Source organism: Gorilla gorilla, chromosome 5, assembly GCF_029281585.2.
Source record: "Gorilla gorilla gorilla isolate KB3781 chromosome 5, NHGRI_mGorGor1-v2.1_pri, whole genome shotgun sequence".
NCBI lineage: Eukaryota > Metazoa > Chordata > Mammalia > Primates > Hominidae > Gorilla > Gorilla gorilla.
The window spans coordinates 35,056,545-35,633,260 of record NC_073229.2 but is presented as its reverse complement, the minus strand read 5'-3'; the positions used below and the strand labels follow the sequence as shown (position 1 = coordinate 35,633,260).

Genomic DNA, 576,716 nt, shown 5'->3' with positions numbered 1-576,716 from the left:
CCAGGTGATGCTGATGCTGTTAGTCTGGGGACCACAGTTTGGGAACCATTGTGGGGAACAGAAGCATAGAAACAAATCTAGAAGGAAAATTTACCATTATTGTTTAACAATAGTTATCTTATCTCTGGATAATGGGATTACTGGAGCTCTTTATCTTTCTTTTATACTTTCTGCATTTTTTTTTCCCGTTATCATTAGAAGAAATCGCATTTAGAAGTTTTTCTGAGGCTCTAATACCCACACTGTCATGAACACACAGTTGTTACTGTCTTCTATTGTCCAGTCTTATAATATTGTCATTTATGACCACAGAGCTTCATGGAACCAGGTGAGGTGGTGCATGCCTGGAGTCCCACTTACCAGGGAGGCTGAAGTAGGAAGATCGCTTGAGTCCAGGAGTTTGAGACCAGCCTAGGCATCATAGCAGGATCCTATTTCTAAGAAAAAGTTTAAAAATAAATAAGAACAAAGCATCAAGAATGCAATATTTTGTGTCCCTGGTTTTTTATTTTGCCTTCCCAACATGTGAGTTTTTAGGGTACCTTTATCACTTCTTATTTTAGTACATGGTGCTAAACACATGGTGAGTGTTCAATAGGTACTCAATAGCCCCATTAGTTAGAATTGATTCTTTTATGCCACATCACTTCTCTTAAGACTCCATGGAATACTATTTCATGTGCAAATTGTATTTGATATCCGTTTGAAAGAGGAAGATCTCATCAAAATCTGAAAGAACAGTAAAGAATTTGTATAAGGTAGCAAAATAAGACAAAGCTAAAGTGATAATCCAGCTCTCGTGACCTCAGAATAAACTGGTCAACCAAGAACAAAACTCTAGCACTAGAAATAGCACTTTATTATGTGAAAGCTCTCACAGTTTGGCCTTTAACATTTTAGGAATAATAAGTGTGTAATATCACACATAAAAAACAAAGCCTTAAGAATGTGGTGTTTTCCCAGGAAAGAACAGCAAGGATATTATGCATGTATGTGTGTTTCATTGATATTTTAGGAAGGCCCTTTGTTAATCAAAAATGAACCTGCCGGATATTGATTAGTGGAGAAAACACTTAGAATACAGAGAACAATTTTTAAGCCTGAGTCTATCAAATTCTAGGCAAGTTCCTTAACCCCTTGTGTAAACCCTATTCTGTAAATGGGAACATTGGTCTGTAAACAGTTTGGATTGTCACAATGATCAAGTGAACTCACGCCTGAGAAAGCCTGTTAGAAGCGTATTAAAACCCTCTGAACTCCAGGGTAGTGGTAGTGAGATCACCACTGTCCCTTTTCTTTTCCCAGCCCTGTAGTCTATTGTGGAAACTTACTTAACTCCCTGGATTTTCTGTCCCAGGGAAGGTTATGGCAAAGTTTGGCAAATCCAGGTTCTTCTAGTCTACCTTCCATCCTGTCCAGCTAATTTGGCAGTACCACTCAGCCTTTGTATGAACTCTGAGGTCAGGCAACTTTAGCAAATGCAAGATAGCTTCTGAACGCTGTTTTTCCTGATAACGTAAGTTCCTTTCCTATTACCCTGTTTCCAGGAAATTAAAATAATTACTGTCTCTGTGGAAATGCATGAATTCATTATTTTAAAAAATGATTTATCACCTGAGGAATTTGTTACTTCTTGTTCAGTGCCTGTATTAGGAAGCTAAGGAATTAGGCATTTGTGAGCTCTCTCTTATACATTCTCATGGTGCTTCACGATGCCAGCTAAGCTGGTACTTCTTTCATCTCCTTCCTAATTAAATACTCCCAAATGGTTTAATGTATATTGATGAAAGTTTCAAAATAAATTGTGCTGCTTTTTTTTTTCCAGGAAAGGGGTAATGTTGTTCTCCTTTCTAGTTTCCGTAGAACTTGGCCAAGTTTTGTCACCTGTTAAGTCCTTTTATCCTTCAGAGAGCAAAAGGATAATACACTTCACAAATGGTATCTTTTTAAGCATTGCAGGCAGACTGTAGCCCCATTTTTAGTCCTGTTTGTTTGACTTAAGGTTCAGTGAGTCTTGTGTAACAGTTGCCCTTCTTGTCAGCTGTCTTTCAACTGTGCCGTTGACTGTTGTCTGGTTGTGGGATTAGTGCCATCATGAAGACTGGCTAATGTGTTTGCATGTTGTGCCTCATTCCTGCTACAGGAGGAGATCAAAAAGGTAAAACCAGGCCAGGTGTGGTGGCTCATGCCTATAACCCCAACACTGTGGGAGGCTGAGGCAGGAGAATCACTTGAGGTCAGGTTTGAGATCAGCCTGGGCAACATAGTGAGACCCTGTCTTCCCTCCCACCAAAAATAGTTGAGAGTGCGGCCGGGCGCGGTGGCTCACGCCTGTAATCCCAGCACTTTGGGAGGCCAAGGCGGGCAGATCACGAGGTCAGGAGGTCGAGACATGCTGGCTAACACGGTGAAACCCCATCTCTACTAAAAATACAAAAAATTAGCCGGGCATGGTGGCGGGCGCCTGTAGTCCCAGCTACTTGGGAGGCTGAGGCAGGAGAATGCCGTGAACCCGGGAGGCAGAGCTTGCAGTGAGCTGAGATCGCACCACTGCACTCCAGCCTGGGCGACAGAGCGAGACTCTGTCTCAAAAAAAAAAAAATAGTTGAGAGTGCTGCACACACCTCTAGTCCTAGATGTTTGGGAGACTGAGGCTAGAGCATTGTTTGAGCCCAGAAATTCAAAGCTGCAGTGAGCTATGATGGCACCACTGCATTCTAGCCTTGCCTTGGTGACAGAGTGAGACCCTGCCCTCCCCATGCGCCCCCCACCTTGTCCCTCTCTCTCTCTGTCTCTCTCACACACACAGATAGGTAAAACCAGGTGATAAGAATTTCGTTTTTAGCCTAAAATATGCTTTACAAAGCAGGTAGTGATTTAACAAATTGTGAGAATCCTGTACCTTTTTCTCAAAGAGCTCCTTTGTTTTTTTTTTTTTTTTTTTTTTTGAGAAATTCTTTTCTTTTGAGTTATTGCTGTGGCATGAGCTCATTCTGGAATGCTCACATGATCAAATTGTTTGTAATCTTGTGTTTAGCTTTTAGGTTATTTATAGTGTCTATGATCTTACATTAAATTCTTTCCATTATATAATGGAAATATACATTTCCATTATATAATGGAAATATACATTTCCATTATATAATGGAAATATACATTTCCATTATGTACCAGTCTTTCTTTCTAAGTTCAGGTTTAAATGATTCATGTGACCAAAGGTATTCTGAAGTTGAAGTTTAGGACTTTATGTGACCTCTATTATGTGTTTTCTGTGAACATCTTTTTAACCATCATAATTTTTTGCATGGTTATATTCTGATGACATTTAACACATGTGACCTTACTTGAAGCAGGGAAATACAGTTTCTTACTTTGTGGTGTTCTAATGGTAAACTATCTTGGACAGCATGATACAGAGCAGCAAAGAGAAGGTATTTATAGTGAGGCATTTGACTGCTTTGTAGTCTTCTTGTAGCATAATAGATACAGCAGAATAAAGTGAACTCCCAATTTCCTTTTCACTCAATCCCTTTGCAGCACTTTGGTCCATGAAGTAGAACCCACTGTGGCTCCTCTGCCCTTTGGTGGTGGCCTCTGATGTGGCTAGCACCTGGTATTCCCAGGTTCTGTAGCTGTCTGGATCCACTGACACCACCACCTTAGGGCTCTGAGAGTGTCTAGATTCTCTCATGTTACTGATTCCAACTGGTGTGGAAAGGTTTCCTTGAACTTCATCTGAGACAGGTTTGGAGTATTTTGAACATTTTAGAAAATAAACCCCAAAAATATGTTCACACAAAATACCTACACTATAGAGAAGCATGCACATGAGGGGTAGTCACTTTGGTTCATGAAACTGTACCGTGCAAAGTCTGATGAAGATGGGATGAGTTGGCCCAGGTGACTAGCTTCACAGACTTCAGTTTATTTTTCCATACTTAAACCAGCCTGGGAAGTAGATACCTAAATTTCTGCAGGAGGTCTTCAGCTTTCATATATTGCATTTTCTCGCAGCCTGTGTGATTTTGCACAGTATACAGGACAGAAAGATTCTAGACTGCCTTTCTCTTGCTGAAGCCTGTCTTTCACGTATCAGCTGGCTGATGACTGTGAGTGGTCAGGGTGTTGTTGCTGTCTGCTGGTGCCAGCCTCTGGAGTGTAGGGGGTGCTGCTCTGGTGCTACACGGGCTCACGCCAAGAGGCCTGCCAGGTGGAAGTTGCTTGTTTATTCCAAGAGTCTTCTTGCCTGGACCAGCCTCCCATATCCTCACCATCCCATTGCCTCTGAGAGAAATCTCACTCTTTTACTCTGTCTCAGTACCTAGCAATTATGGAGGTGGGAAATTAATTGTACTCTGATTCATATTTTTATTGTGGCAAAATATACATAAAATTGATCATTTTAGCCATTTAAAAGTGTACAATTCAGTGGTATCAAATACATTCACAGTGTTATGCAGACATCACCACTGTTCATTTTCAGAACTTCTTCATCATCCCAAACAGAAAGTCTATACCCATTAAATAACTCCTTATTTTCTGTCCCCCACCCCCAACCAAGCCCCTGGGAACCACTCTTCTACTTTCTGTCTATGAATTTAACTACTCTGGGTACTTCATGTAAGTAGAATCATGCAGTGTTTATCCTTTTGTGTCTGTCTTATTTCACTTAGCATAATGTTCATCCATGTTGTAGCGTGTATCAGACTTCCCTTCGTATTTATGGCTGAATAATATTCCATTGTAGTATATACTCCATTTTGTTTATTCATTTGTCCACTGGTGGACACTTGGGTTGTTTCTACCTTTTGACTGTTGTCAGTAATCCTGCTATGAATATTGGTATGCAAATATCTGTTCAAGTTCCTGCATTCACTTTTTATCTGTTTAAGTTCCTGCATTCACTTTTTTTTTTTTTTTTTTTTGAGACAGAGTCTTGCTCTGTTGCCCAGGCTGGAGGGCATGGTGTGATCTCAGCTCAGTGCAACCCCTGTCTCCTGGGTTCAAGCAATTCTTGCACCTCAGCCCCCTGAGTAGCAGGGACTGCAGTCACATGCGCCACCACACCTGGCTGATTTTTGTATTTTTAGTAGAGACGAGGTTTCACCATGTTGGTGCAGCTGGTCTCGAACTCCTGACCTGAAGTGATCTGCCTGCCTCGACCTCCCAAAGTGCCGAGATTACAGGTATGAGCCACCGCGCCCAGTCCCTGCTTTCTCTTCTTTTGGGTATATTCCCAGAAGTGGAATTGTTGGATTCTGATTACATTTTAAGGAACTACTTTCAGATACTAGCTACAAGTTGTTTATCATCTGAATATATCCTAATATACTTAAACATTCTCCACTTATTACACTCTGAGATTATAAGTAATTTTTACATCAAAGAAAATTTCAGTCTCCTTCTTATTAGTCCGATGCTTTTCCAGTGAGTGTATAATTGCGGATGCCTTCTAGCCGAGAAGCAGCTGGTGAAACTTTGTTCTAAATATCAGAAAAACCTCCTACATGTGTTTTAAAGAAATGTACCAGGGGCCAGGCATGGTGGCTCACACCTGTAATACCAGCACTTTGGGAGGCCGAGGCAGGCAGATCACTTGAGGCTGGAGTTCAAGACCAGCCTGGCCAACATGGCGAAACACCATCTCTACTAAAAATACAAAAATTAGCCGGGTGTGGTGGTGCGTGCCTGTTATCCCAGCTACTCGGGAGACTGAGGCACGAGAATCACTTGAGCCCAGGAGACAGAAGGTTGCAGTGAGCCAAGATTGTGCCACTGCATTCCAGTCTGGGTGACAGAGTGAGACTCTGCCTCAAAAAAATAAAGAAATGCACCAGGAGACAGATAAATTTAGGAATTCGTGGAAGTTTACAAGAACTGAATGTTGGTCACTCTATATATTAATACAAGATAAGCAATGCATTTCGTTTCAGAATTAGTAGGACCGTGGACATGATGACTACTTTAATTATATGTCTGGTTCTGACATCTTCATTGTAAGATGAGCATTTTACATAAGAGCATCATAGATACAGCTGCCTCTTCTGGTACTGTGGGCACAGCAGATTCTCTTTAAGAGTTGGGTTAGGGGCAGGTTAGTAGTAACTGACATATTTAGTAATTGTAGCTATTTATACTGCTAACTAAATTTTCCTTCCGATTTGCTGCTCTCCTAGCCAAGTATCCTCTTCATTAATAACTAATTTCCAGAGCTAACTGACATTTTAGTGTCCTTACTCCTGAAAAACCCTTCCAACAGATAACACTGTTTGCCTTCGTCATTACTCTCGTAGCCCCCCAATTCTCACGGAATAACTGCTGCTAATTAGACATGTTCTTTATTAAGTGTTGAGGTGATGAACTTTGTTTAAATGCAGTGCGCATACACTGAAGCACATACTGTTGATTATCAGCTCCTGCCCACGGACTGTTGTTTGTGTTCTCTCCCAGTAAAGTGTCCAGGAAATCTTTGCTTTCTCTTGTGAGTTGTCTACTAGATTTGTGCCTTCAAAGTGATGATGGAGAAACCATGTGTATTTACTCCACACAAGACAGTGAATAATCTCACACAGGTCCATAGCTTGAAGTGTCATCTTTATTTTGACCTCATGTTGCCTTTCTCATTTAGATGTCTAATAAGCATCTCAAAGTTAGCATGTTTGAAACCAAATTCCTCATTTCCTCCACCAAATCAGCTCTTCCCACAGCCTCTCATTTCAGTAAAAGGCAACCCTATTCTTCCTCCCGCTCAAGCGAAAAACTTTGTTCTCAATGATTCCTCTCTGACCTGCACACCTCAGATCAACTCATCAGCAAATCTCTTTGCTCTAACTTCAGAATACATCCCAAAGAAGACTGTTTCCTAACATCTTCGTCTCCAGGCATGAGCTTGCCTCAGTGTTTCTGCATTTGTCTGTCCCTCCGCTTGGATATTATTCTCCCATATAATCTGATGGATACACTGGAAGCATTTGTTAATATATTTTTTTCTCTTTTGGGGGAGCGTGTTTAGAGGAAGGAGGGAATTTAATTTGATTCAGACATGAAGCTTGTATGTAAAGATACTGAATTTTCTTAGGACTATATCCATCTGTCTCCTGTCTTTTTAGATATTGCCCATCATATGGTGTGGGGAAATCAGTTAACCTAAGTGTTGTAGCAATTTGTTGCTGTCACTTCTGAATCAGCTAAGTTTTCATTTCATACCCAGCTAGGATCACTAATAAAAGAAAATATTGTGCATGGAATGTAAAAATAATTATCTCAGTATGTTTCCATCTACATCTGGAAGACTTTGCTTCTTAGCAGCCTTCTTTTAACTTTCGTTTTTCTCTGTCTTGCCCCTTCTCATCCACTTCTCGGCTTATCATGCCGTCCTTCCTATAACTCTTTGTCCTTGTTCTGTTGCATTTGTAAGGAAGAATTGGGCAAAAAAAGAATATTTAGTGCAACATAAATGTAAGCTTTAAGAGGTGCTTCCCCCAGTAGAAGTGTTGTTTTTTGCTTATAGACATTTCATTTTTCCTGCGAGTCCTATTAGTTGAGTGACTAAAAAATCTGCAGTTTACTTATAGAAGCACTTTTATTGATTAATTCAAAGAGAAGCTTTTACATCAGAAAAAAAGGGACATCAAACACACTAATACATTGAACTTTTAAGTAACAACATTGAAAGTATCATTGGGCCCATAGCAATTTAACTTATTTCAAGTCCACAACTAGAGATTGTTCAGAAAAATCCCTAAAATGTCTGTTGTCACCAGCTCTAACTAGTATTGTAATTAGTGTCAGGAAAATATTGCAGATCAAGTATGGGTCCTGCTGGAATCTGTGTAAGTGGCTTTTTTGAGCACGTGAACAAATGGTTTCTGAAATACATGCTTAGAAATATCATCTCTGCTCAGATAGCTCACAGTTTTAACATATATTTATTCAGTGATCCTGATAATTTTTTTAAAGTTTTAAAAATAATTTTAAAATTCTAGAGTCTTGTACATATATATTTTTAACCTGTGAACATGTTATATGAGAGTCATATCTTAAAGTAAAAGATTTTTTAGCTCTTCCATGTGTCGGATATTGAAGTGGGTGCTGAAGATACAACAGGATTGAGGACTGGGCCTGACCTGAGAGGGCCGATCGTGTAAATACTGGTTATTATTCTCCTGGGCTGCTAAGCTGGTTGAATCTTAGGGAAAGGTTTTTAAGAGTTGTGCCCTCACTGACATCTGAGATAAGAAATGAAGATGTCTAGTATATTCTTAGCTCAGACACTGGTGAAAAGGTGATTGAAGACTTAGAGGAAATTGAGAAAGGGCTAAAAAGCTTTTATGTGATTCTTGGCATGCGGCTCGTGAAAGATTTTGGCCTGCTCCCTTTTTACTGGCCCTTCTCATTTATCTTAAGTGTCATTTGAAAATTTGTGTTTCTTAATGCAGTAATTGTGAAGAGGGTCACCCCAATAACCATATATTATCTTTCCGCAAACATGAAGAAAACTAAGCTACCAACCACCAAAAAAAAAAAAAAAAAAAAACCAAACCCAGGGATTCATGCCTGGCAGCCTCCAGGTCTTTGGAACAGGGAAGATGTAATGGAATTTCCTGTTTTAATTGTGAAGACTTACTGAATTCCGGGGGCATTCTTGACCTTCCCGTAGTTGATTAATCTCTCCTAATTGAAGTCTCCTGACTCATCTACTTTATGTTTAAATTTTTATATTTGGAGAGAATCACTGCTTACTTTTTATTTTTATTTTATTGTTATTTATTTATTTATTTATTTAGAGACAGTGTTTCAATCCCATCGCCTAGACTGGGGTACAGTGGCGCAATCTTGGCTCACTGCAGTCTCCACTTCTGTGGCTCAAGCGATTCTCCTGCCTCAGCCTCCCGAGTAACTGGGAATACAGGCACCTGCGACCATGCCTGGCTAATTTTTGTAATTTTTTTGTAGAGACAGGGTTTCGCCATGTTGCCTAGGTTGGTCTTGAACTTCTGAGCTCAAGTGATCCACCTGCCTCAGCCTCCCAAAGTGCTGTGATTACAGGCGTGAACCACCATGCCTGGCCTTGCTTACTTCTTAAAATTGTGGAATATATATGAAGGTGATAAAACATACGTAAAACATATGTGCAGGCTGGGTGTGGTGGCTCACACCTGTAATCCCAGCACTTTGGGAGGCTGAGGCAAGAGGATCGCTTGAGCCCAGGAGTTTGAGACCAGCCTAGGCAATGTAGTGAGACCCCATCTCTATTTTTTTTTAATTAAAAAAAGAAGAAATATGTACAATTAAAGAATAATAATAGAAATGAATATCCACATACCCTCTATCTAGCTGAAAACACAGATAACCCATGTTTTAGAAGAGTGGACCCAAAGGAGTGTCCTTCTAAATAACCTCACTTTCCTGATTTTTATGGTTATCATTTCTTTCTTTTTTTTTTTAAGTTTTTCATTTAACTATATATCCCCAAGCAATATATTTTTAGTTTTGCCCTTTTTGGTGAATTTATGTAATAGAATCATGTTGAATATATTATTCACGGGCTTGCTTTCTTCTTTCAACATTATTTTTTTCAGATTCATCCACATTGATGTGTGAAACTGTGGTTAATATCCTTCCACTGCTGTAAACTGTTGCATTGTATGGAGTACCATGGTTTATTTTTCCATCCTCCAGGTTTGTTTCTTCACTGGTGTTTGGAAAACAACATGGACTCCAAACTCCTCAAGTCACCTTGCCACAGATCCCTTGAGTTGGGGGTTGGGAATTTCCAAATTGTTGGCTTTCCTTAGTGGAAATACTAGATGTTCTCATTTCTGGAGACCTTCTAGAGAATGGACTGTGATGGACTTCTGCAGGGGCTGTTAGCTGTTGACCTGAGTCTCCTAGGTCTGGAGTTAAAGCCATGTGTCTGCAGGATCTTGTCGATGAGCCCTCCCCTGGGGTCACTCCTTCTAGTGACTTGAAATAAGTTAAATTGGACTTGAAATGAGTTAAATTGTTGTGGGCCCAAAAATGCTTCCAGTGTTGTTAATTAAAAGTTCAATGTATTGTGTTTGATGCCCCTTTTTACCTGATTTAAAAGCTTAAGTTTCTCTTTGGATTAATCAATAAAAGTACTTCTATAAGTAAACTCTGCAGATTTTTTAGTCACTCAAGTAATAGGACTTGCAGGAAAAGTGAAATGTCTATAAGCAAAAAACAAAACTTCTGCTGGGGAAGCTTTGGAGCTTTAGGTAGATTGGGGCCAGCCAAGAGCCCAAGTGGTTTAACCAGAAGCAGGCTAGTCTTCAGAGCACAGGAAGACACCAAGAGTTTTTGTTCTTCCCACTCTTGGCTTTCCAAGGGCATTCTCCTTCCTTCCTCTCTCCCCACCTTGATTCTCATCAGTTATTGGCAGATGTTCTGTTCCATTGTGTCCTCACTGAGGGAGTCAGTGAAGGGGCACACCCATTGTCTCATTTTAAAATATCCCAATGGAAATGATCAAAGTGCGAATAAAAAGCTCAGCTGTTTGCATTTATTTTCAAATTTAGAAAAACTTTCTGGAAAGATTGTACTAAGGGATTACTGGCATCATTGTTATGGTCCTCTGACATTTTTAAAAGTAGGTCTCTGAGTATGTTTTTCCTCCTTCATAAAGTGAAGACTGTGAGTGTATTTTTCTGTATTAGCTGGTTATTGTTACTTGAGATTTGTCAGCTTTCCTTGAAGTGTGTTCCCTTGAACTGGATACTAATGTTTGCCATGCAGGGAAGAATGTCTCTGCAGTAAAATAAAGTTAAATCAGTTTATTTACTGCACAGCTTCTCAGTGCACTTGATATGCTACCATGCTTTGGGAATTTTTAAGTTGGGGGCTTATAGAGGCAGGTGTTAAAAAACATGTTTGATTATGGGACCCCCTACTCTGAACTACAGTAACATTAGTGTGTCTTGCTGCAGTAATCCTTCTCTGAATACTCTTTGGGAAAGGTGTCATTTATGTATTTTTCATTGTTTCCATTGGTTCTATTTGCCTAGGCCTCAGGATTGCAGTGGAATTTTTCCAGTACCTTAAGATAGCATTTATCTTGAAGGAGGATATGACCCTTTAAGGGCAAACTTATTTACAGTTCACTTTCAATTTACAATGTTTATTCTAAGCAATGCATATTACTTTTTTTTTTTCTTTTTTTTTGAGACAGAGTCCTGCCCTATCACCCAGGCTGGAGTGCAGTGGTGCAATCTCAGCTCATTGAAGCCTCTTCCTCCCTGGTTCCAGAGATTCTCCTGCCTCAGCCTCCTGGGTAGCTGGGATTACAGGTTCACGCCCCCAGGCCCAGCTAATTTTTGTATTTTTAGTAGAGACAGGGTTTCACCATGTTGGCCAGGCTGGTCTCGAACTCCTGACCTCAGGTAATCCACCCACCTCGGCCTCCCAAAGTGCTGGGATTACAGGCGTGAGCCACCGCACCCAGCCGCATATTACTTTTACATGAAAGTAGAGTGAATAGGTAGTTTTGTAAGTTGATGAAAAGAATAAGGTCTCAGCTTTGAAAGGATATTCATTGTCCTTGGAATGGTATTCCAGAAAAGTAGGAAGCTAACCAAAAGGCCCAGACCAAAATTTTCTTTTTAATGTCTCAAGCAGAGAAAGATTTTGTGTATAGAAACACTAATGAAAATGATTGTTCTCCTTGATGATTGTGAAAGAAAAAAGTGTTCTTCCTATCCTCTCTCCTTCCCTCCTTTCATTTTTGGTAAGTGGGGGAGAAGTGAAGGTGAAGATGCTAGGAATGCTAATTTATCTTTTATTTCTTTTTTAGACATGTTTCATGGCAGGTTTGAGGCCTGCTGATTTGGGCATACCCAGTTGCACCTTTTCATTTCGTGCCTCGTTGGAGTATGTTTTCTTCTGTTGGTCACTCCTGTTTTCTTGACCTGGACCATGTAATAGAGACTGGGACGAAAACTACATGTAATTACACCCTTTTGGTCAAAACACTAAAACAGAAACCAAGCAAACTTAATCCTAAATCATTGAAATTGTCTAGAATCTTTATCTAAAATAAATCCTAATCCAACAAAAAATTTTCTTCTAACTCAACCTGTTGCTTATGTCTTCCCTTCCATGAGTATTTTAATAGAAGTTAATTTTTCAGATCACTGGAGCTTATTCCTTCAAACACTGGTCCTGCACTGTTTTGCTGTATTTCTCCACTGTCGTAGCAGAGCCAGAGGCTGCTGGATGTCATCGTGAGCATCCATTATTTTCCACATGGTGAAAGGGGCTTGGGTTGCCCTCAGCTTTCACCTCTTGTCACAGTATTGGGCTGCCAGGAGACACCGTTCGGCTGCCACCCTCTCTCACAGCCCTGCTTATTAGCTGTCGTATCTGCTGTGTGTGCTGGAAAACTAGATAATAGAACAGGTCAAATCAGGGTAGGTAAAGCAGCCACTGAGTGCATTAGGAGTGGAGACATGGCTGACCCCTTGGGGCTGTAGAACATCTATTTTTGATACTCATAGCTTTCTTACTTCTGGATATATAGGAGGGTTGAAGTCTCTGGGAAAAGGAGTGATTACTATTCTCAGCACCATGTGAAACTTAGATGAGCCCTTTGGAAATTTATAATCTGCTAGTTTGTTTCCCTAAATTGAATATGAATCCACGTTGGATCATACATTAAAATAACTTTTGAAATTCTCTCAACGGTCTTTTTTTAGCAGCATTAAGTACATAGTACTTTACCTGCGCAAGACTGGCCGTGTATTGGTAATTGTTGAAGAGGGATACTTTCTACTGTTTTGTGATGTGCTGTGATGTTTTGTGATGTTATGTGATGCTGTTCACATTCCATTCGTATGTGTTTGCAATTTTCACTATTAAAGCATTTGTAAAAACACAGCACTGTATGTATGTTTACTTGGTCTTCAATCCAAAGAGTGGAGTTATTCAGGGAAACATCACCATTTTCTCAGATGTTGCAAGTGATCCATTGATGTGAGCCAAGGACTGCATCTGTCCATTCATTTAAGAGATACTTATTGAGTGACTATTTCGTGCCTGACAATGCTGTAGGCACTGGGAATGTATCAGAGAACAAGATAGACAAAGCCTCTCTTTCCATGGATCTTATAACTGTCAGATCCAGGGGAGACCTGTGGATAATAAGCAAATAAATAATGAAATGGTTTAACATGGTGAAAGGTGCTGAGAAGAAAACAAAGCAGAGAGATAGGAGACTGAGTGACAGGGCCAAGCAGGATGCAGGTGGGATGGAGGTGGTGCAGGCAGCCGTAGCATTAATGTAGGGAGTACGGAGAACACTCCTCTGAGGAGCAAGCCCTGGAGAGGGCTTTCCAGGCAGAGGGAGCTTCTTGTGCAGATGCCTGGGGATGGGAGTGCTTTCAATTCCAAGTGATACCTCTCTTACCTGTAGGAAGGCAGCCCCAAGAAAACACCAGGTCCATTTAGATAACTCGACACACATACCTGCTGAGACCCAGAAGTGGGAATTAGCTTCCCCACTTGATACCTGCCACATTAAGAGCTACTGAGTAATCCAGTAAATAAACCAGCAACACATTCCTATGAAAAGGACTCCAAATTAGTAGTTAACAGACATAAAATAATCATTTTTCTGTAGTAGTAAAATAAATGTAACTGTTACTTGTGTAAAAATAGGCTGCCGTTTAAGTACAACTTGTCATAAATGGCAGTGTGGGACATTTACATTCTTTTGGTCTACAGTTCTGAGACTATTTTTTATGCATGTATGTATTTATTCAGTAAACATTTATCCTCTGCTGCATGTCAAGCACTATGCCAGACCCGATAGGAGAGAACCCAGGGTGAGTGTGACCCGGCCTCTGCCTGGAACGAGATGGGTGTCTCTAGCCAGGCCGGATGCTTACCATGTGCCTGGTGTGGGGTCCATGACACCAAGCAGGGCAGACCTAGGCATCCTGTTGGTGCAGCTCTGTAAAGGGGACAAGACAGACAATAAACCATGACTCCGAGAAAGTGCAACAGGTGCCACGAGGAAACAGAAGTCCAGGACAGGAAGGTCAGGGAAGGCCTCTCTGGACCAAGGGGGAGAAAGAACCAGCAGGGGAGGGTATTCCTGGCAGAGGGGGCAGTAGCTTGAAGCCTCCAAAGTGGAAGTGTTATGAATTCTTGGAGGGTGGAAAGGAAATGGGAGCTGGGAAAGGTGGGCAGCATTTACCATATCCTACAGATGACAATCTGGAACTTGGTATTTGTTTATCCCAAGTGCGTTAAGGCATTGTTGCAGGATTTTAAGCCAGGTAAATGATACAAAATTTATTTGAAAAAGATAATTCTGGTTGCAAAGTTAGCTATGTTGTTAAGGGGATATATTAAAAGTCCTGAACTAGGTTTTAATCCTAGTTTTGCCTTTTACTTAGTCTTGTGAGCAGTTTACTTATCTGAGAAATGGAGCTAATGAGTCCACCTCAATAGTGGTAAGGATTGATGAATAAGATAAGGTGTCAAGAACCATGTGTAAGGCCAGGTGCAGTGGCTCATGCCTGTGATCCCAACACTTCGGGAGGCTGAGTCAGGCGGATAACTTGAGGCCAGGGGTTTGAAACCAGCCTGGGCAACATAGCGAAACCCCGTCTCTACTAAAAATACAAAAATTAGCTGGGCGTGGTGGCGGACGCCTGTAATCCCAGCTTCTCGGGAGGTTGAGGCAGAAGAATCGCTTGAACCCAGGAGGCAGAGGTTGCAGTGAGCTGAGGTCGTGCCACTGTACTCCAGCCTGAGCAACAGAGCGAGACTCTGTCTCAAAAAAAAAAAAAGAATCGTGTAAAATGTAGAATATGTTCAATAGTGTTAGTTCCCCCTCCGTTTTCCTCCTTCCCGTAGAGTAGAATATGTGAGTAAAGTGTTCTGGCATCATGGAGATGCAGCACAGTCTCTAGTGATCTTGGGGACAGCAACACCAAGCCCAGTGGCAGCTCCATGAAGGTTATGGGCACAGTGTCTAGTGGGGAATTTTTTTTTTTTTTTTGTAAACTTGACCTGGTCCGTTCAAGTATTGCAATAGTAATGGTGGCTTTATTTATAGCTTGTTGTATTGAGATTATGAGTTTAGAATATTTAACAGATTCTTCCCTTCTTCATGCCTTTTGGAAGAGAGAACTAAGTTGCTAATGCAGTACTACACTACTGTTACTCTTCACCAATAATACTCAGGGTTATATTAATAGGAGAATCTGCAAAGTTTAATGCCACTTGTTCATACCTGGGGCTCTCGTCTAAACTAAATAAATTTTCATAACCTGTCCATTCATTTGTATTTTCCTGTTGTTGTGAATCTCTAAATATCTTGCACAAATAATGAGTTTCCTATACAATTTGAGGAGACTGTGTTATTCTGAAGAATTCCATCATCATAATGGTGTTCATTGGGTCTATGTTGTGAGTTTGTCTAATGGATAAAAGATTTGTTTCTTTTTAACTGCATAAATAGTACATTCAAATAAAATGCTGTTAAGTGGAATGCAGGTAATAAAAACCGATTCAGACATGGCAGCTAGCCTGATGGGGTTTGTAGCATAACAGGAAGAGAAACTTGCAACCTTATTTTAGCCATCCTTAGATTGGTCTCAGATTTGCCTCATAGTGAATTCTGCTCTGGGAAGGTAACAGGCATTATAGGAAAGTCATATACACAGTGAGGTTTCACATGAGGGCAAGCTCCTTATTACCTACCCATTTATTTATTCTGTAATGTGGTTGGATGTAATTTAAAATGGGTCTGTGGATCCCCCCTTGACTGCTTTTAGTTTTATGTGGGTCTAGAATCAAAATCCTTGTATTCCTAGTTTGCTGTCCTCAATGAAGATTTTTAATGTCATATTTCCTAACCTAGAGAATAATACTGCCATGAACGCTTGCCACTAGTGTGGCTTTTGTCACAGACATGTCATTGGCAGAGACTCATTTGTAGCTCCCAGGTCTGTATTGGGAATCAGAATGAGAAACGCCATCCTGCCCAGTTAGCATGCCTCCTAAAATCTCATTTGTAATAGACGTGGGATTCATTTGAACTGTAATTTATTTTATTTTATTTTTATTTTTATTTTGAGACAGGCTCTCTGTCACCCAGGCTTGAGTGCAGTGGTGCCATCTTGGCTTACTGCAATGATCCTACCACCTCAGCCTCTTGGGTAGCTGGGACTATAGGCTCTTGCTACCACACCCAGCTAATTTTTGTCTTTTTAGTAGAGACGGTGTTTTGTCATGTTGCCCAGGCTGGTCTCAAGCGCCTGGACTCAAGTGATCCACCTGCCTTAGCCTCCCAAAGTGCTGCGATTACAGGCGTGAGCCACTGTGCCTGGCCTGAACTGTAATTTTCCTGTCCTGGTGATTCAACTCGATGTGACATTGAAACTACATGGTTCTGCACAGATGTCCTACAGAATCAGTAGGCTGCTGAGTCAGGGGGTCTCTTGCTCCCAGAGTCCTCAAGGTGGCAGGTCCTGCACGCTGTCAAACTGCAAGCGTCTGGCATCAGCAATGACAGCTGCTTCTATGGAAGATGGAGAAAAGAAGTTTGTGGGTAAAATAAATGGCTGAAAATGAGAGGCCTTGCATCACGTGTGTTACTCTGCTGCCTTTAAAAGCTTTATAATATGTTAATTCACTTAACCCCACACCAGCTCTATTTGACAGGTGAGGTAACTGAGGCACTGAGAGCTTAAGCACCAGGTCCAAGGTCCCTACAAAGTGGTGGAGGCAAGAATGGAACCTGGGCAGTCTGGCTTCTGCATCCCTGCTCCTGGACTGACTCATAAAAGGCCGTTTGTGTGTCTCAACTGTAGCCTAAGGGATTATTCAGCTAATAACCCTGAAGCTGTTACATGGAGCATGAAGTTTGGTTCTGACTCCCTAATGTAGAAAAGTCAAATATATTATCTCTTATGCTACCATAGATAAATGCTCTCAAGGTACAAGCTCTCACGTAAATGGAAAACCAATCTTGGAAATAAAACCAAAACCAGGTAGTTAAATGTATGAGTCCATCAGAAGATGTATTAATTGAAGTCAAGTCTTTAATAGTGGCAGATAGGCCAGTGTGTATTTCATCCTGAGAATGACCTCACAGGGGTGCTTAATTCTTGATGCTTCATGCTGCATTTTGGGAAAGCCTCACTGTGTGATACTTTTGAAGACATTACAAGAGAATTGCACAAGAGCCATGTTTTCTCTGCTTAATTTTGTTTTGGTTAACGCAGGGTGAGTTTCTTACTAGGCTCGCCCAAACTGGGAATTGCAGCCATGGCGATTAGCAGCAGGAGCTCTGTGAGGTGGCCTGGAGAACACCCTACAGAGACCCTGCTCCACAGAGACCCTGCCACACACTTTACCTGATGCCTGTGACCCGTGACTGGAGTCGTCTCTGTGTTGTTTTTCAGAAGGACATTTGAAAAAAGGGCTGAGGATCCGTTATTGGTGGATAGTGATTTCATAAAATAATGTCATGTATCTTATAAAACTTCCCATTTGCATGTGTATGATTTTAATTTTGCAAATACCCATATAGACCATGTAAACATTATTGTGTTTAATAGTTATTGTGGATGTACTCATATTCATCTCAAGTTTTGTATTTTATTGTAATTTTTTTATTATATTAACTGGTTGATTGCATAGAAATGAAAATCTATTCTGAATTAATTCTACTCAGCTTCTGGGCAGCATATTTTAAAAACTTTCAGAAGACAGAGCATCACTTTTTTAGTGAAAAACAAGGGTCACTATAAATAATGTAGTTTAAAAGCAATAAAAATTTAAAATGTTTCACTTATTCTGGCATTTAGTAATGGGTACTTGAGATTTGCCTTCTAACCTGAACATTCTTTAGACTAAGAAATGGCCTTGGATTATATGCTTCTCGAAACATCTGTGATAAAGGACCATTTCTTTTTCCTTTTGAATTCCATCAGGGACTGATACTTTTGTAAGTGTTGAGGGGAGGGAGGTATCGTGGCATGTGACCTCTAAAGGAAGGTGAGATTGTGGCCCATACCTTGGAAGACATTGTTATCTCTCCTCTGGGATCCAGCAACAGTTGACAAACAGGCTGGCACTGAGCCTCAGCCTGTGCTTTGATGAGCTCAGGGCTGGGTGGTGTTTCCATATTCCATCCAGGTAATAACCACTTCCCTGAAAGTTGGTTTCCTCAGCCCTCCTTTCTGTCCCATTTTGCGTCTCCATCAATCCCGGTCCCTGTGGATTTTCCTTCAGTTTTAGGAGATTGTTGATGAATGACTTAGTCAGTCCCCCCTCGGTGGATTGACACCAGATCCTTTCTTCCCTGATGTTCCTGACAAACACTCTGCAACTTCCAGGGCTCAGCTGAGTTCACTATCCCCTCCTTATGCATCCTTTGAGTTGAAAACATGAATGAAGGAGACACAGACAGCTGTTTGTCCTCACCTGCCTCTCAATATAACATTTCTCCTAAATCTTGTGTCTCCTGCTGGAATAGCAGGGGTGGAACTTTTTAATAATGGTGAAGTTCTTCCATTTTGCACTTTTTGGAACAGGCTCCAGCTCCATGTGGCTAAATTGCTGTAAGAGCAAGGAATGTTTGAAGTACCCATGCAAGATTATTTTAAGAATAAGAAGTTGATTCATTGAAAAGAAAAATACTCAACTAATTATTGAGTGCCCACTGTGTATAAAATGTTAGTATCCACGAATTCTGAAAATTCTGTGAGTTTCCCAAACCCATAGAATGTTTCAGAATCCGTCCTGGGAACAGCTACATTCCAGCTCCCTGCTCCTCCCCTAATCCTGTCCTGCCTGCCCTTTGCTATTCTGAGTTCAGAGTATTCTCTTAGTAAAAGGGACCAGTCTCAGTTTATTCAGAAGCTGCAAGATGCTTAAAATATATCTATATATATATATATATATGTATATATGTTTATTTATTTGGCTGAGCACTGTTTCACACCTGTAACCCCAGCACTTTGGGAGCCCAAGGCAGGAGGATCACTTGAACCCAGGAGTTCAAGACCAGCCTGAGCAATATAGTGAGACCCTATCTCATATAAAAAATAAAAATAATTAAAAAAATAAAAAGATTAGATATAAGGAAGTCTGAAGTTTCAGAAGAGTTCTGAAAAGGAGAAATTATAGAAATGTGTTCTCAACAAATTCTCCTTTTACCATCAGTGTCTGTTTGGAGTTTCTGTGTTCAGAGGCCAGTACCTGGACGGGGAGGATACCATGAGAAACAAGTAACCTTTTCTCAGTGCTTCCAAATCATTACTGGGAGGATGTGTTTATTTTCATGTGATCCCTTCTTCCAGTCATCAATAGACTTACTGTAAGATAGTTTTAAAAACAAACATGAAGTTAGAGATGGAAAAAAGAGACTTGAAGATGCATGATAAAACTCAACAAGGGTGGCATGTCCCAAATAAAGAAATGGGAAATGGGGGTTCTGTTGGTTTATTCAGTAGAATTTAATAAGCATTGTCTATATGCTAATAAGTGCTTAGGGTGAGAACAGTTGGAAGCCAGGAAAGTCCAGGCTCCAAGTGCAGGGAGCTTGAAGTATAGGTGTCTGATTCAAACCTGCATCCTACGGAAGGTCGGGCAGGCTGATGCTGTTATCAAGATCACTCCCAGTTTGGGTGATAGAACTGAACCTGGGTTTCTTTCCCAGAAGGGGAAATTTTGTTTTCTGAATATTCTTCTGTCACTCTATCAAGTGATGGAACCTCAATTGCAAAAGAAAGCTTGTATTTTTTTTTAACTTCTAATTTTTCTGGGTATGTCGTAGGTATATATATTTATAGGGTACATGAGATGTTTTGATGCAGGCATGCAATGTGTAATAATCATATCATGGAGAATGAGGTATCCATCCCCTCAAGCATTTATCCTTTATATTACAAACAATCCAATTATACTCTTTTAGTTATTTTTAAGTGTACAGTTAAATTATTATTGATGGCCGGTGCCTCATGCCTGTAATCCCAGCACTTTGGGAGCCCAAGACGGGCTAATCGCCTGAGCTCAGGAGTTCAAGACCACCTGCGCAACATGGTGAAACCCCGTCTCTACTAAAATACAAAAAATTAGCTGGGCATGGTGGTGCATTCCTGTAGTCCCAGCTACTTGGGATGCTGACGCACGAGAATCGCTTGAGCCCAGGAGGTGGAGGTTGCAGTGAGTCAAGATCGCGTTACTGTACTCCAGCTTGGGCTACATAGTGAGAATCTCTCTCAGAAAAAAAAAATTATTATTGACTATAGTCACCTTGCTGTGCTATGAAATAGTAGGTCTTATTAATTCTATTTTTTTTTTATCCATTAACCACCACCACCCCGACCCCCGGCCCATGACCCTTCCCAGCTTCTGGTAACCATCCTTCTACACTCTGAGTCTATGAGTTTAATTGTTTTGATTTTTAGATCCCACAAATAAGTGAGAAGATGTGATGTTTGTAAAGAAAGCTTGTATTTTAGATTTTAAACTCAACCTGAGTGACATTAAATTTCTTTTATTTTAAAAAAGTGTTTTTATCCAACAAAGTTTTTATTAGAAGTGTATTTATAGTTACTCTTGTCATAGTGGAGAGGAACCTGATATCAGGAGAGGTTGGTAACTCACTGATAGGTTGACTGAGTCCTCTAACAAGAATTGTTTGAATACAAATTATTTGCAAGGCATTTGATGGACACCCGAAGGGCTGCGGTCAGTGGTGGAGGGTCACTACTCTGGGTTTCACCCCTCAGTCAGTGGAGATGGTTTGGCCTATGTGTCAAAACTTGAGTCTTGCTGAGTGCCAGATAATGTGCACGGGGCAGAAAGAAAAATACTAATTCAAAACATTAGAATTTCATTGTATTATATTTATAAACTGTTATACCTCTAAAAGAGTTTTTGGGATCATCAGAGTTTTAAAATAATGAAATTAACTTATAAAACTTGAATTTAGGCTGGGCGCGGTGGCTCATGCCTGTAATCCCAGCACTTTGGGAGGCTGAGGCGGGCGGATCACGAGGTCAGGAGATCGAGACCATCCTGGCTAACATAGAGAAACCCCGTCTCTGCTAAAAATACAAAAACATTAGCTGGGCATGGTGGCAGGCGCCTGTAGTCCCAGCTACTCAGGAGGCTGAGGCGGGAGAATGGCATGAACCCAGGAGGCGGAGCTTGCAGTGAGCTGAGATCACACCACTGCACTCCAGCCTGGGCGACAGAGCGAGACTCTGTCTCAAAACAACAACGACGACAACCAAAAAAAAACCTTGAATTTATTAGAAACCCTGTGGTGAGAATTTTAAGACTTTGCTGTTACTGACTTTATTTCAGAAGTTTATTGCTTCTGTTATAAAGTTGTCACATCTTTATTGCAGACAATATTTTTGACAAAAACTAACAGTTAATTTAGAAAAAATGTTGTCTTACTATGCATTTCATTGGACTTCAGTAGTCAAACTATTAAACTATAAATGCTTGATTCTGGCCTGTAGGGTACCTCTTACATTGGTAATAATATCCTACTTTTTGGTACTCAGAAATTCAAGTTGTTTTGGGAAAGGAAACTGAAAGCTGTTTGGTCCCTTGGTTTCTGTTTCTAATTTTGGAAATACACATATAGACCATGTGTTTGCTTCACCTTTTATTGCCAGCTTTTCAGGTCATGAGACAGTACTTCTAGGTTCTCTATCTTTTCAGGTAATGAGACAGTACTTCTATGTTCTCTAGCTAGCAATATGGGTAATACCCACTACTTATCAAATTGAGAAAGTAAATGCACATTTTAAAATGTTGGATCTATTTTTAAATACGGACTATTGTTAAATTTTAGACTGTTATTCCTATGTCCATTTTGTCAGTTACCTTGGCCTCAGTTTCACTGTCATGGAGCTGTATTGTACCTTACATGTAGGTGTGGCTGTATGTGAGACCAGATGTCAGGTGTGGTTGTCCTGAAGTGTTTGTAGCATACTGCTCTTGGCTCTTTTCTAAAGAAATTAATATCATAGTTTAGTTCTTATGAATGTGTCCAACTTTATACATATTTATATAATTCTTTCCAGAGTTTTTTTTCCCCACTCTCTCTCTCTCTTTTTGTTTTGAGACGGAGTCTCACTCTGTCGCCAGGCTAGAGTGCAGTCGTGCAATCTCGGCTTACTGCAACCTCTGCCTCCCAGGTTCTCCTGCCTTAGCCTCCCAAGTAGCTGGAACTACAGGCACGCACCACCACACCTGGCTAATTTTTGTGTTTTTAGTAGAGATGGGGTTCACCATGTTGGCCAGACTGGTCTTGAACTCCTGACCATAAGCGATCTGCCTGCCTTGGCCTCCCGACGTGCCGGGATTACAGGCATGAGCCACCATACCTGGTCCCCCATTCTCCATTCTTTCCCTTCCTCTATCATACATATTTACTTTAAAACCTTTTTTTTTTTCCTTTTTTTTTTCTGAAACAGAGTCTCACTCTGTTGCCCAGGGTGGAGTGCAGTGGCGTGATCTTGGCTCACTGCAACCTCCGCCTCCTGGGTTCAGCGATTCTCCTGCCTCAACCTCCCAAGTAGCTGGATCTACAGGCACGCACCACCACACCCAGCTAATTTTTGTATTTTAAGTAGAGACAGGGTTTCGCCATGTTGGCCAGGCTGGTCTCAAACTCCTGACCTCAGTTCATCCACCCGCCTTGGCCTCCCAAAGTGCTGGGATTACAGGCATAAGCCACAGCACCCAGCCAAAAACCTTTCTTTTCTTCAGGGAAAGAACCCTGTTTTATAAGTTCTCTCATTGTTCAGCTCCCAGTACCCTTTTCCCAGATGAAATTTAGTTTCAGCAATGTTGACATTTTGCGTGTATAATTGAGGAGGACTATTTGTTGTAACAACAGCAATGGCATGTAACATTTATTGAGCAATAACTCTGCGTGCTAATGATGTACAGCATTACCCACGCCACCTCATGCCATCCTTCAACAGTGCTGAAGGAGTGCTCTTCTATTCCCGCTTTAGAGGCTGAGACTCAGCGGTTGAGTAAACTTGTCCAAGGTCAACATGGCTAGATCATGGCAGAGCTAGGATTGTTTGACCCCCAATCCTGAACTCCTTACCACTGTGCTTCATTGTGTCTTGTAGAACTTTAAGCCAAATACAGTTATGCCAGAAGGAAGTAGTTCAAATATACCAAAGTAGTCCAAAAAATCAAACCACAAGTCTGTCTGCTTCAGTACAAAATTAGTTGTTTTTCTTTTTGAGTTTTATTGAAAATGAAAATAGATTAACTGGTAATTTTTTAAAAAGAAACAGGGTTTTTTTTTTTAAGAAGGCGTATCAGGATTAGCATTTTTTAAAATTACAAGTGTATTTTGAGTTCATTTTAATTTTATTTCTTTAAGACAGTCTCGCTCTGTCGCCTAGGCTCGAGTGTGGTGGCATGACCATGGCTCACTGCAGCCTCAATCTCCCGGGCTCAAGCGATCCTCCCACCTCAGCCTCCTGAATAGCTGGGACTACAGGCACGCACCATCACACCTGGCTGATTTTTAAAAACAATTTTAGTAGAGACAAGGTCTTACTCTGTTGCTCAGGCTGGTCTTGAACTCCTGGGCTCAAGCAGTCCTCCCATCGTGACCTCCCAGAGTGCTGGTATTATAGTCATGAGCCACCATGCCCAGCCTCAATTAATTTTTAAATCTGTCAACAATATAATAAGTATCAATTGAATGGAAGCCATTTTTTTCTTCATTCATTCCATCAGGTCTGCTTCAAGGTCTGTGACTGAAGTCCCATGTGGAAAGTCCCTTCACACTGTGGGGCAGTCGTTCAATCTTTGTAGACATGGTGGAGTGGCTAGGTGGAGGGGGCACACACTCAACAAGTCTTACAGATTTTTCCTTCAAGTTGTCTTTGTGTTCTGTCTTTCTGTCCTACTTTTTGTCTTGTCCTTGCAGTAGTGTCTTAACTTACACACCGTGAGGGCTGCAGTTGGTGCCAGGCAGAGGCTCACCAGTGCGTGTCTCACTGCTGACTCTAGATGGTGTGGCTTCTTACATTCACGCTTGAGTCTCACCCTCCTAAAACAGATCTGGCCATGTCATTCCCATTGCGCAAACCATCTGTGGCAATTTCTTCTGAGAAAAGGCTGAGTCATCATGGCAGTCAGTGCTGTCTGCATTTTGGTTCTTGTCTATTCTTCCAGCTGTATGGCTCTCAATTACATTCTGTCTACCTGCTATTCCTTGAACATATCCTGTGCACTCTAGCTTTGTTCCAGCTGTCCTGCCTAGGATTTGCTCCCAACACATCTGCATCTACATTTTTGTGGCTTTATTTATACCCCTCTTCAGTGGCCCTCAGTTTCCTACTACCTCAGCAGGAAGTAGTCATTTGCAGCCTTCTAACTCCATGTTGTCATACCAGTTCCTTTTTTTTTTTTTTTTTTTCCATAAATGCCTTTCCTTCTTGGAGGTTCACTCTGTGTAGGCTTCTCCTACATATTCATGAAGGACACAGAAGGGCTAATTCATGCTATTAACCACATGGATAACCCTTGTAAGCATGAATGATCCACATCATTGAACATCCACATGGATTGCTATCCAATCAATACCTAGCCTAAGCTGAAAGAGCTCTCACCAAATTCTTTGATGCCAGAGAGGCAATACTCAATAGCAGTTAAGTGTACAGTGTGCTCCAGCCAGAGACTGCCTGGGTTTGAATCATGGTACTGATGCCAGTTAACTATGATCTTGTGAAAGTCATGCAATCTGTATACTTTGTTCCTCAGTATTTTTTATTTGAAAAATGATAATAGAGTTTTTATGTATAGGGTCATTAAATATGTTAAGTGAGTTAAAGCAGATAGTAACAGAAGCCTATCTGGCACATAATTAGAACTCAGTAAGTGTTAGCTATTAATTAAAGTAATGATCATCCATTTCAATTCACAGACATATACTATATGACCAGGTTAGAATTTACAACCCTGAAATGTGCTACCTCTGAAATGTTAGGTTTCACTTGTTGACTGTAGCATCTTATCTTACCCAGCACCTCTGCATCTTTATTCTTGAATTGTATCCAGACCATGAGTGTCTTACCTCTGCCGTTTTCTCCCAGTCTGTCATCCTCCTGACTTTACTTCCTTCTCTACCCAATTCTTGCCCTACCAGGTCTTCTCATGGAACTATAGCTTCCCCTCACCAACTGCAAGAATTGTGTTCTTGAAAAGTACCACAGCAACCAGGCATAGTAGCTAATGCCTGTAATCTCAGCCTCACTTTGAGAGGCTGAGGCAAGAGGATTGCTTGAGCCCAGAAGTTCAAGACCAGCCTGGACAATATGCCAAGACCCTGTCTTGACAAAAAAAATACAAAAATTAGCTGGGTGTGGTAGTGCACACCTGTAGTCCCAGCTACTCGGGAGGCTGAGATGGGAGGATCTCTTGAGCCCAGGAGGTTGAGGCTACAATGAGCTGTCATCACATCATTGCACTCCAGCCTAGGCAGCAGAGTGAGATCTCCTCAAAAAAAAAAAAAAAGAAGAAGAAAGAAAGAGAAAAAGGGAAAGGGAAGGGGGAAGAGGAAAGGGAAAGGGGGAAGAAAGGAAGGCAGGGAGGGAGGGAGGGAAGGAAAAGAAAAAGCAAAGCACCACAGGCAGTGAGATCAAAGTCTTAGAGGAAATAAGGGGTTAGGAGAAAAACAATTAGAAAATGACATTAAGCATATACTTAAACTTAGTAGATTCTGAATGATCTACCCAGTATTCTTCCAAAACAAACTTGGTGGCATGTCTCTTGAATGAATCAGCTTCTTCACATGTTCAGAAAATTTTGCTGTAGTGATTGTAGGTTTGATCATCTGATGACTCTCTTTTTTAAAATTTTCAAACCAGGCTTTGTCTTGGAACTTAAAGTTTTTGAAATTTGCATTCTTCTTGTGATAGGTTTCAAAGGTCTTCCAGATGCCTATGTAACCCCTTCTACTTTTTATAATTCATAGAAGCATTTGTTGTATGTTTTCAATGTAGGTAATGTTAGATTATTGATAGAAAAGTATATAAACTTATCTCCAAACTACAGTTCATAAATCCTGATTGAAAATGGTACCTACTGTCCTACAAAACCTCGTCCCTATACCATCATCCCAGGTCTCAATTTCTCTGCTAACTGTAATCTAACTGCTGAGCTTGGCAACAGAACAATCCCATGAGTCTGTGGCCCTCAAATGAGCTGTGTTCTCTGGTGATTTTTGCACAGATGATTCCCTCTATTGGGATAACATTTCTTTGGCTTGTCAGCTTGGTGAATTCCTATTAAGTCCTCCTAAATTCTGCTCCAGGTGTTTCTCCTCCAAGAAAATTACCTCTTTGCCCAGTGAATCCCCCGCTTTTTGGAGAGCTGCTGTGCACTTTATATTGTTTTGTGATATATGTATAAAAAATCAGTTTCTTGTTTGAAAGACAAAAGGACTAATTTATTTTTGTATCCCAGCAAAGTGGCAGACAGTGCATGTGAAATGTTTGTTGACTGAACATAGCTCTTCATTCCTGTCTCTGTTGTCACACTTATCACCATCCACTTAATATTAATTATTCATGTATGTATCTGTCTCTCTTGCATGGTTTTAAGCTTCTGGATGTCAGAGACCATGCCTAATTCCTCTAAATATTCCCTCAAAGCACTCCTAATATGCATTGTGGGAGTTAGTACTCAATAAATACTTGCTGATTAGGAGAATACTTAGAACAGGGGTGTCTGATCTTTTGACTTCCCTGGGCCACATTGGAAGAAGAAGAATTGTCTTGGGCCACACACAAAATACACTAATACTAATGATAGCTAATAAGCTTAAAAAAAAATTTAAAAAAAATCACAAAAGAATCTCATAATGTTTTAAGAAAGTTTGCAAATTTGTGTTGGGCTGCATTGAAAGCTGTCCTGGGCCCCATGAGGCCCATAGGCCACGGGTTGGGCAAGTTTGACTTAGAAGATTTCGATGACCTGTTTAGTTCTCCAAGTTGGAGTTGACAGTCAGAGGCTTCATAATAAGGAATATGTCCTTAGGCTAATTTCCAGGAGGCAAATGCCATTTAACTGTATATCTTTCAGATCTAGGTTGCAGCCATTTCCAACAATTAATAAAGTATTTTAATACATGAAAGAGAAATTTCTGGTTCAGAAGATACTTCTCTGATCACACACATCTCTCAAAGCACTGACTCGTGTAGGGCATTGTACATCAGGGCCTTTGGCCACCAAACTTCTAAGTAGCTAATTATAGTCAATATGCTGTAAACAGTGGTCAGAGGACTCCTTGACCCAGACATCTTTCAGAGTGAAGTGTGGGGAAGGAACTTCAGCTGTTTAGGATTTTTATTGTTGTTGCAACAGGCTATTTATCCTCCTTTATTTTAGTCCTCCTTATTGAACTTTCCAGGTCTGTACTACCTACTAAATTAAGTACAGACTTCTCCTTTCAAGACCTGTCCAAGTATAGGTCCAATTTATCTTTACTGTTTTCTTTTTCTTTTCTTTTTTATTTTTAAGTCACAGTCTCACTCTGTCCCCCAGGCTGGAGTGCAGTGGTGCAATCTCGGCTCACTATAACCTCCACTTCCCAGGTTAAAGTGATTCTCCTGCCTCAGCCTCCTGAGTAGCTGGGATTACAGGCATGTGCCACAACACCCGGCTAATTTTTGTATTTTTAGCAGAGATGGGGTTTCACCATCTTGGCCAGGCTGGTCTTGAACTCCTGACCTCAAGTGATCCACCCACCTCAGCCTTCCAAAGTGCTGGGATTACAGGCATGAGCCACCTCACCTGGCCTCTTTTTCTTTATTTTTATTATATTTTTTGAGACAGAGTCTCATTCTGTCACCCAAGTCGGAGTGCGGTGGCACGATCATGGCTCACTATAACCTCCACCTCCTGGGCTCACGGGATCCTTCTGCCTCAGGCTCCAATGTAGCTGGGATTACAAGCATGTGCCACCACACCCAACTACTTTTTTTTTTTATTTTTAGTAAAGATGGGGTCTTACTGTGTTGCCTAGGGTGGTCTTGAACTCCTGGACTCAAGTGATCCTCCCACCTCAAGTGATCCTAACCACCTCCCAAGTTACTGGGGTTACAGGCATGAGCCACGCCGCCTGGCAACTGTACTGTTTTCTAGTGTTCCCCCACCCCCCCCCATATACTCTATAATCTCATCAAACTGAACCCTTGCTAAGACACCTAGAATATTTTCATTTAAGTACTTTTGCTAACAAAATCACCTCTATTAGAAATGGCCCACATCCCTGCCTGTCAGAGTCTTCCCTGTCTTTGAAGACCCTTTCCAGATCCTCTCTCTTCTTGACCACCACATCCCCATCCCCGTGCCTGCATTCAGCTTTGATCGCTCTGTTCTGTGAGTTCTTGTGCCATTTTGTTTGTACCTCTTAAAGCACTTACATAAATATATATTTCAAAAGTCACTTAAAACTTATTTTTCTCTGATAATTGTGTATATTTTTAATAGCAACCTTTTTTTGTTCATCCCAAATTCTAGCCATACTATGTCAATACCTGAGATTATTGAGCTGCTAGATTTGTTGCAATATGGAAATCCCATTGCATCCTTTCAAATACCTTTTTGTTTGTTTATCAAAATCATTGATACATTTTCCCCAAAATATGTTCCTCCAAGAAAATTCTGTTATCAAATAAGTTTGGGGAATGCTGCTGTTGAAATGTTGCATTGAATATGCAAGGAGAGTAACAACATATATTAGCATATCAAAGTCTCTGAAAAGTACTGCCATAAAGAAACCCATATTTAACTGTGTTCAGCAGCATTTCTCAATTTAGTTGATGTCAGAAGCTTTTTAAGGGCTTGACCTTTGTTAACATCCCGTTCAATCTCTATGCTTGTGAAATGCTGGTCTAGAGAAATAATTATTTTTAAGTAAGTTATCAGAAATATTCTGCATTTTCTGACAGTCTCTGAAGTCTTCACTGCTGTTAAATGCAGGCAGTCTTGCCCCAAAATTGCAGGATTGTGGTGGTGATTTAAGTAAATCCTCACAACTGGATTATGTTTAACTCACTAATGTAAAAAAATTATTTCTGAGTTCTTATTCTGTACTCAGCCCTACATGAATAGATGGGATTGGGGACAGGGATTATATACCATGTGACCTGGCCTCTGTTTTCAAGGGGTTTACATCTTAAAGATATATGAGACTCAAATGCAGACAGTTACTGAAGGCATCATCAGAACTTTATGTGTGCCAGTAAGTGCTAAGCTGTTTTGTCGACCCTAGGAGTCTTGGGATAGTAGAAGTAGTGAAGGCCAAGATAGTCTTCAGGGCTGGTGAGGAATTGAGAGAGCTGAGCCTTGAACTGTGTCTTCAAGAGTGGGCAGGTATGATCAGGCAGAGTGGAAAGACAAAGTGGGGTAAAGGCATGTAAATTGCATGAGTTGTGTGGTAAAAACTCATGGTGTGGGTGACCTGGAAGAGATCAAACTGCTTGTTCTGGAAGAGAAGAGGAGCTTTTGTGTTTTACAAAAGTAGAACTACTCTCAATGTGGAAAATAAGAACTGTCTCTCCTTATTTTCTCTCCAAATCCTGGAACCTGGAATGTCTTCTAAAATGTCAAATTGTATTTAGTTTATTTCTTTGGAATATACAAAAATACTAATACTTGAATACTTAGAGAAGTCCACATGATTAAAAGCAACGATGTTTTGGAGAATGAAGGGGAGGATGGGCATTGGAGAGTGGTCAGAAATAAACACACCTTTAGGCAAGTGTTAGTGAAATGCTGTTTTCTAAGGAGTCAGCAATCAAACCTATGTGTCGGGTCAGTTAGGTCTGTTTCAAGGGATGTTCTTTTTTGGTTCACTAGATATTTACTGAACAAAATCATTGCCTCTTTCTGTAATGAAGCCACACAGGTATCTCAACAGTGGTCTGTACTTGACTAAGAGTCATGGCTTTGACTGATACAATCAACAAAAGCCCATTTATGTATTTATTTATTTTTGAGATTGAGTCTTGCTCTGTCACCCAGGCAGGAGTGCAGTGGTGTGATCTCAGCTAACTGCAACCTCTGCCTCCTGAGTTCAAGCAATTCTCATGCCTCAGCCTTCCTAGTAGCTGAGATTATAGGCTCATGCCACCATGCCCAGCCCATAATTTTTAAAATATGTGTTTAGTATGGTTTATGTTGAATCTGATAGATGTTTATATTATTCATTCTCATTTCATTTGTTTTCCATATTGTTAAAAGATGAATTTGGCACATTAAAATTTTAAATAATTTATTTGTGCAGATAGTGATTCATGAATTGGACAGCTCCAAAATGGAAGGGGTTTGGGACTCCACTGAAGGGGCATGAAGGGAAAGCTTTTGTAGGGTGAACTCAGAAGGCAAGCAAAGAAATTATTTGATTGGTTAAAGTTTGAGTAGTTGTTGTATTTGTACTGTCCCAGTGGAAAATTCTTGATTATATAACTAATGCTCAGTTGGCTGCTGGTGATTGGCAGTGATTGGCTGAGTTTAAGTTTTGTTTTGTTTATGTAGAAACCCAGGACCTTGAAGCAATCTCAGCCTGTTAAGTTTATTTTAGTAGTTTATATATATGAAAGCGATGAAGATTAAGATAAGATTTCATATGTATATGAAATTTTTTATTTTTACATTGTAATATCACATTTTTTCCCTAAAGGATAGCATACTATATTTGATTATAGTGTCAGTATTACTGATACTGGAAACATTTTTCTTCACAACTACCAAAGAAGGACATATAGCCTCTAGAGTTTGGGGCAGTAACCTTGAGTCTGAGTTAGGATGAGTGAGCAGCCCATCACCTCATGCAGGATAATTTTCTTCCCTGCACTCAAAAGTGTAGAATTATGCATGTGATTGGACCTTTTTTTTTTTTTTTTTTTTTTTTTTTTGAGACAGAGTCTTGCTCTGTCGCCCAGGATGGATGGAGTGCAGTGGCACGATCTTGGCTTACTGCAAGCTCCGCCTCGTGGGTTCACACCATTCTCCTGCCTCAGCCTCCCAGGTAGCTGGGACTACAGGCACCCGCCACCACGCCCGGCTAATTTTTTGTATTTTTAGTAGAGGCGGGGTTTCACCGTGTTAACCAGGATGGTCTCGATCCCCTGACCTTATGATCCGCCTGCCTCAGCCTCCCAAAGTGCTGGGATTACAGGTGTGAGCCACTGTGCCTGGCCCCTGGACTGAGCTCTCAGTTTTGTTCAAGTCCCTTAGAAACCTCAAGAAAGGTGTATCAATGAATGAAGTACAGTGATGATGCACTACAGGGTTTACTTTTCCTTCTGTAGCAAGGATCCTTGTTCTAAAATGAATGGTGAGTAAGTTTAGGTAGCAGCAGATGAGCTTTGTGGCTTCCCTTTTTTCTTTTCTTCGCAGTCTCAATTTATTCTTAACAAGCATTTATTCAGAAACACAAAAGAAGGTAGCAGAATTATATTGGTATTCCCATGTTGTGGGCTATCTTCTAAGTGAGAAAGACTTTTAAAGTGCTTAAAATGCTGAAATAGGATTGGTTTTCTAAGAAGAATGAAGAAAACCTTCTTGGAATGTCAATAAAGAAAGGATAATTTTGTTATTGACAGCTAAGAAGGTGAACGTGCTACTGACTACAAACCAGCACTGGTTCATTGCTGCTGCTGGTGGTTACTATTGTGCTGTGGCTGTGGCATAAAGGGCACATCAGAGAACTCCAGAGAGCTCACTGGGATTCCCCTAGTCTGTCCCAGCCCCGTTGGGTTACTGGGTTCATCATAACGTAAATGGGAAACCTATATTTAATTACCTTTGGTCTGTGCTGTTTCATATAATGGCCTTATTGTAACCCAAGTGACTTTTCTTTCCTCTTTTAAATAAAGCAGTGATTTACGTGGCTTTTAAAGAATAAAGCAAGCAAAATGAGAAGGTATAGTCAAAAATGTGGTTCATAAAGTTTTATTATTGTTCTACCTTCTTAGAACTGAGGCCTTCCTGAATAGTCTTCCACTTAAGGAAATTTTCATGGCAGAAATCTCAAGTTTTTTGTACAGAATGGAAATCCATGACTTCCTTAGAATTAAAAACACTTGTGCATTTTTATTTATAACCTCTATAAATGTTTATCTTGTTTTAAAGGGTAGACATACAAATATGTTGAGACTTGCTTGATGGCAGCCAGAGATACCAGTTATTCTAGTTCCCCTCTAAAACCTGAAGACAAAAATCACATTCCCATTGTGTCTGTCTGAGGGAACGACATAAGGCAATAAGGGCTCATTCCCTTTCAGCTAATTCGTGGAATTTCAAGAAAATGATGTTTCAACTTCATCATTATAGAAATGGGATGATTTTTCTTCCCTGCACTCGAAAGTGTAGAATTATGCATGTGATTGGACATTTTTTTTCCCTGCTACTGAGCTCTCAGTTTTGTTCAAGTCTCTCAGAGCTCTGTAAGGAGTGTCGCACCCAGTGATGGAGAAAAGGCATCCTGCTGTTTTTGCCTGTACCTTTCCGTGCCCTCTGCCCTGGAAAATCTACTTTCTTAGCCCCATGATTCTATTTCCTATGAAGAATGATTAAAGCCGTGGGGTAAATGCCCCCATTTCTTTTTCACAGTAATTTTATAGTTTATGAATTGAGGATATCAGAGGTTGATCAAGAGTAACTATCAGGAAGGCCAAGAACTGTCATAAGATTGCATAACTTAGAAATCATAATTGAGCTCCTTAATTTTATACATGAAGAAAATATTTACAAAGCAAGTCAAACTGACATTTTATTGCCTTGAAAACTGTTTCCTAGCCAAATGCAGTGGTTCACACCTGTAATCCCAGTACTTTGGGAGGCTGAGGTTGGGGGATTGCTTGAGGTCAGGAGTTTGAGACCAGCCTGGGGCAACATAGTGTCTCTTAAGAAAGTAAAAAATTACCCAGGTGTGGTGGCACACACCTGTAGTCCTAGTTATGTGGGAGGCTGAGGTAGGAGGATCAGTTGAGCCCGGGAGTTCAAGGTTGCAGTGAGCCATGATCACATCACTGCACTCCATCCTGAACAACCGAGTGAGACCCCATCTCTGGAGAAAAAAGGAAAGAAAACTATTTCCTTTTCAGAGTTTTTTCCAGGTGCAATTTCAGTCATTTCTGAGTTATTAACGTGTAAAACAAACCTTTTAACAAGTGCATGTGTGGCCGATGGTGGGGAAAAAATTGAAACTTGCTTTTAAATGTCTATTCAGTGTTAAAATATATGAGTTATTTAAATCCATGGTTTTTAAATGAGAAAAACTCCCACATATATTATGTTAGAGTATATATATTTATCAGAGGAAAATATGCATATATTTTAACAAAAATTTAAGAAAAATTTAAATATAAAAATTGATTTAAAAATATTTAATCACATGCAGTAAGGATTGTGGCATCTTTCTTTATCTTGATGCTCTTCGTTTGGCATTTCTTAAAAATCATTAAAAATATCTGAATGATTGAATTCATTCTGTGCAACCAAGAGAGAAATTCATTATGCCCATGCCATGTTTTTGAGCAAATATTAAGAGTTTATCACTTCATTCAGTAATGTGTTTGAATTTGGCTTCTGATCTTCATGAAGAAGAATATCTTTTAGATCATGTTATCAAGGTGCTGAATTTACCTTATTTTTTTCTCTTTCATTGTTTCCCTCTGATGTGGCTGCTGTGTTGACAACCCTCTGTATCCCTGCTGCTGAATTTTTTTTTCCATCATTAAGGAAACCTCCCAAGGTAAGCACTAATATGAAATTTGGCATGTATACTGGCTTAGTGTGCAAAAATCCAGGATTTATCACTGTAACCCATGTAGAACATCTGTCTCATTGAGAACTGAAAACAGCATCCTAATTTAAAACTCACATCATGAACAATTAATATCAGTGTTAACATAAAGTTAGAGTGTCACTCTACATTGACAGAGCACTTTCACATATTATTTCATTCTCAGAATGAATGCTGTAATCTTCAAAGCAAACCTGTCAGGTTATTGTTTCTATTTTCTTGATGATGAAATGAGACTCAGAGAGATGAAATAGCATGTCCTAACTCACAGATTGAGTGAATGGAAGAGCTGGGACTGCACAGTATCAACAGCCTAGAATGTGGAGGAACAACTATGGTAAGATCATAGGATGGCAGTTGGTAACTGTGATTACTGATTGGACAAACGATCTTTTCCTGTGCCCCACTAAGATTAGTTGTTATCATTGGGAAAGTTCTTCACACTTTTAAATAGAGATTCAACATTCTACCAACTTTATATGCCTCATTGGAGTTCCTAGCCCATCACAATGGCCACTAGTTAGTTTTTTCCCCACCTGCTCTGGCCAACCTTTGATGGCATTTTTACCAGTGAGAAGGCCAGAAGTTAGAGAATAGTTAGAGGAGGGAAGTGGGGGAATATGAGAAGTAAGGAATCTGAATGACCAGCCCCTGAATAACTGAAGATTGATTTTGTTACCAGTGAGCATTTTGCTGAGTATCAGAGGGACACTTAGCACCCAAAGGAATGAGAAATTTGACCAGCCCCTGGCCAGTGATACTGATTATAGCTGTGGTTCTTGAGATAGGATTAGAACAGGCTTTACCTACACAAATTATATGGTCAGAATCTAAGACAAGTTGGGTGACGGCATGGAATCCAGAAAAGACAAAGCTTACTTTCCCCTGGGGTTATGAAGAACAATCCATCTTAGCTCTTGGATTATGGAAACCCACTAAAATGCTGCTGTATACCTTATACTTATTGAAGACATTGTCCTTGGCAATAAGAGTTTCAGCTTTAGCAAGGAAGGCATGCATTGAACAAATGATATAAGATCTGTTAAGAAAGAGGAAATATATAATATATTAGAAAAGTATTGGCAGTGGCATTCTGGCCAAATCTAGGGAATCAGGAGATTCTCCCCGAGCAATTGTCAATGTAGATATAATCCCTAAAACTGGTCTCTACTGGAATGTATAAGTGCCGTTTATCTAGCTTTTACATCCCTTGCTGTTGGTTCCCCAAAGTTTCAGAAGAGTCAGTCTTGTAGTACAAAGTATTCCCCCACAGAAAAATACCAGTGAAATACTGCGCAACTCCACATACGCCTGCTTAGTGAAGGAAAAGCACTGAAATGAAAAAGAGACACAAAAACATTTTTAAAAACCACTATTGCTTTGTACACAGGAACGTTCTTGTCACTTTCTAGTGAGTATATATAGCCTAGTGGTTCCCAGGCTTATTTTTGCTGGATATCCTATTGATCGTTCCTAAGAAGTGTCATGAAATTTTCAAAATAAAATTAAAGCTGAATCACAATGTTAAACAATGTGTATATGCATGCCATAAGGCACATCTGGAAAGCATAAAGATCATCTTGAACTCAAATAAATGACACAATATAATCAAATAAAGACGGACACAAAGTAGATACAGGCCTTTCCTCGTAGAAACTATGTAAATGTTGAAAGAAAGTGGGAAAGGGAAGGGTGCTTTTAATGATGATTATGTAAGAATAAAATTTTATTTAAAACGATGAGATTTGGGCATAAGTAATCAAAAGCATCAGAGAAGCCTGGTTGTTTCGATTTAACAAATAATTATTCTGGGCAGGGGACAGGTGCTGCATGAGTCAGACAGAGCTCTAGCATTCTAATGGGGGTGGGAGGAGGGGAATACAGTTGACCCCCGAACAGCACAGGTTTGAACTGCCCAGGTCCACTTATATGCAAATTTTTTTCAACCAAACACAGTTAGAAAATACAGTATTTGGGGGACGTAAAACCCATGTATACAGAGGGCCAACTTTTCCTGTAGATGGGTTCCAGGGGACCAACAGAGTAGGACTGGAGTCTGTGTGGATTTTGGTATACATGGGGGTTCTAGAACCAATTCCCCACATATACCAAAGGATGATTGGTGTGTGCACAATATAAAATTGATTATATTAAAGACCACAAGAGGCAAAATATTTGTGAAATTCATAGAATGAAAGTTCCTGTTCAGACTTCTGCTGTCAGAAATGACAAACTAGGTAATTAGCATTGCCTTTTCCACTGAGGACAACTAGGACTGGACAAAATATTAAAAACTTGTGCTTGAAGGCACTGGAGATAAGCCAAGTTAGTGAGGAATTACTAGACCAAGATCCAGAAGGAGGTAAAAATTTAGAGAGATGAACCTAGCATTTAGATATATGCCATTCAGGAAGGAGCGGCTTAAAGACAGCAAATGCATATTGCTGACTGCTTTGTGGGGCTGAGGAGGACAAAGTACTGGAGTTCAAGTCCTTCCAGAGGTGGAGTCCTTGCTAATCTCCTTATACTTTGGGTTGGTAAAGTGGATTGAGATGCAGCCAGGAGTAGGGTATGAAGGTGAAACAGAGGTAAACCAGCCATCACATGGATTGTTGTGTGGTTCCAAGCCATTTGTATGATCGAGGAAATCTCAAGCAGAAAAATTGGAACAAAGTGATACCAGAATGCAGGTGCCCATAGGCACCTGGCAGAAGTAAATGAAATCCTAAGTCTTTAGTGATTCCACAAACTGTTTTAAAAATACAATGTCCAATACACCGTCAAAGTTAAGGAGGTACATGACAAGATGTAACATGAACAAGAGCTAACAGAAATAATAAAAATTAGAAATAGACCCATAGATGCTTCAGATGACCAAATTATTAGACAAGAACTTCAAAATGAATATATTTGTTATCTTCAAAGACATAAAAGATAAGATTGAAAAATGTTGGAGAGAACTAGAAGCTATAGAAAGTGGCATAACTGATTTGGAAAATAACCCAATAGAAATAAATCCTCAATCTGAAAAACCCAAAACCAAAATTAAGAATTTAGTGCAAGGGTTTAGCAGCAGATAGATCCAGCTGTTTTTAATCCTTTCTTAAGAAGATCCAAATGCCTAGCTGGTCCAGTTGAGTTAATGATAACTCAGCCATGGTTGAGTTACCATTATTCTTACCCAACTGTTACGCAGGAAAGGTCTCACATCTTTTCTATCAATCCCTGGGATTGTACTCTCTGAGTACTATTATTAGTAACAGCTGTCTTTAATAGAGAGGGAGTTGGGATAGGGATGAATAAGTAAAGCATAGGGGAAACTGTACTGTGTGATACTGTAATGGCAGATATATGACATTATGCATTTGTCAAAATTCATAGAACCATATGGCTCAAAGAATGGATCCTAATATATAAACCGTGAAGTTTAGTTATGAATAATGTATCAATATTGGTTCATCAGTTATAACAAATGTACCACACTAATAAAGATGTTAATAATTGGGGAAACAATTCTTAACAGTAGGGAGTGGGGACAAGCGAGACTATATAGGAACTCTGTACTATCTGCCCAAGTTTTTTGTAAGCCTAAAACTTCTGTAAAAAAGAAAGTCATGATTATGAAAAAATGACTATAATTCTTATTAACAGAATGAAAAAGAAAAACTATGTGATCATATCAGTAAGATGCAGAAAAAGGCCAGGTGCAGTGACTCACGCCTGTGATCCCAGGCCTTGGGAAGCCAAGATGGGAGGATTGTTTGAGACTAGCTTGAGCAACATAGCAAGACCTTGTCTCTACTAAAAATAAAAAAAGTTAGCAGGGCATGATGGCGTATGCCTGTAGTCCTAGCTACTCAGGAGGCTGAGGTGGGATGATCACTTGAGCACGGTAAGTTTAGGCTGTAGTAAGCTTGATCATGCAACTGCACTCCAGCCTGGGCGACAGACCCCCGTCTCAAAAAAAAAAAAAAAAATGGGGTGAGACGCAGTGGCTCACACCTGTAATCCCAGCACTTTGGGAAGCCAAGGTGGGAGGATCACGAGGTCAGGAGATCAAGACCAGCCTGGCTAACAGTGAAACCCTGTCTTTACTAAAAATACAAAAATTAGCCGGGTGTGGTGGCACACGCCTGTAGTCCCAGTTACTTGGGAGGCTGAGACAGGAGAATCACTTGAACCCGGGAAGCAGAGGTTGCAGTGAGCCGAGATTGCACCACTGCACTCCAGTCTGGGCGACAGAGCAAGACTCCGTCTCAGAAAAAAAAAAAAAAAAAAAAGATGCAGGAAAAAAAGCATTTGACAAAATTCAATGTTTATTTATGAATTTATGATACAAACTTGCAGCAACCTAACAGTAGACAGAAACCTCAATATGATAAAAGGCCCATGAGAAATCTACATCTGACATCCTATGTAATAGTAAAAGACTGAATACTTTCTGCCTAAAATGGGGAATAAGGCGAGGATATTGATCTAACCACTTATATTGTGCATTGACAGGAGGTCCTAGGCAGTGCAGTTAAGCAAGAAAAGAAGTAAAGGAAATTCAAGATGGAAAGGAAGTAGCAAAAGTATATTTACAATAAGGTACAATAAGGTTGTATACTTGGAAAACCTTAAGAAATCTGCAAACAAGCTCCTGCAAGGTGGCAGAAAAAAGGTCAAAATATATTTCTTTATACTATCAATAAACAATTCAAAAATAAAATTTTTAACCATCAAAACATCAAAAACATTAAATACTTGGGATACATTGAGTGAAAAACAGGCAGAGCTTCTAAAACCCACATTTGGTTATTTGATTGTAGGCAGATGTGCCAAGACATAGAACTAGGAAAGTGTCAACTGTGCTCAGGTAAGGGCAAGGCATAGAGTTGGACTAAAGGTACATGAAGAGGAATCCTGGGTGACTGAACTGTATTTACCCACAGCACTCCTGACACCAAATATATGGTGTTTTCCCCAGCACCAGTAAATTCTCCAATTCTCCAAAATCAACTGAGTGCCCTACTATCTAGTTCAATTCTGGCATGTTACCTGGAGTTAGCACAGACCTACAGGTTAGGGGCTCAGTCCCATAAGGCTGCCTCCACTTTAGATGCCATTCACAAGTCCCAGGTTGCCACCTATACTTCTGACCTACCGGCTCTAAATCAAGAGTTCCCATGTCCCCCTCCTCAGGTTCCATAATTTGCTAGAATGGCTCACAGAACTCAGGAACGCCCTTTACATAATATTGCCAGCTTATGATAAAGGATAAGACTCAGGAAGAGTCAGATGGCAGCAATGCACAGGGCAAGGCAGCATGAAGCCTCTCTGCCCTTTCTGTGTGTACTGCCCTTCCAGTACCTTCTTGTGTTCAGCAACCCAGATGCTCTCCCATCCTTGTAGTTTAGGGATGTTTATGGAGGCTCTATCACATAGGCATAATTGATTGAATCCATTGAACTCAGTCTCTAGTGTCTCTCCCCTCCCAGAAGTCAAGAATGGGGCTAAATGTTCCAACCCTCTAATCCTGCCTTGGTCTTTCTGGTAAGCAGCCCTATCTTGAAGCCACCTGGGGACCCCAGCCACCAGTCATCTCATTAGCATACAAAAGACACTCTTATCACTGCACAGTGATGTATCACCCAGCTGTGGCAGGCCTTGATGTCAGGGTTGGACCTTGATACCTTCAGTGTCTCTATTGCCTGTTTTGAACAAAGCTTGATCAGTAGGGAGGCTAGTGGTAGTACTCAGTAAAATACATCAGAAAAAAAGGAAATAAGGGTTTGCACAGGAGCAGTGCCCATTAGAGCAGGAAAGAGGAAGGGAAGAATTACGAAAACATTACAGAAATAAAGTAACCAGGACTTTGATGCTAACAGCATATAGGAGAAGACAGTACATCAAGAGTCAGAGATGTCTCGGATTTGAAACTGAGTGAATGAAAAATCAAATCAACATAAACTAAAGAAGGAAGAGCTAGTTTGGTTCAGTGGGAAGTTGATTACGTTCTAGAGTGGGCTGAGTTGGAAGTGATGGCAGCCATCTGATAGGATGCTTAGCAGGTGATACGAATTTGCCGACTCTGCCTTACAAAGATCAGGTAAATTATTGGGGTGAAGAGAGGAAGTGGAGGAAGAGGTATCTCTTGTCAAGGAAAACAAGATTAAGTGGAATAGAAGACATGAGAGAATAGAGGATAGCACCTTGGGACTCACTCTGCTTTGGAGAATGAAAAGAGGAGGAAGAACCAATGAAAATTAAGAAAAGCCATGGATTTCATGAATGGTGCTGCTGGTGGTGGTGGGGTTGAGAATTCATACACTTGTTCTCCCCAAATTGGGTGTCTTTCTTTTTTTAAGAGACAGGGTCTCACCGAGGCTGGAGTACAGTGGCACAATCATAGCTCACTGCATCGTCAGACTCCAGCCTCAAACTCCTGGGCTCAAGCGATCCTCCTGCCTCAGCCTCCCAAAGAGCTGAGACTAGACACATGAGCCACCACACTTGGCTAACTTTTTAATTCTTTGTAAAGATGAGGTCTCACTCTGTTGTTCAGGCTGGTCTCAAACTCCTGGCTTCAAGCTATCCTCCTTCCTCAGCCTCCCCAATTGGGTTTCTTTTGTTCCTAACTCCTAAAAGTTATTTTTTCTAAGTGTTGTGTTAGGGCAAGGAGAAGATGAAGATATTCTTCCAGCTGAGTTTTAAAAGTTAGATTTAAATTTTTTTATGTAGCATGTGTAATGTAGCATGTCAGAATACAAGGGAAATGTATATAAGTTTCTGTCTTTATAAATTGCTTTGTACCATATCTTTGGGTTTTTCTCTTTGATAAATGTTACATTTTGTAAATTTGCACTCTTGAGTGGAGAAACATTTATTTCAGCATAAGCCTCATGCATACCTTTTAGTACTTTTACCAGTTGTGTATTATGATGCAGTATTTATGGAAGTGTGTTTTGTTTCTTTTAAACAGAAAAGCAAGCTTTTGGGCAAACATGAGACATCTGCTTCTTACCTCTCTGTAGTTTACAGGGGGAAAAAAGAGGCTTTGTCTCATAATTTGTAGGATTGGAGTGTCTTTCCTTCTCAGTGTGACTGTAGTTTTGAGTCTGAGGTTTTTGTCTGAGAAGTATCGCAGATAGGTGTAAATTAGGGAAATTCGACTGGGTGTGGTAGCTCATGCCTGTAATCACAGCACTTTGGGAGTCTGAGGCAGGAGGATTGCTTGAGGCCAGGAGTTTGAGACCAGCCTGGGCAACATAAGGAGACCTTGTCTTTAAAATAACAATAACAATAGTAATAATAACATTATTATTATTATTATTAGCTGGGCATAGTAGCATGTCCCTGTAGTCCCAGCTGCCTGGGAAGCTGAGGTGGGAAGATCGCTTGAGCCCAGGAGTCTGTGGCTTCCTGAGGTATGATTGTGCCACTGCACTCTAGCCTGGGTGACAGCAAGACCTTGTCTCTTTGAAAAAAAAAAAAAAAGAAGAAGGAGAAGGGGGAAAGTGCTTGTTAGTTTAGCCACCTTCTGATTAACTTTGGATTTTGGCAGGAGGTGTGGTGCAGAGGAAGACGACACTTGTGTGGAGAATCACTACCTAGTTATGCCATTATGTATGCTCTATTGATAGGTACAGGGAAGTGTCCTCAGTCAAAGCAGCTCTGCCTGCAGAAGCCCAGTTTCTGCATCCCCAGGTGGCCTCAGAATGTCTGGCATGTTCCAAGACCCCTCACTTGTCATGGTTTTGTCTTATCTGGGACAAGTTTCTTTCCTTCCTGAGGAGCCACATTGAAACACACACAGGATTAAAAAAAGAATTCTTCCTCCTTTTTTTCATTTTCTTCTTCTGTCCCTCAAGATTTATTCAGAACCTTTTATGTCCCAAGTTAGCAGTACATAGCTAGAAGAGATTTTTTTTTTTTTTTTTTTTTTTTTTTTGAGACGAAGTTTCACTCTTGTTGCCCAGGCTGGAATGCCATGGTGTGATCTCGGCTCACTGCAACCTCCACCTCCCAAGTTCAAGCAATTCTCCTGCCTCAGCCTCCTGAGTAGCTGGGATTACTGGCATGTGTCACCACGCCTGGCTAATTTTGTGTTTTTAGTAAAGACAGGGTTTTTCCCTGTCTTTCCTGTCAACAGTTTTTCCCTGTCAACAGATTTCTCCGTGTTGGTCAGGCTGGTCTCAAACTCTCGACCTTGGGTGATCTGCCTGCCTCGGCCTCCCAAAGTGCTAGATTGAGCCACAATGCCTGGCGCTAAAAGAGATTTTTTAACTTAGATGATTTAAATCTTTTTATTCAAGACCAAGGAGACTGATGCTTAATTGGCTAAACTGTCCAGGGGGAGAGCTTGGCTCCAGTCTAGGCCTCCTGATTGCCAGTCAGGTACAGTCCAGGATGATCTCAGCATCTGTGGATTTTGGTATCCTCAGGGGCTCCTGGAACCAGTCTCCAAGGATACAGAGGGACAAGTGTATTTTCTTTGACATCATATGATTGTAAATGAGTTTTTCTATGTATTGGATTTTATGTGCCAAGATATAAGGAAAGAGTAAGAAGAAAGAATCTGAGGGAAAACATATAAATAACTGAAAAATCACTTTGTGTAGGATCATATTCTTTTTTACTCAGTTTGCTCATTTTAAACTCACAATTGTTTTGTTTAGTATCTTATAATTTCATGTATGGTTTATTTGAGTGTTAGAGCTTGTGAATTAAATTCACTTTCAGTGTTTTTTGTTTTATTTATGAGTTAGATTACTGAACTTCAAGGTGTTTGATCTCACTTCTATGTTTATAAGTTTTTGGCAAAATTGTAAGCTGAAGAAATTGACTACATTATAACAAAACAAAATTGTTACTTTTTGAAACTGAGTCATTTGAAGAAGCACACAGATACATACCAAAAACCTGCCTTTATGAAAATTGCTCAGAAAAAGTAAGGGGGAAACCTTATTAGGTACAGCTTATGCCATCTGAAATGCAACTTTATTTAGTCTAGCTTCACAATCTGTGACTGCCTTCATTTTCTGTTGCCTCTACTGTTTTGCTACTAAGCATTTGGCCTCAATGAGGTGAGTTCTAGACCTGTACTATTCAGTACAGTAGCCATTTAGCCACAAGTGGTTTATGAACATATGATATGTGACTGGTGTTGCTCGAGATTAAGTAAAAAATATATGCTAGATTTAGAAGACTTGGTACAAGAAAGAAAAAGAATATAAGATTTTTTATATATTTGGTTAAATATATTATTATTTTTATATTAAATTATTTCATCTTTTTTTACTTTTTTGTTTTTTTGAAATAGGGTCTCACTCTGTTACCCAGGCTGGGGTGCAGTGGCACAGTCTCGGCTCACTGCAACCTCCACCTCCTAGGTTCAAGCAATTCTCTCACCTCAGCCTTCCAAGTAGCTGGGACTACAGGCCTGTGCCACCACGCCCAGCTAATTTTTGTATTTTTTGGTAGAAACAGGGTTTCACCATGTTGGCCAAGCTGGTCTCGAACTCCCGGCCTCAAGTGATCCGCCCGCTTTGGCCTCCCAAAGTGCTGGGATTACAGGCATAAGCCACCATGGTTGGCCTCTTTTACTTTTCAGTGTGTCTACAAAAACATTTTAAATTACTTATATGGCTAGCATTATATTTCTATTGGACAGCGCTGTTTCAGATCAAACCCATGGCTTAGTACCGAACACCAGTATGCTTCCTAAGGCTTTTGCTTGTTTCATTACCCAGTCAAATGCAGCAGACCTACCTTGATCTTTTACATTTTTACTTTTATATCTGGGTCCAGGAGTGTTGCAGCTGCATGAACTCAATGACAGCATAACCTTCTCACTATATGTTTTTCCTAGGAATTGTTTTTACTTATCCATTCAAAATGTATTAATTCGGCAAACATTAAATGAAAACTTTCTGTGAAAAATATTGTGTGGGGAGTTTGTGGGGCTCAAGAGTGACTAAACTAGTAGTTTTTGTTTTCTAGAATTCATAACATGATAAGGAAGATTAGATATACTATAATCTAAGTAGTGGAAAATAGATTATGGTAACATCATCATTCACTACTTCAGTACTTTGTGTCTTGTGTCTTCCGAGGAAGAAGGCTTCATAGCTAAACATGGAGCTTCAGGAGGCCTGCAAGTATGGATAGGGTGTCAAAGTGCAGAAATTTAGGATAAGAATCAAGATGCAGGGGCCGGGCCCAGTGGCTCACACCTATAATCCTAGCACTTTGGGAGGCTGAGGCGGACGGATCACCTGAGGTCAGGAGTTCGAGACCAGCCTGGCCAACATGGCAAAACCTCGTCTCTACTAAAAATACAAAAAAAAAAAAAAAAAATTAGCTGGACATGGTGGTGGGTTCCTGTAATCCCAGCTACTCGGGAGGCTGAGGCAGGAGAATTGCTTGAACCTGGGAGACAGAGGTTGCAGTGAGCCGAGATCCTGCCACTGCACTCTAGCCTGGGCAACAAGAGCGAGACTCTGACTCAAAAAAAGAATCAAGATGTATGTAAAGGAAGACAAACAAGAAAGTAATTGACGTATTAGGAAATAAGTTGCGCACTCTGGTTACAAAGTGTAGAGTACATGAAAGGAAGATCGTATTTTAAAAAACTGGGAGAATGTAGTTTATAGAGCATTGGGAGTCTGGACTTAATCTGGTAGGCTGTGAAGATCATTTAGGATCTTTATATAGAAAAGCTGCATGATCAGAACCGTGCTTGCAAGAAATTCATACGGCTGCAAGATAGAAGATAATTGATAAGTATAGAATGTAGGGTGGATAATAATCTAGGTTCATTTTAAAGGAACTGCCTTGTGTGTGAGCCTGCTTATGCTCCGTGATGCAACAGTAACAACCTTAAATGTTCATTGGCTAGAAACAACAAAAATATATTTCCCTGATGTTACATGTCAGCCGAGGTTCCCTGTGGCCATATACCATATGACTTCAATCTGGGCTCCAGATTGAAGGAACAACCGCTATCTGGGACTTGCTAATACTGTGACAGAGGGGAACAAAGAAAGAGAACTGTGCAGTGGCTTCTTAAAGCTGTTGCCCAGACTGGCATATGTCACTTTGTTCATACTTAATTGGCCAAAGCAAGTCACACAGCTAAGCCTGATGTCAGTATGGTGAGGAATTGTATTCCTTCCTACTACAGGCACTGCATGTCATGTGGCAATAGGCAGGGATGTGTAATTCCCTTACCAGGAGGGCCAGGAATCATTTGGAACAGTAATGCAATATACCACACTTTGTCATTATAAATCATATTTCTAAAAATTTCCCAAGACTTTTTTTTTTTCCTCTTTTTAACAACAACAACAAAACAATCCTCAGAAACATAGGGTGGTGGTGGTGGTTGTTAGTAGTTGTGGTTGTTGTTGTTGTTTTGAGATGGAGTTTCGCCCTTGTTGCCCAGGCTGGAGTGCAATGGCATGATCTTAGCTCACTGCAACCTCCACCTCCCGGGTTCAAGTGAAGTGCTGTGTGTTTCTATCTTGAAATTCCTACAGGTTCTACTCTCCCCTTTCCTTCTGCCCGGCTTTGTTCAGAACCAAATGTTCTCACTGGAACTCTGTGCCTTTAGATGTCTACAGTACCACCGACAGAGTACCAGGTCACATGGAGTATAGGCCCCAGGAAGAAAAGATATCCATCTCCCTTGTCTCTTGGTGTTGATCCATCTCCCTGTCTAGAATAGTGAAAGCCTTCTGGACCAGGGAGTCTCCTGGCTCCCACTTGGCCCGAGTCAGCCGCAGCAGTGTGAACTCTTCATCAGTCCTTTCCAGCGTAACTTAACTGGGAGTAAATGTTTGCAACCCCTGGACTGCCTCAGGTCCTTTAGCTTTGGTGACCTGGGGCCATGGAGTCAGCCTAGCATTCTCCTCTCTGTGGCTGTATGCACCTGGCATGGTGCAGTGAGGCAGAGGGGACTGGAGAGATAGGCACATGAAATGAGGTCTTGGTCCAGAAGTTCTGAGCCAGACCCAGAGATTGCTCATGGTGGGTGATATTAGCATGACTCAGATTTAATCTAGGTTTTATTTTTCTTCTCATTTTTATGAGTAACAATAATCATTTATCAGAGATAGCAGATGGGATCGGATAGCAGATGCTTAGACATTTGCAACTTATCTTTTGGACTGTTTTTATTGAAGAAGAAGTATTCTGTGTTTGAAAATATCCACATCACCTTTGAATGTGCTGTTGGAGAAGTTATTTGGGTGGCTAGGTTTTTTGAGAAGTGATCAGGATATGAAAGAACTGGAAATACCACAGATTGTGCATTTGTGACACTCCGACCCCCACCCCTCAGCCACCAGTGAAGCGGATTTTGAAAATGAACGATAAAGGATTAAATATGAAATGAGTAGAGTATTTGAAAGAGTTAGAACTGAATTAGTGCTTCATTGCTTATGCACCACTAGTTTATGTGTGCAGTGTTAAATGGAAGCTCTGTGCTGTTATAATATTGGTCTGGGTTTTGAGAGGATGATTTCCTGTTTTCAGATTTATTCATTAAATGAATGAAAGCATGAATTAGCTCTTTGTAGAGATACCTTCTCCTTGCATCCATAGAAATTTGAACTGCCATGCAGAGTAGTATTTTCCAAGGATAGTTGTTTTCTAGAACAGACCATGCATTCCCTGAGATCAGGGACAATGCCTTGTAGATGTGCAGCAAATGCTGTTGGCTTTGAATCTTTAAGAGGCTTTCACATCTTCACAATCAGTCCGTGCCGACTGTAATGCAAGACATTATTTGGTATGTATCTATAGGCATATGTAAAGGAAATGATTAATTACATTGCCAAAAGACAGCTGTTACTTGACATATGTTTAAATGGGAAGGTAGATCTGTCAATAAAACTCACCAGTAATAAGGGTGATGACTCTAGCATTCCTTAGGAGATGTGTTCAGATACAGGCTGGAGTTCCTCCTGGCAGAGCTGCTTTTAGAAAAGCAGTAGTGAAGGCAGTTCTGTGATCACACAGGCTCTCGGTGCTGGGGTTTCCTTTCAATTTCAGTCCAGTTCCTCCGAGATGAATGAAGTTTAACTCTTCCTTTTTTTTTTTTTTTATGAATCTTCACAACTTTGATATCAGGAGAAAGATGAAAAAGAGAAAAGCATTGAAACTTGGCATTAAAAGAAAAATTTGAACATGAAGTGAAATCTAGAACTTTACTTGGTATGACTCAGTGCTCATAACATGGTGTGGTGAAATGTGAACACATTTGAAGTGTCACTTTCATATTAATTGTAGTCTTTCAAATTGACAAAATTGAAAACCACAAAACAGGACATTGGCAAGCTAATATTCCTAAAACTGGAGAAATGGGGCTTTTCAGAGAGCTCTGGGGCTCAGTTTTCAAAGTAGTTAGTGGCAGAACAGGCTGTTAATGGCAGCTGGGTCTGCAGATGTGAACAGCGGATTAATTGTACAAAGAGAGGAAGAAGGCAGTGTAGAGGAGAGGACACACTCCTTCATAGAAAGCAAAGCAAGTCCACATAGAGCAGACTTTTTTCCCCAAGGGAAGCCCTTTTGATTTCAGATTTGGGCGCTAGGAAGTAGTGTGTTTTGCATTGATATTTTTGACACAGAACCAAACAGTCTGTAGCAACTCCCATACACATGGCCTTTTTTGCCTTTTCACTTCTCTTTCTATTTAATTCAGCAAATACTGAGTACCCATCTACACTATCCTGTACCTAGAGAGAATAAAGATGAGTTAGCACAGTCTCTGGCTCAGCAAACCTTCCAGCTTGGTGAGAATATGAAGTATTTAGGTTGGTGCCTGGTACATAACAAACGCTCTACAGCAGTAGCTGTGCTATTAATGGGGGAGCGAAGTCCATCAGTACATAATGATAATATTGATAACAGTAGCTGCCTTAGACTGAGTTTCACTGTGTGCCAAGCATTATCTTAGTAGGTATTCCGTTTATGTTACCACAATCCCAAATTAATGTAAAATGTGCAGTTACTTAGGTAGATGAGTGTGTGTTAGAGAGGGAGAGCTGTTGGCTAAGACAGCCCAGAGGAGGCAATAATTATAGGGAGGAAGTTGAGAAAACATTGGAGGAGGTGACATTTGAACAGGTCTTGAGTAGTGTGAGTTGTACTTCACTGGGCAGGGAGGCAAGGTGAGGAAAGGGAGAGAATTACAGAAAGGAGAAATTCCCTTATAGTTCTACATTCCCTTCTCTTTTTTTGTTATTATTATGATTTCCTTCTCTTTTTTTGTTAATATTATTATTTCCTTTTAGCAATGGGATCTCACTAGGTTGTCCAGGCTGGAGTGCAGTGGCTATTCACAGGTGTGATCATAGCTCATTGCAGCCTCAAACTCCCAGGCTCAAGTGATCCTCCCACCTCAGCCTCACAAGCAGCTGGGACTGCAGGTGCATACCATTGCACCTGGCTCTCCCCTTCCTTCTTCTTTTCCCTAGACATTTCACTGTGTTCAATATACCCAAAGGATTTCTTGATGATTGGTGGAATCTCTCAGAGCTGAGAAGTTGGCTGACCATTGACGTAATATACAGATGAATAGGGTCATTTCTTGTGTCTTTTTGGGAAAGCAGTGGGAATCCAGTAAACACAAAAATAATGCCTATAGGGTGACACCAGTCTGTTACTGTGGCAGTTGAGGTAAAAATGGAGGCTTTGGCAAAGTATCGTTGGGGTGCTGCTATCCTGGCTGTGCCACTGAAGGATTTACACTGACTGATCTGTGCTATTTTAAGCAGATGTCACATGTGAAAACAGATTTACATGATTGATTAAGAGGTAGTTCACCAGGAAGTTGCCTTATTTTTTTTATTATTTTTATTTTATTTTTTAGAGACAGTCTTGCTCTGTGACCCAGGCTGGAGTGCAGTGACATGATCACAGCTCACTGCAGCCTTAAACTTCTGGGCTCAAGCAGTCCTCTTGCTTCAGCCTCCTGAGTATCTGGGACTATAGGCACATGCCCCTGCAGCTGGCTAATGTTATTTTTTGTAGAGACTATGTTGCCCAGGCTGGTCTTGAACTCTTGGCTTCAAGCGATCCTTCAGTCTCAGCCTCTCAAAACACTGGGATTATAGGCATGAGCCACCATACCCAGCAAAAGTTGCTTTAAAATGTAAATTCGCCGAGTATTTTTGTTTGATAATGAAAAGATTAGGGAAACCAAGGCTTTATCCTCTAAGAATTAATATTGTAGCAGAACAAAGGGAATTGTATATAAATAGATGTATACATATATATACACACATACAGAATCTGATTAGACAGATATGGAAATTCAGGATAATGAGAAATAGTATCCTTAAAAGTTTTATAAGCAGGCCGGGTGCGGTGACGCACGCCTTTAATCCCAGCACTTTGGGAGGCCGAGGTAGGCAAATCACTTGAGGTCAGAAGTTCAAGGCCAGCATGGCCAGGATGGTGAAACCTCATCTCTACTAAAAATACAAAAATTAGCCAGGCGTGGTAGTGGGCACCTGTAGTCCCAGCTACTCAGGAGGCTGAGGCAAGGGAATCACTCGAACCTGGGAGGCAGAGGTTGCGCTGAGCTGAGATCATGCCACTATGCTCCAGCCTGGGCAACAGAGCAAGACTCCATCCAAAAAAAAAAAAAATTTATAAAGGAGTGACATTTGAGATGACATTAAAAGGAAACAAATTAAAAGGGGGTAGGTTTTGGCTCACTTTGCAAAAATCTGATGTGTATGTCCAGAAATATTTCTTCACATAAAATTAAATTATCTTGACATAATAAATATTAATCACTTTGTGTCTGAGGAGGGTTTCTGAGAGGTATTAAAATGATTTTAGGGAAAAAAATTACTTTTCTTAGAAAAAGAATACTTGTTTTGTGTTTTGCCTTTTTAACTAGACTGTAAGCAAGAGGATACAAATGTGCCTAGTACATACTTGAGTTCCCTGTAGCCCCTAAAATTGAAAAAGGTAACAAGTGGGTGTTAGTTTATTGCTTTCCAGATTGACCATTTTGCAGTTGGAGAACATATTAGTGAAAGCACACAACTCAAAAGGACAAATGAAAGGATACAGAGAGAATGCAGTTGAAAGCACCTTCACATCTCGTTTTTATGGATCAGAAAAATGGTTACAGATTACATATCTTAAAACACGGATGCCTTCTGGTTCTGCAAGGAACATAGAAGATCTTACTTCTTTTTTTATTTTTTTGAGACAGAGTCTTGCTCTGTTGCCCAGGCTGGAGTGCAGTGGCACAATCTGAGCTCACTGCAACCTCCGTCTCCCGGGTTCAAGCAATTCTCATGCCTCAGCCTCCTGAGTAGCTGGAATAACAGGCACATGCCACCATACCCAGCTAATTTTTGTATTTTCAGTAGAGACAAGGTTTCACCATGTTGGCCAGGATGGTCTCAAACTCCTGATCTCAAGTAATCCGCCTGCCTCCACCTCCCAAAGTGCTAGGGTTACAGCCGTGAGCCCTGTGCCTGGCCATTGCTGCTGCTTTTTTTTGAGACACAGTCTAGCTCTGTCGCCAGGCTGGAGTGCAGTGGCGCAATCTCAGCTCACCGCAACCTCCGCCTCCTGAGTTCAAGTGATTCTCCTGCCTCAGCCTCCCGAGTAGCTGGGATTACAGGCGTGCACTGCCGCACTCAGCTAATTTTTGTATATTTAGTAGAAACAGGGTTTCACCATGTGTTGGCCAGGATGGTCTCGATCTCCTGACCTCATAAGCCACTGTGCCTGGCCTTTTTTTTTTTTTTAAACTGTAAATTGAATTTTGCTGAAATGCCAATCAGAGATGACTTTTAAGTAAGAGTGGAGTTTAACTGTACTACATCCTATTCATAAGTCATGGAACTTCATTACCTCAGATTATATATATCTCTCAACACATTTACCTTATTAAAAACAGCTTTAGTAACTTTATTAGATGTTCAGTGGTTCACAAAAATGCAAAGCTAACATTTTTAAGAGCCTGATAAAGGTGGAGCAGATGTACCACAAGCTGCAGGGAATTAAATCCTGGTATGAGTTTTATAAGTTGCAAACTGAGAGGAAGGAGTGGGATTCTGAGAAGGTGGAGTCAAATTTTGTTGAAAACAGTGAAGGCAATAGCTTTCAGATTTCAAAAATGACTACGAAACATCTATGCTTTTGGCTGTTTTTTCAGGTGAAAAGCTATAAATGCCTTTACAAAAAAAATGTTCTCACAATGTTGGTTCTTATTGATAAAATGTAAAATTTATACTTGGTTGGCATTTTGTTGTTTTACTCAGCTGTATGCATTAAGAAGTCTGCTGGGCCAGGTACAGTGGCTCAGCACTTTGGGAGGTCAAGGTGGGAGAATTGCTTGGGGTCAGGAGTTCGATACTAACTTGGGCAATGTTGCAAGACCCCATCTTTGCAACAACAACAGCAGCAAAATTAGACAAGTATGGTGGCATGTGCCCGTAGTCCTAGCTACTCGGGAGGCTGCTTGAGGCCAGGAGTTTGAGGTTACAGTGAGCTATGATTGCCTCAAGCCCCACTGCACTCTCTGGCCTGGACAACAGAGCAAGACCTTTTTTTTTTTTTTTTTTTTTTTGAGACAGAGTCTCACCCTGTCGCCTAGACTGGAGTGCAATGGTGCGATCTTGGCTCACTGCAACCTCTGCCTCCTGGGTTCAAATGATTCTCCTATCTCAGCCTCCCAAGTAGCTGGGATTACAGGTGCGTGCCTCCACGCTTGGCTAATTTTTTGTTATCTTTAGTAGAGATGGGGTTTCACCATGTTGGTCAGGCTGCTCTTGAACTCCTGACCTCAGGTGATCCGCCCGCCTTGGCCTCCCAAAGTGCTGGGATTACAGCTGTGAGCCACTGAGCCTGGCCCAATTAGAAGTCTTAAATAACATTTTTCTAGTATAATATGGTGGGTTTGCAAAAAATAAGACTTTATTTTTCTTCAGTCATCAGTTTCTGGCCAGCCATGGTGGTTCATAACTGTAATCCCAGCACTTTGGGAAGCCAAAGGAGGAAGATCACTTGAGGCCAGGGGAATTCGAGACTAGCTTGGGCAACACAGCGAACCCCCATCTCTACAAAAAAATAACAGTTAGCTGGGCATGGTGGCATGCGCCTGTAGTCCCAGCTACTCTTGGGAGGATTGCTTGAGCTGGGAGGTTGAGGCTGCAGTGAGCTATGACCATGCCACTGCATTCCAGCCTATGTGACAGAGCAAGACCCTCTCTCTAAAATAAAGTTTTTAAAAAATAAGAAAAAAACAAAGTAGTCAGTTTCCAAGGAATAAGTCTTGAGAAATTGATTTTCTCCCTTTTGAAATGTCAATGTATTTTGTATGGGAAAATCAAAACTACTGTAAAGACCTAAGAAAAGCATGTCTCCTTTTGTAACAAACCTTGTGTTATTCATATAATTACATTTTGGCATGAAAGGAAGGGTAATAGTTTGTAAATAGTTTATGGAACTAACAAGAGATTGCAAGGGAATTGTCAAGGACATGACAAAGGAATTAATTTAAACATCTTTAAAACTGCATTAGTAACGGCCATAATTTTTCTAGTGACAGTCAAACAAATAAATGTTCTAATTTCTGTGCAGACTACAAATTGTGCATGATATGCCCTTGCTTGTTTATCCACCTGAACCATGGAATAATGATGCTGAAGGGGACCCAAGTGCTCATCTAGTGACCGAATCCTTATTTGACCATTGCAGGAATCAAGTTCCCCCAAACCATGCATGTGAAAGTAATGAAACATCTGAAAATATATCCTGCAGCTTGAACCTCTGCTTACTCATAATAGTTCTTACATCCACTCCATGCTCTTGTCTGTGTTCCAACTCCTTCCCCTGGTAATATGTTTATTAATTGAAAAAATATTACATGCAGTGCCTGCCCTGTATGAGATACTGAAACAGGCACTATGGGGTGCATGGAACATAGTTCCTGCTGCCATGGAGGTCACCATTTAGATTTGGAAGTAAGACCCACACAGAAGAACCAAGGCATAAAACAGGATCGTATGTGAATCAGTGTCAAGGGAGCTACAAACTGCTGTAAAATTTCATAGGAGGGAAAGGGGATTGGGAGATCACTTCCAGCTGAGAAAAGAATACAACAAAAATTTTTCTATTCACTTGCTTTGAGTTTTAGGGAAATCATGTAGATTTCTGGACTTCAGCTTTCTTCCTAGTAAATGTTTAATAAAATAACAACCTATACTCCATGACTGGTTTGAGGTATCACCATTCTAAAATGCCTGTGATCAAAGATTTTGAAATTCAAGACATAATGCAGTTCAAAGGGCGCTGCTATTTGGCAAGCAGAGAACAGTTGTATCTATCAGTATTGTCAGGACTCTTTTTTCATCTGCAGGGTTTTAATATTTGTCTGAATTCTAGGGGCAAATGCTTAAAATGAAAATGGTCTCATGTGCCCTTTTATTAGCAAAAACAACTTTAAATGATTAACTCTTTGATTGTTAGAAGTTTTCACAGACTTTGGAATAATTCTTACTGACAGACCCTCAAAATTTGGGGTAGATTTCTTTTGTTTTAAGTAGCATTACTATGAATGTAAATCTCTAGCTTTCTAACTTTATTTGAAGAATAGCAAATTGTTAAATTAAGTTTGACCTGGATGCAGTGGCTCATGCCTGTAATACCACACTTTGGGAAGCCAAGACAGGAGGATCGCTTGATCCCAGAAGTTAAGACCAGCCTTGGCAACACAACATGACCCTGTCTCTATAAAGAAAACAAAAATTAAAAAAAAAAAAAGTTAGAGGTAGGCATGAAAAATTAACATGTAGAAAATAAATGATTATTCCACTACATACAGCAATAACTGAAGAAGTGAATAAATGATTATTCCACTATGTATAACAATAACTGTGTTCAAAACACAGTCCTTGAACACACAGGCGCTCTCTGCCCCAGTGCCTTTGCACCTGCTATTCCATCTGGCTGTCATGCTTTTCCACAAGCTTTCATAGGACCTGATCCAGTTTTTTCCAGTGTCCCCTTGCTGTTACATTTTTGTGTCACTGATTACCTCCTGGCGCCATATGTGTTTATTGTTTGCTTGCATATTGCTTCTCTCCCTTCACCTCACTGGGAGCTTCCTAAGGGACATGAATAATATAAGTATTACTACAGATAATGCAAGTAATAGGATACTCATGAGCTCCACGAGTCTTTGCATGTTTTTTGACTGCTATAATTCTAGCGCTTAGCACACAATAGGTACTCAATAAATATTTGTGAATGGATAAGTGAATTAATGAATTAGATGGCTACTACTAGGCCTGATTTGTAGGTCATGCTCAGTAAATACTGACTGCAAATTTTTTTAGTGCAGAAACCAGAAGTTATTGAAAGCAGCACAGAATGAGGTTGAAAACCAAAGGTTCTTGGTGGGAAGAATTTTTTTTTCTTAATATTTAGGATGACGCGTGTCACTGAAATTCACCATGGATCAAGCTTGGGCACAGTGCCCGGGATATAAGAAGGAGAGCGGTAAAGATACTTCAAAAAAAGACAAAAAGAAAAGAAAAGAAAGGAAAATAGCCTCTATTGGCTGTTTAAAGTAAGGAGAGTTGACTTAGGTCAAAAGAAAAGGGAAATGTCCTGGGAATAAAAGTTAAATATTATAAGATGCCATTAAAGGGAGTTTGTGGAATCTCCTTTTCTGGAAATGTTTAAAAACAAGATAGATCATCATCTCTTAGAAGTGTTGAAGTTCAGTCCTGCCCAGAGGCAGGAAGATTAACTGGATTACGCCTGTGTGGTCGGTCTCTAGAGTCATTGGAAGAGCCCTTGAATGCAGTAAATATTCCACATTCTCTTGGCTGAAACTATTGTTTCATAACTGTTCATTTGAAACTTGGTTATTATAAAACCAGAGTGAATGTTTGTTTAAGTAACAAAATTGAATTTGGATCTCGGGTTGATGATGTAAGTTGAGTACATCATATATACCTAAATCAGTTTTAAAAGCATTAAAATAAAGTATATATAGTGCTGAAACTATTCAGAACATAACTTAGTCTTTTTTTTTTTTTTTTTGGCAAGAGAGAGAGAACATTGCATATAACTTACTAGTCTTTTGTAATGTAAAAAAGTGCCTGCTTCCCTGCGAGATCTTAATGCCATTAAGTACATCAATAAGTAATTATAAAGTGACTACTATAAACATTGCAGTCTTCAAAGATGAATTCGATATGGATCCTGCTTTCAGGGAACTTAGTCTACAAGTGGAGATAAAACATATATACAGGCCGGGCACAGTGGCTCATGTCTGTAATCCCAGTGCTTTGTGAAGCCAAGGTGGGAGGATTGCTTGAACCCAAGAGTTTGATACCAGTCTGGGCAACATGGCGAAGTCCCATCTCTACAAAAAACACAAAAATTAGTTGGGCATGGTGGCATGTGCCTGTAGTCCCAGCTACTCAGGAGGCTGAGGAGGTAGGATCAGTTGAGCTGATTGAGGCTGCAGTGAGCCATGATGGTGCCAGTGCACTCCAGTCTGGGCAACAGAGGGAGACCCTGTCTCTGAATGAATGAATGCTGTCTCACACACACAGATCATATACATGATAAATGAAAAATAAAATAATTGAGATAGGAGCCATAAAAAAGGACTAAACAGTGTTGTAAGGTTTCAGAGAAAGAAAAGATGATTCCTTTGGATATAACCAAGAATGCTTCTGGGAGGAAAAATGTATCGAACTGGGCCTTAAGGGCTATGACGTATTTTGAAGGGTGGAAATGAAGGAGAGAACAAGGACAGAGATGAAATTATACTTAGTAATTCTGAGGACAAGTTCTACTGGAGCATGAGGAATTTGGGGTTAATAGGCTGGGAGGGCCTATCGTGGCTAGTCTCAAATGCCAGGCCAAAGAGCATGGGTTCTGTATGCTTAGTGCTTAAGATCTCTTGGAAGTGATTAAGCATTAAAGGATCCTGCCCATGGGAGGTTTGTAATTTGCTGTTTGGACTGCAAGAGATAAAGGGCAATAGCAGTGAGCCCAGGAAGGTAGCTACTGAGTCACCTGGGCTGCATTTGCTAAGGGATATGCTGACAAGTAGTAGTTCCAAGGCATGTTAATAGGTGTTAGTCCAAAAAGGGTCTCCTCACCAAAATGAATTGGGGAAATAAAATGTTAAACAATCAAATAGGCTTCTTTCCTGGACTTCATTTCTGAAAAGTCTATGGAAGACTTTTTAGAGCCTTTAATATTGAGAATTTCATTGAGAATCTCAAATAGGATAAAACGTGCACCACTTCCAACATGATTTGGTCTTTTTTCATGGAGTAGCTCATGAAACTCTGGTTCCTTAGAACACACTTTGGGGAACGTTGCTCTACACATTTGATAATAACAGCTGGAACACAAGTGGTGGTAATGGGCGTGAAAAACAGCAGTTAGGGCCAGGCACGGTGGCTCACGCCTGTAATCCCAGCACTTTGGGAGGCTGAGGCAGGCAGATCATTTGACGTCAGGAGTTTGAGTCCACCCTGGCCAACATGGTGAGACCTCGTCTCTACTAAAAATACAGAAATTAGCTGGGCATAGTGGTGCGTGCCTGTAGTCCCAGCTACTTGGGAGGCTGAGGCAGGAGAATCGCTTGAACCCGGGAGGCGGAGGCTGCAGTGAGCTGAGATCATGCCCCACTGCACTGCAGCCTGGGTGACAGAGTGAGACTCTGTCTCAAAAAAAAAAAAAAAAAAAAGGAAAAGAAAAAACAGCAGCTTGATGGGAGTCCTTACAGAGGAAGCACCAAGAAGCAGCAGCCATTCCTGGTATATAGTAGGCATTCAGTAGCTATACAGAAAGTTAATTCATGTAAAAGTGAATTAATGATTTCATACCAGTAGATGTTGGTGTGGATGCAGTCAACAGGGAACACTTTCACATTGCTAGTGGAAATGTAAACTAGTACAACCACTATGGAAAACAGTGTGGAGATTCCTTAAAGAACTAAAAGTAGAACTACCATTTGATCCAACAATCCTACTCCTGGGTATCTATCCAGAGGAAAATAAGTCATTATATGAAAAAGATACTTGCACATGCATGTTTATAGTGGCACAGTTCACAATCGCAAAATCGTGGAACCAACCCAAATGTCCATCAATCAACAAGTGGATAAAGGAACCATGCTGTGTGTGTGTGTGTGTGTGTGTGTGTGTGTGTGTGTGTGTGTGTGTGTGTGTGTGTGTGATGGAATGCTACTTAGCCATAAAAAGGAATGAATTAACGGCATTTGCAGCGACCTGCATGAGATTGGAGACTATTGTTCTAAATGAAGTAATTCAGGAATGGAAAACCAAACGTCGTATGTCCTCACTGATATGTGGGAGCTAAGCTATGAGGACGGAAAGGCATAAGAATGATACAGGGGACTTTGGGGATTTGAGGGGAAGAGTGGGAGAGGGGCGAGGGATAAAAGACTACAAATATGATGCAGTGTACACTGCTCAGGTGATGGGTGCACCAAAATCTCACAAATCACCACTAAAGAACTAACTCATGTAACCAAATACCACCTGTACCCCAATAACTTATAGAAAAATAAAAAAAGATAAAACATGAAATTAGCCAGGCATGGTGGCGAGCACCTGTAGTCCCAGCTACCCAGGGGGCTGAAGGCAGGAGAATTACTTGAGCCCGGGAGGCAGAGGTTGCGGTGAGCCAAGATCGCACCGCTGCACTCCAGCCTGGGCAACAAAGCGAGACTCCAACTCAAAAAAAATTAAAATTTAAAAAATATGAAGAGATACTTTTACATGTAAAAGACATGCCAAATACTAAACATGTAAAATTGCTAAACATGTAAAATTGCTTCACATCTTTACTTTTCGAGGAATTGTATATTAAAAATACAGTAAGAACCCCCCACCACCACCAAAAAAAAAAAAAAAAAAAAAAAAAAAAAACATGCTTTGCTGGAGATTGCCTGCAGAGACAGAAGGGGAAAGGAGTGCAGGATGGGAATATGGAGAGTTTTGAACTTCAGTATGCTACAGATGATATCATGGAAAGCTAGGAGAAGGAACTGCTTTATATGAAAGTTGAGTATTTTGAGAAGCTGAGGGAGATCGACCTGGAAGGTTCCATGGTTGCTGAAACCATGGACTTGCGAGAGAAGATATTGTTTTTGTTTTTTGTGTTTTCTCATCAGATGTATTGTGGAAAAAAAATCTCGTTAAAATGTCTGGTTATTTGAATTCTAGATAAATAGTAATTTTCATATACAACTTATTCTAATACAGAAAGCTAACCATATATTTAGTCTAAAAGAAATATCATAGGGCCAGGCGCGATGGCTCACACCTATAATCCCAGTACATTTGGGGAGGCAGAAGAGAGAGGATTACTTGAGGCCAGGAGTTTGAGACCAGCCTGAGCAATAGGGCAAGACCTCCTGTCTGCAACAATTTTTTTTTTTAATTGCTCGATATGGTGGCATGCACTGGTGGTCCTAGCTACTCGGGAGGTTGAGGCAGGATGATCCCTTGAGCCCAGGAGTTTGAGGCTTCAGTGAGCTGTGATAGTTCAACTGCACTCCAGCCTGGGTGACCCTGTCCCCCAAAAAAGAGGAAAATAAGAAATTTTATGGTTAACAAAAGCACCAAACCTATAGTGATTTTTTTCAGTCAGACAGTAGTGGCCATCCTTCTCATCTTCACCTGTGATTTATTTTAGTCTGATTTACTCATAAGTTAATTAATCTTTAAGTTTAATATTTTGTTCTTTCATTCAGGTATTTGCCTTTGATTATTGCTTTTGGTCCATGGATGAATCTAACACTACAAAATACGCTGGTAAGTTTTCTCCCTCTACACCTGACAGTTGGGCTTCTGGCCTCTTCTTCCATTGGGTTTATTTTCTTTAATTCCTCTGGAGTTTTACTTTCCCTGTGTAATTCACACCTGTTCTTTCCAATTATACCACATGAGTTTTGAAGTCAATAAGATTTGGTTTCAGAATCTGGGTCTGCCACTTACTTGTAAAATCCTTGAACAGATTTTTATTAAGCTTCAAATTGTTCACCTGACCTCCTTGTGGTATTTTATCCTCATTCCATCCAGCACAAATGACTGCTGTTTTATAATTTATGACCATAGGCTTTCCTAGGAGTCAGTCACAGTTGCTTTAGTTCCAGAGGGAAGCATTTGGTTTGGTGGAGGAAGTTTTTGGTTCTTTTGCTTCTGATTATGCCCCCTTTTTCTTAGATATTTCATCTTTTTAAAAATTTATTTTTCGTCCGGGCATGGTGGCTCACATCTGTAATCCCAGCACTTTGGGAGGCCGAGGTGGGCGGATCACTTGAGGTCAGGAGTTCAAGACCAGCTTGAATAACATAGCAAAACCCCGTCTCTACTAAACATACAAAACTTATCCAGGTGTGGTGGTGGGCACCTGTAATCCCAGCTACTTGGGAGGCTGAGGCGGGAGAATGGCTTGAGCCCAGGAGGCAGAGGTTGCAGTGAGCCGAGGTCCCACCACAGCCTAGGTGACCGAGTGAGACTCTGTCTCAAAAAAATAAAAAAAAATTATTTTTCTAACTGGCAAATGAAAGTTGCATATATTTATCATGTACAGTGTGATGTTTTGAAATATGTATATATTATGGAATGGCTAAATTGAGTTAATTAACACATGCTTTACCTCATGAACTTATCCTTTTTTGTGGTAAGAACACTTAAAGTCTACTCAGTTAGCAATTTTCAGGAATACGGTATGTTGTTATTAACTATAGTCACCGTGTTGTATAATAGAGCTCGTGAACTAAGTATTTCTTCCTAATGAGTGTTTTCTCCTTATTTCTACTTATAAGAGCATCAGCTGAATGACATTCTCAGTTAGTTAAAAACAAAAAAAATGAAGGGAGGATATTGGCCTTAAAAGATTTGGAGGTAAAAGCACATGACTAGTTTAAAGAGAATTAATGTTTTGTTTATTGATAGGTTTTTCCTTGCCATATAAAGCAAACTTGAGAAATTGTTTGATAACATAATTTTTTCAAAAGTTAACAATCTTGGACTAGGAGAATTCCTTCAGTTGCTCACACTGGGTAAATTAGCCTTTCCAAATATCGTTCCTACAACTTGAGCAATATATTTTATTAAAGTGAATAAGTAGTTCATAATGTTGGTTGTAATTAATTTGTCTTTTTATCAGTCCTTTGGGACTTTATGTAATAAGTTCTGCAGAGTCTGGAACAGTCTTGACTTGTTAGCACTCTGTATTTTTGTGCTGGGTGTGTACTTTTAGATTTAAATCAACAACAAAAGTAAAACATTTCCTACAGATGCAGAGACAAATGGGGATAAATGCTATGGTTATACAAACCCGTCATTAACCGTGTTCAATTTATGTTACTCAAGATGCAGCCATATATATCTTCCTGAACTGGAGCTCTTCTCATGCACTTCTCAGATACTTTCCAGGACTCCTCATCACATGCTAGAAAAAATATATACTCTTTGGACTACATTTGAGGTCCTTTATTATATAACCCCATTCTACCTTCTCCACTGTCTCTTCTGGGACTCCTCTCACCACTCATTCAGTGCCTCAGCCCAGTGTCTGTTGTTGGTTCCTCTCATATAACTCAGGAAGCCAGAAAGTCTCACAATAATTTTTTAAGTATTCATGACCCCCCCCAACCCACTGTGTGTGTGCAGCCCATGAAGCCCTTGAGAAATCCAAAAATAAGTTAGAAAGCAAAAGAAATGCATACCAAATAACATTTTGAGATAATATTTAAACTCTAAATTTTATAGATTTTAAGTGTTACATAAAATCCAAGGAGAGATAAAATCTGGAAAGGCACCAGATTTTAAAGAGAGAGAGAAAAGGCACCAGATTTTAAAGAGATAAAATCTGGAAAGGCACCAGTTGTCTGGGAAGGCACCAGAGAGCAGATGGAACATAGAGGAGATAAGTATTTGAGACAACACATACATTAAATCGCCTGATTCAGCCATTCCACAAGGGATACATATATCAGAACATCATGTTGTATACCATAAATATATATGATTATTACTTGTCAACATATGAGTTGTTTAGAGTTTAGTCAAAGGGAAGCCTAGAAGGCATCCAGACAAGAGGAAGTGACATGTGTCAAGGAGAGCACATGGATTTTGACGTGAGACCTGTGTTTGAATCTCAGGACCTCTGCCTTGGTTCTCTTGGACAATTTACTTAATTTCTCTGAGCTACAATTTGTTTTCTATGGAAGAAAGTAAAAATGGCAATACCTATGCTATGTGGTTGCTGTAAGGGTTAAATAGGTCACTTTATGTGCTGATTAATGGAAGGTTCCCATAAATGATATTTTCATTTGACTTTTCCATAAAGGAAGATACAGAGCCATGGTGGTAATGCTGGTCTGAGCAGAAGGTATATCTTGGCGGGGGGGAACCCAGCTGCAAAGTTAAGATTAAAAAAGAAAGAAAGAAAAATAAGAAGGTGCATCTTGTTGGGGATGCTATGGGAGACCTATTTGTACATGTTGAATGAGGCCAGATAATAGGAAATTCTAAGAACTTCAGACTAATATGGTGAAAAATAGGGGCTATTGGAGTGAGGTGGTTAAAATAATGCTTAAGGAAGATTGTTTTTCTCTTTCTTTTCCATATCTTCTGGAATCACATCCTCCATTATTGCCCACAGAGAACACTCTAGCCTTCTGCAATATATCACTCATGTGCCTGGATGTGCGACAAACTTTTTTTTTTTTCAAACCAGAAATGACTTCATTACATACAGATGATAAAATTTAGTTGTGAAACTCAAGATTTCTGTAGCTCTTCATTACAGATAGTTCAGATATATTTTAAAAGATCAAAATGATTTTTAAACATACTGATAGCCTAAAATTTAGTAAATTTTAGGTTGCATGATCACATTGAGTACCATGTCCCAGTTAGCCCTGAAATTGGCTTCTGCCAGCTCATAGAGCACTGTCTACTTAAAAAATTTGGGAGGATATTTTCTTATTCTTCAGATATTCCCATTATCATACAAATAGTATGATGCTTCTTCTCCTTAGCAAAAGGTAAAATTCATGCTTACTATTCTCTCAAGTTTACATCCATTGTAAATAATCTGCCTAGTAAATACGTTACGTGTAGATTAGTTGATGGTTTCCGTACTAATTTTTCTCTTCATTAAAAAATAACAATTCCTTCTTAATTGGGAATAAAAACATTAAGATAGAAGCATTCATTATCTGGTGGAAAATAGGGGAAGTGGAGAAGGGGAAGCACATATTTCCTGAAACCGACCTATTTGTCAGGCTCGATGAATAATGGCATCATTGATACTGATCAGGACTCTCAAAGCTGCTCTCAAAACTGGGGGGTAGCAGGGAGAGAGACAGAGAAAGATAAGTGCATGGATTGAGAAAGCAAAGAGAAGCAAGGGCTCTTAAGTTTTGTGTGGTGTGTCAAAATGTTAAATTCTCAATCATGTCTTGCTATTTATTAAAAGCTATAGGAAGAGCCTCCACGCTCCCACTTTCTGATTTAGAAACACGTAATTCTCTAGTAGGTATAATGGCATTGTAGTGGGTTGGTTGGAGCAGTTGAAGAATATGGGCTCTTGAGTCAGACTTGGTTCAAATCCTGGCTCTAACACCTTCTATCTGTGTAAGGCCGGTTGACTTACTGAATCTCACGATCCTTCTGTTTCCTCATATGGTAAATAAGGATACTAATAGTTCTGATCTCATAGGGTTGATCTGAGGACTAAATGATGTATTCATTTAAAGTGCTTAATCCAGTAAGTACCTGGCGACTTAGGGAGGAGGAAGCACTGCCTTAATGTTTATCATTGTCTTTATTATTGTCTCACTGTGACAGGAGTCAGCACTTTGGAAAGAAAATGCAATGTACTGAGATTTATGACAACTGGTTTTGCCACAAACTGCTAGACCTTGGGCAGGATAATTTCTGTGGGTCTCTGTTCTTCATCTGTGAAAGGAGGAGATACAGCCTGGAATGATCTCAGATCCCCTCCAGCTCTCAGATAAAACATGAATCAGCCATTTTATGTTGACCACACAGCTGTTCCAGTGGACTTTTCAGAGGCAAATTAAAGGCTTATTTGTTAAGCCATTCACATTGCATTGAATCATGCTTTGAGGTATTTTACATTTTATTTATTTGTGTTTTTTTGTGTTTTTTTTTTTTTTGAGAGGGAGTCTCGCTCTGTCGCCCAGAGTGCAGTGGCACGATCTCGGCTCACTGCAACCTCCACCTCCTTGGGTTCAAGCGATTCTCCTGCCTCAGCCTCCTGAGTAGCTGGGATTACAGACATGTGCCACCACACCTGGCTAATTTTTGTATTTTTTAGTAGAGACAGGGTTTCACCATGTTGGCCAGGCTGGCCTTGAACTCCTGACCTCAAGTGATCAGCGTCCCAAAGTGCTGAGATTACAGGCATGAGCCACTGTGCCCAGCCAGGAATTATTTTACATTTGAAATATATTATCTCTTCCTCCTATTAGCTTTTGGCTAGGTAGTTGTAATAATGTTTGTCTGGCAGATAATTCTGAAGCAAAAAATTTTTTTTTGCTTCAAAAAGAATTTTGAAGCAAAAACCCTGTGTAAGGGCTAATGAAAAAAAAAACAGAAATAACCTGCAGAATTAGATACCTGGAGCGTGGCATTTCTACATAAACTCATATGTTCTCCCGAACTTCATATATACATGCAGATATACACAGATCCACATTTAAGATTATAAGTTAGTATATTATAGTCAATACTGATAAACTTGAAAGCAGTCTTTGTAAATGTTTAAGTCACTGCTGATTGCAATTAAAGCATTCTTGACAATGAATCAATACATTTTTTAACATTTCTAAAATGTGCCATGTTAGTAGATAACAGTGACTTCCAGTAACTTTGGTTTTTATTTTCTTCCCAGCTCTATAGAAATCTTCATATCAAAAATAAAAAAAAAGCAGTCTGGTAGTGGCATATCTGGGGTCAGTGTGGATGTGAACATTCCCTGGCCTGAGAGATTCTAAACTGTTGACTCAGAAATTATATAACAGTTCTTGCCATATGGCATGTTGCTCAAATGTGCTGAAGCCATGTGTTTTCGAGCATTGTTAATGCCCTGCAACTCAGGAGAAAGGTTGTACATCTGCCTCTTATTCTGCTAGCATTGCTTTATACTGTGAGGGGACAGAAGAGCACCTCCAATCTGTGGACCAATGCAGTGGGAAGAGCAGCCATGTTTGATTCTGTTCCCATGATGGGGGATTTTATGTGCTCAGAGCTAGAAATGATTTCTGCTTCATATTGCTTAACTAAATATTAACTTAACTAGCCAGAATTGTAATGAGACAAAACGTTTGTGCAGCAAAATTTACATTCTAAAAGCCAACAGTAGCCAAAATAGAACCAATTTCTTAGCTGAGTTCTACAATATTAATTTGTTCTAGCATATTGTATTGGTTCATTATTTTACTATTCAGGTGGTCTGTTTGAATGAAGTCTTTTTTCTAGTAGTTAAAAGCACAGGCTCTGGAGTCACACTTCTTGCGCTCAAATTCTGCCTCTGCCACTTCCCAACTGTGTGGCTGTAGGCAATAATAACAGCACCTCCTTATTATAAATCTTGTGGGTTGAAATGAGATTATGTATATGAAGCACTCAGCAAGTGCCTTGCACAGAGGAAACACTCAATAATTGTTAGCTATTGGGTTTAAACCATAAAAGTTTTCCCTATAGTTATGAGCAGCGCTAGTAGTTGCTACTTGAACAGTTTGTTAAAGTAGGGATTCATTATAAATGATGCATGCCATTTTAAAAAACATTTATGAAAAAATATGCCAAATCCTCCCAGATTTTTGTTTTTCTTTTATGGTCTTTTATAAATTATGTCACTCATACTCAATTTGTCATTTCTTTTGGTGACTCACCTTTATCAAGTTGTTCCTAAGCATTCTATTTAGAGTTTTCTTAGAATCAGCAACCCTCTTTTTTGCATTTGTTAATTAAATTATGTAATTACAGAGAAGTACAACTGACATAGAACAGTTTAGGAGCAAATACAACTGACCCTTTGTACAAGCATAACTCAGCTGGTGAGAGTCCAGAGAGTAGCCTCCCAGCTGGGGTGATTTAGCATGCAGGGGGCATTTCATAGATGGAAGAGAGAATGTTGGGTAATCCAGAGAATTGGATAAGAAGGTCAGTTAAGAAAAATTTTTCTTGTAAAGGATGTTAAAAAATAAATGAGCTTTGCTAATCGTGTTAAATTTTTTTAAGTGTATATATATGTGTGTGTGTAAATATATATATATATATATATATATATATATATATATATATATATGCTGCTTTTTTGTTCTCCCCTTTACTCACCTATTTTTTATCCTATCAAATCCCATTTTCTTCAATACCTCCCTTTCTTTGTCCACATTTGTTCCTTAGGGTGTTTGTTGGACCCAGAAGCATCATTTAACTTGTGTTTAGAGGGGTGAATAACAATAGCAATAGATAGTACAACCCTGAGCATTGAATCCCAAGCACTGTGCCGATCCCTCTACATGCACTAGGTGATAAGATTGTCAAAGCACCCAGTCAGGTAGAAACTATTACTGCCCCCATTTTACAGATAAGAAAACTGAGGTTTAGCGAAGCCCTGCTCCCTATGAGAGCACTGAAAGCATTGGTAAATGTGGATGTTAGTTAATGACATGTATGCTGGTGAAAATTTTATGGATTCTACTCCAGCCTATGGTGCTCCTCTCCTCTCTCATCCTGAAGAGTCATTCAGTATGACTCCTAAGGAAGTCATATTGAAGTGCTCTGGCTTAGAACCTAGCCCAGGAATACTACTAAAGTTACCCTCACTCCTGTCAGAAGTTCTCTAGGATCCTTATATTTGGTTTGGGCTTTGTTTTAACCTCGCCTCAAATACTATAAATATTGTGCAGCCCACAATCCAGAAGAGATGTTGAGTTGGGTCTGCTTCTTTATCAGAGAGAAGGGGTGTAAAACACCATCAAATAAGATAGAAATGAAGGTTTACTTTGTCAGCAGTTATTTTATGGGAAACACCCTCCTGTATGACTCCAACACACATTCTCTGTAAGACATTCTTCACAGGTGAGTGGCTTTATATTCTTTCTTCATTCTCGGGACCAGTGCCCAGGGCAGTGGTTGCATGACCTCCTCCTTGGTGAATCAGCCACTTTGTCCAGCAACAAAAAAAGACCATGCTCATGGCCAGCCCCAGTGCTGTTGCTGTGGTGGAAACATCCATCTGGATGAGTCAGCCATGCCATGCTGCAAGCCAGACTTCCAGACTAACACTGATAGCTCTTGAATGCTACAGTGGAAAATGTGTCCGTGGTCTGTTACCCTCATGGCCTGGTTTCTTGGGATCTTCTTACCAGGCACCTCAATGGCAGACTTCTCTGTAGTTGATTAAAACTTAAATCTAGCAATACCAAGTCAAGCCTTACAGCCTCAGTTTCTTTATCTGAACTCTGTAGTTTTTGGTCATTTAACTTAAACCAGGTTTGAAATCACTACATATGAGAATTTTTGAAAGCTGCACTTCCATACACCAAAGATTTTTGAGAAAGGAATTTATTTAAACCTCATCCAAGCTGGGCATTCTTCACCCCTTCAGGTATGTGAGAAGAACCTGTCTGGTCTTGCGCTGTCCAGGTGCTCTGATTTGGAGCTGGGCCACCTGCCAAGTCCAGACTCATCAAAATCGCTGTGCCTGTCAGCCCTGTTTAGAAGTGGAAAAACACCCTCACAAATGAGTAGGCCCAGGAATTCCAAGTCATAAATAGTGAGCCCAGCCTTTATTTTTTTTTTTTTCCTCTCTCTCTCTACTCTGATTCCAAAGAGAAGAGATAGGGAAAGGAAGGAAAACTGGGGGCTCAGTTTAAACTGATGAAATTATTGATCGTGTTCAAATATTGGATGCTTTTCTATGTAGTTACTTTAGAAAAACAAGAAATACTCTGTGCATATGCCAGGTCTGATCTGTGCATCACCGTGCTTAGTGTTTTATTCAGCCATGGGCCATAGGTGTCTGCCTTGTTTAATGCAGATTTTAAACAAGATAGGGCTTATATCCTCCCATTTCATTCTCTCGCTTTCTAGAACACAGCCCACTGTGACTCTTTTATCCTGTGCCTCTTCAGTCATCAGATGTTGGGCAGAGGAATGATAGCTGCATTTTTCCTTCCATCCCTGGTTTCTTTCTTGCTATAGAAAGAGATTTGCCTTGGTTACCCATCTCCCAGTACACACACATGGTGGCTTTGAGCCTATTGCTGCTGTTCTAAGTAGGGACAGATTATGCACAAGTGTGGACACCCAAGGGTGTTAGCTTTTCAAAGATCTGTGTCAGGCTGGGTACAATGACTATAATTCCAGCACTTTGTGAGGCCAAAGTGGGAGGCTCACTTGAGGCTAGGAGCTCAAGATCAGCTCAGACAACATAGCAAGATCTTATCTCTACTAAAAAATAAAAATAAAAAAATTAGCCATAAGTGGTGGCACACACCTGTAGTCCTAGCTACTCAGGAGGCCGAAACAGGAGGATTCCTTGAATCTCGAGGAGTTAGAGGCTGTAGTGAGCTATAATCACACCACTGCACTCTAGCCTGGTGGAAGAGCAAGACCCTATCTCTTTCAAAAAAGAAAAAGATTCATATCGTATGTGACTCAGGGTTGGGTGATCAGGTCTGTGACTTTGCTTGTAGAAATTCCATACAGGAGCTCTCTCTGTTGTTCTGACATTGTGTTATGGGTTACTTTGGCATGCCTGTGTTTTAAGACTTGTTCACATGATTATAGAAGGTCTAATCATAAACACCAGAGGAAATTGGCATTGTGGTCATGGTTATTAACAAGTGAGGTCAGGCTTGCCCTGTGAATTTGCTGCACCAGGTATGTGGAGCTAACATCTGCAGAGTGGCCACCGCCTTTTTGGCATCGGTTCTGCTGAAAAGTCACAGGCCTCTTGGATTTGACAATGTTATGGCTCTGCTCGGATTGTCTGGGATAGAAACAAGTACTCATAGATCCTCCTGCTTCCCACGGGACTTACGAACCTTCGTTTATGGGCTGGTATGCTTTACCCTAGACAAATAGCACCTCATTCTATTTGAGTGTAAACTAGTCGGAAAACATTTAGGGTGGAGATATTGCGTTTTTTATGGGATCCACCCATGCACTGTTTGAATTCCCTGATTCCCACCACTCAGCATAAACAGCTCCTTTTTTCATGAACTGAGGTTCAAAAGGCAGTTGGCAAGTCGTCTTTTCCTATGCTGAGAAAAGGGACTGTTGTGTTTAAAAAATAGAAGTGAACAAAGCAAAAACAAAACAAAACCAAAAAAAAACAAAAATCCTTCGGTCTTTTGGATAAACTAGGGTCTCTTCAAGAGACCATATGAGGGTTCTTGATATTTCATATTTTCTATTGCAGAATGAAGTGTAGCCATCATCTGTGTTTCACTGACAGCTGATTGCAAGAGAGGACAGAGACTGTATCAACAGTCATAGTGCCTTTTAGGCTTTGGTTGACAATTTGGCCTTTTTTATCGTTCTTTTTCCTATACCAGTGGTGCCCTGAAGGTCACCAAACCAAAGAATTGGTTAAGTATAACTCCGGCCACGAGTTCACACAGCTGAAAAGGCACCAGAAGGGCAGAATAAGGGGAACTCTAGAACCTGTCCCACTCACAGTTTTGCTGATATAGTTTTTTATATTGGGTTTTTTTTTTCCCTGTGCCCTTCTCAGTGTTAAAAAAAAAAAAAAAAAAAGAAAGAAAGTATTTTTCTTATAATAGACAATATGGATTAGCATACCCTGGCCCCAGTAATGATACTGTTCCTTCATCTCATCATGTCCATGCACACACAAACACACACCCCACCCTTTCTGTCCCCCACCCCCTTAAATGTGAGAGTCACCACCATCATATTTGGTCAGTAATATTTTTTAAATGGGACCTCTGTGGGAGCTAGAAAAATAGCGATAATTGGTTCCTTTCAGAAATCTTTCTAAGAACAAGTATCTTTTCTTTTTAATGTTTTGTTTTAAGAGATAGGGTCTTGCTCTGTCGTTCAGGCTGGAGTGCAGTGGCACGATCATGGCTCACTCTAGCCTCAACCTCCTAGGCTCAAACAATCCTCCACCACCATGCCTGGCTAATTTTGTATTTTTTTTTTTTTTTTTTTTTTGAGACGCAGTCTCGCTCTGTCGCCTGAGCTGGAGTGCAGTGGCGCGATTTCGGCTCACTGCAACCTCCACCTCCCGGGTTCACGCCATTCTCCTGCCTCAACCTCCCGAGTAGCTGGGACTACAGGCACCCGCCACCATGCCCAGCTAATTTTTTATATTTTTAGTAGAGATGGGTTTTCACCATGTTAGCCAGGTTGGTCTCAATCTCCTGACCTCGTGATTCACCCACCTTGGCCTCCCAAAGTGCTGGGATTACAGGTATGAACCACCATGCCCGGCTCATGCTTGGCTAATTTTTTATTTTTTGTAGAGATAGGGGTCTCACTATTTTGCCTGGGCTGGTCTTGAGCTCCTGCCCTCAAGAGATCCTCCCACCTCAGCCTCCCAAACTGTTGGGATTGCAGGCATGAGCCACCACACCTGACCTTTTTTCTTTTATCTTTGAAATTGGATTATGCCACAAAATTGTTGCGAAAATGAAGGAGCCATCTGAAGGAAAAATAACTAGATAATTTTTCTTTGCAGTAAAATGAATTATAGTTGATTAAAGACTTAAGAGATGATAATAATAGATAATAACTAAAATATATTCTAGATTTATACTGGCCACGTACTATGGTAAGTACTTTACCTATATTGGTTTATTAAACCATCCCAGTAGCCCACTTAGGTAGCAACTATTAGTCTTATTTTACCGATAAACTGGGAACCTTCCCAGTGTCACATAGCTGGTAAGGAGTAAAATTCAGGTTTGAAAGTCAAATTGTAAAAACAGTGGTGGTGCACATCTATAATCCCAGTTGTTTGGGAGGCTGATGCAGGAGGATTACCTGAGCCCAGTCATTTGAAGCTGCCATAAGCTGTGATTCCGCCACCACACTCCAGCCTGGACACAAAGCGAGATCCTGTCTCCAAAATAACTAAAATAAATAATAACAAAAATAAAACTAGAAGAAAATATGGGTGAGTTCTATATAATTTGGGGGTGAAAAAGGATTTGTGAGGCATAGCACATATCATAGGCAGAAATCATGAAGGAAAAGAGAAAAGATTTGAATATGAAAGACCAGGAGCTTTCGTATGACCAAGAATAAGGTAAGACCGATAGGCAAATGACAGACTGGGAAAAAATATTTATAACATATAAGATAGACCAGTGGTTAATATCCTCAATAGGTAATGAGGATTTTAAAATTAATGAGAAGAAAAGCAATGGCTAGCGCAAGGACTTAAATAGTCAACTTACTAAAGTGTTAATACAGATGAACAATAAATAGAAAAAAAATTATCCAACAAGAGGCTTTTCTTTCCTACTGACTCAGTCAGAACTAAGAAGAATGATCATAGGGATTGTTGTTGAGAGTGTTGTAAGTAGAGACCAATGCATTTTTAGAGAACTTGGAGATTTGATTTTTTGAAGTTTTGCCTAGTAGAGTCAATAGGAAACTGCACAGAGGTAAACATGTAAGAATAAATATTGCGGAAAAATAAAAGGAAATAATCTAAATATCCATAGTAGGGAACTGATTGCATCCATTATTCATACAATGGAAAGCTGAGCTCCTGTTTAAAATGCTAATGTTGATGTATATTTGTAGAGATGGGAAAATGTTCATTATTTCTTGTCTTAAAACAGAATGCATTGTCTTTGAGACACAAAGCCATAGTAATAAAATGTATTCCAGTCTCTCTAGACTCCAATCTTGTGTAAATTTGTAAAAATACATGGAGAATGAAAAATTTTTTCAGAAACGTAGTATAATCATTTTCAATTTTTTATGTTGTTTTTCTCAGATTTTTTCTTTTCCAATTATGAGTAAAACTTTACTAAATATGATAAATTTGAATTCTATTTTATCTGCCAAAAATAACTGTAACTAAAAGAAGTTGACTATATTTGAAATCACATGTATATATTTAGTGGAAATCAGAGAGACTAGTTTTTATTTTTTTGTCACATATATTTTGTTGTAATGTCCAGGAGGATACGGTGGGTATTAGTAAAAATGTGATTTGTAATTTTTATCAAAATTACCTAGTTAGTACCTACATAGTGTGTTGACGCATTTATTCATACCCCATTGGCTTATTTAACAAAGGCCTACTATAGTCTTATGGGATTCATTAGAATTTCAAAAACAGTCATACTTTGACCAAAGTTTAAACTAATACAATTAAACATTTATTTTTAAGTTCAAAGAATAATTTTTTTTTTTTTTGAGACAGAGTCTCACTCTGTCACCCAGGCTGGAGTACAACAGTCTTCTGATAACTTATTGTCACTGATGAGGGAAGAGGCTCCCAATTAAAAATACATTTTTCTGAAAACAGCAGTATCAACACAGGAATAATTCAGTGAATACAGATGCCTATTGCGTGCCAGGCATTCTACTAAGATGCAGCAATTACTGTTTTCACAATCTGGCAGTAAAGGTGAACATGAGAAAAAAATTGTGCCAGCCAGGCACAGTGGCTCACACGTAATCCCAGCACTTTGGGAGGCCAAGGCAGGCAGATCACCTAGGGTCAGGAGTTCGAGACCAGCCTGGCCAACATGGTGAAACCCCGTCTCTACTAAAAATACAAAAAGTAGCTGGGCTTGGTGGTGGGCCCCTATAATCCCAGCTACTTAGGAGGCTGAGGCAGGAGAATCGCTTGAACCCAGATGGCAGAGGTTGCAGTGAGCTGAGATTGTACCACTGCACTCCAGCCTGGGCGACAGAACAAGACTCCATCTCAGAAGGAAAGGAAAAAAAATTGTGCAGTGTGATGAGTTCTGACAGTCTGTAAAAATTATCCTGGAGACCAGAGGTGAGAGCAACTGATTCCCAGTGTCATGCAGCATGAATTACTGATGATGAATGGAATCAGCCTTGACAGTAGGGAGTCACTATAAGCTGACCCAAACCCTGCCATTCACTGATAATGAGATCTTGGACAAATGACTTAACCATTTCAAGCCCCAGTCAGCTTATCAGTCATAATTCATACCTACTCTACCTGGGTATTGTGAGGATTCAATAATATAGAACATGTAATCCCAGCACTTTGGGAGGCCAAGGCGGGTGGATCACGAGGTCAGGAGTTCGAGACCAGCCTGGCCAATATGGTGAAACCTCGTCTCTACTAAAGATAGAAAAAATTAGCCGGGCTTGGTGTTGCATACCTGTAATCCCAGCTACTCAGGAGACGGAGGCAGGAGAATCACTTGAACACGAGAGGTGGAGGTTGCAGTGAGCCGAGATTGCACCATTGCACTCCACCCTGGGTGACAGGGCAAGACTCGTCTCAAAAAAAAAAAATAATAATAATAATAATAATATATATATATAGTACATTGCCAGCAGGACAGTTGATAAAAATTATCTTTGCTTTTCCTTAGTAGCATAAATAATAAAAGAATACAAGTTTAATAGGTTAAATCATGTCCTGTTTAGTATTTGCAACAATTTGGTCATACACTAAACTAAAATTTACTCTTGTATTTTTTTTTTTTTTTTTTACATTTTTTGTAGAAACAGAATCTCACTTTGTTGGCCAGGCTGGTCTTGAACTCCTCTCCTCAAGCCACCCTCCCACCTCAGCCTCCCAGAGTGCTGAGATTACAGGTGTGAGCCACCGTGCTTGGCCTACTCTTGTATTTTTATATGCTGGGGAGTTCTTTGATCATTTCATTTATTTTTCTTGCAATTTTAGTATACACATCATGGTGGTTTGTTTCATTTACATCATAAACCTACTTCATACAACTATATAGCAGTCATCCTTGTTTTTCCAACTAACAATCTTTAGTTTAAAAGGCCATTCCTACCAAGGAAAAAGACACATTGTGATTTACTCTTGAAAGAACCTAGGAAAATAATTCCTCCTAATTCCAGCGTATTCAGCATCAGGAGCAGAAACCAGAAGTACCACATTTTACTACCTGATATAGGAATAGATATACTAGGTATTAACTTTAGGCTCTCAGAAGCCATAATAAAATCTCTTTGACCACAGTGCTTCTCTGCAATTGAGTCCTTTCATCAACTCAAGCTGTTGGGCTTTTTTTCAAGTTACTAAATATGAATTGAAATCATGAATTATGGTCAGAATGCTTGACTTAGCCAACTCTTGAAGTCTCTTGTCCCCACCCTCACCCCACTCCCTTCCTGGGGGCTGGTTAACCAGTGTGGAAGATCAAACAGGATTGCTCCATTCAGCTGCTTGTGCCAAGAATGTATTGCTTTTAGAATGCCTTCAAATGGCACTTAGGTCTGGCTGAGGACCACAAGCAATCCTAATAAGCCTGGGCACAGGCTGGATTTAATTCTGGGTCTTCTCTGATATAGGCCTTGGCTCCAGATTTAAGGCCTACCTTTTAGCAAGGGGCTTGGGAACATACGTGGAATAAGGAAGGTCCTTTGAGAAAACATATGAGAAATAAATATTAATGTGTATGAAAGATCACGCACTAGAGTGGTCAGGTATTTTCTTCGTGAGCACAAGACTATCATACTTGACTATAACATAAAAGCAATTTGTGAAGCAGATAATAATTTTGATTATACCTTATTCTTCTCTGAATATACACGTATTTGCATACAGATCTTAAGGTACTCTTCACAACAGACCTGGGTGTTTAGAAAAGTTTCTTCTGATTACACCCATTTTAAAAAATCCACATATTCCACCAACTTGTTTGGTGGAAGTTACCAAACATCTATGCTAGATGGTAGAAGTTAGCAATAGAGAAATAAAGTTATATAAATTTGGTATATTTTTTCCAATCCATTTTTTACACTTTAGCATTCGTAGATCTCTCTCTCACACACACACACACACACACGTGCGTGCATGCACACACACACACACATAACTATTTGACATAAGGTTTTACATTATATGCACAGTTCTGAACATGGCTTTTTTTTCACTTAATGTTTTTTAATTTGAGCATTATTTACACATAGATGTGGGTGTTGGGGGTTTATTGTTTTTAAAAAATGTTATGTAGTATATTCCATCATATAAAACAGTCACACTTTACTTACTTTCATACTTACGGGCATTTAACTTGATTCCCATTTACAGTATTATGAATAACACTGCCATGAACATCCTTCACAGGGTCCTTTTTGGGAATGTGTTTCTAGAGTAGATGCTTCACAGTGGGTCAGGCAGTGTAGGCATATTCCCTTTTATAGATGCTGTCAAGTTTTCCTTCAGAATGTCTGTATGCGTTTATTCTCCCACCATATGCAGCTTATGAAAATACCTATTTCCTCAATGCAGCAATATTTGATGTTGTCAGAATTTTATTTTTTGCCAGCCTAATGGTTGCAAATTGTATTGGTCTGTTTTTACACTGCTGTAAAGAACTACATGAGGCAGGGTAATTTATAAAGAAAGGAGGTTTAATTGACTCACAGTTCCGCATGACTGGGGAGGCCTCGGGAAACTTAGAATCATGGTGGAAGGTGAAGGGGAAGGAAGGCACGTCTTACATGGCAGCGAGAGAGAGAGAAAAGAACTCAAAGGAAGCCACACACTTTTAAACCATGAGATCTTGTAAGAACTCACTATCATGAGAACAGCATAGGGGAAACTGCCCCCATGATCCAATAGTCTCCCAACAGGTCCCTCCCTTGACATGTGGGGATTACAATTCAAGATGAGATTTGGGTGGGGACACAGAACTAAACCATATCACAAATACTATCTCGTTTTGTGTTGAAACACTTTTAAGAGTCTCATCCTGCAGTCATCATATATCATAGTTTAATAAGAGACTCCTAAAATCAGATCTAAATTTCCATAAAAGAAAAACATAAAACCAAAAGCTTATGTTGTGTTACATTATTTTCAAATGTAAAAGGAACTATCATGTAAGATAAAAATGTTAAATTGACTCATTCTTTCAACATTGATTAAGCATTTTGTACTAGGCTCTAGGATTATGAAGATAAGCAGGTTATAGTTTTGGGCATCAGGGAGCTCTCATGCCAGTGGAGGAAACAGGTACTTAAACTAGTAGTTTCTGCAAATGCTGTAATAGTGAATGTTCTAAGGACTATAAGAAGACAGGAAGGAGAACATAAGTCTAATTGTCTTAGTGATACAGAATGAATATTAGAAAATCACCAAATTCAAAGGGTAGCAAATGCTGTCCTTTTATGTGTTTAAAACAGATTGTCACTCCTTTACTCTTCAGCCCCGCTCTGCCATAGTATAGTACATGACACAACGCCCCCAAGAGCTGCAGTGTGATACAAAGATTGACGAAAGAGAACTTGTCCCCCACTCCCGCTGTGGGGACACAGGTGACGGGTGCCTGTGAATCTACAAACAGCAGCTGAAGTTGTCAATCCATCCTCAGCAACTAACGGTTTTTAGCACTTGGCATGTACAAAACACCAAGCTAGGTGCTGAGGGAGATACCAAGGTGTGTATAACATGGTCTTGTTCAGTGGCAGTTCAGAATCTAGCTGGGGAGATAAGGCAATTCATGTTTAATGACATTGTAGATACTTAGTCATAAGAAAAAACAACCAAATTTGAATGCTGCTTCCATATGGCCCACTCACAATGGAAAGAAAACTTTAATATCTAGAGAAATGTCTTAGAGGGAAACAGTGTATCCAGGTACTGAGCTGTAGTTTAGAAGTGTGGATGAAATTGCATATATCAAGCTCTTAATACACAGCCCTGTACTTAGTGGGCACTCGGTACTACACTTTTAACATTTTTTTGAATTGACGTAATATTGTTATTAACACAAATATGTCAAGAAAAGTTATTCTTTTTATTAGTTTTTAATATTTGTCTTGTTTTTTAGGTCAAGAAGTGGTTTTCAAGTGCCTTGGGGAAGGAATTCTTGAAAAAGCCTTTCAGGGGTATAATGCGTGTATTTTTGCATATGGACAGACAGGTAAGAAGTTGCTTTTATAGTCCAGATGTGGGGGATCATGCCTATAATCCCAGGACTTGGTGAGGCTGGGGTGGGAGGATCTTCTGAGCCCAGGAGTTTGAGACCATGGGCAACATAGTAAGACCCGTCTTTATAAAAACTAAAAACATTAGCCCAGCGTGGTGGCACACCTGTAGTCCCAGCTTCTTGGGAGACTGAGGTGGGAGGATGGCTTGAGCCCAGGAGTTTGAGACTGTAGTGAGCCATGATCACACCACTGCACTCCAGCCTGAGCAACAGGGTTTGAGGCTAAGTTGGCCACTCTTCTGCTATGTTACCATGGCCAGTATATGGGGAAACCTTGTATGGTTGAAGCATTGCATTTTGCTTCCTCCTCTACCTGTTCTTCTTTTTGCTTGCTGTTCTCCAGGTTCGGGAAAATCCTTTTCCATGATGGGCCATGCTGAGCAGCTGGGCCTTATTCCAAGGCTCTGCTGTGCTTTATTTAAAAGGATCTCTTTGGAGCAAAATGAGTCACAGACCTTTAAAGTTGAAGTGTCCTATATGGAAATTTATAATGAGAAAGTTCGGGATCTTTTAGACCCCAAAGGGTAAGTTAGTGGTCAAGATTAAGTGTGTTAATAACTTTAAATGATTCTAAAGTTAAAATTGGAAGTGAATATACGTATTTAAGCTCTTCGTGACTACACTGGTTTTCATTCATTTGCAGAAAAATCATCAGCTTCTCAAAGCCTGTTGGTATACCCAGTGTTTATCCTACATTAATGTATAAAGTTGCCTATGTATGCCCTTTGAAAAGATGTTTTTACTATTGGTATTTTTTTTTGCCACCATGAACTATTCATAAAAATTGAGTTAGGAATAACACATTAGTTCTTCCATTTACATTGGAAAGTGGCACTAATGTGTTAAGGGTAAAAGGGTTGAAGGATTGAAACATCCCAGCCAAGGCAAGCAATGCCCTTCCCTGGCTGTGCATTGGAATCATGTGGGGAACGTTTTAAGCATCCACTTGCCTGATGCCCACCCATAGAGACTGTATTCAGTAGACCCAGGGTGAAACCCAGGGATCTATATTTTTTTTAACTAGGTGATTTAAAAATATATTTATCTGATTCATAGAGGAAGGGGGGCCATTTACTTTTTCTCAGTTAAAAAATTTGGGGCCAGGTACAGTGACTCATACCTGTAATCCCAGCACTTTGGGAGGCCAAGGTGAGCAGATCATCTGAGGTCAGGAGTTCGAGACCAGCCTGACCAACATGACAAAACCCCATCTCTACTAAAAATACAAAAATTACCCCGGTGTGGCGATGGGCATCTGTAATCCCAGCTTCTTGGGAGGCTGCAGGAGAATCACTTGAACCCAGGAGGCAGAGGTTGCAGTGAGTTGAGATCACGCCACTGCACTCCAGCCTGGGGAACAGAGGGAGACTCCAGCTCAAAAAAAAAAAAAAAATTATACTGATTTAAAAATAGTATCTATTTATGGAAAATTTGAAAAATAGGTAAGGTGTAAGAAGAAATAAAAATGACCTATAATATCACCATTCAAAAATAATCACTAAGGCCAGGCGTAGTGGCTCATGCCTGTAATCCCAACATTTTGGGAGGCCAAGGTGGGTGGATCACTTGAGGTCAGGAGTTCGAGACCAGCCTGGTCAACATGGTGAAACACCGTCTCTACTAAAATAGAAAAATTAGCTGGGCGTGGTGCTGGGCACCTGTAATCCCAGCTACTCAGGTGGCTGAGGCAGGAGAATTGCTTGAACCCAGGAGACACGTTGCAGTGAGCCAAGATCATGCCACCACATTCCAGCCTGGGCAGTAGAGTGAGACTGCATCTCCATAATAATAACCACTGTTACACTTGGGTGCATTTTGACCAAAATTATGAGTGACAAGGAAGTGACCCAATCAAAGAAAATGTTTATATTTACTCTTAAGAAGCTGTTAACTATTTAATGCATACAAAAGAACATTTATAACACCTGTAAGGCATAAAGAGTAATAAAAACAACTGCCTACCTACATTGGCTTAATAAATGGAACATGACTTAGTCAAAAGTACTCTAGCTAAAATTAAATAAATAAATAAATAAATAAATAAATGGAACATGACCAATAATTGTGAAGCTCACTATACGTTCCCCTTGGATCCATTTTCTACCCCTCCCCAAGGTAACTACTATTGTGAATTTTGTGTTTAGCATTCTCTTCCTCTTCTTTAGCATTTACAAATAATTTTGCATAATTTTTAACTTTGTATGACATCATAATATATGTGTTCTTTGGTGATTTGTTCCCCCCACCGTGATTCATTTATTCTTATATATGAAGTGCTAATACATTTTTACTGTTGTCTTAGCATTTCATTGCATGGTTACATCAATAGTTCATCACTTTCTCTGTCTTTTGTGTGGTTCCTGCTTTTATCAATACAGTGCTGCTCTGAAAGCATTGTTATACAGGTTTCCTGCTGTATAGGTGCAGGAGTTTCTAGGTAACACATCTAGGGGTGGAATTGTAAGTCACAAAATACTGAATCTCCAATTTTATTCAATAGCGCAAACTGTTATCCAAAGTGGTTGTACCAATTTCCACCCCCACCAGCAGTGTACAAGAATTTCAGATACTGGACACCATCACAGGCACTTGATATAATGCTAGGTTTGCTTTTTCTTGCTGCTGAATAGCATTATAGAATCTCTGGCAAGCAGAGTAAGCTGCGTACTGGATCGTGTGAATCTAAGTAGCCACTGTCACATTGAATTCTTTGTCTTTAAAATAAAGGTGGTAAAGCCTACTTTGTAGGGATGTTATGAAATTAAACGGCATAACTGAAAAGTGCTTCAGGGAACAATGCCAGGACTTTGGGATGCATTCAGTGATGCTTCTTAGCTCCTTTTTCCCATATATTGGTGATGCTAAGCAATGACTCTTAATTTGAAAGATGTTTAATATGTGATGCCCTGAAAAAGATGGCGTACACAATATGGTCAGTATATACATAGCTTTGCTTTTAATCTCCATTGTCTTTTGATAAACTGTTGAAATGGGTTCCAAACCGGGTTTATCATTTAAAAATTCAAAAGAGCTTTAAAATTTTCATTAGCAGAACCAATTCTAAATGTACAAACATCAGTAATTATAAACAAACTCTGTACTATAATCTCACTTTCTGTATAAAATAGTGTAAGCATAGAAGTAGCATAAACCAATGCAGACTTGAAGTAGAGTTTAAATGTTTTAATACTGTCTACTAGTAATTCAAAAATTTTGACTGGGCGGTGGTGGCTCACATCTGCAATCCCAGCATTTTGGGAGGCTGAGGCTGGAGGATTGCTTGAGCCTAGAAATTCAGGACCAGCTTGGGCAGAATAGTGAAGCCACATCTCTACAAAAAATATATAAATTAGCCAGGCATAGTGGCATGGGCCTGTAGTCCCAGCTGCTTGGGTGACTGAGGTAGGAGAATCACCTGGGCAGGAGGTTGAGGCTATAGTAAGCCGGGGTCATGCTACTGCACTCTAGCCTGGGCAACAGAGTGAGACCCTGTCTCAAAAAATAAATACCATTTTAAGACATTATCTGCTGAGAATATGCTTATTTATGAAATAGCCTAAAGGTTAATTTGATCTGGCATGTTTTTTGGTTCCCTTTTTCCCCCAGTCCTCCCCAAAGTATAACTGACAGCCTAACCCAGTAAGGTTTGTGACTAGAGATAGAATGTTTAAAATAGTAACATACTTTAAATAGAAATCAGAGCATAAAACACATTTCTCATGTTAAACATTGTTTTGCTAATCCAAATAAAGTAGCTTTTAGATTTCTTGGGGGGAGGAGTCATTTAAAAATTCTTTTGAAATTGTTATCTTAGTTACTGTGTACTTAAAGAGAAAGAAAAGCTTCCAGCTTTGGTGTGATTCATTTATTCCTTTTTCCTCCCTCCCACAGGAGTAGACAGTCTCTTAAAGTTCGAGAACATAAAGTTTTGGGACCATATGTAGATGGTTTATCTCAACTAGCTGTCACTAGTTTTGAGGTAAGTCATTTTTTTTTAAATGTGATTAAAAGCTGACTATAAATCAAAGTATGTAGGTGATACTGAGTATACTTTATGTGGATGCTTTATAGCAGAATGATACTACTCAGGGCCTCAGAAACCCAGTATCAGCACCCCACAAACAGAGAGGAAAAGGGCTTTTAATCACACTCTTCAAGCTGCTTTGTTGTGAAGGTTTTACAGTATGGCCGGGAGGCCCAGTGTTTTCAGGTTGCTGCATATTTTCACTAATACTACTCTGTTAAAACTGTTCTCCCAATGATGCCAGTGACATCCTTCTAGACATGTGGTATTCTAAACAGTATTTGGCTACAGCCCTTTCTTTTTGGCAGGGTCTCCTGCCTTGGTTTCTGTCACTTCTGGCTCTCCTGTTTTTCTGAATCACTCCTCTTGCCATTGACCGGCCTGTTTTACTTTATTTACTCTTTGACTTATATGCCTTGTTAAGATCTGACTCAAGATTCTGCTTCTATTTCTATAGTGATTGCTTTGGAAATCTCATAACACAAACTGCTGTCTCTGTTGCTAAAGGATGTGAATGAATGAGTGAATGCATGGAGGAACAAGCAAATCCCTGCACTTACTTTGTGCTGTTTGTGGGATGTGGCTGGCCCATTATCACCCCAGACTTAGTATGGCTAAAACTAATCTGTGCAGTGATTCTCTCCAGCCATTTAAATCAAGGTATATATAGAATTGCTCTAATCGGAAATAGAGCACAGAGATAATTTTAAAAACGTTTCGATTCTGAAATGAATGGATACTTTTTTGGTCTAAAGGTGCTAACTCAGCTCCTTCACTAAGGTCCCTGGTTCTTAGCTCAGTGTGGTTGAGGTAAGTGTTGATGTTATCCTGTCACTTACTAGTAGGAGCCAGGGTGCTCTATTTGCATCCCAGCTCTACCTCTTACTGGATTTGGGGAAAGTTGCTTGACCTCCACGAACTTCAGCATCCTTGAATGTAAAAGCAAGAAAATAAAGTTCATTTAGCAAATATTTCATAAGATCCCATAGGCTCTAGGCATTCTAGGAGCAAGTGTACAAAGTGGAATAAGGAAAAAACCCTGCCATCAGGGAGCCACAGTATTGGAGGAGGGAGGCAGACAGGCAGGCATCAGCGGGTTGGTAAGCACAGGAGAGTAAGAGTTAAATCAAGTCACTGCTATTATTGATTATCGGAGTGCTCAATAAATATTAGCTACCCCAGGAACCCAAAAAGGAGAAAATAGGGACTCAACTGAGAAAGAAGACAATTGGGAAATGGAAAGAATTAGGGAAACATTTCATACATTACAAAGTCCTGAGTGAGGTGGAAGCTCAAACCATGCTCAATGGAGGAGCGGCAGGGAGGTTTCTATGGAAGGGTGGTGACAAAGGCATCAGAGGAATCATAATTAATACATATACCTGGTGTGCAGGATTACATTCTTGTGTTTTTGCTTATGGTCTTTTCCTTATGCTTTGCCCCTAGGATATTGAGTCATTGATGTCTGAGGGAAATAAGTCTCGAACGGTAGCTGCTACCAACATGAACGAAGAAAGCAGCCGCTCCCATGCTGTGTTCAACATCATAATCACACAGACACTTTATGACCTGCAGTCTGGGGTAAGGGATTAGGCAGAACCTTTTTGGAGTCGGGGTGGAAGAACTGAAAGTGTCCATATAGGTAAAGTCTTTCATGGTTGGGTTCAGTGGCTGAGAATTGTATGTTGGCTCTTCTGCTTACTAGGTGAGCTACTTTGCTTATCATTTAATTTGTTAGGTCTTTCTTTATATTTGACTTTTTAAAAAATTGGATTTTGGCCTGGTACAGTGGCTCCTGCCTGTAATTCCAGCATTTTGGGAGTCTGAGGCGGGAGAATTGCTTGAGGCCAGAAGTTCATGACCATCTTGTACAATATAGCAACACCCAGACTCTACAAAAACAAAAAAGAAAAATAATTGTATTTCTTGTGCAAAGTCCCTAACAAGTGTGATGACGTCACCATACAGCTTTTAATATATATCCTTTCATGCTGAAATTCCCATGGAAACATGTCAGCTTCATAGCCATTGAGGGATATTAAAGAGGACACCATAACCTTTAGCCTAAACCTTTTTTCAAAGGAAGAAGGATTTGACCTGAATGTGCAGAAATCCTCATGTCATCATATCTCCTCATAGGCATTTTAAATCTCCAGCTTTCTGACTGTATTCCAGAAAGCTGGGTGTACTTGCTACCCAGCTGCAAAACAAAATGCTACATTTCTACGCCTATTTAAATGTTAACTATGAAATTAATTGCTAGTTCAAATAACTCTTCTGACCGTTTAAAAACTTAAGAAATTTGCCATGTGAGAGTGGGATGGATTGCTCATATATAGTGCTAACATATATGTAGATATCCATGTGGTTTTTATTGATAAGTTTTTCTTCTCTCTCTCTTGTTTCCTATAACTAGAATTCCGGGGAGAAAGTCAGTAAGGTCAGCTTGGTAGACCTGGCGGGTAGCGAAAGAGTATCTAAAACAGGAGCTGCAGGAGAGCGACTGAAAGAAGGCAGCAACATTAACAAGTAAGGTGGCTGGTCCCAGAACAGCCTGGGTGATTTCCTTCTGGAGGGGATTTGTTGCCTTATGAGGGTCAGATGGTTCTGAGGTACAGGTTGTTTAAAGTCTGTATAGCTTTAGTAAACTGGGTTGAAGAAAAACAACAACAACCTGTGTCTATTAAGATGTATGAGGTTTTTGGCCAGGCATGGTGGCTCATGCCTGTAATCCCAGCACTTTGGGAAGCCAAGGCGGGCAGATCACCTGAGGTCAGGAGTTTGAGACCAGCCTGGCCAACATGGCAAAACCCCATCTCTACTAAAAAGGCACGGTCACGCACACCTGTAACCCCAGCTACTTGGGAGACTAATGCAGGAGAATCGCTTGAATTTGGGAGGTGGAGGTTGCAGTGAGCCAAGATTGTACCACTACACTCCAGCCTGGGCAACAGAGTGAGACTATCTCAAAGGAAAAAAAGGATGTATAAGGATTTTGTTTGGGTACGGTGGCTCACAAATATAATCCCAGCATTTTGGAAGGCCAAGGTGAGTGGATCACTTGAGGCCAGGAGTTCAAGACTAGCCTGGGCAAGGTGACGAAACCCCTTCTCTAGCTGGTCTCTTCCCCGTTTCTACCCATCTCTACCCCCTCTCTACTAAAACACAAAAATTAGCTGGGCATGGTGGCACACGTCTGTAACCCAGCTACTCAGGAGGCCGAGGGATGAGAATTACTTGAATCTGGGAGGTGAAGCTTGCAGTGAGCCGAGATTGCTCCCCTGTACTCCAGCCTAGGCAACAGAGCGAGACTCTGTCTCAAAAAAAGAAAAAAAAAAAAAGATGTACGAGTTTTAATTAAATAAAACTGCATGGTGCAGCTTGCTCAAAAATGGCACAAATACCATATTCTGACATATGTGGAAGCTAAAAAAGTTGATCTCATGGAAGTAGAAAGTAGAATAGTGGTTACTAGGGGCTGGAAAGGGGAGGCCAGGGGGAATAACGAGAGGTTGGTTAATGGATACAAAATTACAGCTAAATTGGAGGAATAAGTTCTAGTTTTCCGTAGCACTGTAGGGTGACTGTAATTGACAGTATGTTGTATATTTTCAAATAGCTAGGAAAGTGGATTTTCAGTATTCCCAACACAAAAAAATGATAAGTGTTTGAGGTGATGGGTATGCTAATTACCCTAAATTGATCATTATACATTGTATACATGTATCAAAATATCACACTTTACCCCATAAATAGGCACAATTGTGTGTCAACTAAAAATAAAAGCAAGCCAGGCACGGTGGCTCACGCCTGTAATCCTAGCACTTTGGGAGGCCGAGGTCGGTGGATCACCTGAGGTCAGGAGTTCGAGACCAGCCTGGATAATATGATGAAACCCCTTCTGTACTAAAAATGCAAAAAATTAGCCAGGCATGGTGGCAGGCGCCTGTAATCCCAGCTACTCGGGAGGCTGAGGCAGAAGAATCTCTTGAACCCGGGAGACAGAGGTTGCAGTGAGCCGAGATCACGCCACTGTACTCCAGCCTGGGCAACAAGAGTGAAACTCCATCTCAAAAAATAATAATAATAATAGTACCTACTTCACCGATTTGTTAGGGATAAAATGACCATAATGTGCTTAGAAAAATGCCTAGCACTTAGTATGCAGTGAATAAAAATTAACTGTTATAGCTGTTGTTTTTTATAATCAGGTTAACCATTATCATGATTCCAAGTTCAACAGAAAGTAGTTCAGTGTGTACTTGTAATCTTTTTCTGTTGAGCTGTAATAACTTAGGGTTTCGTTTAGGACAGAATGTGACAAGAGGAAATGTATTCAGGAACATGTTTGCACAGCTTGCATTTAAGATGATGTTAACACATTATTATTTTCATATACAAAAGTTTAAAAATTAGAAGTAAAATAGTGGCCCCTCTATCAGATGGACACAGCCGTACTCACAGGGAAAGACCACTACTATAGGAAGTTAATCATCCAGTCATTCTGTCTCCTGCTCTGATAACAAAGGACTTTGCTGTATTTCCTGACAAGGCATTGCAAGATTCCAGACTGGCACTGCAGCCCTGCATGCCAAAATGAGTTCAGAAACCAGGATGGGGAGGCAGAAATGGGAGTGTGAAGGAGCAGGTTTCAAAGAAAAGATTGCCACGCCTCGTGGAGATTCATTTGCAAGTGCTGGGCCATGCCTGCCAGTGGGGCTTGTGGGATCACACTAGAAAGTCTGTAGACTTGTTGGAATTTAGAGTGTGTGTGTGTGTATGACTGGCGTAGATGTGGAATGACCACTAACTTTATTGAGCTCTTGCTAATGCCAGGCACTATTCTGAATGCACCATATGCAATGTCACATCAGCATCAAGGCATGGGTCCGTTATCCCCATTTTACAGATGAGAAAACCAAGACAGAGCAAGTTTAATGATGTCTCCCAGGTCACCAAGTTCTAAGTGTGGATTTTGGAAATGGTTGCCATCAATTGGTCTCCGAGCCCAGGCTCAGCCACTGTGGCTACACTTGTGGGGATGGCTGTGCATTCTGTTTGCCAGGCAGCATCTAGATGATACTTTTGTCCCAGAGTAAATGTAAATAGTGCCCCCTTAATTTTGGATGTGAGTTTATGTAGTGTCCCTTACTGGATTACCCCAAGGCTTGGTGATTACATGATTTAGATCATTTAGTAACTGGCTCTTTTTTCATAATGACTGGTTGAATTGAATGGAATTCTCTCAACATCTTACCTCTTTTCTTCCTTCCCTTTTTTTTTTTTTTTTTTTTTTTAAGAAATGGGGTCTCGCTATGTTGACCAGGCTGCTCTTAAACTCTTGGCCTCAAGCAATTTTCCCATCTTGGCCTCCCAAAGTGCTAGGGTTATAGGTGTGAGCCACTGCTTCTGGACTCGTCTTATTTACATACTGTCTCTTTCACAAATGATGTGTGTATTCCTTACTAGTTTACGAGATATGATCTTCCTTTTCAAGAGTTCTTTATACTTTTCAGAGCATTTTCATATACTCTGGGAGTCTCATAACATGTATTTTTATCTCTTTTTAAAGATGAGGAAAGGACTGATGCTTAGAGACGTTGAATAACATAAGTAAAATCCCAGCAAACATTTAGTATGCCTTGGCCGGGTGCAGTGGCTCACCCCTGTAGTCCCAGCATTTTGGGAGGCTGAGGCAGGTGGATCGCTTGAGGTCAGGAGTTGAAGACCAACCTGACCAACATGGTGAAACCCTGTCTTTACTAAAAATACAAAAATCAGCCCGGCGTGGTAGTGGGCGCCTATAATCCCAGCTACTCAGGAGGCTGTCTCAGAAAAGAAAAAAAAAAAAAAAAAGATTGAGTTCCAAAACTAAAGAAATCTCTGACATGTTCTTAAGCTTTCTCTCATCCTCCCACTTACATTTCTTTGGATGGAGCATTAATAATCCTCTTAAGCAGACCTGTCAGGGACTTCACACAAACATCAGTGTCTGCTTAATGGGCTGTGGATTTAGGAACTTCATGTCTCCTGAAGCTCTTAAGACCTTTAAGCACATGTTACTCCTTTCATTAAAGAATTAAGACACTGCGTGGCCTACTGCCAGGGAGTGTTCAGAGCTTAGGAGGTATAGGTCATCTGTGGACCATCTTCACAGGGGAATACATTTGAAAAGCCAATCTGCTGCTCCACCTGTCTAGTGAAGGTGGAATGAGGAAGCCTTTTCCTTGTAATTGCAGTCTGGCTGCTTCAGCTTTGCTGAGAACACATTTGGATCATAGAGCACTCTCTGATACCCCTAGACACTGAAAATGGTTCCATTTTATTCAGTAATGGCTAGTCACTAAATGCAAACAATGTTTATCTAATGGGTATCATTCCCAGTCTCATTCCTATTTCAATTCCTGTGGTTAATAAGCTAACGTCTTATCAATAAGCTAACATCTCCAAAAGTGGGTTCTATTGAACACTTGTTCTAGAGAAATTCATGTATGTTACTTCTGGGATTGTATCAGTATAATTTGTTATAATAAAGTAACTTGTAAGCATGGTATTTCTAGTATTTCATGTGACTTGGTGATATGGTATGGCTGTGTCCCACCAAAATCTCATCTTGAATTGTAGCTTCCATAATTACCACGTGTTGTGGGAGGGACTCAATGGAAGTTAATTGAATCATGGGAGCGGTTTCCCTCATGCTGTTCTCGTGGTCATGAATAAGTCTCACGAGATCCGATGGTTTTATAAGGGGAAATCCCTTTTCCTTGGTTCCCATTCTCTCTCTTGCCTGCCACCGATGTGCCTTTTGCCTTCTGTCATGATTGTGAAGCCTCCCTAGCCACGTGGAACTGTGAGTCCATTAAACCTCTTTTTCTTTAAAAATTACCCAGTCTTGGGTGTGTCTTTATCAGCAGCATGAAAATGGACTAATACACTCAGTCTTCCTTTTTTTCTTCTTGAGTACTTTCCATGATTCTGGTTCATTTAGAGTCCCACTCTAAAGAGGTATTTCCTGAATAACAAAACATGAATTTGTATTGAGGGAGAAAAATAAAATGGCTTACTTCTGTCCATTACTCAAGGGTGGGTGTCCTTCTTAATTTATGACTTGTACATTACGGAGTCCATACATGTGAATTAAAAACCTGGATAGACATCTTTGCATTTAATGTGAGAGACCCATCAAGGACAGCAAAACTCTGCTCCTTGGGACACAGTAGCCACATCGTTGGAAGAATTTGATAGGGTTACCCAAGGTTTCCTAAAGCATTTTTGTCTAACATTAGTTCCTCAAATGGCTTTGAGAAGAAACAAATCCTTGGACAAGTTATTTTGAGAAAGAATAATTATAAAACCTTTCTTTGGAGATTCACAGTGCTAAAAGCTCAGAGACGTCCTGCAGTAATAAATCCTGTAAAACTTTGGCTTGTCGTTCCCTAAACTTACTTGATGACAGAATTCTAGGTTCAACATATATTAAGATCCCTAGAACAATAAAGTATACAGTAACATTTTAAAGTATACACTAACATTTTCAGAAATGTCAGTATGTACTCTATTGTTCTACCACAACGGTTGATGAACATTGAGTTTAATGATTGGCGTTAACCACTGGAAAACAATTTGAAAGGAAATGAGGCTGATACTGTAGCTATTACCATTTTCTTTGCTCTCCTGTCATGTGATGGTACTATCCTTTACTCATAATTTGCCATCCATATTCTTTTCCATTTCTGCTTTACTGTTAAGAGTGAGGACTTACTGGGGAGAACACTAAACTCAAATCCACTTATTTCATCAATCTTTCAACTAATTATTTCTTTTCTTTCTTTTTTTTTTTTTTTTTTTTTGAGATGGAGTCTCACTCTGTCACCCAGGCTGGAGTACAGTGGCACGATCTCGGCTCACTGCGACCTCCATCTCCTGGGTTCAAGTGATTCTCCCGCCTCAGCCTCCCGAGTAGCTGGGATTATAGGCGTGCGCCACCATGCTCAGTTAATTTTTGTATTTTTAGTAGAGACAGGGTTTCACCATGTTGGCCAGGCTGGTCTCAAACTCCTGACCTCAGGTGATGTGCCCCCTCAGCCTCCAAAAGTGGTGGATTACAGGCGTGAGCCACTGTGCCCAGCCTCAACTAATTATTTCAAAGCCAGGGATTGCATTCTGCTCTAGGCAACAGAAACCAGCTACACTGACAATGACGTGAGTTAATTTTTCTCATTTAACAGGAAGTCCAGAGGCTGGTACAGCACCTCAGAAATGCACACAGCTCTACTAACTTTAATGTGTGTTCATGTCATCTTCATGATCTCAGGATAGCTCTATCATTCCAAACATCGTATCCATATCTGTGGTACAAACTGGAAGAAGGGAAAAGGAGGAAGGGCAAAAAACCGCAGGCTTCTGTCAGCTGAATTTGTACCTTCTTTTATCAGAAGAACAACAGTTTTCTTGGAAGCCCCACCCAGTAATGTTTACCTACATCTCCTTGGCCAGAACTGTGTTTAATGGCTACCCGAAGCTGCAGAGAGGACTTTGGAAAATAGAGTTTTTAGCCCAGCACATTGCTTCCAGGAAAACCAGTGTTCTGTTAGCAGGTAGCACTCGATGTATCCCAAAACCATCATTGAATTAGTCCTTTTTAAATAGAGGTCCATGTTTTGGTCTTCACTGGATCTAGATTCAGATTAACGCTGGAGATATTTACTGAGTGCTTTCAGTCATAAACCAAGCACAGTAATTGCATGGAGGAATGTGTATGGCAAATTACACCATCTGCCTTCAAGGTAATCACAATCTAAATAGAAAGGCAGAGAAATAGCTACACAAATAACTCCAATAAAGTTTAATAAGTATTATATGTATGATCTTAGAACTGATTATTGGACTAATAAGTAAAATAATATTTGAAATCCATCCTATACAATACAGATAACATGTACATCATATCCACTCCCAAGGAAAGAAATCTAATGGTCAGAGTTTCAGGGGAAACGGTGCAGGTTAGGTGAAGGTGCAGAAAAGAAAAAAAAAAAAGTTGGATTATAACTCAGTTTTTTCTCACTGATTATATTTATTGGAGTGGCTTTTATTTTGCTTTTGACCCTCCCAACTTTCTTTTTCTTTTTTTATCCTGAGTTCTTCATTATGATAGATAGATTTTTTAAAAAAAAATTCTATCTTAAAACATGACTGTCTTTTTATAAATGTCATCTCCTAGCTTAAGACTTACTTCCTCTCCAGTTAGGCCCTCCCACCCCTGCCTAAGAACTTATGGTGAGAGATTTAAAGATTAGGAGCCTCCTTACTATATCCAACTTTAGGAGCTGTGCTTTAGTAGAATCAGAAAGATTCCTGGAATAACTTATTTTGCCACTAAAATTGGCAAACAGCTGTTCCCTTGTTCTGGATTCCTGTGAGGCCAACAGGCTGCCCGCTGGCCTCCAGCTTGAGAAGACAGTATTAGCAGGATCAATACTTAGTGGTTTTTTAATATTTTTAAGTTCCCTGGGAATAAAATAATTCATAAAAATATGTAAGCCTGGCCAGGCTCAGTGGCTCATGCCTGTAATCCCAACACTTTGGGAGGCTGAGGTGGGAGGATCACTTGAGCCCAGGTGTTCAAGACCAGCCTGGGCAACATAACCAGACCCCATCTCTACAAAAAAATTGAAAAATTAGCCAGGTGTAGTGGTGCACACCTGTGGTCTCAGCTACTTGAGGGGGCTGAGGTGAGAGGGTCGCTTGATCCTGGGAGATCAAGGCTGCAGTGAGCCAGGATTGTACCACTGCTCTCCAGCCTGGGCGACAGAGCAAGACCCTATCTCAAAGAAAAAAAATAATATATGTATACACACACACACACACGCACACACACACACACACAAATACGTGTGTGTATATACACATACATACATGTGCTTACATGTATGTGTGTGTGTGTATATAGACACACAAACACACAGACATATAAGCCTGTGATTCGCCTTTCAGACGTTGAACTTTCTAACAGGTTTTGGGATTCCAGAAGCCCCTGCATCATTGCTTCTGAGTGGAACATAGACAAAAAGGATAGCATGGGCTCCTCATCCCTGGGTGACCTGATTGTCTCTCACTTGCCATTGAGTCCCACTCACCCTGCAGTTATTTTCATTCTGTTCCAAGGGGATGGTAATAGATTTAGATAGAGTTCTTGTTTTGAATGTGTGCGTACTATTAGATAAAAGGGGCGGCTTCTACTAATGATACACTTCTCTAACTGGATGAGTTACAGAGCAAAATATACATGGGAATTGGAGTTATATAACACTTCCATACAGCTCCACCCCTCTGCTGCGGCTGCTTACATGCTATACTGATGTAGGGGAGAAAAAATATTTTTCGTCTATTTGCCCTGTAAATTAGACTGGCCAAAGACAGATTAACAAGAGAAAAGCAACTAGCATTTTATTAGCATATGCATCTTGCTTATACATGTGAGCACCCAGAGATTAATAACCCAAAGTGGTAGATATAACTTGGGCATACGACTGGGCATGGTGGCTCACACCTGTAATCCCAGCACTTTGGGAGGCCAAGGCAGGAGGATCCCTTGAGTCCAATAGTTCAAGACCAGCCTGGGCAACAAAGTGAGGCCCCTTCTCTACAAAACATTAGCTGAGTGTGGTGGCATGCACCTGTAGTTCCAGCTACTCAGGAGAATGAGGTGAGAGGATCGCTTGAGCCTGGGAGGTTGAGGCTGCAGCGAGCCATGATTGTGCCAGTGCCTGGGCAACAAAGTGAGACCCTGTCTTTGAAAAAAAAAAAAAAGGAAAAGGGGTTTTGGGCTTCTGGATGGGGGAGGCAGCTTATGGGAAGGTGACCAGGAAAAGTATGGTGAACAAGAGTTGTCTAGAGAAGTTTGTGACACAGGTTTTTGTCACTTCTCCACCTTTAAGAGTTGTTAACAGTACTCCCCTTCTTGGTGCTAGAGAGGGAGACACCTCTACAAATGGAAATGTCCTTTACAAAAGGAAAATTGATGCCATGTTTTTAGAGCTTTTCCTGAGTCTGCTGGTTCTCAATGGCCTCTAACTTAAAATAATCCATATTCTGGCACCCTTCAGTCAGCCTGCAGACAAGACATATGATGGACATTGATGACACTGTATCTTTCCTTTTTTCTCTCAAAGCGCTATTTGGATTTTATGTTTCTACATTTAGGAGTACTAGAAACTTTCTGTGTTTCCCCCTTACACTGTCAAAGTAGAAATTATAAGTAGTTGCCACAAAGTAGAGGAAAGTCTTCTCTCGGTGATGGATAACTCCATGTCATCTCCAAAATGTATTTTCATGTGAAAGGTCACTGTCAACCATAAAGTTACTAATATTGACTTTTAAGTCACTGAACTCTTTAGAGCTTGTGTGAATTAAAATAATATGTGCCACACATAGATAGTAAAGTATCTGGGATAGTTCAAAGAATTCTTTCCAATCAAAAATATTGATAGTTGCAAAAATGTGAAAAAAATGCCCTGTATTCTATATTAAAGCAGAAATGTATTTTTACCTTTTATTGAACTCCTACTTGCCTCTATTATCACATACAGTATTTTTTTCATAAAATCGTTACCTTTGGAGGAGTGATTGGACATATTTAATTTTTTTGAACAGCTGTATTAAGAAGTAACTCACATACAATATAGTTCACCATTGTAAAGTGTTCAATTCAGTAGCATTAATATATTCAGAGTTGTACCGCCATCACTACAGTCTCATTTTAAAACATTTTCATCATACCCAAAAGAAAGCTTGTATCCAAATCATTCCCTATTACCCCCACCCACAGCCCTAGTCAACCACTGCCTCCATCTCTATAGATTTGCCTATTCTAGATATTTCATATAAATGGAATCATACAGTATATGGCTGTGTTCGATTGCTATTGCTACTGTAACAGATTACCACAAACTGAGTAGCTTAAAACAACAGAAATTTATTTCTCACAATTCTGCAGGCCAGAAATCTGAAATCAAGGGGTCAGCGGGGTTTGTTCCCTCTTAGCGGGTCAGAGGGAGAATCTGTTCCGTGCCTCTCCCCTTGTTTCTGTAGGGCCATCAATCCTCGGCGTTCCCTGGCTTGTAGATGCATCACTCCAGTCTCTGCCTGCATCTTCACGTGGCCGTCTCCCCTGGGTGTCTTTATATGACCTTCTTATAAGGACATCACTCATTAGATTAGGGCCCTCCCTAATCCAGTATGATCTCATCTTAACTGATTACATCTGCAAGGACCCTTTTTCCAAATAGGGTCACATTCTGAGGGTCTGGCGGACATGAATACTGTTCAACCCAGGACAATGGCCTTTTGTGTTTGGCTTCTTTCACGTAAAATAATTTGCCAGGGTTCATCCGTGTTGTAGTTGTTGTGATACATATATCTGAACTTATTCTCTTTTATGGCCAAATGATATTCCACTGTGTGTATATACCAGATTTTATTCATCACTTCATCATTTGATGGGCATGTGGTCATTTCCACATTTTGACTTCTGTGGATAAAGCTGCTTTGAATATTCATGTACAAGTTTCTGTGTAGACTTATGTTTTCACTTCTCTCGGGTTAGATTTGTTTCACCTTTAAATCTGTCAAGTATGATGTACATTTTTGTGGATAAATGTATGGGGTACAAGTGCAATTTTGTTACAGGCACAGATTGTGCAGTGGTCAAGTCGGGGCTTTTAAGGTATCCGTCACCTGAATAACATACATTGTACTCATTAAGTATTAATTAAGCTTCTTGGCTGGGCGCAGTGGCTCACGCCTATAATCCCAGCACTTTGGGATGCCAAAATGGGTGGATCACCTGAGATCAGGAGTTCAAGACCAGCCTGGGCAACATTGTGAAACTCCATCTCTACTAAAAATACAAAAATCAGCCAGATGTGGTGGCAGGCGCCTGTAATCCCAGCTACTCAGGAGGCTGAGGCAGGAGAATCTCTTGAACCTGGGAGGTGGAGGTTGCATTGAGCCAAAATCATATCATGCCACTGAACTCCAGCCTGGGTGACAGAGCGAGACTCCATCTCAAAAAACAAATAAACAAAAAAATAAGTTCGTCATCCTCTCCCCTTCCACTCCCTCACCCTTCCAAGTCTCCATTGTCCATTCCAGTCTCTATGTCCATGAGTACACGTTATTTAGCTTCCACTTATGAGTAAGGACATGCAATATTTGTTTTTCTGTGTCTGACTTATTTCTTTTATATATTTTTATTTTAATTTTTTTGACTTGTTTCACTTAAGAAGATGTACATATATATGCCACTCTGTGGTAATGGCTGTTATTAAAATTCTAACAGCCATTCTGATCAAATGAATTCTGGTTCATTTTCTGAATCTTGAGTTTATATTATATTTCGGGGACTTTTCAGTGACTTGTCTTTGGGGAATTATGTTTTGTGGGAAATAGGCTGCTTTCCTTCCAGCTTATTTGATGGAAATCTATTGTTAACATTACAAAGAAAGCTGTCTAGTCTTTCACTTGCTAGTTTGTGTCCTTCTTTGTTATTTGTAGTAGCATTTAACTTTTTTTTTTTTTTTTGAGATGGAGTCTTGCTCTGTCGCCCAGGCTGGAGTACAGTGGCGCGATCTTGGCTCACTGCAGCCTCCGCCTCCCGGGTTCAAGCAATTTTCCTGCCTCAGCCTCCCGAGTAGCTGGGACTATAGGCACACGCCTGCACGCCTGGCAATTTTTGTATTTTTAGTAGAGATGGGGTTTCACCATGTTGGCCAGGATGGTCTTGATCTCCTGACCCCTGACCTCATGATCCACCTGCCTCAGCCTCCCAAAGTGCTGGGATTACAGGTGTGAGCCACCACTCCCGGCTGCATTTAACTTTTTAAACCATTTACAAAGCACTTTCTCTTTATGATATTTTGGGTTTTGTGGGGTTTCTTTGTTTTTGTTTTTTTGAAAGAGTCTCACTCTGTCGCCCAGGCTGCAGTGCAGTGGCACAGTCTCGGCTCACTGCAACCTCTGACTCCCGGGTTCCAGAGATTCTCCTGCTTCAGCCTCCCAAGTAGCTGGGTTACAGGCACCTGCCACCACGCCCAGCTAATTTTTTGTATTTATAGTAGAGACAGAGTTTCACCATGTTGGCCAGGGTGGTCTCAAACCCCTGGCCTCAAGTGATTCATCCACCTGGGCCTCCCAAAGTGCTGGGATTACGGGCGTGAGCCACCAACGCCCAGCCTCCTCCCCCAGCTTCTTGACAAATTAGTAGAGACTTGATTATATTAACTGTGGAGCTTTATTGTTCTGCATATTTTATACTTAAACCAAATAAACATTCCATAAAACTAATTTTTCATTTTTTCTTGACAGATCGCTTACAACCTTGGGGTTGGTTATATCATCACTGGCTGACCAGGCAGCTGGCAAGGGTAAAAGCAAATTTGTGCCTTATCGAGATTCAGTCCTCACTTGGCTGCTTAAGGTAATCCATTGCTCTAGTGTTCTTTTCCAACTAAAAATTGGCTATTCCAGATGTGACAGAGTAAAGGTGTGTACAAAGCTAACCAAATACCTAAAGAACTCTCCTGATGACAGTTATTCTAATTCCTAGGAACACAGAATGAAAACTATTTTCTACTCCTTTTTATTCCATTTGAATGCTGTTTGACAGGCCTTATTCATTGCTTGAATATAGAGAGGACACATTTCATCTTGTCATGATGTTATTTGTGAAATGCAAGTCCATTTCCACATAATGTTTCCTTCATAGAGAATAATGTCATACCTAACACATTTAGTGCTTTTATCATATGTGTTGTCCATGGAATGGGCTTCCTAAGATGCTGTTTGAAATACTTGGCAGGACAATTTGGGGGGCAACAGCCAAACCTCTATGATAGCCACAATCAGCCCAGCCGCAGACAACTATGAAGAGACCCTCTCCACATTAAGATATGCAGACCGAGCCAAAAGGATTGTGAACCATGCTGTTGTGAATGAGGACCCCAACGCAAAAGTGATCCGAGAACTGCGGGAGGAAGTCGAGAAACTGAGAGAGCAGCTCTCTCAGGCAGAGGTAAAAGCAGCCTGGTACTCCCTGCTGGTAAAGTTTCCTGGCTTGCGGGATTTGACTGGCAAGGGTGTGCTCATTTGCAATTGTAGGTCATCTGATATGGTTTGGATTTATGTCCCCACCCAAATCTCATGTTGAATTGTAATCACCAGTGTTGGAGGAGTGGCCTGGTAGGAGGTGATTGGATCATGGGAGCGAACTTCCCCCTTGCTGTTCTCGTGATAGTGAGTTCTCATACAGCCTGTGGAACCGTGATCCAATTAAACCCCCTTTTCTTTATAAATTACCCAGTCTCAGGTATTTCTTTATAGCAATGCGAGAACTGACTAATACATCATCTCAATGTGGTTCAGCACTTCAGTGTTTATTGGCATCTGCCAAATGCTAAGCATTGTGAAGACCAACATGAGTAATACCATACTCTGTCCTAGGAACTTATAGTCATGGAAACAAACAAATAAGAGATAATTCCTGCTACTACCTGATCATTTGCTTCACTAAATCAGTTGGCCTTTGAACTTTCAGTGGGAAAGTATGTTGTTTATATTAACATTATAAACTATTATTTCCACAGGGCCTTGCAATTTTCAGAGAATTTAGTTAGGTGTTATCTCCTTGTTAAGCTATGGAAATGGCATGATCAAAGATAATTAAACATTAGGAATAATTCAGAAATCTTTTTCTTTTCCATTTATATCAGGCCCTGACAAGAAACAAAATCTTTTTGCATTGTTATCTTCTTTCTTTGGCTTTACTGAAACTTTAATAATGATATACTCTTCTAAATAGGTGTTGCTTTTTGCAAATTATTGGGTGAGGCACTGTCTTATTTGAAATATTTAAAAGGACAGCTTTGGAGGCCAAGTGCCTTAGTTTAAGTCACAGGGTTCCACATGCCAGGACTTGGGAGTGTATCTGACACTTCTAAGTTCACATTCCTTCACCACTCTCTTCTGACCCCACTGTAGTTGGGAGAGTACTAAGTTGTAAGAAAAAAAGAAAGAAAGAAAAACACAGTTAATGGCCATTATTTATGGAGCATTTACATGCCAGGCACTATGTTAATACTTTTATCCATCAGCGTATTTCATCAAAAAGTAATCAATAGAAGACTGAAAAAACAAAAAGGTGAAGCCAAGAGTCTGAATACTCTATTAATTGGTGATCTTGGCATTACATTGTAATTGTTTGTTTATCTATCTTTCTCTTCTTCCAGGCTGTGGCTCTTAAAGTACAAGATGCTGTGTTTTATTAATTTTTTTATCCCCAACCCCTAGCCTAACATTGATACTAGAAAGCACTTACCACAATACCTTGCACATAGTAAGTTCTCAATAAATGTTGCTGATTTTTATTATAATTTATAATCATTCAGTGCATTAAGTATAATTTTCAGATAGATTGTAAGAAGGGTAGCAAAACACCAGAAAAATAAAAATGCTGATAAACCTTGAAAATAGTCATGATGCTAGGAGGAAAGTATAATGGCTCTGCAATGTGTTTATAGGTGGATTATCTACTTATTTGCATTTTTACTGTGACCACATAATCTGGGCGAGATGGCTCAAGCAATACCTGGCCGAAGGAAACAGAAGAAGAGCCAGCCACATAGGTCCACCTAGAATTTTCTTTTTCTGTTTCTTTTTTTTTTTTTTTTTTTTTTTGGCGGGGGCGGGTGGACAGAGTCTCTCTGTTGCCCGGGCTGGAGTGCAGTGGCACCATCTTGGCTCACTGCAACCTCTATCTCCTGGGTTCAAGTGATTCTTTTGCCTCAGCCTCCCAAGTAGCTAGGATTACAGACAGGCATGCGCCATTACACCTAGCGAATTTTGTTTATATTTTTAGTAGAGACAGTGTTTCGCCATGTTAGCCAGGCTGGTCTCAAGTGATTCACCCACCTCAGCCTCCCAAACTGTTGGGGTTACAGGCAGGAGCGAGCCATTGGCCTGGCCTATAATTTTCATATATGTCCCACTGTACTCAGCACTAAATGCCACTGTCAGGCTCTGTTAATACCATGAGCCTCAGGCATACTCAGCTAGCTTCCAGATCATCACATCCCAGCTTCTTGTCCAAGCTCTGCCATCTTTCTTGTTCATAGAGTTTTAACTTTGTAGAGGCTCATGTTACTTTAAGGTGTCAAAGCATATTATTGACAAGTAAAGGCCTCTCCCCTCAAAATTTTGTTAAGCTGCAAGTATCTGTATTGAAACCTCTTAGTTACTCTCCCTGAACAAACTAGAAGGGAAACCACTGCCCTTTTAGCCAGCTGTGCTGCTTTTGGGTGAATGATAATGATAAATAACAAAATGCATGACCATCAGTGGAGAAAGGTAGTCTAAAGGCCCAGATTCAAAATTTAAAATACATGAGAAGTCTTTACCTTTTCTAGCAGATTAATTTAACTGGAATTCATTTATTGATGATGAGTGTTAACCTCTGTCTTATTGAAAAAGAAGTCTGCTTAAGTAACCTTTTGTCCTGCTTATCTATTTCAAAGTTGAACGTTAGCATCTTTTAGGGCTTTAAATGTGAAATTTAAGTATAATGGATAAAATGACTAATGATTTGTTTCATTTTCATTCAGGACACTGGTATTTCTTTTTCAGGGAACAGCCATGTTCTCTTACATTCGTTTGATTAATAAAGGTTAAAAACCCACCCTAACAGCATATAACTTAATTTTTTCCAACAGACTATTGATAACTGCTTAAGAGGGACAGTAACTGATTGTCTTGTATATGATGGTGGAAAAATTTTGAACATCAGATATCTCTGGTTTCATTTTAAAGGCCATGAAGGCCCCTGAACTGAAGGAGAAGCTCGAAGAGTCTGAAAAGCTGATAAAAGAACTAACAGTGACTTGGGAAGAGAAGCTGAGGAAAACAGAAGAGATCGCACAGGTAGCTTGATAATTTAGCCCTAAAATATTGGGATTCTTTTTCACTTATTGTCTTTGCTGTGTAGTTTGCTGTCATCTTCAGAAAGTCTTTTTTTTTTTTTTTGAGACGGAGTCTCACTCTGTCACCCAGGCTGGGGTGCAGTGGCGTGATCTCGACTCACTGCAACCTCCACCTCCCGGGCTCAAGCAGTTCGCATGCCGTAGCCTCCCGAGTAGCTGGGATTACAGGTGCCTACTACCATGCCTGGCTAATTTTTATATTTTTGGTAGAGATGGGGTTTCACCATGTTGGCCAGGCTGGTCTCGAACTCCTGACCTCAGGTGATCTGCCAGCCGCAGCCTCCCAAAGTGCTGGGATTACAGGCATGAGCCACTGCACCCAGCCTCAGAAAGTCTTTTAAGGGCCCTTTTCTGTGAACCAGAGATTGCAAAGATGACTTTTTTTTTTTGAAGACAAGGTCTCCCTCTGTCACCCAGGCTGGAGTACAGCAGCTCAATCACAGCTCTCTTGCAGCCTCAACATCCTGGGCTCAAGTGATTCTCCTCCCTCAGTCCCCCCAAGTAGCTGGGACCACAGGCATGTGCTACCATGCCCAGCTAATTTTATCTATTTTGTGTAGACCTGGGGTCTTATTTTGTTGCCCGGGCTGGCCTCAAACTCTGAGCTCAAGTGATTCTTCTGCCTCAGCCTCCCAGAGTGCTGGGGTTACAGGCGTGAGCCACTGTGCCTCGCCCAGCAAAGATCACTTTTAGACATTGACGTCATGTCTTTTTATCAACGTACGGTTTGGCCTGTATATTTGCTAGACGTGTTAGATAGCACTAAATTTGAACAAGCATGGTTACAGAAAATGTCATTCATATTTCCTGCTCTTCACATTTAAACGAAAGTCTGTCTTGTGATTTTTTTTTTTTTTTTTTTTTTTGCAGACAGAGTCTCTCTCTGTCGCCCAGGCTGGAGTGCAGTGGCGCAATCTCGGCTCACTGCAACCTCCGCCTCCTGGGTGCAAGCGATTCTTCTGCCTCAGCCTCCCGAGCAGCTGGGACTAGAGGCTTGCACCACCACTCCTGGCTAATTATTTTTGTACTTTAGTAGAGATGGGGTTTCACCGTGTTGCCCCAGCTGATCTCAAACTCCTGAGCTCAGGCAATCCACCCACCTTAGCCTCCCAAAGTGCTAGGATTACAAGTGTGAGCCACTGTGCCCAGCCTTGTTTTGTGATTTTTAGATCACCTGGCAAAGCATGAGGCTACCTGATTTTTTTTTATTTTATTTTATTTTTATTTATTTATTTTTTTATTGAGATGGAGTCTTGCTTTGTCACCCAGGCTGGAATGCAGTGGCACAATCTTGGCTCACTGCAACCTCCGCCTCCCCAGTTCAAGCTATTCTCCTGCCTCAGCCTCCCAAATAGCTAGGACTATAGGTGTGTGCCGCCACAACTGGCCAATTTTTGTATCTTTTAGTAGAGTCAGGGATTCACCATGTTGGCCAGGCTGGTCTCAAACTCCTGACCTCAGGTGATCCACCCACCTTAGCCTCCCAAGAGGCTACCTAATTGACAGAGAATTTGTAACATATAGCATATCATAATTTTTTCAATGTATTTGAGTCTTTGGGCTTGTTAGGAAATGCTGTATGTTTATATTTTAACTTTTACTTAAGTTAAAATATAAAGGAAGGACTAATTCTCGGGGTTATGTGCATTATGAATTTCTCTACATTATATATTTCACAAACATTTTTAATCTCATTGATCATTTGGAAATATTGGACCATCCCAGTCACGTAGCTTAACAGCAGTCACTGGAACCCAGTCCAGCCTTCTGCTGATGTGTTTCTTATAGATATCGTTCACACCCACACATACCCCTACACCTCACTCACTGTCCCACTTAACATTGCTTTATGTTTCTCCATAGTACTTAACACCATTGGAAATTCTATGTACCATATTGACTTAACTGTTTTCTTATGGCCTGTCTCCTCCCACCAGAATATAACTTTTCATGAAAGACGGGACTTTATTGGGTTCAGTGCTGTATTCCCAGCCCGAGATCAATACCTACTACATTGTAGACTCTAATAAATATATCTTGAATGAATGAATGAATGAGTGAATACAAGGCCTTCCGCAGTAGAGACCCAACCTTCTCTTCCAGCCTTAACTCTCACTGCTTTCTGATATTTGCCAGGGGTTCTTGGCCCCTGAAATCATCTAGTATGTCCAGAACCTTTCTTTACTGTGCTTCCGTATGCCATGCCCCAAGAACACCCTATCTTTATATTTCTGTTGAAATTATTCTTATGCTTCAAGAACTATCTCAAATATATCCTCTTTCTGCAGCCTTTCTTGGTCTCTTAACCCATCATGATGTCTCTCCTGGGAAGCCCCTGGCATTTTGTACCCTTCAATAGCACAACACTCTCCTCTTTTGTGCTCTAGTTATGTGGTCTTGTTCCCTCTACTAGACTCTAAGCTCCTTAAGAGCCAAAATGGTGTCTGGTTCATCCTTGGTGCCCCTATCACGCCCGCCACAAGATGTCATGCACTGTAGACTCTCTGTTAATGTGGTTGAGCAGAGTAGCATGTGTAATCCCATTGGCATTGTCCCCAGAAACAGTGACTTACTCTTTCCGTGGATACATCTTGTGAATAGAACAACAAACAGAGTTTCCTTCTTTTGTCTGTTTTTGTGCACAGGAAAGACAACGACAACTTGAAAGCATGGGGATTTCCCTGGAGATGTCCGGTATCAAGGTGGGGGATGACAAATGCTACTTAGTCAATCTGAATGCAGACCCTGCTCTTAACGAACTTCTGGTTTATTATTTAAAGGTAGGAGAACATATAAATACATATGCAATCAAGATTCATTCCTATACAGTTCGTAGTTGAATCTGGGTGCCTGTCTCTGTGATGTTGCTTTTTGTATCCAGCTTAGCCCTCAGTAAAACTAAGATGGATAGTGCCCTCAGATCACCACTGAGAAGGAAAAACAGCTATTTTGTATCATCTGGGGCTGTGCAGTTGGGGCTGATCTCCTGTGAGTCCAGGCTTCAGAGTGGCATAAGTGGGCAACAGTAGGTGTCGAGGTGATGCCTAGCTTTATGAGAAGGCTCTAGGTGTGAGATGGTGAGGATTCTGGGAATATCTGTGTTCTTCCACAAAGCTCCTGAGAAGCTCTGGAGGTTCTTAGTTATGCTTCTGAGTAATTCCAAGGAGATCTCAAGATCAACACAAGCCTAAAGGAGACCCTCGTCCTAGATTAAATAGACAACAGTGTTCTTTTAGGTCTATCCCTTGTAAACCTACATCCTCAGGAAATAACTTTTGGTCCCATAATCACCCTTCAGGTGTAGAGGTGGGATGGGGCCGCCATGTTGCCACTGTGGTCGCAGGACATGCCACGTTGGATAGCTTACTGTAGCATTTCTCAAATTTTCTGACTTCAGAACCCATTTACACTCTTAAAAAGTATCAAGGACTCCAAAGAACTTTCATGTATCTGGGTTATATCCGTGTTTACTGTATTGGACCCTAAGACTGAGAACATTTTAAACTACAAACATAAACGTACAACCCTTAGCCCTCAGGGCTATAACATCATTACATGTCTCATAGACTCTGGAAAATTCCACCAATACACACACGCATGATAAAATGAGAGAGCAAAGGCAAACAACATGTTCATGTTTCTATTGAAGTAGTTTTGACTTCATAGGCCTCCTGAAAGGTTCTCAGAGACCCCGGGGGTTCTCAGATCACACTTTTAGAACTGCTTGCTTACTCTGCAAAGTGAGAAATAAGATATCTGATTGACATTGATTTAGGACACTGTGACTGACATAAGGCATTCAGCCAACCATCAGGGCATTTTTAATCTCACACGTACACACACTTTCTGAGTTACAGAAACGAACTTTCAAGGATTGGGGACCTGGGGCCTTGAAGACAGCTTACATATGCTGTCCACACACCTGAATCTCTAAATGCAAAGGTATTGCCTGCTTGTGAACAGTGAGACACCTTGTTAAGGATTCTCATCTGCCTAGAAAATATATAAAATGCAATGGAGAATAAGCCAAAATTGAAGCAAGGAGCCTCACCTTCTACTTTTCCTAGAGGTGTAAATTTGGTACAAATAGCCCCTGAGTTATTGAGAGTACCCCAACAAACTTAAGATCTGTTCATTTAGGCAATGAGTAGGGGTAAGGAATTGTCTCTGAAATCCTAATTTTGAAAGACCAATCCTTATACTTTCTCTGTCAAATAGGGAGGTATTATTATAGTTATTAAACTATTTTAAGAGCAATAGAAAAAAATGGGATAAGCAGTGGCTGAATCACCAATAGTCACAGTCCTCGTATGTCTGAGGTTCAGGTACTTAAAATCACATGAGGCCAGGTGCGGTGTGTTTACTGTATTGGACGCTATCAGTGTCAATCAGATGTCCTGTTTCTCACTTTGCAGTGTAAGCAGGCAGTTCTAAAAGTGTGATCTGGGGTCTCTGAGAACTTTTCATGAGGCCTGTGAGGTCAAAACTACTTTAATATAAACACGAACATGTTGTTTGGCTCTGCTCTCTCATTTTATCACGCATGTATTGGTGGAGTTTTCCGGAGTCTATGAGACATGTAATGATATTATAGCCCTGAGGGCTAAGGGTTGTATGTTTATATTTGTAGTTTAAAATGTTCTCAGTCTCACGCCAGTAATCCCAGAACTTTGGGAGGCCGAGGCGGGCGGATCACTTGAGGCCAGGAGTTCAAGACCAGGCTGGCGAACATGGTAAAACCCCCATCTGTACTAAAAAAAATTAGCCAGACGTGGTGGCGCATACCTGTAATCCCAACTACTCAGGAGGGTGAGGCAAGAGAATGGCTTGAACCCAGGAGGCAGAGGTTGCAATGAGCTGAGATTGCACCACTGCACTCCAGCCTGGGTGACAGAGTGAGACATCATGTCAAAAAAAAAAAAAAAAAATCACACGTTTGTACATGGTATGACCCACGGGCATTAATACTGTATGTAATATCAGTATTGGAAATTCAAAATTTTTAGCATTTTCAAAGTTGAATATTTTAAAATATTACTGTCAATGAAACTGCTTTTTAATGGTTCTTAAATTTATGTAACTGTTCTCAAAACACTTTCACTGTTAACTCAGATGATCCTAAAAGAAATCTAAATAGGTGAAATAGATAATATTATCCTGGTTTTGCCAACAAAGAAACTGAGGCTCAGAGAGTGAAATGGCTTCCCCGTGGTCAAGTCACAATTGAAACTCAAAGTATTCTACTGTCAAGTCCAATTTCCTGTGTTAAAAACAATAACTAATCATTGTCGATTGGGGATTTTTTTTGGTAGTGTTTAAACATTTTTTTTTTAATTTGGTGTATTAAGGGCAAGCGTTTTACTTTTAATGCTTAAGATATTTAACATCTCTGGCAGGATTAGTTTAATATTTTTGTGCATATGCTGCTGCGTTATTCAAATTGATTGTGATACATTTTTGTTGAGTTACTCATAAATGTGGGTTTTTCTTTCCTTAATAATCTTTTACTAGGATCACACCAGGGTGGGTGCAGATACCTCTCAAGATATCCAGCTTTTTGGCATAGGAATTCAGCCTCAGCACTGTGAGATTGACATTGCATCTGATGGAGACGTCACTCTCACTCCAAAAGAAAATGCAAGGTAAGAAAAGTAAATGGCGACTTCACGTGTCTTGTGTGCCTTATTTTCAGAAGGAGAAGGCTGCCTCTTTCTGTTTGCTTTCAGCTATATTAAAGTTAAGGATACATGGGGGTCCTCAGGGGGGCCTTGCTTTCTGATTGTAGAGAGTGATTACTGTGAAGGAGTGACTATTTTTGTATGCGAGTTCTAGTTCCACTTAATCCATAACTCTGAGCTTTAGAACCCTGTAAAGATCAGGAGTCCAATTATGAGAGTAAGTGAAAAGAGTAACTTATTGGAAAATTAAAACTCAAAATGACATTTCATTTCTTTCTTCAAACTTTACCTGACAGTCCTTTGGCAAATTAACCCTCAATTAACTATTTAGTTATCTTGTCCACCTCCAGTGTTTTGTTTTGTTTTTAAATACCAGAAAATTGGCTAGGCGGGGTGGCTCACACCTGTAATCCCAGCACTTTGGGAGGCTGAGGCAGGAGTATTGCTTGAGCCCAGGAGTTAAAGACTAACCTGGGCAGTATAGTGAGACACCATTGCTACAGAAAATAAATAAAAACATTAGCCGGGCATGGTGTTCAATTCCTCTAGTCCCAGCTACTTACAAGGCTGAGGTGGGAGGATCACTCAAGCTCAAGAGGTCGAGGCTACAGTGAGCCATGGTCATATCACTGCACTGTAGCCTAGCCTAGGTTACAGAGCGAGACCCTGTCTCAAAAAAAAAAAAAAAATGTAGAGAGAATAATATAATGAAACCCCATGGACCCATCCTCCAGTTTTAAAAATGAGCATCTCATAGACAATTTTGTTATTTATATGCCTTCGATATCTCCTCCTCCTTCCTAAAGCAGGCCAGGAACAGTGGCTCACACCTGTAATCCCAGCACTTTGGGAGGCCAAGGGGGGCATATTGCCTGAGTCCAGGAGTTCAAGACCAGCCTGAGCAACATGGCAAAACCCCCTACTCTACAAAAAAATACAAAAAATGAGCTGGTATAGTGGTGCACACCTGTAGTCTCTGCTACTCGGGAGGCTGAGGTGGGAGGATCACTTGAGCCCACGAGGTTGAGGCTGTAGTGAGTCGTAGTTGCTCCATTGCACTCCAGCCTGGACAACCAGAGTAAGACCGTGTCTCAAAAAGAAAAAAAAATTATTTTATTTATTTATTTATTTTTTATTTATTTTGAGACAGAGTCTCACTCTGTTGCCCGGGCTGGAGTACAGTGGCAAGATCTCGGCTCACTGCAACCTCTGCCTTCCAGGTTCAAGCAAACCTCCTGCCTCAGCCTCCCAAGTAGCTGGGATTACAGGCGCCCACCACCATGCCCAGAAAAAAAAATTATTTTAAAGTAGATTCCAGATTTTATAACATTGTATCTATAAATATCTCACTATGTCTCTCTGAAAGATGAAGATTCTTAAATATAGTTTCAATATCATCATACCTAAAATAATTAATAATAATTCGTTACTAATCTTCATATAGCCAGTCAGTGTTCACATTTCCCCAGTTGTCTCATCAGTTTTCTTTTTCAGTTGTTTCTTGAAATTAGGATCCAGATAAGATCCTACCATTGTTTTATAGTATTCCTCTTAGATCTCTTTTAACAAATGGGTTTCCTCTTCCTCTCTTCTGTGTGTGTGTGTGTGTGTCTGTTTATCCCTGTCTCTCTCTGCCTTTCTCTCTTCTTCCTTGCATTTTATTTGTTGAAGTCACCTCATTGTTGATCCTAGAGGTTCCCACAGTCAGGATTTTGCTCATTGCATCCCATGGCATCATTTCACATCCTCCATTGTTCTCTGTATTTCCTAAATTGGCATTTAAATGTGGAAGCTTGATCAGGTTCAGCTCAAATTTTGATAAGAATAGCCATGGGTGGTGCTTTCTGTCTCCATCAGGAGTGCATCATGTCAGGTTGTCATTCTCTGAGAGGTGTTGGCAGCCCTTGGTCCTCATGGCTTAGACTGTGTGTTTTCATAGTGGTTACACATTCTGCTCTTCCTTCTTTAAGTGTTAGTTGGAATGCATTTATTAAGAGAAAGCTCCCCTAGTTATCTCTTTGGCTACCAGGGCAGGGTCTTGTGCTCCTTCCCATTTACCTGGTATTTTCCCTCGTGTTCTCCCAGGTCCTGTGTGAACGGCACCCTTGTGTGCAGTACCACCCAGCTGTGGCATGGTGACCGAATCCTATGGGGAAATAATCACTTTTTTAGGTAACATCTTTGTGTTCTGTAATATATTTTCGTATACATTTTTTCTGTTATCTAAGTGTAAAACAAGTTGATTTTCTCTAATGGTGAAAAACCCCACAGAATAAACTTACCTAAGAGGAAACGTCGAGATTGGTTGAAAGACTTTGAAAAAGAAACGGGCCCGCCAGAGCATGACCTGGATGCAGCCAGTGAGGCTTCCTCTGAACCAGACTATAACTATGAATTTGCACAGATGGAAGTTATCATGAAAACCCTGAATAGTAATGGTAAGACCCTCACTCTGTGTTCCAGCGCCTTGGGCATTTCCTCACCTCACCATTCAGTGAGGGATAAGCATGCATCAGGTGTCATTCCGCATTCCACATTTTAAACACATAAAACTGCTCATTTCTTTAAAAGGCCATCAGTGAATAACTAATGACAAGATGTGGGGGAGATGGTCTTCTCCCTCAGTTACAACGAGGATATGGATGGTCCCGTTTTTGAGACCTCTTATTCCCAAGCTAATTGTGGTGACATTTCTACAGGTCTAGAGTACTGAATGATTTTGACAAAATTCCTTACCAAATTTCTCATCATCGAGCCTGTCATATCTGAATCCTTGAGAATGTGAAAATCCCCAAGAGAATATAAATTCAGGAATTTCAAATATAATCTATGGAAAGATAAAAGTCACAGCATTTTAGTATAAACTCAATTGGAAATTTTACCCCAAAGATATTTATTTAATAAGCCCAGATCACTTTTACAAAAATGATAGTGAAAATGAAATGCTTTATAGCCTCTTTATTTGACTTATACCAAGTTTCACATCTAAAAGTCCGTGTTCCTTTACCTTTTCTTTCTTATTCTGTGCCTATACACACCTGCCTGCATTAAATAAAATAGACACCAAATTCTTTCCTTTTTTGCTGTTTTATAAATCTGCCCTTTCTTTTCCCATCTCCCAGTGTCTTAATTGCTAGATTTAATGACTGGGACTTAGAAGCCAGAAGCAATGTTCACCTGTTACCAACCACAAGATGACATTTCTGGGACTAGAATGATTTTATGAGGATAAAACTGAGGCTGTTTAGGGGTACCTGAGAAAGGTAGTTTGTAGGCTCAGTCCAACCTCTCCTTCTCATTCGTCTGATCTTGGGGCACCTGAGGTTCCCTAACTTGAACGAGGGTGGACCTCCAGTGCCCTGAGGGCCCTAAGACAGGCAGCCTCTACCTGACAGGGGGCTTGAAGAGCATTTTGGTGTTTTTTTTTGTTGTTTGTTTTTTTTTTTTTGAGACGGAGTCTCTCTCTGTCGCCCAGGCTGGAGTGCAGTGGCACCATCTCGGTTCGCTGCAAGCTCCACCTCCCAGGTTCACGCCGTTCTCCTGCCTCAGCCTCCCAAGTAGCTGGGACCACAGGCGCCCGCCACCACACCTGGCTAATTTTTTTGTATTTTTAGTAGAGACGGGATTTCACCGTGTTAAGCCAGGATGGTCTCAATCTCCCGACCTCGTGATCCGCCTGTCTTGGCCTCCCAAAGTGCTGGGATTACAGGCATGAGCCACCACGCCCAGCCGAGCATTTTGTTTTTCACAGTTGAGCTCTTCCCTTAAACATTGGCTTTCTCACTTTACTCTTTGAGCCTATCTGGGAAGAATTTGAGCATAGAGAATTGTGGCATATGTGCTGCCAAGGCAAGCACATGGTGAGAGAATTATCAGATCTCTAGCATATCAAATTGGGGATTCTGTTGCAGGAATAAAGCTTTCGGCCTTTTCATTGATTTCTGTTTATGAAGTTTTTGCCTAGGGGGCCTCTTTTTTTAATTATAAAAATGAAATATAGGGCCAGGTGTGGTGGCTCATGCCTGTAAATCGCAGCACTTTGGGAGGCCCAGGTGGGCAGATCACCTGAGGTCAGGAGTTTGAGACTAGCCTGACCAGCATGGCAAAACCCCATATCTCCAAAAAATACAAAAGTTAGCCAGGCATGATGGCACATGGCTGTAATCCCAGCTACTCGGAAGGCTGAGGCAGGAGAATTGCTTGAACCCAGGAGGCAGAGGTTGAGCCAAGATCGCATCACTGCACTCCAGCCTGGGCGACAGAATGAGACTCCTTATCAAAAAAAAAAAAAAGAAATTTAAATTAAACGCCAGGCATGGTGGCTCACATCTATAATCCCAGCACTTTGGGAGGCCGAGACGGGAAGATAGCTTGAGGCCAGGACTTGGAGACCAGCCTGGGCAACATAGTGAAACCCCATCTCTACTAAAAATACAGAAATTAGCCAGGCATGGTGGTTTGCACCTGTAATCCCAGCACTTTGGGAGGCTGAGGCAGGCAGATTACTTGAGGCCAGGAGTTCGAGACCAGCCTGGCTAACGTGGTGAAACCCTGTCTCTACTAAAAATACAAAAATTAGCCAGGTGTGGTGGTGCATGCCTGAAATCCTAGTTACTCGGGAGGCCGGAGCACGAGAATCACTTGAACCTGAGAGGCGGAGGTTGCAGTGAGCCAAGATCACACGACTACACTCCAGGCTGAGCAACAGAGCGAGAGTCTGTTTCAAAAAAAGAAAGGAAAGAAAGGAAGGAAGGAAGGAAAAAGAGAGGGAGGAAGGCAGGGAGGGGGAAGTGGGGGGCGGGGAGAGAGAGAGAGAGAAAGCCAGCCAGCCAGACTGTGAAAAACAAGTGTAATGTATTTATATAAAGAGTATAGAGGCCAGGCACGGTGGCTAATGCCTGTAATCCCAGCACTTTGGGAGGCTGAGGCAGGTGGCTCACCTGCAAGACCAGCCTGGCCAACATGGTGAAACCCCGCCTTTACTAAAAATTAAAAAATAAAAATTTAGCCAGGCATGGTGGCAGGTGCCTGTAATCCCAGCTACCCAGGAAGCTGAGGCAGGAGAATCGCTTGAACCCGGGAGGTGGAGGTTGCAGTGATCCGAGATGGTGCCATTGCACTCCAGCCTGGGCAATAAGAGCGAAACTCTGTCTCCAAAAAAAAAAAAAAAAAAGTATAGAACCATGAAGAAAAAAGTAGGAAAAAACAACTTTATGAGAAAGTTTGGCAATTTCTATCTTTAAACAGTAAGAGTAGAGTGTTAAGATTAGCCACTGGGGCTTTTGGCCCTGCAGTGCAGGGTGGACCATAGCTAGGAATCAAGATTCATTCCACTCTGCTACTTCCCCACCAATTGGGAGGAATCCCAGAGACATTTCGAAGTGACGTTCAGACATCAGAATCACATTAATGGGTTATTTAACAACCTAACTGAGCAACAAGTCTGCTGTGAGTGATCTTTTGGAAGCCTGAGTGGATATAGGGTGTTCAGGAGGATGTAGACTCCAAACTCCAGGTGGAGGAACTCCCATTGGAGACAACTCATTGCTTCAGTGGACGTTACAGAATCTAGACATCTCTAGTCGCTAACTCTGCAGAGTTTACAGGTGGTATCAGTTTAATCATTTAGCCCTCCGAGATCACAGGTTCCTTATTTTAATCAATTACTACCTTCTTATATATAAATTAACTCCTTCAATAATCAATGAGTATTTAGTAAGCATTTGTTAATTCCTCTGATCCTCTCAGCCAAACCAATTGGAGTCATCAGTGGCCTGGTGCACAGTGTTAACATGAGTTATTCTTTTGTATCCCAGATCAGGCCTTGCTCTCCAGTGTTGATTTTGTCCATATTGAAGTCATATTTATGGCTGGGTGCAGTGGCTCATGCTTGTAATCTCAGCACTTTGGGAGGCTGAGGTGGACGGATCACTTGAGGTCAGGAGTTCGAGATCACCCTAGCCAACATGGTGAATCCCAGTCTGTCTTAAAAATACAAAAATTTAGCCAGGTGTAGTGATGAGTGCCTGTAGTCTCAGCTATTCAGGAGGCTGAGACAGGAGCACCACCTGAACCTGGGAGGTGGAGGCCGCAGTTAGAGCTGAGATCGCACCATTGCACTTCAACCTGGGTGACAGAGCAAGACTTCATCACAAAAAAAAAAAAAAAAAAAAAAGAAGTCATGTTTCCCCCTACCCCATCCTTTACCCAGTTCCAGTGGAGCTTCCCTTTGGGGCATACACACAGTCTCTGATGCAAGTGCTGATGTGCTGGTGGCTGGACGGTGTTCACTGTGATTCCCCTCTACTGCTAGGTGGCTTCCCGATAATAAGCCTGTCTGCCTGGTGGTCATCCCCTTGGTGGTCTTATTTGAAGATCCTCTTTCCTCTCATGTGGTTTCAGACGAAGCTCCTCCACAAACACTGGGATAAAGGTTTTTAACTGATTGGCATTGGCATGAGGGAGCTTGGCTGGTTTTTAGCAGTGCTGCTGATTGATGCTCATGCTCCATGCTTTGGCAAAAATCTAACTAACATGATTGGGAAGAAGCTGGAGTTTTCTGGCTGATGAAGGTGTTCTGTATTCTTCATTGAGGAATGTTCCTTTTCAATTATGAACACCCCACCCCCAACACACACACACACACACACACACACACACACACACACACACACACACACACACACACACACACACACACACATGTCCCAATTCCATTTGCCTCCCAGATTTTGGTTAAACTCTAACAGCAGCTATTCTGTATGTGTGCAACAGCACTGAAAAGTATTATTGGTTATTACTGCTGTTATTGATGGCTTTGTTGCTGTTGACAGCAGAGCAGTTCAGGTCAGTAGTATTTCCAGATATATATTCACCTACAGTATCCCAGTAATAGGTAAGATTAATGTATTTTTCAGTTTCTAGAGTAAATACTGATCTAAAACCCAATTCATTTGAATTAAAAGTAGAAAGAAACCTAGTATTTGTGGACAATAATGCCTTCTTCCCAAGGGTTTGAAATAGGAATCAGACAAAATAAGAATCATCTCTTTTTTCAGTGTCAATGGCAGCTCTAAAGAAAGTGCAACTTTGCCAAGCGCAATGGTTCTCTCCTGTAATCCCAGCTCTTTGGGAAGCCAAAGTGGGAGGATTGCTTGAGGCCAGGAGTTCGAGACCAGCCTGGGCAACATAGTGAGGCTTCATCTCTACAAAACATTTTAAAAATAAAGAACAATTAAGGGGCTGACAAAGGGTCATGCATAGTGCCAGTTTGTGCCATCTAGGATCAGATAGTTCTTTTTTTCTCCAAAGATCTATTTCCCCTCAATTCAGTTTTTTAGACATTTTGGTGTTAATTAATTCTAATTCTCTTTCTTATATAAATACCCCGCTACCAGCACCACTACCACCGCCATTTTTCTTTTCCATTCTTGGGATGATGGGTCGGTTTGAGCTCATTGCATAGTTACCTACTAAGTAAAGAAGAAACTGATGAGGACGAGAAAGTGCTATGCCCAAAGTAAACGTGGTCCTTTCTTTTTTCCTAAAATACTTACTTCTTTGAGATCTTGGCTTTGGGCACCTGGCTCACTATTTAAAACAGTTCATTCAAGAGAAGGAAAATGATAGAAAAAATAAACCTGTGGACAATCTCTTGATATTTGGTTGGTATTTTGAGAAAGGGCTGAATAATCTTTGGCTTCTGTCCTGGGCCACATCATAGAGTCAGATTGACTTGCTGATTTGGATGGTCTGTTTTAAAATATGCTGTGTGTGGAGTAAAGACTTGAAACTGGTTAATTGATTTGAAAAGAAAATGTCATCAAAGTTGTCCGTGAGAAAGCTGTTTGCAGACTAATGTTAGGGATCAGAGGCGAAACAAAAACCCAGCCCCTAGACCTCCACCATAGCTGTGTGTGGTGAGGGCGGATCTGGGAGTTCGGGAATGGGGCTTACAAGACTCTACTGTGGGAGTCTCAGAGGAAGGACGGATTGAGTTGCTCTGTCTTCTGTATTTGCACTTCAATTTGTGGCCACTCATCACGCCTAGTGAGTAGTGGTAGTGCTGTGTCATGACAGCCGCTGGTGCAGTTTCAAATAGCCTCACTCACGTGGCCTGTGTCAGCATGGAACCTTGGGGTGAGATCCCCTCTGCCTCAGTCATTTGGGATCATGTGTGTTTCTGCACTACTGACTAACAATGGAAATGTGGATTATATATCTTATTCAGTATCTCGTAGCAAAAACCCTATAATGCAGTTTTATAAAACGGTGTGTTTTCCAGCTTCTCTGGAAAAGATTTATAAACACTGTTAGGACAGTTGGGCTCCATCTAAATTTAAATGGATGGCAAGTACTGTAGCACCCTGTCCTTTCTTTTTTAAACCCAGAGCCTATATACTGTTTGAGAAATATGTGTATATATTTTTTTAATTCTGAAAGAACTTTTCTTCTCTAGAGCTTACATTTAAAATGTCTTCAGATGCCCTCAAAAAAATTTTACCATATTTCTTATTTTTTTTAGAAGTTATAGGAGTTTGTCAGAAATTCTGATGCTTAGGAATACATAGGTTGTTATTATATAGATAGTGTTTTACCCACCCAGGATCTATGTTTGCATAAGATTTTTTGTTTGTTTTTTGGTTTGGGTTTTTTCCCCCAGTTTATATTCTTTTCTTTCTTTTTTTGAGATGGAGTCTCACTCTGTTGCCCAGGCTGGAGTGCAGTGGCACGATCTCAGCTCTCTACAACCTCCGCCTCTGGGTTCAAGCAATTCTCCTGCCTCAGCCTCCCAAGTATCTGGGACTACAGGCACATGCCACCACGCCTGACTAGTTTTTGTGTTTTTAGTAGAGATAGGGTCTCATCACGTTGGCCAGGCAGATCTCGAACTCCTGACCTCAAGTGATCGCCCACCTCAGCTTCCCGAAATGCTGGGATTACAGGCGTGAGCCACCACGCCTGGCCCCCAGTTTATTTTCCATCAGCTTTTTAAGTGATATATTTTAGGTCATGAGGTCAGGAGATTGAGACCATCCTGGCTAACACGGTGAAACCCCATCTCTACTAAAAATACAAAAAATTAGCCTGGAGTGGTGGTGGGCGCCTGTAGTCCCAGCTACTGGGGAGGCCAAGGCAGGAGAATGGCTTGAACCTGGGAGGTGGAGCTTGCAGTGAGCCGAGATCGCACCACTGCACTCCAGCCCGGGCAACAGAGCGAAACTCCGTCTCAAAAAAAAAAAAAAAAGTGATATATTTTAGGGACTCATGTCAGGACTCTACAAAGAAAACTATTTTGCTTCTTTGAAAACATGCTGAATTTTAGAATTTTATATCAATAAAACAGTATCTTTTTCAAAAGTATCACTCTTTCACAGAATACTAATTGTAAGCAAAACATTGGGGGTAAGAGTACCACATCAGTTTATTACCAAGTGAATGTCCTACCCCAGCCAATTAGTTAGTTATCTGAGTTCAAAACCTGACCCTGTCACTTTGTAGCTACGTGATGTAGATCAGCTGTTTAGCCTTTTTGAGCCCCAGTTTCCTCATTTTTAAAATCGGGATGATAACCACACTTAGGCTTGTTGCAAAGCTTTCATGAAGTGATGCATGCAAAGCAGATAGAACCTCTACTTGCGATGTAGCCAGGAGCTAGTAGAGTTATTGTTGCCATTGTGGTTGTCATTTTTATTAAAATAACTCATCTATACTGAGCTTTTCTTGTGATTTTAAAAAAATTGATTCTTTATGTTTTGAATTATTTAACTTTATTTTTTGAAGCTAACATGCTATCTTTTTCTCTTAATGCTAATATGGAAAATTATTACAATTTACATGTGTATTTTACAAGTTGATAGGGTATCTTGGAAAAACCAGTCAATAGCAATCATCAGGTAATATAAAAATTCCTCCTGAGTCACTTTAATTTTCAGCTTCTTTTCTGGAAATTAAACTGAGTGCCGGTGTGTGGGAATACAGCACAAATGGCACTGAATAGCAGGCAAATGTGTGAATGTACAAGGAGAAAATCATGTCCCAGGCTGGTCTGAGAATGCATCTCTCAGTCCAATATAGTTCTGGGAAATATTAACTGTGATCATGATTTTCTTGTTCTACTATTGAGATTGTCTAACATTCTCCTTCCCTACACTGTCCTCACTTAGTGATGTCAGTAACTTTCTCCTTTTGTACATGTGACCCAGAGCCTTGATCTTTCTCCACAGTATCCAGCTCATTGGTCATTACCAAGTTGATGTCCTGCCCAGACCATTAGGATTTACCTATACCACAACCATCACGGTAGCTCACTGGAGCAAGATCTGTTAGTACATCTATACCTTTTCACCCATGTGCATGGTGGTGAGCTCTGTGTCTGTACACGTGAGATGTTAGAAACAGGTTTTTATTATTTTTGCAAGTGAATTGTCCTTTTAGATACTAGTCTGAGAAATTGCCAGACCATATCCTTAAGCAATATTTTCAAACATGTGCTGTGATCTGTAAGTTTCCTCCCACTTAGAGAAATTCAATAGTAATAGGATTTGTGGTGAAAGTCATAAATCTTTGTCGTATACCAAAACTGATATTAAGTGGACATAGAAATGAATTACCACAAAGAAAGATCAAATCTTACGTGCTTCTGTGTTTGGAATTGTCCTAGATTTCGTGAAGTTTTTCTTCCCAGTGGATAAGATCACATTCCTCTCTCTTCCCCCATCTGCTGGTAGTAGGTTAATGATTTATCTAAATGTTAGGATGAGCTCATCAAATTGAAGAAAGTAACATAGAGGATGTGGAGAATGTATACTTATAAAGGGCATTTATCTGCAATGTCTGTAACAAGGAATTTGAGAGGATTTCCCTGATGTGGCCCCTCAGGCCTCTCACAAAAAGCATATTGACTGGCTAGATTCCTTGCTAGAGGAAGCCCCCCACAGGCTGCAGTGCCTGGCGTGAATGCTTGTTTTAGCCGCCACTAAGACACCTTGCCTTGTCTCTTGGCTCGCTAGACCCAGTTCAAAATGTGGTTCAGGTCCTGGAGAAACAATACCTAGAAGAAAAGAGAAGTGCCCTAGAGGAGCAGCGGCTCATGTATGAGCGGGAACTGGAGCAACTCCGCCAGCAGCTCTCCCCCGACAGGCAGCCACAGAGCAGCGGCCCCGACCGCCTGGCCTACAGCAGCCAGACAGCACAGCAGAAGGTGACCCAGTGGGCAGAAGAGAGGTAAGAACTGCAGCGCGGGCAGCCCAGAGTCAAGGCCCCAAGGCCGTGGGTCTTTGAGGGAGGGGTTTTTGAGACATGTCGGGGACAAACCTAGCAACAAGAGAACTCTTAATTCCATACGTGATATTGCCAATTAGCTTTTCCTTTCACAAATATTGTCCACCCTAAGTATGTTTACGATAATGTTAGCTGTTAAAGACCCCTCCTACCCCCAAACCCTTTACCCTTCAATAAAAATGGTGCCAAGTTGCAAGGGTTAGACAGGTATGTATTGAAATTTAGAAAGTTTGAATAATTTCTTTAACACAAAAGCATTTTTTTCTTATTTCTCATACTTTTGAATCTATTTAAATACAACTTCAGTGCTGATTAATCTACTAAATGTGAAAGTTTAAGATTTATAGCTGGGTGCAGTGGCTCACACCTGTAATCCTAGCACTTGGGGAGGCTGAGGCGGGAGGATCACTTAAGCCCAGGAGTTTGAATCCAGCCCAGGCAACATAGTGAGACCTTGTCTCTACAAAAAGTAAAAATTACCCAGGCGTGGTGGTGCATGCCTATAAGGTCACTGGGAGGATCGCTTGAGCCCAGGAGTTTAAGACCAGCCTGAGCAACACAACAAGACCTTGTCTCTACAAAAAATAAAAAATTAGCCAGGCATGGTAGCTGGTGCCTATAATCCCAGCTACTTGGGAGGCTAAGGAGGGAGGGTCACTTGAGCCCCAGAGATCAAGGCTTTAGTGAGCTGCGATCATGCCACCACACTCCAGCCTGGGTGACAGAAAGAACCTGACCTGACTCAGGCCAGGTGCGGTGGCTCAGGCCTGTAATCCCAGCACTTTGGGAGGCCAAGGCAGGCGGATTGCCTGAGGTCAGGAGTTCCAGACCAGCCTGGCCAACATGGTGAAACCCTGTCTCTACTAAAAATACAGAAAAAAAAGAAAAAATAGCAGCGCATGGTGGCAGGCGCCTGTAATCCCAGCTACTTGGGAGGCTGAGGCAGGAGAATCGCTTGAACCCAGGAGGCGATGGTTACAGTAAGCCAAGATCGCGCCATTGCACTCCGGCCTGGGTGACAAGAGTGAGACTTTGTCTCAAAAAAAAAAAAAAAATAACCTGACTAAAAGAAAAGATTTATGACTTTAAAATACTTATATCAGAACTCTCAAAGGGGAGAGTGGTGGAGTGTGGGTGGCAAGCCACCCAGGTGCCAAGGCAAGAGACCAAGGGCACAAGCTGTTCCAGTATAATAAAGATAATATATAGAATAAGAATAGTTATACTAGAAATAGATTATAGATATGATTATATATGAATATCATTAATCATTAGTTTGTAGCATTACTCTTTATTCCAATATTATAATAATCTTTGTTCTACAGTTATCACCTGGGAAAAACCAGCCATACAGAGATAGGAGCTGAAGGGACACGGTGAGAAGTGACCAGAAGACAAGAGTGTAAGCCCTCTGTTACGCCCAAACAGGGCCACTAGAGGGCTCCCTGGTCTAGTGGTAAGGCCAGTGCCTGAGAAGGCGCCCATTACCTAGCGGGCCTTGGTCTAGCAGTAGCGTCAGTGCCTGGGGAAGGCACTGGTTACTTAGCAGACTGAGAAAGGGAGTCTCCCTTTTCCCGGGGGAGTTAGAGAAGACTCTGCTCCACCACCTCTTGTGGAAGGCCTGACATGAGTCAGGCCCGCCCGCAGCCATCCGGAGGCCTAACCGTCTCCCTGTGATGCTGTGCTTCAGTGGTCACTCTCCTGGTCTGCTTTCATGTTCCACCCTGTACGCCTGGCTCTGCCTTCTAGATAGCAGTAACAGGATTAGTGAAAGTACTTAAAGTCTTTGAAATACATAGAAGAGATAATGGTGTAAGCTGTCCTCTCTCTGTCTCCGCCTTGGCTGCCAAACAGGGAAGGGACCCTTGTCCAGTGGACACATGACTTGTGTGACCTTCCTGTCATTGGTGATGGCTCACACTCTTTCCCCTGCCCCCTTTTCTTGTATCCAATAAATAACAGTGCAGCCAGGCATTCGGGGCCACTACCGGTCTCTGCGTCTAGGTGGTAGTGGTCCCCCGGGCCCAGCTGTCTTTTCTTCTGTCTCTTTGTCTTGTGTCTTTATTTCTACGATCTCTCATCTCCACACACGAGGAGAAAAATCCACAGACCCAGTAGGGCTGGACCCTACAGTGGAGGAAATGGTAATAATAATAATCACCACTACCATAATAAGGACACTAGGCTATTGAAGACTTCGGTTGTGTTCTTGCCATAGTCCAGTCTTTTATTTAACATCCCAGCAGCAGTATACCATAGGAACTATTATCCCTGTCTTATAGGTCAGGCAATCAGTTTAAATATCCTGCCTTAATCAACCATCTAGGAAGTGAAAAAAACAGAGTTTGAACCCAGGTCTCTCTGCAGTCTCCCAATAACACCTGTGTTATGATAATAATTAATAGTACTAATAAAGGCAACACCTGGCTGGACGCGGTGGCTCACGCCTATAATCCCAGCACTTTGGGAGGCCGAGGCGGGTGGATCATGAGGTCAGGAGTTCAAGACCAGCCTGGCCAAGATGGTGAAACCCCGTCTCTACTAAAAATACAAAAATAAGCCAGGTGCGGTGGTGGGCACCTATAATCCCAGCTACTCGGGAGGTTGAGGCAGAAGAATTGCTTGAACCCGGGAGGCAGAGGTTGCAGTGATCTGAGATCACTCCACTGCACTCTAGCCTGGGTGACAGAGCAAGACTGTCTCAAAAAAAAGCCGGGCACAGTAGCTCATGCCTGTAATCCCAGCACTTTGGGAGGCCAAGGCGGGCGGATCACGAGGTCAGGAGATCAAGACCATCCTGGCTAACAAGGTGAAACCCCATCTCTACTAAAAATACAAAAATTAGCCGGGCGTGGTGGCGGGTGCCTATAGTCCCAGCTACTCGGGGGACTGAGGCAGGAGAATGGCGTGAACCTGGGAGGCGGAGCTTGCAGTGAGCTGAGATCATGCCACTGCACTCCAGCCTGGGCAACAGAGCAAGACTCCATCTCAAAAAAAAAAAAAAAAAAAAAGCAGCACCTTACATCTATAGACCATTTATACCATGTACCAGGTACTAATTGCTGTTCCTGTATTCCTCTAATCCTCACAACTGCTACTGCCTTTACACAGAAGGAAACTCAGGCTGAGAGGTTAAATGATTTACCCAGATGGTCAGTTAGCTGGTAAGTTGGGCGATGGGATCAGAGCCGTGGCATTCTGACTCTAGAGCTCTTCCTGTAACTCACACACACACTGCAGCTCTCACTAGCAATGAGATGCAGAACACAGGCCACACCCGGGGAAGGTGACTCCCAAGAGGAGAAAAGGGAAACCTGCCCTGCAGCGCAAGGCTCGCAGCAGTCACGCACTTGTTAATGTTAAATAAAGAGAAGAGAGTCAATTATATTTTCCCCAGGAGCTACCTGCTCATCTGTCTGGATACTGAAATAGGAAGATTTATCATACTTATATTACTCTTTTTTCTGAGATGGAGTTTCACTCTTCTTGCCCAGGCTAGAGTACAAGGCTGGAGTGCAATGGCATGATATCCGCTCACTGCAACCTCCATCTCCCAGGTTCAAGCGATTCTCCTACCTCTGCCTCCCAAGTAGCTGGGATTACAGGTGCCCACCACCGTACCTGGCTAATTTTTGTATTTTTAGTAGAGATGAGGTTTCACCATGTTGGCCAGGCTGGTCTCGAACCCCTGACCTCAGGTGATCCGCCCACCTCAGCCTCCCAAAGTGCTGGGATTATAGGCGTGAGCCACTGCACCAGATGTTATGTTACTTTTTATACTTTATTGTACCTGGAAGAAACAGACAAAAGTTATCAGATGGTCCTTTTTCTGAAGAGCTGCCTTTTACACATTTGCTATGAGCTGGTGGCTTTACGCCAAGCAACAGCTAGCTGTTGAGGGTAACTGATATAATTGTACCCATTGATATCCTTTCTATTTACTAAACAATATAAAAGATAAAAGCAAAAGTGTCTTCAAAAGAAGACATACATGTGGCCAACAAAGCATATTAAAAAGTGTTCATTATCACCAATGATTAGGGAAATGCAAATCAAAACCACAATGAGATACCATCTCACACCAGTCAGAATGGCTATTATTAAAAAGTCAAAAAATAACAGATTCTGGCAAAGTTGCGAAGAAGAGGAAACCCTTATACACTGTTGGTGAGAGTGTAAATTAATTCAATCATTGTGGAAGGCAATGCAGCATTTTTTTAAAGAGCTAAAAACAGAACTATCATTTCACCCAGCCATCTCACTATTGGGTATGTACCCAAAGAAATATAAGTTGTTCTACCATAAAGACACATGCACATGTATATTCATTGCAGTGCTGTTCACAATAGGAAAGACATGGAATCAACCTAAATGTCCAATGATAGACTGGATAAAGAAAACGTGGTACATGTACACCATGGAATACTATGCAGCCATGAGAAACAGCAAGATCGTGTCCTTTGCAGGAACATGGATGGAACTGGCGGCCATCATTCTTAGAAAACGAATGCAGGAACAGAAAACCAGATACCGTGTGTTCTCACTAATAAGTGAGAGCTAAATCATGGGAACTGATGGACAGAAAGAGGGGAACAACAGACACTGGGGCCTGTGGGAGGAGGAGGGAGAGGCTCAGGAAAAAAAAAAAAAAAAAAACCTGCCAAGTACTATGCTTACTACCCGGGTAATGAAGTAATCCATACATCAAACCCCTTAGTCATGAGTTTACCTGTATAACAAACCTGTGCATGTACCCCTGAACCTAAAATAAGTCAAAATATTTAAATTTTAAAAAACAAAAGTATCTGATAAAGAAGGTGGTTTGCTTTTAACCATAGTGTTTTTCAGTTAAATAGTTAAAAATATTTTTTTGATTTCCCTTAATTCCAGATTGATTTTCTTTGGGGCTTAAATTCTTAAAAGAAAGGAAAAGTGTAGAAGTCGGGTACAGTGGCACATGCCTATAGTCTCAGCTACTCCAGAGGCTGAGGCAGGAGGATCCACCTGAGCCCAGGAGTTTCAAGCTGTAGTGCACCGTGATCATGCCTCTGAATAGCCACTGCACTGCAGCCTGGGCAACATAGGGAGACCCTGTCTCCAAGAAAAAGAGAGAGAGAGAAGGAAAGAAAGAAAAAGGGAGGGAGAGAAAGAAGGAAGGAAGGAAGAAAAAAAAGATGAGATGTTTTGGGAATGTCATTCGAAGATAAGAATAGTTGCATTATTGATTTTGTCAGGTTTCACTGGATAAAAGTAAGATGTCATTAATTGTATGTGGTTATATAAGAAGCTAGAACTCTTACCTAAGTAAATGTTGATGGGTTGTGAAATAATGAAGGACTCTTACCTACATGAATGTTGATGGGTTGAGAATCAAGTAAATTTAAACGCTGGTGAGAATTACAAAGAAAGCCACAGATGTCGTTTATTCTCTTTGTACACTTAGAATGTAGTATGAAACAAGATATAAATTTGTGGAAAAATTAAATCATAGAACATTAAAGAACAGTTTCAACAATAGGAAACGTTAGGATTATATATTAATAGTTATTAGGTTGTTTTCTATTTCCTACCCTGGAAAATGAGTTGCAAGGGACAGGGAATCCTTTGAAGTATCCCTAGTGCCTAGAATGATGTGGTCACCTGGTAGGTATTTAGTAAATATTGTGTGCATTGATTGTGTGAATGTATTGAAGTGAAAAGCATGTAATCGCTAAGTGGACAGACAGCACAGTAAGCTTGTTGGTTGTTCAGTGGAAGATGAGACTTAATGAAGCTGAGTCTTCTACAGAGGTTTTCAGGGAGAAGGATTGATTTCAAGTGCATTTGAGAGGTAGAGTTTGACCAGCAGAGAGAAAGTAAGAAGGACATTTTGGGTGGGCAGATTGGCATGAACAGATGAGAAGCAATGGAAGAGAATTAAGATGTATTTGGGAGACTGCAAAAGAACTGTTTCGTGTAGTCTAGAACAGGGGTCCCCAATCCCCAGACCATAAACTGGTACAGGTCCGTGGCCTGTTAGGAACCAGGCTGCACAGCAGGAGGTGAATAGTGGGCCAGCAAGCGAAGCTTCACCTGTGTCTACAGCTGCTCCCCATCGCTTGCATTACTGCCTGAGCTCCACCTCCTGTCAGATCAGCAGTGGCATTAGATTCTCATAGGAACACAAACCCTATTATGAACTGTACATGCGAGAGATCTAGGTTGCATGTTCCTTATAAGAGTCTGAAGCCTGATGATCTATCACTGTCTACCAACACCCCCAGATGGAACTGTCTAGTTGTAGGAAAACAAGCTCAGGGCTCCCACTGATTCTACATTATGGTGAGCTGTATCATTATGTCATTGTCTATTACAATATAATAATAGAAATAAAGTGCACAATAAATGTAATGCACTTGAGTCATCCCAAAACTCTCCCTTTCCCCAACCTCGGTCCATGGAAAAGTTGTCTTCCATGTAACTAGTCCCTGATGCCAAAAAGGTTGGGGACCGCTGGTGTAGAAGGTGATTTATGGAAGAGTAGAGAAAATTAAGTTCAAAACCATTAGGCAGGGGTTGTGGGAGGGTACAGACTTGGAGTTTGGGATTTATTTTATGGGAGAAGAGGAGCCCTGCAAGGCCTTGAGCTGAGGAACGGCCTGAGGAAGGCAGGGCTTGATAAGGACTGTCTTGCAGTGGAGCAAGAAGAGCCTGGGTACTGTGAGATTATTGAGAAGGGTGTAAGGGCCCTGAGCCAGGGATATGATAAAACACAGAGAGACTTAGGAGATGCTTCAAAGGAAGAATCAATAGGCTTATTTTTTGGACATTGTAGAAAAGAGAAGAGACTGAGCCGACTGAACAAATCTAAGCGTGGGTGACTGGAAAAATGGTATCACCTTTTTTCTTTTTTTTTAATAGAGATGAGGTCTTGCTATGTTGCCCAGGCTGGTCTTGAACTCCTGGCCTCAAGTGATCCTCCCACCTCGGCTTCCCAAAGTGTTGAGATTATAGCCGTGAGCCACTGCCCCCAGCTGGTAATATGGTTTTAAGAAACTGTTTTGTTTACCTTAGCATCCTCACAGCATGCGTCTTCTGTCATTTCTAAGGTGACGATTGAGGAGTAGAGATTTAGATGCTTTGAGCTCATTATTTTTCTATGATGTAAGAGTTTCCTGCGGCGTATAAATGGTGGAAAAGAGAAGTTATATATGGCACAGAGCAATTGCTAGATGGAGTGACTTTAGAACCCAGATTCAAATGTGAAATCCAGAAGCACTCTTTTCTTTATTCAGTGGGTCTTTTTTGAATATCCTACGATGGGTCATGCACTTGGCCAGGAGCTAGGGTGGTGCAAGCAAAAAAAGACATGGTCCCTCCCTTGGGGCAACCTAACAGCCTAGTAGGAGACAGATATTAAACAAATAAAATTATACGAGTAAAAATGAAAAGTTCTAACTGTGGCAAATGCTATGGAGGCTAAAGGCATGGGGCTGAGAGAACATATAAGAGGGTTTTGACCAATCTGGGATATTAGAGAAGCTTTTTATCAGCAAGTAATGTACAGAGAGTTGAAACGAAGAATTCCTGCTACTGCAGAACTACCTTACCATCGCATGCCTTTTGCCAACTGCAGAAGTCATGAAAAATAATTTATTCTCCTAACTCCAGGTTTCTCTCATCTGCCAACCCCTCCCTGCCCCACCACCCTCCCTCAGCACACACAAGTCATAATCATCGTTTGTTTTTCCCAAAGATTCCTGTACTGGTTTTTTGCATCCTCATATCACAATCTGATCGTTTTCACGTGTTACATAATTTAAAACGTGGTTTTCAGTTAAGTCGCTCAACAATTTGCTCCCCATCAGTAGTTCTCAACAGATAGCCCATCTGTGGGCAGGAGGGAAGGATGAGAGGTAGTTTGGTAAAATAGTTTGAAAAATACTGCCCGAGAGGAGTTTTCTCCCATTTTCTAATAAGATGCTCACTTAGAAACGGGATTGCAGTTTTCTTTTAGATTTTCTCGTTCCCTTTTCTATGACACTGCAGGGATGAACTCTTCCGACAAAGCCTGGCAAAACTGCGAGAGCAGCTAGTTAAAGCTAACACCTTGGTGAGGGAAGCAAACTTCCTGGCTGAGGAAATGAGCAAACTCACCGATTACCAAGTGACTCTTCAGATCCCTGCTGCAAACCTCAGTGCCAATAGGAAGGTAAGAATGTCCTTCAAGTGAGGGGGCAAGATGCACAATAGTAAATATTGTAAAATAGGATCTAAAACTGAAACCCCAGAAACATGCCTGAGGAGATCCTGATATCAGCCAGAGATGTTTATTTTTTTCAAGACATTCTTTATATACCTCATTGGATAAGAATGCTATTTAAATGATGTTCTTAGATATGTAATAAGCAGAATACACAAAATTGTAGTGGCTGAAGGACTTCCTAATTTATATGCCTTCTTTAAAACAATAAAACTGGAAACATGTATTTTGCCTGCTTTTTTTTGCATGTAAATGCCCCTTTCTGAAATGGGGGAATACATGTAGGCTATAGTACCTGGGGTTTTTGTTTGTTTGTTTGTTTGTTTGTTTGTTTTTAGACTGAGTCTTGCTCTGTCACCCAGGCTGGAGTGCAATGGCATGATCTCAGCTCACTGCAATCTCCGCCTCCTGGGTTCAAGCAATTCTCCTACCTCAACCTCCCGAGTAGCTGGGATTACAGGCACGCACTAACACACCCGGCTAATTTTTGTGTTTTTAGCAGAGACAGGGTTTTGCCATATTGGCCAGGCTAGTCTTGAACTCCTGGGTTCAGATGTTCTGCACACTCAGTCTCCCAGAGCGCTAGGATTACAGGCGTGAGCCACTGTGCCCAGCCTGCTATGGTACCTTTTTAAGAGTGAATTCTACAAGAAAGGAAGACTTTTCATGATACCTGACTTCAAATACACAGCTCTCTTTGCAAGCGTTTGGGAGTTTCCTGTCATTTCACCTTGAAGAATTTTCCCTGTAGGGAGAAACTTTGAAGAAAATTGTTTTTCATTTTTGTTGCTGTTGTTGTTTATCGGGGGAACCCGCCCGCAATATTTCAATGTAGGTTCTTTCTATTTTCCATAAGTGTCAGCCAGCTGAGAAATAAAGAGAAAGAGTACAAAGAGAGGAATTTTACAGCTGGGCCGCTGGGGGTGACATCACATATTGGTAGGACCATGATGCCCACCTGAGCCTCAAAACCAGCAAGTTTTTATTGAGGGTTTCAAAAGGGGAGGAGGTGTAAGAACAGGGAGTAGGTACAAAGATCACATGCTTCAAAGGGCAAAAAGCAGAACTACTAATACCAGTCTAGCAAAGATCACATGCTTCTGAGGGAACAGGACAGAGGCAAAAGGAGAACCACTGATAAGGGTCAATGTTCAGTGGTGCACATATTGTCTTGATAAACATCTTAAATAACAGAAAACAGGGTTCGAGAGCAGAGAACCGGTCTGACCACAAACTTACCAGGGTGGAGTTTTTCCCCACCCTAGTAAGCTTGAGGGTGCTGCAGGAGACCAGGGTGTATCTCAGTGCTTATCTCAACCAGGTAAGACATTCCCAGAGCGGCCGTTTATAGACCTCCCCCCAGGAATGCATTCCTTTCCCAGGGTTTTAATATTAATATTTCTTGCTAGGACAAGAATTTAGCAATATATCTCCTACTTGCACGTCTGTTTATAGGCTCTCTGCAAGAAGAAAAATATGGCTCTTTTTGTCCAACCCTGCAGGCAGTCAGACCTTATGGTTGTCTTCCCTTGTTCCCTAAAAATCGCTGTTATTCTGTTCTTTTTCAAGGTGCACTGATTTCATATTGTTCAAACACACATTTTACAATCAATTTGTATAGTTAACACAATTATCACAGTGGTCCTGAGATGACGTACATCCTCAGCTTGTGAAGATAATAGGATTAAGAGAGAAAAGTAAAGATAGGCATAAGAAATTATAAAAGTATTATTTGGGAACTGATAAACGTCCATGAAATCTTCACAATTCATCTTCCTCTGCCACAGTTCCAGCCGGTCCCTCCGTTCGGGGTCCCTGACTTCCTGCAACAGTTGTTGTTTTTTGAGACAGAGTTTCGCTCTTTGCCCAGGCTGGAGTGCAATGACATGATCTCGGCTCACTACAACCTCCGCCTCCCGGGTTCAAGTGATTCTCTTGCCTCAGCCTCCCAAGTGGCTGGGATTACAGGCATGCGCCACCACACCCAGCTAATTTTGTATTTTTAGTAGAGGCAGGGTTTCACCGTGTTGGTGAGGCTGGTCTCGAACTCCTGACCTCAGGTGATCCACCCACCTTGGCCTCCCAAAGTGCTGGGATTACAGGCATGAGCCACTGTGCCCAGCCAGAAAATTGTTTTTCTATGACTCAGAAAAAAAGAAAAACTAAATTTAAAAAAAGTAAGAAAATTGTTTTTCATCCATTCATTTTTTCTTCCAGCAAGCAAGCTAGAAAATGAGTCAGGAAGTATCTTATCAGTTACTGGGTTTTAGTCTTTTGACCTAGTAGTTCCCCTTTGGGAAATTTATTCTAAGCCCATAGTCATAGAAGTGTCCATAGAGATTTATACACAAGGATGCTTCTAGTGGACTTTATAATAGCAAAACCTTGAAACAGACATGATGTCAAACAATAGAATAATTACTCAAATGTATAGTACATCCAAATGCTAAGGACACTGCTGTGTTGCCATTAAAAAATCATGGTTATGGCTGGTCCTGGTGGCTCACGCCTGTAATCCTAGCACTTTGGCAGGCCAAGGTGGGCAGATCGCTTGAGTACGGGAGTTCAAGACCAGCCCGGGCAACGTAACAAAACCCCATCTATACAAAAAAATACAAAAAATAAAATAAAAAATAGTCATGGTGTCATGTGCCTATAGTCCCAGCTACTTGGGAGGCTGAGGTGGGAGGATTCCTGGAGCCCAGGAGGTCAAGGCTGCAGTGCACTAAGATCATACCACTTCACTGCAGCTTGGATGATAGAGCAAGACCCTATCTCAAAAAAAAAAAAAAATCATGCTTAAGAAGAATATTTAACAATACGAGAAAAATGATCACAATATCAAAACTGGAGAGAGGATTGGGGTATGAAGTTATACTTTTGTTTGGTCTTGATCGTGATAAAAATTAAAAAGTGTGCATGAGTGTACATAGAAGATAGAAAATAAACCAGACTATCCTCGTAGGTGGTAGAATTTTATCTTCTTTTGTATGCATTTATGTGTTTTGCAAACTTACTGTGTTACTGTTGTATATATATTGCTTTAGCAATCGAAAAAGGAGTTATAACAGGGTTTGTTTTGTTTTTCTTCCTTATGCAGAGAGGTGCAATAGTGAGTGAACCAGCTATCCAAGTGAGGAGGAAAGGAAAGAGCACGCAAGTGTGGACCATTGAGAAGCTGGAGAATAAATTAATTGACATGAGAGACCTTTACCAAGAATGGAAGGAAAAAGTTCCTGAGGTAAAAGAGACAAAATGTAATGGAGATTTTGTTATGTTAAAAACAGAGAATATAAGCGATTTAGCAACACACACACACACACACACACACACACACGGAGATGTGCTCATGATACGTTAGATATTTTATTAGGAAAATAAAGTACAAGTGATTTTGAAAGAAGCGCTAAGTTGGATCAGTAATACAACACATGATCCCCACACAGATGGGAACTAAATGAAGAAAACATATAGTAGATTCTTATTTGGCTTCATGTTTACTACATTTCAAGTGAAAAGAAGTAGAATGAAGTAAATTTATGCCATTTTATCGGTGCTGTGAAAAATCAGCTTGGCTGGAGCCAGTGTGGATTTCGCATTCATTAATGTGTGTTCACGCACCCCTAGCTGTGATCGTGGCCAGGTAGATTACTAAGAGTAATTTAAGCTTGCATAATCCATTTTTTGGACATTAGCAGTGGAAAAGAAGACTTGGCAAAGGAGATGAGGCAAAACAAAGGGGATGAAATGAAAAAGCTGCAAGTGAGGTAGATAAGGAAGACAAGGCAGGAACTGAAGAGGAATCCTCTGCACAGGCATTACTTAGCTCCCCAGCAGACAGGCCCCTCCCATGGGCTAATTCTTTTTTTTTTTTTTTTTTTTTTAATGGAGACAGAGTCTCGCTCTGTCACTCAGGCTGGAGTGGTGTAATCTCAGCTCACTGAAACCTCTGTCTCCTGGGTTCAAGCGATTCTCGTGCCCCAGCCTCCTGAGTAGGTGGGACCACAGGCGTGCGCCACCACGCCCAGCTAATTCAGTTTTTATTTATGTGACATTATAATTTTACTTCCTGTTTAAATGGATAGATTCTTTAAATTTTTTTTCAAATGCTACTTTTAAATAATATTATTTAAATTGATGTGTTTCTTATTCGTCCACTCACTGGCCCCTCCTACTGCTCAGGCGAAGAGACTCTACGGAAAACGAGGTGACCCTTTCTATGAAGCCCAAGAAAATCACAACCTCATCGGGGTGGCGAATGTATTCTTGGAATGCCTCTTCTGTGATGTGAAACTTCAGTATGCAGTCCCTATCATCAGCCAGCAGGGGGAGGTAAGCACAGGCCAGACTTGGAGAACGATAGTGGTTCAAGTTTTTTGTTTTGTTTTATTTTGTTTTTCATTCTATTTAAGCTATGTTCTTGAGGTGGATCAAGAAACTAAGGCAAATAGTCAAGGTCTGCATTGTTTTTTCTCTACTAATAATCGATATTAGAAGCTTTGAGGATTAAGTCATGGTTTTGTTTGTTTGTTTGTTTGTTTGTTTGAGACGGAGTCTCGCTCTGTCGCCCAGGCTGGAGTGCAGTGACGCGATCTCAGCTCACTGCAAGCTCCGCCTTCCGGGTTCACGCCATTCTCCTGCCTCAGCCTCCCGAGTAGCTGGGACTACAGGCGCCCACCACCATATCGGGCTAATTTTTTGTATTTTTAGTAGAGACGGGGTTTCACCGTGTTAGCCAGGATGGTCTTGATCTCCTGACCTTGTGATCCGCCCGCCTCGGCTTCCCAAAGTGCTGGGATTACGGGCGTGAGCCACGGTGCCTGGCCCAAGTCATGGTCTTAAAAGATTATTATAACATTTAATATTTGGAGGTCACAAGTTTTTTCTTTGTTTTAATCAAATGGGAAATATTTTGGAAACCATATTCAGCTCTGTGCCCCATATCGCTCTCTCTTTTTAAAGGTAATCTCATACCTTTGCAATATACTCTAGTTCTTTCCTGGCCCCTAAATGGTCTTTGTAAGATACAACTCAGGAGGATTATTTTGCAGTCCAAAGTACTCAAAACAAAACAGGCTTCAATGACTCATTGTTACCCTCCTTTTAAACTCTGGTATTTCAGCTATTTAGATATAGTGGCGTAGGTAGGCATAAGATATTTCAGAAAATGTACGTTGAACTACCAGGTTATTTCTTGTGATTCTTAGAGCAGGTGAAGAATAAGATGCCATTCTGCCCAAAGTGAAGCTGCGATATAGACCCGGGTTCCCAGTTGTGGGGTGTAAGTGCACAACCCACCCTCCACTATGGAAACACCCCATGGACATTCTGCTCCAGAGGACCAGTGCCTAACAGAGCTTTTTCCCATGGGAAAAATGGGCACAGTTAGGAGTCTGAAACCAGCCTGGTCAACATTGTGAGACCCCATGTCTAAAAAAGAAATTTAAAAATTGACCAGGCATGGTCAGGGCGCAGTGGCTCACACCTGTAATCCCTGCACTTTGGGAGGCAGAGGCAGGCGGATCACAAGGTCAGGAGTTCAAGACCAGCCTGGCCAATATGGTGAAACCCCGTCTCTACTAAAAATACAAAAAAATTAGCCAGGCTTGGTGGCGGGCACCTGTAGTCCCAGCTATTCGGGAGGCTGAGGCAGGAGAATTGCTTGAACCCGGGAGGTGGAGGTTGCAGTGAGCCAAGACCACACCACTACATTCCAACCTGGGTGACAAAGCAAGAGTCTGTCTCAAAAAAAAAAAAAATTAACCAGGCATGGTGATGAGCACCTATAGTCCCACCAGCTACTCAGGAGGCTGAGGTGGGAGGATCACCAAAGCCCAGGTAGGTCTAAGCAGCAGTGAGTCATGATCATACCAATGCACCCCAGCCTGGACAACAGAGCAAGACCCTGTCTCAAAAAGAAAAAGCACAGTTAACATGGCAGAGTGATTCAGTGGCTGAGTCCCTAGTTCAGGACTTCTTAATTTGGAGTCTGTGGTATGCTTTGAGTATTCCATGAATCCCCCTGAAATTATATTAAAATGAATTAGATTATCGAAAAGCATTAAAAAAAAAAAAAGCTTGGCCAGGTGTGGTGGCTCACGCCTGTAATCCCAGCACTTTGGGAGGCCGAGGCAGGCAGATCACCTGAGGTCCGGAGTTCGAGACCAGCCTGACCAACATGGAGAAACCCCATCTCTACTAAAAATACAAAATTAGCCGGCGTGGTGGTGCATGCCTGTAATCCCAGCTACTCCGGAGGCTGAGGCAGGAGAATGGCTTGAACCCGGGAGGCGGAGGTTGCTGTGAGCCGAGATCACGCCATTGCACTCCAGCCTGGGCAACAAGAGCAAAACTCCGTCTCAAAAAAAAAAAAAAAAAAAGCTTAAGAACAACTATCTTCTGATTTCTTTTATTTCCTTTCTTCCCCCCATCTTACTACTTCCTCCATATTTGTCTTACTTCTCAGATATCATCATGTAATTTCTTGTAGGTCCTTGGTGCCAGTACCAATTGCTGTGTGGAAATTGGATCTGATCTACCTTTAAAAATAACCTTCCCTATTTAGGATGATAGCAGTACTACCAGAACATGTGTCACCTTGTACACATGTGTAATGACAGCCACAGTCATTACAACCTGAAACTATGTTATGAAATATAATTAAGACAAAGCACTCCAAGAATGCAAATTTTAGAATAATCCTTTTCCTCTAGTTTGATTCTGTGCAGCCAGCTTTAAGAGAAACACGGTTAAACTGGCTCCTATCCAGAGAGCCACCATGATAGAAAATTTAAAACCTTTTAGTGAAAAAGTTTTAAAGTAACATTCCTCATATCTGTGTGGCTTTCAATATGCTGTTCCTCCTGGATTAGATCTAATGGCACTGCTTTATGGAGCCCTCCTTCATCCTGCTCCCAGCCCCAGTCTGAGTTACACACCCATTCTCTACTCTCAAGAGAATAAAAGCTGCGTGAGCCCGGGAACCTTGTCAATTTGGTTTGCTATTGGATGCTTATAGCACAGTTCCTGGCACAGTTAGTTCTTGGTAAATATGTGTTAGTGGATAAGTTTATCCCATAACAACTCACACATATATCTATTATAGCAACTATTCTATGCTGTTATTAGTGAGTTTTGTTGCTGTTGTTGTTGTTGTTTTTGTTGTTGTTGTTTGAGACTGAGTCTCACTCTGTTGCCCAGGTTAGAGCACAGTGGTGCGATCTCGGCTCACTGCAACCTCCGACTCCCGGGTTCAAGCAGTCCTGTCACAGCCTCCCGAGTAGCTGGGACTACAGGTGTGACCCACCATGCCTGGCTAATTTTTTTTTTTTTATTATTTTGTATTTTCAGTAGAGACAGGGTTTCATCATGTTGGCCAGGCTGGTCTTGAACTCTTAACCTCAGGTGATCCACCCGCCTCGGCCTCCCAAAGTGCTGTGATTATAGGCTTGAGCCACCACACCTGGCCTGTTAGTGAGTTACTTCTCTGTCTTGCCTCCCTTTACTGTGAGTTGCCTGATGGCAGAACCTGTGTGTTTATTTTGGTATTTCATGAGCTAGCTGTTTGGTCAAATGAATAAGTGAATGAAGCATTTCATATTCACTCACATTAATATGTGAGTGAATATATTTTTAAAAACATGGATAGCCAGGCACGTTGGCTCGCACCTATAATCCCAGCACTTTGGGAGGCCGAGGCAGGCAGATCACAAGGTCAGGAGTTCGAGATCAGCCTGGCCAAGATGGTGAAAGCCCGTCTTTACTAAAAATACAAAAATTGGCCGGATACGGTGGCTTATGATTGTAATCCCAGCACTTTGGGAGGCCGAGGCGGGTGGATCATGAGGTCAGCAGTTCGAGACCAGCCTGGCCAACACAGTGAAACCCCGTCTCTACTAAAAATACAAAAATTAGCTGGGCATGGTGGCAGGCACCTGTAATCCCAGCTACTTGGGAAGCTGAGGCAGAAGAACCGCTTGAACCCAGGAGGCAGAGGTTGCAGTGAGCCGAGATCACGCCACTGCACTCCAGCCTGGGCAACAGAGCTAGACATTGTCTCAAAAAAAAAAAAAATTAGCTGGGCGTGGTGGCACGTGCCTGTAATCCCAACTACTCAGAAGGCTGAGGCAGGAGAATCGCTTGAACTCAGGAGGCGGAGGTTACAGCAAGCCGAGATCATGCCACTGCACTCCAGCCTGGATGACAGAGCAAGACTCTATCTTGGAAAAAAAAAACAAAACATGGATACTAGATGACTCCAAGTAAAATGTGAGAGCTACCTTTAAGCTATTCCTGGGCTGTCCTGTGGAAGGATACATTTGAGGATGACTCCAGAAGGCAAGTTGCAGGGAGGCAAATTTGGCTCACACTAAGGCAGGATGATCACAGGGGCAAGTGGTGGAATGGACTGCTCTGGTAGTAGCAGGGCTCCCGTTGCCGAAGACGACCAAGCAGCAGCTGCAGAGCCCCTCTCCAGGTTCACTGTAGAAGGCACGTCTGTCTTGGGTCGAGGTTGCCCACAGGATGTCTGTTCACTCTAAGGTGCTCTGGTTCCTTGACCCAGGTTGCAGGGCGTCTCCACGTGGAAGTGATGCGTGTTACAGGAGCTGTTCCAGAGCGTGTGGTGGAGGATGACTCTTCGGAGAATTCCAGTGAAAGTGGGAGCCTTGAAGTCGTAGACAGCAGTGGGGAAATCATTCACCGAGTCAAAAAGCTGACATGTCGGGTGAGAGGACAGTGATGGGAGGCTCATATAAATGACCTTTTTCATGCAAAACCATTTTACAAAAAATCTTATGAGAGTTTTTCATCCAGGGTAGTAAAAGTTGGATTTTGTAACAGCAGATACAGTGGTGGACAGTACTTTGTTTTCAGAAATATAGCACACTTTCTGATGACAGTTGCATCAAATTTCAAAAGTGTCTATGTATTTGACATGCAAGAAGTGTATGTTGCTTAGTGAATTATGTTTTTCTATTAAAGGTTGTATCTCAGTCATTAGGAAGCTTTTGCAGGAATGTGTGTATTTGTTGCCAAGTTTATATACTATGGTTACAGAACTGTGGTACAGATTTCATTATCGATACAACCCTTAGTGTCACGGTGTCAGATATAATATTTTCAGATGTCAAATGGATGACCGATTTGTTTCATCGCTTACTCTTAAATTTGAGGTAGCTGAAATGAAAGAATGTTTAGTGTTTATTGGAGTTTTATTTGTATTGTTTATCTCTTCAGGTAAAAATTAAAGAAGCAACCGGGCTGCCCTTAAACCTCTCAAATTTCGTCTTCTGTCAATACACATTCTGGGACCAGTGTGAGTCTACGGTGGCTGCCCCGGTGGTGGACCCCGAGGTGCCTTCACCACAGTCCAAGGATGCCCAGTACACAGTGACCTTCTCCCACTGTAAGGTACAAATGCTGTTACCAAATGAGCTGTGTAGGAAGCAGCAGAAATTGGTGCAGTTCAACAATCAGTTGTCCCCACAAGCATTTGTTTTAAGTATAATATGTTTATTAGATGTTTTAACCTCAAAAACGTACCTTATTACAAATGCAAATAGTTTAGAAATATTTAAAATAAAATCTAAAAGATCTCTAACAACAGTCTTGTTCCCCAAAGATATAAACCACCAGTGACAGGTTGCTACATATTTCATTAAACTACTTTCTATGCTCTGCATCTTTTATATGTGTGTCATAACATATGTACATACACCCTTTTACATCATGCACACATAGGTTCTTTAAAAATGCTATACAAAAGTAGGATCATATTATACATATTTCAGAATTTGCGCATCTTAACATGTAAGTTGCTATACATCTGATTCTTATGAATATAGCATTACATTCTAATGTATCATATGAGTGACATGTTTCATATAGATTTTCTCATAAGTCATATGAGAAAATATAAAAAAAGGAAAGGTGAATTTGTGGTGAATGTGGTTGGATCTCCTTTGAGACATCATATACTCTTCCTGGCTTTCACAAGGACTGCTGACAAGTCCTTTCTGAAAGACCAGCTCCATCCTCTCTATAGTTTTGTTTTTCCTTAGACATCCCTTCATAGATACTCAAGATCCCTTCTTTTGCAAATCATGCTTATTCTTTCTGGTTCTACACTTAGAAAATGAATCCATATCACCACCTATAAAATTTCACATAGGTAAGGGCTGTCAAGTTTTTCTTTTTCTGAAAACAAATAGCATACATTTATCTGTATTCAACAAGTCTGTTCCTCAAAATCTTTATTAATCATTTTTTATTGTTGTTCTCTGAATATTCTTTTAAATATTCCCCATCTTTCTTTGAATCCACAAAGCTGCTTGTTTAGAAAGATGAAATCTGAGTTTTAATCTGTCCTGGTTAACACCTGTTTTAATAAATGCTAGTCCCAGAGCTTCTGGGTTCTTATGATCTTGGAGTTTTTTGGATCTCTTGTGATCTTAGAGTTTTTTCATCTCTAAAATGTATAGATTGTCATGAAGTTTCTTTTTCTTCTTAAATTCTGGGTCTATCTTCAAATAAAATAGACTAAAAAGCAGATACTATATGGTTAAATAAATATAGCACAACTGTTTCTGCAAATTAGAGTCACAAGCAATGTCTTCACCTGAGATTCCACTGAGAGACTAAGGGAAAGAAAATTAGCTTGGCTCGTTGCCTACTTCGTTTTTCTGGGTGATTTGCCACCCATCTCAGTCAGTTCAGTATTCATTTCCTCACAATCATCTGTTTGGGTTTGTTTTTATTTTTAAAGACAATGTCTCACTCTGTTGCCCAGGCTGGAATGCAGTGGCACAATCACGGCTCACTGCAGCCTCGAACTCCTGGTTTCAAGTAATCCTCCTGCCTCAGCCTCCTGAGTAGCTGGGACTACAGGCGTGCACCACCACACCCGGCTAGTTTTTACTTTGTAGAGACAGGATCTCATTTTGTTGCCCAAGCTGGTCACTATCTCCTGGGCTCCAGCTATCCTCCTGCCTTGGCCTCCCGAAGTGCTGGCATTACAGACGTGAGTCACCTTGCCCTGTCTGTTTGTGTTTTGGAAAGAGGAAATAGGGTAGGAAAGCTTAAGAGTAAGAGCATAAAGTCATGAAGATAACCATATAAAATTTAATTCTGTTATTATTCTCCTAAGCCATGGCAAGGAACAGTTCATTGAGTTAGTCTATGCCAGCTGAAAATCAGAGTGGTCCTGTGGAACTGAGAATGAACCAAGTGTAAGACGATGTAGATTCAGCTTTGCAACTAACAAACCATATGACTTTGGACAATTTGCTTTCTTCATTTTCTTTATTGATATAAGAAACGGGTTAAGGCCGGGCATGGTGGCTCACGCCTGTAATCCCAGCACTGTGGGAGGCCGAGGCAGGTGGATCACGAGGTCAGGAGATCGAGACCATCGTAGCTAACACGGTGAAACCCTGTCTCTACTAAAAATACAAAAAAATAGCCAGGCGTGGTGGCGAGTGCCTGTAGTCCCAGCTACTCGGGAGGCTGAGGCAGGAGAATGGCGTGAACCTGAGAGGTGGAACTTGTAGTGAGCAGAGATCGCACCACTGCACTTCAGCCTGGGCGACAGAGCAAGACTCTGCCTCAAGAAAAAAAAAAAAGAAAGAAACGGGTTGAGTTAAATTACCTCCCAATTTTCTTTCCAGATCTAACATTCTGTGGTTCTTTATGGTTTTCTATAAAACAGAAGAGATGGATTTAATGTCACGATCAGGCTAATATACTCTAAAATAAATATAACAGTTGAAAGGTCAAAAGGAAATTTCACAGACTCCTTTAAGCATAATTCTTGTGCTTTCCCCCACTTATCCCAGGATTATGTGGTGAATGTGACAGAAGAATTTCTGGAGTTCATTTCAGATGGAGCACTGGCCATTGAAGTATGGGGCCACCGGTGTGCTGGAAATGGCAGCTCCATCTGGGAGGTCGATTCTCTTCATGCTAAGACAAGAACACTGCATGACAGGTTTGTACTTGGCTGTGAGCTTTAGGTACAAGGTCAAGACTAGGACTTGAGCAGAGTCTCTGAACCTACTCTGGCCTAGGAGGCTGCTTATAAAAAAATAAAATCATTTAAAAAAAAAAAAAAAAGAATGGCCAGGTGCGGTGGCTCATGCCTGTAATCCAGCACTTTGGGAGGCCAAGGCAGACGGATCATGAGGTCAGGAGTTCGAGACCAGCCTGACCAACATGGTGAAACCACATCTCTACTAAAAATACAAAAATTAGCCAGGTGTGGTGGCACGCGCCTGTAATCCCAGCTACTCAGGAGGCTGAGGCAGGAGAATCTCTTGAACCCGGGAGCTGGAGGTTTCAGTGAGCCAAGATTGTGCCACTGCACTCCAGCCTGGGCAACAGAGTGAGACTCCGTCTCAAAAAAAAAAAAAAAAAGGAAAGAAAGAAAAAAGAGAATACAGGCTTTGAATTCTGGGACTGCTGCCATTATTTTGGACAAGTTATTTAACTTCTCTGAGCCTATTTCCTCCTTTGTAAAATGAGAATGATGAAAGAAGTTACCAAGCACCAAAGAAATTCAATGGGGAATGATATGTCCTATCAACAAATGAGACTGAAACAACTACATCTCTATGTGGAGAAAAATCACCCTTGTTCTTTACTTCACACCATATACAAAAATTAATTTGAGATGAATCATACATAACCTTAAATACAAAAGCTTAAACTATAATGCCTACAGAAGAACACAGGATTTTGAGATAGTCACATATTCTCAGGCCACAGAAAGTGCTAACCATGGAAGAAAAAATTGTTTAAGTTGGACTTAATCAAAATTAAAAGCATGTGCTCATCAAAAGACCACTAGGAAAATGAATACACAAGCTGCAATCTGGGGGAGGACTGGCAGTTTCTTACCAAGTTGATCATTTGCCTCTTTTATGACCCAAGAATCCCACTCATAGGTATTTACCCAGGATAAATGAAAATGTAAGTCCACAAATAGAATTGTACACAATGTTCTTTTTTTTTTTTTTTTGAGATGGAGTCTTGTTCTGTCTCCCAGGCTGGAGTGTGCAGTGGTGTGATCTTAGCTCACTGCAACCTCCACCTCCTGGGTTCAAGTGATTCTCCTGCCTCAGCCTCCTGAGTAGCTGGGCTTACAGGCATGTGCTACCATGCCTGGATAACTTTTTTTTTTTTTTTTTTTGTATTTTTGGTAGAGACAGGGTTTCACCATGTTGGCCAGGCTGGTCTCAAACTCCTGACCTCAGGTGATCCACCCGCCTTGGCCTTCCAAAGTGCTGGAATTACAAGCTCGAGCCACCACACGCAGCCTATACAATGTTCATGGCAGTGTTATTCATGGTATCCCCAAATTGCAAATAACCCAAATATCCTTCAGTGAGTGAATGGGGATAAATTGGTATTATTCATAAATAAAGTATTACTCTGAATTAAAAAAGAAAAAAACTGTTTATATCCATATGGATGAATCTCAGAAACATTATGCTGAATGAAAGAAGCCAGACACAAGAATACATAATGTGTGATTCCATTTATTTGGAGTTCTAGAACAGGCAAAACTAATCTGAGAGTTACACAGTTGCTACGGGAATGTGGGGATTGAATGGGAATGCGTATGAGCAAACTTTCTGAGGTGATAGGGCAGGTTACACTCATATGTGCATTTCTCAAAACTCATCGAGCTCTATACTCAAGATGTGGACATTTCAGTCTACCTCAGTAAAATAAATAAAAAGAAACAATATGACCGGTTGGTTTTGAGAGTTAAATAAGGAAGTAACTTATACGAGATACATGGCACAGTGCCTAGCACATAGTAAGTGCTCAGTGAATGGTGGCTTATTACTATTACTAACAGTATCCCTGGACGATGACGCTCTTGCTTGTTGGAATGTGTTTCTGCAGGTGGAATGAAGTAACGCGAAGAATAGAAATGTGGATCTCCATATTAGAATTGAATGAGTTAGGGGAGTATGCTGCAGTGGAACTTCATCAGGCAAAAGATGTCAACACAGGAGGCATCTTTCAACTTAGACAGGTACTGAGTTTGTTTTGGGTTTTTTTTAATGTTTTCTCTCTGTTCCACTCTTACACATTGTTTCTGGGGATTTTCTAACTATTCGTATCTTTGTTCTCTAATCCTTTTCCCCTTCTTTATCCCGTTCCTTTTCATTATCATTCCTGGCACCCATACTCCTCCCCACCCTCTTCAGGGTCATTCCCGTAGAGTACAAGTCACGGTGAAACCTGTGCAGCATTCAGGGACACTGCCACTTATGGTTGAAGCCATCCTGTCAGTATCCATCGGCTGTGTAACTGCCAGGTCCACCAAACTCCAGAGAGGGCTGGACAGTTACCAGGTAAGACAAGCAGACTTAAAATAGTATTTAACAAAGCTTGGTTAATGCAGGTCCCAGGGGGACCTCTTTGCGAATATAACAGAACTCTTTGCCTTAACCGTAGATCTTCCCCCAGTTCACATTTCCATCCATTGCCTTTTTTCTAGCTTTAAAATCTGTTTGCTTAGTGTCAGTTAATAATAATTTTATTTATAAACACACGCATCCTAATGCTATAGTAGTCATTTACTTTAGGCAGATTTTATTTCATATCTGGCCCAAAATATGTTGTATCTTTGGCATTACTGCCTGACCTGATCCACTTTTTGGGTTTTTTTGTGTGTTTTTTTTTTTTAAAGATAGGGTTTTGCTTTGTTGCCCAGGTTGGAGTACAGTGGTGTGATCATGGCTCACTGCAGCCTTGACCTCCTGGGCTCAAACAGTCCTCCCATCTTAGCTTCTGAAGTAGCTGGGACTACAAGCACACATCACCACGCCCAGCTGATTCTTTTATTTTTTGTAGACAAGGGCATGTCATTCTGTTGCCCACACTGGTCTCAAATTCCTGGACTCAAGTGATCCTCCTGCCTCAGCCTCCCAAAGTGCAGGGATTACAGGCGTGAGCCACCGCGCCTGGCCACTTTCATTTATAGTGTAAAATTATTTTCATACACTGTCATAATAAACCAGTTCTTTGAAAGCTTTACTTATGTTTTTGTTAAAATTTGTCCTTATGATCATTTTTGCTCATTAAATCTTCATTTCCTAAACATTCTCATTTTAAAAATAAAAAGATGAAAACCTCTAAGAATTGATCTAAGAATTGATCATATTATCAGTCAGAACTATTCAGTACTCCATGAAAAGAATCTCTAAAATTAGGAACTTGGCCAGGTGCAGTTGCTCATGCCTGTAATCCCAGCACTTTGGGAGGCTGAGGTGGGAGGATCACTTGAGCCCAGGAGTTAGAGACCAGCCTGACCAACATGGCAAAACCCCGTCTCTACTAAAAATACAGAAAATTAGCCAGGTGTCGTGGTGCATGACTGTCGTCTCAGCTATTCAGGAGGCTGAGGCATGACAGTCATTTGAATCCAGGAGGCAGAGGCTGCAAGTGAGCCAAGATCATACCACTGCACTCCAGCCTGGGTGACAGAGGAAGGCTGTCTCAAAAAAAATAAAATTAGGATCTTGTCCCCCAGTAGCCTAAAAAAAAAAATGTGTGTGCTTCATTGAGTCCCCAGTTTACTACCAGATATGAATTAGGAACTGGGAAGAATCACTGTTAAATCTGCCTCCCTCACCGTCATGTGTGATCGGGAGCACTCTCCCTATCGTGCCGAGGAGAAAACATTTCTCTGGGGAGTCTGAGTGTAAGCCCAGCCAATCTTGAGGATGTTTTCTCTTCTATCTTAGTTTCCTTTTGGCTTCCTGGCTTTCAGGCAAAGTCTCTTCTGAAAGCTGAAAGTCAGTGCACAGACTGTTGAACTTCAAGGCAGTAATAGCTTTGTCAGACGCTGCCTTCCTTCTTCAAGCCCAAAATTCCCTCTAGCTCGGAACATCTGTCCACACTTCATTCAGAGTATGAGTGTAGGTGCAAGGACAGGGCTGCTGTGGTTTGGTAGGCTTCTCCACCAGACTTTTCCCTGTGTGTGTGCAGCCCGTGGAGCAGGAAATGGGATTGTAGGTATTCTCATAGCAGTTCAGTCCTTCACTTAGCCATCAACTTCTACGTGGCTGCACGGTCGAAAGAGAACACTAGACTTGGAGTCAGGAAACCTGGGTTCTTAAGTCTAGTTGAGCTTTACTAAATGGTTATCTTGGCTGGAAAATTTAAACTTTGAGTTCCCCTTTTCTCCAAACTGATGAAGTAGACTTAATAATCCTCTGAGGTCCCTGTCCACAATAAAATTTTGTGGCTTAATAAATCTCTGGTGTTCAATAAAAACATCGGCTGTGTGCTCCAAACTGTGACCTGCAGTATAAGTATATGGGTCATCAACTAACTAAATGTTCTCATTTGAGGAACGTTCCAAGGATCGACTATTTGCTGCTTTTTTTTTTTTTTTTTTTTTTTTTTTTTTTTTTTTTTTTTGAGTCTCACTCTGTCGCCTAGGCTGGAGTGCAGTGGTGCAGTCTTGGCTCACTGTAACCTCTGCCTCCTGGGTTCAAGCGATTCTGCTGCCTCAGTCTCCAGAGTAGCTGGGATTACGGGCACCTGCCAACGCGCCTGTCTAATTTTTGTATTTTTAGTAGAGATAGGGGTTTCATCATGTTGGCCAGGCTGGCCTTGAACTCCTGACCTCATGATCCACCCGCCTCGACCTCCCAAAGTGCTGGGATTACAGGTGTGAGCCACTGCGCTCAGTACTTTTTTTTTTTTTTTTTTTGAGACAGCGTCTCTCTCTGTCACCCAGGCTGGAGTGCAGTGGCACAATCTCGGCTCACTGCATCCTCCATCTCCCTGGTTCAAGCGATTCTCCTGCCTCAGCCTCCCGAGTAGCTGGGATTACAGGCCCGCACCACCACACCCAGCTAATTTTTGTATTTTTAGTAGAGACGGGTTTCACCATGTTGGCCAGGCTGATCTCGCATTCCTCACCTCAAATGATCCGCCTGCCTGGTCCTCCCAAAGTACTGGGATTACATGTGTGAGCCACCACACCCAGCAACTATTCACATTTTTTTAAAAACAGCTCTACCTCTGAGTTAAAACTGATTTTTGTCAAATTGTAAACTTTAAAATATTAGCCTTTCCCTGGTGCTATGTGCTCTTTAAGAGCATAGTGCTTAAAATTTGGACTGTAACTATTTTAAAGGCTTTTTTTTTCTTTGCTGCCATGTTCCAGGTCACGTCTGTTAAGTGTTTTTGTTGTTGACACAGTGTTTTAGAATTCTTCTGATGCAAAAAAAAAAAAAAAAAAGAATTAATTCTCATGCAGTAGCTGAAACCAATGCAGAATATGCTGGTTTTGCAACAATTTCATGTCATGAATGCTTAGGCCAATTTTCAGTTAATAGAACTACCTCCATAGTTTAAAAAGTTATGATAAATTAGAGCCATTTGTTCTTTTACATTAATAGGAAGCATTAGTTCAAGATAAATTACTTCAGGATTAGGATTACATTTAATAAGTTAGTCATATAACTGATAATGGTGGTTACCAAACTAAAAAAAAAAAAGTTCATTTTGAAGTATATATGAAAATAATTTTGACTATATTCTTAAAGCACTTTTTAGTCATAAATCTAAATTAAGGGATTCTGGGTTCTCGTTTATAAGGAAAACTTTTTTCTACCAAGACCCTTTTGTTTTCAACGTGATTACTTTGTTTTGCCAAATGTTTTTGCAAAAATTGTTTATTTATTTATTTTACAATGTTGCCCTGTGTTTGGGACAGTTATGATTCTTTCAAGTGATTGTTATGGTCAATAGAGAGTACTGACCAATCCTTATATTCCAAATAGTATGCTGTTGCTTTTATTTCAACAGTATAGTACAGACCCTTGTATGTATATAGCCTGAGGTTGCCCCAGCTTTCCCCTGGGATGATTGCATCAGGGAAGACGGCTGAAGTTGGAGACCTCAGACATGGCTTACAGTTCTGACCTGCCATTATCTGTGTGGTCCTAAGGTTAAATCATTTCATCCTTTAAGGCTTAAAGGATGTTTGCCTCATTGCTCAAACTGAGATTGGGCAAGAGAATGTTCCCTGTAGTTTTGCCATTCTGTCTTCCTAAGCCTATCTCAAATCTCAGTCAAATAGTCTACCCCAAAATACATATCAGCTGTCTGTATGACAGTGGTATAAGGCCTGGCCCAATTATGTTGGTTCCTATCTCCAGCTAAGAGATTTCTTATTTTTATTTTATTTTTTTGGAGACAAGGTCTTGCTCTGTTGCCCAGGCTGAGGTGGAGTGGTGTAATCAGAGCTCACTGCAGCCTCCATCTCCTCCGCTCAAGTGATGCTCCCACTTTAGTCTCCCAGGTAGCTGGGAATACAGTTGCACACTACCAAATCCAGCTAATTTTTTAAAATTTTTTGTACAGATGGGGTCTTGCTATTGTTGCCCAGGCGGGTCTCAAACTTCTAGCTTCAAGAGATCCTCCTGCCTCAGCCTCCCAAAGTGTTGGGATTATGGGCATGAGCCCAGCCAAGTTTTTATGTTTCAGTGACTCTTTATGTGAAAAATTCTTTATAGACAAGTGAATTAAATCCATTTTACCTTTTTTGAGATTCAATTTAGTGTTTTATTTTGCTTATGTTAGGTAAGCTGTCCATTTTAATGTGTGTTAAGCTTAAATAATTATTTTCCCTGTATGCGGTTTGAAAAACAAAATGCTTGTCCTTTGTGTTTATTTTTTCCTACCAGAGAGATGATGAGGATGGTGATGATATGGATAGTTATCAGGTATTGCTACTGCTGTCAATCCTGTGGCATGGGGCACAGCTACTGCTAATTGCCAGCATTCGCAAAGCAGAGGCCAGGGAGGAGGAAGGAGGGCCCTAGAGCGAGCATATGCAGTTTTTCACTTGCTTTTGATTTGCTTTATATGTATTCAAACACAATATTATTTCTATAGATGCCTTGTCAGTTCAAAATTTATAACTAAATATTGCCTTTTTGCTATGCCATCTCGATTTACTGGCTTATTGCTAAGCAAGACCATTATCACTGTATTAAAATGGATGATCTGGAGACTGATTTGAGTAATAATAAAACTCCTGTCTCCTGCAAATTAATTAACTAATTAATTAATTTGAAAAATGGATGATCTTAAAATATTGCAATTATCCATCCATAATCTTTTAGATAGACTCTTATCTTTCCCATGCTAAAGTGCATTCTGCTCCTTATATCCAAGAGCTAATATTGTTGTAATATGCCATTTTACTTTACAAGACTTTTGCTGAATAAGAAAATTGGAGACATTTTATGCACATAATTGTGTTTTGTTTAGCCAGCTTTCTTTTCTCATTTGGGTCACACTTAGTTCTCCATAACCTATAGAATTTAAATCTCAGCTTTTTCTGGTTGGGAATCTAGAAAAAATATATAGATGTGCAAATTGAGATTGTACCTAGTCAGCACTGACTGGCCTGATATCATGGAGTGTGGGGTTACGTACAAATAGTCAAAGCAGCAAACCAAGATGAAGCTTTCTGGGTTCGGTTCCCAGTCTTTGTACGGATTCTCCACACACATCTTCAAAGGGTGTTTTCCCAGTGTGCCTTCCTACATGTAAAATGTGGGTACAGTGGCTGGGCGCGGTGGCTCACGCCTGTAATCCCAGCACTTTGGGAGGCCGAGGCAGGTGGATCACAAGGTCAGGAGTTCAAGACCAGCCTGGCCAACATGGTGAAACCCCGTCTCTACTAAAAATACAAAAATTAGCTGGGCGTGGTGGCGCGCGCCTATAATCCCAGCTACTCGGGAGGCTGAGGCAGGAGAATCGCTTAAACCTAGGAGGCAGAGGTTGCAGTGAGCCGAGATTGTGCCACTGCACTCCAGCCTGGGCGACGAGCGAAACTCTGTTTCGGGGAAAAAAAAATGTGGGTACACTGTTGGTAAAGTTTCAGAGGTCCAAGGGATCTATTCTTGATGTAACGTCTTAAGTCTTAAACTAGAATTAGGCAAGTCAAAGAGCATTTTTAATAGAATTGATGGATTTTCTTTCCCTACTCATAATTCCACGAAGAAAAACCTTTAAGGGAAATATCAGTATCCCCTTGAATCTCAGCAATGCCATTGACTAACGTCCTGCGGCTGTTTGTGCGCTTCCTGGCACGTTTTTCACAGTGCAGTCCAATGGCTGCCTAGGGGATTTCTTAAAGCATGTCTGACTGCATGTTGCGGTTTGCATGGGAGATTTTTGGTTAGCCTCGTGGTGGTTGGAAGTAAAATGTTTGTGGCAAGTTTGAAAAGTTCTCTGCTGACCTACTCTTTGCATTTCAGAAAATCTATGTTATCAGACCACTGAACTATGGTCATTTTCCATTCCATTTGTTGTTACTTGGTTTGGGCTCTGTTCATGCTGTCCTTCTGTTTGGGATCACAAATCCTGCAATGAATAGCTACAATTTAAATATACATACACTCATTGTAAAAAAAATCTGACAGCTGGTATAGTTTGAGCTTGTCTTGCTTTTAAGTATAATTATCCTTTTGGAGATCCAGGGGCTCCGATTTCTGGGTAACAGCATCCTTGATCAACATGCAGTGTTACTGAGGCCTCTCTGCTTTCTTGCATATTAATCACACAGCGATGTTCAACAGCTTTTCCTAATGAAAAATTTCCTAGTTGATTTAAACATCTTTTAAAAAAAGAAAGAAAGAAATCGTTGTCTGTGCAGTCTACAGGAAAATATTTTCCCTCCCTGATGTTAGGAAGAAGACTTAAACTGCGTAAGGGAGAGGTGGTCAGATGCACTCATTAAACGACGAGAATACTTGGATGAACAGATAAAAAAAGTCAGCAATAAAACAGGTATGTGAGATCAAACTCTTTTTTGGGGAGTAGCTTTTTCACTTTTACACAATGACAGTAGGTCGTTTTCTTCCCCTAACTGGACAGTAGTATCTTATTTTTGTTGTTGTCGTTGTTGTTGTTTTAAGACAGGGTCTCACTTTGTCACCCAAGCTGGAGTGCAGTGGCAGGATCATATCTCACTGCAGCCTGTAACTCCTGGCCTCAAGAGATCCTCCTGCCTCAGCCTCCTGATTAGCTGAGACCACAGGCACAAGCTACCACTCCTGGCTAATTTTTAAATGTTTTGTAGATGGGGTCTCACTTTGTTGCCCAGGCTGGTCTCAAACTCCCGGACTCAAGTGATCCTCCCACTTCAGCCTCCCAAACTGCTGGAATTGCAGGTGTTAGCCACTGCACCCAGCCTGTTTAGTTTTGTGAACTTGTAACAATTATAGACATCAGTCAATCATATTATACATTGTTGGTTTAAGAGGCCTCCAAATTTGAAAGTAGTAAGTTTTCATAAACCTCAGAATTATCTCATAAAACTGTGACATTAAATGTCAAATTCAAATTTCGTTTTGATGAACACAAATGTGATCAATACCACTATGTCAATACAAGGTACTTTAGGCACCAGGACCTAGGACATACAGCAGCTGAAGGGTCACTTCTGAAACCAAACCACTTAGCAGGTCAGCACCTATCCACTGTTGGGCCATTGCCATGCACTCCGCTGGTTCAGGGTGGCCCCTGCAACTCTATTCACTGCCACTCAGCTCCAAGGGTGCAGTTTGCTTATGCTAGCAGTGGCCACTTGGATTCTAGAGTAGAAATATGCACTTAAAATCCTTAGTCTGTCATCCAGACATCATGGTCCACTCACGGTGCTTGGTTCTGCAGCCAAGAACATACACATCATGCATGTTAATCCATTTCATGTAGAAGCTAGCAGAAAGTCTCCCTCAGGAAAACACCTTGGCTCAACATGTGATGTTGCCTTGTGTGTGTGCTCAGGCTGCTAATGAAAACTCACTTTGACTGTACCCAGGGAGCCCCAGAGTTGAATTATAAATAAGAGGATTTCAAAGTATATCAGATAAAATCCCTTTCATGATAAGCCTCAAGGAAAATAAAGGTGATTTTACAGAGTAAGGTATATGGTGGGTTTTTTATTTTTTTATTTTTATTTTTGAGATGGAGTCTCCCTCTGTCGCCCAGGCTAGAGTGCAGTGGCATGATCTTGGCTCACTGCAACCTCCTCCTCCCGGGTTCAAGCAATTCTCCTGCCTCAGTCTCCTGAGTAGCTGGGACTACAAGGCGCCCACCACCACACCTGGCTAATTTTTGTATTTTTAGTGGAGACAGAGTTTTACCATATTGGTCAGGCTGGTTTTGAACTCCTGACCTCAGGAGATCTGCCCACCTCAGCCTCCCAAAGTGCTGGGGTTACAGCCGTGAGCCACTGTGCCCGGCCTATGGTGTTTTTTAATCCTGTCTTTGTAACATCATGTATAGTTCTATAAAGCAGTGTCACATCCGTATTTCATTTGATCCTTCCAGCAAGTACATGAAGTAGACACGACTTCTTTTATCCCTGTTTGACAGGTTAGGGAGACTCATCTGTTGGATAACTTCCCCAAATTACAGAACCAGTAAGATAACCTCAGTCTCATAATTGCTGTTCCAATGCTCTTTCTGCTATTTCTGGCTTACAGTTCCTTAAATTGGTGTTGAAGCCCCTCTTAGCTCCCTATGCATGCTCTTGCTTGAACTTCAAAGACTCAAATCCATTTTAGGGACATAGTGGATGGTTAAGCCACTTATAGATAGCACTGAATGAAATCTGTTTATTGTTTTTGTTTGCTTGTTTTTTGAGACAGGGTCTCTTGTCTGTTGCCCAGGCTTTAGTACAGTAACGTGATGATAGCTCACTGTAGCCTTGAACTCCCAGGCTCAAGTGATCTTCCCACCTCAGCTGCCTGAGTATCTGGGACTACAGACATGCGTACCACCACCCTGCCCAACTATTTTTTTTTTTTTGGTAGAGATGGGGTCTCACTATGTTGCCCAGGCCGAAATCTATTCCTTGTAAACTGAGAAGTCATACTTTCTCTCTTGTTGGCATTGATCTCCTCATTTTTTTCTGCAGAGAAAACAGAGGACGATGTGGAGCGGGAAGCCCAGCTTGTGGAGCAGTGGGTAGGGCTGACTGAGGAAAGGAATGCTGTGCTGGTGCCAGCCCCAGGCAGTGGGATTCCTGGGGCACCTGCCGACTGGTAAGGCTGCCCTCCCTTCTGTGCAGACCTGGGGAGATGGTACAGGTTGCCTGTGGCAAGAGCCATGCAAGAGACTTTCCAGGATTGTCACAGAAAATGCCAACCAGCTGAACTACTTAGGGAATGTCCACTCATCTCTAATGCTTCCATCCCTTTTTTTCCTTCCCCACCGAAGCCAACTTTCTCCCACAGGAAGCGAGAGAGCATTGATTACCTGGCCAGAAATCATATACCACTCCTCTGTTCCTCTGCATAAGCAACTTGGACATTGTTCCCTGATGTCCAGAAACTCTTTTATCTTGGCTGGAAAGTATTTGAGTAGGACAGAAAATATATTACTGGAGCTATTTTTTTGGTAGTATTGTGAGAATTAGAGATAATGTATATAAAATACCTTATATATGATAATACTATCTTGTATATTGTAATGTGTATAAAATACCTTTCATACCCATTCATTAAATCCTAGCTGCTGCTGCTTATTCTCATTGTCATTTTTATTATAACATATCCAGGGCATTTAAGAGAAATCAGATTCCTTTTGAACACAGAATGTACATGCCCAGATAGTCTTTTTTGAACAGGCATAGAAACATTAGTGATAATACCTGCATCTCTAATGATAAAGGGAAAGGTAATCAGTTTCGTGGTCTGTTTTCTGAAACTAGAGACTCTGAATCTGCAGGCACATAATTCATAACCTGATGTTTCTCCCTGCAGTTCCTGCTGTTGTGCTGGAATCCTGTAGGTCTCTTGCGGTAATTCTGCCAGCCACTTCTTATAGACAGCCTACTCACCCCCATCTTGTTCTGGCCCCCAAAGCCCTCTCTAGACAGTTCGTCTCCTTACTTCAGTCTCTCTCGTGTAAAGTGTTTTCAAACTTCAGATCATCTTGAGTGTTTGTAACATCTAGGCCTGGGTGTCATCCCTAGTTATTTTGATTCAGAAGAGAAGGGAAGGACCCACGACTCTTCTTTTTTTATTTTTTTAAATAAGAATTTGCGTTTCTAAAGGGACTCTTCACTTTAAGAGGCCTCTGAGGCAGTGCTGATGCAGCTGGGCAAGTTGGGTTTTTTTGTTTGTTTTTTGTTTTTTTGAGACAGGGTCTCACTCTGTTTCCCAGGCTGGAGTACCAGTGGCACGATCTTGGTGCACTGCAACCTTGATCTCCCAGGTTCAAGCCATCCTCCCACCTCCCAAGTAGCTGGGACCACAGGCCTGTGCCACCACACCCAGCTAGTGTTTTGTTTTGTTTTTTATAAGACAAGGTCTCCCTGTGTTGCCCAGGCTGGTCTTGAACTCCAGTCCTCAAACCATCCTCCTGCCTTTGCCTCCCAAAATGCTGGGATTACAGGCATGAGCCACCGTGCCCGTCCCTGGGCCAGTTTTTGATAAAACACTGCTTGGTCTCTTCTGTACACAACCCTCCCTCCTTTCACACATCTTTCATTCTGTCCTTTGAGCTTTGAGCTTTTGTTTACTTCCTCTAGGCTCTGATCCTGTCCCGTTACCACCCTAACAACATCCCCCCTTCCCTTTACCTCTCATGAGAATTATTTTTAGAAAGGCTTAAAATCATCTTTGTTTCAATTAATTACATGTAACTCATATAACTGGAAGTTCTTTTATGTAAGTCGTATAATTCCCATGATTTATGTCTACAGGGAAGTCAAGAAATATGAAAGTATTTCATTAGTGGAAACTGCATCTCCACCATGGTTCTCTTTGCTTCCACAGCTCTGTGGTGTTTTGTCAGCTAACAAGATGTAAAATACATATTTTGTTATGATTAAATGTTGTTATTAAATTTAGGATCCCACCTCCTGGAATGGAAACCCACATACCAGTTCTCTTCCTCGATTTGAATGGTAAGTAGACACTTAAAGTCACAGGGATTATTGTATTTAATTAAGGTTTGTAATCTATTCAGATTCACATTATTTTGATCCTTAAATCACTCTTCTAATCTTTCATGTGCCAAATTGGGTGACATTTTTGTTCTCATTAAATGTATATAAGCATGATATGTGGATAATCAAAAAAAGAGCACGTAGGGTGATTGAGAACTGCATGCACGAGCATTAGCGCAGTTGCTCTGAAACAGTGGACATAGAAATTACCCTGGAAAGTAATCACCCCTAGAGATTCTGAGTCTTTAGGCTTGGCAAGGGCCTATGAATCTGCATCTCTGACTAGTGCCCTTAACTCTCCTCAAATAGTTTTGATGGCAGAAGTGATCACACTATAACCCTGCCTTAGGGGTTGTCCTTCATATTGCAATTAGATGGAACCTGGGCAAGTCTAGAACAATGGTTTCCAATGTGCTTTAGCAGAACAATCCTTTCCTAAACGAAATATTAACTGGAACTCCATGTGTAGAAAACAACGGCAGAGTTGCTGAGTTTGCAGTGGGCAGGATCCTGGTAGATCCTTTGGCAGGGCCCTAGGGCTCCTCAAAACACAGCCTGAAAACCTCTGTTCTAGAAGGAAGCCCAAAATAATGGATGGAAGACACAGGGAGGGTGGCTTTGGCTCTTCATGTGAAGAATTTTTTTTTTAAAGCCTAGATGTTGAATGTATGCCTCATAAGATAGTGAGTTCCCTGTCATAGGAGGTATATAAACAAAGACTAGTTGGCCATTTACAGAGATTTGTGAGGGGCGAACCCCATATTGGTTAGGATGTTGGAAGAAGATAATCTTCATATTTCTCCCAAGTGCTCAGAACTTTGATTCTAAATTGATTTCACCGCTAAAATCTCTAATTGATAGTAAGTTATTAAGTAGGACAACAAACCTAACAGTTTACAGGAGGAATTGACCTCAGAAAGCAACAAAATTCTAAGATTTGTTTTGTTTTGTTTTGTTTTGTTTTGTTTTGTTTTGTTTTGAGACAGAGTCTCACTCTGTCACCCAGGCTGGAGTACAGTGGCATGATGTCAGCTCACTGCAACCTCCGCCTCCCGGGTTCAAGCAGTTTTCTACCTCAGCCTCCCAAGTAGCTGGGATTACAGGCACCCACAACCATGCCTGGCCAATTTTTGTATTTTTAATAGAGACGGGGTTTCATCATCTTGGCCAGGCTTGTCTTGCACTCCTGACCTCGTGATCCACCCAGCTCGGCCTCCCAAAGTTCTGGGATTACAGGCGTGAGCCACTGCGCTCAGCCTCTGAAGTGTGTTTAATGAATATATTTGTACCTAGGACAACAAAGAATATATTCATTCCATCTTATAGGAGACTCACAAGGCAACTTTTTGGCTCCTGTTGTATTTTTAAAGAATAAAAGCAGCCGGGTGCGTTGGCTCATGCCTGTAATCCCAGCACTTTGGGAGGCTGAGGCGGGTGGATCATGAGGTCAAGAGATTGAGACCATCCTGGCCAACGTGGTGAAACCCCATCTGTACTAAAAATACAAAAATTAGCTGGGCATGGGGGTGCACACCTGTAGTCCCAGCTGCTCGGGAGGCTGAGGCAGGAAAACCGCTTGAACTTGGGAGGCAGAGGTTGCAGTGAGCCAAGATCACACCACTGCACTCCAGCCTGGGCTACAGAGCAAGACTCCATCTCAATAAAAACAAAAAAAGAATAAAAGCTGTGGGGCACGATGAGCTTATGCCTGTAATCCCAAGGCTTTTGGAGGACAATGCAGGAGGACTGCTTGAGTTCAGGAGTTGGAGACCAGCCTGGGCAACAAAGCTGGACTCCACCCCTACAGAAAATTTTACAAATTAGCCAGGCATAGTGGTGTGTACCTGTAGTACTAGCTACTCAGGAGGCTGAGGTGGGAGGATCTCTTGAGCCCAGAAGTTCAAGGCTGCAGTGAGCTATGATCAGGCCGTGCACTCAAGCATCAGCAACAGAGCAAGACCTTGTCTCAAAAAAAAAAAAAAAAGCCAAGTACAGTGGCTCACCCCTGTAATCCCAGCACATTGGGAAGTCAAGGCAGGAAGATTCATTGAGCCTAGGAGTTCAAGACCAGACTGGACAACATAGTAAGACCTCATCTCTATTAAACATAATGATTTTTTAAAAAAGAAAAAAGCTGTTGTGAGTCTTGGAGTCTCTATTTCAACTGCAGGATAAGGAATGAAAGAAAAAATAAAAACGTGTTATGTGTAAACTTCAACTGTAAAAAGCATATATTTAAATTTTTGGTGTTTGCTTAAAAACTGACTTTTCCCTACTGTTTTTTCTGCGCTCCTGATGTGGTTAGCGGATGACCTCAGTGCCAATGAGCAGCTTGTTGGCCCCCATGCATCCGGCGTGAACTCCATCCTGCCCAAGGAGCATGGCAGCCAGTTTTTCTACCTGCCCATCATAAAGCACAGTGATGATGAGGTAATTAACCCCCAAGTTTCTCTTAAAAGGCTTCAGATTAGCACACAAGGCTTGTGGGCCTGCTCACTAAACTGCTATGGTTTGCTTTGGGGAAAAAGACCGGGGACTTTAAAAAATAGAACATTTGTGTTGCTGTTTAAAAAAGGTGAGGAAAGAAATCTCTTTGATTACAGTGAGTTGAATTTATTCTCTTTCTCTTGTATGTCCTGTAAAACTGCTACATCTGACTTGTGTCTTGTTTCCATCTCCTCATCATTCCCCAACTCCTAGGTTTCAGCCACAGCCTCTTGGGATTCCTCGGTGCATGATTCTGTTCACTTGAATAGGGTCACACCACAGAATGAAAGGATTTACCTAATTGTGAAAACCACAGTTCAACTCAGCCACCCTGCTGCTATGGAGTTAGTATTACGAAAACGAATTGCAGCCAATATTTACAACAAACAGGTAATAATGGGGCCTGATTCTGCCATTCTGGCTCTGAGCTCAAAAGATTTTTCCCTCTCTCTATCACAAAGCAGTGTTTTTTGGTGCTATGATGTGCAAAACATGACCATCCTGGCCAAGTTATAGTCTGATTCTCATTTATCCAAGGTAGTGGGCATTAGGATAGCAGAAGAGGTCAATGTCATCCAGTAAGGGCAGTTTCACCTTGACTGATTGGAGAGGTGTAATCCTACCAGGCAGTGGAGCTGTGATATTTCACTGTTTGAAAAGTAGAAAAACTGAGGCTGAGAGATTAAGTGCCAGGTCCAAGCAAGTGAGTGACAAAACCAGCACAAAAGGCAGACTCCAAACAAATCCCTATCCTACTGCTTTGACGGATCCCATCTCAAAGGTGCTGTCAGTGAAACTGATCCTCTCCAGTGCTGTTCTAGCCATCTCAGGAAAGACTGATTAAGCCCTGGAGAGATCACAGGAAGGCAGCAGATGGGAGAGAGAAGCAACCGCAGAAATCCTGAACATGCTGCAGATTCTGTAGTCGAATTCCCAACTAACAGCTGGACGTTAGTATCTCTTGGGGTTGGAGACAGGGATTCTTAGCTTCAGTTTTTTCTGTTATGCTGAGTATTGTGCATTTCAAAAACATAGTAACTTGTAATGCTTTTACAATTATAAAATACAAAATAACTGGCTGGGCGCGGTGGCTCACGCCTGTAATCCCAGCACTTTGAGAGGCCGAGGTGGGCGGATCACGAGGTCAGGAGATCGAGACCATCCTGGCTAACACGGTGAAACCCCGTCTCTACTAAAAATACAAAAAAAAAAAAGTTAGCCAGGTGAGGTGGCGGGCGCCTGTAGTCCCAGCTACTCGGGAGGCTGAGGCAAGAGAATGGCGTGAACCCCAGGGGGCGGAGCCTGCAGTGAGCCGAGATCGCGCCACTGCCCTCCAGCCTGGGCGACAGCGAGACTCCATCTCAAAAAAAAAAAAAAATACAAAATAACTTACATTTGTCACATAGCTTAATACAGCTTTTTTTTTTTTCTACTAGAGTTTCACGCAGAGTTTGAAGAGGAGAATATCCCTGAAAAATATATTTTATTCCTGTGGTGTAACCTATGAAATAGTATCCAATATACCAAAGGTAAAATATATGCTACTTTAGGCCGGGCGCAGTGGCTCATGCCTGTAATCCCAGCACTTTGAGAGGCCGAGGCGGGTGGATCACCTGAGGTCGGGAGTTTGAGACCAGCCTGACCAACACGGAGAAACCCTGTCTCTACTAAACATACAAAATTAGCTGGGCATGGTGGCGCATGCCTGTAATCCCAGCTACTCAGGAAGGCTGAGGCAGGAGAATCGCTTGAACCTGGGAGGCAGAGGTTGCAGTGAGCCGAGATCGCGCCATTGCACTCCAGCCTGGGCAACAAGAGCGAAACTCTGTCTCAAAAAAAAAAAAAAATATATATATATATATATATATATACTACTTTAAAAAATATCAGTATCTAAATAATGGAGAATGTGTTCATTCTCCAGACTTCTAAAACGTTTTCTCACCACACTTTGGATGAAAACGTTGTTCACATCAAAGTATTGTCACTTCCTTCCTGTCCTCGTAGGCAACTGAGGAGATAGAGGACCGGGAAACGCTGGCTCTCCTGGCAGCAAGGAGTGAAAACGAAGGCACGTCAGATGGGGAGACGTACATTGAGAAGTACACTCGAGGCGTGCTGCAGGTGGAAAACATTCTGAGTCTTGAACGGCTCCGGCAGGCAAGTAACTGAATATCTGGACCGAGGATGAAAGCACCAGCCTTCACCCCCAATGGACAGATATGAATTTACTTACCAAACACCTCACTAAATCTATCAGAGAAGGAGCACTTGAGCCATCTCTATTGAAAGGACTCTGGCAAAATAGTAACCAAAATAAAAATAATGACTAACTTTTATTGAATAATCCCTACTTGCCAAGCACTGAGCCTGAGTAATTTAGATATATTATTTCATTTAATCTTCAAAATAACCCCCTGAGGTAAGTACTGTTGAAATCCCCATTTTCAAATGAGAAAATTGAGGCTGATAGAAGTTAGCTAACTCACCCATGGTTACACAGCTAGGAAGTGGTACAAAGTCGGATGTAAAGCCAAATAGCTTGACTCCAAAGCGCATATGCTTAAATACAGACTTACTATCTCCCTAATTTTTAGACCCGAGTTAACTTTTGAGGTGACGACAGGTCATTCAAGTGAAAATAATCCACTAAGTAATGCAACTACAAGATAAGATATGTCATTTCATAGGAGCAATAGTTGACATTATTGGGGGAGGTGTTGATTAATAGGAGGAATGTAATTGGCATCTGTCAGAAAAATCTTCCCTTAGTGGAAATCCCACCTGAATTGCTGCATGAGTAAAATACAAACAGCATCACACTTCATTGTCATTTTGCAAATGAGATACATAGTTAGAAGTACCTCTTCTACATTTTCTCTGTCCACCTGTATAAAAATTTCACAACATAAATGTCTTCCATTCTGCTGTTTTCCTGGTTTTATTTATTTATTTGTTTATTTATTTTTGAGACAGAGTCTTGCTCTGCCGCTCAGGCTGGAGTGCAGTGGCACAATCTCAGCTCACTGCAACCTCTGCCTCCCGGGTTCAAGCAATTGTACTGCCTCAGCCTCCCAGATAGCTGGAACCACAGGCACCCACCACCACGCCCAGCTAATTTTTGTATTTTTTAGTAGAAACAGGGTTTTACCATGTTGGTCAGCTGGTCTCGAACTCCTGTCTGTGATCCACCTGCCTCAGCCTCCCAGAGTGCTGGGATTATAGACATGAACCACCACACCCTGCAGTTTTATTTATCTTAAAAAACAATTTTTGATAAATTGCTAAGCAAATAATAATAAGTGGATAAAATAATATTTCAGTTTTATAAATGTGTGTGTATGTAGAACTGATGCAGTCTATATTTAAATCTATAAATAAACATATGTTACTTTTATAATTAGAATAAAAAATAAAGTAATGGCCGGATGCGGTGGCTCACGCCTGTAATCCTAACACTTTGGGAGGCCGACGTGGGCAGATTGCCTGAGCTCAGGAGTTCGAGACCAACCTGGGCAACATGGTGTAACCCCGCCTCTACTAAAATACAAAAAAAAATTAGCCGATTGTGGTGGCGTGCACCTGTAGTCCCAGTTACTCGGGAGACTGAGGCAGGAGAATTGCTTGAACCTGGGAGGCAGAGGTTGCAGTGAGCGGAGATCGCGTCACTACACTCCAGCTTGGGCAACAGAGTGAGACTCTGTCTCTGGGGGGAAAAAAAAAGTGTTATTTTCAAATTATTATGTTTACAGGCCGTCACGGTCAAAGAAGCACTTTCCACCAAAGCCCGGCACATTCGGAGGAGCCTCAGTACACCAAATGTTCATAATGTAAGTGCATCCTGCCAAGGATCTGCTCCTATGTGACATGTCTCAGGCTCTGGGGTGGGGGAAGGTGGGGTTCACACAGTGGCAGTAGAGCTTATGGCACTGGTGTGGGCATCCCAAAGTGTAGCCTGCTTCTCTGTACCAGGGACACACACCAGGCAGCACAGTTGTCTAAGACTGAGCCATTTGTTCAATCTTATGAATTCCTGTTCAGCAAGTTATCTCCTTGAAAGAAGTTCCTTAAGATATAAATTGAGTTTAGTTGGTTACAGATGGTGGAGTCAGCTATGAATACTTGCACCCGAGTCCCTGGATGCTGGCTGCTCCAGGGTCAGTTTTTGTGCCCATTCTAGCTGCCCTGGTGGATCTGAGTCTGCCACCATCAGTGTGATAAGGAGTCAGCCACTGCATGTAGGCACTCTTGGAGTCCCTAGTTGTTCCTTTGACCATTTTCGTTATTTTTCTCAACCAGTTCATCTAGAAAATCCAATTGACAGAAACTGATCCTAGCAGGGGGTACACTGTCACAGAGGGATAGGACAGATTAGTGCATGGAGCACTTCTAAGCAGCCACTTCCCAGAAGCAGCTGAGTAGAAGTAAGGTCTTTCCAAGGAAAAACACAGGCTTATTTGCCTTCCTGTTCTCCAGAATTGCCAGAAAATTATTTAAAACATGGTGGCCACTTACAAAAATTGTCCTACAGTGGGCTACAGAGCAAATCCCAGTAATTATTATCACACAGATTACTTCTTCTGACCACAATGCATTTATTAGAAATAGATAAGAGAGACTCATATAGTTGTAAATTGAAAAACGCTTTTCATGAACTCATTTCTCAAAGAAGAAATTATGATGGAAATTAGGATGTATTTAGAACTAAATGAGAATAAAAATGATGCATAGATCAGTGTTTGTGCGATGCAGTTAAAGTGGTACCTAGAAATTATTAGCCCTAAATTCCCTATAATTCTGTATAAAGCAGAATACTAGACAGTAGAAAAAATGAGAGAGTGAGGGCTACTATTAGGAAATGTATAGCTCTTATATTAAAAAGTAGAGTAAAAAAGAATTAGGTAAACATCTAGCTTAAAAAGTAAAGAACATCGGGCACGGTGGCTCACGCTTGTAATCCCAGCACTTTGGGAGGCTGAGGTGGGCAGATCACCTGAGGTCGGGAGTTCGAGACCAGCCTGACCAACATGGAGAAACCCGGTCTCTACTAAAAATACAAAATTAGCTGGGCATCGTGGCAGGTGCCTGTAATCCCAGCTACTCGGGTGGCTGAGGCAGGAGAATCGCTTGAACCCAGGAGGTGGAGATTGCAGTGCACCGAGATTGCTCCACTGCACTCCAGCCTGGGCAACAAGAGTGAAACTCTGTCTCAAAAAAAAAAGTAAAGAAAAACTGCTTATGAAGTAATCTAAAAAAAAAATATTTTTTTCAACCTCAATCTGATCAAGTAAAGTCTTTGGGAAGCCAAGGCAAGAGGATTGCTTGAGGCCAGGAATTTGAGACCAGCCTGGGCAACATAGCGAGACCTCATAACCTGATGTTATGCCAACAAATGTAAAAGCTTAAATAAAATGGAAATGTCCTGTAAAAACTGAATCAAGAAGAAATAGAAAACCTGAATACAGCTATCACCAAAAAGAAGGACTATACTAAAATAATGACTATTACTATGCTCATTGATGAGAATTCACAGTATCAAAAAATTGGCATGTCCTTAAGCTAATCATTCTCAACAGAATTTTTTGTAAGATTTGATAAGCTGATTCTAAAACCTGTATGGAAAAGCAGTCAAAATATACTCCTGTACAACCCAGAGATTACATCCCTTAGATATATACTCTAGAGATTCTCATAAATATACAGGTTGTATTTAGAATTAAATGATACTAAAAATAGTACACATATCAATACTTGACTAGACTATTGAATAAGACCATATATAGTAAGATACCACTTATGTGAAGTATAAAATATGCAAAATAATGTTAACTATTGGTTATGAGTATATACACATACAATTATATAAAACTTGTATGGGAATAATAAACCCCAAATTGAGAGTAGTCACTACTCCTGGAGAGGGAAGAAAGAGGAGGAGAAGAATGAAGACTCCAGGCTTCAACTGTGACATTCTGTTTCTTTATATAAAAAAAAAACCCTTATATTAAATATATAAACCACATTGCTAAAACCATTCTTCTCTTATAGGTCTCTTCCAGCCGACCGGACCTTTCTGGCTTTGATGAAGATGACAAGGTATGCACCTATGGGCATGGCTAGGTTTTTAGCAGAATCTTAGTCTGGAAAGTTGTGGGATCTTGGTGTTTTTAAAATCTCTGGGCCTTACCTGGTTGATCCTGTCAGTTTAAAAAAAAAAAAAAGAAAGAAAAAGAAAAATCTCTGGGCTTCCCATCTTAATTGTAAGCAAATAACTCTCTCCACAACTCCATTTCCAGGTTCAAATACTTGATGTGATACTGCTTTGCACTTTTTTTTTTTTTTTTTTTTTTTTGAGACAGAGTTTCACTCTTGTTACCCAGGCTGGAGTGCAGTGGCATGATTTTGGCTCACTGCAACCTCCACCTCCCAGGTTCAAGCAATTCTCCTGCCTCAGCCTCCCTAGTAGCTGGGATTATAGTCATTTGCCACCACACATGGCTAATTTTGTATTTTTAGTAGAGACGGAGTTTCGCCATGTTGGCCAGGATGGTCTCGAACTTCTGACCTCAGGTGATCGATCCGCCTCGGCCTCCCAAAGTGTTGGGATTACAGGCATGAGCCACCATGCCCAGACAATTGCTATGCACTTTCAGTATTACATTGTTACTTGCCATGATAGGTTCCATACCAAGACAGTACCACACATAATTGAATAGATACCTGTGTGTTTATGGGTTTAACTCTAAATGATTGGAGGTGTTACATCCACCATAGCATAATCAAAATTATTTCAATGGGTAAAACAGGGGATTTAAAATTAAGGACAGATTGCAACATGATCTTATTCAACAAATATTTCTTGAATACATATTATATATGAGTTACTATGCTAGAGACTAGATGATCCAAAAGGTATAAGCACAGATTTATGTCCTTAAGAAGTTTAAAATTTAGTCTTCAGAGGCAATCAACTCCTGATAAGTTGACATAAGATTAAGTAAGCTCGTATGATATGCCAGCGTTTTCTGTTTTGTATATACCAATACTTTATGCCTCTTTGAAACTTTTAAATCTCAAATATAGGTAGAGTAACCACACTGCCAAATTTGCCTTGGACAGTCTCAGCTGTACCTTCTACCCAGGCAGAATTACTAATGGAACAGTTGTCCTTTGAGAGTGTTTCAGTTTGGTCATTAAATTATCAAGTCACTCTGGGTATATGCCACATTGCTCAAAGTAGCTACCTCTGGGGAGGAAGGAAGGTGAATGGGACGAAAAGATCACACTACATTTGTAATAATTTTATTAAACTTGAGCAAATATAATAAAATATTAACATGTATTCATTCCGGGTATACCTTGGATATGACAGTATTTTTTACGATATTCAGCCCTTTCTGTATATTTGAAATATTTCGTAATAAAAATAAAGAAGAGCATATGCTGCCATTTAAAAAAACAGAAGAACTCCAACCTGGGCTTTATTTCTTATTTTGGAGTGATTCAATTACAGTTAACCCATATTTTTACCTTGTAGGGTTGGCCAGAGAACCAGTTGGACATGTCTGACTATAGCTCCAGTTACCAAGATGTAGCATGTTACGGAACTTTACCCAGGGATTCTCCTCGAAGGAATAAAGAAGGTAGTGGTGAGATTATTTTGCAGTGATATTTCATTGTAATTACTTAGAAAAAGTATGAAAAAATGTCTTTCATTAATGGCATATAAGATATGAAGCTGATATTCTAGTTAACTAGATGATTCAAAACTGTTATTGAATGGAACATATCACATTCACTTATTTATTTTTCTTTTGTATCCAACATATCACCCAAATAATCATAGACTTTTTGTATGTTACTTTAGAACTTCCGAATCATTTTTCATCATTTCCTGACTTTGAAGTCCAGTTTTGAGACACATACAAATCCTATTATTTTCTACCAGAATATCCAGCTCTGTCATATTTGTGTACCCAAAGGAATTTTTAAAAGAACATGACTTTGATTCATAAAGCAGTTTTCAAAAACGATACCCAAAATGAGTTTGATTCATGGTGACATTATTACCTAAATTATACAGTCTACCAGTGCCTTAATGGGAACAGTATTCTTTGGCCATATACATCGGTTCTGTTACCTTATACCTTATATTAGTAGGTAAAATATAAGGTATATTTGCCATTATACTAGCAAATTGGAAAGGGAGGAAAGAGGCCAAAAAGGTGAGAAATGATACAAGCAAGGAAGAAGAATTGTCCTCCCTTAGTCATATATAGCAGGGTGGCCTGAGGGGGATAAAAAGAGGCTCGCAAGAAAATTTACACAGTATTAATTCATTGAATATTTATTGAGCCTCTACTTTCTGTCTTATAACTATGGAAATAAGATACACAGAAAATGAGATGTTAAATGATAAGGTGCCAAAATGAACATGCAGATAATAAGGGCTGTGAGAATTCAGAGAAATGGAAAATCAGCGTGAGCTGAAATTGGTCTGGTTAGTGGTGCTTAAGCTGGATCTTGAAAAGAGTGTAGAAATTTGCTATCTCACTTTGTTCACACAGACTAGCACTTTAGTAACTCTTTGTGACATCACAGATTTATGTCTATTCTTGCCTACATCTGTTCCATGGTTTTTTGGGGTTTTTTTTGTTTGTTGTTTGTTGTTTGTGGGGTTTTTTTGTTTTGTTTTTAGACAGGGTCTCCCTCTCTCTCTCTTGCCCAGGCTGGAGTGCAGTGGCACCATTATAACTCACTGCAGCCTCAACCCCTGGGGCTCAAGCGATCTTCTCGCCTCAGCCTCCTGAGTAGCAAATACAACAAGTGGACACCACCATGCCTGGCTGTCTGTTTATTTTTTTTTCACAGACTGGTGTCCCTATGTTGCACAGGGTGGGTGTACATCTGTTTTAATGCTTAGCCAAATGTTAGCCTATGAATTTCATTGTTCTCCCAGATATTCCCATGGCTGGGTCATTGTCTCAGTTCCTATGTTTTGCTTAAAGTGTTCAGCATCTGTAACCTCATAACTTCTCATCTTCCCCAGGTTGTACATCAGAGACTCCTCATGCCTTAACCGTCAGCCCTTTTAAAGCATTCTCTCCTCAGCCACCAAAGTTTTTCAAGCCCCTAATGCCTGTAAAAGAGGAGCATAAGAAAAGGATAGCCCTGGAAGCAAGGCCTCTTCTAAGCCAGGAGGTAAATGCTTGACTTGTCTGTACTATGCAGAATAGAGCAGAGTTGTGTCGCCTGTGAAGCAGCAGTGTGCATTAACAAGCTGAGTGCTGCATGTGGACATGCACGGTCATCACTCCATGGTTCCCGTTCTCGAATTCCTCTTTCTCAAGCATGCAGAGTCATGGTAGAATCTCTTGTTTGTTGTTGCTGCTGTGGTTTTATTTCTTTGTGTTTATGGCTTTTCAAAGCATTTTTTTATGTTTCAAGTGAGAAAGATGTTTTCTAGGTGTTTTGAAAAGATTAAAGGCCTTTTTTAAAATTATTTTTCTTTTTTGTCTTTTTGGGGATTTCTAATTTTGTTTTTTATAGAGATAGGGTCTTGCTGTGTTGCCCAGGCTGGTCTGAAACTCCTGGCCTCAAGTGATTCTTTTGCCCCAGCCTCCCAAGGCACTGGGATTGCAGGCATGAGCCATTGTACCTGGTCAAAAGGCTGTTTTTTAAATAAGACTAATTATGCTTTTTGCCACAGAATCTGTTTATTCCTGTCATATGTCTCCAGTAGTTTAACTCTGGCCTGCAGAATTGGCTGCTGCATTACTCACATGTAATAAGAGTGTTAGCATTGCTTTTCTAACTTGCATGTACTTAATATGTATTTTGGCCGTTGTCGTCTTTGTGTGTGATGCATCTGTGTGTCTTAACCTTTGCAGAGCATGCCTCCACCTCAGGCACATAACCCTGGCTGCATTGTACCCTCAGGAAGCAATGGCAGCAGCATGCCAGTAGAACACAATAGCAAACGTGAGAAGAAGATTGTAAGTTCCAGAACCATTTCTGTCATATTGCCTGGTGGTGGGTTTAAGGCCCTTTCACAGACAATCATCCAAATGCTAGAAGAAATTAAGACATGTATTGGGTCTTTGTCTTAAAGAAAATAAAAATGTGACCATTGGTAATGATATTTTTCATGGATGTGGCCATGACCTACAATTTTATTTTATTTATTTATTTATTTTTTGCTTAAGTTTGCTTAGAAAAAGGGAGAAAGGCACTTTTATTGCTTCTGGCCTTTATAAAAAGTGTAACAAAGAGATCTTTTTAATACCGAAATCTTTCTAATGTGCCTATACATATTGCCCAGATTCTGAAGTTAGTCTATCTAGAGGAAGTGCACTTACTTGGAGTAAGTAATCATGCATTTAATGCATTTGGCTGTGGATATGTTTGGAAGCTTTTTTATGTTGCCTGATGCTATTGCCAAGATAATTCTGTAGTTAGAGCTGCTCTACAATCTATCATAATCACCCTTCATCATCTCACTGTCTAGGGTAGCCTTTGTTAATTAGCTGGCAAAATATATTCCAATACCTTGGTGCCAGCCTTGCATTCAGGATGGCTTATATATATTTTGCCACAGGTAGGTTGAAACTCTACCCACAAAACCTCATTCCTTAGCACTTGGTTTTAAAATTATTAATTTGAGATATAGTTTTAAAAACACTGCATACCAGGCACCTTAGGTTATAAATTATACCTCAATTTACAAAAAAAAAAAAAAAACCTGTTTATTCTCAAGCCTGGAAAGAATTCTCTAAATTTTTGTCTCAGCTTTCACTCTCCTGTGGCTTCCTAGGCTTTGAAAAAGTAAAACCAGCTCAGGGAGACAGGAGGCTGCTTGACATTTATGTCGCATCTCATCGTCTCTATTGGTAAGGAGTCTCATTTTCCAGTGACACCATGTCAGACCCATTCGCAATTCCCTCATTAGTGTGAGATCCTTTAACAGTTCCTAACGCACACTGTGTGAGAACTAACTAACTGCAGCTTAATCCAGATATGCAGTTGGCCACCCACCTGCGTGCTTGGGGTGCAGGTGGATCTTCAGAAACAACCTTCTCGTTCCTAATGTGAAGAAAGAAGAAAAGCACCATTTTCCCTCCATTTCTTCATCCCTCTTCCCCTCCTCTGCCTTTGGTTTCTCCCTGTCCCTCTATCCCAAAGCCCTGTCCTACTTCCTGATGGAGAAGAATCCGCACATTAATAGCTGCTCCTTCATCTCTCCAAATCTTACTGAGCTGTTCTCTCACTTACCTGACCACCCCCTGCTCAATTAATAAGGGCTGCAGTGTGGGCTAAAAAGGCCAAATGACTAGTTTGTTCCCCTGCCAATTCTCTGGCTCTGTGTCTGATTGGATCTGTTTATTGGCATGACACTTATCACTGTGGTGCACAGCCACTCAATTTAAACCTATTGCAACGATACATTTTGGTACAACACCATCAACAGACTGCTGGATGACCCTTCTGGGGTGTTCAGCAGATAGTTTCACAGTTCACAGAGCTAGGCTCATGTTTTCTTCACTTTCTCTTTAATATTTTAAAATAAAACCCATCTCGGGGCTTTCAGCTAGCAGAGAGGAGGATGGAACCAGATTCTCTTGACCCAGGAAGTCTCAAGCAGCAGTTAGACTCTATGACTGAATGTGCCATGGAGTACAGTAAGAAGGACTTGATGGTGTTACTGTTCTTGCTGGAGTCTTACTTGAAAAAGCTGTCTCTACTCTCCATAGGAAACTGGCTTGCTGAGCACTCTGCACCTAAGAGGCAATTGGGCTCTTTAATTCATTCCAGACAGCAGTTTTTCAAGGTGTTTTGGTAGAGATTAAGTGCATTATTTGTTTGACCTGAGGTTCTTGTTTCTCTTTGGGAAACTTTAATTTTGTTTTTTCTCTTATAAATGGGTACAGACTGTTTTCTTCCTTTGTGACTAATTCACGTTCTTTTCTCTTCCACTCTTGAACAATCAGAGTGACTCAGTTCAGACTGATCAAGAGAGTTTGAAATCATTCTTGAGAAGAACAGCATCAAGACATTGTTCCTGTTAATGTTTAACCCACCTAATTACCATAGTAACTTCTGTAATTTCACATAAAATATAGTAAATATGGCTATGCTTGATTCTTTAAGCAATATTTTGTTGTTTGATCAATTTGGGAAGACATACAGATGTACTTCATGTCTCATATGACTAAGACAGAAGCAACAATATGCCTTTGGAGTCTGTCTTTTTAAGTCATAAAGCATAGAGAATAGCAGAAAGAAAGTCAGTGATTTTTCCCAGTATCCACATGACCATTCTGTTAGGTCTTGCATAGACAGCATGTGGTTTATTCCTCTGGTTTACAGAAGAAGAAGCAAAGGGTTAGAATTGTTGAGCAACTTGCTCAAGGTCTCACAGTTAATGATAGCATAAGACCAAAGAGCCCCATTCCTCAGCATAATTAAGGGGACTCCAGTGACTCCAGGTGCTTCCAAATATAGTGCAATTCCAGTATGCCCTGCAGCTGCTCTTCAGACAAAGGGCTCACTCCTCAGTACCATGGACAGAAGTACTGGAGCCCTTGGCTGGTGCAGTTCTGCAAACAGAGATCTCTGGTGAACAGCACGACACGATTATAATAGGAGTGGAAATTGCATTAATGAAGGAAACTCCTTACAAAGAGTCACTGCTTTAATGTGGATTTCAGTCCCTTTTTAAAATCAAGGTGTTTTCTGTATAGGTAAATATCAGCTGCAAAAGTTAAATTGTAAAACTCAGATGAAGACTGTAGCTATAGAGAAGCTTGAGAACTTGACTCCATGTGCCACTTCAGATAGGGTTTTAATTATCTTTTTCCTTAAGACATTGTAGGAAGGTGCTTAGTTTATTCTTCTTTAAGCTATAATGAGAAATGAGATTTCTGGTATAAAAAATCTAAACCAAACTCCCTCAAAAATATGAGTTTAAGCCAATTAAATCCTCCCTTAATTGGCAATAACTCAATAAACATTCAATCTCCTTTTAAGTATTGGAAAATGTTTAATCTCTACTAAGTTTTCCTTTTTCTGGAATAAGCTGTCCCTACTGTTTTAGTCTTTCCCTCTGGGCTTTTGGGTTATTTTCCCCACTGTGAACTGCTCCCTGTTTGAACTTAATCTCTTGGGGCTTTGTAGATTCTTAGTTTTATTAATGTCATTCTAATCCTTTAAGAATAATTTATTATCTTTGATAAATTTACAACTATTTCTACTCAGTGAATTCATGATTACATATTTCATTCAGCAAAATTGTATTTTAGGATAACAGGCCTTTCCTTGGTCTCGAGAAGAAATAACTTCAAGCATATAAAGGACTCCAAATTACTAATTCTCATTTTTAAATTTGATTTTCCTTGAAGTAAATAACTTTTCAGTAATTAATTATAGTAAATAGTAATTTAGTAATTAATTGCATCAGGTATGCTTGGACTTGGAGAATTGTGTTTCTTTGCCAACTTAAATCAAAAGGAAATAGAAGAGATACAAACACTTGAAATTTAATTTTGTGTCGGGCACAGTGGCTCACACCTGTAATCCCAGCACTTTGGAAGCCCGAGACGGGCAGATCGCCTGAGGTCAGGAGTTCAAGACCAGCCTGGCCAATATGGTGAAATCCTGTCTCTACTAAAAATACAAAAATTAGCCAGGCATGGTGGCGGACACCTGTAATCCCAGCTACTTGGGAGGCTGAAGCAGGAGAATCACTTGAACTCGGGAGGCAGAGGTTGCAGTGATCCAAGATCACGCCATTGCACTCCAGCCTGGGCGACAAGAGTGAGACTTCGTCTCAAAAAAAAAAAAAAAAATTAATTTTGAGTCTAAACATGACAAGTAGAGAATCTAGAAAATACAGGCAAAGACTACTGGTTCAGACAATTCTGTTCAATCTTTGTTCCTTCTCCAACATTCTGCCCAACCTGGGAAAGAATGCTCCACCCCACTTTTTTGATAATGCTACTTAATTTAGAATGCAGATAAAGATAAGATGAGAAGAGATTAGTGTTGCCAAAAATTTTGTTTTGCCGATTTCAGGAACTTTATCACTGATATTTGATATTCACCTTTGATTAACAGCTAAGGAATTAAGATCACCAATTCCTTAACACATTTATTTTCAGTCACATTTTTACAACTAAGTTATAAAAACTAAATTATTTTAAAAGCTGAGAAGCATTTAAGAGAGTATTAAACTTTTTTTGAGGTATATAGAATCTTGAGATGCAAAAGAAAATATTACTATTAATCTAAACAGATGAAATTTATGTTCATTTGTGAACAAGTATTTGCCATGCCTTGAAGATAAATCCCCCCTCCCCACCTCGATTAAAAAGCAAATTTATGGGCCAGGTACAGTGATTCACACTTGTAGTCCCAGCTACTCAGGAGGCAGAGATTGGAGGATTGCTTGAGCCCAGGAGTTTGAGGCTGCAGTGAGCTACAGTTGCATCACTGCACAGCAACCTGAGTGACAAAGCAGGACCCCTGTCTGTAAAAAAATAAATAAATAAAAATAAATAAATCCTAGCCGGGCACGGTGTCTCACGCCTGTAATCCCAGCACTTTGGGAGGCTGAGACGGGCAGATCACCTGAGGTCGGGAGTTTGAGACAAGCCTGACCAACATGGAGAAACCCTGTCTCTATAAAAATACAAAATTAGCCTGGCGTGCTGGCGCATGCCTGTAATCCCAGCTACTCAGGAGGCTGACGCAGGAGAATCGCTTGAACCTGGGAGATGGAGGTTGCGGTGAGCCGAGATCGCACCATTGCACTCCAGCCTGGGCAACAAGAGTGAAACTCCATCTCAAAATAAATAAATAAATAAATAAATAAATCTTAAAAATAGGTAAATTAATAAAATGCAAACTTAATGAGTAAGGCTGATGCTTTGGTTCCAGGTCTTTACATGCACCTAGTAGTTCTAATTGTACAGATGCTTTAAACCAGATGACCAATGAAAGAAAGCTAACTGTTTTTGAGGTGTCTAAGTTTACCTGTGAATGAATTCTTATCCATCCATGCAGCATCCAGGATTGTTCTAAGAGCAAGGACACAAAGTTGTAATTCTCTGAGGGAGGGACCATGCCTTCTTGTGCTCACCATTGCTATTCCCAAGTCCTTAGGACAATGGCTGCAATGTAGTGGATGTTCAGTGTGTATTTGTTGAATGAAAGACATATTTTGAAAGGAATATTTGCGATTTCATTAGGTGCTTCTGAGATTAATTAGAAATGGCTAGAGAGTTTATCACTTATTTTATTTGGACTTAAAATACCCACATTTTTTCTACCAAATATAAAAGAATCATTCATTTGGAGAGAGACTGGGGAGTTGGTGACACCCACTTTTGCATGTATTTACCAATTTTTGTGAACAGGGGTTTGAAAACTGTTTTGCAAAGGAGATTTTCATTTAAATTTCACTATGCCTTCTTCACCTTCTAGCCAAACCCTCTACTCATACTTCTCAAAAATCCTAGAAGACCGTAATTGTCAGATTGTTAGTATTTTATAGCCTTACGATATGTAGCATAATATAAGAATGAGTGTTGAAATCGTGTTTTTTGCCCTTTTGCAGTTGGGTTCTTTGTTTTACTCCCTTTTCCCCCATAAAATAGCTGAGAAACTTTTTACAAATTACCTTAACTGCCTGCACTTTGCTTCCCAAGGTGAAGATTCTAAAGACAAATGGAGTGGCTCTTCTCTGCTTCTGCCTGTTTCTCTGCTCATTTAATGAGAAAAGAGAAAACATCACAACTAAAAGCTAATTTTGAATAACTAACAAAATGTCCACTGCACTTCAGTTCCATTCTTTCTCTTAAACCAGGGAAGGAATGATTTCTAATTAGCACTGAGTGAGCCTAAAAGAACTAAATCCCCTTCAAATTAGATGATAAGGGGTTTATATTCACAGGTCGCTGAGAATACTGATACACCTATATCTACAATAGGTGACAAGATCTGGCCAAATTTGGAAAGACAAAAAGAAAACACTGAACACCATGTGAATGTGAATGCCTTTAACAGCCAAGTATTTAAAACTTGTCTCAGCAGTACAGTTGCTACAAGGAGCTAATGACTGACTTTTGCTTCACTTCTATAGGACTCTGAGGAGGAAGAAAATGAGCTGGAAGCTATTAACAGGAAGCTAATAAGTTCACAGCCTTATGTACCTGTGGAGTTTGCTGACTTCAGTGTTTACAATGCCAGCTTGGAGAACAGGGAATGGTTTTCCTCTAAAGTAGATCTGTCAAACTCACGGGTCTTGGAGAAAGAAGTGTCCCGTAGCCCTACCACCAGCAGTATTACCAGTGGCTACTTTTCCCACAGTGCCTCCAATGCCACCCTGTCTGACATGGTGGTCCCTTCTAGTGACAGCTCAGACCAGCTGGCCATTCAGACAAAGGATGCAGACTCCACCGAGCACTCCACACCATCACTTGTGCATGATTTCAGGCCGTCCTCAAACAAAGAGTTGACAGAAGTCGAAAAAGGCTTGGTAAAGGACAAGATAATTGTGGTGCCACTCAAGGAAAACAGTGCCTTAGCCAAAGGGAGCCCATCATCCCAGAGCATCCCTGAGAAAAACTCCAAATCACTGTGCAGGACTGGCTCATGTTCAGAACTAGATGCCTGCCCCAGCAAAATTAGCCAGCCAGCCAGGGGATTCTGCCCCAGGGAGGTGACGGTAGAACACACCACCAACATCCTTGAAGACCATTCTTTCACAGAATTTATGGGAGTGTCAGAGGGAAAAGATTTTGATGGCTTGACAGATTCTTCTGCTGGAGAGCTTTCCAGTAGGAGGAACCTACCAAATAAAACAGGCAGCAAGACTGTCTCCGACGGGCTCCACCACCCCAGCCAGCTGCATTCCAAGTTAGAGAATGACCAGGTAATAATTCTAGAGGCAGCCTTTTGGGTTCTGTGCTGTCAATGAGTATGTCTAACTGTATGTCAACCCCAGAGGCCCTTCACCGCAACAACTTGGTAGGAAAGATTCATCCAGATGTTTCTGACAGCAAAGATGAGCCCACAAAGAAGCAGGCTCACTTCCTGCACAGCTGTCTCTGTCGGAGAGCAAGTCTGTTGTGGGAACTAGAACGCAATTGTGAAATTATAAGACCAGTGGATTTTTTTACCTGGCACATGGGTTGGTGTTGAATGAAGTGTTCAGATGGATAAGGATCAATCTCATTCCCTGGGATGTTTAGTTACCAGTTTTCCCAAAGTGTTCTGGTAGCATCTACCATATTTCATCAAATCTGTGATTCCTTTGATTATCATATGAACCATTATTTTATGTATCATTAAGAAAAAATACTGCCAATTAAACTTTATCATATCAACAGTTGTAAGACACCCCAATTTCAGAGATGGTAAAGTGTGGAGAGAAAAACATATATATCATAGAATTGGAAAAAGACAGTCGTTTGGTGCCCGTAGGTGAAAAAGTGCTTTGGGGCGGTATAGGCAAATTCCAGAAGCAGTTGAAGTTTGGACTTTGGAAGTAACTCAGGTTAGTTTATAATCCTGGTTAATTTTCTTTTCTTTTCTTTTTTTTTTTTTTTTGAGATGGAGTGTGGCTCTCACTCTGTCACCCAGGCTGCAGTGCAGTGACACGATCTTGGCTCATGGCAGCCTCCACCTCCCTGGCTCACATGATCCTCCTGCCTCAGCCTCCCGTGTAGCTGGGACTACAGGCACGTGCCAGCACATCTGGCTAATTTTTTTGTATTTTCACCATGTTGGCCAGGCTGGTCTCAAACTTCTGACCTCAGGTGATCCATCCGCCTTGGCCTCCCAAAGTGTTGGGATTACAGGCATGAGCCACTGTGCCTGACCAATATTGGTTAATTTTCATATGGGAACAAAGTGAGTTTTTGCCACTATTACTAAGGAAAATCACAAATTACATAAATAAGAGGTGTTCTGCTTCTGAGCATTCTGCTCTGAAGTACCACCATTTATTCCCGTTCACATTCATTTGTTTGGTCCCCCAACTTGCTGTAAAAGGCATGGGAGAGTCATGGCTTAGCAAAATAAAGAACTGATAGAGCTAGAAAGAGGCTTGGTAAAAGTAAAATAATCATGCTGCTACTCTATCCCTTTGTTTTGCGAGCAAGTTATTCCATTGATGTGGCTTTTGCCCCTGCTTTTCATAACAGCCCTTAAAATTTCAATGTATGGTCATTTATACAGCATACTCATTACTGAACTGCCAAAACCTAAACAGTCATCTCTGACAAGAAGAAAAAGACTTCCTTCCCCGACATAAGAATAATGATAGAGTCACTCACCACCATTCTTGCAAGCAATACATGCATTTGTTTAGGTCTTCAACTTTCTTTACCTGGATTAAAGCAGAAGCTACACAGCTGGTATACATCAGCTTTTCAACCCTTGTTCGTCAAGAAGGCCAGTGTCAAAGACTCTTTAATTCTTTACTGTAAGATTAGGTTTGCTTCTCAAACCTAAAGGCGCTACAAACTCTAGGGGCAAGGAGGGTGTGGCAAGCCTCTTAAAAATTCATATTCATGGCCGAGTATGGTGGCTCATGCCTGTAATCCCAGCATTTTGGAAGGCTGAGGCGGGTGGATTGCCAGATGTCAGGAGTTCGAGACCAGCCTGGCTAAATGGTGAAACCCCATCTCTACTAAAAATACAAAAATTAGCCGGATATGGTGGCACATGCTTGTAGTCCCAGCTACTCGGGAGGCCGAGGCAGGAGAATCACCTGAACCCGGGAGGCGGAGGTTGCAGTGAGCCAAGATCGCACCACTGCACTCCAGCCTGGGCAACAGAGCAAGACTCCGTCTCAAAAAAAAAAAAAAAAATTCAAATTCACCTGGGCTTAGTGGCTTGCACCTGTAGTTCCAGCTATTCTGGAGGCTGAGGCGGGAAGATCACTTGAGCCCAAGAGCTCAAGACCAGTCTGGACAGCAGAGCAAGATCCTATCTCTGTTTAAATAATTTTAAAAATTAAAATTTTTAAAAAATTCAAATTCCCAGGAGTCACTGCCATCCAGCCCTAAGATTTTGCTTTATACAGTGTGCAGCAGGGGAAATAAGGTATTCACAAACCCTTCCTTCCTCCCCATCACCTCACATCCCCATAGAGTAATAGGAGACAGGTTATCTGAGGGCCATACTGTGGGAAGCACTGCCCATAGAAGAGGGAAGGGGAGCAACAACCCCCTTCTTTTTTCATTGCCTAGATTATTTAGAACCCAACAGGAAAAGGTAAGGATTGGAAAGTTTCCAGAATAGTGCGTTCCTCCCAAAGATCATGGTTTAAAGTGAAATTTACAAACATGTTATATCAAGATGATGGGATTATGGAGATTTTTCTCCTTAAAGAGTTTTTAGCGCAGCGCAGTGGCTCGCACCTGTAATCCCAACACTTTGGGAGGCTGAGGCGGGTGGATCACCTGAGGTCACAAGTTTGAGACCAGCCTGACCAACATGGAGAAACCCTGTCTCTACTGAAAACACAAAATTAGCCAGCAGTGGTGGCACATGACTGTAATCCCAGCTACTCGGGAGGCTGAGGCAGGAGAATCGCTGGAACCCGGGAGGTGAAAGTTGCAGTGAGCCGAGATTGTGCCATTGCATTCCAGCTTGGACAACAGGAGCTAAACTCTTGTCTCAAAAAAAAAAATTTTTGGCGGCCAGGCATAGTGGCTCACGCCTGTAGTCCTAGCACTTTGGGAGACCAGGGCAGGAAGATCGCATGAGCCCAGGAGTTTGACACCATCGTGGGCAACATAGCGAGACTCTGTCTCTACAAAAATTTAAATTTTTTTTGATTTAATGTTTCTGCTACATTGGTTTTAATAAGTTGTTTTGACAGTTTAAAATTTTTTCTGAGAACTGTAAGTTTGACTTTGTTCAAACCCCTGAAATGACTTAGACTGCACATCCAGAAGTCACTTTTTTTTCTTAATTTTTACTTTGGTTGTTGCTGTCATTACTTTTCCTTGAAACATCACCTCAGGGCTTTTACAGTGTGGATTCCAGCACTGGATTCCATAATAAAACCAATCCTGTGGGTCCCTTCAGGAAGAGCCCCTTTCTTGTGATGGGTGTGGACTGGGCTGAGAGTAGGTGCTGTGGGTGGGGTGGGGAGGTGGGGATGAGAAGCATGAACTCACCAGCCTCTGCATTCCAGGGAGGCACAACCTCACGGTGAGAGCGGCAAGCACCCCTCCTCAGGCCACAGCTTGGCGTCTTTGTTTGCCTGGTCACCTTGGGCAAGCACCAGCCCCATCTATAAAACATGCTGCCGCCTGGCTGGACCTCAGACCAGAAGCTGGAGAATCCACGCCGTGCACTTCCTGGGCCACCTCCTTTCCCCTCCCCAGTGGGAGAAGCGGCACTTTGTCACTTGGGTGAATCAACAGCCTCTGCTTTTTCCAGAAAGCAAGAGAACTGAAAATCCTGGATTAACTAAGTGACAGTATTTTTTTTGCACTTACTACACACCTCCACTGTATAGAAACCTCTACAGATTCCAACAGACTTTATTCTTGTACAATTTTAATCAGTTCTTACTGTAGAATCTGGAGTCAATGCTCTAATCTGTTTTTTATAAATAATATATATTATGTATATGAAATGTGTATCTATAGTATGTCTGGAGACAGACAAGGCTGCACACTAAAATGCAGATAAAGGTGATTTGTAGAAAATCATAAGGTACTGGACTTCGTTACAAAGCAACTTGGGCGATCTCTTATACATGAGCAGATGAAAAATATTTTATTGCCTAAGAATGAGCTTGCAAATCCCTCTTTGCAGAAAAGGTTATAGAATGCTGTTCTTTATAACCAAAGAACTTACATAAGACAACATTTTTGCTGTCCACTCTTTTGTGTGAACATGTATGTTTGACTGCAAGTTTGGTGCCATAATTTCCTTGGCTACCAAGCCACGTGCTGCCATTCTCTGTCCTTTGTTTCATAAGCACACTGAGAAATCTCACAGCTATATTCTTTGGTCTTCCACCTGCCCCTCCACCTGCTGACTTGACATTGTATTATAACTGTTGACAATGACTCGGGTCCTGACTCCACAGTTGCCTGGACCGTGGCTCAGCCCAGCTGGGCAGGTGGAATGAAGAGAGCAGTATTACTGTAAGAAAACACAAGGACAGCCAGGGGTCGTGGTGGGGTGGGTGGGGTGGGAGGTGTTGATTTTTGTGTGTTTCTGTGTGTGTGGTTTTGTTTTGGATTGGTAGGTTTCACTGTGGTGTGGTTTTGCTGTTGTTATTTTGCTTGATTCTGGAAAATGCTGAGGAGATGGACTGAGCTATGAAGTTCAATGGTTCACCCTTTACCATGTTTGCAGGAGATGATCGAATACAGATGACCCTGCTGTCGTGTCTTCATTTGTAAAATTCTCATACAAATGGAGACATTGAAGGATTATGTGTATGGAAATTTTTACAAAATTCCTTTCTGTACCTATTCTGTAGATGCCTGTATAATCGGTCTGGATGTACAGCTATAAATGTGTTGTGAGAGCAAGAGAGAGAGAATGCGTACAGCCTGCTGTACCTTTTTTCTTTTAAGTTCTTCGAGTTGGTAAATGAGTAAGATATTGGAAACCTTAATGAAAAGCTGCTGTTCATGATTTGTGTGTATAGTGAGCTGACTGTAGTATTTTACTATTGTCTGTTAAAAAGAGAAAAACTGTAATTTATATCCCCTTTCAACTTCATTGTGTTTAATTGGTACACATTTCTGTGTGTGTGTGTATGTGTTTTAGAATACAAACTGTGTAATTCAGATTTTAAAACACTAATCGTTTGTCTTTAATAACCCTGCCTTTAGTTTCAAATCTAACTTACCATATTTCTATGTGTGCATGTCTCTGCAGTGTTAAAAAATGATAATATCAGCTAGCATTTATTAGGGGTCAACTGTATATTAGGCACTGTTCTAAACATTTGATATTCATTATCTCATTTAATCCTCACAGCAACAGACCCATAGGTACTGTGGTCATTAAGTGTTTGACAAGTAGAAAACTGAGGCAGAGAAGTTACTGATGGAGCTGTAGCAAAGCCAGGATGCAGGCCACACTTCGCTTGTCAGTCTCTGTGTTCAGCCTGGTGACATGTCATGGACAGACAGGCCTTTTGAAAACTAGGCACCTTCAGAGGACAGAAGGGTGTGGTGAGTGTCACAAGTTCCAGACAGACCAATCCCATCGTGGTGGAGGGGGGCTATCTGGAGCAGGTAGGACATGGTGTGTTATACCTGTTCATGATGCTTAAATCTTTACAGCAAGCAGCAGTACCCTGCCACCTGTGAAATAGTGGCTAAAACTAGCTTATTATAAAAATCTTATTTAAAAACAGAATTATTACAGCATCTTTTCAGAAAAATCTCAGCTGTTCACAATACCCTTTCTGAAGTTACAAAGAATTAGATCTAGCCTGTTCTGGACAGAAGGGTGCCCGGTATAGAGTTCCATGGGAAAGGAGAGAAGGGACCCAAAAAAATCCCAAAACTTATTTGAATTTTAGAGAATGGGTTTGGGAAGTGGAAAGCAGCTATTTAATATTTAAATAAAAGATGACAACTAAACATATAGTTCAAGAGAAAATGAACAAATCATCATTCCTCTTGCTAGTATGAGACCAGTGGTATTCAGGTCAGTGACACTGTCATCTGTCATTATGACCTAGAACAAACTGGGTTTAGGACACATTTTATTGGATAGTTAGAGGCATGTGTTTAACAGTTATTTCCAAGATACAGTAGTGCCAGTGTCAGCACATTTGTTGATAGTTTTTGGACACACATTTTATCATAACAAAAATATAACCTTGTGTTTCTATGGCACCGACTTATGGGGAGAATAGCTGTTTATAAAAATACCTTTGGGGCTACGGCTTGAACTGCGTCCGCTAGCACAGGGGTGGGAGTCATGGGGACCAGCTGCAGCATTCTCATTGTGTCCTCCTGGGGAGAGGAAAGGGTCATTTGGAGCTGCCAGTTTCCCTTCCTGGGGGCCTTTGGGGGTTTGGTGAGAACTGGAAAGAATTTGCTCAAAGGGAAACCAGAAAAGAAGCAGCTCCTGGCCGGGCGACGTGGCTCACGCCTGTAATCCCAGCATTTTGGGAGGCCGAGGTGGGCGGATCACGAGGTCAGGAGATCGAGACCATCCTGGCTAACACGGTGAAACTGCATCTCTACTAAAAATACAAAAAAATTAGCCGGGCTTGGTGGCGGCGCCTGTAGTCCCAGCTACTCGGGAGGCTGAGGCAGGAGAATCACGTGAACCCAGGAGGTGGAACTTGCAGTGAGCCGAGATCGCACCACTGCACTCCAGTCTGGGCGACAGAGCAAGACTCCATCTCCGAAAAAAAAAAAGCAGCAGCTCCTTACCTAAAAAGTTCATTTTGCCTCGGTTGTGAGTTCTTTCATTAAGAAAGATAAATTCTGGCCAGGCGCAGTGGCTCACGTCTGTAATCCCAGCGCTTTGGGAGGCCAAGGCAGGTGGATCACCTGAGGTCAGGAGTTCGGGACCAGCCTGGCCAACATGGTGAAATCCCGTCTCTGCTAAAAATACAAAACTTACCCGGGCATGGTGGTGCATGCCTATAGTCCCAGCTGCTCAGGAGGCTGAGGCAGGAGAATCATTCAAACCCGGGAGGTGGAGGTTGCAGTGAGCCGAGATCACGCCACTGCACTCCAGCCTGGGCAACAGAGTGAGACTCCATCTCAAAAATATATATATATAATTTCCATTATACCACATGATTCAAAACCAAAGAATGTAGAGCCTGAAAAAAACCAACAGTTGGGAGTAGCTTCCTTGGGAATAATGCCCTCTGCTAGACCAGCTTTTCTAGGCACTATGTTCCTTTTTTTTTTTTTTTTTGAGACAAAGTCTTACTCTGTCATGTAGGCTGGAGTGCAGCAGCGCAATCTCAGCCTCACTGCAACTTCTGCCCCCAGGGTTCAAGCAATTCTCCGGCCTCAGCCTCCCGAGTAGCTGGGATTACAGGTGCCCGCCACCACACCCAGCTAATTTTTGTATTTTCAGTAGAGACGGGGTTTCACCAGGTTGGCTAGGCTGGTCTCGATCTCCTGACCTCAGGTGATCCACCCACCTTGGCCTCCCAAAGTGCTGGGATTACAGGCATGAGCCACCACGCCTGGCCGACACTACGTTCTTTAAGGAACAAGGCTACGATCCATTTAAAGAAGATTTGTAACATCTAATAGGATACAAAGGAAATCATCGCTAGGTGACCATGAAGATTCTTTTTTTTTTTTTTTGAGACGGAGTCTCACTCTGTCGCCCAGGCTGGAGTGCAGTGGCCGGTCTCAGCTCACTGCAAGCTCTGCCTCCCGGGTTCAAGCCATTCTCCTGCCTCAGCCTCCTGAGTAGCTGGGACTACAGGCGCCCGCCACCATGCCGAGCTAATTTTTGTATTTTTTTAGTAGAGACAAGGTTTCACCATGTTAGCCAGGATGGTCTCGATCTCCTGACCTTGTGATCTGCCCGCCTTGGCCTCCCAAAGTGCTGGGATTACAGGCGTGAGCCACCGCGCCCGGCCTGAAGATGCTTTGACTTTTTTTTAAAAAGGCAAAAATAAGGTCTGGTTAGAGAATGAAAAATATCTACATCTCAAAACAACTCTATTTAATCTAAAAAGCTCCCTACAATTGCCAGCCTATTTGCAGTCTCTTAATATGCCCACTACCCTTTCAGCCAGTACATGAGAAAATATTTTTGGTCCCGCAGGATATAGAAGATAAGATTTTTTTTAAAATGTTTTTTAATTTTTTTTGGAATCTGTCACTGAATTATATTTCAGACGCAGACACTGTGGTATTTCCGTGTTTGTGATATTTACTGTGCAGTTTGTCATTAACAACTTGCATGGAGTAGGGCGCCATAGAATTTGCCTTAGTGTTTCAGTTCAAATAGAGATCCTAATTCAAATGTCATAATTCAAATTCAAACACAGTATGCTTGTTGTAGAATTTATCAGGTTTGCTGATGATTCCTTTTTTATTAAAATTTTTGCAGGGATAATATATTGTAACAGTCTTTGCAGCTACAGAGAACAGGACAGGCCATCAGGGTATATTTCCCAAGTATCTGACTGAAAACCTAAGCAAGAGAAGTGAGACAAACCATCTAATCTGTATCCTCCCACTAACAGGCTGTGTCATTTTGGATTTCCGAGGTCCGTGTCCTTCTAAATAAAATGAGGAGATGAGACAAGAGCAGCGGTTCTCAAAGTGTGGTTGGAGAGGGGGCGGTCCTCAGACTTTCAATGATAGTCAAGGTCAAAGCTCTTTTTATAATACTAATACATCATTTGTCTTTTTCACTCTGTTTCTTTCATGAGTATGGACAGGAGTTTTCCAGAGGCTACCTCACGTGTGATATTTTAACAGACTAAATGCACAGCAGCTTTGGGAATCCAGCTTTCATCTATTAAGTCAGACATTAGATTTACAAAAATGTAAAATAATGCCACTCTTCTCACTAAAAAAAATAAAAAATAAAAAGCCTGTAGGGTTAAGTAAGGACAAGATACTATCTTCTACTAAATTATGCTGCCCCAGCCAATAATTATTTTTTAAATTACAATATTTTAAAAGCTTTAGAATAATGTTGAAAAAAAGACAGCTAATTACATGATTATGCCTTATTTTAAAAGTAACGCTTTCTGGTCATGTAATTAAAAAGTATTGAAAGAAAATGTAATTGAGGCTGGGCTCAGTGGCTCATGCCTATAATCCCAGCATTTTGGGAGGCCCAGGGAGGCAAATCACCTGAGGTCAGGAGTTCGAGACCAGCCTGACCAACATAGTGAAACCCCATCTCTACTAAAGATACAACAATTAGCTGGGCATGGTGACACAGCCCTGTAATCCCAACTATTCAGGAGGCTGAGGCAGGAGAATTGCTTGAACCCAGGAGGCAGAGGTTGCAGTGAGCTGAGATTGCGCCATTGCACTCCAGCCTGGGTGACAGAGTGAGACTACGTCTCAAAAAATAAACAATAAAAGTATAAAAAATTAGCTGGGCATGGTCGTGGGCGCCTGTAATCCCAGCTGCTCGGGAGGCTGAGGCAGGAGAATCACTTGAACCCAGGAGCTGGAGGTTGCAGTGAGCTGAGACCACACCATTGCACTCCAGCCTGGGTGACGAAGCAAGACTTCATCTCAAAAAAAAAAAAAAAAAAAAAAATGTAATCAAGTAAGAGTTCTTGCTCTCCTTTTCTTCTCCAAGGGCTAAAAAGAAAAAATATGCGTGTTTGTGTGTATGCATAAAATTAAAAAAAATATGTAAAGATGTCAGCCAGAGTTACAGTTATCAGTTACCTGAAGGCTCAACTGAGACTGGGAGAATCCACTTTCATAGTGGATCCACTTCCTCGCTCTGTAGACCCCTCCATAGTGCTTGAATGTCCCCACAATGTGGCAGTTGGCATCCCCAGAGCAAGTGGTCCAAGACAGCAAACAGAAGCCACAGTGCCTCTTTTATGACCTGGTCTCAAGTCACACTTCACTTCCACCATAATCCGTTCATCAGCAGTGAGGTACTAAGTCCAGCCCCCACTGAAAGGGAGGGGAGCTAGGCTCTTCATTTTGTGAAGAAGACTGTCAAAGGATTTGTAGACATATTTTAAAACCACCATAACTAGTATGAAGTTATATACCTGAAGCCATGGGGCAAAGCAAAGCTAACTGAAACCTCTGAGTGAATTGGGAATCCAACTCCTTTATTCATAAAGAGCAGAGTCAAAAGGAAAGGCACATCCCATGGAGGACAACGGAGATATTAATAAAGAAAAAAGTCAAAATACTAGGATTATCTGAATGTGTGACTTAATAGTAATCAAACTGTACTGATATTCCTGGTGGAGGCAAATGCACTCCGTTGCTCAGGCTGAAGTGCAGTGGTGTGATCAGGCTCACTGCAGCCTCAGCCTCCTGGGTTCAAGTGACCCTCCTGCCTCAGCCTCTTTAGCAGCTAGAACCACAAGCGCGGGCCACCACAACCAGCTAATTTTCTCATTTTTTGTAAAGACGTAGTCTTGCCATCTCAGGACCTCTTGAGCTCTCAGGAGTCTCTGACATTGAATTCCTGAGCTCAAAGAGATCCTCCCGCCCTGGCTTCCCAAAATGCTAGGATTACAGGCATGAGCCACCACATCTGGCCTGCCTCTATTTTTTGTTGGATTTTTCTCATTTGATTCTCTGCAGATCTGCTTCATCAGAGACACAAGCATACCAATATATTTTATGGTTTTGGTCAAAATAGGAAATTCAGACACATCTTTACTTATTAAGGCACAAGATATTAACAATTAGATTTAGGAATAAAACTGTCAACAAAAGGAGTTTATGAAGATAGGCTTTTTTGCTGAAGATATTGAAAGATCGGATTTTTTATTATTAAGTTGTGTTACACATCCAAATGTTTCAGAATAAGCAAGGGTTCAAGGCTCTTGAAGCTTGTAAAATGAAATTTTAAATCTAAAGCTGGCTAACCGGAAAAAGAAACGTAAAGGGATTTACGAAGCTTAAAAGTTTTCTGTAAAAAATAAATTTAAAAAATTTAATGAAACCTAGAAGTTTTCTCTTAAAAAATAAAAAGGATTTAAAAGAGAAGAGTTTGAAAAGGAAAACAAGCTAACAAAAAATAAAATGTAAAAATACACGAATTATCAAAAACTGGTACAGATATGTAGAAAAGGATTCCTGATCAGTTTCTTCCTGTTTAGGCTCTTGCAGGTAAATATTCAATATAAACTCAGCCTCAGAGCTCCTTTTCCCCTCTTGAAGTCTGTCCCCTGAGCCCCATGCTTCTAAGGATGGGTCTAGAAGGTTCCTTTTGTTATCCTGTTGACCAGGGTAGCACCTGTAGTCTGTCGTCTTCTGCTAGTTTCTGCTGACCCTGGTTGAGGAGAAGTTTTCTCATAGAATTTTTGGTCATAGACTTCTGTCCTGGCCTCACTCACCACTGATGTCAATAATGGTCTGACCTCTAGGAAACTTTCTGCAGGACAATTGCCTGGCAAACTCTGCTTATAGCTTTTCCCACTTGCCTTGCACTGGTACTTATGAGGCTCAGCTGCCCTTGCCTCTGGCTCCAGCTCTGGGCTGTCCAGCACACAGCCCCTGCCATGGCACCCCTGTACCGTGCCTATGCTGTCGTGAACCTGGACAGTCACAGTGACTTAATTTTCAGCTTTCTTGGCCAGGCACGGTGGCTCGTGCCTGTTACCCCAGCATTTGGGAGGCCGAGGTAGGTGGATCACCTGAGGTCAGGAGTTCAAGAGCAGCCTGGCCAACATGATGGAACCCCGTCTCCACTAAAAATACAAAAAAAAATTAGCCAGGTGTGATGGTAGGTACCTGTAATTCCAGCTACTCGGGAGGCTGAGGCAGGAGAATGACTTGAACCCGGGAGGCAGAGGTTGCAGTGAGCCAAGATCGCGCTATTGCACTCCAGCCTGAGCGACAAGACCAAGACTCCATCTCAAAAAAAATTCAGCTTTCTTCTTGCATTACTCATGGGTCTTTCAGGAACTCATCCATGCCTCAAAGAGGACCAACTGAATGTTTTCTGGAGCCTATCTATTCCTTCCATTCTGTCAAACAAGACTGGAAGGGTGCCAATAGGAAGAAGCAAAGCACCAGCCCATGCTGTCTCAATTTCTCTCTCAAACTATCTGAGCCTCAAAAAGTGTTGCTCATATCTAACTCCTCACCTCAGCCCAAGGTGTAGAGCACTGGGTCTCCTCTTATGGACTAAGATGCATCCTTACCCCAGTCTCAACCTCCTGATTCTGTCTGCCTCATTTTTCTCTTCCCCCTCCCTAATTTCTCCTTTCTCCTTCCCTTCTTGTCTCAGAGGAACTACCCTTAGATCACAGAGCCATACTCTCTACACTCTGGCTTATAACAAAATGCTGACTTCCAAGCTTTTTTTTTTTTTCTTTTCTTTTTTTTTTTCTTCGTAATAGAGATAAGGCCTCGCTATGTTCCTCAGGCTGGCCTTGAACTCCTGAGCTCAAGCAGTATTCCTGCCACAACCTCATAAAGTGCTGGGATCACAGGTGTCACAATGCCCAGCCCTGATTTTTTTTTTTTTTTTTTCTAAGAGATGAAGTCTCAAGCCAGGCACAGTGACTTACGCCTGTAATCCCAGCACTTTGGAGGCGGAGGTGGGTGGATCACTTGAGGTCAGGAGTTTGAGACCAGCCTGGCCAACATAATGAAACCCTATCTCTACTAAAAACACAAAAATTAGCCAGGTGGGGTGGCCCACGCCTGTAATCCCAGCTACTTGGGAGGCTGAGGTGAGAAAATCACTTGAACTCGGGAGGCAGAGGTTGCTGTGAGCCAAGATGGTACCACTGCACTCCAGCCTGGGCAGCAGAGTAAGATTCTGTCTCAAAAAAATATATAAAAAATATTTCCACTGCATTGCTATTTATTAAATGTAAGGGATTTAATATGCATTGCTCACATAATCATTCCAACAGCCCTGTGAGGTAGATACTGTCATTAACCCCATTTTACAGATGCGGAAATTGTGTCTCAAAGGGGTTAAGGATCTGTCAGGATTACAGAGTATCACTTAATATGAGCTTACAAAAAAAGAACAACAAGGCCGGCCACCGTGGTTCACGCCTGTAATCCCAGCACTTTGGGAGGCTGAGGCGGACAGATCACGAGGTCAGGAGATCAAGACCATCCTGGCTAACACGGTGAAACCCCATCTCTACTAAAAAATACAAAAAATTAGCCAGGCATGGTGGCGAGCGCCTGTAGTCCCAGCTACTTGGGAGGCTGAGGCGAGAGAATGGCATGAACCCGGAAGGCAGAGCTTGCAGTGAGCTGAGATCGTGCCACTGCACTCCAGCCTGGGTGACAGAGCAAGACTCCATCTCAAAAAACAACAACAACAGAAGATCACAAAGGTCCAGGCGCGGTGGCTTACACCTGTAATCCCAGCACTTTGGGAAGCCGAGATCAGGAGTTCATAACCAGCCTGGTCAACATGGTGAAACCCCATCTCTACGAAAAATACAAAAGTTAGCTGGGTATGGTGGCACACGCCTGTAATCCCAGCTACTCAGGAGGCTGAGGCAGGAGAATCGCTTGAACCCAGGAGGTGGAGGTTGCAGTAAGCCTAGATCGTGCCACTGCACTCCAGCCTGGGCAACAGAGTGAGACTGTCAAAAAAAAAAAAAAAAAAAAAAAAGATCACAAAGACCAGAACCAGAAAGGGAAGGAGCTAGGCTTAAAATCCAGGAAAACTGTCTGCATCAGAATCTGTCGGTCTCAGCCGGGCGCGGTGGCTCATGCCTGTAATCCCAGCACTTTGGGAGGCCGAGGTGGGTGGATCATTGAGGTCAGGAGTTTAAGACAAGCCTGGCTAACATTTTGAAACCACATCTCTACTAAAGATACAAAACTTAGGCAGGGCGTGTAGCTCACACCTGTAATCCCAGCACTTTGGGAGGCCAAGGCGGGCGGATCATGAAGTTAGGAGATTGAGACCATCCTGGCCAACGTGGTGAAACCCCATCTCTACTAAAAATACAAAAAAATTAGCTGGGCTTGGTGGCACAAGCCTGTAGTCCCAGCTACTCGGGAGGCTAAGGCAGGAGAAGCACTTGAACCTGGGAGTCGAAGGTTGCAGTGAGCTGACATTGCATTACTGAACTCCAGCCTGGCAACAGAGTGAGACTCTGCCTCAAAATAAATAAATAAATAAATAAATAAGCCGGGCGCGGTGGCTCACGCCTGTAATCCCAGCACTTTGGAAGGCCGAGGCGGGGGATCACGAGGTCAGGAGATCGAGACCATCCTGGCTAACACAGTGAAATCCCGTCTCCAGTAAAAATACAAAAAATTAGCTGGGCGTGGTGGTGGGCACCTGTAGTCCCAGGTACTTGGGAGGCTGAAGCAGGAGAATGGCGTGAACCCGGGAGGCAGAGCTTGTAGTGAGCTGAGATTGCGCCACTGCCCTCCAGCCTGGGCGACAGAGCGAGACTCCGTCTCAAAAAAAAAAAAAAATACAAAAATACAAAAATTAGCCAGGCGTGGTGATGGGCACCTGTAGTCCCAGCTTCTTGGGAGGCAGAAGCAGAAGAATTGCTTGAACCCAGGAGGCGGAGATTGCAGTGAGCCAGGATCACGCCACTGCACTCCAGCCTGGGTGACAGAGCGAGACTCTTGTCTCAAAAAAAAAAAAAAAAAAGTCAGTCTCAAAATCTTGTTCAGAAGAACCGCATAGAACTGTATAGTGGCTGCCACAGTTATACTTGACTTAGTTTTGAATTTTCAGCAGAAAAGGAAAAACTGCAGGAGTGGCATTCCTCCTTTCTGGGCAGCTCTGATACTTTGCTGTTTGTTTCCCCCTTATCTGGTGATCTCCAGCCTTTAAGGTGATAAAATTAGCTCTTGACTAAAGATTGGGGCATCCCTGACACAGATTCAGTATATAGACAGGAAAGATCATTCTTTTTTTTGAGACACAGCTTCACTCTGTTGCCCAGGCTGGAGTGCAGTGGCACGATCTTGGCTCACTACAACCTCCACCTCTTGTGTTCAAGCGATTCTCATGCCTCAGCCTCCCAAGTAGCTGGGATTACAGACGTGTGTCACCATGCCAGGCTAATTTTTTGTATTTTTAGTAGACACAGGGTTTCACCATTTTGGCCAGGTTAGTCTTCAACTCCTGGGCTCAAGTGATCCACCCGCCTCGGCCTCCCAAAGCGCTGGGATTACAGGTGTGAGCCACTGCGCCCGGCCAGGTAAGATCATTCTTTAAAACACACACACACACACACACAAACTTGAGAAAATAAGCTTATTCTAAAATGTAGTAAAGGCCGGGTGCGGTGGCTCATGCCTGTAATCCCAGCACTTTGGGAGACCAAGGCGGGAGAATCACCTGAGGTCAGGAGTTTCAGACCAGCCTGGCCAACATGGTGAAACCCTGTCTCTACTAAAAATATAAAAATTAGCCAGGCATGGTGGTACGTGCCTGTAATCCCAGCTACTCGGGAGGCTGAGGCAGGAGAATGGCTTGAACCCAGGAGGCGGAGGTTGCAGTGAGCTGAGATTGCACCATTGCACTCCAGCCTGAACAAGAGCAAGGCTCCGTCTAAAGAAAAAAAAAAGCCGGGCGTGGTGGCTCACGCCAGTAATCCCAGCACTTTGGGAGGCCGAGGGGGGCGGATCACAAGGTCAGGAGATCAAGACCATCCTAATACAGTGAAACCCCGTCTCTACTAAAAATACAAAACAAATTAGCCAGGCGTGGTGGCGGGCGCCTGTAGTCCAGCTACTCAGGAGGCTGACGCAGGAGAATGGCGTGAACCCGGGAGGCGGAGCTTGCAGTGAGCCGAGATTGCGCCACCGCACTCCAGCCTGGGCGACAGAGCAAGACTCCGTCTCAAAAAAAAAAAAAAGTAAAAATATAATATGAAGGGGAGCATCACTCCTCACTCATAAAGCGTGAGGTGTGCCGCACAGTGACTTCCTTCTAAAAAGTATGGAAAAGGGAAAATGTAACTTTGTAGTAGAGAAACTTGACAAACACGACTTCAGGTGATCAAAGTCAACATCAACAGTGATAAGCCATGTAGACAGTATGTACCATTGACACCATGTGATACAAATGGCACTTCACCGATGTGATTTTCCTCACCAAACCCATAACCCCAGTCTAATTATGAGAAAAACATCAGGCTTACAATACACCTTAGGAAACTCCTCAAACATGTCAGACATCAAAATCAAGTAAAGTCTGAGATACCATCACAGCCAGGAGGAGCCTAAGAAGACAGGACAATTAAATGTAGTGTGACAGCCTACATGGGATCCTGGAACAGAAAAAGGGAATTAGGTAAAAACTAAGAAATTGGCCGGGCGCAGTGGCTCATGCCTGTAATCCTAGCACTTTGGGAGGCCGAAGCAGGTGGATCACAAGGTCAGGAGTTCCAGACCAGACTGGTCAAGATGGTAAAACCCCATCTCTACCAGAAATACAAAAATTAGCCAGGTGTGGTGGTGGGTGCCTGGAATCCCAGCTACTCAGGAGGCTGAGGCAGAGAATTGCTTTAACCCTGGAGGCAGAGGTTGCAGTGAGCCAAGGTCACACCACTGCACCCCAGCCTAGGTGACAGAGCTAGACTCCGTCTCAAAAAAAAAAAAAAACTAAGAAATTAACTGTGAAGTTTAGTCTTGTGTGTGTGTGTGTGTGTGTGTGTGTGTTAAACGAGTTAAAACCATGTGGGGTTTTTTTGTGTTTGTTTGTTTTTTGAGACGAAGTCTCACTGAGGTGGGAGGATCACTTGAGCCCAGGAGGCTGAGGCTGCAGTGAGCTGCAGTGAGATTGTGCTACTGCACTCCAGCCTGAGTGAGAGAGCAAGACCCTGTCTCAAACATACATAATTTTAGAAATAAAAATTTAAAAAAAAGATCTCACAGTAACCTAGAAGATATGGGTTTGAATTGGCTTGATGAAGGCAGAATGGAAGTGACATATTAGAGATATGTTTTATAGTGACTGCTGAAATATGGGGGATGAATACTAGCTTAGGGTGTTGGGACTAATGGCATTAGCTGATATTAGGAATACAGGAGAAAGAACATCTTTGAATGGCAAGATAATTGATGTTTTGGACAAGTGCTCACTAAAGGTAAGTATCTTTTCTCTCAGAGATACTTTCTACCCCTATATTGTTTCAATTCACCTGTTCTTTGACTTCTTCCTCCTTCTTCCTTAATATGCAGGAAAAACAAACCAGACACAGCTTTTTTTTTTTTTTTTGAGGCAAAGTCTCGCTCTGTCACCCAGGCTGGAGTGCAGTGGCATGATCTCGGCTCACTGTAACCTCCACCTCCTGTGTTCAAACGATTCTCCTCCCTCAGCCTCCCGAGTAGCTAGGACTACAGGCGCGCACTGCCACACCCGACTAATTTTTGTATTTTTAGTAGAGACAGGATTTCATCATATTGGCCAGGCTGGTCTCGAACTCCTGACCTCATGATCCACCTGCCTTGGCCTCCCAAAGTGCTGGGATTACAGGTCTGAGCCAACTTGCCCAGTCCTGGCACAGTATAATTATATGTTATGATTCATTTTCATCAATAGCCAACTTTATTATCAGTTTCGAAACCTAATCTCCCTGCCTCTAACCTCTCACTTTTCCCATTCTGCACATATGTCTACTATGTAGAATGTCTTTTACATGCATTATCTCATCTTACAAATTGGAACAATTTGTAAGATAAACATTTTCATATCCATTTTATAAATGAAGAAAAGAAGTTTGAGAAAATTGCTTAAAGTCAGACAGTAGGTGAGTGGCAGCACCAGGCCATAAGTCTATCTGACTTCAAAGGCAAGCTCTAGGCAGGGTGGCGTGGCTTACACTTGTAATCCCAGCACTTTGGGAGGCCAAGGCAGGCAGATCACTTGAGATCAGGAGTTCAAGACCAATCTGGCCAACATGGTGAAATCCCATTTCTACTAAAAATACAAAAAATTAGCTGGGCATGGTGGCAGATGCCTATAATGCAAGCCACTCAGGAGGCTGAGGCAGGAGAATCGTTTGAACCCGAGAGGCGGAGGTTGCAGTGAGCTGACATTGTGCCACTGCACTCCAGCCTGGCTGACAGAGCAAGAGTCTGCCTCAAAAAAAAAAAAAAAAAAAAAAAGCAAGTTCTAGTTCCATTAAACCATCCTAAGTCCAGCTTGATTTGACTCCTTGATTTGGGCCTGCTTCTTACTGATCATACCCTCTCTCCAGACTCACTGTACTACTTTAAGATCTTTATTATTTTTTTAGACAGGGTCCCACTCTCTTGCCCAGGCTGGAGTACAGTGGCATGATCGTGGCTCACTGCAATCCTGACCTTCTGGGCTTAAGTAATCCTGCCACCTCAGCCTACCGAGTAGCTGAGATCATAGGCCCATGCCACCATGCCCAGCTAATTTTTGTATTTTTTGTAGAGACAGAGTTTCATCATGTTGCCCAGGCTGGTCTTGAACTCCTAGGCTCAAGTGATCCACCCACTTCTACCTCCCAAAGTGCAGGGATTACAGGCGTGAGTTACCACACCCAGCCTTTAATATCTTTAATGGGCTCATGCCTGTAATCCTAATGAGAGGTGACAGCATGCTGGCAGTCCTCACAGCCCTCACTTGCTCTAGGCGCCTCCTCTGCCTGGGCTCCCACTTTGGCGGCACTTGAGCCCTTCAGCCCACCGCTGCACTGTGGGAGCCCCTTTCTCGGCTGGCCGAGGGCGGAGCCGGCTCCCTCAGCTTGCAGGGAGGTGTGGAGGGAGAGGCGCCAGCGGGAACCGGGGCTGCGTGCGGCGCTTGCGGACCAGCTGGAGTTCCGCGTGGGCGCGGGCTTGGCGGGCCCTGCACTCGGAGCGGCCGGCCAGCTCTGCCGGCCCCAGGGCAATGAGTGACTTAGCACCCGGGCCAGCGGCTACGGAGGGTGTACTGGATCCCCCAGCAGTGCCAGCCCACCGGCGCTGCGCTCGATTTCTCGCCGGGCCTTAACTGCCTTCCCACGGGGCAGAACTCGGGACCTGCAGCCCGCCATGCCTGAGCCTCCCACCCCCTCCATGAGCTCCTGTGCGGCCAAGCCTCACCCTACGAGTGCCACCCCCTGCTCCACGGCACCCAGTCCATCGACCACCCAAGGGCTGAGGAGTGCAAGCGCAGGGCACGGGACTGGCAGGCAGCTCCACCTGCAGCTCCGGTGTGGGATCCACTAGGTGAAGCCAGCTGGGCTCCTGAGTCTGGTGGGGACGTGGAGAACTTTTATGTCTAGCTCAGGGATTGTAACTACACCAATCGGCACTCTGTATCTAGCTTAAGGTTTGTAAACACACCAATCAGCACCCTGTGTCTAGCTCAGGGTTTGTGAATGCACCAATCGACACTGTATCTGGCTGCTCTGGTGGGGCCTTGGAGAACCTTTATGTCTAGCTCAGGGTTTGTAAATACACCAATCGGCACTCTGTATCTAGCCCAAGGTTTGTAAACACACCAATCAGCACCCTGTGTCTAGCTCAGGGTTTGTGAGTGCACCAATCGACACTCTGTATCTAGCTACTCTGGTGGGGTCTTGGAGAACCTTTGTGTCCACACTCTGTATCTGGCTAATCTGGTGGGGACCTAGAGAACCTTTGTGTCTAGCTCAGGGATTGTAAACGCACCAATCAGCGCCCTGTCAAAACAGACCACTCGGCTCTACCAATCAGCAGGATGTGAGTGGGGCTAGATAAGAGAATAAAAGCAGGCTGCCCGAGTCAGCAGTGGCAAGCTCTGGGATCCCTTATCCGTACTGTGGAAGCTTTGTTCTTTTGTTTTCTGAGATAGGTATTGCTGTTGTTCACCCCTTGGATCCACACTGCTTTTTACGAGCCGTAACACTCACCATGAACGTCTGCAGCCTCAATCCTGGAGACAGTGAGACCATGAGCCCACCGGGAAGAGCGAATAACTTCAGACGCTCTACCTTATAGAGCTGTAACACTCACCGTGAAGGTCTGCAGCTTCACTCCTAAGCCAGAGAGACCACGAACCCACCAGAAAGAAGAAACTTCGAGCACATCCAAACATCAGAAGGAACAAACTCCAGACGTGCCACCTTAAGAGCTGTAACAGTCACCGCAGGGGATCCTCAGCTTCATTCTTGAAGGCAGTGAGACCAACGAACCCACCAATTCCAGACACACTAACACTTTGCAAGACTGAGCTGCAAAGGATCACTTGAGCCTAGGAGGTCACGGCTACAGTGAGCTATGATCACAGCACTGCACTCCAGCTCCACTTGAGCCTAGGAGGTCAAGGCTACAGTGAGCTATGATCACAGCACTGCACTCCAGCTCCAGCTGGGGTGACAGAACAAGACCCTATCTCTTCCAAAAAAAAAAAAAAATCCAAACTATGCTTATATAGATCTCAAAAACTCATGCTTTTCCAGCAGTCTGAATGCTCTCTCTCCTAAGCCAAGATTCTCCTCATCCTTCAAGGCCTAGCTAAAAAGCTAACTACTCAAAATAGCTTTCCCTCTTCATTTTTCTTCAGTATTTGGATTTCCTCTTAAGTTTTTTTATTTTCCATTGCAGTTGTTTCCATGTTTAGCTTAACCAATTAAACTCAGTTCCTCTTCCATACTTCACTAACCTTTCTTTGCCCCAAATTAAGTACAGGGTTTTTGCATATGAAAATTCTTAGATGTATGTCAAGTTTTAATGTTTTCAAGTTTAAAAATAGCTGGTGTTGGGTTTAACTTAGTTTATGCTACCAGTTTGCTCATTTTAATTAAAGAGTGAATTAGTTAATAGAAGGAAAGATCCCAAAAATGCAACGATACAATGTCTTCTCATCAGTCAATTAATGAAAGCATAAAATCAAGATAGAAATGAATATGTGCACTCTGAAATTAGGCTTCGTTCCGAAACAGTTGTAAATCAGTTGATAAGAACTGAGGCAATTTTTTCTCTCTGTGCCATAGATCAGTGACCCCAAGGAAAGTTGCCTAATCCAGGGGATGTATAAGATCATTCACTGGGATTTGGAAAGAGAATATTAGGTTTTCTCACTCTGTTTTGCCTCAATGATTTGTTTATATCCTTTACATGTACTGTAATTATAATTATAGTAGCTTTACAGCGTATTTCAAAAGTTGTTAAGGTAAGTCTCCCCTTTTTTTTTTTTTTTTGAGACAGCGTTTCACTCTGTCACCCAGGCTGGCACGAGGCTTACTGCATCCTGGACCTCCTAGGCTCAAGCAATCCTCCCACCTCAGCCTCCCAGGTAGCTGGGACTACAGGTGCATTACCACCACGCCAAGCTAATTTTTGTATTTTTGTAGAGAAAGTTTCTCACTATGTTACCCAGGCTGATCTCAAACTCCTGGGCTCAGGTGATCCTCCTGCCTCGGCCTCCCAAAGTGCTGGGATTACAAGCTCAAGCCCACCACACCAGGCCTTCACTATTCTTTTTTAAAAATGTCTTAACAATTTTCATAATCACTTTTTTTTTTTTTTGAGATGAGCATCTTCCTATGTTGCCCAGGATGGACTCAAACTTCTGGCCTGAAGCAATCCTCCAGTCTCAGCCTCCTGAATAGCTGGGACTATAGGTGTGTACCAACCTGCCCAGCTTCATATGGTCACATTTTAAAATTAAATTTAAAATCATTTGTGGCCAGGCACGGTGGCCTCACGCCTGTAATTCCAGCACTTTGGGAGACCGAGGTGGGTGGATCACCTGAGGTCGAGAGTTCGAGACCAGTCTGTCCAACATGGTGAAACCCCATCTCTACTAAAAATACAAAAAATTATCTGGGCCTGGTGGTGGTTGCCTGTAATCCCAGCTACTCGGGAGGCTGAGGCAGGAGAATTGCTTGAACCTGGGAGGTGGACAGTGCAGTGAGCTATTACTCCAGCCTGGGCAACAAGAGCGAAACTCTGTCTCAAAAAAATAATAAATAATTAAAAAATCATTTGTTTGGTGTAGAACTTAGGGGAATATTGTCTCTGCTCAGAAACATGTTTTAATGAGCTAGTTGAGATGGAAAGATGAAGCTCACCAGGGTTCACTGGGGCAAGCCAGTTTTTAGACATTATAAGATGACCACATGGAAAGTGACATTAGCAGATGGCCCCTAGTGCTTGTTCCTCCTACAAAGATAGCCAGAACAACAAATACACAATGACTTTTTTTTTTTTTTTTGAGACAGAGTCTTGCTCTGTTGCCCAGGCTGGAGTGCAGTGGTGCAATCTTGGTTCACTGCAACCTCTGCCTCCTGGGTTCATGATGGGGTTTCACCATGTTGGCCAGGCTGGTCTCGAACTCCTGACCTCAGGTGATCCGCCTGCCTCGGCCTCAAAGTGCTGGGATTACAGGAGTGAGCCACCGCACCTGGCTAACAACGACATTTTAATGAAAATAACTGAGAGAGTGCTGGAGTGCACCACAGGAGTAACAGAATCTCAGGATGACCACATAGAGAATGGAAGGAAATGCCAGGACTCCACTAGTCTGTCCCCTAATTGGGATCAGCTGAGAACCAGCTTCTCCCTTCAGCAAAGAGGTAAACAAGGGGATCCTAGCAACTCCCAACAACTTTAGACACCTACAAACCTCACCACTGCCCTCTGCAGTCCTCATAGGCACTAAGCCCAGCTGAGGAAGCTGCCTGGAGTCCACACAGCTGTGCTGCCCCAAAAGAAGGAGCCAGCACTGGCCACTCCCCCGCCCTGATCCACATGCTGCTGAATTGGAACTACGGCTGGGGTGTGACTTGCTCTGTGGGCAAGTAGTTACAGATCCCCATTCATCCCTGAAGCTAAATTGCCTTTGAACCTCCCAGCCTGGTGTCCCAACATCCCCAAGCTGAAATGCGAGCAGCAGTTACACCCTTCTCCATGGGGCCAGGCAGAGGTGAAGCGACGCCACCTACCTCTCCCCTTTCCTCCTCAGGCCAGAGCTAAAGCAGTTTCCTGTTTCTGGCCGGGCGCGGTGGCTCACGCCTGCAATCCCAGCACTTTGGGAAGCCGAGGCAGGTGGATCGCCTTACCTCAGGAGTTTGAGACCACCCTGGGCAACATGGTGAAATCCCATCTCTACTAAAATACAAAAAATTAGCCGGGCGTGGTGGCACGCACCTGTAATCCCAGCAACTCGGGAGGCTGAGGCACGAGAATCGCTTGAACCCAGGAGGCAGAGGTTGCAGGGAGCCGAGATTGTGCCACTGCACTCCAGCTTGGGCTACAGAGTGAGACTCAGTCTCAAAATAAAATAAAAATAAAGCAGTATCCTGTTTCATAGGAAAACAGTATCTTGGCTGCTCAGAGCAGTCATGTCTCCTCAGTGCCTAAGTTCATGCAGCAGCTGGCATCCCGGGTAATGAATGGTGTATTGGCCACCCAGAACGATCATGCACCCCAATACCTAAGCTGAAGCAATTGTCTGCATTCCAAGGAAATAGTACCTAGGCTGCCCAGAACAGTCATGCTCCCAGGCCTAAGTTGAACTGGCACATTGCCCCACCAAGGAATCGGTGTCCTGGCCAATCTCAGCAGCTGTGCATCTCTAGGCTGAGATGAGGTAGGACCCTGCATCCCAGGGAAACAGAACAGTGGCTGAGCTGAGACACCCTACCCTACAAGCCAAACAACTCCAGCACTCTGCTTCCCTGCGGCTGGAATATCCCCCTAGAGCCTGAGCTGCTGAGACACCCTCTCCCTGGAGAATAAAATCATTGCTATGCTGTTCCCTGCCCCAACCCACGTCCCAGATGACAGCTGTGCTCCATTATTCTGGGGTACTTGCTACCACTGCACCTGCTCTCACAGAGGCTGGGATACTGCCAAGCCCCACCATCCCAGGGTCTAGAGTCACCACTACACAGTGTCTCATCCCCTGGGACCTCAGTTCCCACTGAGCTCTATTGGCTCAGGTTCCTGAATTGCAGCTATACCCTGATCCCCAGACCCAAACCTCTAGAGCACCCCTTCATTGCCAGAGTCAGGTTAGTGCTCTGACTTGTCCCCCATCCCCACTAGAGTTAGAATCGCAGTTATAAAATGCAGTCCTTGGGGCCCAAGCCCCTAGGGGGTGCCTCAGGGTTGCAGATCCTAGCTCTGGGTAACCTACATCTAAACTTCCCACAGAGAGCAAAGCTGCATCCCAAGACCCGAATGCCATAATAGGCTTGAGAGACCCTGAGACTAGGACCCTCACCCCACAGCCACTCCAAGCACCTGAACATGGAACTCACAGGATATGAACAACCTACGCTGCTGCCACCACTGCCACAAACAGCCTATGCCACCAAGGTGCCCGTGTTTTTTTATTGGTGACATTCAGTGCAGCTGAAGAAGCTGCACAGACTATACCACTGCACGTATCTGGAAACAGAGTCACTACATCTTCCCAACTGGCACACTAAACTCAACTAGAGGTGAAAGTCTTTTACTGCAAAATCCACTCCAGAAAGTTTGGAAGAGGCAGCCAGGCATGATGGCTCACACCTGTAATCCCGGCACTTTGGGAGGCTGAGGCAGGCAGATCACTTGAGGCAGGGAGTTCAAGGCCAGCCTAGCCAACATGGCGAAACCTGTTTCTACTAAAAAATACCAAAAAAATAATTAGCCAGCTGCAGTGGTGAGCACCTGTAATCCCAGCTACTCGGGAGGCTGAGGCAGGAGAATCCCAGCTACTCAGGAGGCTGAAGCAGGAGAATGGCTTGAACCCAGGAGGCAGAAGTTGCAGTGAACCGAGGTCACGCCATTGCACTCCAGCCTGGGTGACAGAGAAAGACTCTGTCTCAAAAAATAAAAATAAAAAAAATAATAATTTAGCCGGGTGTGGTGGCACATGCCTGCAGTGCCAGCCACTCGAGAAGCTGAGGCACAACAGTCACTCGAAACTGGGAGTCTGGGCAACAGAGTGAGATTTTTGTCTCAAAAAAAAAAAAAAAAGTTTGGAAGAGGCAATTGTCTTACCGGGTGCATAGACATCAACACAGACACACAAGAAACATGATAAAGCAAGGAAATATGACACCACCAAAGGAACATAATAACTGTATAGTAACAGACCCCAGTAAAAAGGAAATCAAAAAATTGCTGGAAAAAGAGTTGAAAATAATGATCTGAAGGAAACTCAGTGAGATACAAAACATACAGCTAGAAAATTTAACAAAATCAGAAAAACAATTCACAATATGGCTGAGAAATTCAACAAAAATAGAAATAATTTTAAAAGAACCAAACATTTAAAACACACAATTCTGAGTTTATTTGCTTGCCTGCCAGACAAACGAACACACAACATAGACAAAATTTATTAAATAGTTAACTGGAAGGTCAGAGTGGAAGATCAAGGGGCTCTATCCATTAGAAAGGGGGCTCCAAGGCGGTTATACTAATGATTGAAAACTCCCTTTGCAAATAAAACAGAATGAGTCCATAAGTCTAAACACGGTTGGCTAAATCCAGTCCATTGGTCAGAAAGTAGTCTGTAGTTTGGTCCAATAATGTTTTGTACATACCAGATTACTCAAAATTCTAATTGTAGGATGTTAGTTTGCTGAAAGTTTATGGTTGTTTAATGACTTTACCTGGTTGAAAACAGTTTTTGATGAAACCCAGCACTCAGTTTTGACCTCTCCTAGGTATATGTAGCTGTAAGTGGAAATCGTTCCTTTTATAGGTATGATAATGTGATTTATGCCGTGTGGAATTTGTGTGTATGTGTGTGGGACACACCTGATTTAGTTTGGAGAAGGGTATATATTGGTAAGGGAAAATGAATGACATTACAAATATAGCACTCTCAACAAGTAAAATTTATCAAATGCTAAAGAAAAGAACTGGGCTTTAGAGTAGGGAAGACATCATTTTGCCTTGTAATTTAGCCACCAGTTACCTGGACATATTCATGTAAATCTGTTTTTTCATATAAAGCAGGGACAATATCAGTCTTACCAGTTAATGGGAAGATTAAATAAGATAATGTATATAAACCAACTCCTTCAGTGGCCTAACTCTCTTTCTGGAATGAACATCAAATAGCTGATTGTTTTCCTCTGCTGCAAACCGCTGCCCACATGTACCCCATATATGAGTGCCTCCACTGTCCCTCCATACCCTTCTGAACTCTTTGCCTCTTTCTAAGAATGTTCCCTCCACATTTGCACCACTCCCACTTTTTATGTGTATTCCTTTTTATTTCTCCTTTCTCCCCTCAATATTTAACATACTATTTGCATGTCCAAAAGTAGCCTTTATTCATATTCTTCATAATAAATTAGATTCCATTATAACTTTTTTTTTTTAAAAAAAGAACCAAACAAATCCTGCAGCTGAAGAATTCAAAAAGGTTCTCATTGAGGCACATTATAGTTGAATTGTCAAAAGTCAAAGAAAAAGAGAATCCTAAAAACAGCAAGAGAAAACTGTCAAGTCACATATAAGGGGATTCCTATTAGACTAACATCAGATTTTTCCACTGAAACCTTACAGGCCATGAGAGAATGGGATGAAATATTCAAAGTGCTGAACAAAAAATCTGCCCGTCAAGAATACGACACCTAGTATTTGAGAAATGAGGGAGAAATAAAGTCTTTCCCAGGCAAGCAAAAACTGAGGAAATGTATCACCAATAGACCAGCCTTACAAGAAATGCTCAAGGGATTGCAACATCTGAAAGTGAAAAGATGATAATCACTGTCATGAAAACACACAAGTATAAAACTCACTGCTAGGCAGATACACAAAAAAGAAAGCAAAGAATCAAAACTTATTACTACAGAAAACAACCAAATCACAATGATACACAACAAGAAAGGAAGAAAGGAACAATGGATATACGAAAACAATCAGAAAACAATTAACAAAATGACAGAAGTAAGTCCTAACCTATCAATAATAACCTTGAATCCTTGAATGTAAATGGATTGAACTCCTTCTTAAAAGATAAAGCCTGAGGGTCTGAGTGCAGAGGTGTTTACAACTTACTGAACATAACCAGTTACAGATTTCTTTGTTCCTTCTCCACTCCCACTGTTTCACTTGACTAGCCTTAAAAAATACATTTAAATGTTCTGAAAAGATACGAACTGGCTGAATAGATTTTTAAAAACCATGACCCAAGCTGGGAGCGGTGGCTCTCACCTGTAATCCTAGCATTTTGGGAGGCCAAGGCAGGTGGACCACTTGAGGTCAGGAGTCTGAGACCAGCCTGGCCAACATGGTAAAACCCTGTCTCTACCAAAAATACAAAAAAATTAGCCAAGTGTGGTGGTGGGTGCCTGTAGTCCCAGCTACTCAGGAGGCTGAGGTAGGAGAATAGCTTGAACCTGGGAGGCAAAGGTTGCAGTGCACCAAGATGGCACCACTGGGAGACAGAGCAAGACTCTGTCAAAAAACAAAAAAACCCATGACCCAATTACATGCTGCCTGTAAGAAGCTCACTTCACTGTAAAAACACATATTAAACAGAAAGTGAATGGGTGGAAAGGATATTTCATGCATTCTTGGCACGTTGGCTCATGCCTATAATCCCAGCACTTTGGGAGGCTGAAGTGGGAGGATCACCTGAGCCCAGGAGTTTGAGACCAGCCTGGGCAATAGAGCAAGACCCTGTCTCAACGAAAAATTTAAACATTAACTGGACATGATGGTGCACACCTGTAGTCCCAGTTACTTGGGAGGCTGAGGCAGGAAGATCATTTAAGCCCAGAAGTTCAGAGATGCAGTAAGTCATGATCACACCACAGCACTCCAGCCTGGGTGACAGAGCGAGACCCCATCTCACAAAATAAATAATTAAAAAGATATTCCATGCAAACAAAAACAAAAAGTGAGCGGGAGTAGCTGTACTTAACATGAAATAAAACAGACTTTAATTCAAAAACGATAAAAAAAGACAAAGAAAGTGATTATATAATGATAAAAGGATCAATTTAGCAAAAGGATATAACAACTATAAATATATATGCACCCAACACTGGAGTATGAAGATACATAAACCAAGCACTAGAGCTAAAGAGAGATAGGCGGCTGGGTGTGATGGCTCATGCTTGTAATCCCAGCACTTTGTGAGGCCAAGGCGGCCGTATCACCTGAGGTTGAGAGTTCGAGACCAGCCTGACCAACATGGAGAAACCCCATCTCTATTAGAAATACAAAATTAGCTGGGCGTGGTGGCGCATGCCTGTAATTCTAGCTACTCGAGAGGCTGAGGCATGAGAATCACTTGAACCTGGGAGGCAGAGGTTGTGGTGAGCTGAGATCATGCCATTGCACTCCAGCCTGGGCAATAAGAGTGAAACTCCATCTCAAAAAAAAAAAAAGAGAAGTAGGCTGACTCCAATACAAGTAGTTGGGGATCTCCATGTCCCACTCTTGGCATTGGACACATCATCTAGACAGAAAATAAAAAAAGAAAAACTGGGCCAGGCACGGTGGCTCATGCCTGTAATCCCAGCACTTTGGGAGGCTGAGGCAGGAGGATCACGAGGTCAGGAGATCGAGACCATCCTGGCTAACACGGTGAAACCCTGTCTCTACTAAAAATACAAAAAAAAAAAAAAAAAAAAAGAAAAACTGGACTTCTAACCAAATGGACCTAACAGCTATTTACACAACATTTCCTCTAAGAGCTGCAGAATACATATTATTTTTGTCTTTTACCTAGTTCTTAGTAAGTGTGCAATATTTTCATCAGCACATGGAACATACTCCAGCACAGACCACATGTTAGGCCACAAGTCTCTACAAACTTAAAAGAATTGAAATCATATCAAATACCTTTTCTTCCAATAATGGAATAAAGCTAGAAATCAATAATGAGGAACTTTTGAAATTGTACAAATACAAGGAAGTTAAGTAACATGTTTCTGGTCAGGAGCGGTGGCTCACACCTGTCATCCCAGCACGTTGGGAAGCCAAAGTGGGTGGATTATCTGAGATCAGGAGGTCAGGACCAGCCTGGCCAACATGGTGAAACCCCATCTCTACTAAAAAAATACAAAAATTAGCTGGGCGTGGTGGCAGGTGCCTATAATCCCAGCAAGGAAGGCTCCCAGCGAGGGAGGCTGGGACAGGAGAATTGCTTGAACCTGGGAGGCAGAGGTTGCAGTGAGCCAAAATCACTCCATTGCACTCTAGCCTGGGCAACAAGAGTGAACCTCCATCTCAAAAAATAAAATAAAATAAAATAAAATAATCTAATGATGCATCTCAAGGAACTAGAAAAGCAAGAACATTCACAGAGAAAGCCCTGCTGAAAATGAGTTCATGATTTAAAAAATTACAAATCAACAAAGTAAACAGAAGAATCAGCAAATACAAAAACAGCAAAATTAGATTACTAAGATTTAAGATACACAACTCTTAGGAACTATCAAATAACTATCTTTTAAATAATTAGACATTTTAAAAGACTTGAAAAGGAAATAAAATAATATAAAAAAGAAGAGGAATATTGGGAAAAGACCCAAGAATCTGAAGAAATGAAAGCTAAATTTATGCAAATTAAAAACTCAATGAATCCGGGCATGGTGGCTCCTGCCTGTAATCCCAGCACTTTGGAAGGCCAAAGTTGGAGGATCACTAGAGCCCAGGAGTTTGAGACCAGCCTGGGCAACATGGGAAGACTCCATCTCTACAAATAATTTAAAAATTAGCTGGGCATAATAGTAAGTGTCTGTGGTTGGGAGGCTGAGGCAGGAGGATTGCCTGAGCCCAGGAGGTTGAAGCTGCAGTGAGCTATGATTACACCTGCACTCCAACCTGGGCAACAGAACCAGACTCTGTCTCAAACAAACGCACTCTCAATAAATGTGTTAACAGCAGAAAAGACATTGAGGAAGAAAGACAGGTAAAGGTGGAAGAGATTTTTTAAAAAAGTATTGCACAGAGAGATGAAGAAAAGAGATAAACATGGAAGAGCAACAGAGATGAAGGACAGAATGAGAAGACCAAATATAAATCAATATGAGTATCAAAGGAAAATAAGCATGCAAGAATGGGGAACGCAAAGGGAGAAGATTCAATTGCTGAACATTTTTCAGAACTGATGAAGGACATGAGTTCTCAGATTCAGGAGGTACAATAAGTCTCTTGACAGATACATTCAAAAGTCTATAATTAGACATGTTACATGAAACTGCAGAACACCAAAGATAAATAAAATATCTTAAAAGCATTCAGATAAAATAGGTATTAGTTACAAATTAATGACAATTGCTAGGCATGGTGGCTAAATGCCTATGTAATCCCAGCACTTTGGGAGGGTGAGGTGGGCAGACCAGTTGAGGTCAGGAGTTCGAGACCAGCCTGGCCAAAATGGTGAAAACCCATCTCTACTAAAAAATAATAATAATAAGGGCTGGGCGTGGTGGCTCACGCCTGTAATCCCAGCACTTTGGGAGGCTGAGGCGGGCAGATCACAAGGTCAGGAGATCGAGACCATTCTGGCTAACACGGTGAAACCCCATCTCTACTAAAAGTACAAAAAATTAGCCAGGCATGGTGGCGGGTGCCTGTAGTCCCAGCTACTCGGGAGGCTGAGGCAGGAGAATAGCGTGAACCCAGGAGGAGGAGTTTGTAGTGAGCAGAGATCGCGACACTGCACTCCAGCCTGGGCAACAGAGCAAGACTCCGCCTCAAAATAATAATAATAATAATTATTATTATTATTAAATAGGCCAGGCACAGTGGCTCACACTTGTAATCGCAGCACTTTGGGAGGCCAAGGCGGGCAGATCACAAGGTCAGATGATCGAGACCACGGTGAAACCCTGTCTCTACTAAAAATACAAAAAATTAGTCTGGCGTGGTGGCGGGCGCCTGTCGTCCCAGCTACTTGGAGAGGCTGAGGCAGGAGAACGGTGTGAACATGGGAGGTGGATCTTGCAGTGAGCTGAGATTGCGCCACTGCACTCCAGCCTGGGTGACACAGTGAGACTCCGTCTCAAAAAAAATAAAAATAAAAAATTAATAAAGAAATGAGGCCAGACACAGTGGCTCATGCCTGTAATCCCAGCACTTTGGGAGGTCGAGTTGGGTGGATCACCTGAGGCCAGGAGTTCGAGACCAGCCTGGCCAATACGGTGAACCCCATCTCTACTAAAAATACAAAAATCAGCCAGGCATGGTGGTGCGCACCTGTAACCCCAGCTACTTGGAAGACTGAGGCAGAAGAATCACTTGAACCTGGGAGGCAGAAGTTGCAGTGAGCCAAGATCGTGCCACTGCGCTCCAGCCTGGGTGACAGAGCAAAACTCCATCTCAAAAAAAAAAAAAAAAGACAGAAATGAAAAAAAATTGACAATCAGATTGACAGCAGACTTTTCAAACATACCAATAGAAATCAAAAGATAAAGGAACAGCTTCAAAATTCTGAGAGAAAATGCCAACCTATACTTCAGTTTCTACTAGTTGACAATTCATGAAAAGGTCAAATAGTTTAGGCAAAGACTGAAGGAATTTATCATTTATAGGTGATCCTATTAAAATAACTATTTAAGGGACCAGGTGCAGTGGCTTATGCTTGTAATCCCAGCACTTTGGGAAGCTGAGCTTGGAGGATCACTTGAGGCCAGGAGTTTGAGGCTGCAGCGAGCTGTGATTGTGCCATCACACTCCAGCCTGGGCAATAAGATGAGACTCTCTAAAAAATAAATAAATACAAATAAACAAATGAAAGAACTATTTAATGAAGCACTTTAAGAAGAAGGAAATTAATCACTTCTTGGCCTTTTGGCTAGGATCAAGTGTAGTATCTGTTCTGATCAGTTTAATGTCTGGAAGGAAAAGAAAGAAATTAAATCCAGAAGGAAGGAAGAAGAATCAAGAAAGAGTAGTGAGCAAAGGAATTGGTCAATATGTGGGTATCAATATGTGGGTAAATCAAAACGAGCATCAACAAAATAACAAAACAAAACGTGATAGTGTGAAAACAAAGTAGAACTAAAATATGGTCAATGGTAAGAGGAGTCATTGGCGCGAAAAGCATTCTTAAGCTCTTGTATTGTACAGTAGTCTCCCTTTATCCGTGGGAGATATGTTCCAAGCCCCTCAGATGCCTGAAATCACAAATAGTATTAAATCCTATATACACAGTATGTCAGCCAATCTAAGTGAGACAGCTACTAAGTGACTAACAGGCACTGCATGAGGGAGGGGAAGTAGGTGTAGGAAGTTGCAGTGTTCTAGGTGTGCAGTGAGGGAAAAGGCTGGATCCCATTCCACGTTCAATTAGAAGGTGTTCTCTTATTTTTGTACATTTATTCACTGTACTAAGCAGATTCTCTGAACCAGACCTCACAGGTTCAATGCTCTGGAGAACAAACCTCTGGGCACCTATGAAGATGAGGAGAGAGGTACACACCTACTAACCCCCAGTTCTCCTCTCCCACCCTGGCTGCCTAAGGTAGGAGAGAAGAACTGGGAATCAGTAGGTGTGTACCCAGACTCCGAACCCATCTCCTCGTTTTCAGCCATGGGCCTCTCTGCAGCTTCCCATTGTACCAAGAGCCTTGAGGTTCTCTTTACATCTCAAATACCTTCTCCTGGTCCTTAGTCTGTAATGTTCTCTGCCCAGTTAAATGAGGTTCTCTCTTTTCTATTTGCTGTCCCTCTCCCAAAAAAATTTTGTCAGCCAGGCACAGTGACTCATGCCTGTAATACTAGCACTTTGGGAGGCTGAAAGAGGGCAGATTACAAGTTCAAGTGATGAAGATCAGCCTGGCTAACATGGTGAAAACTGTCTCTACTAAAAATACAAAAAATTAGCTAGATGTGGTAGCACGCATGCCTGTAAGTCCTAGCTACTCAGAAGGCTAAGGCAAGAGAATCACTTAGAACCTGATGTGTCCATAATTTGCTGTTTCTTGATCTCACTGACTTGAAAAATGAAGCTGCAGATAGTAACTGTTAAATTACTATTAAATGTGGCATACCTACAGTTTTATCTTTCTGGTGGGTTTACGTCCTTGCTAACTCAACAATAAAACTACAGACCTTAGCAGCCAGTGTTACAACCTACAAAAGCAGCAACAAGTTTTAACGCAAAGAACAAAAAAAACAAAGCCCTCAAAATACAGAAAACAAAAAAAACAAAGCCCTCAAAATACAGAAAACAACCCAACCAGATTACCACTGCTGACTTCAGCAGCCTGCTTTTATTCCCTTATCTGGCCCCACCTGCATCCTGCTGATTGGTCCATTTTACAGAGAACTGATTGGTCTGTTTTACAGATAGTTGATTGGTCCATTTTGACAGGGTGCTGATTGGTGTGTTTACAATCCCTGAGCTAGACACAAACGTTCTCCAAGTCCCCACAGAGCACTGATTGGTGCATTTACAAACCTTGAGCTAGATACAGAGTGCTGATTGGTGCATTTACAAACCCTGAGCTAGACACAGAGTGCTGATTGGTGTATTTGCAATCCCTTAGCTAGACATAAAGGTTTTCCTATTTCCAAGTCTCCACTAAACTCAGGACCTCAGCTGGCTTCACCAAGTGGATCTCGTACTGGAGCTACAGGTGGACCTGCTTGCCAGTCTCCCACAGTGCGCCGGCACTCCTCAGCCCTTGGGCGGTCCACGGGACCAGGCACCGCGGAGCAGGGGGCGGCGCTTGTCGGGGAGGTTCGGGCCGCGTAGGAGCTGGCGGTGGTGGTGGCGGGGCGGAGGCTCGGGCATGGCAGGCTGCAGGTCTGTGAGGCCTGCCCCGCCGGTAGGCAGCTGAGGCCCGGGGAGAATTCAAGTGCAGCCCCGGCGGACTGGCACTGCTTGGGGACCTGGCGCACCCTCCGCAGCTGCTGGCCCGAGTGCTAAGCGCCTTACTGCCCAGGGCCTGTGGCGGGGGGCGGCCGCTCCGAGTGCGGAGCCCGCCGAGCCCACGCCCACCCGGAACTCGTGCTGGCCCCCGAGGGCCGCGCACAGCCCCAGTTCCCCGCGGCGCCTCTCCCTCCACACCTCCTTGCAAGCAGAGGGAGCTGACTCTGGCCTTGGCTAGCCCAGAGGGGGAGCCCCATAGTGCAGTGGCAAGCTGAAGGAGCTCCTCAAGCGTGGCCAGAGTGGGCGCCGAGGCCGAGGAGGCGCCAAGAGTGAGGGCTGCCAGCAGGCTGTCACTTCTCACTGGGAGGCGGAGGTTGCAAAGAGCCGAGGTCGTGCTACTGCACTCCAGCCTGGGCGACAGAGTGAGACTCCGTATCACCAAAAAAAAAAAAAAAAAAAAAAGGCCGGGCGCGCTGGCTCACGCCTGTAATCCCAGCACTTTGGGAGGCCAAGGCGGGCGGATCACGAGGTCTGGAGATTGAGACAATTCCGGCTAACACAGTGAAACCCCGTTTCTACTAAAAATACAAAAATTAGCCGGGCGTGGTGGCGGGGGCCTGTAGTCCCAGCTACTCAGGAAGCTGAGGCAGGAGAATCGCTTGAACCCGGGAGGCGGAGCTTGCAGTGAGCCGAGATGGCACCACTGCACTCTAGCCTGGGCGACAGAGCAAGACTCTGTCTCAAAAAAAAAAAAAAACAAAAAAAACTTATGTCCGCTGTTGTCATCTTTTCCTTTCTTTTTCCCTATTGGTTTAATACCTTTATTTACTTGCTATCACATACATGGTTTTCGAGGGGAAAGGATACAAAAGTGTGTGATTAATATGCCATGTTTCATCAGAAGCCGGTAACCCAACTCTATACCACACCTCCCACTCAAACCCTAGGAACACTTGAAAGCTCACTGCAAATAATTTGAAGCATTGTCATATGGAAGAGGATTTGAATCCTATGTGACTTCAAGTGCGTAGATCAATGAATGAAAGCTCTGGTGGGAAAAACTAAAATTAACTTTCACAGCATAAATTTGGAAACAATCAGAGCGGTTCCAGAAGGTCAGAGATCATAGGAACTCTAGTAACCTTTTCTTCTCACTTATTTTGTTCAAGTAATCCCCTTCAGCTATTTTTGGGCCTAGGTAAAAATGCGAGTGTTAATTGAGTAACTTTTTTTTACATAGGACTATCAGGGTCTCCTGGTCAATTAAGCTCAGGATCAAAGGCCAGTATAAAGGCTCTCCCTTGAAGTACATGTAAAATTTGAGCAGAGCTAATTGGAATTAAGTGGGCATTTAGATATCCAGTTTATCTTGCTTAGGGGCATGGGAGGCAGTATAATTTAATGACTTTTGGGTAAGAAAGAACTCGATTCAAAACCCAGCTCTAGTCCCAGGCACGATGGCTCAAGCCTGTAATCCCAGCACTTTGGGAGGCCGAGGCGGGCGGATCACAAGGTCAGGAGATTGAGACCATCCTGGCCAACACGGTGAAACCCCGTTTCTACTAAAAATACAAAAAAAAAAAAAATTAGCTGGGCGTGGTAGCGGGCGCCTGTAGTCCCAGCTACTCACGAGGCTGAGGCAGGAGAATGGCGTGAACCCGGGAGGCAGAGCTTGCAGTGAGCTGAGATCAGGCCCCTGCACTCCAGCCTGGGCAATAGAGTGTGACTTCGTCTCAAAAAAAAAACCCTAGCTCTAATACTTGACACCTAGGTGAACTTGGGCAAGTTAATCTTTTTAACAAATGTATTTTAATTTAATTTTTAAATTTTTATTTTTTGTAGAGATGAGATGGTCTCACTATCTTGCCCAGGCCGGTCTTGAACTCCTGGCCTCACACAATGCTCCCACCTTCACCTCCCAAAGTGCTGGGATTACAAGCGTGAGCCACTGCACCTGGCCTATTTAACCTTTCTAAGCCCTAATTTCCTTATCTGTAAAATGGGAGGAAAAAAATGAAAACAAAAAGAAAAAAAATGGGAGCAATAGTACATACTATTTTATAGGATGACTGAAAATTGAATGAGATGCTACATATAAGGTGTCTGATATTGAACCTGGTGTATTACAAAATTTCAGTGTCTGTCAGTTCTCTTTTGTCCTTTCTGCATCTGTGTCATCCTAGTGCTGTCAATGAAAGAGAAATAGGAGAAGTACTTTATTAATATTATTTTTTGAGATGGAGCACTCTGTCGCCCAGGCTGGAGTGCAATGGTGCGATCTCGGCTCACTACAACTTCTGCCTCCCGGGTTCAAGTGATTCTTCTTTCTCAGCCTCCTGAGTAGCTGGGACTACAGGTGCACGCCACCACGCTCAGCTAATTTTTATATTTTTAGTAGAGGCGGGGTTTCATCCTGTTGGCCAGGCTGGTCTCTAACTCCTGACCTCGTTCCACCCACCTTAGCCTCCCAAAGTGCTGAGATTATAGGCATGAGCCACCGCGCCCGGCCAGAGATGTACTTTAATAAACAATATTAAGTTTTTTTAAAACTACTCGATGAAAATAATGTAATACCACCCCCAAAATAGTATAAAACACACTGGAATTTGAGTCAGGAGATGTCCATCCTGTCACTTAGTCACAAAATTGTGACTTTGAGTATTTAACCTAAGCTCTCTGAGCCTCGGTTGCCTTTTTTCTTTTTTTTTTTTTTTTTTTTTTTTTTTTTTTTTATTTTTTTTATTTTTTTTTATTTTTTTTTATTTTTTTTTTTATTTTTATTTTTTTTTTATTGATCATTCTTGGGTGTTTCTCGCAGAGGGGGATTTGGCAGGGTTACAGGACAATAGTGGAGGGAAGGTCGGCAGATAAGCAAGTGAACAAAGTTCTCTGGTTTTCCTAGGCAGAGGACCCTGCGGCCTTCCGCAGTGTTTGTGTCCCTGGGTACTTGAGATTAGGGAGTGGTGATGGCTCTTAACGAGCATTGCTGCCTTCAAGCATCTGTTTAACAAAGCACATCTTGCACCGCCCTTAATCCATTCAACCCTGAGTGGATACAGCACATGTTTCAGAGAGCACAGGGTTGGGGGTAGGGTCACAGATCAACAGGATCCCAAGGCAGAAGAATTTTTTCTTAGTACAGAACAAAATGAAAAGTCTCCCATGTCTACCTCTTTCCACACAGACACGGCAACCATCCAATTTCTCAATCTTTTCCCCACCTTTCCCCCCTTTCCATTCCACAAAACCGCCATTGTCATCATGACCCGTTCTCAATGAGCTGTTGGGTACACCTCCAAGACGGGGTGGTGGCCGGGCAGAGGGGCTCCTCACTTCCCAGTAGGGGCGGCCGGGCAGAGGTGCCCCTCACCTCCCGGACGGGGCGGCTGGCCGGGCAGGGGGCTGACCACCCCCACCTCCCTCCTGGACGGGGTGGTGGCCGGGCAGAGGGGCTCCTCACTTCCCAGTAGGGGCGGCCAGGCAGAGGCGCCCCTCACCTCCCGGATGGAGCGGCTGGCCAGGCGGGGGGCCGAACCCCCACCTCCCTCCCGGACAGGGCGGCAGGCTGGGCGGTGGGCTGACCCCCCCACCTCCCTCCCGGACGGGGTGGCTGGCCAGGCGGGGGGCTGACCCCCCACCTCCCTCCCGGACAGGGCGGCAAGCTGGGCGGTGGGCTGACCCCCCCACCTCCCTCCCGGACGGGGCGGCTGGCCGGGCTGAGGGGCTCCTCACTTCCCAGTAGGGGCGGCCGGGCAGAGGCGCCCCTCATCTCCCGGACGGGGCGGCTGGCCGGGCGGGGGGCTGACCCCCCCACCTCCCTCCCGGACGGGGCGGCTGGCCGGGCGGGGGGCTGACCCCCCCCCACCTCCCTCCCGGACAGGGCGGCTGGCCGGGCGGGGGGCTGACCCCCCCACCTCCCTCCCGGACGGGGCGGCTGGCCGGGCGGGGGGTTGACCCCCCCACCTCCCTCCCGGACGGAGCGGCTGGCCGATCAGAGGGGCTCCTCGCTTCCCAGTAGGGGCGGCCGGGCAGAGGCGCCCCTCACCTCTCGGACCGGGTGGCCGGCCAGGCGGGGGGCCGAACCCCCACCTCCCTCCTGGACAGGGCGGCAGGCTGGGCGGTGGGCTAACCCCCCCACCTCCCTCCTGGACGGGGCGGCTGGCCGGGCGGGGGGCTGACCCCCCCACCTCCCTCCCGGACGGGGTGGCTGGCCGGGCGGGGGGCTGACCCCCCCACCTCCCTCCCGGGCGGAGCGGCTGGCCGGGCAGAGGGGCTCCTCACTTCCCAGTAGGGGCTGCCGGGCAGAGGCGCCCCTCACCTCCCGGACGGGGCGGCTGGCCAGGTGGGGGGCTAACCCCCCACCTCCCTCCCGGACGGGGCGGCTGGCCGGGCGAGGGGGCTCCTCACTTCCCAGTAGGGGCGGCCGGGCAGAGGTGCCCCTCACCTCCCGGACGGGGCGGCTGGCCAGGTGGGGGGCTAACCCCCCCACCTCCCTCCCGGACGGGGCGGCTGGCGGGGTGGGGGGTTGACCCCCCCACCTCCCTTCCGGACGGGGTGGCTGGCCGGGCGGGGGGCTGACCCCCCCACCTCCCTCCCGGACGGAGCGGCTGGCCGATCAGAGGGGCTCCTCACTTCCCAGTAGGGGCGGCCGGGCAGAGGCGCCCCTCACCTCTCGGACCGGGTGGCCGGCCAGGCGGGGGTCCGAACCCCCACCTCCCTCCTGGACAGGGTGGCAGGCTGGGCGGTGGGCTAACCCCCCCACCTCCCTCCCGGACGGGGCGGCTGGCCGGACGGGGCGGCTTGCCGGGCGGGGGGCTGGCCCCCCCACCTCCCTCCCGGACGGGGCAGCTGGCCGGGCGGCGGGCTGGCCCCCCCACCTCCCTCCCGGACGGGGCGGCTGGCCGGGCGGGGGGCTGACCCCCCCACCTCCCCCCCGGAGGAGGTGGCTGCCGGGCGGAGATGCTCCTCACTTCCCAGACGGGGTGGCTGCCGGGCGGAGGGGCTCCTCACTTCTCGGGCGGGGCGGTTGCCAGGCAGAGGGTCTCCTCACTTCTCAGACGGGGCGGCCGGGCAGAGACGCTCCTCACATCCTGGGCGGGGCGGCAGGGCAGAGGTGCTCCCCACATCTCAGATGATGGGTGGCCGGGCAGAGCCGCTCCTCACTTCCCAGATGTGATGGCGGCCGGGAAGAGGCGCTCCTTGTTTCCTAGATGGGATGGCGGCCGGGCAGAGAGGCTCCTCACTTTCCAGACTGGGCAGCCAGGCAGAGGGGCTCCTCACTTTCCAGACTGGGCAGCCAGGCAGAGGGGCTCCTCACATCCCGGACGATGGGCGGCCAGGCGGAGACGCTCCTCACTTCCCAGACGGGGTGGCAGCCGGGCAGAGGCTGCAATCTCGGCACTTTGGGAGGCCAAGGCAGGCGGCTGGGAGGTGGTTGTAGCGGGCCGAGATCACGCCACTGCACTCCAGCCTGGGCACCATTGAGCACTGAGTTAACCAGACTCTGTCTGCAATCCCGGCACCTCGGGAGGCCGAGGCTGGCAGATCACTCGCGGTTAGGAGCTGGAGACCAGCCCGGCCAACGCAGCGAAACCCCGTCTCCACCAAAAAAATACGAAAACCAGTCAGGCGGGGCGGCGCGCGCCTGCAATCGCAGGCACTCGGCAGGCTGAGGCAGGAGAATCAGGCAGGGAGGTTGCAGTGAGCTGAGATGGCAGCAGTACCGTCCAGCTTCGGCTCGGCATCAGAGGGAGACCGTGGAAAGAGGGGCTTTTTCTTTTTTTTTTTGAGACGGAGTCTCACTCTGTCGCCCAGACTGGAGTGCAGTGGCGCGATCTCGGCTCACTGCAAGCTCCACCTCCCGGGTTCACGCCATTCTCCTGCCTCAGCCTCTCGAGTAGCTGGGACTACAGGTGCCCGCCACTACACCCGGCTAATTTTTTGTATTTTTAGTAGAGACGGGGTTTCACCGTGTTAGCCAAGATGGTCTCGATCTCCTGACCTCGTCATCTGTCCGCCTCGGCTTCCCAAAGTGCTGGGATTACAGGCGTGAGCCACCGCGCCCGGCCTTTTTTTTTTTTTTTTTTTTTTTGGTGATACGGAGTCTCACTCTGTCAGCCAGGCTAGAGTGCAGTGGCGCAATCTCGGCTCACTGCAGCCTCCACCTCCCAGGTTCAAGCAATTCTCCTGCCTCAGCCTCCCGAGTAGCTGGGATTACAGGTTCCCACCACCACATCCCACTAATTTTTGTATTTAGTAGAGAAGGGGTTTCACCATGTTGGCCAGGCTGGTCTCAAACTCCTGACATCAGGTGATCTACCCACCTCAGCCTCCCAAAGTACCGGGATTACAGGCATGAGCCACCGCCACCTGCCTTTGCGCCGCCTGCCCAACCCTCAGTTGCCTTTAATGAAACAGGAGTAACTCAATGAAAATTTATTAAGTGAATGAATGAATAATAAAATGAAAAAAAAAAAGATTCCCACCTGGACAAAGCATCACAAAGAACAAGTTCTTTTGTCTAAAGTAGAAATACCTAAAACAATGCAAATAGTATGAGAAATCAGCTTTTTAGCCAAGGGAGCACTTGCTGATAAAGTCTGCCTAAGGTTCAAGTCCATCCAGGCCAAGTCCCCAGAGCACGCCCCCAGGGCTCAGCCAGGAGCAGCAAGCAGCCTAATGCAAGCTGTTTCCATTGCGCCCTCCCTCCTGCCGACTCCCACTCAGACACAGCTGTTACCAGCCAGGACTGCTCTCCACCCGTCAGGAAGCACAGATCTGCATTTCCGGAGCTATAAGGCCCAAGTCCAGTGGGCGCTCAGAGGGGAAGCAGAAGGAATAACTCACCCATTACTTGTGGGACTGGCCTAAGAGAACATTATAGTTCCTTTCAACCTGTGAAGTCTGTGATTTCTTTGGTCTCTAACTCCAACTCTGTACCAACCTTTTAGGAAACAAAGGACATTCTGTGCAGGAAAACTTGTTTTCTTTATTTACAGCATCTAGCAGAGTCCTCTGCAGACAGTTGGCATCTGTTATAATATTTTCAGCTTGGAAGAGATACTGCTGCTTAATCAACTTTAAAGGAAAAAATGTACTTCTCGATAATTTGAGCCTGGAACGAGATATTCAGTTCTTAAAATAAAAGAGGTAATTACTGGAACCTGCTTAGGCTACAGTTCACTTCTCTGCCTCCTGCTCAGCCTGCCCCTCTTCTTTGTTCGTCATTTGCTTTGATTATTATTATTATTTTTTTAATTAAAGGTGAGGTCTCACTGTGTTGCCCAGGCTGGTCTTGAACTCCTGAGCCCAAGTGATCCTCTCACCTCAGCCTCCCAAAGTGCTAGGATTTCTAGTGTGATCATCACGCCCAGCTGTAATATTCTTTGCTTTGTTATTTCACATGGGGTAGTATTTTAGTATTCTGATGTCATCATAACAATGCATGACTTTTTGTTGAGTCAAGAAATATTGCTGACTTATAAATATCAACAACGATTCCAGCAGGTGAGTCTTCCCAATCATTGCTCATGAATGACTTTCAGTGAATGCATCTTTAGTCTCTAGGACGTAACCCTTAAGAGCACCAGTTTAGCTCAGCACTCCTACCTCATTTTGGAATAAAATAGGTTGAAGATATTGGCAGCCAAACATGGCCTACCTAGCCATATTCACTTAAAAGAAAGTGAACTCTTCTCTCCAAATAAATTAGGCTGGGGTTTAATAATAAACACATCCATGCGAGCAATCTAAAAAAAACTTACTATGTAATTTATCTACTTTGGGGATATATAAATAGATTAGTCTGTTTCCTCTGCAAGTATCCCCAAACCTTGAAAAACTGGGAAGTTTATATATGCTGATGATTCTCCATAAGAATCAAACAGCATTTAGGTCTCTTGGAAGTTTTTGGTTTTTTCTGAAGCTCAATGGCAAGAATTTTAAAACAAACAAACAAACAAACAAACAAAAAAAAACCCTTTTTTTAAAGAGACGATGCATCACTATGTTGCCCAGGCCGGAGTGCAGTGACTATTATAGGAGTGATCACAGCACACTACAGCCTCAAATTCCTGGGCTCAAGGAATCCTCCTGCCTTAGTCTCTCAAGTAGCTGGGATTACAGGTGCACGCCACCACTTCTGGCTGCTGCAAAATATTTTTGCATCTGACACAGGTTGAAGATACGCTCTTCAGATGGGCTTGTTTGGTGGATTAGATTATGATTTTCAACTTGGAGCATGAACAGGATGATAAAAATGAGCTAAAAGGCCAGGTGCGGTGGCTCACGTCTGTAATCCCAGCACGCTGGGAGGCTGAGGCAGGCAGATCACTTGAGGTGGTGAGTTTGCGACTAGCCTGACCAGCCCGACCAACATAGAGAAACCCCCTCTCTACTAAAAATACAAAATTAGCCGGGCGTGGTGGCGCATGCCTGTAATCCCAGCTACTCGGGAGGCTGAGGCAGGAGAATCACTTGAACCCAGGAGGTGGTAGTGAGCTGAGACCGCACCATTGCACTCCAGCCTGGGCAACAAGAGCGAAACTCTGTCTCAATAAATAAATAAATAAATAAGGCTAAAAAATGGGTAAGAGTAAACAAGACAGATGAACATCCTCTTGCCCTCCACCTTATCTTCCCTTTGAGAAATGGATACAGAACTCCACACCAGATTTTGGTTATATGGAAGGGACTCTAACTGGATGTTACCACTACTGGGGTAAGAAAGAAACAGAAAAAAAGACAGACAGAAGATGTGGGAACGAAAGTGACTTTCAGGGAGTTTTAGCCAAAACCAAGTCGGAGGACCAGTGCAACTGAGTACATAAGCAAAATACTGGGAGTTTGTTAAAAGACAGATTTGTAAGTTCAACTCTAGAGAATCTGTAGGTCTAGAGTGTAGCCTGAGAACCTATGCTTTAAGTATTTCTCATCTAGGCCAAGTGCAGCGGCTCACACCTGTAATCCTAATACTTTGAGAGGCTGAGGTGGATGGATTACTTGAAGCCAGGAGTTTGAGACCAGCCTTGGCAACACAGTGAAACCTTGTCTCTACTAAAAATTAAAAAAAAAAAAAAAAAGCTGGGTGTGGTGGCACACACCTGTAGTCCCAGCTACTCAGGAGGCTGAGGCAGGAGAATCACTTGAGCCCAAGAGGTCAAGGCTGCAGAGAGCTGTGATGGCACTGCTGTATTCCAGCCTGGGCAATAGAGCAAGACCCTGTCTCGCATCAATCAATCAATCAATCAATTATTCCTATCTAATGCAGATGCCAGACTGGTGGACTACCATGGAAAGGTAGAAGTTAAACAAATCAGGACCTAATTTTTAGTTCTGGCCTTAAAAAGAAGGCCTGAGACGGCCAGACGTGGTGGCTCACGCCTGTAATCCCAGCACTTTGGGAGGCCAAGGCAGGCAGATCACCTGAGGTCAGGAGTTCAAGACCAGCCTGGCCAACATGGTGAAACCCATCTCTACTAAAAATACAAAAATTAGCTGGGTGTGGTGGCACATGCCTGTAATCCCAGCTACTCGGGAGGCTAAGGCGGGAGGATCCTTTGAACCTGGGAGGTGGAGGTTGCAGTGAGCCAAGATCACGCCAGTGCTCTCCAGCCTGGGTGACAGAGCAAGATTCTGTAAAAAAAAAAAAAAAAAAAAAAAAAAAAAAAAAAGCCCCAGGATGTGTAAAGCTGGTTAGGGTACATTCCTCTTTAGTGCTCCTTATCTTCTTTCCCCTTGCTTGCAAGCAGCTAAATTCTTTTGTGTTCATTGCCTTGGGGGAAGAAGCAGCCAGGGTGAAAAGGAAATAAATGTCCAGTAATTTCCAAAAACTTAAGCTCTTTAGAGAAATAGATACACAGGAAAAATGTTTGAGAGCTGGACAGTGGGGATGCTCAGGAAGGTGGGCCTCCCTCCAGTCATCCTTAGGAAAAAAATTGCCTAGGCAGAGAGAAAAATGTACAGAAGGGAAGAGGAAACCCAGAGGACACAGGTGCCCTTGTTTCCTCTAGAGGGACTGTGTGCCTTTCCCTGGAAGAAGAGCCCTGGAGAGATAGTTTGTAGGATTAAATGGCAGAACAGACCCTGCTTCACTCCCCAAGAACTCCAGTGGACCAGTAAGAACCTAGAGAGGTATAGGGCACACCACCCTGAATGTGCCTGATCTCATCTGATCTTGGAGGCTAAGCAGGGCTGGGCCTGGTAAGTGCTTGGATGGGAGATCTCCTGGGAATACCGGGTGCTGTAGACTTAAAAAAAAAATCTGGAGAGAGTTGGCTACACTGTGCAAGAAGGGTTTGAAGGCTTAGCATGGAACAGAAACAATAGGATGATGCTTGCGCCTGAGTAGAATAGGGAAGAATAGAAAGCACCTGGATTGAAGGGGCCACATGGACAGGAATGAGAGGGGCTTGGTAATAATTTGCACAGAGGACAGCAAAGAACGGAAGCTGCCCCCGCCCCCCAGCCCCCGCCCCACCCACCACACACATACATAGCACTGTGTGAGCTCTGGGAACAATTCTAGGAAAAGGGACAGGGACAGTGAACCCTGACTTGACTGAGGTTATATTCTGCCACCTCTTAAAAACAATGAGGGGTTGTAGGCCAGGTGCCGTGGCTTATGCCTGTAATCCCAACACTTTGGGAGGCTGGAGCAGGTGGATCACAAGGTCAGGAGACCGAGACCATCCTGGCTAACATGGTGAAACCCCGTCTCTATAAAAATACAAAAAATTAGCCGGGCGTGGTGGTGGACGCCTGTAATCCCAGCTACTGGGGAGGCTGAGGCAGGAGAATCGTTTGAACCTGGCAGGTGGAGATCGCGCCACTGCACTCTAGCCTGGGCGACAGAGTGAGACTCTGTCTCAAAAATAATAATAATAATAATAATGGGGTTTTGAAACAGAAATTTTGTTGAGTTAAAGAATATCAATTCCAGCCTAGGCAACATGGCAAAACCCCGTCTCTACAAAAATGCAAAATTAGCTGGGCGTGGTGGTGAGTGTCTGTAGTCCCAGCTACTTGGGAGGCTGAGGTGGTGAGTGTCTGTAGTCCCGGCTACTTGGGAGGCTGAGGTGGGAGGACTGACTGAGCCCGGGAGGTGGGGTTCCAGTGAGCTGAGATTGCACCATTGCGCTCCAGCCTGGGAGACCCTGTCTCCAGAAAAAAAAAAAATATATATATATATATCAATTTACATTTACGGCATACCACATAAGTTGTGGACATAAGATTTATGTTTGCTGCACTGGAAACTAATACAATGAATAAGAGTGGCATCCCTTGACAAACCATTTAACAGCTTGGTGGGGTCGGGGTGGAAGAAGAGACGTGCTTGTGGTTCAGAGTTTCTTACAATTCCAGTAACTCCAAGCTAAAGAGCATGTGTAGACTGCAAGTCACTCCAGTGTACACAACTACTTGCTAATTCTAATTTAAGGCCAGGCATGGTGGCTCACGCCTATAATCCCAGCACTTTGGGAGGCCGAGGCGGGCAGATCACGAGGTCATGAGATCGAGACCGCCCTGGCTAACATGGTGAAACCGTGTCTCTACTAAAAATACAAAAAATTAGCCGGGCTTGGTGACAGGCGCCTGTAGTCCCAGCTACTCAGGAGGCTGAGGCAGGAGAATGGTGTGAACCCGGGAGGCAGAGCTTGCAGTGAGCCAATATTGTGCCACTGCACTCCAGCCTGGGCAGCAGTGCGAGACTCCGTCAAAAAAAAAAAAAAAAATTAGCCGGGTGTCGTGGTGCACACCTGTAATACCAGCTACTAGGGAGGCTGAGGCAGAAGAATCGCTTGAAACCAGAAAGCAGAGGTTGCAGTGAGCCAAGATCACACTACTGCACTCCAGCCTGGGTGACAGATGAGACTCCGTCTCTTAAAAAAAAAAAAAAAAATATATATATATATATATAATTTAAACCATTTTGAAATAGGGCAAAGGAGTAGCATTGCCAGGTTTAGCAAATTAATTGCTTCATGCCGTATTTGCAATATTGAGGACATATACAAAAAGTTATTCATTGTTCATCTGAAATTCAAACTTAATGGAGTGTTTTGAATGTTATCTGGCAACTATAGAAAGAAAGGAGTTCACAAGTGTCTGGGGCCCAAGAGCGCATCACCCAGTACACTGATCTGGTTAGCAGAGTCCCTACTCTGCTCCTGAAATCCTGCCAAGGCGCTAACGGAAAAGCAGCTACACATACCTAGGTGAGAAGAGTCAGGGATTCCAGTTAGCTCAGCAGCTTCCATAAATATCTCAGGCTCCACCCTCTCCACCTGCCCATTGCCTGTGGGAAGCTCTAGAGTGTCACCTGGCTAACGGAAGAACTAGAGTTTTTAAAAATCAGTCAGACCTGTGTTCAAAGCCCATTTCTGTCAACTATTTGGTATGACCTTGAGCAAACTACTTAATAACCCTTCTCTTTTAGACTATTCCCTAAAAGAGTCCTCATAAGGATAAAAAAAAAAAAAATGCATGGAAGGCACCCAGCAAGGTGCACAGCATAGTGTGGGCACTCAATAAATAAATAAATAAATAAATAAATAAATAAATAAATAGTGCTATCGTTTCCTGCACTTAGTTACTAACAGTGGAGGCTTTAAATCCTATTCCTTGGCCTCTTCTTCATCTCTGCAAGATCCTACCTAGATATTGCAATTATTTGAGGACACAGTTTGTTCCTTTGCAACCTTAGGTCTATGTATTTTTGTCTCCAGTGCACATTTTACAGTACCTTCTGTCACCTGGCCTTTTGTACAGAAGAAAGTATTTCATCTAAAGAAAGGAGGCCAGGTGCAGTGAGCTCATACCTGTAGTACCAGTACTTTGGGAGGCTGAGGCAGGAGGATCACTTGAGCCCAGGAGTTACAGACCAGCCTGGTCATGTACCAAGACCCCATCTCTACAAAAAATAAAATTAGCTGGGCATGGTGGTGTGTGCTTGTGGTCCCAGCTACTCAGGAGGCTGAGGTGGGAAGATCCCTTAAGCCCAGGAGTTCAAGGCTGCAGCGAGCTCTGATTGTACCACTGCACTCCAGCCTGGGCAACAGAACGAGACCCTGTCTTTAAAAAAATAAATAGGCAGGGTGCAGTGGCTCATGCCTGTAATCCCAGCACTTTGGGAGGCCGAGGCAGGTGGAACACTTGAGACAGGAGCTCGAGAACAGCCTGGCCAACATGACAAAAACCCATCTCTACTAAAAATACAAAAATTGGCCAGGTGCAATGGTGCACGCCCATGGTCCCAGCTACTTGGGAAGCTGAGGCAGGAGAATCGCTTGAAACTGGGCAGTGGAGGTTGCAGTGAGCCAAGACTGCACCACTGCACTCCAGCGTGGATGACAGAGCAAGACACTATCTCAATAAATAAATAAATAAATAAATAAATAAATAAATAAATAGCATTCTCTGCTAAAGAATCACTAAATTGTACTCACGTTCTTTAAATTGAAAGTCCTGACTCCAAGCCCACCAAGTTGAGGAGGGGAAACCATGACAGCTAATCTGAAGCTTTTAATCTGCAAATCGTTTAAAATCCTAAGCAACAAATATTTCCAAAAGGAAATTTATCTGCATATGTATTTACTCAAAATACTTGTAAGTACGAACACTTCTGGTGGGGCACAGTGGCTCATGCCCGTAATCCCAGCATTTTGGGAGCCCAAGGCGGGCGGATCACCTGAGCTCAGGTGTTGGAGACCATCCTGGCAACGTGGTGAAACCCCATCTCTACTAAAAGTACAAAAATTAGCCGAGCATGGTGGTGGGCGCCTGTAATCCCAGCTACTCAGGAGGCTGAGGCAGGAGAATCGCTTGAACCCGGGAGGTGGAGGTTGCAGTGAGCTGAGATCGTACCATTGCACTCCAGCCTGGGTGACAAGAGCGAGACTCCATCTCAAAAAAAAAAAAAAAAAAAAAAAAAGAGTATGACCACTTCCACTTGTCCCTAAATGGCAGGACACATCCCATTATCATGTTACCATCTGCAGAATACATGGTCTTCTATAACTGTTGAATGCTATTCCTGAAAGTCTGTCATTCTGTATGTATGTATTTATTAGAGACAGGGTCTCACTCTGTCACCCAGGCAGGAGTACAGTGGCATGATCATAGCTCACTGCAGCCTCAGACTCCTGGGTTCAAGTGATTCTCCCTCCTCAGCCTCCTGAGTAGCTAGTATGACAGGTGCATGCCAACACACCCGGCTATTTAAAAACTGTTTTTGGAGAGATGGGGGTCTTGCACCATTGCCCAGTCTGGTCTAAAACTCCTGGCCTCGTGTAATCTTCCCACCTCAGCCTTCTAAAGTGCCTGTTTTTTTTTTGTGTTTTTTTTTTTTTTTTTTGAGACAGAGTCTCACTCTGTCGCCAGGCTGGAGTGTAGTGGTGTGATCTTGGCTCATGGCAACCTCCGCCTCTCAGGTTCAAGCGATTCTCCTGCCTCAGCCTCCCAAGTAGCTGGGACTACAGGCACGTGCCACCACGCCCAGCTAATTTTTGTATTTTTAGTAGAGACGGGGTTTCACCATGTTGGCCAGGATGGTCTTGATCTCTTGACCTCGTGATCCACCCGCCTCAGCCTCCCAAAGTTCTGGGATTACAGGCATGAGCCACCGCGCCCGGCCGAAGGTCTGTTTTTAAAGTGCACTTCTTTCTCCCTTCAGGTCACATTCCTATTTTGGCATAATCCCCCAGAGAAAGCACCATCTTGATCTGAGTCCATAAAAGTGATTTTTCGGAGGCCAGGCACGGTGGCTCACGCCTGTAATCCCAGCACTTTGGGAGGCCAAGGCGGGTGGATCACTAGGTCAGGAGATCGAGACCATCCTGGCTAACACGGTGAAACCCCGTCTCTACTAAAAATACAAAAAATTAGCCGGGCGTGGTGGCGGGCACCTGTAGCCCCAACTACTCGGGAGGCTGAGGCAGGAGAATGGCGTGAACCCGGGAGGCGGAGTTTGCAGTGAGCCGAGATCGCGCCACTGCACTCTAGCCTGGGCGACAGAGTGAGACTCCGTCTCAAAAAAAAAAAAAAAAGTGATTTTTCTGTTTACCTCTGATACTGCAAATAGTACATGGTCTCAGGTAAATTGTATTTAAAAGCAAAAGGGAGATTTCAAGTGTTCTAGCAATAAAAGATTGTTTTAACAAGTTTCATTTTAAGGTATTTTTTTTCAAACACAGAAAACATTTGCATAACATAAAAGTTGTTGAGGGAAATAAGGAATTGTGAAACCTCATATAAATGTCCATTCATCCTTTCAATAAATATTCATTCAATTTGTGCCTGGCCTTATGGATACAAAATGTGAGGAAAACATGAAGTGACAATGACGAGGGTCTTTTCTTTTCCATGTATTATTTATTAGTCCTTCATTATTTATGACGCCAGTAAGTGACACTCTGGGTTTCGGTAACACCATTTCTGCAAGGTATCACTCATCCTTCGTTCGTTTTTTTACAGCTTTTGAATTTAGGTCAACAAGGAGCCAATCTGGACCCAAAAGACTGCCTTATAGAGGGAAAATACACCAAGGGTGAGTTCAGGTTGGCCGTGAACCTGGCAGAATTTTTGATGGTATTTTCAGACATGTCTAGCAGTGACTATTTGCCAGAATTTAAAATTTGCCCTCCCTGCTTGCTCGTCTCAGCCTGCTTCTCTTCTGTCTGACATCACTCCTTAAACATTTCCTCTTTTCTTTTTCTATATTCCTTCCATATATAGGAAGTTTTCAGTGGAAAATTGCTGCAGAAATTTAAACAAGTGATCTGACCTGTTTTGTTTGGATCTCATGTAAAACTAACCACCGCACTTTTCTTGTTCTTTTCTTTAACTTGAAATTAGGATATCCCAATTTCTACTAAAAAATATAAAAATTAGCCAGGTTTGGTGGCAGGTGCCTGTAGTCCCAGCTACTTGGGAGGCTGAGGCAGGAGAATCACTTGAACAATGGAGGCGGAGGTTGCAGTGAGCGGAGATCTCACCACTGCACTCTAGCCTGGGCAACAGAGCAAGACACGATCTCAAAAAATAATAATAATAATAAAGAAGAAAGAAAGAAAGAAAGAAAGAAAGAAAGAAAGAAAGAAAGAAAGAAAGAAAGGAAGAAATTAAGGCAGAAAGCTTCTCAGAACTGTCGCATTTTTTCCCCTCCATCTCAGTTTTGGATTTTCTTTTTTTTTTTGAGACAGAGTTTTGCTCTTTTTGCCCAGGCTGGAGTGCAATTGGTGCGATCTCAGCTTACCACAATCTCCGCTTCCTGGGTTCAAGGAATTCTCCTGCCTCAACCTCCCGAGTAGCTGCGATTACAGGCATATGCCACCACACCTGGCTAATTTGGTATTTTTAGCAGAGACGAGGTTTCTCCATGTTGGTGTGGCTGGTCTCGAACTCCCGACCTCAGTTTTGGATACTTTTCAAAGGACCCTGTTCTAAAGTTAGTGGTGTAGGGAAAAAGTCAGTTCCTCTTTGTTTGTAAACCAAAACTAAACCTTGAGAGGAGACTCTGCCGGTATAGGAGGAGGCATAGTTGTAAAGGCTGGGACCTTATGATGAGGAATCAAAGAGGCAGAGCTATAGTGGACAAGAGTGAAGAGAGAAAAATGGCATTTCCTTCCCAATTGTCTACTACTCCTGGTGCCCTTTTGTGGATTTGCCTCCTCACTGCACAGCAGCAGACCACTACTTTGCAGAGTAACTGCTGGCCAACATGGATATCCAGTATGAGAGAGACAAGTGATTAAACTCAAGCATCAGCAAGGATGAAGCTAAAATCAATCCTGGGTCTCAGCACTTCAGCTGGAAAGGATGGGCCTAAAAGCAGGTGCTTCTTGTAGGAAGTGCTTATGAGTCACTGCTGACTCATTGAAGGGGCAAGATTTTATGACCAAACAAGTGAAAAAGAAAATGTAACTGTTACTAATTGAAAGCATTTAAGTTATGGCTTGGGTTTAACTGCGGCTAGTTGATGCTCTTTGTTGCTTGGTTGTGGCCTTCTTGGAGGCCTGTGGTCTGCTTTGATGCTTTTATTCTACACATTGTATGGGTACATAGTGGAAGCTACACCTTCATGGGGAGAGGGGGAGAGTTTTCTGTAGTTGGGGGTGGTTGTTTAAGTAGGTTTTGCTCAACGTCTGCAAAGTTGCCTTGAATTTGTTTGGTGATACTGCCTTTTTAATACTAAATGTAGAATGATATAACCTCACTCATCTTTGCTTTGGAGAATATTTGAAGAGTTCTTTTTATTGGGTTTTTTTTTTTTTTTTTTTTTTGGTTTTAAAGAAGCCTACTTTTGGTAGCTCATGATATCCTACTGTCATTATAATGGATCCAAACAAGGTAAGCTACATTGAGGCCACTGGCCATGGATTATAGATATTGGCTTAAAATCATCTTAACTAACCATTATGCTTGTGTAATTGCTCTGCTAAATCAACTCTGCTACCTGTGATGATACAGAATAAGGATGTGCTAAATCCAGATTTTCATTTCAGCTAGTAGCCTAGCTTCCTTTGGAAATAGAAGCTAATGAAAATAACAATTAAAAAATGGTTCATTTCATTTCTGCTCACTTTGTGGTAAAAGCGAAAGTTACTGAATGGTAAAAGGAAAAAAAATCTACATGATCAATAAGTTGCTGGCTCATCAGTTCTTACTTAAATTGTTGGTTGTTGTAGATTAGTAAGGAACAGAAATTCCTAAGCCTGCTCTTTACAGGAACTTCAGTTACCTCATTATCTGCCCTTGATGTTTAACTGTTCACATGAGCAAACATGCTTGTATTTGGCCTACACAAGGGGTGATGTATGTAAGTCTTTTAAATATGATTTTTCACCTTTTGTATTGCACAGCTTTTTAGGCCTTCTCTATTGCAGGAGTTAAGAACAATAGGCATGTTGCGGAAAGAATACTTTTGATGACTTCTTCTGGAAACTTTTAGACTAACATATCCATTATTGTTATCAAATTGAACTTTTCCAGAAGTAATGTTTGGAGAAAATACTGTGTCCAATTATTGTCTTAGCTTCATAGCAGCTATTTAAGAGGTCAAGCTATGGCCGGGCACGGTGGCTCACGCCTGTAATCCCAGCACTCTGGGAGGCCAAGGCAGGCGGATCACGAGGTCAGGAGATCGAGACCATCCTGGCTAACACAGTGAAACCCCGTCTCTACTAAAAAAAAAAAAAAAAAAAATTAGCCAGGCATGGTGGTGGGCACCTGTAGTCCCAGCTACTCGGGAGGCTGAGGCAGGAGAATGGCGTGAACCCAGGAGGCGGAGCTTGCAGTGAGCCGAGATCGCGCCACTGCACTCCAGCACCCCAGCCTGGACGACAGAGGCAGACTCCGTCTGAAAAAAAAAAAAAAAAAAAAAAAGGAGGTCAAGCTACTAGAGGTAAGTAATCTAATTGTTTTTATGATTTGTCAAGTAGAAAGCTGAGTAGAAAGCTGCTACCATTCCTGCCTTTACAGTTTAGAAAAATTACAGTTTATTCCAAGTTGCCTGAATTCTCTCATCTAGCATAAGTTGCCTGAGTTCTCATCTAGCATTCCAGATATATTAGATGCCAATCCAAGCCTAAGAATGTTCCCTCCTAGAGTGCCTGCTTGCTTTTCTACCTTAAAAATGATTTTGTGACTACAACGGAATGAGAAAAGTCATCGCAATTCTAAGAAAGTAGCCTGATATTTCTTTTAGGAATTCATCTCTGCTCATAGCTTCTTGGATTAGGGTTTACTTTACATCCATGTTTTTTTTCATGAATTAGTTCTAAAATAAAATTTTTCTTTTTCTTTTGCAACCAACCAAACAACCAGCAGTGACTAAAAGAAAATTTGTATAAGAAAAGGATACATGGGAATTAGCAAGGGGTTCTTGAAATATCTATGCTTAAGTATATTTCGTTACTAATGCTCAGTTTTAGACCCTTACCATTTCAGATGTTAATAACTTCTGCTAGATTACCTTTTTCCTTTGGAAAAAAAAAGTTAATGAAAGAATAATTAAAAAATGGTTCATTCCATTTCTGCTCACTTTGTGGTAAAGGAGAAAGGTACAGAATGATAAAGAAGAGGAAAAAAAAACTACATGTTGTATAAGTTGTTGGTTCATCAATTCTTAAATTGTTGATGGTTGTAGATTAGTAAGGAACAGAAGTTCCTAAGCCTGCTCTTTACGGGAACTTCAGGTACCTCATTATCTTGCCTTCAAAGTTAATCTAACTTCAGATTAATAACTTCTGGTGGCATGGTTAAGTTTTGAAACAATGCGCCTAGAATGTAATACAGTTCACCTGGTGATCTTGTTAAAATGTAGATTCTGATTGTGTTGGCTTGGGATGGGCAGAGCTGCTTTATTCTAACAAGCTCCCGGGGGCTGCTGCTGGTGCTTGCTGGTCAGAGTAGCAGCAAGAGGCCAAAAGTCACTGTTTGTTTAAACTGGGTAGTTCATGCTTGTCTGATGGTGGTGGGGTGATAGGTATGTGAGGGTTGTTTGCATGTTAACTGGTTTGCATGCTTTTGAAAAGAAATGCCTTAATAAGTTAGGGTCTGATAAACTTGAGCATTCTCTACAAATGCTTTTAAAAAATAAAGAAGCTTAGTATTAGCAAACTAAGGTTTGCAAATGTTATAGTTTTACAGACTGCAACCTTAATAAGTCCAGTTTTGTAATGTAACTGATGAATTATGTTATTAAATGAAACTAAACCAATTGATTTCTTTTTTTTTTCTTTTTTCTTTTTTTTTTTGAGATGGAGTCTCGCTCTGTCGCCCAGGCTGGAGTGCAGTGGCACGATCTCCTCTCACTGAAAGCTCCGCCTCCCAGGTTCATGCCATTCTCCGGCCTCAGCCTTCCGAGTAGCTGGGATTACAGGCGCCTGCCACCGCGCCCGGCTAATATATTTTTTTATATTTTTAGTAGAGACGGTGGTTTCACCATGTTAGCCAGGATGGTCTTGATCTCCTGACCTCGTGATCTGCCTGCCTCGGCCTCCCAAAGTGCTGAGATTACAGGCATGAGCCACCGTGCCCGCCCTTGATTTCTTGTATGAGATAGATTCAACAGCATGTGTTTAGAATTTACGTGTAGTTTTTTTTTTTTTTTTGAGACAGAGTCTGGCTCAGTTCCCCAGGCTGGAGTGCCGTAGCATGATATCTCCGCTCACTGCAACCTCTGCCTCCCAAGTTCAAGCGATTCTTCTGTCTCAGCCTCCCAAGTAGCTGGGATTACAGGCATGTGCCACCACACTCGGCTAATTTTTTAATTTTTTTAGTAGAGACGGGGTTTCGCCATGTTGGCCAGGCTGGTCTCAAGCTCCTGACCTCGGGTGATCCGCACATCTTGGCCTCCCAAACTGCTGGATTACAGGTGTGAGCCACTGTGCCTGGCTTGAGTGTAGCATTTTTAAGGTGAATTATCAGTGTTAAGTGCTAATGATTAATAGATTATAAAATAGTAAACTTTAGTATAACTCAATAAAATGGTAAAATGTAGCATAACATGTAGACAGAGATTGTTTTACAGTTTTGTATACTGACATACTAAATGCCAAGACTAGAAACCAACACATAAATATCTCAATAAATATTTGTGTTTTAATGAATTAATCTCAGTTAATTCATTAACTGTCTTAAATGTTAGGATGGGATTGCCTTCCTAAATTTGGTTATTATTTCATCCAATAAAACTGAGTTTCCATTCAAGATTGAATTTAAAATATGCCTTAAACTATAATGTAATGTACATAAACACATATATACCAAAGTCTAGTATACATTGATGCATGTAGTCAGGAAGAGGAAATATATGGCATGTTGGAATCAAGTGATATATGTAGTTAATCAAAATTTGCTCATACTAGTTAATTTAGTCTTAAATATTACTTTATTCCCAATAGAGAGAGAACACAGTAAGTTAATGAGAATATAATGATTTACATCCTTAAATATCTTCCCATTGTGTGGCCCTTCTTTCCCTAAAATACAAGCAAACAGGCAATAAATAAATAAATAATAAATAAACCCAATAGCTTCATTTTCTTTATTTTTTTCTTTAGAGATGGGGTCTCACTCTGTTACCTAGGCTGGACTGCAGTGGTGAGATCATAGCTCGCTGCAGCCTTAGACTCCTGGGCTCAAGTGATCCTCCTGCCTCAGCCTCCCTAATAGCTGGGACTACAGGTGCACACCACTAAGCTCAACTAATTTTTTCATTTCTTTGTAGAGAAGGGGTCTCGTTATGTTGCCCAGGCTGGTTTCAATCTCCTGGCCTCAAGTGATCCTCCTGCCTTGGCTTCCCAAAGTGCTGAGATTACGGGTGTGAGCCACGTGCCTGACCAGGAATACACTTTAAAATAATAAAGTATGGTAGCAACAGGAAATGGCAAGGAGTGCCTGTTAAAAAAAAAAAAAGGCATAGTAAGTACATAAACCAGAAACAGCCACTTATCATTATGAAGTATTCTGTACTGTACATAATTGTACATACTCCACTTTTACACAAATGGCAACACAGTAGGTTTGTTTATACCAGCATCACCACAAACACGTGAGTAATGTGTTGCAATAAGACCTTAGGACAAAGACAGTATCACCAGGCAATACGAATTTTTCAGCTGTTTATGGGACCACCATTGTATATTGGGCCCATTGTTGATTGAAACATTGTTATGCTGTGCATGAGTGTGATAATTTGTTTTAATAGACATCACAGCAGATACCTCATTTTGTTTTGGTAGGGTGGAATAACTACATAAAACTTCGTAACTTCTTGTACTTGTCATCTTTAAACATTCTTTTGGCCAGAATTGTATTAGTACCTTCTGAAGAACGTATGATGGCTCTTTTTCAATCTAGGTTGGGTTTAGACTAAATTGTATTTCACTTTTAATTAGTGGATACTCCTTATCTATTAGAGATGGGTCAGCAGCCTATTTGCTAATTTATAATTGGCAGCTGATTACATATATATATACATATATATATATATTTGTTGTTTTAATTTTTTAATTTTTTTGATATGGAGTCTCACTCTGTGGCCCAGGCTGGAGTGCAGTGGCATGATCTCAGTTCACTGCAACCTCCACCTCCATGGTTCAAGCGATTCTCCTGCCTTAGCTTCCCGAGTGGCTGGGACTATACAGGTGAGCACCACCACGCCCAGCTAATTTTTTTTTTTTTTTAAGTGGAGACAGGTTTCACCATGTTGGCCAGGCTGGTCTCGAACTCCTGACCTCCAGTGATCCACCGCCTTGGCCTCCCAGAGTGCTGGGATTACAGGTGTGAGCCACTATGCTCGGCCACTTTCTACTATATTATATGGGGAAAAAATAAAGAAGTTTCTTGGCAGAGGAGGACTATTGTAGCAATGAGCTTTTCATGAATTGCAGTGTCTCCCAATGCGCCATTTATTTGGCTGAAAAAACTAGGTCCAGGTTGAATGCAGATTTCCTCCTGTCTCTTTATTCCTTCTCTGCTCTCAAGCCTGGCACGGCTTCCAATGACTCAATCACATGAATGTGAGATTAATGCATTATAGTTCCCTCAAATACTATTTTACTTCCAAGAAATAAAATAATTGTGGAAATGGGTAAAAAGTTGAGAGCATGGGTAAAAGGAATGTGGATTTTCCCATATCTCCTCAAGTTCTACCAATCTTCTATTTCTGAAGCATTGTCTACATTTGGCCCAATTCTTTCGCGTCTCTCTTCCTTTCAAAGGTTGGCTGTGAAGGGTGTCCAGCACATCAAAGAATAGCCTCCAAGAAAGGGGGGAGCTTTGATTCCAGTCAGTCCTCTGTTCTGTGGTGGAAACTCTGGGTCTCATAGAGTGAAGAGGGCAGATGGGATGTGGCTACGGTTTAATCTCCTCTACGTATAACCCAATTAAAGATTCAGGTACAGATCTTCCCTATGAGTTAGCTTATCGTGAATTACTTTACTTGGCTGTCAAATATCTAGCTATGGATTTGTGGAAGAATAGGATTTCTGCATAGGAGGAAGACAGCACCTGAGGGAAACAACTGTCTTTAAGAAAGACGAAGTGCTCCAGGAGGAAGAGGGGGCATACCTGGAGAATTTAGTGGGAAGTTAGTGGTGGGAGGAGGCATGAAGCTAGGATGAGACAGCGGAAGAGAAAATAGATTAATTTTGTTTATCATATTTGGCAACTTGTCTTGATCTTGATGGTTATGGTCAGAGGTGCCACTGAAAGCCATTGATGTGTACACCTATGCTTGGTATAGCATAGTTTCTTTAGGCGCTGAAAGGTACAAGTTCAAAGGCACTAGAAGACTGGCTTTACAATTTCACTTGTATGATTTAAACAATGAACCTGAATTGTGCAGTTTGATTGTGGAGATAGTATAAATGTCTTGGAACTAATTATTTATATCTGATTGATGGTTGATATTGGATGCTTTCTATCTAAGCAGTTACTATGAACTAGATATACATTAATCCTTTCACCAGACCACTACCCTGTGAGGTCAATATTCGCTCTATTTGCTGATGAAAAAAACGAAGCTTAGAAACAGGATCAGTGGGCTGGGCGCGGTGGCTCACGCCTGTAATCCCAGCACTTTGGGAGGCCGTGGGCGGATCACCTGAGATTGAGAGTTCGAGACCAGCCTGACCAACATGGAGAAACCCCGTCTCTAGTAAAAATACAAAATTAGCCGGCCGTCGTGGCACATGCCTGTAATCCCAGCTACTGGGGAGGCTGAGGCAGGAGAATCGCTTGAACCCAGGAGGTGGAGGTTGCTGAGATTGCGCCATTGCACTCCAGCCTGGGCAAATCAAGAGGAAAAAACTTCGTCTCAAAAAAAAAAAAAAAAGAAAGAAACAGGATCAGTAACTTCCCCAAGGCTACACAGCTAGTAAGTGGTAGATTTATAGTAAATAGGCTGGGCGTGGCGGCTCACACGGGTAATCCCAGCACTTTGGGAGACTAAGGCTGGTGGATCACTTGAGGTCAGGAGTTCAAGGCCAGCCTGGCCAACATGGCGAAACCCCGTCTCTACTAAAAATACACAAATCAGCTGGGCGTGGTGGTGCACGCCTGTAGTCCCAGCTACTTAGGAAGCCGAGGCAGGAGAATAGCTTGAACCTGGGAGGCAAAGGGTGCAGTGAGCCAAGATCGCGCCACTGCACTCCAGCCTGGGCGACAGGGCAAGACTCTGTCTCTCAAAAAAAAAGAAAGAAAGAAAGAAAGAAAGAAAAAAAAAGATTTATAGTAAGTCTAAGATTTTTCACAACAGATTTTTCCTCCCTAATCATTTGGCTATTTGTCTTTAGCTCTTACAGAAAAGTTGGGTTATAGTCCCGGCTTTGATTACCCATCTCAGTGTCATTGATTGTGCCACCTAAATTTCTCTGGACATCTTGTCTGGTTGGTTGAATGAGAGGGTTGGACTATGTGATCACCAGGACCTTTCTAATCGTCAACTCCTAGAATATACATTTTGTGGATTCAGTCTTTGAGTCTAGCTCACTTAGTTTCCTAAATATTTGGAGCAAATATGGTATATTTTTATTATTAAAGATATATCACTTACCCCTAATGTTAGCTGACTGCATGGGTTATAATTGTAATCATTCATCGCATTTTTCGTCTATTAGCAAATATACATGCTCTCCATAGATGATCACGTCTGCTCCTCACAACAGCTTTATAAGGTGGATTTCAAAGCTCCCATTTTATGGAGGAGGAAGCTAAGGCTCAGACGGTTTTGATTCATCCAAGGTCAAATAGGTTGGGTGGCAGAACCAGAATTCCAGCCCCGTGTGTCTGCAACAAAACCTTTATATGTTTAAAGAAACATTAATGAAGCCGTATATATTTTCTAATTCTAAGGATCATGGACTTTATTTTTCAACCACAGATTTTTTTTTCCTCCTTAAATCATTAGCTCTTGTCTTTGATTTTATTATCTGCTTACTTCCTGCCTACTTAACCAACCGACAGGGAGAAGGAGAATGGGAAGAGGTTACTGTTTTTATGTTAAGTGCCTTTTCAAAGTCTAATTTACAGCCAAGAACAGCAAAAGTACCCCTTGGCTTTGTGCCTCTGCGGCGCCCCGGAGATCTCCTTCCCCGTCCCTCTTCCTTTCCGAGAATCCGCGTTCAGTTGTTGAACTACGTTTCCCAGCGTGCCGCGCGGCCGAGAGCGTGGACTCGACCAGTCCTTCCTCTTTGCCTATCAGCTCGTCGCAGCATGATGATGCAAATGCGTCGGGCGCCGATGAGTGACGACATTCTGGCTCGCGACCGCGGCAGCCGCCTTAGCAGGGGTAATAGGCGCAACGGCGGCGGAGGCTGCAGGGACGACGACGACGGCGGGGCGGGCGCTGTGCGCACAGGGGAGGGGTAGGCGGGCGTCGCCAGCGGCTTCAACTGCGGCAGCTACGGCTAGGGCGACGGAAGAACTCCCACCAGTCGGCGGTCGAGTTAGGCCTCAGCGCCGCCGGGAGCTGTTCGTGCTGTCCTCTGCGGGAGATCTCCATAGAGACCGTGACATACACAGAGGCGGGGGTCCGCAGAGGCGGCCGGACCGGAGCCTCCTCGGCCTCTGCGGCCGCCACCCCCTTCCCCGCTGCCAGCACTCACTCTCTCTCCGCTCCTGCTCGCAACCTCGCGGTTCCTGGGGTGCTTGTGCCCACTGTGTGGACAGCGCGGGCGGACTTTTGGGCCGGGGCCGGGCGGCGGGGGGGGCTCTCTAAGGCCTCCGCCTCTGCCTCTCCCGCCCCCTTACCCGCCCCGGAGCGGGAAGCGGCGGAGGCTCCGCCATGGCCTCGGGAGCCGGAGGAGTCGGAGGGGGCGGTGGCGGCAAGATCCGGACTCGGCGTTGCCACCAGGGGCCAATTAAGCCTTACCAGCAGGGGCGACAACAGCATCAGGTATGGGACCCCGACGCCGCGGTGGCCTGGCGGGTGGGGAAACGGCTGGAGGGGACGGGCGGTTCGAGGCCCCGGCGCCCCACGTGGAGCAGACAGGAGGGCCTGAGGAAAGGCCCGAGTGAGGCTCCGGGGGAGCTCAGGCCGTTGGGGGTGGCGACGGGAAGTGGGCTGAGACAGGCCCAGCCTTGCGGCGCACACGTGTGGTTTGGGCCGCCTTTCCCCCAACCCTCTGGGTCAGGGGCTTTCCCAGGCAGGCTCTGGGCGGGAAAAGAAATTGTAGGCCCATGATGCGCGCGTTTCTTTATTTTTTGGCGGGGATTTGGAATTTGAGGGTATTACTCACGTTCTCTCGAGGGAGAAAGGAAAAGATGTGGTTGATGGCACTTATACTTGCTGTTTTCTGGTGTCCCTTCTTTAGTGTGTTTGGGGAGGGGGGACTGCCCCTTGGAATCTTAACTGTGGGGCAGACGGGGAGTTGTGGGGGGCGCTGTTACATGGAAAGTGGAATAACTTAGTCTCAGCCTATGAGTTAATTCTCGGTTTCCCCTGCCTGTGGCCCTTCTCATCTTGAGAGCATTGGCTTAGATTTTCTTAACCGGGTTATAGTTAACCGTGGCACTGGGGCATTTTGAAAGTCCCTCTCCACCCTTACGTCTTTTCTCTGCTGCGCGACTCCCCCCCCCCCCCACCGCCACCCCCGCCTTTATTTTGGAGGCTGGAATTGGCCATTCTCCACAGTTGACCGGGACTCCAGCTCTGATCTCATACACAAAATATTTTAATATTATGAGGCGTATTCTAGAAGTGTAGTTACTTTTGACACTCCAGGAATGTTGGTGGTCTTATAGTTTAGCCACTGTATGAACTCCTGGATGTTTAAAATTATAAAAAAGGATTATCCTAATTGTAAATGAGATAGTTGATTCTGAGAAAATTCCGTTTTTAAAATATTGATTGTTAGAAGTATTGAATAGGAAAATGTTAACTTATTTTAATAAAGCCACTTATCAGTGATACTGAGGTGGGAAGTGTGTGTCTTAAATTTGTTGAAAAACAAAAGTGTAGCAAAAGGATCTGATAACTTGTTGCCTACTGTTAAAGGTAGACTTCCTAGATTATTTCATTCTGGATGCTAATAAAGATTACACACTTTCACATGGTTGATGTTGTTAAATTGTGTCATTATCAACAGATTTTTAAAAGTAAAGATTTGGGTCGGGCGCGTTGGCTCACGCCTGTAATCCCAACACTTTGGGAGGCCGAGGCGGGCGGATCACGAGGTCAGGAGATCCAGACCATCCAGAGACGGTGAAACCCCGTCTCTACTAACAAATACAAAAAATTAGCCGGGCGTGGTGGCAGGCGCCTGTAGTCCCAGCTACTTGGGAGGCTGAGGCAGAAGAATGGCGTGAACCCGGGAGACGGAGCTTGCCGTGAGCAGAGATCTTGCCCCTGCACTCCAGCCTGGGCGACAGAGCGAGACTCTTGTCTCGAAGAAAAAAAAAAAAAAGTAAAGATTTGAGGATTTTTTTTTTTTTTTTAGTTTTCTTAAATGTTTTTTATTTTGAGGGAAATGTTTGAGTAGTAAAAATTGTGGTTCAGGTATTTTCAGTCGTTCTCTACTGTTGGTTAGGTTTGGCACTGTTATTACTCCCACCAGTTTTCCCCCAGATATGTACATAAAGTGCTTAGTTTTCAGATTTGTGAAGAAAAGGGGTATTTGCGAGCAGATTTAAGATTAGAATTCAGGTCACAAGCCTGGCCATTTAACCTAATCGGTCTGTAGAATGGAAGTTACACATGCATGCTTTCTTTTCTCCTATGAATGCCTTTGAGTGCTTAGATTTTCTTGTATGACATGTAGAAAAATGACTTGTTTTAAATATAGGTCATTGGATGGTCTGGATAGAGGTTAGAAGGGAATTAATATTTTCCAGATGTCTGAAGTTATCACAGCTTTTTTTTTTTTTTTTTTTTGAGACGGAGTCTCGCTCTGTCACCCAGGCTGGAGTGCAGTGGCGCGATCTTGGCTCACTGCAAGCACCGCCTCCCGGGTTAATGCCATTCTCCTGCCTCAGCCTCCAGAGTAGCTGGGACTACAGGCGCCCGCCACAACGCCCAGCTAATTTTTTGTATTTTTAGTAGAGACGGGGTTTCACCGTGTTAGCCAGGACGATCTCGATCTCCTGACCTCGTGATTTCCCCGCTTCGGCCTCCCAAAGTGCTGGGATTACAGGCGTGAGCCACCGCGCCCGGCCCCTGATCACAGCTTAAATGTACTTAGATAAAATAAAAATCTAATTTTGGGGAGATGATGTCTTAACAGCATAACACCTATGATCCCAGGTGTCTTAGAGTTGATACGACTTCAGGCTGTGTAGTTTTGTTTTAAATCTTGATAATTTATCATTGCCCCTTATCTAAAATGCTTCTTGTCCTATTTAATTAAAAAAGAAAACATATTTTAGCTTTTGAATTGGGAAGTAAAGGTATTTAGGGGTTTCTTGATCAACACTGTAGGTGCTATTTAATATTGGCAGAAACTACCACTACCCAAGAAAAGTATTCAGGTATATTCAAAAGAATATTCTCCTTTTTTTAAAAAAAATCTTAAAAATAAGGACTTTCTTTAGTCCTTATTGAGGCTTTGGTGGACATAGGGTCTACCCACTTGCTGTTGATTATCCTAGGCTGTCAACTGGATGTTTTGCAGAAGCTGCTGAGTCATCATGAAGCAAGCTTCATGACATGGCATGTTTTATACTAATGTTATTTGATTAAGTGTCCAAGGGTTTCTGGGCAAAAATTAAGCTTTTGGTAGTATAGCAGAAAGTTGGAGTAAGAAACAATGAGAGGTCTGGCGCTGTTAGTGGATGTTTGCCAGTGCCTGTCAGGGCAACTTGCTAGTACAGTCACCCAGTACCTATGACTTCTGCATGTGTTCATTTGACTTGTAATTTCCTGTTTTGACTTCTGGGTTTAGCTCTCCTGGGAAATGCTGTAAGTTTACTACTTTCCTTCTTTAACTTATTTTTTTTTAATTTTTTTTTTTTGAGATGGAGTCTCGTTCTGTGGCCTAGGCTGGAGTGCAGTGGCTCGATCTTGGCTCACTGCAACCTCTGCCTCCTGGGTTCATGCCATTCTCTTGCCTCAGCCTCCCAAGTAGTTGGGATTACAGGCATGCGCCACCACGCCCGGCTAATTTTTGTATTTTTAGAGACGGGATTTCGCCATGTTGGTCAGGCTGGTCTCAAACTCCTGACCTCAGGTGATCCACCCGCCACAGCCTCCCAAAAGTGCTGGTATTACAGGCGTGAGCCACCGTGCCCGGCCCAACTTCTGATCTTTAAAATGTCATCTTGCATGAAGTTGTGCAGACAAATTCATTGTCTTGCTCAAATAACTGAAGGGTTATAAGGGTAATAACTCTTAAGAATTGTAGAAGCAAATATGAAGAACAGCCCTGAATAATGCAAGCTGATCATTCTTACTTGCCTTCTCCCCTACCCCTTTACCTTTTTGCCTAGATGCATTTAGGAAATGGTGCCATTTTTCTTTTCTCCTTTCTTTTTTTGAGACGGAGTTTTGCCCAGGCTGGAGTGCAATGGCGCAATCTCGGCTCAGTGCAACCTCTGCCTCCCGGGTTCAAGCTATTCTCCTGCCTCAGCCTCCCGAGTAGCTGGCATTACAGGCATGCGCCACCACAAACGGCTGATTTTTTTTGTTTTGTTTTTGAGACAGAGTCTCGCTCTGTCACCCAGGCTGGAGTGCAGTGGCACGATCTCTGCTCACTGCAAGCTCTGCCTCCTGGGTTCACGCCATTCTTCTGCCTCAGCCTCCCGAGTAGCTGGGACTACAGGTGCCTTGCCACCACGTCCGGCTAATTTTTTGTATTTTTAGCAGAGACGGGGTTTCACCGTGTTAGCCAGGATGGTCTTGATCTCCTGACCTTGTGATCCGCCCGCCTCGGCCTCCCAAAGTGCTGGTATTACAGGCATGAGCTACCTCGCCCGGCCAGAAATGGTGTCATTTTTCTAGTTGAGAGAATAGGTCACTGAAGAGAATGTGGTTAGTTCCTGTCTTCCTTTTCCATTTCCTTTTTGTTCAGATTGTCAGGCACAGAAAGTCAGCTCTTTGGAGAGGTCAGGCTGCTTGCTTTTCTTAGTAGCCACTACAAAAAACTTGAGCCCATGGGCAAACCAGAACCTACTGCCACCTCCTGGTGAGAGGAAACCACTTATTTTTGCCCTTTTTGTCCCGGGGTGGGGGTGGGGTGGGGTGGTGTGGGTAGTGTGCTTCAGACATTTATCTTCTGGTTTAGAGCTAAGGGACTCCGCCTTTAATCCTCCTAGATATAGTTTGTCTTACAAGTCAGTTCCTGCGTTTAGCTTTTTTTTTCCCCTCCTGAGACAGAGTCTTGCTCTGTTGCCCAGGCTGGAGTGCAGTGGCACAATCTTGGCTCACTGCAACCTCTGCCTCCCAAGTTCAAGCAGCTCTCCTGCCTCAGCTCTTGAGTAGCTGGGATTACAGGCACAGGCCACCACGCCTAGCTAATTTTTTTTTTTTGAGATGGAGTCTTGTTCTGTCACCCAGGCTGGAGTGCAATGGTGCAACCTCAGCTCACTGCAACCTCCGCCTCCCGGGTTCAAGCAGTTCTCTGCCTTGGCCTCCCGAGTAGCTGGGATTATAGGCACCTACCACCACACCTGGCTAATTTTTGTATTTTTAGTAGAGACAGGGTTTCACCATCTTGGCCAAGCTGTTCTTGAACTCCTGACTTCCTGATCCACCTGCCTTGGCCTCCCTAAGTGCTGGGATTACGGGTGTGAGCTACCACACTCGGCCTAATTTTTGTATTTTTAATAGAGACTGGATTTCACCAAGTTGGCCAGCCTGGTCTCGAACTCCTCACCACGTGGTGTGGCCTCCTTGGCCTCTCAAAGTGCTGGGGTTATAAGCATGAGCCACTGCATCTGGCGCATTTAGCTTTTTTTTTTTTTAGACAGAGTTTCACTCTTGTTGCCCAGGCTGGAGTGCAACGGCACCATCTTGGCTCACTGCAACCTCCGCCTCCTGGGTTCAAGCAACTCTCCTGCTTCAGCCTCCCAAGTAGCTGGAATTACAGGCATGCGCCACCACTCCCAGCTAATTTTGTATTTTTAGTAGAGATGGGGTTTCTCCATGTTGGTCAGGCTGGTCTCGAACTCCCGACCTCAAGTGATCCATCCACCTGCCTTGGCCTCCCGAAGTGCTGGGATTACAGGCATGAGCCACTGCTTAGCTATTTTTAAAAAGGGGAAGGAAACCTCTTTATCAGTAGTTTAGATCAGTGGTCAGTAAACTTTTTCTGAAAGGGACACAGATAGTAAATTTTTAGGCTTTGCTGTGGTAAATTGTCCTTTGTTTTGTTTTTAACAGTCCTTTAGCAAATGTAAAAACCATTCTTAGCTTGTATGAAAAAAGACCAAGGTCTGAATTTGGCCCAGCCCACAGGTCATGGTTTGCTATACCATGGTTTATATGACAGTATTGTTTTTATTTGTTTTGGTAGCTTCTTTGTGATACTCTGTCCCAAATAAGTATGTCCTGCCTGGTATCTGATAGCTGGAGTGTTCTCAGATTTGAAAAGGAGGGATATTTAGAGGTCGAATATTTAAATCATTCCAGAAGTCACCAAGTTTTTAACTTTTATTTTATCCTTATTTGCTTTATCCTAGATGCTTAATATAATCAGTGGGAATAGAAATGGAAACATTGATAGGATTGGATAGTTGATAGGATAGTTGTTAGGAAAACATTGTAGTGTAATGGAGTCAGCCTGAGTTTGGATCCCTGTTCTGCCTGGACTTGGACAAGTTAATTTACTCATCTGTAAAGTGAAAATTGTTGTGGAGGTTAAATGGGACAAGTGAAGATTTTAGAACAGGACCTTGCATATGTATATAGGTAAGGAGTTATTAAAAATTGAGTCCTTATTATATATATGTAATTGAAATTTGAAATTAAATAGAACTGTTTGATTTAGGGTCTTTTTTTTTGTGGGAGACCAGAGTTTTATTATTACTCAAATTAGTCTCCTGATTTAGGGTCTTCATATTGTCTCTGAATTTTCCTGCTTCTTATCAGAAGTTTTTTTTCGTTTAGGTGACTAAATTCAATACTTGCATGTATTAAATTGTTTAATGCAAAGTAGGTCTTTTGTTTGTGATGAGAGGTTTTGTGTGGTATTATATTAATTTACTTAATTTTTCTAATAAGTGACAAAAAAGTCCACTTGCTGTATCCATTTTCTGGGAAGTCCCCGACAAGGCAGATATCTTAGTTTGAGGTAAAATAAAAATTGTAGTCTGATGTCACTAATTAAAACTGTTTACTTTTTTTTTGAGACAGAATCTAGCTCTGTCACCCAGGCTGGAGTGCCATGGTGTGATCTTGGCTCACTGCAGTCTCCGCCTCCCAGGCTCAAGGGATTCTCCTGCTTCAGCCTCCTGAGTAGCTGGGGTTACAGTTGTGTGCCACCACGCCTGGCTATTTTTGTATTTTTAGTAGACACGGGGTTTCACCATGTTGGTGTGGTGGTCTCAAACTTCTGACCTCAAGTGATCTGCCCTCCTCGGCTTCCCAAAGTGCTGGGATTACAGGCGTGAGCCACCTTGCCCGGCCAAAACCATTTTCATTAGGCACAGAGTATTATTGCAAAGATTGTAATTATCTTGTATTTTCTTTTTTTTTTTTTTTTTTTTGAGACGAGTCTCGCCCTGTCACCCAGGCTGAAGTGCAATGGTGCGATTTTCTATCTATAGATATTTCAGTTTGCTTGATTTTGCGTATCTTTTTCATGGTGTGATTTAAGAAAACTCTTACTCCCAATTTTCAAACATGTTACATGAGAAAAAGTGTGATAGTATCTTGTAGGTAACTTTTAGTGAGTTTAACTACTGTGAGCTTTTATTGAGTTTTCTTCTTTTTTTTTTTTTTAAGACAGTGTCACTCTGTTGCCCAGGCTGGAGTGCAATGGCACGATCTTGGCTCACTGCAACCTCCGCCACCCGCCCCCCCCCCCCGCCCCCCCCGGGATTCAAGTGATTCTCCTGCTTCAGGCTCCCAGGTCTTTTTTTTTTTTTTTTTTGAGACGGAGTCTCGCTCTGTCGCCCAAGCTGGAGTGTAGTGGCGCGATCTCGGCTCACTGCAAGCTCTGCCTCCCGGGTTCACGCCATTCTCCTGCCTCAGCCTCCCAAGTAGCTGGGACTACAGGTGCCCACCACCACGCCCCGCTAATTTTTTGTATTCTTAGTAGAGATGGGGTTTCACCATGTTAGCCAGGATGGTCTCAATCTCCTGACCTTGTGATCCGCCCACCTCGGCCTCCCAAAGTGCTGGGGTTACAGGCGTGAGCCACCACGCCCGGCTGCTCCCAGCTAATTTTTGTATTTTTTCGGTAGAGATAGGGTTTCGCCATGTTCCCCAGGCTGGTCTTCAACTCCTGGACTGAAGCAGAACCCCTGCCTCGGCCTCCAAAGCACTGAGATTACAGGCGTGAGCCACGGTGCTTGGACCTGAATCTAGTTTCAATAATCTGAATTTAACATCCAAATCTAAGACATTATTGGTTGTATTTTATAAGCCTATGCCATTCAGCAGCGAAGTTTACCCTATCCAATCAGTCCAAGTCCTCTAGCCATTTAAAGTATTTTTCTAGCTGAAGAATTAAAAACCTGCTCCCTGGGAGAATAAGATTCCAGAACCTTAAAACTGATGATGGACTGCATTTGATATTTATAGTTAAAGATCCAGTGAAATTATTTGAGAAAGGAGATTTTATAATCTGAGCACTGCTAAGGATAATGTGAAGAAAAGGGAGTTGAACAGAACTGAAGTCAAGAAAACTAGTAGGAAGAAAAGAGCTTTGTATAGAAGGAAGGAAGGATATATAGGAATGACAAGGAGTTGGCCATACTGAAAAGATGCCTCTGGTTATTCATGTGAAAAGGTTTATAAGAAAAGAATGTCGTTAATTACAAGTGAGTTCTGAGTTAGTGTTATAGAATAGCCTTCCCCCACCCCAGCTGCCTTTCATTAATCCTTTTTTTTTGGGATGGAGTCTCGCTCAGTCGCCCAGGCTGGAGTGCAGTGATGTGATCTCGGCTCACTGCAACCTCTGCCTCCTGGGTTCAAGCAATTCTCCCTCCCTCAGCCTCTCAAGTAGCTGGGATTACAGGTGCCTGCCACCACGCCTGACTAATTTTTGCATTTTTTAATGGAGACAGGGTTTCGCCATGTTGGCCAGGCTTGTCTTGAACTCCTGACCTCAGGTGACCTGTCTGCCTCAGCCTCCCAAAGTGCTGGGATTACAGGCATGAGCCACTGCGCCCAGCTCATTGATCCTTCAACTCAGGTTAAATATAATTTGAAAAGCTAATGTATTCACAGTACCTTATACGTTGAATGTTCCTGATATGTATGTAGTATTGAATTCTAATCCCCAGATTGAATTTTTAATTAGTCTAAATCTCAGTGGCATTTTTGACATGTTTTGCCAAATAAAGAACACTTCTTTCTTGGAGAGAGAATACCCAGTGGATTTAGCCAGTTCACATTCTAAAATTCACTCCTTTAATCCTTGAACTTAAATTTATTATTTATGATTATGAAGTATAGACTTTGCTTTAGGGCCACAGAGTATTTTTTAAGATTAATTTTTTTTTTTTGAGATGGAGTCTTGCTCTGTAGCCCAGGCTGGGGTGCAGTGGTGTGATCTGGGCTCACTGCAACCTCCGTCTCCCAGGTTCAAGTGATTCTCCTGCCTCAGCCTCTTGGGTAGCTGGGATTACAGGCGCACACCACCCACCAGCTAATTTTTGTAGTTTTAGTAGAAATGGTATTTCACCATGTTGGTCAGGCTGGTCTCAAACTCCTGACCTCAAGTGATCTGCCCACCTCGGCCTCCCAATGTGCTGGGATTACAGACGTAAGCTACTGCACCTGGCTGTTTTTTAAGATTTTATTTATTTATTTTTTATTTTATTTTATTTTTTTGAGGTGGAGTCTCGCTCTGTGGCCCAGGTTGGAGTGCAGTGGCGCGATCTTGGCTCACTGCAAGCTCCGCCTGCCGGGTTCACGCCATTCTCCTGCCTCAGCCTCCCGAGTACCTGGGACTACAGGCATCCACCACCACACCCGGCTAATTTTTTATATTTTTAATAGAGACGGGGTTTCACCGTGTTAGCCAGGATGGTCTCGATCTCCTGACCTTGTGATCCACCCGCCTCGGCCTCTCAAAGTGCTGGGATTACAGGCGTGAGCCACCGTGCCTGGCCTTGTTTTTAAATCTTAAAGCACTCTTCAGGTCCATACAGAAAGCTTATTTCCCTCATGCCTGCTTATTTCATGTAAAGACCTGAAGAACTCTTCTCTCAAGAACTCCTGAAAACATAGGTGGGTTACATTGGGCCTTCCTTGGTAGTAAGGTCAAAGGAACCTTTTCTTCCGTAAGAAAACCGTTTTTCCTCTTGTCAGACTCTTTTTACTCTTATTTGTTAGTGGCTGAAGTCTTTAGTACTTCAAAACTCTTTTAAAAAACTGCCAGTCAAGGAGGTACCTCTCCAGATCTGTTTGGTAGGCAGGGTCCCTTAACTTTTTTGGGGTTGGTTGGTTTGTTTGTTTTGAGACAGTTTCACTCTTGTCACCCAGGCTGGAGTGCAATGGCACGATCAACTGGAACATCAACTTCATTTTATTTTCAAAAAATTGTTTCAGTATTTTCTTTTTCTTTTTTTTTTTTTTTTGAGACGGAGTCTCACTCTGTCACCCAGGCTGGAGTGCAGTGGCGCAATCTCAGCTCACTGCAAGCTCCGCCTTCCGGGTTCACGCCATTCTCCTGCCTCAGCCTCCTGAGAAGCTGGGACTACAGGTGCCCGCCACCATGTCCAGCTAATTTTTTGTATTTTTAGTAAAGACAGGGTTTCACCGTGTTAGCCAGGATGGTCTCGATCTCCTGACCTCATGATCCGCCCGCCTTGGCCTCCTAAAGTGCTGGGATTACAGGCGTGAGCCACCGTGCCCGGCCCCCTGTTAACTCTTGATAGTCTCCTTTCCAATACTGTGCATAATATTTCTTTTCCGTAGTAGTTTTTATAAAGTTTCTAATGTCTTATAGTTGGCTGTGCATCATAAACACATATTCTGTGTAAGTCTTTAATGGTGGAAATCAACTCGAAGGTCGGCTTTTATTTAACTTCTCATTGATTTTTCAGAGTTGATATTAAAAAGATGTTTATAAATATGTGTTTGGTAGACAATAAGATACTAATTAAAATGGTGGTCTTTTAGGTAAAATTCTATTGTAGTTAAGCTTATAATCATGGTTATATATACCAAGGCCTTAATTAGAATAACAGGTCACTGAGTTTTTGATGGTTTCAGTATAGTGGTTCTCAAACATTAATTTGCAGAAGAATCAAATTCAAGAGCTTATTAAAATAAATTTGCCTTTCTAACAAGCTCATAGGCTACACCAATGCTGCTGATCTGAGAACTACACTTTGAGAACCACTGTTTTAGTTCTTTTATAAGTGACTAGATATATAAACTACAGAACTAAAGATTACACAGATTGTCACACATGGGTATGCACACAATTTAAAGGGAATTTTGCGAGATTTACAGCTATTTTAAGTTTTACTAGATTTAGCATTTATTGATAAGGTTACCAGAAGCTTTGAATTGCATGATCTGAGGACACGCCTGTATTTGGGTCTTAGCACCTTTTTGTTCGTTCAGTCCATAGTACTTCCCACTCTCTTTTTTTTTTTTTTCTTGAGACAGAGTCTCGCTTTGTTGCTCGGGCTGGAGTGCAGTGGCGTGAACTCTGCTCACTGCAACCTCTGCCTCCTGGGTTCAAGCGATTCTCCTCCCTCAGCCTTCCAAGTAGTGGGTCTACAGGTGCCCACCACCATGCCTGGCTACTTTTTTTTAATTTTTAGTAGAGACGGGGTTTCACTATGTTGGCCAGGCTGGTCTTGAACTTCTGACCTCGTGATTCTCCCGCTTCAGCCTCCCAAAGTGCTGGGCTTATAGGAGTAAGCCACCGTGGCCCCAGCCCCATCCTTTATTTCTTTTTCTTTTTTTTCTTTTTTGTGAGACGGAGTCTTGCTCTGTCACCCAGGCTGGAGTGCAATGGCACGATCTTGGCTCACTGCAACCTCCGCCTCCCAGGTTCAAGCGATTCTTCCCCCTCAGCCTCCTGAGTAGCTAGGATTACAGGCATCACCATCATGCCCAGCTGAATTTTGTATTTCTGTAGAGACAGGGTTTCACCATGTTGGCCAGGCTGGTCTTGAACTCTTGACCTCAGGTAATCCGCCCGCGTCGGCCTCAGGAAGTGCTGGGATTATAGGCGTGAGCCACCGGGCCCAGCTCCTATCCTTTATTTCTTTATCCCAACCTTCATCTCTGTAAAACAGTACATAAATGGACCAGAAAAGGGTCTTTATCCTGGTGAATATTTTAGAATCTATACTAACTCATGGAGGTAAAGGCAAACATTACTATTCTTCATTCAATCAGTACTTACTGATCACATACCACATGTCAAGCATTAAATACAGAGGATACAGCAGTGAACAAGTTCCTGCCTTCTTGGAGCTTATGTTCTAAGTTAGGAAGACAAGGAAACAAGTAAACATAATATGTAACACATAAACATATAATATGGTGATTCAGTGCTATCAATAAAGTAGGTGGAATGGGATACCCAATTTTGAAAAAAATATAGAAAAAAATTTTTAATAAAAAATAAAGCTGGGAAGCAAAATGAGATGGGTGTCCTATTATATAAGCAAAGACCTGAAAAAGTAAAGAGGCCATGCAAATTTCTACTAGAGAAGTATTAGGCCAGGCGCGGTGGTGGTGCACTTTGGGAGTGCTGGGATTACAGGCTGGAGTGCAGTGGCACGATCTCAGCTCACTGCAACCTCTGCCTCCCGGGTTCAAGCGTTTTTTCTGCCTCAGCCTTCCTAGTAGCTGGGATTACAGGAGTGTGCCACCACACCCAGCTAATTTTTGTATTTTTAGTAGTGCTGGGGTTTCACCATGTTGGCCAGGCTGGTCTCAGCTCCTGACTTAAGTGATCTGCCCGCCTCGGCCTCCCAAAGTGCTGGGATTACAGGCGTGAGCCACTGTGCCCGGCCTCAAAGGAAGTATCTTTAAGAAGGGTCTACTTAGAGATATGCTGGTGGTTAATGGAATAAATACAGGATAGCAAGATACCCAGAGACTAATAGCAGAACGCTACTACCTTCTCTAGGACTGGAAGAATAAAGGGAAGAAATGCTGTAACTGGAGTGGAGGGGTGCTGGAGTGGTAGTTTTGGAGATGGAGCAAGATTTAAGCAGGGAGGAGCACAGAAAAAGACCTCTCTTTACTCCCATTCTCTAATATCTAGTGTTGTCTAATATCTCTCATGGGGCAGTCTTACCAGAAACCAGTTGGTAATGCAGTCCATAGAAACAGCCTATCAAAAATGGGCTGAGAAAAGGGCAAGTGGATACAAGCATCAAATCTGTGATTTTATAAGTGTGTGTGTGTGTGTGTGTGTGTGTAGGAAAAAGCTAAATTTTAAGAAAAGTGAGTAGACTTAAAGAAAAACTTTAAATCCAAGTGAGTGGATTCAGAGAAAAACAGTACAGGTGAAAATCATGGCTAAAGTTTGGGAAACACTAGGAAAATAATTTTATGAACTGTATGTATTTAGCACAGTCTAAAATGGTCTGTAAGATTTGTTTACCTGATTCACTTTAGAATATTTTCATTATAATCTTAAATATTGTCTGACTAGTGCTCCACATGTATATTTTTTCTAGATAACTGAAGATTAAGCCTTTCAAGAATGCACAATTTTATTCATCTGTTTTGGAGGGGCTTCTCTAAAATGTATCTTAATTTCCTGAAACGTATCTGATTTCCAATATTAGAATCACTTCAGAGGGCTTGGTAAAACAGGTGGGACCTACCTCTGGAGATTATCCTACTAAGGGCTGGAGAAGGACCTGGGATGATGCTGATAATACTGCTAAAAAGGGATCACACTTTGAGGACCACTCAATTATATTAAGCTTAATTTAACTTTTTCTTAATGACTTAGGGTCATTTAACCTACAAAGGTATATTAGGGTATTGAAACACAAGGATGTTTTTTCCTTCATACTGGTTCCAGGTCCATTTTATTATTTTCCTTCCTTCTTCCCATCCTCCCTCCTTTCTTTTTGTCTTTGTTTTTGTTTTTAGAAACAGGGTCTCTGTCACCCAGGCAGGAGCGCAGTGGTACAATCATAGCTGACTGCAACCTTGAATTCCTAGGCTCAAGTGATTCTCCTGTCTCAGCCTCTCAGGTAGCTAAGACTACAGGCCTGTGCCACAGTTCTAGCTAATATAGCCTGCATTCCTTTTTACTCCTCATGCTGTCATTCACTGTGCCACTAGTAATGTCTCTGTCTCACTGTTCCTGTATTAAGCTCTTCTGGGCTGAGACTAGTTAAGTTGGTTAAATTTTAGTATAGAAAATAGGTCTGTAATCTAAGTTCATGTATTTTAGTGAGTGAGCTTTATTATATCCACTTTGACCAGTTTTGTTTTCCAATTGTTTTTGAAGATACCTAATGTTGCCACATGAGGGATCTATGAGTGAGGGTGGCGCCAATTTAAAGTTGTTCTATACTTGCCTTCCAGATGGATAGGGATCACAGGAATCTCTGATACGTTTAGTAGCTAAACACCTTACTTGAAGTCCACAAAAAAATTTTTAAATCTACATTAAATTCTAGAATTGCTATAGCTGGATGTGGTAGTCGGCCTGTAGTCCTGGCTACTTGGAAGGCTGAGATGAGAGCCCAGGAGTTTGAGGCTGCAGTGGGCCATGATCACGTGCCATTGCACTCTACCTGGTATGACACAGGTCTCTGGAAAAAAAAAAAATTCTTGCTATAGTGCTTTAGCTAGCCTGTCACCTATATCAAGTATGTCTTTGTTTTTAAGTCTTTTTTTGTTTTTCTGAGCTGGAGTCTCGCTATGTCACCCAGGCTGGAGTGCAATGGCCCGATCTTGGCTCACTGTAACGTCTGCCTCCCACGTTCAAGCGATTCTCCTGCCTCAGCCTCTCTAGTAACTGGGATTACAGGCATGCACCATCATGCCTGGCTAATTTTTCTATTTTTAGTAGATACGGGGTTTTGCCATGTTGGCCAGGCTGGTCTCCAGCTCCTGGCCTCAAGTGATCCACCAGACTCGGCCTCCCAAAGTGCCGAGATTACAGGCGTGAGCCACCACGCCCAGCCTTAAGTCTGTCTTAAACTGTATTATAGCTTTTAAACACTTTCAAGTCTTGAAGTATGGAAATGGGATAAGTAACTAGTATTAGATGTGTTTTTACAAATATTAAATATTGGATATAGGTATATAGGCTTTCTTTCCATAGTAACTAATACTGTGTAATATTAGCAAAAAAAAAGGGAACAGTGAATTGGTGTTGTTCAGTAGTTAGTGTTCTAGAACTTGGCTTCATGTGTTTGATAGAGAGCTTACTTGTAGATCTATTGAAAATTTGCACAATACGTGGAAGAATAATTACATGCTTCCCAGTTGTTACCTACACCTTTCCTTTTTTTTCTTGAGATGGAGTCTCGCTTTTGCTCTGTTGCCCAGGCTGGAGTGCAATGGCGTGATCTTAGCTCACTGCAACCTCCATCTGCCAGTTCCAAGCAATTCTCCTGCCTCAGCCTCCTGAGTAGCTGGGATTACAGATGCACACCACCACACCCGGCTAATTTTTTTTTTTTGTATTTTTAGTAGAGGCGGGGTTTCATCATATTGGTCAGGCTGGTCTTGAACTCCTGATCTCATGATCCACCCACCTCGGCCTCCCAAAGTGCTGGGATTACAGGCGTGAGCCACCGCACCCGGCTACCTTTTCACATAGTAAGGAAATTACTATTCAAGTGCCTGTATCAGAAATGTCTTCCATTTTTTTTGTTGGCAGGATATTTTAAGGCCTCTGTCTTGAGTTTCCCTTCTAGGTAGATTTATATATTCTGCCTTGATTTTATTGTTTTCTGTACCTACTGAGTCATTTTTTTCCTTTCTTTGACTCTTTCTTTGAAATCCTACTAAATCTGCTTCGTGAAATAAATTGTTGCCTAAAATTGGTTACCTTACCCCAGTTTATTGCCAGCTTTTCCTTGTTAGTAAAGTTTTCAGTATGTTTCTGTTACACCTTGTAAATTGATACATGCCTTCACATTATTTCATTTGATTTTCATTATAATTACTATAAATAATAGGAGGCAGTGTTATTTTACCTAGAGTAAATCAAAGTACAGGGAGGTCCTCAAATTTTACCCTAGGTGCTGGCAATCCCAAAGCCCATACTTTTTTTTTTGAGATGGAGTCTCGCTCTGTCGCCCAGGAGATCTCAGCTCACTGCAAGCTTTCTCAAGCAATTATTTTACTGCACATTCGGCTCACTGCAAGCTACGCCACCCGGGTTCACGCCATTCTCCTGCCTCAGCCTCCCGAGTAGCTGGGACTACATGCGCCCGCCACCACGCCCGGCTAATTTTTTGTATTTTTAGTAGAGACGGGGTTTCACCGTGTTAGCCAGGATGGTCTCAATCTCCTGACCTCGTGATCTGCTTACCTCAGCCTCCCAAAGTGCTGAGATTACAGGCGTGAGCCCAAAGCCCATACTTTTACTCTGTCTTAGATATACTGTGGTAGTTGTGTTTCTACTTTGGGCAAGTTATTTAACTTCATTGTTTGTCTTATGCACAAGGTGGGGATATTAGTTCATAAAGTTATGGTGAGGATTAAACTAAATAATATGTATAAATTGCTTAGAATAGTGTCTAGCACATAGCCAAACTACAATAAAAATAATAGTGACAGCTATTATACCACATTACTTTCCCTTTCTTCTTTTAAAAGTTACCATAATAGCTGGGCACGGTGGCTCATGCTTGTAATCCCAGCACTTTGGGAGGCAGAGGTGGGCGGATCATCTGAGGTCAGGAGTTCGAGACCAGCCTGACCAACATGGAGAAACCCCGTCTCTACTAAAAATACAAAATTAGCTGGGTGTGGTGTAATTCCAGCTAATTGGGAGGCTGAGGCAGGAGAATCCATTGAACCCAGGAGGCGGAGGTTGTGGTGAGCTGAGATCGCACCGTTGCACTCCAGCCTGGGCAACAAGAGTGAAACTCCGTCTCAAAAAAAAAAAAAAAGAAGTTACCATAATAAAATTAATCACTGAGATTTTCAGCCAACATTTGCTGTAGTGAAATTTCAACATCAGAAAAGATTTTAGATTGTTTCTTGAGTTTATTTTTGTTGGATTGTTTTTTTTGTTGTTGTTTATTTGTTTTGTTTTGTTTTTTGAGATGGAGTTTTGCCCTTGCTGCCCGGGTAGAGTGCCATGGCGCAGTCTGGGCTCTCTGTAACCTCTGTCTCCTGGATATAAGCGATTCTCCTGCCTCAGCCTCCTGAGTAGCTGGGATTATAGGCATGCGCCACCATGCCCTGCTAAGTTTTTGTATTTTTAGTAGAGATGGGGTTTCTCCATTTTGGTCAGGCTGGTCTTGAACTCCCGACCTCAGGTGATCTGCCCACCTCAGTCCCCCAAAGTGCTAGGATTACAGGCATGAGCCACCTCGCTTCGCCAGATTGTTTTAGTTCCTGTATTTTTTTTTTTTAACTCTCGTATTTCTAGTTGTCTGAATTTTTATTTATCTTAAAGCATGTGCAGTAAAATAATTGCTTGAGAAAGCTATTGAAAGTATTGTTTATGTTTTAACATACTGGGAAAAAATGGATGCCTTTTCTCTGAGATTAAAACATGTATTACATATTAATAAATCTAAAATCGACATTGAGTATTTGATGGCCTTTTGGGGTTTTTTAAGGATTAGAATAATGCAGCCATTTGGGACAATTATTGCCTTATGTATGCATATAGAAGAAAGAAAGAATTTCACATCTGTAGAATTTGTAAAAACTGTTATGTTAGCAGTAACTGTAGTAACTGAATTTTGGCAAACTTGTTGGACACCATTGTGTTTTGCTTGGCCTGGCTTTCAGTGAGTAGGTACTTATTTTAAAAAGATAAATTTCTAAAACTGTCATAATATGTTTTTTTCTCTCAATAGGGCATTCTTAGCAGGGTTACAGAATCTGTTAAGAATATTGTGCCAGGGTGGCTACAAAGATACTTCAACAAGAATGAAGATGTATGCAGCTGTTCAACAGACACAAGCGAGGTTCCACGCTGGCCAGAAAATAAAGAGGACCATCTGATATATGCTGATGAGGAGAGCTCTAATATTACTGATGGGAGAATCACACCTGAGCCAGCAGTCAGTAATACAGAAGGTAAGTAAAATGTGAATATTTTGTCATGAATGATAGGTTTTCATGCCCTAATTTTGAAGATACTACCTGGTTATGGTAAATCTAATCAGGCGGTACGTAAACCATGTGGGAAGAGGATGATAATCAGGTTCAAATTGGATGTCTTTTTTATTTATCAGTGTTTTATTTATTAAGGAAGGTTGATAAACTATATCAGTTAAGAGTGCAAGCTCTGATGTTGGATTTTGGGTTTTAATTTTGTTTTCTTTTTCTTTCTTTCTTTTTTTTTGTTTTTTGAGATGGAGTCTCGCTCTGTGGCCCAGGCTGGAGTGCAGGGTGTGATCTCTGCTCACTGCAAGCTCCGCCTCCCGAATTCATGCCATTCTTCTGCCTCAGCCTCCCAAGTAGCTGGGACTAGAGGCACCTGCCACCACACCTAGCTAATTTTTTTTTTTTGTATTTTTTATAGAGACGGGGTTTCACCGTGTTAGCCAGGATGGTCTCGATCTCCTGACCTCATGATCCACCCGCCTCAGCCTTCCAAAGTGCTGAGATTACAGGCGTGAGCCACCGTGCCCAGCCAATCCTATCCTTTAAAGCACATGTTTTAAATTTCGATGAAGCCCAATTTATCTCAGTGTATGTTTCTTTCAGTATATACATTTTTTCTTTCACTACATGTTTTGAAATACATAATTACAAAACTTTTTGTAGCCCTATGTTAAAGTCTCAAATAAATAATTGATTTGGTTGTATGCCCTGTTAATTTTGGTGTACTTAGTTACATCTCCCTGCCTGATTTGTCCATAGTAAAAAATAGCGATAATGAAATGGCCCTGAAAGAATGGTTTTTATTTTAGAGAAATGGCAAATCTAATTTTTCTTAGTAATGTTCAACTAGATGTATTCTTTGAATGTTCACTTACTTTTATTAGAGTAACTTAAGTTTTAATGTCTGTACTTTTCAAGATTGCTTTTAAATATATTACCATATTACCAGCAGCCATCTTGAGGTTTTATCTGGTAGATCTCTAAGCTGACTGCCTCTGTGTTATTTTCTTTTCTGGCCAGTGAAAGGGACTCTGGCTTTTCTTTTTCTGTTTCCCCCCCTCTGTTTCCTGGTTATGAGATTTGTTTCCTTTTGGTTAGAGAGTTGTAGTATATCCACAGTGACTGTCTTTTTCTAAGATAGCTATAGAAATGATCTTTTCTATCCTAGTGAGCATATTTGTAAGGATTAACTAACTTCAAGAATTTAGGTGTGAAAGACATGGAGAGTTTCTTATTCTCTGTACAGTTTATGTATATTTGTATTTTCATGAAAATAGCAGGATGAATTTATGCCAAGGTCAACTCAAACTGATTTTATTCATTATATTATTAAATGTATAAGGTTTTCTGTTACATGTATATTATATGCACGTTTATGTATAACTTCTAAACTTTATTATGGAAAATTTTTAAACCTAGAGAAATAAAGAGGATAGTACAATGACAGCCCCCACTCCCCGTCCCCCTCCCCCGCCGCCTGCCCCCAGCTCCCCATTACTGAGCTTCAACAATAATCAAGTCACGGCTGATCTTGTTTATACTCTATTCGCACACCTATTTCCCTACCTTCCTACCCCCAACTCACCTGATGTATTTAGAAGCAAGTTGTGGGCAGCATTTTGATATCTACTTCAAAAACTTTAAAAAAATTTTTTTATTTTCTTTTTTTGAGCCAAGGTCTCACAGGCTGGAGTGCAGTGGCACAATCTCAGCTCACTGCAACCTCCACCTCCCAGGCTCAAGTGATCTTCCCACCTCAGCCCCCCAAGTAACTGGGACTACAGGTGTGGATCACCAGGCCTGGCTAATTTTTTTTTTTTTTTTAAAGTGGAGATGGGGTTTCACCATTTTGCCCAGACTGGACTCCTGAGCTGAAGCGATCTGCCTGCCTTGGCCTCCCAAAGTGCTTAGGGTTACAGGTGCGAGCCACTGTACCTGGCCTGCTTCAAAAACTTGATAGCATTTTTCTACCTCCTGCTTGTCTTAGATCTGAATCCTGCTATCTTAAACCTTGTAAGTCCCGGTCAGTTCTTGGTTTTTTTTGTTGTTTGTTTTTGTTTTGTTTTTTTTTTGAGATGGAGTTTCACTCTGTTGTCTAGGCTGGAGTGCAGTGGTGCGATCTCAGGTCACTGCAACCCCCGCTTCCCGGATTCAAGCATTTCTTCTGCCTCAGCCTCCTGAGTAGCCGGGATTTTTACAGGCACCCGCCACCACGCCCGGCTAATTTTTTGTATTTTTTAGTAGAGTCAGGGTTTCACCATGTTGGCCAGACAGTTCTTACAGTCTGCCTTGACCTTTGTCTGCTTATTAATACCTGCAGTCACATAAGAGTGTGACTTAAACTCCCCAATAAGATGAATATAGATCTCACTAGACATAACAGAGAAATTACAGTTATATTTACTCTGTGAAGTAATTACACTTAAATTTGACAGTGCATTCTCAAAACAGTTACGTGTTGCTTAACTATGGGGATACGTTCTGAGAAATACATTGTTAGGCAGTTTTGTCACTGCAAATATCATAGTGTATACTCACACTAACTTAGCCTACTCTTACCTAGACTGTAGCCTGTTCCTAGGTTGCAAACCTGCACAGCCTGTTACTATGCTGAATACTGTAGGCAATTATAATAGTGAATATTTGTGTATCTGAACATATCTAAGCATAGAAAAGGTACATATGATATAAGAGATAAAAAATGGTATGCTTGTTTAGGATACTTAATCCTAAATGAAGCTTACAGGACTGGAAGCTGCTCTGGGTGAGTCAGTGAGTGATGAGTGAATCTGAAGGCCTAGAACATTATTGTACAGTACTGTAAACTTTATAAACACTGTACACTTAGGCTATAATTTACTAAAAGATTTTTCTTCAACAATAAACCTTCGCTTACTGTATCTTTATAAATAAGATATACATTTTTGAAATGTAAAAAACTTTTTTACTCTTGTTAAAACAGTTAGCTTAAAACATAAACAGATTATATAGCTGCACAAAAATATTTTTAATGTCCTTATTCTCTAAGCTTTTTTCTATAGTACTGTTTTTTTTTCTTAACTTTTAAAACTTTGTTAATCCCAGAACTTTGGGAGGCCGAGGTGGGTGGATCATGAGGTCAGGAGATTGAGACCATCCTGGCTAACACGGTGAAACCCCGTCTCTACTAAAAATACAAAAAATTAGCCAGGCATGGTGGCACATGCCTGTAGTCCCAGCTACTCCGGAGACTGAGGCAGGAGAATGGCATGAACCCGGGAGGCGGAGCTTGCAGTGAGCCGAGATCGCGCCACTGCACTCCAGCCTGGGCGACAGAGCGAGACTCCATCTCAAAAAAAAAAAAGAAACAAAAAAAAGGTTTGTTAACAATTAAGACATGCGCACATTAACCTAGCCCTACATAAAGTCAGTATCAGCAATATCATGGCTTTCTACCCCCACATCTTGTCGCACTGGATACTCTTTAGGGGCAGTAACATCCATGGAGCTATCGTCTCTTATGATAACAATGCCTTCTTCTGGAATACTTCCAGAAGGACTTACCTAAGGCTGTTTACAGTTGACTTTTTCTTTCTTTTTTTTTTTTTTAAAGACAAGATCTCATTCTGTTACCCAGGCTGGAGTGCAGTGGCACCATCATGGCTCACTGCAACCTCAACCTTCCAGGCTCAAGCGATCCTCCCACCTCAGCCTCCCAAGTAGTTGGGACTATAGGCGTGTGCTACCACGCCCAGCTAATTTTTTAAATCTTTTTGTGGAGACGAGGTCTAACTCTGTTGCTTAGGCTGGGCTTCAACTGGCCTCAAGTGAGCCTCCTGCCTTGGCCTCCCAAAGTGCTGAGATTACAGGTGTGAGCCACCACCTGTGAGTCAATTTTTTTTTTTTAATGTAAGTGGAGAGAGTATACTCTAGTGATAAAAGGTATAGTAAGTACATAAAACAGTTACATAGTCATTTATTATCATTACCAAGTATAGTATTCTATAGAGTACATAAATGTATTTGCTCTAGTTTTATATGACTGGTAACACTGAGTTTATTTACATCAGCATGACTGCAGACTCCTGAGTAATGCATTGCACTAAGGCCTTAGGATGGCTATGATGTCACTAGGGAATACAGATTTTTCAGCTTCTTCATAATCTTATGGGACAACTGTTTATATAACAGTTTTTTTTTTTTTTTTTTGAGACGGAGTCTTGCTCTGTTGCCCAGGCTGGAGTGCAGTGGCTTGATCTCTGCTCACTGCAAGCTCCGCCTCCCGGGTTCACACCATTCTCCTGCCTCAGCCTCCCAAGTAGCTGGGACTGCAGGTGCCTGCCACCAGGCCCGGCTAATTTTTTTTGTATTTTTAGTAAAGACGGGGTTTCTCCGTGTTAGCCAGGATGGTTTTGATCTCCTGACCTCACGATCCACCTGCCTCAGCCTCCCAAAGTGTTGGGATTACAGGCGTGAGCCACCGCTCCCAACTAGTTGACTGTTCTTATGTGGCACATGACTATATATCTGCTGTTGAAGTAGTGTCAGATTCTGGAAAGCTAACATATGGCAGTCCTAAATAAATTTAGTTGTTTACTAAATATTAATTTTATAAATACATATTTTATTGCACTTTGCACATACTGCATTTTTTACAAATTGAGTTTGTGGCAATCCCATGTCAAGAAAGTTGATCAGTGCCATTTTTCCACCAGCACACGCTAACATGTCTGTCACATTTTGGTAATTCTTGCAGTATTTCAAACTTTTAAATTATGTATCTATCATGGTGATCAGTGCTCTTTGGTATTACTATTGTAATTGTTTTGGGGTGCCACGAGCCACACCCATATAAGATGATGAACTTAATCAGTAAATGTGTGTGTTCCAGCTGCTCCACCAACTGGCTATTCCCCTTTTTTCTTCCTCTTTCTGGGCCTCCCTATTCTCTGACAGTATTGAAATTAGGCTAATTAGTAACCTTACAGTGGCCTCTAAGTGTTCAAGTGGAAATCAGAGTTCCCCGTCTTTTATCCAAAAGCTGTAAGTATGTAAGTTTAGTGAGGAAGGCATGTGGACAGCTGAGACAGGCCTGAAGCTAGGCCTCTTGCACCAGTTAGCCAACTTGTGAATGCAAAGGAAAAGTTATTGATGGAAATTAAAAGTGCTGCTCTAGTAAACACACAAAGGATAATAGGAAAGCAAAGCAGCCAATTGCTGATGTTTAGAAAGTCTGAGTGGTTTAGATAGAAGATCAGACTAGCTACAAAATTCCCTTAAGCCAAAGTGTAATCCAGAGCAAGCCCTAACTCCCTTCAGTTCTGTGAAGTCTGAGGGAGATGATAAAGCTGCAGAAGAAAAGCTGGAAGCCAGCAGAGATTTATTCATGAGGTTTAGGGAAAGAATCTGTCTCTGTAACATAAAAGGGCAAGGTGAAGCAACAAGTGCTGATGTAGGAGCTGCAATAAGTTATCCAGAAGATTTAGCTAAGAGCACTGACGAAGGTGGTTTATTAGTCCATTTTGCATTCTATAAAGGAATACTTGAGACTGGGTAATTTATAAAGAAAAGAGGCTTATTTGGCTCATGGTTCTGCAAACTGTGTGGGCATGGCACCAGCATCTGCTTGGCTTTTAGTGTGGTCTGAAGGTTTTACTCATGGCAGAAGGCAGAGTGGGAGCAGGCATATCAGTCACATGGAGGGAGAAGGGAGCAAGAGTAAGGAGGTCCCAGACTATTTTAACAACCAAATATCATGTGAACCCACTACCTTGGGTAGGGTACCAAGCCATTCATGAGGAATCTGCCCCCATGACCCAAAGACTTCCCATTCGACCCCACTTCCAACATTGGGGATCAAATTTCAACATAGGATTTGGAGGGACAAACATCTAAACTATCAGATGACTACACTAAACAACATATTTTCAGATGAATCATGGCCCGCTGTTGGAAGAAGATACCATCTAGGATTTTGATAGCCAGAGAAGAGACATCAATGCCTGGCATCAAAGGATAGGCTAACTCTCTTATTAGGGGTTAATGCAACTGGTGACTGTAAGTTGAAGCCAATGCTTATTTACCATATCAAAGATCCTAGGGCTCCTAAGAATTATGCTAAATCTACTCTGCCTGTGCTGTGTAATTGAAACAACAAAACCTGGATGACAACACATCTATTTACAGCATGGTTTACTGAACATTTTAAGCCCGTTGTTGAGACCTCTTGCTTGGGGACAAAAAGATTCTTTTCAAAACAACACTGCTCATTAACAATGCATCTGGTCACCCAAGAGCTCTAATGAGATGTGCATAGAGATTAATGTTGTTCTGATGCTTGATAATACAATGTCCATTCTGCAGCCCATGGATCAAGGAGGCATTTTGACTTTCCAGTCTCATTATTTAAGAAATACCTTTCATATGGCTATAGCTATCATAGTCATTCCTCAGATAGATCTGGGTAAAGTAAATTGTAAACCTTTTGGAAAAGGTTCACCATTCTAGATGACATTAAGAACATTTGTTGAGTTTCAAGTCAAGGCTAATTTGGGGGAGAAAAACCATTTGTGATTTACAGGAGGAGGTCCAAATATTAACATGAATAGGAGTTTAGAGAAAGTTGATTCCAGCCCCCATGGATAACTTTGAGGGGTTCAGGACTTCAGTGGAGGAAGGAACTACAAATGTGGTGGAAATAGAAAGAGAACTAAAATTAGAAGTGGAGTATGAAGATGTGACTGAATTACTGCAATATCTTATGCTCAAACTTGAATGGATGAGGAGTTGCTTCTTGTGGATGCGCAAAGAAAGTGGTTTCTTTTTTTTTTTCTTCTTCTTTTTTGAGACAGTCTTGTTCTGTCACCCACTCTGGAGGGCAGTGGCACAATCTCAGCCCACTGCAACTTCAGCCTCCTGCGATAAAGCAATTCTCCTGCCTCGGTCTCCCGAGTAGCTGGGACTACAGGCATGTGCCACCACACCCAGCTAGTTTTTTGTATTTTTAGTAGAGATGGGGTTTCACCGTGTTGGCAAGGATGGTCTCGAGCTCCTGACCTAGTGATCTGCACCCCTCAGCCTCCCGAAGTGCTGGGCTTACAGGTGTGAGCCACCACACCTGGCAAAAGTGGTTTCTTGAGATGGAATCTACTCTTGGTGAAGATACTGTGCACATTTTTAAGATTACAGAATAATTTAGAATATTACATAAACTTAGTTGATAAAGCAGCAGCAAAATTTGAGAGGATTGACTCCCATCTTGAAAATTCTGCAGTTAGAATGCTATCAAAAACATTGCATGCCACAGAGAAATCTTTCGTTAAAGGAATAGTCAGTCGATGAGGCAAACTTCATTGTTGTCTTATTTTAAGAAATTGCTACAACCACCCCAGCCTTCACTACTCATCACCCTGATCAGTCAGTAGCCATCAACATTGAGGCAAAGACCTGTTAACACCACCTAAACGATTATGACTTTCTAAAGGCTCAGCAGATTATTTGTTAGCAATTTTTTTTAAGTAGGTATGTTGTTTTTATTGTCATAATGCTGTTGCACACTTAATAGGCTATAGTGTAGTGTAAACATAACTTTTGTATGCACTGGGAAACCAAAAACGTGTGTGACTCACTTTACATTCTCCTCACCCTCCGAGGTAGCTGGGACTACAAGAGCGTGCTGCCATGCCTAGCTATGTTTTAAAAATTTTTAGTAGACGTGAGGCCTCACTATGTTGCCCAGGCTGGTCTTGAACTCCTGGCTTTAAGTGATCCTCCTGCCTCAGCCTCCTAAAAGTGCTGGGATTATAGGGATGAGCCACCACACCTGGCCTGTGTTGGATTTCTTTTTCCTCTTTGGTTTCTGTATATACTAGGTTTAGTTGATGTCTGCCAAGAGTTAGAAAATTATCCTATCACTTTTCTCCTATAGGAGAAACTGATGCAGGGATGAGAGAATGGGATAAGTAAAAAGCATGTTCATAGTGTAATATACTACAGTAATATTGGAATACTTGATACCCTGGGAAACATTTCAACCTATGTGTATGTAAATCCTGATTGCAGATAAATTGAAATATTTATTATGCGTAAATGCTAATTGGTTTAAATACCTATACCAGCAGATTTCTAAACCCCAGACAGTATCTCTGGTTTTTTCTTTTTGTTTTGTTTTGAGACAGGTTCTTGGCTCTGTCGCCCAGGCTGGAGTACAGTGGCATGATCTCAGCTCACTGCAACCTCCATCTGGGTTCACGCCACTCTCCTGTCTCAGCCTCCCAAGTAGCTGGGACTACAGGCGCCCACCACCACACCCGGCTAATTTTTTGTATTTTTAGTAGACACGGGGTTTCACCATGTTAGCCAGGATGGTCTCGATCTCCTGACCTTGTGATCCGCCCACCTCGGCCTCCCAAAGTGCTAGGATTACAGGCATGAGCCGCCTTCTGGTAACCATCATTCTATTCTCTGTCTCCATGAGTTGCCCACTGGTATTCGTCATTCTATTCTGTCTCCATGAGTTTTTTGAGTCCGTTTTTTTTTTTTTTTAAAGCTGTCACATTTGAGAACATGTGATAGTTGTCTTTTTGTGCCTGGTGTATTTCACTTAATGTGATGTTCTGCAGTTCCATCTATATTGTTGCAAATGACAAGATTTAATTCTTTTTTTTTTTTAATGGCTGAATAATACTCCATTGTGTATATGTAGCACAGTTTCTTTGTCCATTCATTTGTGGATGGATACTTAGGTCAATTCTGTATCTTGGCTATTGTGAATAGTGCTGCGAGTGCAGATTATCTCTTTGATATACTAGTTTCCTTTAACTTGGATATATACCCAGCAGTGGGATTGTTGGATCATATTGTGGTTCTACTTTTAGTTTTTGTGAGAAACCTCAATGATGTTCTCCATGATGGCTGTACTAATTGATATTCCCACCAACAACAGTGTACAAGGATTCTCCTTTCTCTACATCCTCACCAGCATCCATTATTGCCTTTTTGATAAAAGCCATTTTCACTGGGGGTTGGAGTACTTTTTATGTTCTGGATATTAATCCCTTATCACATGTATAATTTGTGGATATTTTCTCCCATCCTATAGGTTGACCTTTTACTCTGTTGATTACATTCTTTGATGCATAAAAGTTTTTACATTTGATTAAATGAGATAGTCAAATGTAAAAAAAAAAAAAATGTTTTTGCTTCCGTGGCCTGTGCTTTTAGTGTCGTATCTGATAAATCATTGTCAAATCTCATGTCCTGAAATTCTGTTTTCTTCTAAAAGTTTTATAGTTTTGGGTGTTATACTTTGGTCTTTAATCCATTTAGAGTTAATTTTTGTATATGGTTCAAGATAAGGGTTCATTCTTTTTCATGTGGATATCCAGTTTTCCAAAACCATTTAATGAAGAGACTGTCCTTTTCCCGTTGAGTGGTCTTGAAATCCTTGTTGAAGATCGTTTGATCATATATGGTAGTTTATTTCTGGGCCCTGTGTTCACATCCATGGTCTATATTGTCTGTCTTTATTACAGTATTACAGACCACAGGCTCTTTGGTTTCCCACATAATGGAAATTAACACGGAGCCAAGCAGATTTCCCAGACAGGACTTTTATTTCAGGGCTTGTGCTTGAGCGCAAGGGAAACAGTGGAGGTGAGGCTCAAGGATCCTCTTCCTGGCTTCCTGGAAAAAGCCAGTAGGAATTTTTTTTATTAGGCAAAGCGCAGGAATTGACATGGGGTAAGGTATGCAGGCTGGGCTGGGCAAAGCACCTGCAGGGTAGGGTACGCAAGGCAGCATATCTGGTTGCGATGATTACCTTGAGTAGTGATCTGGCCGGTGGCAACAATGCTGTAAATCAGTTATTTCGCATTCCTTCCTGAGGTGGACTCTCTGCAACCTTGGTTTGATTTTGGATCTCCTAAGAGCAATTCCTGGAATTCTTTAAAAGGTATGGTTACCTATTATGAGAGCACCGAAGAATGGCTGTTTTCTTTGTGTGACTAAAGCCTCAGGGTTAGCATGTGTAACATCAGCGAGGTAGTCTTGTGGATTTTGTGAAGAGAAGAAAAAAATATATATGTGAAGGAGAAACTACCTCCCACCTCCTGTTCTCTCTCACCAGTGCCACATTGTTTTCATTACTGTACTTCTGTATTGTTTTAAAATCAGAAAGCTTGAGACCTCCAACTTTTTTGTTGTTTTTAAAGATTATTTTGGCATTTTGAGGTTCCTTGAGATTCCATATGAATTTTAGGATGGGTTTTCTATTTCTGCAAAAAATGTCTTTGGGATTTAGATAGAGGTTATATTGAATCTGTAGATTGCTTAGAATAGTATTGACATCCCAACAATATTTAGTCTTGTAGTCCGTGTACGTGGGATATTTTTCCATTTCTGTTTTCTTTCTTTCGGTACTATTTTGTAGTTTCCATGTGCACATCTTTTACCTTGGTTCATTCCTAAATATTTTATTCTTTTTGATGCTATTATAAATGAAATTGTTTTCTTTTCAGATTGTTCATTATTAGTGCCTAGAAACACATTTTTTTGTGTTGATTTTTGTATCCTGGTACTTGGCTAAATTTGCTCTAACAGCTTTTGGCTGAATCTTCACTGTTATTTACATGTAAGATTATATCATCTGCAAACATGATTTTTTACTTTATTATGTTGTAGTTTCGTTCTAGTCTTAGTTTGTTGAGTGTTTTTATCTGCAGCTGGCTTTTTTTGTTATAGTACTTTGGAACTAAATAATCCAGAATTGTTTTGTATTGCTTAAGCTGTAAAATATTTAAGACTTTTTTTTTTTTTTTTTTAAATGAGATAGTCTTGCTTTGTTGGTCAGGCTGGAGTGCAGTGGTGCCATCATAGCTCATTGCAGCCTTGAACTCCTGGGCTCAAGTAATCCTCCCACCTCAGCCTCCTGAGTAGCTGGGACTACAGCTGTGTGCAGCCACACCCAGCTGACTTTTTAAATTTTTAGTAGAGATGAAGTCTCAGTATGTTGCCCAGGCTGGTCTCGAACTCCTGGGCTCAAGTAATCCTCCTGCCTTGGCCTCCTAAAGTGTTGGGACTACAGGCGTGAGCCACTGTGTCCAGCCAAGACAATTTTTTAGGAAGATAGCACATAGAAGAACACTATAGAATGACAAATACAGTCTAGCAGCACATCACAAAATACTTACTGAGGAGAGCATTAATCAAGGAATGCAAGTAATCATTCAGCGTTTAATATAGTTTACCATGTTACTAGGTAAAATGATCTTATTTTTGCTTTTTAGTAAATAGACATTTGCTAAAATTTAAAATTCACTCTTTATTTCTATTTGGAGTTTAGAAACTTACTTCCTTAACATGTCAGTTTTTCAAACCAAAGGCCAGAATCTTTTTTTTTTTTTTTGGAGACAGAGGGCTCTGTCAACCAGGCTGGAATTCAGTGGCAAGATCTTAGCTCACTGCAACCTCTGCCTCCCAGGTTCAAGCAATTCTCGTGCTTCAGCCTCCCAGGTAGCTGGAATTACAGGCGTGTGCCACCATGCCCGGGTAATTTTTGTATTTTTAGTAGGGATGGGATTTTGCTGTGTTGGCCAGTCTGGTCTTGAACTCCTGACCTCAAGTCATCTGCCCGCCTTGGCCTCCCAAAGTGCTGGGATTACAGGTGTGAACCACTGTGCCCAGCCCAGAATCATATTTAATGGTGAAACATTAGAAGCAATCTTATTAAAGTTGGGAATAAGGTAGAAATCCATCACCACCACTTCTAGATATTAAGAATGTAATTAGTTATGGGGATGTGGTAATGTGTTAGAATAAGAAAACTCTAGCAATTGACACAAAGTTAATATTGAAAAATACCTAACGACTCTCTTATTTAAGCAGTAGTCAGAAAACACGAAAGAAGAAAGGATCCCATTTGTAATATCAAACAATTGGGAGGTGGAGGCTGCAGTGAGCGCAGATTGCGCCACTGCACTCTAGCCTGGGCGACAGAGTGAGACTGTCTCAAAAAAAAAAAAAAAAGGAAAAAAAAAATTATGTACTTTAACAAGTGTGTGACACTCTAAAAGAAGAAATTCTCTTAAGTTCCACTGAGGGACATAAAGGAGATCTGAACCAAAGGAAAGGTGGGCAGGAAAGCAGTGTTGGGAATGCTATCAGTTCTTTTTAAAAATCTTAAATTCAGTGTGATCCTAGTCAAAATAATTTTAAGGGCTCTTTTAGGAACTTTGAACATATTCCAGATAGCTGCTTTAAAGTCTTGTAATGCTAAATGTTTTAAGGTCTTTGTCTGCTACCTTTGGTTAAAGTTTCTAACACCTACTCTCCCCCACCCCCTACCCCCGTGCATCGATCACAGTTTTCTTTTTTCTATACATTGAGTTTTTACTATATTGGCATTTTGAATGATAATGTGTAGAGACTCTTGGTTCTGTCATCTTCCTCTGAAGAGTGTTGGTTCTTGTTTTTAGCAGGCAGTTCAGTTAATGATAATTTTGAACTTCTGTAGATGTAGTTTTGTGCTGTATTAATGTATATTTGTGGGAAGTCCAGGGTGTTTCCTAAGCCTCCCAATGTGGTGGGCCTTAGCCTCCAAGCTCTGTCTCCCCTGTGGCTTTATAGGAGAGATCTGTAGTAGGTCTTATTTTAGTTATATACTTATTCCTTATTTTTAAGGGCAAACCTTTTGGTACATCAGCTGAACGCCATTAGTAATGAGATCTTTAAATTCTGGCAGCCCTAAAACCTGAGAGTCCTCAGCATTGTTCTTTCCCCTAGCACGGTACACTGTCTAGTATCTCTGTTTTCTCAACTCCATAGCAGCTGCTGCGTAAGGCTTAGGTGGTCTTGATATAGGTATGTGCAGCCTCTCTGCTCACTGGACACTCCCTTGTGGATTTCTGGGAGACCCTCTCTGCACAGTTCCCTACTCTGCAGTGTCCTAAATTCTGATTTCTTCCCGCTCTGTTTTGCTCGACTCTAGGTCTCTGTTCAAGGTCTGAAAATGTTCCTAGACAGAGAGCTGGGTAATCGTAGGGCTCACCTTGTGAGTTTTTTTTTGTGCTGTTTTCCACTGTCTGAAAGCAGTAGCTTCGTATTTTTTCTCCAGTCTTATAATTGTTTACAGTAGAAGGACTGGTCTGGTCCCACTTATTCCATTCTAACTGGAAGCCTCTTTTTGGGAACTTTAGAAACAATTCTAAAGTTTTTGAAAATGCCCCTGAAGACAAATTCTGAAAAATGATTTATTTTAATAATTTAATATTTTAATAACGGGAAGGTGGGGTGGAGTAACTTCAACACACATTAAATTTATTCTAAAGCATAATATTTAAAACATTTGGTACTTGTGCAGAAGTATAAAGATACATCATTAGAGGAAGAGAGGAATAAAGACTCTCGGAATTTAGTATGGTTTAGTATGTGGTAACAGTGGCTTCTCAATCATTGAGGAAAGGATGGCTTATTTAAGAGATTACCTTAGGTTATAAACAGGTTAACCATTTGGAAAACAGTGAAGTCGAATCCTTTCTTTACTCCTGCATCGTAACTAATTTCAGATGGGAGTCAAGATTAGACATTGAAATAAAAGCAACAGTATCAAAATACAGGTAAAACTTATTTTTTATGGTCTCAGAATGATAGGACTATAAGGCACAAGTTACTTTCTGTATTACGAAATACACCATCAAAAAAGTGAATGGGTTTAATCAACTGGCAAAAAATAGTTGTATTTCAACTGTTGTATCGTATCACATCACTCTTACTGGTTTAAAAAAATTAGCTCTTATTTAAATTAATTTTAGTTAGTTGCAACTTTGTTTTGCCTAGGAGTATGTTATATTGGGCTTATTATGGGATGCCCCAGTGATTTGAATTGAAGCTATTATATACTGTAATGTGTTTTCTTAAAGTAAAAACCATTTGTGGTAGTGTATCGCTCTAAGTTGTATATTCATAATATTAATGCTTTTCTTTTAAGAACCTTCAACAACTAGTACTGCTTCAAATTATCCAGATGTGTTAACAAGGCCTTCTCTTCATCGGAGCCATCTGAATTTTTCCATGTTGGAATCCCCTGCATTACACTGTCAGCCATCTACATCCTCGGCATTCCCAATTGGCAGTTCAGGATTTTCCCTTGTAAAGGAAATTAAAGATTCTACCTCTCAGCATGATGATGATAACATCTCAACTACCAGTGGTTTTTCTTCAAGAGCTTCTGATAAAGGTATTCTTGACATGTGGTAGTTCATAATTTGGGTAGTAACATTAAATTTTATGGGTTTTTTTTCTGACTTGGTTGTAATTTTTATTTTCTATTTATAAAAATCTAGGCTCTTGTATTGGTGTTATTACTATGGATTATGTAATTTTGTTTCAGATATAACTGTCTCAAAGAACACTTCATTGCCACCTCTGTGGTCCCCAGAAGCTGAACGTTCTCACTCACTCTCACAGCACACTGCCACCAGCTCAAAAAAGCCAGCATTCAACTTGTCTGCCTTTGGAACACTTTCCCCTGTGAGTACTAACTGGGTTGGATTTAATCACATTAGTTTTGAGTGTTTATTGCTTATAATTTTTTTTTTTTTTTCTGAGACAAGAGTCTTTTGCTGTTGCCCAGGCTTGAGTGTGTAGCAGCAGGATCTTAACTCACTGCAACCTCCACCTCCTGGGTTCATATGGCTTATAATTTATCATTGTGTTTCTGTGCAGTCACTTGGGAATTCTTCAATCCTTAAAACCAGTCAGCTTGGAGATTCTCCTTTTTATCCTGGAAAAACAACATACGGTGGGGCAGCAGCTGCTGTAAGACAGTCTAAACTACGAAATACACCTTATCAGGTAGGTTCCAATAGAAGGGTTGATGATCTTTTTTTTTCTTTTTTTTTTACACTTTAACTGGATAATAAATTACTTTGTGCTCAAAAAAATAGTTTTGATTTATTTTTTATTTTTCTTTTATTTATATTTTTTCGAGATGGAGTCTTGGCTCTGTCGCCCAGGCTGGAGTGCGGTGGCACGATCTCGGACCACACTGCAACCTCTGTCTCCTGGTTTCAAGCGATTCTCCTGCCTTAGCCTCCCAAGTAGCTGGGAGTACAGGCACATGCCACCACGCCCAGCTAATTTTTTGTATTTTTAGTAGAGACGGGTTTCACTGTGTTGGCCAGGATGGTCTTGATCTCTTGACCTCGTGATGCGCCCACCTCGGCCTCCCAAAGTGTTAGGATTACAGGCATGAGCCACTGCACCCGGCCAGTAGATTTGATTTAATATTGTTCTTTGGGAAAACAACAGCTATGGGTTATATTTTTTTCATTTAGGGTATATAAACATTATTTTAGACCTAAGTGAATGTTTTATGTATTAGATACGTGCGTGTATCTCAAGAAATGTGATTCTTTTTTTCAAATGACGTATAAATTACACATACTACAATTTTTCATTGTTTTAGAGTATTTGAGCTTTAACAAAACATATTATTATGTATATAACCACTTCTACAATCAAATATTGATCAGACATTTTCATCACCCCAAAACGTTACCTTATGTATCTCTTGAGTCAACCCTTCTCCTCCCACCCTCTGGCAACCACTGATCTGTTTTCTTTCTCTGCAGTTTTGGCCTTTCCAGAATGTCATATACGTTTAGTCATATGTAACCTTTTGAGTCTGGCTTATTCTACTTAGCATAATGCATTTGAGATCCATGTGTTTTTGCATCTTCTAATAGTTCCTTTTTATTGCTGAGTAGTATGGTTAGTACAGTTGGTTTATTATTCACCAGTGAAAAGACACTGAGTTGTTTCCAGTTTCTGGCAATTATGAATGAAGCTGCTATGAATGTTTTTTGTGAGCATTCATTTTCATCTCAGGTAAATACAAATACCTAGGAGTTGAATTGATGGGTCATATGGTAAGTATACAGTAAACTTTGTAATAAACTGCCAAACTGTTTTCCAGAGTGGCTGGTACCAGGTTTCATTCTGACTGGTAATATAAGAGTTGCTGTTCATCCTTGTCAGCGCTTGGTGGTGTCAGGTTTTTTGTTTGTTTTTGCTATTCTGGTAGGCATGTAGTGGTAACCCCAACTTGTGATTTTGATTTGTACTTCCGTAATGACTAATGATGTTGAATGTCTTTTCATGTGTTTATTTGGTGCTTATTTGCTATCAGCCTATCTTTTGGTGAAATATCTTCTTTGGTGAAGTGTCTGTTCAAATCTTCCACCCATTTAAAAATTGGGTTATTTTCTTATTAATAAATTTTGAGAGAGTTCATTTTTCAGGGTACAAATACTTTGTTATATGTTTTGCGAATATTTTCTCCCATTCTCTGGTGTATCTTAACAGTGTCTTTTGAAGAGCAGAAGTTGTTACTTTTTTTTTCTCTGAGACAGGTCTTGTGCTGTCGCCCAGGCTTGAGTGCAGTGGCGCACCCTCCACCTCCTGGGTTCAAGCAATTCTCTGCCTCAGCCTCCTGAGTAGCTGGGATTACAGGTGCCTGCCACCACACCTGGCTGATTTTTGTATTTTTAGTAGAGACGGAGTTTCTCACCATCTTAGCCAGGCTGGTCTCGAACTCTTGACCTTGTGATTCACCCGCCTTGGCCTCCCAAAGTGCTGGGATTACAGGCATGAGCCACCGCGCCCAGCCAGAAGTTTTACTTTTGATGACATCTTTTGTGTGTGTGTGTGTGTGTGTGTGTGTGTGTGTGTATTCTTAATGGTTTCATGCTTTTGGTGTCGTATCTGAGACATTTTTACTATTATAATCCCATGTCACAAAGATTTTGTCTTATGTTTTCTTCTACAAGTTTTATAGTTTTAGGTTTTAATTTATGCCTGTGATTCATTTTGAGTAGATTTTTGTGTGTGGTATGAGGTATTGGTCAAGGTTCATTTTGTTTTCTAAATTAAAAAGTTTTTTTAAAAAATGAAAGGTAAGAGTCTTACTACGTTGCTCAGGCTGATCCTGAACTCCTGGGCTCAAGCAATCCTCCTGCCTCAGCCTCCCAAAGTTCTGAGATTACAGGTGTGCCTGGCCAAGGTTTTTTGTTTTTTGTTTTTTTAACATATGGGTGTGCAATTGTTCTAGTGTTATTTGTTAAAAAGACTGTTCTTTGTTCATTGAATAGCTTTTGCACCATCTTTGTTTTGTGTTTTTGTTTGAGACAGGGCCTTGCTCTGTCACACTGGTTGGAGTGCAGTGGCACGATCATGGCTCACTGCAACCAGAACCTCCTGGGCTCAAGTGATCCTCCCACTTTAGCCTCCTGAGTAGCTGGGACCACAGGCGTGTGCCACCATTCCCAGCTAAATTTTTTTTTTTGGTAGCGACAGGGTCTCACTAAGTTGCCTAGGCTGGTGTTGTACTCCTGGGCTCAAGCGATCCTCCTGTGTTGGCTTCCCAAAGTGTTCGGATTACAAGCATGAACCACCAGGCCTGGCCTGCACCTTTGTTGAAATCCAGTTCACATGGCTTTATTTCTGGACTTTCGACCATCCCTCCCCCGACCCACCCATTGATCTGTGTGTCTTTCCTTTTGCCAACTGCACTGTCTTGATTGCCATAGGCTTCTGGTAGGTCTTAAAATTAGGTGATGTGAGTAGTCCAATTTTGTTCTTTTTCAAGCTTGTTTTGGCTTTTTTAGGTCCTTTGCTTTTCTATAAAAATCTAAAATTGGCTTGTTTCTACAGTCTGCTAGGATTTTGATTGGAATTGCTTTTTTTTATTTTTGAGATGGGCTCTTGCTCTGTTGCCCAAGCTGAAGTGCTGTGGCATGATCTTGGTTCACTGCAATCTCCACCTCCCAGGTTCACACAGTTTTCCTGCCTCAGCCTCCCAAGTAGCTGGGACTACAGGCACACACCACCATGCCCCACTAATTTTTGTATTTTTAGTAGAGACAGGGTTTTACCATGTTGGCCAGGCTGGTCTCGAACTCCTGACCTCAGGTGATCCGCCCACCTTGGCCTCCCTAAAGTGCTGGTATTATAGGTATGAGCCAGCATGCCCAGCCATGATTGAGATTGCATTTGAGTCTAAAGACCAATTTGGGGAGAATAGGCATCTTAACAAAATTGAGTCTTCCAAACTGTGAACATGGTATATCTTCCCATTTAGGTGGTTTATAAATTTTTTTCATCAGTGTTTTGTAGTGTTCAGCATACAGATCTCGAACATATTTTGTTAGACTTATTTGTTAGACTTTTGTTATTTGGTATTAGTCAAGAATATGTAGCCTGAATAACTTTATCTTTTCAGTGAATTGAGTTCATAATTTAAAATACGTTCCAGAAAAGAAGTTTCAGGCTCAGATAGCTTCCCTGGTGAATCCTACCAAACATTTAAGAAATAAATAATACCAATTCTACACAAACTCTTATGTATAGTAGGAGAGTAGGGAACACTTCCCAGCACCTTTTATGAGGCCAACGTTATTACCCCGAGACCAAAATCAGACAAAGACATTAGAAGACAGCAACAGACTATTATTTCTCATGAATTATAGACACAAACCTTCTCAACAAAAATATTTGTAAATGGAATCCAACAAATTTAAAAAGGAAACTGCATCATGATCAAGTGGGGTTTATCCTGGGAAGGCAAGGTTGACTCAACATATGAAAATTAATGGGATTAGACCCGGTGTGGTGGCTCATGCCTGTAATCCCAGCACTTTGGAAGGCCTTAGATCACCTGAGGTCAGTTCGAGACCAGCCTGGCCAACATGGTGAAACCCTATCTCTACTAAAAATACAAAAATTAGCCGGTTGCAGTTGCACGTGCCTGTAATCCCAGCTACTCAGGAGGCTGAGGCAGGAGAATCGTTTGAACCTGGGAGGTGGAGGTTGCAGTGAGCCGAGATTGTGCCACCGCACTCCAGCCTGGGCAACAGACTGAGACTCTGTCTAAAAAAAAAATAAAAAAATAAAAAATTAATGGGATTTACATGTAAACAATCTGAAGAGTACTATATGAACATCTCTATAGATACATAAAATATTTTTTAAAAATCCAACATTTAGTCATGATAAAAATTTTTGAACAAACCTAGGTATAGTTGAGATCCTTCTACCTGATAAAGTGCATTTACAAAAAAATCATCTGGCATCGTACTTAATGGTATGAGGAAGCAAGCAAGGATGTCTGCTATCACTGCTACTGTTTAACATCATACTGCAGGTGCTAGCCAGTGCAGTAGGCACAGAAATCAATGCATGCAGATTGGAAAGGTTATTATTCCTGTAATATTTTTCCTGTTCACAGATAACATGCTTATCTACGTAGAAAAATCCAAAGAAAATACAAAAAAAGCCACCACAACTAATAAGCGAGTTTAACAGGGTCACAGGATACAAGGTCAATATACAAAAGTCAGTTGTATTTATATACATATATTGGCAGCAGTGACTATGAAATGCCTATATTTGAAGATTTTTGTCTTGTTTTTAGATGTTGTACTTGCTTTCCTGATTATTCTCCCATATATAATTAACAGTAATTATGAGACTTATTTCTGACTGTTGGTGGAGGACAGTATTGTTATTAACGAAGGGGTGAACAGAATGGTGTAAGTATGTAGAGAGCTTTTTCTAAAGCTTAAGCTAGCGTGTAGTACTTTTTTTTTTTTTTTTTGGAGAAAGAATCTTGCTCTGTTGCCCAGGCTGGAGTAGAGTGGTGCAGTCTCAGCTCACCACAACCTCCGCCTCCTGGGTTCAAAGCAGTTCTCCTGCCTCAGCCTCTCGAGTAGCTGGGACTGCAGGCACACATTGCCACGCCTGGCTAATTTTTTGTATTTTAATACAGATGGGGTTTCACCATGTTTCCCAGGCTGGTCTTGAACTCCTGAGCTCTGCCAGTCCGCCCTCCTCACACCTCCCAAAGTGCTGGGATTACAGACATGAGCCTGGCCCATACTTTTCTTTAAAATGGTGCATGCTGTCTTATCATTCTTTTGTTATTGTAAAGGTAATTTCTCAATCAGAGAATTGGATTTCCAGTAAAGGCATAAAGAAAAAAATTGAACTTTTAATGATACCACCCAAAGATAAATTGCTGTTAACGCATTAAATCCTGTTTTACTTTGGACATCCATTCTATCTTGTAAATATTTTCACTGCATGAAATATGTGCCTTAGATTTTATGTTGCAACAAATAATATAGGGTTTACTTTACAGGCACCAGTTAGAAGACAAATGAAAGCTAAGCAACTCAGTGCACAATCTTACGGTGTGACCAGTTCAACAGCTCGGCGAATATTGCAGTCTTTAGAGAAGATGTCAAGCCCTTTAGCGGTAAATTTTTAAAATCACGATTAATACAGGAGTGTAACAAAACTTGATATTATTGAAAAATCTTAATTTTGTTATTTTTTCAACATTAACAGGATGCAAAAAGAATTCCATCCATTGTTTCTTCTCCTCTGAATTCTGTAAGTTGAGATTTAAACCTTTTTAAAAAATATTGTTCATACAAAAATTAGCCAGGTGTGGTGGTGCACGCCTGTAGTCCCAGCTACTTGGGAGGCTGAGGCAGGAGAATCACTTGAACTTGGGAGGCAGAGGTTGCAGTGAGTCAAGATCGTGCCACTGCACTCCAGCCTGGGCGACAGAGTGAGACTCCATCTCAAAAAAAAAAAAAAAAGTATTTTTCATAACTCCCCATCTATTCTAATAGTATTTTTTTTTTTCAGCCTCTTGATAGGAGTGGGATAGATATCACAGATTTTCAGGCCAAAAGAGAAAAGGTAAAACTTCTTTAGCATTTAGTTATTTAAACTGTCTACAATTTTGTTGTGTTTAAAGTTCACAAGTATACAAATTGGATTTAGTTTAGACATTAGGGAACATGTTTGAAAAATAATATTCTTTTTTTTTTTTTTTGAGTCTTAGTCTCGCTCTGTCATCCAGACTGGTGTGCAGTGGTGCCATCTTGACTCACTGTGACCTGTGGCTCCCAGGTTCAAGCGATTCTCGTGCCCCAGCCTCCCTAGTAACTGAGATTACAGGCACGTGCCATCATGCCCTGCTCATTTTTGTATTTTTAGTAGAGATAGGGTTTCACCGTTTTGGCTAGACTGGTCTCAAACTCCTGAGATCAGGTGATCTGCCTGCCGTGGCCTCCCAAAGTGCTGGGACTAAGGTGTGAGCCACTGTGCCTGACCCTGAAAAATAGTATTCTTCTACTTGGACATTTTACTCTCTTCTGCAGGCCTCAGGACAATATTGTATATGTAGTAGATACTCATCCAATTTTTTGGGGGGCTATTCAGCATTTCCATCTTCAGGATCTTGACAGACTTTATGGCTTACTGTTACCTTTTGATAAATAAAAATAGGAGTGATCAGCCAGGTGCGGTGGCTTACGCCTGTAATCCTAGCACTTTGGGAGGCCCAGGCCAGTGGATCACTTGAGGTCAGCAGTTCAAAACCAGCCTGGACAACATGGTGAAACCCTGTCTCTACTAAAAATACAAAAAAAATTAGCCAGGTGTGGCGGTGCGCACCTGTAATCTCAGCTACTCCGGAGGCTGAGGCAGGAGAATCACTTGAACCCGGGAGGCGGAGGGTGCAGTGAGCCGAGGTCGCGCCACTGCACTCCAGCCTGGGAGACAAAGTGAGACTCTATCTCAAAAAAAAAAAAAAAAATCAGTAAACTAAAGTCCTCATTGCACATCATCATCTTTGTATACTTTCCTCATTAACCAAAATTTTGTGAAATCTATTGTGTGTAGTAGAATTTCAATTAGGCAGATCTCTCATCAGCCAAACAAAATACTGTTTCAAGATAGTGGAACTGATAAAGTTGATCATTATATCTTGCTGCCCTTTTAATATATCCTATTTGCTTAAAATTAACTTTGGCGGTTACTGTGGGAAAAAAATACAATGTTTGATAGTTTGGGTTAAAGAGGTATCTTTTGTTAGTTTATTTATAGCTGGTTAAGCATCCTTCAGGGAAAGCAGACTGTTGGATTTTTCTTTTTTTTCTTTTCTTTTTGAGGCAGCGTCTCGCTCTGTCACCCGGGCTGGAGTGTGCAGTGGCACAGTCTCAGCTCACTGCAACCTCCACCTCCAGGGCTCAAGCAATTCTCCTGCCTCAGCCTCGCAGGTAGCTGGGACTACAGGCGCCTATCACCATGCCCGGCCGATTTTTTGTATTTTTAGTAGAGATGGGGTTTCACCGTATTAGCCAGGGTAGTCTTGAGCTCTTGAGCTCTTGACCTCGTGATCCGCCCGCCTCGGCCTCCCAAAGTGCTGGGATTACAGGCGTGAGCCACCGTGCCTGGCCTGGATTTTTCTTTTGAAAGCATTTCTTGCAATACCAAGTTCCTCAAAAGTAATTATTTAAATTATAATTTTATGAATTAATTGCAATGACTAAGATATTGATAAATTATTATCTGTAATGAAATTCTGATGCAAAGAAAGCTAATATTGAACTTTTTATTGGAAGAGTGTTGCTTCTCAATTTTTGGAATTACCTAGACATTTGGAATTAGGCAAGAAGGAATCTATTAGTAGTTTCTATGATGGGCTTAATTTAAGCTACTAGCTTTTCTCAACCCCTCATTTATATCAGGTTAATAATAAGAGGTGAAATTTTAAAATTATGTCATAATGTAAGTTCTTATCAATAACAGTTTTACTAATGGTTGAGTATCGTATCCATAAAAGTTTATTAATGGGTGCTAAGAAATAAAAAGCCAGAATACAGTATCATAGCCAATGTTTCACAGATGTTATCAGAACAGTCTACAAAATAGACTCTCTTATTGAGTTGTATGTAAGGTCACATTTGCGAAGAGGTTTTAGGGAAGAGTTAGTAACCATACAGAGGCTTTGCCCTGGAAACCAATGTTGTTCACAGCTGCTGCTGAATGAAAGGACCTTATTCATAGAATTACAGTCTTTGGACAGAGTTAGAAGCTTTTGGCTTTATAGTGGTTTTATACCAACAGGATTTTTACTATGTTTCAGTTTAGCAAAGGACTGTTAACAAAACAATTGGTGTACTTACATAATAAATTGAGTTCATTTTACAGTTTGGAAGTCTTAACAGTGATTTACCATTTAGACTTACATTGTAAGATTTTTGGTTTGGTTTGGTATTTAAATAATAATGGGGGAAATAACTTGGAGAGGGATTCGGTCACATTTTTGGGAGTTAAAATATTTTCATAGCTAGTTTTTTTGTTTGTTTTGGGAGACTGACTCTTGCTCTGTCTCCCAGGCTGGAGTGCGGTGGCACAATCTCGGCCCATTGAAAGCTCTGCTTGCGGGTTCAAACAATTCTCCTGCCTCAGCCTCCTGAATAGCCGGGATTACAGGCGCATGCCACCACGCCTGGCTAATTTTTACATTTTTAGTAGAGACGTTTTCACCATGTTGGCCAGGCTGGTCTCAAACTCCTGACCTCAAATGATCCACCTGCTTCGGCCTCCCACATTGCTGGGATTACAGGTGTGAGCCACCACGCCTGGCCCATAGCTAGTTTTAAAATATCTTATTTTTAGCTGAAAAAATATGGACAGTAATTCAGGGAAAATGTGACAAAAGTACATTTTAGTTCATGCATTTAAAATTCACTCTGGGCCAGGCGCAGTGGCTCATGCCTGTAATCCCAGCACTCTTTGAGAGGCTGAGGCAGAAGGATTGCTTGAGCCCAGAAGTTTGAGATCAGCCTGGGCAACACAGCAAGACGTAGTCTCCGTTAAAAAAAAAAAAAAAAAAAAGACGCCAGGCGAGTTGCCTCATGTCTGTAATCTCAGGACTTTGGGAGGTTGAGGCAGGCAGATTGCTTGAGCCCAGGAGTTTGAGACCAGCCTGAGCAACATGGCAAGACCCTGTCTCTACAAAAAAAAAAACCAAAAAAATTAGCCGAGTGTGGTGGCGCACGCCTGTCTACACAGGAGGCTGTGGTGGGAGGATCACCCAGGTCTCACCTACAGTGAGCCGTGGTCTGGGTGACAGAGCAGGAGTCCGTCTCTTAAAAAAAAAAGAAAAACTGTAAAAGGTTTGATCTGTAGTGCTGTTTTGAATATAGTTCCATTTTGTATGCATGCATGTGTGTGAAAAGTCATTAAGTCTGGAATGAAATATAGTGTATCCGTGAAGCCATTTTAGAATTATATGTGTGTATATTTATGTACATAGGTATATGAATACATACCTTAGGTTCCATTATTATCAGTTTTTCCTCTTATTTGTTTGTATCTACTGTATATTTCTCTGGGAAATACTCATGGTCTTTAGGTCACATTAGCTGTTGTCAAAATTTAGATATGAATCATTGATTTATATGAAAATAAATGTTTTTGATTTCTGTTTACCTGTAAGGTGGATTCTCAATATCCTCCTGTTCAGAGACTTATGACCCCAAAGCCAGTTTCCATAGCAACAAATCGAAGTGTTTATTTTAAACCATCTCTGACTCCTTCTGGTGAATTCAGGAAGACTAATCAAAGAATAGATAAAAAGTGCAGTGTGAGTATATGTATATTTCTACCAGTCTTTGAATATTGATTAGAATAAGTAAGACTAAATAATGTAAAATATAACTACCATTGTATTCTAGCAACTGTATAACACATAAAGGTTGTGAATTAGTGATGATTATGAATTGGTATGCTTTTAAAATAGCTGTCACCTTGATCAAATCTTTTTTTTTTTTTTTTTTTTGAGACAGAGTCTCACTCTGTCGCCAGGGGTGGAGTGCAATGGCATGGTCTCAGCTCACTGCAACCTCTGCCTCCCGGGTTCAAGTGATTCTCCTGCTTCAGCCCCCCGAGTAGCTGGGACTACAGGCATGTGCCATCTCACCCAGCTAATTTTTGTATTTTTAATAGAGACAGGGTTTCACTATGTTGGCCAGGCTGGTCTCGAACTCCTGACCTCAAGTGACCCACCTGCCTTGGCCTCCCAAAGTGCTGGGATTACAGATGTGAGCCACCGCGCCTGGCCGCTACCTTGGTCAGATCTTAAGTTAGTGTTGACTAGTAAACTCTAGCACGTACTCATTGTTTAGGTTACATAATTTTGCCGGATTTGCTTTATCTGTTTCTTTCATGTAGTGGTGTTGAACTATCTGAAAGTAAATTTCAGACATTATCTTTTGAACCCTAAGTACTTTGATATGCATCTCCTAAGTACTTTGTCCTATATTATCCCGTCTAAGAAAATTAATTCTAATTCCTTAAAATTATCTAATATCCAGTCCATATTGAAATGTTTTTCATAATTGCTTTTTTGAATCAGGACTCGAGCAAGGTTCAGATACTGCTTTTGGTTTTGTTTTTCCAGACCTCAAACCCTCACCCTGGCCACATTGGTTTCTGTTTCTTGAGATAATTCACATATCATACAATTCTCCTATTTAAAGTTTTCAATTCAGTGGTTTTAGCATGTTTGGAAAACACTTTATAAATAAAGTGGTGTCTGTGAGTTGTTCAACTGTTAAGCCATCATAATGGTAAATTTTAGAACATTTGTATTACCATCTCTCCCACCCTTTGAAAATCTCATACCCATACCCGTCAGTAGCCACTTAGCATAATGTTTTCAAGGTTCATTCACATCGTAGTATGTATCAGTACTTCATTTTTTCCCTTTTTATGGCTGAATAATATTTCATTGTAAGGAATACTAGATTTTGTAGATATTTCATTGTATGGATATACTACATTTTGTTTTATCCATTAATCACTTGAAGGACATTGGGGTTGTTTTTACTTTTTTGGCTGTAATGAATAATGCTCCTGTCAACATTTATGTATAAGTGTTTTTTTTGTGTGTGTGTGTGGACATGTTTTTATTTCTCTTGGGTTTATACCTAGAAATAGAATTGCTGGATCATAGGTTTTTGAAGAGACCAGGCCAGTTGTCTTATAAAATGTCCCATAATCTGGGTTTGTCTGGTTTTTTGTGTCATTTAACTTGTGTTTATTTTGTTTACTTAACACCTTATTGTTTATGCCTTTACTTATATTTTATTTCATTTCTAACAACTCGATTTATTGAAAACCTTGAAACTTAGAAAGATTAGTACAGTGATTTGCCATGTATTTCTTTATGTTGATTCACCAGTCATTAACATTTTGTCATATTTGCTTTATCTCTCCCTCCATACTTTTAAGTTAACATTAAAATTTTGAAAAATATTTTGAACATAGTGTGATCATGGTGGCTCATGCCTATAATCCCAGTGCTTTGAGAGGCTCAGGCAGAAGGATCACTTGAGGCCAGGAATTCAAGACTAGCCCAGGCACCATAGCAAGACCTTATCTCTAGAAGAAATAAAAAAATTAGCCAGTGGTGGTGCGTGTCTGTAATCCTAGCAAGGCAGGAGGTTGCGGTAGGAGGATCACGTGAGAGCCCAGGAGTTCGAGGCTAAAGTGAACTGTGATAGCATCACTGCACTCCGGCTTGGGTGAGAGAGTAAGACCCTGACTCAAAATATATATATATATATATGTGTGTGTGTGTGTGTGTGTGTGTGTGTATGTGTGTGTATTTTTTTCTTTTAAGCATAATATTGGACTTCTACAGATTTGCAAGAAAAATTTCATGAACTTCGCATTTTACTACATTTGCTCTATCTTTTTCTCTGTGTTCTTATTAACAAGGAGTTCCCTTACATAATGCATAGCAGTGGTCAAACCCAGAAACTTAACATTGGTACAACACTGTAATCTACGGATTCTATTTACATGTTGTCACTTGGCCCAAAAGAAAAAATTCTAACATCATGTCTTGCATTTAGTTGTCATGTCTCTTCATCTCCTTTAGTCTAGAACAGTTCCTTTTGTTTTTTGTTCTTGTTGTTTTGTGTTTCACAATATTGATAATTTTGAAGTATAGAAGCCAGTTATTTTGTAGAATGTTCTGCAGTTTTATGATTGTCTGATATTTCCTCATGATTAGATTTCAGTTACCTACTTTTGGCAGTGAAGACCATTGAGGGAGTGTGCTGAGCTGTTCTCACTGTTCAGAAGGCACAGGCTACCAGTTTGTCCCATTCCTGGCAGTGTGGTTATTACATAAAGTGGTGTCTGTGAGGATTCTCTACTATAAAATTACTATTTTACCTTTCGTAATGAATAAGTATTTTGTGGGAAGGAAACTTCCCAATTATATTCTTTTCAGCCACTAGTGTTAGCATTATTGATGATTCTTGCCTGTATCTTTTTGAGCACTTAATTGTTTTTTGATATTATAAGATAATTCAGGCTCATCACATGCATTTCCTGCCCCAGCCCTGTAATCAGCCATTTTTCCAAGAAGTCTTGATTCCTTTCAGTGGAAGTATTAATTCTTTAAGTTGTAGGGAGCTATTTCGAAAGGAATATCTTTGTATATTTGGTTGCACAATTAACAGGACAAAAAGAGGGATAAGTAAAGTAATTTTGTGGTTAGGTTAGTGAGTGTATTGTCTATATACTACCATTTTGTTAAAATAATGATTGTGCTCACTGACATTTTTCGTATATATAATCTCACTGTAACTCTTGGTTACCATTCAGAAGGCAGGGTGTAATTTCAAATTTCAGGATTCATTAACTAAAAAGCCATCAAATTCCTGATTCTAAATATTAAAATTAATAGGAAGCAAGGTGGTACTAAGAAAATTACAACAAATAAGCAAACGTAAATATGTGTGTATTTCCCCTGCAGACTGGATATGAAAAAAATATGACACCCGGACAAAATAGAGAACAACGAGAAAGGTACTGTCATTTCTTATACAGCTATACTTCTTTATATTTAACTTGTAAGGTCTGTATTTAATTTACATGTACCTTTTTGAAGATTAAAATCAAAGAACAGAAACTTTATATAAAGAAATCTAAGATTTTAGAATCATGTTCAGCTGTATATTTTTTTTGCTTGTTAGCAGTTCTAGTTAACAAGTTATGGACCACAATAATATATCAGTTGTTTTAATTTTCTTTTTATTTGCCAGTGGCTTTTCATATCCAAATTTCAGTTTGCCTGCAGCCAATGGTTTATCTTCTGGAGTAGGTGGTGGAGGTGGCAAGATGAGACGAGAAAGAACACGCTTTGTTGCTTCTAAACCTCTGGAGGAGGAGGTAGGGTTGTATACTCATATACTCTTGAGGTTTATTTAAAAAGCACTGGTGTGGTGGTGGTAAGGGGAGACCTGTAGGGGTGGGGTTCGAAGAGACCCAGAGCAAAATTAATCTGCCATTGAATCAGTTCTTTCAAAATGTATGCTGAAAACCTAATCTAGTACCTTAAATTTCATGGGTATCATAGAACAAAACAAAACTACCCATACTTTTTCAAACAAGGGAATTGCAATTGAAATTATTTGACCCTTGGTATTACTGTATAGTTTTGTCTGTTTGTAAAACATACGTAAATAAGTTCATAAATAGGATTAATACTATACGTATTCTTTTTTTAAGATACAGTCTTGCTCTGTCACTCAGGCTGGAGTGCAGTGGCGCAGTCTCGGCTCAGTGCGACCTCTGCCTCCTGGGTTCAAGCAATTCCTGTGCCTCAGCCACGCGAGTAGCTGGGACTATAGGCATTTGCCACCACACCTGGCTAATTTTTGTATTTTTAGTAGAGATGGGGTTTCACCATGTTGGCCAGGCTGGGTCGAACTCCTGATGTCAAGTGATCCACCTGCCTCGGCCTTGCAAAGTGCTGGGATTACAGGCGAGAGCCACCGTGCCCTGCCTGTCTTCTTGCTTGCCTGTTTCTCCTTTTTTGATGTTGTATTGTGAAAGGTAACTAAGTTTTTTAATTTCACTGCCTATATATTTATCCAGTTTGAAGATTTACCATAATCCATTCTGCCATCAGGATACATTTTGGTAGATTTCTAATACACATTAAAGTGAATATGCACGTTTCTGTCTGCACACGTGCAGTATTTTCTCTAGAGTATTTATCTAGGAATGGAATTGTTGGATTATAGGGGATGATCCACATCTTCTGCTGTATTAGATGTTGCCATGTTTTCTCTTCAAGATAGTTTTGCAGTTCAACATTTCCACCATATGACAATAGATAGATCTTGGGGCATCCTTTTGTGTGTTTTTTGGACATTTGAGTTTTCTCTTGATCCATTTTTTTCCCATGGGGTTATTTCCTGTGGGGATATATATGTAATTTCTTATATGTATATTAAGAAATATGTATGTATATGTATATACAATTTATTATTAGATAGAGTTCTCTATATATTCTGACCATAAATGTTTGGAAAAGATAGGGACAGATTTAAGATTGGTTACATTAACCTTTCTGTCTATATATTGCTCTTTTTTTCTAACTACTTTAAGTTGAATGCAAGTCTCATTTTAGTTGTATTATAAATGCATTTCAGCCTAGCTTAACCATTAGAGTTTTGATACATAGTCCTTGCATTTGTCATTTGTTTCTAATTAAAATTTCACCAGTGACTCCCTCATTGACCAATGAGTTTTAGGAGTATATTTTTAGCTTTTTAAACATGCTTTTCCTATTTATGTTGACAGAAACAAAATCATGTTTTGGTTGAAGTTGTTGGATGTCTTAGATTTCTTCATGCCTATTGGTATTTTGCTCTGCAGGTTTGGAGTGTGATGCCTTGCTTCCTTTTAACTCTGCTTTTCCTAGTTAGCAGTACTATAGCTCACCAGAATTATGACCTCCTTGGCAGTTTTCACTTTCTGCCATATAAATTGACTTGTAATGAGATTTGGGATTATGTTAGTAGACTTGGCTCTATTGCTGGTCTGGAGGCTCTGTCTTTCCTTTAGTCTCTGTTTCTCATTCTGCTAGAGTGTTGTGAAGGGAGGGAATCTATTACTGTATATCATTATCTGAAAAGGAAATACCTTGAATGCCATTGATCATACAAACAGTATATAAATTTTGTAGGTTTTGTAGCAAACCAATTTTCTTTTGTCATTAAAGCTCTTTAATAATTATATTTAAGAAATGGGTTGGCAGCTGGGCACGGTGGCTCATGCCTGTAATCCCAGCACTTTGGGAGGCCAAGGCGGGTGGATCACGAGGTCAAGAGATCGAGACCATCCTGGCCAACATGATGAAACCCCGTCTTTACTAAAAATACAAAAATTAGCTGGGTGTGATAGCGTATGTGTGTAGTCCCAGCTACTCGGGAGGCTGAGGCAGGAGAATCATTTGAACCCTGGAGGTGGAGGTTGCGGTGAGCCAAGATTGCACCAGTGTACTCCAGCCTGGCAACAGAGCGAGACTTTGTCTCAAAAACAAAACAAAACAAAAACAAAAGAAATGGGCTGTCTTACCTTGTGTAAATAAGGAATTTATTAGGTTGGTACAAAAGTAATTGGGGTTTTGGACCATGAATTTTAAATCATTATTTAACTAGGCTCAAACACATCTTTATTGAACAAAACAGGAACCATTACAATCAACACATTTTTGCCAACGAGAAATAAATTTGCTTATTCCTATATCACGAAAATCTGTGCTTTGGGATTCGACAAGCTCTTGGAAAGCATCTTCTGCATCCCGCTGTTGCGGAAGTGTTTTCCCTGCAAAAAGTTTTCGAGATGCTTGAAGAAGTGATAGTCAGTTGGCGAGAGGTCAGGTGAATATGGCAGATGAGGCAAAACTTTGTAGCCCAATTCCTTCAACTTTTGAAGCGTTGGTTGTGCAGTGTGCCATTGGGTGTTGTTGTGGAGAAGAAGTAGGCCCTTTCAGTTGACCAATGCCAGCTGCAGACATTGCAGTTTTTGGTGCATCTCATTGATTTGCTGAGCAGACTTCTCAGATGTAGTGGTTTCGCTGGGATTCTGAAAGCTGCAGTGGATTAGACCAGCAGCAGACCACCAGACAGTGACCATGGCCTTTTTTTTGGTGCAAGTTTGGCTTTGGAAAGTGCTTTGAAGCTTCTTCTTGGTTAACCACTGAGCTGGTCGTAACCGGTTATCGTATAAAATCCACTTTTTGTCCCATGTCTCAATCTGAGAAATGGTTTGTTGTTGCATAGAATAGGAGAAGACGACACTTCAAAACAATTTTTTAAATTTTCACTCAGCTTGTGAGACACCCACTTATTGAGCTTTTTCACCTTTCCAATTTTCTTCAAATGGTGAATGACCATAGAATGGCTAACGTTGAGTTCTTTGGCAACTTCTTGTGTAGTTTAAGAGGATCAGCTTTGATGATTGCTCTCAATTGGTCCTTGTCAACTTCCAGTGACTGGTTATTGTCAACTTCCAGTGGCTGGCCATTATGCTTCTCATCTTCAAGGCTCTCGTCTCCTTTGCAGACTTTGTTTTTTGTTGTTATTGTGTGCTTCTTTGGGTGTTTTGTTTTGTTTTGTTTCTGTTTTGAGACAGTCTTGCTCTGTGGCCCAGGCTGGAGTGCAGTAGCATGATCTCAGCTCACTGCAGCCTCTGCCTCTTGGGTTCAAGCTATTTTCGTGCCTCAGCCTCCCGAGTAACTGTGATTACAGGCATGTGCCACAGGCCCAGCTAATTTTTTGTATTTTTAGCGGAGACAGGGTTTCACCATCTTGACCAGGCTGGTCTTGAACTCCTGACAAGTGATCCGCCTGCCTCAGCCTCCCAGAGTGCTGGGATTATAGGCGTGAGCCATCATGCCCAGCCTCCTTTGCAAAACTTCTTGAACCACCACTGCACTGTATGTTCATTAGCAGTTCTGGGCCAAATGTGTTGTTGATGTTGGCAAGTTGTCTTTGCTGCTTTACAACCCATTTTGAACTCGAATAAGAAAATCGCTCGAACTTGCCTTTTGTCTAACATCATTTCCACAGTCTAAAATAATATAAAATAAATAGCAAGTAGTAAGTCATCAGCTAAAAAACATAAAGCAAGAAATTTGCATTAAAATGATGTATAATGTAACCACATTTAAGAATGTATTCCAATTATCAAGTGGCAAATTGTTATAATGCAAAACTGCAATTACATTTGCACCAACCTAATATCTGATTCATATACCATGAGCTTATTTTTTTGACAAGTTTTTACATTTCCTGGTAAAATCTGTAGCATGTTTTGTGAAGTTTATCTCTGTATGAGGAAAATACAGCTTGGCTTTATTTGCCAGATGATGCATTGTATAGATACTGCTCATTTCCCTTACTGCCTGATGAGCACAGAAGCCAATACCATGGCACCAGGTTTTGTTTTGTTTTTTTTTGAGACAGGGTCTCACTCTATTTGTTGCCCAGGCTGGAGTGCACGATCTTGGCTCACGGCACCCTCCACCTCCTGAGTTCAAGTGATTCTCATGTCTCAGCCTCCCAAGTAGCTGGGATTACAGGCATGCACCACCAAGGCTGGCTATTTTTTTTTTTTATTTTTTTATTTTTTTATTTTAGTAGAGACGGGGTTTTGCCATGTTGTCCAGGCTGGTCTCGAACTCCTGGCCTTAAGTGAGCCCCACCCGCCTTGCTTCCCAAAGTGCTGGGATTACAGATGTGAGTCACTGTGCCTAGCCAGAAAATAATTTTTAGTATACCGGACAAATAAGAGCAAAATATTATTAATATTAATAAACTGTTCAATACAGCAAAGTCACACCAAACATGTATCTGCAAGACAGCGAAAACTAAGCTATAGATAATCAACCTGAGCTTCAGCCTAAGATCTCAGAACTTTTATTTTTAAAAACTGAAGCTGAAGGTGAAGCCATGCTCCAAAGAATTAAAGAAATCAGTGGCTAACAGGTATTCTTGAACTTACAAGATGGTAGATAAGAAACAGCTTGCTAAAGCCCTCTCCACTTGTAAGATTACAAAACTGACTGAAATTGGCTGGAACTAATATGACCAACTAGAGTCTGTGCAGACTGAGCTTGCTGACATCACAGCCCAAATGTCCACATTTCATTCTAACTACTCCAGAATTTGCACATGTGGCCCATAAAGAGGCATGAAGAGACAACTGTGCACGTCCAAGGACTTTTCAGACTTCCTCTTTCCTTCCCCAGAATCTACCCGCTAAACCTTTCCTAATAAACATACTACCTTAAGGCCAATTTGCGGGGAGACAGATTTGAGCTGGACTCCTGTCTTCCTTGTTGGTTATCTAAGTAAAGCTTTCCTTTCTTCAAAAACCTGGTGCCAGCTAAGTTGGGAGGATCGCTTGAGCCCAGGAGTTTGAGATCAGCCTGAGCAACATGGCAAAACCCCACGTGTACAAAAAAATAACAAAAATTAACCAGGCATGGTGGTTGGTGCCTGTGGTCCCAGCTACCAGGGAGGCTGAAGTGGGAGGATCACCCCAGCTGGGGAGACTCTGTCTTTAAAAAAATAACAAATTAAAAAAACTCCTCTTCACTCATGTCTGTATCACCTCCTCCCCTCTTTGGGCCTCTTCTCTTCATTCTGGCCAACTGCCAATTTTGTGTCACAGGATTCTTCACCCAGTCCTTCCCATCACTGGCTCTGTTCCACCCTGAAGTTATAATGTCCACATTTCTGAGGAAAGAGGTACTAATGTGATGTTGGCCCCAAACTTCCTGCCCACCTTGTGGTTTGTTTGTTTATTTATTTATTTGTCAGAGTCTTGCTCTGTCTCCCAGGGTGGAGTGCAGTGGCGCAATCTCGGCTCACTGCAACCTCCACCTCCTGAGTTCAAGCAATTCTCCTGCCTCAGCCTCCTGAGTAGCTGGGATTACAAGCGTACACCACCATGCCCAGCTAAATTTTGTATTGTTAGTAGAGATGGGGTTTCACCATGTTGTCCAGGCTGGTCTCAAACTCCTGACCTCAAGAGACCCACCCACCTTGGCCTCCCAAAGGGCTGGGATTGCAGGGGTGAACCACTGCGCCCAGCCCCACCTTGTGTTTTATATCTATATAGAATAGGTTTGGATACACATTTCTATAGTTGTTTTGAATGCAGTGCTGCTTGTTTGTATCAGAAGTCAGATATGTTCAGACCACAAATCGTTTCTTTGTTCAGTTATAATTAGTGGGAATTTTTGGTAAAAAATTAAAAGATTAGCTGGTCACGGTGGCTCACACCTGTAATCCCAGTACTTTGGGAAGGCTGAGGCCGGCAGATCACCTGAGGTCAGGAGTTCGAGACCAGCCTGGCCAACATGGTGAAACCCCGTCTCTACTAAAAATACAAAAATTAGCCGGGTGTGGTGGCGGGCACATGTAATCCCAGCTACTTGGGAAGCTGAGGCAGAAGAATCGCTTGAACCTGGGAGGGGGAGGTTGCAGTGAGCTGAGATCGTACCACTGCACTCCTGCCTGGGTGACAGATTGAGACTTTGTCTAAAAAAAAAAAAAAAGTAATAATAAGATTAAAGTTATTTTTGTGGGGGCGGCATTTTCGTGGGCCTTTGGAAGAGTGACATGGAAGAGATTTAGTTTTAATGAAATGTAAACACATTATGCTAACTGATTTCAGATAGTGTTGCTATTTAGCAGGAATGGATGTATTCTGATCCATTAAATTCAGGTTAATAGAACTCTATATGTAAAATTACCCATTTGGAATGATCTTTTACCTTTCACCTTATCCTGGATTCTAAAATGTGCAAGGATTGTAGTCATTAAATATATTGGCCTTTTGCTTTTACTGTCCTACCAATCAATCCATGAGTTTTTGTGTGTGTTGTTAAAAAGCTCATTGATACAAAACATGTAGCAGTATATCAGAAGACTTGAGTTTGGAGAGACTTAATTGCTTGCTCTTGTCTTGTATAATCCTGCCACTTACTAGCTGGCTGACCTTGGTCAAATTAACCTCTTGTGTACCTCCTCAGTTTTTTTATCTGTAAAATGGAAATAAGAATAAATATTGTGTTCATGTCTGTAAGATTTCTGCCACTTAATAGCTGTATGGTATTATGCCATATATCTCCCTGCCTTACTTTCTTCATATGTAACAATAGTATCTACCTCATATGAGATAACCCATGTAAAGATATTACAAAGGTATTAGATAGTGAATTGTGAAATGTGTGTTCTACTTGAGATGTCTCTAAGCATCAAGTTAGCAGAATTCTTGGCTTTTTTTTCCTCTTAGATTAGTGGGATCCACTTATGATCTACTAAGTCAAAATTTGGGGGAGTAGAAATCAAATGATAGAATTGGTTCAAGGTCAGCTGGGCGCGGTGGTTCATGCCTGTAATCCCAGCACTTTCGGAGGCCGAGGTGGGCGGATCACGAGGTCAGGAATTCGAGACCAGCCTGGCCAACATGGTGAAACCCTGTCTGTACTAAAAATACAAAAATTAGCTGGGCGTAGTGGCAGGCGCCTGTAGTCCCAGATACTTGGGAGGCTGAGGCAGGAGAATCGGTTGAAATCAGAAGGCGGAGGTTGCAGTGAGCCAAGATCGCACCGCTGCAGTCCGGCCCGGGCAACAAGATCGAAACTCCGTCTCAAAAAAAAAAAAAAAAAAATTGGTTCAAGGTCAGTAATATAAGGAACCAGTGTGGACAAGTGTGTGCCTTAAGGAGCTGGCATGAGAGAGTAGATTATATAGTTGATGTTTTTAGGGTTCTACACTGGAGGTTGGACAGAGAAGAGAAGCTTCCCTACAAAAGTAGCCAGATGCATCTTTTGTTTGTTCCTCCTCCCTCAGTTGATTATGACAAATTTCAAACATGAAATGTTGAAAGAACTGTGCAGGGTATACACACAGTAGCAGTTAGATTCCAACATTTTGTGTTACATTTGCTTTATCAAAAAAGAAAAATTTACCTGTCCATCTTTTTTTATTTTTTGGTGCATTTTAAAGATAGTTGAAGACATTAGTACACTTCACCCCCAAATACATCAGCATACATAGCATGAAGTAGAGTTAAATATTTGTTGTTCTTTTTATAACATAGCAAAATTGACATATAGTGAAATGTTAAATTCTTAGGTGTGCCATTTAATAAATTTGACAAATGCTTACATCTGTGTAATGCAAGCCCCTATCAAGAAATTGAATATTTCTCTCATCCTAGAAATTTCAGTTGTCCTCCTTCTCAGTCAGTTGCCGTCACCTCCTACCCCAGAGGCAATCACTGTTCTCATTTTTTCCACCATGTATTGGTTTCACTTGTTCTGCAACTTCATATAGTTACTCACTACGTATCCTTTTGTCCCTGGCTATTGTGAGTAAAGCTACTAGGAACATTCTTGTTCAGGTCTTTTTGTAAATAAATTTATTTCTCTGGGGTAAATACCTGGAAGAAGAGGTGCTAAGTTGTATGTTTAACTTTCTAAGGAGCCGTCATACTGTTTTCTAAAGTGTGCCATTTTATATCCCTCTCAGCAGTGTATGAACATTTTATTTAGTTTGTATCCTTACCAATAGTTGATAGTCATCTTTTAAATTTTAGTCATTCTGGTTTGTGTGTGGTGGTATCTCATTGTAATTTTAATTTGCATTTCCTTGATGACTAATAGTATTGTGTTCTTTTTTATGTGCTCATTGGCCATTTGTGTATCTTTTTTTGTGAGGTGTCTGTTCAGTTCTTTTTTTGAGATGGAGTCTCGCTCTGTCACCCAGGCTGGAGTGCAGTGGCACGATCTTGGCTCACTGCAGCCTCCGCCTCCCAAGTTCAAGCAACTCTCCCATGTCAGCCTCCCAAGTAGCTGGGATTACAGGCGGACACTGCCATGCCCGGCTAATTTTTTATATTTCATTAGAGACAGGGTTTCACCATGTTACCCAGGCTGGTCTCAAACTCCTGAGCTAAGGCAGTCCACCCGCCTCGGCCTACCAAATGCTAGGCTGGAGTACAATGGCGTGGTCTCAGCTCACTGCAACCTCCGCCTCGTGGGTTCAAGTGATTCTCCTACCTCAGTCTCCCTAGTAGCTGGGATTACAGGTGTGTGCCACCACGCCCAGCTAGTTTTTTTTTTTTGTATTTTTAGTAGAGATGGGTTTCACCATGTTGGTCAGGCTGGTCTCGAACTCCTGACCTTAGGTGATCCACCTGCCTTGGCCTCCCAAAGTGCTGGGATTACAGGCCATGAGCCACCGCACCCAGCCAGTTGTCTTCATTTCTTAACAAATATTTTTTTCCCAGTCTTGCTTGCCTATTCATTTTCTTAATGATATCTTTTGATTGGCAGATGTTCTAAATTTTATGAAGACTGGATTTTTTTTTCTAATATTTTTATTCTTCTTTGTGTCCTAAGAAAATTTTGCCTATCCCCAGGCTACAAAGATAGTTTCCTGTGCTTGCTTCTAGAAGCATTGTAATTTTGCTTTTATAGTTTTTCTAATTTCTTTTGATTTTTGTATTTGACCCATGGATTATTTAGAAATGTATTGAATTTCCTAATATTTGGGGGGGGAGGGTATTGATTTCTAATATAATTTCATTGTGATTAGAAAAAGATTGAGATTATGACTTCAGTGTTTTGAAATGTATTGGGACTTGTTTTATAGTTCACTGTATGGTCTGCTTGATAATTCTTAAAGAAAATATATTCTGTAGTTGTTGGGTATAGTGATCTGTAGAAGTAAGCTGATAGTATTAGATCTTTGTTCTTATTCATTTTTCATGGGGAGGGAGGGAGGGTATGGTTAGCCTGTTAAATTATTGAGAGATGGGGGTTAAAATTGCCAACTTTTATTTCGTGAATTTGTCTTATCCCCTTGGTTATTTATTTATTTATTTATTTTTGAGATGAGATGTCACTCTGTCACCCAGGCTGGAGTGCAGTGGCGTGGCCACCTGAGCCTCCCAAGTAGCTGGGACCACAGGCATGTGCCATCATACCTCGCCAATTTTTAAAATTATTTGTAGAGACAAGGTCTCACCGTATTGCCCAAGCTGATCTCGAGCTCCTGCGCTCAAGCGATCATCCCATCTTGGCCTCTCAAAGTGCTGAGATTACAGGTATGTGCTCCCATGCCTAACCTCAATTTTTGTTTCATGTATTTTGAGGCCCTCATGAGAGCATACACTTTACATTTATTCTGTGGCTCCATAGTGATTTGTCCTTTTAATATTATTAAGTGTCCTTTTAAAAAAAAACTTTTGGAAATATTTTTTGTCTTGAAATCTACTTTGGTATTAATACAGCCACTCTTACTGGAATAAGCCTTCTTATGCTTAGTAGTTTCAGGGCCTGTCTTTTTCCATTCATATACTTTGAGCCTGTCCATATTCATATTTAAAGTAGGTCTCAGGTAAACAACATATAACTGAGTTTTGCCTTTCTGTCCATTTTCTTTTAATTGGAACACCAAATCCATTTATAGTTAATATAATTTTTGATATGGTTGGAATGAGGGCTATCATTCATCCACTGTTTTCTGTTGTTCCTTTTGAAAGCTGCCATTTGGGGGTTAAGGGAATATTTATTATTTAATTATTTAATATTTATTATTATAATTCTGTTTTTATTGGTTTTGTTTTTGTTTTTTGAGATGGGTTCTTGCTGTCACCCAGGATGGAGTGCAGTGGCACAGTCATGGGCCACTACAGCCTCGAACTCCTGGACTCAGGCCATTCTCCCACCTCAGCCTCCCAGGTACTGGGACTACAGGCATGCCACTGCACCTGGCTAGTTTTTTGTTTGTTTAGTTTTTATAGAGACGGGGTCTTGCTGTGTTGCCCAGACTGGTCTCGAACTCTTGGCCTCAAGCTGTCCTGCCTCGGCCTCCCAAAGTGCTAGGATTACAAGTCATTTTAATTTATTTGTTAGATTTTTAACTCTCCCTCTTTTACACTATTTAGTGGTTTCTCTTGGGATTTCTGTGTCTTCCATAATGTTTTTCAGATTACTTTATGTTACTTTCATACCACATCCTGTAAAAATAACAAGATTGCAGCTGTGTAGTTAGATTTACTACCTGTCTTCCCTGGCATTTATGCTGTACTTACTTGTATTACATCTGGAGAGGCTGTAAATTCAATGTGTACTTTTTGCTTTATATAGTTAAATATATTTTAAGGAAATTAAGAGAAAAAAGTTTTTGTTTGCTCACATATTCCTCATGTCTTTCTGAAATCTGAATTTCCATTTGGTAACATTTCCTTTCAGCCTGAAGAACTTGTAGAGCAGGTTTTATAGAAGTAGATTCTTAGTTTTATCTGGAAGTGCCTTTATTTTGCTTTGGGCTTTTGGATCAATTTTATTGAGCTGTGATTTATTTACAATAAACTGCATCCATTTGAAGTATTCAAATTATTTTAGCTGGCAATGGACTTCTCTGAACTCATTCTGTCTCCCCTGTGGTAGGCAGCAGCTGAAACTTTTTAGTTTTATTTGGCAGCTTGGAGTCTGCCTTACAGCTGTGTAGTTTACAGGTCCACCAGAGATTCGGGTGGCTTATATGTAGACTTTGAGGTTCCCTTTCTGTGGCTCTTCATTTCTGCATCTCACCTCCTTTTCTGGCTGATTGTTCAGTTAACAGGTTTGCTGTTTTCTCTCAGAACTTCAGGTATTCAGTGGCAGCAACTCATGAAGAGAACAGGAAGCTTACTCAGTGCCCTTCCCATTTTCCAAGTGTCCTCTCCCATCCAGTTTCTTCTTGCTTTTGGTTGCTCTTGTGCCTTCAGATGATTGTTTCTTTATACTTTTTTCCAGAGTTTATAACTATCATATATCTAAACGTTTATCAGGTAGAAGCTACTCTGCCTTTAGCAGAAGTGGAACTCATTTTGTTTGTTCTTTATCTAGGGATCATTGGAGACTTAGGGTGCTCTTTGTTCAGTTGGGTTAAAAATCAAAGTGGCTCTCCAGACTCCTCAGTACTGACAGTTACTAAATGCTTGTTTCACATGCCAAGACCATATAGTGCTCCCCCTCACCCCGTTATCTGCAAGGGATATGTTCCAAGAATCCCAGGGCATACCTGAAACTGCAGATAATATTGAGCTCTGTATATACTGTGTTTTTTCTTATACATACATATCTACGATGAAATTTAATTTATAAGTAGGCACAGTCAGATTAACAACAATAAAATAGAACAGTTATAACACTATGATGTAATAAAGGTTATATGAATGTAGTCTCTTTCTCTCTCAAAATATCTTATTGTATATAATATCTTTGGATCATGGTTGACCATGGGTCAGGGAAACTGGAAATTGAAATCATGGATAAGGTAGGCTACTATATATAACTTTATGTTTCATATTAGTACAACAACTGTAGTATATCGTAAGAAGTACTATTTTTTTTCCCTCAGTTTTACCAAGTAGGAAATTGGTACAGAAGGCAGTTAGGTTCCCAAAGTCAAATGGCTGGTTGGTGGCACAGCTGGGATTAAAAATCTTGTTTAGTTTTTCTGATTGAAGAACCCACAATGTTAACACTACATGGTACCATCTTCTTCCTGTATACTTTCATGCTGAAAATAAGTAGAGATAAAAGAATGATGTGAAAGATGAAATATATCATGCAACACGTTATGTTTTAGGAAATGGAAGTTCCAGTATTACCGAAAATCTCTCTACCGATCACCAGTTCTTCACTGCCTACCTTTAATTTTAGTTCCCCTGAGATCACAACTTCCTCTCCATCACCCATCAATTCGTCTCAATCATTAACAAACAAGGTACAAAACCATTATATAAATACAGGTGACATTTGTTCTTTCTTAATTCTTTATTTAAAAAAAACCTATATTATAAACAGTGTTTAATTTTCATTATGGAAATTAATAACATAGTAAACAGAAATGGAAATGCTGTTTTGCTTTTTTAAAAAAATGTACAAATATCTTGGATACATTATAATGGAGTGTTCCTCAACTCTTATGCAATACCATAGAGAAGGAGATTCTTGTAAATTTGTTTCCAAATAATGTTTCCAGTAAGATGCTTTTTGGGTAGGAGTGCACTCAATGTTTCATGTTTTTACTTCTCAGCTAGGCTTAACATCTTTTAATGTGCTCCTGAATTTTTTTTTTTTGAGATGGTGTCTCGCTGTATTGCCGAGGCTAGAGAGCAGTGGTGCAATCACAGCTCATTGCAGCTTCCATCTCCTGGGCTCAAGTGATCCTCCCACCTCAGCCTCCTGAGTAGCTGGGACTACAGGTGTACACCACCACACCCAGCTAATTAAAAAAAATTTTTTTTTAAATATTTATTTTTTCAGCTTGAGTCTCACGCTGTCACCCAGGCTGGAGTGCAGTGGCACAATCTTGGCTCACTGCAACCTCCACCTCCCGGGTTCAAGTGATTATCCTGCCTCAGCCTCCTGAGTAGCTGGGATTACAGGTGCGCACCACCATGCCCGGCTAATTTTTGTATTTTTAGCAGAGACAGGGTTTCACCATGTTGGTTAGGCTGATCTTGAACTCCTGACTTCAGGTGATCCACCTGCCTTGGCCTCCCAAAGTGCTAGGATTACAAGCGTGAGCCCCCACTCCTGGCCAAAAAATATTTTTATTGGTGAGGTCTTGCTGTGTTACCCAGGCTGGTCTTGAAATCTTGCGTTCAAGCAATTCCCTCTGTCATGGCTTCCCAGAGTGCTGGGATCACAGGTGTGAGGCACTGTGCCTGGCCTGCTCCTGAAATTTTAATGCTTGCTTTCTTGCTTTCACTTCTTCTGAACATATTCTTATAGATGTTACTTTACTTTTTTATACAAATATCCACCTCTAAGATTGTTTGTACTCCTTAGAGGAAGCCACATTTTATAACACTTACAGTTCCGTGTTTTTCAGAACTTAAAGTGAGATTTTTAAATTTAAAAGGAAAAAATACTTAGTGTCTTTGGAATAATCAGTTTGCTTAATGTCTTTTATTGTCACTTTATTTTTCTAAAAAGCTCTTTTTGTATCATTTCTTAATAATTTGGAAAACCAGGTACAAATGACCTCTCCGAGCAGCACTGGCAGTCCCATGTTTAAATTTTCATCTCCAATCGTAAAATCTACTGAGGCAAATGTACTACCTCCATCATCTGTAAGTAACAAGCAAGGAATAGTATATATTTACTGATTTCAAAGCCATGTTATATTTTTATCAAATCTAAGATGCCACTGGTGGTGAGAAACACTGTTATTTTTCTTCCAACTTAAAAAATACTCTGTGTAAAAAACTTTTGAACAATCATGTATTCTTCACTACATAATGTACATACGTATGCATATTCATTTTCTTCTGTACCATTTGAAAGTTAAAATGCAAACAACTGGATTTCCTTAATTCTTCTCCATGTGTGCCTTAAGAAAAAGGACATTCCTTTGCATCCCCACAATACAGCTATCATACCCAAGAAATTTGACATGATATAATAACGACATGGTCCATATTCAGATTTCCCCATTATCCCCAGACTGTCCTTTAATTGCTGTTTTATTTCTGTTGGTCCTAGAGCCAATTAAAGACTAGGACCTAATCAACTACATGATATTGCATTTAGTTAAAACATGTGTCTTGATTTACCTTTAATCTAGAAAAGTTCTGGGCATTTTTTTCTTTCATGATTGAAAAGTGAATGTTTGGGGTAAGAATAACACATAGTTTAATATTCAAATTGCCCCAGATTTGGCATGTTTATATTATTTTAATATGTCATTTTCTAGTTTTGACCGTGTCCTTGTCTTCTGACACAAGTAGATGTTACAGATCAAATGTAATTTCCTTGCCACATGCTGAAATCCATCAGTTGCCCCAGAAGTGTCATACTTTTTATTAGAAAATGGCATTTGAGGCCGGGCACGGTGGCTCATGCCTGTAATCCCAGCACTTTGGGAGGCCGAGGCAAGTGGATCACTTGAGGTCAAGAGTTCGAGACCAGCCTGACCAACATAGTGGAACCTCGTCTCTACTAAAAAAAAAAAAAAAGAAAATACAGAATTAGCCAGGCATGGTGGTGCACGCCTATAATCCCAACTACTCAGGAGGCTGAGACAGGAGAATTGTTTGAACCTGGGAGGTAGAGGTTGCAGTGAGCCGAGATTGTGCCATTGCACTCCAGCCCAGGCAACAAGAGTGAAACTCCACCTCAAAACAAAAAAAAAAAAGAAAGAAAATGGCATTCAGAAATTGGAACTGGGCATTAGGAGCACACCATCATTATTTTATATACTGTTTTGAAAGAAAAAGTGCCTGAGAAATTTAAAATGCTGCCTGTTAAACTGTGACATTGCCATTCAATATAAGAATCTCACTTTTAGAGATAGTGAAATATTATAAACTTTATCTTAAAATAGGTGAAAGTATGTTTTTGACTTGGGATAAAAATAACCTCTATATTTGGGCCGGGCGGGGTGGCTCACGCCTGTAATCCCAGCACTTTGGGAGGCCGAGGCGGGCGGATCACAAGGTCAGTAGATCGAGACCATCTTGGCTAACACGGTGAAACCCCATCTCTACTAAAATATAAAAAATTAGCCGGGTGTGGTGGCGAGTTCCTGTAGTCCCAGCTGCTCAGGAGGCCGAGGCAGGAGAATGGCGTGAACCCGGGAGGCGGAGGTTGCAGTGAGCCAGGATTGCACCACTGCACTCCAGCCTGGGCGACAGAGTAAGACTCCGTCTCGGGGGAATAAAAAAGCTCTATATTTGATACTTATTGAAAACTAAGTATAAGGATATTCTTTCTCTTTACAGATTGGATTTACATTTAGTGTGCCTGTTGCAAAAACAGCAGAACTTTCTGGTTCTAGTAGTACTTTAGAACCAATTATAAGTAGTTCAGGTAAGTAAAAATTTCTTACATTTTAACATAAAAACAATTGCATACAGTAGATTAGTATTTCAGCTTCTTTCACCTTTGGTAATTCTTATAAATGCCTTCATTTGGATGAAATTAGCTCTGAAAAGCAAGCAGGCACTATTATTTAACCTTTTTGACGGTGCTTTTTATTAATTATCTTTAGAGATACTTAGCTCCTTAAATGGAAGTGTCAGTTTGGTTTTGAGAGAGATAGGCATGGTAGCAAATTTATCCACTATCTTTGTTTAGTCAAAACAAGGTGACAAGTTAGTTATAAAGCAAGTCTCATTATAAGAAATTTATAGGTTGTCTACATTATAGTTGTAGTAGATTTTATTTCTAGTTTTCACCTTTCAGTTCACAAGCATTTTTATGTATAAAGGTTATGCAGGCCCATGTAGATTGTGATACATAATTTCTGAACCGAAGAAATCAGCATCATTGAAGGAAGGAGGCCATGGGTCATTCCTGTAAACCCAGCAGTTTGGGAGGCTGTGGTGGGAGGATTGCTTGAGGCCAGGAGCTCAAGACGATCCTAGGCAGCACAGTGAGACTCATCCCTACCAAAAAAAAAAAAAAAAAAAAAGAAAAAGAAATAACCAGGTGGTGGTGTGAGCCTGTAGTCCCAGCTACCTGGGATGCTGAAGTGGGAGAATTGCTTGAGCCCAGGAAGTCAAGGCTGCAGTGAGCTGTGATTGCACTACCACACTACAGCTGGCTGACAGAGCAAGACCCTATCTCAAAAAAAAAAAGAAAGAAATGAATGAATAATCAGAGGATTAAAACATAGAATTCTTTTTTTTTTTTTTTTTTGAGACAGAGTCTTGCTCTGTTGCCCAGGCTGGAGTGCAATGGCACGGTCTTGGCTCACTGCAACCTCTGCCTCCCGAGTTCAAACGATTTCTCCTGCCAGTAGCTTGGATTACAGATGCCTGCCACCCTGCTGGCTACTTTTTTTTTTTTAATTGTGAGACAGAGCCTTGTTGTGTCCCCCAGGTTGGAGTACAGTGGCGTAATCTTGGCTCCCTGCAACCTCCGCCTCCCAGGTTCATGCCATTCTCCTCCTCAACCTCCCGAGTAGCTGGGACCACAGGCGCCTGCCACCACGCCTGGCTAATTTTTTTATTTTTAATAGAGACAGGGTTTCAACATGTTAGCTCGGATGGTCTCGATCTCCTAACCTCGTGATCTGCCTGCCTCGGCCTCCCAAAGTGCTGGGATTACAGGCGTGAGCCACCGCGCCCTGCCCCTGGCTAATTTTTTGTATTTTTTAGTAGAGAGGTGTTTCACCACGTTTGGCCAGGCTGGTCAGGAACTCCTGTCCTCAGGTGATCTGCCCTCCTTGGCCTCCCAAAGTATTGGGATTACAGATGTGAGCCACTGTGCCCGGCCGAATTTGTTTTTTTATAATGGTGGTTTTCTTTTAAGTGTTTGGGAAAATCAGAAACACCTGAGCTGAGTTACTCAGGTCAAGAATTTTGAGCAAGGGCATTTTACCCAAGAAATATAAACAGAAAGCTCAAGGGCACAGGAACAAGAGAAAAAGCATGACACGCTTTAGAATTGCAAACAATTTGTCATGAAGTTGGAGAGGTAGCTTTAAATCCTAAAAGTTCTGGAATGCTATGCTAATGAATTGGATTTTATTCTGACTGCATTAGGGAGATGTTGAATGATTTTTACTTGGGGGTGAGATCGATGTGAGTATAGTGATAGCAGTGTGGTGAGTGCTAGTGTGGGTTGGAGTGGCATGTTAGGCAGAAACATGAGTTGGGAGATACTACCTTATTGAAAAGCGTTTCTTCAATGATCTTCTGAGTTTGGGAATTTTTAAAAACTAGATCCTCAAAAGATAGATTAAAAAATAAAAAGAGTCAGGACATAGAAGCTAAAGAAATATCTTTGGCTTTGAATGGTCTTGAAGATAAGAGGCCAGATTATGGAAGTGGCCCAAACTAAGAATTTGACTGGTATGTTTGCAACCTTATCTTTTTTTTTTAATTGGCTAACACAGCCTTACATAATAGAAATTAATAAGGAATTTCCATTGTGTTTCCTGTCACAAAAGTTTTTTTTCTTTAATGTTAACTATTAATTCAAGAGGATTAAACCTCTTCAAATTACCAATTTCATGACTTATTACGAGGAAAGGCATTAAAATGTTTCCCACTATTTGCTAATGCTTTACTAATGATAACTGAATAATTAACAATTTGTTACAACAACTTTGTTTCATTATATCTCAGGAAGTTACCCAGATTTTTAAGGAGTCGGTTATGAGTGGCCTATTTAGAGTTGTGTGTTCTCACTTTGACACCGTTGGTTCTCACCACTTCTATCATTTAAAAAAGCTAATTGAAAATGTGGAAGTCATGATTACTTTGTGACAGGAGCTAAGTTTTCCATTGTCTCCTTTTCCCATCTTTTTGATCATACTTTAGGGAATCCTAACATTTTACCGTAAATTACTAAAAGCAATTTAACTTTCATTATAAAGGACGATAGAACGTGATTAAATTACAAGTTTTCTTTGTTTTGGCATAGTTGTAAGAGTGGTGGTTATTTTTGGTGGGGATGGTTGCAGGAGGGTGTTGCACATTCTGTCACCCAGGCTGGAGTGCAGTTGCACAATCTCAGCTCACCGCAACCTCCATCTCCTGGGTTCAAGCGATTCTTGTGCCTCAGCCTCCTGAGTAGCTGTGATTGCAGGCACCTGCCACTATGCCTGGCTAATTTTTGTATTTTTGGTAGAGAAGGGGTTTCATCATGTTGCCAGGCTGGTCTTGAACTCCTGACCTCAGCTGATCTGGCCGCCTAGGCGTCTCAAAGTGCTGGGATTACAGGTGTGAGCCACCGCGTCCGGCCTATATTTTTGTTATTGTGGTGAAGTTGACATGATACAGCCGTTTTAAAGGGAATAATTCAGTGGCCTTTAGTACCTTGACAGTGTTGTGCAGCCACCACTTTTTATCTAGTTCCAGAACATTTATCACCCTCACCAGGAAACCCCTGTCCATTAAAAAGTTGCTCCCCATTCTGCCTTCCCCCTAGCTAACTGTCAACTTGTGTTCTGTCTCTATGGATTGACTTATTCTGAATATGTCATGTAAGTAGAATCATACAATGTGGCTTCGTGCAGCTGAGTTCTTTCACTTAGCACAGTGGTTTCAAGGATCTTATGTCTCAATACTTCATTCCTTTTATGGCTGAATAATATTCCATTGTATTGATGTGCCACAGTTTATTTTTGTTCATCCATTAATGGACATTTGGGCTGTTTCCACCATTTGGCTATTGTGAATAGTGCTGCTGTGAACATATGTGTATGTGTATTTGTTTGAGTACTGGTTTCAATGCTTTTTCATATGTGCCTAGGAATGGAATTGATGGGTCAGATGGTAGTTCTGTATTAAACTTTTTGAAGAATCACTAAACTGTTTTCCACAGTAGTTGAACCATGTCACATTACCACTAGCAGTATACAACTTCACCAACACTTAGTATTTTCTCTTTTTTGACTATAGCAATCCTAGTGGATGTAAAGTAATACTTTGTTGTAGTTTTGATTTGCATTTCCCTAATGCAAATGATGTTGCATTTTTTCAGGTGCTTATTGTCCATTTAAATATCTTAGGGAGGAATGCCTTTCACGTCCTTTACCCATTGAACAGTTTGTCTTTTTGTTACTGAGTTATAAGAGTTCTTAGTCTGGACACTAGACCCTTACCAGATACGTGATTTGCAGATATTTTTTCCCATTTATAGATTGTCTTTTCACTTTCTTGATAATTTCCTTGAATGGACAGAGGTATTTAATTTTGATGAAGTCCATTTTTTTCTTCTGTTGCTGTGCTTTTCGTGTCATATCTAAGAATACATTGCCAAATCCATGGTCTTGAAGCTATACTCCCTAGGTTTTCTTCTAAGAGTTTTATGGTGTTTATGTCATATTTAGGATATTGATCCATTTTGAATTTTTGTTTATTGTGTGAGGTAGGGAAAGGTTTTTTTCAAAAGTACTTTACCTACTACTTTTTAAATTGGCAAACACTTGAAAAACTTGGTTATTAGTATATTTCATTATGGAAAACTTGATTCTCAGAAGTAGAATTGTAGACTGAATCCCCATATACTATTTAGCCAGCTTCAACTTTTACCATTTTGACCCATCTTGTTTCTTTTTCTTTCTTTTTTTTTTCTGAGACGGAGTCTCGCTCTGTCGCCCAAGCTGGAGTGCAGTTGTGCAAGCTCATTTCACTGCAAGCTCCACCTCTCAGGTTCACTCCATTCTGCCTCAGCCTCCTGAGCAGCTGGGACTACAGGCGCCTGCCACCACGCCCGGCTAATTTGTTTTGTATTTTTAGTAGAGACGGGGTTTCACCATGTTAGCCTGGGTGGTTTCGATCTCCTGACCTCGTGATCCGCCTGCCTCGGCCTCCCAGAATGCTGGGATTACAGGCGTGAGCCACCGCTGCCTGGCCTTTTTGTTTGTTTGTTTGTTTGTTTGTTTTTTGTTTTTGAGACGGAGTCTCGCTCTGTCACCAGGCTGGAATACAGTGGCACGATCTTGGCTCACTGCAACCTCCGCCTCCCAGGTTCAAGCAATTCTCCTGCCTCAGCCTCCTGAGTAGCTGAGACTACAGGTGTGTACCACCACACCCAGCTACTTTTTGTATTTTTAGTGGAGATGGGGTTTCACTATGTTGGCCAGGATGGTCTCCATCTCTTGACCTCGTGATCTGCCCGCCTTGGCCTCCCAAAGTCCTTGGGATTACAGGCACGAGCCACCGTGCCTGGCCGCATCTTGTTTCTTATTGTTTCTTTTGTTCCATCCCTCCTCTCCCCATCCCACACAGAAACTTACATGTCAGGTCACTCTTCAACAATCCCAGACATCTTAGTTTTATCTGTAAATAGAAATCGCCCCTTAAAAATATAACGATAAAACCATTATCACACTGAAAATGTAGATCTCTAAATACAAGGATGCAAGTTTAGAAAGCATAAAAAGTAAAAGCAGTAAGTCACTCATCTTACTGCTAGCAGCTACCATTACTCTTTAGATGTAAACATTCTAGACTTTTCAACCTGCTTTTACGCATAACTACACTTTTAAGAATGATTTTTATGGGCCAGGCATGATGACTCATGCCAGTAATGCCAGTGCTTTGGGAGGCTGATGTGGGAGGATCACCTGAGGCCAGGAGTTTAAGACCAGTCTGGCCAGCCATAGTGAGACCCCATGTCTACAAAAAAGTAAAAAAAAAAATGAGCTAGATGTGGTGGCATGCACCTGTGTTCCTGGCTACTTGAGAGGCTAAGGTGGGAGGATTGCTTAAGCCCAGGAGTTTGAGGCTGCATTAAGCTATGATTGCACCACTGTACTCCGGCCTTGCTGACAACAAGACACTCACTCTCTGTTTTGAAAAAGAATGATTTTTGTGGCTGCATAAGTATTTCATCATGTCACTGTTATGTAATTTATGTAACCATATACCCTTATTTAATATTTTACCATATAGGTTTTCAATATTATAACTGAAGGATATTTTCAATTATATTAATAGTGTGAATTTCTAAAAATGAAATAATTGCTCAGTTGAAAATTACTTTTTTTGATTAGTTTTGTAAATTGTTGTGTAATCAGATATTTCATGCAGTGGATGGGCTTGCCCTAGTTGCCATATCCTCTCCAGTTTTTTAGTTTGATTGTTTTGATTATCAGTCAGTTAATTGGACGATAGTTATAGTTTATATTTCTTTGCCTTTTTATTGGTGGGGGAAGTTATACAGTATGGGAATAGTGTTTTTATCTCCTTGTAATGGCAAATTATCCCTGTAAAGTCATTTGTTTATTGAATTACAGTGACTTTTTTCATGAACTTTTAGAAATTAATCCAAAAGATGGTTTTGAAAGATTTTTAAAAATGCATTTGAGAGTCCAGTGTTTTATTTGGCATAATGTTATTAAATTTAAAAAAATTACAGCTCATCATGTCACTGCAGTGAACAGTACAAATTGTAAGAAGACACCACCTGAAGATTGTGAGGGTCCTTTTAGACCTGCAGAAATCCTGAAAGAAGGAAGTGTTCTAGATATTCTGAAAAGCCCTGGTAAGATAATTAAAAGATAAGCCTTTTGATTACAAACTCATGATCTCAATTTAATGTCATTTTGTATTATACTTTAGGCTTTTAAAAATTTCTGACTAGTTTGGTAGGAGATTTACTTTTGAATAGAGATGTAGTTAGGTGTAATTCTTCTGCTGGAAATATCTTACAAGCCAAAGGACTCTATACTAAAATGAAATTTCTAAGAGGCAAGTGTAGGAGGAGGAAATGGATTCTCCATTAATAGAGGTAGGCCAGTGAGGAATAAGAGTAAGTAAACCTGATGATACACATAGACATGTCTTTCTCTTATGAGAGTACTGAACTGCCTTCTTGAATTATTCCCCAGTTTGGTAAATATGGAACAAGGCCAAGTGGAAAGCATCTGCTGAATTGTAACATATACATAGGGAGCAGTACTCACTTGAATTGAAGCAAGATTTGAAAGCTAGTAGGTAATAATTAGGGGATAAATAGTTCTCAGATAAGAATAATTTTTTGTTAGAAAACAAAGAGGATGTTCATAATTCCATTTATGATACATAGTATAAGAATGTAAAACTCGCCAGGCGCGGTGGCTCACCCTTGTAATCCCAGCACTTTGGGAGGCCAAGACGGGCAGATCACTTGAGGCCAGGAGTTCAAGACCAGCCTGGCTAACATGGCGAAACCCCATCTCTATTAAAAAGAGAAAAAATTAGCTGGGCGTGCTGGCATGCACCTGTAGTTCCAGCTACTCAGGAGGCTGAGGCAGGAGAATTGCTTGAACCTGGGAGGTGGAGGTTGCAGTGAACCGAGATCGAACCACTGCACTCCAGCCTGGGCGACAGAGCAAGACTCTGTCTTTAAAAAAAAAGAAAAGAAAAGAAAAAAAGAATAAAAGAATGTAAAACTGTGAGATAATCTAATAGCTCAGAAAGAATTTAAACGTACCCACCAGATGTGTCCATGTGTAATAGGATAGGTTTTCTTAAAACATAAGGTTGGCTTTTACAACAGGATTTAGAAGGATTCAATTTTTCTGGTCCAGCTCTCTCATTTTGTAGATAAGTATACTGCCTACAGGAGTCCAGTAGCTTGGAAAGTTCCATGCAGTTATGGTAGAACTCCAGAGTGCTTGTGCTGGAATTAACCAAGTAGTAGGCAAGCCTCAAATGTGTATAGTCTGTCTTGTGTATCTGGGGTTACACTTTGCGTTCATGATGCCAACCTCCCCCTGCTCCCTTTTTACTTCTTAAATAGGAAATGTTTGGGGAGAATCATTTGACTGAAATTAGGAAAATCTGAAAAAGTAGAAGAAAAAGAAATCTGTAATGCCTTGAGATGGTTACTGTTAACATCTTGCCAATCTTAGTGATTTAAATTAATCATAAGCAAAATAACACATTGTTGACCACTGGGAATAACTCAAGTATGTGGTATTGTGTCCTTAAGCTAAAAATAGCTCTAGGCTGGATTATTTTGTGGAACTAGAAAACCTCTAATAACCTTCTACATCTTCTCTCCTTTTAATTTCTTTTTCTTTGGCGGGTAAGGCTGGAGAAACAGATCACAGATGGTGGTGGTGTGTGTAAGACAAAAGTTAACTGGTCCTAAGTAAACAATTACAAAGTCATTCTCATGAGTAAAATACAGCTTGAGTGAATTAACTCAATGACAGCAGTTTTGGTAACAGAAGGACTTGCTCAGCTGATTTTACTGAAGGTAGAGAATACCACAGCAGTAGGTTATGACTGGACAAAATTCAAAGATGACATTGAAACCATTTGGTGTAGCCAATGGAACACTTAAAAGAAGAAATGGATGAAGGAGAAAGAGGACTGCGAATATTCTGTGTTTGTAGAGAGACAGAATATAGCAAAATGTGGATGGCAATAATACATATCAGTAAATTAGTACCATTGAAAGCATCAAACTAGAAATTCCTTGAAGGAGAAGGTGATATCCTGTAAACAAAACATCTTTTGTAAAATTTTAAATGGTCTAAGTGTAACTTATTAGGTAATTGATAAATATGATTACTTAAGTGAAAAACAATTCTTAAGTAGTTCATCTTGGATTGTAGTAAGTGTGCAGTGAGGTAAACGTCTTCTCAGTAATAATAATCAAATTAATGCTTTGATTTATAAAGCTTCTCTAACGTTGCACTCTCTCCTTCGTTCATTGTAGGTTTCGCATCACCGAAGATAGATTCTGTTGCTGCTCAGCCCACCGCAACAAGCCCAGTAGTTTATACAAGACCAGCAATAAGTAGCTTTTCTTCTAGTGGAACTGGGTTTGGGGAGAGTTTAAAAGCTGGGTCATCATGGCAGTGTGATACATGTCTACTCCAGAACAAAGTTACAGACAACAAATGCATAGCCTGTCAAGCAGCAAAATTGTCACCTAGAGATACTGCTAAACAGACTGGAATTGAAACACCAAATAAAAGTGGCAAAACAACTCTTTCTGCATCAGGGACAGGCTTTGGAGACAAATTTAAACCAGTGATAGGCACTTGGGATTGTGATACCTGTTTAGTGCAAAATAAACCTGAAGCAATAAAATGTGTAGCCTGTGAAACACCGAAACCTGGAACTTGTGTGAAGCGAGCCCTTACATTGACAGTGGTTTCGGAAAGTGCTGAGACTATGACTGCTTCATCTTCCAGCTGCACTGTAACCACTGGTACCTTAGGATTTGGAGATAAATTCAAAAGGCCCATTGGATCTTGGGAGTGTTCAGTATGCTGTGTTTCTAATAATGCAGAAGACAATAAGTGTGTGTCCTGTATGTCTGAGAAACCAGGTATGTTTTTGGCTTTATGGAGTAATTTTGCTTATTACTTCTGTCGAACAGTTTAATTTATTCTAAGAATCCTTGTTTTAGATGTTTCAGGATGAGCATTTCTCATACATATTAATTTTTCTAAACTATCTTGAGGTAAAAATGTCTTGTTTGCAGCTAGATCTTTATGTTCAGTTAGGATAGGTTATGTGTTAACTAGTCTGGTATATATGACGACCTCCTCTTTTTGTACAGTTTTATCAGAAATTTCTTGTTCAAAGTTGACTAATACAGATTCTGAAAGATCTTAGAATGGGGTAATATTTCTCAAACCTTTGTACAGAGTAAAATATTACTTCTCCAAATAGAAATCAGGATAGCTAGTGGTCATTTACAGGGAAGGTTTCTTTAGGGGGTAGACTATAGTCGTTAATGAAAAGGCTGTAGCTGTTGCAATGATTGTAAATTACCAAGTCACTAATTCTAATCTAGGCAGCCAGAAACATGGAGTTAGTTTTGAGTTTTTTCTGTTTCTCTGTTCAAGGTTGGAAGAATTAGTGAAGATTCATATTGAATCTTTAACTCATCCAGAAGTGGATGATGGTTTTGTAATATTATATAATTATATGGTACAGATGTATGATAACATGGATATCCTGGGAATTACACTGTATTCAGTGCATTATTCATGAATATGCAGTTTTGTGTCTGTAATGTACAGCTCTGAGTTACTAACCTAGACCTTTTGCCTGAGCCCTCATGCCATATTTCTGATTCCTACTGGATATTTCCCTATGAGTAAGATTTTAGAATCTTCATTCCTTTCTTTTTTTGAGACAGAGTCTCACTGTGTCACCCAGGCTGGAGTGCAGTGGCACAATCTTGGCTCACTGAGACCTCCATCTCCCAGATGCATGCAATTCTTGTGCCTCAGCCTCTCAAGTAGCTGGAATTACAGGTGCATGCCACCACGCCCGACTAATTTTTTGTATTTTTAGTAGAGACAGGGTTTCGCCATGTTGGCCAGGCTGGTCTTGGACTCCCGACATCAAGTGATCCATCCGCCTTGGCCTTCCAAAGTGCTGGGATTACAGGCGTGAGCCACCATGCCCGGCCTAGAATCTTCATTATGAAATATTTTTGTCTTCCCATCTGGTTCCCCTGCCTCACCTACGAAAAGAAAGCCCTTGATGTATGCAGGAAAGCAAAATTAATTTTAAGTTGAAGGGGAATAACAAAACTTTGAGTCAGGAAGTAATTTGTTACACATGAACAAAGGAAGCTCACATATGTATTAAAGAACTTGGATGTCCTCCTTTCAATGATGAACCATCATTTTCAGCAGAGGAGTGATACAGTCAAGTTTGTATTTTTGATGAGTCACTCTGGTTTTTTAGATAACGGATTTGAAAACAAAAAAATTTGGAGACCGGAAGATAGATTAGGAAGTGGTATCAATCATACAGGCAATAGGCCAGACACTGTGGCTCACGCCTGTAATCCCAGCACTGGGAGAAGCCAAGGCGGGTGGATTGCTTGAACCCAGTTCAAGGCCAGCCGGAGCAGCATGGTGAAGCACTGTCTCTACAAAAAACACAAAAATTAGCCTGGCTTGGTGGCACCTGCCTATAGTCCCAGCTACTTAGGAGGCCAAAGTGGGAGGATTGCTTGAGCTCGGGAGGTGGAGGTTGCAGTTAGCTGAGATCATGCTACTGTGCTTCAGCCTGGGTGACAGAGTGAGACCCTGTCTCAAATAATGATAGGCCGGGTGCGGTGGCTTACACCTGTAATCCCAGCACTTTGGGAGGCCGAGGCGGGTGGATCACCAGGTCAGGAGATCGAGACCATCCTGGCTAACACAGTGAACCCCTGTCTCTACTAACAACACAAAAAATTAGCCGGGTGTGGTGGCGGGTGCCTGTAGTCCCAGCTACTCGGGAGGCTGAGGCAGGAGAATGGTGTGAATCTGGGAGGTGGAGCTTGCAGTGAGCCGAGATCGTGCCACTGCACTCCAGCCTGGGCGACAGAGCGAGACTCCGTCTCAAAAAAAAAAAAAAAAAAAAGATAAGCCAAGCTGTGCAACCTGTGGGCTGCATGTGGCTTAGGATGGCTATGAATGAGGCTCAACACAGATTTGTGAATTTTCTTAAAACATTATGAGATTCTTTTGCGATTTTTTTTTTAATTTGTTTTAAAGCTCATCAGCTGTTGCTAGTGTTAGTATATTTTACTTGTGGTCCAAGACAATTCTTTTTGTCCAGTGTGGACTAGGGAAGCCAAAAGATTGGACCACCCCCACCTCCCCTGCTGATACAGGCAATAGATAATGTACTGATCGAACTGAATAAGGAATGGAGGACGCACAATTAAAAGACGTTGATTTCAAGCTGCTGAAGTCAACATTCAGATGTATGTAATGTGGCCAGGCATGGTGGCTCACGTCTGTAATCCCAGCACTTCGTGAGGCTGAGGCAGGCAGATCACCTGAGGTCAGGAGTTTGAGACCAGCCTGGCCAACATGGCAAAGCCCCGTCTCTACTAAAAATACAAAAATTAGCTGGGCGTGGTCGTGGATGCCCGTAATCCCAGCTACTTGGGAGGCAGAAGCAGGAGAATAGCTTGAACCTGGGAGGTGGAGGTTGCTGTGAGCTGAGATTGTGCCACTCTACTCCAGCCTGGGCAACAGAGTGAGACTCTGTCTCAAAAAAAAAAAAAAAAAAAAAATGTGTGTAAGGCCTTTGGATACACCCTTTGGGTGGAGATACGGATTTGGGGTCATTAATCCATAGTTTTGGTATTTGAAGTCATGAGAGTAGAGTTGAGTGAACAGAAAAGATGGCCTGAAATGAAAGTCCGCTAACTTACAGGGAGTGGCAGGAATAAAGCTTTTGAACAGTTAATCTTTTAAAAAGGTGCAACCAGAAAGGAAAAACAAAAACTACATGGCACTGGTTGCTTCAGAGGAAGATGGATTTCAAAGGAACAAGATCAGAGGTCTCAATAAAAAAGCTGTTATTCAACCAAGTGATGAGTTAGTGGTGGGGGTAATGGGGGGGGTTCCTGAACCAGAATAGCAGTAGAAGAGTCAGAAATTGATTGAAATAGATTTGAGAAAAATGTAGAGGAGGAGGAGTATCCAGCCAAGCTAACCAAGTAAGACAGTGGAGTCATCAACTAAGAGACTACAGTGACAAGCTCAGAAGTGTAGATTGCAGGTGTAGATTAGGAAACTGTTTTTTGGGGATTTAAAAACCACTGGAGTAAATGAGAGTTTGTGAGGACAGTGGGCCAAGATGGAACCCCAGGGAGCAATTTGGTTGGCAAGATGGAAGAGAACATTCCTATAAAATGTAGAGATCAGTTAGGTAACTATGGAAGAGGTGGCGACAGTTGTAGGCCATCTAGAGAAGTAGGAATACCAGAATGAATGGCTTCACTCTCAGCACTATATTTTGGGCCTTACCAAGCCGTTCTTCCTGTGCCACCTCTCCCACAAACATGCTAGTTTTGCTTAAGATTTGTCACCTCTGTGTATCCTTTTCCTGCCTCTTAGTCATTTCTTCCTTCTTTGCACACTTGTTTTAGGTTGTCACTTGGTGATGGTGCCACTGTGCTTTTATTTTCCCCCTTTAAGACCATGAGCATCTTACAAGTTAAGCAACATTTTATTCATCTTTAATGTCCCCAGAACCCAAGTATATTGTGATGCTTAATAAATGTCTGTTAAATGGCTAGCATGTAACAAATGTCAGGAATGTAGTAGGTGTCAAGTTAGATTGTGAAGTGGATGTGAAGTAGATGCACTTCTGTGCAAAAGCTATCATTCAGAGGCAGAGATCTATGCTTTCAAATCTTGAAATTCATATATGGTCTGTGGCTATGTATTTTATATGTTAGGATATTGCCTACAATTTACATCTTATGTCTTAGAATGCTTGCTGCTTTGAAGAAATTTGAAAAAGATTCTTAAGAAAAATTTAGTCTTTGAGCCCCTAATTTGTGAGCATGATTTTTTTTCTTAAACCACAGCAGTTCAAACATGTGGCTAAGGGGGAGCTCACCAGTGAGCAAGGTGATTATGAGCTGCTCATTTATAAGGTTAAAAGAAATCATTTATAAGGTTAAAAGAGAGGTCTATTCTTTTTTTAAACAATGTAAATATGAACAATTGTCTGTATTTCTGGCACATTCTGTGTTTTAATAGGAAATATTATTAGAAATTGAACACTTAAACTTAGCAGTGCCATTAAGATACTGACATATTGTAAATTAAAATTTTCATGAAATCTCCCCCCACTCCCCGTTTTTTTTTTTTTTTTAGGAAATTCAGTACCTACTTCAAGTAGCAGCACTGTACCTGTCTCTCTGCCTTCTGGAGGCTCTCTAGGATTGGAAAAGTTCAAGAAACCCGAGGGAAGCTGGGACTGTGAATTGTGCCTAGTGCAGAATAAGGCAGACTCTACCAAATGTTTGGCATGTGAAAGTGCAAAGCCAGGCACAAAATCTGGGTTTAAAGGTAAGGCCAAAAAAATAAAAATAAAGGTGATGGTAAAGCGCCTTTTTGTAAGGCCATTTAAAAATGAAGTATTTGAGAACAGCTTCAGTGTTCACTCATTCTCTCTTGAAAATTAATATAAAATGAGATTATCCTGAGATGTTTTAGTTATATCTGTTTCTGAATATTGTAAGGTCATATTAGTTGCTTGTCAACAGTGAGGTATCTTTTCTCCAGGTGGGAAAAAAAATTTCTTGTGTCACTGAGCCTCAGAGAGTTTTTGTTTTTTGTTTTTAACTGCTAGCCCCCTAGGTGAACTGCTTTTTGTTTTTTTGTTTGTTTGTTTGTTTGTTTGTTTGTTTTTGAGACAGTTTTGTTCTTTTGCCCAGGCTGGAGTACGGGGGCGTGATCTCTGCTCACTGCAATCTCCGCCTCCCAGGTTCAAGCAATTCCCTGCCTCAGCCTCCCAAGTAGCTGGGATTACAGGTGTGAGCCACCGCGCCCAGATGAACTTACTGACTTTTATTTGACTGGGAATACACCTCTAAATTATAAGCGATACAGGCTGTGGCTTTGGTTTCCCAAAGTAGGTCCCAGAAAAAGAACTCTTAATATTTTACTATATAAGTACAAAGGAAGACTCCCTCAAAGTAATTAATCCTAAACTAACTGGAGGCCAGATTTTTTTTTTTTTTTTTTTGAGATGGTGTCTTGCTCTGTCGCCCAGGCCGGAGTGCAGTGGCCGATCTCTGCTCACTGCAAGCTCCGCCTCCTGGGTTCATGCCATTCTCCTGCTTCAGCCTCCCGAGTAGCTGGGACTACAGGAGCCTGCCACCACGCCTGGCTAATTTTTTGTGTTTTTAGTAGAGACGGGGGTTTCACCACGTTAGCCAGGATGGTCTCAATCTCCTGACTTCGTGATCCACCCGCCTCGGCCTCCCAAAGTACTGGGATTACAGGCGTGAGCCAACACGCCTGGTCTGGAGGCCAGATTTTTCAAGTCTTCTGTAAAAGAGTAAGCCTGCAAGGAGAAAATGTGTGAGGATTAATGTCTTGAAACAACTCAGACAGATATTTCATCTTCTCACTTATAAGTTGTAGCTAAATAAAGTGTACTCAGTGGACAGAGTGTAGACCCCTAGAATGGTGAGAGGATGGGATGGGGGGTAGATGATGAGAAATTAATTAATGGGCACAATGTACATTATTTGGGTGATGAATATACTAAAAGCCCAAACTTCACTGCCAGGCAACATATCCATGTAACAAAATTGCACTGGTAATCCTTAAATTTATACAAATTAAACAAAAATAATAGCAAGCTTTATCTACTTTGTAATTAGCTTTCAAACTCTTGATTGCAAAGCAAAAGTCAGGAATAAACCTTTTATATTGTGAGCCATCACCTGCACAGCATATATGTCTATATGATTGAAATCTGTTTTGCAAAATAATACTTGCCTCTGGTAGGTGTAAGGTTCCCTGGTATTTTCTGTTTTATTTTATTTTAAAAGAAGTGCTGGTTGCAGCCTGCTAAATTAATTGATGATTAATGGTATACAACTAGCAGTTTGAAAAACACTACATTTAAGTGTTTTAGAAGTTTGCGCTTTCTGGTTCATTTTATCTCTTTCTGTAGCTGTTAATTCATGCTCCCCTTTTTATACTGTTCTCTACCTGTAGTGTGGTAATCACCATACTTTTAAGTATCTTAGTACTTCTTAATGATCCTTGTTTTGAGCCAGTAGGTCAAGTACTTCATTTCTGATTTCCTCAGCTGCAGAAAAGCATTATGAAACCAAGACTTTGATCTTGTCAGTATAATGCTTGCTCTCTTCTCTTTTCTCTTCTCTCCTCTCTCTTCTCTCCTGTCTTCTCTCTTCTCTCCTCTCCCCTCCCTACTCCCCTCCCCTCTCCCCTCTTGTCTCCCCTCCCCTCTCCCCTCTCGTCTCCCTTCTCCTCTGCTCTCCTCTGTTTTCTTTTCTTTATTTATTTTGAAGTGGAGTCTCACTGTTGCCCAGGCTGGAGTGCTGTGGCGCAATCTTGGCTCACTGCAACTTCTGCCTCCCGGGCTCAAGCAATTCTCCTGCCTCAGCCTCTCAAGCAGCTGAGACTACAGGCACAGACCACCATGCCTGGCTGATTTTTTTTGTATTTTTAGTAGAGATGGGGTTTCGCCGTGTTGGCCAGGCTGGTCTTGAACTCCTGACCTCGGGTGATCTGCCCGCCTTGGCCTCCCAAAGTGCTGGGATTCCAAGCGTGAGCTACCACGCCCAGTCTGATGTTTAACTTTATAAACATTGCTTCAACTATGTAATTCTTCTGTTTTTCTGTTGCCTTCTTTTTTTAAATGCTTGAGTGAATAACACATTTATTCACAAGATTTAAAAATCAAGAAATTGTGACAAGGTTCAATCTCTTCTCTCCATTGTCTCATTTTCCACCCTCCCTCCCACTTCCAAATGTAACTGTGGTTAGTTTCTTGTAAATCTTTCAAAGTTTCTTTATGCCCATCCAAGGCAAACATACATACCCCTATATATTCTTACTTCCTTTTACCTTGTTAGAAAAGTCTGTATACCGCACTCCCTTTCTGCCCCTTTGATTTTATCAGGGATTATCTTGGACACATCTTTGTTCTTCCTTCTTCGTTTATAGCTGCCTGGATTGCATATGGCATTTTGCATGTCTATGAGTTTATCTTTAAAACAAACTCCAGCTATAGAATTGCAAGGTCAAAGGGTATATGCATTTGTAATTTTCGGTAACTATTGACAGATTGCTCTCTATGAGTTTTGTGTTCATTTATACACCCACCTGCAATGTGTAGCCTGTTACTTCCAGTCTCATCGCCAGTACAAACTTTATCAAACTTTATCGCAGCCAGTCTGATAAATGAAAAGTGGCTTGTCAGGATAGTTGTGAGGATTGAGATATAATTCTCATACCGACTAAATATTGGTCACCTTGGATTGTGTTTACAGCTGCTGGTAATACTCTTCAAAGTAGGCCCTTTCAAAGTTATTCCTGTGTTTCTTTGGCTTTCACGGTGTTTACATTTTGTTTGAGAGGATCAGTACATTGAGTGTCTATGTGGTGTCTTTTATATTTTTGTAGGCTTTGACACATCTTCCTCATCTTCGAACTCAGCAGCCTCCTCATCCTTCAAATTTGGTGTCTCATCCTCCTCTTCTGGGCCTTCTCAGACTTTAACAAGCACTGGAAATTTTAAATTTGGAGATCAGGGAGGATTCAAAATAGGTGTGTCATCTGATTCTGGGTCTATAAACCCCATGAGTGAAGGCTTTAAATTTTCTAAACCAATAGGAGATTTTAAATTTGGAGTTTCATCTGAATCTAAGCCCGAAGAAGTTAAAAAAGATAGTAAGAATGATAATTTTAAGTTTGGACTTTCTTCTGGTTTAAGCAACCCAGTTTCTTTAACTCCATTTCAATTTGGGGTATCTAATCTTGGACAGGAAGAAAAGAAAGAGGAACTGCCCAAATCTTCCTCTACAGGTTTTAGCTTTGGTACAGGTGTTATTAACTCCACCCCTGCTCCTGCTAACACCATAGCGACCTCTGAGAACAAGAGCAGCTTCAACTTTGGAACCATAGAAACCAAGAGTGCTTCAGTGGCTCCTTTCACATGTAAGACATCAGAAGCTAAAAAAGAAGAAATGCCTGCCACCAAAGGAGGATTCTCTTTTGGCAACGTGGAGCCTGCCTCTCTGCCATCTGCCTCAGTGTTTGTTTTGGGAAGGACAGAAGAGAAACAGCAAGAGCCTGTCACTTCTACTTCCCTAGTTTTTGGGAAGAAAGCTGACAATGAAGAGCCAAAGTGTCAACCAGTGTTTTCCTTTGGGAATTCAGAGCAAACCAAAGATGAGAATTCTTCAAAGTCCACATTTAGTTTTAGTATGACAAAACCATCTGAGAAGGAATCTGAACAGCCAGCAAAAGCCACTTTTGCCTTTGGAGCTCAAACTAGTACTACAGCTGGTAAGTATTAACTTTTTATTATTATTATTATTTTTTTTTTTTTAACAAGTTGTCGTTTTACAAGTTGTCTTGACAGATGCAGCAAGTCAAGTAATGGTTTACACTGAACATAGTTGAGAAATACAGAACTCTTTGGGAAGGAACCTAGGATTTTCAGTTTGAACTGCTCTTTAAAACCGTCATGATTCTGGTGAAGTCATCTGTGGATCTAATTTTGAGAAATACAGCAGTAATGCAAAGCTCAATATAGTGCATATTTATGTGTGTCTTTCTTTTCTGTTTGGGCTTTTATAATCAGAATTGGTATCTACTGCCTGGAAAATAAGGACTCTTAGCTTATTAAGTATTTTCTACCATAATCTATGGGAAGGCCTTTATTTACAAATAGTTACAGATAACCAGTCCTCATCAAACATTAAGAAACATAGACAACAAATATAATTAATCCTGAGAAAACAAGAGATTTTGAAAGCTTAAGTCCTGGGGTAAAAAATGGCATAGCACCTTAAAGGTTAAAAGCATGGTTGTTGGTGGATCCTATTAAAGTCATTCTGTGGGCTGAATAGCAGGAAGAACTTCATAGCTGATAATCAGATTAGTGAACTAGAATTTCCCCAAACTTAGTGCACAAGTACAAAGAGAGATCCAAGTTAGATCCACAAGTTCCTTTGGGATAGGAGTGGCCTAGAAGATAAGAAGTTTTGGGGAAATATCAAAGAAGTGACAGAAGAAAATTTTCTAGATCTAAAGAAAGGCATTGGTCTTAAAAATGGAAATTACCTATTGGCAAAGATCACTGAAGTTTAGGACACCAAAGCTAAAACCCCAAATGCTTTCAGAGAGAAAAGCTATTTGCCACAAATAGGCAGGTATCAGATTAGCATCATCTTCTAATTTGCAACATCACATGCTAAAAACAGAACAGTGCCCTTAAAGTGAAAATGTTCTTGAACCTAGAATTCTATTACTAGCCAAATGTGTTTAAATATAAAGACAATCCGGGTGCCGTAGCTCACACCTATAATCCCAACTAGTCGGGAGGCTGAAGCACAAGAATCTCTTGAACCTGGGAGGCGGAGGTGGCAGTGAGCAGAGATTGGCCAGTGCACTCCAGCTTGGGCAACAGAACAAGGCTCTGTCTCAAGAAAACCCAACAACAACAAAAAAACACAAACACAAAGGCAAAATACAGATGTTTTTAGATGTGCAAAAATGCAAAAGTTGAATATCCATGAATACTTTTGAATAATAAATTGGAAACACTCAAAATTAACCTTTAAAAAGTATGCAATTCAACAAATAGCTATGAGCAGTTTTTCGTCTGTTATATATTTACTTAGAAATATAAAGACAAAATCAAAACTAAAATTACATATTATTTGGAAAGCAACAAAAACATGATAGGGTCTAATCAGATTTGATGATGAAAACACCAGGCTATGGCAGACACTCTTAACCATTCTTCCATTAGCCAGGTTGAAAGTAAGCCAACATGTTCCATTTTCTGTAAGTCATACTAATGCCCATAGCATACTGTGACCAGCCCTGGATAGTGTGCGGTATTGGAACTGAGAGATTATTGGAATAGTTTAGAAAAAAATCTTCAATAAGGTGGCTGGATTCAGAATCACCATATAAAAATCAAAAGTTTTTCTTCAAATCAGCGTGTCTCATTTGTTTTTCCTAACATTTCTAACTTGTATTTTATAAAAGCAGCAGAACTTGTAACATGCCAAATAACTAAAAGAACACAAAAGGCATACTTGTTGCTGGGTGAAGGTATTCCCTTCCTCCTCCCATAATTTTAGTTCTTAGGGGAATTTTTGTAGAGCTTGACAAGCTAAACTTATTCTAAAATTCACATGGAAAGGAAACCACACAAGAAATTTTGGGAAGAAGGGCAGGCACACAGGCAGCTTTGTCCTACTAATATCAGTCCATGGTATAAAGTTATAATAATTAAAACAGTCTAGTGATAACAGTAGAGGAAACAAGTATATGCATTTTAGGAAATGTAGTGTGTCATAAAGACAGCATTGCAAATTAGTGCACAAAGGCTGTGCTAGTTGATGCTGTGGAGAAACTTGGCTATCCATTTAGATAAATTGAAGTTATGATTTTGCCACATACTGTAATATAAATTGCAAAATAAAACATATAAAAGTACAGCTGTCTTCCACTATCTAAGCTTGCTATTCAACTACAGTATCCAGTTAGATTTGGATTCGAGGTGTATTTTTATTAACCTGAATGCCAAAGGCCTTCCTACGAAAGGCATAAAATCCATAAGCTATAAAAGAAGACGAATGTATTTGACTTTGTCAAAATCTAATATAAACAGATGTTCATTTGATGAAGTAATCTATATAAAAAATCTGTTTTCTAGCGAATTCTAGGGTAGGAAAATTCTAGCAATTGTAGGGTAGGAAAAAGTACTTTCTGAGACTATTCTTAAGGATTTATGTTTGTTTCTTAATTTCTGTCTTACAGATCAAGGTGCAGCAAAGCCAGCTTTTAGTTTCTTGAACAACAGTTCCTCTAGTTCAAGTACACCAGCCACTTCTGCTGGTGGTGGCATATTTGGTAGTTCCACCTCTTCCTCCAATCCACCTGTGGCTACCTTTGTGTTTGGACAGTCCAGCAATCCTGTGAACAGCTCTGCCTTTGGTAACGCTGCTGAATCCAGCACCTGTCAGTCTTTGCTATTTTCTCAAGATAGCAAACTAGCAACCACATCCAGCACAGGTACAGCTGTCACCCCATTTGTCTTTGGTCCAGGAGCCAGCAGTAATAATACTACCACCTCTGGTTTCGGCTTTGGAGCCACAACCACATCTAGCTCTGCAGGTACATTTACAAAAGAAAAAAATGCATTGTAATTGGATGGACTTTACTTATTAGTGTGTCAATTCGTAGCGAATATCATATAGCAGGTTATCACAAAATGGTGGGAATGCCTTTTGGTCATCTATACCAGGGTTGTTTTAATTATTCACTGTATGGAATAATGTACACTCTGTGTTCAACTTTAACATATTTACCTCTTGGGAGCAATTTTTCTAATTGTGGTAAGAGTGTAATACTTAATTTTTCCAAGCTTTGTTTTTTGTTTTTGTTTTTGTTTTCTTTCGAGACGGAGTCTTGCTCTGTCACCCAGGCTGGAGTGCAGTGGTGCAATCTCAGCTCACTGCAACCTCCCTCTCCCGAGTTCAAGCATTTCTCCTGCCTCAGCCTCCTGAGTAGCTGGGATTACAGGTGCCCGCCACCACACCCACCTAATTTTTGTATTGTTAGTAGAGGTGGGGTTTTACCATGTTGGCCAGGCTCGAACTCCTGACCTCATGATCTGCCCGCCTCGGCCTTTCAAAGTGCTGAGATTACAGGTGTGAGCCACTGTGCCTGGCCCCAAGCTTTGTTTTTAAAATGTTAGGTTGTCAGTAACCAGACACTGGAAGTTGTTTTATTAAACATCAGTCTTTATTATGCAGTGTATATATGCACATCATGAGGCAATTTCTGCACACATTAAATTTCTGGTGGGAGATTATTCTGAGATATGTTCCTTTACCAGAAATTGTCGGCTGCAAAGGTGTGGAGTAGTTGTTAATTGCAGTTTTTGTTTATATGAATTTAGTATGTTTCACTAAATAATGGTAGAGAGAGTTGTATTCTCAATCATTATTTAAAACTTGTCTTGATGGAATTTGGTTAGCAAGGTAAGAGTCTGAAACGAAGCTTGACATTTGCTTGTGGGTTTACAGAAATTTCTTGAGGATAATCTGACATTAGCCACCATGGTGACTTAAGTGTTTCTTTGGGCCTCCAGGATCCTCCTTTGTATTTGGAACTGGACCCTCAGCACCATCTGCCAGTCCAGCATTTGGTGCTAACCAGACCCCAACATTTGGACAAAGTCAAGGTGCCAGCCAGCCCAATCCCCCAGGCTTTGGATCTATATCATCTTCCACAGCATTATTTCCCACTGGTTCTCAGCCTGCACCACCTACTTTTGGGACAGTGTCAAGCAGTAGCCAGCCCCCTGTGTTTGGACAGCAACCTAGTCAGTCTGCATTTGGCTCTGGAACAACTCCTAATTCTAGTAAGTGTGCCGTGATGCTGTTAGTATCTGTATGGGTTTTGTGTGTCTTAAAATATTTTCCTTTGAGCTTGGAAACCATTCATATGTCTAATTTTAAAATTATCTCTTGTACTTGGCAGAATAGAGAGGTAATATGGTTGGATTTATATATAAACAACATTCCCAGGTTTCACAGACTTACAACTTTTTTAAGGTAGTAATGTATTTTAAAGTGTTAATTTTTACTCTGACTTAAGTATGGGATTCATTCAGTCTCATTTCTTCTCAACTTTGAATTTTTGGGCTCGCAAGGCTAGCTTTGAAGTGCATTTTCTGATCCTATTTATGATTGGATTTGCGTCAGGAAGTTACCCCCAGGTCCAGTGCTCTCTCCTGGGGCAGTCCCGCTGAGTTGTCTCATGACACTTTCTATTTACTGATGATACCAGCCTTTCCATTTGACCTGCATATTTAAATATGACTAATCAAATTGTATTATAATCCTATATTTTCTTAAAATTGTTGTTGATTTTTTTCTAATTGTGAAATATAATGTTATGTAGAAAAGGGTGTAAAATATAAGTGAACAGTGTAATATTGAAGCAAATGCTGTATAACAACCACCTGGAAGCCCCTCATGTATCTCTTTTTGAAAACACTCCTCTCTTTCTCCACTCTAATGATGACCACTGCCTTGTCTTTTATGGTAATCACTGTTCTTTGGGTTTTATTACTGCATTTATTGGCTAATATATGCATCCCTAGAAAATGTAGTTTTGCCTGCTTTTATATAAATGGAATATTACTGTATGCAATCTTTTGATTTGTGATTCTTTTGCTCTAAGGCTTGTAAGGGTCATCCATGTTTTGCATATAGTTTGTTTATTGTCATTGCCATAGAGTAAATCATTGTATGAATATACTGCAGTTTATTTACTGTTGTCATATGTTTCAGTTGTTTTTAACTACTAGGAAATGCTACTCTGTACATTCTTATATATGTACCTTGGTGCACATATGTATGTTTTTCTAGAGTATATACAGTGGCATGGGATTGCTGAATTAAAAGGTTTGTATATCTTATACTAGAAGATAATAAACACTTTTCCTGATGGATTCTGCCAATTCATATCCTACCACCATTGTATGAGTTCTTATATGTGGGTTCTATTTGATTTCTCATGTGTGTAAATTGTTTTAAAAGGTTTTTTTTTTGGCCACTTTTCAGTTTGGCTTTTGCGTGTAAGTTTGTAGAGGTTCTTTATGTATTCTGGATATTGGTACTTTGTCAGCTAATGTACATACCAAAATTTCTCCTGTTTTCTGATATACATTAACCATTTTGATCAGGATTTTTTCCTCTAATATGAAATTGGAAAGTTTCGATTTCTTTCACACAGGTAACATTTTCCTCTGTCGTCGTCTTTTTTTTTTTTTTTGAGACGGAATCTCACTGTGTTGCCCATGCTGGAGTGCAGTGGCTTGATCTCGGCTCACTGCAACCTCCGCTTCCCGGGTTCAAGTGATTCTTCTGCCTCAGCCTCCCAAGTAGCTGGGACTACAGGCACGTGCCACCACACCTGGCTGATTTTTTGTATTTTTAGTAGAGATGGGGTTTCACCGTGTTAGCCAGGGTGGTCTTGATCTCCTGACCTCATGATCCACCCACCTCGGCCTCCCACAGTGCTGGGATTACAGGTGTGAGCTGCCGCGCCCAGCCTTTATCTGTTTAATATAGAGACACTGTAAGGTTAGATCAGGATTCTGATTATGGAAATGCTGATTATTGCTGAGCCATACGGTATACTATAACTTTGTATCCTATACAAAATTTTGTTTCTCTGACATTATTGACTTCCTCTCTTTATTTTTTTTTTTTATGTAAAGAGCAATCAATTTTATAAACTAAATACAAAGAAAAAGTCAATTTTAGGAGATCTTTCTTCCAGTTAAAGAATTGAGAAAAGGCTACAGAGACCCTAAAAATTAGAGTCACACTGTTGTTGAAACTTGGGGAAAGACAGCATTTTAGGGTTGAGGTTCTCAGTTCTATAACAAGGTAGACCTGGATAGTAAAGATGTTAGAAAATCCTTTTTTAAATTTTTTGAGACAGGGTCTCACCTTGCCGCACAAACTGGAGTACAGTGGTGGAATCTCGGCTCACTACTGCCTCAACCTGCTGGGCTCAAGCCATCCTCCTGCCTGAGCCTTCCAAGAAGCTGGGACTACAGGCAGACACCACCACTACCCCATCTCTTTTATTTTTGGAGGGGGGCGTGGTTTGTAGAGACAGGGTTTTGCCATGTTATCCAGGCTGGTCTCTAACTCCCGAGCTCAAGCAGTCCACCCACCTCAGCCTCCTAAAGTGCTAGGATTACAGGTATGAGCTACTGTGCCCAGCCAAGATGTTAGAAAACTCTTGACTCTGGGTAGCAGCATAACTATCCAAAAAAACACAAAACAAAACAGAAGAAAAGCCATGCTACAAAGTCTAGTGAAGGTCATTCCCACAGAAAACACAAAGCATTAATTTTTGTCTTACATAGAAATATAGTTTTAGTAATAATCCAAAAGCATTTTTGATAAAAATATTAAAAAAAATATTTTAAAGTTTTTCATTTTAAAAAACTGATATGTTATTTTGTTACATACATACAATGTGTAATAATCAAATTAGGGCATTTAGGGTATCCATCACCTTGAACATTCATCATTTCTTTGTGTTGGGAACATTTCAGAACCTCTAGCTATTTTGAAATGTACAATAAATTATTGTTTACTGTGCTCTCAAATACTAGAATTTATTCCTTCTATCTAGCTATATGTTTGTATTCGTTAACCACCTTCCCTTCCTACCACCACCCCAACGAAGCCTCTGAACCATCATTTGTTCTCTACCTTTATGAGATCAACTTGTTTTTTTAGCTCCTACACATGAGTGAGAACATTGAATATGTGTCTTTGTGCCTGGCTTATTTCACCTAACATAATGTCCTTCAGTGCCATAGATGTTGTAGTAAATGACAAGATGTTATTTTCTTTTAATGACCAAATAGTATTTTATTGTATATTAAACCACATTTTCTGTATCCATTCATCTGTTGATGGACACTTAGATTGATTCCGTATCTTGGCTGTTGTGAATAGTGCTGCACTAAACATCAGGTACAGGTATCTCTTTGATATACTGATTTCCTCTCCTTTGGATAAGTAGCCAGTAGTGGGATTGCTGGATCATAAGGTGATTCTATTTTAAGATTTTTTGAGAAACTTCCTTACTGTTTTCCATAATGGTTATACTAATTTACATTCACTCCAACAGTGTGTAAGTTTCCATTTCCTTGCCAGCAGTTGTTAATTTTTGTCGTTTTGCTAATAGCCATTCTAAGAGGTGAAATGCTACCTCATTGTGGGTTTGATTTGCATTTCCCTTATGATAGTGATGTTGAGCATTTTTTCAGGTCTATTGGCCATTTGTGTGTTGTGTTTTAAGAAATGTCTATTTAGATCCTTTGCCCGCTTTTCAGTGGGATTATTTGGTTGTTTTTGTTTTGCTGTTGAGTTCTTTGAGCTCATTGTGTATTCTGGATATTAGTCCCCTGTTGGATGAATGAATAGTTAGCAAACTTTTTTTCCCTTTCAACAAATTTTTCACTCTTGATTGCTTCTTTTGCTGTGCAGAAGCTTTTCAGTTTAATATAGTCCCTCTTGTCTATTTTTGTTTTTGTTGCCTGCGCTTTTGATGTCTTAGCCATAAAATCTTTGCCTAGGCCAGGGGGGTCCTATCTTTTGGCTTCCAGGGGCCACTTTGGAAGAATTATTGTCTTTGGCCAAACACAAGATACATTAACACTAACAATAGCTGATGAACTGAAAAAGAAAATTGCCAAGAAAAAAAATCTCCACGTTTTAAGAAAGTTAATGAATTTGTGTTGGACGGCATTCAGAGCCATCCTGGGCTACATGTGGCCTCTCGGTTGGACAAGCTTGGCTTAGACCAATGTCCTGGAGCATTTCTCCCTATGTTTTCTTCTAGGGGTTTTGTAGTCTCATGTCTTACACGTAAGTCTAATCCATTTTGAGTTGATTTTTGTATAGGGTGAGAAGTAGGGGTCTAGTTTCATACTGCATATGGATCTCCAGTTTTCCAAGCACCATTTACTGAAGAGAGTATCCTTTTCCCAATGCGTGTTCTTGTCATCATTGTCGAAAATCAATTGGCTGTAAATACGTGGATTTGTTTCTGAATTCTCTATTCTATTCCATTGGTCTATGTGTCTTTTTATACCAGTCTCATATAGCTATATATGGTAAGTATAGCTTTGTGTAGTATATTTTGAAGTTAGATAGTATGATACTTTAGCTTTTTTCTTTTTGCTCAGGATTGCTTTAGCTATTTGGACTCTTGTGGTTCCATATGAATTTTAGGATTTGTTCCTCCCTCCCTCCCTCCCTTTTTTTTTTTTTTTTTTCTTTTTTAATGGTGTCTTGCTCTGTTGCCCAGGCTGGAGTATAATGGTGCAATCTTGGCTCACTGCAGCCTCTGCCTCCCAGGTTCCAGCGATTCTCCTGCCTCAGCTTCCTGGGTAGCTGGGATTACAGGCACGTGCCACCACACTTGGCTAATTTTTGTATTTTTAGTAGAGACGGGGTTTTGCCATGTTGGCCAGGCTGATCTTGAACTCCTGACCTCAGGTGATCTGCCCGCCTCGGCCTCCCAAACTGTTAGGATTATAGGTGTGAGCCACAGCGCCTGGCCGGATATGTTTCTATTTCTAGGAGAATGTCATTGGTATTTTTGGTAGGGATTGCATTGAATCCATAGATTGCTTTGAGTAGTATGGCCATTTTAACAATAATAGTTCTTCTGATCCATGAATATAGGATGTCTTTACATTTGTTTGTGTTCTCTTTAATTTCTTTCATCAGTTTTTAGTTTAAAAATATGGAACACTTCACAAATTTGGGTGTCATCCTTATGCAGGGGGCCGTGCTAATCTTCTTTGTTCCAGTTTTGGGTATGTGCTGCTGAAGTAAGCACTGAAAGAACTTTTCTCACAGGGTCTTTTAACCTGTTCCTCCTACCAGGCTTTCTTGGCTTGCTGTTTAACTGTGCTCTTGGGAAACCTCTTTTTACCATTCTTTGGGAGATTCCTTTTAGCTTCGTAGAGGAACCCGTTTCCTGGGTGTCATGTCTTTCCTGTTACTCCCCTATTTTCTGATACAGCACATCTTCCAGTGATTCTTGAGGGTTCAGGGATGGAAAATGTTGAGGCCATACATCTCTGCAGGGATCTTTATTCTCTCCCCATGTTTGGTAAGATTTTGATTGAATATAGATTTAGATTGGAAATCATTTTTATAATTTTGAAAGCATTTCTCCATTGTAGACTTTTCTGGCTTCCAGAGTTGCCTGAAGTCTTGATCTTTGCTCTTTGGCCTGTTTCTTCTTTCTGGAATTGTTAGACTCTCCTCTTTTGCCTCCATTGTTCTGATACATCAGGATGTGTCTTGATGTGGGTTTGTTTTTATTGTTTGTGTAGGGAGTGCAGCATGCTCTTTTGTGAACTTCCATTTTGGGGGATTTTCCTGAATTATTTATTTGAAGATTTTGTCCCCTAATCCTTCCTTTCCTTCTTACCTTTTGTCTTCGTGTCATACTTTCTCAGATTTATCTTTCATTACCATTCTGTTGAGATTTTAACTTCTGCTGGGCGCAGTGGCTCACGCCTGTAATCCCAGCACTTTGGGAGGCCAAGGCGGGCGGATCACGAGGTCAGGAGATCGAGAGCATCCTGGCTAACACGGTGAAACCCCATCTCTACTAAAAAATAGAAAAAATTAGCCAGGCGTGGTGGCGGGCGCCTGTAGTCCCAGCTACTCGGGAGACTGAGGCAGGAGAATGGCATGAACTTGGGAGGTGGAGCTTGCAGTGAGCTGAGACCGTGCCACTGCACTCCAGCCTGGGCAACAGAGCCAGACTCCATCTTTAAAAAAAAAGAGATTTTAACTTCTACTATTTCTTTAATTTCTAAGTATTCTTTTTTATTTTCTGGATGTTTCCTTTTTATGCCCCTCTGGGTTCCCCCCCACCCAACCCCCCAGTGGATGAAGTATTCATTAAAGATATGGAGTTCAGATTTTTCTCCTTAAAATTTTGTTTCTTTGCTGAGTCAGTTTTCCCAAAATTGCTTTTATTATTTTTGTCTCAGTGTTTCTTATTAAATACTGTCCTCAAATGCCTGGTACTCCTTGGCTACCTGTAGTTTTTATGAGTGTAGGACACATAAATACCACTTAAATCCTTTCTACATTGATAGGGCTTACAGATCTCGAATTTCATTGTAGATTTATCTGGTTTATCTAGCATTATTTTACTTGGGAAAGTTTGGATGTTAGTATCCTTCATTCTTTCCACTTAGTCTGTCAGATACCCCAGAGAAGATGCATCCAGTCTCCTGCTTGGAGGGTATCAGAGAACTTCATTTGCCAGTGTTCTGGGAGCTAAGATTGGGAAGATGGCTGGAGCGCTCGGTATTTAGTGAATATTGAGCTACACTTAATTCCTGTTTTCAAAATGATATTCTTGCCCTTAACTGTATGTGGTGTCTCCCAGTCCAGACACTTCTACAAAGACTAAAAGACTAAACTTCTGTTCTGGTGCGGTGGAAGAAGAGAATTACCATCTTTTTTTTTTTTTTTCTTTTCCTTCTGAGATAGGGTCTCACTCTGTTTCCCAGGCTGGAAGGCAGTGGCAGAGTCAGGGCACACTGCGTCCTCGACCTCCTAGGCTCAGAAGATCTTCCCACCTCAGCCTCCTGAGTAGCTGGGATTACAGGTGCACGCCACTACGCCTGGCTAATTTTGAAAAATTTTTTATAGAGATAGGATCTCGCCATGTTGCCTAGGTTGTTCTCAAACTCATGGGCTCAAGCAGTCCACCTGCCTTGGCCTCCCAAAGTGCTAGGATTACAGGCATGAGTCACTGCACCCACTGATAATTACCATCTTGGTGTTGGGAGGGGTTGATTCTGGGTATCTGCTTCTAAACATACTCTGCCACTCTGCCATCCTTTTTTTTTTTTTTTTTTTTTTTTTAAATTCCCACTACATCCTCACTTCCGTAGGTATCTGGAACCTAAACATTTTGGGTATGTTTGGTGTAAATGTAATTGCTTCTGTTCTTTCCCTGCTGCTGGTTCAGTATCAACTCCAGTCAGCCTTCCAGCTTCTAAACCTGTATCTTTGTAAAAATCCCTTGTTGTTTTAATGCACTTTTCAAAGAAGATAGAGCTAAATGTATTTGTTGATTTCACTGTCTTTAACCATAAGTCCAGGCTGCCCTTTTCCCCTTGGTCATAGGTAAGTTGTGTGATTTGTTGGAGGTGTCAAGTATGTACTGTGTGTCAGTGGAGAAAATAGTTTTCTTTAGATTAAAAGACCAGAATATTTTAATTATTTGCATGTTTTTATATGTAAAGGTCAGAGTCTTTAATTTAAAAACCTATCATGTTGCAGCCGGGTGCAGTGGCTTACGCCTGTAATCCCAGTACTTTGGGAGGCCGAGGTGGGCAGATCACGAGGTCAGGAGATCGAGACCATCCTGGCCAACATGGTGAAACCACGTCTCTACTAAAACACAAAAAATTAGCCAGGCATGGTGGCACGCACCTATATAGTCCCAGCTACTGGGGAGGCTGAGGCAGGGGAATCACTTGAACCCAGGAGGCAAGGGTTGCAGTGAGCCAAGATTGTGCCACTGTACTCCAGCCTGGGCAACAGAGCGAGACTCCGTCTCAAAAAACAAACGAAAAAAAAACCTATCATTTTGCCCTAATGAAGTATTTCTGCTTCAACTATTGCAGGTTCGGTTTTCCAGTTTGGCAGCAGCACTACAAATTTCAACTTCACAAACAATAATCCACCAGGAGTGTTCACATTTGGTGCAAATTCTAGCACACCTGCAGCCTCAGCCCAGCCTTCAGGCTCGGGGGGCTTTTCATTTAACCAGTCTCCAGCAGCATTTACAGTGGGGTAAGAGAATTTTTTATTGAAATGGAGAATTTACATTGGTGAGGGTATGTGCATGTATATGTTTTGTTTTTAAAAGTCATCAAGATTCTGTATGGTTTGGGTAAAATTAAATATGTTCTCCAACATAAATTTACCATACTATAATTCTGGAGGATTATATTACAGTTTGAGAAAAAAATAACAGTAGCGTGTGTGTTAGGTATAGCGGAAAATGTATATACCAATGTGAGTCTACTCCCCACCCACCCGCCCCCCCTTACCCTTCTGCTGCTCATGGTAAATGTTAGCATTTGGAAATTTTGCTCAGAGCATCATGTCACATTATGAAGTTTTTATTTTTCACAGGTCAAATGGGAAAAATGTGTTCTCTTCTTCTGGAACTTCATTCTCTGGTCGCAAGATAAAGACTGCTGTTAGACGCAGGAAATAAAGGTCACATTGGTGTTGTACTCAATTTTAACAACAGCTGGTGCCCTGCTTTCAGATACTGGATTGTACTTTGTGCTGGGGTTATCTGAAGTCAGATCTGCCTAAGGACTTCTTTAATTTTGGAATTTTCCTCCTTTCTCTTTCGTTACAGAAGCCCCACCCTGCCTCACCCACCCTTTTTTAAATAAATAAATAGCTAGACTGGTGACTGATTCTTCAGCAAAAATATTTTATGATCCAGCAGATTATTCACTGATTTGACATAGTCTGGCTGTACCCAGGAATGGAGCCTGCACGGTGAATGGCTTTGTATAGAACCTCTTTGTCTACACCATTATGTGCGCTGATAAGCGTTTATGGAACGCGTTGAAATTGTAATTATATCTGAGGAATTCTGTATAGATTAGAATTCTGTATAGATTAGAGAGTGTTGAAACGGATGATTTCTATGCTGAGTTTGTGCTGGTGTATGTGTGAAGTGAGTGCGTTGGGTGTATTGTGCACTAAACTTTTCTGATAGAGGAAGCCTGATTAAAGAATGGTCCGTGCTAAGGACTTGTTAGATCTAGTTCACTCTCCATTTAATAATAATATGCTATTTCTATATTTTCATTCTCCTATCACCTGTCTTGCCTTTTTCATTATTTTATTATGAAACTTGTGTAAATACAATTTTGTTTCTGTACTTTTTGGCATAACATAAATCTGTGAACTTGAAATTTGAATTTTGTGTTAGAGATTTTTTTGTTGTTTGTTTAGTCTTGTCTCAGATTTTATTATGTAAATCCCATTATTCAAAGTTGCCTAAATCCATTTGGAAATCTTTAAAAAAAAATTGGGGATTCTTAAAGTTGAATTTATTGGCTTTTCTGATCCAGTTTTGTTTGGACCAAAAACCAGTATTGTACAAAGTATTAAGCATATATTTTTATATTTACTAAAATGGACTGTGGTGACTTTGGATAATAAGGAAAAGTTTAATATTAAAGCCATGTTTATTACAGTATAATTAACATGTTAAACCATGGGATAAATGCCATCAATAAAAAATTATGACATACTTTTTGTTCTAGTTTTACCTCATAATGAAGGCACACAGTATTATTGGGGGGCTTTGTAAAATAAAGATTAACAGTGTCTCATTAGAAGAATACATTGACATGATTTAGACAACTCCTAAGAGAAAGGGAAAGTATCTGAAAGTATCTGAATGCACAACATATAGAAGGTACCCTACTTCTTGCCTGGTGCTAGGAATCATGCCTAATTTGCATATCGACTTAGGTACCTTTTTTAAAAGTTGAAAATAAACACACACATTCATTTCTCTTTGTGCTTCTATCTTCCTTGGTAAGTTACTGGACAGTGTTTATTAAAGTTCTTGGAGATACATACACAAAAACTACAGTTGTCTCTTGGTGTGTGCAGGAGATTGTTCCCAGAACCTCACTCCCCCCCAATTCTCCTGCCCCCAAACCACAATCCACAAATTTCAGCAGTGGACCCTGCAGAATCTGAGTATACAAAAGCCAGCCCTCCGAATGTGCAGGTTTTATATCCCACGAATACTGTGTTTTTGATCTGTTTTTGGTTGAGTTAAAAAAAAAAAACCCCGTGATAAGTGGGCCCACGGTTCAAACCCGGGTTGTTCAAGGGTCAGCTGCACTTTCTTTTGTATTATTTTACTGCATTCTTTTTTTTTTTTTTTAACTGGATTCCCATGGTCCATAAAAGAGCTCTTGGAACAATATTTGGTAATTTTATTTTTCAGTTGGAAATGTACAGTTATTTAAATTGTGCTCAGTTTTAATTTACTGAACTTCTGGTTGGTTGGAGTTTATTTTTTTCCAAGACGGAGTCTTGCTCTGTTGCCCAGGCTGGAGTGCAGTGGTGCTGTCTCAGCTCACTGCAACCTCTGCCTCCTGGGTTCAAGCAGTTCTCCTGCCTCTGCCTCCTAAGTAGCTGCGATTACAGGCGCCCGCCACCATGCCCGGCTAATTTTTTGTGTGTATTTTTAGTAGAGACAGGGTTTCACCATGTTGGCCAGGCTGGTCTGGAACTCTTGACTTTGTGATCCACCCGCCTCAGCCTCCCAAAGTGCTGGGATTACAGGCGTGAGCCACCGCACCTGGCCTGGTTGCAGTTTAAATTTAGAACTCAAGGTATTTTTCTTACTTGAGATATTTTAGTCCATCATCAAATGCTGGTTGGGGGTAGAAATGTCGCTTTATTAGCAGTATACATTTGACATCTGTTGAGGGGGCAAAATGTGATGAATACTGGAAGAGGTAACTGGGAATTTGTCTTACTGCTGAGAAGTTAATTCTTACTTTGTAGGTTCTTAGCCATTCTCTAGGCCCCTATTGCTGAAGTGTTCTGCTTCTCTAAAAATTGCTAGAAATGTTTACTTTTATTTAGTACTGTTTAAAAGTCACTAAAACCGTACTTAATCTGTTTGTTAAAAATGGAATCTTTAGCCCCCAACCTGATTAGTCTGTAGAACTGCACTCAGAACTTGGGGCTTTTTTCAGTCTGACTACTTTATTTCTTGGGAACCTCTGCCTTTTGGGTTCAAGAGATTCTCCTGCCTCAGCCTCCTGAGTAGCTGGGACTAAGGTATGCTCCACCACACCTGGCTAATTTTTGTATTTTTAGTAGACAGAGGGTTTAGCCATGTTGGCCAGGCTGGTCTTGACCTCCTGACCTTGTGATCCGCCTGCCTTGGCCTCCCAAAATGCTGGGATTACAGGCGCGAGCCACATGCCCAACCTTGCTTTGGGTTCTATACTGCATACACAAGTGAAAATTGAGGATATTTGTGGATGGCAGGGAAACAAATTTGGAAAGAAAGTAATAAAAGGTCATACTTCTCATGCTGGGCCAATGAGTAATGAAGATAGATTGCCAGGGTCTCCCTCTGTCACCCAGGCTGGAATGCAGTGGTGCTGTCATAGCTCACTGCAGCCTTCAACTCCTAAGCTCAAGCCATCTTCCTGCCTCAGCCTTCAGAGTAGCTGGGGACTACAGGTATGTGCCACCATGCTAAGATTTTTATTTTTTATAGAGACAGGGTCTTGGTATGATCCTCTTGCCGTCTAACATGCTGCAATTACAGGTGTAAGCTACCAAACCCAGCCAGGAATTGTTTTTAATGAAAAAGAATCTCTAAGGGAGGAAAGTCATGTTCAGAAAGTTTAATTGAATAATTAAGTAGGTGTTTTTAATAATTTGGTCGATTGACGAGAGGACTGGTGGCTCTCACTGAATGTACCGTTAGTAGTAGTTGGCAGGGTATGTCAAATATATGTTCTAGGACCCCCATCACCAGAAACGGACTGGATAGGTTCCAAAAGTCTGCATCATCAAATAAGCACCTGGCAGACTGATGCACTGAGGTTTGGGGGTGTCACTTTAAGCAAAGTGCTAGGTTGTTTTGAGTAATTATGATTCCGGGCATTGAGAAAAAGGTACAGTTCAGACCACTGAAAAATGTCTTTAAGCCGCCTATTAACACGTTACAAATTCTCCTCTGAAATTACTTATTATTTTATTACTTGAAATTAGTTATTGAACTAATTTTAACAACATATAACCAGGCCATATGCTGGTTAAGCCTGGGAAGAACTTTTCAATTGGAAAGTATTATTTTACTTTGGAAAAGTAAAATACAATGGAAATTTTATAATGGTTATTTTAGCCGGTGCATTTAATGGAAACTGACAAATTTGGTCTAGTAAAATTGAGAAAATGGAGGTAGTAGGTCTAGCTACACGCATCAGCTGTATGACCATGTCAGTCAGAGACTTCCTTTTGTAATATAGGGCACCTTTGTAAACTTGTCTCAAAAATCTACTGTAGCTCTAAAACAAGTTTGTGGCTAGGCTCATAGCAGCACGTTGTCTACAGGACTTGGACCATCTTTTAGCTACAGTCTAGTTTATCCTTCATTGTCTTTGCCCCTGTTGAGTGAGGAACCCGTTGTTTTGCTTCCTGCCTTCTCTCTGGACCTGTTCATAAAAGTTAGAATGGGAAAGGCTTTTAAGGTCAGAACTGGGTTTAAATTGCCCAGATGAGACTTGTGTGGTGGTTGTGATGGTTAACAACAACTCAACTCTTGAAGGACTGGATTAGTTTAATAGCTTAATTCATGTACAGGTAAATTCTGAGTGTGCCTGCTAAAAGAATATATCCCTAAAGATGGGCGATTCTTTTTTCATAGCTATTTCTGGAAGCATTCTAGTTTACTGCTAAACCCACTGGAAAACCTGTATTTGGAGGCAAGGTCTCCCTAAGCAGGAGATTCTAGAGCAAACTGTCTCAAAGAAATAGACAAAATACAGATGCATCGATGACTAAGTATTTATTGAGACAAATAATACAAATTGGTGGCATACAAATTATTAAAAATAGAATGCTGAATTTTATTTATAGGTGGGCCATCAGATACTGTTTACAGGTTAAGCCTTACTATAATGAACTGCAAAGAAGTATGTATACTGTTTGAAATGGGGAACTTTATCCAGGCAAACATGGGATGTCAAGAGTGGCCTGTGGTACTGGAGACAAGGAATATCAAGTAATTGACATGTTACTTGTCTGTCAGATTTTAATACTGTTACTTAGGCATATTCAAAGAAACAACTGCCTGTTTTAATAGGGATAAGTATATAACGAAAACATTTAATATCCATACCCCCCTCAAAAAGCCCTTTATTCCCAAGTAGCAACTAGTGTAAATTAATTTTCAATTCCTTTCTACCCTTCCTTTGCTAGAAATACTTATGCATAACTAAAACACTGAAGTCACTGAAGGGAACAAATCCTTTTACTGTCACTTGAATCTAAAAACACTCATTTTGTAATTTGGGCGAAGTAGCTCTCAAATATAATGCATTTTTTTCTATCCTATATATATACTTGGGTAAAATCGGAAGGTGAGTGCTTAGGCAGAAATAAGTAACTACTGAACCAGTGGGAGCAAAGTTCAGTTGGGCAATACTCTTTATGATACTGACAAGTGAAGGCTTATTAGTTCCAAAAGTGCTGGCTTTATTTCTGTAGTCACAGAGTAGTCTAAAGGTAAGGCTTACCCAGCTCTTGGCTCCCAAGTTAATGTTATTTATTCAGTATGCCAGATTTTTCTCAAGGTGCATTAGCTACTCAGGATAATTTTACTGGTGGGAACTGAGATTTTCTAGACGCCTAAATTAACTGCCAATTCTGGTTTATCTTAGGGACATGCTCATTGAAACAGTATTCTCACTCAACTTGAATACTAAATTTTGTTCCCTTATTATTTTGTTAAAGTGATGAATATGTTTGTACAATGAAGACAACTTTCTTTTGGCTTTTTAGGCTACAGGTTCAGCATGAGAATTATACTTTGACACAGAAAATCGGGTCTATAAGTGAAATATAATAAAGTGTTCTGGAAAGCAGGAGACTACCTTACAACCCCAAGAGAAAAATATGTGGCACTAAGGTCTGGTTCCTTCCCTCGTTGTTTTGTCATTTTTTTCCAAACTTACTTTGGGAATCAAAATCTTGGTGCAAATACTGAATTCATAAATTGAAACAGACTCTTGGGTTCTATTATAAAGGCAAATAATACTTTTCTATGTATTTTGTAGGGTTATACAGTATAATACCTCGAATCCATGGTTGGATCTGACTGACCCTACATAGATACTAATCTGAATAACTCATATATAGAAAATGTGCAATATTCTAAGTACAAAAAATTAAACTGGACTAGTTTGCTTTTGTTTTATAGTATAAATGAAAATAATCTCGATGGCAAACTATTCAATTATCTGAGCAGAAATTATGAATGAAAGATGTATTCCAGACCTATATGATTGAGGGACATTTCAACTTGAATTCCCCAGCGGCAAAAGTGGTGTATAAACTAATGCTAGTGTATACACTACTAAAGTGCCAAGTTACGTAACATCTCCTAATTTTAAAAATGAAAGATTTTTCTTTTTTTCACCGTGAAGGGCAGTAACACTAAATCTTCCCCCCATGGGTGCAAGTGAATGATTTATTTAGTACATTGATGTACTTAATTATTAGTGTTTCTGGGAAGCTGGATTTGACATAAACTTATTTTGAAAAACACGGTTTATGAAATTTTGTACTAAAATTATTAAGACATTAAGTTTCTATAATCAAATGTGAATATCTGTTGTCACAGTTTTAAACGTCAAAGAAAAACCTTTGAAAATTAATATAGTGATAATAGATATGTGCTGTGTTTGCTGTTAAATTTAAGACCAAGAATTGATCTTAAATTCTTGATTGATCCTTTAAGTAATCAAATTTTGAACTGTGCAATGCAGTTTAGTGTGTCTTTGGAAAACAATGTCAGAGCTGGAGAAAATACCTAAGAATCAAAACTTAAACCATAAATAGTACAGGTATATCTCAGCACAGCTAACTGGGACATCCAGGAAAAGCACACACACATAATAAAACCCCACAATTTTGCTTCAACAGAAGAATAAAGCAAAATGGCAATATACACAGTATGACTTTGCTTAACATTTCCCCCCAAACTTTAGCAGACCCAAAATGAGCTTGAAGACCCTAGAATAATGTCTGGGAATGCTAGTCTCTCTTGCTTTAGAGAGAATAGTCCATAATGGGAAAATTGCTAATATTTCGCAAGCTATTAATAGTACTTAGAGTTAATCATGAAATATTAAGATTTTTTTAACTCCTTGATGTTTCAACAGTCATAGAACTATATAAAATATAAGGAAAGTAGTATGTGAATATGCTGTATATAAATAGAATTTACACTGAGAACACTGAGAAGCACTAATACTTTCTTCATGCTGCACACATACTGGGAATACTTTTACAGTAAATATGCAACTGTTTGATGGAGGTGATTTCTCCCCACATATTTATAGTTTGATTCAGGGCACTGAAAACACTTGCACATAAATTATAAGTTCAATTTACAGTGAAAACTTACTCCCCCACCATTAACAGTAATCACTAACTTACCTTTTAAAAAAAAACCAATTAACATAGCAATATGACTTGATACTTTTTCATCATCATGAGAAACTTGCCCCTAAATACATGTTCAAGCATTAAGAATAGTTGTAAAGTTACATCATTACGAGAGGGAACTGCAGTATGGATTTGAAAACTTCAGGTAAGGGAACTGCTAGGCCTGCCTCACTTGTCCCTTTCTCTTGTAGCCAACTCACCACCTCCTGGGATGGGAGACAGTGGATTATCCAATTTGTGTTCTCATTCCCTCCCCTAAACACCAAAGACAATTTCCCCAAGAAGTGTAAATTAAAAGATGAGTTACATAGGTGTTTACAAAACACAACTGGACATTTTCCATTATTTTGGGATAAACCAAAATAAATTTTAAAGTTTCATTTGGAGATTTCAAAGCTGAAAATGCTTTCAGCAAATTCTTAGATCTTAAGAAGGTACCTTAGATCTTAAGAAAGTATATATTGTCCATTGTTTATAAAATCATTTGCCTTTTTGATCTAAAAATTTTAGTACTTGAATTTAACAGGTTTTTCTTCTGGACAAGTTCTTTGGCATTCAAGTAAAATGAATACTTTCAGAGTAGTCACCTGCATCACTGGAGTGACTGCTTTAATTTCTAAATCATCAGTTAGTGTAACCCAGGGATACTGATGGCCTTGATACATAATTTAGTCTTAGTGTGTGGAAATCAGGGTTTTGGGGGGCATCATCTGACCCCATTTCTTTTTACCACAATGGTTCCTGCTACAATGTCATAAGCTGTTCGATTATGCTGAAAAAACAGCAGTGTGATGAAAGCAGGGAAAAAAGAAGCAATTGAAAAATTCTTGATCAAAGCTCGGATAGTGGACCTAAAAAGTTAAAACAAAAATATCAGGTAATCAAATCACATATAGATTAATGGTATCCCATCAAGTTCAAAATAGACATTTAAAACACAATTATACTTCTCTACAGAAGTCTACAGGGAAAAAGACATTCAAGGTATAGTTGAGAGAATTTTTACCTTTGATATATTTTCAAGTAGCACTGTATCATGATCAAACCACCTGGGCTATTTCTAATAAGACTTCAACAACATAAAAAAAAGTAATAAACATGTCTCAGAATATTGAATTAATGGTTTACAGAGCTTTCTAGTATTTTCTCAGAAGAAATGAACATGAATTCTGAGTACTTTCTGAGTATGCTTACTGTAGTCCCATTTGTCTACCTTATAGAAAAAACATGCATTTTAAAGTACTGTGTGTTCTTTAATCAGCATTTTCCTTTGTGGGATGATCCAGTGATTAAGCAAAGCTTTTAAAAGCTTTCAACAATCACTCAGGATGGAGAATTATCCTACTTATGTTAGATTTCTGCCTTTTAGTGCACTGAAGGGCTGCAGAAAAGTACAGTGGCTAGGAGTGTGGGTTCTGAATCCAGACTAGTTAAATTCAGATCCATCTTCTACCAATTACTAGTTGTATTCCACATCTGCAAAAAGGGAACAATAGTATCTATCTTATGATACTATAGATATATAGATACTACCTATAGTATATAGATAGATACTACCTATAGTATATAGATACTACCTATAGTATATAGATACTACCTATTGTATATAGATACTACCTATAGTATATAGATACTATAGTATATAGATAGATACTACCTATAGTATCTTATGATACTATAGATATAGAACAATAGTATCTATCTTATGATAGATACTGTTAGTCTCTATCTTATGAGGTTGTTAGCATTAAATTAATACATATGCAGTGTTATTAACAGTGCAGGTATATAAAAAGTACTCAATAAACATTAGCCATTACTGACTCTTATTAAAAGAAGTAGGTAGGTTTATAACTACCAATTTTTTTTTTTTTTTTTTTGAGACGGAGTCTTGCTCTGTTGCCCAAGTTGGAGTGCAGTGGTGCAATCTCAGCTCACTGCAAGCTCTGCCTCCTGGGTTCATGCCATTCTCCTGCCTCAGCCTCCTGAGTAGCTGGGACTACAGGGCCCGCCACCACGCCCGGCTAATTTTTTGTATTTTTAGTAGAGACGGGGTTTCACCGTGTTAGCCAGGATGGTCTCGATCTCCTGACCTCATGATCTGCCCACCTCGGCCTCACAAAGTGCTGGGATTACAGGCGTGAGCCACTGTGCCTGGCTATAACTACCAAATTTTAAGAAAAATTTGAAGATGGCAAAACCAAGGTTTCTAGAATCACTTGTTTATATTTCTTGATGTAACAATCCAGCTCTGAATCATTCTGGCAAAAATTGCAGCCAATATCTTGTTTGGCTCAATTGACTACCAGCCACTGACCTCCACAGTTTCCATTATCACTGGTTGTACCTTCCCCCAGCGCTAGATGCCAACAGCTAACCTTGAATACTGGCAGTATTACAAGCTCTCACCTAACAGCAGGAGAAGGATGCACGAATGCATAGCTGTCAAAACTCTACTGCCTATTCAAGATGGAATAATGACAGGTACGGCCAAATGGAGACTCAAGGCAGATTAGTACCTGACCTAACATCCACAGATCCAGAGAATAATAAAGCTGATTGTGGAGCACTAATACAGCATCAACACCCAAATCATCCTCTCGTACTGTGACTTATAATTCATAAAATGATCATCTTGAGGCAGGGCATGGTGGCTCACGTCTGTAATCCCAACACTTTGAGAGGCGGAGGTGGGCGGATCATGAGGTCAGGAGATCAAGACCATCCTGGTTAACACGGTGAAACCCCGTCCCTACTAAAAATACAAAAAATTAGCCAGGCGTGGTGGCGGGCACCTGTAGTCCCACCTACTCGGGAGGCTGAGGCAGGAGAATGGCATGAACCTGGGAGGCGGAGCCTGCAGTGAGCTGAGATTGTGCCACTGCACTCCAGCCTGGGCAACAGAGCGAGACTCCATCTCACAAAAAAAAAAAAAAAATCATCTTGAAAATGTACAGTGTAAAAGAGGTCTACAATCATGTAACACAACTGAAATAAATATTCAAACTTTGTTTTAAACTTAATAAATATAAGCCTATCTACTATGAAGAAAAAAACCCCAATATTCCAAAACACATTATTTTCATAAGTATGTAGTAGATTAAGCTAAGAAAAGGACTTACGTTGTAATGCTAACATTTGAGGAAGGAATCACTAAAACCCGACTTGGTGCAATAAGCACTGATGTATCACATGTCACAACTCGAAGCCCCAGCAGGAACTTCCCTGGGGTAGCTCCACCTGCTCCCCAAATGCAAATTATCTAAGGAAAGAAGGATGATTTAAAAATTACTGGCTCAACTATACCAATTTTAAAGATAAACTTTTCCCACCATATTATTTCATGTTTTAAATTTTTCAAGTTGAAAGAATTGCATAGAATACTCAAAAGTTAACCATTCAACTTTATGCATTTCCGTAGGTCTCTAACATGTCCAATACCACAAGATGTCTGTCTCCTGTAATATTTCTCTATGACTACTATACTTTCTAGTAAGCTGCTTCTGCGGAAAACTACATTGGAAGTTCCACAACCAATTTACAAGTATATTTTTGGACCACAATCTATAAGTGAAATTTTATTTGAGTTTCTAAGACTGAAAAATATTACAAAGAAATTGTAAAATGTCTCTCTTCCAAAAGTTTTTACTTAATGATTAGTTAAAATTTGGAAAAAAAACAGAAAAGTAGACAAGTGGAAAAGACATGAATAATTATAAATTTCTATTACTTTTTCGTCTTGGGCTGATAATCTAAAATTAGATTGTTGGCTGGGTGCAGTGGCTCATGCCTGTAATCCCAGCACTTTGGGAGGCCAAGGTGGGCAGATCACTGAGGCCAGGAGTTTGAGACCAGCCTGGCCTACATGGCAAAACCCTGTCTCTACTAAAAATACAAAAATTAGCCGGGTGTGGTAGTATGCACCTGTAGTCCCACCTACTCAGGAGGCTGAGACAGGAGAATCACTTGAATTCAGGAGGCAGAGGTTGCAGTGAGCCAAGATCACACCACTGCACTCCAGCCTGGGTGACAGAGCGAGACTCTGTCTCAAAAAAAAAATGTAAAAACATAAAATTAGATTGTTAAATATTAATTCTTGCTGAAGTCAGTAGCTTACCTCATAGAAACAAACTAATAATCTGTATATAAGTGCCACAACCATCATTTTCTGCAAGTCTTCCATTGATGTGTCTTCATCGATTTCTTCTATTATATAATGCATAGCAAACTTAGAGATATCCCTACACAAAATAATAGTTTGGGGTTATAAAGAATTAGTTACCAGAACAGTAGCACTGACTTTTTTTTCATTAGTGCAAGTCATACATTTTAATTGAAATTCTAAACTAATCTTTAGATTCCCAACCATCTAGTATCATAAAGCATTCATTAGTTTATTCATCAAATAAACAGCATTATCATGAGCAGACACTGTACTAGCACTGGGGAAATAAGGGTGAATGAATTTGCATGGTCCCTGCTTTCATGGAGGGTCTAACCTAGCAAAGAAAACAGAACAGTAAATAAATAGCAATAATAAAGTGGGATGAGTGCTGTGATGGGGAACCTAGGATACTATGGAAACATATACCAGATACACTTAACCTTGTGAAGGTTTCCCAGAAAAGACAGTTAGATGACGATCTGAAGGATGAAGAGAAGTTAGCCAGACTAAGAAGAGGAAATAACGTTCCAGAAAGAGGGAACAGCAGGAGAGAATGTCTTGGAGAAAGAGAGAATATGATAGAAGCTGTAAGCAGTTTGGTGTGGCTCATATGCTAAATGTGAGAGGTGGCAGTGATTAAGAAATAAAGGCAGGGTGTGGTGGTATGCACCTGTAGTCCCACCTACTTGGGAGGTTGAGACAGCCTCCTGAGTATAAACCACATGATGAAATTCAGACTTTATCCTGCTGGTAAAGAGAAACCATTGAAGGGGCTGAGCATGGTGGCTCACGCATGTAATCCCAGCACTTTGGGAGGCTGAGGTGGGAGGATCGCCTGAGCCCAGGATTTTGAAAGCAACCTGGGCAACACAGACCCCATCTCTAAAAAAACAATAAAAATTTCAAAAAGAGAAACCATTGAAGGGTTTTAAGGTAGGAAAGGAACAGAACCAGGATTTATGATCACTTTGGTTTTATATCAGAGACTGGATTGAGATAAAACAGGAGACTGAGTTACCACTAGAAGGCTTCAGCTATAAAAGCAAGAGACGACAGTAATCGGAGTAGGGAGAAGCAATGATGATAAAAAATGGGCCAGGTGCAGTGGCTCATGCTTGTAATCTCAGCACTTTGGGAAGCTAAGGCAGGAGGATCATTTGAGCCCAGGAGTTTGAGACCAGCCTGGGCAACATAGGGAGACCCCATCTCTACAAAAAACAAATTTTTTTTTAATTAGCTAGGCATGGTGGAGCATGCCTGTGGTCCCAGCTCCTTGTGAGGCTGAGGTGGGAGTGTCACTTGGGCACAGGAGATCAAGGCTGCAGTGAGCCATAATTGTACTACTGCACTCCAGCCTGGGTGACAGAGCAAGACTCTGTCTCAAAAAAAGAAAAATGATTTGGCAGTGAGGAGGTCTGGGGTTGAAAGCTATTCAGGAAATTGAACATAAAGGAGTTGGTATTTCACTGGATGTGTAGTGGAGTGAGAGGGAGGGACAGGGAGGAATCACAGTAACAGGTTTCTGGCAAGGACCCTGAAATTTGACTGCACAGGCTTGTATCTTGACTCTGTCACTTACTACCTTTGTAACATTTTAAGTTCTGTGCTCAACTTTTCATAAACCCAAATTTCAAACTCTATAAAATGGTGGTATTAATCTCTACACCTCATCTTGGTATTAAGATTAAATAAGAATCCACATAAAGAAGTGAGCAAGCTCAATACACGGCATATAGAAAGTACTCAGGAAGTGGTAACTGCTATTATGATTATTGTTAATCTGGAAGGATTACTCAAATAAATGTCTCACTTTGAAGTTCACTTGGAACTTGCCCCACAGTATATGCAATCCCATTTGGAAATGCCATCTAGTTGATTAATTCACCTACCAAAAGCTCTTTATACCTTTGTCTTTAGAGACTCCACAAGATAGCAAGAGGGAACAGGATAGTGAGAGGTAAATTAGTTCCTGGGCTAAAAGAATAGGTGAATAAAATCAAAGCAGGTTTGGAGGCTCTTTTTACCTATTTTTGATAGGTGAGATTCCCACACATCTTATAGAATTCAGTAAGTTATTTTTTTTCCTTTCTAGTTATTTCTTAAAATCAACAAGAAAACAATAAATCTAACAAAGCTCTTATAAAGAAATCATGACACTGACAAGCCCATTATCCATATAGTCACGTGTAGACAAACAGAATGTAATAAAACAAGATCATTAAACAGTAGAAATTAAAACCTTTCTGCAAATGTCCCCAACTTACTTTATCCCACTGAGGTGCATAATGCTTAAGACAATGGTTGCTTTTATAAAGAAGAGAATAAAGAAATCCACCATCTCTGCCATAAATCTGTGGGCCAAGGATGGAATAACATATTCTCTGCCTGTAAATTAAAAAAAAAAAAAGTTAGGAAAAACGAATCATTTCACATAAGCCTTGGAACACAAGCCATGTAATGAATTGCTAAAGAAAGTCAAGGTACAACTTAATAAAAAATATTTATAACCATGCAGCAACTACTGATATTGATTCCACCAAGAATCCATGTTACTAAAATAGAGTAACAGAGACTCCACTATTTACTGAGCTTAAAGTTTGCTTTCATCACCTTAACGTTTAAAAATTGATTTCAACACGTCTGTAATCCCAGCACTTTAGGAGGCCGAGGCGGGCAGATTGCTTGAGGCCAGGAGTTCGAGACCAGTCTGGCCCTGGCCAACATGGCGAAACCCCGTCTCAACAAAAAATACAAAAATTAGCCGGGCGTGGTGGCGCATGCCTTTAGTCCCAGCTACTAGGGAAGCTGAGGTGGCAGAACGGCTTGAACCTGGGAGGCGGAGGTTGCAGGGAGCCGAGATCGCCACTGCACTATCCAGGCTGGGCGATAGAAGCAGACCTTGTCCCCCCCCCCCCCCCCCACTTTCCCCCTAGAAAACTGATTTCACAGATAAATTCCACTACATTTCACTAGGAATTCTAATGAGGAGAATCCAGGTGATCACATCTAAGTCACACAAAATTAAACATTTTTTAGTACAAATCAAGGTTAAATATTGGCAATTAGTATAAAGTAAATCCCTGTAATCCCCCCCCCCACCACCCGTTTTTTTAGTTTGTTTTGCTTTCTTTAAAATAAACCCAGTGAGTATCAATCTGTCATCCTAAATTCTGACTGGGATCAGAGGCATCAACTAGTTCTTGTCCCATCTATCTGTGGCTAACTAAAATAAACGAAAAGTCTAACTAATAGTTTAAATAGTAAACTAAGAAGTGTAACTAATTCAAAATATTCTAGTTCACACACAGAAGCAAAAACAATTACACAATATACAAGATATTGATCAAATGAAGCTTTGACCCAATCAAAACTTCCTAACTCCACTTGTATCCATGTCGATCTCCTTTTACATCCGTTCAGTTCCACTGTCCTAAGTAGCCAATGTCTGAATAATTTTCAGCATTACCAGTCGAGCCCCTCCAAAAGTGGGTTTGCCATTTGCGAATTTACCTTTGGCCCTCACTGCAGAGCGTGAAAACCAAAGGAAGAGGATGGTTTGAAGAGCAATTTCTTTTCACGAATAAACAACTAGTCCCATGAGTAAGGGAATCAATTTGGAGTGCCAGGTCTAAAGGAAGAAGAAACTGTATTGCCTCCTTGTACATTTTGGGAATTTAGGGCCTGGACAAACGATAGCCAGTGAACGGGCAGGATAGTCAATCAGAGTAGAAGCAGCAGGTACAGGTCTAAAAAGCGTGCCAGCTCTACCCCACAGGCCCCCGAAAACCCTTCTACTCCGCCCAGCCTCCACCTCGCGCTTCTCACCTGCCTGTCGCCCGGTCTCGCTCGGGCTTCGCGAAGGGGCTGCGGATCCTACTCTCGTCACTGGAGTGGCCCGGACCGACGCCTGCACGTGAGGAGCCCGGGGTCCCAGGCCCGCGACTGGAGCAGGGGTGCTGATGCCGGCAGCTGTCCGCGGGTCAGGCCCCGCGGCCCCGGGGCTCAGGAAGTAGAAGGGGTTGTAATAGCCCAGCTGCGGGGGCGGCGGCGCCGCGGCCTGGGGGACTGCAGCGCCGCCCGAAGGGAAGCTCTGCGGGGAGGGCTGGGGGCTGCAGTAGGCTGGGAAGGCGGCCAGGCCGCTGTGCCAGGTGAGGTAGCCGCAGTAGGACTGCCACAGCCACTCGTGCACTTGCCGGGAGTACTCGCGGGCGCTCAGCCGAGCCGGTCTCTCTCGTGGCGCCGCGGCTTCGGGCGCCTCGCAGCCCGCCTGCTCCTGCAGCTCTGCACCGGAGCCGGAGGCCGCCTCCCCGCGCTTCCTGAGCTCGCGCGGCGGCTCCAATTTGTCGGCTGCGGCGGCGGCCGCGAGGCCCGGGGCTGTGGGCCGGCCCGGGGCCTGGGGGTCGTCGCGGGGGCATGGGACGGCGGTGGTAGGACGGCCTCTCAGGGAAGGGACGGGCTCGTGGTCCCCTCCGCCATCGTCCTGCCCGGGAGGGTGGCCTCGGGCTTCCTCGGGCCCCTCGGCCATCGTCGCCTCAGCAGCACCCTCAGGGATACCTGTCACTGCTCCGTTTCCCTCCCCCAATGGCCCCTCCCCAACAGCCCCGTCACCACCGCAGCAGCCGCAGGCGTCAACAATCCCCCGCCGGAAACGGAAGCCCCACCCCTCAGGAGCAACGCCCGCCGCCAGGCGGAGCTGGGAAGGGAGGGCGGGGAGGTGCGTCTGCAGTCCCGGGTTCGGGCCCTAGTAGTCGGTGGCTGGTCGGCGACTGGGACCAGACCGTCGCCTCCTCCCTTTTACAGCTTTAAGTCTGTGACCCGAGGCGTCTCTGTATATTCCCGTGGGGTTGGGCCTAGTTGTCCTGGGAGAAACTAGATGGATGAGGAGCATTTCCGAGACAGGTCCCAGGGCCAGCGCAGCCTTTTCTGTTGCAGAACCGCGACTGTTGTTTTGGGCTCCAGGCCGGAGGGTTTGTTGCTTGTGTTCATTCCAGTTAACCATTAGTACTCGAGAAGGTGGTACAGAACGCATCTATCCCCTTAGAAGAAAAGAAATTAAAAGCCAAACTAAACTGGGATATATATTAATATAGGAAAGTACCACTGAGACGTAGGAAAGTGTATTAAAATATAACCAGTGAGGTGCTATGTATAATTCAGAGGAAGGGGAAATTATACATGGGCCAGACTACTGACAAAAGGCTCCAAAGCCTGGGATACGCTTGAGGGCCTTTCCATAACACAAAATGAAAAGGAACCTAAATTTGAGACTAGATTTGAGGAAAAGCACAGTTCCGCTGCAGTAGAAAGCGTCTGTCTACCGCAGTGGAAAGTAAGTTTTCGTAAATGCAGACTAGCTCCAGGGTGAGGACAGAATCTAGCTTTTAAATCAGTATAATCTCTCTTCTTTTACATTTGAAAATCTCTGCCGCGATATGTTATTGTATCCCCAGCACCATACAAAGGACGTACAAGGGCCAAATACTGTGGGAATATTTATTAATGATATTAATGATGATGCTGTCCGGGCCAAGGGAAAACTTCCGCTTTACCTTCTGAAGTTTCGCTGAAAGTCACTGACAGGAGGCACTTAATAGGAGAAAAGACATAGACATTGATTTGACCATCGTTTTATGTGACACGGGAGCCTTCAGAATGAAGACCCAAAGATAACAAGGGAAATCGTGTATTTGTATGCTTAGGTTCAACAAAGCATGGACAGCCGTATAAAAAAATGACAAGGCCGGGCGCGGTGGCTCACGCCTGTAATCCCAGCACTTTGGGAGGCTGAGGCGGGCGGATCACAAGGTCAGGAGATCGAGACCATCCTGGCTAACACAGTGAAACCCCGTCTCTACTAAAAATACTAAAAATTAGCCAGGCGTGGTGGCGGGCGCCTGTAGTCCCAGCTACTCAGGAGGCTAAGGCAGGAGAATGTCGTGAACCCGGGAGGCGGAGCTTGCAGTGAGCCGAGATTGCGCCACCGCACTCCAGCCTGGGCGACAGAGCGAGACTCCGTCTCAAAAAAAAAATGACTGGACAAATAACACTCTGATGCAAACAGGCAAGAAAACCCAGCAAGGCCTATCTAGATTCTCCTTGGCCTGTCTGCAGCATTCATTCCTTCTGGGTACGGAACAGGACCCTCTGGAATGGGGGCTGTGGCCTACAACAGTTAAACAAGGTAGGTCAGATAATCTTTCTTTTCTTTTCCTTTTTTTTTTTTTTTTTGACAGAGTTTTGCTCTTGTCGCCCAGGCTGGAGTGCGATGGTGCGATCTCGACTCACTGCAACCTCCCCCTCCCGGGTTCAAGTGATTCTCCTGTCTTAGCCTCCCGAAGTAGCTGGGATTACAAGCGCCCGCCACCACGCCCAGCTAATTTTGTTTGTATTTTTAGTTGAGACGGGGTTTCACCATGTTGGCCAGGCTGGTCTTGAACTCCTGACCTCAGGTGATCCACCCGCCTCGGCCTCCCAAAGTGCTGGGATTACAGGCGTGAGCCACTGCGCTCTGCCAGATAATTTCTCTATGTCCAATATTTGCACAGAAAGGGGTGCAGGGAGGTTAGAGTAATATTTTTAGGTTTGTGGCTGGCTTTGGGAAAGGGTGGGGTTTTGGTTTCTATGCCCTGCTTTGGGAAAGACGGATTCCAGTTTCTATGACTAGCCTTGGGGGTGGGGGTGGGGGGAAGAATGGGATTGAGAGACAGGAGGGTTGGAGAAGGTGGGAAAAATATTTTGCTTCTGAGGTCTTCATTTTGGGGTATTGTTTTCTGAGTTCCAACAATGCCCAGGGTCATTCTTTTTTTTTTTCTTTGTTTTTTTAAAGACAGGGTCTCACTCTGTCACCTAGGCTGGAGTGCAGCAGTGTAGGCACTCCTCACTGTAGCTTTGACCTCCCAGGTTCAAACTATCCTCCCACCTCAGCCCGAGTGACTGGGACTACAGGCACGTGCCACTGCCCCCGGCTCATTTTTTTCATTTTTTGTAGAGAGGGGCGTCTCACTGTGTTTGTTGCCCAGGCTGGTCCCAAACTCCTGAGCTCAAGCAATCCACCCGCCTTGTCCTCCCAAAGTACTGAGATTACAGGTGTGAGCCACCACGCCCAGCCCCAGAGTCATTGTTGGCTTTATTCTGGGAGATATAAAAAGCCATAATTTTTTTCCTTTAAAAGCTAATGATCTAAGTTCAAGGGACAGACTGTCAAGAAAATTGAAAACTTATTCAAGAATTCAAAATAAGGGAAAGATTATGGTAGCCTATAGCTAGAAAAGTTTACCCTTACAGATTTCATTTTAAAATCAACTATGAGAAAATTTTAATGTTTAAACAAGCATTCCAAGTTGGGGTGAGGGAAGAAAGAGAAACAGAAACAAAGAAATAAATGTGGCTTGGAATGAATGAAATATGATTATTGGAGACATGGACTTTGTTTTGAATACCACTGTTTATGTAACACCTGGCACAGTGTCACTGTAAAGATATAAAATGATATGAAACATGAAACAGCAAAACAAGTCAGAAGAAAAACTCAGGAATGAAGTAACAGAACTTGGGAAAGAGTTAGAAATAAAAGAAAAACTGATTTCAGAAAACAGGACTAAAATACAAGGAATAAAAGAATAAGAAAATACAATAGTGTCTGAAAAGAACTACAATTTGAAAGAGTTTTTTAATCAAAAATAAATGTAAACAGAAATAATTTGAGAGAAATGATAAATATTGAAAATAGGCAAAGAAGATCCAACATATAGAAGTTCTTGATAAAGAAAACCCAAGACAGGTAACAGAACTAATTATAACACATTATAATTCAAAAAAATTTTTTTCTGAAATACATATATATATATGTATCCTAACATTTCTCACACACACACACACACACTCTCAGAGTCATGAATCACTTAACAACAGGGATATGTTCTAAGAAATGCATCATTAGGCGACTTTGTCCTTATGGGAACACCATAGACTGTACTACTTACACATACCTATATGGTACAGCCTACTATATACCTAGGCTATATGGTATAGCCTATTGCTCCCAGGCTACAAACCTGTACAGCATATTAATGTACTGATTACTGCAGGCAGTTGTAACACAGTGGTATTTGTACATCTAAATATATCAAAACATAGAAAATACAGTAAAAATACAGTATAAAGGGTTAAAAATGATACACCTGTGTAGGGCACTTACTATAAATGGGGCCTGCGGGACTGGAAGTTGCTGTGGGTGAGTCAGTGGTGAGTGAATGTGAAGGCCTTGGACATCACTGCACACTACTGGAGACTTGATAAAAACTGTACACTTAGGCTACACTAAATTTATTTAAAATTTTTTTTCTTCCACAATAAATTACCTTTAGTTTATTTCAACATTTTACCTTACAAAGTTTTTGATTTTTTAAAAACTTTTCAACTCTTTTGTAATAACACTTGGCTTAAAACACAAACACATTGTACAACTGTACAAAAATATTTTCTTTGTATCCTTATTCTATAAGCTTTTTATTTTTAAAGTTTTTGATAATTATTATTTTTTTTACTTTTTAAGCTTTTTTTGTTACAAATGAAGACACAAACACACATTAGCCTAGGACCATACAGGGTCAGGATCATCAAAATGTCACTAAGTGATTGCGCCACTGCACTCCAGCCTGGGTGACAGCAAGACCCTGTCTCAAAATAAAATGAAATAAAGATGTCATTAGGCAATAGGAATTTTTCAGCTCTGTTATAATCTTGTGGGATCACAGTGGTATATGACATTCATTGTTGACCAAAATGTCATTATGCAGCACATGACTATATACATATATCTATATGTATATAGATATATAGATATATAGATATATAGTATGAAATGCCAAGTCCCACTAAAAGAAACAAGGGGTTCTAGGTTTAGGGCAGGAAATGTATGGAATGAGCATGAAATATCTTATTATACTAGAGAGCAGAGAAATGATTAAAGACTTCTGGAGTCATGTCCAAAGGACCCAGCCAACTAGAAGAGGCTCCTATTGGCCATGGATAGGACAATTTGAGTTTCAATAAAGGTAATAATTAGAATGGACTGAAACCCATCATATATGTTTAAATATATAAATTCATAATAACGTGTAGTTTTACCAAAGGGATTAAAACTGAGTGTGCTCAAGCTTCTTGACCCAACTGCCAGTTTACAGAAATAGAGGACAAAGGAGCATACTGAAATATGCCATGAGTGTGCAATCTGCAAAATCCAGACCATGGGGAACCCTGCAAAGTAAACAACTGGGTTATTCAATATATATATAATAAGTGGGGGGGGGGGTAAGAAATAGAACCTATAGCTTAAAGGAGGCATAAAAGACATTAAATTAATGAGCAAGACTATAATGTCTAGAGATATACTTAAATGCAGAAAGAAGTGGTTATTTAAAAAGTCAGGGTAGTGATGGGGGTGAAAGGAGTTTGTGATTGGGATGGAGCACATGGACAGGCTTCTGGTGTGGCTGACAAAGTTCTATTTCTTGGTTTAGGAAGTGATTACAAGGATGTTCACCTTATAATAAACCATAAAGCTGCTGAAGAAACTGACAAAAATGGGGAGTTTTCTACTCATATACCCTCACTCTAAACTCCAAAAGAGATATATATATATATATATATATATACTTCATAAGAAGGAAATGCAACTGAGAAGCATGGAGTCAGATGCAAAAATAAATGACTATGAAAATTAGACCCTGCAAGACTAATTCCTGAGTTAAACAAGTTTGAGAAAAATAGTCTGTAAAAGCATGATGAATTGACCACATGTACTTATCTCCCTTCCAAAACACTCATTGAAATAAAACAAAGGAATAAAGTTACAAACCTACAAGGTAGATGTATTTTTGCAAGGTAGAAGGTCCTTGAGTGAAGGAGAGGTTCAGAACTTGGAGGTATATGGTACTTTGGAAACTGGAAGTAAAGCACAGTGCTTAAACGAAGCAGATTAAACAAAAGTCTGTATGCTGAATAGTGGCTCCTCATCCTCCAATTTTTCTCCAGCCCTGCTCTTGGAATAACTCCTAAGCAGATACTGAAGTATTCTTTCAAGAGACTCAATGGTCCCAGAAAATATCTTTTTTTATGGTGCTATTTGGAGTCCAGAAATAAAAAGTTTGTTTTGCCAGTTTATCACTCTACCCTGGAACTTACCAGCAACTGGCAGATAAAAAAATAACAGAGTAGGCTGGGCACAGTGGCTCATGCCTGTAATCCCAGCACTTTGGGAGGCCGAGGTGGGCAGATCATAGGGTCAGGAGTTTGCGAGCAGCCTGGCCAATATGGTGAAACTCGGTCTCTACTAAAAATACAACAATTAGCTGGGTGTGGTGGCACGTGCGTGTAGTCCCAGCTACTCAGGAGGCTGAGGCAGGAGAATCACCTGAACCCAGGAGGCAGAGGTTGCAGTGAGCTGAGATCACACCACTGCACTCCAGCCTGGGTGACAGAGCGAGACTCTATCTCAAAACAAACAAAAACAGAGTATCAGTAAGAAAAGAAGTCTTAACAACAAAAATAAAATCTATAAATTATGATATGTTTGATCTTTTGAGAATAATATTGAGCATTTGACAAACTTTAAAAAATAGTTGGATAGATATGCAGAGATTTAAAAATATTTAAATATTTGAAAAAAGAAAAGCAATCACTAACACCAGGAAAAGCAAAAACAAAACCAAAAAACCCCAAAACAACAACCCAAATAAGGAAACATAGTCATAAATTACTTGGCTCATCATTGAATAATATTTACAGTCAAAGCAACAGCAATACTACTATTTTTTTTTTTTTTTGAGATGGAGTCTTGCACTGTCACCAGACATGTGCATGCAATGGCGTGATCTCGGCTCACTGCAACCTCCGCCTCCCGGGTTGAAGCAATTCCCCTGCCTCAGCCTCCCGAGTAGCTGGGATTACAGGCGCCCACCACCATGCCCGGCTAATTTTTTGTATTTTTTTTAGTAGAGATGGGGTTTCACTATGTTGGCCGAGCTGGTCTCGAACTCCTGACCTTGTGATCCACCCACCTCTGCCTCCCAAAGTGCTGGGATTACAGGCGTGAGCCACCGTGCCCAGCCCCAGCAATACTACTATTTTAACCAAAAGTGTGATGTATTTAGTTATAAAGGATGGGAAACACAGGAAGTGGGGTAAGGTGTGAGTTAGCTGAAAGCTGACCTCTTATGAAGTCAGTAGATGATTACATTTGAAACTGATCTTTAAAAATTGAAGTAAACACCTTATTTAGAAATATGGAAGCAAGTAAAGGAAATATCAGATTAAACAACTCAAATAGTTGAAATTATTCAGGATCACCTTTGTGGAAATTAAATAAAGGCTTCTTCAAGACACACTTGTCAGTGTCCTGATTTTGTAAAAAGCAAAAATAACTTACTGTCCTGTGTAAGAAAATAAACTGCCTAACAATGAGCTTGTTTCAGGGAGCAGAAAGGGGACTGGGAGTGGGGAAAAGCTGGGATAGGGTATTGCCATCAAAATTGCTGTTTGATTTTTTAAAAACAATTGCTCCCATTAAAAAAAAAAAGTAAGGCTGGCATCAGGTATGGCTGAATAGAGAGGGTTCAAATAGTGTCATCAGGATCTGGTTTCTGTCTTAGCAACGCAGACTCTCCTGTTAGGATCAAAAGATGGCTTCAGCCTTTACATTCTTTTTATTTGTTTGTTTATTTATTTATTTTTTTGAGATGAAGTCTCGCTCTGTCACCCAGGCTGCAGTGCAGTGGTGCAATCTTGGCTCACTGCAACCTCGGCCTCCCGGGTTCAAGCAATTCTCCTGCCTCAGCCTCCCGAGTAGCTGGGATTACAGGCGCCTGCCACCCTGCCCATCAGCCTTTACATTCTCTTTATATTTTTAGTCTTGAGAAGGAATGAGCTTTCCTTCTGGGTGAAAAGCTGTGGGCTAATAAATGAAGCCCGAGTCCATTAAGGGACAGGAGAGCCAAGGAAAGAAAACTTAACAGGACCAAGTGAGAAGAGAGAAGAGAACAGAAGAGAAGAGAGAAGAGAAGAAGGAGGAAGGGGGAGGTGGAGTAAGAAAGAAAGAGGGAGGGAGGGAAGGAAGGGAGAGAGAAAGAAAGAGGGAGAAGGGAGGAAGGGAGAGAGAAAGAGGGAGAAGGGAGGGAGGGAGAGAGAAAGAGGGAGAAGGGAGGGAGGGGGGGAAAGAGAAGAAAGAAAAGGAAAGAAAAAAGGAAGAAAAGAAAGAAAAAAGAGAAAGAAAAAGGAAGAAAAGAAAGAAAAAGAAAGAAAAGGAAGAAAAAGAAAGAAAGAAAAGAAAGACAAACATCTAAAATGTAGCAGAAAAGTTAAGCAAAATGGAGGTGGAGAAAAGCCCACAGAACCGAAGAGGAACTTACTGACTTGGGGAGAACAGGTCTATGAAGTGGTGGAAGCCAAGTTTATCTATTGCAGTGATTTTCAACCTACATCTGAAAACTTTTTAGAAGTGCAGATTGTTAGGTCCCACATCTCACCTTCTGAATCAGAAACTTTGGGCCTGGGGCCCACCACTCTGTGTTTTAACCAGACCTCCATGTGATTCTGATGAACACTAAAGTTGGAGAACCATTGATCTAGGCCAGTGGGCTTTCTTCGTTGGCAGTGTAAATTGGTAGAATCTCTATGTAGGGCAATTTAATAGTATCAGTCATAATTAGAAATGTGGACCAGGTGTGGTGGCTCACACCTGTAATGCTAGCACTTTGGGAAGCCGAGGCAGGAGGATTACTTGAGTCGAAGAGTTCAAGACCAGCCTGGGTAACACAGTGAAACCCTGTCTCTATAAAAAATTTAAAAACTAGCCAAGCGTGGTGGTGGATGCCTGTAGTCCCAGCTACTCTAGAGGCTGCAGTGGGAGGATCTCTTGAACCTGAGACGCTGAGGGTCCACTGAGCTGTGACCACACCACTGCAGCATTATTTGATTGTAAACTTAATATAACTAGCAAGCTGGTAAAACCTGTAGTGGCATATCTATACCGCAGACTGCTGCATACCACCTACAACCCCACCGGTCTCCCTGCCTCCCGTCTTCTCCAGCCTTGACCTGCTCCAATTCATTTCCTGCACTGTTACAGCGAGATCCTCTACATTCAGATAATCAGTTAAGAGATTTTTCCTGAGTCCTGCCCTTTGCTTCTCCAAGTGGTTGATACTGGAAAAGATGACCTTCTTCCAAGCGGATCAGGTCTTTGTGCAGAAGCATGCATTTAGTAGTCTCAGTAACAGAGCTACATTAGAAAGCTTTTGTAATTGTTATTCAATGTTTGGGATTTCAGATCCAAGCTAGAACATTTTACTGCAAACACATTGGATACTTTTAGCTAATATAGGAAGCAAAATTGCAGAAAGTTGGCTTGGTCTTTATTGAATCCTTACTTGCTCTGGCCTCTGAGGTTTGAGAGCAGAGTGAGAGGGGGACAGGGACCATTTGGGTGTGTAGTTGAACAGCTTTTGTTTTTTACTGCCCAACATCCTTTCCACCTTCCAGGAACAGCATCTTGCTTATGCTTAGGAAAACTACCCCTCTCTCATTCTTTTGATTCTTGCACAGATGGAACCGTCAAACCCGATTCCACCTGCCTGCTCCCTCCACCTTGGATATAGGCCAATCAGATTTTTGTCTCCATAGAATCTGAATCTCGAATGATGACTGCAAGTGGTTGAAGATCTATCATTACTCTTTCTTCAGACTATCCCTGGTTCCTGATCATTTCAAGGCCCAATTTTTTACCTTTCCCTTTGATTATGTGAGTGAACCAATATCTTATGGTATTTTTTTCCTTATTATCCAGAGTCAGATTCTTCGGATTGTAACCAAAGAATAGTAACTATGACAGGATCATAATCACAAGAGGGTGTACCAGCTGAACCATATGAAATAGACTTCTCTCTTCCTATTTAGCATCTCTTTGGAGAACAGTGCCACCCCACATTCTTAATCTATGTGGTTCAGATGAAACTGACTCCACCCTTATGGTCCTGGAAGTAGGCACAAGAGAGAATTGCATCCCCCTAGCCTCAGGTTCAGGGATAAGAATATGATGTGATTGGGCTACATAGAGACATCTCTGGGATTCTGTAGCAACTGAAGAGATACTTTCTGTTCACTGGACTGCTAGGTACATGTAAGGATGGGATGGGCCTATAGCTGCTAGTGGCTATTTTTGCTGCCACATGAATTAACCTTATGGGAAACTGAAACCAACACACAGAAAAGTGGAACCAAGAGATGGAGAAACAAAGGAAGTTCCCTTATGACATACTTCTGTCCTGGATCCAACTATGCCTGAAACCATATTGAATTTTAATCTTGAAATATAGAGTTGCTTAAGCTTTTTCCTTTGTTTCTGTTACAGCCAAAAGAATCCAAACAGAGTAGGATTCTAAAATTCTTTACATTATTTCCCTTTCCTTGTCAGTGAACTAAAGGGCTCCCAAGATCTCTCCTGCAGCATTTTCCTTGAGAAGGAGGAAGCTTTGCATCTCTGTAAGTATAGGTTGAGTATCCTTTATCTAAAATGCTTGGGACTAGAAGTGTTACAGATTTCAATTTTTTTTTTTTGGATCCTGGAACATTTGCATATATGTAACGAGATATCTTGGGGATGGAACTCAAGTCTAAACATGAAATTCATTTATTTTTATTTATATATATATTTTTTGAGATGGAGTCTCGCTCTTGTCCTCCAGGCTGGAGTGCAATGGCACAATCTTGGCTCTCTGCAACCTCCACCTCCCGGGTTCAAGTGATTCTCCTGCCTCAGCCTCCCGAGTAGCTGGGACTGCAGGCATGCGCCATCACACCCAGCTAATTTTTGTATTTTTATTAGAGACGGGGTTTCACCATGTTGGCCAGGCTAATCTCGAACTCCTGACCTCAGGTGACCCGCCCACCTCAGCCTCCCAACGTTCTGGGATTACAGCCGTGAGCCACCACGCCCGACTCATTTATGTTTTATATAACCTTATTAACATAGCCTGAAGACAATTTTATGTAATATTTTGCATAATGTTGTGCCTGAAAGAAAGCTTGAGTACATTGATCCATCAGAAAGCATAAGTGTCACTATGTTAGCCACCCATGTGGACAGTCTGTAGTTGTTTGGCATCACCATCATTCCTGACTGAATTTATGTGCTACTGATGAGCAATCTTTTTTTATACTTAATTCAAACATAAGTATGTAATAGTAAAAAATATGCTGTTAATGAAAAATGAAAAAACGGGAAAAATTTTAGTGAAAAAAATAATGAGTAAAGGTTAAGCAGCACAGTAGCACCATCAGAATACCTGAATAGCTGGAAACAACAACAAACGATGGTAGGCTTTTAGTATCCACTACAATGCTGTTTTGATTAAAAGGTTATTGCATGGCTGGGCGTGGTGGCTCGTGCCTGTAATCCCAGCACTTTGGGAGGCCGAGGTGGGCGGATCACCTGAGGTCAGGAGTTTGAGACCAGCCTGAGCAACATAGCGAGGCCCTGTCTCTACAAAATATTTTAAAAATTAGCCGGGTATGGTGGCCACACCTGTAGTCCCAGCTACTCTGGAGGCTAAGGTGGGAGGATCTCTTGGGCCCAGGAGTTCGAGGCTGTAGCGAGCCGTGATAGTGCTGCTGCATTTCAGCCTGGGTGACAGAGCAAAAACTTGTCTCAAAAAAAAAAGGCTACTGCACACTGTACCCTGTATTTTTGTATTTTTTTTTTTAGGTGAGAAGAAACATCAGAAGCAGTTGAAAGACCAGGATGTGGGTCCTCCAGGGGTGAGGAGGCATTCTGAATCAACTGTGTGTTCTACACCTGCATTTTAACTGTGACCTGTCACATGAGGACAAGTGTGGAATTTTCCACTTTTGTGCCATGTCGGTGCTAAAAAAGTTTTGGATTTTGGAGCATTTTTAATTTCAGATTTTTCAGACTAGGAATGCTCAACCTGTATTTCCTCTCAACAAACTTCCTTGGAGCTGAGTCATAAAATATTCAAGTGCTACCATCTGGCGTCGCTCTTGAAGGCATTCCTCATCATTGATTACAAGGCCGTGCCTGTGTCATAGACCAGTGATGCTCATGCTTTTCCCTTGGAGGAGGAGCTATTTGTCACCTGGGCATTCTGCTCAGCCGCACCGTAGGAGTCTGCTCTCATTCCCCTGTAGTCTGTCTGCAGTCATTTCAGGAATGCTCTGCACCAGTGGTTCTTGATTTTGACTGCACACTAGAATCTTGGAGGAGTCTCTAAAAAACACCCATGTCTAGGCCCACCCCTAAAGATTCTGATTTAACTGGCTTTTTTTAGGACCCCACCATCCATATTTTCTAAATACCCTCCAGGCAATTCTACTGTGCAAGCAGAGTGGAGAGTCACTGGCATACACTGTGGCTCGAGATAGCCCCAGCTGGTTCTAAACAGAGTGACTCTGTTTTCCCTGAGTTTCCTCGGCTGAGTGTGTAGACTTTCTCTACCCACTCTAGTCACAAATTCACTTCTGTACTCATTTACTAAGCATTTTAAGTGCTGGATACTATGACAGGTATTGGGAATGCAAAGATGAGTGAAACACCATTTTGGTTGTTGAGAGTATGACAGACTAGATGGGAGAGACTGCCAGGTAAACAGGTACAAGGGTCAAGTGTGAACCCAAAGGAGGGAGTGGTCAGTTCTACCTTTGAGAGACAGAGGTGACAACTGGGAAAGGCTTTAGAGAGGAAGTGGCTTTGAGTTGAGTCTTAAAAGTATTATAAGAACATGGGCCAGGCACGGTGGCTCACGCCTGTAATCCCAGCACTTTGGGAGGCTGAGGCAGGCGGATCACGAGGTCAGGAGATCGAGACCATCCTGGCTAACACGGTGAAACCCCGTCTCTACTAAAAATACAAAAAAATTAGCCGAGCATGGTGGCAGGTGCCTGTAGTCCCAGCTACTCGGGAGGCTGAGGCAGGAGAATGGCATGAACCCGGGAGGCGGAGCTTGCAGTGAGCCGAGATCCCGCCACTGCACTCCAGCCTGGGTAACAGAGTGAGACTCCGTCTCAACAACAACAACAAAAAAGAACATGGTAGGTGGCTAGGTGTGGTGGCTCACACCTGTAATTCCAGAGCTTTGGGAGGCTGAGGCAGGAAGATTGCTTGAGCCCAGGAGCTAGAGACTAGTCAGGGCAACATAGCATGACCCCATCTCTATGAAAATTTTTTAACAAATTAGCTAGTGGAGTGGTACACAGCTGTAGTCCTAGCTACTTGAGAAGCAGAGGCAGGTGGATTGCTTGAACCCAGGAGTCTGAAGTTACAGTGAGCTATGGTCACACCACTACACTCCAGCCTGGGTGACAGAGCAAGACCCCATCTCTAATTTTAAAAAAAAAAAAGAGAGAGACAGAGAGAACATCGGAGGGAAGCTGATCTCAGGGGAAGGGCAACATGGGCAAAGTTCACAGAAATAGCCAAGCTGATACTTACAGTGTGAGGTACATCTGAATAGAGACAAATCTGGAAAAGTAGGGAGGGGTTGGTTTATATAGGGCTTTGGTCCCATGTGAGGGAGTTTGCACTTTATCCTGTAGACAGCAGAAGTTATAAAGGGCTTTAACGAGGGAGATAAATCTGGTCATATTTGTTTTTTCAGAAATATCTCTCTGGGAACAGTGTGGAAGATGGATTGGAATGGTGTAAAATTGAAGATGTGGACTCCGGTTGGGAGACTATACCCTAGATAAGATGAAGAGAACTTGAAGCAAGACAATAGCAATGGGAATATAAAGGAGAGGAAACATTTGAGTGAAATTAAGGAAGCACAATCTGCAGACTGTTTTCTTTTTTTTAAGAGTCAGGATCTCCCTATTTTGCCCAGGCTGGTCTCAAAGTCCTAGGCTCAAGCGACCCACCTACCTCAGCCTTCCAAAATGCTGGAATTACAGGGGTGAACTGCCTCACCATGCCTCAGTCTGCAGAATTTGATGACTGAATGTATTTGGAGAGAGTCTGTGGCTTGGATGACTGGGTGAGTGGATTGTGATGCCGTTCATGGAAATGAAGAAGGCAGGGGAAGGGAGGAGCAAGAGGGTGGAAGTGGGGCAGTGGGGTGCTGGTGGGCCATCCAAGGGACACCAGCTCTTGAATATGTTGCACCTGTAAAGATACAGATTGATCATTCAGAAATAAAGAAGAGAAAGCAAAAGCAAAAAAGTTTTAAAATAAAAAAGAATACAGATTGAGAGAGTCATAGGCATACAGATGGTCCTTGAAATGACAAGTAGATGGAAAACAATGAAATAAGAAAAGAAAGCCAAGAACAGAGAAAAAAAAACAGAGATGGAGAAGGAATAGTTAGTGAGGTCGATAGGAAAGTAGGATTGAGTGGGAAGAGAGACTTTCCATAAGAAAGGAATCATGTTAGGGTTTTCCAGAGAACCAGAACCAATACACTGTGTGTGTGTGTGTGTATATATATATGGGTGTGCGTGTGTATGTATATGTGTATATATATGGGCGTGCGTGTGTATGTATATGTGTATATATGGGTGTGCGTGTGTATGTATATGTGTATATATATGGGCGTGCGTGTGTATGTATATGTGTATATATGGGCGTGCGTGTGTATCTATATGTGCATATATATGGGCGTGCGTGTGCATGTATGTGTGCGTATATATGGGCGTGCGTGTGCATGTATGTGTGCGTATATATGGGCGTGCGTGTGCATGTATGTGTGCGTATATATGGGCGTGCGTGTGCATGTATGTGTGCGTATATATGGGCGTGCGTGTGCACGTATGTGTGCGTATATATGGGCGTGTGCATGTATGTGTGCGTATATATGGGCGTGCGTGTGCATGTATGTGTGCATATATATGGGCGTGCGTGTGCATGTATGTGTGTATATAGGCGTGCGTGTGCATGTATGTGTGTGTATATATGGGCGTGCGTGTGCATGTATGTGTGTATATATGGGCGTGCGTATGTGTGTATATATGGGCGTGCGTATGTATATGTGTGTATATATGGGTGTGCATGTGTATGTATGTGTATATATATGGGTGTGCGTGTGCATGTATGTGTGTATATATGGGTGTGCGTGTGCATGTATGTGTGTATATATGGGTGTGCGTGTGCATGTATGTGTGTATATAGGTGTGCGTATGTATATATGTATATATATGGGTGTGCATGTGTATGTATATGTGTATATATATGGGTGCGCGTGTGTATATGTGTATATATATGGGTGTGCGTATGTATATGTGTATATATATATGGGTGTGCGTGTGTATGTATATGTATATATATGGGTGTGCGTATGTATATGTATATATATGGGTGTGCATGTGTATGTATATGTGTATATATGGGTGTGCATATGTGTATATATGGGCGTGCGTGTGCATGTATGTGTGTGTATATATGGGCGTGTGTGTGCATGTGTGTATATATGGGCGTGCGTGTGCATGTATGTGCATATATGGGCGTGCGTGTGCATGTATGTGTGTGTATATATGGGCGTGTGCATGTATGTGTGTATATATGGGTGTGCGTGTGCATGTATGTGTGTGTATATATGGGCGTGCGTGTGCATGTATGTGTATATATGGGCGTGCGTGTGCATGTATGTGTATATATGGGCGTGCGTATGTATATGTGTGTATATATGGGCGTACGTATGTATATGTGTATATGGGTGTGCGTGTGTATGTATGTGTATATATATGGGTGTGCGTGTGTATGTATATGTGTATATATGGGTGTGTGTACGTATATGTATATATGGGTGTGCATGTATGTATATATATGGGTGTGCATATGTATATGTATATATGGGTGTGCATATATATGTGTATATATATGGGTGTGCGTATGTATGTGTATATATATGGGTGTGCGTGTGTATGTATATATATGGGTGTGCGTATGTATATGTGTATATATATGGGTGTGCATGTGTACATATATGTATATATATATGGGTGTGCGTGTGTATGTATATGTGTATATATGTGTGTGATTCCCAGTCCAAGGTCAGAAGACCAATGTACCAGCTCAAGCAGGCAAGCAGGAAACAAAAAATGGAAGAATTCCTCCTTCCTCCACTTCTTGTTCTGTTCAGGCTCCTAACAGATTGGATGATGCCCACACACATTGAGGAGGCCAACCTGCTTTACTGAATTCACCAATTCAAATGCTAACCTCATCTGGAAACACCCTCGCAGACACACTCAGACACAACGTTTAATCTGGGTGCCCCTTGGCCAGTCATGTTGACACACAGAATTAACCATCACAGGAGTTACGTCTGGTGCGAAAACCATAAAGAAATCAGGAAGGATGAAAACTGGTGGACATGTTCTCTTTTGACCACACTACCTCTTTTTTTCCTTCTTTTGGAGAGAGAATTTCCACTTAATAACTCTTCCCCCAATGTGTGCACCTGTGCTAAGACTCTCAGGGCATTCTGCACTGCTCACTCCAAGCCACCAGGTGGGTATGTGGCCCGAGCTCAGCAGATTGGACTGACTTATGAGGACTTGGAACCTTGAGCCAAGTGATCCAAGGATGGAATAAATGTAGTGCCAGCAGAGGGCCCTTATAAGAGTGTTAACTCTTGCTACCTACGCTTCTTTAATTTCAGGAGCTGTGATTGATTGATTTTGAGGCGGAGTTTCACTCTTGTTGCCCAGGCTGAAGTGCAGTGGCACAACCTCTGCTCACTGCAACCGCTGCCTTCCAGTTTCAAGCGATTCTCCTGCCTCAGCCTCCCAAGTAGCTGGGATTACAGGCGCCTGCCACGTCTGGCTAATTTTTGTATTTTTAGTAGAGACGGGTTTCACCATGTTGGCCAGGATGGTCTCGAACTCCTGACCTCGTGATCCGCCCGCCTTGGCCTCACAAAGTGCTGGGATTACAGGCGTGAGCCACCACGCCTGGCCTATTATTTTTTGAGATGGGGTCTCGCTCTGCTTCCCAGGTTGGAGCGCAGTGGCATGATCATGGCTCACTGCAACTTTGACCTCCCCAGGCTCCGGTGATCCTCCCACCTCACCCTCTCAAGTGTCTGGGATTACAGGTAAGTGCCACTATGCCTGGCTATATTTTTGTGTGTTTTTTGGTAGAGACGGAGTTTCTCTATTTTGGCCAGTTTGGTGTCGACCTCCCGGGCTTAAGCGATCCACCCACCTCAGCCTCCCAAAGTGTTGGGATTACAGGCGTGAGCCACTGTATCCAGCTTGTGATATACTTTTAATAAATTTCTCTTAAATTAGCAAGTGCTTGTTTATAATCCTTCTAATTAGAGAACCTGGATTTGGCCAATAGGAAGTCACGGGTGGCATTCATTGGGAAGTTTCATGGGGTGAGAGGTGAAAGGCTGGCTGATGGAGGAATGGAAGTGAGAAGTAGAAATAATTGCATTCTAATCTTTAAGGAGTTGTTTTTTTGGGGGAAGAGAAGCTGTTAAAGTAGCAGCGAACTATTTTTAACCACGCTTGAACCCATGGTTTGATAGGGTGACTGAAAAGAGTTCCTGAAACTTGGGCAGCCATAAATCTATTGTTTTATGAATTTCTCTAATTTTTAGTGAGATAAACTTACTTTTAGTTTATCAACATATTTCAACTATTCTTACTAGTCATATATGGCAAACCTGCCCCAAGATGTCACATTGGTCTCTAAAGTGTTTCCTTCAGGGTAAGGTTCATCTGATTTGATACATTGATAGGAAGCAAGTTGCAAAAAATAAAGCCACTACAGAAGGCTTCTTTTGTAAATAAGACACCCAAGCACCAAATCAATCATTACACTGAAAAATAACTTGATTTTGGTACTAACTTTTGGAAATACACATAAAATAGGCTTTCTCTTCTCCAGCCTAACGTGGACTGAATTGCTATACTGTGTAATGATTTTCTGCCCCCTAATGGTTGTTCAAAAGCATTAAGAAATTTGTCATCTGCTTGAAAACATTTTCTATTAGAAAATATTCTTTATAGCACATTTTTAATTTTATTTTAGGAATTCGAAATGACTTAGAAATGTGTCATTCACAAGAGGCCCGTGTTACTCTTAAAAATAGGCCGATCTCATAAAACAACTGCGAACCTCATTATATAATGTGAACAGACAGGATTTCAGGCAACCAGTAGGTGGAGGAATTTCCAAAGCTAAGAACACCACAGGCTCCAAACCCAACTTCAGAGCTGAGGGCCTTGAAGTATCTGTTCAGCCTTCTCCGCTTGATACTAATAGAAGGCTGTGGAGCAGCTCTGAGATATATGCTCATAGAAGTACATCGCCCATGATATTCTGGCAAAAGGAAAGACTATTTTAGGTTAGGATTGGATTTTACTTGTGAAATATGAGATTGGGGCCAAGAGAAAGCATTGCTTTGCGTAGGGATAGCATGAGATTAAAAAACTGAAAATAAGTCGAGTGTGTGAAGAAAATTGACTGTGACATACGAGAGGAAGGAAGCCAACAAGAGAGTGCCGTGGGTAGATGCTAGAAAGGGTGACATCATGCAGAAGGGTCAGGGAGGCTGAGTTTGGCTTTGGTCCAGTCAGCAATAGAAGGCTATTATGAAAGACAAACGTAAATATTTGTAAAATATAGTGTTGGTACAAATATAAAAAAACATTGAGTTGCTTCTGCTGCTCCTTCCTTTTTTAGCCCTGGAAACAATGAATCCAGAGGGAACAGCCACAGACGCTCCTGAGCACCCGTCAGTTTAGGCCTTCTGTGCCTAACGCAATTTCTTCCCTTAGAATTTGACCCTTGCCTGTGTCACCCACCACTCATCCCATACCTCCTCCTGACCTCCCTGAAAGGTGGAGCCCACCAACCTGATCGCTGATCTTATCCTCCCCGTTAAGACTTACTCTATTACATCATCTTATCATTGACATGAAGTGGAGACCCAATGCCTGGCCAGTCTGAAGTTGTACACACGTAGGACATTAACTGAAACCTCAACTAAACCTCATCAAATTCCCACTTACTCTGGCTCCCCTTTCTCTATTTTTTAATTAAAAATTTTTTTGTATTATTCCTATTCTATTTTCCTGCAAACAGAGGCCCCCCTTCTTGCACTCAAAAAATTCCACAATTCTCCTGGTTTCTTCATTTTCCCTCTTTTCACAGGCCTATATACTCTTCCATGTTTAATATCCTGGCTCGTTTTATTCTTACTAACCATGAGAACTTATTTTTATTCAATAGACTGTCCTCACTCGATCAATTTTATGCACTTAAATAGGCCATGTCATGTTTTTGCACATCAGACTGGAAAAATGACTAAGAGAGGTGGTATCCAGAGTTGACGAGGTTTGGAGAAAAACAGGTTCAGTGATTTGTGGAAGTACAGGCTTAGATATTTTTCGAAGGATAATTAGGCAGCATCCACCCAAATTCAGAATATCTGAGCCTTGTGAATCCTTAATCCTTTTAGAAATCTACCTTACAGAAATATGAGCACTAGAATAGAGCAATGCAAGTCAAGTGTTTCCTGTAGGATTATCTACAAAAGCAAAAAGAAAAATGACACAGCCATCAAAAATTCAAAAATCAGAAACCAGAATGATAGTACTTTTTTTCATTTAAAACAAGTTTAAAGAAGATGCTTAACTTGAAGGGAAAACTAGGATTCTTTGTTTTAGAGTTATTTATCCCTACTTAAAGACAGATTGCCCTACACGTAACAGCTACGTACAAAAAAGTATAAAATTGTCCTTGGTTTTACAATGATAAATGAAAAACATTAAAATTCTCCAACTGAACAAGGTATGCAAGGATTTTTCTTTTTTGTTAAAACAGTGAGAGCAAAATAACTTACTGGAATATAAACGTAAAAGCCGACTGAGCATGCCACTAATGGAGAAAATGGGGTATTTTCACAGAATCAGTATTTTTCCCCCTCCTGTCTCCACCTGATGTCAATCGAAACATACCATTGGCTGCTTGGTTTAAAAAAAAAAGCAATATGCTTGTGCACATACACCAGTTACTTTATGTACAATAAAGAAATGGGGAAGGGGGAAATGAAAGTAGAGAAAGCTGTATTATAGTACTCACGATGTGGTAGAACCAAATCGGTTTTCTAATTGCGAATGTAATCTTGGTCTTTAAAGTTAAGAGTTCTGGAGTAAAGAACCAGGTTCTCTTTTTAGCAAACACCTCCTGTCGGCTGTTGGAGCATATCAATTGTATCTTCACCCTCCAACTGTGTAGGTGTTATCTATTTCATTGATGGGTTGCCCATCAAATCAGAATCTGACCTGCCTCATTGACAATCCCTGTCATTCACAATAGGCTTTAATTAGTTTACTGAGTGGTACATACCTCTTAAAGTGCACCCCAGAACCACCCCGCCCCCTTCAAATTAATATGATCATTGTTCTCAGTCTCGACTCCTTCCCAGGGCTTTTCGTAGGCCATGGGAAACGCCAGAGTCTCCTCAGCTGCCCCTTCATAAAACAGGTATCAGGTCTGCACCAAATTGTGTCTGAGATTTGTGAGTTCTTGGTCTCACCGACTTCATGAAGCCACACACCCTAGCAATATTACAGTTCTTAAGGGCAGCATGTCCAGAGTTTGTTCCTTCTGATATTCTCATGTGTTTGGAGTTTCTTCCTTCTGGTGGGTTCGTGGTCTCGCTGGCTCAGGAGTGAAGCTACATGTTTCCGCGGTGAGTTTTATAGCTCTTAAGGCGGCCTGTCGGGAATTGTCTGTTCCTCCCGGTGGGTTCGTGGTCTAGGATGGCTTCAAGAAACAAAACTACAGATCTTCCCAGCGACTGTTACAGTTCATAAAGGCAGCGTGGACCTGAACAACGAACAATAAACAATAACAAGATTTATAGCAAAACAACAAAAGCTTCCACAGCATAGAAACACCCTTAACCCACTACCACTGCTAGTTCGGGCAGCCTGCTTTTATTCTCTTATCTGGCCTCGCCCACATCCTGCTGATTGGTCCATTTTACAGAGAGCCGATTGGTCTGTTTTACAGACAGCTGATTGGTCCGTTTTGACAGGGTGCTGATTGGTGCATTTACAATCCCTGAGCTAGACCCAAAAGTTCTACAGGTCCCCACTAGATTAGCTAGATACAGAGTGTGGACTGGTGTATTTACAAACCCTGAGCTAGATACAGAGTGCTGATTGGTGCATTCACAATCCCTTAGCTAGACATAAAGATTCTCCAAGTCCCCACCAGTTTTTAACTAGATACAGAGTGCCCAATGGTGCATTCACAATCCCTTAGCTAGACATAAAGATTCTCCAAGTCCCCACCAGTTTAACTAGATACAGAGTGCCCATTGGTGCATTCACAAACCCTGAGCTAGATACAGGGTGCTGATTGGTGTGTTTACAAACCTTGAGCTAGATACAGAGTGCTGATTGGTGTATTTACAATCCCTTAGCTAGACATAAAGATTCTCCAAGTCCCCACCAGACTCAGGAGCCCAGCTGGCTTCACCCAGTGGATCCTGCACCAGGGACGCAAGTGGAGCTCCCTGCCCGTCCGGAGCCGTGCGCCCGCACTCCTCAGCCCTTGGGCGGTCTATGGGACTGGGCGCCGTGGAGCAGGGGGCGGCGATCGTCAGGGAGGCAGCTAAGGCCCCGCGAGAAATCGAGCACAGCAGCTGCTGGCCTAGGTGCTAAGCCCCTCACTGCCCAGGCCGGCGGGGCGGCCAGCAGCTGCGACGGGCGGGGCCCGCCGAGCCCACGCCTATCCGGAACTCGCGCTGGCCCGCAAGCGCCGCGCGCAGCCCCGGTTCCCGCCCGCGCCTCTCCCTCCACGCCTCTCCCTCCACACCTCCCCGCAAACCGAGGGAGCCGGCTTCGGTCTTGGCCAGCCCAGAAAAGGGCTCCCACAGTGCAGCGGCGGGCTGAAGGGGCTCCTGCAGCGCCGCGAGAGCGGGCGCCAAGGCCGAGGCGGCGCCTAGAGAGAGCAAGGGCTGCGAGGCTGCCAGCACGCTGTCACCTCTCAGAATGAGCATACAAGCAGCACCAAGAGCGGCAGAGAAAGCAATAGTACAATTTCTCAATAAATCCAAAAGCTAGTTCTTTGAAACAAAATATATATATATATATACACACACATACAGGCCGGGCACGGTGGCTCGGTGGCTCACGCCTGTAATCCCAGCACTTTGGGAGGCCGGAGGCGGGCGGATCACGAGGTCAGGAGATCGAGACCATCCTGGCTAACCCGGTGAAACCCCGTCTCTACTAAAAATACAAAAAATTAGCCCGGCGTAGTGGTGGGCGCCTGTAGTCCCAGCTAGTCTGGAGGCTGAGGCAGGCGAATGGCGTGAACCCCGGAGGCGGAGCTTGCAGTGAGCTGAGATGGCGCCACTGCACTCCAGCCTGGGCGACAGAGCCAGACTAAGTCTCAAAAAAAAAAAAAAACAAAAAAAAAAAACCCAAATATATATATATACACACACATACACATATATATACACACATATATATACACACACATATATATACACACATATACATAGCGTGTGAAAGTCTAGTAATGTTAATTAAGAAGAAAATTATAACTATAGACATTAAGAATGAGAAATTGTATTGAAAATACTGAAACACCGGGCGCGGTGGCTCATGCCTGTAATCCCAGCACTTTGAGAGGCCGAGGCGGGCGGATCACGAGGTCAGGAGATGGAGACCACGTTGAAACCCCGTCTCTTATAAAAATACAAAAAATTAGCCCGACGCGGTGGCGGGCGCCTGTAGTCCCAGCTACTCCGGAGGCTGAGGCAGGAGAATGGCGTGAACCCGGGAGGCGGAGCTTGCAGTGAGCTGAGATCGCGCCACTGCACTCCAGCCTGGGTGACAGAGTGAGACTCCGTCTCAAAAAAAAAAAAGAAAGAAAAAGAAAATACTGAAACAATTTTTTGAAAATAAAATGAAGTTGATGTTCAAGTTTATTCCAACAAATTTGAAAACCCAGAGAAAATAGGTTATTTCCTAGGAAAATGATAAATTGCCAAAATTGACTTAAAGACAAAAACCTAGACATTTATAACCACTAAAAAAATTAAAAAATCAAAATACTTGTCAAAAACAATTAACTTTTTATTTTTTTCAGTTATTTTTAAATTATAATTTTATAGCTTTATTATTTGAGTTTTGAGACAATGCCTATATAATATTTGTATTTTGGAATTTGAGACATTAATTTTGAACTATTGCATGATGAATTTTTAAATATGTTCCATAAGATATTGGAAAAATGGGCTGGGTGTGGTGGCACACGCCTGTAATCCCAGCACTGGGAGGCCCAGGTGGGTGGATCACCTGACATCAGGAGTTCGAGACCAGCCTGGCCAACATGGTGAAACCCCATGTCTACTAAAAATACAAAAAATTAGGCGGGTGTAGTGGCAGATGCCTGTAATCCATGCTAATTGGGAGGCTGAGGCAGGAGAATCGCTTGAACCCAGCCTGGGCAATAGAGCAAGACCCTGTCTCAACAAAGAAAAAAAAAAGATATTGGAAAAATGGTTTATATAATAATTGGAACTTTCTAGCTAATCTTTAAAAACCAGAATATTCCTTGTTTGTCTACCTATCATCTATTTATAATTATAAAAGTAATCCAAGCTTATTATAACAAATTTAAACCACAAAAAAAGACAATTGTGCTTGCACCTCAAAGGATTACCACTCACTGTTAAGTCAGTACATATCTTTCCACATTCTTCACTGCTTTTTCAAACATAAAAAATAAACTTTGAATGTTTTAATTCTTTAATGTTTGCTTTATTGTAATTAATTTATTTTTCCTATATTCCTTGATTATGTTTCATTTCCTTTCCCTAAGTTTTTGGCTGGAATGCTTATCATTCTATAATCTTTTGTCACTAAGCTATTATTGTAGTACCCACCTCTCTTCTTTGAATCAAGAATTATTTAAAAGAGTAAACTTTTTCAATGCCTGCATAGTTTTGGTTAATTTTTTCTTCTGTTAGCTCTATTGTCTTGCACTCAGAGACTGGCCCATGTAATATTTACTTTTCAGACTCCAAGATTTTCACTTTATCAAATACAGGATTAAGTCCATAAGACAATGGAAAAACAAGTATATTCTGTTTTTAGAGTTCCAATAATCTTTCAAATCAATCTTAATTATATAATTCTGATTTCTTGTATTGTAGTCCATTTTTTTCTGCCTAGTCAGTCTGTCAAAGACAGAAATATATATGATAGCACACTAGTTATATATTTTTAAAAATCCATCTTTTTGCATTTTTAATGGTTAATATACTTAATATATTAACAGCTAATATATTTTCATGAAAAACAATTCAATACTGGCAGGTAGGATTCTAAGATGGTCTCTAAAATTCCTGGTGGCTAGTATACATTCCACGTAATAATCCCCTCTTCTTGAGTGTGAGAGAAATCTGGGAATGTGGGTGGCTGTGAGTCCCATGATTAAGTTATGTTATATGGAAAAGTTGAAGGGATTTTGCAGATATAACTAAGGTTCTGAATCAATCAATTTTAAGTTGATCAAATGATAGATTATCCTGAGTGGGCCTGACCAAATCAAGTGAGACCTTTAAAACAGAGTTGGAAGGTCAGAAATGGAAGGGGTTAGAGAGATTTGAAGTGAGAGAGAGCCCCATGCTGGCCTTGTGGAAGCAAACAGCCACGTTGAGAACTGCCTATGGGAGGGGCTGTGTAGCAAGGGCTTGCACACGGCTTCCAGGAGCTAAGAGTGATCCCAGCCAATATCTAGCAAGAAAGCAGACACCCCAGTCCTACAATCTCAAGGAACTGAATTTTACTAATGTAGGATACAGTAAATTCCTCTTCTAAGTTTAGCCTGTTAACTTCCTTTAAAATTCAAGAGGAAGAAACATTGTTAAGTACAATGAATTCTGAGTTCCTCTTCAAAAAACCAATATGTCAGTATGTTCAGCTTCCCTGTCCTTTGTCCTCCATTTTAAAGTTTAACGTCCTCATTCTTTACCCTCCTAGCCTCTATCACCTGTTCTGTCTTTAGGGATCCTTAGTCACATGCTCTGTCCTTAGCCATCCTTAGTCACCTGTGCTGTCCTTAGGCATCCTTAGTCACCTGTTCTGTAACCATCCCTCTCACCGAAACTACTCACCCCACCACTCTGGGTGGTACCCTTGCTCTCTTTAAAATAGCCAATCAGCATTAGCTTAGACTGTGTGGTCCAACCCTAGCCAATAGGGGAAAGAGGCAGCAGTAGGGGCTAGCTGCATGCTTTAGGAATAAGACTCTCTTCCCCTCCCTTGTCTGGTGTGCTCTCGCCATTGCTGTATCCATGAGATGCACCCTTCTATAGAAGCAAATTGCCTTGCTGAGAAAACTTGACTGAGTGCTATTTTCACTTGGTGGCACCAAGCATTTACTTCCAACACTAGTAACTTGAATGAGCTTGGAAGAGGATCCTAAACCCTAGATGAGTAGATGAGAACACACCTTAGCTGGCATCTTGATTTAATTTCAATTTTGTGAGATCCTAATAGTAACCAATACTTTTATAAGCATGCAACTACACTGGGCCCAGACTTCTGACCTATGGAAACTATGAGATAATAAATGAGTAATGTTTCAAGCTGTTAAGTTTGTAGTATTGTGTTATGCAGCAAGAGAACACAAATACAAACATATAAAGACTTCTGAGAGTTATATTTTTGGTGTTAATTAGATCTTTCATGATTATAAAATAACCTCTATTGTTCTGTTTAATATATTTGCTTTACATATTTTAATATTTTTGTTATTATACATATTACTAATATTGTGATTTCTGTTTTCTTGGTGTTTGCTTTCATTTATTATCCCTTTGTCATCCTTTTAGTTCTAAAGTTGTGAGATACTTCTAGAAATAGTGTATATATACATATATATTTGTTTAATTGAATTTTTTGTATTTTCATGATATAATTTGTCACATTTTATTTATTGGTATCTCTTTTGATCTTAATTTTTCATCTCATGCTGTTATTTCTGTATCTTATTCTTTGTTCTGTTATTTTCTGTACTTTGGTATATAACTATATTTTTGTTTGTTTTCTCTTTTTCAGTGACTTTAGAAAGTATGCATTTAAACCTTGTTTTTAGGAATAAAAAAATTTACATTTTTCTAAAGGATTCTTCTACTTGTGTATTTTTTTCAAGGCAGGGACTAGGGCTCTTGTCCCCTTGTACCCTTAGTATCAATCACATAGAAATGTTTAAAAAATGTTTGATTGGCCGAGCATGGTGGCTCATGCCTGTAATCCCAGCACTTTGAGAGGCCAACACAGGTGGATGGCTTGAGGCCAGGAGTTCAAAACCAGTCTGGGCAACATGGTAAAAGCCTGTCTCTACAAAAAATACAAAAATTAGCCAGGTGTGGTCCCAGCTTCTTGGGAGGCTGAGGCAGGAGGATCACTTGAGCCTGGGAGGTGGAGGTTGCAGTGAGCTGAGATTGCACCATTGCACTCCAGCCTGGGTGACACAGCAAGACTGTCTGAAAATAAATAAATAAATACATACATGCATACATACATACATACGAAACATTTGGTTTGCTGAATTGAAATCACTAGGTTCTAAGCAATTGTGCTGGTAAGTAGCTTTTACCATTTTTTTTTCAAATAAGCATTTAAAAATATTATTTGATTTTTCTCTTTGGGTTATATCATTTTCATGTTGGTTTTAAACCATATTCTTCATATATACTCTCTTGAAACAGACACCTGTAATCTGAGACAAAAAATAAAAATAACTTGATGGACTAGAATGTAATTACCTTCTTCCGATTTTTTTCTTTACTTTCTTTTTTTGAGAAGGAGTCTTGCTCTGTTGCCCAGGCTGGAGCAAAGTGGTACAATCTCAGTTTACTGCAGCCTCCACCTCCTGGGTTCAGGGGATTCTCCTGACTCAGCCTCCCGTGTAGCTGGGATTACAGGTGCATGCCACCATGCCTGGCTAACGTTTGTTATTTTTAGTAGAGACGGGGTTTCAGCATGTTGGTCAGGCTGGTCTCGAACTCCTGACCTCAAGTGATCCATCCAAGTTGACCTCCCAAAGTGCTGGGATTACAGGCATGAGCCACCGTGCCTGGCACTTTTTTTTTTTTTTTTTTTTTTTTGAGAGATAGGATTCAGTCTGTTGCCCAGGCTGGAATGAAGTGACTCAATCATAGCTTATTGCAGCAACCTCTTGGCTTTAAATGATCCACCTGCCTTGGTCTCCCAAAGTGCTGGGATTATAGGTATGAGCCACCGTGCCTGGTGACAATCTGTTTTTCTGATACATACTCACCTTACTTAATAATATATTGTGCACATTTTTCCAAGTTCTTGGAAGGAAGGTATTTCTGGTAATGGAACCAATAAATCAGAGGGTGCATGATACATAAATCCAAATTTGTAATCACTTAAGTACATTGTAAGTTTATTTCTCATGTAAGTGCCCACGACGAGTACAGGTGAGTGAATGGCTCTATTCCATACTGTGATTCAGAGACTGAGGCTCTTTCTAACTTGTTATTCTTGCATAACCAGAGTATACTGTCATCTGCATGATTTAGGCTGGTTGCCATGCCTAGGATCTGGCTAGTAGAAGGGAAAGGCAACATGGAGAAAATATACTGTCTAAAAAGACTAAGTCCTGAAGTGAGATTTACCACATTACTTTACACTCACATTCCTTCAAGGGGGATATAGTCACATGGCCATCCAACTGCAAGAGAGGCTGGGAAATGATAAGAAGGGGAGACTAGATTTTGGTACACAGTTTTGTTATATATTTGTTTAATTTCATATGTGAAAAAAATTTTAACACATTAATCTCATTGTAAAAGAATTGTCTTTTAAGGTATCACAGGCCCTTGTCAAATGGGCACACCTCTAGTTAGTGGCAGATCCAGAATGGAAACACATCTTTTGACACTGATGGCAAAGCTTTTTCTATTTTTTTTTTTTTTGAGACGAAGTCTCACTTTGTTGCTCAGGCTGGAGTGCAGTGGTGTGATCTCAGCTCACTTCAACCTCCCCCTCCCAGGTTCAAGCGAGTCTCCTGCCTCAGCCTCCCCAGTAGCTGGGATTACAGACATGCGCCACCATGCCCAGCTAATTTTTGTATGTTTAGTAGAGACGGGTTTCACCATGTTGGCCAGGCTGGTCTTGAGCTCCTGACCTCGTGATCTGTCCACCTCGTCCTCCCAAAGTGCTGGGATTACAGGCATGAGCCACTGCACCCAGCCGGCAAAGCTGTTTCTAATGAATGATACGGACAGGAGGTTGGGAAATACTAAGCAGAAAAGGGCAGTGTCGCGGACAAAGCCCCATCCTCAAACCTGGACCTGCAGCCCAAAGCGAAAACATGCATTCCTGTTTTCCAGCTGGAAATGTTGCCTTTTCCAAAACCACCCTGGCCCACCCCATCCCCCATCCTGTACCCATAAAAAGCCAGGCTCCACTGGCAGAGAGGCAGAGAAGGAGAGAAGGAACAGCCAGACGTTGGAGACAAGAGAAGAAGCAGCTGGACATCAGACAGAAGCAGCTTGACTTCACAGGGATGGCTTAATGATGAGACCTTGGAGAAGAGTTTGGCCAGGGATGGCCAAACTCCAGGGGAAGACCACCTTCCCACTCCATTCCCTTTCTAGCTCCCCATCCAGCTGAGAACCACTTCTACCGCTCAATAAAATCCTCCACATTCACCACCCTTCAATTCATTCATGTGACCTTATTCTTCCTGGATGATGGACAAGGACCCGGGTGTGGGTACAAGAGGCTGTCACACTGACCCTCCACTGAGCTGTGTAACACTTAAGCCAACCATGGATGGCAAAGCTAAGAGAGCGCACTCTAACACATGCCCTCTGGGGCCTTGGGGTTGGCAGGCAACCCCTAGATGCTGCCACGGGCTCTCGCGGAGTTCTGCTCCTGCTGGTTGCCCAGAAGCACTTGTCCTGGTCCCTGTACCCACTCGCCTGCATGCTCCCACTTCTGTAAGGGGTTGAGAGCTATAGTCTGAGTCCCACGAAGGGGTCAAGGGAACTATCCTGTTTCATTAATGCAAGGCTTACTTTACTTTTTTAAAGTTAATGAAGTATGAGCTTTTTTTTTTTCACTGAAGATGAACACTATTAGAAATATCTCTGTCTGGTGAGAGGTTGAAGCTTTTTTGAGAAAGACTTCTATAAACTATAGAGTATGGGGTTAATTTAATTTGAGAAAATGGTTGTCTAGTCAGTTGGTAGAAGCAGCCTGTAGACCATATTGCTGGCATAATTATTTTAGATGCTAACAAATGAGAGAACATTTTGATAACTCCATGAAAATCTCTCAGATTTTAGTTGTTAACGATGGGACATCATTCCCTGAATTCCACATTCACTAAATAGGCTTCCATTAAAATATTCCTTTTTTATTCTCCAGATACTTGTATATCAGCTTTGAGCATGTAGGGTAAGTGTTGACTACTTATTTGGTGAATTTGTACAGGTAATTTGGATAACTTAGGTTTTCAAATACTATTTTTCAGTAGGCATGTATAGTTGCTTTTTGCTTAACTTTACCAGATAAATACCAAAATCTCTGTTTCAATTTGCCATTGTAGTCAGAGCTAAAGAAACAACTCATAATGGTGGTGGAAATTCCTGGTTATTTCAGCCAGCTTTTCTCTTTATCCCAGAACATAAAGAATACAAATAATTTACAACTCCTTTAAAAATCATATTGCTATAAATTTATATCCTGTTACTGAAGATAACATGTCATACATAGTTCTTGTAGAATATTTCTCCAGACCTCTGTACATCTTTTAGTAATGCTACAGGACAACGTCTTTAAATATATGTAAAAGATCATAAATTTTATCATGCTTGATTGCAGAAGGTAATCACTCTCCTGGAACAGAGTCTGCATCCTCCTAACTCTGATATGTTCTCTACAGCTTTTAAATTGAAGAGGAATGCCTGCAGCAGGGGCTCTCACAATATCAGATGCATGCAGGGCGGGCTGCTGGAGGGCATGTGTCATTAGCATCACCCTGTGAGGGGATGCCTACTATTCATTATGTGTGGACACTATTATGCCCCACAGGGACAATAAGCAGGAAAGATCAGTCTTCCCAAACCTCATTCTCCCATAACAAATCTACAGAACTACTATATTCATGGGAAGACTTCCTATTGTAGGTTTATTGACTTTTGAGTGAAAGAAATGAGGTCACAGAGTTATTATTAAAAATAACAAAAAAGTATTTAAATGCATACCTCTGATCAGTTGCTTGGATGAATTATTGAACTCAGGAAAGTACTAACTGATTTTCAGTGAGAAAACCTTTGTAATATTGGTGAATGCAATTTAAAACCTGGCATTATAGTTTATTAAGTGGTGCATTTACTTCATCTGAATCTTCAGGTTATTATGAGGGTATCATTCTGTTGATGAAAAAAGTCAAACTGTAAAATATTTGAAGAGATTTATTCTGAGCCAAATATGAGTGACCATGGCCCATGACACAGCCCTTAGGTGGTTCTGAGAACATGTGCCCAACGTGGTTGGGGCACAGCTTGGTTTAACATATTTTAGGGAGACATGAGACACCAATCAAATACTTTAAAGATATACATTGGTTCTGTGCAGAAAGGTGGGACAATTCGAAGTGGGGAAGGTTGGAGGTCAAGGTCTTAGGTAGATTTTAAAATTTTCTGATTGGCAATTGGCTGAAAGAGTTATTATCAGTAGAAAGGAATGTCTGGGTTACATTAAGAGGTTATGGAGACCAAAATTTAATGGTGCAGATGAAACCTCCAGATAGCAGGCTTCAATAGACTGCAAATGTTTCTTTTTTCTTTTTTCTTTTTATTTTTGAGATGGAGTCTTGCTCTATTGCCAGACTGGAGTGCAGTGGCACCATCTCGGCTCACTGCAACCTCTGCCTCCTGGATTCAAGCCATTCTTCTGCCTCAACCTCCCAAGTAGCTGGAACTGCAGGTGCGTGCCACCACGCCCGGCTAATTTTTGTATTTTTATTAGAGATGGGGTTTCACCATGTTGACTGATAGTCTCAGTCTCTTGACTTCGTGATCCGCCCGCCTCGGCCTCCCAAAGTGTTGGGATTATGGGCGTGAGCCACCGAGCCAGGCCGACCGTTAATGTTTCTTGTCAGACTTAAGGTCTGTGTTGATGTTAATGCTGGAGGGTCGAAGGGGGAATGTCCAATCCCCACTTCCCATCCTAGCTTGAACCAGTCTTTCAGGTGAAATTTTCGAGTGCTCTGGTGGAGGAGGAAGTCCGTTCAGATGGTTGGGGGACCTCAGAATTTTATTTTTGGCTTACATTCTGGCCTTATAATTTTATTTTTGGTTTATAGTTCTTTGACTATTGACAGTTCTAAAAAAACAAGGAAATAAAGTAGACTTAGGACTCAAATATTCAAAGTTGCAGTTTTAGGCAAAAATTATCTTTAAATATAAAATAATACATTGCCGGCTGGGTGCAGTGGCTCACGCCTGTAATCCCAGCACTTTGGGAGGCCGAGGTGGGCAGATCACGAGGTCAGGAATTTGAGACCAGCCTGGCCAATATGGTGAGACCGCATCTCTAATAAAAATACAAAAATTAGCCAGGCGTGGTGGTGTGCGCCTGTAGCTCCAGCTACTCAGAAGGCTGAGGCAGTATAATTGCTTGAACCTGGGAGGCAGAGGTTGCAGTGAACCGAGATTGCACCACTGCACTCCAGCCTGGGCAACAGAGTGAGACTCTGTCTCAAACAATAATAATACCTTGTATTGGAGGGAAACTGAAAAAAAAATTCTCTAACAGGCAAACATTGCCCTTTGTTAGTTGTATACTCTGTGCCAAGTTACTAAGCAAACAGTAGGGGAACAAAAACCATTTGGAGAAATTTGAGCTGGCTTACTCTTCACTTGTAGCACAGATACAAGCTGCATCATGTACAGAAACATTGAAATGGTTAAATATGCAAAAGAAATCTGTGACAGATTATAAAATCAGCTTGTCTTAGTTGAAGCAATTAAAGCCCTTAAAATTGCATCTGTATCTGAAGTGGTGCTGAAAGTGCCAATGGTTTAAAATAATTCTTTTGAAATGAACATTTTTAATGAAATTCACTTTTGGACTATTAAGTGTATGCAATAATTCCTAAGTATTTGGTATAGAAGACAAGGGAAGGCTCCAGATCCATAGATCTGTGAAAGGAAAATATTTTGGGCCCCCAAAATCACGAAGCTAAAGGAAAAATCAAGCTGGAAACTGCTCAGGGCAAACCTGCCTCCCATTCTATTCAGTCACCCCTCTGCTCACTGAGATAAATGCATATCTGATTGCCTCCTTTGGAGACGCTAATCAGAAACTCAAAAGAATGCAACCTGCCTGTAATCCCAGCACTTTGGGAGGCTGAGGTGGGTGGATCACCTGAGGTCAGGAGTTTGAGACCAGCCTGGCCAACGTGGTGAAACCCTGTCTCTACTAAAAATACAAAAATTAGCCAGGCATGGTGGTAGCCTCTAATCCCAGCTACTCAGGAAGGCTGAGGCACAAGAATCACTTGAATCTGGGAGACGGAGCTTGCAGTGAGCCGAGATGGAGCCACTGTACTCCAGTCTGAGCGACAAGAGCAAGACTCCATCCAAAAAAAAAAAAAAAAAAAAAAAAGAATGCAACCATTTGTCTCTTATCTACCTATCACCTGGAAGCCCCCTCCCTGCTTTGAGGCTTTGAGTTGTCCCGCCTTTCCAGACTAAACCAGTGTTCATCTTACATATATTGATTGATGTCTCATGTCTCTCTAAAATGTTAAAAACCAAACTGTGGTCTGACCACCTTGGCCACATGTTGTCAGGACCTCCTGAGACTATGTCACAGGCATGCATCCTCAACCTTGGCAAAATAAACTTTCTAAATGAACTGAGACTTGTCTTGTCTCAGATTTTTGGGATTCACATTTGGTAACCATGAAGAGATTCTGAGTAGAAGTGCTCCTGACCTTTGACAAATCTATTGGTGCTTGGTACCAGCTTGAGCTATCTTTATGGCTCAAACCAATAGGACAATTTGCTGATGCCTGGAAGCACCCCCTCTAGAGAATCCCTGATCTCCCAAAATTGGATCGAGATCTAAAGTTTATTTTGCTATAAAATTCCTTTTCTTTTCTTTTCTTTTGAGACGGAGTCTTGCCCTGTTGCCCAGGCTGGATTCCAGTGGCGTGATCTCAGCTCACTGCAACCTCCGCCTCCTGGGTTCAAGCAATTCTCCTGCCTCAGCCTCCCAAGTAGCTGGGATTACAGGCGTGCACCACCGCACCTGGCTGATTTTTGTATTTTTAGTAGAGATTTTTCACCATGTTGGCCAGGCTGGTCTCAAACTCCTGACTTCAGATGATCCACCCACCTTGGCTTCCCAAAGTGCTGGGATTACAGGTGTGAGCCACTGCACCTGGCCCATACAATTCCTTTTTTTCTTTTTTTTTTTTTTGGAGTTTTACTTGTTTCCACCACAAAGAAGGCAAGTTTGTCCTGCTTCTGTGATGATGGAGGGCAGTTAACTCCTTTATGGAGTTTGAGCTTGCTTTCAACAGGGAAGATGAGGTTTTTTTCCTGATTCTAGGGTGGTAGAGAGCAGTCTACAGCCTGAGAACCATCCCTAGGTAAGTAACTGCATTGGGCTTTGTCTCAGTTAAAGTTAAAATTAACAATCAGCTGGTCTTAATTGCTCCTTACCATTAGAGTGCGCAGTAATGATGTAAGTTGTGCGATCATTTGTTTTGCTTACCTGTTTTTTGTTGTTGTTTTGGTCTTTTTCCCATTGGGCTTGATCAACTCTATCCGACTTGATCAAATCTGAAGGAAGTTCCTCCTAATTTTGGGGAACAAGGCCTCTGAAGTGGCTAAATTCCACCACCCCACCACACACACAAAAAAGGTGGTGTGGCTGGGGGAGAAAAATGACTAGCAGAAGGAAAAAAAAACAGAGGAAAGATTTTTGATTTTGACTAATAAGGAGCTTTATTTACATACAAGTCCACTTTTTTTTTGCTAGCCAGGCCAAACTAAAAGAGCAGTGGCTGTACTTCTGAAATAGCAGCAATTTGTCCTAGCTGAAATATGGTAATGAGATTTTAAAAAGATTTTTTCTAAAGGAACTCAATGGTTAAAAGTCAGCTTAATTAAAAACTAACATCCAAGATGTGTGTGTGTGTGTGTGTGTGTGTGTGTGTGGGCATATGTGTGTGTTTGTATTTAAAAGGCTTTCATGTTTTTGTTTTTGTTTTTCTCCTAAGACCTTGTCTTTTTTTTGAGCAAAAGTTTTTTCTTCTCAGTTGGCTGAATTCTGGTTTCTTCATTTACTTATGCTGTCTCTCCTTTTTCTTGTACCGTCTGCTGCATGGGGGACCTAAAATAGTTTATAACAGCCTCAGGTTCCTTAAAGAAAATGGAGAAGGCGCCGCCAGGCTCCCTTTGGGGGAGAAACCTGTTTTTCCTTATGGAACCCCAAGAATGTAAACTGATAAGTTCGTCTCAGTTTTTTTTTGTTTGTTTGTTTTGGTTTTTTTGAGACGGAGTCTCACTCTGTCACCCAGGCTGGAGTGCAGTGGCTCACTGCAACCTCTGCCTCCCGGGTTCAAGCGATTCCCCTGCCTCAACCTCATCACTAGCTGGGACTACCAGCGCGTGCCAGCATGCCCGGCTAATTTTTTGTATTTTAGTAGAGATGAGGTTTCACCACGTTGGTCAAGATGGTCTTGATCTCCTGACCTCGTGATCTGCCCACCTCAGGATCCCAAAATGCTGGGATTACAGGTGTGAGCCACCATGCCCGGCCAAGTTCGTCTCAGTTCTTAAGCTCCTTACTTTTATATTGTGTTACCTGTTTTTTTTGTTGTTGTTTTTTTGGTTTTTTGACTAAAATAGTTATTGCAACAGAGGTTACTCTTGGATTTTAAGAAAGTGTGTGGTTTAGACACTTAGAAATGTCTTTGCTTAAAAAAGTTTTTTTTTTTTTTAAGTCACTGTAAAAGCATCACATGGTCTAACCTCAATAATTCTTCCTTTCTGTAGACCCAGGATTCAGTGTGGGCTCTGCCCAGAGCTCAGAGATCCACTTAAAAGATAGGTAGTCCCTATCTAAATAAAACTGGTCTCCTTATACAATCCTATGATAGATTTCTGCAATTTTATGTTTGATTTGATCAAATAAATGATTAGATTTTTAATCTCCCTCTAGCATCACCAGACTTTTTCTCTCTGTACCTTATGATGTAAATTTTGCCATTTGATTTGCACCTGAGTTGTTTCCTTTAATATGAAAATTTAAGGCTATTTAGCTGACAACTGCCTAGAGTTGTGAAACAGGTTATCAAGAATCTGAAAGTCTAAGATAGGAAAAAAAAAAAAGGTTTTCATAAATCTGTAAGATGTACTTCTGTTGGCATGCCTAATACATCTATGTATTTATGTGTTGTGTACACAATATTTCACAACTGAAAATATATAAAAGAGCTCTAGTTAATTGGCTTAAGAAAATAAAAGCACTTGAATCAAATAGTTTATCACACAAAAAAAGACTAGTCAAATGCTTTTTCAAGTTTACATAACTTAAATAAAATCTTTAATAAATAAGCTAGCTTGAAAATTATAGGTAAAGTAATTTTAGAAATGTCTTAAGAATTGCCAGCATACATTTTTGTTTGCATTTGTTAATCAAGCAATTTCATACTTATCCCTGCCAAATACTGTAAGGTGTCAAAATTTGGCAGAGGGGTTACAAAACTGTAAATCCAGCCCAAGACAGAATGATCTTTGCTTGTGTAATATTTAATAAATAAGATATTGACACAGGTTTAATAAAAATAGCAACATCTTGAATTTAGTCAGACTACCATAACTTCTAATCTTGTGGCTTTAGGCAGTCTAGTCCACAGGCATTAAGGTTGGTTTTGAGAAACAACTGTCATCATCTTTGTTCCAAAGCTAAACTATAAACTAAGTTCCTCCCAAAGATAGTTCAGCCTACACCCAGGAATGAACAAGGACAGCTCGGAGGTTAGAAGCAAGATGGAGTCAGTTAGGACAAATCTTTTTCACTGTCGCAGTTATAATTTTGCGAAGTTATAGTGGTTCTATAACTTTAAATAATGAAATCACAGTTTTTATACATAATCTAGGTAAATGATTAAAATAAAATAATTAGGTAAATGTAATAGGATAAATACTTGCAGAAAAACTCATCATAATTTAGAATTTAAAGTTATATTAAATTAAATAATAGATATTTCATTATTTGGTTATTTTTCAATAAAAATATATTTGTAAGAAAACATTTTTTTTTTGAGAAGGAGTCTTGCTCTGTCATCAGGCTGGAGTGCACTGGCATGATCTTAGCACACTGCAACCTCCACTGCCTGGGTTCAAGTGATTCTCCTGCTTCAGCCTCCTGAGTAGCTGGGACTACAGGCGCGCACCACCACACCCAGCTAATTTTTATAATTTTAGTAGAGACTGGCTTTCACCATGTTGGCAGGGATGGTCTTAATCTCTTGACCTCGTGATCCACCTGCCTCGGCCTCCCAAAGTACTGGGATTACAGGTGTGAGCCACTGCGCCTGGCCAGAAAACATTCTTTCTTAACAAAAGTGTTTCTTTTTAAAAAGGTGAACAATTTTTGTCTAATTCAAAGCTTGTTTAAAGGTCATGTATAAAACAAGGTAAAAAGAACCAGGAAATAAAAGAGATGTAACAAAAGTTATAAATGTAAAGAATTTTTTTTTTTTGGTAAGAAAGTTTAAAGAGTAATAATTTCATATGAGAAAGAATTTTGTATGGTAAATTTAGCCCTAGAGTAAAATGACTGGTTGTTTAAGAAAGAGGCCTGTTCAGGACAAACCAGAAAGCCCAAGCATGTCATGAATGTTCTGTGAAAGCCACAGTAAGAAGATGTATTAAAAAAAAACACCAGGCCCAGCACAGTGGCTCATGCCTGTAATCCCAGCACTCTAGGAGGCCAAGGTGGGCAGAGGTCAAACACCTGAGGTCAGGAGTTTGAGACCAGCCTGGCCAACATGGCAACCATCTCTACCAAAAATATACAAATTAGCCAGGCATGGTAACAGGTGCCTTAATCTCAGCTACTTGGGAGGCTGAGGCAGGAGAATCACTTGAACTCAGGAGGCAGAGGTTGCAGTGAGCTGAGATTGTGCCATTACACTCTAGCCTGGGAGACAAGAGCAAGACTCTGTCTCAAAAAAAAAAAGAAAAAAAGAAAACAAAAACACCAAAAACTTTCATATGATCAAGTTGTCTGTGATTAAGGGGAAACTATAATGGTCTTTCTAGGGATTGGGTTTGATGTTAAAAAAACACTTCTACATGAAATAATTAGTTAGAACAATGAACTTTTCTTAAGGGGTTGATTTATGCAATAAATTATTATTATTATTATCTTTCTTTTTTTTTTTTGAGACAGAGTCTCGCTCTGTCACCCAGGCTGGAGTGCAGTGGTGCGATCTCGGCTCACTGCGAGCTCCGCCTCCTGGGTTGCCATTCTCCTGCCTCAGCCTCCTGAGTAGCTGGGACTACAGGCGCCCACCACCACACCCCGCTAATTTTTTGTATTTTTAGTAGAGACAGGGTTTCACTGTGTTAGCCAGGATGGTCTCGATCTCCTGACCTCATGATCCACCCGCCCTGGCCTCCCAAAGTGCTGGGATTACAGGTGTGAGTCACCGCACCTGACCTTATGCAATAAATTATAAGAGATTTTAATTTTTAAAATTTTAACCCAAAGTTCAACTTTTATTGCATGTCACTAGTTTGGGTGTTCTCTTCACTTTTAAAAGCCACGAAATAGTAACACTCTCCTTCAACTCATTTTCAGCTCATATGAGTCTTTTTTTCCCCCTTGAGTTCTGTTCTGTTTGTTGTGGCCTGATGGTAACAATGTTTTCTGAAAGATCTAAAGGAAACTTTTTTTTCCAGCATTATATTCTGTGCACTGTAGAAGGTCTTTTCTTTTGTCTTTTGGTAACTGGCCTAACATATTTTATGTTTTATTGAAATAATTCTTATGCCACTATTATTAAGTTTGGTTTGCTTAGGAAAAACAGAGATTTAAACATTTTTTTTTTAATTAAGGTAATTAAGGTTGTTACCTCCTAGTGTCTCCTGTATGTGCTTTTAAAGTCTTTGTGACATTGAGTTACAGGGCTTTGACTCCTGGGTCTAAAAAGAACAGCAAGTCCTGCTAAATCTTAAACACTGACAGCAATTAAAGCCTTGTCTTTAGGCCCAGTAGAAGATGCCAATCAAAATAAACTGCATTCTTGAGACACAGGGCCAGAAATTGAAGCTATTCAACTCTTCAAGGCCCAGGGCATATTGCAGAAGAGGTGGTCATAAGAGATTGTAAGGGTCAATTTTGAGAGATAAAATAAGTTCAGTTTCTCTATAGATTAATAATTAATGTGAAAGGCACACTCATGTAAGACCAGCATATGGGCCCCTGTGTCAGATTAACAAAGTTTTCTAGGCATTAACTTACTCATTAATAAGGATTATAAAGGGTATAAAGGTTTATGGAAGTTATATGTTATGATCAAGATGAAACTTTTATAGATTGTTTATAAAATTTTGGACAACAAATTTAATTGGCTTCATGCTGTATTTATGAGGGCTTATTGTTTGAAAAATTAAGTCTCCTCTGTCAAAGAATGAAAGTTTTTGCCTTGTTTTGAAGTCCTTGAGTTATCACTTTGATTAAATGAATGACTTATTTTACAATGACCTGTGATCCTATTTTGTAATATCAAAATTTTTTTTTTTTTTTGGAGACGGAATCTTGCTCTGTTGCCTAGGCTGGAGTGCAGTGGCATGATCTCAGCTCACTGCAACCTCCACCTCCTGGGTTCAAGCGATTCTCCTGCCTCAGCCTCCCAAGTACCTGGGACTACAGGCGCATGTCACCACACCTGGCTAATTTTTTGTATTTTTAGTAGAGACAGAGTTTTACCATGTTAGCCAGGATGGTCTCAATCTCCTGACCTTGTGATCTGCCCTCCTTGGCCTCCCAAAATGCTGGGATTACAGGCATGAGCTACCATGCCCAACCTATATAAAATGTTTTAAACCTTTGGTATTTGACAAACTTCCAAAATCAAATTATAAATTATGTCTTTTACTGACCTAATTAATCCTTTAAGATATTCTTAATAGGTTCCCTAAAGTCTAAAAAATGACATATTTGATTTATTTGGTAGAAAAATTATACAGGAAGTATTGCCAAATATAAAATGGTGTTTGGTTTTCCTTGGGCTGTATTTGTATAACTATGTTATTGGTATGTGTTCCAAAATAATGGGAAACTCCTAAAATTCTGATATGACTTAATGTATGTTATCAGTAATTGTTAAGTTAAATTATTGTGTGCCACAGAGGTAACAAATTTCCTTGTAAATTGTGACTTTGACTATGGCTGCCTTAACACTTTTTGTCATCCACAGAAAATTGTTTCGTTTTGGTCCTGTCTAGAAGGTGGTTTTATAATCAGCTATAAGACTCTAACAGGTGTTCTTGAATGCAGGTTTCTGATAACTTTGAAGATTGTAACATCAGGATAGAAGAACAACTTTCAGGACTCATGGAGAGCTGAAATGTTCATAAATATCAAGCAGAACAGAATTGACTGCATAGATAAACTAATAGAAGTCTGCAGTAATGTTTTTAACTTTTTACTTAAAACATTGCTGAACCTTTTTTTGTTTGTTTTTCAGAGTTGAGAAAACTTTCCTTTAAGCTATTTACAGCTTTTAACAATTGAGTAAAGTATACTTCCATGAACAAAATTTGGAGCATATTTGTTTCTCTCTACCTGATTTCTACAGAATTTGGCAACTATTTGTGAGTATTCTTAACTTATGACAATACAGTTATTTGCATAAGTGCAGTAAGAATCTGTTTTCATTTGTAATAGGACACAATTGGAGAAACTGGTTATTTTACCAAGGCTTTGTCTGGAATGGTGTGCTTTCCTTTAAGAAATCAAACTTGACTTATGGAGCCAATAAAAGCCCCTTGAAAAACAGGCCTCATTTCTTTGTCTACACAGTCCCTGTACAAGGTTCCTGACCTGTGCTAAGTAAAGAATGCTACTTTCTGACAGGCCCAGGAGCCCCAAGTTTATATTGGAACCTCAGGAGGAGAGGAATTCACCCAACTCATAAGTATTTGATGGTACAAATCCATGGCTGGGCTTGGCTTTAAAAAAGTCTTATCTGGGATTCCTTCTATGGAACAACATTCCATCAAGGCCAATTTAAAAGTCTATGTAAAAAATAATCATTCTTGCTGTGCTGTATACAAATAATTAGGCCAAGTATAATAAAGCAAACCGGTCCTACCATGGTTTGTCTTTAGTAAAAATGAGAAACAGGAGAGAGAAAAATTATGTTTTAAAAACTATAGTATACTTTTGTTAGATTCTAGTCTTGCCTAATGTTTTTCAATTTTTATTATTTTCTACAGTTTGGACAGAATTCTAATTTTTTTGGCTACAAGTCTTCAAAATAATGTTTTCAATTTTTTTCTTTTTTTTTTTTTTCCTCCAATTTTTCTAATTTGGAGTCACTGAAAACTAAGCTGTGCTTTCGTAAAGCCCTGCAAACTAAAGCTAGACAACTTAAATCTCGGAAGAAAATAACAGCAACTTATTTACATACATAAGCCACTTTCATACATGCTTACTGCAGTATGGACTTCAGAGTAATGTGGCCTATATCGATTTTCCAGGATTGCTCTGGTTGTTGTTTTCTTCCTTCCTCCCCCTATTTTCTCTTCATAGGACATGAGACTTCATAATCTTCAAAAATGAGCTTTCTTAATAACTCAAGAACTGCCTATCTAGGAATAAACCATCCTAGCCATGATAAATCAGATGAAACCAGAGACTAGAGACTCATTTTCTTCTAAAATGCTTTATCCAAAAGATTTTTAAAAAGAAAATGGGGGAAATGTGAGAGGAAAATATCTTGGGCCCCCCAAATCACTAAGCTAAAGGGAAAAGTCAAAGCTGGGAACTGCTTAGGGCAAAATTGCCTCCCACTCTATTCAAAGTCACCCCTCTGCTCACTGAGATAAATGCATATCTGATTGCCTCCTTTGGAGATGCTAATCAAAAACTCAAAAGAATGTAACCATTTGTCTCTACAAATGCATAGGTAGATATGCATCTACCTATGACCTGGAAGCCCCCCTCTTTGCTTTTCCAGACCAAACCAATGTTCATCTTACATATGTTGACTGACGTCTCATGTCTCCCTAAAATGTATAACACCAAACTGGTCTGACTGCCTTGAGCACATGTTGTCAGGACCTCCTGAGGCTGTGTCATGGGTGCGTGTCGTCAACCTTGGCAAAATAAACTTTCTAAATTAACTGAGACCTGTCTCAGTATTTTGGGGTTCACATATCCAACTGCTTACTCTCCATCTCCAATTAAATGTCACAGAGACAACGTGCATTAAATGTGTTCAAGACCGAACCATGGTTTCTCTAAGATCTGATTCTCTTTCATGTTTTTTTGTGTTTTTTTGCTTTTTTTTTTTGAGACTGCGTTTTTCTCTTGTTGCCCAGGCTGGAGTGCAATGGTGTGATCTCAGCTCACGGCAACCTCCGCCTCCCAGGTTCAAGCAATTCTCCTGCCTCAGCCTCCTGAGTAGCTGGGATTACAGGCACCTGCCACCATGCCCGGCTAATTTTTGTATTGTTAGTAGAGATGGGGTTTCACCACGTTGACCAGGCTGGTCTCGAACTGCTGACCTTAGGTGATCCACCTGCCTCAGCCTCCCAAAGTGCTGGGATTACAGGTGTGAGACACCACACCTGGCCTTTTTTTTTTTTTTTTTTTTGAGATACTCTGTCACGCAGGCTGGAGTGCAGTGGCACGATCTCGGCTCACTGCAACTTCCACCTCCTGGGTTCAAGCAGTTCTCCTGCCTCAGCATCCCCAGTAGCTGGGATTACAGGTGTGTGCCACCAAGCCTGGCTAATTTTTTCATTTTTAGTAGAGATGGGGTTTCACCATGTTGGCCAGACTGGTCTCAAACTCCTGACCTCATGATCTGCCCACCTTGGCCTCCCAAAGTGCTGGGATTACAAGCATGAGCCACCGTGCCTGGCCTCTTTCGTATTTTTTATACAGCAAATGGCTGGTTTTTAATCTATGATAAATGTGAGGGGGCCATTGACTGAAACTGGAAAGGCAGATAAGGAATAGATAGATATGTGTGGGAGATGTGCATTAATTTTAGCCATGTTGCATGAGTTTGGGACAGGCAGGTAGAAATACTCTGTGGACACTTGGGAGTGAAGGCTCTGGGGAGGTGGATTTGGGTTGGGAATGTGGATTTGGGAGTCATCTACATAGAGGTATTGAAATTAGGTATTTGAGCATTTGAGAGGGAAACAAAAAAGGTAGGAGGGAAGGGAGCCAGAGAAGCACATCATGAATCACAACATCAGAGAGAGTTTAATAAGATGAAGGCAGTGTCGAGAATCTCAACTGATGAAGGATGAGATGAAGCCACTGGATTGATGACCTCTGAGACTGAGGCATATGTTGAGACTAGAAGCTAAACTACAGTAGTTATACAAAGGTGTGCGTTGTGTTCTAGCCCAGGGTCTCAGCTTTCTCATCTTTAAAATGAAGGGATCCCCCAGATAAACCCATCTAGAGTCTAAGAAGTTGCAGCAGACATTTTCAATGAAGGAGAGAATAAGTGAATCAAACTATACCTATTTCTTGCCAGTTCTATATGTAGGGAGGAGTGGTTGGAATCGAAGCCGTACTTCAAGATGGCTTGCTGTGAGAGGTCGACTATCAGTAATAGATTATCTAAGGGGACAGTATTATCAAAAAATGAATTTTCAAGACAACAAAGGCCTCTTTTGAATTGTCACTTTTATCCTGTAATGCTACAAAGTAACGAGATATAGGAGACCCTTGGCACTTAATTTTCTGACACTGATTTTTTTTTTTTTTTTTTTGAGATGGAGTCTCACTCTGTTGCCCAGGCTGGAGTGCAGTGGCGCAATCTCGGCTCACTGTAAGCTCCGCCTCCCGGGTTCATGCGATTCTCCTGCCTCAGCCTCTGGAGTAGCTGGCACTACAGGCGCCTGCCACCATGCCTGGCTAACTTTTTATATTTTTAGCAGAGACGGGGTTTCACCGTGTTAGTATGGATGGTCTTGATCTCCTGACCTCGTGATCCACCTGCCTCAGCCTCCCAAAGTGCTGGGATTACAGGCACCCAGGCTTTTGTTTTTTTTTGAGGCAAAGTCTTGCTCTGTCACCCAGGCTGGAGTGCAGTGGCGCAATCGCGGCTCACTGCAACCTCCACCTCCTGGGTTAAAGCGATTCTCCTGCCTCAGACTCCCAAGTAGCTGGGATTACAGGCATGTGCCACCACACCTGGCTAATTTTTGTATTTTTTTTTAGTAGAGACGGGGTTTCACCATGTTAGCCATGCTGGTCTTGAACTCCTGACCTCAAGTGATCTGCCCACCTCGGTCTCCCAAAGTACTGGGATTACAGGCGTGAGACACCACGCCCGGCCCTGACACTGATTTTCATTTTGACTTTTTGGGAATGGATGTGAAAGCAATTGTGCTAAGTACAGATTTCTTAATGCGTTTACAATATTAATTAGGTCACAGCACTGGTAACACAGGAATTCAAATGGTGCAAGAAACAAGGCACACTGGTGATGCAGCATTGTTTTTGGTAATTGCTTATACATTGCCAAAGGTTTTTCAACAAATTCAACCTACTCTTATGTTACTTAAGTAGATGGTTTAAGGCAGTGGTCCCCAAGCTTTTTGCACCAGGGACCAGTTTTGTGGAAGACAACTTTTCCACAGACAGGGTTGGGGGGTGGGGCATAATTTCGAGATGAAACTGTTCCACCTCAGATCATCAGGCCTTAGATGCTCATAAGGACCACGCAACCTAGATCCCTCGCGTGCACAGTTCACACCAGGGTTCACACTCCTATGAGAATCTAATGCTGTGGCTGATCTGGCAGGAGGCGGAACTCAGGTGGCAATTCTGGCTCGCCAGCCCTTCATCTTCTGCTTTGCCGCCCAGTTCCTAACAGGCCACGGACCAGTACCAGTCCACAGCTCGGGGGTTGGGGATCCCTGGCTTAAGGAATACAGGGCTGGTAAAGTAATCGTTGAGCCTCAAGTCCAGATTTTGAATACATATGGTGAGGCATGCAGAAAGACTGATGTCAAGTATGAGGCAAGCTGACAGATTCTAAGAATTATGGGTGGATTTATTTCTCAATACAAAATTATCACTATACTATGGGTATATAATATATCCATTTTAGGATCTTCTCAGTTTTTTTCTTTTAGGAGTTTACTTATACATTTATTATGCTATTTATAGTTAGTTACATGTTTATAAGGTATATATGGTATTTATAAAATCACTTATGTTCTGGGATGTTTACATTAACAAAGATCTGTGAGCAGGATTTTCTCAGTAAAGAGGACTTGATTTACAAAACTGAATTCTAGAATTTTCTGACAGTAAATCCAATTGCAAATGGCTTTATCTGATATCTATCTCAAAGGAGACATCATTCATCAGGGAAGCTGATGGCATGCTGGATAAATTCTCTAATTCAACCCGAAGGACTCAGCTGTCTTTTCTAAGTCTGACACATGAGCAAGGAGCAAATCAAAGTAGAAAAGAAATCATTTTAACATCCAGAATTCATCACAGTATTTAAACAATTAGAATTTTACTTTATTTCAGAATAAGTTTACAGTTGAAAAATGATTATTTACTAAAGCCACATTATTCATACAGACAAAACTTTTATAGCAAAACCTTGGTACATGAGCATTAATAATTTGAATACTATATGGATATAGAAGATATTTAAAAAATGGAAACGATGTATTCCAAAGGCTGTAAGAGGCACAATATATATGCTTGTACTGGGCCTGCAAGCATTAGACTATAATTCATTAAATGTGATCCAAGAAGTCGCAGATTTTTCAGCACTATGTACTGAAAAGATAAAAAGGAATATCACAGCTACTCTTACGCTGAAGAAGCATCTACTATCAAGACTACAAAATAGGAGCAGCAAGCCAAACCAACAGATAATGCCTTAGGTTTTAGGAGAAATAATACATGTATGGCTTTTTCATGTTCATTTTCGAGCTTGGTTAGCAAGTCTGGCAGGTGGAAAAGAGGAAATTAGTCTATAAGAAAACGTTAAAGACATAATTTACAAGGCATCTGATATTTAACATGTTCAAACTTGGAAAATAATAACTGAGCTTGATTTTAGAGCAAAGTTGCGAGGTATTACATAGCAAAAAAATGATTTCTTCTGTTTAATGTTTTGGCATAAGAATCTCTTATGCAGAAGAAAAGTAAGTTTTCAAATGACATGGTGGAAAAATATGTAAGATGAATAATTAGAATTGACTTTTGGTTTTCAGTAACTACAGAGAATATAGGTCTTCCAAGGACCAAAGAACTGAGTTTGGTCCTTAATATAAACTCTTATGTCTTTTACAAGCGTGGGTTGAAATATGTACTCATGCTGACAGTATCCACACTGATAAAGGTGAACATGTGGTAACAATAAGAAGAAACGTGTACATTTTTCAGGGCACACTACTACTTCTACATTATGTTGAAATTGCCTAAAAGGTAAAAATGTACATCTTAGATTCTCAAAGGTTTTATTTTTTAACTAGCAATGAAATATAAGTGTAAAAGTGAATCATGCAGTCTTTTTACCTATCAGTTACTGTGTTCATGATATGAGGGGAACAGAATTCTTTTTTTTTTCCTTTAAATACCTAATGTTCACAAGTCATCATGTGGAACTAAAATCACTCACAAAGGCAAATCATGAGGAAACGTTAAATATTTCAAAATGCCCACGAGGCGTGCCAGAAACAGTGCTGTATCTATAGCACAGAATCGTTGGAGGCCAAAGCTAAAGCAGTAGGGGCTACTGCAACTTCTAGCTCTTTACTGCTGCTTTTTTGTTTGTTTGATAGAGGGGGATTCAGGTGAGGGGGTTCGGTCTCTCAGGAAGTTAGGCCATAATTTCTGCAGGTTCAGTGATTAACTTGGATCCATCCCATGCTGTCTTGAACTGTTCAGGAATGGGAAATTCTCTCTGGAAAAAGGCAAGAACAACAAAGTTATTTAAACTAAGGCTTCCTTTTGCAAACAGATGGGGAGGCTGATTGGTGCCACATGATAGGCAAAGAAATTCGATTGAATTGCAAGCTGCGTCATGGGGAGGTCTTTGTCACGTGGAGACTTGTGTATGTCTTGTGTCAGTTCTGTGACTTCAAGCCAGTATCATCATTAAAGCTAAAAGCATCATTTAGAATGAACCAGGCATCCTTCTAAGCACTGGACATAGATGAACACAGCAGATCTCCTATAATAACCCTATGAGCTAGGAGTTCTCGGGGATGCCATCTGTAGGAAACAGAGGCCTGAGAGTAAGCAACTGGCCCCAAATGATGTGGCCAGTAGCAGCGCAGCCAGAATTCAAATCTGGGCTCTATCTTACCTACTACTCTCCACTAAACTTTAACATGCACATGAATCAACTGGGATCTTATGAAAATGCAGATTCTGGCCGGGTGCAGCGGCTCAAGCCTGTAATGTCAGAACTTTGGGAGGCCAAGGCAGGTGGATCACCTGAGGTCAGGAGTTCGAGACCAGCCTGGCCAGCATGGTGAAACCCTATCTCTACTAAAAAAATACAAAAAATTAGCCAGGAATGGTGGCATGCGCCTGTAGTCTCAGCTACTCAGGAGGCTGAGGCAGGAGAATCGCTTGAACCCAGGAGGCAGAGGTTGCGGTCAGCCAAGATCCCGAGATCATGCCACTGGACTCCAGCCTGGGCAACAAGAGTGAAAACTCCGTCTCCAAAAAATAAAATAAAATAAAATAATAATAATAATAATAAAATGCAGATTCTGACCCAGGATCTTTTTAAAATGCAGATTCTCTCTGGCTGGGCTCTGTGGCTCATGCCTGTAATCCTAGGACTTTGGGAGGCCAAGGTGGGTGGATCACCTGAGGTTGGGAGTTCGAGACCAGACTGACCAACATGGAGAAACCCCGTCTCTACTAAAAATACAAAATTAGCCGGCCATGGTGGTGCATGCCTGTAATCCCAGCTACTTGGGAGGCTGAGGCAGGAGAATCGCTTGAACCCATGAGGCAGAGCTTGTGGTGAGCCGAGATTGTGCCATTGCACTCCAGCCTGGGCAACAAGAGCAAAACTCTGTCTCAGAAAAAAAAAAAATGCAGATTCTGATTCAGGATCTTATGAAAATGCAGATTCTGATTGAGTAGGTCTGGGGAATGGAATGAGAATCTGCATTTCCAACAAGCTCCCAGGTGATGCCAATGCTGCTGGTTCCAATCACATAGAGTAGAAAGGTTTTATCCCAGAGGTAGCTCTCTACTCTTTGATAAATTGTAAAAATGAGCTTAGGGTTATATACACGTTGGTTACCCTTCACCAAGGTACTCTACTTCTCCCATTGGAAAATACACATACAAACACGTACACACAAAGAATAATAGAGAATAGTCAAAATAAAAGTAGTCTGAGTCAACACTCTGCTTTCCCAGACAGTGATTCTCCAGTCATTTCAGAAGAGGATAGAAGACCTCCTCCAAGGCAAGGAAGAAGGACAGAAGACCTTCAGAAGAAGATAGAAAACCTCTCTAAGGCAAGGAGGCCTTGGACCTGTCTTCTGGGCCTCCTCAGACTTCCAGTCCATGCGGTGCTCATTGAAACCTCATGTGTCTGATAAGCTGATGCCCATGCTCATGAGCTGTGGTGTTTCCATGGAACACACATGGGTACCTATCTTCCTAGATGTAGGATCCAACTGTTTCTTTGGGATGAAGCCATTCATTCATTCAAAAGGAAAGGCCTGGGCCAGGCACGGTGGCTGATACCTGTAATCCCAGCACTTTGCAAGGCTGATGCCAGCAGATCATCTGAGCCCAGAAGTTTGGGACCAGCCTGGGCAACATAGCGAGACCCCACTGTATAAGGACAAGCCTTACACAGTGTAGTGCTGCTGAAGAGCCACTCTGATTTGGTATCTCTTTTAGCAGAGTTGCAGGGAAGGATTCCTAGGAGTGGGGATGGTAATCCCACCCTCTCCATTGTCTCTGCCTATCCTCAGGGACACTGTTTCTACAAAACATATAAAAATTAGCAGGGCGTGGTGGCACACGCCTGTAGTCCCAGCTACCTGAGAGGCTGAGGCAGGAAGATCAATTGAGCCCGGGGGGGTCGAGGTTGCAGTGAGCTGTGATCGCACCACTGCACTCCAGCCTGGTCAACAGAGCAAGACCCTGTCTCAGACAAACAAACAAACAAACAAACAAACAAACAAATAAAAGGCAAAGCCCTTGCTATAATGAGTGATGTATTCTTCTTGAGTAAAATCTGCAATGGAAAAATCTTGAAGTAAAGAACCCACAATCTGAATACCATGTGTGTGTTTGTGCAGCCAATATTCCTTCTGGGGCTCTTCTGGATGGGTAGACGAGGCTTGGTGTTTGTTCTCAAGAACCAGGCCAAGTAGAGAATGTGCCAGATGAAGGCACCTCTTTGATAGTAATTGCACAACAGCTGTCCCAAATCTGTTCCTGGCAGTGAGGGGTTAGTAATATGCTAATGAGTCTTCTCTGGGAGACCAATTTCTTTCAGGACGAATCATCTCCTCCATCCATTCCCACACCATAATGCCCATGGCAGGTCCTCTGTGTTGTTCCCTACCAGCTCCAACCAAGAACACGTGAAGAGGGCCACAAGGTAATTGACCTGTAAGAGGCAAGATCTTGTTTTTTTTTTTTTTTTGAGATGGCGTCTTGCTGTGTTGCCCAGGCTGGAGTGCAGTGGCGTGATCTCGGCTCACTGCAACCTCTGCCTCCCAGGTTCAAGTGACTCTCCTTCTTCAGCCTCCCGAGTAGCTGGGACTACAGGCGTGTGCCACCACGCCCAGCTATTTTTTTGTATTTTTAGTAGAGATAGGGTTTCACTGTGTTAGCCAGGATGGTCTTGATCTCCTGAGCTCGTGATCTGCCCGCCTCGGCCTCCCAAAGTGCTGGGATTACAGGCGTGAGCCACAGCACCCGGCCAAGACCTTGGTTTTTAGCATGAATGCTCAGGTTTTGATTTACACTCATCCTTTAGGCTGGTGGATCTCAGTGTTGGCTCCCCACTGGAATCACCTGGGAAGCTTTAACAATTACAGGTGCCTGGGTCCCACGCCCATAGATTCCAGCTTCATTAGTCTGCAGTGTTCATCCAAATCCCACTGCTTTTCTTAGCAGATCCAGTTCCATGCAGCTGAGCCTTCCTTCTGCTTAAACAGCTGCAAAGGCCAGGGCTCCCTCCAATTTTTGACTCTCCTACTCTGAAGCTGTTGGCATCAGCTCTTCAGGAATTTTTTTAGGTGGAGGGCCCAAGAGAGGACTCTTCTGTATCTCAGGGTTAGACTGTCCATACACACTTACTAGTAAAGCATGGCCTGAGGCTTGCAGAGTTTTGTTTTTTTAAACTGAAATGATGAATTCTGGCCTGTAATGTATGACATGTGGCTGAGCAGAGCTGACGAACTTACTGCCAGGTGGGGAAGGGAGAATGTGGCAGCAGTCACACTGTCTGCTTAAGGAGATCAACCTGTGTGTTGATTGCTGTGTAGGCCCTGGCAATTGACCCCTTAGGCTGAGGGAGTTCCTCTTCCAGATGTTTTGCCTGCTAAATTATGTTTTCTCCCATCCTTCCCTGGTTCACTGGCTCCCTGCACAGACAGACTTAGAGGGAATTTTCTCTGTTTTTGTTTGTTTGTTTGTTTGTGACTGAGTCTCACTCTGTCGCCCAGGCTGGAATGCAATGGCACAATCTCAGCTCACTGCAACCTCCGCCTCTCGGGTTCAAGTGATTCTCCTGCCTCAGCCTCCCGAGTAGCTGGGATTCACACGGCTAATTTTTGTATTTTTAGTAGAGACGGGCTTTTGCCGTGTTGGCCAGGCTGGTCTCAAACTCCTGACCTCAAGTGATCTGCCCGCCTCTGCCTCCCAAAGTGCTGGCATTACAGGGGTAAGCCACCATGCTTGGCCTTCTCTGTATTTATTTCCTCACTTTCAAGTAGCAACTAGCAGATCCATCACACTTCATGAACCAGGAAATGTACTTATTTATTCATACTCCCTTTCCAAAGTGTGAGAATACGTGTATGGTTCTTTGAGAAAGTGCTTTGTTGAGGAGAGAAAGCTGAGAAAATAAATAGTGGCCAAGTCTCTTAGGCTAGTGTTTCTCAGAAGGGCCATTGGATGGACTTAAGGGATATATGCCAGTTAAAAATCTGGATTCCTGGGCCTTACTCTAGGCCTCCTGAATCCAACCTCCAGCTGGAAGATGTGGGAACTGGCATTTTCATAAAACTTCCCGATTCTTACACTTAACCTCTCACTTAAGCATAGCTGCACAAATAGCCCTACTTACTGTCTTTTCTCTGTCCTCACATTTTTTTCCCCTAAGTATTTATTTCTCCTTCTTTCCTGTTTACCTCCACAGAGCAAAGGAAAATATTTAGTCCTACATAATACGAACTCAGATGCATGCTGTGCTATTTGATAAACGCTGGTCCATTAAATGAATTATTAGTACACTACCTTGAGAATCGGAAATCCAGGAGTGAGTACAGTCAAGAAGCTAATAGGCGGGAAGAGATGTGGAAGACAGCTCCCTGAATTCCTCGCCTGCCTGTGAATTATGCTACAAATAAAGCTCGCAGGTTGGTAGCTGATTAATCAATCTCTAAGAATGTTAATAATGAAGGCTCCAGAAAAATTCTTGACAGCCTTTTGAAAGGTACTTACATAATCACCATCCTGAGGGATAAGTATGTTCATTTCAGATGACTTGGCGCTCACGATCTCGCAGTCTAATGCATCTTCACTGAGGTATATGTGGCAACCTTCTGTCTTATTAATGGAAATTGTTGGCACTCTCCCCATTACCTGAAATAGGAAAAAATACCTGGGACCAAAGCAAAGAAACAGAAATAACAATGCCCTCGAATAAATACAATCTCAATTCCTCTTGGCTTTAGCTTGGGCTTAACCAAGCATTAGAATTCACTGGGTCAAAGCTGGGGAGGTGGGCTAATGGCAAAGTCTTCAGGCAGAATAGGATAGGTGTCATTCAGGGACAGAATGAAAAGACCACACAAGTGGATTCTCAAACCTCAGTGTCTCTTTCCTGAGACAAAATTAAGAGATTAATTTGGAAACAGCAGCTAGATGTTCAGAAAAAGCCTCACAACCCTGTTAGTAGATTCAAAACATGTATTTGATTTCATGATAAAAGAAACAAGATGCATTCATATTCATTTGCTTGAAATTTTACTTTTGACAAATCTCTACGAAACTAGGATTAAAACAAGTTCTAATGTTGTCACTTACAAGTAAAACTATTCTTGAGTAAAAACTGAGTAGATTTTTCCTAAACTTAAATAAGAAACACTACCATTCTTTTCACATAAGTCCTTTGCCGGATAAAAATCTCAGTGGCTGAATTTGAGGCTTACATGAGATGAATGTCTAGGTATTTTGAAATGTATTCATTTCAGGAGACAAAACTGGGGGCTTGGCTCAGGACACTCATTATATAGATAAGTAGGATCATACAAAAGAGGAGGCGATTCTTTGTATTGTTTATAAATATCGAAGTGCTATAAAAATTCTGATCGGTTTTAAATTTCTCTTCTAACAATCAGTTTTCAGACATACCCCCAAAATCTCCATAAGGGCGGACTGTTCCCCCAAAGACCATATTACAACTCTATAATTTTCCTTCTTGTCATGGTAATTAAAGCGATAAAGACATCTCTTCTTTCACCGTGGAGAAAAGGCTGGATTGCAAACCAGGAGCAACTCTTGTTGATGGTGCGAGTGATGTAAAGAATTCCTTGTGGGGAGTCTGGCCAGGTCACTCTAGTTCTCTGTTTCCTCCTCTATCTCCATAGACACTGAACACTGAGTTGGAATTGAGCCCCAGTGCAAAAAAAAAAAAAAAAAAAAGGCAGGGGTAGTTCAAGGTCAGGTACACATAGGGCTCTACTACAAATAATAATACGGCACATATATCTATATTTAATAATGTGTCTGCAGTAATGTTTTGGTAATTTCTAGATGTCTTTTCTAAATTATTTATTTATTTATTTATTTATTTATTTATTTATTTTGAGATAGAGTCTTGCTCTGTCACTCAGGCTAGAGTGCAATGGCGCCATCTCGGCTCACTGCAACCTCCACCTCTGTCTCAAACTCCTGACCTCAGGTGATCCACCTGCCTTGGCCTCCCAAAGTGCTGGGATTACAGGTGTGAGCCACTGCACCCGGCCGGTTCATTTTAGCTGCTATACTAGTTAAACTACCAACTAGTATCCTATTGGGAGGATTTATTTATTAACTTACCAACTGGTGGACATTTAAATTGTTTTTATTGCCATTATGAATGATATTGCAATAAACATTTTTACATTTGTCTCCTTGGCACACGTGCTGGGGCTTCTTTAGTGTATACACTAAGAGTGAAATTACTCAGTCACAGACTATGAATGTGACTTTCTTAGATGCTGCCAATTTGCATTGCAGTGAATGTCACAGATTTACTCCCCCAACACTGATGTATCAGGGTTCTCATTGTTTCACTTCCTTAGCAATCCTATAGCATCAGACTTTAGTATATAGGCAATCCTCAAATTGTAGTTCCTATAGGCATAAGATTCAGTTAACCTAGCACCACGCAAAGTAAGGACAGTCTGAATGCAAAATGGATGAGTGTGAGAAGACATCACTGACTGTGGTATTAACTGGCATCTATACTTCTACTAGTTAGGTAGGTTATACATATTTTCATATATTTATCAACCACTTTCTTTTTTGTCTGAATTTCCTTAATATTCTGTGCCCATTTTTCTATCAGATTGTTAGCCTTTTTCTTTCTTTCTTTCTTTCTTTTTTTTTGATGATGGAGTTTCGCTCTTGTTGCCCGGGCTGGAGTACAATGGCACGATTCTTGGCTCACCACAACCTCTGCCTGCTGGGTTCAAGCAATTCTCCTGCTTCAGCCTCCTGAGTATCTGGGATTATAGGCATGCGTCACCATGCCCGGCTAATTTTGTATTTTCAGTAGAGATGGGACTTCTCCATGTTGGTCAGGCTGGTCTCGAACTCCTGACTTCAGGTGATCCACCCACCTTGGCCTCCCAAAGTTCTGGGATTACAGGCATGAGCCACCGCACCCAGCAACCTTTTTCTTATTGATTTAAGTTTTTTATAAATTCTAGATACAAATCCTTTTCTATTATCTGCCTTGCAAATATCTTTCTTCAGTCCATGGCTTGTCTTTCAGCTTCATATGATGTCTTCTGTTAAACATATAATTTAAATTTTAATGTAGTTAAAATGACCAGTACTTTCTTTATGGTTTGTGCTTTTTGACCCTAATTAATTTATTTCCTACTCTGAGGCATAAAATTTTTCTTCTACATGTTATTATCAAAGTTTAAAAGTATTTATTTTTCACAATTAGCATTTTACTTTTATGTATGATGTGAGGTAGAATTCAGTGTATTTTTTTCCCACACGGATAATCAATTGTCCTAAAATGCAAATTTCCATCTATGCATCTATTGATTTCAGGGCTCGCTAGTCTGTTTCATTTATCTGTTTTTGTATATCACTAACAATATGGCACTTTACAATGAGTCAATATCAGGCATGCAAGTCCCTTCACCTTATTCATCTTTCACACTGTTTAGCTATTCTTGTCCATTTGTTTTCCAAATGAATTTTAAGACCATTTTTCATTTAAAACTCTGTTGAGATTTTGAGGTGAATTTCATTAAACTCACATTAAATAGCTGAGACCATTGATAGTGATGTCTTCCTGTCCATTTACTTACAACATCACTCTTGCATTCTTTGTAACTATCTCCCATTTCTGTTTGCTTTTTTTGCTAGGTACCTCACAGTTTTGTTGCACCTAGCAACAAAATAGCTGTTTCAACCTTATTTTCTATTGCATTTTCTTTTCTTTTTTCTTTTCTTTCTTTCTTTTTTTTTTTTTTTTGACACAGAATCTAGCTCTGTTGCCAGGCTGGAGTGCAGTGGCGGGATCTTGGCTCACTGCAACCTCCGCCTCCCAGGTTCAAGCGATTCTCCGGCCTCAGCCTCCTGAGTAGCTGAGACTACAGGCGCCTGCACCATGATGAGCTATTTTTTTGTATTTTTTAGTAGAAATGGGGTTTCACCGTGTTAGCCAAGATGATCTCAATCTCCTGACCTCATGATCTGCCCGCCTCGGCCTCCCTAAGTGCTGGGATTACAGGCATGAGCCACCACGCTCGGCCTCTATTGCATTTTCTAAAACTTATTTGTGGTAGAAAGAAATGCTATTGATTTTTGCATGTTCATATTATATCCTACCATCTTGCTGAATTTTTTTTAGTTTTATAGTTTCTTCAATCTCTTGGGTTTTATATAAAGGCACTTATTTTGTTGGGAAATAAGGGCATTTTTGTCTCTTCCTTTTCCAGTTTTATCTCTCTCAATCATGATCTTATTGCATAGGTTAGAACTTTTTTTTTTTTTTTTTTTTTTTTTTGAGACAGTCTCACTCTGTTGCCCAGGCTGGAGTGCAGTGGCGCGATCTCAGCTCACTGCAAGCTCTGCCTCCCGGGTTCACGCCATTCTCCTGCCTCAGCCTCCCGAGTAGCTGGGACTATGGGCACCCGCCACACGCCTGGTTTATTTTTTGTATTTTTAGTAGAGACAGGGTTTCACTGTGTTAGCCAGGATGGTCTCAATCTCCGGACCTCGTGATTTGCCCACCTTGGCCTCCCAAAGTGCTGGGATTTCAGGCGTGAGCCACCGTGCCCGGTCAGTTAGAACTTTCAACGCATTATTGAACAAGAAGCAATGACAGGAGGAATTCTCTTCTTGTTTCTGACTTTATTTTCTTTTTCTTTCTTTTTTTTTCTATGTGTCTTCATTGCTGCAGAATTTTAATGGGAATTTTGAAGTTTCAAATGAAGTGTGATTTCTGCTATAGGAGTTCCACAGACACTCAATTCAGTTATGAAATGTAGTATATCTCTTCTGACTTTTACCTAGGATTATCAGATATAGATACATCTATAGATATATGTGTGCATATATATGTGTTTACATGAGTACATTTAGAAGAATGAAATCATGCTCTACATAATGGTATAAGACTGTTATTTTCTCCTAATAAAGTACAATAAATGTATTCATAGATCACTTTAAAAAATGGTTACAGTGGCTTATAGTTCTCCTTGAAGAGGTCCTTCACATCCTTTGTAAGTTGGATTCCTAGGTATTTTATTCTCTTTGAAGCAATTGTGAATGGGAGTTCACTCATGATTTGGCTCTCTGTTTGTCTGTTATTGGTGTATAAGAATGCTTGTGATTTTTGCACATTGATTTTGTATCCTGAGACTTTGCTGAAGTTGCCTATCAGCTTAAAGAGATTTTGGGCTGAGACGATGGGGTTTTCTAGATATACAATCATGTCATCTGCAAACAGGGACAATTTGACTTCCTCTTTTCCTAATTGAATACCCTTTATTTCCTTCTCCTGCCTGACTCCCCTGGCCAGAACTTCCAACACTATGTTGAATAGGAGTAGTGAGAAAGGGCATCCCTGTCTTGTGCCAGTTTTTGAAGGGAGTGCTTCCAGTTTTTGCCCATTCAGTATGATATTGCCTGTGGGTTTGTCATAAACAGCTCTTATTATTTTGAGATACGTCCCATCAATACCTAATTTATTGAGAGTTTTTATATCATTCAGGACATAGGCATGGGCAAGGACTTCATGTCTAAAACACCAAAAGCAATGGCAACAAAAGCCAAAATTGACAAATGGGATCTAATTAAACTAAAGAGCTTCTGCACAGCAAAAGAAACTACCATCAGAGCGAACAGGCAACCTACAGAATGGGAGAAAACTTTTGCAATCTACTCATCTGACAAAGGGCTAATATCCAGAATCTACAAAGAACTCAAACAAATTTACAAGAAAAAAACAAACAACCCCATCAAAAAGTGGGCGAAGGATATGAACAGACACTTCTCAAATGAAGACATTTATGCAGCCAACAGACACATGAAAAAATGCTCATCATCACTGGCCATCAGAGAAATGCAATTCAAAACCACAGTGAGATACAATCTCATACCAGTTAGAATGGCGGTCATTAAAAAGTCAGGAAACAACAGGTGCTGGAGAGGATGTGGAGAAATAAGAACACTTTTACACTGTTGGTGGGACTGTAAACTAGTTCAACCATTGTGGAAGACAGCGTGGTGATTCCTCAAGGATCTATAACTAGAAATACCATTTGACCCTGCCATCCCATTACTGGGTATATACCCAAAGGATTACAAAACATGCTGCTATAAACACACATACACACATATGTTTATTGTGGCACTATTCGCAATAGCAAAGACTTGGAACCAACCCAAATGTGCAACAATGATAGACTGGGTTAAGAAAATGTGGCACATATACACCATGGAATACTATACAGCCATAAAAAAGGATGAGTTCATGTCCTTTGTAGGGACATGGATGAAGCTGGAAACCATCATTCTCAGCAAACTATCGTAAGGACAAAAAACCAAACACCGCATGTTCTCACTCATAGGTATTGAACAATGAGAACATTTGGACACAGGAAGGGGAACATCACACTCGGGGGACTGTTGTGGGGTGGGGGGAGGGGGAGGGATAGCATTAGGAGATATACCTAATGTAAATGACTAGTTAATGGGTGCAGCACACCAACATGGCACATGTATACATATGTAACAAACCTGCACATTGTGCACATGTACCCTAGAACTTAAAGTATAATAAAAAAAAATGGTTACACAGTATTCCATTGAATGGAATTCAGAAGTTTTAAATTTTTAGGTAGACATATCTGCCTGTTTGAAAATTTCCTCTGTTTCTTCTTGGTTTAAGATGTTTTTCTCCCTCCAAAAACATGATGAATATTTAGAACTTCCTATTTTCACGTTTTATACTTAATTTACTTGGTTGTGTATTTCGGATGTGATGTATTTACATTAAAAAAAATGCTAACTGCTTATATATGGTTTCACCATTGCTACCTAAGCTTAATTTCTGTAAGAATGAAAGGGAGCCTGAAATAAACTCTCTAAAATTAAGGTGTGTTTGTGGTATGTGTGTTAGGTTGCATTCTTTCCAAGATACTTTTCAACTGTGACACACTATGATTGCATGACTATGGCTAAACATGTACCCTCACCTCTGCCATCAAATATTACTTCACTGCTGTTACTTCTAGTTTTTTAAAATTAAAAATAATGTAAAGTGGGAAAAAGCATGTTTCTTTACATAGGAACTCCCACCATCCAAAATAGCTCTTCAGAAAGTGTGGTCTCGTTAGGTGTCTATGAACCATGATCATCCTTGAAGTACCGGGCTTTTTCTGAAGATGAGCAACCTCCTTAAAATTTGCATGCGTAATAGTTTGGAGAGAAAGCAGTGTTATTAAATGGATAAATGTAGTGATCAGAAATACCAAACTGGGGCTGGGCGCTGTGGCTCATGACTGTAATCCCAGCACTTTGGGAGGCCGAGGCAGGTGGACCACTTGAGGTCAGGAGTTTGAGACCAGCCTGCGCAATATGGTGAAACCCTGTCTCTATTAAATATTCAAAAAATTAGCTGGGCCATGGTGGTGGTCACCTGTAATCCCAGCTACTCAGGGGGCTGAGGCATATGAGAATCACTTGAACCTGGGAGGTGCAGGTTGTAGTGTGCCGAGATTGCGCCTGGCCTGGGCCACTGCACTCCAGCCTGGGCCACAGAGCGAGACTCCGTCTCAAAAAAAAAAAAAAAAGATAGAAGTTATAATTGGCCAAAACCAAGAAGTCCTTTAGATTTTGGCATATCATAAAATTCCATGTGGCTAAATCAAAATTATTAAAGATTTTAATTCACAGATTTTCTTCTGTTTTGCAAATTCAACTCCAACCCTCCTTCTCAAGTTGTTTTTCTGATGATCTCACTGATTCTTTAGAAAAACTTTTCCTCCTCATGATCTAGGACCAATTTTTCCTGAGAAAAAAGTTCTCTTTGGAATGGGGCTAATCTTACTAGGAGAGTCTCACAGTACTTTTATTTACGCATTAGTTGATTCACTCAAATCATATACTCATCAAACATTTACTGGACGCCTACTATGTGCAGGTACTGTGCAAGTTTCTGGGGCTATAAAGATTACTTAGCTGTCCTTTTTTTTTTTTTTTTTTGAGACAGAGTCTCTCTCTGTTGCCCAGGCTGGAGTGCAGTGGCACAATCTCAGTTCACTGCAACCTCTGCCTCCCAGGTTCCAGTGATTCTCCTGTCTCAGCCTCCCAAGTAGCTGGGATTACAGGCGCCCACCACCCCCCCCCCCCCCCCCCCCCGGCTAATTTTTGTGTTTTCAATATAGACAGGGTTTCACCATGTTAGCTAGGCTGGTCTCAAACTCCTGACCTCAGGTGATCCACCCGCCTTGGCCTCCCAAAGTGTTGGGATTACAGGCGTGAGCCACCACGCCTGGCCAGTTAGCTGTACTTGAAATTGAGATGGTATGCCAGTAATGGAAACACAAAATGGGATCTGTTAGAAGAGATTGAAAAGAAAGAACTAACACTGAGAAGTAAGAGAGGGGTCTACCAAGGAGGTGATGATAGAGCTGTGTCCAGAAGGAACAGGAATAGGAGTATTTTAGGCGGCCATGGGGGAGCAAGGCTCCTTCTTTTTTTTTTTTTTTTTTTTTGAGATGGAGTCTCGCTCTGTCACCCAGGCTGGAGTGCAGTGGCGCGATCTTGGCTCACTGCAAGCTCCACCTCCTGGGTTCACTCCATTCTCCCGCCTCAGCCTCCAGAGTAGCTGGGACTACAGGCGCCTGCCACCATGCCCAGCTAATTTTGTTTTTGTATTTTTAGTAGAGACAGGGTTTCACTGTGTTAGCCAGGATGGTCTCAATCTCCTGACCTCGTGATCCGCCCACCTCGGCCTCCCAAAGTGCTGGGATTACAGGCGTGAGCCACCGCGCCTGGCCGCAAGGCTGCTTCTTGGAGACAGAGTGGATGGTCTGTGCAAGGCCGCAGCTTACAGTGTGGTTGGAAAGGCTGCTTATTACAGCGTGGTTGGAAAGGCTGCTTACTATAGCGTGGTTGGAAAGGCTCTGCTTATTGCAGCGTGGTTGGAAAGGCTCTGCTTATTACAGCATGGTTGGAAAGGCTCTGCTTACCTGGATTTGAATGTCCTGGGAGTTGATCACTTCCACAATGCCCACCACATTGTCAAACACCAGGCCGAGTTTCTTACAGTTGTCTGGGGGGAGAAAAAACACAACAAAAAACCAACTCCACTAAATACATACAGCTTGTTTATAAAACATCATAATAACCACAGAGCCATAATTCTGCCCTACCAATTATAATGGAGTTTACTTTCCCTTTTATCTGAAGAGTTGATTTTTCGCATTTGAAAATGTAAGCCACTTGTTTCAGCTCAGTCTCTGAAATCACAAGGTCATTCCTGTCCTCTTGGTACTCCTAGAATTAAGACAAATACAAATATTAAACATCAGCATATATAAACAGAATCCACTGCACACTGAAATTAGTACGAGCTCGGTATGAAGTATGGCTTTGCAATATATTCTTTTGGAACCATCTCCTTATAGATGAAACCACAGGTCTCACTCTGTCATTGTTAGGATGGGAAAAACGGAACCACTTCTTGGAAGCAAGTCAGTATCTCTTTGTAAACATCAGGTATCAGGCACCCTAGCAGGTGGGAGGCCGGAGCAGGGATGTGAGAGCTTTTTGTTGAGGCCTTGATGCCAAGTCTGGACTTGATGAGGCAGCAAAACCTGCTGTGTCAAACAGAAGTTGGGCAAACAGGCTGGTGAAGGGTCACAGCAGTGGTCTAAGCCCATTGTGTTTTCAAGGCGATGACACCTCTCCAGGGACTTTGGTCCTTCATCTTTAGGGAAGCCCTCCAGATCAGCAGGAGACACCAGCTTTCATTACCATTTGAAGTGTCTATGTCCTGCTCACACACTTAGCCCGGGCAGTGGGGGGTGGCAGCAGTAGGGTACAGAGGTATCAATCCCTCCATCCATGGGACTGAACGAAACATCTCACAGCACATCAGAGTGGGGCACAGACTTCCCAGTTCCATATATTAACGGTCTGTCTTGCTGCCTGATTAAAAGCTTATAGAAAGAATAGCTAAATTCATAGAGACAGAAAGTAGAATGGTAATTGCCAGGGGCTGGGAGGGGTGCAGGGGGAGAAATAGGGAGCTATTGTTTAAGGGTACAGATTTTTGGTTCTGCAAGATGAAAAGAGTTCTGTAGCGGGTGGTGGTGATGGCAGGACAACCATATGAACAGACTTAATGCCACTGAACTGGACAGTTAAACATGGCGAACAGTCCATTTTATGCTACGTGTATTTTACCACCACTCACAAAATAATTTAAAAAGTTGAAGAAAAGAATGCATGAGAACCTGTGAAAATAAAGTTTATGGAAGCATTCAGAAACACCCTGGTTTCTACTCTAGCCAGTGGTTTTTGCCTCTGTCACTTCACTTTGGTGGTTAATGGGTACAAACATATAGTCAGAAGGAATAAATTCTAACTTTCAACAGCAGAGTAGGGTAACTATAGTTAACAACACTGTCTTAAATATTTCAAAATAGCTAGAAAAGAGGTCTTGAAATGTTTCCATCACATAGAAATGATAAATACTCAAGGTAATGGACACCCTAAATATCCTGACTTGATCATTACCCATTCTTTTTTTTTTGAGACAGAGTCTCACTCTGTCACCCAGGCTGGAGTGCAGTGGCGTGATCTCGGCTCGCTGCAACCTCCACCTCTCGGGTTCAAGTGATTCTCCTGTCTCAGCTTCTCAAGTAGCTGGGATTACAGGCACGTGCCACCATGCCTGGCTAATTTTTGAATTTTTAGTAGAGATAGGGTTTCACCATGTTGGCCAGGCTGGTCTCGAACTCCTGACCTCAGGTGATCCTCCCACCTCAGCCCCCCAAAGTGCCGATCATTACACATTCTACGCATGTAACAAAATATCACAGGTACCCCATAAATATATACAAATGTTATATATCAATAAAAAAATTAAAAAAAAGAAATCCTTCAGATCTTGGTAAATGGTTTGGCTGTTGGTCCTTTCATTGGCATGTGTCAGGAAAATAAAGGTTAAAATGCTTCACTTACCACTCTCCATTTCTTTCCTTCCAACTCCAACACTGGGGCATGTTTTTGAGAAGGATAAGATTTAGGAGATGTGGGACTTGGAGTGTGACTTTTGGTGGGAGATTGAGTTTGCCCTCCTTGAGCCCGCAGGTTGGGATTTTTGTATGTCTTCTGGTCATCTGTGACATGGCGGAGCCCTAGGAGGACAACACACATGGACACATTTATTTTATGCAAAGGGAAATGTCTCTAACTTGCTAGATCAACATGATGTAAATAAAGAGCACAAGAACTTTTGGTAAGGCCACTTTCAAAACAGTCTAGTGCTTTCTCCAAGTCAGGATGCAGGAGCTGAGTCCTGTACAAGTTTAGAGTTGACAGAAGCACTGTAAGTTGTTGTGTTTTTTTTTTGAAATGGAGTCTCGCCCTGTCACCTAGGCTGGAGTGCAGTGGCGTGATCTCGGCTTACTGCAACCTCTGCCTCCTGGGTTCAAGCAATTCTCCTGCCTCAGCCTCCCAAGTAGCTGGGATTACAGGCATGCACCACCACATGCTTAGCTAATTTTTGTATTTTTAGTAGAGATGGGGTTTCACCATGTTGGCCACGCTGGTCCTTGAACTCCTGACCTCAGGTTATCCACCCTCCTTGGCCTCCCAAAGTGCTGGGATTACAGGCATGAGCCACTGCACTGGCCAAGTATTTTTTTTTTTTTTTTTAATTTGAGGAACCTCTTCTGTTGGGAGATAAAATGATAGATAAAAATTCTGCAAAGAGCAAACCACCTCACGAAAAAGGATCATGTCTTACTTCTTCTCTTACGGCTAAATCATTCTCCAGACACAGCCTAAAAGGTTAGGGCATTCCAGTGAGTATATATCAGGATACGGAATTGACTTTGTGAATCCATTCCTTTACTTTGCAAATAAGTTTCACAAGGCACAGCAGAACTAGTTGGAGCCAGAGAAAAATTTAGAATTTTGGATTCTTAGCTCCAAGCCCAGTATAGTTGGATATAATTCTTTGACAAGCCTGTACACTGCTTCAGGACAGAGGACCTAATGTTTGCCACTTTTATTTATTTAGAGACAAGGTCTCACTCTGTCACCCAGGCTGGAGTGCAGTGCTGCGATCTCAGCTCACTGCAGCCCCCACCTCCTGGGCTCAAGCGATCCTCCCACCTCAGATTCCTTAGTAGCTAGAACTGCAGGTGTGTGCCACAATGCCCAGCTAATTTCTGTTTATTTTTGGTAAAGATGGGGTCTCACTATGTTGCCCAGGCTGGTCTTGAACTCCTGGGCTCAAGCAATAGGCCTGCCTTGGCCTCCCAAAGTGCCGTGATTACAGGTGTGAGCCACCATGCCCAGCCTGCCATTTTTATTTTTATTTCACTTGATCTTGATGCCTTGGTTACGGACAATGATGTGGAAGCACTGGGGGCTAAAGCAAGGATGCAGCACAGTGGTCCATTTAGAACCGAGAGTCTCTGAATACTTCTTTCTGGTCTACACAGTGACCCCCTGAGCCCGTCTGCATGGACATAAGGAACATGGCAGGCTCCTGTCTTCCCAGCACCAGCTCCCCCTCTCCCTGCATGCTGGAGGCAGGGATGGAGTGATGTATCCATCACTGGGGCTCCAGTGGCTCTTTGTGTCTGGGAGCCAGAGGGAAAGGGAGGCAGCTTCAAGGTCTTGTTTTCTCTCTCACCTTTTGTAATTGCTTCTCCCTGGTTAAGTTGGGCAAATAAAGCTGAGCGTGAAGGAGAAGATTCCTCTTTTTTGCCTTCATTCTCGAAAAGTGGAGGTGGCCCTGGAGGAGGCGGAGGAGGAGGGGGTGGAGGAAGGCCAGGCCCAGAGGAGAGGACAGAAAACGCTGATACTGTGGATGCTACAGGACCCTGAGAAGACAGAAGACAGAGCATTGCATTGAGACTGCGCCCTTGCTGGGATTTTGCCCGAGAGAGTCGAAACCTGCTGCCAATGAGGGAGTGGGGTTGAAGCCTGAGCAAAGGCTCCCAGAGGGCACACCTGTGCATCATGGGTCTGTTTGGGAGGATCTGAACCATGGCAGCTCCAGCTTGGGAAAGTGGAACATGACTTAGCTGTGTGGCCCTGTCAGTAGGATCTGTGCGGCAATGAGCCCTGCTGCCAAATCAGAGGCAAACGAGCCATACTCCCAAGTCCAGGTCCAAGGCTCAGGATCTAAATGACACTGGGCCTTGGCCAACTTAGAATCACAAGAAAAAAGTGATCCAATTGATAAAACGATTAGCTCTTTTGAGACACTGGAAACTGTAACCACCAATGGGGTGTGGGGAAGGGTAAAAATATTCAGTGGTGATTGGATGTTTCCGAACCTTTTTAAGCAGTGAAAGAGATACAGAAACTCTCTGGACCTGATTTTCCAAATATGCCTGCCACAAACTGACCCCCAAACAAGGAGCATATGTGACTGGGATGCTTGTCAAACCCGAAAGTAATGAGGGTCCAGGATCCATATGACTTTTCATCAAATGTTGGCTGTTAGTGAACCAACTGAAAATTAGATTCTTCCTGATCCAAGAGCTATGGTTATTCTCATTTTCACTGCTATGTAAAGAACAACCTCTGTTTTCAGTATGAAAGCCTAACAAATTCAAATGGCAATAAGACATGATAGACAAGAGAGAGACTTGCTTTAGTTCAGTTTTGCTTTTTTTTAAGGAGACAGGGTCTCACTCTACTGCCCAGGCTGTGTGCAGTGGCGTGAACATAGCTCACTGCAGCCCCAAACTCCTGGGCTCAAGCAATTCTCCTGGCTTAGCCTCCTGAATAGCTGGGACAACAGGCATGTGCCACTCTAACTGGCTAATTTTTAATTTTTTTTTTTTTTGAGAGATGAGGTCTCACTATGTTGCCCAGGCTGGTCTTGAACTCCTGGCTTTAAGTAATCCTCCTGCCCTGGCCTCCCAAAGTACCAGTTTTAATATTTTGGAAAATATCCAAAATATTGTATATCTGTGATATTTTCACAGAACTTAAAACTGGTAGGATAGAAACACACATATACCACAAACTTGGCCTATATACTGTTTTACTTTTATTTATTTAATTTTGAGATGGAGTCTTGTTCTGTTGCCCAGGCTGGAGTGCAGTGGCGTGATCTCGGCTCCCTACAACATCAGTCTCCCAGGTTCAAGCAATTCTCCTGCCTCAGCCTGTTGAGTAGCTGGGATTAAAGACATGCATCACCAAGCCCAGCTAATTTTTGTATCTTTAGTAGAGACAGGGTTTTGCCATGTTGGTCAGGCTGGTCTCGAACTCCTGACCTCAGATTATCCACCCGCCTCAGCCTCCCAAAGTGCTGGGATTATAGGTGTGAGCCACTGTGCCCGGCCCTGTTTTACTTTTGAACCCTCAAGTAGAACTGTATACCTATAATAGGGAACTATAAACAAATTCAACAGTCACAAAGCTTAAAAAATTGCGAGTAATGGAAATGTGGCTTGGACTCATCAATTTTCAATATCAAATATGAAAGGTAAAACATTACATAAGTGCCAAATATTAATGAAAACAGAATATCCTTATTGTCATAAACAATTTAGTATTATTCAGTATCAAAATCAGCGATTCTTAATCTGTAGTAGTTTTCAGTTAAAAAGAAAACAAAACAAAACAAAACACGCTGGCTAGGCCATGGTGGCTCATGCCTGTAATCCTAGCACTTTGGCAAGCCGAGAAGGGTAGATCGCTTGGATCACTTGAGCCAGGAGTTTGAAACCAGCCTGGGCAACAAAGTGAGACCCTGTCTCTACAAAAAATACAAAAAATTAGCTGAGCATGGTGATGCATGCCTGTAGTCCCAGCTACTGCGGAGGCTGAGGTGGGAGGATCACCTAAGCCTGGGAGGCAGAGGTTGCAGTGAGTTGAGATCACGCCACTGTACCCCAGCCTGGAAAACAGAGAGTGAGATCCTGTCTCAAAGCAAAACAAAACAAAACAACACGCTATTTTCAAAGCACTTATATAATTCCTATTAAGTGTAGAATTACCCTGAAAATAAAATATAATTGTCTTATTCAGAATGCATGTTTTAGAAACCCTGCAGGCTGGAGGGCTCATCTCCTGAAGATTTAATTTGCAGTGGTCTTTGTTTCTAAGAAAGAGCAGCCTAATTCCATCAGGTTTCTTAGGTCAAGTAGAAAATGATTTCACAGTTCCTGAGACTGACCATTTTTCTCACCAGTATTTGAAATGTTTTCTATGTTACTGGGATAAAATTTGAGAATTTGCTCTGAATCAGAAAGAGAGTATAATATAAGCTTTGGACATCAAACAGTATTCTAGTCCTCAGACACTGAGAACCACGAAGTATTACTTTTACTCATAAGCACATCATAACTCATACAGCCGGTGAAGGGACAGCCCCTTCCCCCAACATCTGAAACACTGCAGCTTTATAGTCCTATTTTGTGTAAAGGGAAGACGATGCTGGCTTCTAAATCTTAGAATGATTTAGATGGTTCCCTAGCTCTCAGAATTCAGAGACTCTCTCTCCAAGAGCCATTAAAGGACACCGAAACTAAAAAGCCACATATTCAACTTTTTTGGAACTTTGATACATTCAGATGGCTGGCCCAGGAACGCGAGACAAAGGATTTAATGCTACAAAGTTGAAAATAAAAGCCAAAAAATAAGGGAACTCAGGACCAGTTGAAACTCCATCTTGGTCTAATCCTTTGTATGTCCTGGCTCATTCCCATATCGGCCCCAGCAAGAGCACAATACCGGGCTCTTGTTTCCAAGGTTACTTTTCAATTAGCATTCAGGCGCTTTACCGTACAGTGTACTCGAAATCAAACTGATTAGATGTTCCCTTCACTGGATCTCCATGAGCTGCCCCTTGCAAAGTCACTTATCTTTGCCTCCGTCTCTTCTCATTCTGTGGGAGATTACAGCACGTGACAGGAGAACTTTCTACATTCTCCTATGTCTGGCCACAAGTGGAATCACAGCCTGACACTGTCTTCAGATGTCCCAAGAAACAACAGAGAGAAGGCTCGGCGCGGAGGCTCACACCTGTATGTAGTCCCAGCACTTTGGGTGGCCGAGCTGGGTGGATCACCTGAGGTCAGGAGTTCAAGACCAGCCTGGCCAACATGGTGAAACACTGTCTCTACTAAAAATACAAAAATTAGCTGGGTGTGGTGGCTAACGCCTGTAATCCCAGCACTTTGGGAGGCCAAAAATTCCAAAGACGACTAGGCTGTGTCACAGAAATACTCTTGTGGGTGGAGGAGGTAGTGACATAGGCATCTGTATTTTTGGACCTTCCCTAGGTGATTCCAATCTGTAGACAAATTTGAGAATAACCATTCTTTCCTATGTGTTGAAATTAATCTTAATTATGACAACCATATTACTGGGACTGTACTGAAATATCTCTTTAACAGAAAATACGGCAGGAAATCAGAAAGGCTGTTTAAATTCAATATTAAATGGCCAGTCAATGGTAAAGACATTATTGAATCACATATCTCCTTGATTCTAAAGCCTTCTTCAGGGAAATCTTTTATGCTATATTTGGACTTAAAAAAAAAAAGTCATGGCCAGTCACGGTGGCTCACGCCTATAATCCCAGCACTTTGGGAGGCCGAGGCAGCGGATCACCTGAGGTTGGGAGTTCAAGACCAGCCTGACCAACATGGCGAAACCCCGTCTCTACTAAAAATACAAAAATTAGCCTGGCGTGGTGGTGGGCACCTGTAATCCCAGCTACTCAGGAGGCTGAGGCAGGAGAATCGCTTGAACCTGGGAGGCAGAGGTTGCAGTGAGCCGAGATCGCGCCACTGCACTCCAGCCTGGGTGACAAGAGTGAGATTCCATCTCAAAAAAAAAAAAAAAAGTCATTAGCCAAATTAAAGGAAGGTCTGGGCTACCTTGACTCATATGTAGTGCAGCCTGTGGGCCTCCGGCTAGAATAAATACGACAGAAGTATTGGGAAGTGGTGCAATATCTGGCTCAGTTTTTATCTCCACAACCCGTTGTTCCATCCCCCGATGCCTTTTAGCAGTTGACTGAGCTCCTACAGCACCTCTGGAACCAGTCTTGATCCAATGGGAATATAAGATGTCTTGTGCTTTGACAATTAAGTCACCCTGGATGCTGGTTTTGTTGTGACTCTGTGCCCTGCTTCTAGAAACTGGCCTCTTGCCTGGTTCATTTTTCCTGCGTACCCACTGGTTGCAGTAGTGGGGTACATGTACCCAGATCTTGACTCTCCGTCTAGGGCTCAAGTTGTTCTGAGATAGGGTTGTGACCTGTCTTCTGGAGACTAGAGATTGAAAAACACGACCCCTCAGGGTGATTTCACTTTAAAGTTAGACTCTCATGGCAGAGGTAATGTACCAGGTTGTCTAGACTGGATGAGAAGGAAAGGATCAGATCAGAGCCTGCAGCCTTGGGTGCCCATCGAGTGATCCACTACTTCTCCATCCCAGTGGGCAACTGTGGGAGAACAGGCTCTGTGGGACAGCAGAGCTCACAGGAGAGGGGGCACGGGCGGAGGGCAGATTTTGTATCCTTTACAATCTGAGTTAGGTCAGTCTAGAGATACAAAAGGATCGCTCCCAGATGGGCAAACTTGTCTAGGCGGTGCCAAGAACGAGGGCTAGGAAGAGCCTCTGAACTAACAGTACCTGCCCAGGAACCTGACTGAGATGGGTAAGACATGACAGGGTTCTCTTCCCTACCATTTACCAGTGACAGTCTTGAGAAACTGCAGCCACAGCCTGCAGACTGCATTTGTGCCTCTGCAGAATGAACACAAGCTATATGGTTGGATCTGCACATGGAGAATTCAACAAAGACACCAAATAAGAGATGTTGTTTACTTGTAAATTATCAGAATATTTCTGGTCCTTCTCAAAAGAAGGCTTTTCTTAATAACAAATTCCTTTACAGTATGTTTTATCCTAACAGTTAGTTTCATTTTATTTCTACAATGTAGAATCATACATCTAAAAGCTTCCAGGACCTACAGGATTCTGATGTCATGTGACTTGCACAAAGCCACATGGACAGGAAAGTGAAGTTGAGAACTGAATGGAGGTATCCTGGCCTAGGAGCCTGAAGGGAGACAGACTTAACCTTAGTTAAGGAGCAGTGATCCATACACAAATGCTTTTTTAAAAAACAACTTTGTTACGTTGATGAAATGAGTCACTTAAGTATCTTAGCGCCTCAGACTGGGAATAATGAAAAAGTACATTCTATTGGAGTCATTGTAACAATGGTTTACAACTTAAAAAAATGAGGCTGGGCGCAGTGGCTCACGCCTGTAATCACAGTACTTTGGGAGGCCGAGGTGGGTGGATCACGAGGTCAGGAGATCAAGACCATCCTGGCCAACAGGGTGAAATCCCATCTCTACTAAAAATACAAAAATTAGCTCAGCGTGGTGCACACGCCTGTTGTCCCAGCTACTTAGAAGGCTGAGGCAGGAGAATCGCTTGAACCCAGGAGGCAGAGGTTGCAATGAGCCGAGATCACGCCACTGTACTTCAGCCTGGTGACAGAGGGAGACTTCATTTCAAAAAAAAAAAAAAGAAAGAAAGAAAAGCTGCACATCTATGATTTTAAATGCCCATATTCAGAGTACAAAAGTTCACTTCTGTTGCAAGAACACAGCACAACGCTGAAAAATGCTGCATTTAAGGTCTATTAAGATTAATTTTGAGAGCAGATATTCAATTATATACTTTTTTTTAATTGGCACAAAGACTTTTTAAAAAGCTACTGTACTGCAAATCCCTTTCTCTAAGTTAATTTCAGCTGTCCTGGGAACAGCTGCCTCCTCTATTTTTAAATATATGAACTGTAGCTATAAAATAATGAAACCAATATGCAGTGTGTGGAAGGTTTGTGATTTTTTTGGATACATGTACTATATATAAGTATACTCTATTTAATATAGTTCTATACTAATGTACATCAAAATTTGTTTTCATTAAATGTTACTTCTTGAAATACTAATCGCTTTATTACTTTAGATTTTATTATGAAAGGGAAAACACTTCCAAGTTCTTTTTTTTTTTTTGGTGGGGGGTGTTGAGATGGAGTTTTGCTCTTGTTGCCCAGGCTGGAGGGCGACGGTGTGATCTTGGCTCACTGCAACCTTCACCTCCCGGGTTCAAGTGATTCTCCCGCCTCAGCCTCCCGAGTAGCTGGGATTACAGGAGTGCACCACCACGCCCAGCTAATTTTTTGTATTTTTAGTAGAGACAGGGTTTCTCCATGTTGGTCAGGCTAGTCTTGAACTCCCGACCTCAGGTGTTATGCCTGCCTCAGCCTCCCAAAGTGCTGGGATTACAGGCGTGAGCCACCACGCCTGGCCAACACTTCCAGTTTTTGTGTGTGTGTGTGTTGTTTTTTTTTTTTTGAGTATCGCTCAGTTGCCCAGGCTGGAGTGCAGTGGCGAGATCTCGGCTCACTGCAACCTCCACCTCCTGGGTTCAAGTAATTTCTCCTGCCTCAGCCTCCCAGTAGCTGGGATTACAGGTGCCTGCCACCACGCCTGGCTAATTTTTTTGAATTTTTAGTAGAGAAGGGGTTTCACTATGTTGGCCAGACTGGTCTCAAACCCCTGGCCTCAAATGATTCACCCACCTCGGCCTCCCGAAGTGTTGGGATTACAGGCGTGAGCCACTGCACCCTACCTAAACTCTAAGATTTTCAAACCCAGCTGGGTGCAGTGGCTCACGCCTGTAATCCCAGCACTTTGGGAGGCCGAGGCTGGCGGATCACCTGAGGTCAGGAGTTCGAGACCAGCCTGGCCAACATGGTGAAACCCTGTCTCTACTAAAAATACAAAAATTAGCCAGGCACGGTGGCACACACCTGTAATCCCAGCTACTCAGGAGGCTGAGGCAGGAGAATCACTTGAACTTGGGAGGCGGAGGTTGCAGTGATCCCAGATCGTGCCACTGCACTCCTGCCTGGGGGATAGAGCGAGACTCTGCCTCCAAAAAAAAAAAAAAAAAAAAAAAGATTTTCAAACCCAACAATAGAGTTAGTAGAGAATTTGGTTCGAGTAGAGTCTAACTCTTAATATTGGATTAAAAGTGAATTGAATAACTAAGGCTGCTTTGTCAGTCCACTACACAAACATTTACCAAGGGCTACCTTGCTGGGAATGGGGTACTCGATGAGGAAACAGGCATACGTTCTGTTTTTTAAGAAGCTCATAATCTAGTGGAGGCGGCAAATGCACAAAGAAGTAATTGTAGATGAAGTGTGATATGAACCACACATCACGTGAATGAGGGATGCTGGGGTGCAAAGGTGGAAGTGACCAGCTCTCCTCAGGACGGTCTGGGTGCTTTGCAGGTATCTTTATCCTAAAAGGAGAAACTGAAGGGCTTTAAGCATGGGGGGAATGTATATAGACGACATTGATCTCCAACTTTAAGTACAGGTCAGGCAACCTATTAATGTTCTTACCCATTTATAAGAGGCAGAGACCACTCTTTTTCTGGCTGGAACCATGGAAGGTGTAGAAGAGAAGAAGAAGGTTCCTGCTGTGCCAGAAACGCTTAAGAAAAAGCGAAGGAATTTCACAGAGCTGAAGATCAAGCACCTGAGAAAGAAGTTTGTCCAAAAGATGCTTTGAAAGGCAAGGAAGAAGCTTATCTATGAAAAAGCGAAGCACTATCACAAGGAATATAGGCAGATGTACAGAACTGAAATTCAAATGGCGAGGATGGCAAGAAAAGCTGGCAACTTCTATGTACCTGCAGAACCCAAATTGGCATTTGTCATCAGGATCAGAGGTATCAATGGTGTGAGCCCAAAGGTCTGAAAGGTGTTGCAGCTTCTTCCCTTCGTCAAATCTTCAACAGAACCTTTGTGAAGCTCAACAAGGCTTCAGTTAACATGCTGAGGATTGTAGAGCCATACACTGCATGGGGGTACCCAAGTCTGAAGTCAGTAAATGAACTAATCTATAAGTGTGGTTATGGCAAAATCAGTAAGAAGCGAATTGCTTTGACAGATGAGGCTTTGATGGCTCAATCTCTTGGTAAATACGGCATCATCTGCAGGGAGGATCTGATTCATGAGATCTGTACCATTGGAAAACACTTCAAAGAAGCAAATAACTTCCTGTTGCCCTTCAAATTATCTTCTCCACGAGGCGGAATGAAGAAAAAGACCACCCATTTTGTAGAAGGTGGAGATGCTGGCAATAGGGAGGACCAGATCAACAGGCTTATTAGAAGAATGAACTAAGGTGTCTACCATGATTATTTTTCTAAGCTGGTCAGTTAATAAACAGTACCTGCTCTCAAACTGAAAAAAAAAAAAAGCGCGAGACCAAAAAAATGCAAAAAATATCACCTGACAGTCTCTTGGAACAGGTGGATTATGTTGCTCATAGAACAATTTTTGTTAAGATGTTTCTTCCACAGAGCTAGCTTAGTGGTAGTACTGTTGTGAGCCACCTGTCTTTACATATTTGTGGAGATTGTACATAAAGCCACAAAATGAAACAGCTGACATGCCATGGCACTGTTCATGGGTATTTCCTCTCCCTCATCCTTCCTTTATGAGCCCCTCCTCGAACTGTCCTTCATGGACACAAACACACACTCCCTTCTGTTTGTCGGTTACATTCTCTTTAACTGCCCATCTCTGAACCATCCTGGCCCAATAACCACCCGGCTTACCATTAATGATCTCTAGGTAGCAGTGACAACTTATAGGTCTCCAATCATACACTTTAAAAGCAGTTTAGGCCCAGTGCAGTAGCTCATCCCAGTAAAGTAAAGTAATCCCAGTACTTTGGGAGGCTGAGGTGGGTCACTTGAGCTCAGGAGTTAGAGATCAGCATAGGCAACATAGTGAGATCCTGTCTCTACTAAAAGTAAAAAAATTAGCCGGGTGTGGTGGTTATGTGCCTGTGGTCTCAGCTACCTGGGAGCTGGGAGGCTGAGGTGGGAGGATTGCTTGAGCCCGGGAGATTGAGCTGCAGTGAGCTATGATGGCACCACTGCACTCTAGCTGGGAGACAGAGACCCCGTCTCAAAAACTAAAAGCAGTTTCAAAATCACAAAGCCATTTCAATCACAAGTACACTTACATCTTCATGCTACAACTATAGAGACTAACAATGCTTTACAATGGAACTTTTTTTTTTTTTGGTCTCACTATGTTGCCCAAGGTGGTCTCGAACTCCTGGGCTCAAGAGAGCCTCCCACCTTGGCCTCCCAAAGTGACAACTGAATATTTTAATAAAATACTCTTTATCAATTTTTCCAAAGACAAAGAATCCCAAATGGCCTTGTGTAATATGGAACATAAAACATGAACATGATAAGCCTCTCATATAGCATAATAGGAGGGAGTGATTAAAAGAAAGAACTACCAGTTTTAGAACAGACCTAATGTTTTATACACATAAATCAGATGGTCTTCCTTCACAAATTCATATTGTAGGGTGTGTTTATATATATATATATATATATATATATATATATATATATATATTTTTTTTTTTTTTTGAGACAGAGTCTTGCTCTGTCGCCCAGGCTGGAGTGCAGTGGCGCGATCTCGGCTCACTGCAAGCTCTGCCTCCCAGGTTCACGCCATTCTCCTGCCTCAGCCTCCTGAGTAGCTGGGACTACAGGCGCCTGCCACCATGCCCGGCTAGTTTTTTGTATTTTTAGTAGAGATGGGATTTTACCATGTTAGCCAGGATGGTCTCGATCTCCTGACCTCGTGATCCGCCTGCCTTGGCCTCCCAAAGTGCTGGGATTACAGGCGTGAGCCACCACGATCAGCCAGGGTGTGTTTATATTTTCAATGTCAAAACTAATTTCTTTCTATTTTATGCAAGATGTACATTGATCAATAACTTAGTGAAACTGACACCTTTCCAAATTTGTTAATTTCCATAATAACTTGCAAATTTTACATTCATATTTATAGCACACTTTTATTAGAAGACAACTATAGTCAAGTAAAAAGGCGCACATAAAACTAAAAGATGATCATCCTGTATAACGTGAGTGTAACTGAATTGAATTTATGACTTTTGTCTCCCTTCTCTTATTTTTATCATTTATTGGAATTAAAAAAAATTTTTTTTTTGTAGAGATGGGGTCTCACCACATTGCCCAGGCTGGTTTCAAACTCCTGGGCTTAAGTGATCCTCCTGCCTTGGCCTCCCAAAGTGCTGGGATTTCAGGCATGAGCCACTGCACCCGGCTCCACTTCTTAGAATTTTGAGATTTCTGTCAATAAAAACAAAGTTTCTGGGGGCCTTTCCAAGAACGCAGAATTGTTAATAATACCACAGTGAAGTGCTGTATAATATTTTAAATGTATGTTTATTAATAATTTTTAAAAAGTCAATTCGGGGAAAACAGAACACTACTGGAATTTCAGATTTCCATGAAAGTACTAACGGTACTTAAATACAGTCAAAATAAAAAGACAGTCCCACAAATATGAAGGAATTGTGGGGCCCATTTGGATCCGTTTTCTTCAGAGGCAAAGCTCCAAACACCCTTATCCCAAGATACAAAGACCAGGGGAAAGGTCAAAAAACTCAGATCTCATGGTTTCGTCGATGATTTCTGATGGTTTCATGATTCTCCACTCCTCCCACCCTCCTGTGGTCCCTGTATGTCATTCCTTTGATGACCTGGAAAGATCTGAGCTTGGGCAGTACATGAAAAAAAGACAGAGCAGAAAGCAAAGTTGCTTTGGAGAAGTAACAACAGCTTAAAATCAGAAAACAGCCTGGGAATAACATGTGCTGTCTATATTAGTACCTGTAAACCAGTAACTTAGTGCTTTTATGTTTGTTTTTCTCTTAATTTATGCAGATGCTCCTTGACTTATAATGGGGTTTCATCCCATAAACCTATTATAAGTTGAAAATATTGTAACAGTCAAATATGCATTTAATACACCTAATATATTGAACCTCATAGCTTAGCCTAGGCTAATGTAAAAGTGTTCAGAACACTTACATTAGTCCACGGTTGGGCAAAACCTTCTAACACCAAGCCTATTTTACAATAAAGGGTTGAATATCTCAGGTAATTTATTAAATAGCGTACCGAAGTCAAAAACAGAATGCCTGTATGGGTACTCAAACTGCTACCTGTATACCCAGATGTGGCCCTTCTAAAAACATAGGTGGTGATTTCTTTTCTACATGCTCAAAGTAAAAATTTTTGATAAAAGCAGACCAAGCCCTCAGAGTAGAGTCCAGAAGAATATAATGAACACACGGACAGGCACGGTGGCTCATGCCTGTAATCCTAGCACTTTGGGAGGCCAACGCAGGTGGATCGCTTGAGGTCAGGAGTTCGAGACCAGCCTGGCCAACAAGCCAACATGGTGAAACCTCATCTGTACAAAATATATAAAAATTAGCCGGGCATGGTGGCACAACCTGTAATCCCTGCTACTCAGAAAGCTGAGGCACAAGAATCGCTTGATACTGGGAGGCGAGACTGCAGCGAGCCGAGATCGTGCCACTGCACTCCAGCCTGGGCAACAGAGCAAGACTTTGTCTCAAAAAAAAAAAAGAAAGAGAACAAAAATGAAAAAGAATATAATGAACACAATCTAATATGCTCAAGTGATCCATATATTCTGCATAAATTGCCTTGATATGTGGCCATAATTATTAGTTTGGCTTTGCTGACATTTAGATCAAATCTGGAATTTCCAGATTGTCTTTTCTTCTTGTCTGCCAGCTTGAGAATACAATTTCTCATAAAAAAGGAAAGATAAAATTAAATTTTCCATGGGAAAACTTTCCAGGGTTAAAGATAGCAGAGTATACTCATCAAAGAAACAAACTCAAGAGGCCCAACAGTTATATAAAGACCAAGAGGGACATGTGGCTTGAATTAGCTGGACAGCTACTTCATTTGGCCAGAAGGGCCTAAGTCTGAACTACCACTAAATTCAGGTTTTTTTCTTTCAGATTTCAGGGGCATACAGAAACGACTGTACTTTCTCCAATTATCTATACTTAGTAGATAGTAGAGGTGGGGGTTAAGGCAAAATAATAGCTGTTAGAAAGATTAGTTACCTTTGGCTCCATATTATACATGCATTTTGTTTATTTAGGGATGCTCAGTTTGCATCAAGGGTGCAGACTGGACCAATAAACCGTGGCCAGGGCTTGCCTATGTGTTCTATTTTTTTTTTTTTTTTGAGACAGAGTCTTGCTCTGTTGCCCAGGCTGGAGTGCAGTAGCGTGATCTCAGCTCACTGCAATCTCCGCCTCCTGGGTTCCAGCGATTCTCCTGCCTCAGCCTCCCGGGTAGCTGGGACTATAGGCATGCGCCACCATGCCCGGCTAATTCTGTATTTTTAGTAGAGACGGGGTTTCACCATGTTGGCCAGGCTGGTCTCGAACTCCTGACCTCAGGGGATCTGCCTGCCTCAGCCTCCCAAAGGGCTGGAATTACAAGCGGGAGCCACTACGCCCAGCCTGTGTGTTCTGTTTTATGAAGGGTTTGTTTTACCTTTAGAAGATAATCTGCACCTTCCCCCATTTCCCTTTTTAAGAAAACAGTTTTTGCTTAAGTTAATACTACCTTCTGTTTCCTGAGTTTATACCAACTGAGAATGAAAGGCAGTGGGTGACAAGGGACAGGAGCAGAGGAGGTGTGGGCGGCTGATGGGTGTTCCTGAATAAAATGCATTGTCCATTCCATTCCTATCACTGGACAGAAGGAAAGACATATTTTGGCTGGGTGCGGTGGCTGACGCCTGTAATCCCAGCACTTTGGGAGGCAGAGAAGGTCAGATCACCTGAGGTCAGGAGTTTGAGACCAGCCTGGCCAACATGGTGAAACGCTGTCTCTACTAAAAATACAAAAATTAGTCGGGTGTGATGGTGCATGCCTGTAATCCCAGCCGCTCTTGAGGCTGAGGCAGGAGAATAGCTTGAACCCGGGAGGTGGAGGTTGCAGTGAGCTGAGTTCACACCACTGCACTCCAGGCTGGGTGACAGAGCAAGACTCCATCATAAAAAAAAAAGACATATTTTTATGCAGCTTTTGAAAAACAGACATGATCTATAGTTAATGGACTAACGCTTTGGAAATTTCATTGTGATGACAAATGAATACAGTGGATTTAGCAAATGTGTTTGAATCCTATCTGTTTTCAAGTCACTGCTGTCCCAGAACCAGGGTACCAGTCACTGCTACTGATCTCAGGCTGAACTGGAAATGGAGCCTGCATTCAATGAGCTCATAGTTTAGGAAGAGAGGATACGTCTGTGTTCCCAGACGTGGCAGGCACTTGGCTCCCAGACTTTGAGTCTTTGCTCAGGGTGTGCCTAGTTTGGAAGGCTCTTGCCCAACTGACTATCTGGAAAACAGCCTTCAAGCCTCAACCAAAATGTGTCTTTCCTCCTTTTGTAGGGTTTTTGGAACTCTCTTAGGGGGGAATTCCATGTTTCAATGTGGCACGGTGCCTGAAACATGGTAAGTGCTTCATAAACATGTTACTGAATGAGAAAATAACTGCTGTATAAAGTAGGAAATGCTAAGCATCACAAAAGAAATGGAGAGTATAAGAAGTGCTATGCAGCTGCTGAGGACGGAAGGATAACTTCCAGCTTGTGGTGGGCACGGTGATAAGCAGAGGTTGGAGAAGCTTCTTTTTTCTTTCTTTTTTTTTTGAGACGGAATCTTGCTCTGTCACCCAGGCTGGAGTGCAGGAGTGCAGTGTGTGATCTACGCTCACTGCAGCCTCCGCCTCGCAGGTTCAACCGCCTCGCAGGTTCAAGAAATGTATATTAACTTGCTAGCCCTTATTTTAGAGAGCTTTGAATTCTTGATTATGAAAAAGTTCTGGTAAATAAAATAATACTGAGCATTAAAGTAGGCAGCTTTAAAAGCTACTACTATTTTGATTGATGGAGAGAGAGATTTAATACTCTAAAAATGGCCAGGTGTGGTGGCTCATGCCTGTAATACCAGCACTTTGGGAGGCCAAGGCGGGAGGATCACCTGAGGTTAGGATTTCGAGACCAGCCTGGCCAACATGGTGAAACCCCATTTCTATTAAAAAAAAAAGTACAAAAATTAGCCAGGTGTGGTGGTGCACACCTGTAATCCCAGCTACTCGGGAGGCTGAGGCAGGAGAATCGCTTGAACATGAGAGGCAGAGGTTGCAGTGAGCCAAGATCATGCCACCACTGAACTTCAGCCTGGGTGGCAAGAGCGAAACTCCAACTCAAAAAAAAAAAAAAAAAACCTCCAACTCAAAAAAAAAAAAAGAAAAGAAAAGAAAAGAAATACTCTAAAATATTTATAGATTCTTATTAAGGTATGAGGCAGGCTTGACTGGGGCTGGGCAGGACTTGAATGCCAAACCAGACTGAAGACTCGCTGCAGTGGGGGAAAGAGGTGAAAGCACCTCTCCAGGAGACATGCCCACCAGGGCCATGTCAGTTGACCACTGCCATGGCAACACCTGGAAGTTACTAACTACCCCTTTCCATGGCAATGACCTGGAAGTTATCACCTCTTTTCTAGAACTTTCTGAATAACTCCCCACTTAATTTGCCTATAATTAAAAGTGAATATAAATATAACAGCAGAATGGTCCCTGAGCTGCTACTCTGGGCACAGTTCCTGTGGTCCCCCTGCTGCTGCTGCACACTGCTGCTGCCATAGAAGCTGCTGTCTAACACCGCTGGCTCACCCTTGAATTCTCGCCTGGGCAAAGCCAAGAACCCTCCTGGCTAAGCCCCACTTTTGGGGTTCACCTTCCCTGCATCATTATCAACTGACACTAAAACTCAAAGGTATTTATGAGATAATAAAAATAGTTCTAAATAGAACACATTTACTTAGAGCTTCACAGTACAGCTCTTAATGACTGCGTGTGAAATTGGAGATATTTGACTATTTTTCACCTATTCTATTGAAGATATAGCACAGATTAAAATGAAAATTCACAAATACCCCAAATTTCAAAAGGCAGAAATTGAAGCCATAAGAAATAATCCATCAAATTAGACAACTGGTCCAGAAATAATCAAGAGATCATTACAGGAAAACTTCTTACTCCTTTTTTTTTTTTTTTTTGAGACAGAGTCTTTCTCTGTCACCAGGCTGGAGTGCAGTGGCGCGATCTCAGCTCACTGCAACCTCTGCCTCCTGGGTTCAAGCCATTCTCTCCTGCCTCAGCCTCCTGAGTAGCTGGGACTACAGGCATGCACCACCACGCCCAGCTAATTTTTGTATTTTTAGTAGAGACGGGGTTTCATCATGTTGGCCAGGATGGTCTTGATCTCTTGACCTTGTGATCCAACCGCCTTGACCTCCCAAAGTACTTTGATTACAAAAACATTTTACTCCTTAATTCTGTAAAACTGCATCTGCCTCCAGTCCTCCAGAAACTGCTCTTGGAAGGTTACTAATAACATGGTAAACATGGCTGATGACAGCCTTTGTCCAATCCTTATTCATCACAGCTTACTACAGTTGGTATCACTGGCCAGCCTGTTTTCCCTATAGCTTTGAGACTCTCCATTCTTCTAGTTCTCCTATCTCTTGTCTCCTTGATTAGTTTACCCCATTCTTGAAATAATAGTGTTTTCCGAGGTTTTATCCTTGATCTCACTCTCTCTTTTTTAACCATCTTATTTATTTGCTGGTCTTTTCTAGGTAGACGACTCCCAACACGTACATCGGGGTCTCCCCCTTCAGTGAATTCCAGATCTAAATCTCACCTCCTGACTCCACGTGTTTGGACGTCTCTCCTATACCTCTCACACCTCAAACACAATGCAGTGAAACCCCAGGTGAAGATTTTTCTTCCTTCTCTACCAGCTCCTCCTTGTGATTTCCCTATTTTTATATTACCACGATTCTCTCCCAGACTTCCAGATTGGAAATTTTGTGTTAGACTTTATGTCCCTTGTCCTCCAACTCAGTGGCTACTCCATCTCTTTGCATTGCCATTGTCACACTCTAGGTCACATACTAACTACTTCACCCTCTAGCCATCCACTAAAGTCTCCCAACACGTATCAGGGCCTCTAATCTCTTCCCCTCTCCATCTATCTTATGCAATTCATAAGTCATTATTCACAGCGTGTTGCTTTCTGCTTAAGAACCCATGCAAGCCGGGTACGGTGGCTCACACCTGTAATCCCAGCACTTTGGGAGGCCAAGGCGAGTGGATCACCTGAGGTATCAGCCAGGCATGGTGGCATATGGCTGTAGTACCGGCTACTCTGGAGGCTGAGGCAGGAGAATCACCCGAACCCAGAATGCGGAGGTTGCAATGAGCCGAGATCGTGCCACTGCACTCCAGCCTGGCGACAGAGTGAGACTCTGTCTCGAAAACAAAAAACAAACAACAAAACCCATGGCAAAGGAAACAACTTCAAACACTACATGGCCCCACCTTCTTAGCATAATGCATAAGGATTTCACCATCTGGCCCCAACCTGCCTTTCTGGCCTCACCTTTTGCCACATTCAGCTCTGCAAAACCACCAGCCTTTCTCTCAAAGTACATTGTTCATGTCTTACGTACATATGTTGAATTCTCTGCTCCAAAACTGCCCTTCCCTTTACTGTTTGCCTAGGGAACTCCTGCTCACCGTCAAGATCCAAATCAAGTGTCAGCCCTTTTGTGGCTCTTCGTGCCCACCCAGGAAGGAGTCTAATTCACAAGGCTTATTTTCCAACCTAGCTTTGTATTGCTGTTATTTATTTATGCATCATAATAAAAACCCTGCTGCTTCACGGAAGAACTGTAGTATAAATATAATGCCTGGTGTGTGCTTGGTACATGGTAAGTAACCAATAAATAGTTACCAAGGAAGTGAATTACTAAATAAATGAACATGTAAAAGTGAATGATTTCCCTATAACAACTCCTTTGGCCCAACTTAAATACAGTAGAGCAGTGCTTTTCGAACTTCACTATGCATATAAATTACCTGGGAATCCTGTTGAAAAGTAGGTTGTGATTCGGGAGGGCTGAGGTGGGGCCTGAGAGCCTGAGATTTCTTTTTTTTTCTTTTCTTTTTGTTTTTTTTTTGAGACAGAGTCTTGCTCTGTCGCCCAGGCTAGAGTGCCGTGGTGCAATGCAGGCTGACTGCAACCTCCACCTCCCAAGTTCAAGCGATTCTCCTGCCTCAGCCTCCTGAGTAGCTGGGATTACAGGTCTGCACCACCACGCCCAGCTAATTTTTGTATTTTTAGTAGAGACAGGTTTTCACCATGTTGGCCACACTGGTCTCGAACTCCTGACCTTAGGTGATCCACCCGCCTCAGCCTCCCAAAGTGCTGGGATTACAGGCTTGAGGTACCGCGCCCGGTCAAGGGGCCTGAGCTTTCTAACAAGTGCCCAGGTTGCTGTTGGCCCCAGAACCACGCTGCACTACAGGATGGGCCGTATCTTCCACGTTGTCCTGGTCTATGCAAGCGTCATGCCTTGTGTGGATTCCCTAGCACACTGCTCCCCCTATTCTATCATGGTGCATTGCTCATCTTCTTCAGCTAGAATGCGCGTTTCCGTGGACAGGAATCGTGTCCACAGTGCCATCTACCCATCTTTGTATTCTTAGCCCCTTGCCCAGAACTCAGTGCATAGTAGATGCTTAAGCCATATTGGTTTAATTATGTGGTCTCTGTCAGGCTGAACTCACAGCCACTTCCAACCTAACTTTATTATCTATTTGTGCATTTGAGGCTCCTTTGTTAGTTGATGACACTTCTTTTTTTTTCTGAGACGGAGTCTCGCTCTGTGGCCCAGGCTGGAGTGCAGCGGCGCCATCTTGGCTCACTGCAAGCTCCGCCTCCCAGGTTCATGCCATTCTCCTGCCTCAGCCTCCGGAGTAGCTGGGACTACAGGCACCCGCCACCTTGTGCGGCTAAATTTTTTTTTTTGTATTTTTAGTAGAGACAGGGTTTTACCGTGTTAGCCAGGATGGTCTCGATCTCCTGACCTCGTGATCTGCCCGCCTCGGCCTCTCAAAGTGCTGGGATTACAGGCATGAGCCACTGCGCCCAGCCAGTTGATGACACTTCTAACCCCTGTTGAGCAATGTGGAACCCTTCCATAAGAGAATGAGAGTAACTGGCCACCCAGAGCCCCAGAAGGGACCTAGAAGCCCAAACTGAACTAAGTAGAACGACGCAGCTGTGGTCAGGTACACTGGCCAGAGCCACTCCAGGGGAAGAGCCATAGAGAACAGTGAGCTTTGTCATCGGACAACCAACACATCATCTGAGGCGCTGCCCATTCACTTTGATTAATACCCTAAGGTGTGGGTTTGGTACAAGTTCTAAATGAAAATTTGGATATAAAAGCTTAAGAACAGTTTTCTCTTGTAAATAGCAAGAGGAAGGTAAAGAGTCCTGAAGACTTGAAAACGTACAAGGCATACATATTCATAGTTAATGACATGCCACAGAGTCTACATTATTTATAATAAGTCGGGATACCCTCTGGCTGAGTTTTAATTTGATCAAAAGTAAGCTATTAAACTTTCACTTTGTTAACAGACATTTGGCCTTTACACCAAGAAACAGAAAGAAAAGAAATACCTACCTGGAGGAAAAGAAGTGATCCTAAAGCATTTTGCTTTGGGAAAAATGAAACGCCACCTTGTCTATAATTGTAACCACCACCAATGACTTGCATTTTCCTGGAGGTTCAGGAGAGGCTAGGATGGATGATAGTGTATAGGATGGATTTTTAAAACCCGTATTATTAAGAATTACATTGGCTGGGTGCAGCTTATCCTCCTACCATGCTTATCATCCTAGCACTTAGGGAGGCCAAGGCAGGCGGATCACTTGAGCCCAGGAGTTTGAGACCAGCCTAGGCAACGTGGTGAAATCACGTCTCTACAAAAAAAATATAAAAATTAGCCAGGCATGTTGGTGCACGCCTGTAGCCTCAGCTACTTAGGAGGCTGAGGCAGGAGGACTGCTTGAGTTCAGGAGGTCAAGGCTGCAGTGAGCTGCAATCGTGCCACTGTACTCCAGCCTGGGCATCAGAGCGAAACTCTGTATCAAAAAAACAAAACAAAACAAAAAACAGTAACAACAAAAAAAATAGAACTACATCACTATTACATAAGACTGTATATACATTCATTCATATGCAGTTTTATTCTACTCTACAAATAATTATATCTTATTTGATCCCAAAGCTAAAGTAATTCAGAAATATAGGAAAGGACAGAAATATGTCAACAAGTTTAACAACCGAAAGTTAATAAAATAATCACATTTATCCTAATCATAGAATTCTTTACATGACCTTTATCTGAGCAGAATTTTCTGAACACATAATAGTCTGTTTTTAGAACAGGATAATAGTCTGCATTTATAGATTCACAGAAATGAAGAGTTTTGTAGGAAAAAAGTCAATTATTTCAATAATTATAAGTGTAAAGACTAGGCCTTAGTCTTTCGACTTTAGTTATCTGATTTGAAGGAAATGCCAAGGAATATTACAGCTCTGACCAACTGCAAGGGATCCTAAGTAACAGTGCTGCTAATGGGTTTGTGCCAAAAGATCAATTTGTTCATCGAAGTGCATTTGAAACTTAGCACTGAGGAAATGACACAAACTCATATGAAAAAGAGGTCCAGTCCCAAGGATGAAACTAACTGAAAACAGCAAGTAGTTTCTGGTGTGGGGTCTTTCTAGTTGACAGCTGTCTTAATAAGTTGGAAAAAAGCTCATAGAAATGACAAGATTCCATTTACCATGGTAATTGTAAGAAGACATTCCAGACAGATTATTCCACAGCTGCTTCCTCCCACCCAACTCACCCCACCCCACCCGGCACACTTGCACGCACACGTAGACTCTCTTCAAATCGCTGGTCTCAAAGTTTGGCATTTCACCCTGACAACTGAACAGGGCAGCAGTTGCCTGACACAGCTGCGGTCTGGAGGCAGAGGTTAGGAGATGGGATCAGGGACTTTCAGCTCCAACTGTTAACTCAGGGAAGGATGATTTTGTAGAGCCACGTGCCCTTGGACAGCCCAGGTCTCAAACAGCAGGCTGTCAGTCACTAAAAACCCCACAGAGTGCAAATCTCAAAATCCAATTTGAAAATAGAAAAAAACAACAATTACTGAAAGTACTTGAGATGTTAAGTCGTCATAAACTTTTCACGGTGCAAGTAGGAGTTTTGTGCAATGGACTGTGTCTGTTAAGATGGAATGGGTTTTTTTGAAAAACCTCTGGGCTGGATGTGGTGGCTCACGCCTGTAATCCCAGCACTTTCTGAGGCCGAGGTGGGCAAATTCCTTGAGCTGAGGCGTTCTAGACCACCCTGGGCAACATAGCAAAACTCTGTCTCTACAAAAAATAAAAAAATTAGCCAGGTGTGGTGGTGCAGGCCTGTAGTCCCAGCTGCTCGGGAGGCTGAGGCGGGAGGATCATTAGAGTCCAAGAGGTCAAGGTTGCAGTGAGCCATGATTGTGCCACTGCATTCCAGCCTGGGTGTCACAGTGAGACCCTGTCTCAAAAAAACAAAAAAATTAAATTAAAAAAAAATCTCTGAATACTGTGGTGTCCACGAACATCAACACCACATCTTTCTATAGTCTTTCATGATATTTATCATTTTATAAATACATAGTTTTTACAGAGTTGTGATCAGTGGGCAAACAAATGAAATGGTCTTGCTTTATTTTTTCCTCCCAAAGACCATTCAATCAGATGATTCTAGGAGTCCTTTTCTCTTCTCTGCAAGAATGCTGCAACTCTGGCTATAACTGTTTATCCTCCATTTTGCTGGAATGTCAACAGGCCACAGTCAGAGAGGAGAAATTAGCTTGATTTATGCTATGGACTATGCTTTGGAATCTTTAAGTAGTTTTTAATAATTTAAAAGAAATTTGATTTTAAAATTCAAAAATATAATTGTTATAATATACTTTTTAATAGCTGCCCAAAGCTTGGAAGAATAAGATAAAAAATCAGGAAATATATTTCTAGGCATATGTTTTAAAGCTTGACAAAAGATTTTTAATCATTTTTAATATCTGACCAAAACTTTATCATTTTCTCTTCCATTAGAGAAGTGAAGTAGATGCTTTGCTTTTACCATTTTGAATAGAATATTCCCCTGGCATATTATATGAGCACATAATATGTATAATATAAATAACAGCTGTCATGGCAATCCATGATGCCTGATGTGCTCTATGGATCATATTTATTTTGTATAAATGTAACACGTTTTATAACTATTTATTTATTTATTTATTTATTTTGAGACCAAGTCTCACTCTTGTTGCCCAGGCTGAAGGGCAGTGGCACAATCTCGGCTCACTATAACCACTGCCTCCCGGGTTCAAGCGATTCTCTTGCCTCAGCCTCCCAAGTAGCTGGGATTACAGGTGCCCGCCACCATGCCTGGCTAATTTTTGTATTTTTAGTAGAGACAGTGTTTTGCTACATTGGCCAGGCTGGTCTCAAACTCCTGACCACAGGTGATCCACCCGCCTCAGCCTTCCAAAGTGCTGGGATTACAGGCGTGAGCCACCACACCTAGCTTATAACACATTTTTAAAAATGTGAGATATGACTCACTAGTGGGGTCATGAAATCAATTTATTGGGTCTCAGCCAGAATTTTATAAAAAATGAAATAAAAAATAAAATATCTGAATGTGTTGTACATAGTAAGAGCAAGTATTGTTTTGTGAAGCTTGAACACAATAAGTATTCACTTTAGAACAAAGGAAAACAACTACATTTATATTTTTCTGTAATTAATAATCAATTCTCTTTTATATTCATAAACACAATTACTCAGCTTTGCACATTGCATTAAAGGTATTCAAACCATTTAAAAGTAATTTTCTATTCATTTTCCATGGGCACCATTAGAGAATTAACAGGCTAGCATTTGTTGACACTATTTTCCATAAATGGATTCTCATTCCTCTGGCCTTTATCTACCATGAAATAATAATAGAGCCAAGGGCTCCTGATTTTCATTTTACTGTTCTCTAATAATGATCTATCACCATGGCAAAGATGTGACACTTTCTCTTTATGATACATGGCTGTACAACAAAACACTATCTCATTGGAAATCGATAAAAAATAATTCCAATTAGTCTACATAAACACCCATCCATATCCACACATACCCTTACTTATTAAAACCCTTCACATGTTTTTGAACTCTCTTCTCAAAAGTCACAATGTTGTGGTTAGGAAAAAAAAAACAATCCGCTTAGTTGTATCTTGCACTGTGCATTTCAGTGCTATGGAGAAAATAGGCGAAGTAGAATATAAAAAGAAACATCAGTCTTGAAGGGTCGTGTTAACATTTGTATAAGTGTTGGAAAACAAATGTAGAAGGCCCCACACTCTCTTGAAAAACCACAAACTCTCCTTTGGCATGAAGCCTGCTTACTATACTGACAGGGACATCCAGCATGGAGGGTTAGGTGCTGGGGTACTGCTTTCAGGACAGTGAGTTTTACCTCTGAATGGAATTCACAAAGAAGCTGTTTCATTCAAGTTAACATTAATTTCTTTATTTTATTTTGATTTCCATATGTTTTTGGGGAAGAGATGGCGTTTGGTTACACGAGTAAGTTCTTTAGTGGTAATTTGTGAGATTTTGGTGCATCCATCACCTGAGCAGTGTACACTGTACCCAATTTGTAGTCTTTTATCCCTCAGCCCCCTCCCAACCTTTCCCTCAAGTCCCTTAAGTCCACTGTAACATTAATTTCTAATGGAAAGGAGTTTCCATGAAAAGCAAGTGCAGAGATTCAAAAGGGCAAGAAACATTCTAAGAGTCCCCTCATGATCATTTAGTTCAAACCATTTACTGAGCACTTACTCTGTGCCAGGCACTATACTAGGGGCTGGAGACAAGAGATGAGTTTCCAATCTAGTGGGAGAGTCCCAAAAGCACACAGTAAAGCACCATTCCACATGCTAAGGATATGACTGAGGTATACTCAAGATGCAAAGGAGGCAGACAGAGAGCAGAGCCAGTCAATCCAGATGGGGAGCTGATGGAGATCAATGGAAGTTTCTTAAAGAGGTGATGTGTGAGGTGAGTCTTGCAGAAGAGGTAGGGGTACCTCCCCGGGGGTAATTAGGTTATACAGCAGGATATAGGTTCAGGACATTGCAATAAAGGTTACACAATATGAGTTCGGTAAATTTTGAAACAACATCAATTTCATTTGGTGCAATCCAAGCACTGGCTTTGTTCAGGATACCACAAGGAGTGAGGGGTTGCTGGAACACACGGTGAGACATGGGAGAGGATGTGAGAGATAAAGCTGAAAGGGGCAAAGGTCAGCGCAACATCTCACATGGGAATTAAAGTGGGAACAGACACAGGCTGTGATCTTATGCTGCTACTAAGATACCAAAGTCCTAGGATCGCCTAGGTACTCAAAAATACTATTCAATACACTTTAGAACACTAGAAGAGAAGTTAAGAACATTTAAAGGACATTTTAATCATAATTCCACCTCATTAAAATGACATCTATCTTGTTCTTTTTTTTTTGGAATAATTTCAACCTTTACTTTAGGTTCAGGGGATACATGTGCAGGTTTGTTACGTGGGTATATTGTGTGATGCTGAGGTTTGGGGGTGTGAATGATCCCGTCACCCAGGTAGTAGGCACAGTACCCAGTAAGTAGTTTTTCAGTCCTTGGACTCCTCCCTCCATCCTATCTCTAGCAGTCCTCAGTGTCTGTTTTTCCTGTCTTTATGTCCACGTGTACCCATTATTTAGCTTCCACTTGTAAGTGGGAACACACGGTATTGGCATTCTGTTCCTGAGTTAATTAGCTTAGGATAGTGGTCTCTAGCAGCTTCCATGTTGCTGCAAAGGACATGATTTTGTTCTGTTTTATGGCTGCATAGCTTTCCATGTACACCTGTCTTCAAACCTTCTTGTTCCCTTCAATTTCTATCACACTTTTTTTTTTTTTTTGAGACAGAGTCTTGCTCTGTCACCCAGGCTGAAGTACAGTGGCACTATCTTGGCTCACTGCAACCTCCGCCTCCCGGGTTCAAGCAATTCTCTTGCCTCAGCCTCCTGAGTAGCTGGGATTATGGCGTGCACCACCACGCTCAGCTGTTTTTTGTATTTTTAGCAGAGATGGGGTTTTGCCATGTTGGACAGGCTGGTCTCGAACTCCTGACCGCGGGTGATCCACTCACCTTGGCCTCCCAAAGTGCTAGGATTACAGTCACCGTGCCCAGCCTCTATCACGCAATTTCTTAGCATATACATCATCTTAATACTCATAAACTTTGCAATTGACTTTATCACTTAACATTAACTGGTAAAGCATTTTAATGGCTGTAGAGTGTTTCATTGCATTCTTACCATGGACGACTTAGCCATTTCCTTTTTTGTTGTTGTTGCTGTTTGTTTGAGATGAAGTCTCACTCTGTGGCCCAGGCTGGAGTGCAGTGGCACGATCTAAGCTCACTGCAACGTCTGCCTCCCGAGTTAAGTGATTCTCCTGCCTCAGCCTCCCAAGAAGCTGGGATTACAGGCATGTGCCACCACACCCAGCTAATTTTAGTATTTTTAGTAGAGATGGGGTTTCACTATGTTGACCAGGCTGGTCTCGAACTCCTGACCTCAGGTGATCTGCCCACCTCGGCCTCCCAAAGTGCTGGGATTACAGGCGTGAGCCACTGCGCCCTGCCAGCCATTTTCTTTTCTATTTCTTTTCTATGTTATGTAGGGAGCTCCGAAATTTCTCCTACAACAAATGACATTTCCATAAACCATTTCTACATGGGCTTTTTTTGGACAGAGTTTTGCTCTGTCGCCCAGGCTGGAGTGCAATGGTGCAATCTCGGCTCACTGCAGCCTCTGCCTCCTGGGTTCAAGCAATTCTCATGCCTCAGCCTCCTGAGTAGCTGAAATTACAGACGTGCGTTACCATGCCTGGCTAATTTTTATATTTTTAGTAGAGACAATGTTTTGTCATGTTTGCCAGGCTGGTCTTGAACTCCTGACCTCAATGATCTGCCCAGCTCAGCCTCCCAAAGTGCTGGGATTACAGGCGTGAGCCACCGCTCCTGGCCCTCCACATGGACATTTAATCTTACATTTTCCTTGAGGTAAGTTTTAAGGCGTGAGATTACTGGGCCACAGGGTGTATATATATTATGGCCTTTTTTTACACACGTGGAGGAAGGCCTCGTACTCACTGTTTTGCTCCATGTGAGGCCCGTGGTGTGGTGTTCCTTGATGTATGCTTGAAGTTCACTCCAAATGTTCAAATATGACTTCACCCAATCCACATGACGCAAATCACTTTGTTGTGAAAGAGAGTTGAAGAAAGCAGAGTTAGGATCTAAAATAAAATTTTTAAAAAATTGTGGGGGCACATGGTTATCTAGTGACTAGGGGCCCTGGAGCCCGGAGCAATCGTCCTTGCAGCCCAGGCACCGTGAAGGGCTTCAGAAGGGAACCCTGGGAGGAAGCTGGCCCAGTACTCTCCTGAGGGGAGGCGGCAGGTGGCCGGATGCCCTGAGCTCCGGGTATGGAGCAGAGGTACCACAGAGAGGGGACCCGACAGACCTAAGCTGACTTGAGTAGGGTGTCCTTGCACTGTCCCAGTCAGCCCTCACGTGACGGGGGCGTGGAGGGGAGACTGTTTCTTTCTGCACTGCTTCTGATGCAAAATGAGAGACAATATACTCCCAGGAATGAGAATGGTATTAAAAAGAAAAAAAAAGTCATTGGGTTCATTTTCTAATAATTCTGTTTAATTATTTGGTTAAAAGTATAACCAAATTGGAGAATTTTAGCCATTATGACTGACAAAGAAGTTGGTATAGGAAGAAAATTGATCTCTTACAAACAGGTAACACCCCTTACTTCTAAAGGGACATTTACTTAAATTCCTTTAATTTAATACTTTGAATGACAATACAAACCAGGCAAGGCATCACCAGTATTTTTATCTCTATTTTATTGAACCAAGGGCTAGTAAAATGCTTACCTTTTATAATGGGATTAACATACAAGATTGAAAGAATTGTTAGAAATATTAAACTTATAGATAGGTAAAAATAGTTGCATTTCCTTTTGGCAATTTTTACCTATAATATATTTTTTCTCACTTATAGAAGTCAAGGTAAATGCAAAAATAATGACATTTGAGTTAAGAAAAATTTAATTATGTTCCTGGGCCATTAATCTGAAGATAATCATGAATGGAAATCTCTATTATTAAAGCTCTTGTAATAATGACTTGTCTCTAGACATATTTTGTTTTCCTTGAAAAGCCCTAAAGTACCACCAGCATGTTTAGAATCCTATTGTATTAAGGCATGCCATTTAGAAAGAGTGAAATTGGGAACTGAAGTCATAATTATTCACTCCACAAATAGAAAAAATGTGAGTGTGGTTTTGTTCTACATTTTTAGATGTACTGATTATATTCATCAAATGTATGAAAAATCTCATTGTCGCTTTACCTCACCTTCACAGTCAAAACTCAAAAACTAAGTGTAGCTCCAACGGTCTCTCTTGTTAGTTTCCTAAGTCTGTAGGGTCTTGTAAGGGTCTTAGTACAGCGCCTAGCACATAGGAAGCAGTATACACATAGCTATTATTAGAGCATGAACATTACTTCAATATAAATGTACACACATGTCTATGTTTATATGTGTATGTACATACAACACACATGTATGTTTGTGGACATTATAGAAATAGCATGTTGACATTCAATATACTTTCTTTTCTTTTTTTTTTTTAGAGACAGGGTCTTGCTCTGTCACCCAGGCTGGAGTGCAATGGTGAGATCATAGCTTGCTGTAGCCTCAACCTCCTGGGCTCAAGTGATCCTCCCACCTCAGCCTTCCAAGTAGCTGGGACTACAGCTACATGTGCGCCACCATGCCCAGATAATTTTTAAATTTTTTTGTAGAGATGGAGGTCTCACTATGTTGCCCAGGCTGGTCTCGAACTCCTGGCCTCAAGGTATCCTCCCTCCTCAGCCTCCCAAAGAGCTGGGATTATGGGCATGAGCCACCATGTCTGTCTGATTCAGTATATTTTCCATTAAAAAATTTAACAGTGGATGAAGTTCAAGTCTATATGGGCAAATTCTTTTTTTTTTTTTTTTTAACCAATGCAGTATTATTTTGACTTGAAGAACGTTCTAGCAAAACTTGTAATAAGGACTAAGAGTATGGTGCCCTTTTACCTGAAATCAGTCTTTAAGGGGTAACAAATTGAGCAGGACCCAAATACACATTAGGAGCTGCAAACCTATCTTCAGTTTTCATATACTCTGGAAGAAGCTATGGTAGGGGAATGTGAATTTTAATGATTATGACTCAGAGAGGCCACACCTCTATAAAGCTAAAATAAATGACTTGCTCTATTCATATATTGAAAGAACCAGGCCGGGCGGGGTGGCTTACACCTATAATCTCAGTACTTTCGGAGGCAAGGTGAGTAGATCATTTGCGGTTAGGAGTTTGAGACCAGCCTGACCAACATGGCGAAACTCCGTCTCCACTAAAAATGCAAAAAAATTAGCTGGGTGTGGTGGTGCATGCCTGTAGTCCCAGCTACTCAGGAGGCTGAGGCAGGAGAACTGCTTGAACCCGGGAGGCGGAGATTGCAGTGAGCTGAGATCGTGTCACTGCACTCCAGCCTAGGTGACAGAGCGAGACTCTGTCTCAAAAAAAATAAAAAAGAAAGAGAAAAACAGCCAATGAGCAGTCAAGCTGGTGGTAAGCGTTGCACAGATACAGATTTCACTGCTCACAGTCCTGTTTAAACCTCAAGGAAGTCTGCCTTTCTACTCCTCTACCTACGGTCCTACTGCCCAGTGGGCAGCAGTGACGCACAAATGACTGCGACACAGAGACGGCACCGCGGGCTTGAGTCCACCAGTAAATGGGTGTTGCATGGTGTGGAGTATGCTGCTTAGTCCGCTTTCAGAAGCTCAAGGGTGACCTGGGAGTGCTTTGACTACTCCTAGCAGTAAAACGAATGCATTTGCACTTCCAGCTGCATTTCTTCGGCTTCTTGTACAGTCTTGAGGTGGTCCACTGAGCTTAACTGAGTCATCTTTGGTACTACTGGAAGTACATTTTCTACTTAATTGCTAGAGTTAACACTGAGGGGCAAATACTGAACCCTCTTTGTGAACAAAAGCATGTAGAAAAGCCCAACCCTTTTGACTATGCTGCTACCTGGGGAGAACCCCTCACACCCACAGCCCCAATATATACTCAAGGAGGGACTGGGAGAAGGACAGGAGCTGATGAACTGAGATACTAATTAAAATAGTCTCCAAGGGTGGAAGGTAAAAAGGCAGAAACCTAGGTAGTGCTTGAGCTGTCCTGAACTGGCATGTGTAGGTGTGTGTCTGTATATCTGGAACAAAAGAAGTCACCATGGGTGTATGTTCATGCTGTCATATGATATCCAGGTTTGGGAATTGAAACTTGCTCTTTTCTGAAATGTTATTTTTATGTCAGAAGAACAGACCATCTTGCATTTCTGATGCCTTTCTCATGCGTGCCGCACAGTTCTAAAGTCTCTAATACAACACGGCAACATTTGGAGGCATATCATTGGGCACAATTGGCTTGATGCAAAAAGTCTGTAACTGAGCACAATTGTTTTAACCAAAGTTTTCTTGGGGTGGGCAGAGCCCCTAAGAGGAAAAGAGGCGCACTGAAGACCCTGGAATTAGGCGTTCTGTCTGCTAAAGCTCCTCTTCCTAAAAGCAACATGGAACGACTAAATTCTGTGAGGGGAATACAATGGCTGTTTGTTTTTCTTTTTGTTTTTTGAAATAAAACAGCTTTACTGAAATACAATTCACATCCCATACACTTCAACCATTTCCAGTGTGCAATTCCATAGTTTAGCTCGGCAGAGTTATCACTCAGTTGAGCAATCACCACCACAATCAATTTTAGAACATATTCATCACCCCCCAAAAGAAACCCTACACGCATTAGCAATTACTTCCCAAAAGGGAATCATTACTAAAAACTTAAACTAAAAACTTAAAAAAAAAACCTTAAATTTTAAAAAGTTTAAGTTTTCCCTAAATTTCTCCAGCCCTAGGCAACTGTTAATCTACTTTCTCTTTCTATAGATTTGACTATCCTGGAATTTCATATAAATGTAATCATACAATATGTAGTCTTTGTGCCTGGCTTCTTTCACTTAGCACAATATTTTCAAGGTTCATCCATGCTGCTGCCCGAATAAAAGAATGAAGTATCAATACTTCATTCTTTTTTTTTATGGCCAAATAATATTCTATTGTGTGGATATACCACATTTTATTTATCCATTCATCAGCTGATGAACATTTGGGTTGTTCTCATCTATTGGCTATTATGAATAATGCTGCAATGAATATTGTGTACAAGATTTTGGGTGAACATATGTTTTCAGTTCTTTTGGAAATACACCTAGGAGTGGAATTGTTGGATATGGCGCCTTTTTTTTTTGAGATGAAGTCTCACTTTGTCGCCCAGGCTGGAGTGCAGTGGCACAATCTCAGCTCACTGCAACCTCCGCCGCCCGGGTTCAAGTGATTCTCCTGCCTCAGCCTCCTGAGTAGCTGGGATTACAGGTGCCCACCACCACGCCCGGCTTTTTGTATTTTTAGTAGAGACAGGGTTTCCCCATGTTGGCCAGGCTGGTCGTGAACTCCTGACCTCAAGTGATCCACCTGTCTCAGCCTTCCACAGTGCTGGGATTACAGGTGTGAGCCACCACACCTGGCCTGCTTTTTATAGTAAAAAAAATTGTTACATAGTTCTTAACTTGAGGGATGGATGTATAGGTATTTTTTTGTATTGTAATCCTTAACATCTCGTGTGTATTTTATAAATATTCTTTTGTATCTACTCAATATTTTTAAAAATAAAAAAATCTACAAAAAAAAGTGATGAAAATTTTGAATATGTAATATTAATTAATGGCCTGGAAGTATACTAGGTATTTATTTATATATTTTATGCAATTTTTCTATATTCCATATAAAATTCGTCTTATATTGTTGTAGACCCTTTTCTTCTGGTTCTAATTTTCAGATCTGCATTAGTAAAATAAAGGAGTGAATTGAGGCCAGGCACAATGGCTCATGCCTGTAATCCCAACACTTTGGGAGGCTGAGGTGGGCGGATCACGAGGTCAAGAGATTGAGACCATCTGGCCAACATGGTGAAACTCCGTCTCTACTAAATATACAAAAATTAGCTGGGCGTGGTGGTGCGCACCTATAGTCCCAGCTACTTGGGAGGTTGAGGCAGGAGAATCGCTTGAACCCAGGAGGCAGAGGTTGCAGAGAGCCAAGATGCCAAGATCGCACCACTGTACTCCAGCCTGGCAACAGAGCGAGACTCCATCTCAAAAAAAAAAAAAAAAAGAAGGTGAATTGAAGCAATAATCCAATAATGCAGGTTCTTTAATTTCCTTCCACCTGAACAGTCTGGGTCAACACATGAGACGTCCCCAGGTGCCTTTGCATTTGCTGACCAATGGTCACTTCTGTTGCTGCCATCTAAGAGCTCAGAGGGAGATCCACTCTCGAGTCCAGGGCCAGAAGCAGGTAGAACCTTGTTGCTCTTATATTTGCCTCATCCCTTCCCTTAGTTCCTAGGCACCAGCCACATCACATTTAGCCAGCTGTTTAGAGTACAAGGCATGACCTTATCATAGGGGGTGGAATCTCATGATATCCTTTAAATAGTTTAGGACACATTTTCCTGGATATTTCTTCAGCTCTGCCATGTCTCCGTTTGGGCCTATTTTCTATTCTGACTCCAGTTTAAGTTACTCTGGGATCTATTACTTGTGCTGTCGAATGCAAGGTCCTTTCACGCTGGTTCACCAGGCAAAGCCCCTTGGTTTAGACTCATCTATACTTTCAGCAGCACTCTGAATGGCTGCTAGTCTTCCAGGTGTCTCTGCATACACCCCAGTTGTATTTCATATTAACTGAGTCTCTGGTTTCCTTCTCACTGCTCTGGTTTGTTGTTTCACCTCATTTCTGTTCTTGATTCACACTTCACTTCCTGATTCCTCCTCTCTTCTATAGCTCACCCTCCAACTCTACTTTGATCCATGTAAAGGTTCTGTACCATATAGGGTTGTTCCATCACCAAGCTCTCTGATTATTGTGGGAATACATAAGATAGTGACATGCATTCAAGTGGGCAGAGTTTATTCATTATGAGAGAACTGAGGCAGACTTTCTAAAACCCATATATTATCTGGATAATTGATTCCACTTTCCACTTGACTTTATCTGCAAAGATTAGATTTTCCTTTAAAGTTTATAGTACATTAGTGTAGAGCCTTGGAAAGGAATCAGTAGTTAACTGGACTGAGTTTTAGGGACAAATGTCTAACAAGTAATCAACTGAAAATTTGGTGAGTAAAGGAAGGTACGTACCTGTGTTTGTAGTCCTTTAAGACCCTGTTAGTGTAAAAGGTGGCAGCGTCATTCATCTCCTTGACATAAGGACCAGGTTTGGGAGACTGAGAAAACAGGACCGTCACCCAAGCATAGAAGGAAAAAAAAAATAGGATAAGAAAGAAAATGCCTTAAAGAAGAAGAAAAGCGATGGAGACGTGTGGACTTGAAAGTGGGAGGCACATGTTGCTCTGTAAAGGTTGGTAAAAACACTTTCTACAGTATCTCAGAACAGAAAGCTTGAACTTTAAACAGGGTAGGAGAAAGCGGATGCATTCAGCCCAGGAAGAAGCTTCCTTCAGTGCAAGGAGCGTGAAGGTAGCTAAGCTACTAGTTCTCCTAAATACTCCAAACGTGTGATGAGGTGAAGAGGCAACATTGCACCTGGACTCACCACAGCTATCCATCCAAGGGCAGGGATGCTTTCACTGACGGCCGAAAGATGATTAAACATGTTACTCCCCCGGTTTCTCTCTCTGAAAGTTTGGATTTCCTGAATCTTTTCCGATATGGGTTTCAGAAGTGCGGCCACGTCATTCTGTAAGCAGTCAAACATCGGGGGCTTTTACTACAGACAGAGCAGACGCATAGCACCTCTATCCATGTTGGCCTAAGCAGGAGAATTCAGGACCTGCCATCTGTTAAGGGGTCTAAAAGAAACATATAATCATCTTTGAGAACAGCATGCATTTGTTCTTGGTTATGGTAATGCCGTGCTTTTACTGTCTGAAGTATGAAAATTGCAGATATTTTTAACATTATTAATGCTGTGGCTTGAGATGTGGAAAAAACCCAGCAGTATGGCACAGCCCCCATTTTGAAGACTCCTTCACGGAAGACAGTGAAATTGAGTGTTGATCATTTATATTTCAAATGGCAAATAGATCACACGCCGCAATAATCCTGGTATAAAGTTGGGTAAGACCGGAAGGTTAGTAAAATGACATCATCCTATTCCTGCGGAAAATGCTTTGGGAGAGGCTTCCTGGTTTCACCACAGTTGCCATAATCCATGTGAAAAAGTGGAATCTTTCACTGAGGTCCCCCCTGCAACCCCCCTTTTTTTTTTTGAGATGGAGTCTCACTCTGTCCCAGGCTGGAGTGCAGTGGCGCGATATTGGCTCACTGCGACCTCCGCCTCCCAGGTTCAAGCAATTCTCCTGCCTCAGCCTCCTGAGTAGCTGGGACAACGGGTGGCTGCCACCACGCCCAGATAATTTTATTTTTAGCAGAGGCGGGGTTGGCCAGGCTGGTCTTGAACTCCTGACCTCAAATGATCCACCCACCTCGGCCTCCCAAAGTACTGGGATTACAGCTGTGAGCCACCCCGCCCAGCCCTTTTTAAGAAAATGTGATGGCTTATCATATTTACAGTGACTTTAGTCTTTGTTGGCATTCTACATTGTCCCCAGTCCACTTGGCCTATGGCTACAGGTCACACTCAATTCTGCTAATTCAACAACCGACTTCTCCATTCATACAAAAATGACTTTCAGAATTACATGAGCTGGCTGGGCGTGGTGGTTCATACCTGTAATTCCAACATTTTGGGAGGCTTAGGTGGGAAGATGGCTTGGGGCCAGGAGTTTGAGACCAGCCCAGACAACACAGCAAGACCCCACTTCTACAAAAAAAATGTAAAAAATGAAGGGGCTGTGGTGGTGTGCTCCTGTAGTTCCAGCTACTCAGGAGACTCCAATCCTGGGAGAGTTAGAATTACCCAGGAATTTGAGATGCAGTGAGCCGTGACTCACCACTATACTCCAGCCTGGTGCCAGAGTGAGACTCTGTCTGAAAAAATATGTAAATAAGTAAAAATAAAAAATAAAAAACAAAATGACATGAGCTGAGTTATAAAGTATCTTGGAGCTAGATTCTCCAGAATACCACAGTTGCTTTAAACATCTCCTCATCTACATCCTTAGCATTCTCTAATTTCTCTAGGTGTGTTGAAAAGCAGACACAAGGTTGTTTATCAGATTTTTGTGTGTGCTCCAAAGAAACAGCAAAGGTCCTGTACTTCAGCTCTGTGGAAGCAGTTAAAGAGCTTTAAGCAGTATTTTAGTAAATCTTGTTTGCAGGAGGTAAAATAGAAGAGCTCCTTACAGCTCTTTAATTTCTGAGATTTCAGAGCAATGATTCCCAGCCTTGGCTACATATTAGAACCACCTTGGGGGTTTTAAAAACCACTAAGGCCTGGGTTCCACCCCTAGCAATTCTGATTTAACGGGTCCGGGGGTGGCCTGGGTGAGGGCAGGGGGAATTGTTTAAGCTTCCCAGGTGATTTCAATCATTGCTGCAGCGGTGGCTTCACACCCCAGAGGGCAGTCATTTCTGCCACGGACAGCAAACTATTAGGAAATAAATTATGTGCAGCTGCGGCAGCTTTTAGACTTTACCTCTCCTTCTAAACCCCTTTATATACCCTCCTCTGAAAAGAATGTTGAATGTAAGGGCTTTGGAATTAGAATGGCCTTGGTTCAAACAGCTTTGGTGCCTATGGGGCCTTGAGCAAATTACTTAATCAGATCCTTAGCTTCCTCATCTATAAATCAGAGAGAATACCTACCACCTACAGGCTACAGGAGATACTGCATTTTAAAGCCCTGGCACATGGGAGGTACACAATAAATAGAAGTAATTATTATTATTTCCATGATGCAGTTAACTCATACCAGAGGTAAAAAGGATGTTGTCCCCTGTAATATGTGATATTCATTTGTTTAAAATAAATACGCATTCAAGATATGAGAAGCTCCAAACAGACATCTACATAGATTAACAGGATTTTAGGATTCCAGGAGTCTAAACTGGGTCACCTAGTTCAGCTTTTTGACAAATCCAATAGAATAGGTCACAATTAATATTTAAAAATCATGAAAATAGATTAGAATAGAAAATATCAGAGGGCATTCACATGTAATAAGGATGGATATTTTGGTATTAAACACTTGTTTTGGTTATGGTGTGTGTGTGTGTGTGTGTGTGTGTGTGTGTACTGGGTTGCCAAATAAAATGTATTTCTTTTTATGGATCTAGCCTAAAAGTTTGAGAAACATGGCCGTAATCCAATTCTCCTATTTTACATATGGAATACGAGCTCAGAGAGGTTAATAGACTATGTCAAGACCAGCTAGCAATGATTAGTGGAGCTGGAACTGGAAGCTAGGTCTTCGGGGAGGCCCTGAGACAATTCTCGATACGGGGTGCTGAGAAAAATATGGTTAGTTCCCTACATACAAGTTTCTTCTCTACCAATAAGACTAGGGAAAGGTGTTAGAAGAGATTAAGAGCAAAGGTTCTAGAATGAGACTTCTTGGGTTCAAATCCTTGCTCCACAGTGTACTCAGCTCTGGGACTTTATACCAATTACCACACTTGTCCAAGATTCCCTTGTCCCATCTGCAAGCTAGGGTTGACAACAGTACCTGCTTCACAGTGATGTTAGGAGGAGTAAATGTGAGAACATGTCATGCTTGGTAAAGGGTCAGGTATACTGTGGGTGCACAACAGGTGGCTGGTGGTCTCCCAGGTATCTGCCAGTTACAAAGCCTCTGATTGGCAGAGTTCACTGACTAGCTCTTTCCCATCCCTTATATGCAAACACAAGGAGAGTGGTTTCCTAACTGACATATGCTGAGGGACAGAGGCACACTTCTGTTTGGGGGAAACAAAGAAATACAGGGAAAGAAAGCAAAGTGCTCTCAAGGTTCCCAGTGGACTTTTTAGCTATCCATTACTGAAGGAGGGGAAAAACAAAAACATTTGCTGCAGAAGCTAGTCAGCTCTTGTGGAAAAGCCATGAATATCTTCCTGTCTCCTCTCTTTCCCTTCTGACCACTATAAAGCAAAGGGCTTATGGATTTGGTGAAAAGATCTTGAATCAGAGTTGTTAGGGACTGCACTCTGTGCACCTGCCCCCCAACCAAATTCATATGCTGAAGCCTTAATCCCCAGTACCATATTTGGAGAAAGGATCTTAAATATGGTGGGAATGCAACCATATTTGAAGATAGGGTCTTTAAAGAAATGATTAAATTAAAATGAGGTCATTAGGGTGGGCTTCAATCCAATATGACTGGTGTCTTTTTTTTTTTTTTTTTTTTTTTGAGATAGAGTTTTGCTCTTGTCGCCTAGGCTGGAGTGCACTGGCACGATCTTGGCTCACTGCAACCTCCACCTTCCGGGTTCAAGCAATTCTCCTGCCTCAGCCTCCCAAGTAGCTGGGATTACAGACACACGCCACCATACCCAGCTAATTTTTGTATTGTTAGAAGAGACGGGGTTTTGGTTTCGCCATGTTGGCCAGGCTGGTCTCAAACTGTGATCTGCCCACCTCGGCCTCCCAAAGTACTGGTATTACAGGTGTGAGCTACGGCACCCGGCCTGACTGGTGTCTTTATAAGAAGAGGAGATGAAGACAAGAGACACACACAGAGGAGGCGTGGGGAGAGACCAACCCTGCCGTCACCTTGATCCTGGACTTCCAGCCTCCAGAACTGTGAGAAATTTCTGTTGTTTCTAATCTACCTGTCTGTGGTACTTTGTTATGGCAGCCCTAGCAAACCAATGCAGGGGTAATGGCAGTTCAGGGACTCCTTCCCTCCAAACTCTCAACAATAGAACAAACAAAAACCCCTCTAAACACTCCTGGCCCCAAATACAATTATGTCATGCTTGTTTGTTAATGGCTGCCAAAAATCAGTTTTAAATACCCTCCCTGGAGCTTCGTTCTTTAGAAAGCAAACATCTCCTTCTTTGGGGGATTCTTTTCAGTCCAAATACAACACCTGATCAAAGGTGTGGCATCAGTTTCCCCAGAAGGCAGCTGATTTTTAATGATGGCAGAACTACTAAAAAAAGCATCCTAATTTTCTCCAACAATTTGCTAAGTCATAATGTTCTTAATGTAATGACATTTTTGAGAAAGGCCAGAATATCTGAATTGTTGATGATACCTGGCCCACTGCCCCAAGGGGAAAAGGAACCAGAAACTGTATATTTATAACGTTAGAGAGATTTATTAAGGCCATCTTTGTTTATCTCTAACTTCCCTAGAACAAACTCTAAAGTCTGAGGAGACAGAGTCTTCTGGAAGATACTTTATATTGGTTATCTGATGAAAGCATCATAAAGATTGAAAAAGTTTTCTTTTGCTTTAGTTTGGCAATTATGTGAAGAATTGTCATCATTAAAAAAAAAAGCAATGTTGACAGAACTAAGTACAACAGCTATTTGCACAACCCTAATAAACATTAGTGCTTTTATTCTGTGCCAATAGATTTCTCCTGTACTTTAAAGAAGTCTTATCTTCACCAGTTCATCCTGACTTTCAAGGCTGGAATCAAAAATAGAAGAGAACATTAGAGTGATGGTGTGACTTCCATCAAAGCTGGAGCTGGTTGTGTGGGATGTCAGACGAAAAGTCAATGGGGGGTCTATGAGAGGTACTTCAACTTGTTTCAGTATTAAGCGTATATTAGGCACACTCAATCAATACAGGCTGATTTGCATTGATGTCAATTAAAATTACATAAGGGTTTTCCACTAAAGAAGGAGCTCATCTAAGAGGTGTCCTGGTTTTCTGTCAAGGGAGTGCATTCGCGGTAGCTCCCCGGATATGTCTAGCAGCTAGTGTGCTTTGCAATGACTTTTACATAGATGTCACTCAGATTACTTTTTGTTAACGTCTCACTGAGGTTTCTTTGATTCTCAATAATTTCTCAGAATTCAGGTGAAGATGAGCTGAACCTGCTCCCTGGCCTTCCCCTAGTTTCTGTGGCTTGTGACAGAAGGTGGAAAGGGCCAACATGGAAGAGATGCATGAACAAACTGCATGTTTTCAGCAAACGTTTCCAAGGGTTATCTTAGCTGGATGCGACTGTACTTTGGAAGAGTATTTTAGGACTCCATGTCTTTATGACCCTAGCTTCTGCTTTAAAGTTGAAGAACTGAGTCCCGTTATCAGCTTCATCTCTGTTTAGCTCCCAAAGTAAGGGAATTGTTTTGCAAAAGTAAGATGAGTTTTATCAGCAAGCTTTGTAGAAACTTTACCCAAAAAGGAAAACCAGATTCCCACTCAGGCTGTTTTGTAAGAGACGGCATAAACTCTGGGAGTTTGACCTCAAAGATGTATCACTGAGCAAAACAAAATAGGCCTGTTATTTCTGGAACCCATGGTTCTCATGTAGTTCTGTATCAGGTGGAAAATGGTTCAGTCATTGTTACTTCTTTTTAACGAATTTCTTTTTCTGATTATAAAAATCAATATATGCTCTTCATGAAACACTGAAAAATACAGACGTAAAACATAAGTAAACAATAAACATTCTGCATTCCACCACATGGAAAAAAAGCAGTGCTAAAAGTTGGTGTTCATTTTTTTTCCCGTAGATGTAATTATTCATCGCTTCTCGGCCTTTTGGCTAAGATCAAGTGTAGATGTAATTACTGGAGATATTTTCAGAAATAATAATAATTACTTTTTAAGTAATGGCGATTCAAACCATCAAGAATGATTCTAAGAGTTTAATTCAAACAGTTCAATGAAAACAAACAAGCACACAAATAAAATCCCATCAGTACGTTCCTGGCGTGTACTGTGAGAACTCTATCATTTGAGAAAGAATGATTTCAAGGTAATGACATCTGCATTACCACAACTCAAACAAACTTAAAAGCATTAAAGCAAAATTTTGAAAAAGGTTTGGGTTCCACCTACATTTAAAATTCCAAGAAAGCTCATATCAAGCAGTATGCATTAGTAAACCACACTACCAAATATTAATCATTATTACTTTGGCTTATGTGTTTTTGTGTAAAGTTTCACTAGTTTATTCCATTTGGATGCATGTGTGTATGTGTGTGAGTGCACAGCACAGAAAATATATGGAAAGATATACATCAAAAAGTGTCAACATAGAACTGTTATTTAATTTTATCGGCTTATCTACATATTCTAAATCTTCTAACATATACATACATTTCCTTTGCAATTAAGGGAAAAGTTTTAAAACATTTTAACCAGTTTCACACCTTCAAAAGTAGAAAATATTTCACATAGGGGCTGTTAAGTTTGCATGTGTCACAAAATATTAAACCTCCTTCCAATCAGGGAAGAAGCTTTAGGAAAACACATTCGGAAGTTGCCAGAATAAATTATACAGGTGAAGAAGAATAAAGTTTTCTCAAGCAAAGGTTATCCAAATCAGGAACAGTATTTCGGGAGGCTGAGGCAGGAGAATCGCTTGAACCCGGGAGGCGGAGCTTGCGGTAAGCCGAGATCGTGCCACTGCACTCCAGCCTGGCAACACAGCAAGACTTCGTCTCCAAATATATATATATATATATTTATATATATATATATTTGGACACACACATATATATTTGGACACATTCTAATAATTGAAGCAATTATTTTCACCATTTAAAGTCAGCAGCAATTTTTTACAAATCAGAAATGTTCAACTGAGTTAACTTTTGCTTTGGTGCAATTGTAGGTATTTCCCTAGGCTAGCTCCCTTCTTGTTGAGTCCCATTAAATAAAAATTTTTTACTGTCCAGGAACATTTTGGAGATTTCAGAATACGTCCATGGAGATATTTTCAAAAACACTTGTACAATTTAAACAATTTAAAATGTTTGCAACACCTAGTGAGCATCACTCATGTACATGATTTTACAACAGTTGCCATTATATTGAATAATAACAGATTCCTTGGGAAATATTTTTACATCTTTATAAGACTTGATGGTTCATATATATTCCTTATTTTAGGGTTGCTAAACTTTATGTTCCTTATATTCCTTATATGCTATATTTGCTTTGATTTATTTATTTATTTATTTATTTATTTATGACAGGGTCTCACTCTGTCACCCAGGCTGGAGTGCAGTGGTGCAATCTTGGCTCACTGCAACCTCAATCTCCCAGGCTCAAGAGATCCTCCAGCCTCACCCTCCCAGGTGGCTGGAACCACAGGCATGTGCCACCAGCCCTGGCTAAGTTTTTGATTTTTTGAGGAGACTGGGTCTCCGTATGTTGTGCCCAGGCTGGTCTTGAACTCCTGGGCTCAAGCAATCCTCCCACCCCAGCCTCTCAAAGTCTGGGATTACAGGCGTGAGCCACCGTGCCGGAGCTATATTTGCTTATATTATTTAAAAATCATTCTTCAAGCATATAAAACCTGGTGACTTGGTCTTTCAGAGGATGCATTGCTTTGGATAGTTACATTGTCCTGGTATCTCAGAGAGAAGCTTTTTAACATGCATAAACTCCTACTTTAATTTTTTTTTTTTTTTTTTTTTTTTTTTGAGATGGAGTCTTGCTCTGTCACCCAGGCTGGAGTGCAATGGCATGATCTCAGCTCACTGCAACGTCCACCTTCTGGGTTCAAGCGATTCTCCTGCCTCAGCCTCCTGAGTTGCTGGGATTACAGGCGTGTGCCACCATGCCTGGCTAATTTTTGTATTTTTAGTAGAGACGGGGTTTCACCATGTTGGCCAGGCTGGTTTCAAACTCCTGACCTCAAATGATCTGCCCGCTTCAGCCTCTAAAAGTGCTGGGATTACAGGCGTGAGCCACCACTTTAAAGCCCTTATTTTAATTTTTAATGCTAATCTTTCAACAATCTCATTGGAACATTTTTTTTTTCAGTAATAGTTTTTGTTTTTAAAGCAAGCTGGCCGGGCGTGGTGGCTCACGCCTGTAATCACAGCACTTTGGGAGGCCGAGGCGGGCGGATCACGAGGTCAGGAGATTGAGACCATCCTGGCTAACACAGTGAAACCCCACCTCTACTAAAGATACAAAAAAATTAGCTGGGCGTGGTGGCGGGCGCCTGTAATCCCAGCTAATCCGGAGGCTGAGGCAGGAGAATGGCGTGAGCTTGCGGTGAGCCGAGATCGTGCCACTGCACTCCAGCCTGGGCGACAGAGCAAGACTCCATCTCAAAAAATATATAAATAAATAAAATAAATAAAATAAAACAAGCTATTTTAGACATACAGAAAAACACAATAATGATGACAGGCTCCCATTTATAATTTAATTTAATTTTTCATGGGGGCCCAGGATCATCATTACGATGCCCCTTTACTGACATCTTCAGGAGAACTAGAAAGGAAGAGATCTGGAGCCTGGGACATAGAACTATTTAGATAAGACCTCCGGGGCAGCACTGAAGTTTGACATGAGATTGTTCTACTGCTCTATAAAGGCAGAACAATACACTTGCAGTTGCAAATTGGGCATTTTTAATACAATGTCTTTTCTGCAAAAGTGTTCAGCAAATCATAGGGTAAAATGCCTTCTCTGAAGTCATTTTTGTATCCTTCAGATAGATAATAATCTACGTTGTCATTACCAACATATCTTAACTTGTCAGAATCATTCAAAGCCTTCTCTAGGATTTTGGGGCCACTGACACAATGAACAGTAGACATGTTTTTTTGTCACTTCCCACTTACTATTCTTTGTCTTTGCCATTGTTCACAGATGCGATTCCCATCTCATCATTTCTAGATTTTGTGCTGCAGAATTTGAGGGAGTGCTCACTCTAAAACCTACAAGTTATAAATCAGAACAAGAACATAGTTCTGTTGACATGATGTGTGGGCCACAATTTTCTCTATGCTGTCAATGTTTGACACTTTTCCGAAGGATAGGTTATGTGAGAGGAAAAGTCAAGTTGAATGGAAATGTAAATGTTTAATACAATGACCCACGATGTTACAATAGCCTCACAATAGCTCATATCCTGAATCTTAATGCCACACCAGGGCTTGGGAGACCATAAAAACAGAACAAAATAAACAAACAAGAAAACCCTTCACATTAACTGTTCCCTCAGGTTGAGATTTATAGTTTTCATTATAGTTGTTCTGATAGATACTTGACTGGTAGTGCAAAAAGCTAACAGTCCAGTCAGAGAAAACATATCTTTTCCATTCATGCATCAGTGTGCAGCTAACTAATGAATATGGGAGACAGAGGAGGCTCTAGTGTATTTTCCTTGTATAAGGGAACTTGACAACATGAGTTCCAAAAAATGCTGGATTCATGGCAGGGGCATGGGATTAGCTGAATTATTTGAGATCCAGGAAGGAAGTAGTGGATCAATACTAGGCAATGACAAATAACGACATACAAAATTGCTGCAGAGAGAAACCAGACGTTTTGGAGAGAAAATTAAGCTGAAAACCAAAGCTTAACCTAGTTGTCTACAATAAGTATAACAGAACAGATCAGGTGGCTAAGAAGAATCTCATTTTGTATTTTGTTCTTATTTCAGCTGAGAAGACACCAACTCTTACCCTATCAGGGAGGTATCATCTGGCTTCTGACAGCGATGAATTTTATAATCACCTATAATTTCACTTTGTGAGATTCTGCACATAAAAGCTGAGGAGCAGAGGGTCTCACTTGTGCTTTACTTAAACCCAGAGGGACTTCACTAGTAATCCCTAGGGACAAAAATTGGAGAAAACTGCTGAAACCAATCGAATTCATCAGCTTTATAAAATCTATGACAATGTATAGTGATCAGAAATTAGTTCTTTGAAATAGCGAGAAAAAAATTCTTCTGAACTGCAATTCATTTTTCATTCTGTCAACATTTGATGTGCATTGACTATATGCCAAATACCATGCTGATAGGTTTTCATCTGTTGTCTCTACTTTCAAATGATAAATCTCAGTTTAAACTACCAAATCCACCATTTGAAGTTCCCAGCCCAGTCAACTGAATTTGCTGGGTTACTGTCTCTCTCCTCTTAAGTGGCCCATGGTAGAGTGATGGCCAAATCTTTTCTCTGAGATTCATTTATGTAGGACGTGGCTGAGAGGATGTAAATCTACAGTTTCCACCTCAAACTCAGCAGATGCAAAGAATTTCAACAACTCCCCTGTGAGTGTTAAGATATCCCACAGGATAGATGAGACATTATTGTACCGAGCCATTGATACTTAGCTCCAGTGATCCTTAATCGGAAACTGCTTTCTCTTTTAAGGGTAACATCATCTTCCTAAGATTCCATTGTTTGTTATTCTCAGGAGCAAACAGCTGGGAGTGGCGGCTCACACCTGTATTCTCAGCACTTTGGGAGGCTGAGGTGGGCAGATGGCTTGAACCCAGGAGTTTGAGACCAGCCTGGGCAATAGAGTGAGACTGCATCTTTACAAAAAAAAAGAAAGAAAGAAAGAAAAAAAAAACAGAGCAATGCAACCCATAGAGCACTAGCTCATTTGGTGAGTAGCTCAACATGAGCCGTGCTTCCTGGTCAACAGGGTTGGGAGGATTCTGCAATATGGCGCCCCCTCTTTTGGTGGCCCACAATTCACTTCAGAATACTGAACAAGATACTGAAGAAACCTATTTAACTTTGCTTAACCTGATGTTTTTCAAGCTTTTTGATCCATGGAGCTTTTAATTTCACCCACAGTTTTCTAAGGAACTGGTATTCTGTGAACAGACCCAGGGAGATGCTGCTATAAGAGGCCTGTGGGGTAGCTTCAGGGTTTCATGGAGGCCTGCTGGCCTGCTCACTGTGTATTCATTTGCCCCTTCCTCTCTGGTTGTCTCACTTATAACCATGGAGATGCTTTCAAGGGCATTTAACAGAGGTAAAGCAGCCTGTTTTCCCTGACTTACCACACACACATACACACACACACACACACACACACACACACACACGCATGCATAGCAGTTGCTTTCAGGAGCTATAAACATCTCTGGATGGGCTGCTGGCATAGCTATCCCCCCACGCACTCGGATTCTATCCTCTGTTGATGTCTTTTCTGCAGGTCATTTGTTGGCCAGCCCTGTCCCCACTTCTAACAACTCCCACCATTGACAGTTACAGTCTCTTTCCGTCTCTTTCTCTGTATTGTCTTGCTTTCTCTTTCATGCACCTAAACTTGTGTGAAAAAGCAGGCTTTTTAAGGAAAAAAGCCACTAAATTGCAGTCTTTTTCTTTTGCAGCACACACTCATGGCCAATGACCTTTCATCTTCGAGTCTTGAGCTGAGATGCTTCTTTGTCGTCCAAGGGGGATTTTTGGTCACTTCCAAGTCCAGAGGAGTCCCATAGCTCCATATGCCATAAATCCCATGGACTCCAAGTCTTATCAGTGCTTGTAGACTGCTGAGCCTGGATTTTGACATTGACCCCAAAGGGAAAGTGTGGCTAACGGTGTGTATAAATCCAGCATGAAACGTGATGTACAACCAGAACTACTTTCTATGAAGCATGTGCTGGAAGGACCATTCTTTGATTTTTGACTCAGTTCTTAGATGTAAAGCTTATAAATCATGACTGTGTAATAAAATGAGATAATTTTGCTCACTATTATCGGTAAAGAGAGTTATTTTGTTACCTGCTGGTTCATTTGTTTCTTCATTTATTCAATAAATATATACTGGTGACTTTTATGTGCCAGAGCTGGTCCAGGTGCTGGGGTACAGCAGTAAACAATACAGACAGCACTCTGATGTCCCTGCCCTCTTTTGTTTAAGTGGCAAGGGGCATGTATTAGTCAGGGTTCTCCAGGGAAACACAATGAATAGGATATGTTTATTTATTTATTTATGACAAGGATTTGGCCCATGTGATTATGGAGGCTGACAAGTCCCAAGATCTGCAGTCAGCTGGCTGGAGACCCAGGAGAGCCAATGGTGTAAGTTCCAGTCCAAGTCTGAAGGCTGGCAGGCTGGAGATCCAGGAAGAGCCAACGATCTTTCAATTCGAGTCCAAAGGCAGGGGACAAAACAAAACAAAACAAAACAAAAAACCCAATTTCCCAGCTCAAAGGCTGTCAGTAAGAATTCTCTCTTACTTAAGGGAGGGTCAGACTTTTGTTCTATTCAGGCCTTCAACTGATTGGATGAGGCACTCCAACTGATTTGGAAGCGCAATCTACTTTACTCAGTCTACCAATTTAAATGTTAATCTCATCCAAAAACACCCAGAATAATACTCCACCAAATATCTGGACACCCCAGGGCCCAGCCAAGTCGACACATAAAATTAACCATCACAGGGGGAGAGAGACCCAGATAAATAATTATAATAAATAACTAAATTATACAGCATGTTAACTGTTAAAAACCATAGAGGGAAAAAGGTAGAACCTGGTGAGGAGGATCAGAAATATATATGGGGGGTGGGTTCCCATTTAAAATAGGATGGCCAGCCCAGGTCTCATTGAGAAGGTGACATTTGAATAAATATCTGGAAGTGGCATTAGCCATGTAGACATCTGGAGGAAGGGCTCCCCAGAGAGAGGAAACCGCCACTACAGAGATCACGAGGTAGGAATGTGCCTCCAGTGTTTAAGGAGCAAGCAGACCCGTGTAGCTGGAATGGAGCGACTGAGGGAGAAAGGGCCAGGGTTTGAAGTCAGAGAGAAAATGACAGGGTGTCAGGGCACCAATCATGGGAGCTGCTGAAAGGATTTTGGCTTTTATCCTGAATGAAGCGGAGATCACCATGGAGTTTTGAGCAGAGGAATAACGTGATGTGGTTTTCTTTTCTAAGGATCTCTCTGGCTGCTGTATTGAGAATAGATTATTGGAGGGTAAACGCAGAACTAGGGACATCGTATCCGAGACTACTGCAATAATTCCGACAAGAGATGAAGGCAGCTCAGGCCAGAGTGAACGCAGTGGAGATTGTGAAAAGTAGATTTTAGACCTGATGTGGGGTATCAAAGCAAATGAGGAGTCAGGAATGACTCCTTGGTCTCTGACCTGAACAACTAGAAGGATAGAGTCGCCATCAACTGAGATGGGGGAAATGGCAGAAGGAGCAGGCTTTAGCGCAAAAACCAGGAATTCCGATTTAGACATACTGTTTCGGCTGCCCTCAACCAGGTGTTCCCAGGGGCCACAACTGATGAGTAATATCTGCAGTGCAGCTGCGATGGGCTTGCTTTTTTTTTTTTTGCCCCCTCCTCAGCTCAGTTCCTTTCTGGTCTCCACTCCTCAGTGTGTCTTTACTTGGGAGCATCTTCTCACATTTTCAATCCAGTACACATGATTCATAAATGTGCTATATGTTCCTGTATTCAGTACAATTCAGTTCCAATTCAGAACAACACAATGTATACACGCTCTGTTCCTCACCTACAAGAATGGCGCTTCTGGCCCTCAATCAGCCAGGAGTGAGCTCTGTATTGTTTCTCTCCTGGGGTTGACTTGTGCTGAGTCATTCACTCTGGCCAGCAACAAAAGTCTGTGAGACAGCCAGCCTCCATTATGGGTACAGTCTGTGGTTGGCGGTGAAATTATTTTTGTTTAATTTCCCAGGTCAATTACTCATTATATCCTAAAACTTGTTGGCCTGTAGAGAGAAACAACCTTTAGCCTTGGTTTCATCTCTATCATATCTTAACAAATTGAGGTGAGAGAGAGGTGCACTATTTAAAGTGGCTTATTTGGGTTATATGAGTGGATGCTGGTGATCTAGCTTGCATTTTTATACTAAACATAGTGTCATGTAACAGGAATGAATGAACAAGTGAATGAATACACAAACTAACACTGAAGTGACAAATAAAAATTAAGCTTCTGAAAAGTCCAATGTGATCTGGGTAAATCAGAAATAAAATGTACCTCTCTAAAGATGGTAATAGTTTATCTTGTTTTGATACAGATTTTTTATTCATACGTGAAGAAAATGATCAGATATTGTCTTTCATGTCCTCCTCTGTTTTCCTTCATAAACATTTTTTTCTGCCTGATGTCCACTGACTCTGACCTCATGTTTTCTTGTTCTTTTTATCTGTTACAATATTTATTGAGCACCTACTAGGTGCCAGGCATAGTCCTAGGGACTTGAGATACATAAGTGGGGAAAACGGGTCTTTCCTTTGGGGTTTACAAGCAGTAAACAGACAGTAAACAACAGACATATTAGGGATATCGTACTATGAAAAAAAGGAGTGAAGCAGTACAAAGGGGTCAGAGGAGCAGGGGAGATTTTATTAATGTAAAAAAGGCTTATGTGAAAATATTTAGCTGACTACAACGTTTGACTGAACATTTGGTTGATGCTCTTTGATCCAGCCAGCCTGTCACATGCTAGCAGCTGATCAGAACGGAGTATGGAACATCAATGAGGAGAAATCAGGAAGTGGACAGGGATAAAAGCTGCTTTTCCCCCCAACTGGCTGACCTGAATTCAGCCACGCATAGGCTAAAGTTCACTTTCAATTCCAGCCACTTTGGACGCCAGCACATAGTCCAGGATATAATATGCCTGCTGCTGATTGGCAGCACAGAATAAAGCCTGCCAGCTGCAGTTCCATGTTCCTGCTAGACCCTCTGGTGCCTCACCAATCTTGTTTTTCTCTTTCAGTTACCTTCCCTCAGTTCTGCTCCTTCTGACTTCCAGCCCATAGACTTATTTGTGTTTTGATTTTTTTTGGTGACCCCAAAATACAAAGTTAAAATCAAAATACATGCACCCCACCACTGGCAAACATCACAAGAAGTTGGGAAATTTATAGAGAGAAAAAATAGACAACCATTTCCCATGGTTGATTATAGAAGATTTCTCTGAGTTTCTAAGATGTACCTTTCCAGCATCGCACATGGGTACTGCGAAGTACAAAACACAGTTCCTGCAAAGACCAGTAAGGTCAAACCCTTTCCTTCCTCCTGGCACATTAAGTACTCCTTCCAGAATAAACACAGGGACAAGGCTGGGGCCAAGAGCAGCTGAACTGGATAGACAATGGGATTTATTTGGTCCTCATCAGCAGGTCATGCGAGGAAGCCCACAGAAATGTGTGAGAGTCCTGTGGGATGACTATCATCTTAAGATCAGTTTGTGGGGAGGGAAGAAATGAAAATTTACTGATTGCTTACTATAAATCACGCACTATACTTTGTATTCTATATATTATGTAAACATCATAAAACTTTGGTGGAAACATTAGCATTATTATCCCTGTTTTATGAGTGAGGGAGCAAGATCAAGAAATACTTAGTAACTTGCCCAAGATCGTCTGGCTAGAACTGAGATTTGGACCCAGATATGTCTCGCTCCCACAGCTAATACTCTTAGGCAAAACAAAAAAAGCATTGGCTTTGGAACAGGAAACATCTGGGTTTAAACCGTATCGTTCACACTAGTCTGAGCCCCAGTATTCTTCCTATGTCATCTGTAAGGTTCTGATGACGATTACATAAGACAATACGTGCATCATGTCTGACACATAATAGAGGACTAAAAATGACAGCTGCTATTATTGTAATTATTCAAGCAATTTTACTGACCTCAAATACTGAAGAAAAAGCATATCATGGATAGCTGGACAAAATGGAATAATTATTGCTGAGTTAAACACTGTAGCTGATGAAATAACTGAGAACATGGTGCCCACGATATGCGGTAAGAAGGACATGCTTACAATGCAGGCCCTTTAGAATGGGGTGGAAACTTAGGTCATCTCTTTTTGAGAATCTCAGGCAATTTACTTACATGACTCTGGGACATACTGGAAAAGGTGGAGAACAGATGGGGCACGCTGACAACCTCTGGGGCGTTGGGGGACAGTCCTTGGGAAAAGCTGTTCAAGTTCAATGCAAGGGTGCTAGAAATACCCCAGGATCAGAAACTCACATTTCTGGGGCATGATGTTAATGACACTGAGTTTCTACCAGCTCAAGGCAGAAGAAGAATGAAAGAGAAACAGATTTCTTTTAGTAGCACACGTCCTGTGGTTTACCCAGTGGAGCTATGGGCACAGCCTGAAGAGTTTACTTGCACGGGAAACAGACATGTCAGCAGGAGGGCTGAGCTTACAGCTGACATTCAGCCAAAGGGCACAAGGGCAGCTGCACCAGCTGTTAAGGCACCATGATCCTTTATAGTGGTTGGCAAACAGCCACTTTCCAAGCCCTTTGGGTACCCCCTGCTGCCCTGGCTGCCCCAGTCTCTCTTCCAGGACTTCTCAAAGTCCCCAAACTCCAGCAATCCTGGCCTAATAGGAGGCCTCCAGGATCCTTCTCCAAGGCTCTCATTCTGTTTGTTCTGATTGGACCCATGCAGAATCTTAGGACTACAACCGAAAACTCATGGGCAGGACCTCTGCCCGCAAAGGCATGCTGTTGCCATGGCAGGAACATCTAGCTTTGTGACTTACACCCCACCCAACCCAATACTCCATTTTAAAATTGCAAGTGTTTTATAATCCTCTCTTTTCTAGCCTGAAAGAAATTCACAGATAATATAAACTACATGTACACATCACTTTAAGAAATCCATATGGTGTCTAATTGTAAAATAAAGGGGAAATAAAAGGAAAGTAATTTCAAGACATAAATGCTTGGCCACAACAACACCAGGAAGATATGATGTAGTCTCAAAGTTGCAACTGCACATAGAATCCTGCAGAAAGAGATAGCCACAGATGTGGACTCATACAGGTGAGTGTTTTAGCAAATCAAATACAAGAAGTCTTTTGGAGATATCTGGAGATGCCATTTTCTGACATGGAAAATAACATATGGTAAAGTTCAGAACAAAATAAAGCGTCATCTTCCCTCAATTTGCACTGCAGCTGCATTCCAGGGTAATTTAGGATATATATTAAAATTACTATGCGTATTAGTATAGAACATGGAATGAAATTAGGTTCTAAGCTCAGATGATTAAAAATGTTTTTCACCTACATGCATACATGGTGGGTGACAGTCAAGTAAGAGGAGGGATAATGCATTGTGTTATGTGTTGCTGAGCTTGTGGCATCTGCCCACCAAATGCCAAAAGAAACCTCCTGTATTTGACAACCTCAAGCATTTCCAAAATGCCCTTTTGGAGGACGTTAGCACCCCCGTGGAGAACTCAAGATTGGGCTAAATGGCACAACTATCATGATGGACTTACTAGATTACATACTCCAGGAGGGCAGATCTGTTTTGCTCACTACAGTTTTCCCAGCTCCAGACTGGGATCTGGCAAATAGAATCTCAGCTAGTGTTTGTTAAATGAGAGAATGGAGGCAAAACCCTAGGTAGTGAGGGGCAAGGCAACACATTTCAAGAAGCTAATCCAAACAGGCAAGCAGTGAGGTGCATGGAAGAGTGTAGTTGCAACTGAACTCTCCCCGTGATGGTAGCTGACACTGGGTAATGCCAACTGTGGGACATTCGGTCATTCAACACCCTTTGGGGCACCATGTGGGACTCCGAGGACTTAACACTGTTGCTTGTTGGAAACTGTACTGAATGGTAGTTACTGTATTCTGATTTTCTTTTGTTTTTTCTTTTGGTTTGTTTGTTTTTTGAGACAGAGTCTTGCTCTGTTGCCCAGGCTGGAGTGCAGTAGCATGATCTCGGCTCACTGCAGCCTCCGCCTACCAGGCTCAAGCAATTCTCCTGCCTCAGCCTCCTGAGTAGCTGGGCTTATAGGTGCATGCCACCACACCCGGCTTATTTTTGTATTTTTAGTAGAGATGGGGTTTCACCATGTTGACCAGGCTGGTCTTGAACTCCTGACCTCGTGATGTGCCCGCCTTAGCCTCCCAAAGTGTTGGAATTACAGGCGTGAGCCACTGCACGCCGCCTGATTTTCTTTAAAGGTAGTTTCTCTGTGGCTCATGGTGGCCATCAATTTTATTAATTTTGGAAGGAAAGTTAGTTTGTAGACTTTCTGGTGGAGGTATTTTCCTGTGTTTGCCGGAGTGGGCCAAAGGCAAAACGTGTAATGGTAGAATGTCCTGCCAGCACAGACCCCTCAGCACAGTGGAGTTTCCACACAGCATGGGCATCAGAGTCAGTCTTGGATTTTAGTCTTGACTCTGCCCCTTATTAACTGAGAGAATATCCACCTTGTGGAACAGATATGAAGCAGCAGGTGCACCATGTTCATGTTCATGAATCCCTTAGATGTCCAGAGGGTATAATTCAAGACCAAGTGTGCTAACTTGGCGTGCAAACTTTGATGACAACAGAACTAACACAAACTGCAGCTCTATAAGGAGATGCTCTGATGTGATTGAAACTATGGCTTCCACAAAGATAGATGCTAATTCTCTTAGTGACTTTGTAATTCAGTATTATTATCCTCATTTTTCAGCAGAGGAAACTGAGGTTGAGGCCGATTTAACATTTGTCTCTGAGCTGAATGTGGGCTTGTGATATGAGTGGGTTTTTTTTTTTAAACCAAGATGTGAAATTCACTGAAGAATTACAATAAATGACTAAATTTATCACAATTACCATTTTCCTGGCCCTGAGCTATTCAAAGATGAATGAGATGGTCACAGGAAAAAATGGTTACAGTGGGGCTGTGGGACCGAGCCATCGAGGGCTTGGGAGGCTGCTGGTCTGACTGTGGGTTGCACCAGGTAGGACAATCCAGAGGGGAGGTGTTTGCTTATTACTTACGGATGAGAAGAAATCTGAAGGGAAAGGCTGAGAGAACAGCAGACAAAGATACCAAAAAGAGCACAAAGCCAAGCTATGCTCAGGAAACAACAAATTTTCCTGAATGGCATGGCGTAAGAATCAGGTCGGATGTGGTGGCTCATGCCTGTAATCCCAGCTCTTTGGAAGGCCGAGGTGGGAGGATCACTTGAGTCCAGGAGTTCAGGACCAGCCAGGACGGTATAGTGAGACTTCATCTCTACAAAAATTAAAATAAAACTAACTGGGTGTCCCCGCTACTTGAGAGGCTGAGGCGGGAGGATCACCGGAGCCCAGGAGTTAGAGATCAGCCTGGGCAACAAAGCAAGACTCTGTCTCTACAAAACAAACAAACAAACAAACAAACAAAACTAGCTAGGCATAGTGGCACACACCTGTAGTCCCAGCTACTAGGCAGGCTGAGGTGGGAGGATCACTTGAGCCCAGGAGTTTGAGGCTGCAGTGAGCCATGATGGCACCACTGCACTCCAGCCTAGGTAACAGTGTAAGACCCTGTCTCAAAACAAAACAAAACAAAAAAAACTGGGCCAGGTGCGGTGGCTCATGTCTGAAATCCCAGCACTTTGGGAGGCCAAGGTGGGTGGATCACCTGAGGCCAGAAGTTCGAGACCAGCCTGGCCAACATGGTGAAACCCCCGTCTCTACTGAAAATACAAAAATTAGCCAGGCGTGGTGGCGGGTGCCTGTAATCCCAGCTACTCAGGAAGCTGAGGCAGGAGAATCGCTTGAACCCGGGAGGCGGAGGTTGCAGTGAGCCAAGATGCTGCCACTGCACTCCAGCCTGGGCGACAAGAGCAAAACTCCATCTCAAAAACAAACAAACAAACAAACAAACAAACAAACCCACCTGGTGGCATTCTAGGTGATGAGGCTGCTGAGCCAGACAGGCATTTGCTCTTGGGGAGCTCTCAGAGGATTTAATGCAGAGCAGTGGCCTAGTTGGAAGTTTAGAATAACTGACTTGTCAGGGAGGAGAGAGTCAGAGGCAGGGAAAGGGGGACAGCACCAAGTCAGAGCAGACACCAATTGGGAGTGTTTCTCGGGGGCTTGATAAGTGACTGGGGAAGTCCACAGCAAGGGGGATGGGAGAAGGAGATGGCTCCGAAAGGCAGGTAAGGGACAGGGCTTCCAGCAGGCACGAGGATGGCTTCTTTTCTTCAGTATCTTCAGCACCTGGCACATAGTACGTGCTCAGCAATTAAGTGCTGAGTTAATGAATGAGGTGAGCAAGAAAAGTGATGGCAGTGGGGGACACAGAGGATGATTCTGAGTTCCTTGCTTGGAGGTTGCTATTAAAACTGCAACTGCCTCCTGCCAATGCAATCAAGGAGAACTGCAGGGCTCCATGAGCAGAAAAGACACAGCTGAGTCCTCCGCAGCGGCTCGGCCTGGAAGCCGGGGTGACTGTGACAGTGTGTTGCGTGAGCACTTCCAGATATCCTGGCATGTCCACAGGACACAGAATGAGGGTTCCAGCACATCTTACTGGATCCTAAGCGGAAAGGTGACTTCAGTTGGCCTTTGGATTATAGTAACAGAGTGGGTAAGAGAAAACATGTTTAGATCCCTAGCCTTTAAACATCTAATCAATGGTATTTTGAGGCTGATTTCTAAAGAATAATCTCGATTGTCTTATGATATCCTGGCCATGCTTAAACACTGTCAGTTATTTACTTATTTATTTATTTTTTGAGACAGGGTCTTGCTCAGTCACCCAGTCTGGAGTGCAGTGGTGTGATCTTGGCTTACTGCAGCCTGGGCCTCCTCGGCTCCAGTGATCCTCCCACCTCAAGCCTCCCGAGTAGCTGGGACTACAGGTGCACGCCACCATGCTGGGCTAATTTTTTTGTATTTTTAGTAGAGACAGGGTTTTGTCGTGTTGCCCAGGCTGGTCTTGAATTCCTGGGCTTAAACTATCTGCCCGCCTTAGCCTCCCAGTGCTGGGATTACAGGCATGAGCCCCCACACCTGACCCACTGTCAGTTATTTATCTAGGTTTTTCCCTTGAGAAAATTTACTTGAGCTTAAATTATCAACTGTCACAACTTCCTTGAATTCTACTTCCCAAGATTTTGCAGAGTTTTTCTATCTCATTGGTTTGTTTAATGTATTTTTTTGAGAGATGGGGTCTTGCTATGTTGCCCAGGCTGGCCTCAAACTCCTAGGCTCAAGGGGTCCTCCGACCTCAGCCTCCCAGATAGCTGGGACTACAGGTGCATGCCACCATGCCTGGCTTATTTTACTGGATTTTAGAACATGTTTGGCCACAAATATAGGTGATTGTTGTGTATGAGGGACTTTAGGCTTTCAGAATTGGTACACCCAATGTTCACTGCTTCACCCTTTGAGAGTTATAGTGCTGTGGATTGTGGGAACACAAACAGGATGTCCTTCTTCCATTCCATCCTTCCCCTCCTCATCCTCAGAAGCCTCTGCACTAAGTGGTGGCTTGGCAGAGCCTGCCGTGGAGAGGTAGTTTGAGGGCTACTTCTGTAGAAGGTTCTTATGCATCTCTCGTTCCTAACAATGAAGGAAAAGAGTATTTGAAGCAGGACAGCAGGAAGCCAAGCCTGGGGAAGACCTGGCTGGCATTTAGATTTCCATTTGAAAATGCATATACTTTTTGGAGAAGTGTGACCTTGTCAATAATTACTAACACCTGTAGTTATCAATTAATCCTTTTCCGGGGTCAGTGGAAATCAGCCCAGAGTAATAAACAGACTGACAAGAAAGGAAGATGAGTGGGTGGGAGGTGGGAGTTCACATGGCAGGAAAGGGTTGGGGTGAGTCCAAAGTCACCATTCCTGTCGTTTTCCAGCTAGCCCTAGACCTGATTCTCACTGGTTACCAAGCCTGGGAAAGCCGGGTGGCACCGGTAACCACAGGCTGGTGCCCCAGGCTGGAAAAAGCCCAGTTGATCACTGCAGGTTCTTGGCAAGTTCTGTAACTGAACATCTGCGGGCTTTGATCTCTCCATCTGTACGTGGCATATAACATTACTACCCATGCACTCTAGCATGACATTGTGAAAATTAACTAACAGGTGATAAGAGAATTTTGAGATCCTTTAATTAAAAGGTCCTTCATAAATATTCACATAAAATGCCATCAGTACTGTTTATAACAGGACTGAGAAAAAAAAAACCCAGGACTGGGAATCTAGTTATTTCACTATTTCTATTCGCTATTCTACTTATCTCAAATTCTCTCCCTGATGAACGCCCCAACATCACAAAACAAATACTGTCCCTTCTACTCTCTTGTTGCAAGTAAAGAAATCGGAGAATAGTGTTTGAGTTTGGCATTTTGGAATCATTTCAGAGAATCTTCATATTCTACCTATAAAGAATGATTTTCAAAGACAGTGAAATAAAATCATCTTTGCTAAAGAACAATTTGTGGCCAGAGAAGCAACAGGACGAGGATCCTGAGACAATGACACAATGCATCTTCATCTGTAAAAGAAATGGCTCCAGGTGTCCAAAGCAGCTGCCGAATGGTCTCAAAACCACTTTCTCTACTGGGTTTTCTTACTATAGACAATTCTACATAAGACAAATCTGCCACCGTCACATTTCCTGGTCAGCCACCTATGTATTGCTTGCACGGACCCGGCTCCATATAAACACTACCCTCAGACTTGACTGACATAGCACACATGCTCAGCCCCAAATGTATTCCATTTGATTTTTCAATTTGTAAACCACCCAGGAAACATGTTAGATAGAGATGAAAAGTGAGGTGTTTACAAACTGGCAATGAAATATGATATTTATCCTGTCAGCTGAAATGAGTCTGACAGATGTATTTTTTTGTTAAAATTAAAATTGTGAGCCATATCACATTACCCTCATGATGCCGCCAGATGCACAGCGTATGTCTGACAAAGCGTATGTCTCAATGACCCCTGTGGTCATTTGAGCCAGGCTGCAGGTTCCAACAATTCATGACACAGGAGCTTGTGACAAGGCCTTGCATGAGAAGGGGGAGCCACCCAAGCACTGAATACACAGACGCAGACTCGTGCAACTGCTATGGAAATGATTCTTTTCTATCTTTCTCTGCCCACATCATCTTCGCTATCAGGGAAGAGCTCTGGAAAGGAAATGAATGGAGCCCATCATCTTTGATTTTGGTCTGCCAAAAAAATAGAGTCCATCCGTCTTTGATTTAGGTCTGCAAAAAAAAAAAAAAAAAAAAAAAGGGAGTCCGTGGTCTTTCATTTTGGTCTGCAAAAATAGTTCTCATCTCAGGCTGGCAGACCAAGGACATAAGGCTTGGGAGTGTAGCAGTTGCCACTCTGCTCTCTGGGACTCTTCTCACTGGACTCACACAACTCCAAGCAGAAGTGACCAGAAACAGACAACAAGCACACAGGAGAGAACCTATGGGGCTCTATCCAGGGCAAGCTCCTCTGGGTTTTTTCAGGGTGCTCGTGTGCAGAGTTCATGAGTGCTCCTTATCACTGAGCAGTGGGCTGGTGGCTCCTGGTGTGAAAACACCCCCGTCAGCCATGCCGGGGAAAACACCCCTGTCAGCCACGCTGGGGAGAGGAATCTCTCAGCAGCCTTGATGGTTGGGCTTCTGGAAGGCTTTGTGGCACAGTGGTGGAGCTGGGCATGTGAGAATTCTCTATCAAGGGGCCCTGGGGCTCCATGAGGGTTTGCATTCCCGTCTTTCATACCTTTCCTTTAGGAACTAGTACTTGGTTCTTTCTCACAGGGGCCTAAGCCCTGCCTTATCCCATTGTAAGAATGAATCTCAGTCCAACTGTGTCCTTTGATGTCACCTTGTCTGCACCCTGAGGAGTTGGTCTAATCTGGGTATGTCTCCCTGGAGTGTGACCAAATGCACACCAATGCCGCTCCTTCACTTTTACGTGAGTTCTACGTGTGCACGTGAAGTCTCAGGAAGTCACCGAGATTTTCATATGACTGTCCACAAAAATTAGACAGGAAAACAATGGAGGAAAAAAAAGAAATCAAGAAAATTGCTGAATGCACTTTTGGGAAGGAGTTTTACAGATGGTAATCCCTCCTTGTATTGTTATCTGTAAGATTTTAGAAAATAAGAAAACAAGACACAACAAACACAGTATGATAGGCTTCATAAACAATAAAGAAATCGAATAAATGAAACCTCACCAACTGGCAGCCTGACTCCTATGAAAACACACTTTTGCAACTTAAAGGGGCAAATGGGCCTGGAACTCTCCACCTGAGCAGGTCTGAATGGGCTCACGATGAAAGCTTCCAAAGAGAGAGAGAGAGAAGAAGCAGTTATTGGTACAGAGGAATATGTGATGGCGTAAGCCAGGACACGCTAGAACAACTGGCCCAAATGACGCCTGCATTACACAGATAATAACAGTAGAACAATGCCTGACAAATCTAGTGTTACGGGCTGAGTGGTGTCCCCCCACTAATTCATGTGATGATGTCCTTACCCTAAGTACTTCATAATGTGACCTTATTTGGAAACAGGGTTGTTGCAGATGTAATTGGTTAAGATGAGGTCGGTCGTACTGCAGTAGGGAGGGCCCCTGGTCCTGTACGACTAGGTGTCCCTATGGAAAGGGGAAATGTAGACACAGAGACAGACACACAGGGAGAAACCACGTGAACATAAAGACGGAGTATGATGCATTTACAAGCCACGAAACACCAGATTGCCAGCAACCCTCAAGAAGTCAGGAGGGAGTCTCAGAAGAGATTCTTCCCTTGGGCCATCTGAGGGAGCATGGCCTTGCCCATGCCTCGACTTTTTTTTTTGAGATGGAGTCTCGCTCTCTTACCAGGCTGGAGTGCAGTGGCACGATCTCGGCTTACTGCAACTTCCGCCTCCCAGGTTCAAGCGATTCTCCTACCTCAGCCTCCCGAGTAGCTGGGACTACAGGCGCACGCCACCATGCCCGGCTAATTTTTTGTATTTTTAGTAGAGACGGGGTTTCACCATGTTGGCCAGGATGGTCTCGATCTCCTGACCTCATGATCTGCCCACCTCAGCCTCCCAAAGTGCTGGGATTACAGGCGTGAGCCACCGCGCCCAGCCTACGCCTTGACTTCTAACCTCCAGAACTATGAAAGAATACACTTCTGTTGTTTAAGCCACTAACTTTGTGTTATTTTGTTCCAGCAGCCCTAGCTGACGAATACACCTACAAAACAGAATAAGGAAGCTCAAGCTTTGAAGGACAGAAAGGAAAGGATTGTGATGAGTATAAAATTAGGAACAGAGATAACAGAAAATTTATTAAACTGAAATAGAATTTTGGCACGAACATCATGAGAATCCAGAGAAAGCCACTCACTCAGTGGTGGGTGACTTCCCATGCCCGAACTCCCCTACATATGCATGTCTGTCACCTTAAAGAAATAGAAAGGCCAAGGCAAAGCTTTAAAGTGATCACAGGTAAAGACAGCTGGTATTTAATGACATGGAATAGTAATTAGATTTCTCTCCTTCGACTTTGGAGGAGGAGAGGATGGGGTGGAAAAGCTATGACAAGGCCAAGAGAAGGTACTTGTCCAGGGTCATTTTTGCTCTTTGAAGGCAGAGAAGGATATTTTCAGACTTAGAAAAATTGACCAATTAAAAATATGAAAAGTGGGTCACATAGAAATGTATCCATTTTGCCACTGTAGGAAACAAAACTAGACAGAGATTTATAAGGACATACTTGAGAAACAAATGAATCAGAATGTTATGCAAAGATTAACAGAATATAATGGAAATGGTTAGTAAATTAGCAAGTAAATTCTTGGAACTATCAGGTATTAGCAGAATCTCAAAAAGGATCTCAGATAATAACTACAAATAATGAACAGCTGAAGATGAACAAAAGATTCTTTTTGTTTCCTAGAAAAGAATCCAAGTTTACTTAGTTAATTGAAATAAATAGAAGCAGTTAAAATGGTTTTTCTGGAATATATTATTGTTAAAATGTTAACATCAGCCTACTTAAGGTTATCCTTTGGCCAAGTTCAGGAAGAGATAGAGTTTAAAATCTGCCATAAAAACCACAGAAATTAAAAGAGAAAGCAAGAACGACTACAATAAACATACATTTACTTGGGCTTCAGGACAAATAACATATCAAAAAGCACATGTGAACAGCCTAAACTTGCTTATTAAAAAGAATTAGAAAGTAATTGACTAGATTAAAAAATAAAATTCAACAATCTTGTTTAAAAAACATACATATTTATGCTGGGTGCAGTGGCTCACACCTGTAATCCCAGCACTTTGAGAAGCCGAGGTCACCTGAGGTCAGGAGTTCTAGACCAGCCTGGCCAACACGGTGAAACCCTGTCTCTACTAAAAAAAAAGAAAAAAAAATACAAAATTAGCCAGGTGTAGTGGCGTGCACCTGTAATCCCGGCTACTCAGGCAGGAGGCTGAGGCAGGAGAATCACTTGAAATCAGGAGGCGGAGGTTGCAGTGAGCCAAGATTGTGCCATTGCACTCCAGCCTGGGCAAAAAGAGCAAACTCTGTCTCAAAAAAAAAAGAAAAACCCCAAAAAACCACATTTAGCACCAAGTCATCTTGGCAGATGGGGTGGGGGAGAATGGACTGAGATTGAATCTGTTTGTGTGAATACCAGAGCAAAGACACTTCAGGCGCTTCCATTTGTCTGGCGCAATTTCTCATGCATGAATCCTGCTTCTCTTGCAAGTCCCAGTTCAAGGGGCCCCTTCCTTGTGACCTCTTCTCCAACTCCCCAATCCCTATGCGGTGTTCAGGACTGCTACCTAGGGCCCCCCACCAGCTCAATACTTATTACAATGCCCTTATTACAATATACCAGGTTTAGGTTTATCTTTTGCCCTCGCTGGCCTTTGAGCTTTAGAGAAAGCAGTTCTTGGTGTCTCCAAGCCTAGCTAATCAAATTATGGAATACACTACACCTGTTAAAATGAAAAATATACAGATTAGGAAGAGAAGGATGGACATTTTGGGCCCTTGCATAGACACATTATACATGTTCATAGCACTTGGGTTGTCCAATGTGATTGGGATAATGGATTTGCTGTGGGGGAGAAGTTTTGGAGGAGAGGACTCAGAGGCTGAAATAAGTTGCAAAGGGCCTTGAATGTCATCCTCTGCAGTCTGGAACTGATTGCATAGGCAATGGATTATGGCAGCAGTCCTGATTTGCTTTGTTTTCTGCTTGTTTGGTTTGTTTTGTAGCAACAGTTACGATGATAAGAATGGAAGACAGGCTGGAGGAGGGGAAGCTTTGAGACAGAGACTGGTCGAAGAGGCCATACTGTAGTGTCTGTCAGAGAGTGGTGGGATTGTTTTTCTTCTATCTCTTTTCTTCATTTCACAGATTTTTAAAAAGCAAGCTTGTAATACCCTTATATTAAAAAAATTAAGCTGGGCGTGGTGGCTCACACCTATAATCCCAGCACTTTGGGAGGCCGAGGTGGGCGGATCACGAGGTCAGGAGATCGAGACCATCCTGGCTAACATGGCGAAACCCCATGTCTACTAAAAAAAAATACAAAAAATTAGCCGGGTGTGGTGGCGGGTGACTGTAGTCCCAGCTACTCGGGAGGCTGAGGCAGGAGAATGGCGTGAACCCGGGAGGCGGAGCTGGCAGTGAGCTGAGATCATGCCACTGCACTCTAGCCTGGGCGACAAAGTGAGACTCTATCTCAAAAAAAAAAATTAATAAATAAAAAGCAGATCTTTTTCTCTTCTTCCTTTCTCTCTTCTACCCCTTCCTTTTTTCCCTCCTTTTTTCCTTCCTCCTTGCCTCTTTTCCTTCTTTCATTTTTACTTCCGTCCTCCCTTCTCCTCTTCTTCACTCTCATCCTCCCTTCCTTTCCAAATTAGAGCAAATGGGAATGAAGTGAAGTTTTCACATCCCATAGATTCTCCTGGTTAGGGCATCATCAGGACTCAGAGATCAGCTGGATGTGAGGGGTGAAGGAAAGGAGGGGTCACAAGGACTTAGGAGTTCTGGTTCAAGAGACAGTGTGGCTTGAGGTTCCATCAACTGGGAGAAAGAATGAGGGAGCCCAGCATTTGGAGGAGGTGTGTGTGGTACAGACGTGTGTGTACACACATGTACAGGTGTGTGTGTGGTACAGACGCACTGCATTTGAGCTCCTGGAGGACACCCAGGCCCAGGGCTGTGGAGCAAGAGCCTTCAGCTGGAGACGTACAGTGGGCACCACCAGCAGATGAGTGACGGACCCCACCATGGGAATGGATGAAAACTGACAGGGGAGAGACCAGGTTTGAGAAAGTCCTCTTCTGATGACATAGAATGAATCTTAAAGGAATATGTACACTTAAGGGATAGAGGGAAGAAGAGAAGTCAGAGCAAGAAATGAAGTAAAACAGACAGAAAGCATAGTGTTATTACCCAAGAGAAGGAAAAACTTTGAGGAGGGTGATGGTCAGCAGTAAAAATTCTTCAAGGAGGCTGAATGGAATGAGGACAATTAGGAAGCAAGCAGGGCACTGGGAAAGTCTTTTCTGGTCAAATGATAAGGAGGAAAGACAGAGGACAGGAGATTAAAAAGTGACAGGGAAGTGAGGACATGACATCAGGGAGGACAGAGTGTTCCTAAGAAGGCTGGCAGTAAAGAGGAGGACAGAGACATTTTAGGCAGTGAAGGAAGTTGTTTTTGTTTTGTTTGCTTTGGTTTTTTTAAACAGAGAAAACTGATTTGGCTTGTAGACTAAACAGAAGGATCCAGTAGGGAGAGAAAGAAGGAAATGATTGATTAGATAAGGTCCTAGGGAAGGTAGGAGGTCACATCAACACGAAAAGGGGTATTTATCATGTTATCAGATTAAAAAAGTATTCTGAATAAAAAGTAATTGAGAGGCCCAGTGCGGTGACTCACGCCTGTAATCTCAGCACTTTGAGAGGCTGAGGCGGGTGGATTGCTTAAGCTCAGGAGTTTGAGACCAGCCTGGCCAACCTAGCGAGACCCTGTCTCTACTAAAAATACAAAAAAAAAAAAAAAAGTAGGTGTAGTGTTGCACGTCTGTGGCCCCAGCTACTCGAGAGGCTGAGGTGGGAGGATCATTTGAGCCTGGGAGGCGGCGGTTGCAGTTAGCTAAGATCACGCTACTGCACTCCAGCTTGGGTAACAGAGCAAGACCTTGTCTCAAGGAAAAAAAGCAACTGAGGGGTCACTATAGGATTGCAATAGATACAGCCTATCTAAAAGAGTAAATGTTTATGACCCAAGCAACATAAAATTTTATATATTATACATACTTATTATTAATGATATATAATTAATATATTTATATATATTATATATATTTCATATATATGAAAAGTGGAAAATGCAAGAAGTCAAATTAGTAATTATATAGGTTAAAACTCTGTTTAGGACATACCTGAACAGCTAAACAAAGAACAGAAGCGAAGTTAAAAATTGTAATCATTAAGAAAAAACTAACAGTTACATGAAACAACCTAAATGACAGGATTACATTTAAATCACAGTTTCTTTTCAAGAAAAATAGATCTTCCCCCAAAATTAATCACAAAGATCTATGCTATTCCTTATATACATGGGAACAATAGCTTTTTCATAAGCAATCCATTGGTCAGGACATAATTATGGGGAGGTTTCAATGATGATCTTGTTAAGTATGAATCTCCTCTGTGCATCCCCTAAGTATGGGGAGAAAACCCTCTTCCAGACTCCTTGAGTTTCTCTTACTGTAAAAAGTAATTAGGGTTGACTTTCCACAGACAGAAAGACAAGAGGAGGTTTTCAGAGACTCATTTAATAAGTGATCTTGGGAAAAGATCTTAATCATCTCAAATATCTGGGGTCTGGCTGGTTTTGGATGGTTTATTCATTTTGTCTCCTGTTGAGCACTTGTTGTGAGCACTGGACACAGATAGTCAATGTAAAGGAAACAACTAAGTTTAGGGTAACCTGACTCGAAATAAAGGTGCAAAAATAGGTCAAGGAAATGAAAGTGGCCGGATGACACGCTGTTTAACAGCGCAGGCAGACCTGCATCTCACAGTTACACTCTTTTCATTACTGCCTTGTTACTAATTAACACCTACACTTCAGCTTCCCTGCCTTGGAGGCTGCAAAAGATGGAGAAAGAAAGAAGAAAATAAGGCTGGGCACGGTGGCTCACGCCTGTAATCGCAGCACTTTGGGAGGCCGAAAGGCCGGGCAGATCACCTGAGGTCAGGAGATTGAGACCAGTCTGGCCAACATGGTGAAACCCCGTCTCTACTAAAAATACAGAAAATTAGCTGGGAGCGGCTACACACCTGTAGTCCCAGCTACTCAGGAGGCTGAGGCAGGAGGATCACTTGAACCTGAGAGGCAGAGGTTGCAGTGAGCCGAGACTGCGCCGCTGCACTCCAGCCTGGGCAGCAGAGCGAGATTCCATCTCAAAAAAAAAAAAAAAAAAAAAGAAGTAAGAAAATAAGAACGAAGCAGTTCAGAGAAGTATTGTGGGAAAAAGTTCTAAGGTGCATAGCCACATGATCAGCTCACAACTCCCTCCCTCATTTTAACTGACAAGCCACAGGGATAGGATTATCTTTCTCTATCCTCTCTCCTCACATACTTCCCGTTGTTCTCGTCTTTCTCCTTTTCCCATTTAAGCCTTGGGAGATGGCAGAACAAAGAAAAGTTGAATGAAAAGACCAGTGCCAAGGGAGCCCTCCCCAGTGGGAGCACAGCCTCAGAATGCTGTGATTCTTTGATTGTTACTTCTGAAAAAGATAATCCAATCTCAAGCGTGGTATTAGAGAATTACAGAATGATTTTGAACATATCTGTCCAGGCCAGAGAAATGCTGTCAAGAGAGGAAAAGACAAGAGCTCTCACTTAATCACAAAAAATATTTTAAAAATATGGGTGGTCCAGTGCTTTTCTATGAAAAGACATTTCAAATTCTAAAGAGTCAAATAAAATTATTATTGATGATTATTTACTATGGCCATCCATCATCAGCTTCAGATAGGTAAGTTATGATATAGACTTTTTTATGAGCTGTATTGCAGTTAGAATTCATTAGCAACTCTTATAATCAACGTGAACACTATATTTTAACCACTTTACAGGACATGGAGCCACATTTTCCCATTTTAAATAATTAGAAAGGTTTTAGTTGTATCTTGGTTTGTATGATGTATAGTTTGTCCTGTCTGTGCTTAATTTGCTGTCAAGCTGGTAAAATATGAAGCTTCAAATTACAACCCTGCTCGTATGGGAAATATAATCCAATTATGACTATCCAAGAGGAATCCTGTACACATTCAACTATAGGATATTCAGCCAAAGAAAATGATGGGACTCCTGTTGTTCAAGTCATTTAAATCCAATTTGTGTGATGTGTTGGTCATTATTCTATATAGAGAGTCCATCTGCACAGAGACAGGATAAACCCTGAAGTTCTTCTGAGCTGCAGTTTCTGTAGTTCAAGCTGCATAATTACCATCTTCAGAGGACTGACATTGGACATTCACAACAATTTCATTGCCTGAAGAAAGTACCGTTTTCCACAATTTACATGAAAACTCTGCACAGGGAAGAATCCATCTAATTGGAACATTTTTCAGCAGCATTTAAATATCAGGCCAGCTGGATCTCCACAGCCCATGTGAATTTAATCAGCACATTCTTCCCAGAACCTATATTCTATAATCATTGAAGGCTTGAGCGACATCTGTCACCCAAATCTGGTTGCCTTCATTTCTCATCGTTAGCGCCACACATCTAGAAATGAACCATTCCGTGGTCCCCTCAAAGGCATTCATTTAGTAAAAGGGGGTGTAAGAGAAACAAACCTTTGAAATGAAATGCCTCACCAACACTATCTCGCTTGTTCTTCTCTAATCTTCCCATTTCCCATAAGGAATACTCTTTCAAGGCTGATCCAGGACTTACATGTTACCAGTTATGCTGTCAATTGATAACTAAGTCCTTACCAAATACACCTCCAAATATCAAGTTCCTTTTCAGTAAAAGATAACAGCATCACCAAACGACAATGTCCCTCCTTCACTCAGTTCCCTTCCCTGAACCACTGTAATACATGAACCTAGCTTTTCTTTCTTTCTTTTTTTTTTTTTTTTTTTGAGACGGAGTCTTGCTCTGTTGCGCAGGCTGAAGTGCAGTGGCGTGATCTCAGCTCACTGCAACCTCCGCCTCCCAGGTTCAAGTGATTCTCCTGCCTCAGCCTCCTGAGTAGCTGGGATTACAGGCGCACGTCACCACATCCAGCTAATGTTTGTATTTTTAGTAGAGACGGGGTTTCACTATGTTGGTCAGGCTGGTCTCAAACTCCTGACCTTGTGATCCGCCCGCCTCGGCCTCCCAAAGTGCTGGGATTACAGGTGTGAGTTACTGTGCCTGGCCGAACCTAGCTTTTATTCCTGAAACAAAACAAGTGACTCGGAACCTGAGCCTCTCTTCTCATCAAACTTGGCATCTAATAAAAAATATTGTGAAGACCACAATATGTCAGAAAAGCAAAGAGATATCAACTCTAAAGATCCCTGAGGCTCTGCAAATCTTGTTGAGGGGATGGAAAATATGCACAAAAAAATAACAGTAGAAGTGTTTCTAAAATAACAGTTATTTCAGAAGTTACTTGTTGTTTGACAGAGACTACTACATAGGTGCTGAGGAAGTTCAAATAACATCATCCCGACCTTATTTTCCAAAGTATGTTCTCATACAAATGAACTAATAGATGTAGACGTGCTAAGTGCTCTGACTACTATAGAGTAGGCATGCAATAAATACTTAGTGAAAGAAAAGCCTGAAAAATAAATTAATGGAGTTGAGGAAATTAAAAAGGGCTGCAGTATGTAAGATGAACAAGGCCTGACAAAGATCTGAAGCAACTACTTACAGGCAAATTTATCTAATAAACGATTCCAGATATGGAAACACTAGTTCTCAAAGCAGTGGATGAACCAAAACCTGACATGCCCATTTTTTTTCCTGTTTAGTTATGGGAAAAAAAAATCAAACAAGAAGGACATTTTCGAGGTGTTTGCCACTATAAACTTAAGTATGAAGCTGCACTAGGGGAAGGGATTTGGAGAATAGAACAAAAAAAAAAAAACAAAAAAAAAACTGTTTTTTTCCTCTGTCTTGATTAGTTTGAAAAATGTCTTTCCTCTTAAATAAACAGACATCAGCTAATCAGGGGAGGGGCTAAAAAATGGAAAATGGTAAACTTTGGTCTGTATTATTCTGGCAATGTTGACTAGCTAGTTCAAAATTTTGTTTTCAAATCTCCGGAAGGCAGAGTGTATTTCAATTAGCTTGGTTTACATCAGTTTGTCTTCTCCTAAAGACAATTATATAAAATTTATTTAGATTATTTGTAGTTTTAGTACTTATGGAAGTGCCTGCATTTTCAATTAAGAGCTAAATATACAAATTAAAAGTACTGCACAGTGAAGCTTCAATCGAGCCCTCACTGGTTGGTGCACATAAACACTAATATCAAATGATGGTTTTGTCATGTGATCCACCCCCCAGCACATACAAATATAGAACATGACCATAAAAAGTAACGAACCATGCCCTCTGCTAAGTAATTTATGACAGCAGATCCAGACTGGAATGCCAGCTGGAATTACCTTCTCCTTGCCTTCAATTTTCACATATACAGCTTTGTACAGATGACAGAAGCTATGTTCTGCAAAGAGGATCTAAGTTAAGGCTGCTGAAACAATTAACAAGTAGCAAATCCAAATAAAAGGTCAAAATATGTTTGGCTTTTAAAAAGATTTGTTGAATGACACAGTGACCTCTTTCTAAATTACTTTTTGATTCAGGTCATGAGAGAAAAACTTGCAACTCTTACACTTTTTATATCAGATTGATGGTGGCTAAGCAAGCAAATATTGAGCTTCACAGTGTAAAATGATATATTGTTGATAATTATTTTATTGAAAACACAAAGTGACCTCAATATTTAACTAAATGGAGAATAAAAAATTCCCTAGTCAAATATTAGTACATACACAGTTTTATCATTTATGTAGCATTTGCCATCAAGGCAGTCTGGAATTCTAACGAACTTAGTATGGAACAGTTGATCAAACAAAGGATATTATCCTTCTTTATTAACCTTTACCCCTCAGATAATCTCTTGAATCCCCAGGGTGTGATAACCACCTCACTTCCTTTGGGCAGCCATTCATTATCTAATTCATGTCTTATACAAAGAGAGATGAGCTAATGTGCCTTATCAGATTAAAAAAAAAAAAAGGTCACCATGAGTGATGTTCCAACAGGACAGGATCTTAGCAAATCCCTTCTGCCTCCACAGTCCTGGGTTTCTAAATACCTATAAAGCTACCAACTCATAGTCACAGCTCACAGGCTCACCCACAGCTTTATGTTGCTAAAGCAAACAGTCTGGGCAGAAGAATGACAGAATTACTCTCTTTTCTGATTACCTCCCTCTCTGCATCCTGATAAACTAATGATTAGCTTTCCTGTTGGGATTCAGCCCTGACTGGGTAGCTTCAGGCTGTCAACTCAAGCAAACCCTGATGATATCACACAAACCCCTGCCTCTCCTTCCTTCCCTGGTGTTTTATTGTGTGTTAACCAGCATCTACATCCAGCATGGGCAGTAGCCCTCACATGCTAGCCACCATGTAATTACCAAGGTAATTCTCTTGCCATTGGAAGGCTCATAGGAAAAGGAAAAGAGCCTTCTTTTTGCCTCACTTCTCCACCTTCTGCTACTCAGAAAGCTGCTGTTTACATAAAAGCAATCTTGTAAGTATCAGAATGCAATTGGTTTTTACCTATACTACATAAATTATATTTAAGCAGATATTTTAGTTGAACTTAAACTAATACACTTCTCCAGAAATTAAAAGCATATATTGCCTTTGGGTGCTTTTGTGTTGGTAGTGAAGAGAGCCAACCCATTCAGCACTATTAACAGAGCAGAAACTTATGCATATTTATGAAGTGAGACTATCGAGGTAATTTGGAAAAGCTCATAAAGTGAGTCACTGGTTTAGATTCTAAGGTGCTACTCCTTCCTGAAACTGTCAATCCAGACCACTGGGAAATACCACGGCTAAATGGCCAAACGGAAACATAACTAAGCATGATACACAGAATGAAACCTTTTTTTTTTTGAGACGGAGTCTGGCTCTATTGCCCAGGCTGGAGTGCAGTGGCGCAATCACGGCTCACTGCAAGCTCCACCTCCCGGGTTCACGCCATTCTCCTGCCTCAGCCTCCCGAGTAGCTGGGACTACAGGCACCCGCCACTATGCCTGGCTAAATTTTTGTATTTTTAGTAGAGACGGGTTTCACTGTGTTAGCCAGGATAGTCTCGATCTCCTGACCTCGCGATCCGCCCGCCTCGGACTCCCAAAGTGCTGGGATTACAGGCTTGAGCCACCGTGCCCAGCCTAACTTTTTTACCTTTTACTTCTCTTGTAGTTTTTTTCTACTTCCAAGATCAATGAAACCGATATTTAAAAATCCATTAAAAATCCTTGCTGTGCACATATAATTAACAGTAGTTACTCAACAGAATATTTTCTTCATGCCTTTGTATTAAGAAAAACCCAACTTCATAGCAATATTTCAAAATAGACATTTCATTTTACATTAGGGCCAGAATTACTTTATTGCATTATGTTATCTGTCATATGGCCCTTGACAACAGAACTTAGCAGCACTAATCATGGCCAAATCTTTCAGGAAGATTCAGCAATTCTGATTGAGCAATGCTATGACATTTTCTGGGCATGGACTTAAGAAACACTTGGGAGTTTGGCTCTGTGTTCCTTCGTTTGCTTTTCCTTTGCAATTTCTAGACCTGCCACTAGCACCAAGTAATTTACCCAAGGTATGCTCTGAGATCAGTCACATGATTACTTTGTTTGGCATTTTAAAATACTGGACAATAACTTGACACCTTATAGTTATGGTAAAACATTTTATAGGGAAAAAGTATAAACTCACTGTAATTAAAAGAAATTTTGAAATATCGCATACATACATAGATACATCTATTTATACCCAAGTGCAATAAAAATTCAGCTGTTAGATTTCAAAGTCTTTCTTGTCTTTCCCTGGACAGCTAGAGAAATGGGGTATTAGTCTGGAAAATCCCTATGAGTTTTTGGAAAGACAATACATTTCCACAGAGAAAGAGCTCATTTTAGCCAAACCAAGTGACTCACTCTGGTGGACTGGCCAAATGCTCACCAAATCTGTTACTTCTTCCTTCCAGGCATAGCGGTGGGTTAAATTCCCCAGTCTCCTTTGCAGCTAGGAATGAGCAGAAGGCTGAATGAAGGTGAGGTGACGTAGGCCATTTCCAAGACCAGCCCATAAAACCTTCCTGCATTCTCTTTTCCAATTCAATGGCTGAGGAATTAGAGGAGTCGGGTGCCCCAAGATGGAAGAAGCCTGGACCCTGAACTACCATGTGGAAGACTGGCAACCAAAAACACTGGAGCAGACCTTATGTGAACAAGAAAAAAAATCTCCTCTGTTAAGCCTTTGAGATTTGGGGACTTTTTGCTAAAGCAGTCAGACAACACTGACTAATAATGAACTTTTCTAGTCAGTCACATGACCCTCGCCTGCTTTTTCTCATTTAATCCTCACAATAACCCTTTGAGGTAGGAATTATTTGTTATCCCTATTTTAAAGACAAGAAAACACGGGCTTAGAAAGTTTAACTGCCTTCCCCCAAGTGGGTAACTTGACAAGTTGGTTTGGTTAGAGTGGGTCAGTGGATTACCAAGTTAATTCTCCAGTAGATACCGAGAAAAAGATAGAAGATTCTCAAACTTAGAAGACATAGATGAATTCGTTTTTCTTGCATTTGGATTAGCAGAGCTAATGAGTAGAAAATGTGAAATTCAAATCCAAGTAGGCCCAAGTCCAAAGTTTCTGCTCTTGACAACCCTCACAAATTAATATGTTTTATTAAAATCCTGAACCTATTTATGCCCACTAATAATCTGGATCTCTCATGCATCTAAATAATTAGCTTAAGTCCTAAGATCACTGCCGCTAGGCCTTTTTGCTTAGTTTAATGTGAACAAATTATTAACAAATTTGATGACTGCTCCATGCCTTAGAAAATCCTTATGGAGAAAGTGCTGAGCGGAGGACTGTGCTGGGCATGTGCATTCACTCAGAGATGGAGGAACGGCCAAGAAGGGTCGCTAACCTTCCTTCTCCATCTAATTTTTCAGATTGTATAAACAATGAAAGGAAAGAGAATCAGTTTTAGATGCCTGCTTTATGCACAGGAAGGCACTATTTCCCTTTAAAGTACAAGTTCAAATAAAGACAAGAAAAGGAGAGGGAGGATAGTAGAAATGCGCACTCTCTCTCTCTCTCTCTCCCCCTTATGGAGGAATACAGAACTCAGACTTCCTAGATAGAATAAAACCTACCGGGCAGCCAATGACCATAAATCATCTTCCCTGAAGTTGAAAAACTTAAGATTAATTTTTTCTCTATGTGCAGGTACATATTGATTCCATGCAAATACACACACACACAGACACAGACATACAAAAGACACACACAGACACACACACACACAGAGATCATTTCACTGTCAGGTCTTAGCAGCACGAGAAAGGCTGGAGAACATAGGGAAAGTGTGAAGGCAGCAGAAAGCCTGCTGTACTTATGGCCCATCAGCTATAGTTCTCCACCCTCCGGGTGCTTCTCTTCTGCTCCTGCAAACTACTCAGCGTTAGACTGGTGGGACATCAGTGGGAGACCTCCCAGGAATTCCCTAATGATAGTCTTCCTTGGGGTGGTGCCCATCAAGGCATCAGATGCGTGGTTTACAAAGGGTTACCTCTGCAGCTCGGGCGAGAGTTTTGGAGTCACCCATGGTTAAAATTGTTAACACTCTTGTTTTCTCATCTCTCCCAGGTGAGGTGAGGTGAGGTGGCCTCAGGCCAAAAAACACTTGTTCATGTCAACTAAACACTTTCTACAATTTTATTTTGACATACAACTCTTATAAATGACGTGTAGTGTGGCTCTTACATGTAGGGTCTGCAAAAAGGACTCTGGATAGTGAATAAAGGAATGGGTCCAGGTCTACATCCTGGGGCTGGATTACTAATGTATCACTGAATATTGTTTTTTAAGTTTGAGAACTAGAAATAACATACTTCCCCTATGCTCACCTGCTGTAAAAGTAAATGAATAGTTGAGCAAGCCACGGTGGGAGCTTCTTGGCCATTTTCCATGTGAGAATCCTTCCATCAACTGGAAGATGATGGACTTGACAAATTCTAGACTACAAGAATTATAAGTACTGTAAGAACTGGGCCATTCTTTTGCTCAAAGATTATTTATGTAAAATACAACAAGGGGAGACAAGAAAAGCTGAGATGTTTTGCAAATATTTTATAATGTGTTTTATGTCATGAGCATGTAATAAATCAATGAGAAAGGTGCTTCTGAACTGCAAGGTGTGACCACTAGTGCATCTTAAGATCAGTTCAGTGGGTCATGACCACAGCACAGCATAGACTAGAAGAAAAATGTCAGAATGCAGCGCACATGGTAAGAATACTGTTTTGTGAAACTGGGTGGTGAAGTAAAATATCCTTTTTTCTGTGGGTCAAGGCCGAAATGTTGGAATGTCCTAGTATTAGAGAATGCAAGAGACCTGTTTCCTCATTGCCAAAGTGAGAAAGGAAATTTGAAATTGGGGGTCACCATTGTCAGTCAGGGCTGTCAATGAATCCTTTATCCGGCTTCTGCCAGGATAGATGGAAGGGTGAAGGTGGAGGAACTGAAGGGCACATTGTGGTCTACGGCCTGTGGTCTTATTAAAAAAAAAAATTCAACATGGATAGAACTGGAGATTGTTATGTTACGTGAAATAAGCCAGGCACAGAAAGGCAAACATTGCATGTTCTCACTTATTTATGGGATCTAAAAATTAAAATAATTGAAATCATTGACATACAGAGTAGAAGGATGGTTACCAAAGGCTGGGAAGGGTAGTGGGGGAGCTGAGGCGGGGAGGTGGGGATGGTTAATGGGTAAGAAAATAGTAGTTAGGAAGAATGAATAAGGCCTACTATTTGATAGCATAACAGGGTGACTGTAGTCAATAATAATTGCACATTTTAAAATAACGAAGAGTAGGCCGGGGGCTGTGGCTTATGCCTGTAATTCCAGCACTTTGGGAGGCGGAGGCGGGCGGATCACGAGTTCAGGAGTTCAAGATCAGCCTGACCAACATAGTGAAACCTCATCTCTTCTAAAAAATAGAAAAATTAGCTTGGTGTGGTGGCATGTGCCTATAATCCCAGCTACTCAGGAGGCTGAGGCAGGAGAATTGCTTGAAGCTAGGAGGCTGAAGTTGCCGTGAGCCAAGGTAGTGCCACTGCACTCCAGCCTGGGTGACAGAGCAAGACTCTGTCTCAAAAAAACAAACAAACGTTAAGAGTATAATTGGGTTGCTTGCAACACAAAGGATAAATATTTGAGGGGATGGATACCCCATTCCCCGTGATGTGGTTATTATGTATAGCATGCCTGTATCGAATCATTTCATGAACCCCATAAATACATATGCCTACTATGTACCCACAAAAAGTTTTAAAAAATTCATTACCTTAGAGTTCAGCAACAAGGGAATTGAGAGAATCCCTATTAGTTTTCTATTGCTGTGTTACAAATTACCACAAACTCAGTGGCTTAAAACAATATCCATTTATCATCTCACAGTTTCTGTAGATCAGAATTCTGGGCCAAGGCAGAGCTAGGTTCTCTCTCAGGGTCTCAGAAGGCTGACATGAGCCACAACCGACCACTCATGTTGGTTTAGTTTTGCCTTATGCTGTGGCAGCAAGAGTGGTCACTTGCATTCATTAGCAGGATCCAAGGGACTCCCTGGAAGGTTCTCCAGCCCTGAAAGATCTTCCCTCCCCAATGCCCAAAACTCCTATTAAAGATTAATTCTATACTCTTTTCTCTCAGAGCCGTTACAACACTAAGTAAATAATTATATGAGTCATTATTTAGTAACTCATCCACTAGATACTAAGCTGACTTGCAACAGATAGCTATATAGTGCGCACAAGAAATAAACCTCTGCAGTTATCCATCGCTAAGATTTTAGAGATGTTTGTTACTGCAGCATAACACGGCCTACTTTGCTACAGAAATGGTAGGAGGAGAGAATATGAATTCGAGATTTGACTACCAAGGGATTCTGTGCTTGTTGGGATTGTGGACGGCAATGACTAAAGTCTTGCTGCTCAATGTGTAGTGAGAAATCAGCGGCACCAGCATCGCCAGGGAGCCTGTTAGAACTACAGACTCTTGCACCCCACTTGAGACCAACTGAATCAGACTCTGCACTTTAACAAGATCTCCAGATGATTCAAATGAATACTGAAGTTTGAGAAGCAGTGGTCTAGAGACTGTTGGAAATGAAATTCTGAAGCACCTGAAATAAATCTGAGCTTGAATTGTAACAGTGAGAGCCACCCATACAGCACAGGATCCAAAGTGTGGTCTCTGGACCAGGAGTATCACATCACCTGGGAACATTTTAGAACCGCAGAGTCTCGGGACTCAACCAAGACCTACTGAATTGGAAGCTCTGTAAGTGGGGCCCAGCAGTCTGAGTTCTGACAACCCTCCAGGGAACTGTCATGCTAAAGTTGGAGAATCACTGTTGTATGTCAATGAGAGCTGAAATTACAGCAGTTGATTCACTTCCTCCTGAAAGAAGGAGGACAGTAAGACACAAATGGTTATAATAATTGTTCCTATGAGAAAATATGATCTGCATTATGATACTGATCTTTAAGATGCATCTTCTAGAATGCATACTGGGTGGATCAAGGTCTGGCCATAGACTGTTTTCACCACTGTGGCGATTGTGTATGACAGTCGCAGTTGACAGCAATAACTTGAGCATACCCTGAGAGTGATCTTGTAAGGCAGATCCACCCGAATGTGTGTTCAGAGTCTGCAACTAAGGAATCTGGGAGTGGCCAACCTGGAGATCCACTGCTCTTCTATGAGGAACATTTGAGCCCCTGGGGCTTCCCGGGGAACGCTGTGGAACACTGGCCATATGGGGGATGGAGGCCTTTTGTTTTAGGTTAAATGAAGGTTACCAGGTGGAGGTTGTTAGAGGGAGGATGTTACATGAAAAATGCTATATAAATTACATGCCTTTTGCAAGTGGTTGTAGTTCTCCTGTCCAGCCCTCTGCTACTGGACTCTCTCCCCTGTATGCAAGTCCCCAATAAACCCCAGGTCTTGTCTGCTGGTTCTGGGTCTCTTCTTCAGCCTCTTGAGCCTGTACCATCCCCACTGGAGTGGACAGGGGTTCTGAACAACACGTGGTGATCACTCAGGTCTGCTTTTCTGTCAGGTGGAAGTAGTAGGACGGTGTTCTGAATAAAGAGGAAAGGGAAGTAGAGAGAAGGGCCAGGAAGGGAGGTAGGCATCATAAGCCTGCTCTGCATTTTCCTGGTCCTGGTCCAGGCCTTATTGCACATGAAGCACTGTAGTAAGTGCTGCCAGACATTTCCAGTGCATGCCTCCCTGGGAACCAGTTTCCCTCCCCTTTATCAAGAATTCAATAGAGCCAGGCACAGCGGTTCATGCCTGTAATAACAACTCAGGAGGCTGAGATGGGAGGATCACTTGAGGCCATGAATTTGAGACTACAATGAGTTAGGATTGCACCACTGCACTCTAGCCTCGGTGACAGAGCAAGAGCAAGAACCCATCTTTAAAGAAAGAAAAGAAAAAAAAGAGAGAATGCAGTAGAGTAAGAAAGGGAAACTGTAGATATGACCCAAGAATCTGCACAGCCACATGCTAGGCCACACAGTGTCCCTGACCATGGCTCATGCTGGAATGCCACAGACCCAACGCATTCATTCATTGTTCATTCACTTACATTTTCATCCAATATTTAGTGAGTGGCTTTTTTGTCTAAGGCCTGCAAAGCCATTGGAGAGGCCTCTTGTTCTGAGGCTTAGGGAAGGGATGGAGTGGTAACCCAGTGAGGAAAGTCACAGTTCTTCTTCTACCTGAGAATCTCAATTGGACCACCTCTCCTCCCACTTCACAGAAAAGGCAGGCTAAGGCTGAATCTACAACACATCGCTTTGTGATTTCCCAGTTTCATTTTGCTCTTCTGCAAAGCAGAGTTTGAGAAGAGCAAGGACAAAAATGCATCTATGGTGGAACACGGAATATTTTCATCTCTACAGAGCCTCCTACCTAGGCTGTGAGCTAACTCCTTTCACGTGGAGGGAAGTGATATATCCATCTCGGGTGGGGGCTGACAGCTCTGGTTGAAAGTCAGAATCACCCGTGAAGCCCATAGAAATCTCAAAGCACAGGCCACTCCTCAGACCAATGAAGTCAGAGTCCCTTGGGTTAGGACCCAGGTACTGGTATTTTTTAAAATTTTGCAGGTGATTCTACTGCACAGCATGGCTGGGAATGTCCGTTCCAGGGAGGGTCTCAGGTCTCCGGTCTTGCCTCTTTATGGAGCTGAGTGTCATCCCCTGAAGGTCAAAGTTCTGGATCCCCAGGATTCTTAGCTCAAAATTTTCAATTTCAGGAGTTTGTTTTATAATTCAAAGTGAGTTATTACATTTAAGCTATTGTGTCATAACATATGCTCAATTTATTTTTTATTTATATAAATGTTCTTAAACTTCAGATGCAGAATATTTAGCCAAAATAACAATTTTTATTTTTTTCTGATAAAACAAAGTATGCTGGTAGTGCGACTACTTTTTAATGAATAATTTCATTCATGACAAAATCAGCATTGTCAAAAGTTGTTATTATGAACCCTTGGTAGAGGGAATGCAGTTATTTGCATGATACAATGTCAGTAGTTTGGGCAGGTGGTGATCACGCTTTGGTTTAGAGAATCGGAAATTTTCAGGGCCTGGGGAATGAGACGGACCTCCGCCAACCATTAATTTGCTCTTAACATCTGTTCTCACAATTTGATTCCTTCTGTATTAAAATTTACCATGGGCCTTACTTGGTAATTTTACAATAGATTAAAAGTCGTTAAAATTACTACATTGGTAATATTGTTGCAGTTAGCATCAGATCCTCTAACACCTCTAAATATCTTTAACCTAAGAAAAGTTCATTCATATTTATGGTGGAAGAGAAAGGCGAGATGGACTATACCTAAGTTCTTATAGAGTCATGAAAACTCTTTCCAATTTTGGTGTTTTGAGAATGAGGATCAGCAGCATGGGCATCACCCAGGAGCTTATTAAAAAGCAGAATCTTGGGACACAGTCCAGGCCTGATGAACCAGAAACTGCAATGAAGCTCCGTAGACGACCCATAAACACAAAACACTTAACCACCGATTTAGCCCATCTATGCTACTTAGGAAACAGGAGCTAATAAAATCCATACATGGAGGTTAGAGATGATCATAGATGTGAACAGTCTTTGGTAACAAAGCAGCTCAAAATCTGAGCTAAAAATTAGTTATAAACATTTCCTTGATTATAAAAAGGTTGTGAGACTAGTATAAAGATCACGCAAGTCAACTCACCTTTTAAACTGGTAATGTCCATTTGTTACAGTAAGAATTTGGCCATAATGATATATTAGTAGTAAGAAGACACATTGCTTTTTTTCTTTCTTTTTTTTTCGCAAATGGCATACTTAAAAAAAAAAACTTGTCTACTATTAATGAGATTATGAGAGAGAAGAATTGTTCTATACCATGATCCAGATTAGAGACAGAACATACACGTGCTATAAGTCTCATTTTTAGGAGGTTGACTATAATAAATGCTTCTGTTGCCTCCTTGTTTTCCATCTTACACTGCCCATACCCTGGGACACCTTCCCTCTCAGGACACTCTCTTACCTCGTGGGGTTGTTGGTACTGAGAGGCCATCAGAAGGAAAGCCCGCTGGGCCTGGAAAGCACTGTGCACCATTTCTGCCTGGGAACAAAGAGGAAGATGGCAGTTTCAATGTTTGACTCCTAAAAATTGTTACCATATAATCTGGCAATTCCACCCGTAGGTATATACCCAAGAAAAATGAAAATATATCTTCACACAAAAACTTGTAAATGAATGTGCGTAACAGCATCATATAATAACCAAAACATGGGAACAACCCGAATATCCATCAACTCATGAACCAATAAACAAAATGTGATATATCCATACAACAGAATATTATTCAGCACGAAAAAGAGACAAGGTACTGACACCTGCTACGACATAGGTGACCCTTGAAAACATTACGCTGAGTGAATGAAGTCAGTTGCAAAAGAGTACATTTGTATGATCCCATTTATATAAAATGTCCAGGAGAAGCAAATCTATAGAGACAGAAACCACTACAGAGGAGTGGGTGCTGGGGCTGCTGGGAGGGAGGAATGGGGAGTGAACTGCTAATGGGTATGGGGTTTCTTTTGGGGGTGGTGAAAATGTTCGGGAAATAGACAGTGATGATGGTTTCAAAACTTGGTGAATATACTGAATCATACACTTCAAAAAGATGAATATTATGACATGTGAATTATATTTCAATAAAGCTGTTAAAAAATGTTTGAGCCCCAAAGTGCACTTGTTTTCAAAGCCTGTCTCTCTCTTATCCTCTTTCACACCGTGCCCACATTCTATTCTACACCTTCTAGAGGAAAGAGAATTGTCCCTTAAGCCATCCCCATTTAGACATGCTCACCGAAAGCCAGTGGCTTCTAATCATTAAGATGGGCCCAGGAGAGATGTCAGTGCCATTTGGGCCCTGGTAGAGGGGGCCCCACCTGGACTCAACACCCCATAAGGAGACGTGTAAGCAGGAATGGCCTCAAACACATATTCTCTTACCTTCACCCTTGACTCATTCAACTAATTTGTTAATTTTTCTGGGGGTTTTTTGGTTCTTTTTTCTTTTTTTGTTATGTTAATTTTTTTTTTTTTTTGAGACGGAGTCTCGCCCTGTTGCCCAGGCTGGAGTGCAGTGGCGTGATCTCGGCTCACTGCAAGCTCCGCCCCCAGGTTCATGCCATTCTCCTGCCTCAGCCCCCCAAGTAGCTGGGACTACAGGGGCCCGCCACCATGCCTGGCTAATTTTTTTGATTTTTAGTAGAGATGGGGTTTCACAGTGTTCGCCAGGATGGTCTTGATCTCCTGACCTCATGATCCGCCCACCTTGGCCTCCCAAAGTGCTGGGATTACAGGCGTGAGCCACCATGCCTGACCTTGTTAATTTTTTAAATTAAAAAAATTACAGAAGTGTACCAAGAAAAAATATCCAGATCACCCAGGATTAACCATTTTGGCATTTTTTTCTAGTTTTTAAGAAAATTCATGCAGTTATTCTTGTAAGATAAAGCATACTGACTTGGAATAGTTTTTTTTTTTAATGCAGAAAGTTTCAAAGATTAGGCAAGGCATGGCGGCTCATGCCTGTAATCTCAGCACTTTGGGAGGCCAAGGTGGGTGGATCACCTGAGGTCAGCAGTTCAAGATCAGATTGGCCAACATGGTGAAACCCTGTCTCTACTGAAAACACAAAAATTACCCATGCATGGTGGTGCACGCCTGTAGTCCCAGCTATTTGGGAGGCTGAGGCAGGAGAATCATGTGAACTTGGGTGGCAGAGGCTGCAGTGAGCCGAGATTGTGCTACTGCACTTCAGACTTCAGACTGGGTGACAGAGGGAGACTACGTCTCAAAAAAAGAAAAAAAAAAAAAGGTTTCAAAGATTACAGGGTTTTTTTGTTGTTGTTTTGTTTGTTTTTCTTTTTTTGTCTGTTTGTTTTAGAGACATGGTCTCACTCTGTCACCCAGGCTGCAGTGCAGTGGTGCAATCTTGATTCACGGAAGCCTCCAACTCTTGGGCTCAAGCAATCCTCCTGCCTCAGCCTCCTGAGAAGTTGGGGCCACAGGCGCACACCACCACACTCGGCTAACTTTTAAATTTTTTAGTAGAGGTAAGTTCTTGCTATGTTGTCCAGGCTGGTCTCAAACTCTTGGGCTCAAGCGATCCTCCTGTCTTGGTCTCCCAAAGTGCTGGGATTACAGGCATGAGCCACCACACCGAGCAAAGGTTAAAGTTTTAAAAAAATGCCTCACAACCTAGAAATAATCATTAAATGAACATCATTGTAACCTCACCTCCTTTTAAGAATATATGCAGAGAGACTTAAAAAGCATACATTTTAGTTATGATTGAATAGTAGAGATGTAAATGAAAAAGAACTGTTAAACTTCAAAGAAAAGTTTCTGCACCATAATAGTTTTTATGTCCTAAAAGATCATTCTAAGGTCAAAAAAAAGATTATAAAATGTTGAGATTGGGATAATTATGTATTTGCACTCTAAAATGACATGTTATAATTCTAGATAGTATTGACTGACTTATTGCTGGGAAAGATGAGAACATAAGTACTTACACTTTTTCCATCTCTGATCCCTATCTTCCATGGTTTTTAGTTATTATTTTTATTTTCTCCAAACTGATAGCAATAATATTCAATCTGTAGTATTAGTGTACACAGTTGTTAAGTATTAGTTCTGCATTTATGCAAACCTAATGATTCTCATCATAACTTCTCCGTTTCTGAGTTATTTTTATTTTTTTTTAACTGGCCGGGCATTCATTATTGTGTATTTTCTTCAACAAGCTCTCAAAGTTGTTTTAGTTCTTTCAGGTTGAAGCACATCTCCCTGTTGTCTTTATATTTTAACAAGATCTTGATGGGATATAATATCCTTGGGTCACTTTCTCCATTTTCAGAGAGCGTGGCCCCAGATGTGGCAACGGTGACATCTGAGACTAGCTTGATTTTTTTCTCCCTTGTAGGAAATTGACTTATTCTGATTTGATATCTCAAGAATTATTTCTTTATCCTTGAGGTTTAATAGCTTAACTAAGATATGTTTGCGTTTTGAACATTCCATAGTATATTTCCTGGAATAGGTTTAGTCCTTTCTTCATTTCTGGGAAATTTTATCACATCTTTCAGTGTCTCTTCTGTTCCTTCTGTTAGAGTCTCTATTCAGGGACCCAATTATTATCCTCATAGTGTAGAATATTTGAATGTCTCAATATCTTTTAGAGTCTCTCTGTCTTTAATCTCCTTGTTTGTTATCTGTATTCTCTGTGATTATAAGAATACTTTTTCTATTGTTAGTAAACAAATTTTCAACAGGTCTCATAGATGTTATCATTTCTAATTTATATATCATTTTTGCATTAATGTATTTAATTCTTGATTTGTCAGACTTTAAATTTCCTTTTTCATTTCATTCTTGTTTTATCACCTTGTCTTTAGGCTATTTTAAAAATACTTTTTATAATCTTGTTAAATTCTAAGAGTACAAGTTATCTTCTTATTGAGGAACCTGTTTCTGTTCCTTAAATACTATTTTCTTCAAGGGTAAGCCCATGTCTTTCTACTTTGCATGCTAGCCTCCTTTCTGACACATTACTTGTAGCTGCCACATTGGCTCTTTCCATCTTGCACATATTTTAATTTTTTCAGATATTTTAATTTTTCTGATAAAATGTGGGTGATTCCTTGCCATCATATTGGAGATCAGCTTCTTTGCCCTTTCAAGCCAGAATCTGGGGGCTAAATGCTTTCTGCTCTCTATTCTTTAAGGCCTGCTAGAACAGGGAGAGGACGAATTTGGCTGAGGTGATGTCCAGTCTTTATTTGTGTCTTCAAGTGCTGCTCATTCTTCTGGGAATTTGCTAAATGCCCCAAACCAGGATTCACTCCCCACTCTTGGAACACATGCCATTCGGATGGAGTGGCCCCTTCCGACTTTAGATCATTTCTCTGATTCAAAACCTAGACATGAGGGCTTTACATCTATAAACAGAAGCAGTCCATGGTGTTTTTTTCTTGCTTCATATTCTCCTTTCCTGATTTCGTTTCCCCTAAGGAATGTCTTTAAGGTGTTTTGGGGACAGGGTTAGAAATCAAAAGCCACTCAGCCACCAGTTACTAAAATGTATTGCTTTAGGTTATGGGTTTTTTGTTTGCTTACTACTAGTGAGGTGTTTTTCTTTAATTCTTTTTTTTTTGCTCCTTTGTGGGGAGGGATCTGTGATTTGGTTTTATCTGGTCATGAGTTTATATTCTTCTATACATAATTTCATTTTTAATCTCCTTTTTAGCTCCACATCTGTTTATGGGCAGTTTCTATCTCTCTGCAGTCTTGGATGTGACTGACTTCTCTAGTAGATAGGCAAGAACTAGCTTAATACATTTTCAAAAACAGATACCAAAACAACAAAATAACAGGAGGATTAGGTTAATTTCATCCCCGTGTCAATATCAGATAATTTTCTGATAGGGTACATGTGTTAACTGGAAAATAACTAGTTTTTGTCAAACCACTTCGTATTAACGTTTTGGCATCTGACAAATGTTCCAAAACATAAATGAAATGAACGAACACCTTATTCTTGTTTCTAACATTCCTTGTCACTTCTCATCCAAGGGTATTTTTTCCCACTGAGAAGAAAATGCTTGAAATCAAACCAAGATTTGTAGACTATTTACATTTAAAATCACAAATTCAATCATCATTAACACAACAGATATAAGTCTCCTGACTGTTTAAATTAGTGTATGTTTTTCTCAAAGCCATTTTGGAGTACACCATCTTCTTTCTCTTTATCCTGGTAGCCTGATTGCTGGGATATACTGCTCAAGATCTCAAATTTTGAATATTCATTAGGTAAGAATAGAGGGCTTTCAAATCTCACTGCCCTGGAGGCCATTATGACATTATGAATGGGAAGCTCTGAGCTATGCAGTATTTTTCCTTGTATCAAAACATATATTTCAGTGATTCAGAAGGACTTTTGTCAGTCTCTAATGACCACATTTCCAAATAAAAGACTACAAAATACAACTTTGCACAGCTTGGCTATAAATAAAATAAGTGCACTTTTCCCCAGCAACGATAATATACAGGTAACGTCCTCATCTATGACAAGCCTTGCAGAGCCGACTGAATTGTAGTTGCTGTGGAAACAGTAATTCAGATGGTCTGACTTCTGCAGTTAAAATTGTAGCTCAGAGGTGGCATTAACAATATTTTTGTAGTTATCCCAAGAGGAGCATGATCATTAGCCTTTTTACTTTCCCTAGTAACAACATTTAGCCTGTTGCTAATAGAGCAATTTTCTGGCGGGTCTGATGAGCAAAGATGGCCAATTTCATTAATTAGTCTCTTCCTCCAAATGGTGTTTCATGGGAACAATAGAAGTTGAGGTTGGGGTGGAGAATGGCCCAATATTGAGATATCTGCTTCAACTCTCCCTTCCATTTTGCTTATGTAGACAAAACCTTTCTGAGAATTTGACTGTGTACTTCTTTCAGCTTCCTGGAACTCTGGGCATAATTAGCAGACTCTAATCTACATTCGTTTTTAACCTTATCGGTCGACATGTCAAAGGACTTTCATTCCAACTTCCGATCCACTTGCTTCTTCCTTCTGGAAAGTTCCATGAGTCCCTTCAACCAGACAGCATCCTATTTAGGAGCAATTTTACCGAACCTGCTGAGTCTGGTAACTTCAAAGGGAGAATTTGGCTCACTCAGGCAGTTCAAAACACTGTGAAAGAAAAAGCCAAACGTAGGGGTTTTCAGTAATGACAAATAATCGAGGGGTTTTGCTGAGTTTGTCCATCACATGTGTGCAGGGCTCAGAAAGCCTGGGCAACCTTTGTGGGTGAACATGTGCATCTATCTGCCTGTGAGCATGTGTGTGCAGAAAGGAAAGGGATAATTTTGACAAAGTCAAGTCTGTGCATTCTGTTTGAACTTTATCAGTTATCACACCAGCAACCGGGGTTCTCAGACAGGCTGGTGGAACATCTATTGCCGTGTGGTCTTAGGATGAAGAACAGGGGAATGAATTTCAGAAATCAGTTTAAAACCATCCTTGGGAGCCAGCAGACACTAGTGAAATATAACTTATTTCCATCTAATCCCCTCAGGAAAGACAGCTGGCTCCCTAGGGAAGCCCAGTTGATTTCTGGATACTCATCAAAGCTTTGCATTGTTTCACTGGAAGCACTACAGGCTGCAAAGTCCCATGCGGATGGCAAAATGAACAGGCACAACGGGGGGAAAGGCCACAGGCAATACTTGGAAGATGGAAAAAGCATCCACCCTGGGTGCTTGTGCTAAAGGCATTTCCAGATCCTTCTGAAACTGCATCAGCCCTCTTCTTGAGAACCAGACAGCAAAGGGAAGGGGCCCCTCTTCCTCTAAAGATGGGGGAATGGGCATCTGTGTACTCAGTGCAATTTGCAGGCCCTACTGCCAATGCCATCCTCACATACCTCCCCAGTTGGTCTACTGATGCCCTGTTTTTTGTAATTAGAGACACTGTGTTTTCAGATTTGTTGTTTAGGGTCCTCTACTCTACCCTAAAGGAAAAGTCCCTAGAGTTTCTGCCAATGAAGAGGTAAAGAAGAACCTGACAGATGAAATTGAGACAAGAAATGAGCCCCAAAAAGAGGTAATAGAATGCTAAAGACAAATTTCACCCATTTCATGATTTTGCTTAAAACAAGACTGAAGATGCCTGATTTTGTAAACATGAACATAAGCACCAACCCCGTTTCCGTATCTTTTCAGAATAAGAAAGATATCTGAGTTGACATATTATGCACCTCGCAGAAGGCTTGAATCAGTGGTTCTGTGTGTCCATCAGAATCAACTGGAGGCTTTCTTAAAACTGATTGTTGAGTCGCATCTCCGGAGTTTCTGATTCAGTAGATTTGGGTTGGCCCGAGAATTCGCATTTCTACAAGTTCTCAGGTGAGGCTGATGCTTCGAGTCTGGACACTGCACTTTCAAAACCACTGGCCTAAATGATACCTCATATATTCTGTCTCTCGTTTCTATTCCATTTTCATTAGCACATGAATTAACAAAACAGCTCAGAGGCCATCCACTACAAAACTGTTAGCAGCAGCAAATCTGTACAAGTCAGCAGCAACCACGCAGTTCTTGCTTCCTCATAAGAAAGAATTCAACCGAGGGGCACAGGCAGAGAGAGACACTGAGGCAAGTTTGAGAGCAGGAGGGAAAGTTTATTAAAAAGTTTAGGCTGGGCGCGGTGGCTCACGCCTGTAATCCCAGCACTTTGGGAGGCTGATGAGGGCAGATCACAAGGTCAGGAGATCAAGACCATCCTGGCTAACATGGTGAAACCCCGTCTCTACTAAAAATACAAAAAATTAGCCGGGCGTGGTGGTGGGCGCCTGTAGTCCCAGCTGCTTGGGAGGCTGAGGCAGGAGAATAGCATGAACCCGGGAGGCGGAGAGTGCAGTGAGCTGAGATTGCACCACTGCATTCCAGCCTGGGCGACAGAGCAAGACTCTGTCTCAAAAAAAAAAAAAAAAATTTAGAGCAGGAATGAAAGGAGGTAAAGTACACTTGGAAGAGGGCCAAGCGGGTGACTTGAGAGTTTCAAGTGTGTGATCTGCCCTTTGATTTGGGGTTCTACATGTTAGCATTCTTCCTGGGTCTGTGTCTCTTCTCCCAATTCTTCCCTCAGGGTGGGCTGTCCATATGCACACCTGCAGACCTTGGGAGGGACCACACGCAGTGTGTAATTTAAGTTGTGCGCATGCTTGCTTGAGGCATTTTTTTTTTTTTCCTTACCAGTAGAGCATTCCTAGAGGAAGGTCATATACCAGTTAAACTCCACCATTTTGCCTCTTAGTGCTCATGCTTGAGTCTCCTTATAAGCTTAGATCTTATCAGGGCCTTATCACTAGTTTCAGGTTTTTCCTATTTATTGGGAGATTGCCGTTCCTTGGTGCCAGCTGCGACCAATTATTATTTTAGCGAGACAGTTAACAACCTCTGGACCATCACTTGATGGTGGCCTGACATTCCTGGAGCGGGGGCTCTCCTGCCCTGCTCATGTCTAACAACCTACTGTAACAAAACCATGCACTCATACCATCCGAAGGGGCTCATTTCGTTCAATCCTTGCATTTTTTTTAAGTGACGGGATGAACGTCTAGAAAAAATAAAGCTCTCTGCCCAAGTGTCAAAGCTGAAGCAAGAATTCCTAAATCCTGATTCTTTCCAAGTTCTCTTTTATTGCCCAGAGAGAGACTTGAAGCATAGAAAACGGAAAAGTTTGGCAAAAGAAAATGAAAACAATGCAGATCATGAGAGCTGGATATAATTGCATCAAGCCAATGTTCTTTTGAAACATATCAGCAAGACTGACTTCAGAGCTACTACCACTTACCTAATGGAAGAAGACAAGTGGGCAGAGTTAAGCCAGTCATGGGAACTATCACCACCCAAAAGTATTTATAAAGCAGCCACATGAGCACTTTGCCTCTCTGCGGAGCACAGGGCAGCCATGATAATGGGAGATTACAAAAGAAGAGTGAAAGGAAAGAAAACAAGACCGCAGGGTAAAAATGTGCTAATGGTGTTTGGGAGCAGAGGCTGCAGGCCGAGGACAGAATGCCTCATCACATCCCTCCTCAGCCAGCGCCTGGACACTTATGTTTTTATAATCACTTCAAGAGCTCTCATTTCTTATAAAAGGCTTGGATGAGTCTAGAATTTTGCCTGGCCTCCAAAGCCCTGTACAATTGGACCCTCATCTTCTAGCGTCACGGCCACGACTCCTCTCCAAGTACTCTCTGCTCCAGTCAGGGTGGTCTCCCATGCATCCCAGGGATCTGCTTGAAGGAGCCCTGAGCCAGACGCAGTGGCTCATGCCTGTAATCCCAGTACGTTGGGAAGCTGAGGTGGGTGGATCTCTTCAGCCCAGGAGTTTGAGACCAGCCTGGGCAACATGGCAAAACCCTGTCTCTATAAAAATTGAAAAATTAGCCGGGCATGGTGGCACTTGCCTGTGGTTCCAGCTACTCGGGAGGCTGAGGTGGGAGGCTGAGGTGGGAGGGTTGCTTGAGCCCAGGAGGCTGAGGCTGCAGTGAGCCGTGATCATGCCACGACAATCCAGCCTGGGCAAGGAAAAAAAAAAAGAAAGAATAAAAAGAGAAAGAGCCCTGGGACAATAAATATATTTATTTACCCAGAGACAGGTCTCTGCCTCTCCAAAACAGCAATCAAGACCTGGAGAGGTTAGTGAATTTCCCAAGATTGGTGGACAAATGTAGGATTAGAGTTGGGTCTACTGACCTGAGCCTACTGCCCTCTCCCTAATCCCATACTAATTACCACTGTGGGTTAACTTTGTGGGAATAGTGTCTTCACTGCTTCCTCAATGACACTCTCCATCCCTAAAGAGGCAAGATTTCCTGTTCCCTTCTTCTGTGTCCTCTGCTGAGCCTAGCATGGGGTTTTGCATATAGCAGACAACTTACAAGTATTAACCGTTTGATAAGGATTCCGTTCACTGTGGTCAAGGCAACGTGACTGAAAATTAATTACGGGAGCTGACTTTACTGGTGAGGGCTCAAAGAACAACAGATGGGGCATATGACCATCCTCAAAAACAAGACGCAGATGGATTTCATAGGCATTTGTCTTTTCCCGATACACAGTTCCAAGTGATACCAATCATGCAACAAATCAATAATGGAAAGGCAGGAAAAAGGCAGTTCCTTAGTCTACACCATCTAGACCTCAATAGAGAAGTTCTCCAAAGTCATCAGTAGTGTTCCATGCCATCATTGGTTTTGTCCTAGTCTGCTCCCTCTAGCATTCTTCCAAGTCTCTACTTCAAAGTCCCACCTCACCTTCAAATCTCAGTTTCCACCCTGCCCATTGCCTGCCACACAACAGGTGCTCAAGATCTGCTGAGCAGATGGAAGAATGAATGGAACAACATGGTGAGGATTTGAACGGAGTATAAATTATTAAAAGTTAAACCCAACCAATGTTGATTTATAAGTAGTTGATGGAGAAACCATAACATCCCTGTATCTTCCCAACTTTTGCTATCAGTCTTGTGAGTTAAAATATGTGGCCCCCTCCTCCACTTTTTTTTTAAAACTAGAAAGGACTTATTCAGGCAATGTTATGGAACTTCCATTCCAGTTTATCTCCCCATGAACTGACATATGTAGGGAGACTACGGGTGAGGTAAGGGTCAGTGTGATAAATACTTATGTGAGAGGGGCTTAGAGACAGTTATCTGGGGGAAAGGACAGTGAAACTGTGATATGAGAAGTCACTAAGAAAGTCTCTGATAAGTGCGCTGTTTTACTTGGATTGCTTCTGCTTATGAAAAATAGCAAAGTCCTCTAAAGATGCTTATACTAACTACATACGATTTTATTCTTTGTGCTTATTATTGTTATTTTTAGCATATTTATTTGGGGATGGTTGGAGGTGTCATAGAGATGGAGCGGGGCATTAAACCAACATCCAAACTGCCCCCTTTGTGCTGTCATAGCCAAGAATAAAATAAAGAAGTATGGAATGTTTCTTTGCTATGACTTCTTGGGTTCCCATGGACTTTTTCCTATTTTACCTGATAAGTTTGGGAAATTACTCTCTTCCCAGTGTGCCATTAGGAAGCGGCACAAAGAAGTAAGCCAGAAGTGCCATCGACAAAGAAACATATACGTCTGCTTGTGGTAAAACTTATTCTGAGGGTAAAATCTGTTTTGTCAGTAACACAGTCTAACGCGAAGAGTTAAGAAATGAGAAATCAGATTGCCTGCTATTTGTGGTTGAATCTGAAATTGCCATGGTGAGACAGAAGGGCCAGCTTTTCTTGGTCTGTGACTGGTCCCATCATTAGTCGGCATTTTAATATCTCATCTGAACTACCTATACCCTGCTAGTGCTTGGCAGGTGCCACTTGCCCTATACACACAGTCAGCACAGATTACATTGTGATTCTATCTTATCAAGGAGAAAACAGACTGTACAATGATTGGGTTTTTTAGACTTTCAAAAAATGCCCTTATGAAATAAACATGCCATGGTATCAGTGGAAGTTACCTTCAAGTAGTGGGATTCTGAATGGTTTTTGTTCTCTTTTTCAAATATGGATTGTCTATTTTTCCTATGTCAAACATTTTTTTTCATTATCAGAAAAAAATCTATTGAAAAGACCTGAGTGAAACAGAAACTTATTACACAATTTTATAATCAAAAAGTATTTTCTGGGCAGGGCGTGGTGGCTCACGCCTGTAATCCCAGCACTTAGGGATGCTGAGGCTGGTGGATCACCTGCGGTCAGGAGTTTGAGAGCAGACTGGTCAATATGGAGAAACCCTGTCTCTACTAAAAATACAAAAATTAGCCGAGCGTGGTGGCACGCACCTGTAATCCCAGCTACTCGAGAGGCTGAGGCAGGAGAATCGCTTGAACCCGGGAGGCGGAAGTTGCAGTGACCAGAGATCACACCACTGCACTCCAGCCTGGGTGACAGAGCGAGACTCTGTCTCAAAAAAAAAAAAAGTATTTTCTGAGTACCTACTATGTGCTGAGATGCTAAATTAGATATAAATCAGGGGAAACAAGACAGGAACACAGAATCATTGGTGCATGTGAGTAACAAGTGATGAGGTGTGAACTGTGTGGAGCAGACAGCAAACACCCAACCTGGACAGGAGGTTTGTTGATATGACCCATGGTTGAAAAGGTAAGTTTTCCCATTTGCTCAGCTTGACAAAACACAAGAAACATTTTCACAAAAAAGAAAATGAAAAGGGAATTTTTTTTTTTTTTTGGATAGAAGATTTCCTTTTCTCTAAAATCCAGAAAGTACCCTGCTTGGTCCTCAGTCATTTGGAACCACTGTCTCCCTTAACACAATTCTCGGGCTCCTCAAGACAAGAGATTTCATAAAGGCTACAACTCAGCCACAGCTGCCTTTCTGAAGTGTCCATGTGCGCACAATAAAACAGAGTCTAAATTTACAGTCTGACGGGAGGAAGGAAGCAGTAATGTCGCACTCCACTTACTTAACAAATATGTTGGCAATATTCCATTAAATCGTAAAGACAAGTTAATTTAAAGACTCTGGCCTGCTCAAATACCAACCAAATCACAGTTGATTTCAGGCTCTACCTTAGCCAAAGCACAAATCAAAAGGGCAATAATTTTATATTAGGTAATTGTTAAAAATTAGCATTTTTAATGCCCTTACATTTTACTGATTTTTTTCAATGATTTTACTCTCATTGGCGGAGAAAGGAGGCATGCTTATTGAATAAGGCTAAATAGTTTTGCAATCTGGGAAGGAAAGATGAGTAGGTAGATTGAGAATGTCAGTGTTAGACCACTGGGTACATTTATTTAAAAAATAATTATTCTGGCACTGATAATAAATGAAGTTTATTCTTCATTAATAGGACTGTTGCCTTGGCAACTTCCAGCTCACAAAAGTATTTACATCAGTGCACAGCTCTGACAATAAGAAACAGCTCCAATGTGTCTTTTCTACATCCAGACCTAGAATCTTCTATTATACATTTCAGCTGCATTATTGGTTTCAGTTAAGGTGACCTTAATGCCCCACCAACCCCATCCAAAATATGTCATATCCAACCCCAAAGAGGCAATTTAAACAAATTTCTTGGTACATCAAATAGATCAAAGGCAGAATTGGAGCCAGGCGTGGTGGCTCACGCCTGTATTTCCAGCACTTTGGGGGCCGAGGCAGGCGGATCATGAGGTCAGGAGATCGAGAACATCCTGGCTAAAATGGTGAAACCCCGTCTCTACTAAAAATACCAAAAATTTGCCGGCCGTGGTGGTGGGCACCTGTAGTCCCAGCTACTCGGGAGGCTGAGGCAGGAAAATGGCGTGAACCTGGGAGGCGGAGCTTGCAGTGAGCCGAGATCGTGCCACTGCACTCCAGCCTGGGTGACAGAGCAAGACCCAGTCTCAAAAAAAAAAAAAAAAGGTAGAACTGATAAATGGTTTTCTTTTGCAAAAAGGTTGATTTCTGTGGGTTGTTTTTATTTTCCTGCTTGTTCAGCAGACGGCAAAGTATTTTTAAACAATCAATGTCATGAATATTAATGTGCATTCAAATCATGCACCATTTCCCTAAAACTCTTATTTTCCTAGTTCATAATTATCACCAAATAGCCTAAAGCATTTAAGACACTGTGAGAGTATGAATCAGTACAACATATATGTGGGAGAATAATTTGGCAATAAACATTAGGGACCACTTGCCATTGGCCAGGAATTTCTAATTGTAGGAATTTTCCTTGAGAAAATAAATATATAACTATAAAATAATTGGCCAGGCATGGTGGCTCATGCTTGTAATCCCAACACTTTGGGAGGCCGAGGTGGGTGGATCACCTGAGGTCAGGAGTTTCAGACCAGCCTGGCCAACATGGCGAAACCCCGCCTCTACTAAAAAATACAAAAAATTAGCCAAGCATGGTGGTGGGCACCTGTAATCCCAGCTAGTTGGGAGGCTGAGGCACGAGAATCACTTGAACCCAAGAGGCGGAGGTTGCAGTGAGCTGAGATGGCACCATTGCACTCCAGCCTGGGCAACAAGAATGAAACTGTGTCTCAAAAAAAATAATAATAATAATAAAATAATTGTACAAGGCTTTTAACTGCAATTTGGTTTACAATAGGGTCAAAACTGAAAACAAGTCAAATGACACTAATTTTTTAAATGATTATAAATACTACTAGATAACCATCCTTGCAGGGATAGGACCAGGGTAGAGCTAGCAAGGAGCCCATGGTATGGAATTTAAGAGGTGCTCTCTCTTTAGGTCACACCCTGCAATGTTCACTTGTGTCACCTTAGTCCAAGCCCTAAATTCTCATACACACATTACTTCACCTACATATAATTTTGATTGTTTGAATCAATTACGGTGTAACACGTGAAGAAATACTATAGAGTCATTAAAAATGATGATGTAGGCCAGGCGCTGTGGCTCACACCTGTAATCCCAGCACTTTGGGAGCCCAAGGCGGGTGGATCACTTGAGGTCAGGAGTTCGAGACCAGCCTGGCCAACATAGTGAAACCCTGTCTTTACTAAACATACAAAAATTAGCCTGGCGTGGTGGTGGGTGTCTGTAATCCCAGCTCCTCGGGAGGCTGAGGCAGGAGAATCGCTTGAACCTGGGAAACGGAGGTTGCAGTGAGCTGAGATCGCACCCCTGCAGTCCAGCCTGGGCAACAGAGTGACTTTGTCTCAAAAAAAAAAAAAAAAAAAAAGATAATGTAGACTTCAACTCATTGACATGGAAAGAGACCCAGAAGACATGGTCTAAGTTAAATAAGCAGATTACAGAAACAGTATGTGCAGAAAAGTCTGCAAAATCTATAATGTAAGACCAATCATTGTAACTTAAAAAGCCCAACATTGAACTCTTCTAAATAATTTATTATTGCAATTTATATTTTAAAAGATCAAAGACTGGAAAGAATTTAAAACAGTATAGGAATAGGAAAAGAAAGAAAACACCATCGCATGTTCAAATCCATTTGCTTTTCTGACAGGCATGAATATTGTTAGAAGTTTATATTCTGAACAAAACCATTCTCCTGAATAAACTGCATTTTCAAATTCAATCATTGTATAGCCACAAAACACTTGGCAGATTGGCTCCTCTCCAAATTCTCTAACTTGTTTTTCTATCACTTAAGGAATCTGAAGCACTTTATCAACATATTTAAGCCAAATCTTTTGACTTGGAGAACCAGCAAATCCTTCATGGTTGATGAATCTTGGGTTTTCACAAATAAAGGACACTTGGCTACTAAGGACGCTCAGAAAAATCAGAGACAAAAAGGTACTCCTTATATTAGAATCCACTGTGACACTAAGCATTATGGCATTATCCTTTCATTTTGTGTTATTTAAGTCATATTCTTACCCAAGCTTTCATGCATGTATATATGCCTTGTGGCCCCACATAGAAGATATATTCCAGAGGACTAAGCCAGTAGGTGCCTATATAGAAGGGCCTTTATTACAACAGAAGCTCAGTAATTACTGCTTAATAATGAAGGACTGAAATTACTGTAAAGCAGTGCGATGTAGTAGAGAAACCACAAGCATGAACTTCAGATAGGCCTGGGATCGAATTCAACTCTACCCCTTACTACACACATAGCCATTCCCAACTTACCCAACCTTTCTGAGGCATGGTTTCATTACCTCGAAAGATACATTAAAAACTCTTGGCCAAGTGTGGTAGCTCAAGCCTGTAATCCCAGCACTTTGGGAGGCCAAGGCAGGTGGATCACCTGAGGTCAGAAGTTCAAGACCAGCCTGGCCAACATGGTGAAACCCAGTCTCTACAAAAATACAAAAGTTAGCCAGGCATGATGGCGAGTGCCTGTAATCCCAGCTAATCCGGAGGCTGGGGCAGGACAATTGCTTGAACCCAGGTGGTGGAGGTTGCAGTGAGCCAAGATCACGCCACTGCACTCCAGCCCGAGCGACAGAGCAAGACTCCGTCTCAGAAAAACAAACAAAGTTCTCCTAATGATTAAGGAAGTAATGTTTGTTGATAGCTGTGCCCAGGGCCTGATACCTAGCAGACGCTCCACAAATACTAGTTTTCCTTCCCCTTTTAAAAAATTGCCTCTCTTACTAATATGGAAAACTAAAATAAGGCAAGAAAAGAAAGTTAATCTCTAGTGACTGTAAAATTTAGCTAAGGGCCAGTCACGATGGCTCAAATCTCTAATGCCAGTATTTTGGGAGGCCATGGTGGGAGGACTGCTTGAGACAAGGAGTTCAATACCAGTATGGGAAACATAGTGAGATCCCCCTTCTCTACAAACTTTTTTTTTTTTTTTTTTTTTTTAATTAGCTGCCTGTGGTTGCAGTTACTTGGGAGCCTGAGGTGGGAGGATCTCTTGAGCCCAGGAGTTTGAGGCTGCAGTGAACTATGATCATGACACCACACTCCAGCCTGGGTGACAGAGGGAGACTCTGTCTATTATATAAAAAAGCTAAGAACCAGATTTGGTCATTCATGAACCAGGTCCACCCAATATCAACTCATCTGCATTGAGAACTCACTATGACCGCTCAACCATGAAAGGTGCTTGCTAAACACTGGTTCCTCATTCCCCGTGGATTCCCAGGCAGCTGGGACCCCTGACCACTAGGGTGCCCTGCAGCCAAGCTGTGCAGGATTGGTTGCACCAGCTGATGCCCACATTTTCTCTTTACTCTGTTTTTTGCTACTAGGTGAACTGCCTTTCAGGCAGTATCTTGATTCCAAGCATTTTTATTCTAGCACCAAATATTCCTTTTCCCCTCTTCTGATGATAACAGCAACACATGCTTGTTGTAAAAAGTTCAAAAGACATGGATGTTTAAACTGTAAAAACACTCAATAATCCCACCCCACAAGGGTGACCACCATCAGTAATTCAATGAATATCCCTCCAGAATTTATTTTTAACAAGACAAAGCTCTCTTAAGTGCATATACCACCTCCCTACTCTTCTTTCTTTCAATTCCTACTCGGTTATCCTCAGAAAATCTCTTTTCCTGTCTTTTTGTCCCACTCGTGAATTCCAAGGTAACCCTAATAATGGTTGCTAAGCACCAAAGCAGCATAACTATATACTCATATAAAGAAAAAAGAAAAATCTTGTTTGGTATCGAAAGTAGAAAGGAATCAGACCCAAAGTCAGCTGAAAATACACATAGAAATCCCTATTTATGTCTTTGACTTTCTCTAATTAAACTCACATTCCCCTAGGTATCAGCATTCATAACAGATGACTATTTTTCATTTCATGTTATTGTTTTCTTGTCTCATTTAACTAAAAGCATGGTAAAATAAATGTTTTAGTATTTTGCATTATGTAAGTACTGCTCAATAACCTATAGGGAAGGTTTTTCTTCATAATGTGTCATCTATCACAGACTGATACCTTTGTAAAATAAGTAAAAATGCAGTACTAGAAAAATGAAATTAAAAAAACTGAAATACAAAGTATAGTACAAGTCTAAGTTATTTCAATTACTAGATTTAGCAGACTTAATTCCTCTGTTGCACTGCTATACAAGTTTTCAAAGTGTAACGCATAATTTCTGTACTTATCTCATGGTACAAACCGTTAGTGAATAGTTTTCGAGCTGCAGCCTCTGTGCACGGCACGTGCGGTGGTGCTGTTCGATATCTTTCCATGGGAGCCCAACCACCCATGGTCTATGGGAAATGTCTATGGGAAAATGTCTTCCAAGTTTCTAAGAAATTATTTACAAATGAGCTTTGGGGAGAGGGGATCTCACTGAGAAGTTTGGGACTGCCTGTATTTGTATATATTGAGATAATCAACTGAATTTTTCACTTTCCATCCAGATGTTTACAATGATATAAATACAGTCAAAGACTCTTGAAACCAGGGAGATTTGATTATTAGAAATACACAGTAAAGTCCCCACCAAAAGTTTAATTTCTCAACTTACCCTTTCAGACTCCAAAGTCATTTCTTGCCCGATCGCTATCATTTTGAATGTTAACAATTGAGGGGGAAGCAACATGCCACAACCCAATCCAAACTGGAAAACCAAACGAAATTCTATTTCTTAACCTGACCTTCAGTTTAAAATATTTATAGAGGCCAGGCGTGGCGGCTCACACCTACAATCCAAGCACTTTGGGAGGCCGAGATGGGTGGATCACCTGAGGTCAGAAGTTCAAGACCAGCCTGGCCAACATGGTGAAACCCCCTCTCTACTAAAAATACAAAAATTAGCTGGGTGTGGTGGCACATGCCTGTAATCTCAGCTACTTAGGAGGCTGAGGCAGGAGAACTGCTTGAACCCGGGAGGTGGAGGTTGCAGTGAGCTGAGATTGTGCCACTGCACTCCAGCCTGGGTGGCAGAGTAAGGCTCTGTCTCCAAATAGATAAATAATAAAATAAAATACTTATAGTAAGGTTCACATAAATATCTTATCTCAGGTGGAGCTAAAGGTGTTTCTATTGGCAGTGATTATAAGTCAATATATTGATGAATTTTCAGGTTACTTATGAATGTTAGTCTCACTTTCTTATATTGCCTCAGAGCCCCAGTCTTTCAATGGCTCACTCTCCTCAACTACAAAAGAGCAACGAGAATGAAGGGAATGAGGCGGGTACTGGATAAACTGTCACAGCTGTGATAAAATCAGGACTCGTGTTGTGGGTGTGTGTGGGTGTGTGTGTGTGTATGTGTGTGTGTGTGTGTGTGTGTGTGTGTGTGTGTGTGTGTGTGTGGAGAGAGAGAAACAAAAATCTACAGAGACATGGCAATCTAATAGTCTGTATTTTTCCCCTTCTTTTCACAGGTGTTGATAATAGTCTATGTTTCTCAATATTTCACTTGTTAATTTCATGACTTAAAACCTGGGCCATGATGACTTTTTTTTTTTTTTTTTTGAGACAGAGTCTTGCTCTGTCGCCAGGCTGGAGTGCAGTGGCGCAATCTCGGCTCACTGCAACCTCTGCCTTCCGGAATCAAGCGATTCTCCTGCCCCAGCCTCTCGAGTAGCTGGGTCTACAGGTCCTAGCACGCCACCACACCCAGTTAATTTTTGTATTTTTAGTAGAAACCGAGTTTCACCATGTTGGCCAGGATGGTCTCTATCTCTTGACCTCGTGATCTGCCTGCCTCAGCCTCCCAAAATGCTGGGATTACAGGCGTGAGCCACCACGCCTAGCTGATGATTTGTTTTTTAACTGCTGGTCTAGGTTTGGCTTGATTCAAGCTGTCAGCCACAGTAAATTCATCTGTCCATTGATTCCATTCTTCCTTAATAATTTGATTCATCCATTTAAATACTTGTTTTCACTTATGTATTTAGAAAACACTTATTAGCTATTATGGGCACAGTGCTAGACAGAGACAGGGCTGGAAGAAAAGACCATAATTCTGGAACCTTGTAATAAACCCCAACTCTCAACAGGTGGGCCCAAAGTTATAAATCATGCTACTTTACCTGTATATGAATTTGTTTTAACTAAAGCAATTGAAAGTCAAGTATCAGCATTCCAAGTACCTCACTATTTAAAATATTTTTTTGAAAGGGTTTTCTAAAAGGGAAAGGATTTGTATTGCAAACACATGTGAGTTCTCTTTTATATCACTAAAACATCTTATATTTGATACATCAAAAAGACTTGGTGTGTAATGTGTTATAACATATGTGTGTGTGTGTGTGTGTGTAAAATCTGGCATGTTTTAAAACTAACAGTGTTAAACCACAATGTAAAGACAACCAGAAAAGGAAAAAAAATACTGAAGGTTGGAAAACATATTTTGTACTTGCTTTATGCATAGTAATATAATAAATCTGCAAACACATTCCCTAGAATCAGAGTGATGCTTCAGCCAGTGTGCCCATACATTTGACTGAGACTGTTTTTTCTTACATGTAGCCAATACAATATCATGAGGAATTCATAGATGAGTGGAGGGAGTGCGCGTGCACACGTGTGTGTGTGTCTGTGTGTCTGTGTGTTTTGTGGGAATGGGTGCATGAACAGAAATAACAAGATAAGCTAAATGAAATCAGTATGTAAAGAGGTCATTCCTTTTGTACAAAAGTATTGCTGAAGCAGCCTCCAGGCAAACAATAGAGTTATCTCGAAGTCTAGATAGAAAACAACAACAAATTTCCAATTATGGGCACAGTTTTAGAAAGACGGAAAGATAGGGAAAAGAGGCGGCAAGGCAAGAGGCAAGACAAAGAACATATATTCTGCAGTATTCAGTAACATGATTAATTCAGGACATTGGAAACAATCCTCTAAAAGCATATTTTTTTCTTCTTTTTTTAGGACAGAGCCTCCTCTGTCACCCAGGCTGGAGTGCAATACCGTGATCGTGGCCCACTGCAGCCTAGAACTCCTGGGCCAAAATGATCCTCCCGCTTCAGTCTCCCGAGAAGCCAGGGCTACAGGTGAGTGCCACCATGCTCAGCTAATGAAAGGGTATTTTTGAGGAGAAAATGTTAGGAAGAAAGTTGCTGGTTACTCTCAAGAGTTTTATTTTTTTAATAGTGATGGGGTCAGCCGGGGCCAGTGGCTCATGCCTGTAATCCCAGCACTTTGGGAGGCCGAGGCGGTGGATTACTTGAGGTCAGGAGTTTGAGACCAGCCTGGTCAACGTGGTGAAACTCCGTCTCTACTAAACGCACAAAAATTAGCCTGTCATGGTGGCGCACATCTGTAGTTCCAGCTACTCGGGAGGCTGAGGCACGAGGATCGCTTGAACCCAGGAGGAAGCGGTTGCAGTGAGCCAAGATGTTGCCACTGCACTTCAGCCTGGGTGAAAGAGTGATATTCTGTCTCAAAAAAAAAAAAAATAGTGATGGGGTCTCACTATATTGCTTAGGCTGGTCTTGAACTCCTGGCCTCAAGCAATTCCCCCCACTCGGCCTCTAAAAATGCTGGGATTACAGGCCTGAACCACCACACCCAGCCAGCTCTCAGGAACTTCTGGCATGGACTGAGCTGTAGATACATGCCATGCATTTCCACAGAGGAATATCACGCATGTGAGACTCAATCAGTTTTTTCCCAGATGCAAGTGAAGAGGTACCCAAGGCTAATGTGATTCACCCCAAGCACGGCAGCCCTGGGCATGCTCACAAATTCACCCCTGCACATGTTGTCTGTTCCATTTTGCTTATGTCAGCGAACACAGAACAGAAAGGAAGAATCAGGGCAGGTGCTCCACAGGTTTCCTGGCGGCGAACATCATCATGTGCAGATTCAGAGACCCAGAGAATTAAGAACCCCATCCACAGCTGCACACTAAGTTCATGGTCAACTTGGAGGTGAAACCCAGGTTTCCTTCCCCTAGTGCCATATTCCAATCATTATATCATGAGCTCTAAGGAGTAGAGGAATCTCTTTCAGATTCAGCAACTCCAGTGAGGATTCAGCTTTGCCCGACTTACTCGACCAAAGAATTTAATTGCCCCTAAAGTATCAACTACTGAAAACAGGCCAGGAAAGGCTAATGTCATTGTGGAGGTTCTTCCTCTTCCTGCTTAATTTGTTTGTACAGGCAATAACGAGTTATGCAAAGAAGTGAACGCAACAAGAGTTCATTACAATTCCTACACGTTATTGTTGCTGTTTCTTTTTTAATTTTAAATTTGAAAAGTGTAGGTTACGTACATAACAGAAAAAAATGCATTTTAAAGTTAATTTGAACTTTTTTTTCTCAACAGCTACACATTTCAAATCTGTTGGCCGTAGTTTAACTATGAATCTATAATAGGAAATGTATATTTTTAAGGCCAGGCACCGTGGCTCGCTCCTGTAATCCCAACACTTTGTGAGGCCAAGGTGGGAGGATTGCTTGAGCCTAGGAGTTCAAGACCAGCCTGAGCAACACGGTGAAACGCTGTCTCTAATAAAAATATGAAAAATTAGCTGAGCGTGGTGGTGTGCACCTGTAGTCCCAGCTATTCAGGAGGCTGAGGTGGGAGAATCACCTGACCCCAGGAAGTTGAGGCTGCAGTGAGCCTTGATCGTGCCACTGCACTCCAGCCTGGGCGAAAGGAGTGAGACCCTGTCTCAAAGTAAAAACGACAATTTTTTTTTCATTTGGACAGAGGATCTGAAATAAGCCTATGTACTGTGTACATACAATGGTCTTAAGATTTAAAAAGTATTTTAAAATGCACTTGATATTTAATAATATATTAACAAAGCTTGAAAGTACATAAGGATTTTTCAAAGGCAGCACGTTTTCCTTGAACAAATTAGTTCACATAACTCAGAAAATTTCATATTTCTCTTTGCCACTGTGAAATTCCTTAAACATCTGGAAAGAAACATGAGATAAAGTTTAGAATGGTCACTTTGATATAACTAAATAGCCTCCTGAAATATAAGAATGACTCAATATGAAGAAATATTAATACATTAATGTAATTTATTAAAAGATCTAAGAAGAAAAGTTAAATTTTTAGCATCTCTATAGATGCTGAAAAAGACCTTTGAAAAAAATTCAACAATCTTCTTGCTTAAAAATGGGAGACACCATGGAATACTATGCAGCCATAAAAAAGGATGAGTTCATGTCCTTTGTAGCGACACGGATGAAGCTGGAAACCATCATTCTGAGCAAACTATTGCAAGGACAGAAAACTAAACATCGCATGTTCTCACTCATAGGTGGGAACTGAACAAAGAGAACACTTGGACACAGGGCGGGGAACATCACACACTAGGGCCTGTCATGGGGTGGGGGGATGTGGGAGGGATAGCATTAGGAGAAATACGTAATGTAAATGACGAGTTAATGGGTGCAGCAAACCAACACGGCACATGTGTACATATGTAACAAACCTGCATGTTGTGCACATGTACCCTAGAACTTAAAGTATAATAAAAAAATGGGAGATACAGAATTGAACATTAAAATGACCACACACACACACACACACACACACACCACACACAGTTTTTTTTCAGCCCAAAACAAGCATCATACTTAATGGGCTGGCATTCCTGCTAAAAGATAAGCCTCTGTCAACGTTTTTAAAATACTGTCTTAAAGGTAATAGTAAATAAAAAGACATGAAAGGTAGAAAAAGGAAGAGGTCAGTAATTACTATTTGCAAATAACTATATACTGAAAAAGTGCTGGATAATCAGCTGAAAAGCTCCAATAAACAACAACAAAAGTGAACTTCAGAAAGGTAGCCAGACACTAATTAACACACAGAAATCAGCAGCTTTCACATATACGAACAACCAATTCAAAAATACACAGACAAAATTAGCCCATTTACTAAAAATAACAACCCCTGTCCTCCAAAATAAACTCAAGAATCATGCCAAAACTCTGCAGAAAAACTTAATACTACTCCTGAAGGATACAAAAGTGGACTTGAATCAATGGAGAGACATATCCTGGTTTTGGAGAGGAAGACTCAACATCACACAGATGTGAACATTTTATACTAACTTATAATTTTAACCGATTCCAATAAAAACTCCAACATTTTTCTTCTGGAAACAGACAAGCTGATTTTAAATAAAAAGGCAAAGACAAGCAAGACCATCCAGGAGAACTCTGGATAGGAAGACCCATGGGGGGAATTAACTCTATTACACATGAAACATACTCTGAATCAGGGGTCCCCAACCCCCAGGACACACAGACTGGTACTGGTCCATGGCCTGTTAGGAAGTGGGGTGCACAGCAGGAGGTGAGCAGTGAGCAAGCCAGCAAGCAAGTGACTGGAGCTTCGTCTATATTTATAGCCACTCCCCATCGCTTGCATTACCGCCTGAGCTCCACCGCCTGTGAGATCAGCAGTGGCATTAGATTCTCATAGGAGCGTGAACCCTATTGTGAACAGTGCATGCAAGGGATCTAGGTTGTGTGCTCCTTACGAGAATATAATGGCTGATGATCTGTCACTGTCTCCCATTACCCCTAAATGGGACCGTCTAGTTGCAGGAAAATAAGCTCAGGGCTCTCACTGATTCTACCTTCTGATGAGTATATAATAACAATAGAAATAAAGTGCAATCCCTCTCCCCGGTCCACAGAAAAACTGTTTTCCAGGAAACCGGTCCCTGGTGCCAAAAAGGTTGACTACTGCTGCTCTAAATCCTCAGTGACTAAAGCAGTTGGAACTGAGACATGAACAGCACAATGGAATGAACAGAAAGTCCAAAAACAGACCTGAAGATATACAGGTGTTTAGCATGTGATAAAGGCAGCATTTCGATCCATGGGGGAAATGGACTGATTAATGATAGTGATGGGAATTGCAGGAACCTATCTGGAAAAAAAAAAACAGTTGGATCCATGCCTTAACGTCATTCACCAAGATAAACTCAAATGTGGATCAAATTTATGTGTCAAAAATAAAGCCATGAAAGTGTTAGAAGAAAAAGCCTTTTTTTTCTCTCTCTTTATTTTTTTAAGACGGAGTCTCGCTCTGTAGCCCAGGCTGGAGTGCAATGGCACGATCTTGATTCATTGCAACCTCCGGCTCCTGGGTTCAAGTGATTCTCCTGCCCCAGCCTCCCAAGTAGCTGGGATTACAGGTGTGCACTACTATGCCCGGCTAATTTTTGTATTTTTAGTAGAGACGGGGTTTCACCATGTTGGTCAGGCTGGTCTTGAACTCCTGACATCGTCATCTGCCTGCCTTGGCCCCCCAAAGTGCTGGGATTATAGGCGTGAGCCACCGCGCCCGGCAGAAAAAGCCTTTTAAATGACAACTCACACTCTAGAAGCCATAAAAAAAAGATATGTTTATAATAAATTCTACTACATAAAAAAACTTCTGGGCCGGGCGTGGTGGCTCACGCCTGTAATCCCAGCACTTTGGGAGGCCGAGGTGGGCGGATCACAAGGTCAGGAGATTGAGACCATCCTGGCTAGCACTGTGAAACCCCATCTCTACTAAAAATACAAAATAATTAGCCGGACGTGGTCGTGGGCGCCTGTAGTCCCAGCTACTCAGGAGGCTGAGACAGGAGAATGGCGTGAACCTGAGAGGCAGAGCTTGCAGTGAGCCAGGATCGTGCCACTGCACTCCAGCCTGGGCAACAGAGAGAGATTCCGTCTCAAAAAAAAAAAAAAAAAAATACTTCTGGATGGTCAAACAAACAAAAAAACCAACATAAGCAATTCTTTTTTTGTTTGTTTTTTGAGATGGAATCTCGTTCTTTTGCCCAGGTTGGAGTACAGTGGCACGATCTCGGCCCACTGCAACCTCCACCTCCTGGGTTGGGGCAATTCTCCTGCCTCAGCCTCCCGAGTAGCTGGGATTACAGGCACCCACCTCCACACCCAGCTAATTTTTGTATTTTTAGTAGAGAAGGGGTTTCAGCATGTTGGCCAAGCTCGTCTTGAACTCCTGACCTTTGTGATCCGCCCGCCTTGGCCTCCCAAAGCACTGGGATTACAGGCCTGAGCCACCACGCCCGGCCAGCAATGTTATAACCTAGTCATAATGTCATAGTGACAATGGGGAAAAATATTTGTATCCCTCACCACAGACAGAGGCTAATATCCCCAAAATGTAAAGTTCTCTAGAAATCAATAATAAGCCAATGACTTTCTTGCTCCCACCTATGGACAAAAGAAATGCATAAACAACTCACAGCAAAAGTGATATAAGTGACCCTTTTTTTTTTTTGAGATGGAGTCGTGCTCTGTTGCCCAGGTTGGACGGAGTGCAGTGGTGTGATCTCTGTTCACTGCAAACTCCACCTCCCGGATTCAAGCTATTCTCCTGCCTCAGCCTCCTGAGTAGCTGGGATTACAGGCATGTGCCACCATGCCCGGCTAATTTTTGTATTTTTAGTAGAGACAGGGTTTCACCGTGTTGGCCAGACTGGTCTCGATCTTTTGACCTCATGATCCTCCCGCCTCAGCCTCCCAAAGTGCTGCGATTACAGGCGTGAACCACCACGCCCAGCCTGTGACCCTTAAACATATGAAAAAGCGCTCAACCTCACTCATCGTAAGAAAAATACAAATTGGAAATGACACAGAAATACTGTTTGTCACCTATCAGACTGGCAAAACTCCACTGACATCCCCCTCTGTAGGTGAGTTTGGGGAAACAGACACACTCATCCATTGCTGATGAAAGTATAACAGGCATATCCCCATGGAAGGCAATTTACAACAGATCTCAAAAGCACAATGCCCTTCCCTTCACCCAGCATCCCGCCTATCCCTGTTCTGCTGCTCTAGACCCACTCTCTACCCTGCTGCACCCTGCTCTGTGCTCCAGGCCGACCACTAGACCAGCGGTCCCCAACCTTTTTGGCACCAAGGGTCAATTTCATGGAAGACAATTTTTCCACAGACAGAGCAGGAGGATGGTTTGGGATGACTCAAGCGCATTACACTTATTGTGCACTTTATTTCTATTATTATATTGTAATATATAATGAAATAATTATACAACTCACCATAATGTAGAATCTTTGGGAGCCCCGAGCTTGTTTTCCTGTAACTAGACAGTCCCATCTGGGGGTGATGGGAGACAGTGACAGATCATAAGGCATTAGATTCTCATAAGGAGCACAAAACCTAGATCCCTCGAATGCGCAGTTCACCATAGGGTTTATGCTCCTCTGAGAATCTAATGCCGCCACTGATCTGACAGAAGGCAGAGCTCAGGTAGTAATGCAAGGGATGGGGAGTGGCTCTAAGTACAGATGAAGCTTTGGCCGCTCACCTGCCTGCCACTCACCTCCTGCTCTGCAGCCTGGTTCCTAACAGGGTTGGGGACCCCTGACATAGATGGCATCAGCATCCACAGGCTCCTTGGCTCCTGGATTCTCACTGGGTTCAGTCAGTGGAAGGCTTGACAGGAGACTGGAGCAAGGGAGACAAGCGGAAGGTGGCCTTTATTCCCCTGGTTCTTCCTGCTGGTCTCCATGCATGGCCGTGTCTCTCCGTGGAAGGTTCTGATACCCGCCTCCCTCTGTCTTCCTCTCCAAACCTTGGGGTAGCAGTGATTCCTGTGATTGGCAGTCCTGGTTACTTTAAGATTTCTTGTTTCCTGACTGCCTGCTCACAGCTTTCGAAATAGTCCCTTTATTAAACTCTCCTCAAATTCCCTTGTTTGGGCCAGGTGCGGTGGCTCATGCCTGTAATCCCAGCACTTTGGGAGGCCAAGGCGGGTGGACCACTTGATGTCAGGAGTTCAAGACCAGCCTGGCCAACGTGGTAAAACCTTGTCTCTACTAAAAACACAAAAGAAAAAACAAATTAGCTGGAAGGGTGGCACGCACCTATAATCCCAGTTATTTGGGAGGCTGAGGCAGGAGAATCACTTGAACCTAGGAGGCAGAGGTTGCAGTGAGCCGAAATCACATGACTGTGCTCCAGCCTGGGTGACAGAGTGAGACTCTATCAAGAAAGGAAGGAAGGAAGGAAGGAAGGAAGGAAGGAAAGAAGGAAGGAAGGGAGGAAGGAAGGAAGGAAGGAAAGAAAGAAAGAAAGAAAGATTCCTTAGTTTAACCATGCCAAGATTAAGAGTTTAGTCATCTTAACCTTAGAGACTCACAGGATCTATCCATGAGTATCCTTCCAGGACCCTGACTGATACACCCTGGAATCCCATTTTGGAGAATTTATCCTCAGATATACTTGTATATATAGAAAATTCTGTGCATACATGCTTATGCACTGTAACAAAAGATTAGAAAGAACCCAATGTCCAGCAACAGGGATCTGGTCAAATAAACTGTGATAAACTGCACAGAGGAGTATTTTGAAGCCGTAAAAAACAGTGAAGAAGCTCTAGATGGACTGACAGAAAAGATCTCTAGAATATATTGTTAAGTGAAGAAAACAAGGTGTGAAGCAGTGTACATAATGAAGTGACCGTTTAGTAATAAAAGGAAAATAAGAATAAATGTACTTTCAAAAACAAACACTGGAAGGATACATAAGAAACTTGAAAAGTCGTCACCTTCAGGGGTATGGAGGGAAATGGGATGAACACATACATTACTACACGTTACTACACAAAGTACATGTGGTGCTTTTCCCGGCTTCAATTTTTTAACCCATGCAAACATTTACTCAAAAAATTAAATCAGGCCAGGTGCAGTGGCTCACGCCTGTAATCCCAGCACTTTGGGAGGCCGAGGCAGGAGGATCACTTGAGGTCAGGAATTCGAGACCGGCCTGGCCAACAGAGTGAAACCCCATCTCTACTAAAAACACAAAAATTAGCCGGGTTTGGTGGTGCGGGTCTATAGTCCCAGCTACTCAGGAGGCTAAGGCAGGCCAATTGCTTGAACCTGGGAGGCAGAGGTTGCAGTGATCTGAGATTGCACCATTGCACTCCAGCCTAGGCAACAGAGTGAGACTCTGTCAAAAAAAAAAAAAAAGAAAAGAAATTAAATTACTAAAAAAGCAGAAAGAAAAACATTGAGGCAAGACTTTGGCAGAAAGCATATCTGCTGTCCAGGAAAAAGAAAAAGGGCAGGTATCATCTTATCATCTTAACCTTAGAGACTCATGCAATCTGATTCGTTGTTTCAGCAAGGTGTCTTGGTGATTTTTTTCACTGGTAGAGTAAATGGGCAATCCTGTGGTTGGTCAGGCCTGGTGGCCCTTCGAAGTCTGGTTTTGATTCCAAGTCCAGTTTCTTACTGGCCAGTCCCCAAAGCTCTAAGTGTGTTTGTGAAATTAGGATATTCAGTGAGATAGATGAGGATTGTATGCTCTAGAAACAAACTTTAAGTAAAAAAGGAGTCACAGGGATGTCCAATTAAGGCCTGAGATTTAGCAGGAGATGGGCTGTGAATCAAAGCATGTTTGGTAGCAAACTATGTGTTCTACGCTGAGAATAAAACTTCTCCACGTTCTTGGGAAGACATGGTAACAGAGGCTGATCTATCTGTGACTTTTCTGAATTCTGCAAATTTGGTGCCAACAGCATAGTAATGATCAGGCCGAGCCCACGCCAGTGCAAAGGCACAGAAATGAAGACCTAGAGGGACAGAGTTCTGTCCTGGAGGCAGCATTCTCCTGGTCACTAAGAGGCACAGTAGCCTTCCACCCTCTCCTCTGCCCTGGGCCTAAGCCTGGTCATGGAGACCTATCCTCCTCTTCTAGAAAGAGGGAGTGAGGAAGGAGGCAGGTCAGTGCGGTCTTGCTTCTCACCAGTCAGCCAATTACCACAAGGGTGGTGGGAGACACAGCTGCCATGACAACTTGTAGGACCTGAAAGCACAGAAACGTGGAGGCCTACAGTCCTTTTAGATGAAGGAGTCAGATGTTTGTCTATACCACAAGGAGAGAGCAAGAAGAGAAGATGTTTTATCTTCGGTGTTCTGTAAATCCTTTTTCTGACATGGTTCCTTCTGTTTGCTTCTCATGTGTTTTCCCTGGCATGGCTGAAGATGCTTTTTACAATGGTGATGAGGCCACCCTACTGCAGGTTAAAGTAGGCGCCTGCCAAGGTGACAGACAGAGACTCTGGAGACTAGATTCCTGGCTCTGCCACTGCATTGCTGAGATCTTTAACACACCACGCACATCACCTAGCCTCTCTAATTTGCAGTTTCCTTCTCTGTAGAAGATAGAAAGACAGATAGATGGACGGATGGAAGGGAGAGAGGGAGGGAGGGGGGAGAGAGGGAGGGAGGGAGGGAGGAAAAAGAAGGGAAGGAAGGAAGTAAAAGAAAATAAAAGCAAAGAAAGAAAGGGAGACGGAAGGAAGGGAGGAAGAAAAAAGAGGGAAAAAACAAAAGGAGAGAAGGAAGTAGGGAAGGAAAGAAGGATGAAAATAAATGGAAAGAAAGGAAAAGAAAGAAAAGGGGGAGAAGAAAGGAAGGGAAGAAAGAAGCAAGAAAAAGAAGAAAACAAGCAAGCAAGCAAGCAAGCAAGGGGGTGGATGGGTGGATAACTGGAATAGATGACTTTTAAATGCTTCCTTCTCTAAAAATTCTGGCTATCATTAATGGCTAAGCCAGTAAGAAAGAAGATGCCCCATTTAAAGCCTGGATGAAACCTAGAGGCAGAATTCTTGATGCAAGTCATTTTTTGGATATCTGCCATTTCGTGAAACTGAAAGACATACAGATTCTTCGGGCTTGCAATTGCCAAGATATTCCACATCTAGTGGTAATAAAAATTAATGTTCAAATGAAAACAGTGAACAGGAAACTGGAAGTTCATGGGAAGAGCAAGTTGGCTGAAGGCAGAGTGGGGAGGTGAGGAGAACGACATGGAATGGGCTGGTTTGCTGAGTCAGCCCCACAGTGGTGCTTCTGATAAGATTTTTTGGGATGGGGATCCTGGATAGACACAGATTCTAAAGCACCAAACGTGTAAATGGTCACTTTTAAAATGAGTACAGATGATCCATAAATATTTTCAAGAATCAAAAGAATTGAAAGAATACAAGATACCATCCGTAAAATAAACATGCAGATATTCTGTATTATTTATTCCAGAGATAAGGTTATTATATGTTTCAGAGATAAGATTCATGTAAAGGAAGATGTGACAACTCGTAGGACCAGAAAGCACAGACTGGTAGAGGCCTCCGGGTCCTTTTAGATGAAGGAGCCTGATGTTCGTCTATACCACAGGAGAGTGGAAAGATGTTTTGTCTTTAGTGCTCTGTGTATCCTTTTTCTGATATGGTTCCTTCTGCTTGTTTCTCAGGGCATCTTCCCTGGCATGGCTGAAGATGCTCTTTATAATGGTGATGAGGCCACCCTATTGCAAGCTCTTCATTTGGAAACCGAATAGCTCCCTCATGCTTTCAGGCTGAGAGAACTGATGAGTCAGGTGCATGGGCTATTGAGAGACAGAGGCCCTGAGAAATTATGTCATCCTGCCTCGTTAAGGAGCAGATGAAGGGACTAGCTCAAGGTCATGCTGTCAAAAGCAGGGCCACTCTAAATCCAAATATTAATACAAACTGCCAGTGTGAGTCAGAGGAAGAGAGACTTCTCATTTTGCCACTCTTTGAACTCATTAACTGAACAGCGTGGCACAAAGTGAGCAAGCTATTTTGTAGCTGATTTAAATAAATGGTAAAGACTAGGAATATCTAGCATAGTGACTATGACCCATCAAAAGTGAGGCTGTAATAACTTTCTGATCATGTTCATCCTTTATAGAAGTCAAGGAACTCAAGGACAGAACATTATACAGCATGTGATTTAATCATAGTATGCTTTATGTGTGTTATGTTTAGTTGAATTTTATTGCCCTTTTGTTCAAATTGTGGTTCTTTCATTTTAAATAATTAATAAAAATTATTTTTTTTAACGATATCTTTTTTTAAACTTCTAGTTTAGGTTCAGGGGTACACATACAGGTTTGTTATGTAGGTAAATTTTGTGTCGCAGAGGTTTGGTGTACAGATTATTTCATTGCCCAGGTGATAAGCATAGCACCTGACAGGTACTTTCTGATTCTCACCCTTCTTCTGCCCTCCACCCTCCAGTTGGCCCACTGTCTATTGTCCCCTTCTTTGTGACCACGTGTTCTCAATGTTTAGCTCCCACTTATTAGTGAGAGCATGTGGTGACAGCAGTTTTTTAAGTCCATTTCAATCAAGAACAGGAAATAAAGATTCCAGATTCCTACAAACATTTAAAATGTAAGTTCTAGAAATCTCCAAAAAAGACTTGGGTTAGGAAAAGCTATGATTTGCAGTTGCTTCCTATTTGTCACATCAATTAGAAATAGACCTGAGATCAGTTCCGCCATGAATCCTAACAATAGGATAACTTTGTTAAAAAATAACCCCTAATGGCCGGGTGCAGTGGCTCACGCCTATAATCCCAGCACTTTGGGAGGCTGAGGCGGGTGGATCACGAGGTCAGGAGTTCAAGACCAGCCTGGACAACATGGTAAAACCCCGTCTCTACGAAAAATACAAAAATTAGCCAGACGTAGTGGTGTGCGGCTGTAATCCCAGGTACTCGGGAGGCTGAGACAGGAGAATCGCTTGAACCCGGGAGGTGGAGGTTGCAGTGAGCTGAGATCATCACGCCACTGCACTCAAGCCTGGGCAACAGAGCAAGACTCTGTCTCGAAAAAAAAAAAAACCCAAAGTCACATAAATCTATTTATGGATAAATGATGTCCAACCAAGGGCTAGGTATTATATAGGCCCAGTTTCTAGAGGATCTGCTTCTTTGACATTGAGAACTCTATTTACCCAATATCTATTATAAAATCATGCATGTATGCAATTATGCATAAAATTATCTATTCTTTTTTAAAAGGGGTGCAAGCTGTGTCAAGTTGCTTGGGTTGAAGAGTAGTTTAAATAAGCCCTTTGGTTTAGGCTGCACACAAGAAGGCTTTACAAGTTCTAATCTTTTCTAAACCTGTTATGCTCTTCGGTTCAGCAGAGATTCCTAATTGTAGCTATTAGTTCCCCTTTTTTGTGGTCTGTTCTGTCAATAGGCTATTGAGTGTTCAGTAAATTAAGCCCAACCAGCAGCCAACACATCGAGACAGACGTTGAATCATAGCTTGGCTGCCCTTATTCCTTACTGCTATCTGTGAAATGACTTTTAAGCACAGGTACAGGATTTAACATGATGCACATTTGTGTCACTCTCAAATTTCCATCCTGTACAATCAGGTATGTGAGGGCTTTTTTCCTAGGCAACAGGTGTGTTCTTGGAATAAGTTTAACCCCCACTTCTGGCTGATGTGAGAGGCAACAGCTGCAAGCTTAGTGCCAATGACACATGGTTCTATAAGCGAGAGAAAAAATAAACGGCATGTTCAAAGTATTCACGTCATGGGCAGATGGACTATACTGCCTGTACTTTTCTTTGTGTTGTAGAGCTGGAGTCTAAACTTTCAGATGACAAGTGTTTCTTTCTTTCTCTCTTTCTTGCTCGCCTTTCTTCCTTCCCTCTTCTATTCTTTTCCTTCCTCTCCTCTATTTTTTAAAAACTAGGGAGAACATAAATTTTCTTAAGCATCACATATTCATTACTGAGAATATTCCTTCATCTGAGTCACCCTGTTTACAGCCTGATGAACGAAGAGATGAAAAACTTAATATTAATCAAGCTACACTTTATAACTCACTCTGTTCTAAAAAGAACTTAAAGGGACTGTTTACTGTGCAATTTGAAGACAGCATACAAATCTTACTTTTTTAAAAAATGCAAAGTTAAATATACTTATTTATAGGTCTCATTATTCTCTTGTAAAAAGCTTCTATCTAGAAATTTTCAGATACTCCTAATGAGTTATAATGTACTGTGTACCTCAGAAGCCTAATGTTGGCATTAATGAATAGTAACCATAATGATACAATGATTACTGTCATAGTGTTCAAGACAGAAAATGTTCATCAATCACTCAAGCATCTTTTTCAGTGTATTGCAGATAATATTCCTTTGTGTATGTTAGCGTTCAGGAGTTATCACGCCTCAGAATACAAGAGGCTCAGCCACTCTCTTGCTGCATACAAGGTTTCTTGTAAACAAAAACACTGAGGAAAAAAACAGACTAGAGTAGTAACCATAGTGCTGTGGGATACATTTGATGCGGATGCTTCTTAGTGCCCAGGTTTTTCCAGAACTCGTATATATCAAGGCTTGTCTCTTTCACCAAGGGGTACTTCAACAGAAATGGAGAAGTATCTTTGTTTTTCTTAGATGTGGCAAACAAATACATTGCAATGTGATGAGATAAGCACCTATTTAATTACAGTCTTGGAGCCTCTGGCATAACCGGAGTCACTGGATCCCCTGGGAGACTGGTGTTGGGTGTTGCATATGATGTCTAATTGGCAGGGGAGCAAAAAGAGAATCCCTTTATACTTTTTTTAAAAGCCCCAAACCACAACTTTATTCAAGAATCAGATTTTCTGTGAATCTATACTGAAAATGGTTTTGCCAGGATTCTGTCATTGCTGAGAAATCTATAGGTAGATGGATTTGGAATTCAATCCTTAGTGAGAAACAAAGGCCAAAGAAAAAGAAGAACCCAGTGATACATTTCTTTTCGTGTTTTTAATTGGTTTGGCTATCACATTCGATTTTCACTAAATGAATGCAAACAATGACTAACCCCGGAGATGATGCTAATATTTTTTAAAATATGAAAAGTGTCTAAAACTGGCAGGCTAGCTTAGGTACCTTTAAAGTTCTCTTCCAATCCAGAGATTATCAAATTCTGTGTTTTTGCTTTTCCTCAGGCTGTACTTTGTTCAAAATTATAGTAAGATATACTTAACATAAAATTTACCATCTTAACCATTTTCAGTGTACAGCTCAATAGTGTTAAGTATATTCACATAGTTGTACAATCTCCAGAACTTCTTAATCTTGGAAAACTGAAACTCTGTACTCATTGAACAATTTCCTATTCTCTCCTCCCTCCAGCCTCTGGCAAACACCATTCTACTTCGTCTCCACAAATTTGACCACCCTAGGTACTGCCAATAAATGGAATCATACAGTATTTGTCTTTTTGTGTCTGGCTTATTTCACTTAGCATAATGTCCTCAAGGTTCATCCATACTACAGCATGTAACAGCATTTCCTTCCTTTTCAAGGCTGAATAATATTCCATTGTATGCACAGACCACATTTAGTGTATCTGTCAATGCACACTTGGGTTGCTTCCACCTCGTGGCTATTGTGAATAATGCTGCTATGAACATGGGTGTCTCTTGGAGATGCTGCTTTTAAATTTGGGGGATATACATAGAAGTGAAATTGTTGGATCTACAGAAGTTCTATTTTTTTTTTTTTTTTTTTTTGAGGAGCCAACACACTGTTTTCCACAGTGCCTGCACCATTTTACATTCCCACCAACAGTGCGTAGAGGCTCCAGTTTCTCCCCATCCTAACCAGTACTTGTTAATTCCTGTTCTTTGGATAGTAGCCATCCTAATGGATATGAGGTGATATCCTCAGGCCGCATTTTACAGAAAGAGGAAGGGTGGCTGGTGACTGAGTCAGCTCAGCCAGGGGAACTTTTTAAAAGCATAAATCAAATCGCCCTGAGTCCTCTGCCCGGTGACCCCGGGTGGCTTCCCATCACAGTGGGAAGGAGAGCCAAGTCCCTCACTGTGACTAGAAGACCATGTTGTACTCTGAGCCCTTGTTACCCCTCTCCCTTATCTTTTCCCAGGCCTTCTGTTCTGCTGGGAACACACCAAGCTTGCTCTGAGCCTTCGCTCTTGCTGTTCCCTCTGCCTGGAACTCTCTTCCCCACATCACTCCACAGCTCACTACCTCTCTCCATCAGATCTCTGCTCATTGTCACCTCAGATACACCTTCCTATCTCAAGCAATAGCCCTGCTTCCAGCACTCTAAATCACGACTCTGCTTTCTTGTTCTTTTTGTACTTAAAACTACCTGAATTCATTTATATATTTGTATCTATCATCTGTTTCCCAGACTAAAGTGGAAGTTCTGTGAGAACAGGATGTAGCCTATCTTGTTCATCCCCATGCTCCTAGCTTCCAGAACAGTGCTGGACAATACTCTATCCATAGGCCTTGCAGGAACAATTAAATGAATAAATGGGTAAATGAATGTTTTAGCCACCATCTGCCTAGCCAGAGTAAAAAATAAATAAATAAATAAAGATCTCCTCAGGCTGTTAGAGTTGTCAGAGGCTGGGCTGGTAAGTTTAAACTCTCTACTGAGAACAGGGGAGGAAAGTACTTACATGAGTCTCCACGTCCCCAGCAAGGATCCTACTGTTCTTTAAAAACTCGGCCACCATACTGTCCATCAGCTTGTCAAAGGCTTCCACGGAGGGTGCCACACCTTGGGGAAAGGAGCAGTTTGTTATTCCCTGGCCGTTGAATGAAAACCTGGGACTAGCCGGGCACGGTGGCTCACACCTGTAATCCCAGCACTTTGGGAGTCCGAGGCAGGCAGATCACCTGAGGTCAGGAGTTTAAGACCAGCCTGGACAACATGGTGAAACCCGTCTCTACCAAAAATACAAAAATTAGCCAGGCGTGGTGGTAGGCATCTTTAATCCCAGCTACTCGGGAGGCTGAGGCAGGAGAATCTCTTGAAACTGGGAGGTGGAGGTGATCTCAGTGAATCGAGATCGCGCCACTGCACTCCAGCCTGAGTGACAGAGCAAGACTCCATCTCAAGAAAAAAAAAAAAAAGAAAACCTGGGACTGTCTTGCCATAGGCAATATGGAAGTTTAATATCATCAATTTCATTCTCACCAATTCATTTGCTAAGTCATTCCTTCACTCAATCAATGTGTTTGGGTTTTTTTTGTTTTTTGTTTTTTGTTTTTTTGAGACAGGGTCTCACTGTCACCCAGGCTGGAGTGCAGTGGCGTGATCTTGGCTCACTGCAACCTCCTCCTCCCAGGTTCAAGTGATTCTCCAGCCTCAGCCTCCCAAGTAGCTGAGACCATAGATGCATGCCACTGTGCTCTGTTAATTTTTGTAGTTTTTGTAGAGACAGGGTCTCACCATATTGGTCAGGCTAGTTTCCAACTCCTGGGCTCAAGTGATCGGCCCACCTTGGCCTCCCAAAGTACTGGGATTACAGGCGTGAGCCACCATGCCCGGATCTCCATCAATGTTTATTAAACATTTCTCAACAGCTCAGGAAAACACGGTTTTCCTATTTTTCATCCTCCTGAGTAAAGACGCTACATAATTTCATTTCATTCCCTCCGGACCCAGGGAGGTAGGTAGCACCATCACAGATGAGGAAATGGCTGCAAACACAGCACCTGACAGGGCCAGAGTTACAGACCAAACAAAAGGCAGATCCAAAACCTGAACCCAGCCGATTCATCCAAAGCCAGTGGCCCTTCTTCCATAGCCACCTGCTCAGGTGCTATAATGACCTTACAAACAGTTACCAAGATTACCCAGGACAATCAGAAGGTAATAATGAACTCTGGGCAAGGAGGAAAAGAAAGCTGATTTCACTCATTTGCTTCCTTCTTCACTCCCCAGGAGGTGGGGAACAACCATAGTGGGAATGAAAGTGACTGCTGAGCCCATACCTGTTGGGTTCAGAGCTGCCAAATTACTGGCAAAGCTCAAGTGGCAACTGCCCAACAGGTGTGCTCTGCATTTCCTTCCCTGCCTTTTAATTAACAGAAAAAAAATCTAAGTCCCTGATTTCATGTCCCTAATATTGAGAAATACAATACTGAGAAACTATGGAAACTCTAACCAAAACCTAGGATTCCTTTTCTCCATGCTCACAAAACTATTAGGAGAGTGTCTTTCTTTTTCTCTTTTTCCCAATTACCCATTTCCACAGGCCCAAAGGGTGATGGAAACAAGTTATTTACACTTTCTGCAGGTGTGTTCTAACTTCCGAGCAGGATGTTGAAGCTAGACGTTGAAGCTGAGTTATCTTAAAGTTCACAGCACAGTATATAACAACTTCTGGAACATAAAAAGGACACAAGCCCAAAGGCTCCTTATGGATCCGTTTGGAGACAGATAAACCTGTTTGTTGCTATGGAAGAGGCCCGACTGGGGATCTCTGCTGAGTATTTAAAGTGGGAGAAAGTTTCAGAAAAGTGACAGAGTCCTCTACATAGCAGAAGGTACAATGATAAAAGGGAATATTTTCCAATTTCCTTTCATCGTTCAGCTCTGTTCACACCTCCTGCGGGCAGACCTGTCTTTCTCTCCAAACTGCATCCTTTGAGCATCCCTTAATCAAAGAACTTGGGGCCATGAATAGTAATGCATTGAGACCAAAGATTCTGGAGCATTAGGACTGTGTATAATTCATCTTCAATTTTCTTGCACCTAGCACAGTGTTTGTCGCATTATAAAAACGCAAAAATACTTCTTCAACTGTTGAGCGCAACTTAACTGATTATCACCAGAGAAAAAAAACACTCACCTTCTAAAGCACATCATAATACCAGTATCATAATAGAGTGGTCCTTTGATCTATGCCTATTATGCATTTGTAAGGGATTATGTTCCTTCTAAAAGTTTCTCTTTTTTTTGAGACGGAGTCTTGCTCTGTGTCGCCCAGGCTGAAGTGCAGTGGCGCGATCTCGGCTCACTGCAAGTTCCGCCTTCCGGGTTCACGCCATTTTCCTGCCTCAGCCTCCCGAGTAGCTGGGACTACAGGCGCCCGCCACCACGCCCAGCTAATTTTTTTCATTTTTAGTAGAGACGGAGTTTCACCGTGTTAGCCAGGATGGTCTTGATCTCCTGACCTCGTGATCCGCTCGCCACGGCCTCCCAAAGTGCTGGGATTACAGGCGTGAGCCACTGCGCCCATCTCGATTTTAAACATTTTTAAGTTTCTTTTAAAATTAAAAAAAAAAATAACTTTTGTTATAACATTGTCGTAATGATGTTTACATGTAAGGTAAAAGGTTGTTCTGCGGATTTGTTAAAAATAGAATTTATAAAATTGTCAAAACTTACTAATTAAGAAGAAATGGAAATGGTGTTGTTTAGGATTAGTAAAATGTTTTAAGGATGGATATCATTCAGACAATTTACTAATTATCCTACTTCATTTCAAGTAGGATAGTAAATTACGGGCTAAGTTGTTTTAGAAGAGCTTTGCTTTAATAAACTGGTTTGGAACGATTTGTTATATGAGAAAATATTTGTTTAAACACTTAAATAATTTAAATAATTTAATTACACACCCTCTAATTCTACTTGTCTATTAATTTTCCTAGAAAAAATCTTTTTTTTACAATGTACCAAGTTCAGTCTAGTACCTCTTTGAGTAAGTGAGGTTCAAATTATTGAGATTTTTTTTTCTTTACTCAATAATACTATATAGTCTCCCGGTAGTTAGATTTTAACTTTGTTTTGTGTATTCACAGGCTTCACATTTGTGGTCAGTAGTTTAGAGAAATGTCTTTAATCATCTGATGCCAACAGTATAGTGAAACAAAGTTACTGAAGAGAGGGTGAAAATATTTTCTTACAAATAAGGTTTATTGAATCTCATATACCAACTGTATACAGTTAACAAAAAGAGGCTTAAAATGAAATCATAGATGTGTCTCAGTTGGTGCGGAAAAAAACTTACAGGCTCCTGACAGCCTTCCTTAAAACAACACCCTCTTTCAATTCATTCAAAGCATTTTAATTTTCATTATGTTCAGGGGGGAAATAAACCAGCCAGCACATTTGTGCTCACACAGTAATTTTTGTCCCATGGTATGTAATACAGGCACGGGTCCAAATTCGCCTGAAATTCTAGAAGCACCAATGTAGGTCTTTCCTGGTGAAAGCTTTTTCTGAAGTCCCTTCTTCCCCGCGGCTTTTCTCAGCCCAAAAAAACCTGACAGGATTCAGTATGGGTCAGATAAGGAGGAAGTGCCCATGTGACAAGAACAGAGTTGCCATATTAAATGCAGATTGCCTGGTTCAATTTGAATTTCAGAGAAGCAATGAATAAATGTTTGCTGTAGGTGCATAACACGCAGTATAGCCCATGCAGTATTTGGGACATCCTTATACCCCCCAAAAAAGTGTTCTTTATCTGAAATTCAAATTTAATTGGTTGTCCTTTATTTTTATTTGTTAAAAAAATTATTAAGTAAATTATTTGTAATTTTTATTTGTCCCTTAGTCAAGAAGGAATTGGAAAAATTATTGTAGATAACTTGGAGAGCTTGCCATATGTGGCACCCTTTTTGGAAAGTAGCCAACTTTTTATTTTTGATGATATAATTAAAAAATGTTTTACAGTATGGTATTAGGATATAGTTTTAAAAGCATATTTGGTTGGCCAGGTATGGTGGTTCACGCCTATAATCCCAGCACTTTGGGAGGACGAGGCAGGCGGATCACAAGGTCAGGAGATTGAGACCATCTTGGCTAACATGGTGAAACCCCGTCTCTATTAAAAATACAAAAAATTAGCTGGGCATGGTGGGGGGCGCCTGTAGTCCCAGCTACCTGGGAGGCTGAGGCAGGAGAATCGCTTGAATCTGGGAAGCAGAGGTTGTAGTGAGCCCAGATCATGCCACTGCACTCCAGCCTGGGCAACAGAGCAAGACTCCAACTCAAAAAAAAAAAAAAGCATAGTTGGTTAGGAATAGGCAAAGGTAAAACACCGTGATGTAGTTACGTTACATCAAAGTCATATTTGCCTTCGCATGAGACCAGCTTCCTTCAAAACTTTAGTTCCTAAATTTAGTGATTTGTTCTTTTTAAAATGAAAATCTACAGAATGATAATTCCTTCCAATTTACATTCTAATCAAGAACATTAGTTTCTTTTTTGATAATTATGTAGATAATATATTTAGTCATTGAGTGCGGGACAGCAGTATGAACACTAAATGAAAGAAAGATGAATATGCTCTTAAGAGGCACTGAGGCTGGGCACAGTGGCTCACACCTGTAATCCCAGCACTTCGGGAGGCCGAGGCAGGGAGATGCCTTGAGCCCAGGAGTTTGAGGTCACTGTGAGCTATGATTGCACCACTGCACTCCAGCCTGGGTGATAGAGCGAGACTCTGTCTCTAAAAGGCACAGATACTGATAATTTTTGTGGATTGTGGGTTGAAAGGTTTTCTTCCTTTCTCTTTTTCAGGGATTGCTTGCCTCTGGTTAATGTTATGGTCACATACAGTGGAAGGAGTAGGGAAGCTGAAGGATAATAGAAATGTTCCTTGAGAGTGAAATTATGGAAACAAAATGAAGTGACCCACAAGAAGACCAGGAATGACAACAGTTTGTGACCCTACCTGCAATGACACCATTGACTTCCCCGCAGTTCCCAGGGGGCCTGTGGGACTCTGCAGACAGCGACTCCAGGCGGCTGACAGCTCGTTCCAGTCTTTCCACCAGTCCCTGCATGTTGGCCATTCTAGAAAAGCACAGGCACAAATGGAGGCTGCGTGAGCATCAGGGAGGATGAGTAAACCAACACCATCAGTCTCAACAACAGCGAGGAGGAAGACACAATCACTGGGGATGGCTTTATTTTTATTTTTTAACCATGAAATTGTATGTATTATTGTTGCTTTTTAATCTCAGTAGTTTTGGGGGTGGGTACAAGTGGTTTTTGGTTACATGGATAAGTTCTTTAGTGGTGATGTCTGAGGTTTGGATGCGCCCATCACCTGAGCAGTGTACACTGCACCCAATGTGTAGTCTTTTGTCCCTCATGCCCCTCCCACCTTTCCCCAAGTCCCCAAAGTCCATTATATCATTCTTATGCCTTTGCGTCCTCATAGCTTAGCTCCCACTTATAAGTGAGGAACATATGATATTTGGTTTTGCATTCCTGAGCTACTTCACTTAGAATAACATGGCCTCCAGCTCCATCCAAGTTAGTGTAAAAGACATTATTTTGTTCCTTTCTTTGACTGATTAGTATTTCATAGTGCATATATACCACATTTTCTTTACCCATTTATTGGTTGATGGAGACTTACGTTGGTTCCGTATCTTTGCTATTGCGAATTGTGCTGCTATAAATGTGTGTGCATGCATCTTTTATTTACCTACAGAGTATTTCTAAATATCAGAAAAATATGTGAAATTCAAAAGAACCTAAAACTTGGAACAAAAAAAAATTGGCATTATATTGAGCTTATTTTCTATTCCATTAGTGATCATTACAAGCCCAATATGTAATACACAAATATTCACTCCCTTTATACTGCTTCCAAGTGCCTGTGTGGATGCTTCCTTGTTATATGACACAATCTATGTACAGCACTTAACTTTTTAAAAGCCCACAAAACGTATATGGAAAAATTAATATTGCCAGCTCTTCTTCTGCTAATGGTGGGAGCATATTTTCACTATTTCCAATAATTCCTTCTGTTAAAGTATAATTCTCCAGGGGAGACTAAACCTACCGATAATCCTTGTTTACTCAATTACATAAAACCAAACAATCCTGCCCAGGAGAACTGAGTTTATGAATCTGAGCATCATTTAGCAGGCAAAGAGGCCATCACCTCTAAGAGCTAATTGTTTTCCACTTATTACTGATTGGTTTGTTTTGGTGTTTCTGTTGCTGAATTATTTTAAATTATAATTATTCTGAATGTAGGGTTTTAATTTAAAATATGACAAATGGTTATTTTCCTTTTGTAAAGCTGCTGGTTACGTTTAAGCAAAATTTAGTCTTAGGTGGGGTGGTTTGTAGAGACAGGGATCTTCAGTTACCCAGTACTCTTGGCTGGGATAAATAGGGACTAAAGCTGATTAGAGGACTGGGGATAAAAATGGGGCAGGGTGACCGGGTGCGGTGGCTCACGCCTGTAATCCCAGCACTTTGGGAGGCTGAGGCAGGCGGATCACGAAGTCGGGAGTTCGAGACCAGCCTGGCCTACATGGTGAAACCCCGTCTCTACTAAAAATACAAAAATTAGCTGGGCTTGGTGGCACACGCCTGTAATCCCAGCTACTCGGGAGGCTGAAGCAGTAGAATCACTTGAGCCCGGGAGGCGGAGGTTGCAGTGAGCCGAGATTGTGCCACTGCACTCCAGCCTGGTGACAGAGTGAGACTCTGTCTCAAAAATAAATAAATAAAATAAAATAATAAAAATAAAAAAGTTAGCCAGGCATGGTGGCGGGCACCTGTAATCCTAACTACTTGGGAGACTGAGGCAGGAGAATTGCTTGAACCCAGGAGGTGGAGGTTGCAGTGAGCTGAGATCACGCCACTGCACTCCAGCCTGGGTGACAGAGCAAGACTCCGTCTAGAAAAAAAAAAAATGGCGAGGGGGCAGGGTATCCATGCTTCCTGCTTCCAAACAGAAAATTAAATGAGTGTGCATAGGGTAAGTACCGACTAAAATTATAAACTTATATTAAGATTATTGGCCCTAGAATTTATATGTCTTTAAGGCAACCTCTGAGGAATGAAACCCAATCTAATTTGCTCAGGTTCCTGAGATCTAGCTTATAGCCACCTTAACCCCGGCCATATCAACTTATGGTTGCTTTTGGCAAAATCAGGCTGCTGCTCCTTAAGAGACGACAACAAGCCTCCTCTTAATCAGTGCCTGGAATTCTTCTCCCTCTTAAGAATCTTCCAAGCATCACTCTGAGCAAAAGAGGAACAGCATGCTTCTGAATCAGAGACACTGCTGTCCTAAAGCAGGGGTAAATAAATTTAATTGCTCTCAGATGGATAAATATTTTATGTTTCTGCTGGGGACCAGGCAATACATTTATTTCTCTTCTGTGTTTTGTAGTCCATCAGTTTTGAGCTTAAACACAGTGATGACGTGCCACTGCCATTTTTCAAAAGCAAGGTTATACTTATCAAAACTTGTATAGCTCTGTAATTCTGTCTGAATGTCAGATGGTCATCAGCTATGGAGGGCGGAGTTTACTGTCTATTTTGGAAAGTCATCTCTCCTGAAACTGGCAGCGGTTACTCTTGCAAAATATGGGGCAGTGTTCTCTGCACAGCTGAAATCAGCATCTAATCCTAAGGGGATTCAAAATTAGAAATTTCTCATCTATTCTTTTCCTCTTCACGTCAGAGCTTGTGCTTCCATCGCAATTGAAGGAAAAAAAAAGGAAAGAGAAATGTAATTGAATCCTTTACGTAATCCTCTTGCAAGGGAGCTGGGTATCCTGTAGGTGGGTGAAGGCCATTTGAGAAATGATGAAAGCCCCTCAAATCTTTTAATAGTTGCCCATCTGTTCACAGTTATCTATGTTCCCTGTTACTCAACTTGCCAAATGTTACCACCATAGACCTAGCCTGCGATAGAAAAAAAAAATGTTTGCTTTGTTAGCAAGCCCCTATTCCCAACAGAACGGCACCAGCCACCTCCAGCAGCTCACAGATGAAGCTGTCTTGAGAAGGCCTGTTACATTTCACACTTAGGACTGCCGTCTCTGACTGTGGCTTAATCAGACTCCCTGACAAGACCCAAACTCGCACTATCTCATAGTGCTCCGTATGTTGAAAGACAACAGGAGTCAGCCCACAAACTGCAGGGCTGGACAGATTGGTGTGGAATGCAGTTGAAAAGCGACTCAGATGTCACTCCATGTAAAATCACCACGAGCAAGACTGAAATCCTGCCACAGCCTCTAAAGCGGTCAAAATACAGCTCATGCAAGGAAGTTGGAGAGATGTCTCTGGGTTTAAAACTTTCAGAACAGTTTCTAAGATAAACTGAAGAATAAATAAAAGAAAGACTATACCAGGAGACATGTTAGCATTCCCAAGGAGACTGATGGGGCCCAAGATGATCGGATGATCATGCCGCCTTCTCTCCAAACTCTCTCTGTCTCTCTCCCTGTCTGTCTCCCGATATACCCTCAGCCACTAGCCTGGCTCTCAAGAATGAGGAAAGAGCAGAGCTGCAGATTCTCCAAATTCTTCCCAGGCAGTCCCATCCGCCTTAGCATTCCAAAGTGGATTTAGCCAAGTTTTGACAAGGAGGTGGCAGCCAGGAATTAAGAATTAGGTTGAGGAAACTCATAGGGTAGTCAAAGCAAATACAGACAGCAAGGTCAGGGTAAGGAATGAGTCAGAGCCAGGGGGATAGACCAAGGAATTTGGTTCAGGAGGCCAGCAGAATAGGGGGATACAGCAAGACGGCAGGAAAGAAGATATTCTAAGAACCCAGTGAAGAACAAAGAGAAGCCAGATTCACAGCTGGAGAATGAAGAGACTGGGTTAGATGACACAGCTCAAACTTGGCCCCCCAGATCTTCTCTAGTCATCCTATTTAAGTAGAAGCCGATGGCAAGGAAAGGTCAAAGGATATACACAAACGCCTGACCAGAGTGTGAGTGTGTGTGGGGAAAAAAGAGGAAGGAACATAACATCGCACAACTTTCTCCTTTTCACAATTTGTTTTAGGAGCCGGGGCCAGTGGCTCACGCCTGTAATCCTAGCACTTTGGGAGGCAGAGGCGAGTGGATCGCTGGATCCCAAGAGTTCTAGACCAGCCTGGGCAACACAGCGAAACCCATCTCTACATGAAATGGAAAAATTAGCTGGGTGTGGTGGCACACGCCTACAGTCCCAGCTATTTGGAGGACTGAGGCAGGAGGATCTCTTGAGCCTGGGAGGTCAAGGCTGCAGTGAGCCGTGTTCACCCCACTGCACTCCAGCCTGAGTGAAAAAATGAGACCCTGTCCCAGAAAAAAAAAAAAATCAGTTTTAAAAAACTGTACTTGAGATTAATGTTAATTCCTTGTTTTGAATTAATTTTTTTGTATTCTCTTTTGAGTTTCATTATAATGAGAAGTGCACCCATCCTCCTTTTGGGTCATTTTTTTTTTCTTATCTGAATTTTCCCCTCACTTTTCAAGGTTGTTTGTTTTTTGTTTTGAGACAGAGTCTCACTCTGTTTCTCAGGCTGGAGTGCAGTGGCACAATCACAGCTCACTGCAGCCTCCACCTCCTGGTCTCAAGGGACCCTCCCACCAAAGATCCTCCCTAGTAACTAGGATTACAGTGCATGCCACTACATCTGGTTAATTTTTTAAATTCATTTTTTGCAGGGACAGTGTCTCTGTATGTTGTCCAAGCTGGTCTTGAACTCTTGGGCTCAAGCAATTCTCCCATCTCAGTTTCCCAAAATAAAGGGATTATAGGCATGAGCCATGGCATCCAGGCTAATTTTTATTTTTATCAAAGCTAGACATGCACATAATTTAAAGAATCAATAGTTCTACCCTCTTCCATTCTGTGTCATAAGTGCTAACCATTTTCAATAATTTTAACTGTTTCTTGGATAATCACACCCCCCCTTCCCCCTTACGTCTAAATAACATGACTCTATCTCTGTGTATTATTTGGTTTTCTTCAGTTTGGGGCATTATCTACTGAGTTGCCACCAAAAATACACGGGTTTACTTTTTGCTTGCCCAGTCCCCACTACCACCTGCATGCATATTGCCTTTTGTCTTGTCCTCCCAATAGTGTTATATCACAGTTTTTCTGTGATTGATATCCAGTGTTAACACAGTTATGACTATTTGCATCTGAGCCAGGAGGTATACTATACACAGGGTTGCCATTAAGTATAAAGGTAGAGAAAGTCTGGAACATGGTCATAATAAACGTTAGCTGCAGCTATTAAGTCATCCCATCTCATTTTGCTGTCAGTGGGAATAGTTATATTTGAAATGTCAAGCAGTCATCTAGAAGATCTGGTCAATGGAAATGACTAACAGAAAACTTCAGGTCAGTATAGCCTTATTTTTGTCCCCAACATTTCATTTTCCTCTGTCCATGTACTTATTCCTCCAACATGTTTTAAAGAGTTTTCTCAAGTCTACGTGTATGTGCGGTTACCATAAAATGAAAATTGTGGTATGTAATTCGTTATTTTCATCACATATTTTCCCTCTGAACATTTTTACAATGACTCTTTTGCTTCTAAACAGCAAAGGATGAAGGCCCAATCTCTTTGGGGTCATTTTTGGAAAATAGCAGCACTCCTTCATCCCTCATATTTTCTTCACCCAACCCATCTTATGCTCATTGGTGAAGGGTCTGTTAAGTCCTTAACTAGCTCACTCTAACCAGTTATAAAAGCAGCTTTCACAGATGCTCTGAACATTGACACTCCATGGCACAATGTAAATGGTGATAAGCCTAGAATAACAACCTATGTGCCTGGATTACCTATTTTGCATCTGTGAGACATACTGCCCAATTAAAAACCTGCCTTGTGCTTTCTTTCCTGTCAGCACCTGTACACCTCGCCTCCCAAGGAGACCGGCTGCAAGCTTTTCAGGGGCTGAGGTTGGATCTTACTCTTCTTTGCATCTCCCACTGAGTCCAGCATGGTGCCCTATACCTAGAGAACTATAAATACTTTTTGATTGACTAATTAATTAGCTACCACTCACTGCCTTTTCTTTGCCTGCCCACTCACTGGCACCATCCCAGATCAGGCTGAAAGCCAGATTTTCATAGGAGAAATTTTCATTTAAAAGAAGATGCTAGATTAGTTTTTCCTACTTGGAACCACAGTGGCTCCCTCCCATGACTTGAAAGAGCACACTTGCTCCCTCTAATGTAAGCCTTTGGGTCTCTTCCATGGCTCCTTTTTCTTCAGGATTTCAAATTGTGTTAAAACTCCACATTGTCTAAAGGGTTTTGTAAATTCCTCACAACAAGTTCACAAAACAAGTAAGAGATAATGCTACTTGGATAACATTTTCATGTTAATAAAAGAGGTGGGTCTTTCAGGTTTCCTGATTGCTAGCTGAAAGTTCTCCTCACTAGGCCAAAAATACAGAAATAATGGTAGTGAGTGTTTCTCTTCCAATTCTGCAAGAGAGACCCAGATCCAAGGGCTTCTGAGGATCATGAATCTAAGATTAAATAGGAAATAGACTTTTCTCAAAAGAAGACATTTACGTGGCCAAGAAACATAAGAAAAAAGCTCAACATCACTGATCATCAGAGAAAAGCAAATCAAAACCACAGTGAGATACCATCTCATGCTAGTCAGAATGGTGATTATTAAAAAGTCAGGAAACAATAGATGCTGGTGAGGCTGTGGAGAAACAGGAACACTTTTACGCTGTTGGTGGGAATGTAAATTAGTTCAACCACTGCGGAAGACAGTATGGCGATTCCTCAAGGATCTAGAATCAGAAATACCATTTGACCCAGCAATCCCATTACTGGGTATAGACCCAAAGGATTATAAATCATTCTGCTATAAAGACACATGCATACATATGTTTATTGCAGCACTATTTACAATAACAAAGACATGGAACCAACCCAAATGCCCATCAATGATAGACTGGATAAAGAAAATGTGGTACATATACACCATGGAATACTATGCAGCCATAAAAAGGAATGAGATCATGTCCTTTGCAGGGACATGGAAGAAGCTAGAAGCCATCATCCTCAGCAAACTAACACAGGAACAGAAAACCAAATACCCCATGTTCTCACTCATAGGTAGGGGTTGAACATTGAGAACACATGGACACAAAGAGAGGAACAACACACACCAGGGCCTATTGGGGGATGAGGACTGAGGGGAGGAACTTGGAGGACAGGTCAATAGGTGCAGCAAACTACCATGACACAAGTATACCTATGTAACGAACCTGCACGTTCTGCACATGTATCCCATTTTTTTAAGTGTTTTTTTAAGAAGAAATAAAGAAAAAAAAAGGAAATAGACTTGAAGTGACAGGAAACTGGAGACTTTCAAACCTTTTCTCATAGTGAGGCTGGGCAACTTGTTTATATGTGAACTCTCTGCAAAAAATAAAGTTATGATGGACTAATTTCTCTGTAAGTCCATCAAAATTTAAAATATTTGGTAAACTACCATCAAATCAGACTGTCCTAGATTGTTAAACTCTTTTTTTTTTTTTTTTGAGACAGAGTCTCACTCTGTCACCTAAGCTGGAGTGCAATGGCACAATCTTGGCTCACTGCAATCTCCGCCTCCTGGGTTCAAGTGATTCTCCTGCCTCAGCCTCCCAAGTAGCTGGAATTACAGGCGCCCACCACCATGCCAGGCTAATGTTTGTATTTTTAGCAGAGACAGGGTTTCGCCATGTTGGCCAGGGTGGTCTCGAACTCCTGACCTCATGTGATCCACCTGCCTCGGTCTCCCAAAGTGCTGGGATTACATACGTGAGCCACTGCGTCTGGCCAATTGTTAAATTCTCTTTACCGTAACCGTATCGGTGACTTTCTTTTATTTCCCAGGAAACTACCAAGCACTGGGAGAAGTAACCCTGTGATTCACTATTACTAATTGGGTAATGATATGTATAGGAGAAACAAACCATCACAGTATTCATTCATTCATTTTTTAACTGGCTCATTGAATATGTTTGTTTCATTCACTCAATCAGTCAGTTCCCACTATCTACTAGGCACAATGCTCATATCTAGAAAACTAAGGCTGATTAAAAAACATTTCCTGCCCTACTGTAGTGTGAGGGGGCTGAAAGCAAACCCTGCTGAGTCAAGCCAGGAAGCTGTTTAACTAAGAGATACATTCACGTTGCCAAGGTGCCCGCCTTCGTATCTTTTGCTTACTCTCCTATAGAGCATTTCTGGAGCCAGCTTCTCGCCAAACAGCAAACAAAAAGCACCATTTTCTTTTTATTGCAAAGATGTTTCAAGAGTCTCTGATTTTTGAGATGGTGTAATCAGAATAGCTGAGACGAGAAAGTTATATAAGAAAAAGAACACTCTCAATGTTTCATGAAACTGGAGAAAACATGTATGAGATCCTGGTTAGCCAACTGACTCCTCTAGGGCCTCTAATCAGGTCTCACTGCAGGAGAAAAATGCTTCAGCTTGACCTTCAGAAAGATCTCACCCCAGCTCTCTAGCTACAATTCCCCATGCTCCTGAGATACCCACATGCCACAGGGACAACTCCCCAAGTCCCAAACATGTCCTACCCTATCCCTCTCCTATGCCATGATTCTGCTGCCTCTAAGGTTCTTCCTAGCACTGTTAATTTTCACTCCCCAAATCCCAGCTCCTCCAAGAGATCTTGCAGTGTCTCACAAATCAGAGTAATCTCTGGAGAGGTATTTACTCCCTGACATCTCCATCGACTATGGAAACCACATATACAATTTTCTCGCCATCCCATTTGCCCCCTCCACTGTGGTGGTTTCACCCCTCAGAACCATCCCTAATTTGCCTTATATATAAATATTCCTCCTCTAAGTTGAAATTAGAAATACTTACTCCCTGACATTTCCATCGAAACCACATGTACAATTACCTCACCATCCCATTTGCCCCCTCCACTCTGGAGGTATCACCCCTCAGAACCATCTCTGATCTGCCTCGTAGTTTAAGCATTTGTCCTCTAAGTTGAAATGTCTGAAGATAAAAGGCTAGGACTCATAACTTAATGTAGTGGAAAAAGAACTCTGGGGATTAGAGAATCTTAATTTGAGACCCAGCCCCTTCACTGACAACCCACGTGATTCTGGAAGTCTTGAGTCTTCTAGTAGACAGACTACTTAATCTGTCTGAGTCTCAGTTTTCCTATTTCCAATATACGAATTCATTCCTTCTTCCTCATTCAGTGGCTTAAGAAAATTGTCTGCAAAGGTGTTTTGAGCTACGTTCGGTACTGGCTTGGGGCTACACAGGTGGACGAGACACAGACTGCGTCCTCAAGGCACAATCTCCTTGAGGAGTAGACAGTTCAGCCACTGGGGGCTGGCCAGCTGTCCATGGCACTGGGCCACAGGGAACTGGGCTACTGAGGCAGTGAGAACTGAGGCCATGGGGAAGGCTAAGTACACCTCGAATCCTGGCTCTGTGCACTGACTTGGGGTGATGGGGCTGAGTAAGGCAGAGCCATAAAATAAAGGACTCTGAATGCTGACCAGGGCCAGGATAAACCATATGCTACTCCCCTGTCATGGAGTGGAAGCTCGCTTAGCTAAACACGAGATAGAAACCCTTCACTGAAGAGGAGCTCATTCCCCAGGCCCCTCTATAGCCCTTTCTAAGCACCTATGCAGTTGAGGAAGCTCATTCTATTTCTGTGTCCCCACATTGCCCCTTTGTGCTTGTTTACACCATGGAGGAGGTAGAGTTCAAAGAACTGCTTCTAGGAGTCCCCTAAGGGCCACATGCTGGCACTGAGAAAAGAAGAGCCATGGAGAACCTGCTGGCCAGGCCACTACAGACTGGGCAGGGGGGTCGTGAACCATTCTCCCTCCATCAAGTAAATGTATTACTCCCCTTGTATCCAGAATATATAAAAAAACTTTTACACTCAGTAAGAAGGCAAATATGCCAGTTTAATAGTCAGCAAAATATCTAAATAGACATCTTCCCAGAGAAGACAGGCAAATGGCCAAGAGCACATGTGAAAGGGCTCAACATCAGTAATCATTAGGAAAATGCAAATCAAGACTCCAATCAGATACCACTTCACACACACTAGGATGGCTATAACCTAAAAGATAATAAAAAGTGCTGGTGAGAATATGAAGGAATTGGAACCCTCAGACATTGCTGGTGAATATGGAAAATGGGACAGTTGGTTTAAACTGTTTGGAAGTTTCTTCAAAAGTTAAGCACATATTTGCCATATGAACCAGTCATTCCACTCTATTTTACTCAAGAGAAATAAAAATATATGTTCACACACAGACTTGTGCACAAATGTCATAGCAGCACTGTTCATAACAGCCAAAAAATGGAAACAATCCAAATGTCCATTAACCAGTGAATGGCTAAGCAAAATATGGCATATGTATTATAATGGAGTATTATTCAGCCATAAAAAAGTGAAATACTGATACATGCTACAAAACAAGTGAACTTCAAAAGCATTACACTAAATGAAAGTCAGACAAGAAGACTGTGTATTGTATGATTCCATTTATAATAAATATCCAGGAAAGGCTAATCTATAGAGACAGAAAGTAGGTTAGGACATTTAAAATGGGTCAATTTTATGGCATATAAAATTATAACTCAAAAAAGGTTTAAAAACAAACAAATGAAAAAGGATTGTGCCTTTTTGTAAAGATACAGTTAAAAACCATTAAATCTGGCCAGGCATGGTGGCTCACGCCTGTAGTCCCAGCACTTTGGGAGGCCGAAGCGGGCGGATCACGAGGTCAGGAGATCAAGACCATCCTGGCTAACACAGTGAAACCCCATCTCTACTAAAAAAATACAAAAAAGTTGGCCAGGTGTAGTGGTGGTCGCCTGTAGTCCCAGCTACTCAGGAGGTTGAGGCAGGAAAATGGCGTGAACCTGGGAGGCAGAGCTTGCAGTGAGCCGAGATCATGCCACTGCACTCCAGCCTGGGCGACACAGTGAGACTCCGTCTCAAAAAAAAAAAAAACATTAAATCTGAGTAACTTTGCTGTTCTCATCTCCCAACGGTCAGAAGTGGTGGTGAAACCTACCCAGAGACTGCTCCAAGTGGCCATACTCCCCACTCCTGGAACTAGTTGTACAGGCCAAGGCAGGTGAGAGAATAAAACATTGATTCTCACCACTCTTTTTCGTCTGTGTAAGAATCACTGGGGGAGAGGTGAGGCTTCTTAAATGCAGGCTCCTGGGCCCCACTCTCAGCAATACTGATGTAGTAGTTCTGGGTATTCCCAGGAATCTGCCTTTTTAAGAAGCACTCTTCAGAGTACAAGGGCCCACACTTTGAGAATTACTGTAACAGAGGTGTGCAGGAATGTGGTGGGAGCATGTGGGACAGGCAGCTCAAGAAAGGTAGACATGCAACTGAGCCCTGGGAAGTAGAGAGGCTACCAAAGTTATGATAAGACCAAATTAAGTCTCAAAGATGAGAGGATGGTATTCAGAAGAAGAAAAATAAGTAAAGGCATCCCACCACCTATGCCTCCATATGCAAAGGCATGGAAGCATGAATGACGAGTAAATATTGATGGAACATTCATTATGCGCCAGGAGCTACCTAACAGAGCATGAGGAACAAGGGACTGATGAGTAGTTAGAAGGGGTGGTAGTCAGGGCTGGGAGGGGAGTTGGGAATAAAGTGACAGCAGGTTGAAGAAGATCTAAGGGAAGTTTAGATTAGGCAAGATTTGAGAAAAGATTAAATGGTTGGAGGTTTGGAGGGAAAGGGAGAAGCTAGGATATCTTAGATGTTTTGCTTCAGGGAAGGTGGTGCCAATCAAAATAGAGATAGGGAGTGGAGGTGCCCAGGTCAGAGGAGTTCAGAGTTAGAGGATCTGCATTTGAAGTGCCTACAGTTGGCAGTTACAAGTAGGGACCTAAAGCTCAGGGGCCTTCTGGAAATATGTCGTAAGTATTATCTACCCAATAATAATACATGCCTCAGGATTCTTGGGAAGGTGAAAGGAGACCATGAAGTGAACTTTGCAACTACAAAGTGATGCCTACATGTCATTATTATAATCTCCCTCTGAATGGTCCACAGCACTCATCACTGCAATCTGTACCCAGTGAGTGCTCAATCCCTGAATTATCATGGCAAGTGTTACTACCTCCTCTATCTTCCAGACACAATGATGGTAACATCTCACACACCACACTTCCTCTTTTTTTGAGACAGAGCCTCACTCTGTCACCCAGGCTGGAGTGCAGTGGCGTGATCTCGGCTCACCACAACCTCCGCTTCCTGAGTGCAGGTGATTCTTCTGCCCCAGCCTCCCGAGTAGCTAGGATTATAGGTGCCTGCCACCACACCTGGTGAATTTTTGTATTTTTAGTAGAGATGGGGTTTCACCATGTTGGCCAGCTGGTCTCGAATGCCTGACCTCAGGTGACCCGCCTGCCTCAGCCTCCTAAAGTGCTGGGATTACAGGCATGAGCCACCACGCCCAGCCTCACACACCACACTTCTCAAACCAGGCCACAGAACAAGCACACTGCAAAATCACCGCAGACTGCAAGCAGGGGGATATCAAAAGCACCATGGACTGAAAGCATAAAAGAGGCTATCATTTCATAGGGCTGAGCGTGGTTGCTCACGCCTGTAATCCCAGCACTTGGGGAGGCCGAGGCTGGCGGATCACGAGGTCAGGAGATCGAGACCGTCCTGGCTAACATGGTGAAACCCTGTCTCTATTAAAAATACAAAAAATTAGCTGGGCATGGTGGCAGGCGCCTGTAGTCCCAGCTACTCGAGCTACTCGGGAGGCTGAGGCAGGAGAACGGCATGAACCCAGGAGGCGGAGCTTGCAGTGAGTAGAGATCGTGCCACTGCACTCCAGTGTGGGCGACAGAGTGAGACTCTGTCTCACAAAAAAAAAAAAAAGGAGGCTATCATTTCATATAGTCAGTTACTTCTCATGACTAGGAATGTTTTACTTATTAAATTCTGTCATTTCAATGTGAAGAATGCCTTGTCTCTCTGGAATGATGAGTGCTATGGTCCGGTTTGTTTGACCCCCTGCAAAACTTATGTTGAAATCTGATCCCCAGGTAGAGCCTAATGGGAGGTGGGAGGTGGAAGGTGTTTGGGTCATGGGGGCGGATCCCTCATGAATGGCTTGGTGCCATTCTCACAATAGTGAGTTCTTGCTCTGTTCGTTCCCAGGAGAGCTGGTTGTTAAAAAGAGGCTGGCATCCATTTGTGAGCTGTAGAGTGGCAAGGAAAAAATGAGCCTGCACCTCTCCTCTCCTCCTGCTTCTTCTCTCGCCATGTAATCTGCACATTCCAGCTTCCCTTCAACTCTTGCCACAAATGGAAGCAGCCTGAGGCCTTTACCAGAAACAGATGTTTCTTGTACAGCCTGCAGAACTGTCAGCCAAATAAACCTCTAATCTTTGTAAATTAGTCTCAGGTATCCTTTATAGCAATACTAATGGACTTAGATAACGAGTAATAAGGTTTGTTGAAATTCCTTGTAATCTCAAAATTTACCAGCATTCATTGTAATTATATGCAATTAAATAAAAGATTCAGCAACTCTCTTAAAAGAAAATGAAAAAAGAAAAGCCCTAAAGATCAGTTCTTAAGTGTTGGGCCAGTTTTATGAATAGAAATTACCAACAAATCCAAGTGTGATGGAATAGCCAGGTGATCAGTTTGGCCCAAGCATTCCTCCAGCCCCTTTTTGCTTCTTCATGTGTCTCTAGCTTCCTGGGTCTACTTTCACACTTGACTTTGATTTTTTTTTTTTTTTTTTTTTTTTTTTTGAGACTGAGTCTTGCTCTGTCACCCAGGCTGGAGTGCAGTGGCAGGATCTCAGCTGACTGCAACCTCCACCTCCCAGGTTCAAGGGATTCTCCTGCTTCAGCCTCCTGAGTCGCTGGGATTACAGGCGTGCATCACCACACCCAGCTAAATTTTTATATTTTTTGGTAAAGACGGGGTTTCACCATGTTGGCCAGGTTGGTCTTGAACTCCTGACCTCAAGTGATCCACCTGCCTTGGCCTCCAAAAGTGCTGGGATTACAGGCGTGAGGCAATGCGCCTGGCCATTTTTTTTTTTTTTCAAGACAGGTTCTCACTCAGCTGCCCAGGCTGGAGTGCAGTGGCACAATCATAGCTCACTGCAACCTTGAGCTTCTGGGCTCAAGCGATCCTCCTGACTCGGTCTCCCGAAGTGCTGGGATTACAGACATGAGCCACCACACCCAGCTTCAATTTATTACTTCAACACAATCAATCAGGGGTTTCAACTCATGCTGTTGACCACTAAAAAACTACAGGTTCTTCCTTTTTTTGCTCTTTGAACCTGGGAGCCCAAAGTAAAAGGGGAAACAGAGAAAGTGGGTAAAGTGGAAAGAAAAGAATGGTGTGGAAGAAACAGAGGAGAAAAAGGAAACAAGAGAAAGCTTCAAAAAGTGGAAGGGGCTACCAGGGACACTCAAGAAGGAAGAAGCCCACTTCAGCCTCTCTCCAAACTGTGTTCAAAACACAAAAGGCAACTATCTGATTCCAAAAGACAAAACAATAGTACATGAATTGAGAAGAATCAAAATTGAAAAGGGAACCCATTTGGGAGTAAAATGCTGGTTTTTTCCTCATTTTTTTCTTCAGGGTCGACCTTAAATCAGAATTGGGTGGGGGTGCAGGTAGCAAACACTCCAACAGAAGCTCCTCTTTTTGACCAGAGGAACTGGAAAGGGGGACCTGGCTAATAGAAGAGTGTGAGGCAAGCCCAGGTTTTGGGTTTTGTTTGCATTTTTCTCTCCCAAGCGTGGCTGTAGTCACATAACTGTGTGGCAGAACAGTAAGCAGCAGCACAGGCACCTGAAGGTTTTTTTCTAAAGAAACCTGGGCCGGGCGAGGTTGCTCACACCTGTAATCCCAGCACTTTGGGAGGCCGAGGCAGGCACATCATGAAGTCAGGAGTTCCAGACCAACCTGACCAATATGGTGAAACCTCATCTCTACTAAAAATACAAAAATTAGCCAGGCGTGGTGGCATGGGCCTGTAATCCCATCTATGCAGGAGGCTGAGGCAGGAGAATTGCTTGAATCCAGGAGGCGGAGGTTGCAGTGAGCCGAGATCGTGCCCTTGCACTCCAGCCTGGGCGACAGAGTGAGACTGCCTCAAAAAAAAAAAAAAAAGAAATCTGGGCTTACTGACAGAAAAGTAGGGGAACAGGGGACCTCGTGGTCCACAGAGTATGGGGAGAATTCCTGGTATTTTATTCCTCTCGCTACTTTGTCCTGAGGATGGCCCCAAGCCTTGGAGAACTCTACAGCAGCATAAGCACCTTAAACTTTAAAAGAAATCTAGTCTTTCCAGAAGAACAGGAAAAAAGGATCTTGGGGTAGAGGTGTGTGGCGAGAATCCCAGAGAGACGAGAGCTAAAGAAGAGGATGCCCTGGCTCTGTGTATGAACCAGCACAAGTCCCTGAGCTGTGTATGTGTGGGACGGTCCCAAAGGCTTTGCAAACTGAAGTAGATATAAACCACTGCTCAGGCTGGGCGCCGTCGCTCAAACCTGTAATCCCAGCACTTTCAGAGGCTGGGGTAGGGAGATCACTTGAGCCCAGGAGTTCACGACCAGCCTGGGCAACATAGGTAGACCCCGCCTCTACAAAAAACTTAAAAATTAGCTGAGTGTGGTGGCCTGAGCCTATAGTCCCAGCTACTTGGGAAGCTGAGACAGGAGGATCGCTTGAGCCCAGGAGGTCGAGGCTGTAGTGAGCCAAGATTGTGCCACTGCCTTCCAGCCTGAGTGACAGAGTGAGACCCTGTTTCAAAAAAACAAAACATTATGCTTTTGTGCTTTAAATAAAAATAAAAATAATAAATAAACAAAACAAAAGAAGAAATCATGACCAAAAACTTCCAAACTTGGTGAAAGCTACACATTTACAGATCCAAATAGAGTAGTTGCCCTTTGCCCAGTTTCACTTTCTGTAGTTTCAGTTACCCATGGTCAACAATGGTCCAAATATAGGTGAGCACAGTACAATAAGATATTTTGAGAGAGAGAGAGAGACTCCACATTCACATAACCTTTATTATGGTATATTGCAATGAAGTTCTAGTTTATTATTAGTTATTATTGTTAATCTCTTACTATGCCTAATTTATACATTAAACTTTTTTAAATTTTGAGATGGGGTCTCACTCTGTCGCCCAGGCTGGAATGCAGTGGTGCAATCTCAGCTCACTGCAAACTTTGCCTCCCGGGTTCACGCGATTCTCCTGCCTCAGCCTCCCGAGTGGCTGGGATTAACAAGCGTCTATACCACACCTGGCTAATTTTTGTATTTTTAGTAGAGTTGGGGTTTCACCATGTTGGCCAGGCTGATCTCGAATCCTGACCTCAGGTGATCAACCCGCCTCGGCCTCCCAAAGTGCTGGGGTTATAGGCGTGCCCCACTACACCCGGCCTTATATATTAAACTTTATCACGGTAGGTATGTATAGGAAAAAACGTGGTCTATGTAGGATTTGGTACTATCCATGCTTTCAGGCATCAAAAGGGGGTCTTAGAACGTATCCCCCATGGATAAGGGGGGAATACTGTAGTGCTGTCTGTCTGTTATACATATACACTCATACAATACCTTCTGGTGAGTGCCTCCAAAGAGGAGAACAATAACGATGAATAAAGTAAAGATATAACTGCCTACAAAGAAATAAATAAAATGTAATGGCTGTTATCCTCTTTTGAGAGGTGTCATAAGTACTTAGAATTTTAATTTTTTTTTTTTTTTTTTTTTTTGAGATGGAGTCTCACACTGTCACCCAGGCTGGAGCGCAGTGGCGCGATCTTGGCTCACTGCAACCTCCACCTCCCAGGTTCAAGCAATTCTCCTGCCTCAGCCTCCCAAGTAACTGGGATTACAGGTGCGTGCCACCAAGTCCAGCTAAATTTTTTTTTTTTTTTGAGATGGAGTCTTGCTCTGTCACCCAGGCTGGAGTGCAGTGGCGCCATCTGGGCTCACTGCAAGCTCCGCCTCCCGGGTTCACACCATTCTCCTGCCTCAGCCTCCCGAGTAGCTGGGACTACAGGCACTCGCCACCACACCTGGCTATTTTTTTGTATTTTCAGTAGAGACAGGGTTTCACCATGTTAGCCAGGATGGTCTCCATCTCCTGACCTCGTGATCCACCCGCCTTGGCCTCCCAAAGTGCTGGGATTACAGGCATGAGCCACCGCACCCAGCCATTTTTTGTATTTTTAATAGAGATAGAGTTTCACTATGTTGGCCAGGCTGGTCTCGAACGCCTGACCTTGTGATCCACCCACCTCGGCCTCTCAAAGTGGTGGGGATTACAGGCGTGAGCCACCATGCCCGGCCAAAACCTTTAATTCTTAAATGTCTTCCTTAGGGAAATCCAGTAAAACAAGGAGTCACTAGAACTATGTCAATTAATGAATTGGTTCATTTACCAATACTGAGCTAGAAAGGTTTTGCCACAATTACTGACCCTTGGTTTTTGGTCAGAAAATAGCAGCAGGGTGAGCTACAACAGGAGTCTTCAATTTTTTTACTTGTATATACCCTAAAAGAATTTTGTAAAAGCCTCTTGCACATTTTTAGATTGGCCTATAGAAACTGTCACCAAAATGTGAATAGTTGCAAAGAATGTAAATTCCAACTCTGTGTAAATATGGCCATATAAAACTATCTTATATGTCCAGTGAAATTCATTCTTACTCATTTTAAAAGAATACTGGAACAGGCTGGTCTTTAATAGTCACAAATTTTGCATAATTCCATTTTCTCCTTGAACTTATATTTCCATGCTTCTTGCCCTACAGAAGTTTATCCTAATTTTACATATTTTATGCTTTAGCCTATTTTACTCATTAACCTACCATACTTTTCTGCATCAAAAACATTATTTAAATTTAAATTCTAATTCAATGGCCAAAATATTTTTTAAAAAAAGCTATTCTGATACCATTGTTACTATTAGTAGGATGTGACTTAGAAAACAACACAAATATTACAAATTTTGACAAATAATTACTAAAAGTAAATAAAAAGCAACTTTATTGGAAATCTCTCTCTTTTGAACACTTTTACTTTCCATTACTTTATGGATATGTGGATGTGTATACTTATTAAAATGAGTCAAGGTGGCTGGGCGCAGTGGCTCACGCCAGTAATCCCAGCACTTTGGGAGGCCAAGGCAGGCGGATCACCTGAGGTCAGGAGTTTGAGACCAGCCTGGCCAACATGGTAAAACCCCATCTCTACTAAAAGTACAAAAAATTAGCCGGGCATGGTGGCTCGCGCCCGTAGTCCCAGCTAGCCAGGAGGCTGATGCATGAGAATCACTTAAACCCAGGAGGCAGAGGTTGCAGTGAGCCAAGATCGTGCCACTGCACTCCAGCCTGGGTGACAGAGCAAGACTCCATCTCAATAAAAAATAATAATAATAAAATAAAAATAAATAAAATGGGTCAATGTTGAGCATCAATTTAATTCTTATTTTTTGTTTTTATCAATGTAATGCTGGGAAACATAATGAGGAGATGGCAATGGGAGGAATTTTGTTATAGAAATGTCACTTAATTTTTTGAACTCCAACATCACATGGTAGTGAAATATCAAAACTTATTTTAATTGTCAGTGTAAAGAAAAATTGAGAAGACAAATTTCATGAGTACCCTAATACTTATTCATCTGGGTCATCTCAGTCATTCACTGTGTTTGACTAAGCTATTTTACAACCCTGCAGAGATATAAGTTAACTTGCAAAAAACTGATAGTAAAGCAAGTCATACAGACATGCAAATAAACTTTATGCTGTAGAAGTCCAATCACCTTCCCTCTCCCATTGTGGAAGAAGCCAGTTTTACATGTATTAAGCAAATTCATTCCAGCATTCTTATAAATGATCTCCTTTGAACTGACTGCAAAACCTTTCTGGCTCTCTCATTTTTTAAATAAGTTTGAAAATGTCTATTTTTTATTTGTATGAGAGTCAAAATTTCATTCTCTTTTAGAGTTTATCCTTTAATATCAGTTTACTATTTGATTAGACTGGCCTTCACTTTTTGTTTTTTAAGATAGATTTAGAAAACACATGATTTGCAAAAGGGTCTCTGCTCAGGCATTAGAGTCATTTGCTTTCTCACCCCTGAAACGAAATTTATATTCAGAAATTTCCCCCTTTTTTGTCCTCCCCATCCCCTAGAGTTTTACATCCTTGGGCAAAGCAATTTACTAAAATGGGTTAGACATAAACCGTTTAGTAAAATGGATTAGGAAAATGGGGTAGACATACGCTTTTCACAAGGAAAGCGAGAGGAAGGTGATTATGGAAAAGCAGATGGGAAAGAGAACTTGCGTCTCCATTACAGGTCCATTCTCATCAAGATTAGTCTTAGGAAAAAGCACATATGGAAGAGGAGGATTTGGACCTTTATATTCTCAAAGCACCTGTGCACATGTACCTTTGGCAAACCTTTGCATATAGTAAATGCACACAGTTTAAAGATTACTGAACCAAAATAAGAAGCATAAAAATGAGTTCCATCTCCAATTATATATTATATAGAGACTCACACTATTAACAAGCCTCTTTTTAAAATTTTCAGTTACTGAAGACTTTCAATTGATAATTGTCCACCTTCCATTCAGAAAGAGGCATTGAGGGGAGTGAATTCCTAAGGAAGAGAGAGGCTGTTCTGAAGCAAGATGGAAGGAGGGGGAGTGAAGGGTTGTCTACAGTGAGAACTTTGAACACAGAGAGGAGTACTAAGAAACAGAGAAGAAATTCAAATGGAGGAGAAATAAAAATGTAAACTTAAAAAAAATTACCTAAATAATTGTGGATCTGCATTGTACCCTGAAAATCTCTAGCCACAGCTTCTAGCATGACTGCCAAGAGAAAGACTATCTGCATTTAGCCTACCTCATGTCAAGTAACCAATTAGTTGAAACTGTCCATCAATCAACCTAACTCATTAGGCCAGACATTTGGTTTTCCTGCCACTGGAGAGGGGTGAGTAGCAATACCAGGACAGTATACATTCGATGGAAAGATCACACTTATATCATATTGATCTATCACTTGCACAGTTTGGGTAATACACAGGTTACTATGTTAGTTTCTTTCAGGCTGCTGTAACAAAACACCACAGACTGGATAGCTTATAAACAATAGAAATTTATTTCTCACAGTTCTGGAGGTTGGGAAGTCCAAGATCAATGCAGATCAAGGCCCACTTTCTGGCTCATAGATGGCACTTTCTTGCTGTGTCCTTACTTGGCAAAAGGAGCAAAGGGTCTCCCTTGGTTCTCTTTCATAAGGGCACTAATCCATTCATGAGTGCTCTACCCCATGACCTATTCACCTCCCAAGGCCTTCCACTCCTAATACCATCACAATGGCAGTGAGGATTTCAACATAAGAATTTTGGGAGGACATAAACATTCAGACCACAGCAGCTTCGAAGCTAAGATTACAAATGGATGCCTCCAACTCCAGTATATCACACTATAACCAGACTGAACTATGCATCCACCACTTGGAAGCCTATTTTACCTGGTTCTGAAAAATCTGATCATCTCATTTTCTTAGTGTGGTCCAATTTAACTGTTCTTGTTGCCTTAGGATAAAATAATTCATTTTCATAAGAATCCAGTCATTCTTTTTTTTTTTTTTGAGATGGAGTCTCACTCTGTTGCCCAGGCTGGAATGCAATGGCGTGATCTCGGCTCACTGCAAGCTCTGCCTCCTGGGTTCACACCATTCTCCTGCCTCAGCCTCCCGAGTAGCTGGGACTACAGGCACCTGCCACCACGCCTGGCTAATTTTTTTTGTATTTTTAGTAGAGACGGGGTTTCACCATGTTAGCTAGGATGGTCTCGATCTCCTGACCTTGTGATCTGCCCGCCTCAGCCTCCCAAAGTGCTGGGATTAGAGGCATGAGCCACTGTGCCCGGCCAAGAATCCAGTGATTCTTCTCTGACTAAAACTAAATAGAAACAAAGTAGGAAATGATGACAATCATCCGAATAGATCCTTTGAGACTTATGTTTACAGCTTAAGTGTCATCTTCTATTCATTCTATCTTCCTTCACTGATCTTCATTTTTGCATCCCCAGATGCTAGGGATATAGCAGTCACTCAACATAGGGGAGTAAGTCAACCAATGGATCCCAGAATTTCTCTGGATTTCCAAATGGAATGATGCAAAGTAACAGAGGTTATTTTCTCATTAAACTGTGCACAATATTAGGACAACAAAGCTGTCTATGTACTACAGGTCTGTTGTGTGTGTGTGTGTGTGTGTGTGTGTGTGTGTGTGTGTGTGTGTGTGTGTGTGTTTTGAGATGGAGTCTCACTCTGTTGCCCACACTGGAATGCAGTGGCATGATCTTGGCTCACTGCAACCTCCGCCTCCCGGGTTCAAGCGATTCTCCTGCCTCAGCCTCCCAAGTAGCTGGGACTACAGGCACGTGCCACCATGCCCAGCTAATTTTTTTTTTTTTTTTGTATTTTTAATAGAGATGGGGTTTCACCGTGTTAGCCAGCATGGTCTCAATCTCCTGACATTGTGATCACCCGCCTTGGCCTCCCAAAGTGCTGGGATTAGAGGCGTGAGCCACCATGCCCGGCCACTACAGGTCTGTCTTTGGTGTCTCCAGCATCTAACTTCTCCAGGAACCATCTTCCTCTTCAGAACTGCCATTTAGGTTACCTCCCTTCTATGTTCAGCCTCTTGGAACCCTCCTTCAGCCTCTCAGAATACCTCTTCCCATCAAAACAAAAGATTTTAGATCAGACTTCTATATTGCAGAATGGCCTTTACATTCTGAAAAGCTGAGGGCTAACAGGAACATCAAAGGTCATTTACTTCCTCCATGTATCAGGTAAATGTGAAATTTTAAGAATTAGGGGCTAGTGCACCTTCTGCAGGTGGCTAAGTGTTCAATGAGAAGCCAGGATTATTAGATGCCTAATTAACTAGACAGGGCAGATGAAGACCTCATTCATAATAGTCATAATTTCTTCTTCTGGTTTCAGACAATGTCCTATGTCCCTTTCTGCATAGGGCTGTATACTGAAAGGGAAACAATCCCTTCACATAATTTCTCAGTGAAAGAAGCCATTATTTTCCTAAAGTGGGAAAAGTGTCTACTAAAGACAGAAACAAAACAAGATGGAATTCCCCTGGATATAAAAGCTCATGTAGGCCGGGTGTGGTGGCTCATCCCTATAATCCCAGCACTTTGGGAGACCGAGGCAGGTGCATTACCTGAGGTCAGGAGTTCAAGACCAGCCTGGCCAACATGACAAAACCCTGTCTCTACTAAAAATATAAAAATTAGCTGGGTGGGGTGGCACGCGCCTGTAATCCCAGCACTGGGAAGGCTGAGGCACGAAAATCACTTGAACCTGGGAGGCGGAGGTTGCAGCGAGCTGAGATGGTGCCACTGCACTCCAGCCTGGGTGACAGAGCGAGACTCTGTCTCAAAAACAAACAAACAAAGCTCATGTAGCAAAAGGACAAATATTGTATAAGGTACTTAGAATAGGCACATTCAGGGACAGAAAGTAGAATGGTGGTTGCCATGGATTGTGGAAGAGGAGAATCCAGAGTTATATTTAGTGGGTACAAAGTTTCAGTTTCAGATGATGAAAAAGTTCTGGAGATGGACAATAGTAATGGTTGCACAACAGTGAGAATGAGCTTAATGCCACTGAATAGTATGCTTAAAAATGTTTAAAATTGGACTGGGCACGGTGGCTCACGCATGTAATTCCAGCACTTTGGGAGGCTGAGGCGGGCAGATCATGAGGTCAGGAGATTGAGACCATCCTGACTAAAATGGTGAAATCCCGTCTCTACCAAAAATACAAAAAATTAGCTGGGCGTGGTGGTGGGCACCTGTAGTCCCAGCTACTTGGGAGGCTGAGGCAGGAGAATGGCCTGAACCCAGGAGGCAGAGCTTGCAGTGAGAGGAGATCGTGCCACTGCACTCCAGCCTGGGCGACAGAGCAAGACTCTGTCTCAAAAAAAAAAAAAAAAAAAAAGTTTAAAATCGTAAATTTTATATATATCTTAAAATAGTAAAAGTAATTTTAAAATTCCTCATAATGGTTTGTTCTGACTTTAAGGTGCTTTCCCCCTTCTAAGTTCAAGGAGAAATATCCTGAATGAATGGCAAAAGCTCACTGCCTAAGTCAACGACAGATCTAGATCTGCCCAAGGCTCATTGTTATCAGACTTACCTAACTAAATCACATCGGAAATACTAGACCACCCAGCAGGATATACAATACGAGGCAACTTTTAATGAGGTTTAGTAACCATTCATGTACTTTGATTAAAGTAATGTTCCTTTGATGTAATAATAAAGTTGTCCTCCCTCTCATCCTAAACCCAGGTGATATAAGGAGATGAAGATGTCTGTGAGTGACCGGGTTAAAAGGCTCTGCTGCGAAACTGAGTTGTGAAATTTTAGATTTTCCACACTTCTTAAAACGTTGGGAAATACTTTTACAACTAGAATGTAAATAGGATGAGAAGTCAGAATGTCAGATCTAATCATTTTATCTTGCTTTGGGGAAATGAGTAAGTGGTTACATGCCATCAATGTGTAAGTCAAAGGAGAATCAGGTTTTCTTTTTTTTTTTTTCCATTAAAATACATGGCACATTCACAGTGAAGAACTCTTGCACATGTGTGCCAAGACACATGGAAAAAAAAGTCTTCAAAGCAGCATTCTTTGTAATAGCAAAACATGGGAACCAACCCAAATGCCTGTCAACGAGAATGGTGAAATAAATCATGGAATATTTGCCAAGAAATATTACATACCTACATGCAACAACGTGGGTAATTCTTTTTTTTTTTTTTTTTTGATATGGAGTCTTGCTCTGTCGCCCAGGCTGGAGTGCAGTGGCGCGATCTCGGCTCACTGCAAGCCCCGCCTCCCGGGTTCACGCCATTCTCCTGCCTCAGCCTCCCGAGTAGCTGGGACTACAGGCGCCCGCCACCACGCCCAGCTAATTTTTTGTATTTTTTAGTAGAGATGGGGTTTCACCACGTTAGCCAGGATGGTCTCGATCTCCTGACCTCGTGATGCGCCCGCCTCAGCCTCCCAAAATGTTGGGATTACAGGCGTGAGCCACCACACCCGGCCCAATGTGGGTAATTCTTAGTGACCTAATGTTGAATTTTAAGAATGCAAGATTAGGCTGGGTGCGGTGGCTCAGGCCTGTAATCCCAGTACTTTGGGAGGCCGAGAAGGGCAAATTACCTGAGGTCAGGAGTTTGAGACCAGCCTGGGCAACATGGTGAAACCCCTTCTCTACTAAAAATGCAAAAATTAGCCAGGCATGGTGGCCCGTGCCTGTAATCCCAGCTACTCAGGAGGCTGAGGCGGGAGCATCTCTTGAACCTGAGAGGCGGAGGTTGTACTAAGCTGAGATTGTGCCACTCCATCCCAGCCTGGGCGACAGAGACAGACTCCATCTCAAAAGAGAATGCGAGATTATAAATACCTTTTTTCATAAATCAAAAAACAAACCTAAACACTATTGTTTTGGAATACATACACATGTGATAAAACTGTTTTACAATAAACCAGGGAATGATTAACACAAAATTCAGGGTTGGGAGGGACATGAGAGCAGGCACAGAGGAAAAACACAAAGATGCAACTGGATGCTAACAATCTAGTACTTTTTCCCCTAGTTTGCTGTTTATTTTCTTTAACAATTTTATTGAGATGTAATTCACATACCACACAATTCACCCATTAAAGGTGTACAACTCAATGGTTTTTAGTGTATTCACAGATACGTGCGACTATCACTACAGTCGATTAGAGGATATTTTCATGTTTCAACTCAAAAAGAAACCCTGTGACCTTTATCTATCACTTCCCTACCCAACCCACCTCCAGCCCCTTCAGCCCTAAGCAACAAAAAATCTACTTTCTAGCTCTATACATTTCCTTGGTCTGGACATTTTCAAATGAATAGATCATACAGTATGTGATATTTTGACTGGCTTCTTTCACTTAGCATAATGTTTTCAAGATTCATCCATGTTGTAGCATGTATCAGTACTCCACTCCTTTTTATGGTCAAATAATATCTCGCTGTATGGATATACCACCTTTTATTTATCCACTCATCAACTGATAGTCATTTGGTTTGTTTCCACCTCTTGGTTATTATAAATGGTGTTGCTGTCAACATCTGTGTACAGGTTTTTTTGTGAGCATATGTTTTAATTTCTCTTGGACATATATTTACAATGGAATTGCTAGGTCATATGGTAACTTTATGTTTAATTTGAAGAACTGCCAAACTTTTCCAAAGTGAGGGCACCATCTTATATTCCCATCAGCGGTGTACAAAGGTTCCAATTCCTCCACATCCTCACCAGTATTTGTTATTATCTGACTTTTTGATTATAGCCATGCTAGTGAGTATAAAGTGGTATCCCATCGTGGTTTTGATTTGCATTTCTCTGATGAATAATGATGTTGAGTATCTTTTCATGGGTTTATTGGCCATTTGTATATCTTCTTTGGAGATAGCTATTCAGATCCTTTGCCCATTTTTAAATTGGATTATTTTTCTTTTTATTATTGAGTTGTAAGAACTCTTTATATGCTGTGGATACAAGTCCCTTATCAGATACATGATTCCTAAATATTTCCTCCCATTCTATGAGCTATCTTTTCACAACTATCTAGTTCTTAAGCCCTAGTTTATAAACCTAGTGATGGGTTCACAGGTGTTCAGTTGAATATAATGTTCATAACTCACCTAGACTTAGCATATTATTTTTACATATAAAATGTTACATAATAAATTAAAAACAAAACAAAACCTCATGCATAAAGATGTTAGGAAATATTCAAAACAAAACAAAACTCCATAATGCTCAAAATAAGTTAATGCTTTTCTGGAGGGTATTTAACTTAACTGCCAAGGTATAACAGGCACTCAAGAGAATGTGGCCCATTAATCCTTTCAATAGGCTCCTCTCCAGATTCTAGCACAGAATCAATCAGTGGGAGTAGCAAACTACTACTAGAAGGACAAATCCATTCCCTTCTCTCTTACTTTTGTGTTTTCTGCTCCTGCCTCAAGCTAAGAATAGTTTTTACATTTTTTAATGCCTGGAAAAAAACAGAAGAATATTTTGTTACTGGTGAAAAGTTCAAGGTTCAATGTCTGTAAATAAAGTAAAACACAAACATACCATTCCTTTAGGTATTGTCTTTAGCTGCTTTCAAACTATAACCGTGGAACTGAGTAGTTGCTAAGGAGACCATATGGCCTGCAAAACCTACATGTTTACTATCTAGCTCTTAACTCAAAGGTTTACCAAACCCTACCCTGTATCAACAAATTAAATTACTTCTCACATTAACGATGGGGAACAAAAGCTTACTTCCTACTAGCAAAGACCACCTTGATAATCACCTTCCTGATTTCTCATAGTCAACTTCTTTTTCTCTTTATCCTTAAGAAGTATTTATATGACACTTTGATTGTAATGTTATTAAGAATTTTTTAAATTTTGGGATTCATGGAGAAGTCGCCTTTCCTTGCAAAATATGCAGTATATTCAAGAAGTCATGCTCCATCTACACTTAAGGTACTGAATTAACTATTTCACACACTTTTATTGTCTATCCATTACATGCTGTGAGCCAAATACTGTTTGGTGCTGTAGGAACTACCAAACAACCCATCCTTGCTTTCAAGAGGCTTGCAGTCTAATTAGACTCTAGTAACTATAAATCCAATTCTCTAAAGTTCACTCTACCGTTGTAATTTTACACTAAGTGGGCTTAGATAGTTTACCAAGAATTCTAAGGAACATTGCTTAAATGAAATCTACAGAAGCCGTAAGGAAATAGGAGTACTCAGTAAACTACAGTGCTCAAGTCCCAGAAGCTTCTGCATTTCCATAACTATAAAACCAAAGGTCCTAGATGTTTTTACCAAGTGTTCATCTCCACTCTGGCTGTTTGGACCTAGTGCCGGTTCAATTTCCTAAATGCAGTCACCCATACATACTCATTTTTAAGAATGCATCCATTCAAATATTGCTACAACTTGCAGCGAACACCACTCTGATGAGAATAAAGAAAAGGCCATCTGCAGGTTGATTTTTGGCCCTAAAAGTGATGATAGGGCGGCTACTTCCACGAACACCCCTCTACCCAAAGCAGTCAGAGAGCCAGCGGCGGGTGCCGTTTTTCCGAGCCGTTCCTCCAGTCTCAGTTGCCTCTGCATTTTTTAGAAGTGACTCATCGCCTCAAGTCAGGTTCTGCAGAGGGGAAGCCAGGTCTGTTTCTTTCCAGCACTTTCTGATCGAGGTGGCTCTGGTCAGAGCCGGCGCAATGACTCCCACCCCCACCCCCCTGGAAGACTCACAGCCCGGTGGACGAGACCCCCAAAGTTAGAGCGGCCGGGCGGGCGGCGGCGCTGGGGTGGGGAGGCCGCGGCCGCCCGCCAACCCCGGGCAGCTCCTGCCCGCACCCCGCCTTCGGAGCGGCCAGGACGCCGGAGCTGGGGAGGCGGGGGCAGGGCGCGCCGCTCCGCTGACCCAGATAGGAGTCCGCCCGCGCCCGCGCCCCGCGCCCGGGGTCGCCGCGCCCCGGCCCCCGCGCCCGCGCCGCCTTTATTCCCCTCGCGCTGCCGCCACAGCCGCCGCGTCCCGGCCGCTTCCCTACCCCACCCATCGGGCGCAAGTTGCCAGCGCCCGCCGCCAGGCGCCCCCCGCACCTGCACCCCGACCCCTCCCCGCCTCGCCGGGCCCCGACCGCTGCAGGATTACCTGCTTCGCTGCCCTGGGGTCCCGTCCTCGGCAATGCAAATCCGTGGTCGGCCACTCGTACCCTCCTCCCGCGGCCCTCCCCTTCTCCTCCCCTCTCCCTCCTCCCAGCTGAATAGGAGCCGGTGTCAGTCACGCTGCTCCAGGAGAGAGTCGCCGGCAGCTTCCGGAGCTCCAAATACAGACGAGCTGAGGGGGGAGAGGGAGAGCAAAGCCACGCGGGTGGGGAGTGGAAATAAAGGGGAGCAGAGAGGAGAAGGGGGTGGAGGAAAGGAGGGGCAGATGGGCCGTGGGAGAAAAGACAGGGATATGGGGAAGGCAGAGCCAGGGAACGCCAGCCTGCCTGCCAAGCCCCAGGCTATGCGAGAAATGGATTCAGTGCATGAGGCAGTATTGCAAAGAAGTCTGGAAAGATCCGGAGGCTCCTGGCTGAAGGAGGCACAGATAGGTTGGATCCCCGAAGATTTGTGCAGAGAAATGGGTAATGGATCCTTAGGAATCAAGAGACGGCATGTGTGTCCCCAGACCCAACATGAGGATAAAGGCTCTGGGAGGAGAAGGAGCTAGACAGCTAATGCTTTAGCGAGGCATCAAGACTGAGTGCACTCATAGTGCGTGTGATGACATTTTTAAAAAGTATTTTATAAACAGCAACTTTTAAAATGTCCTGATTATTTAAAAATTAAAGTAACCAAACCCACTCGGCTTCTTAAGATGTGCAGCATATTTGTGGCCACTTCCCCTTTATATATTGATTATAATTGCAAAATTGGAGGCTTTTCTCTTAACGTCATTAGAAGGAAAGCATTGATTTTCAATTTTCATCAAAGTTTATTTCAGTCTAAAAAAGTGACTTGAAGCTCTTTATTGAATGAATGCCAGGAAAATAATTGCAGAGAAGAGAGAAAAAGAGGGGAAATGTAACTGATATCTTCTGAAAGTAAAATCTCCAAACAATAAATATGAGATGAATTTCTTAAAGGCCAATATTCTCTGTCGATGTTAAAATTGCACATAAGTTGGTTCTGTACATTATAAGGCTTATTCTGACCCCATAGGTCAGCACTTATACAAAGGTTATTCCAATTACACATTGCTCTCTGCTGACAGTAATGAGGTGCAGTGAGTCTTTGCTTCTCTTTGTCTGGAAAGAAGGGAAACAAAATGACATAAACATTGATCAATGAGTGCGTACATTGCATAAAGCCAGAGCCAGCACCCTCCCTATCCTGTGGATACCTTGCATATGGTGGGCATTCAATATGTTTGTATTAAATAATGAATGAATGGATGGATGGATGAAGTATGTATGCATTTAGAACATTTGTGTTCCAGAAATGCAGAAAAAATATATATCCATAAGAATCAATGTGTGCAGGATCACAGGGAAGTTCCAAGCATCCATTCATATGACTTTTTTTTAGCACTAACTTCAACAAACATTAGCAGAGTATTTCCTTAGCTAAATCTGTTTTTTATTGGAGTATAAAGTATTATGGAGTCTAAGAGTGGATGAGCCACAAATCCTGTCTTTAGGTTGATAATATAGTAGGAAGATGTGAAGAGTATAAAAATAACCACAGCTCTAGGAATGTCGTAAAAAATATTCTAAAAGAAGTATGAACAAATTTCCGTGGATGTTCAGAAGAAAGGAAGGTTGCTTCTAGACTGGGGATCAGAGAACACTTTCTGATGGACATGAAAGTTGAGTCTTCATGCGGAAATGAGACATTAAGAGTGGATTGTGGAGGAAAAACCCTCAAGATGATGGGCAGGGACAAAAGTGGAGAGGTAATAAAGGATGGCATGTATGAAGGACAGTCTGTGAGTTTAGCTGGATTGGAGGGTTGTGGAAGCCAGGTATGGAAGGAAGGTTAGGCCCTGGCTGGTAGAGGCCTTCAATCTCAGCCTAAAATGTTTGAAGCCTAAGTAGTAGGCACTGGGGGACTATTGACCATTTTTGAGCATAATCATGATAGCAATGGTTAATTTGGTGGTGGTATATAGGACTGGAAAGAGATAGGAGGCAGGGAAATCCACTAAAAAATAATTAGCTAGTCTGGAGGGGAAAGTAACGAGCCTCACCTTGAAGCCTGAACTCTTCCCTTAACTAGCCCTGTCATAGCATCTGTCTGCTATATGATGTCTCCCCAAAAGGGCTAGCCCCCAGTGAACACTTCTTCCTCACAACTCTTTGATACTTATTGTCCATATTTTCCAACTAGACCTATACATTGCAAGAAAGTGGGGATTAGGTCTGTTTGGTTAATCACTATTTTCTCAGGCCAGACACATGAAGATCACTGACTACGTATTTGTTGATAACATTTTCTTGTACAGGATTAGGTCAGAAAATAGTGGAATTGGAAAGAAGAGGACAGTAGCTGGGCTTTTCTAAATCTTTTCAGTTCCCCTTGAGATTCCAGCCCAAACCTGCCTTTCTCCTTAGCCCATGATCTCATGATGTGCCAGACAAAGAGGCTGATAACTGTGTTAACTTCTACTCCTTCAACTTTTCTCCCCTCTACCTCAAAATTTCTCCCGTCATCTCCTTTGTCCTGCATATTTCTTTTGAGTTGATGTCTCCTTCCTTGTCTTTGCTAAAAGTATTCTGGTCTCTTCTTCCACCTTGTGCCCTTGTCCTTGCATTCTGAGCCACCTCCTCTGCACTGAGTTTGTCCCCATGGATTACACTCCAATTGCAACAGCCAAGGCTGAACTCAAGGGCTGATAACACAGTAGACTCAGGGGAAAAATCCTTTTTCCCTATTTAACCTATGGTTAGAATGATTCTACTGCTCTCTTACCTTTGTTTATATAAAATAAAACTTTTTATGAACTCTTCTATGTAAGGGGCTTTGCTAGAATCTCAACAGAGGAGGTGACCCAGGACCTCAACATTCTATAAAGTTTATACAGTACAGTAGTCCCCCCGTATCCACGAGGGATACGTTCGAAGACCCCCAATGGATTCCTGAAACCACAGATTCGTATTGAGGCTTCTATACAGTATTTTTTTTTCCTATACATATGTACCTATTATGTTTAATTTATAAATTAAGTACAGTAAGAGATCAGTGATAACAATTAATAATAAAATAGAACAATTATAACAATATACTGTTGTAAAAGTTATGTGAATGTAGTCCTTCTCCCTCTCTTAAAATATCTCATTGTAGTATACTTGCCCTTCTTCTTCTTGTGGTGATGTGAGATGATAAGATGCCTGTGGGATTTAATGAGCTGAGGTGAATGACATAGGCATTGTGATGGCGCATCAGGCTACTATTCATCTTCTGATGATTATGTCAGAAGACGAGTCACCTGCTTTGGGTGATTTTATCAGTTTGTTCTTGCATTGCTATAAACAAATGCCCGAGACTGGGTAATTTATAAAGAAGTGAGGTTTAATTGTCTCATGGTTCTGCAGGCTGTACAGGAAGCATAGCGGCTTCTGCTTCTAGTGAGGCCTCAAGGAGCTTTCAATCATGGTGGAAGGCAAAGGGAGAGTGAGGCATCTTAAGTGGCAGGAGCAAGGGGAGGGGGGAGGGGCCACACAGTTTTAAACAACCAGATCTCACGAAAACTCACTATTGCAAGGACAGCACCAAGGGAGGATGGTGCCAAACCATGTGAAACTGCCCTCATGCTCCAATTACCTCCCACCAAACCCCACCTCCAGCACTGGGGATAACAATTCAACATGAGATTTGGGTAGGGACACAGATCCAAACCATATCAGTGACACTGGATCATGGAGTCATTACCATGGCTATGGTTGGACGCAGGAGCCGATGATGTCAACACGCAGATAGCTTGGACTGCAGGGGTATCCAATCTTTTGGTTTCCCTGGGCCACAGTGGAAGAAGTAGAATTGTCTTGGGCCACACATAAAATACTAATGATACCTGATGAGCTAAAAAAAATTATATATATATATATAAATGTCATAATACTTTAAGAAAGTTTACGAATTTGTGTTGGGCCACATTCAAAGGCATCCTAGGCCACGTGTGGCTCACAGGCCCCAAGTTGGACAAGCTTGTTAGACAGCATAAATATGCTGGGCAAAGGGATGATTCACAAATGGACAGGATGGAACAGGATGGCTTGAGATTTCATCACCCTACTCAGAATGGAGCACAGTTTGAAATTTAAAATTGTGTATTTATGGAATGTTCCATTTAATATCTTCAGGCTACAGATGACCACGGATAACTAAACCAAACTAAACAAAACCACAGGCTGCTGTATCAGATGGCATCCCGGCTTCTATGGTCTTTTCTCCAGATCTTCTCCTGAGGGCCTGTTTGACCTGAGGCACAAACAGCCTCATTCATCAGAATCATCTGGGTAGATCATGTTTGGTAGGTTTAGCCTTTTGGAAATATCTTCTTTTTTAAAAGACCATCTTATGATGGCCGTACCTTAACTCAGATTCCAGGTATTGAAGTCAGGGTGGGTTAGAAGAAGGTATTTGAGAAGAGGAAGGAGGTGCCTGACACCACTCAAACCACTGTGTGTGTCTCTAATAATCTACCTTGTGGATGAAATTGTCCCCACATAAAATTTATGTAACTAAAAATAGATAAGACCACTGATCTTAACTAACATAATCATCTTTTTTAAATGTCACTGACTTTTAGAACTGTACCTGAATGCTTCAGTCCACTTGCATCTCTTCCTTCCTTAAATACCTTTGAAATTTACAGTTTATTCATTAAATTAGAAAGAAAGTACTATCTTAAACTTCTTCTGTTTTCTGTTTTTTAAGTGTCCCCTATCAACCCATAAGTGCCTAAAAGCAAGGCCATAGATATCTCAAATATCTTTTATGTTATTTCACAATCCTAAGGAAAGAGCTGCTACCAGCCCGTGTGGTGTCTCTTCCTCTTGTCACCTGTTAGCAAATATCCTCCATTCATCCGTAAGCCATCCCGCACAGCTATACATAGTGTTCCTGAACAAGGACAGTTCATGGTATGCAAGCAGTGGTGAGTCTATGGTTTTATTAGTTTGCTTAATGAAACAAATCCAGATGTAAAGTCGGGACTTACAGAGAAATAGGCAAGTTTATCTTTTTGTTTTGTTTTGTTTTGAGACAGAGTCTCGCTCTGTCGCCCAGGCTGGAGTGCAGTGGCACGATCTCAGCTCACTGCAAGCTCTGCCTCCTGGGTTTACGCCATTCTCCTGCCTCAGCCTCCCGAGTAGCTGGAACTACAGGCACCCGCCACCATGCCCTGCTAATTTTTTGTATTTTTGGTAGAGACGGGGTTTCACCGTGTTAGCCAGGACGGTCTCGATCTCCTGACTTCATGATCTGCCCTCCTTGGCCTCCCAAAGTGCTGGGATTACAGACGTGAACTACCGTGCCCAGTCAGCAAGTTTATCTTAAACAATGTAGGAAATAAAACGATTGCCAAAAGCATTTAACATGTTTTTATAAAAATTCCAATTATTGAGAAGAAATACGGTAATGGTTTTGATAGCAGAATTAATAAGAGAAAAGCCAGACATCAAAATTTAGAGACAGTCTGAGGAAGAGAAATTATTCGAGATAATATAAGAGACCTGTAGGCCAATTTGACTCCAGAAAAAGCTACCAATATGATATTTAACACTTGTACTCTGAGTATAAAGAAGGCTTCAGAGGGTGAAATTGCCTGAGGCCAATGGTTAGGTTTTATTAGTTAAGAAAGCAAGTTTATTTATTTTCCATTTTAATATAGAATCTTAAAAGTAATGAAAATATAGAACAGATAAAAATATCACATCATCCTAACAGCATGTATTTGTGTATTCTTTCATTTCTCTTCATATCTCTTCTATGTGGTATATTTTGTAGTTGTAAGTTAAAAGAGAAGCCATAATCTATAGTTGAAATCAAGAATTAGATTTCAGGCCAGGCGTGGTGGCTCATGCCTGTAATCCCAGCACTTTGGGAGGCCGAGGCGGGTGGGTCACCTGAGGCCAGGAGTTCGAGACCAGCCTGGCCAACATGGCTAAACCCTGTCTCTACTAAAAATACAAAAATTAGCTAGGCGTGGTGGCGGGTGCCTGTAATCACAGCTACTTGGGAGGCTGAGGCAGGAGAACTCCGTGATCCCAGGAGGCAGAGGTTGCAGTGAGCAGAGATCATGCCATTGCACTCTGGCCTGGGCCTGGGCTACAGAGCAAGACTCCGTTAAAAAAAAAAAAAGCATTAGATTTCAGTTTTAAAGATAAAATTGTGAGTATTGAGTAGAATCCTGCCCCTCTCATTTAATCATGGCAGAAGTAAGTTTTTACACTATTGCTAGAAATGGGGCATCAGGCAAAGGCAAAGAAAGAAAACTGAGAGGTGTGGAGAAGTCTACCCAGAACTTAGCCGAAATTAACAACCCCCTTTGAAGTGAAACAAATGCCCAAATATCACACACCTGGCACATAGATGGCTCTCAATAAATATCACTTGAAGTGAATATTGTGACACATAACACATAGGACAAAATAGGGAAAATATGCATTGCCTAGAAGAAACTTTGATTGTCCAAAAGCAATCTTAAACAATAAATGAAAGTCAGTGGTGTATTATGAATTTAATATTGTATATACTGTGCATATTATATACCTAGCACCATTAAATACAGAATATTTATAATGTTTAATATATACAAAATAAAGAGTGGATTAACCTGTAAATTCCATGGAATCTCTAAGACAGCCAGTGGAAAATTCCAAAACAGTAACTCTCCCTCCAGTCAGGGAGATTCCTAGTCAGGGTATGTACAAACGTTTTACAAAGACCAACTCTAGATATCCAAGTTTCTGCCTGTTTTAGTTCCATCATCATTGTTTTGTTGATGACCAAAACAAGAGGGATTAACTTTGAATAATTGTCCTGGCCAGACCTCACGCTTGGAAAACAATATTCTATTGAGTGTTATGGGTTCCTCAGTTTTTGGCAACAATGCAATCTGGATGAAATATTTTTGCAATGATCCTTAAAAATAACAATAAGACTGGCTGGGCGCGGTGGCTCACACCTGTAATCCCAGCACTTTGGGAGGCCGAGGCAGGCAGATCACGAGGTCAGGCGGTCGAGACTATCCTGGCCAACATGGTGAAACCCTGTCTCTACTAAAAATACAAAAAATTAGCCGGGCGTGGTGGCGGGCGCCTGTAGTCCCAGCTACTCGGGAGGCTGAGTCAGGAGAATGGCGTGAACCCGGGAGGCAGAGGTTGCAGCAAGCCGAGATTGTGCCACTGCACTCCAGCCTGGGTGACAGAGCGAGACTCCGTCTCAAAAAAACAAAAAAACAACAAAAGAAAAATAAGACTGATTTTTTAAAACCTGAGCCTTCTTTCTGATACCTCAAGTGTTTTGTTGATCTGATCCAGTTGTTTCTCATTGAACATACAGGATAACATCACGAGTTATTTAGATGCTGAGTCTACAGGAAAGGAAGCTCTAGGAGCCCCCTTACCAATTCTGGACAGAACAACCAACATTCTCCTCCTTCTCTCCCCCACACTTCCCATCCAGGATTATCTCTATCATCATGTGACTAAAGGAGAAAATAGCTCCCCAGCTGTCAGTGGCTTTCTCAGCTGCCGACATGAGAACTTGATCACACCGGGGAAATTCCTGAACTAAGGAAATGTATCAGCATGCACACTTTGATTACACCATGTCGGCTTTGGGGTAGTCATCTCGTCAGTGCTCACACAAGAATATCTGAGTCTACAATAAAGACTCAGCTTATGGAATCTCAAAAGGTTGAACTGGGAAGCAGAGAGTAGAATGGTGGTTGCCAGGGACTAGAGTGGGGCATGGAGAGATGTTGGTCCAAGGGTACAAAGTTTCAGTTAGAGAGGAGGAGCAAGTTCTGGAGATCTATTGTGTAGCATGGTGACCACAGTTAATAATAATGTATTATGTACTTGCAAATTGCTGAGAGGCTGGATCTTCAATGTCCCCACAACAAAAAGTAAGTATGTGAGGTATGGGTATGTTCACCAGCTTGATGTAACCATTTCACAATGTATACGTATATAGAAACATCACATTGTACACCTTGGGTAAATACACAGACAGTCCTGACTTAGGATGTTTGACTTCATCATGGGTTTATCTGGGGTATTAAGTGCATTTTCCATTCACAATATTTTCAACTTACAATGGGTTTATTGGGACATAGCCCCACTATAAGTCAAGGAGTGTCTGTATACAATTTTTATTTGTCAACTATATCTTAATTAGCTTCTGCCATCCTGCCCTCCCTCCTTCCCCCCTCCCTCCCTCCCTTCCCTCCTTCCTTGCTTCCTTGCTTCCTTCCTTCCTTCCCTTTCTTCCTTCCTTCCCTTCCTTTCTTCTCTCCTTCCCTCCCTCCCTCCTTCCTCCCTTCCTTTCTCTTTCTGTCTCTTAAAATTTATTAAAGCCTTTAAATTTTTATTTTATTTTATTTTTGAGATGAGGTCTCACTCTGTCACCCAGGCTGGAGTGCAGTGGTGCAATCTTTGCTCACTGCAGCTTCTACCTCCTAGGCTCAAGCAATCCTCCTTCCTCAGCCTCCCGAGTAACTGGGACTACAAGTGTGTGCCATCACTCCCAGCTAAATTTTGTATTTTTTGTAGAGATGGAGTTTTGCCATGTTGGCCAGGCTAGTCTCAAACTGCTGGGCTCAAGTGATCCACCTGTCTTGGCTTTTCAAAGTGCTGGGATTACAAGCATGAGCCACCACACCTGGCCTTCCTTCCTTCCTTCCTTCTCTTCCTCCCTTTCTTCCTTTTCTTTTTTTTTTTTTTAAATGGGGTTTCATGCCGTAACCCAGGGTAGAGTGCAGTGGTGGGATCATAGCTCACAGTAGCCTCGAACTCCTGGGCCCAAGCAATCCTCTTACTTCAGCCTCCCAAGTAGCTAGGACTACTGGCATGCACTATGCTAATTTTTTAATTTTTGTAATGATGAGGTCTCACTCTTTTGCCCAGGCTGGTCTCAAACTCCTGGCCTCAAGTGATCCTGCTGCCTCAACCTCCCAAAGTGTTGGAATTACAGGCATGAGCCACCAAGCCCAGCCACTTCTGTTCTTTTGAATAAGATTTCATGTGGTACTAGAAGCAGCTGGGTTTTCTATGCTTTAGAGACAGCATATGTTCACTCATAGCATTTCAGAAGTTCTATGGGCCCCATCAAATCTGTTAATAGTGAGTGGAACGGTGGTGTGAAGAAGGGAGCTAGGGGCCTCCTTGGTGTTGGCTCTTTCCCCGGGCTTCTACTTTCCAGGGATTCATAAGAGCTGGACACTCGGCAAACTGGAGGCGCAGTGACTGAGACAAAAGAGGTGAGGATTCCCATGGGGGCCCCACAGCAATGTGCACATGCAGGCAGGCCCAGGAGCAGGCAGCAGGAAAGGCAGAATGCACTATGCGGCCAATGAGGACAGACAGAACCAAGACAGCCCACGGTGCCGGGGTGGCGAGCATGGCTGGCTGGGCTGCGGGCATCACTGGCCCATGGAACAGGGCCTGGCTGGAACAAAATCTTTCAAGTCGACTTTCCATGACCACATGGCGGGTCTCGCTGAAAGCAATCTTGAATTGAAATTGAAAGAGTCTGGTGAGGCTACCTTTTTAATTTCACGTTTTAAGAATAATAAAAACATTAATGGGTGAAATTCTGCATTTTTGAAACTTCAGTAGCCACCTAACTACAATTCTGTGGATTTCTCCTAGTAGTGATGAAACAAATTCAATGGCACTTCTGCAAAATGCCTGGGAAGTGGGGCAGTATCTGGGAAGAGATAATTCTATGGCACAGAACGGAATAAAGTTGGTATTTCCGGTTTCTGACCTAATGAAGAAGAAAAATTCCAGGGTCTTGAATCTAAATTGATTCTAAAAAAAAAAGAGTGATGGGCAGGGCACGGTGGCTCACGCCTGTAATCCCAGCACTTTGGGAGGCTGAGGCGGGCAGATCAAGAGGTCAGGAGCTCGAGACTATCCTGGCCAACACAGTGAAACCCCGTTTCTACTAAAAATACAAAAATTAGCTGGGTGTGGTGGCGCGCCTGTAGTCCCAGCCACTCAGGAGGCTGAGGCAGGAGAATCACTTGAACCTGGGAGGCGGAGGTTTTAGTGAGCCGAGATCACGCCACTGCACTCCAGCCTGGTGACAGAGCTAGACTCTGTCTCAAAAAAAAAAAAAAAAAGTGATTAATTTCTTACTTCTCACATATGCAGTAGTGAAAATTCATTCTTTATGCAACAAAACTCATCTTCAGCCAAATCTTGAATAATTTACTACAACTTTATAAAAAGCGTCAAAGAAATCTGTAAAGTGAGACCTATCTGCTCCACATTTTTAAAAAAGCAATTGGCTGGGCGAGGTGGCTCATCCCTATAATCCCAGCACTTTGGGAGGCCAAGAGGGAGGATTGCTTGGACCCAGGAGTTCAAGACTGGCCTGGGCAACAGAGGGAGATTCTGTCCCCACAGAAAATTAAAAAAAAAAAAAAAAAGCAAGGTGCAATGGCACAGTGTCTGTGGCCCCAGCTACTCAGAAGGCTGAGGTGGGAGGATCACTTATGCCCTATAGGTTGAGGCTGCAGTGAGCTGTGATCGCACCACTGCACTCCAACCTGGGTGGCAGAGAGAGACTCTGTATCTAAAAATAAAGAAAGAGAGAGAGAGAGAGAGAGGGAGGGAGGGAGAGAGAGAAAGAAAAGAAAAGAAAAGAAACGAAACGAAAAGAAAAGAAAACAAAAGAAAAGAAAAGAAAGCAGGCCGGGCGCGGTGGCTCATGCCTATAATCCTAGCACTTTGGGAGGCCAAGGCGGGCAGATCACCTGAGGTCCAGAGTTTGAAACTAGCCTGGCCAACATGGTGAAAACCCATCTCTACTAAAAATATTTTTAAAAATTAGCTGGGTGTGGTGGCATATGCCTGTAATCCCAGCTACTTGGGAGACTGAGGCTGGAGAATCGCTTGAACCTGGGAGACAGAGGTTACAGTGAGCTAAGATCGCACCATTGCACTCCAGCCTGGGCAACAAGAGCAAAATTCCACCTCAATAAATAATAAATAAATAAGTAAATAAATAAACGAATAAAGAAACTATGGAAAAGTCTAAGTAACTGGATGGGACCATTCAAACATTTTGAAGGTTGATACACTTTCTAAAACCATGAGTATACATTTGAACTTTTTGTGTTGTTTGTATTATGTACATTTATTTCGAACATGATTCTACTATGAATGAAGATCTTTTAGGGTCATAAAAACTCATATTTTGAAATACAATAACTGCATTTTCCTTTATTCTAACATATAATTCAGAAGAGACTTCAGTGTCTGATATTTCCTGCGTTCAGGTATTTTGCATGAAGTCTGATGTGGTCGTTAATGAAGATTGCAAAGAAAAGTAACTGTAATTATAAGCCTCTTGAAATCTAAAAACAGTTGGTGTAAGGAAGTAGCTATCTTGCTGAAATGTTTCATCATCATTTCCTTGATTACGTCTAACCAGAACCTGAATAGAACTTTCTAAGAATGGCAGCATCATAAGCCTTTTATTTTTGTGATCTGATTTCAAATATCCATTGAGAGATTTTTACCCCATCCCCACCTCCACCCTCCAAAAAGAGAGAACTGGCTGCAAATTGGAGCAAATGCTGCCATAGATTTGCACTTTCCAGGATTCTTCACAACATGAGTAAGAGCTCCATGGCCTCCCACGGAGTGGCCCAAAATAGACAATTTCCTGTGGTCCACTGGAAAGTTGGCATTTATCAGTGGAGGAATCTTAGCCATTATGTAAGAGTACATTCTGTAGTTTTTCAACTCTCCACATACCATCCAGCCCTAGTGCCTAAAGTCCCAGATGTCTTTCCCTGGTTTCTGGAGCAGTGATGAACAGTCTGCATTCTGGAGCGGGGCTTGATCTTGGCTGACTCATGGTAGCATTTGCTTTGTGTATTTTAAGACAGGCAGTCAGTGCAGTTTAATCACTCTTCAGTTCTTGGCTTTGGAAGTAAGCAGACAGCAAATTTCATTTATCACGTTGGTTCAAATCTATCATGTTCAAACATGGTCAGCAAACCGAGAGCAGCAGGGGCCAAGATAACTTTCTTTTTTCTTCTTCTTCTTCTTTTTTTGAGATGGAGTCTTGCTCCGTCACCCAAGCTGGAGTGCAGAGGTGCAATCTCGGCTCACTGCAACTTCTGCCTCCCGGGTTCAAGTGATTCTCCTGCCTCAGCCTCCCGCGTAGCTGGGATTACAAGAGTAAGCCACCACACCTGGCTAATTTTTGTATTTTTAGTAGAGATGGGGTTTCGCCATGTTGGCCAGGCTGGTCTGGAACTCCTGACCTCAGGTGATCCACCCGCCTCGGCCTCCCAAAGTGCTGGGATTACAGGCTTGAGCTACTGAGCCCAGCCACCAAAAGAACTTTCGTGATGATGGAGGTGTTCATGTCCAAGTTGGTGGAGGAGTTCAGGTGTGCTTTTCCCTCTGTCCCCCCACTTTATCCCTCATAGAAGAAGTCTCCTCTACATCTTTGTGAGGACACAAAAAACTAAAATAGCAGGGCCAGGTGCGTGGCTCACACCTGTAATCCAGGCACTTTGGGAGGCTGAGGTGGATGGATCGCTTGATGTTAGAAGTTTGAGATCAACCTGGGAGACATGGTGAGACCCTGTCTCTACAAAAAATACAAAAATTAGCTGAGTGTGGTAGCATGCACCTGTAATCCCAGCTACTTGGGAGGCTGAGGGAGGAGGATTGCTTGCGCCTGGGAGGTTGAGGCTGTAGTGAGCTATGATTGCACCACTGCACTTCAGTCTGTCAACACAGCCAGACCCTGCCCCCAAAAATAAATAAATAAAATAAAATGGCAATTGGACAGGGACAGAACAATGATAAAGAAACTTCTAGCAAGAAGTGCTTTATAGTCGTTCTGTTCAACGTGGCAGCCACTAGACATGTTGCTATTATCATTAAATTTTAAATTAGTTCAATTAATGAATTGAGTAAAATAAAATAAAATATTTAACTCCTCACTAGCCACATTCCAAGTGCTCAATGGACACATGTGGCTAATGGCTTCTGTTTTGGACACTACAGCATTTAGCTGACCAATAGGTTGTAGGAGAAACAGTTGAGAGGAGAAAAGGGTTCTGTCAGTCCCTGCATCTCCAGCACTTCTTCCTCATCACCATTATCTCATGCTTCAGAGATTTTAAAAAACACAGGCCTGGTCCAGGCACAGTGGCTCATGCCTATAATCCCAGCACTTTGGGAGACCAAAGCGGGTAGATCACTTGAGCCTAGGAGTTTGAGACTAGCCTGGACAATATTGAGAAAAACTTTTTCTACAAAAAATATAAAAATTAGCCAGGAGTGGTGGCACACGCCTGTAGTCCCAGCTACCTGGGAGGCGGTGGTGGGAGGAGCCCTTGAGTCTCGGAGGTCAAGGCTGCAGTAAGCCATGTTCATGCCACTGCACTTTAGCCTGGGTGACAGGGCAAGATTCTGTCTCAAACAACAAAAGCAACAAAAAAACCCCACAGTCCTATAGTCTAAAGCCATTAGGAGGGCTTCTTGTTTATTAATTTTATATAAGGAAGTCAAACACTTGGCAGATATTGTTAAGGTTCAGGTTTCATTAAAGCATAATTTTTTTTTTTTTTGAGACAGAGTCTCACTCTGTCGCCCAGGCTGGAGTGCGGTGGCGTGATCTCGGCTCACTGCAAGCTCCACCTCCCAGGTTCACACCATTCTCCTGCCTCAGCCTCACAAGCAGCTGGGACCACAGGTGCCCGCCACCACGCCCAGCTAATTTTTTTTATTTTTAGTAGAGACGGGGTTTCACCATGTTAGATAGGATGGTCTCGATCACCTGACCTCATGATCCGCCCGTCTCGGCCTCCCAAAGTGCTGGGATTACAGGCATGAGTAAAGCATAATTTGATAGCAGGTTTTATTAAAGCACAATTGTCATATAATAACCTGTACATATTTAAATTAGATAATTTAAGTGTTGACATCTGTATGCACCTCGGAAACCATCACCAGCATCATGATAATGAATACATCCATTGTCCCCAAAAGTTTCCTTGAGCCTCTTTGTAATCCTGTTCCCATGCCCTTTGTGGCCCCTCTCCCATCCCCAGGCACCCACTGATGCACTTTCTGTCATTATAGATTAGTTTTCACATTCTCTAATTTTATATATGGGGAACCATACTGTTTGTATTCATATTTTGGCTGACTTCTTTCACTCCACATTATTATTTCGAGATTTATCCATATTCATTATTTTAAGTTGCTGAGTAGTATTCCATTTTATGGCTGTATCTCATATTGTTTATTCATCCACATGTTGATGGCGAATTGTTCCAGTCTGGAGCTACTACAGATAAGGCTGCTATCAACTTTTGTGTACAAGTATTTGCACGTATGCTTTTCTTTCTCTCAAGTAAATACCTAGGAGTGGAATAACTGGGTCTTATGGTAGGAGTATTTCGAAACCGTTTTTTTTTTTTTTTTCCTTCGAGACAGAGTCTCGCTCTGTCACCCAGGCTGGAGTGCAATGGTGTGATCTCGGCTCACTGCAACTTCCACCTCCCAGGTTCAAGTGATCCTCCTGTCTTAGCCTCCTGAGTAGCTGTGATTACAGGTGTGAGACACTGCACCTGGCTGAAACTTTTAAAGAAACTGCCAAAAAGCTTTCCAAATTGGTTGTACAATTTTGGATTCCCACCAGTCTTGTATGTGAGTTCCAGTTGTTCTGTATCCTCACCCACGCTTGGTATGTTCAAGTGTTCCAATGTCAGGCATTCTAATAGGTGTGTTATGGTATCTCTTTGTGGTGAGGGTTGAATTTTGAAATTAAAATTAAAAGTTTATATTGCTCCCCTTCTAAGGTTTTTTTTTTTTTCTTTTGAGACAGAATCTGTGCTGTTACCCAGGCTGGAGTGCAGTAGCACCATCTTGTCTCACTGCAACCTCCACCTCCCAGGTCCAACCAATTCTCCTGCTTCACCCTCCCAAGTGGCTGGAACCACAGGCACGTGCCACCATACCCGGATAATTTTTGGATCTTTAGTAGAGAAGAGGTTTTGCCTTGTTGGCCAAGCTGGTCTGGAACTCCTGACTTCAGGGGATCTGCCCACCTTGGCCTCCCAAAGTGCTGGGATTACAGGCGTGAGCCACCGCGCCAAGACATTTTTCTTATTAAAGTGACCAAAGTGGTGGGTTATGGAGTTTTGAAATAGGTGAAATAAATAACATTGCCTTATCTTATGATGACGTCTGAACTAGGGGAGTTACACAGAAGAGATGGATAGGAGAGAACTTTTTCTAGAATTGAACACAATGGCCTTTGAATCCTAGATTACCCTGTGGTTATCGGAGTAATCTACTCTACTTATATTTTGCATATGAAGCCCTATTAGAGAATTCATAAAGCACAGAGATGGTTTTATCTATAGGAGGAATTTTTTTTAAAGTTAACTTGTTTTAAAAATTCAAAATTAACATGCTTTTGACAAAATTTCAATGGCACATAAAGAAGAGTAGAAGGTACAATGTAAAAGTCTTCCATCCCCAGCTACTGCAAATACTTCCCATGGTGACACTGTACACAATCATAATTTTGTGTGTGTGTGTGTGTGTGTGTGTGTGTGTGTGTCTTAAGGATGCCTATGCATAAATGAAGCACAAGTAAAGATGCTCCACATCTGCCATTAGGGAAATGTAAATTACAACCACAGTGCGACGTCACCCTTTAGAATGGCTGAAATTTAAAAAAAAAAAAAAAAAGCCCGGGCGCGGTAGCTCACGCCTGTAATCCCAGCACTTTGGGAGGCCGAGGCGGGCAGATCACGAGGTCGGGAGATCGAGACCATCCTGGCTAACACGGTGAAACCCCGTCTCTACTAAAAATACAAAAAATTAGCCGGGCGTGGTTGCGGGCGCCTGTAGTCCCAGCTACTCGGGAGTTTGAGGCAGGAGAATGGTGTAAACCTGGGAGGCGGAGCTTGCAGTAAGCAAAGATCGCGCCACTGCACTCCAGCCTGGGCCACAGAGTGAGACTCTGCCTCAAAAAAAAAAATAAATAAATAAATAAATAAAATAAAAAATAAAAATAAATAAAAAACTGAAAATAGTAACTGCTGGAGAAGATGTGAAATAACTTGTCTTTTTCCTGATCTTAAAGTTTTCAGACTTTCCCCATCGAGTGTGATGTTGGCTGTTAGTTTTTTATATATAGGCTTTATTATTTTGAGGTAGTTTTCTTTGTTTTATTTTGTTTGGTTGGTTTGTTTTTGAAACAGGGTCTAGCTCTGTCGCCCAGGCTGGAGTGCAGTGGCAACATCATTGCTCACTGCAGCCTCGACCTCCCAGGCTCAAGAGATCCTCCCGCTTCAGCTTTCCAAGTAGCTGGGACTACAGGTGCACATCACCAAATGGGGTTGATTTTTTTTGTGTGTGTGTGTACTTTTTGTAGAGATGGGGTCTCACTGTGTTGCCTAGGCTGGTCTCAGACTCCTGGGCTCAAGTGACCCTCCCTCATTAGCCTCCCAAAGTGCTACGATTACAGGTATAAGCCTCCATGCCCAGCATCTAGTTTTCTTCTACTTATTTATTTATTTATTTATTTATTTTATTTTATTTTATTTTGAGACGGAGTCTCGCTCTGTCGCCCAGGCTAGAGTGCAGTGGCACGATCTCGGCTCACTGCAATCTCCGCCTCCCGGGTTCCCACCATTCTCCTGCCTCAGCCTCCCAAGTAACTGGGACTACAGGCGCCCGCCACCAGGCCCAGCTAATTTTTTTTTGTATGTTTAGTAGAGACAGGGTTTCACCGTGTTAGCCAGGATGGTCTCGATCACCTGACCTCGTGATCTGCCCGCCTCGGCTCCCAAAGTGCTGGGATTACAGGCGTGAGCCAACGCACTTGGCCATTTTCTTCTATTTCTAATTTGTTGAGTGTATTTTTGTCGTGAAAGGGTGCTGAATTTGTCGAGAATTCTTTTGCTACATCAATTGAGATGACCATGTAGCTTTTTTTCTTCATTCTGTTAATGTAGTATATTATCATAATTTTTATATGTTGAAGCACCTTGCCTTAAGGGTTTGTTTTTGAGATGGAGTCTCGCTTTGTCACCCAGGCTGCAGTGCAGTGGTGTGATCTCAGCTCACTGCAATCTCCAACTCCCAGGTTCAAGCAATTCTCCTGCCTCAGCCTCCTGAGTAGCTGGAATTCGGGCACACGCCATTATGCCCGGCTAATTTTTGTATTTTTAGTAGAGACGGAGTTTCACCATGTTGGTCAGGCTGGTTTCGAACTCCTGACCTCATGATCCACCCGCCTCAGCCTCCCAAAGTGCTGGGATTACAGGTGTGAGCCACCACACCCAGCCAAGTTTTTTGTCTGTAGACTGATACTGAAGGGTAAGCCAGTACACTACTTACTGTTATAAATGAATTTGACTCCTTAAAAAAAATCAGATTTTGCATGTCTGTTTTTTGCTTGCTTATAAATTTTTCCTTATAAGATTATTTTCTAAAGATTATAAAAATTCATCATTCTCATTTTATATAATTTAAGATATTTATGAGAGGCATAAAATGTGTTGGTAATAAAAAAACTAGAATGAACTATTTGGAGAAACTACTTATTACTTTAAAGAGAATTCTTGAGATGATTTCAAACTTGTGAAACAATGTAATTATATAACACTTTAATAGATCTATTCAATTATAGTGATAGATATGTAATTTTCTCATTCTGGGAGGTTTTTTTGCTCTTGGTATTTTGGAATTTAACTTTCTCTTGAAAAGTGATAAAACTGGCACAGGTGTGTCAAGTGATGTCTTCATCAGTCCTACAAACTAGAAAAGCAGAGGAAATGTGCCTTTAGAGCAGCATTGTCAAATAGAAATGTAACATGAGCCATGCATGTACCTTTAATTTTTGAAGTAGCCACGTTTTAAATAAAACAGGAAAAAGAGGCTGAGCGTGGTGGCTCACGCCTGCAATCCCAGCACTTTGGGAGGCCGAGAAGGGCAGATTAGCTGAGGTCAGGAGTTTGAGACCAGCCTTGCCAATCTGGTGAAACCCCATCTCTACTAAAAATACAAAAATTAGCTGGGCGTGGTGGTGTGCACCTGTAGTCCCAGCTACTCGGGAGGGTGAGGCAGGAGAATTACTTCATTACTTGAACTAGGGAGACGGAGGTTGTAGTGAGCCGAGATTGCACCACTGCACTCAGTCTGGCGACAGAGCAAGACTCTGTCTCCAAAAAAAAAAAAAAAAAAACCCAGGAAAAAGAATAAAATTAATTTTAATATACTTTATTTAGCCTAGTACATTCTAAACATTATATCAACATGTAATCAAATTAATTTTTTGTGAAATTAATTTTTGAGATCAATTTTTTACAAAATCTTTGAATACGGTAGGTATTTTACACCTATAGCACATCTCAATTTGTACTAGGCACGTTTTACGTGCTTAGTAGACAAATGAGGCTAGGGCCATAGCGCAACTTTAAAGTTCTCCACTTTCTGAATTAATATTAGCAGAATTTTTGTATCCATGTAATTAAATTAAGAATTGAGTTATGCAATACTTAGATATATTTCAGTGTAATATTTGTGAAGGAGAGAGAGACTGACGGTTGACGATAAATGGAATGATTATCCTACTACTTGTTTGGTGTTTAGGGTCTATGGATAGCCCTCAGAATTCTTGGATAGATGCTTTATTCACTGGTTGTCAACTTTTTTTTTTAGTTAGGCTTCTAGCAGTGTTCACTTAGTGCCTAATGTATTCGCCACTCATTTCCAATTTGTAATATTTGGCCTCAATTAAAACGTTTACTTTTATTATTATTATTATTATTATTATTATTATTATTATTATTATTATTATTTTTGAGACAGAGTCTTGCTCTGTCGCCCAGGCTGGAGTGCAGTGGCATGATCTCTGCTCATTGCAACCTCCGCCTCCTGGGTTCAAACTATTCTACTGCCTCAGCCTCCTGAGTAGCAGGGATTACAGGCACACCCCACCATGCCCGGCTAATTTCTTTTTTTAAATTTTTAGTACAGATGAGGTTTCACCATGCTGGCCAGACTGGTCTCGAACTCCCGACCTCGTGATCCACTCACCTTGACCTTCTTAAGCGCTGGGATTAGAGTAGTGAGCCACCACGCCCGGCCTATATTCTTTATCTTTTGAGACTGAGTTTCGCTCTTGTCACCCAGGCTGGGGTGCAATGGCACAATCTCCACTCACTGCAACTTCTGCATCCCGGGTTCAAGTGATTCTCCTGCCTCAGCCTCCCAAGTAGCTGGGATTACGGGCACCCACCACCATGCCCAGCTAATCATTGTATTTTAGTAGAGATGGGGTTTCACCACATTGGCCAGACTGGTCTCGAACTTTTGACCTCAGATGATCCACCTGCCTCAGCCTCCCAAATATGAGCCACCGCACCCAGCCCAAATTTAATTTTTAATAGGCGACACAAACATCAGAAAGATAAAATGCAAATGGTAGAGTGTTTCTTTTTTATCCTTGTCCTCTGTCTTATCAGCTCCCTAGTCTCCAGTGCATACCGATTGTTATTAGGTTGGTGCAAAAGTAATTACGGTTTTGCCAATAATATTTGTTTCTCCTTTATCCTTCTAGCTGATGAAGCTTAAGCTTCAGGACATTTCATTTGCCTCAGTTCCTTCCAAGTCCCTGGCTGGGGTTCCAGGCAATGTACTCACAAAGAAATATATTTTTGTAACCTTTTAAAAATAAGATATTTTCAACAACAATAAGTTAAGGCCATTGTCTCTTTCCATTCCAACTTTCTCTCCATTACAACTTCCTTCAAAGGTTTTGTACAAAAAAGTCATCTCAAAAATCAATTTCACAAAAAATTAATTTGATTACATGTTGAAATAATATTTAGAATGTACTAAGCTAAATAAAGCATATTAAAATTAATTTCTGTCTTTTTCCTGTTTTATTTAAAATGTGACTACTTCAAAATTAAATGTACATGCATGGCTCACATTACATTTCTCTTTGACACTGCTGCTCTAAAGGCACATTTCCTCTACTTTTCTAGTTTGTAGGACTGATGAAATCATCACTTGACACACCTGTGCCAGCTTTATCAAGGAAGGAAGGGTGGTGATATTCAATTTTGGGATCTAGCCAAGAAGAAGTTGACCTACGGATACATTAAATTTAGGCTTAGAAGGATATATTTATGTGATTTATAGTCCCTTTCATTTATATATAAATTACTGGTAGCTGTTCTGATGCGGGAGTAGATTTTAGGAGTATTTCTACTGTTCACTGTGCTAAATCATCCTTCCTCATGACACGTAGGTGCGGAGCCAGAGATTGTATCACTACATGAACATATCATAGTTTAGACAACACTGGGAGCAAATGTATAGTGGAGGAAAAATAAAGATTGAAATGTAGAGAGGCAAAAACAGTCTGTGGAAAATTCTTCCAAATATCAAACATTTAAAAATTATAAATGAGGCTAGGCATGGTGGCTCACTCCTGCAGTCCTAACACTTTGGGATGTCAAGGTGGGTAGATTGCTTGAGTTCAGGTGTTCGACGCTGGACTAGGCAACATGGCGAAAGCTTGTCTTTACAAAAAATGAAAAAAAAAATTAGCTGGGTGTGGTGGTGTGCACCTGTAGTCTCAGCTACGTGGGAGGCTGAGGTGGGAGCATCACCTGAGCCCAGGAGGTCAAGGCTGCAGTGAGCCATGATCATGCCACTGTACTCCAGCCTGGTGATAGAGTGAGACCCTGTCTCAAAATAAAATTAAATAAAATAAATAAAATAAAAATTATAAATGGAAGATTTGGTTCCCATGAACATCTAATCCATACTAAATTTCTCTCCTGTCATGCATATACTCAGTTACACAGTGCATACAACTATGGATATTTTTCTCTGATGGAAATTGTGTAAAATAAAATTTATCAAGAATTTCTGCATTTGTAGAACACAAACCAATAGCAGTGCCATAAAGAGCGAGTATGTCTGTGTAAGAAGTCACAAATTTTTATGTATCCCAATGTACTCAACTGTATTTTTTTCTTTTTTTCTTTCTTTCTTTTTTTTTTTTTTTTGTTGAGACAGAGTCTTGCTCTGCCGCCCAGGCTGGAGGGCAATGGTGCAATCTTGGCTCACTGCAATCTCCTCCCCCTCCTGGGTTCAAGCAATTCTCCTGCCTCAGCCTCCTGAGTAGCGGGGACTACAGGCACGTACAACCACGGCCGACTAATTTTTGTATTTTTAGTAGAGACAGGGTTTCACCACCTTGGTCAGGCTGGTCTCGAACTCCTGACCTCAGGTGATCCGCCCGTCTTGGCCTCCCAAAGTGCTGGGATTACAGGTGTGAGCCACTGCACCCGGCCCCTGTACTCAATTGTATCTTAATGTATTTTACACAGTTTACCCTGACAAAGTCTGATGCTTTCTGAGGAAATGGCACCCAAAATTACTATTAATGCGGGAAATGAACAATCATGTTAGAGGAAAGACTGAATAATCCAACTATTGTCTACATATATAATAATATTATCAATTATTCTCATGCAAAGAAATAATGAAAGGGTAAGCAGACCAAAAAGTTGGAAAAGAGCATTGTGGTGTTATTTCACAAATTACTAACAGAAGTATTATTCTTTCTTCTAGATTTTGTGATGGTTGGGAAATTTTCTCATATATTCCAATTATCTGAAAAAAATTCTCTATTTTTGACCGTTTTTCAAAAATATATTCTTATGGGAAAAAATATTCACTAACTATGCATTCAGCAAAGAACTAATATCCAGAATCTACAAGGAACTCAAACAGATCAGCAAGAAAAAAACAAATAATCCCATCAAAAAGTAGGCAAAGGACATGAACAGACAATTCTCAAAAGAAGGTACACAGAAGGCCAACAAACATAAGAAAAAATGCTCAACATCACCAATTATCAGGGAAATGCAAATTAAAACCACAATGAGATAGCGCCCTACTCCTTCAGCAATGGCTATAAGTAAGAAATTAAAAAAATAATAGATGTTGGTATGGATGGGGTGAAAAGGGAACATTTTTACCCTGCTGGTGGCACTGTAAACTAGTACAACCACTATGAAAAATAGTATGAAGATTCCTTAAAGAACTTAAAGTAGAACTACCGTTCGATTCAGCAATCCCACCACTGGGTATCTACCCACGGGAAACAAGTCATTATATGACTTGTTTGAAAAAGACACTTGCACATGCATGTTTATAGCAGCACAATTCACAGTTACAAAAATATGGAACCAGCCTAATGCCCATTAACCAACGAGGGGATTAAAAAAATGTCGTATAGGCCAGGGGCGGTGGCTCACACCTATAATCCCAGCACTTTGGGAGGCCAAGGTGGGCAGGTCGCCTGAAGTCAGAAGTTCAAGACCAGCCTGGCCAACGTGGTGAAATCCCACCTCTACTAAAAATACAAAAATTAGCCAGGCATGGTGGCAGGTGCCTGTAATCCTAGCTACTTGGGAGGCAGAGGCAGGAGAATTGCTTGAACCTGGGAGGTGGATGTTGCAGTGAGCCAAGATCATGCCATTGCACTCCAGCCTGGGCAACAAGAGCGAAACTCTGTCTCAAAAAAAAAAAAAAAAAAAAGTGGTATATATACACCATGGAATACTACTCAACCATGAAAAGGAATGAAATAATGACATTCATAGCAAATTGGATGGAGCTGGAGCCCATTATTCTAAGTGTAATAACTCAGGAATGGAAAACCAAATATCATACGTTCTCACTTGTAAGTGGGAGCTAAGCTATGAAAAAGCAAAGGCATAAGAATGATATAATGGACTTTGGGGACTCAGGGGGAAGGGTGGGATGGGGATGAGGAATAAAAGACTACATATGCCAGGCATGGTGGCTCACGCCTGTAATCCCAGCACTTTGGGAGGCTGAGGCAGGCGGATCATGAGGTCAGGAGATCGAGACCAGCCTGGCTAACACGGTGAAACCCCACCTCTACTAAAAATACAAAAAAATTAGCCAGGCATGGTGGCGGGCACCTGTAGTCCCAGCTACTCAGGAGGCTGAGGCAGGAGAATCGCTTGAACCCGGGAGGCAGAGATTGCAGTGAGCCGAGATTGCGCCACTGCACTCCAGCCTGGGCAACAGAAGGAGACTCTGTCTCAAAAAAAAAAAAAAGACTACATAGTAGGTACAGTGTACACTGCTTGCATGATGGGTGCACCAAAATCTCTCAGAAATCACCACCAAAGAATTTATTTATGTAACCAAAAACCACTTGTTCTCCATAATTATTGAAATAAACTTTAAAAGATTCTGCTAATATATATAATATATATTATATATTATTATATTATGATACAATTGTTATATTTATATTAATAAATTACTTTATAAATTATTGTATAAATTGGGATATAATTTATATGTGTTATAAATTAATACATATAAATTGTATTATAAATTAATAAATATAAATTATATTATAAATAAATAAGTAGTATTATATTATATTATATATTATTATATAATATATATTAGTATAAATATGTTATATATAATGTATATATACTTGCCTGAATAAAATTTTTATTGGATAACTCCAGTATCTATAATACATATCTTTCTGTTTCTATTGTCTATTTTTTTCTCTTGGCTTTTAGTAATTTGATTTTATTGCTAAAAATACTTAGTAATTTTTCTTTGAATGCCAGACATTGTGTATGAAAAATTCTAGAGGTGCTAGAGATGTTATCATTTCCCAGATCGGGTAAACTTTTAATTTGTTAGGCAGATATTATCTTAGACAGGGGCTGGCAAACTCTTGCTGTCCGGTGCCAAATCATAAATATTTTAGGTTTTATAGGTCAAGAAGCAATCAAGGATCTTATGTATGATGTTATCTATATAACATGAGAAAATAAATTTTCATGCATTTTTCATTGATGAAATTCAAAATATAATCATAATAATTAAGAACTTTTTGTAATACAGGTCTTATCACAAGAATGCAATTCTTTTTCTGAGATGACATTTTGCTTAATTAGGGTTCGAATTTAGTATTCCCTAACATAAGTCAACTGCAAATGTTCTTATGTTTATGCTGATCTGTAATGAGACTTTCTGTATTTCATGTTTGAAAATGGCTTTTTACGCAGACAGGTACTGCCAAATATTGGTATCAAATAACAAACACAGACAATATTCATTGCTTGAAAAGCATTTATAGAATCCTGTCAGAGTCTTATCTCATAGTTTAAGATCAGAAAATACATCTGCTGAAAATTAGCATATTAATGCAGATCTTCCTTCTTATTTTAGCTTTTGCCAGCACAGAAGATATGCAAAGCATTTTGATATTATTTGTAATTTAAATATTAGCTGTCAAAATGATCTTACCATGGTATAAACTTTACATATAAATACTGTTTTACCTGATAGTTTTAAATTGAATTCATTAAGAAATATCATCAAATCTGCAGCAAAGCTAGTATCAGAAAAGAAGAAATTTCACAAATCTGTAACTTAAGATTCCAACTTAAAAAACTAGAAAAATAATAGAAAACTAAACCCAGAGCAAGCATAAGAAGGAAATAATAAAGATTAGAATGAAAATCACTGACAGAGAAACCGCCCCCCACAAAATAGAGAAAATAGATAAAATCAAAAATACAATAAAACTAACAAACCCTTAGGTAGATTGACAAAGAAAATAAGAGAGAAAACACAAATTACCAAAATTAAGAACAAAAGAGAGGCTATCACTAATGATTCTATCAAAATTTTAAAGGGTATAAAGAATATTATAAGCAATATTATGCTAACTAATAAGACAAACTTTGAAACTGGGCAGGTGGGGAGAGAGTTGCAGAAAGACACAAATTCCAAAAACTAATTGAGGAAGAAATAGAAAATCTGAATATACCTAAAACAAAAAGAGAAATTGTGCCAGTAATTTCTAGTAGAAATCTAATTAGCAATTAGAAATACTGTATTACTACAAAAAAATGCTCAGGTCCAAGTGGCTTTATTGGTGAATTTTATTAAATACTTAAAGTAATACCAATTTTCACCAAACTATTAGAAAATAGAGGGGAGGGAACACCTTTAAACTCATGCTATGAGACCAATATTACCCTGAGAGCAAAGCCAGATAGCGCAATCACAAGAAAAGATGATAGCCAGTATCATGTACATACATGAAAAAAAAATTCACAAAATATTAGAAAAATGAATTCAAGAGCAGAATTCAAGTGTATTAAAAAGGTTATACATCATGAACAAGTGTGATGTATTTCAGGAATCCAAGGTTGGTTCAACACCTAAAAAATCAATTAATGCAATATACCATATTAATAGAATAGTAAGTAGCAAAATCACGTGACTATCTCAACTGATGAAGAAAAACATGTGAAAAATATCCAATATCCATATATAAATTAAAAAATCTCAACAAACTAGAAATAGAAGGGAATTTCCTCAACATGATAACAGGGATCTATGATAAACCTATAGCTAAAATCGTATTAAATAGTGAAAGACTGAAAACATTCCCCCTAAAATCAGGGGGAAAGCAGGGATGTCCACTCTCACTGCTTTTGTTCAACAATATATTCTTCAATATATTCTCTAGTCACTGCAGCAAGTTAAAAAGCAAACAAACAAACAAAAACAAAAAATGCATCCAGTCTAGGTTGAAAAGAAAGAAGTAAAACTGTTTATTTGTGTTTATTTCTCTATGTAGAAAATCCTTTAAAATCCACAAAAAAAGAGAAATAATAAACTATGTTAGCTAGTTTGCAGGATACATGATCAATATACAAAAATTAATCATGTATCCATATAGTAGAAATAAATAAAAAACCTGAAAATGAAATAATAATTTCTTCTTCTTTTTTTTTTTTTTTTTTTTTTGAGACGGAGTCTCGCTCTGTCGCCCAGGCTGGAGTGCAGTGGCGCGATCTCGGCTCACTGCAAGCTCCGCCTCCTGGGTTCACGCCATTCTCCTGCCTCAGCCTCCCGAGTAGCTGGGACTACAGGCGCCCGCCACCACGCCCGGCTAATTTTTAGTATTTTTAGTAGAGACGGGGTTTCACTGTGTTAGCCAGGATGGTCTCGATCTCCTGACCTCGTGATCCACCCGCCTCGGCCTCCCAAAGTGCTGGGATTACAGGCGTGAGCCACCGCGCCCAGCCTCTTCTTCTTTTTTTTAAATTTTATTTATTTTTTTAACAGAGTCTCGCTCTGTCACCCAGGCTGGAGTGCAGTGGCACGATCTCAGCTCACTGCAAGCTCCGCCTTCCAGGTTCACACCATTCTCCTGCCTCAGCCTCCCGAGTAGCTGGGACTACAGGCACTCGCCACCACGCCCGGCTAATTTTTTTCTATTTTTAGTAGAGACGGGGTTTTACCATGTTAGCCAGGATGGTCTTGATCTCCTGACCTCATGATCTGCCCGCCTCAGCCTCCCAAAGTGCTGGGATTACAGGCGTGAGCCACGGTGCCCAGTCAACAATTTCTTTTTAAATAACATCACAAATAATAAAATACTTACAAATACATTTAACAAAAAACGTCAAAGTCTTGTATACTGAAAAGTAAACATGGTTGAGAAAAACTAAAACTTTAAATAAACAGAGAGACTGCATACTCATGAACTGGAAGATGCAATACAGTTAGCCCTCCATATTTGCCTGTTCCACATCCATGATTCAACCAACCATAGATGGAAAATATTCAGAAAAAATAATTTAAAATAATACAACAGTAAAATAATACAAATAAAAAATAATACAACTGGGCACAGTGGGTCACGCCTGTATCCCAGCACTTTGGGAGGCTGAGGTGGGAGGACTGTTTGAGTCCAGGAGTCTGAGGCTGCAGTAAGCTGTGATCTCACCACTGCACTCCAGCCTGGGCAACAGAGCAAGACACCATCTCTTAAAATACAAACAAACAAACAAATAAAACAAAACAAAACAAAAAACCCTCAACACAGTATAGCAATTATTTACACAGCATTTAGATTTTATTAGGTATTATAAGTAATCTAGAGATGATCTAAACTATAGGGGAGGATTGCAGAGGTTATATGCAAATAGTATGGCATTTTATATGGACTTGAGCATCCATGGATTTTGGTAGCAGGGGAAAAAAGCTGGGGGATGTGGGGGTTTCAGGGGTTGCCGAGTGGGGGTGGGTGTTGTCGTGGAACCAGTCCCCCACGAATACAGAGGGGCAGCAGTATTGTCAAGATAGTCATTCTCCTCTAATTAATCTATAGATTCTACACAATCCCTAACAAAATCCTAGCATGCTATTTCGTAGACACTGACAGGCTGATCTTAAAATTTATGTGGCAATACAAAGTATTATCTAGGATGGCCAAAACACTTTCAATTAAAAAACAAAGTTGGAGGATTTACATTATCTGATGTCATGACTTATAAAGCTACAGTAATAAAGACAGTATGGCATTGACATAATGATAAGTTCATAAATCAGGAGTTGGCACACTGTTTTTATAAAGGGCTGTAGAGTAAATATTTGAGGCATTGTGGTCTCTGCTACAATTTCTCAACTCTGCCATTATAGTGCAAAAGCAGCCCAGACACATGGAAACACATGGGAATGGCTATGTTATTAAAATGTTACAAAAAAAAAAAAGGTAGTAGGCTGGATTTAGGCCACTGGCCATATTTTGTGATCTCTGCCATAGACCAATGAAACAGAACTGAGAATGCAGAAATGAAGGTGTCAACAAAGGTGTCACGACAAATGGAGAAAGGAAAGTCTTTTTGTCAAATAGTGATGAGGCTTACTGGATATCCACTACAAAAAAATAGCAATACCTCAATAGATTATATATATACATATAAATCAACAAACATGGAATCTTATCTCACACTATACTAAAAAATGAGCTCAAAAGACATCATAGCCTTAAAAGAATTGAAGTGGTACAACCTTTATGAAAACACCTCGGGGGCCAGGCGTGGTGGCTCACGCCTGTATTCCCAGCACTTTGGGAGGCTGAGGTGGGTGGATGTCTTGAGGTCAGGAGTTCGAGACCATCCTGGCCAACATAGCAAAACCCTGTCTCTACTAAAAATCCAAAAATTAGCTAGGCGTGGTGGTGGGCACCAGTAATCCCAGCTACTCAGGAAGCTGAGGCAGAAGAATCTCTTGAACCTGGGAGGCAGAGGTTGCAGTGAGCCAAGATCATACCACTGCACGCCAGCCTAGGTGACAGAGTAAAACTCCATCTCAAAAAAAAAAAAGGGGGGGGGGGGTAAATCTCCATGTCCTTGGGTTAGCAAAGAGTTCAGATATGACACAGAGCCAAAGCCATAAAATAATAAATCAATAAATTGGATTTCATTAAAATAAAAAACTTGTGCCTCCAAAACAACATTAAGAAAATAAAAAGATAAGCCACAGAGAAACATTTGCAAATCATATATCTCATGGACGTGTACCTACAATCTATAAAAAACTCATACAGTGGCCAGGCACAGTGGCTCACACCTGTAATCCCAACACTTTGGGAGGCTGAGGTGGGCGGATCACGAGGTCAGGAGTTCAAGACCAGCCTGGCCAACATAGTGAAACCCCGTCTCTACTAAAAATACAAAAAATTAGCCAGGCGTGGTGGCGGGCACCTGTAATCCCAGCCTCTTGGGAAGCTGAAGCAGGAGAATCACTTGAACCCAAGAGGCAGAGGTTGCAGTGAGCCGAGATTGCGCCATGGCACTCCAGCCTGGGCGACAGTGCAAGACTTTGTGTCAAAAACAAACAAAAACCTCTTACAGCTCAAAAATACGACAAACAACTCAAAAATGGACTGGGCAAGGCATGGTGGCTCACATCTGTAATCCCAACACTTTGGGAGTCCAAGGCAGGAGGAGTGCATGAGTCCAAGAGTGTCTGAGACCATCCTGGGCATCATAGGGAAACCCTGTCTCTACAAGACATTTTTAAAAAAATTAGCTGGGCATGTGTGGTCCATGCCTGTAGTTGCAGATACTCGGGAGGCTGAGGGTGGGAGGATCACTTGAGTCTGGAAGGTCGGGGCTGAAGTGAGCAGTGATCACGCCACTAGACTCCAGTCTGGGTGACAGAGTGATACCCAATCTCAAAAAATAAAAATCAATACAAAATTTTTAAAGTAAAAATGGACAAAAGACTTGAACAGACATTTTACCAAAGAAGACATTTGAATGGCTAATAAGCACATGGAAAAGTGTTTAACATCATTAGTTATTAGGGAAATTAAAATTGAAAGTATAGTAAGATGCCACTAGGCTGGGGCCATGGCTCATGCCTGTAATCTTAGCACTTTGGGAGGCCAAGGCAGGCGGATCGCTTGACCTCAGGAGCTTAGGACCAGCCTGGGCAACGTGGCAGATGCCCCTCTGTACCAAAAATACAAAAAATTAGTCAGGTGTGGTGGTGCACATCTGTGGCCCCAGATACTTGGGAGGCTGAGTTGGGAGGATCACTTGAACCCAGGAGGCGGAGGTTGCAGTGAGCCAAGATTGTGCCACTGCACTCCAACCTGGGCAATAGAGACTCTGTTTCAAAAAAAAGGAAAAAAAAAAGCCACTATATACTTACTAAGAATGGCTATATTTAAAAAGACAAATAATATGAAATATTGGCAAATATGTAGAAAGACTGCAACTCTCATACATTGCTGGTGGGAATATAAAATACTACAGTCATTTTGGAAAAGTTTGTCAATTTCTGTAAAAGTTAGACATAAATGTACTATGTGATTCCCCTATTTTACTCCTAGGAATCTCTCCAAGAGAAATGCAAACATAAGTTCACATCAAGACTTATACATGAATGTTTATATCAGCATTTTTGGTAATAGACTCAAGCTGAAAACAACACAATTATCAATTAATAGACGAATGGATAAAAAATATTAAGCTATATCTATACAAATAAAATAGTATTCCATATTAAAAAGGGGTAAAATACTGGTACATGTCACAGCATAGGTAAACCTCAAAAGCATTACTGTAAATGAAAGAAACCAGATGTGAGACTAAATGCTGTATGATTCTATTTATATGGAACCTCCAGAAAAGGCAAGTTTAGAGACACAAAGCTGATCAGTGTTTGCCAAGGGCCAGTGGTGGTAACGGGGCTTGACTGAAAATTAACTTGAAGGAAAAAGTGGATTATGATGGTTGCACAACTTTATAAATTTATGCAACTTAACCAGGCACGGTGGCTTACACCTGTAATCCCAGCACTTTGGGAGGCCAAGGTGGGCGGATCACTTGAGGCCAGGAGTCCAAGACCAGCCTGGCCAACATGGCGAAATCTTGTCTCTACAAAAAATGCAAAAGTTAGCCGGGTGTGGTGGCTCAAGCCTGTGGTCTTAGCTACTCGAAAGGCTGAGGTGGGACAATTGCTTGAGCCCGGGAGGCAGAGGTTGCAGTGCGCCAAGATCATGTCACTGCACTCCAGCCCGGGCGACAGAGTGAGACTCCATCTCAAAAAAAAAAAAAAAAATTATAAATCTCATTGACTTTGTGGTCGGGCGCGGTGGCTCATGCTTGTAATCCCAGCACTTTAGGAGGCCGAGGCGGGTGGATCACGAGGTCAGGAGATCGCGACCATCCTGGTTAACACGGTGAAACCCCGTCTTTACCAAAAAAAATACAAAAAAATTAGCCGGGCGTGGTGGCGGGCGCCTATAATCCCAGCTACTCGGGAGGCTGAGGCAGAAGAATGGCGTGAATCCGGGAGGTGGAGCTTGCAGTGAGCCGACATTGAGCCACTGCACTCCAGCCTGGGCGGCAGAGCAAGACTCTCTCAAAAAAGAAAAAGAAAAAAAACCCCACCACCACAACAAAAAACCTCATTGACTTTGTATACTTAACAATAGGTGAATTTTATGAAATGTAAATTGGTCGGGCGCAGTGGCTCACACCTGTAATCCCAGCACTTTGGGAGGCTGAGGAGGGCGGATCAGCAGGTCAGGAAATTGAGACCATCCTGGTTAACACGGTGAAACCCCGTCTCTACTAAAAATACGAAAAATTAGCTGGGCCTGGTGGCGAGCCCCTGTAGTCCCAGCTAATCGAGAGGCTGAGGCAGGAGAATGGCGTGAACCCGGGAGGTGGAGGTTGCAGTAAACCGAGATCCCGCCATTGTACTCCAGCCTGGGCAACAGAGCAAGAGTCTGTCTCAAAATAAATAAATAAATAAATAAAAATTATACTTCGATGAAAGTTTAAAACATAGGGGAAAGAGGGGTGTTTTTTCACATAATGAAATGTCTAGATGTAGACACTCTACTATGGTCAATGATTTGACAGTGTTATCGGGATTCAACTAATCTCTCTTTCTAATTTGCCATCTTATGGTGTTAGCTTTTATCATCATGCTAGTTGCCCCATGATCTAAGCTGACACTGATCTAGGCATTATCCTCACATTGAACTCAGAAAAAAAGGAGAAGGTAAAGAGAAGATGCTGACAGTTGTATCAGTTCCTTTTTGCCAGGAAAACATTCTCATAATCCCTAAGTAGGCTTCAACTTGCATGGTATTGGACAGGCCTGTTAAACATGGAATTGTCCAGTCTAGCTACAGAGGATTCTTGGAAAGTTTAATTTTTCCAACTTCTTTTCAGGAAGGCAAGGAAGAAGGGGTTGGGAATGGAATATTGAGCCAAGAGATTTTGCCACTCTTTTCTTTACCTCCAAATTATTATCAACCTTAAACAACTGATGTCATTATATTAAATGGGATCAAACTATGTGTGCATTTATGGAGGAAGGAGTATCACTGGTATTTGAATAATTCTAAAGTCAAAATTGGCCGGGCACGGTGGGTCACACCTGTAATCCCAGCACTTTGGGAGGCTGAGGCGGGCAGATCACCTGAGGGTAGGAGTTTGAGACCAGCCTGACCAACATGGTGAAACCCTTTCTCTACTAAAAAGACAAAAACTAGTGGGACGTGGTAGGCGCAGGCCTGTAATCCCAGCTACTCGGGAGGCTGAGGCAGGAGAATGGCATGAACCTGGGAGGTGGAGGTTGCAGTGAGCCTAGATCATGCCATTTAGCACTCCAGCCTGGGTGAAAGAGCAAGACTCCGTCTCAAAAAATAAAAAAAAGATATAAAATTATATTTCTTCTTACAACCACATGGCTTTGTTATTAAAGTTTCTTCCTGATATAAAAATACAGATTAAACTTCACAATGATGGGAAGCACTTCAAGATAAATATTAGAATAGATGCAATTCTCATTCTTAAAATACTTTTTAGAAAGAAAGTAAATTTGGACAGCTGATCAAAATAGTTGGCAAGAAGACAGGAAAAATAAACAAATACTGCTTTATTTTAATGTGCCAGGTCCAAACCAGCCTTAAATAACTCTACAAAATCTTTTATGAAAAATGATTCACTCCAGGAGTCAAATGTCATAGGCATTTTTTCCCCTAAGTACCGTCCAAAATTGGTGCCCTCACTTCCAATTGAGGGGGGCTCACTTGACTCATAAGGGCCTATTAGCATGTCTCTTCTCAACCCCAAGTTCAACGATGTTCATTTTAGTAGCTTGAAATTGACCACCGTGGAAGTATTTTTACCACAGAAATTGGAAAATGTTACAAATCACTTATTTTCTTAGTTTTTAAAAATGTCAAATTTTATTTTAGATTCAAGTGGTACATGTGCATGTTTGATACACTGGTACATTGAGTGATGCTGATGTTTGAGGCATGACTGATCCCATCACCTAGGGACTGAGCATAGTACCCAACAGGTAGTTTTTCAGTCCCCACTTCCCTCCCTCCCTGTCTAGTAGTCCCCAGTGTCTGTTGTTCCCATCTTTGTGTCTGTGTGTGCCCAGTGTTCAACTCTCACTTATGAGTGAGAACATGTGGTATTTGGTTTCCGCTCCTGTGTTAATTTGCTTAGGGTAATGGCCTCCAGCTGCATCCATATTGCTGTAAAGGACATGATTTCATTCTTGCTTACGGTTGCTTAGTATTCCATGATGTATATGTACATTTTCTTTATCTAATCCTCTGTTGATGGGCACCTAGGTTGCAAATCAGTTATTTTTTTTTTTTCTGGAGAGTACTTAAATAACTACTAGCATACTTCTGACCACTTGCATTAATTTTTAGAGTTGACTACATTACACACCTAGAAACAAATTTCCCCCATTTCATACTCAACATGAAGGCTGCGATGGATCCATTTGCTTTTTCACTTGCATGTCATTTTTCTCCCTAACTTAACACCACCACAACCACCACCACCACCAACAACAACAACAAAATCAAGGTAGCCAGTAGCAATTTTTATGGCTTAAAAAAATTAAGCTGTGAAAATATTGGCATGAGTAATCTGATGGAGGGGTTAAGAATATATTTGGCTGTGCACAGTGGCTCACGCCTGTAATCTCAGCACTATGGGAGGCCAATGCAGGCGGATCACGAGGTCAGGAGATCAAGACCATCCTGGCTAACACAGTGAAACCCTGTCTCTACTAAAAAATACAAAAAATTAGCCAGGCGTGGTGGCGGGTGCCTGTAGTCCCAGCTACTTAGGAGGCTGAGGCAGGAGAATCACTTGAACCTGAGAGGCGGAGGTTGCAGTGAGACAAGATCACACCACTGCACTTCAGTCTGGGTGAGAGTGAAACTCTGTCTCGAAAACAAAACAAAACAAAACAAAACAAAACAAGAATAAATTCTTGGCACAGTACTTTGGAGCCAGGGCTACATAGAAGAAACTCTTTGGCAGGAAAGCTCCCATTGACATTAGTGGCTGGTATAGGGCAAAGTGAAGGCCTTCACTGTGGGGTAAGGTCCAGGGCAGAAAATGTTTCTACAGCTCCAGTCCTTACTGCCTAGGAGGTGAGGACTTTTATTTCCTGAACAGTACCAAAAATTACTGTCAGGGTATATAAGTGTTGTAGAGGAATTGCTACACCACTATTATCAGTATCCCAAATGGTATCAGTCATCCTGACACTAGGTACCCTAGAATAATTGTGGCAAAGGTAGAAATGTGAACGAGTGCGGAGTAGATTGAGTAGAATGAGTCCCCACTAGATTGACAGTGAGGTTGGACATAAGAATCCGATCTTCTTCAGGTATACAATTCTATTTTATCTTCAATCAGATTATTCTTGACTGGAAGTTCATCATCTTTTTCAGGTTTGGAATTTGGGGAGGTACCTTTAATAAAGATACATGTACCATGTTCAGTGAGGCAGAAAACCCTTGGGCCACCTATCATACCTCCTGTGCCTAACAAAAGACTATCATTCTTGGTTGAATTATTCAAATAACTAAAATAATTTATTAAAGAAATGATATCATATATGGGTTTTAAACATTAAAAATCACAAGTAAATTATGAATTCATGTTATACAAATGTACATATTTAGGATCCCAGTATTGGCTTTGTCTTAGTCCATTTGTGTTGCTATAAAGGAATATCTGAGGCTGGTAATTTATAAGAAAAGAGGTTTATTTGGCCTACGGTTCTGCAGGCTGTACAAGAAGCATGGCACCAGCATCAGCTTCTGGTGAGGACCTCAGGCTGGTTCCACTCATGGTGGAAGGAGAAGGGGAGCTGGCATGTGTGCAGAGATCACATGGTGAGAGAGAAAGAGAGGGAAGTGATGGACTTTTTAACAATTGGCTCCCATGGGAACTGATAGAGCAAGAACTCAACTCATTACCACAAGGACTGCACCAAGCCATTCAGAGATATCTGCCCCCATGACCCAAACACACCCTATTAGGCCCCACCTCCAACACTGGAGATCAAATTTCAACATGAGATTTGGAAGCCTCAAACCATAGCATTTCACCCCTGGCCCTCCCAAAACTCATACTCTTCTCTCTTTGCAAAATACAATCATTCCATCTTGATAGTCCCCAAAAGTCAACTTGTTCCAGCATCAACCCAAAGTCTGAAGTCCAAAGTCTCATCTGAGACTCAAGGCCAAGTTTCTTACAGCTGTGACCCTGTAAAATAAAAAACAAGTTATTTACTTCTAAGATACAATGATTATACAGGCATTGGGTAACCATTCCTATTCCAAAGGGAGAAATCAGCCAAAAGAAAGAGGTAACACAGGCCCCATGCAAGTCTGAAACTCAGCAGGGTAGACATTAAATCTTAAAGCTGCAAGATGATCTAGCTTGACTCCACACTCCACATCCTGGGCATACTGGTACAAGAGGTAGGCTCCCAAGGTTTTGGGCAGCCCAGTTCCCATGGTTTTGCTGGGCACAGCCCATAGGCTGCTCTCGTGATTAGAGTCCAATGCCTGTGTTTTTTACAGGCGGAGACTAAACGCTGCTGGTTGCTCTATAATTCTGGGGTATGGAGAGCACTATCCCTGTTCCCACAGCTCTACTAGGCAGTGCCCTGGTGGGGACTCTCTGCAGGGGCTCCAACTCCATATTTTTCCTTATATTGACCTAAAATTTGTTTTTATGCAAATTCCACTGTTTGGTCCTAGTTTAGATCTGTAGGAATCTTCTTTCAACTGGCATCCTACCTCTCTCCCCTAAATCTCTTGCAACCCAGTAACTCAAAATTTCTTCCACAATGACTCTCATATGATATGGTTTATAAAACCCTTTCCATATCTTGGTTGCACTTATCTGGATGCTCTGTATTTGCCAGTATATCCTTAAATTGTTCAGTACAGAATGCAACAAAACACATGGGTTTTGATTGACCAGGAGCTAATGCTGTGCTTGGATGGAGTTTGTCATCAAATATCTACGGTGGCTGGGCACGGTGGCTCACACTTGTAATCCCAGCACTTTGGGAGGCGGAGGTGGGCGGATCATGTGAGATCAGGAGTTCGAGACCAGCCTGGCCAACATGACGAAACCCCGTCTCTACTAAAAATATAAAAATTAGTCAGGTGTGGTAGCAGGCGCCTGTAGGAGGCTGAGGCAGAATTGCTTGAACCCGGGAGGTAGAAGT

At 41.7% G+C, this 576,716-nt stretch overlaps 4 protein-coding genes, 4 long non-coding RNA genes, 1 other non-coding gene and 5 pseudogenes across 21 annotated transcripts in view; 8 read left to right on the top strand and 6 right to left on the bottom strand.

Annotated features, from left to right (window-relative positions):
• KIF13A (kinesin family member 13A) overlaps window positions 1–172,656 on the top strand; it is a 228,120-nt gene extending 55,464 nt beyond the window's left edge. Inside the window, exons 3-40 of one of the 8 annotated variants that reach the window (XM_019029934.4) lie at window positions 33,787–33,799; window positions 58,620–58,680; window positions 75,918–76,010; window positions 76,420–76,600; window positions 79,968–80,055; window positions 81,547–81,681; window positions 82,517–82,629; window positions 94,465–94,576; window positions 94,958–95,170; window positions 97,960–98,070; window positions 100,775–100,909; window positions 103,641–103,771; window positions 105,893–105,979; window positions 106,079–106,245; window positions 114,820–115,033; window positions 123,119–123,281; window positions 126,433–126,573; window positions 127,515–127,664; window positions 131,896–132,057; window positions 132,570–132,743; window positions 135,167–135,318; window positions 137,241–137,373; window positions 137,549–137,695; window positions 142,049–142,087; window positions 144,065–144,164; window positions 146,299–146,425; window positions 148,238–148,293; window positions 150,641–150,765; window positions 151,036–151,212; window positions 152,259–152,351; window positions 152,830–152,982; window positions 154,575–154,652; window positions 156,871–156,918; window positions 158,360–158,465; window positions 159,872–160,023; window positions 160,713–160,817; window positions 166,961–167,752; window positions 171,029–172,656. In XM_019029934.4, coding sequence (XP_018885479.2) covers window positions 33,787–33,799; window positions 58,620–58,680; window positions 75,918–76,010; window positions 76,420–76,600; window positions 79,968–80,055; window positions 81,547–81,681; window positions 82,517–82,629; window positions 94,465–94,576; window positions 94,958–95,170; window positions 97,960–98,070; window positions 100,775–100,909; window positions 103,641–103,771; window positions 105,893–105,979; window positions 106,079–106,245; window positions 114,820–115,033; window positions 123,119–123,281; window positions 126,433–126,573; window positions 127,515–127,664; window positions 131,896–132,057; window positions 132,570–132,743; window positions 135,167–135,318; window positions 137,241–137,373; window positions 137,549–137,695; window positions 142,049–142,087; window positions 144,065–144,164; window positions 146,299–146,425; window positions 148,238–148,293; window positions 150,641–150,765; window positions 151,036–151,212; window positions 152,259–152,351; window positions 152,830–152,982; window positions 154,575–154,652; window positions 156,871–156,918; window positions 158,360–158,465; window positions 159,872–160,023; window positions 160,713–160,817; window positions 166,961–167,752; window positions 171,029–171,049 — 5,248 coding nt within the window. In that variant the 3' untranslated portion in view covers window positions 171,050–172,656. Of the gene's footprint in view, window positions 1–33,786; window positions 33,800–58,619; window positions 58,681–75,917; window positions 76,011–76,419; window positions 76,601–79,967; window positions 80,056–81,546; window positions 81,682–82,516; window positions 82,630–94,464; window positions 94,577–94,957; window positions 95,171–97,959; window positions 98,071–100,774; window positions 100,910–103,640; window positions 103,772–105,892; window positions 105,980–106,078; window positions 106,246–114,819; window positions 115,034–123,118; window positions 123,282–126,432; window positions 126,574–127,514; window positions 127,665–131,895; window positions 132,058–132,569; window positions 132,744–135,166; window positions 135,319–137,240; window positions 137,374–137,548; window positions 137,696–142,048; window positions 142,088–144,064; window positions 144,165–146,298; window positions 146,426–148,237; window positions 148,294–150,640; window positions 150,766–151,035; window positions 151,213–152,258; window positions 152,352–152,829; window positions 152,983–154,574; window positions 154,653–156,870; window positions 156,919–158,359; window positions 158,466–159,871; window positions 160,024–160,712; window positions 160,818–161,635; window positions 161,712–166,960; window positions 168,210–171,028 lie in introns of those variants that run through there. The other 7 variants (XR_008680762.2, XM_055390677.2, XM_055390678.2 and 4 more) reach the window with 7 other exon arrangements.
• Window positions 166,506–177,324, bottom strand: LOC129534248 (uncharacterized). Its single transcript, XR_008680763.1, has 3 exons — window positions 177,216–177,324; window positions 173,745–173,828; window positions 166,506–166,579 (listed from the first exon to the last, which is right to left on the bottom strand). It is a non-coding gene; the product is annotated as an uncharacterized lncRNA (long non-coding RNA).
• Window positions 177,325–199,150: 21,826 nt separating this feature from the next.
• On the top strand, window positions 199,151–199,261 carry LOC115935221 (uncharacterized; annotated as a pseudogene).
• A 12,062-nt stretch (window positions 199,262–211,323) lies between these two features.
• Window positions 211,324–211,441, top strand: LOC115935202 (uncharacterized; annotated as a pseudogene).
• Window positions 211,442–222,066: 10,625 nt separating this feature from the next.
• Window positions 222,067–226,428, bottom strand: LOC134758714 (uncharacterized). 2 transcript variants are annotated; one of them, XR_010134185.1, is made up of 3 exons: window positions 226,250–226,428; window positions 225,755–225,999; window positions 222,067–222,594 (listed from the first exon to the last, which is right to left on the bottom strand). It is a non-coding gene; the product is annotated as an uncharacterized lncRNA (long non-coding RNA). The 2 variants fall into 2 exon arrangements; XR_010134184.1 differs by having other exon boundaries at window positions 225,755–225,987.
• A 54-nt stretch (window positions 226,429–226,482) lies between these two features.
• On the top strand, window positions 226,483–319,128 carry NUP153 (nucleoporin 153). 2 transcript variants are annotated; one of them, NM_001300774.1, is given in 22 exon segments: window positions 226,985–227,095; window positions 244,288–244,510; window positions 258,504–258,752; window positions 258,906–259,045; window positions 259,241–259,369; window positions 264,714–264,830; window positions 264,923–264,967; window positions 265,229–265,282; window positions 268,875–269,021; window positions 272,208–272,260; window positions 272,497–272,623; window positions 284,905–285,042; window positions 286,298–286,396; window positions 288,047–288,134; window positions 294,141–294,266; window positions 296,433–297,050; window positions 301,351–301,545; window positions 304,642–305,526; window positions 308,017–308,373; window positions 309,353–309,625; window positions 317,471–317,639; window positions 317,985–318,069. In NM_001300774.1, coding segments are annotated over 22 exon segments (4,428 nt in total).
• LOC115935096 (U6 spliceosomal RNA) lies at window positions 314,545–314,646 on the bottom strand. The gene has a single exon (XR_004070807.1). It is a non-coding gene; the product is annotated as a U6 spliceosomal RNA (small nuclear RNA).
• Window positions 319,129–322,413: 3,285 nt separating the features above from the next.
• FAM8A1 (family with sequence similarity 8 member A1) lies at window positions 322,414–334,292 on the bottom strand. The gene is made up of 5 exons (XM_019028778.3): window positions 333,082–334,292; window positions 331,521–331,641; window positions 329,209–329,332; window positions 328,214–328,353; window positions 322,414–325,942 (listed from the first exon to the last, which is right to left on the bottom strand). The coding sequence occupies exons 1-5, from the start codon at window positions 333,779–333,781 to the stop codon at window positions 325,798–325,800; spliced, it is 1,230 nt and encodes a 409-aa protein (XP_018884323.2). The 5' UTR covers window positions 333,782–334,292; the 3' UTR covers window positions 322,414–325,797.
• LOC109027327 (uncharacterized) lies at window positions 334,268–347,384 on the top strand. 2 transcript variants are annotated; one of them, XR_008680760.1, is made up of 4 exons: window positions 334,268–335,437; window positions 343,727–343,794; window positions 345,017–345,069; window positions 346,926–347,384. It is a non-coding gene; the product is annotated as an uncharacterized lncRNA (long non-coding RNA). The 2 variants fall into 2 exon arrangements; XR_008680759.2 differs by lacking the exon at window positions 346,926–347,384 and having other exon boundaries at window positions 345,017–345,447.
• A 5,478-nt stretch (window positions 347,385–352,862) lies between these two features.
• Window positions 352,863–354,179, bottom strand: LOC109027215 (small ubiquitin-related modifier 2-like; annotated as a pseudogene).
• A 23,904-nt stretch (window positions 354,180–378,083) lies between these two features.
• CAP2 (cyclase associated actin cytoskeleton regulatory protein 2) lies at window positions 378,084–541,216 on the bottom strand. Of its 3 annotated transcripts, XM_004043309.5 has the most exons (13): window positions 540,674–541,216; window positions 512,751–512,872; window positions 507,741–507,841; window positions 472,535–472,612; window positions 428,602–428,745; window positions 428,187–428,272; window positions 421,948–422,053; window positions 396,428–396,617; window positions 394,744–394,919; window positions 392,928–393,051; window positions 392,745–392,827; window positions 384,259–384,399; window positions 378,084–379,504 (listed from the first exon to the last, which is right to left on the bottom strand). In XM_004043309.5, the coding sequence occupies exons 2-13, from the start codon at window positions 512,869–512,871 to the stop codon at window positions 379,421–379,423; spliced, it is 1,434 nt and encodes a 477-aa protein (XP_004043357.3). In that variant the 5' UTR covers window position 512,872; window positions 540,674–541,216; the 3' UTR covers window positions 378,084–379,420. The 3 variants fall into 3 exon arrangements, with proteins under 3 accessions (XP_004043357.3, XP_055246651.1, XP_030868173.1); XM_055390676.2 differs by lacking the exon at window positions 472,535–472,612 and having other exon boundaries at window positions 540,674–540,937; XM_031012313.3 differs by lacking the exons at window positions 421,948–422,053; window positions 428,187–428,272; window positions 428,602–428,745 and having other exon boundaries at window positions 540,674–540,937.
• On the top strand, window positions 404,247–405,056 carry LOC101125689 (large ribosomal subunit protein uL30-like; annotated as a pseudogene).
• On the top strand, window positions 427,200–433,705 carry LOC109027370 (uncharacterized). The gene is made up of 3 exons (XR_008680758.2): window positions 427,200–427,340; window positions 432,345–432,708; window positions 433,489–433,705. It is a non-coding gene; the product is annotated as an uncharacterized lncRNA (long non-coding RNA).
• LOC115935038 (uncharacterized) lies at window positions 434,613–434,717 on the top strand (annotated as a pseudogene).
• Window positions 541,217–576,716: the final 35,500 nt, after the last annotated feature.

Excerpts from the sequence above, each read along its gene's own strand:
- NUP153 (XM_019028648.4), top strand. The coding sequence starts at position 226,985 with ATGGCCTCGGGAGCCGGAGGAGTCGGAGGGGGCGGTGGCGGCAAGATC. Across the intron at positions 259,046-259,240 it reads CCTTTGGAACACTTTCCCCT|TCACTTGGGAATTCTTCAAT; the intron begins GTGAGTACTAAC and ends GTTTCTGTGCAG. Across the intron at positions 264,968-268,874 it reads TTTCTTCTCCTCTGAATTCT|GTGGATTCTCAATATCCTCC; the intron begins GTAAGTTGAGAT and ends TTTACCTGTAAG.
- FAM8A1 (XM_019028778.3), bottom strand. The coding sequence starts at position 333,781 with ATGGCCGAGGGGCCCGAGGAAGCCCGAGGCCACCCTCCCGGGCAGGAC. Across the intron at positions 331,642-333,081 it reads CGAGACCGGGCGACAGGCAG|GCAGAGAATATGTTATTCCA; the intron begins GTGAGAAGCGCG and ends TTTAATTTACAG. Across the intron at positions 328,354-329,208 it reads TATTAGTTTGTTTCTATGAG|ATAATTTGCATTTGGGGAGC; the intron begins GTAAGCTACTGA and ends TTCTTTCCTTAG.
- CAP2 (XM_004043309.5), bottom strand. The coding sequence starts at position 512,871 with ATGGCCAACATGCAGGGACTGGTGGAAAGACTGGAACGAGCTGTCAGC. Across the intron at positions 428,746-472,534 it reads AGTACCAACAACCCCACGAG|AATGACGTGGCCGCACTTCT; the intron begins GTAAGAGAGTGT and ends GACTGCTTACAG. Across the intron at positions 392,828-392,927 it reads AGTAAACTCCATTATAATTG|ACAACTGTAAGAAACTCGGC; the intron begins GTAGGGCAGAAT and ends TTCTCCCCCCAG.